Genomic DNA, 450104 nt, shown 5'->3' on the forward strand with positions numbered 1-450104 from the left:
AGTGTTAAGGCAAACTAATTTTCCAACTGCAAGAAAGCGTGACAGCCACACATTGGTCTATCTAAGTAGAAGTACACTGAGCTTTCTGTTGATATTTTCTCTCTGACTGTAGATTCATGATGTGCAATCTTTGAATACAATACCTTAAGTCTGTATTGCTCACTCTGCCACCCTTCCACCATCGTGTATTCCCCTCCTCAGCATTCAGCATGCCATTCCCTAACTTCTGCTCCGAGAAGTTTTTATGTGACTGTTCTGCAAGGTAGATAAGGGAGATGATCCAGCTTAAAAAATAGTCTTGCTATTATTTTTAAATATACTTTTTTTTTTATGTGAGTCTTTTTATGCTTTTTTAAACCAGACATGTTCTCGATCTGGGTAACAACACAGCCAGACGAGTGGTTGGGCCAGCACAACTCAGCCACACAAGGCCAGGTATGAGCAGTCAGGGAAGGGCGATGAGTGTGGCAATACCTCAGTCTACTGTTGCTCCTAAAGAGTACAATTCCTGAAGCGGCAGGCTGAGATTACCTCTTCGGTGGCGTCATACTAGCCCTCCAAGCCTGGGTTAGGAAATCCACCTCTTTTTCAGTGTATTTGGTCACTGCCTTGTCTACTCTAAGGAGGAGACAGTAGTGTAATGCACATGTTAATCTACTTTATATGCTTACATAAATCATGGCCTTCACTGTGCATAGATTTGTATGAAACAGTTCTCAGTCTATTGGAAAAAAAACCACCTTGAGGACAAATTCCAATTTAAGGCATTCCTGCCGCTCTCCCACAATGCACATTCCTTCTCCCATGCTGCAATATGCTACTACCCTAGATTGTGCTGACACAACTGTTGGTAGGATTACATTGTGAACAAAACTGATAAACATAAATAAAATCCTGCAAACAAAAAAATCTTTAGGACAGGACTTATTAATCCATGATCTAGAAGTTCAGCCTTTGCCTTGAGACATCAGTATGTTATTTAGAACAGGTTAATTATTTAATCCATCTGAACAGGTTATGATTATACCTACTATGGTGAAGGACAGTCGTCTTTCTAAAATGTAAGCAACAGCAGAAGATAAAGGTCAACATCTTGATGAACTTGAAAATTCCCAAGAAGACAGACAGGAAACAGAAGGGAGAGTTTATAAGCTTAGACATTTCTGCGGTGTTTTTCCTTTAAGAAAAAGCTTTTTAGGATTAAGGGTTTGTATAAATTGGTATCCACAGCACCATGGTTAGATAAGTGACATGACATATTTATAGGTAAATGATGAAGAGAGGTGTTTTTCAGAGTTAGTGTACCAACAGATGTAAGTCTTCCTCTAAATCTCTCCCTAGACGTAACAAACAAGTTGCACACACCTGGTTTTGGAATTAAATTACTCTAGTTATATTTTAACCTTTGTCTGATGCCTAGGGTAATTTCAGTATTAAAACCTGTATAAATCTTTTCCTCACTTTCTCATTTCCATACTTCAGAGGTTTTTTTCTGAGTAGGGTATAAGTTGCCCTTATCTTAAAATTTTGGTTTTGCTACCTAGATAGAGCTCAAGGGAAGAGCCAAAGTATTACTGTTGCCCTGATGTCAGAAGCATCTTATCAAAATCCCGTCTCTTTTCATAATGAAACTGTACTGTCTGGCAAAATTTTTCAGCACCTATTAGTAAGAGTACCTGGAGGGACACCATGTCATTGCAAACTACAGAGCAGGACAATATAGGAAGAGACAACACTGAACTTCCCAAGGCAAACAATGTCAATTTTGTCATTATTTACTTTGATGCTTTTATGGAGGGACAGAGGAACTTTCTTTAGAAGGTCTGTAAAATGGAATTTCTTCTTATCAGAAATTGATTTAGATTTAGACTTCTTGAAACAGAGTTTACTTCACAACTAAAATTGTCTTTTAAGTATTACACACCACAGCAATGAGTACAAAGAGCTACCTGCCACACAATTTCTGTCTCTCAGAGTTCATCCCAAACCTCTTCCAACTATATAAGAGCTCACACATCGTTTCCTGGAAAGACCAGCTAGTGAGGTCTGTGAATAAGCACACATACATTAACAAGTAGATTGCCTCAGAAAGTGAATTAGGGGGAGAAAAGAGAGAAAGAGGATCAATAGCTTTCTCAGATTTGAGTACAAACTCTTTCTTCTACACGCTACTGGTAAAATTATAGCAAGTTGGTTAGCTTATAGCCCTGGAAATTAAGCTTGTGCTTCCTGCCATATCTAACATGTTGTGCCACTGGACATTCAATGAGTATTTAGCAGATTGTACCACATTTATACAGTTTAGACCCTGGCAAGCCTACACGATCTTTTAAGGATGGGCGAGTACTCACACACTTTTTCATGAGACCTTTGGTCAGTCAATCACACTGAAACCAGCAGTAGGATTTGCAAACAAGAGTTTTATGCAACAGCTATCATTATTCCACATAGCAGGAAGCTTTTCCTGTAAGGTACTGATACCCCACGTATTGAAGCCAATGTAGATCAACATCAGTGGAGTGGGAGCACATCCAACAGCCAACATTATGAATTCCACTGCTTGCAGCAATATACACCAATTGAAAAACAGGCAGATATCCATCTTCCATCTTTGAACACCTGCAGATGAAGCTGTAACAAATTGATTAGTGGTTTTTACATTTTTCCCTTGTCTAATCAGCTACAGTAAATCAGTTGTGCCTGTGCCTTCTAGAATCCAACAGAGGATAAGAGAAGCTTCTGACTTGATTCAATTTCATTATTTAAATATGAAAGTCAGCAAAAGATATTTTAAAGGAAAGGTTTATCAAAACAGTTTGCTTTGTTTCATAACCCCATATGTAAATATAAATAGTGTTTCTTGTAAAATACAAGATTTTTCCCTCCTCTAATAGATATTCTAGGATTGTGTTGATAATATTTTAGTAGAAACTGCAATAAAATTGTTGATGTAAGTGAAGAAAATGAAATGCTGCAGCTTACCAGCATTTCTCACTTACTGTTAAATATCAAATTACAGAAATCGCTTGGCTAGTTTATATTAAATATCTGGAACAGTGTTTGTGCTTACCTAAAAAATAATCTATTTCAACTGTAGGAAATACTGTTTTGATCTGATTTATTATGATTCTTTTAGATAGTCAGGCTAGCACATTTAAAGACATATTCTGTTTGTTTCATCTGAGTCTCTTTTTATATAATTCATAAATGCAACATGCCTAACCTTGAAAAAAGTGAATGTAGCAAGACTGGTCTTGCTGCATTATGGTGAGTTTACCTTTACAGAAGACTAAATGGATCTTCAAATAAAGTATATAGTCAAAAAATTCCATTTGCACCTTTTCTATAGATTACCCAGATAAATACTTGTAAGTATCAATGTCTCACATTATTCTGTCTCAGTTCAAGGAAGACATGGCAGCATTGTTGTCTTGAACCCCCTCTATAAAAATAAGGAGAACTGTGAACCCCAGAAGTATTTGTCACCGTGTGACAAGGTTAGATGCCTTGTTCCCAGCTGCCTGTATTTAAGCATTTGAGTTGTAAGTGAGAGCAGAGAACTCCCACCTCAAAAGGTAATCAAGACTAGCGAGGTGCCAGAGCACAGTGAGGGCCAGCTGCTTCCTAAGGACCAGTATCTCTCCAGACTCTCCAGGGAGTCAAGGGAAGCCCCAGGGCTGGCAGGGCAGGGACCTCACCAGCAGTCTCACCATCCCAGGAAGGGAGTAGGGCAGGTGCTGGGGTGGGGGTGAAGGAAGGGCAGCCCCAAGTCCAGGGCCTTTCACAAATCTATGAGGATGGGGCAGGTCCAAAATCAAGCCAGGAAATCAGCCCACAGGTCATCATTGGTAGGGTCTGTGGGCAGATGTGGCTGGAGACCAGCACTCCTAGGTGGGGGCCAAAGGCCCATGGCTGAGCTTAAATGGAGCCCCTGTGCCCATGGGGGAGGGTGGCAGTCCATCACATGGGTAAGTATCCCATATGAGGCTGATTAGGGCCACTAAGGTTGATTGGTGCCCTACCAGGAGATTAACAAGAAGGGATATTTGAAGAAGATGGAGACTGTCTTGGTGGCCTTCTGTTTGACTTGCTCCAGTTTGTCAACATTTCTTGTACTGTGCGTCCAAAACTGGTGCTCTAGCAGTGCTGCATAAGGCAGGATAATGACTTCCCTTAATCTGTGCTTGTGTTAGTACAGACCAGGATGCTGTTGGCCGCCTTCGCTGCCAGGGCACACAGCTAACTCATGCTTAGCTTGCTGTACACCAGGACCTCCAGCTCTTTTCCAGCAGAGCTGCTCCCCAGTTTGTTAGTTGTTGCATTTGTAACATCCTAACCTGGATACAAGAATATTGCAGGAAAGGGTGTTCAAAACCATGCCAGACTTGCAATATATTCAGTGAATGAAGCTGAAAACTGCAAAGGAAAAAAGTAGTTCAAAAATTCAAAGGTTAAGACAAATGAATGTTGTTCATGGGAGTTGAATTCTGTCCCTGCCTTTGTTGTGCAGACCTTACATTGTGTTTGCATGTTAGTAGCAGTTCTGAGAATCATGAACTTGATATTTCATAAAATCATGGAATGATTTGCGTTGGAAGGCACCTTTAAAGGTCATCTAGTCAACCCTCCCTGCAATGAGCAGGGATGTCTTCAACTAGATTAGGTTGCTCAGAGCGCTGTCCAGCCTGACCTTGAGAGTTTCCAGGGATGGGGCATCTACCACCTCTCTTGTCAGCCTGTTCCAGTGTTTCACCACCCTCATCATAAAAAATTTCTTCCTTATATCTAGTCTGAATCTACCCTTTTTCAGTTTAAAACCATTACCCCTTGTCCTATCACTACAGGCCCCAATAAAATGTCTGTCCCCATCTTTCTTATAAGCCTCCTTTAAGTATTGAAAATCTCCCTAGAGCCTTCTCGTCTCCAGGCTAAACAACCCCAACTCTGATAATTTTTGTGGCCCTCCTCTGGACCCGCTCCAACAGGTCCATGTCTTTCTTGTACTGAGGACTCCAGAGCTGGACACAGTACTCAGGTGGGGTCTCACCAAAGCAGAGTAGAGGGGCAGAATAACCTTCCTCAACCTGCTGGCCAAGCTTTTTTGATGCAGCCCAGGATACAACTGGCTTTCTGGGCTGTGAGCGCACATTGCCAGCTCATGTCCAGCTTTTCATCCACCGGTACCCCCAAGTCCTTCTCCGCGGGGCTGCTCTCAATCCATTCATCCCTCAGCCTATATTGACACCAGTGGTTGCCCCAACCCGGGTGCAGGACCTTGCACTTGGCCTTGTTGAAACTCACAAGGTTCACATGGCCCCACTTCTTGAGTTTGTCCAGGTCGCTCTGGATGGCTTCCTATTCCTCAGGCATGTCAACTGCACCACTCATCTTGGTGTTGTCTGGAAACTTGCTGAGGTTGTGCTCGATGTCTGTGTTGCTGATGAAGATCTTAAACAGTACTGGCCCCAGTACTGGTTCCTTGTCTTAGAGTACTTGATGTGGCAACTTTAATGAGTTTATTTTAAGATAGGTCTTTATATGCAATTAAACAAAATTTCACTAAGTTCACTAAGTTCTTCTCTTCCCTGCAATTGTTTTTCATGCAATACAGAAATAATTTTGTAATTTTAAATATAAGCAGTAATAGCTGTGTCTTTTTGTGTTTTTTTTCACACTCTTCAGCTTTTTAAAACAATAGCAGTATCTAAAAATGTTTCTCACATTCATCTTGAAATGCCATATGAATATTTAATAGTCCAGTTTCAAATCTGCATATGGCCAGCTGTCACAGGATGGCACTACAGAGAATCCAGTATGACTTTGGCGTAAGCTACAGAGGCATATCCATCCCTAAATCTGAATTCACTTGATAGCTTAGAGATGTAGCTATCGTCAAGTCCAGGAATAAATCCTTTGTTGCTTTCATCTTGAATCTCATTGCTTACTTGGCACACATTGGCTTCTGTAGATAATGGATGTTGAGTCTCACTAGTGAGCAAGCTGAAAAGTTCGTTCTCTGTTGTAAAAGTTGTAACATTTCTCCAGCAGACCTGCAAAGGTTTGTGGTAAATTCATTTGGGTTTTGTTTTATCTTTCTTATTCTATCCCTGGAAGAAACTGGTAGACAGCTACAACTGAAAATTATTATCTTGTGAGCTGGATTAAAAATAATCAGACTCATAAGTGTTTTTCCTAACTGTAACTTAACAAATTGAGAGTAAGTACAGATGTAATGGGCAATAAGATCATGAAACTGTAAAATAGTCACCAACTTAGGTGACTATCACAGTCCAGCTGTTCACCTACTAAATTGCTTCTTTTCATTTAGTTGGTAACAGTTCTTTTAATTTTCACATAAAATCACCTGCACTTTTACTGAGAAAAGAGACGATGAAATTTAGCTTAGAATTCACCTCTTATTTTAGTAGGATAAATGCCCCACATTCCAGCTGTGGTTTAAATTTTTAAACTTTCTTCTCAAGCCCCTAGGGGATAGCTATGAATTCAGGCATAAATCTCTGATTAAGACTACATAAATCATGTAATGCTTTCTAGAATACTTTTAGGATTGGAATGCCTACTAATAACATCTCCAAAATTTATGTAGCACTGATTATCCAGCAGAAACAGAAAATGCTATACAAACTGTGCACTCAGTCTTCTATTCCTAACTCACAGTAATAGCAATGCAGTCCAGATCTGTGGGTGAAGTCATCTGTGATAATCCATGAAGGTTGCTTTCACAGCTGTTAAATCCTAAGGTGACTAAACTCTTTGGATATGCCTGTCCTAGTATATTGCCAGGCATATTTTTGTCCTGTACCTAACATTGCCCAAAATTATCCTTGGGTGTGATTTGGGAGTCAGTATTTATTGGGGGCCTTACCCCCTCTGACAGGTAGTTTGCTTGCAGCCCCTCTTTTGGAGATCCACCTAGAGACTTTACTAGAATAGCTGCAGTCATTTTGTGCCAGTCGGCCTTGATTTTCAGGAAGACTTCCCTGGCACATTTAATTTACTGGTGTTGATGAAGCCTGTGAGTATACTTGGCATCAGCTGCAGTAGCCCCCAATGGTGTTTCAGGGTGCATTCACATCTGTAGGGCAGGAGAAGGGGAAGAGGGATTCTCATTCACATGTTTCTTCTAAAAAGGACACTGATTTGTGCATGATAAAGTGACCTAAAACTTACCCCTTGTCAGAATGATCTCTGCAGAGTAGTATTAAAGCACTTTCCACCTACTAATTCCCTAAATATATCCCAGGCTGTGAGTCCCTTAAGATTTACCTACATTGCCCTCTGTCATTATTTGCTGACACTGCAGCCGCTGAAGAACTTCAGCATGTCAGCATCACTCAGACAGCAGAAATCATCTTGTCCAATGTCGACTGCATACTGATATATTAAATATTACATAAAACATTACCCATGCACAAACTCTATGATGCTTAGGATCTCTGATATGTTACAGTCTTTCTGATGTGGGCAGCTAATACTAACAGTGACGACAGAGTTGATCATAAGCTGTTTTGCCTGGACAAAGCTGAGTCAGCAGGGCTTAACCTCTATCCTTCATTTGTCAGTGAGGCTTCTGGGTCACAGTCCCAATGGACTGCTTCAGCAGCCAGTGGCTAAACTACATAAATACTCTTTTCCCATGGCCACATACTGGCACTGTTAAGAAAGGTGTCATAGCACTGGAAATGTCTGGTTAGGGGAAATTTAAGATTTCTTCATGCTACCAGATTAGCGGAGAACACCTTAACTGAGTAGGATCTGCTTCCAGAAGGTTTTCTTGTGTTACACCTGAAGGAATGAGGTCTGTAGTAATGAATTATTTAGACAATTCTTGCATGTGTCTGCTTTTAAACAAAATAAACAGCTGAGTTACACATAGCAGTAATGCTTCAAGAAAAGAAGTGAAGAATTTGCATAGGTTTATTCAAAATTGTAAAGAGTATCTGATTGTAACAAGTATTCCAAATTGGAAGCTGGTTAGTGTGTTTTTTAATACTGGATCTCTTGAAAAAGTGTCAGGGATCCTTTAATGACAATAAGCTGTCAGGCCAAATTGTTGTGCCCCATTTTAAAAATTGTACCCTTGAAACAGATTCTCCCTTTGAAATTTGCGCTACAGCACATGACCGGAAATATATTAGACAAAATGTCACTGCCAAAATCTCTGATGCCATTTTATTTCATACTCATTTTATTCCTCTTATCCCTGAAGATAAGAAGAACCCTTCTGGTTTCTCACGCAGCCAATTCCAGCAAGGAATATCATGTTACAATACAAATTCTGATACAAAATAAGAATATTTTAAGATAAATTGGAAAAGTAAGGAAGAGCAATGAATTACCAAGTGTTAATGATATAAAAGTATTTTTCTCCTGTAATTTATCTGCTGTTTGGCCATGCAGATTGATGGCATAATACACCCAGAGCTATGCTGTTGTTTTTTGCTGATATAACTTTTCCAGCCACTGACATATCATGAAAGTATCATTCTATGGAAATCTTACTTCTGCTTAATTTTCTACTTTATTGGATTTTTTTACCTTTTGCTTCACTTCTTCCAAGCTTGATATTTGTACTAAATTCCCACTGATTTTTTTTTTTTTTTTGCTTGCACTCTAATGATATTATTAGTTCACTGTCTTACTGTAACTAGCAGTATTTTATAGTAGCTAGGGAATTTTTAGATTTCCTGTCACTCCTGAACTTTTTTTTTTTTTTAAAGTAGAGTACTTTTCATCCACTGTTATCAGAATTTGTACTGTTTTTCTAGATGTGTGTTTGCAAAACTTATATTTCTCTGATTGATAGATTCAGGACAGTATACATCATGTTACACTTCAGAAATAAAATTACAAATTTTTTCCTTGGATAGCACTTGTTATGTGACAGATTTAGATAGCTGCTATTGTTGATCTCTGTGAAGAGATGCATCCTACTGGTATAAATATATAATCCATGTGCTGGTTCCACAGATCCATCATACAAATAAGATGCTGCATCTTATGACAGCTTTTATAAGCATTAGAAATATCAGGAAGAAATTTTGCTACGAAACATTATGTATGATCTGCTTTACTGTACAATGCTTAGTCTTGTAACCTGCTGTACAAGAACCTCGCATACAGGAATTCTGACCAAGAAACTTTCTATCTATCTTAAAATAGTGAATTTGAAAACAAAAAGTGAGTAAATAGCTTTAAATTTCACACAATCAAACTACAACTTACAAGGTGTTTGAATGAACTTGCAAAACATAAGCCCTTTTGAAAACTTGTATGCTACTGGATTTTTTGAAGCTATATAATGTATGTGAGATCAGTGTCCAGGGGATGCTAGAAAATCTAGCTTTTATTTGTTTCTGTGACTTTTAGTAAGTTTATTGCTTTATGAAGAGAGAATGCAGTCCTTGAATCCATATTCATTAAGCACTTCAGTAATGCCATGGAGATCCCCTGTCAGGCATGCCCAAGGTACCCAAAAGTGTCCATGATCACAGAATCTTTACAAAGCAAGGACAATTAGATGAAGAAAAATATCAATGAAAAAAATTTGTTCTCTCTGGTTTCCTTTAGATCACTGACTCACTGAAGGAATATCATGCAAAATTGCAGAACACCAACATGCAAATAATCTGCAGAAGTATTGGAGGGAAGGAGGATGCAGTTGGCCACATTGTCTTTATCATAATGACTTCCTGTAAGAATTGCCTGGTCTATGACTTGTTCATAAATATTAAATTCTGCATTAGCAGACTTACAACTGAATTTCTTTGTTTATCATCTGTACATAAATCTTACAACACTTTAATTATGAGTCAATTTTTTAAAGCTTGTGTTGTTCCATTTTTATGGAATAATAGAACAAGATTTGATACAGATAAACTACAAGTGTCCCTTTAACTTACTTACTTAAAATGAATCTAATACATTGATTTCTTTGTCCTATCTCAGTCCAAATTTTTCTGATTTCAAAGGGCAAGTGCTATGAGGCTGGAGATTATATGCTCTAGGTAACAGGCACTATAAAAGACCAGATCTTCATTTTACGTACAAAATGTAGACTCAGCCTTAATAACAGTTGTGTGCCACACCTTAATAGTGAGCTTTTTTATACAAGGTTCGTGAAAAACTTTATATAACTTTATTTAAAATATAGTAAGATTTATTTTACTGCAATGTAGAGTAGGGATTGCAGGGCATTAGTGACAGGATCCTAAAAAGATACAGCTTTTCTATTCATCTTCAGATAACATTTAGAGATGGAGCTGAGAGGAAGGAGTGAAAGAACATGAACTTATGTTTGCATGCTATTTAGTTTTAAACATTTATCAAATGATTGCTCAAACTTACTAGTAGACAAGAGGACTGAGTTACATGAAGTAGTTTTTATTTATCTTCAGACCTGGGAAAACAAGGGCAATCTGAACTTTCCCTGCTCTGTTTCATTTGACCTGCTGTTCACATTTTCTGGGGTAAGAGTAAATGTCCAGTATTGTGCCTGTTTGGTGCTTGTTTCCTCTGTTAAGGCCAGCCAGGCTGCTTTGTCAGTTTGGCTAAGTATAAGCTTAGACACAACTGAGACTACTTTCATTCATGGTAGTTATTTACTGGTTGCTAAACAGGGCTAGGATACTGAAGAGCTCACCAAGGCTTATAAATTCAGGGTACATCTGAATTTTTTAAATGTAAAGTCTACTTGTAAGAGTGGCTGTCAATTAAAAGTGTAGCAAAACAGGAGTTAAAAACTGGATCCATACATGGTGAGTTGCCTGTTTCTGAGACTCAGATGTGTGAATTCTCCAATTTTGAAGGAACACATGGTTTCAGCAAAACATGATCTCTTGATATTTATACACACATTAAGGAGGATGTTGAAGAAAGTCAGGAATGATGCATCACTGTGATTTAGATGATCAGTTTATTTTCTAATATTCCATTCTTTTATCTTGAAACCTATCCTACACCTCATCACGAAGGCATTTTTGTTCGACGAATGGGCTTAGTCATCTTTTTTGAAAAAGCAGGTAATTTCTACCAGCAGGAATGTGAGATCTACCTGAAAAAGAGATATTGACAGAATATTTTTAGACATCCTATTCATTGTTTTCCAAATATCAGAATATACAGAACAATTACAGTAAGTACAGCAGGTATTACTGGTGAAGCTTGTGGCTTAAAACCCACAAGAATTTGCATTATGCTAGAGATTAGGGCTTCTGCTGAGGTCTCTTGAGCCTCCTCATCCCCTTTGCCCAAGGTGAAAAATCAGATTGGAATAGTTGCTACAGAATTATATTAAAAAGGATTAAGCCTTTTGTTACTCTTAACTGACCAACAAAGATTTCTGCAGTACTCAGGCATGCTGAAGCTCATCCACAGTGTGTGGCAGCTTCTTGAAGCTTCTTAGCAAACATCTGCCAGTGGCTGAAATTGCTATCTACCTCTCTAAAGCATTTAAATTTATCTAGAGCAGAGGATTTCTAAAATTCTTTGGAAATCTAAAACCCATTGTCAGGGCAATGAAGATAAATTATGAGAACTTCCAACTCTACTGCAGTGATTGGTGCCTTGAACACTAAATGATGTGCTGTATACTGTCACACGGTGTCTTCTTAGACCCATCTGTTTGTACTTGGCATGGATGATGAGTTCAGACAATTCATCATTTGGTTCCACACAGTCTCTTTATTCTCTCAAGCTTTACAATTACAGCTCATCTTATGTCTGTCTCATTCTAGCCTTGCTTCTGGAAAGATGCCCAGTGATTCAGGTAAAGTTAATATAAATTAGGAATACTGCTTGGTATCTTTTAAAAATGGAACATTTCTCCAGTGAAGTGAGACAGACTTACTTAACTTGACCACTATCTGTGTTTCCATAACTTAGAAAATCTGTTACAGTTTTGACACCTATAATTTTTTTCTTCCTAGGTTACAGTAATATTTGGTGTTCACATGAGTCCTGTCAATGTGTGAAAAACATAAAAATGGAAGAGCACTAAGCTCAGCAGCTACCCGTTGCCAATTATAGAATTGTTCATTATATTTACTAACTAACTATTCATATTCATGAACTCCAAGTAGTTTTTAAAGTGGATCAATTAAATTCACTTTCCCTGTAATCATATTTAAAGTATTTCTAACTTTTAACCTTTAAACCCATATCTAAATAGAAATGAAGCTTCAAAGACTCAAATATATAAATTAAAATATACCTTACCACTATTAAGCTTGATCTAGCTCATACCTTATCAATTCCCCTTCATTGTGAAATGAAGTTACGTACAAAACTGTGAAACTACTCTAGAGGTACTTTTATCTAATAAACTAGTAATTTAGCCTTCATTGCCTTTGCTTTTTGTTTCATAGGTATGAGAAATTACAAAATATTAAGATTGTTAAGTACTGTCTGGGAAAAGTGACATCCCAGGTTTATATTTTTGTAAAAAAAACAATATTCTGCAAAACTGAGGATAATTTTAGAAATGTAGGAAAAATTCATTGAAAATACTTCCCTATATCTGTTTGTTCTGCAGAGACCTTGAGAATTTCTCTTCCCCCTTCTAAAGACTTTTTTTTTTGATAATAAGAAAAAGGAAATTTATTGTTAAAGAAACGCCATGCCATATATCCAAGTATCATCAGTCCATGTTTTATTAAAAGATTTCTGTGAAGCAAGAGGTTATAGGCTACTGAGACACTGTGAAACTTGTAGAATTTGCTGAGCAACTTGTTAAGGGACGATGCAGCAATCAGAGCAATGAAAAAAATCAGATAGGCAGAGCAATGTCAACAGAATTAGAAAGGTGACTTTCTGAAGGTAAAAACAAACTGTCAATGTGAATTTTTAATCTAGTTTTTATACTTAATAAATACTGTAAGCAGTCTTTTATTTGTTTAACTAAGAGTGTTCAAATTGAAAAAGACAATACTGTAGTTAGGCATAACTTAATCTCACGTGGGATTAATATTCTTCAAATAATTCAGCCAGCAAATTCTAGATTTCAGTCATATAACACAGATTGGTACAATTAACTTTTTCTTGAGATTCTTTTAACAGCATTATTTTATATATCACTGTTACAAAAAAATCAGTTGTCTCTGGTGCGATCCTACACATTTCAAAGACGGTATCAAACTGACTTGAAAGAGGCAGGAAAAAGACTGCAGCAAATCTATTGAATTAAGAGATCAGCTGCAACATTAGACAAAACTACTGTTATGTCTCAGTGGAAGGAATTGAGGTAGGTAGAGCGCTTTTAAACTTTTTCCATATTAAACAAAAAAGTGTATTTTAAAAAATGCCATAAATTTATAGTCAAGTACTCGACTGTTGGAATTACCAGAATTTGGGTTGTCCACCTACTTTTATTTTCCCATCTTCTGGCATGCGTTTTGAGCCTGGTTTTAATTAACTGATCACATACGGTCTGCCCCCACACCTGCAGGACTCTTGTCTCCTGCTGTGCACAATATATAGCTAATGCTCACTCAACGAGTAACTATTCATCATTTTGTTTCTTTGTTATTGTTCAGCATATGGTCCCGTGCCACATTTTTAAGTTCTGCTCTGAAGACAGAATTTTTTATTTCCTCCTGGGCTTTTCTGTGGTGCTCATCACTACAGTGTCTGAGTGCTTTACGAATCTTAATGAATATATCTTCACAACACTTCTGTGCACTGAAAAGATTATTATTATTCTAATTTGACAGAGAGAGAACTGAGACAGAATAAATTAGAAAATATCCACTATTTTTGACAGTCAATTTGAGGAGCTTACGAGCTGATTTTTCAGATGGTTTAGTAGTACACAATACAGAATACATTCAGTGCCTGTTGCCTATGTTGCAGGTGTAGGTACTTAATGTTTTCAAACCACAGCAAGGGCCTGGAGTTACAAGAAAGAGGAAAACAGCAGTAGTGACCACTTGCAAAAAGTTCTGTTTAAGTGATTTGGCTGCGAGAGATCCGTGAGAGAGAGAGAGATACAGTTATTCAGGGCACCACTCCATTCCCCTGAATTTTCAGACCATCCTTTCTTTTCATCTAGTTTCTACTGCATCCACTGCTGCACATCTTCCAGCTTCTGCACAAGTAATGTAGGGATTATACAGCATCCTACTCTGTATAATTCTGATTGTCCCTAGAGCAAGACTATCTATAGAGCAGCGGATGAGGAACAAATCTTGTGTAAAATAAATTTCCAAATTGTAATGCAAAGACACAAGAGGGATTTATTGTTTGTGTCAGAAACATCAGTAATGCTTCAAGCTATGTTTTTGCATGTGACCTCCTTGTTTAAAAAAAAAAAAATGCAAAGGAAAGCTGTGAACTGTGTGTCACTATACAGATACTCACCCAGCTCATGCTGAGTTTTTAGACAGCTCAGAGCTGAGCTGGGGCAATAGCCTCTTTAAATTGACTGACAGTAAAGAGGATTTGTGAAGTGTTTGCTGATAGCCCAGGAACTGTAAGATTTGAGAATTATAAGTTTTAATCTAATTTGTAAAGGAGATTGTGGCACTGTGAGCTCATGCCCCTTTTGCAAATTTAACGCTTTCTGGTGCTTTCCTTCCAGTCTATGACAAATCCAGTTTTGTGGCCTTATTCCCATTTTGAGTCCTTGCTTCCTCTAGAAGCCTCTTTCTTCCTGTTCATCGAAGTTCTTATCATCTTATTCAATCTGCTCTGTCCTCTAGGGTCCCTAATCAAGCCTCAGGCTTCACAGAAAGACCTCAGAAAGAACGGCTTTCAAAATACCCTTTAGTGCAATATTATCATAGTGTTGCTTTTTAAATGGTACCTGCATGCTCACAAATCCATTTGTTATACTCCTTTTTAACACATTACAATTAAAAATACTATTGTTTCTATGCTATTTTAGCTTAAACCCTATTCCTTCTATTGATAAATAAGCTTCAAAAAAGAAAGATCCATAAGATTACTAACTGGAAAAAATTTTATCTGGCTGTGCCACGCATTTCTTGTATGACCTGGATAAATCACGTAAATTTGCTGTCACTTTCTACCCCATGGACACAATAGGGGTAGCAATATTTCCATTCTTTAAAACACAGTTTTCTTTGTCTGTGTCTAACATGGACATGCTTAACATTATTACTATGCTTAATTCCACTATTTTCACAGGGTCAGAGACTGAAGGTTTTTTGCCCCTTGGCAGTGCTTTTGTAATAGGATCCTGATCTCAGTTAGGGCCTTTGAACTCTATTATAGTTCCAGCAAATAACAGCAGAGTGGCAGCAGTTATCATACAGCACATAAAACACCCCTTATTCCATACCATTTGCGTCCTGCTCAGGTCCCACATAATTTAATACAGATATCTTCTAACCATACTATTGTATTTAATTCTCATTACTGAAATCCTTTCTTACCAACACTTACAACTGAAACTACATACTTAAACAACTTTTATACCCAACGTACAGATTTATACATTCTTATTAATTACTATCCCCTGTCCTTTAAGAGATAGATATTCCATGGGCTTCTTCCACTCCTTCAGATGTTCACACACAGGTTATGACTTGGGCCCCATCCATCAAGATGAGTGGTCAGGACAGGAAAAGCAGTACGTTCAATCGTTGGGCACCAACGCCGGCTTGGTTTGGGTCACCGATGCACTTGTCTGGTTCCTTGCGAAGTTCACTCCTCTGCAGTTCAGGTCATTCCTGCTACATTACTTCCTGCAACATACAACTCACATCACAGATTATTTTTCCCCCAAGGTTAAATGTCCTTGAGGCACACACTGGGTCTCCCCATCCTTCCGCATTACCCACCAAGTACACCCAGGTCCCTGAGCAAAGACAATCCCATGAATGGGTTTGCCTTTTCCCATGGGAGGTGCAATCCACACTGCCTTCCCCAGCCACTTCCCCATGTGCAACACGGGGACCTTATCTCCTCCCATAGTATGTAGGGGTTTTGTTTGGGCAGGACCAGGACGGTTAGCAGAGTTAACTAGAGTTAACTCCTCTAGAGTTAACTAGCCAAGTGGCTTCTGCTAAATTTGCATCCCAATGCTTCCATGTCCCATTGCCTAGTGCTCTCAACATAGTTTTCAACAGTCCATTATATCTCTCAATTTTTCCAGATGCCTGCAGGTGATAGGGTATGTGGTACACACACTCAATGCCATGTTTCTTTGCCCAGGAGCTTATGAGGTTATTTCGGAAATGAGTCCCATTGTCTGATTCAATTCTTTCTGGGGTACCATGTCGCCATAAAATTTGCTTCTCGAGGCCTAAGATGGTGTTTCGGGCAGTGGCATGGTTTACAGGATATGTTTCTAGCCAACCAGTAGTTGCTTCCACCATGGTGAGTACGTAGCGCTTGCCTTGGCGTGTTCGTGGCAGTGGTCCAATGTAGTCAATTTGCCAGGCCTCGCCATATTGAAAGCCCAACCACCGCCTTCTGTTCCAGGAAGACTTTACTCTGGTGGCTCTTTTGATTGCAGCACATGTTTCACATTCATGAGTGACCTGTGTGATGGCCTCCATGGTCAGGTCCACCCCTCGATCACGAGCCCACCTATATGTTGCATCTCTCCCTAGATGTCCCGATGTCTTATGGGCCCATCGAGCTACAAATAGCTCACCCTTACGCTCCCAGTCCAGGTCCACCTGAGCTATATCTATTTTGGCAGCCTTGTCTACCTGTTTGTTATTTCAATGTTCTTCAGTGGCACGGCTTTTGGGCACGTGACCATCTACATGACGTACCTTTAGAGTCATGTGTTCTACACGGGCAGCAATGTCCTGCCACAATGCTGCTGCCCAGATGGGTTTACCCCTGCGTTGCCAATTGGTCTTCTTCCACTGCTGTAGCCACCCCCATAGGGCATTAGCCACCATCCAGGAGTCGGTATAGAGGTAGAGTACCGGCCACTTTTCTCGTTCAGCAATGTCTAGAGCCAGTTGGATGGCTTTCACTTCTGCAAACTGACTTGACTCGCCTTCTCCTTCAGTGGCCTCAATGACTTGTCGTGTGGGACTCCACACAGCAGCTTTCCACTTCCGATGGTTCCCTACCACACGACAGGATCCATCAGTAAACAAAGCATAACACCTTTCATCTTCTGATAACTCATTATATGGTGGTGCCTCTTGGGCATGAGTCACCTCCTCAGGTGATGCTCCAAAATCTCTGCCTTCTGGCCATTCCATGATCTCTTCCAGAATTCCTGGGCGGTTAGATTTCCCCAGTCGATCCCGTTGCGTGATCAATGCTATTCACTTACTCCATGTAGCGCTGGTTGCATGATGTGTAGAGGGGATGTTTCCTTTGAACATCCAGTGTAGCACGGGCAATCGTGATGCCAAGAGGAGATATGTTTCTGTACCAACAACTTCTGAAGCGGCTCGAACCCCCTCATATGCTGCTAATATCTCTTTTTCAGTCGGGGTATAGTGAGCTTCTGATCCTCAGTACCCCCGACTCCAAAACCCTAATGGTCAACCTCGGGTTTCTCCTGGTGTTTTCTGCCACAGGCTCCAGGTGAGACCATGTTCCCCAGCTGCAGTGTAGAGTTCATTTTGTACATCTGGTCCTGTTCAGACGGGCCCAAGAGCTACTGCACGAGCTATTTCCTGTCTGATATGCTCAAAGGCTTGTTATTGTTCAGGGCCCCATTCAAAATAGTTCTTTTTCCACGTTACTCGATAGAGAGGGCTCACAAGCTGACTATAACCTGGAATATGCATTCTCCAGAACCCCACAAGGCCTAGGAAAGCTTGCGTTTCCTTCTTGTTAGCTGGTGGAGACATAGTTGCTATCTTGTTAACCACATCCATAGGGACATGATGGCGACCATCCTGCCATTTTATTCCCAAGAACTGAATCTCCTGTGCAGGTCCCTTGACCTTACTTTTCTTTATGGCGAAACCAGCTTTCAGAAGAATCTGAATTATTCTTTTTCCCTTCTCAAACACTTCTTCTGCCTTGTTGCCCCATACGATGATGTCATCTATGTATTGTAAATGTTCAGGGGCATCGCCTTGTTCCAGTGCCATTTGGATTAATCCGTGACAAATGGTAGGGCTGTGCTTCCACCCCTGGGGCAGCCGATTCCAGGTGTATTGGACACCTCTCCATGTGAAAGCAAACTGTGGCCTGCACTCTGCTGCCAAAGGAATGGAGAAAAATGCATTGGCAATATCAATTGTAGCATACCATGTGGCTGCCTTTGATGCCAGTTCATACTGAAGCTCTAACATGTCTGGTACAGCAGCACTCAATGGCGGTGTCACTTCATTCAGGCCGCGATAATCTACTGTTAACCTCCATCCTCCATCAGACTTCTGCACTGGCCATATAGGACTATTAAAAGGTGAATGAGTCTTGCTGATGACTCCTTGGCTCTCTAGGTGATGAATCAGCTCATGGATGGGAGCCAGGGAGTCTCGGTTTGTCCGGTATTGCCGACGGTGCACTGTCCTGGTAGAGATAGGCACCTGCTGTTCTTCAACTTGCAGCAATCCCACAGTAAAGGGATCTTCCGAGAGGCCAGGCAGGGTAGATAGCTGTTTGATCTTCTCTGCATTTACAGTGGCTACACCAAAAGCCCACCGGTACCCCTTTGGGTCCTTGAAGTACCCTCTCTTGAGGTAGTCTATGCCAAGGATACAAGGGGCCTCTGGACCGGTCACAATGGGGTGCTTTTCCCACTTGTCCCCTGTCAAGCTCACTTCAGCCTCCAGTATAGTCAATTCTTGGCATCCCCCTGTCACTCCAGAGATCCAGATGGATTCTGTGCCCCTGTATCCTCATGGCATCAGTGTACACTGTGCACCAGTGTCTACCAAAGCCTTATACTTCTGTGGGTCTGATGTGCCAGGCCATCGAATCCACACAGTCCAGTATATCCGATCATCCCTTTCCTTCTTCTGGCCAAAGGCAGGGACCCTCTATTGCTGTTCCTCATCAGAATATTCACTGTCCGATCCTTGCGGTACCAAACCAGAAGTCCCCTCACCAGAATCAAGGGAGGTGGTTTCAGTTCTTCTATGCCTGGAGGATCGCTGAGTGCCTTCTTGGGCCTCTACAGCAACTATGCTGACAGCCTTCTTTTTGGGTGACCCCTTCTTAACAGCTGTCTTCCCTCTCAGTTCACGTACGCGGGCTTCCAGCTTAAAGGTGGGTTCACCATCCCACTTCCTCATGTCCTCCCCTTGGTCGCGCAGGAAGAACCAGAGTGTACCACATGGCATACGCCTTGGGCTCCCTTTCCCTCTGACCGGGACAGGGAAGGACTGATTTCTTGGAGCATCCCTAACAGCCAAGGCACTGTCCTGTAGGGATGAGGAGACACAGAGATTTTCCTCAAAGTTTTGGAGCCAAGACGACACTTTCTCCACAGTTGGTGCTTCCATATCTGGACAATACATTGCTGCCAAGCTGTTAGAATATGACGCTGGGGCACCTTGAATCACCTTTCGCCACATGGCCCGTGTGCACAGGACATCCTCTGGGTCTTTGGAAACTTCCTCATCATCTAGATCACTGTAGATGACTTCCACCACTGCTAACTCTCTCAGGTATTGAATGCCTTCATCTGCAGTAGTCCACTTTTCTGATGAATTTACAAGATCTTCCTTGAATGGATATCTTGCCCTCACACTTGAGAGGAGCCGGCTCCAGAGACTGCAAATTGCTGCCTCTTTCCCAATTCCTCTTTCAATTCCCCGGTTTCTAGCGAGGGATCCCAGCTGTTGCGCTTCCTTGCCTTCCAGTTGCTGACTATCAGCCCCGTTATCCCAGCATCGGAGCAGCCAGGCAGCAATCCGCTCACCTGGCTGGCGGCTGTAATCTTTCCGCAAGTCCCGAAGTTCTGAGGACGTCAGGGGCCGGGTAGTTTCTGCTTCTTGTTTAAGTTCCCTCACTCCTTCCTCCAATTTCTTTATCGAAGGACCAGCTTCTAAATCAAGCCTTTCCTCTTCTTCTTCTTCCCTCACTAATCGATGGTATGGACCCGTTGATCTCCTTGTCCACTGTTTCCGTTTCACTATTGGGGCAATTACTGTAGTTGTTGTTGTTTGGGTCCCTATCTCGAGCATCGTGTCCTTAGATGCAGTCTGTGTCCCTGCCTCAACCATGGTCCTCTGAGAGTGTTGAACTATGGCTCAATAGGCATAGGCCAGGCCCCAGTACAGTGTGAGAAGCTGCTGGTTTTCATTGGGATAGGCAAGGCACCCTTCTATCAGGTGACGTGTCAGTTTGCCAGGGTTACTTGCCTGTTCGGATGTAAAATCCCAGATTATGGGAGGTGATAAATGTCCTAGGAATCTGCCCACATCCTTCCATATACCCTGCCACCCAGGGACTGGTCGCTTGAGGGCACATTTCAATATTGCCTCACCTAAAACTTGTCTCCTCTTATACCAGGACGAGACCAGGTTCCACAATACCCATAATATGCCACCAGTATTAATTATTAGTATTAAACAGCTCACATAAGGGTGAACAAGGACCTCGGGAGCCTGCATAATAAAACCATTCACATCAATGCCTGGTAGGGAGAGGGAGATGTGTTCCCTCATCTCCTCCACAAGATAGCTCCCACAACACAGCAAAGCCATCACTGCCAGGACAAAGCACATAGACACTATTTGTATTAGCACGTTCCCGTGTTCCTTCATTCTCCCCACAAGATAGCTCCCACAGCACAACAAAGCCATCAGTGCCAGGACAAAGCACACAGCCATTATTTGCATTAACATGTTCCCAAACTCAGCAAGCTAGAGATAAGCAAGCAGCTAACAAGCTCTGTGACCTGCACAGGAGCTTGCCACTTAATAACTAGCTATAGAATGCTTAATGCAAAACTGCCGTTGTCAGGCCCCACGTTGGGCGCCAAAAAGGACTGTGGTGGGTTGACCCTGGCTGGATGCCAGGTGCCCACCAAAGCCGCTCTATCACTCCCCCTCCTCAGCTGGACGGGGGAGAGAAAATATAACAAAAGGCTCGTGGGTCAAGATAAGGGCAGTTTAATAAAATGATAGCAAAGGTCACGCGCGAAAGCAAAGAAAAAACAAATGATGTTACTCTCTACTTCCCATCAGCAGGCAATGTCTGGCCACTTCCCGGGAAGCAGGGCTCCAGTACGCGTAGTGGTTGCTCCGGAAGACAAAAATGCCCCCCCCCTTCCATCTCCCTTCACTTAGCTTTTATATCTGAGCTGATGTCATATGGTATGGAATATCTGTTTGGTTAGTTTAGTTCAGCTGTCCTGGTTATGTCCCGTCCCAAGATCTTGCCCTGCCCCAGCCTGCCATTTTGGGGGGGGGGGGGGGGGGGGGGGGGCAAAAATGTTGGAGAGACAGCCTTGATGCTGTGCCAGCACTGCTCAGCAGTAGCCAAAACACTGGTGTGCTATCAACACCTTTCTAGCTACTGATGCAGAGCACAGTGCTATAAGGGCTGCTATAGGGAGTACTAACTCCATCTCAGCCAGACCCAATACAATGGTGCTGTGTGAAAGATTAGCTATAGCTAAAATTACCTTTCTGTCCTGCACAGGACAATATGCAATGATTCAGCTCAAAGCCTGTTTGCTAAGTCAGTCATGATCTAAGTGGATTTTAAGAATTTATTACATTTATTTTAGAAGGGGAATATTGCCTTTATTTTAGAAGGAGAACATGTCTGATATTGACTTTGACTATGTCACGATAGTATCTACAACAGCTAGCAATATAAAAATAGGACTGTTGAAGAACATGACAGTTAAAAGTTTGTTCAAAGGAAGGAAATGGTTTAGGGGAAAGAAAAAAACCACAGAAGGTACAGAGGAAAGTTAGCCTTCTGGAATCATGTAAATAAGACTTTCAGTGATATGTGGAATAAAAGAAGTGCATAGCAATTAGGATAGGTATGTACATGTATGTATGTTGTCAACGCTTCTTGCAGATATTCATTACTGATACTTAACTGAGTTCTTAAATAAAATTTACTGAGAAATCCCACAGTCACCATTGTAGTACCAGTTCATTCCCATTTCAAAAAGTTCATGGTTTTGCTTGGCAGCAGGCATAACAACAGCACAATGGTAAAACACTATAAATCATTTAGAAGAGGAGCATGACAAGAAGACACATCAGGAACTTAATGCGTGCAGTGAAAAGAGGTACCCAGGAATGTTTCTTTTTCACTACTTTTTCAGTGATATGTTTTTTATTTTATTTTGCTGGAGAATGGGATCTGATTATACCAACCCACACACAGTAAGAAACAATCCATGGATGATGCTTCTTAGTAACACCTCAGGCTGTGGCAATTCTATCTTATCATCATTGGCTGTGTGGATGTATTTTATCTTCCAACATAAGCAGTTAAACTCAATAAACCTGTTACTGTAGTGAAGAAGGATGAAGAATCCTCCAAAGCAGAAAAAAGCCAAAACTAAATTAAATACGTTTTGAGCCATCAAAATATCCTTTAAAAATCTGCTTTATGCAGTGTTGGGGTTTCTGCATAGATTTTTGTTATTAAATAAGCAAGTGAATAATCATTAAATTATTTGCAGTTATTCTACCCTGAAGGATACTTGATGGGATTCTGTGTCATGGTTCTGCTCAATATAAGTATCAGGAATTGCAATTAGGGGAGTCTGTGAGGAAATGCAGGTAGAAACATTTTCAGGATGATAGCTTGCACTCATCTTGTATCTGCAGCTCATCTTGCACAGGCAGTGTGATCAAGCATCTCATTAAGAGCTTGGTAGAGACTGTGGCATGGTTGAAAGCAAATTGATTAAAGTTCAGCCTGGATATTAATACTAAGATGATGAGACTGTGGAAAGAAACCAGGGGATATGGAAAAGATGTCAGCTCTTTTACTGAAGATGTGCATCCATCAGTTGTCACTTTAGCTGACTTACGAGTTGGAGGGCATCTTACTACCACCTCTTGTTCTTCCATATGGATACCAGTGATACTGCCAGGGCAACCAAGTGAATGAGGCCCACTACAGACAGGAGCAGCCTCACATTGGCAGTACTTTGTCCTCATGGGCAATTTCAACCACCCTGTTATGTGCTGGAGGGACAACACAGCAGGCCGTAAACAATCCAGGAGGTTCCTGGAGTGCATCAATGACAACATCCTGACCCAAGTGGTAGAGGAACCAGTGAGGAGAGGTGCTCTGCTGGAGCTCATACTTGCCAGTGATGAGGGACTCATTGGGGCTATGAAGGCCAAAGGCAGCATTGGCTGCAGTGACCATGAGATAGCGGAGTTCAGGAATCTGAGAGGAGAGATGAGGGCAAAACCAAGATTACATCACTGGACTTCAGGAGAACAGACTCTGGCCTCTTTACTTCACAGAGTCCCCCAGGATAAGACCCTGGAGGGAAAAGGGGCCCCAAAAGGCTGGTTAATATTCAAGGATCACTTTATCCAAGCTCGAGCAGTGCATCCCAGCAAGTAGGAAGTCAGACAAAAATGCCAGGAGGCCTGTGTGGGTGAACAAGGAGCTCCTGACAAAACTCAAACACAGACAGGAAGCATACAGAGGGTGGAAGCAGAGACAGGTGATGTGGGAGGAATACAGAAATATTGTCCAAGCATCCAGGTATGAGGTTAGGAAAGCCAAAGTCGAAATGGAATTGAATCTGGCAAGAGATGTCAAAGGCAACAGAAAGGGCTTCTGTAAGTAGACAGGTGACAAAAGGAAGGCTAGGGCACACTGCTGAAGGAGATGGGGGACCTGGTGACATAGGACATGGAAAAGGCTGAGGTACTGAATGCCTTCTTTGCCTCAGTCTTAACTAGCAAGATTGGCCTTCAGGAATCCCAGGCCTCAGAGACCAGGAGAAAGTCTGGAGCAAGGAAGATGTGGAAGATCCTTTTCCACGGTGGAAGAGGATCAGGTCAGGGAATACTTAAGCAAAATGGACTTATATAAATCCATGGGCCTTAATGGGATGTACCCATGAGTGCTGAGGGAGTTGGCTGGGAGACTCCTGTTGGCTGTGACTGGGAGATGTACCTGAGGACTCGAGGAAAGCAAACATCACACCCATCTTCAATAATGACAAGAAGGATGACCCAGGGAACTGCTAGCTGGTCAGCCTCACCTCAATCCCTGGAAAGGTGATGGATCAGCTAATCTTGGAAACCATTTCCAGGCACATGAAGACCAAGAAAGTCATCAGGAGTAGTCAGCATGGATTCACTAAGGCCAAGTCATCCTTGACCAACCTGATCACCTTCTATAAGGAAATGACTGGCTTGGTAGATGATAAGAGAGCAGTGGATATTTACCTTCTCTTCAGCAAGGCTTTTGACAATGCCTCCTGTAAGATCCTCACAGAGAACCTGTTGAAGTATGGTCTGGATGAGCAGACAGTGAGGTGGATTGAAAACTGTCTGAAAGGGTGGTGGTAAGTGGCACAAAGTCTAGTTGGAGGCCTGACTAGCAATGTACCCCAGGTGTCAATACTGGGTCCAGTCCTATTGAACGTCTTCATTAATGAGCTGGATGGTGGGTCAGAGTGCACCCTCAGCAAGTTTGCTGATAACACCAAACTCGGAGGAGGGGCTGATATGCCAGAGGGTCATGCTGCCATCCAGAGGGACCTGGACAGGCTGGAGAAATGGGCTGACAGGAACTGCATGAAATTCAACAAGGAGAAGTGCAAAGTCCTGCACCTGAGGAGGAACAGTGTCAGCCACCAATACATGCCTTGGGCTGCCCAACTGGAAAGCAGCTTTTCAGAAAAGGACCTGGGGATCCTGGTGGATGCAAAGTGTTGAACATGCACCAGCAATGTACCCTTGCATCAAAGAAGGCCAATGGTATCCTGCATTATGGGCTGCATTAGGAGGAGTCTTACCAGCAGGTCAAGTGAGATGATCCTTCCTCTCTACTCAGCACTGGTGAGGCCACACCTGGAGCACTGTGTCCAGTGCTGGGCTCCCCATTACAGGAGAGACATGGACACATTGGAAAGAGTCCTGCAAAAGGTCATGAAAATGATAGACTGGAGCATCTCTGCTAGGAGGAAAGGCTGAGAGAGCTGGAACTGTTCAGCCTAGAGAAGAGAATGCTCAGCGGGATATCAATATATATAGATACCTGAAGGGATGGTACAAAGAGGATGGAGCCAGGCTCCTTTCAGTGGTGCCCAGTAACAGGACAAGAGTCAATGGGCACAGAATGTGAGAGTGACCAAGCACTGGCACAGGTTTCCCAGAGAGGTTGTGGAGTCTCCCTCCTTGGAGATATGCAAAAGCCGCCTGGACACGGTCCTGGGCAACTGCCTCTAAGTGGCCCTGCTTGAGCAGGGGGGAGTTGGATCAGGTGACCTCCAGAGGTCCCTGCCAGCCTCAGCCTTTCTGTGGTATGATAAGGAGTAAATTACATTGTATTTTCTGGTTACTTTTTATGGCTTAGATTTATTTTATAATCCATTACAGTATATCATGTACATGTATATACTGCTATAGTCTTTCCTTATGCTGACGGGACACATTTTTCTTGTCTATTTCTTGGAGCAGAGACTAGTGCACAGTACTAGATGTTTTAAAGTACTTTGCAGTTCTAAAAATGAACATAACAGGAAGGCAATTTAGAAAAAAGTAATTCAGCAGCCCCATCTTTCATCCCTTGAATGTTTTCCTATGACTGGTAACTGGGCTTATGCAAGGTGGATGGGACTGGTTAAATGAGATAATAAGAAAGTGTTCAGTGAGATGTGAGGGAAGATTGCTGTGATAGGATTATATAGCTCAAAAATGAGCACTCATGTAGGAAGTCAGAGGGGGAATGCTAGGGCAGTTCAGTACAGGAAAAAAACGGTAACAGGTCAACATATTCCTCTTTAAGTTCACAGAGGATGAGTCTGGAGTGACTGATGGGTTAATATTGAATGGTTGAAACTGGCTACATTTCACATTTACTGCAAATGGTGACATTTCTAATGCAAGATGGTCAGTCTGGCAGCTTTCCATCCTTTGGAAAAAAAGACCTTCTAAATGAAGAAGGAATACTTTGTTGTATTATATAATCTTCTCACATTGTTGGTTTGGGGTTTTTTTCCCTTTAAGATGCTGTGTTCTGGCCATCTGGCTGCCTCTCACTTCCTTTGGCTCTGTTATTGAAGAAAACAAGATAGCTGTTGAAAAGACCAATATTATTTAGCACGTTATTGAATCTCAAAGACATTCATACTCAAGTTTCTCACTCTTCTGATAAGCTTTGTTGGAAAGAGAAGAGGCTGGAGGTTATTGCATGTGAATTTATCAGTGTTTATTTACTATGAGTGGAATTTTCAAAATTTCACAATGACAGCCTGAGTCTCTTTTCAAAAAAATGATCTCACACTAAGACCAGATTGCCAAAGCTATGCATATCCCAGATTGAAAACAATATTTAAGCTCCTAATGCCTCTTTAAGTTCTCAACTTTCTATCAATATCCTTAACTAGGTAGTAGGATCCTAAATATTCTGTTGGTTCTGTCACTAGTTATCTAGTGATAGAAATAGGCACCAACTCCTACTTTGAGAAGAATCTATGTAGAGTATGTACCTAAATCTATAATTGCCCATCTATTAATAAAACATGTTGGAATGATTGATATAAGAGATGAAAACCAGTTGTCATAATCTATTTAGAAAATGTTTACTGTGCAGAAATAAATAGGATGTGGTACTCTATGCCAAAATTGACATTACCTCATTCAAGTCATTTACAACCTGGAAGCAAGTTATCTTGAATGCATATGGATTATTTTCTAATAGGTAAAGTACATCCCAGTGTCTTTTGTACATCATATGTCACTAAAGTGCTAGGTGAGCAGCTCATTGCACAGCAATATATATGTGTAGGGTGAAAAAAACCAATCCTGAGTTACCAGTCTGAATGACATATGCTATGCAACTTTTCTACTACTTTCTACTAGTACTACAATATGTTTGAAAACTTTAAAAATCCTAAAGAATAAAGTTTTGAACAACTTAATCCAAGATAAGGGAGAGCATTATATATCAGATATTATTTTGTAATGTGATATGTTTATTTGTGATATATGAGTTTGAACTGAATGATTGCTTATTATAACTGATTACCCTTGCATGAAAACAGAACTCAGTCCCACAACACATACTTGAGGCTCCACAAATGGATTTTTAAGTCTTAGCAGCTGCCATGCTAAGGCATTTAAGTCCAAAACTGTAGCCTTCCAAATTCCAGGTGAGCTGCAGTCCATCACAAGGGAAATTTAAGGTCAATAAAGGTCTCAGTTGCTGACACCAGCATGCACTTGGTACCTAATGTTGACTTCTGGGTTATTCTCCTCATGCAGCTCAGCTTTTTCGGTGCTGACCAGCTCACTGCTTACCAACTGCCAGAGCTCCCTCAGGATCCAAAACCCAAACCTTGCAGGGGTGGTGCTTGATCCAGTTATTTATGCACCGAACACAGTCACAGTCTAAAGAAATGCAAGTTTTAAGCACAGCAAAAAGGGGGAAGTGAAAGCTGCTAAAATTACCTTAAGTTTGTGTTATAGTTTGAAGCTGAAGATATATATGCTTATGAGGAAGGTGTGTGTCTGTATCACCCTCACGCAGAAGAGAAACCCAATGCTCTCAAAGATAGTGAGTTTCCAGTAGGCTTTCAGAGAGAACACTCCTAATGAGGGAAGAGTAGGATCTATCTCCAGGTTTTATGTTCACCTCTTATTCATTTGGATCCGTGATACTAAGTTTATCAAAAGAATTAATTAAAAGTGTATTATTGAATTGAAATTATTTGCATTTCAACTTTAAGAGTAACTTGAATTAGTCTTTCTTATATGGCATGCTAACCTGAAAGTTAGTAAAGCTAAGAAGCACTGTTCAGTGGGAACTGGCTATTGTATGTATTTAAAATTAAGGATCTTAAACATAAATGGCATTTGGAGTCCATAGTTTATGCTGTCCTTCTTTCTGAAAAGTTACCAACACAGGCATCTTGCTTGCCCAGAGCCTGTAAATTAGTCTCCAGGCTGCTTTTATACTGGTTTAACAATTAATAAGAACTATGATACTTGAAAATTTAAAACATCTTTTTATTCAATTAAATTCTAAGGATAAAAGCCTTTCTTATTAATTATTAAAGTGGTATGAAAGCAGGCTGGAGAAACTGGGATTTCATGCTGGTTCTGTCAAAAATTTTACCTTACTGTCAAACAGATACCTGATAGAATTAGGAAAAGAAATGGTGAATGTAGTTTTTAAAAAAAATTGTTCAATTTAAGCAATTGTAACCTCTAGGTCAAGTCTTGGCCATCATTAACCAGCTGAAATTATTAAGTTTGTCTTGTCTTAGACCTACAGTTCCATATTAGCTTCTACCAAATGCTTCTTTTGTTAGCTACACAGGTCTGTCATCAACATGTAACAATTGCAAAAGAAAATGGTTGGATTTTTAAAAAGCCATTTAAAATAGGTATTCTTTGCAAACACATGTTTTTTCACATCTGTTAAATTATTTGGAGTCCACCTTTGCCAAGATTTGCTTAGGGAGAGGAGCTGGCTCCAAAAGGATTGCTATGTCCTTTGTACCTGTTTGGAAGGCTGTGTCATCACCTACTCTATCATGTCAGTTAATAAAAAACAGGAATGGCTTAAATTTAGGCCAACTAACATACCATATTCAAATGATGGAACAGGGAAGCTATTCACAAGTTTTAGGACAGAACATCAGCAAGTCTGTCCAGAATCTTACATTTTTACAAAAGTGTTTTCAAGCAGATGCATGTTCCCTCTCTTTCTAAAAGCATTTGAATCCAGGTGTAGCAGTATTTCTAGTTATGAACAGCAACAAAAGACAGGAGCAGTTTAAATTTAAGAACTGGCAAGATCTCAGTATCACTTTTTGGTCAGTAGTATCAAAAACTGTTGACCTGATCAAGCTGGTCATAAATGAGAAGTGTTCCTTCTAATTTTATGAAAGTTTCCATGGATTACTCTGAAGAGATCTAAAAGAAAATTGCCAGTGGGCTAGGAAACTTGAAGTCCCTAGCTTCTTCAAGAAATACTGCAGCATAGGCCTAATGAGAGGAAAACATTCTTCCTGAACTGCGAAGTTCTTAACTGTTAAAGAACTTCATTCATAGATGGTTTACTTTCTGCAAGATCTTTGACAAGTGAGCTCTGGCAAACCTTATTGCATTGCTTTAATGTGTTATTTCCCCAGCCATCTAACTGATCTCATGCTGAACATTAAGTCCAGTAGCAGAGTCCGAAAACAGAAGTAAATTTTTGCGTTTCAGTTGCTCTATAAGCCAAACCTTTAATGGAAAGTTCGGCTAACAAAGGTGGGCTAACCTGTGAACAGCTCGCTGTGGAGTATGTTGACTTTGCCACATATAAATGACTTCTGCTAGAAATTTGGTGACAAGCAACTGCAAGTTGGCAAAATCATAGATGGCCACAGCTGTTTGATCATGTGTTTCAGAGTTCTTAATCTGTTTCCTATATGAGGGATGCTTCATTTATCATGTGAAATAAACATCATTATAGTGCATTTCCCACAATCAACAAAATTCTCTATTGATGAAATTAAACACAACTGATACACTGGTTGACCATTTCAACTGAGGGATGAATAAGTTTAGTGACTGAGCTGCTCTTTTGTCTAAAGTAGAGATGAAATACAGCCAGCCTGACTAAATACTTGTTTAGATATAACACAAAGAATTACTTTTCAATAATTTTAATTCTAGGAAAATATGCTTATCAGAAAAATATCAGGTTTGTAGTTTTTTACATATATGCCAATCTATCAGGAAAGTCTTTAATTGCCTATTCTAAGTGAAGGAATTCACTCCCTTCAACACATTAAAGTTAGAGCAGGTACCCAAAGAGCTGTACCTATAGAGGCTCCTTTTGAACTGACAAACAGCTGATGAAGATGCTGAACTGTTTTTGTATGAGGCTTATGAATAGAACCTATCTGAGACCAGGCCACAAAACTAAGAAGACCAACACAATGAGCAGCATGGATTTGCCTCTTTATGCTAAATTTATTCAGTTATTGGACCCAAGATAGAGGGATCAGGTAATTCCTAAAAAGGGCTGAGAAAGCTGAGCTGGAAGGGATATATATATATACATATATATATAATTCTTTACCATGGTCTTCCCATGCACAATACAGCCCCATCCCCAGAAAGGTTACACTGGCAATGCACTAGAACTTTAAGGAAAAAGTTAGAAATCCATCATACCAGTGAGTTTTGGTGATTATCTGTCACTTCGTGTAGCCAGTGAGTCCTCACAGACCATGGAAACTGTCTAAAAAGAAAATTAGTCATGAATGCAATGGTCCTTCTATTCATTACTATAGTCACTGCTCTGCATAGTGGCTTCCACTTCTAGCCAGTCCTTTCTATCTGCTTAGTAGTCTTATCCTCTATAGACTTGTGAAGGCTTTGAGATCTGCAATATTTGTAAATAATAGTTAGTTTGGGCCATGTTAATTTCCAAATGCCATTATTCTACCAGTGAGATGGTCCATTTGTCTCCAGTATGGCTGGTGTGGGAACACATATGCCGTCTTTTGTATTTACATGGCTTCTGCTGACAACCATTTCCAGTGCTGACACTAAAGTAATATAAAGAATGGACACTTTTGTTATTTTACTAGGAACAGGGAGAGCAGGGCATTTTAATTATAGAATGACTTCTTAGTCACTTCTGCCCTACAGGGCAGTTACAGTACATTAGAATTACTCCTTTTTCTTCCACCTTTCATTATTGCATAAGTGTTTTTCTAAACTCTAGTATTTATACATTTCTAAGACAGCTTATAAAACACACAAAAGAAAAACCAGTTTGAGGTTACAATGTATAGCAAATTTATCTTACATAAGTCATGCCATCCTCCTTGCCAAACTGCCACATCGGCCTATCTGTGTCCTGCCTAGCAACTCCCCAGGTTCATTCTTTACTAGGTAAGGATTAACCACTCTCTATGCATTGCTTATTCTCCTTTCTGGACAAGTGATAAGCACACTTTTCACTGCCACCTGCACTGCATGTCTTAGTTTTGGTTGTGCTCTTTGGTCAAATTGGCAGCCGTACCCTCTTGTCTTTGGCCTTTGCCAGCTCCAGCTCTTCAGTCTCAGTCAGTGTAGGCAAACAAGCCTCCCTCCAAGCCATGCAAAGTTTCTACCAGGTACCAACTCACTCTTCACACTTCTTTTTTATCCCAGACAAGAGTGAATCAGACTGCAGTTGGAAGGAAGGTTCTTACTACCTCCACAGGGCAACATATTACAGTACAGGTCTAGAACAATTGGTTTGTTGGCAAATATCTCTTTTCTTTTTCTTTGATATTGAGGATGAAACACTTTGGAATACCCAACGGAGTTTGATGAGTTTGGCAAAATAAAGCTAAAACTGTTCTTCAGTGAGTGTTAACTTTTAAATATGTTACTATATATTTGTACTTCTCACTAGCTATCTGGTTTTGGCTACTATTGCAGGTAAGATATTAAGCTAGTGGACCTTCAGTTTGACTGAGCAGACCTCTGGTGTGACTTTTATATTGGCACATAAAATGCAAAAATAAAGTATTCAGGAAACAAAAATAAGAGAGCAAAAGCCCCCAAAACTTGAGATGAGTCTTCCTTTTATTACTTTTTATTTGAAAATTTGGTGCAGGTAAAGCTGGGATAAGAATAAATTCAGGTGCAAATGAACTCAAGGCAATTTTTTCTTCCCCCCCTCCCCCCCCCCAGATATTCCAGGATGTTGTCAGGACTACAGAAAACTAAGGGCAAGTAAAGTCTTGGTTTATTAATCAGTGGTAGATTAAAAATGTGTGTCTTGCTGTAAGCCGTGTGGTTTTGTGCTGCTTTGTCTTTTTTCGTATTCCTTTGTCTTCACCCTGTGTGAAAGCCATCTGTTGTGTAAACACAACTACCTGGGAAAGAGGGACAGCATGTACAGACACTAATCTGCATTTTGAAACTTCTGTTTTGCCAAGGTTTTGGTCAGATTAGTTCCCTGGTTTTATCCACAGGATGTCCCCACAAGCAGTTGTGCTGGCAATATTAAGGATGGGGCTGGAGAGGTATTCTGTGATGCAGAAGTAGGGCTGAGCCATTGTAGTGGTTTTGGCTGGGATAGAATTAAGAAACGAGGAACAGCTAAATCAAAAGTAGAATCGTATCGCTGCTGAGTGTAGAATTTATTTTCAAGAAGGGGACAGTGCCATGAAATATGTGCAGCCTATGGAGATTCAATGATACTAGGGGCTGTGATGGTGAAATTGAGTTTATAGGAACTATTGGCTTTTTTCTTCCTCATCTCAAACATCCTTCAGGATAATAAAATGATTAATTTTTCAAGACACCAGCAGTCTTCTCTCACAATACCTTCAATTTAAAAGCTTTGCTTATATATCAGCTGTGCGATGATATAACATCACTGCTGGCAAAAATATAAAAATAATGCCATCTGTTGTTGGATTGGATACAGATGTCAATTCTTTTAACTGGGCAACCAATCTGAGTTGTTCACAGCAGGAGTAAACAGGGTATCCTGAATGTTCACATACTGGATTGGCAGTCATGGTGATCCAATAGTTACTCAATTATCGTTCAGTAACTTAAGACACCTGATAATCACAAATTAGACATTTAATTTTCACCCTTTTTAAGTTTCCAACCCTCCAAATTAAATGGGAGTATGCTTCTGGCAACTGAAAAGCTGTCTGAAGGCTTTATAATCAGAGAGAATAATTTCTTTCAATAATACATGTGAACAAACTATTTTACATTTATTTTATTCCTATATATCAAGTTATAATTTAGTTTTTTATCTCCCTTTCCTGCTAGTGCTTTAAAGAACTCCATTCCTGTATCAATAAATGTGAAAGCATAAACATCATGATGTAAGAATTGATTGTTAAAGGTTTAATGAAAATTCTGTAAACCCAACAGAAGGCCACTTCTAAACTCAGTGACAATGTCCCATGTCTTTTTTATACCATGCCAGTTCAAAATTAGTATGAGACATAATGATGCATTAAATGTAAAAATATTATTACAGTAAGTGTAATATCCACTGTGATGTTTATTTTACATTACATTCAAATAATTTCCACAGTTTTGACCCAAGCAGCTAGACAAAAACCTGGAGCATTGCCAGTTGTTCTAATTAGGAAAAAGAGTGCTGATACCCTTTTAACAAACTTCATGTATTTTACTCAAGAGTAGCCTGGTATTTTTCTTGTTTGTATTAACCCCTATTTTCCTGAATGCTGGAAGAATTGAACAAGAACATTAATCCCATGTTAATTATCTTATGCTATGTGAGCTGTGCCTACATCAGAAGCTCATTCTCTTGACTATTTTTAGGGTTAAATCCTGGTCTTCATGTAAGTCTTCAGCTCTACCTCAGGCTGTCAAGTTTCACACCATGAATGTAAGGTGTATTTGGCTTCTTATTCCCAGTCCCTAATGACAGCATTGGCATCTCTTGCTTTTGCAGTGTGGTGCTGTGGCATCTCTCCCCACACCTGGTGTATGCAAACCCCAAAGCAGGAAAACCTGTGGCACTGTGCTGCAGTCAGTGATGAGCGCCCCAGTGGAGCCCAAGCTCAAGATGGCCTGCCATGGTCCCAAAATCAGCTGCTCACTTCTATGGATTTAGCCTGTTGAAGTGTAGGTTACAGAACATTGTTCACTAAGAAGAGATGAAAAGTGTACTACATACTGTGGTTGCTGAACTGTGAACTATATGACATCCTTGATTAGCGTAAAGAATATCCTGAAAAAGGGCACAGTTGTGTGATCCCACATCATGAGGATCATACTTGATTGATCTTTTCACTTCTAGCAGCAAAGAAAAAAAAAAGGAATAGTACAGAAAGAGTGATAGTAGGGGAACAGAGAAAATATTCTTCCAAAAAACCTGAAACTAACCTGTGCAAATAACTATGAACTGACTCTGGAATGCCTTTGCTTCCATTCATGTCTCACTTAAATGAGATTGAGTACAAGCAGCTGTTCTATACAATGGAAATAACTTGTAACAGCTACTGGCAAATTTTGGGCAAAACCATTTCTAAATTAGTCTTTGCATTTAAAATTTTAAAGGAGAAACAAATGTTTCTCTGTTGGGCATGCTGTCCTGTAAAGGGGAAGACATCCATCCAAGTGCCTGTTCAGAATCAGGCAATTAATGATCTCTTTGTGGTCTCCGGCCAAGATCAGCATCTGCCAGTTTTGTGGAATATGCTGGGGCAGGTTTCCCACTGTCTCATCTGCTATACAGATATACAGCTATACACAGAACACCTGCACTTGGGAGCTCTTGCAACTGGAAAATTTCTATTTCAGTTAGGATTTATTTTTATAATATTAAAAAAAAATAAATAAATAGGTGAAACAGCTTTAGCAGAAAGGACTGTAAAAGGACTGTAAAATGGTTAATCGCAACAGAGCAACTAATTGACACAGTCCAACCAGTGATTGGTGAACCAGATCTGGTCCACAGGCTGCTCGTATCCACCCTCATATCAAGGGTACCTGAGTGCCTGCCTGCCTGCCCCACCACAGAAACTTCAGAAAACACTGCATTTGGGGCTGCTGTGACAGAAAGCTGCTGCTCAGGTGTTCTTCTACCCCGCCAGAAGCAGCAGCAGCAGCTGCCCGAGGAGAACGAGCAGGGCTCCAGCCTTCAAGTGCATCCACTTGGGGGTTGCTTTGAGGGCAGATGAAATGATCTGCAGTGGCTGCATCTTCACATTCTAAGTGTCTCCTCCAGAACATAGGAAGGTGGGTTTCAGTAATTTCCCCTAGATAATCTGATTGTAAGTATATTAAAGAATCCCTGACAATCTCAATCCTAGCTTTTTATTTAAACTCTTAAATAAATATTCAAGTAGGTATTTGTCATTTGCTTTTAAATTCTGTCTGATGTTTTCCTTGAAGTAATGTGCAGAAAAGGAAGGATTGCCTCCATATTTGGAGCTGAAAAGACAGTCTTGCCTGTTATAGGATGTAATGCTGAAATACAAGGAGAATGGTCTGATTTCAATCAAATGACATTTTAATTATTTAGTCTGTTTAATATATTATTGAAAAACTCTCATAATGCAGCTCTAGAAAACCTTCCCATACTAAACCAAGGGTTTTTTTCTGGCATTGTATTAGAGGTTTCCAATACCCTTAATTAATCATAGCTAGGTTATATGCCCTATAAAATTAACAGTATATGAAGTTTCAGTGTTTCATTTGATCTTAATAAGAATGGTCCACTAGAGCCAGGGAGTTTTTCAAAATAGATTGAGCTACAAAACCCATATAATTAAACCCTGATTTATTTTTAAAACCAGACTGTCATTCTCAGGTTTCTTCAGCACTTTCTACAATTAGAATTTTAGTATGCGTATGTAAGATTTTATTTAAAATTTAATCCCCCCAAACACACTTCTCATGGAAAAAAATTATATCAGTATTTACTGATTGTGCATGTATGAATTCTCTAAGGATTTGGAGGCCTGTAACTCTGACAAGGTTATTGGGAAGGAAGGTGATCCTTTGAATTCCAGCAAGCACAGATTTTCATACAGTCAAGGTCACTTATCAATCAAATCAATGTCATTTCATAAACACCCCTGAACAACTGTGTTCTATTATCTAAATGGGAAGGAGAGGTCTTAATGGGTGTCTAAGGGATGAAATCAATTTAGCTTGGAGGCTCTCAGCTGTTAGAACAGTTGTGAACATGTCTGGCTGCTAATATATGCTGATTTGTATTAATATCATACAATGTCCGAAATGTGGCTGGCATGACATTTCTAAACCAATGAATGGTGATTACAATTCTGTTTTCTTTATTGTCTTATTTGAGTAATTGTTTCTGGCTATGTAGACTATCAGTTTTGCAACACGCACAGTACTGAGTTTGAAAATTTTTACCCACAGGCATTTTCTCATCACTGTGATCCTGTTGGAGAAGGAAAATAAATAGCATTTGACCTATTATTTACATGCAGCAAAGGGTCCTGTGTAGCCCACTGAAAGAGTAACAAGGACCTACACTAAAGAACTAGAAATATAAGCATACCATAGTATGCTTGATATTTATGATGACAAAATATGCTCGATGTGTTAATGCTGACAAATTGGAGTTTTCAAGTGATGAATTACAGAATAAACTCGCCTTTGTAGTCCAGTCCAGTCAGGGTTTCTCTTGTGATTCTCCCCCTCCTCCCCAACATGATGCGGATATGATGGAAAAGTTTAGTGCCAGAGCAGAGACAACATTAATTAAAAATATCAACAAAACAAAGACAAAACAAATGGTTTTGTTGTCTTTGCAGATGAGTAACTTGTCTACTGTGCCATTTCAGTAAAAGAATGCAGAGGGATCAGGAAAAATCAGCAATTCTGAGACTCTCTGCACCATCCTGGTACCTCTCAAATACTCCAGTGAACGCAGCTCTGCGACAGAGTTGGCAACTTGGGCCACCTGTCCTACAAAAAGAATCTCTTCCAAAAAGCCTACTCAGAAGAGATGACAAAATCAGTTCCCAGAAGACTCTCAGCTTTGGTTCAAGAATATTCAGTGATTTCTGAGAGAACAGGCAACAAAAAATCAGAACTTGAGGGGGAAAAAGGAAAATATTAAGTAGTTATCAAAACAGGGAAAGCTCTTTATTAAAACCCATTAACTGTTATGGATAAAATTGGAAGTAGAAGAAGATAAGATTTCAAGATCTTCTGAGGAAGATAGGATCCTGAGAGAAGATAGGTTTTCAAATGTCTTTATCCAAGTTTCATAATGCAAGTTTTTTAAGTCTGGGTCATAAAGGAGCAATTAGCTAAACTGATGAAAATTACAAGTAATTCCATTTTTATATACAGGATACTTATCTGTGAAAATAACAAAGTGTACATACTTTGTGTACAAGAGGAAACAATTTCCAAAAGCTGCTAAATCTTCGTAAGAGTTTTTTTTAAACATTACCTTGAATCTAAACTGTGCCATATAGCTCGATTTAAAATAAACTAATTGGACTTTATTCTTTAAAAAAAAAAAAAAAAAAAAAGGAAAAATTGAAACAATTCAAAATTGCAGTATCTGTCATATTCTAAATACAACTCCAAGGTTTATCATGGGTATTGAGTCAGCCAAGGTCAAACCGGAAAATGTGTTCAGATGCCTCAAAAAATAAATTGCTAAGCATCAGTTCCAAGTACATTTGTCCCCCCACCATACATGAATGACAGAAAATTATCTTTTTATGATTCTGGAATGCCATTAAGAAACATTTAGGGCAATATGATCCATCACATGACCTTGGATGAGTTATACTTTTTGTCCTGTCCCCTTGTCATACAAGGAAGAACAGTCAATTTGCAGAGAATAATGATATGGGGCATAAGTAAAAAAGAAAAAAACACTTTCACAGTAACTGTGCAAGAAAACAAGATCTCTGTTAATTGGTGGGAATCAGTCCTTAAACTGTATAGAAGAACACCGGGAATAACTGCAGTTGGGTTCTCATGGAGATAATCTTCCCTTCTATATTTTTTAACATGAAATATCTATAGATCATATTTCTTTTCAGCTTAAGGTAGCTTGCACATACATTTGTCCCCTGGCAACCCACTCCATAGAAAAACAAAGTCTTTGTATCTTATGTTTCTTTAAATTAATCCATCAATTGCATATATGTACTCAGAAGGATACACTGATGGGCTTGTTACTGATACAAAACCATGGGGTGATCAAGACTAAAGCATGTGGATTTCATTTGTAAATAATTATAGCCACTGTTTATTTTTGCTTAATGTAAACCAGATGAAATAAATATGACCAATGAATTTAAACACAAAACAGTTAACAGATACAGATTTAAGCCAATGGTGTAGGTAATTCAGTTGTGGTTCTTATTCCAACTCATAAACACAATTATTCCTTTATTGTCTTTACGTGAAACTGTTGAAAATTTAGGGCTTGGGAAAGAAAGAGAAAACAGAACACAAAAGGAGATTCTAAAAAATTAAACAAAATAAAAGTAAAGGAGGAAGAGATATTAATTAAAAAAAAGAACTCAATGCAGAAAAAGCATTTTAAAAACCAAAATTTTTCAAAGATAATTAAGTAAATAGTGAAAAGGATGGAAAAGAAACTGAGTTCTTTCAGAATTAATCTACTTTCAAAATAGAATTTTGTAACATACAGAAGATCAAGATTATAATCTTAATGATGTTCAAAGTAATTTTAAAAATATGTTTCATGCTCTAGTATTTCTATTGAGACAATATGAAGACTTTAAAATTCTCTCTTACATTTGGGGCAATTTGATTCAGGAGTAGGAGTGGATACCCATTTTTTTTAAATACTTTAGCTATGACCTAACTCATTTACATGTTGAAAAACAGTTTAATATTGCTTGTAACAGTATTTCTGAGTTTAAAAAAAAAAAAAAAAAGTTATTTCCAGTTGCTGAGCTTATAAAAATTGGAAAAAGGAAATTATTTAATGAAGTTACAGGCCTAGGGTTCTTTACTCTGGTTATTTTGAAAGCATTATTGTGTGAAAAATTTTTTTAAATGTATTTCTATTTTCAAAGTTATAATTGCAAAACAATAAAGCAATTTAACAATCTAATATAGTCAGAAATGCTATAATTTTCCCATGTATTTAAAATTATGCACCTCTTTAAAAACCTTTTAAAAAAAAAGTTTTTGAAAGAAAAGACTAATTCTATGTTTTCAAACCAAACAGAAATAATAAGACCTTCAGCCAGAATAAACATTCATTATTTAGAAAGGACTTCAGGTAATATATTCTTGAAGAGTGTCTGTTGAGGATTTTTGGTTTAGTAAAGGCATGTAAGCAATCCAACCGTTCAGTGGGAACGAAGCATAAGTTTACAAAAGTGCCGCAGCAGACAAGGACATTGTGTCCTTGTACGCTGGGAAAAAGGAAGATAAGAAGAGCCCAACAAACAACTCCTGGATGCCAAAGAATGAGATAAGTAACTGCTGGACACCTCGTGAAGAAGCCCGCACAGCCAATAGAGAATAAGATAGTGTCGTGTGAACCGGGGTATTGTACCAATTAGAGTATTGTATAAGGCACGTGCACAAGCACATAAGGTATATAACTGCGCTAAAAGTTGTAGTAAATGGACTTCACTTAATCACATTGGTCTGTGCGTGATTTCCCCTGTGGATCCTCCGCAACAAGTGTCGTTGTTTTGCTTTATTGTTATATTTTAAACAATACGTATTTTTAAGAATATGAAATAATGGAGATGTGTTAGAGAACAGAGGAGGATGAGTGAGAATCAATTGGACAAGTGGGTACCTTTTAGCACACCGGTTGCCTGAGTGAAGGCAAACTTTGATTACATGTGTCAAAAACCTTGTGTATCTTCTCCAAGGAGACCAACACAGACATAGAACAGTTTCTAGTTTCATCGCCTGTTGAGGAAACCTGAGGGATGCAGCAAATATACCTGTGAGTGCTAGTTGAATAAAAAACAGCCCTGGGATGAAATGTCTTCCTCCTGGGGCACCTGTATTTCATGTTGTACCAAAGCCTTGCCTTTAAAACTTTTGATAGCTCTTCTGTGAGAGAGCTTCAAGACAGTGAGAGCTTAACTTGCCTTGTAGTCTTCATGGCCTTGCTATCTTAGTCTGTAACATGTGTCATCTCAACCATAGCAAATTTCCATGTTCATGAAAGAGCAATGCCCAAATCCAGGCTTCTGTGCTGTCAGTAACATACATCATTTTACCTGTTCAGTGCTCTCTCATGGGAACCACAAAGCTTCGTTCTTGTAATAAAGTATGTGCAAGGAAGGGTACACTTTTTCTTTAAGCATTTGCAGCAGTGTTGGGAGTGGCTGCCCTCCTTACTTGATGGTCTATGATGCTTCCCATCTGTAGTTCTACTGAACCAAATTTTACGTCACTAGTATATCCCATGGCCCATATCTTATCCTATCTTATAGCCCATAAGAAGTCTTTCTTTGAATTCACGTTTCTTAGCCTGTTGGTTTTTTTTTTTTTTCAATAAAATTGCTGCCATACAAATGGTTCCACGAGAAATTGAGGTGTACATGATATTAATGCCATAAGTTGAGTGAAAAAAAAAAACCAGAACCAGAAATATTTAGGAACCATTTTATCTCACGGTAAACTTGGTTCTGTATAATTAAACAAGATTGGACTCTGCAAGTACTTGTGTTGGAGACTTTAAAAGAAATGTTTGTTCAAAAGAAAAGCTATCTAACTGGGCTTATGAAAAAATCCAAATTTTTGTACTACTCTTTAGCACCATCTCTGCCTCTTGATGTTGTCTGGAGTCTTACCATCCTTATTTCGATAATATTTATTGGGATGCTGTCATGATAAAACAGGAGTAAATGGAATTCCACATAGGTCTTATATGTGGTACTGTGATTCAAAGAGCTGAAGTGTTCACAAACATTACCACAATGAAGAAACAAAACCACAGAAATAAAAGTAGTGGTTTTCTACCTATCTGGGCATGCTAACTGGATTTGCTTACATACAGCATAACTTATAACATGCTAACTGGATATCTAGGATGTATCAAGACAAACATACTTTTGTATCCCTATCACCTGAAAAAATAATTGTTATAGGGTCAAGAGACAATTTAGGATTGTACTGTATAAGAGGCAATATATACATGTATTTTTTACATCCGTCTCATTACTTCCTATTAATATCATGCAAGGTTATAATTTTATAGACAAGTTATTGACTTCCTTGTTAATGTAATTTTTTCAACCTTTTGTGATAAAATGTTAATCTTCAGTGCTTTGCAAGAAATTACCAGAGCAAGATAGTTTCACAAATTAATTCTCATTCTTCATTTTGTATGTGTCCAAGTATAAATGCAGTAGCAGGTTGGCAATGACCAAGACAAACCATACCACTGTGCAACTTTCTAAGCCCTGGTGGATATAGACATATGGATGTTATAGTTTTCACCATGCCACCGTGCAGCATATCACTGACAAAAGTTTGTCCAATTAGTTTACGCCGTGGAACAGAATTTCACTATATTTTCTAAATGTGCAGGAAAAAAGACAATTTAAACCTGCTGTAGGTCTCAAGCTGGTATCTCCTAAGACTTCTAGGTTCGCAAGTAGCTAAAAACTGGCCTGTTGTGCTATGCCCTAAAGCAACACAGCGGTGTGTGTCTAATTAACGTCCTGCTAAACCTGAAATGTCAGGAATGAGTATCACTAAACCTCAAAGGCTTTTTAACTTGGTAGATATGATAGTACTAGTTTTTCTAGAATTCCAGTCAATTGCACTAAAAATTGACTAGACAGTAATGGATTGCATTTAAAAGCCAGGATTTTGACAAAAGGGAATTTTAATTTTGTCTATATTTCCAAGCTAATGGGTGAGGCAGAATCTAATATTTGAAATTACTTTCCTGTTTTACAGTTTTTAAAGTGAGGTTTGTTTGTAAGCAGTTGCTTTTTCCTACTGTGGAGCTTTCTCCTCCTGTATGTGCATAGAACAATTTTACTTCATATAAATTTGGTAAAGAGAAGTGATCATGTGTAGTAATTCTAATCTGAACATTTTATTTATGTGATTTAATTCTTGATCCTCAAAAGTTATATCTGCATGCTATGCAAAAATATTAATTAACATTTTTCTAGGTAGCTTAGTAAAACCAGATGGGAGGAAAAAGGAAAGCTTAGAAATTAAATGCCCTCTATGAATCTCTGCCTGGCTGGGTAAATATTAGTTGTCACATATTGATGTTGCACACGTGCATCAGAAAATAGAGAATATGAATTTCAATATTTTAATTACATAAGGTCAAGTTTGCATTGCCATACGGAAGAAAATTGATAGTTTCATTAAAATAAGATTTTTTTGACTGTAGTCCAGAAACTTCACGAACAGAGAGGCATGTATATTGTTCCCAGGTTTGTCTTTTAGTATTTATGAATTATCTTGCTCATGTTCAAACAAATTTGTCATAGGAGGCACAAGTTTAACACAAACTCAGACTCTTAGGATAGGTTTCACTGTAAGGACTAAGATTTAAGAAGGTTGGTTACCCTGCCCCTCCCCCAGCCTTCCCTCCCGTATCATACCCCCCTCCCCCAAGTGTATTTTACCAGCAGGAAACTTCATTTTACTCCTTCTTAAAGGATATTAGCATACACAGCATCTTCTGTAACTTCCCAAAGCTGACTACTGTGGAAATGAATGACACAGTGGTCAAGGTTGTGGATGAGGAGAAAGTGTCTGCATCTAAGGAACCTATAGAAATATGCACAACTCTTTGGAGTCCTGCAGGACATGCAGAGAACCCTTTATCCACCTGTCACTACTTTCAAGCCTAAAATGTAATAGATGAGGATGCAGATTTAGTTTGAGAGAAATAAGAGTATCTTTCCACCTCCACTGCCTACAAAATCTTACCATTCTGGACTTTGCTTCCACTCCCAGCTATTTTACTTTATGTAGTGCCACTGATGAAGAACAGCAGTTAGCTCTGAATGGTGCCAGTTTGGTCTGGCAGAGCTTATTTCCTTAGGCTTAGCAATACAAGAAAGTGAAAATAGGTATCTGCCCAGTTCTGGTTCTGGGAGGCTTCAGGAGTTTTGGACTGGACTGACTGCCTTTAGAGTCCTGTATGCATGTTGATCACATCCCACAGAGTTAGTGTAGTGACATTGGACATAAGTCTGATTGTAACCCCACTTTGATTTGGCTGCAATATTCAAGTATCATACTTAAGAGAAAAAGCAGTAGGAATGAGCTATCCCAAATCCACTATCACCTCAATGTAGAGTACTACGGTTTAACAGGTATTTAAAAGCTTGCTAAAAATAGCAATTCCTTGCCAAATTTTAGAAAGTTTGGTTCATTTACCTGGTTTGTTTCCAGTTAATCTCCCCTTGCCTCCTTGTCCCTCAAAGAAAAGAAAGAGCTTCTCATTTTGAAATCTGAATTACTCTTCAGTCCTTAACCCTGAAATTTACTGAGTTTTCCCCTTAGAAAGTCCTGCATTGGAATTGCACTGGACATGAGTGATACAAAATAGGGAGTAAACCACTCGGCAAAATATATGTTTATTCTGCAATGTAATAGCAAGAACTGTTGATGCCTGAGGACTTCTCAAGTCAAAAGGAGAATATCCTATGATTTCAGATGGCAAATAATATTTGCCCATTATGGCAATTTGCCATAATAGTCTATGTATGTTTAAAAGCATGCCATTATATTAAACAATAAAGACAATTGCACAAGTTGCGGTAAATGATCCTAGATAACTCTTATGGGGTTCCAAAATACTAGGAAATTAAACTTTGTTGGGATGAGCAGAGAAGTAGGAGGCACATGGTGCCAGTGAGATCATCAGTCTAACAAAGTTCACTTAGCGGTGCTAGATGATTACCTGGGATGGAGGAAATTATTTAAAGGACAGTTTGTAAATATACTAGTATGCAATGTTAGTCATAGTCTGCTTATTGGAAATGTTATGCTGTGATAATTCGTCAACAATATACTTGATCAATAGGGGAAGAAGGCAATGTTTCTCCATCCATTCAGGGTATGCCTCTCAAACACGTTTGAACTCTTGCATACTGTTTGCTCAGAGGCTTTCTGATTCTCTTCAGTCACTTGCTGGAAACTTTTGTGGTGCTCTCTGCAAGACAAATGGAAGAGAGTTGTACGTTAGCTGAGGGCACAAATTAATGCGAACATACATCTGATAATGTTTGGTTCAGGATTTTGAAACAACTTTGCATTATCTTTCATGGCAAAGAGAGCCTGAATCTGTATTCTTTAATTCCAGCAGACAATATACTGTCTGCAAGGCTTTCTACTGAATGGGATAGATATCAAGCTTAACCATGGCACTGTATCAATTTATAATTTATGTAATCTATGTTTGTTTTTCTTAGGTTACTCTCTGCCATCCAAAATACTCTCTTCACTTCATGGATGTAGTTAATGGAACGAGCCCCTGATCTTTCTTTGTAGGCTGAAGTATACCTTTAAAAGTTTGGTGGTTGCTCATGTAAAAATTATCTTGTTGACCACATTCAGTTGAACAGCATTTTGCTTTTAATTTCATCTTTTCATTTTTATTTCTAGTATTTAGTCTTGTCCTGTATAGACTATCAAATTTTAAAGAGATGTAACTACACGCTGTTCTGAGAATACTACTGCTAAATCTTTTGTGATTTTTTTTTCAAAGAAGTTGTAATAATCCCAAGATATATAAGCGAATAGCAATTATCACTCACAAATAACTTCTTATACTCCAAAATGATGGACACCTGACTTTTTTTTTTCCTATCTCAAAGACAATTACTTCCTGAGACAATGACTTAAATTGAAAGAACATTTATAAAGTAACAGTGAGATTTTAAGAGTGCAGTTCTTCTGTATTTTACATTTTACTGACAGGTAGGTATCTGTTCTGCCTCCCAGAAGACCATGCAAATGAATAGGCAAAAAAAAATCCCAAACAACTCTAATGGGACACATTGCTTTGGCTGACTGAGTTAGAATTAAAGTTCCCAGTGAGATAAGTGGGTCCCATATTTAAAATGTCTTAATTACCACCTCCTTGACAATATATTTCTTAAATTTGATAAATTTGTGGAGCTTCCTTTCATTTTGCCAGGTGTTTATATTCTGTCTTTGAAATTTGGGCTCAAGTCTTACATTTACAGAGGCATTTGACTGTGTCCTCCAAACTGTTTCACATTAAAAGTAATTCTGAAACATTGCCCCCTAGATCATAATCAAAGAAGTGAGAAAGAGAGAACTAGTGGTTAGGTCTGACCTAAGGGCAAGGACATGACCTTCCATCCATTGCAGAGGCAAGATATAAGCAGTGTGCAGTTATGCTGCCTTGGTGACTTTCACTGCTTCCCATTGAGAGTGTATTCAGAAGTAACCTATGTGGAAAGGTACAATTTCTCTGAAGAGTAGACTGACTAAAGAGGCTGTGAAAAGTAGGAAGAAAAAGTAAAAGCCAAGCAAACTAAACATGAACTTCTGCTTTAACCTCTGGGAACTTTTGTTAAACACATAAACCAGAATGTCTGAATAAGTAAGAACTTTTCCAGTATAATGAAGGTGTGCTTGGAATGATAGGAACCCACCAAGACTAGCTGAAACACAGCCAGTAGGCCACTGATGAAATAAGAGTACAAATAGATCTGCTTCAAAGTTTCAGTGGAGCTTGTGTGTGCAAAGGATCACCTGCACCTCCAGCCATACCCCCCCATACATCTACTTTTCCTCTTACTTTGCTATTGAGAGGAGAGAGATGGTGAAAATGGATGTTCCCCTTGCATGACAAAAGTCCTCCTTCAGAAATTACAATCTGGCTTAAGTTAATTTTTATTATTTGCACACTAGAGAGTGCTTCAGCAGATAAGGGAACCCTGCCAACACATTCAGTAACTATTGTGACAGTCTGTTAAGCATGGGGACTGCCAGATTTTTAATATTTTTTATGTTTCATTTTCTTTATACCTTAAAGAAAATCAAGTAAAAAAACAGTGGATCTGCCTGTCTTTAAAAAAAAAAAAAAAAACAACCAATACCTGCCGTCCCCAGAAATAACCATAATTTTATTCAACACAGGTTTTTTTATTTCATATGTAATATAATGGAAGGAAACTAACACAGCTGTGGGTGGAATCATGTTGCAAGACCTTGTGTGTGTAGCAGAGTATCCCTTGGGCTGTATATAAAGGCTGTAACATGTTAGATTTCAACTGGTTTTGTGGGAGGTCTTGGTTTTCTATGGGTTTTTTTCTTGTGTATTCTGCTTATGTTGACCCTCTTGGAGCACATTTGCATTTTAAATACTGTATGGCATATCAATTTTTTGAAATAATAGTCCACAATATTTTCTTCTGAAGTGACATTCATAGCTCAAAGTTTCTGAAAATCATTCCACCGTCACTTCTCCTTACTTAATGCTGAGTTAGTTGTTTCTTTCTCAGTATCACTGCAAGTACTTGAGCAGTAAGGCTCACATATATTTTGTAAACAGTCAAGCCCCCAAATCAGTTTAAAAAGGATGCTTCTGGCCAGAGTGTTGGGAATGCAGAACAAATTACAGCTAAGTTTAAAGACATATTTGCAGTCACAGCTGAACAGTGCTGAAGTAGTAGTATGTTGATCTTTTACTTCTGCACATGATGAAAAAAGGTCAAATTGTATTCCAGCTGCTCATTTTGCTATTCAAGATGATACATCATCAACGCATTCACTGAAAACTCAAAACAGGTATTAGCATCCTTACTAAGTTGGAAAGAGATCTCTTATGAGGAATTAGTTTTTAAACTTTACATGGAAGGCTGAAAACTCAGGACAGATTTATTATAAAGAGTGAATTCAATAATAATAAATTACATGTTTATATTGAACATTACTGATTTTTTTTAGGAATTGACTTAGAATTAGCTTACCCAATCAGACTGCAGAGAGACTGTGCAGTTGCTGACCCATTATGATGGGATCCCTCTCAGCCATCCATTGTCTGTGTTCTGAGTGTTTCTATGTTGTTGATTTGCATAATGGCAATGTTATTATTTCCCTAGCTAAAATGAAAATGTGCATCTCTAAACTGATCGCTACAATCACCACTCTGACTGGCTCCAAGCCCAAATTTTAAAGCCTTTTGTTTGTTTGTATAGTCATACATTCTCTGTTCCAGCTTTTCAGAAAGTTAAGGGTAACAAATGCTTGCATGAAAATAAAGTGATGGTTGAAAAGTTGAAAAAATTAAAGTTTTGATGCAAAAACTGAGAGAGGACTAAGATTGAAAGCCATTGCTTGTTACACCCTTTCTCCTTCTTTTTTATCCAATTTCCTTCCTTCCAAATTCTGTTTTTATGAGTGAGTACAGGTTTCCTCTGCAGAGTATTCTTGCTTACCACATTTCTTTGTGTAAGAAGAATCCCAGACTCAGTTGAAAATAAGAATTGTTTCTAATAAACTATCGTTTATTTTTCTTTTCATTTTTGATTCTGACATTTCGCTCTTACTTGCATTAAGATGCTAATATATTATGCATCTTTTATTTTCAAAATAGTACACTTAGGTCAATGTTAGAATCAAGCCTGAAATGCATAGAATTAAGATTAATTTAATATATTCATAACAGTCTAGACAGTGGATTTAAGACAGAAACTGTAAAAGTTGTAGGGGAAGCCTACTAGATTGATCAAGGGAATGAAGAGCATCAGATTTTTGGCCTAGCAACATGAAAAAGAAAAAAGGATGCAATTGCTTTTTGTAAAAACACGAATGACGTATTAGGAAAAAATCCTATAGATATTGCTAACAGAAGACCAAATGGTTACAAAATGCTTGTAAGTATATTTAAGTTGTAAACTAGAGGAATGTTTCTGACTATTAAAAGTGTTCTGCAACAGTTTTTTGGTAGGAATAGCAAGGGTTTGGGCTTCCTTATGAAACCGTTGGTACAGCATACTTGTCTAAAATAGATGAGGACTGGATATGATGAAATTACCTGAACAACAGGTATCTACTGATACCTGGCTGAACTCGTAACAGTAAAGAGAACACTGAAAAACTTGTCTGTTGCTGGTATTTTTAAAGAATCTTATCTCCTACTGACAGGAGTAAGTATCTAAGGAAAAAAAGCTAGCAGAGGTTTGTCAAGCAGAGAATACCACACTAAGTTTATGTCTGTTCTGACACACAGTCTCGGTGGATAAAGACAATGCAGCATATCTGAACAAAACTAATCTAACTATACAGCACTGACAATTCATGGAAACAGCAAGAAAATACTGCCTCATTAACAGTATAGAATAAGGGAGTACATTTTTTTCATATCAGGCAAACTCACAGGAATGAATGTACTGATACAAGGACTCAATACAAAAACAAGCATAATTTAGTAATGACCTAGAGGATGATGCTAATTAAACAATAATTAACTTTGGTAATAAGAAAAAGAAAACAGTATAGCAAATACAAAATGTTCAATATACACATGGTCTTATTTTTCTCATCTTGTTCTGATCTATGTGCTAGATAAAGTTTAAATATAAACCACCTTGCTATGATTATTATTTTTCCTTGTAATCTATTTTTTTTGTCTGCAGAAAAATTCATGTAAGCTATACCAAATATCTGATGCCAGACAAAATGCTGCATAGGAGAAGTTTCAGGAGTGTGATTTTTGATTCAGTACTCTGGGATTAAAATACTTTAAAGTTATTTTCTGCTCTTGTGACTTCATGTAATTTAAGTAATTCAAATGCTAGTACATTCCACTGCCTCAAAACCATGAATGCTTCTCTACTTACCTTTTTATCCTAGTTAAATTAAAAAAAGTATGAGCACTTATTAAAGCTTCTTTAGACAAAGACTCCTATTGGTAAGGAATGGGAGGTTTTGCTTAGGTCTTTTTGCTGAATATTTTCTCCTATTTTGAGTTTAAAAACATGAGGAAGATAAGCTACATGGAGTTTCTATCCTTTCTGCTTGGGACAATTGCATGCAGGAATAAATTCAGAGCAAAGCTTGGAAAAGAGACTTAACTAAAAATCAAAGCAAAGCACTGTGAGAGAAAATATCCTTGTTTAGCTACATAAAAACCCCCACATATATTTGATAGCTTTTGCTGCCTGCTGCTTTAAAGTTTAGCTTTAAAAGGTAAAACTGAACCAATCAATATGTTTGAACAGTGTTTATAAAATCTATATAGAAAATATTCATATGACCTTACATTTGGAACAACAAGAATGAAAATAAATTTTGTGAAAATAATTGAGTCAATTCTGAAATTGACTGAAAAATAAATCTACAGAAATGTAGGCTAGAGCCTCCTTGTTTGGTGAAGATACTTACAACTCTCTTGTCATGTCCAAGAGCAGAAAAGAGTCCCTGCTAGAAAAGGAATGCTGCAGTTATCTGTTTTTCTTCTCCATGCAGCTCTACATACATGTCTAGCCTCACCCAACTCAGCTTCAAAAAGTCATTCCTATAATAAAAGTGTAGTGTATTCAAGGTAATTTTTGCTAGAGCATATCACAGGTTAATGAGAAATTCTGGGCCTCCTTTACCTAGCTGAACTCAAATAAGTTTCTCAAATTGTCCTTTAATTGAATTTTGTACTGTCTTGCTTTAAGACCTGTTGCTGGAATATGTTGAGAAAACAGAATAACCTTCAGATCTGAACATTATCTGAAAAAGCTAAACCTCATCCATTATCAATGATTCTTGTTCCAATGGCAACTTAGGTACAGAACAGTACTTAAGCAACAAGTATAAGATGAAAACTACTGGACAGAGAAAAATCAATTTTTTTACCTCTTCAAGGGAACAGCCTTCAGGGGATAGAAAAAGACCAGACTGTAAACAGTTTATTACTTGATGCTTCAGTCTAATGCAAGGGAGCACGGATGCTGGCAAGTCGGCATGCAGCCAGCAGTGCCAAATAGCTTACTGTAGCCCAGCTGTTTCTCCATTTGGAGACATTAACCATTAGAAATATTGATGTGGGGAACAGTGGTCAGTATATAACCTGCTGTTTGCAAAAAGCAGGGTAGACTGCATAGGAAAAGATACTGTTTTCAGGATTTTTCATTTCTGGAAAAGAAACAAACCAGCATTAAGTACTGAATTTGTAGTAAATGAAAGAAGTAGGAGACACTTATGAAAAAAGCCTAAATGTGTAGATTGATAGGTTTAAATTCTCTTTCCTCTTCAAATTAAAATTATTTATTTAGATTCTCCCCGCCCCCCCCCCCCCCCCCCCCCCTTTGTATCTATTGTCCAAAATGAGCTAAAATGCACTGATACTTCTGCAGCCAGACACAAAGCCTGTGCTCGGCAGATAGCTACTCAGTTGGTGCCTAATCTGATCGTACTGAGTTTTCACCAGCTCAGTCCCCCAAAGCATAACTTCTGACTTTTAGGCATGAACAGACCCTAAATCTTAAAAACGCTAAGCTTCTTGGTACTCCATCACACATATTCCAGTAGGATATGAATACCAGATGCTTCTCTGCTGTCTCTCGTTTGAGGCCCAATGTCATAAGTATATTCAGAGCTGATTTCTGTGAATCCTGTTCTAGAATCATAGAATTGTTTGGGTTGGAAAAGACCTTCAAGATCATCGAGTCCAACCATCAACACAACACCACCATGCCCACTAAACCATGTCTTGAAGTGCCACATCTATGCATTTTTTGAACACCCACTTCCCTGGGCAGCCTGTTCCTATGCCTGACATCCCTTTCAGTAAAGAAATTTTTCTAATATCTAATCTAAACCTCCCCTGGTGCAACTTGAGGCCATTTCCTCTTGTCCTATCACTAGTTACTTGATAGGAGAGACCAGCACCCACCTCACTACACCCCCTCCAGGTAGTTGTAGAGAGCGATAAGGTCTCCCCCTGAGCTTCCTTTTCTCCAGGCTAAACAGCCCCAGCTCCCTCAGCCGCTCCTCATAAGACTTGTGCTCCAGGCCCTTCACCAGCTTGGTTGCCCTTCTCTGGACACGCTCCAGCACCTCAATGTCTTTTCTTTAGTGAGGGACCCAAAACTGAACACAGTACTTGAGGTGCGGCCTCACCAGTGCTGAGTACAGGGGGGCGATCACTGCCCTGCTCCTGCTGGCCACGCTATTTCTGATACAGGCCAGGATGCTCTTGGCCTTCTGGGCCACCTGGACACACTGCTGGCTCATATTCAGCCAGCTGTTGACCAGCACACCCAGGTCTTTCTCTGCCGGGCAGCTTTCCAGCCACCCTTCCCCAAGCCTGTAGCGCTGCATGGGGTTGTTGTGACCCAAGTGCAGGACCCGGCACTTGGCCTTGTTGAACCTCATCCTCAGCCCATCGATCCAGCCTGTCCAGATCCCTCTGTAGAGCCTTCCTACCCTCAGGCAGATAACCCTCCCTCCCTCCCAACTTGGCGTCATCTGCAAAGTTACTGAGGGTGCACTCAATTCCCTCATCCAGAATATTGATAAGGATATTAAACAGAACTGGCCCCAGTACTGAGCCCTGGGGAACACCACTTGTGACAGGCCACCAACTGGATTTAACTCCATTCACCACAACCCTCTGGGCTCATCCATCCAGCCAGTTTTTTACCCAGCAGAAGAGTACACTTGTCCAAGCCATGAGCTGCCAGTTTCTCAAGGAGTATGCCATGAGAGACAGTGTCAAAGGCCTTGCGGAAGTCAAGGTAGACAACATCCACAGCCTGTCCCTCATCCACTAGGCGGGTCACCTGGTCATAGAAGGAGATCAGGTTGGTCAAGCAGGACCTGCCTTTCATGAACCCATGCTGGCTGGGCCTGATCCCCTGTTTGTCCTGCACATCCCATGTGAGCACACTCAAGATGAATCACTCCATAATCTTCCCTGGTACTGACAACAGGCTGACAGGTTCTACAGGTTCCTAATCTTCTACATGCAATGAACAGGATAACTAAACCACTTAATTCTAGATTATTTATTCCATTGGAAAAAACACTTAAGTCTTTAGAACATTTTGTAAATCTATCCTTTTGCTTTAGGACTTTTAGGCTATCAGTCCAAGAAAGAGCTTTTGCCAGTTTTGCAAACAACATTCTATTAATATTATTTTGAAATTTAATATATCAAAAGCTTTATTCTAATTTCTGATCTTGTAACTTCAAACTAGCTGTAACTTTTAAATACCTATTTTCTGCTGAGTTTTCTTTTTTCAGGTACTTATTCTGGGATTAGGAATGCTTCCATTTTTATCTCTGTTTTTAACATCTGTTGTTTCTTAAAAAGACAACCCACAGAAGAGGTAATAAATCAATTTACTAGCGTATGTTATAGATGGTCACTAAGTTATCAACTCTCATCCAGTAAGATGAGAGTCCTGGGCAACTGTCCTGGGCAACTCCATATAGCAAGCAATCCACAGAATCAGTTTGTTAGCCTTCAGCAAAAGGATCCTACCTCCTTGATATTTTGCTGTGGCTTCTTCTGCTTTACAGGATGCTACAGGCTGATGAATGCAGAGGCTTGCTGGTCCTGCCTGCTGATTTTTCTCTTTACCTATGTTATTTATAAAACTGTCGCATCTTTCAAACTTAATATTCCTCTTAATCTTTTCATGCGCTTTTCTTATTTTCCCACAGCTACTATCTCATGTACTTCTATGTGATGCTATGTTTGTTCTTGGAGAGTGTAATTCATCATATGAGAAAGGTTCATTTTTAGGTTACTATTTAGTCTCTGTCTCTACCTGAAACCAAAGATCTGGGATCTAAGAAACAAGCAAGCAGTATCTACTGCCAACTGACTGATGGAGAGAGTGACTCCTTATCAAAGTGGGGGGCCTGTGTAATTTATTTTTTTAATTTGTGGCATAACATGGATAGTTTTAAAATCATTCTTAGGGTACTAACTAGTTAGGGCAGAGGGACTTTTCATAGCTGTTATATCGAGTCAAGTATAGTTACTATGTTAATTGCTTTGCTCAAGTTAGTAAAGGCAGCTGGAATGTATCTGTTATATTAACTGTATAATATGATAGCTGTTAATAAGAAAATTATAACAAGCATTTTGCAATCTTAGTAAAATGTACATACTACCAACATACACAACGCACGTGGAGGGTATTGTGATTCCTTGGCTGTTGTGTATTTTGGGATAGGGTTTCACTGGTGATGTAGCAGCAACACCTGTTGCTGCTGACACCTCTTACTGAGCTCCACGGCCTTCTGCTATTGTGGAGCTGCACTTCCACTTCACAATGTCAGTATGTGGGTGACCTCTGAGAGAATTGCAAAGGCACAATTTTTATGTCATACCTGCTTTGTTAAATCTTAGTAAGTCACTGTTATATTACTTCAACCATTTGATACCGGTTGAAGTTCTGCACTCTTCAGGGATGGTTATTTTGCAACTATACAATGCCAGTTATGACAGCAGTACTTACTGCACATTTTCCTATTAAAATTTCCCATATTAAGTGAAGTGGAAAATAATATAATAGTTGCTTGAATACAAGTATTGGGCTTGTGTTCTTTCAGAAGGGTAACAATTGTATGAACAGAAAAGGTCCCTTTTGCATTCATCTAAGATGCTATCCTCCTCTTTCTGGAAGGAGGAAAAAGGAGGAAATTCCTTGTCTCCATATATCAATACTTCTATGGCTTGGTTTTTGAACACTTGCAGTTGCTGGGTTACATATTGCTATAGGTAGTACTCTTCTAAGGTAAAAGTCATTACAATAAATTACCATACAAGGAGTTGACTCAAATAAGAAATCTATCTTGACCCTGCAATGGGGGGAGGGGTGGGGGGGGAATAGTTGTTTTTTCTTGTTTGGGTTTTTAGTTTGGTTTGGGTTTTTTTTGTTTTGTTTGGGTTTTTTATTATTATTATTTTATTTATTTTGAGATTCCTGGTTAATTATTTTTCAGGAATTTAGCGTTGGTGCTGTTGTAATTAGTTCCTCTGCAAACTTCTGAAAAAATCTTTCTGCTGATTTGACTACTTTAAGAAAACACAGGTAGAAAACCAATCCAGGGTTTCCCAGAGTCTCCCAAAGCATTTTTTTACTCTAAAATAATTCAAATTGCCTAAACTTTTCTGCTGATACTTTTTTAATCCATCATCAATTAAAGATGGCAAAACCCCTCAAATTTGTAGGGTATCATAACCTTTAGTATGGTTACCACCTGGGAATAAGGGTCAATATTGTTATAACCTGGGACTTGTACATTTTATTTTCTCTTACATTTTTTAAATTGCCTCATCTAAATGTCTCATACTATATAATATGGCTTTAACCTGAGCTCAATGTATCTGAAGCAGCTGCTGTCATTGAATTCTAAGTGAGTATAGAGTCCATATTAATGGATAAGCTTATGGTGCAAATTGTTGTCTCTCTAAAATGCTAAACAGCATTTGTTCAAGATGAATCGCCTTTCATGCAATGAACTCATAGAAAAGAAATATATTTTTAAGTTAATTATTAACAAATCTCTGATTCATTTCAATGAGATCAGGATTCAGTCCCAGACACACATATATGACCTTTCATATAGTTCAAAGTTGACCTTTTCAACTTTGGGGATTCTTCCTAAGTATCCTTACGCAGCCAGTAACAAAGCTGTTTGAGAATTTCTAAATATAAAGCCTTTTTCCTTTTAAACACCAAAAGTGTCTTCTTTTGCATGTGGTAACACCCTATCACATGTATGCAGAAATGCAGAGTTAAAGCTAAAAATTAATGGTTGCCTGTAGTGACAATGATCATAATTTAATTTTATATATTCTATGCATACAGAATGGAGTGCCAGCATGCAAAAACCAAGTTTGAATCTTCTAAAAAGACAACTAGGCTTAAGGCAACTATTATAATGATTTGAAACTCGCTTAAAATAAAATCATGAAAAGTACTAATGAAAACTAGAAATTCTCTTGAAAGATGCCTTACTGAATACCAAAAGCCATTATTCCATAAACAGAAGTTACACTGTGCAAGAAGTCATTTAAGGCAGATGTGGTGATAAAGCATTTTTCATGGTGAATGTGCTTTTAAACAAAGTGTAAAACATGGAAATTAAATGTCAATGAATATACACTTAAAATGTAAACAAAGGTTCTTCATGAGGAAAATTAAATGCATATCAGTGGACACTGCAATCAAGGAAACAATTAATTAGGCATCCTCAAGTCCCATATTCAGATCATGATAGAGACCCCTGTCAATTCATTGTGTGAAGGTCTGGCTTTTATAGCTTAACTGGTGGAAGCATCAATGTAATTTGCTGAATACTGGCTGCCGCAGATGGGACAATGCGTCCATATTCAGTACGTAGCACCTTTGATACTATGGACCACAAATGTGACCTTGCCCTTAGGCACTGGCTGCACCAGAGTACAGTATGCCATGCAGGTGGCATGGGATATTAAATCCACAGCTTTCAGACCTAATGCCAAAAAGCTGAAATTTTTTCTGTAAGTGTAATCCTGTAATGTTTCAATGATTTACCTCTGAATTGCTGAGCACAATGAAAGGACCCAGCAAAAACAGTTCTGGGCAAACTATTGCACTATATATGCATCATACGCCCACCCACAGCATAACTAAGTCAATGACAGCATTGCTTTGCTAACAGATATTTGAGAATAAGGTGTAGGTGGTAAAACTGTAGATGGCAACGTGGGAAAAGGAGAAGTTTCTGTTTTGTATTTGGAACAATGTTGGAGATTGTACCTATAAAGAATGGTATTGTGGACAGACAGATCAATACCATATCCTTTTTTTTAAGAAAAACATTATCAGCTTTAATTCAAGATAATCATAACAGTAATACTCCCTAAGAATGGAAAAGCCAGTTAAGTATAGAATTGCACCTAGTCCCAGGACTGGCAGCCCTGAGAGGTAGGACAGTATGATTGAAGAATGCAAAAAAGACAAGAAAGAATCAAATCTGAACAAAATAATTTCACTGTAAGATGAAGCCTGTAGTTCTGTCAGAAATATGTTTGTCCAACAGGTTGACAGTGTGTTGATTATTGTAGACCTGGATTTTTGTAGGCATTTAATTTAGTACTATCTTAACATTTCAGATGCTTAGCACAATATGGTATCTGTCAATGGTATTTCATAATTCCATTACTTATGTCCCACTAATACTTACTGCAAGCTACAAAAACACTCAATTGGGTTAAAAAATCTTTCTGGCAGACCTTAAAATGGTGTCAAAGATGTAAGGTCATCGGACAGTGCACACAGATTTCTCAGGAAACAGGCATTGGCCCAGGATTTGATATATTTCTCAGTAACTCAGTGGAAGTCAAATCTCTACTGATAAGCTTTGATGATAACACAGTATGAGATGCTAAACTTGATGACAAGTTGCTGTTCAGTTGACATCACTTCCCTAGATAAATGTTTGCATCCAATGTGAGGCACTTGGATTTCTGGTTGATGTATCAAACTCATATACTGAGAGGAAACCAATTCCCAGATCTGCAGTTTAGATTTAGTAAGTATTTCCAATGTGATAAAAACCAAAGCAGTATTTTGCACCTTCCTTTCATAGCCAGAGGCAGACCTTGCTTGGAAGGCCCATGCAACCACATCTTGCCTAGGAACCACCTGCAACTGCAAAGTTTGGGGCACGCTTAGCACTCATTTTTGACCATTCAGCCTGTCTCATGTGTGATATTCTTCTGGGATACATGGCCCACCATCACAAAATTGTTTGCACTGCAGGAGGAAAAGAATGTAGCTGACCCAACCATAAAAGCTGGTTCACATCAGCAAGGAAGAAGGTACTGTAAACAGCACAGCTAACTGTAGTGGCAGCTCAGAAAAAAATAAAATGCTGTGCTGTATGCACAGGTCTGCAACAAAGTCACAAAGCACCTATAGTCAATGGGGTCTGGATTTGGACTGGGACTCAAGTTTGGAGTTCTTACTCTCCTTCCACCTTTCTCTTGTTATCTAGGGAGAGAGTAAGATTTTTAGAAGCTGTAATACAAGGAGAAGACTTAGTGTGATAGGTGGAAGGTGGGTTGTCTTTCTGGTGTGCAGGTCTCTACTGTATTTCACTGTGAGTTACTGAATGTAGTAGAAAATAACTTGACATTAGTCCCTAGCCTATGGTGTTAACGCCTATCATCTAAGAAGCTATAAATACAATAAGATCATTCTATTCAGTTATTTTCAGCTGGTATGTTCACTAATGATATCCCTATCTCCAGTAATGAGTCCCTTCAAAATTCTGTACAAAATACTCAGGAAATGGACTACAAATAATAAATGCATGCTAAGCAAAGAACATTATTGCCTTTTTTGAAAGCACTGTGACTCAGCAAGATAACAGAAGCAGCTAGTATATAACTTATAAAAGTACAATGCAAATTATAATGGGACCCAGTTTTAATGAGAATTTTGGAGTGGTCCCACCTGTACAACAATGTGGCTTTGAATGTCTAAGGTTGTCTTTCATTTGAACACAAACTAGGATAGAACATAGTTTTTAGAAAACATGGAGAAAATGGAGATGGACAGCAACTAAGGATTCATACACAAATACTTCCTTACCTTGTCCACTGTCCTGGCAAGGCAGTCCTCTCGTTTAGGCTCATCTTGAGGCAAAAACTTTTACTGGCCTCCTGAGTTGCCATGGACTTCCAGGACTCTGGGGTACTCCAAATCCCTATGGAAAGTTGGTGTTTCTGTCTGCCCTTTGTCACCAGTCTCCTTCTGGCCTTGCCCTCTAGGCTGTCCTTGTCTTCTCCTGTCCCAGCCCACACTGCAGAGACCCTCAGGGATAGTATGATGTCTTCACTCCAGGCACAGCACAGCCCCAAGCACAGCAAAAAAGCTACCTTCTTTGCTGCCCAGCCACCCCATTGAACAGAACCAGCTGTCAAGCATTTAAACAGCAGACTTTGAATGAATAAGGAGCTCCACAGCTACACAAATACTTAAAAGAAAAGCTTGCCACCAGAGCAAGTAGCTGTGAGGACTGCAAAGCAGTAATGTACTCAGCTGTAACTTGCTTGATTTGCAGATTGTCTTCTCTGACTTGAAGTGTATGAGTACTGAAGACACTGCAGAAATGTTCATAAAAGGGGATATACTGTAAGACGATACCTTTGTTATGCAAAGGCTTTTGATACTGTCCCTCACAACATCCTTCCATACAAGTTGTCTGTCTGTGACATGAGCAGGTACACAGTGCACTGGGTGAAGAACTGGCTGAAGGGCAGGGCTCAAAGGGTTGTAGTGAATGGGGCTACATCTGGCTGGAGACTGGTCACCAGCAGTGCTCCTCAGGACTCAGTTCTAGGGCTGGTTCTGTTCAATATATTTGTCAATGACCTAGATGCAGGAGTTGAATGCACCATTACCAAGTTTGCTGATACCAAACTGGGATGTGATGTTGACTCTCTTGAGGGACAAGAGGCCTCGCAGAGAGATTTAGATAGACTGGAGCATTGGGCAATCATCACTGACACGGAATTTAACAAGAACAAGTGCTGGATTCTGCACCTGGGATGGAGTAATGCCGGGCACAAGTATAACTTGGGAGAGGAGTGGCTGTGGAGCAGCCCTGCAGAAAGGGATCTGGGGTGCTGGTTGACAGCAGGCTCAGCACCAGCCAGCAGTGTGCCCTGGCAGCCAAGAGGGCAAACCACGTCCCGGGGTACGTCAAACACAGGATAACCAGATGTTCAAAAGAGGGGATTATCTTGCTTTATTTAGCATTGGTGCGGCCTCACCTTGACTACCGCATGCAGTTCTGGGCCCCGCAATTTAAGAAGGGTGTGAAGGTCCTTAAATGCATCCAGAGGAGCACAACCAAGGTGGTGGAAGGGCTGGAAGGCATGTCCTGTGAGGAGTGGACGAGGACTTTGGGCTTGTCTAGTTTGGAGAAAAGGAGGCTGAGGGCTGACCCCATTGCTCTGTGCAGCTTCCTGAGGAGGGGAAGTGGAGAGGGAGGTGCTGAGCTCTTCTCCCTGAGATCCTGTGACAGAACACCTGGGAATGGCTCAAAGCTGCATCAAGGAAAGTTCAAACTGGACATTAGGAAACACTTCTTTACCAACAGGGTAGTCAAACACTGGAAAAGGCTTCCTAGAGAGGTGGCTGATACCCTAAGCCTGTCAGTGCCTTAAAAAGAGGCATTTGGACAATACCCTTCAAAATATGTTTTAACTTTTGGTCAGCCCTGAAGGGGTCAGGCAGTTGGACTAGATGATCATTGTAGGTCCCTTGCAACAGAACAATTCAATTCTATTCTATTCTATTCTATTCTGCTCTGTTCTAAATGGGTATTTATGATGGTCTCACATATTATTTCCACAAAACATATAGAGCAGCCTCTAATTTCTAACAGAGACCGAAAGGTTCCCCACCAAGTACTGCATTACTGCATTGGGTTTCCAGGCCCAGGTACCGGCAGAGGTGGCTGCAGGGCACCCTCTGTGAGGAGAGGCTGGTGCTGCGCTGTGCTGGACACAGCAAATTCCACCAGCTTCAATGGCCCACCACAGAGCACAGCTGAGCCCATCAGCCAAGATGGTGATGATTCTGTAATAACATATTTAAGAAAGGGAAAAAATGCTGCGCAGCAGCTGTGAGAGAGGAGTGAGAAACATGTGGGAGAAAGAGCCCTGCACACACCAAGTTCAGTGAATAAGGAGGGTCAGAATGTGCCCCATGTGCTGGAGTAGATATCCCCCTCCAGCCCCTGGAGAAAACCATGCTGATGCAGGTTGTCCACCTGTAGCCCATAGAGGTCCACAGTGGAGCACATATCCACACTGCAGCCCATGGAGCATCCTGTGCCACAGCAGATGAAGATGCCCTGAAGGAAGCTGCAGCCTGTGGGAAACTTATGTTGGAGCAAACTCCTGTCAGGAGCTGCAGCCTGTGGAGAGGTGCCCATGCAGGAACAGGTTTCCTGGCATGATCTGTCACTTGTGGGGGACCCATGCTGGAGTAGTCCATTGCTGAAAGATGGCACCCTGTGGAGAAGACCCATGCTGGAACAGTTCTTGAAGAAATGCAGCCCAGAGAAGGACTCACTTTGAAGAAGTTCATGAAGAACTGTATCCTGTGGGAGGAACTTCATGCTGGAGCAGAGGAAATGTTGGAGGAGGAACTGTTATGGACTGACCACAAGGCCTATTCCCTGTCTTCCAACTCTGCTTGGTGCAGAGGAGGTGGAAGAATTGGGAATGAAAGAGTGAAGTTCAGCCTGGGAAGAAGGGTTGGAGGGAGGTGGTTTTGGTTTTGTCTTTGTTTCTCATCATTTTACTCTGTTTTTTTTAAATTGGCAATAACTAAATTAATTTTTCCCAAGTTCAGTCAGTTTTGCCCGTGATGGGGACTGGTAAGTGATGTCCTTGTCTTTAATCTTAACCTACAAACTTTGCCACCTTATTTTCACCCCTGTTAAGTTGAGAAGGGGGAGTGAGAGAGCAGCTGGGTGGGCATCTGGCAGCCAGCCAAGGTCAGCCCATCACAATTACTCTCCCCAAGTCCAGACTAGAGCTATTTTTTTCAAACAGTTTTACTCCAATTAATAAATTGCCTTCAACATTTTCTTGACCCTTGGGAAGCTATGAAGCAAGTAACATGATAAATGCAACATCCTAATTGCACTTCCTATCAATGTGGGCTGCAAGGACAGATGATTCGTGTGGCCACAACTGCTATTTTCAGATCTTGTGAGCAATATACAGCTTATGAACCAAAAGCTGGGAAATACTGACATAATACTGTTAAAGTAAAAAAAAAAAAAAAAAAAGGCAAATACTAGTAATGACTTTAAAATGCTGTCAAATCAAATACACTGCAGATGAGGAAGGAGGATGAGTTTATAATTTTCCATCTCCATACTAATTAAGACTCGATTTTCTTATATTCTGGAGCCTTTCATGCTGCTAGATCACAAGTTGTATGTCAAGAAATAACATAAAATTATCTGAAGACTCAAAATAAATCTCTTCAAACTGGAAACTGTTCCCTTTTAATCTCCAAATTATTTCACACACTTTGCATCATGAAGTCTTCAGAACATTTAATCCTAATGAAGTTGAATCATTTCAGAAATTTTAAGATACTCCAGTGTTTTAGGTTTTATCTCAGAGATAGTGTTATTCAAGGAAGCACAACAGTCCTGAACACTTGTCCCCCCTTTCCTTGTGTGAAGTTCTAGTATTAAAATGTGGAACTAAATTAATTCCCAGCCCCCATTATGGGGGAAATGAGGTAAGTAAGGAGATCATAGGAAATGACTGGCAAGTTTTGTATCCTATTTCTTATTCTGCCACAGCTTTCCTATGCGACTATAGGCTATCTTATCCTGCCTGTGTCTCATATTGCCCTTCTGTGCATGTAGGTAACAGGTTTTTTCTCTTCGTGGTAATGTGAATCTGAATTCATTAATCTTTAGAAGTCCCATAAGAGACACATTTGCTGTGTGCAGCTCCCTCAGTAAACAGGGAAAAGGCTCATGTTATTCTTTTTTTCTTCTTTTCTGCACTTTTGAAACCATTGGTATTTCAATGTTGACTAAGACTTCCTTTCCAAGACAGCAGAAAAGCCGTCTATCCTTCTCTCACTTGTGGCTGTAACTGCCAGTGCCAACATCAAGGCTCTTACTTAAGAAAAGCTGTTTGAGAACTGTGGACTACAAGAAAGACAAAGGGAGGCTTATCTTTTCAATTAACTTCCAAAAAGATAAGTATTAGGTAACTGTAACTGAGGAATCCATATTCCAGTTCATCTATGCTGTTCCTAAAAGTTCCCCATTGATGTGTATGGAAATTCTTAACAATTAAATATGACAAGTGTGTTATCTTGGGAACAGGCAAATCAAAAGACCAGCAAACAACTGATTGGAATGGTTGATTTGGGTAGAAACATTAAAATGTTTTTGTTGATAAGAAATCCAAGTTTCATGGCTTAACGGTTTCCTGGAGTGGTGTGCCTGTAAGTGGTATGCCAGCTGAAATGGGCACGAGCAAATGAAAACAGTTGTATTTCACTGTTATCTCACATTCAGATCACAGCTTTAATCTGCAGCGTCTGATTTCAATTATATTAATTTTAGAGAAAACACTTTTTTTTTTTAAACTTTAAATACTATTCCTCTTAGAAAAAATGCTTTGAATGTGAATTCCACATGCCTGATGGAGAAAACATGAGATTACTTTGTGTATGCCCTACTACTGCATCTGAGGACTTGAAGAGCTGTATGTGGAACTAATTGACTTTTCCATTCACCAGCACAGATTCCCACAGGAGGAGGACCTACCTAGCAATCATCCCCCAACTTGTACTGTACTATGTACCCCATCTTAGTACTGACAATCCTATAATAACAAGTATCTAAACACTTTTAAGACAACACAGAAGACAATGAAATGAGGCAAGCCAAGTGCATCTCTCCTTTGATCTTAACTCTATGTTCCAGCTGTTTTCCAATCAAAACTACAGCTTCACTAGGCTGTTCCTACTAGTCCCTCCATCATTCCTACCTCATTCAACATCGCTATACTTCATGCAATTAATACAGTTTGATTTCATACATATAATTTCCAGCATCTACTGCCAGCTCCTGCATAGAAAGTGTCATTACACATCTGAGGCACCTGTTAAAATAATATTTTTTGCTTTTCAAAGACTTGTCACTGCACAAAACATTCTGGAAGAGCCTAAGGCACCACAGGGCAACTTTAACTCTATGTTAATAACACTGAAAAGTCACTTTAGCTTATTTTAAACAGCCAGATTGTAAACAAAGCATTTATTTGAGTAAAGAATTTCATTCTGAATATTTAACAGGAAATAAAATCATAAACAATTCAAATTTACACCAGTATACAAAGTGAAGAATAAGACACTGGATAATCCACTGGGAATATAGATCTTTAATTAACAAATATTAGGCACTACTGCCCAAATTAACTGCAGCTGAGAGACCACTTCTCAAGCAGTAAAGGAATATTGTATGTGACAAGCAATTTGTGCAATTACTTCTAAATAATCCCACTTTGTAACAAGACAGTTTGCAGGTTTCTGAAAAGAAGCTGAATAAATATTAAATTTCAGAAGTATAGGTATGTCATTCTGCAAAATTAGGTGTCATATGCTTTAGTTCTTGCAACCACTGACATGCAGTTGTTTTGCTACTGATTTCCTATAATGGTATGATGCTTTCTGCAACTACAATAGCCATGCCACGCTGTCCTTTGCTTGTACTGCAAAATGGAAACACCTCTCCCAGAACCCTCTGAATTATATTTGCCTTCAGGCTAGATGGTGTTATGCACTGCACATGCAGGTAGAAGAGGAATATACTGTACTTTATGGATTGCAACAATAGTATTAGGAGATGTAGACTTTGCCAAACAGAAAAGCAAACACCACCCATCAGGCTTCAGGTGGGCAAAAGAATCTGCTTTCATTTATAGGTGTAAAAATACTGGATACATTCATACAATGAAAGAACAGGTTTACATTTTTCCTTAGGGACTTCAGTGGTCTTGGCTTGTATGCCCAAGACCCATTTTCAAATCCTGAATTAGACATTCAAGGCTAATGTAGATCCAAGTGATCAAGATCTACAATGAGCACCAGCTTTCAAGACTCCTCAAAAGCACCTGAAGAACTTTTCAAGGTGGCTGCAACACCCTGAGTAGTTGGAGCAAGAATCACATATTTATGTAACATTTCAGGCAGTTGTTTTGTGGATGGTTTTTCCTTTCTGAAGAAACCTGTATCAAGCAAGCTAAACTTTTCCTGTTTTAATACTTGGAGAAACACTGTTCAAATGCTCCCTTATTTCTATCTCATAGTTCCTTTAGTCTAAAGGAAGTATCACAGGTTTTTTTTCTCCCTAGCTTTTTAGCCCCTGTATATTTAAACATGAGTATGCAAACTGTACATTAAGTCTCTGACAGAGAAGTTGAGCCTAAATAGCAAAAAGAGCTCTTCTTTTCCAGCACATTTATGCACAGGTGGGAAAGGGGCCCCTGGCCCTGTTCAATTCCTTGAAAGCAGCATTATGGGCTTTCTCCCAGCCTGGGATTCCATTTACCAGACAGCCTGTCTACAGCTCAGGCCAGCCATTTGCATCACAGGATCTTTTCACTCCATGCCCACATGCCGGATACTGTTAGACAAATACAGAGGGAGTATGAAGCAGCAGTCCACAGCTGTCTCTGGCAGTTCCTACACACCTGTTGCACTTTTGTGGAAGGACCCTTCATTTAATCTTCTAGTGCAGTAGAATTGTTGCACTACATAATTCAGGACTTGACCTTACAACCTTAAGTCCCACATAGCTATGCTGTACTTTGCACATGGATAAAAACTAGAGAGTTAGGTCCGTCTATCCAACATTCAATAATGTAATTGCAATATTACATATAGCAGCTGGGACAGTTTCATGCTAAGGCAGAACATTCATGGTTTGAAACAATCTCTATATCTCTTTGGAAACACACCAGTAGGAAAAGTTAAAATGTGCATGTGAAATGTCCAAAGCCTATCCTATGCACTTTTTAATTCAGTCAGTTTTGTTCCCTTCTGTCCCTCAGCTATGGGACAGCATGGAAACCAAACAGTTTCATGCACCCAGAAATGTGTTTCTTTTTCTAGCTAGGCTAGTTGATCTCATAATACATATCACATGCATTTCCCTGCTGTGCTGACAGATGGAAGGTATGTGCATTTCATTCAATATGGGTCAAGCCTTTAGAAATATGTCCTATCTTACTAAAATGTGCAAAATGCAGAAACATGAACTATCCTAACAGCAACATTCATATAACCTGTCAAGGTGTCTCTCGTCTTCCTAGACTTTTTGTATTTGCCTGTTAGATATTCCTTTAGTTTTAGGGATATGCATTTTGCAAGAATACAAATGTGTAACATAGGTGCTCTTACGGGAGCAAGGTGATGAAATTTTGAGAGGTTACTGAGAGATGCAGTTTCTCTGAAATGTGGTGCTGCAGCTGCTGCTTCCAGATAAAGTGCCAGTTTGCCTGTAGGTTTTTGCCAGCAGTAGTTAACATGAATTCTGGCAAAGGCCCCAATTTCTTTTCAAAGACAGAGACTGCAGGGAGTTGGCACTGCCTAAAAATGTTGTTACGAACCCAAAGACTACCTTTTCAAAAAAATCTTTTAGCCATGCTTGATTGTTTGTTTTTTGTTTTTTTTTTTTTTAATATATACATCTGCCAAGGTTATAAGTTTTACCATCAGCCTAATAGACAGGCACTAACTAGGCAGAATAATACAGCAGTGGGAGTCATCTATTTTCAGCCATTCTGCTGTTTGGCTGCTTGAAACAGAAACATTTGTGGGCAGGACAGAGGAGTGAAGAAGAGTCCGGACAGGGAAGGAAGAGAATATAACATGAATGATGTTACTAATTTATAAATTTATCATAAAGTTTTCTTACAAGTTTTACTGAAAGTGATCTTCAAACATCTCTCTTTGTGGAATGCTATCATGGGCTACCTTACTTGCTATCTTGGGGATTGTCAAGACAAAATCCTCTTTAACTTGCCCCACTTATTTCTATCAAAAAAAAAATCAGAGAATCTTACCTTGGTAAGGGTTGTTCTCAGAAGGCTTTAGCACCTACTTCTATACTTAGACATCCTATACCTAGACAGATTGTATTCTCTGCTTGTGCATGCCTGCAATCTAATTTTCCTATGACCTAATTTTCCTGCTCCTCTTCCTTAGAGGTATATGGGAGAATGAGCAGTGACATGGATGGGAAGTGGTTTGTTTGTTTGTTTGTACTTGAAGGTACATGTATGAATCCTGTTTGGGAGCCATCCCCCAAAATACCTCCTGTTTTTTTAAAATTCTTCCCATCTCTTGTAACACTTTTAAATTGCTGTGATTGGTTTTAATATAAATCCTTTCCAAGACCACTCTCCAACACAGATTAAATGAAGTGAAATCTGATGACAACACTTGATTAGAAATAAAGACCCCAGTTAAAATCAGGAACTACTTAAAATGTCAGGTTTCCAGGCATTAAAGAACTTCCCATACAGCTTCTTCTTTTTTTTATTTTTTTTTTTTTTGTATCCTTGAAATTACTAAAGTGACGCTTTAGCTGAAAAACAAACACAAACCAAAAATCCTGAAAAGAAAGATCACCTAGTTTCTGGAGTACTGGGTAACAGTTCTGGTGTCTTGCCACATATTCACATGCAAAATCTGAGCATTGCTCTAGACTTGCCAAAGGCTTCCTCTGCTCAGTCCAGGTGTAAATATGTAACAGTCACTTGGACTGGAACGTCAAAAGCTGCAGGTATGATGCTTCCTGCATCATTCCTTTGCATGGCACTGCTTACAGGAACTCCTAGCTTTAACTATTAGTTGTGGGGGCTATATACACTCAGGTAACGTAAGTAAGCCTCTGAGCTCTGGAAAATAATTGCTGAAGTAAACGGCATGTCTACATGGCTGACAGTGCAGAATACCACCCTGCCCTACCTGGTGCATGTGGGAGAAAGGGAAGGGGCACAGCTCTAGTCCTGCAGCAAGTAGTCAGTCCCCTGATAGCAGGCAGGGTGGACATACAGCTCTCCACTCTTACCTGCCATGTCTTAGTAGCAGGCAACTGCTGGCTGTAAATGCTCATAAACCTGTTTCAAGGTGAATTCTAATGTGACCTAAACTTGACTGATAGAGAATTGGTCGCATTTCATATTCACCTTCAGCTGCGAGAGCCCTAAAAAGCTATTGCCCCTTTCCTGACACACAGTATTTGAGTGTGACAACAGGGACATGTTCAGCACATGCTAGTACATCAAATGGATGCAAGCAGTCTGTGATCTTAAAAGTACCGTAAGCAAGCTCAGGACGGAAAGCAAACTTCTTCCATAGATAATAAGCAAGGAGCAGAAGACGCCACATCTTTTAGAGGAAGTAAAAGGTCACATGCTTAGCCTTTCCCACTTTAAGGGATTAGAAGTACATCTGTTAGGTTGCCAAAATCTGCCATAAAAGATGCACTACTAATCTCATGGTCTAGAGAACCACATTTATGAGCACAAGAGTTTAGCTTTGGTTAAACGAAAGGATTTATGAATCCAGTATTGGTTGGGTGCCCGACTTTTACCTTTCCTCTGATCTTGCAAGCCTCATAACCCAGTTTGGGAATCACAACTCTACTTTGGAAGAAACTATCATAAATAATAAAAGGTGCCCTTGTTACCAGAAACTAATTTCTCAACTCTGTAATCAGCCAGGAGCATTGTAGTTATAACGTCCACTTATGACTTGCACTGAACCTCTGAAGTATTGTGGAGTCTTTAATCAAAGCAATAAAAAGATGTTCATATACTCATATAACCCAGTGAAAGAAATGCTTTGGGATGGTGAAAAAAAAAGCATTTATGCACAATACAGGCAGGATTTCCACAGATACATTGAAAATAAGAATAGCCTGAGTATTCTGTTTAAGACAGCTTTTATTTTGATTTGGGCTGGTTTGTTTGGTTATTTACACAAGGTTTTCTCGTGACACTTTTTTAAAGAAGAAATTTGCTACAAAGGAACTGTAATGATTCTGTGAATTACTGAAAGAAATCTAGAATGAGTACTTAGTAAGTTATTAACTTTATTTTCTCCTAAGGCAGTAGCCTCTTCAAAGTTGTATATAATTTTAAATTGAACATGGTACTTCATAGCTAATCTTTAAATATCAACAAAAAATTATTTTTAGTACTTAAAATGTAAATTCAATGTATTCTCAAACACTTAAAAATTTTTTAAATGGAAGCCATACAGTGCTGACATTGTACAGCATGTCATTATAGGAGAAAACTTAATTGGCAAATTATTAAAAAAAACCCAAACAAAACAACAAAAAAACCCTCACCCTGAAATGAAGGATTTCCTAGGAAAGGGTTGCTGGAGACTGGAATGCAGGTGTTGTAATGCTTGTAAATAGATTATTACTTACATGCTCACTAGAGAATCTTCATGCTGAGAGAGAAGGAAAAAATATGGCAGGTGAGAAGACTGTGAAACATGTGCCCTCTTTTCTCCTACCTTCCCTTTAATTATTGACAGCCTGTCACTTAGGCGCTGTGGTACGATGAATAATAAAACAGGATCCAAGCTGCAGTTCTCCCCAGGATTTATTCTTTCAAATCAAATACTGCCATCTTCAGGCAAACCATGTTTCATGTTTACCAGTTCGAAGGTTTTTTAATCGCCAAGTAGACCGTCATCTCAAACAAACAAAAAACTTGTTACTTCTGTGCTCTGCCAGATAAGCGGTTGATAGATACCTTGTGTAAGATGGAAGGGGATCTTGAGAGGTTGCCTTTGTCCTTAAGGTATAGGGTTACAATACGCAAACACAACTAGCTGTTGTGTTGGGCTAAGCATTAATGAAAACATCCAACTATTTCCCTTGCTGTAATGAGAGATAAGTGGTTAAGATTAGACATACTTGAGACCCTGACAGCTAAACACTTCAGAGTATGCATACTTCATGTAGTCAAACACATAGGCAGGTCATTGTAGGAGCAGAGTGTAAACTATTACAATTAAGTGGGTTGAAATTATGTGTCATATTTATACTTTTTTTTTCCTTTCTGCCAACAAAGTAGAACTTTAAGATGGCATTTGAACATCAGATGATTATATCTGCAGAACAAATTAGAAAAGGCAACTTACCCCAGCAAACAGATAAATTGTGCAGTATAGACTACTGAAGTATTCAGCAGAGCAGTAACATTAAATTTCCTTTTTGTCTTACATTGCACTGAAATTGAGATGACCTGCTGTATTCAGCCTTAAGAATGACATAATGAATTAGACAGTACAATAGTTGAAATGAAGACTAGGTCTGTAAATGTATAGATAAGTGGCCAAGTCTTTAATTTAAGCTGAGATGCAATTTTTAAAAAAATTCCTTATTAGAGCATAAAATCAGATACTTATATTTTCCCAAAAATATTTTTTTCATAATGTGAACTGCTATCTTGCTATACTGGCAGGATATGATGTGATAATACGTACATGTTGTATTCAGTGCAAACACATCAGAACGCCAGCCAACAAAAAAAATAAGTCAAGAGCAGCTGGATCCTGACTGCCATTTTCAAACAAGCATGCAACTCAGTCAAAATTAGATAAGCTTTTTATACTCCTTAATATTCTGTGAAGGAAAAGTCAAGTTCTAGATTATGTCCTCACAGATTTTGTGATGTTTCACTTGTTTGTGCTGTTTCTAAAACTGAAAACTCTTACTAGGTGTGAGCTCTCTGATCTCAGAGAAAGTCTTCTCTGTGTTGGAATATGCTTTTATACTTTCATATGCAGCCTGTGTTGGGGAATTTATCCTTTAAAGTGATTCCTCCCACCCTTGAAAGAACCACTTTTTTTGCAAAACAGTATCTTTAGAAGCTTTATGGTATAATTCATCATAAGTATAATGACTTCAAAAATCTTCTCCCCAACTTCTCCACAGCCTGAGATTTGAATCTCTACTAAGTTTTCAGGATAGGGTGATAAGACTTTAGTCCCCTCAAATTCTGTTTCTTTTCTGGGCCTAATGTAAAAGCTGGCCCTGTCTTACCATTTTCCAAATTTTATTTCCTGTTTCTGCTTAAGCTTTTTGTGTCCAAAAAACATCTATGACTTCTTTTAGTCTCTCTTATACTCCCTTTTTTAATTTGCTTTGACAAAGTTGTAAACTAAGTAGAGCTCTCGAGTGTTCAGTAGTTTCTAACTAGCCCTCTTGGGCACTTCCTTGCACCTCTACAAGGTATGTAACATAGAACATGAATGTTGTTGAATAATCTTATCGTGTGGAGTTTCCTCATCCTGAAAAAATTGCCTCCTGGTCCATCAGGAGCCAGAACTCACAACTGTTGCTGAATCTGCCCCTCCCACAGAAAGGAGGAGCACAGGAGCATACTTCTGATCCTCAGAAATTAACATTTTGCCATATGAATTATGAAAATTTGACATTGTAAATCGTTGTGAAGCAAAGCCAGTAAGAAATTTCATATGAATTTGTAGTATTACAAAATATCACGTAGTCTTCTAGCTGAGGAGATCTGTTCTCCACCAGCAATACCTTACAGCTTCATAGCAGTGTAACCTTTGCAGCTTGATAAAAATTGTAGGTCTACAGGGATGGAGGACTGGGGAACCTCCATTCATACTCATGTTGACCTAAGGTGCTGTTGTGGTTTAACCCTGGCCAGCACCTCAGCCCCACACAGCCCCTTGCTCACTGCCCCCAGTAAGACGGGGGAGAGAATCAGAAGGGTAAAAGTGAGGAAACTTGTGCTTTGAGATAAAGACAGTTTAATAGGTAAACATGCAGGTAAAGCAAAATAAGGAATTCATTCACTCCTTCCTATTGGCAGGCAGGTGTTCAGCCATCTCCAGGAAAACAAGAGCTTCATCATGCTTAATCATTATTGGGAAGACAAATGCCACATCTCTGAATGTCCTCCCTGTCCTCCTTCTTCCCCCAGTTTTATTGCTGAGCATGTCACCATATGGTGTGGAATATCCCTTTGGTCAGTTGGGGTCAGCTGTCCCAGCTGTGTCTCCTGCCAGCTTCTTGCGCACCCCCAGCTTACTCGCTGGTGGGGTGGGGTGAGACATAGAGAAGGCCCTGATGCTGTGTAAGCCCTGCTCAGCAAGAACTAAACCACCCCTGCATTATCAACCCTGTTTTCAGCCCAAAATCCAAAACATAGCCCCATACAAGCTCCTATGAAGAAATTTAAATCTATCCCAGCCAAAGCTGGTACAGGTACCCAACGTAGGTCTGTGCTAGCTCTTACTTTTGTGTAATTTATTACAGGCTTTATGGCTTATCTACAGCCTTTACTCTATATGCATTTTTTTCTTTAATAGCACATACTCTTAAAAATTTGTATTTCAGTTATGATTGCAGTTCCATTGGGTTTCTATAGTGCTCTACATAAACAGAAAGAGAACAAGGAAGAAAGAAGTGAGGCTACAAAGTAGACATCCAGATAACATGGGTGAAGGCATGATCTTCAACATCACCTCACTGCAAAGGATCTTCTGCCTCTTACGCTGGCTTCTGCTAATGCTTGTGGGACCTTGACTCAGGTATTCCAGGGCTGGCCTTTTATACTGCAGACCATATTAATATGTACTGCTCCAGAGTTTCTTCCTCTCACCCAAGAGAGTTTTCATATGACATTCAGCCAAAGAATCTGTCCAAAACTCTGTTTTTTTTCAGGTAGTATGACAAGTAACAACAACCATACTCAGTGCTGGTGACCAAACAGCATGCAATGGCATCTAGCAGTCCAAACCAAATTTGCAGCTTCTGCTTATATACAGCTTGTCAGTACCTTGCGTCTCTCTGTTAGATACGGTTTTCCATCTGTTTAATATTCTCTTTATAGGTAAAGCAGGCACTTAGACTTCAGTCCTTTACAGTCCCATGTGACCAACTCATGCTCTATATCTTAAATTCTTTATTTTCATAGCTGGTCTGCACATCCTTGTTATATCAATATCATATGCATATTGTACACACTTTGCTTTGACTGTACACAGCTTGTTTGCTTACTGTTACCCAACTGCTTAGCAGTCATGTGCAAGCACCCCAACACATCAATTGCATAGGCACAATAATTAGAATTCCTGTTATTCAGTTTTTTTCAGCATTGTTTTAGCTTTCATTGAGATAAAAGCAACTGCAAAGCAGTTAACACACTGAAGGCTAAAGAACAAGGCTATACTGATGCCAGAACTTTGCAAACTGAGTTGCAGATCTGGTACAAACTAACTATAAAGGGATGAAATTGGGAGCTTAATTGATCATGAATAAATTTAATCTGCAAACAAGTAGGTGAATCATGAAAGCTGTAAGATTGTAGTATAGCTTTTCCATGGGTGTGGTCAGACCAACAAAGATACTTAGCTTTAAAATGGAGCTTGATAAATGTTGTGTACAGAGGGGTTAAAAGATGGAATTTTGGTCCGTGGATGGACACTGGGTGAGAAGTAGATAGCCAAGAAAAGCGCAGTCAGCACAGGAAACAGATGGTTTATTGTTTATTGTTTGAAATCCTGACCATGGAAATAAGGATGTCCAACAATGGAAGAATACAAGGCATAGCATATAATTTTTCTTGCCTTGCACTATCTTGCTATTGGCTAGATCGGTTGGTGTGACTGCTGGATTATGATAATATGCCACATGTACAAAGCCCATGAACCAATAGACGGGATGGCTATGGCACATGCAGCGCGCCTGGCCAGTGGGTGCATGTGCCATAAGCTCCCTCTGTTGCAACCGAGGCGTGTTTTGACACCCGCTGGCCACGTGTGTTGAAACCCGTTCCTCTGCAAATGTATAAATACCAGGATTTTCCAAAGAGTGGCGGTCTGCTGTATGGCAAGGTCACCGTTGCCTCCCTGGGGATGCCCACGTAAAGCTGGCACCTACCAACTGCTGGGCTGAGCTCACAGCGCAAGACAGCACAAGAATATATGGATGGTCCATCTTCCTCATGGTCCTCGGGTCGGTATGTTAATAGCTTTGCAAGATAGCCTTAGCATAACGCGTGTCAGTAGTTAATAAAATGCTTGTTTTCTCCCTTGAAGTCAGTGTATGTGTGTTTACCTTCTCGTGAATCCTCGAAACCACTCTAAAACAAATGTAGTTAACAGGATTGCGCAAAGTAACTGACCATGGTGGCAGAAGATGAACTGACTCTGGAGTTGCCTCTCAGCCTTATATTTTTATATAGATTCTGAAACGATGAAAGTTCATTAAATATATGCATAAGATCAGAAAACAGACATCGTCTTTAATCTGTCAAGTTAACAGTGGATGCCTCAGAACATAGATACTAAGTCATTAGGCCTTTTACACAGAGATCACCTGTTTATCAGGCATTATGTCTTGCTGTTCTCAGATGTGCAACTGTTCATTTGTAGGATGAGTTACTACTTTCAAATTACAAACTTTCCACTGTATCACAGAGCTTGAAGTGCACTTAAGGTGCCTGGGAAAAAATGAGGCTTAGATCTCTCTTGAGCTTTCTGTGAACACACTTGCAACCAGACACCATAACTTACTGCCTTGATAAAAATGTGGCAAGTTATCCACACTATAATTGTCATATACACATACTTATTTTGATGAGAAAGTTACAACAGATTGTTGTAAAAATATCAATTAAAACAAAACAGTACCAATAAGGAAAAACTTTGGGTCTCTACTTTGTACTTACTTTCATACTGTTTCTAAACCGAAGGTGGAAATTCTGATATGTCCTTCCATCTATTTCTCAATGGCATTCCTAACACACCATTTAAATGCTAATCCATCCCCTGAGAACCTGTTCTCATGAATTGGTAATTTTATGACCTGTTGGTGGGTCAACCAGCAACAAGCTATGGCAATATGGCCAAAAATTTCTTATAGACCCAGATTCCTAAGTCCTGAAATCCAGATGAACATGCACTTACGGGTATTAGGACTTGATACAATATCATAACTATTTTTTAAATTATTATTTCTTGTGTTCTTTTGTAGCTCAAAAGTTAAATACCATCCTAGTCTTGGGTCATCACTCTGTGTGGCTTATTTAAATATGTACAGAGATAACATTGAAACATTTCACAATCTATTGCTATATATGTAATAAACCTTTAATATCATCAGCTGAGGGGATTTTACTGCTTAATTCCTGGATGGTGTTAGCTGTAGTAGCTTTCAGTCTTCCAAGATTACTGGTTTTATGATTTCTAATTTCATGAAATAAAAGCAGTGATAATGAAGAAACGAACTGTTAGTTATATCTTCCTTCTGACCTTAACGCAGTGAAGATTTCACAGCTGATATAGATATTTATTTGGTCATGTACTATTTCATTCTGCATCTACAGCACGTGGTTGCCATGCTTCCCTTGCACGAAGCAATAGTGACATCCAGTGTCAAAACCCTTGCATTAGAAGCACGCTGCACTTCCCTATGTTTCTCACTTATCATTGAATGTTGTAATTTAAAATTTGTTCGGTGCTTGCAAGCTGTCAGAAGAAGAACAGTCTAGCATCTTGAAAAATGGTCTAAAGCCTTCCTGTATATATGTATGTTCATATTTCAAAAGTCTTGCCTAGATTACTAAAAACAAACTAAAGCTTATTTATAGTACTTCACCATTCTTCTTTTGACATGAGATCTTGATCAGACTGAATTTGTTTCACAGTTCAGAAATGGTAGTGGATGGTGTTTTGAGAGAAATGGGTTTCAACTTCAGATGGAAGAGTGAAAGCAATGGAAGGAATTTGGCATTCTCCAGCTGTCTACAAATACAGACTCATAGAATCATAGAATCAGTTAGGTTGGAAAAGACCTTCAAAATCATCCAGTCCAAACATCAACCATGCCCACTAAGCCATGTTCTGAAGTGCCTTGACTATGAGCTTTTTTAATACCTCCAGGGATGGTGACTCAACCACTTCCCTGGGCAGCCTGTTCCAATGCCTGACAACCCTTTCAGTAAAGAAATTTTTCCTAATATACAACCTAAACCTCCCTTGCCACAACTTGAGCCCATTTCTTCTCATCCTATCTCCAGCCACCTGAGAGAAGAGACCAGCACTCACCTCACTACAACCTCCTTTCAGGTAGTTGTAGAGCGATAAGGTCTCCCCTCAGCCTCCTTTTCTCCAGGCTAAACAACCCCAGCTCCCTCAGCCGCTCCTTATAAGACTTGTGCTCCAGGCCCCCCACCAACTTGGTTGCCCTTCTCTGGACATGCTCCAGCAGCTCAATGTCTTTCTTGTAGTGAGGGGCCCAAAACTGAACACAGCACTCAAGGTGTGGCCTCACCAGTGCCAAGTACAGGGGAACAATCACCTCCCTGCTCCCGCTGGCCACACTATTTCTGATACAGGCCAGGATGCCATTGGCCTTCTTGGCCACCTGGGCACACTGCTGGCTCATATTCAGGCGGCTGTCAACCAGCACACCCAGGTCTTCCTCTGTTGGGCAGCTTTCCAGCCACTCTTCCCCAAGCCTGTAGCACTGCATGGAATTGCTGTGACCCAAGTGCAGGACCCGGCACTTGGCCTTGTTGAACCTCATACAATTGGCCTTGGCCCATCGATCCAGCCTGTCCAGATCTCTTTGTAGACCCTCCTTCAAGCAGATTGACCCTGCCTCCCAACTTCGTGTCATCTGCAAACTTGCTGAGGGTGCACTCAATCCCCTCATCCAAATCATTGATAAAGATATTAAACAGAACTGGCCCCAGTACCAAGCCCTGAGGAACACCACTTGTGACCCGCTGCCACCTGGATTTCACCCCATTCACCACAACTCTCTGGGCTCAGCCAGCCAGCCAGTTTTTCACCCAGTGAAGAGTGCACTTATCCAAGCCATAAGATGCCAGCTTCTCAAGGAGTATGTTGTGAGAGACAGTGTCAAAGCCCTTGCTGAAGTCAAGGTAGACATTATCCACAGCATTCCCCTCATCCACTAGGCAGGTCACCTAGTTGTAGAAGGAGCTCAGGTTGGTCAAGCAGGACCTGCCTTTCGTAAACCCATACTGGCTGGGCCTGATCCCCTGTTTGTCCTGCACATGCCATGTGAGTGCCCTCAAGATGAACTGTTCCATAATCTTCGCCGGTACGGAGGTCAAGCTGACAGGCCAGTAGTTCCCCAGATCCTCCCTCCGACTCTTCTTGTAAATGGGCATCACATTGGCAAGCCTGATATTGCAAATCCTTGGGGAACTTTGAAGACTTACTTGATTGAAACAGCAAGATGGCTAGACACAAAGAAGTATGTTTAAGTAATAAAGATATTTGAAAAGAATGTTGTTAATTAGTACGTGGATAAAGGTTACATCTGCCCACAGCTAGTGAGTCCCTGTCCTGCCCTGCCTGCCCCATGGGGACTCCCTGTCATCCCTGGTGCCCTGGCCTCCATGGCACCCTGAGAGCATCATTGGCTTGTAACTTGCCTACTTACAGTGTTTAAAAAATTTATTACATGGGGCAACTTCAGAAATACTATAATTTCTGATATGCATCATGTCTGCTAAATCTTCTGTGACAGTGGACCACCTGTACAAAATATTCCATTCTGAGATAATGGTGGCATAAAACCCCTGAGAGAAGCAATCTACTTAGAGGCATAATCAACCTACTGAACATATTTATGGTAAACATAGTTGTTGTGGTTTCACCCCAGCCGGCAACTAAGCACCACACAGCCGCTCACTCACAACCCTGCCAAGGTCCCGGTGGGATAGGGAAAGAACTGGAAGGGTAAAAGTGAGAAACAAACTCATGGGTTGAGATAACAACAATTTAATAATTAAAAAGAAATAACAGTAGTAACAATAACAATCACAATAACAGTAGTAGTAAGGAAAAGAGAAGGAGGGGAAAAAAGAGAGAAGAAAATAAAACCCAAGAAAGACAAGTGATGCAAACGAAGACAATTGCTCACCACCAACTGACCGATGCCCAGCCAGTCCCCAAGCAGCAGCCCCTTCACCAGACTCCCCCCTAGTTTTATTGCTAAGCATGATGCCATATGGTCTGGAATATGTCTTTGGTCAGTCAGGGTCGGCTGTGTCCCCTCTCAGCTTTTTCTGCACCCTCAGCCTACTCGCTGGTGGGGCAATCTGAGAAGCAGAAAAGGCCTTGACACTGTGTGAGCACTGCTCAGCAGTAATGAAAACATCCTTGTGTTATCAGCCCTGTTTTCAGCAAAAAATCCAAAACATAGGCCCATACCAGCTAGTGTGAAGAAATTTAACTGTATCCCAGCCAAAATCAGTACAACAGTGAATCAAATAGGATTTTGCAAAAGAAAGCATATGGCTACATAACAGAATACTGATCTGCTGACACTCCATACATTACAGGGGGTCATTCAGCTGTGTAAACACAGGATACCATAAGGCAGCTGGTGCTCCCTCAGGCCGTAGCTGTGCCCTCCTCCATCACATACCCCAGCCCTTTGCAGACAGCTGTCACCTGGCACATCTAAGAAAGTGCTACAACTATTTGTAGGCAGTTGAATCTCACCCTCTGAGACTGCACACAGGTGACCTTTTCAAAGCATTTATCAGATGACCAAAATTCATGATTCTACATATTATTGATAGAATTGGCTAAATCCTGATCTTGATGGCATGGTGAGATGAATTCAGTAAATTAAAATGTCAATCTAACAGATGGGCAGAGATGGCAGAAAAAAATGAGCAGCAGCAAGTAGAAATTAGAAGCTACTTATTATTTTAAAAATTTGGTAAGGGAGGTTGAAGTCATTAGGAGAAATCCCTGGTTTGCAAGGCTTAAAAAAATGATGATAATGTGTTACTGTCATAATCAAAAGCCACTCTACCAGTTGAATTGCTGCTGGTTTTCAATCTGACATCTTCTAGAGCAAAAAATTACTAGCATATACAATTTACAGGAGTTAACATTTCCAAAGAGATGCCTCTAAAGAAGAATTCAGAAGGATCTAGAAAATTGGAAGACATTAAAACCAAGAATTGGTCTTTTCACAGATAAAGAGAATAAATTTGTCTTACTGTAACACTATAGAAAAGAGACATTAACTACAAAATTGTGTTTAATTCTGTATTTAATTTAATTTAATTTAATTCTGTATTTAATTTAAAAGAAGTAATTGAAAATTCTTATGATATTTTTTGTGACTGTTCTGCAATCATTTGTCATCATGTCACAAATCTTTGTGCTATCTGTAATTTTATTGACAGTGAATTTATGTTTTACCCCTGTTGTGGATTGAGCCTGGCTAGCAAATATTCTTAACCAGTGTAATAAATACTTTAGGCAGCACTTTTAAAAGCAGAGTTTCTTTTACTAGCTGAAGTAACTTGGAAAAGTTCAAGTATAATGCATCTACTATGGACAGAATTTTTATCAGATTAATTGAATAACTAGTTATCTCAGATGAGATAAGCTGTCCTTTTTTTTGATGATTGCCATATCCTCAATGTTCTTTCAGTCTCCTACAAGTTCTGCTTGTTCTGTCTGGCTTTTAGGCAGAGGGCTTGGGGGATGGAAAAGCTTTTAAGAAAACCAAAAAAGTCCCTCCCCCAACCTCTCCAATTCAACATCCTCGCAAGGCTGAGTAACAAAACCATCCTTGGTGATTAATACTCTCAGAAGTAGTTTGTCACCTTCAGCTGAGATGAACATACCATATTTGCTTAGAATTTTCAAAGAGAATACACTGCATAATTAGCATATATATTCAAGCATGCACCTGGGGACTCTTACATTGCCTATTCAGATACAGTGTCTAGTTAATGACATGCTTTACATGCATTTTACCTGACATATTTATACTGTGCTGCATTTTTTAAGAGAACCCAAGCAAGTCATCATGCAAACATTCTTTTGTGCACCCATAATGAAATTCTCTAATTGTCTATGCTTGATCTACACTCTACACTTAAGTTTGGCAGCATGGCCACATCAGCTGCAAGATAGGAAGTGGGGTGGGAGGGTGGGGAATGTTCTTTTCTTGCTCGTAACCAAAGAATATTTAACTAGAACAGCAAAAAGCATTTGCTGCCATAGCTCTTCTACAAATGGAGCATAACCAGCCAACAACTTTCACAGGTTAACTTCAGATTTGCAACACCTATGAATAAGCTATGAACAGAGTCTCAGTTCCTAAACAGCATTCACAACTCAGATAACACAAAATCATAGAATCATAGAAACATTTTTGTTGGAAAAGACCCTTAAGATCATAAAATCCAACTGTTAACCTAGCACTGCCAGGTCCACTGCTACATGATGACCCTATGCACCACGTCTACACGTCTTTTAAATACCTTCAGGAATGGTGACTCAACCACTTCCCTGGGCAGCTTGACATCCCTTTCAGTGAAGAAATTTTTCTTAATATCCAATCTAAACTTCCTCTGGTGCAACTTCAGGCCATTTCCTCCTGTCCTATCACTTGTTACTTGGGAGAAGAGACTGACACCCACCTCACTACAACCTCCTCTCAGGTACTTGTAGAGAGCGATAAGGTCTCCCCTCAACCTCCTTTCCTCCAGGCTAAACAACCTCAGTTCCCCCAGCCCCTCCTGTTAAGACTTGTGCTCTAGACCTCAAAACTGAACACAGCACTCGAGGTGTGGCCTCGCCAGTGCCGAGTACAGGGGAACAATCACCTCCCTGCTCCCGCTGGCCACACTATTTCTGATACAGGCCAGGATGCCATTGGCCTTCTTGGCCACCTGGGCACACTGCTGGCTCATATTCAGGCGGCTGTCAACCAGCACACCCAGGTCTTCCTCTGTTGGGCAGCTTTCCAGCCACTCTTCCCCAAGCCTGTAGCGCTGCATGGGGTTGTTGTGACCCAAGTGCAGGACCCGGCACTTGGCCTTGTTGAACCTCATACAATTGGCCTTGGCCCATCGATCCAGCCTGTCCAGATCCCTCTGTAGAGCTTTCCTACCCTCAAGCAGATCAACACTCCTGCCCAACTTGGTGTCATCTGCAAACTTACTCCAACCATCACATAACCCACAAGTCCTTCTCTGTTCGCAAAAATATACATCTGCACTCAATCCCCTCGTCCAGATCCTTGATAAGGATATTAAACAGAACTGGCCCCAGTACTGAGCCCTGGGGAACACCACTTGTGATCAGCTGCTGACTGGATTTAACTCCATTCACCACCACTCTTTGGACTTGGCCATCCAGCCCGTTTTTTACCCAGCAAAGTGTATGCCTGTCTAAGCCATGAGCAGCCAGTTTCTCCAGGAGAATGCTGTGGGAAACAGCGTCAAAGACTTTCCTAAAGTCCAGGTAAGCAACATCCACAGCCTTCCCCTCATCCACTAAGCAGGTCACATTGTCATAGAATGAGATCAAGTTAGTCAAGCACAACCTGCCTTTCATTAAACGCATGCTGACTGGGGCTGATCACCTGGTTGTCCTGTACATGCCATGTGATGGCACTCAGGATGACCTGCTCCATAACCTTCTTCAGCACTGAGGTCAGGCTGACAGGCCTGTAGTTCTCTGGACCCTCCTTATGGCCCTTCTTGTAGGTGGGTGTCACATTTGCTAACCTCCAGTCAACTGAGACCTTCCTGGTTAGCCAGGACTGCTGGTAACCAATTGATAGTGGCTTGGTGAGCACTTCTGCCAGCTCCCTCAGTGCTCTTGGGTGGATCCCATCCAGCCCCATAGACTTCTATGTGTCTAAGTGGTGTAGCAGGTCACTAACCATTCCCCCTTGGATTATGGGGGGCTTCATTTTGCTCCCTGTCCCTGTCTTCCATCGCAGTGGGCTGGGTACCCTGAGAACAACTGGTCTTACCATAGAAGACCGAGGCAAAGAAGTCATTAAGTATCTCAGCCTTTTCCTCAGCCTTTGTCACTATGTCTCCCCCTGCATCCAGTAGAGCATGGAGATTCTCCTTAGCCTTCCTTTTGTTGTTAATGTATTTACAGAAATATTTTTTATTATCATTTACTGCAGCAGCCACATTAAGTTCTAGTTGGGCTTTGGCCCTTCTAATTTTCTCTCTGCATAACTTCATTGCATCTCTGTAGTCCGCCTGAGTTGCCTGCCCCTTCTTCCAAAGGTCATAAACTCTCTTTTTTTTTTCCTGAGTTCTAGCCAAAGCTTTCTGTTCAGCCAGGCCGGTCTTCTTTGCTGCCAGCTCATCTTTCAGCACATGGGGATGGCCTGCTCCTGTGCCTTTAACATTTCATTTTTGAAGAATGTCCAGCCTTCCTGGACTCCTTTGCTCTTCAGGACTGCATCACAAGGGACTCTGTCAACCAGGCCCCTAAATGGGCCAAAGTCTGCCCTCTGGACGTCCAACGCATGTCTGCTACCCCCCCCTACTTCTCTGAGAATCAAAGATTCTATCATTTCATGACCACTGTGCCCAAAATGGCCTCCAACCATCACATCCCCCACAAGTCCTTCTCTTGTTGCGGAGGATCCACAGGGGAAATCACGCACAGACCAATGTGATCAAGTGAAGTCCATTTACTACAACTTTTAGCACAGTTATATACCTTATGTGCTTGTGCATGCGCCTTATACAATACTCTAATTGGTACAATACCCTGGTTCATGCAACGCTATCTTATCCTCTATTGGCTGTGCAGGCTTCTTCACGAGGTGTCCAGCAGTTACTCATCTCATTCTTCGGCATCCAGGAGTTGCTTGTCAGGCTCTTCTTATCTTCCTTTTTCCCAGCATACAAGGACACAGCATCCTTGTCTGCTCCGGCACTTTGTAAACTTATGCTTCGTTCCCACCGAACGGCTGGATTGCTCACATGCCCTCGCCCAGCCAAGAAATCCTCAACATTCTCTGTTTGCAAAAATATACATCTTGAGTTAAGATTATTTATTTCTAAACATTTTTATCTCAGTTTCTCACTCTTGCTCAGTGGACAGTCAAAACTCATTTCTTGTATCTCGTGCTGGAGCAGACAAATCACATGTGCTACACTGAATTAGCAGAAGTTGTTTTGCAGATATTCTTGGTTCTAATATCTGCCAATAAAACTGCCAGTGGAAGAGCTCTACTGTCATCTTTAGGGCCAAAATCTTGTTACCAACTAAGCGACAGAGCACTAAAGGAATAAGTAGCGTACAAAACCTGACTGTTTATCATCTTAGTGTTCTTTCTTTCATTCTGCAATCTTTATACCAACAAAAACCCTATTAGGAATAGTGTCCCAAAGACCAAATTCAAGGGTTGAGCTTTAGTTATCAGGAGAAAAAATGACAAGAATTAGGTAGGAAAACTATCAGAAGGTGAAATTGCTTTGGAAAGACAAGATGAGCTGAGATGTGTCCTTGTCTATGTTCTGTACAAGTCAACTTATTCCAAAAGGATGTAGCAGAGATGATCATGTCAAGGTAAATATTAGAGGAATGGGAATAATTCTATATATGATGTGTATGCATGGTGTGTATATATCTCAAAATAACAGGGCAATATGTATCAGAGTATCAGACATGAAAGTGACATGTAAGTCAGGCACCCTCACCAGCATTTCTGCAGTATGTGATGATATAAGTAAAGACCATGTCAAAATGACTATTCAGAAGCTGCACAGCCAGATTTAATGATAAGATTTATTTTGAATGTTTGACATTGCAAGCATTTATTCTGAATGCCGTTTGGTTTGAAGGCTTGACTTGGACTTTCGTCTTCTTTTAATGTTGCCTTTGTTTGTTCTTATTGAACTTTATTTTTGAAATCTGAGGGAAGAAAAGACCTTGCCATATTTTTGCCAAAATTTGCTGCAGTTTATATTGATGGATCTCAGTGAGTTATAAATTCAGATAAAATATCCTAATACTCTACTTTTATCCAATGGTATATTTAGTATTTTTCTCATAGCAAGCATATTTTTACTGAGCTGTTGAAGACTAATAATACAGGTAACAAACAAAAATAATAGCATCATGGGTATTTTAATCCTAACGTAACTTGCTCCTGGGCAAAAGGCCAAAAGAAGTGCTTCAGAGTGTGCAATACTGTGCATTTATTCTGCTGCCCTTTGTTACCTAATAGTTGTACTGCACCATATATACTCTAGCTATAACTTGCCTTCTCCCTCCCTGAACACCTTTTACTAAAACCAGAATTCCACATGCATCTAAACCTATGCATCGAAGTCAATTTACATCAATAATTTAGAACGGAATGGTGAAGCATGCAAACGAATTTTGCTAGGCATGGGGGAAGAGCCTTAATTAAAGCATTACGGCCTGTATTTGCAAAGATTTATGCACCCTGGGCACCCGCAGTGAGGTCCAACACGCTGCAGTTTGAGGTGAGCACCCTCAGGGGCAGGGCGGACAGTGACAGCGGCCCATGATGGGCCACGGCCCAGGCCAGACAGTGATTTAAACCAGCAAAAACGAGGTATTCGCTCGAGCGCGTTGTTGGGAAGGTGGCGTCGATGGAGAAAACTTGGAGGAATGCTTTTGGTGGTCTCAAAGCTTGTGTTACCCTGACACTACAAAAACCTAGCCGCAGTCCTGCACAACTGCGAACAATCCGGCACCTGCGGGCAGGAGCCCCCTCACCCTTCCCTACAAACTGTGACCAGAAAACCTTTTATTTCAGGCACTCAAAAACCCGAACATATTATACACATCACAATACAGACACATATACATTACGCGCTCTAATGTGTACACACAGCGCATTTAAATAATGCACGTACACTGCAGATTGGGACACGCACAGGCACAGTGTAGCTGCACGGCCACAGGCGCGGGGGGGCGGTGGCCTGCGCCGGCCGGGGAGCCGTTACGGGCTCCCCCGCAGCTCCCGGCCGGGCCGTTCCGAGGGGAGGCCGCCGGGGCGCCGCGGGGCCCACGACCGCCGCCCTCGCCTGCCAGCAACCCGGCCAGCGGCACGGCCGGGCGGGCGGACCCCGGGCGGCGCAGCACCGCCCCCTCGCCTCCCCCGCGGGAGGTCAGGGCGGCGGTAGCGGAAGCTTCTCCCTGCTGGCGCCGCGTCGCGTCCTGTCCTGTGCCTGGCCCCGCCACCTTCCGCTCCCGTCGGCAGCATGACAGCTCCCGCCTCCGCCTCCCGCAGGTGACACCCCGCGGGCTCTTCCGCCTCGTATATGGGCCACCTGCTCTCGAAGGAGGCTAGCAGTCTGAGCCGGGACCGTCGCTGCCGCCGGGGGAGGAAGGTGCCGCCGCCGCCGCGCAGCCGGAGCTGCTTCCTGCGCGGGCCCTGCATGCTGTGCTTCATCGTGCACAGCGCCAGCCCGCCCGCTCCGGAGCAGCCCCTGCCCGCCCGCGACCCCCTGCCGCCGCCGCCCTACGCGGCCCTCGCCACCGCGGAGCAGCGCGCCGCCCGCCGCCTCCTCTGCCTGCCGCCCGCCGCCTGGGAGCCGCGGAGCCGTTGCCAGCGCCTCCTCCTCTCGGGCCTGCTCCCCTCGCCGGTGCGGGGCCTCCTGGGGCCGGCCAGGCCGCCCGGCGAGGTCGCCTCCGAGATGGTGTGTAAGCGCAAGGGAGCCGGCCTGCCCGCCTGCCCGCCCAGCAAGCAGCCGCGCTGCGCGGCCGCCGCGGAGCCCGAGGCCGGCTCGGCGGCGAGCGGCGGGGACGCGTCGGCCCGGGGCGCCGCCGGGGACAGCGGCGGCGGGGGGCAGCCCGCCTCGCCGCCGCCGCCGCCCCCCGCGCTGGAGGAGAAGGAGGAGGAGGAGAAGAAGGAGAAGGAGCGGGGCGGCGAGGCGGGCTGCGAGGAGCCGCAGGAACACCCCGGCGACGGCTGCCGGGAGCCGCTGCTGGCGCTCACCCCAAACATTAACCATCTGCCGCCCTCCATCCTCCTCAAGGTGGGTCGGGACGGGAGGCCGCGGGCTGGGCCTGCCCCCGGGGGGACCGCGGGGCTGCCGATGGAATGTGGTAGCCGGAGGCGGTGGGGCTGTGGCGGCCGGCCCTGCCCCGAGGGGTCTTTTGCCACCTCCGGCCCGGCCTGGGGCCGCGCGTCGTCCCCCGCGCCGCCACCTGCGGCGGCTGGCGGGGCCGGGGGGTGGGGGGGAAGCGGGGCGGCCCGCCGGCGCAGGTGCGCGAACAGCCGACCTCGGTCTCCTGGCGTCTGGGAGATGAACGGGGTTGTAGATGTGGTGTTTGGTTTTGTTTCGGTAGGGGTCTTCTACCTTTGTTCTGGTTTGTCGTTGTAAAAGGCCCTGTCAGTCGTTAGCTGTAGATGAAGACCGACAAAACTAAAACTATTCTGGAAGCTGCGCTGTAAATATTTTGGCTCGTACCGGTTAGCTTCGGAATGTGGCCCTCCCAGATACCTTCTTATATCACTGATGGAGTACACAGCAAGGGGGACAATCGCTCTATTTAGTGCTTCTGTGTAGGTCAGAACTACATAGATAAGTTTTCAGTGTTGATTGGGAAGAAGGTTTACCCTTCAGTCCTTAACTAGACTTATGGATTGTGTTGGTGGTTTTGTGTTTGGTTGTGGGTTTTTTTTGGGGGGGGTGGGGGGGGGGGAGCGCTGGTGGTTTTTGGCTCTGTAGCATCCTAGTCCATTATGGGACTTTTAACTTCAGATTTCTGACCAGGTGTCTTGTTAACTGGATTATACAGGTGCCTAAAGGCCTTCATATGCTGGGTTTTGATACAGATAGAATATCCCAACTATAATCCTTTCTCCAGTTGTGCCATTTTATTATAAGGAGGTGAGAGAGAAATACAGAATCATAGAATGATTTGGGTTGGAAGGGACCTTAAAGACCATCTAGTTCCAGCCCCCCTGCCATAGGCAGGGACACCTTCCACTAGACCAGGTTGCTCACAGCCCCATCCAACCTGGCCTTGAACACTTCCAGGGATGGGGCATCCACAGCCTCTCTGAGCAGCCTGTTCCAGTGCCTCACCACCCTCATAGTCAAGAACTTCCTTACATCCAATCTAAATCTACCCTCTTTCAGTTAAAAACCATTACCCCTTCTCCTATCACTACCTGCCCTTGTAAAAAGTCCCTCTCGGGCTTTCTTGTAGGCCCCCTTTAGGTACTGGAAGGCTGCTGTAAGGTGTCCCCAGAGACTTCTCTTCTCCAGGCTGAACACCCCCAATTCTCTCAGCCTGTCTTCGTAGGGTAGATGCTCCAGCCCTCTGATCACCTTTGTGTCCCTCCTCTGGACTTGGTCCAACAGGTCCCTGTTCTTCTTATGTTGGGGGTGTCAAAGCTGAACACACCACTCCAGGTGGGGGTCTCAGGAAAGCAGAGCAGAGTAGAGGGGGAGAATCACCTCCCTTGACCTGCTGATCACATTGCTTTTGATGCAGCCCAGGATAATGGTTGGCTTTCTGGGCTGGAGGCATACATTGCTGGGTCCCAGAGTCTTTACTAAACTTTTCACAGTAGATAGTGGAGACACAAGCCTTAATACAAGGACCAGAGAATCCATCCTTGGAAGTTGCAGGAGCCCGATCTTTGGTTTCTTGATGTTTCTTTCTCTTGATTCCTATCTCCGTGATCTCCTGACGCCGTGGTGCTAGTGCAGGAGTGGCTGTCACCTGTGTCTGTATGTGGGCTGACAAAGACAAGCCCAAAGAATCATTGTAGGAACTCCTAAGTAGGCTACTTAGAGGTTGCTGCCATGGGCTGCTCAGGTGCTGTTCCGTTGTTAAGTAGTTAACTCTCCCCTAAGTGAAGGATACAGGGCTGATGGAAGGGTTTGTCAGACTGAACTTGGCCTGCAGATCATCAGATGGGCCCTGCTGAGTTTGGAAGTTCATAGTGCAACATGCCAGTTGATCCTATTCCCTTAGCTGGGGAAGAGGGTGTCTTCATCAGTATCAGGGGATAAAAGAACTGCGGTTCCACAGATAAACAAACTTGTAGGTTGATTTGCTTTTCATTTGGTCACTGAAACACGTATCTGAAAAACATGACATGTAGTGGGCAAAATTTCATATTTAATCGTTGTGGATGAGGGTAATTACTTTGACTAAAGGGTAGTTTAATCCATTCTCTTTAAAATCTGAGGGGAACTAAGGAATTCTAGATAGGTCAACTTGACAGTAACCTAGACAGATATGTGAATGAAAAGAAATAAGGGAGCTGTTTGTAACCATGCAGTGCAGAAGATTACAAAACCTTGTGCTATTTACCACTAAATTTTCAAAACTTTGTGCTATATATCAAAAATCTGTCCCTATTGCATTTTCACTGGTATTTACTTCTGGAAAGCAGAAATAAATCTTCCTGTTATATCTGTTACCTCTTTGCAGTGCTGCTGTTTAATCAAAAAAGTTAACTGGTGTAAAATGGTCCGCAGACTGAGTGAACTTAGTAATGCCGATTCAAACACTTCAGATTTCCTTTTGAACTGTATTAACAGGAACTGAATGTGTAGAACATGGAAAGGAAGTTCTCTGCTGTGCTTGGTGCTTCTAAAACCTCTTAAGAGTACTGCATTAGCTTGTGAGCACTGGGGTCTCCTTAAAAAACCCACAGACAAATTGCAGAGGCATCAGACAAGAGCTAGAGGTCACGGAAACATGGCCTGTAATGGTAGTTGGAAGGTTCTATTCAAACTGAATGACACTTCTGTTCAGAAAGAAGACTGAGGTGCACTCTTCTGTTAGGAGAAAATTGATAAAAAGTTCGACTGTTTTCCTGTACTTGTCAAATAAAAAGAAATAAGCTTAATTTGGTGTGAGGGAAATTTGGGTGAGACACTTGGAAAATGACACAGTGTGAGAACATTTAAGTCTTGGCAAAGGTGGTTTCCTGTCTCTGGAGTTATGTGAGGAGTTAGGATTTTTATTTATTAATTCCCTTTTTAATAATAAGGGGAATGTCCTTATCAGGGATGTTCTAGGTGTGCCTGAACTTGCTTCAAAACAGAGAAGGAGCTAGAATAGGTGACCTTTTTGATGTCTTCTTTCTTAGTTTGCTGCTGTTATTTTTATAAAGAAGGAACACATGATGGTCTGCCGGCAGCAGAGACCCTGTCAGTTTTTAGCTTAGAGCTAATGCAGTATGAAGGGAAGATAACTGTGTGTGTGTATGTGCATGTGTGTAATGTATTTAACTTAAGGTTTTCCTAAATACGTTGCTATTATTTGAGGCACTACTGGCTTCTTTTCTTGCATCTTTACTCAACTTTTTTTACTTATTTTTCTCATTCTTCCCTTGCTGTAATAACTTACATGTTTGCTTACATGTTGTTATTATTGCTGTAATAACTTACATGTTTGCTTTTGATAATGTTGATAGGTGTCCTGGTTTCGGCTGGGATAGAGTTAACTGTCTTCCTAGTAGCTGGTACAGTGCTGTGTTTTGAGTTCAGTATGTGAAGAATGTTGATAACACTGATGTTTTCAGTTGTTGCTCAGTAGTGTTTAGACTATAGTCAAGGATTTTTTCAGCTTCTCATGCCCAGCCAGGGCACAAGAAGTTGGCACAGGACACAGCCAGGGCACCTGACCCAAACTGGCCAACGGTGTATTCCATACCATGGGACGTCCCATCCAGTATAGGAACTGGGGAGTGGGGGCAGGGAATCGCCACTGGGGTCCCCCAGGGACCAGGGGTGTCAGTCAGCGGGTGGTGAGGAATTGCCCTGTGTATCATTTGTACATTCCAATCCTTTTATTCCTACTGTTGTCATTTTATTAGTGTTATCATTGTTAGTTTCTTCTTTTCTGTTCTATCACTCTTATCTCAACCCATGAGTTTTACTTCTTTTTCCCGATTTTTCTCCCCCATCCCACTGGATGGGGGGGGAGTGAGTGAGCGGCTGCGTGGTGCTTAGTTGCTGGCTGGGGTTAAACCATGACAATCGGAAATGCAGTGCTGCTATCACTGTGCTAGCAGCACTGCATTTAAGATTATCTGAGTGATATAAAGTGGGTTTGATAGACCAGAGCTAGACTTTTGGTGTTGTCTTCTGACTTTTGAACGTTGGCATTTATTTTTAATAAACCTGAAAAGACTGGATATACATGTGTATTGGGTTTGTGTGGCAAGCTTTTGGTAGTGGGGAGGGGTTACAGGGGTGGCTTCTGTGAGAAGCTGCTAGAAGCTTCCCCTATCTCTGACAGAGCCAATACCAGCTGGCTCTAAGACAGACCCGCCACTGGCCAAGGCTGAGCCCATCAGCGATGGTGGTAGCGCCTCTGGGATAACAGATTTAAGAAGGGAAAAAAAGTTGCAGTGGGCACAGAAATGGCAGCTGGAGAGAGGAGTGAGAACATGTAAGAGAAACAGCCCTACAGACACCAAGGTCAGTGAAGAAGGGGGAGGACATGCTTCAGGCGCTGGAGCAGACCATGGTGAGGCAGGCTGTCCCTCTGCAGCCCAGGGAGCTCCACAGTGGAGCAGATCTCCACCTGCAGCCCGTGAAGGACCCCACGCCGGAGCAGGAGGCTGAGACCCCGTGGGAAGCCCACGCTGGAGCAGGCTCCTGGCAGGACCTGTGGCCCCATGGAGAGAGAAGCCCATGCTGGAGCAGGTTTTCTGGCAAGACTTGTGACCCTGCAGGGGACCCACGCTGGAGCAGTGTGCTCCTGAATGGACTGCACGCCATGGAAGGGAGCCACACTGGAGCAGTTTGTGAAGAACTGCAGCCCATGGGAAGGACCCATGTTGGAGAAGTTTGTGGAGGACTGTCTCCCATGGGAGGGACCCCATGCTGGAGCAGGGGAAGAGTGTCATGAGTCCTGCCCCTGAAGAGGATGAAGCGACAGAAACAACATGTGGTGATCTGACTGTAACCCCCATTCCGTGTCCCGCTGTGCTGCTGTGGGGAGGAGGTAGAGAATCTGGGAGTGAAGCTGTGCCTGGGAAGAAGGGAGGGGTGGAGGGAAGGTGTTCTGAGATTTGGTTTTATTTCTCATTACCTTACTCTGGTTGATTTGTAATAAATTGAGTTAAGTTTCCCCAAGCTGAGTCTGTTTTGCCTGTGACAGTAATTGGTAAATGATCTCTCCTGTCCTTATCTTGACCCACAAGCTCCTTGTTATATTTTCTCTCCCCGTCCAGCTGAGGAGGGGGAGTGATAGAACGGCTTTGCTGGGCACCTGGTGTCCAGCCAGAGTTAACCCACCACAATGTGTTTATAGTTACGCTGTATTTTTTTTTCTTTCTGGTCTAGTCAGGAGGCAGAGGCATCAAAATGCATCATTTGGATTGGACTTCATCCACAAGTTTATGGAGTCATTGTTGTAATACCAGCTTTCTTTCCTTCTTATGCTGCTGTTCCCATCAGTTTATCCTGTCTAGAGTTTGTGCCGAGCCTTACTTTTAGCTATAGCATTGAGAAAAATGGAAAGGGTTTTGAAACTGTGGCTCATGCAGGGAGATAAATGATCTTTCATTTCGGTCTTAATTATTCTGTAGAACTCCTCTTTCTCTAGCAATGGACAACACAGCAACATCTTCACACACACCCCCCCCCCCCCCCCCCCGCCCTGGAAGCTCAGTGTCACCCTGTGATTGCAGTAGGGAAATGAACCAGCTTTAAAACTTCACTGTGCTGTTCCTGAGCTTCTGGAAGTGCAGCTGGGGGGCACAGTTGTGAAGGAAAGGTGTGCCAATAGAGTAGTAACAAAAGCAAAGATAGTATGTGGACATTAAAAGTTCTGAAAGATGTCCTGATATATTTTGTCACTTGTTGCAGAATCATAAAAATAAGTGTTTTGCTTTCCACAGGTGCGTGTGTGTGAAAAGGTGGCTTTTGTGTAAGGATGTAGGTTTTCACATTATAAAATGAGTTATGTAATGAAGGAGACAAATTTGGAATGAAACTTCTGCTTTTCTTGAAGGCAGATAGGGGCCTTGACACTCACCACCTATGGCTGATAATACTTCTAATGTTTTTAGCTGTTGCTTGGCTTGCTGTACATCTCTGAAACTATGTATTATTGCATAGACAAAACTAATAGATTACAAGTTGTGCAGTGTTTGAATACAAAGTAAATGCAACTCTTGCTTTCACTTCCTATTCAGTCATTTGTTTCTTTTGCTCAGGGTGCCTGACCTGTGTTTGGCCTTTCACAGATTTTGGTATGTTTTAGTGTCTCTGTTTTTAAACTTGTGGTGATTCAGAAGCAGCACAGGTGTCTTTTAGTGAGACACAATTGGATGTCAGGGAGTAAAACTTTGAGCCCTTTCAAGTAAAGGTATCCTGTTTATTCATCAGAACCCTTTCTTTCCATTAGAAGGAAGGGTATGGTATCAGCATCTCCTGTCATTTCTTACAGAGAAAACTAAAGTTGTGTTTTGCATTACAGCTAAGGCGATCCATTGGCAAGTGACTGGCTGTTAAGGGCAGTGTCTTTCTCCCTTTTGTAACTTGTGGCTGCATGTTCCTGCTGCTAGCTTTGTGCTCTGTAGAGTGACCATGCAATTGCAGAGTGAGTTGATTCAGCTGGCTGACACCAGTCTAACATTGCAAAACTTTTCCTCAGCTTCCTGAAAAGACTTTATCTGGGTTCATTCACTAAATCCAGTGCAAAAATTCCGGTAACTAGGAGCAGGGGACCAGTGAACTGTTCCTACTAATGACAGTTTGCCATAAGAATCCTTGCTGTGATGTGAAATCACACCATCACTTTTCCTGGCAGACACATTTCTGTTGATCACAAGAGCATTTTTAGCTTGATTCCCTTTATGGGTGTATTGAGGGTCCTTTCAGAGGTGTGTGCCTTGAGTGCTTATATCTTTCCTATACTCAGGTGCTCATGAATCATTCATGTTTCCCTTATTCAGCTGGGTTTATGTGTGGATAAAGTGATGAAACCTCTTAAAAGCCAGCCAAATATTTCTGTCCTTCATTTGTCTTCTGTTGATAGATGATTCTTTCATTTTCTGAAATAGAACAAAACAACCTGTAGTAAACATAAACCCACTGGAAGCTTAATTTCTCTATGCCTGCAATTAACAAATACCGTGTTTAACAGTTCGTAGTAAAATGTCATGTACTAAGCATGTTCCTTAGAACATGGTACTTTAGAATTATTTTTGACAATGAAATTTGAATTAGTTGCTGAAAAAGTTTGCACGCAGTTGATGAACAAATGAGCAGTTTTCCAAGAATGAATGTATCAAATTCATTAGGCACCATGGAATGTTTGAGTTTACATTTTAATGTTCTTTCATTGTTAATGCCATGAACTTTTTGGTTTTGAAACAAATCTAGCTGAGGCAATGGAGTGAAACAATTTCATAGATACCTATTCTTGGATACAAGAGGTTGTTATTGAGAAGAGAAAGTTCCATTCACAGAAATATTTTCTAGTTAGATTGAAAGATCTTTCACATGAAAACAATGGACAGAAATAGGGGATGCATGGATTCACCTTTTAGAATATCTCATCTGCCTTGGGGCCTCTGGTCTATATTTTGTTCATGTTCATAAAGCTGTAACTTGTTCTTAAAGTTGCTAGTATCTTTAAAGAATGGCATTAGCGACCAGCTGAATTTTCTTGCCTCTGTTCCTGATGCAAAGCTTCTTAAGACTGTGCAATCAATAATTCTAACTCCTTGATTGTGTTTTTTAAAAATATTTAATTTTTTTAATTAGGATTGTCTTTTGAAAAGTTAAAATTCTTTCTTGAATTATGTTTATATTTACTTTATTTGATTTGTGTGATGTGAATTCTTGATTTTGCAAAACTTGGTGCTGAAAAATTGTGTCAGCAAATGCATGCACAATTTTCTAGTATTGTACTTTTTTCGTAGTGACATTCATGGGTGTGATTGACTTTTCATGATTTCCTTTGATTAGAAGTGCAGTTAGGTATCTCCACTTGACTGAACTTAGAGGAACTTGGTTTAAGGCCAAAGTTATCAAACGTTTGCAGATAACCTAATTAAGTTTAATACATGGATTTGTGATATTTAAATCTTATCTTTACTCTTTTAAGAAAAGGTATGTATAGGGTGTGAGTGTCCCGTTCCCCCCCCCCCCCCCCCCCCCCCCCTTCCTGCTGAAATGTCAACATTTAGCACAAAAGTTGAAAGTAGCCATTTTTGGATATGCAGCTTGAAATATCTAGCATATGTTTAATAGAGGAACAGTGGGAAAGCCCCGCTGTAAGGAGTTTGTATGATTGTATCTACCAAGGACATAAAATTGGGCTGTTTGAATTGAGTTCAGCAGATTGAACGTGGTCTGACTGAAAGCCAGCTATATCTATTAGTTGACATATGCTGTTCTGGGCATTGGACTTGGATTTGGATTTTGTTTTCACTATAGTCTTCAATGAGTCTGTATGAACACTTACTTTGAAGCAAGAGCATGACATTAAAGAACTGACTGTATCTGGAAGTTATGATAAGGCCATCACTGTTGAACATTGAGTGTTGATCGTTAAATAGGATGTAGCCTGGAGGCCCAGAAAGTCTTCTGCATCCATTGAATGGGAAGAACCCACTAATCTTAACTATCACTTGAAAAGTTGTAGCAGGAGGCACTGACATCTGCTTTAGGAACGTGAGCTGAAAAAGAGTGAGTTGAGAGAGAGGGAGGAAAGAGAGTAGGGCTTTTTTGTTTGCTTGTTTTGTAGAACTCTACTTCTTCTACCACTGCCTCTTGCCAACAGGAAAAAAAGTGTGAAATGCATCTAGAAAATACTATTAAATTTGTATTTTTTTTTCTTTTGAGAGTGCTGAAGGATATTTCAGTCTCTCTGGTGCTTGGAAGGAGGATTAGATGGGGAGTTGAGGGGGAGAAAGGGGAGTACTGGACATGTGTGTACATGCTTGACTACAGTTTTCAGGAATTAGGTGTGTTAACTAGTGGACCCACTCCCCTCAAAGTTATCTGTCATAAGGAGGAGCTAAAAGAACAGGCTCAGTGGTGGGAATGGTTTTAACTTTCAACTCTATTTATACAGCCTTGGGAATTAGAAAACAATTTTAAATTCAGGACAATTAAGCTGCTGTTGTCTGAAAAGCAGATTTGTCACCTGGTGTGCAACGAGCCAATAGTCACATACTTGGGAGATACATTATTTATTTCGTATTTGCGCAAAGATGGGTGCTAGGTGGTAATTCCACAAAGCTAGCACACCCTGCAGTTAAACAAGCAAGCAGCTTACACAGTTTTAGATTCACCCACTTAGTTTCCAAAATCCTTCCCCCAAGTCATTATTGGTAGTTGCTTATCTGCCACCATTTCTATTGGGCTAAGGTTTTCTCCCCTTTGAATTAAAAGCTGTTCTTTTATTCTACAGTGCATACTCAAGGAGTGTGTGTGGGTAAGTCTTCTAGGTCTTGAACTGAGTTGGTGGTGGCCATCTCCCCCTGCTGCCTTTACTTTTCCTCTAGTTCATGCTTCTTTGTCAATCATCCAGCCTTCTGTGCCTTCTGGATGTTTCCTTTTGATCAGTTTTTAGTTCCTTCTTCAAGTGTGTAGTTGCTGGCAAAGGCTGCATCTTTATACAAAGTAACCAGGCCTACATAGTGAAACTATTGAGTAATGGTCCTCTTTACAGGACAATGCATTGTGTTTAACCCTGAATTGAGCAGTGTCACCGCAGTTAGGCTGTAACTCAAACATAGGACTACCCTGCCACAGTATCAGTATATATCTAGAGCATGAAACTGAATTAAAGGATGGTGAAGGTCATCAAAGTGAGTTGCAGTATTTTATGCATTAGTGTAGTATTTTAACCAGCAGCTAAGATAATCCCTTAACGTAAGGGTGATGTGCCACAAACTGGAATATGTATAAGCTTTGCTACTAAATTCCATTTAGTGTAATTCAATAGATCTCCTTTTAACAACTGCAGGCTCTGAAGAGAAATTGATGTTTTACATGTCATTATTCAGAATCCTTTTATAGTTGGAAACTTTATAGCTGCTGTAAGCAACAAAACCAGCAAGGCCATCTTCTTGAACATGTACTGCTTGTCTAACTTCCATGGCTGCTCCTGTCTCTTCTGGAACATCTGCAAGGACTTTGTCAGCAGCTGTTTTTCCTCCAGTGGCTTTGTTCTGATGGTTGTTTCTCCAAGAAGTCAGCTTGCAACACTTAACTCTACCTGCAGCGACAAGTAAAGAGTGTATAAGTACAGCGTGGACTAAAACATGACCACAAATGCTTTCAGACGTTTCTTCCAGGATAATACTGTCTGTGCAGAAATACTGTTTGTGTTAAGTACTGAATCAAACGTGCTTCTCTTTGGTTTCAGCATTGCTACTACTGTGTCTCATGCAGTAGCAAAGCAGTCTGTGATTTGCGAGGTCTTTCAGGTTTTGGTAGGATGGAACAAAAATTATTTAAGAGCTTTCATATAATGGTGGCAGCTGGATTAGCGACAGTCTTTTCTACTCTGTGTTTGCTATGTTCTTGTTTTACAAACTGCAAGCTCTTGTTTCTCAAAGTGAAGGTAGTATTTCCACAAATAAGCATATCTGTTTCCCACTGTAGCAAAGATTAGTTAAAATATTTTTATAATGCCAACCTCGGCATCCCTTCTTAGTATTAACTGGAGTCAGTCTGATGTCTGTCTGAACGTTGCCTTGCTCTCTTCTGAGGTTTTTGTAACTGTTAAAAGATGCAGTCTTCTGTTTCATCCTGGTAGTAGGAACTCAAGTTTCCTACTGCTTTTAGTATGTTAGAATTGCTGAGAATCATCAGACTGTCATCTCTTTCTAATGCTTAGAATTACTCTTTGGCAGTAGGAATGTCAGATGCCAAATTACCATTTACTAATTAGTACTTTTTCCCTTCTTGACTAGGGGTGATGGTATTTTTTGGGTGCTGATCACAGCCACCTCCTTGCTCTGTGCATGGATTCACCAGTACAAAGAACTGCAGGGAGGAAGCAGGCACTGATTGTTTCATCTGCACTTCTGTCTGCCTGTGGTCAAGTGATTCCCTAATAAGAAACATCCATTGGCTCTGGTAATGGTCAAGCAAAGGCCTGCAGGAAAACAGTGTTCGCGCACAATCTTTCAGCACTGCGAGGAGTCTTACATAAGAGATTGTGAGTTTTTCATAGCTGGAAGATGATGATGGGAGCGATAAATGATAAATCTTGCAAGCATTTACAGAAGGTGGTGAACTTGGGTTGTTTTTCATTTTTTTCTTTTCCTTATATTTTGCAGATCTTTTAGGAAGTCAACCAACTCCCCTTCACCAAGGGGTCTTACAGGGATATACATATTTAAAACTCCTAAGCTAAGCCATCTCCTATAACAAGGGGACAGTAATGGTTGTTATTGTTGACAGTTGATTGTCTAGTCTGTTATAGAGACCACCCAGTGATGCAAATTCTGTAAGTTACCAGGTATTATTTTCCAATGCTTTATTATCCTTAGTTTAGAAGCCTAACAATTTTTGAGACTAATTGTCCTACCCACCACAAAGAAGATGAAAGTGTTGTTCTAGTTTGTTTACTCTCTTTGCTGTTGCTTTTCCTTGGTTAAACAGTCCTAGTGTTTTCTTGGAATTTTTTCATGTTTTCTAGACCTTAATGCTTTCCTATGGACACTGTCCAATATCTTCAGATTTTCTTGAGAACGTTGCAGGGAATGGCTATTGTGCTTCTGCTTAGTACTTGATGTCCTCATCAGTTGAGTGGGAGGACTGTTTCATGTTTTGCAGTTTGTATTCCTGTGTAGATATCTTAATGCCATGATTGCCTTTTTTCATTATAGGATGTCATGCAGACTGAAGTTCACTTGTTACAGGGTACCTTCATATGTAACTCTTGACAGACCTTTTTATATTTATTAAGAAACAACAGTACTTCTGAGGAAGGGCTGAATATAATAAATGTAACAAAAATGTATGAGCCTGCCATAAAGGAACAGTTTATTCTTTTTTGCAGGCTGCTGTAGTGCTCAAAACCTTGGGGTATAAAATGCTAATTCTATGCTTAAGTTTCCTTGTATGACACTGATTTGCTCTGCTGATCTGCTCCACCATCCTATGCCCCCTTCCTACAAGACTGATGTTTTTGTACCTTTATGACTCTTCTTTTCAGTTCAGTTAGGAAAGAGAAGGAAAGGTTTTTGTACCTGAATCAGAATGGGAATGAAAACACCTTTTAAATGGCTTGCAAATAACATTGTGCTAGTATTTGTATTTGTAATTCCTTAGGTATCCCATCTCAGAAGCACATTCGAAATTTGGTCTAAGAAATGAGTGCTTAAGTAGGATACATTCTACTGTTGGTTGTGCCAATGTGACTTATTAATGTTGTCAGCTGTTATGGGTTGTAGGTTTTTTGTTATTGTCCTTGACTAATCAAGTCAGGGGCAAGTTCTAGAACTGTGTGTTGCAATGCACACTAATACTTTTCTGTCTTTTACAAGAAAGGTTAGTAGTAAAATATTTCTGTCTTAAAATATGATTACTTCTGACAAATAATATTTCCTTCCGTTTCTTTACAGATATTTTCCAATTTATCCCTGAATGAGCGTTGCCTTTCAGTGTCATTAGTCTGTAAATATTGGCGTGAACTCTGTTTAGACTTTCAGTTTTGGAAGCAACTGGATCTCAGTAGTCGTCAACAGGTACGAAGGTGTCACTGTGGAAAAATTATGTTTTGTTGACTCAGAACTTGTTCTCAGAACTTGTACTCTTGAGCAAAGGTAAACAAAAGAAACCCATAAAACAGTGATGTCTGTGCTTTCAGGGATTTTTTTCTGCTAGAGACTAAAAATATCTGGACCCTTAGATTAACTTCTTTAAATGTAGCTGCTTTTGTCTAAGATCATTTGTTAAACAGTGTAAGGACAAGTGCTGTTTGAAAGGGATTGTGGGTTACTTGTCTAGGGTCCGTACCAGGTAGTGGTATTTCCATTCATAAGAACTATCAGATCTCATATTAATTGAAAGACATACATGAGCTTTTCTGAGGATGCTCTAGTTTTGAAGAATGATCACCTAACTGATGCTTGCTTTGTTTGTTTTAACAGATTTTCTTTAATTTTTCTTCAACTCATGTGTCTCCTACTGGTCAGAAGACAGATTGTGTCTTTCTAGGCCTTTAGCCAATCCTAGAATTAAGTATGTCTGGGATTCATGGATTTCATTTGGTGAGATCCTTACAGAGTCTAGCCTTAGATTGTTCTGGGTAACTTTCCTCCTTGGAATACTTTTCTAAGGATGCCCATGTTGTTTGGCCACCCCCTTGAGGTTTCTTGTTACTTAGCTACTTTCAGAGGTTTATAAAACAATTTCTTGAGAGTTTCATGAAAATATAGGGTGCAAGGGAACAACTATTGGAGGGTCCCATTTGAAGAAGCAGCAACACGAACTCATTTATGTTGGATGTAAAGAATGTACATGCAATATTATTTTCAGATCACCAATTCATTAGAAAGCATGCAAGTTGTCTTGCTTCTAGAGTTACTAGTTAACCTATTTCTGAACCACTGTTACATAGCAGATTGTCTGATTTTTCTCAAGTGACTCCACACTCGGACCAGAGGTCCATCTTTTTGCTCTGTAGGTACTATGTGTCAAATAAGTCTTTCTTCTTCACTGTCTTGAGGTGTAGCCTTATTTCTACTACAAAGGTGTTTAATGGTTTTGTCTGTTGGGTATGTTGGGATCTCACTAAAGTTTATCAGTTGTGGCATTGCCCTAAGAAAAATATCTTGCCAATTTTTAATTGAGTTCCTAAACCAGTATTAAGCACAAATGTTATCCTTCTCTGTGTGTGGGGAGTGTTCGGTGGTTTGGTTTTTTTGGAGGTTATTCTTGGGGTTGTGTTCCTTTTTTGGAGGGGTTTGTTTAGGTATTTGTGGGTTTTGGTGGTTTGGTTTTTTCGTCGTGTGTGTGTCCCCTGCCCTAATTTGTCATGTTTTCTAGCTGATGAAATAGCAAGAAAAAAAGATTAGAGTTGCTACTAATGGAAAAGAGATTGAATGCAATTTGTTTCTCAACTGTGTAAGAGAAAAACAAAAGAGATTTGTGTTGCTCTCTTGCCCTCTTCAGGCTTAAAGCTAAATCACATGTATGCTAAGTGGTGGATAAGTATTCCTGAACAGTTTTGTTAGAAACCTCAGGTCACCTCAGGTTTTTCGAAACTGAACTTTTAAAGTGAGGGAGTCCTGTGCATTGTGTCTTACCTGCTTTGGGTTTTTTTTGTTTTGTTTTGTTTTAAGTTATCTTGAGCATGAAGAATATCTTATGTTTCTTACCTGCTGTGTAGGACTGACTTTTAAAATAACTGACATGTTAGGTAACTATGATGTGTACAGGTACAAAGTGGATAGAATCTTTTTTTTCTTCAAAGGAGCTCTGGGAAAATTGTGCAAGTATCTGATTTAATGGTCTTTCATAGACTAACACTTAAAACCAGAATACTTGCATATTTTAAAACTGAGCAAATAACGGGGAAACTTTTGGTTTTTAATTAGCTTTATGGTGTTCTTTCCTTCTCCTCCCTTTCGTTCACTGCTACCTTAGGTGACTGTTTTCTGTTGTTAAGAAGCTAATTGTTACCTGTATCACTGTACTATTTGTCTGCTGGCACCTGGTTTTGGATGATTACCAAAGCCTAAGTAAAGACCTGTTGCATTTCAGAGACATATACATATACATTTACTCCTCTGTAAATGCTACCTTAGGTACATAAGTAGAGTGCTGCTGTAGAAGGGCCAGCAAATCCTTTTCTTCTAAAGGCTGAAGAATTCTTTGTCTAAAAGAGGACCATTAGCTGTTATTCTCTCCAAGTGCTGGAGCAGAATTCTTTAAAGGTAACTGTAAAACTGATTATACCAGTATGCTGTTATCTTGGAAAACAAATCTTTTCATTCTCCCAATACCTTATGGAAATGTATCTTGCAAATAGTAGTTCTTTGTGTTAATGAAATTAAAGATGTTTATGAAAAAATTTAAATTTGAATATTTGGGTTTTCTTTGCAGGTCACTGATGAGCTGTTGGAAAAGATAGCATCAAGAAGCCAGAATGTTACTGAAATCAATATTTCTGATTGTCGCAATGTATCTGATAAAGGAGTATGCATATTAGCAATGAAATGTCCTGGGCTCCTAAGGTATACTGCCTACAGGTGTAAACAGCTTTCTGACATCTCTATTATTGCAGTTGCCTCTCAGTGTCCTCTTCTTCAGAAAGTGCATGTAGGCAATCAAGACAGACTCACTGATGAAGGCCTAAAGCAGGTAACCATCCATTCCACAAATTTCTTTTGTAAATTTAATATCTTTCAACTTCTTACCAAGTGCAAAAAGGGACATGGAAGAAGGTACCCTCTTCTAGGTTTAATTAAAATCAGATGACCTCTACTATTTTAAAAGTTGGTTTATGGGCATATTTTTTTGGTGCAGTAATGCTGTTCTCTAGAGACTGCACACACTTTTTTTTTTAATATCCAGGGATTATATGATCCCTTTTATAATGAAATCTCCAGTTCAACATCCTGTACTTCACCTCTGGCTGATTAAGTTTTCCTGAGCTTGTTGCTATTTGGAACCAGTGTTTAAATAACTCTTTTTTGCATCATGAAGGCTGAAGGTGACCGAGAACTTTATTTGCTAGGCATGCAGGAAGGTTTCATCAACTCTCTCTCTTGTGTTAAAAGGAGCATTTAGGGTAAGCTGTGAAGTAGTTATGTTAAATCAAATATGCTATCAATGGTCTAGCATACAGGCATTGTTAGCTATTTATATGCTCAATAAATAACTTGGTTCTTACATGCTGCTCCTAGCTCCATTTTGTTGACTGTAGTTAGCAACTTCATTTTGTCATGCATGTAATTATAATCTTTCTTGTTTGTGTTACAAAACCTGTAAAGAAAGATAATTTTTAAGGTGGGGGGGTGTAGAAGCAGAAAGAAATCTAAACTCCCAACCCTCCAGTCCAGTCAAATCCTGTTGTTTTTTTCCTTTATTCTTAAATACTTGCTTTGATTCCATTAATTGCAGCTGGGTTCAAAATGCAGAGAATTGAAAGACATTCATTTTGGGCAGTGTTACAAGATCTCAGATGAAGGAATGATCTTTATAGCTAAAGGCTGTGAGAAGTTGCAAAGAATATACATGCAAGAAAACAAATTAGTAAGTACATGTCATGATTTTCTTTTTCCACAGTGTTTTCATTGTCAGAGCTTTCTCTTGCTTTTTATCTGTTTAAAACTTTCTTCTGAATAGCTGCTTTTTGTCAGTGAATTGCTTAAAAATGTTCTCTATCTGTGAAAACTTAGGTTCTACAGAGATAGCTCAGATGACTCAAAGTACAAGTTAAGTTAATGCTATTCCAAATACATATTAACTTTTGGTTTCAACATGAAGTTCCAGGACTAATAGTTTAGGAGATGCCTAATTCGTGTAGGAAAATGCTTAGTCTATATGGAATGTTTCTTTTGTTTATACCAGTACATTTTTCTACAGTAAAAAGTACAAACTTACTAAACTAAAAGATTTTTGGAGGTAGGGTTCTTGATTACAAATAATACACTCTGATAATCTTTTCTTGAAATATGTCACTTTCTCATCAGGATGCAGTTGAGAAAAGAATGTGGCTGTGCTACTAGAAGGAAGTTGCTGAGGAGTAATGAAACTATCTTGTGTCCTAATTATAAACAGTCTTTGAAATCATGGTTTCTAACGTTGAAAGCCAGTATCTACTAGATAGTATAGTAAAGCACTGGGTTTAATTTTTTTGGTTTTTGTTTTTTCTTGCAAGTAAGTAGAAAAATCTGCTTGCAGTTGAATTCTTAACTATCAGGTAATGTCAGGGTTATAAGCTTTAGTTTGAAAACTGCTGAACTGGAACAAATAAATACGTTTGTAAGAAAACAGCATACCTTGTACTCAGAGTCATTTGACATTTGGCTTCAAACAGACAAACAGATACTAATACATAAGGTGGTTCATTCGAGAATATTTTCTACTTCAAAAAAAAAAAAGAGCCATTTACTTGTTTTGATCAGAATTGTGGGAAGTTGAGAAATAGATCATGACCAAAACTGAGATCTCAAGACAGTTCAAATGCAGAAAAATGGTGTGTCCCCTTCTCCCATATCAAAACAAAATCTGGAATACAGTAAAATTAGTCCTTGTAATATTTATCTTAGGACAAGAAAATCTGTTAATTAAAAAAACAGAATTGAAAGTCCCAAGAAGCCTTGAAGGAAAGCATACTCATGCAAAAGTTAACTGGAGAAAAGTAGGGAAATTCAAAGCATTATTTATCTTTGAATGAAAGAGGAAAAAACTTGTTGTGAATATTCAAGGTTTACATAATTGTACGTGCAAGATTACTTAACTGTACATAAAAATTATTGTATGAATAAATACCTACATAAGTTCATGATCATTGGAAAATATGTGGTTAAGGTGTTAATTTGACCTTCCTTACAAATATGTCTTACACTTCTTGCCATCAATGTTTTTATTCTCTTTATAGTCTGAAACATAACCCAAGAAGCTGACATTATAACTATTAGCACTTAAAAGTTTTGTGTTGTTTTTTTTTATCTGAAATGTCATTGAAGTTCTCAGTTGAAATGGGCCATAGGAAGTCTCTTGGTTTTAAGACAATCAGGAAGGATGTTCTTCACTTGTACTTTATTTGGTTGCCTCCTTTACTGGAAATGTAACATTGATTCTTCATTGGAAACAAGACAAAAATCTGTACTCAAATAGGAAACTTCTTTTAATGATTTTGTCACTTCTGAAAATTTCTCAAGTGACTTATCAAAACTAACCTTATGCACAATTTTTCATGAATGTAGGTTTTTTTAATGTCTAGTGTTATTTAAAGCTGCTGCCCAATCTTAATTTTTCAGGAAGAAATAAACTTGTGGCACACTTGGGTTAGCTTTGTAAAGTCCAAATTCTTTTATCTTGGTCTAGAAATGTAAACATGAAATTATAAAGTTGTTATGAATTCCAGGGTGCTGAATCTTTAGAATAAAATAATACTTGAATGATTCCACTAGATCATGCTGCAGAAACTGATGTGCTTTTCCCTTGCTAAGGGCAAGAGACTTTCAAATTTTGCTGGAAGTGTAACTGTGTGCAATGAACCAAGACAGCTTGTAAGAAGTTCTCATGCAGTTGCAAAATAAAAAATTTTTACCTTCCAAAATAACAATAATAAGAGATAGGAATTGTTTAATGCCCCAGAGTTACCTTAAAAGGGAGTAATGGTTGGTGGCAAATGATAATCCACTGTTTGATTTGCCAAATTCTGTGGGTTACATTTGTTTTTAAGACTGCCTCCTAAAATAAAACTACTGCTAATATTTACTGTGGCACATCTTACTTCCTACTCTTTTGGTGAAGAAGGTAGTTTGGGGAAATGTGTGTGTGTGTGTTTTCGAAATAACTAAGTATTCTTTCTCTGAAATCAAAATATTGTGTGGCAAGAAAAGTGTACTTGACATATGAGGGCTTGATTTCTGTATTTGAAGTTCATAGATTAGATTGTCAGTTTGCTGTAGGAAAAAGACTCCTTTCTTCCCGTGCTTCTCCCCCCCTCCCCCCAACATCTTCTATAGCTTTCATGTAAATACTGTACATTGAGTCTGTGTGTTTTGTATTTTCTTGTTTCTTCCTTTTTCAGAGATGCTCAAAATCACGTGAATCTTACAGGCAATTTCTGTTACTTTCAAAATGTGTTGTCCATTATAGATGGTACATGGAGGCTGGGTTTTCATGTAGGCTTGTCTCAGACTGATGGATTTTATACTTCAAAAATACATCTGTACAGAGGCAACCAGCAGCTAAATAATGCCTTTGTGAGTGTTACTTTACAGTGAAACGTGGATCAGGCAACACAGTTCAGTTGCTTCATCTGTTGCTAAGTAACTTCATTATCAGACTGCTGAGCAGAAACAGAGAAGGAATTTATGTTCTGATTGTTTAATATACTAGGTATTTCACAGAAAAGTAGACCCTCTTCTTTCTTTGAAATGCTGATTGCATCATGGTAATAAGTGAAAGCTGCAAATAATAAATGTGTGCAAAGGATGTGTGAAGAAAAAGTTAATGTTGCAAGGCTAACTTGGCAATACAAGGTTGTTGTTTGCAGAACTGTTTATGATTTGTACCTCTTCAAAATACGTTTATTTTTCCTCTGTTGTTTGAATGGAAGAGTAATTATATGTGAAGCCTCTTTTCTGAAGCATACTGGTCAAATTGGGAACCAAGTGGAAAAAAAAATAATTTGTAGGACTTGCAAAGTGTGCCAGTATGTTGATTTGTCTTTCCTTATCTGTCCCCAAGCAGTCTGATACAATCAAACAATCTCACAGAAATTCAGTGTGAATGGAAGAACAGATTACAACTCTGTCCAGACAAACTAAGAAATTTCCTAGCTTCTTGGTTGAGTTTAGTTGGAGTTTTATTTTATGGTCATGGCTGGAATTGAATGCTATGAGTATAACTTTCATGTTTGCCTCCTATGAATGATTAACGTGAATGTGTCTGATGGAAGATGAATTGGTTGATTTCATTGTTAACTTTCTACCAACCCCTTTTTTGTCCTTCCACCCCATATAGACAGTACATAGCTTAAGCTGCAAAATCAGAGAACTCTTCCACACTAATATGCAGTACTCACTGAGACATGGAGTAGGGCTATACTTAACCTGAGCTGTCAGAGAAAATTAACACTTTGCATTGCAGCCTTCACTAACTAGAAGAATGGAGCCCTAAGAGGTTTTAAAGGTTTTATGATTTCTTTGTAGAGAGATGCAGAACAAGTTTGTGACTATAGTACACCCAAAGGGAAGGATTGTTGCTAGAAGCAATTTTGTACAGGCAGTGTGTAAACTCTCCATTTGCTCATTATGAATAGGGTGGACCTAGATTTGGGAGTTCATTTTAGAGCTGGGAAAAACCTTCTCCAGTTAGCTATGTTGATTTTGCACACTGATTTCTTTTTTCATTGTCTTTCCTTAACTGAGTGACTTAATGGTGAATGTTATAATACAATGGTTGCTGAAACTTAACAGGCAGGAGTTACAGATTTCTACCTCCCTATTCCACCCAGTGTCTGTGTTTTTTCATGGTGAGTTAGATGTGGATGAGGAGAAGGAGCTTCCAAAGATAAGGGAGGTGAAGTTTTAGATACTACAACAGGATGACAGCATTCCTACCTCTATACTTTCTTCCCTTTTTCTCTTCTCTCTTTTCCAAGCTTGTTTAGGGGTAGATGAGAAATACTGCTGCAACTAAGCTACTACCGTTGGCTGGAGCGTTGGCAGCATTTCTCCCTTTCCAATAAAATGATCTTGTGAAGTAGATGACTTAAAGACAAATAATTTGTCTGATGTTTTCTAGATATGTTCATGAAGATGGTTATGGTCTAACTTGATCACCTTTCTAGTTCCTTGTTTGTCTTTTGACTTTATCCAGGAACAGTATTTACCATGAGTGGAGGACATTTCAAGATAACCAAATTTTGGCCCAATTGGAAGTGTGTTTGATAATCTTTTTTTCATGCTTGATGTGTAAGAACATTTTTATAGTAAATATTTTACAGATAATTATTTAATGATGGTTTTAAAGATGAGTGTTCTGTCAGTGTAGTGCCCACCTTTGCAGTTTGTTGGAGATAATGCAGAGTAGAAATTCCTGTTAACTGTGATGCTATGTTTGATAGAAACTATAATACTTAAGATATGTGAATAATATACTTTTTTAGTTTCAGTAAAAAAGAATTAAGATAAAACTAAAATGTTTGTTCTAGTCTATGTCACATAATTAAATACTTATCATACACTTTTAAAGTATTGACTGGAATCAATGTACAAAAATTTATAGGACAAAATAAACTTAATTTTCATGTTTTCTGAATAATCACAGCATAGTGTAATCTGATTTATTTATGCTTATCTGTTTTACTGAGATTCCCCCCTACCTCCCTCCTATTTTTGACTTTGGGTAACAGTTACCTTTTTCTTCTTCATACATGTCAGCTACAAACCACTTCAGCAGTGTGCCCGCTGCATGACACAGGGTAAATGTGGAGACGAGGGAGTACTTTGCCTTGAGTTTAGTCCAGGCAAATAGTTTGAGGAGAAAAGTCAGTGTTACGAGGTATTTATAAGCTGCACATCAACTGATGATATGAACTACTGAAGTTTAGAATACATAGAAATACCTTACTTTTTCACTGGTAACAAGTAAATGAAAGAGACTTTTGGGGAAAAAGATTCCTAAATAATGTGATTTCTCTGCCCTTCACCCCCTCCCCTCAACATATGCCATATACTTTTTAAATTTTTACACATAATTACTTAAAACTGTTCTTCTGCTTGGGGAGATTTCAGAAGAAGGATCATTTTCCCATGCTTCTTTGTGAATACTTTCCTAAAATACTTTTAACTAGCTTTTTTCATTTTTTGGAGGTTGTGAAAACAACTGTAGTTGTTCCAGACTTTTCCCCTTCAATTATTCTTTTTTACTTTTATAAAAAACTCATGTTCTCCAGGAAAGTGCTGCTGGTTTTCTTTGTAGACAGAATACACATACAGGACTAGCTACTTGCTAAACATGTGCATACATATTAAGGAGGATGCCAATACTGAGATTGGTTTCTCTACTGTATATCGTAGCTTTGGACAATGATGCTTCATCTTCTTTCAAGTATTAGATTAGAGCTTTCTAAAGCAAAAACTTACAGATGACATTGTTGGTAGTGTTTGCTAGTAACAATAAAGTCCCTTTTGTATTTTAGTTTGTCAAACATGTTACATATGCACCAAAACCTACTAATGTACTGTAAAAATAATATTCAGTGCTTTAAAAATGAATTGAACAACCATACTGAAACTAGCTGGGATATGGGAAAACATGCTTTCATAAGAACTGTTTGAGACATCTGTTCAGTATTAATAATCCTCATCAAAAAGTTAGTCTTTCAATAAGCCCTTCTGAAACATTCACTTTGTTTTTACAACAAAATAAAATGGTTCTATCATTTCTTTGGAAATCTTACTGGTACAACATTGTTTCTCAGAGTTTGATAATTTTTTTGCTCTTTTGTTTGTAACTTGCATTTTGACTTGGGCAGTTTCTGTAATACTGTTCTTAAGGTAAAACATTCATGGTGAGTTTGATGTTAATAGAAGAAAAAAAAGTGAAGATTGTGTGCTCGTGCATAAATATGTATTTGCTCTAAAAGCATTTCAACCTGTGCAGGTGTCAGACTTTATTTTCTATGTAAATGTTTCTGAAAATAATCTGGCAATAAATATAATACTTTGTTGTCACCCTTAGGTGGCGGTATTGACTTTGTAGTGGTAACAGGTCTTCGAGTTCTTGCTATAGGGAATTACCAGTACACAGCAGATAACTTCTGAATATTGTGCTGGTTCCACAGATCCTGTTTTCTCTTCGGTTCAGCTGCCAGGATCGCTATCTAAGTAGTTCTTAAATGTCTTCAGACTGTTAGCATAACAAAGCCTATTCAGCTAAATAGTGTTTGACTCTTGCAGTGTAGTTATGTGTATTCTTACTGAAGCATTAGAAGAGGTTTGCTTTGTGTAGTTCATTAAAGATTAGCAAAGAGGAAGGAGAAAACTGGTAGAATTTGGGATATTGTGGGATATTTTGTATTCTTTTAAGATAGAATGAGTCTGAAGAACATATGATGGAAATGCATATATCTTGGAACGGGTTGCCCAGAGAGGTGGTAGATGCCTCATTTCCTGGAAACATTGAAGGTCAGGTTGGATGGAGCCCTGAGCAACCTGATCTGGTTGAAGATGTCTCTGCTTATTACAGGGGGGTTGGACTAGTCGACCTTTTAAGGGCCCTTCCAACCCAAACCATTCTATGATCTATACTAGATATACTGAGTATAAAGTGAATTATGTGAAACTAACTACTACTGGAGATCCTGAGTGAAACCTTGGAGAAAACTAACTATTGTTCCCTGGTTTGCTTTTTACCCATTCCTAGATAAGACCACCTTCTGCAACATTTAACGCAGTTTTGAACTTGTGGCTTCTTAAATGCCAAGAATGCCTTTTCTGGGCATGTGTACTTAGGAATACAACACAAGAAACTTTTTGCTTTTTAAAGCAAATTATTTTGTGTGCACCCATGTCTAATAGTGTGGATCTTCTTAATTACTACATTAATTTTATTTTTTAATAATGTAAACCAAAAGTACTTCAAGTGTCTCACTCTTCAGTTATATTTCAATGGTATGTGTCAGAGAGGCAAACTAATTTTGGTTAAGCCCTTGGTGTCAGATAGACTAGGAACCCCTTAAAGCAACAATTTTCAGCTTAATACTTAACACCACATTTTGGGTTTTAAATGCAGTACCTTAAGTTATACTGAAAGTATTTTTCTATGCTGTATTGTTCAAAAGACATCTTATCTCCGCAGGAAGCGATTTTAGTAAAGAGTTGCAAGGTGTGGGGTTTTAATTTTTTTTTTTCTTGGGTATTTTTTTTTTTGTTTAACCTTTGCTTATGCTTTCATCTTTTTGTATGATTTCTGTCCCCTGTCCTCCCCCCTCCAAATGTTTGTCTTCAGTGGTGAAGCTTTGTATTTAAGCAGGTCAAAGAAAATTTCATTTTATCATGAATTCAGTGTTTGTGAAACTCTTCAGACTGACAGCATTGGAAACTGAAGTTGTCTTTTTGTCCACTAAATGGGTACAGCGTGAGCAGCAGCAGCAGTGCAAGCTTTACCCCACTGCCCCACCAAATTGCTGCAAACCCTGACCTAGAGAGACCTCTAGCAAGGGATAAGAGGCTTGTTCAGTCTCCGTGCTCACTCAGTCTTTACTGTGGCTGATAGTTGGTAGATATCCGCATCACAAAAACACCAGGAACTGGACTGAAAGCACCAGCTCATTTCATAAAAACTACCAACCATTTGTCAAATGATTAACTTAGTTACCACACAGACCTGGGCCACTTGTAGAAGTGAATGGCTCCATATCCCATTGCAGTTCCCCAAGTTCAGTCTCTTTATAAATGCTAGGGCAGCTTCTTTATACTATATACTATGCAGGAAGAAAATGTGTGTAGAGGCTGTAATTTTCTTGTAAAGCTAGTTGTATAGCCCTTTCAAATGCTGGACTGTACATATAAATACTCTGGCTTAATAATAAAGTCAGCTATATGATTTCACTACTCTGTGCTTTTTTTTTTTTTAAACAAGTACTGCATTTATTGAGCTTATTAACCAACTATTCAATGCTATGAGTTGACTTGTCATGTATAGTGTGTCTGTGTGTGTATACATACATTTTAAAAGCAACTAAGAACCGGAGTTGTAATCTGTATTGTTGCATTAATTATGTTTCTTGACTCTTGGTCGGTTACATGTGGTAGATTAATGGCTCTATCTACTCTACAGTTTAAAATACCTAAATTTTTTATATTAATATAAAATTAGGTATTATACCACTTACAGTAATTCTTTACAGTGTAATTTGTTACCACTTTTTATGCATGTTTTATGTATAAGAATGTGTAGTACGTACACTGTAAACTACAATAATGATGAATTGAGGGATGGAGTAAAATAGGAGTGGAAAAGTGGCTGATACAGAACTTGTTCTACTTTTTGGTCAACATTATAAGATGAGTATTCATTTGATTGATACTTGCAAGTGATATATTTTGCATACAATTTTAGAAAAGGTTAAATACATCTATTTATACATTCAAGTAATTTCTGCTCATGCCTGCGCATTAGTGATGGACACAATAGTGAACTTGTACATCAAATTTACAAACTACTGTAACAAATAATATTCTCAATATTGAAGATTCAGGTACTAAAAATCCAAATGGATGGAGGTAATGTGAAAAACCGAAAAGCAACCTACAAGCAAATTGCAGCAAGGTGGGAGTTTTAAATATGAGTCAATTTTTATGCTTTCTGTATAGTTATTGAAAGAGCCATTGTATATTGTAATTGAAATAAATACCAAAGGCAATGGCAATACAGAAATGAATAGTATTTATAGGGTATTTCTAGAGCATGCAATGTTTTGTTTTTATTAAGTGCTATGTTAAACTGCAAGTAGAAAGTTAAAATGTAATTAGTAGTCAGCTCAGCAGATGCCCATACAATTTCTTTACTGTTGTGGTATTTTGTCTAATTTGACCTGTTAGCATTTTATATATAAAGAATGAATGTAAGTAAAAGCAAATTAATAGAAAGTTGCAGTAGCACATTGCCTTTGAAAGGGCTTTTACTGAAGCTGCAAAACCTCTGTAATAATATGTAACTGCTATACTGAAAAAGATGTATTCAGTGAATTATTTTTTTTTCCTCTGGATTCCAGTAATTAATAAATTTTCTGAGAAAACTTATGCTTCAGTCTGCTTACTGAAATGATAAAATGTTAATGAACTAAGCAAAATGCTTAAGTTTGATTATGTAGGGTAGATTTATACAAAATTTTAATGGATATAATAGATCTTGAATGAAACCAGAGTGTAGGCACTTACTTGTGTTTTTTGTTTGTTTGTTTTCTGGTTTTTTTTTGGCTTTTGTTGCTGCCGTTGAACAAGTTATTTGAGCTTTTAATCTAATTCAAAAACTTGGTGACCGGCGTTTGGTAGTTAGATATGGAGCCTTTTTGTTTGTTTGAAATATCCATAGTTAATTGCCATTTGAGTCAGTGGACCAAGTATTATTGCACTACTTTAGTCACAAATAGAATTCCATGATACTAGAGTGAAAAATCTTTCCACTAAAACATGTGTTTTGATAGTATGTGTGCTGCTAGATATTAAAGTCACCTAAACTGAGTTGTAACAAAAATCTTCAACTTCAGTGGGTTTTCTTTGGGTGGGGAGGGAATGGGTTGTTTTTGTTTTTTTTAATCTAGTGATATCTGGTGGCAGAGAGGCCACTGGCAAAGTCCAGATAAATAACTTGTAGTTCTCAATTTGTTAGGTCAGTATCTTGACCTGTGTTGTACTTTGTAAAAATCTTCAGCCATTCACTTAAAGATAGCAATAAATCAAACCTGATAATATTGTTCCCAGTGAGCTGTGATGCTTCTTACTAAAAGAGCTCACAAGTATGATGCTGTGAGGCAAATCCTTAGAACTGTCAGTATCATTATTTTAAAATGGTGGTAATTTGCAGCCATCAAAGATAATACAAATAAGTTTTTATTTGTATAGGACGAAGGCAAGATTATGTAAAAATAATGAATGAAAGACAGGCATCTTTGTTTATATCATCTGTTCCAGCAAATTCCATTTGAACTTTTTATCTTTCTGAAACTAGAAGAATGAAATTGTCAAATTTCTGAAGCTGTATGAAAACACCTTGTTTCCCAAAGAACTTGACTGTAACTTTACATAGCTTGAAGTTTTAAGTATGAGAGATCAAACACAGTTTGTACTCAGTTAGGTGTAATGGAGGTAAGCTGTACAAATGTCTACATTCCTTCTCCTCGTGCTGCTATAGCGGCCAGTATCTGGGAACAAATACATTTATTATCTTTCATGGATATCTTGAGGTGCTCTTCCAGGTAGTTGTGTTCAATAAAATATCACATTATTGGCATGTATGTTACCAGGCAAATTGAGTGGGCATAGAGAAGGAACTGCTCCTAAATACTGTCTTTTTTGAGTCAAGGTTAAATTGTTTTAACTTTTGAACTGCAACATCAGTGCCCCAGATGTATGAATTTTTGGATTTACACTTAGCTGGAGGCTTTGCATTGTAAATTTAATCATCAATATCTAAACCTGGTTTTGGTGTTCCACGTTTTATGTGCTTTCATCATCCTAGAAATTTCAGCCTTATTTGCTGTTGGTTTTGCTGTGGTCTTTCCACTGTCGTTATTCTTTTTATGCAGAATGCTAATGCTTAAGAAACCGTGTTTGTCTGGGCTTTAGACATAGGTACTATTGTACTTACTGTAGCTAATCGTGATCATCCTGTTCTGCCTTTCAGACCTGTGTGCGGCTTTGCCCCAGCATTTTTCCTAGAGTCCTTAGCTCCTCCTTTCTTTTGTTTTGCATGGTAACATTTTAAAATTTTCCTCATATTAACCATTTGAAAGTTCTGTTGTGTCTGAGGCTTTCCTAAAGATTGTCTTACTGGTTTGGTCTTCAAACATCAACTTGTGACTGTCTTCTGGTCTCCTTGCTCCATTGCATCCAAATGTTTTTTTTGTCTGTGTGGGCTTTGTACCTATGCAGAAATTACTGTTTTCTAAAAATATGAAATTATTTTTACACCTTTTAAGTTTTTTGAGGGTTTCTGGGACATGTCTGGGACACGAATGCATGACTGTAACTAAACTGTTGGAATGATTTTGTCAGTGTACTGGTTTTGGCTGGGATAGAGTTAAATTTCTTTATAGTAGCTCATATGGTGCTGTGTTTTGGATTTGTGACCAAACCAATGCTGGTAACTGAGCAGTGCTCACACAGAGTCTAGGCCTTTTCTGCTGCTCACCCCACCAGCCAGCAGGCTGGGGGGGCACAAGAAGTTGGGAGGGTACGCGGCCGGGACAGCTGACCCCAGCTGACCACAGGGATATTCCACACCATACGGTGTCATGCTCAGCAGTAGAACTGCGGGAAGAAGGAGGGATGTTCAGAGTTACAAAGTTTGTTTTCCCGAGTAACTGTTAATGTGATGAAGCCCTGCTCACCAGGAAACAGTTGAACACCTGCTTGCTGATGGGGAAGAATGAATGAATTCTTTATTTTGTTTTGCTTGCATGTGCAGCTTTTGCTTTATCTAATAAACTGTCTTTATCTCAGCCTGTAAATTTTCTCACTGTTAACCTTCTGATTTTCGCCTCCATCCCCCAGGGGGCGGTGAGCGAGTGGCTGTGTGGGGTTGAGCTGCTAGCCAGGGTGAAACCACAACGGTGGAAAAGATGGTGCTGGTGTTCCATCTCTGACCAGTTTGGTAGAATTATAAGAATGGTTTGAGAATATTTTCTGTCTGAACTGTGAAAACGTAACTTAGAAAAAAATCTAAGTTACCAAATTATGGTAAAAAAGATGTGAGTGGGAAGTAATTATTTTTTAATATTTTTTCTGCTTAAACACAGAGAAAACATCTAAGCTGTCTATAAGCTGAAATGTAAAATGGTAATAATATTTTGAAAGGTGAACAAAAAAATGGTTGCTACTCTAAAGATTGTCTAACTAGTACTTATATGTCATAGGACAGCATTGGTATTCAGAGGGCTAATCTATACAAGAAATAAGTTTGTTTCTCTTAGGCTTCAGAGTGGTTAACTGAGAATGAAAGAGACGCATGCAGATAAATGCTCTCAAATGAACTTGCCTTACTGGTAAGTGCTAAACAATAAAAAAGACAAGCTATATCAAGCTATAACTTGATATTCCAGCTCTTAAGAGATGAATACTGTGTAGGGTAAAAGAGTATCTGGGAATATTTGTGTATTAAATCTGCCATGCTGGAATTGTTGGTGTGCTCTGGCTGTGTTTACCAGGACGGCTGACTCCTGCAATAGTTAGTGTTCATCACAGGAGAGTGTAATACTCTTCCATCTATCTAATTCTCCAGGAATATTTGTTTCTGACAAATGTGGCTATCATGCAATTTTTCTAATTTCTAAAAGTTGAAATTAGATTTTTTAATTTTTTTTTTAGGTAAGCATTGCAACTTAATTTCTTTGCTGAACTACATGGAAAGGGGACATAGTTATTACTGTTATTACTGGTTAACTTGTTTGTAGTTGTATTCAGAAGACATATGATTATGGTTTTCTTGTTATAAGCTTGTCATGCAGAAAAGTTAGGCTCATGAGTATAAGGAGTAATTACTAGTTTCTTTTACACCAGAAAATCAGCATTTTTGTAACAGCAGCTGTTGATTTTGAACACAAATGTTACTAAAGAACTACCATTTCATTTAATATTACTGTCTGTGCAGTTTGTATTGCCTACATAAATATAGCACAACAATTTCCATTTTAAGACATTAAGTTTTCAGTTGCATATAACATTCCCTCCTTGACTACTTTGGACAGAAATTTCCCTTCTAGCTAGTGAGTATGTGTGTGAGCAAATATTTTGCTTAGAAAAGTTCTCATTTTTCACAAAAAAGGTGAGAAATCTATATGAATGTCTGCTTCTGAATCCTTAAAATTCAGGTTTTCTGTACCAATTGGCAGGGAAACCACTACAGTACAAAGGATGTACTTTTGCTCTTTTATTGTCCTCTGAAAAATACAGCTTCCCTATGTTCAAGCCAAGGTTTGAAAAGAAACAAGACTATTTTCTGCCTATACATATGGTCTATGTTAAAGAGAATTCATTTTGAAATGGATTACTTGGCTAGATTACATATAGAGTAATGTGGCATGACATGGTACAGTATGAACATTTTCTCTTCAGGGTCTGAAAAGGCTACGTGAAGCTACCTGAAACTTCTTTCCCTAGATGCTAGGGTCTGCTGTAAGTGTAGGATCGAGTAAAAGCAGGCAGTTGTGGTTTTGTGTTGGGTTTTTTGTTGGTTTATTTTTCCTCATCTCTGTTTTGTACCTTGGTGGTTTTATGTCAGGAACATGGAAAAATGAGGAAACTGGGAGGCTCTTGACTCTCTCATGTAGAAAATGGATGCAACAGTTTAAGAAGAGGTCCTACTCTTCTCTGAAAGGCTTTCCTTCCCTGTAGCAAAAACTAGTAGAGGCAATGTGCTGAACAACAGACCAGGGCAGTACCATATAATGCCCCCTCGGCACCGCCCCCCCCCCCCCCCCCCCCCTTTTTCCTTTTTTTTTTATTTGGCAGCCTTAAGATGCCAAGCTTTTGTGTTGGAAAAAATAAGAATAAAGTTGCTTGGTGGTGGGTTTTGGGTGGGTTTCTTGTTTGGTTGGTTTGGGGGTTTAAAAACCCCTGGGCCTGGGGACTAAAAAGAATGAGAAAAGTTCTGGAAAAGCCTTGCTTGCTTTTTTTTTTTTTTTTTTTTTTTTTATCGTGGATCCCCTTAAAGTTGAGGCTAGGCCTAAATCAGAGGACAGGTCAGTCATCATATCAGTTGCACTGCTGTCCAGATGTATCCAGTCTTACAGCCCATTCTGACTTTTCTCTGTTGGAGAAGAAATGGGGAGTGGTGGTCAAATTCCCCCCAAACCAACTTTTTTTTTTTTTTTTTTTTAATTTTTGGGACATGTTTAAGTCACCAGTGTTACCAGTGTAACTTCTGAGAGTAAATGTAAGCTACCTTTATCACAGAGAATTACTAATTCCTATTCCTCAAGATCTTGTCTTAAAGAAAAAAAAAAAAAAAATCCAAGTAATAGATGGGTGTGGAACCAAAGGTGTAGATTATGAGCATCAGACTATCTTGGGAATATTCATTCTTGAAAATGTTCCATGGTGTATAGTTTCCTCAAATGAAAAGGTGTGTGTAGGGAGTCACATCTTAAAACACTGAGTTTGCTGATAGGAATTATGAAAAATGGTGTTGAATTAATCTTGAAAAGTGAAATCTCAGACACCTGTACAGCACAATGTGAAAAATTAAATCACTTCTAAACTGAAGTGTTTTTGCCATAGGTGAACTTCTACTGTATAGACTGCAGATATAAATCGACTCAGATATTTTTGTGTTTTATCTTATGGTAGCAAGTGTATTTTATGAGCATTTACCAATGAATTTCAGTTATACAAAACCGTCTTTAAAAAAGACAAATTTGTTACATAGAGTGAAGGCTAAGACCTGGCTAGTAGACAGATACCCACTCCATGATGGTGCCTCATTTATAACTTGGGGAACTTTTAACTTAATTTACATGTACTCTGATGTCTTCATGAAGTCCGATCTATTATATTAACAGTGTGATTTTTATCAACTAAACCAAAATTTTTTATCAGTCAGTTGTTAAACTATTTCTGTATGAATTTATGAACCAGCAAGTGCCAAAATCAGTTCTTAGACTTTTTATATGTGAATCACACAGGTAGTGAAGCTTTAAATTACTCACTACCCAGTAGCTGCTATTTGTACAGTACTTGAATTGCTGTTGGAATTGGAAGCATTTTGTCATGCAGTATTCATGTTGTTGCTTGTTTTCCTCCTTTTAAACGCAAACTTAATATTAAGTAAATGATTTCAGTATCAATTTACAAAATGCTTAGAATTACTATTTTAAAATTTATTTAGTTGAAGTAAATTGTATGCATCCGTAGGGTGAAGAACTCTACTATGTCAAAATTGTGGTGTTTGTTTGCATTATTTTTTTTTTAAAAGGGCTCAACACACAACATTATTTGGTGAATCTTGTGAGTCATTGCCAGGCAGCCTCAATATTCTATTCCTGTTACTACGAATGTGTTTTTTTCTGACCACTGCGAACTGCTTGGAGTGGGGGCAGAAAGGAGGAATTTTCTACCTAATCAATGTATATTTCAGGGGAACTATTTATTTGTTATTGTAATCAAAATTGGACTGTGGAGTGGTTTTAGAGTCTCTTAGCTTCTTCAAAACTCAGTCTGCTCCCCAGCTAAGCAGACAAAAACAGAATTCCAAAGCTTCAGATAAAAAGGGAAAGTGGACTCTTCTGTTGAATAAGAACTTTTGATTTAACCATAGCAGCATTAAATGCTGACCTTAATTAAAAAAAAAAAGTAAACTTTTATACAAAGTACAGGATTTTTTTTTCTTTCTGTAGCTATGTTTTTTATATAACCACATTTTTTTCTTTTCCATTTCTCCTCTGAAAGCTAAATGATTTTGCAGAGGTTTTATCTTCGTTATTGAACCTAATCTAGTTGTTATACAAATAGCCTGTCTTTTCTTTTAGTAGCTAATTCATTTTTTTCTGTGTAGTGCAAGTGGTCTGAATCAAAAATGTTTATTGAAAGTTATTATTTGTCTCACAAATAATTTTTTTTATTCTTCTGTCTTGCAAACTGTTTGAAGGAGGCAAAGGGCTTCTGTCTTTGCAGACCTTAATTCCCTTTCAAATTCAGGTAGTAGATTACAATTATGATACAACCCCATAGTTTTCACCTTGTTATTCAGTGTTACTAAGATAATTTTCAGTTGACTGAAGTTATACCCCCCCCCCCCCCCCCCCCTTCTGTTGAGCACTTTTCTCTTTGCCTGGTATACTTTAACAATGTATTTTCAGTTTTCACTTACACCAAGTTTGTTCAAGGTCAGTTTGGTTAGCTTTAAAGCTGTCAGATGCCATTAAGAATGGCATCCTCCTACTGCCCAGTAAAAAAATAATAATCAGAAAGATTGCTGTTTCTCATCAGAACAAGAGTGTTGAAACTTCTGTGAAAAGGAAAGAGAAATTACCAGCAAGAATCCCTGCGTTAAGGGCACCCAGCTGACAGTAGGATCTGTTCTGCTTTGCACAAAACAGTTGTTCTCTGGGATTTGATCTGTAGAGGACAAGCTGGTGGGGGGTGTGGGGGAGTTGGGGTGGTTTTTTTACTTTCACACTCCTACCACGCCACCCTCATGGAGCGGTAATAGGAGGTGTGAACATGTATGTACTGTTACTGAGTGAATGTATTAGAACAGCACTGAGTGTGTAGGCCTGGCTTACACGTAAGACAGACTCAGATTTGGCATTATACTGACCTCATTCAGATGGCTTCCATTTAGTCTAAAGTAAACATTGGCTTGAAATAAATCCTGTATTGATACAACTTTATGCGCAGTCACTGTAATGTACCTCAATGTCCAGGCTGCAGAATCTGTACGCTGTTCTTGTTTGACAGGGAAAACATGTCCCTCCTTATTGTAGTTGATCATCTGTTCCCATGAAAGCTGTAATTTCAATTAACTTTTTAACTGTTTGTGGAAAAGTATCTAGCAGTCTCTAAATGCCTGCTGTCTTTCTAACTACTTTGAATTACGTTTCAAGATTGCTAAACTTAGGTTTTGTTCTCTTTTCATTGTCTGAGTTTTTTTTTAATTCTAGAAGTATTTGCCTCCTAGGCTATGTTTAAAGTTTTACATAAGTTGCCATATGCAAAGATGTCTCATCAGTTTTATTCATGTGCATTTTGTTATATTCTGTTCAGATAAGCCAAGAAGTATTGCATATACTTTTTGTTTTCTTTTCCCTGGGTCTTGAAAATGTTTTTGTCCTCCTCATGATTTTCTTTAAAGCCTGTGGTTTCATATTTTAGTTCAAATCAGAGAAGGATGTGTTCCAGATTAATTCTCACACTTTGTATACTTGCTCTCTCTGTATTCTTTTGTTCCGAAGATCAATTTTGTATCTGTTATGTTCATCCAGTAACCCACTTTTTAGGTTTTAAACCACCCATTTGCAACAAAGATGATGTAGGGGTAGACAGTGACATACAGACTTAAATTGTCAGGCAAAATGTGATAGTTTTATTTGAAAATGCTGAATTTTGTCAAGAAACCATGGTGGTATTAAAACCTCGGAGAATCATTATCTGTCTTACTTTTAAGGTAACCAGCTTCCTTAAATACAGTCATAGGATTGTAGTGCTTTAGCATTCCCAATTAGTGCCTTGCACAAAGCCTGTCAAATCCATCTGTTTTGGTGTCTTTACCTGTTATGTTTTTTTGTCTGATCTTGCAAGGATGGACTTCCTATTCAGTAAATCATAGTGGCCTAGAGCTTCTTGTTGGAAAAGAACTGAGCAGAGACCTCATTTTTTAGAAATTCTTTGACTTCATTTCAGGATTATTCTAGGATGCGTGTGGAGATGTCAGGAGGTTATGATGCACTATTGCTGTGCATGATTATCATGCCACATGAAGTTCAGCAGGCCTCGACAGAGATGTTGCAGCTTTTCAAACATCAACAGTTTGATTCTAGAGTTGGACTATTATTTTTAAGAGGAAATAATTGGAAAAATGAGTTGAATTTTCAACAGAACTTAGTTAAAATTTAGATAGTGACTGGAGGTACTGGTTCTGAATCATGTAAGTGTTAATTAGACCAACAGCTCTTTAGAAAATCTGATTTCAGTTTTAGAAATAGAGCAGTTTACATGATTGGGTTCCTAAACTCATGCTTAAGTCCTTAAAGAGTTATTTCCAAAGACTTTTAGTGTGCTCAGTTCCTATTAGTTTTGCAATACGAGTATGCAACACTCTGTGGAAGTCAGGACCCTTTTATTTAGGATATCAAATGTGTAATCTTTAAGAATAGGCTCTGACCCATATCATGCAAATCTATGTTTACACAGTAGTGGAAAAGTGAGATTGTATCCTTTGTGCTGTGAGTTTCAGTTCTTTAACTGGACTTCCAGACCAAAAAGGTTTTATATCTTTCAAATATATGTTACTACACTGAAATTCATAAAGTACCATTAAAATACTTGTAATTAAAAGCTAAAACAAAATCCATTTTGTCTTATTTTGTGTAGTATAACCTGTGTGGTTTCATCCTTTTTTCGATATGTTCTCCAAGTAACATGATCTGATTTAAAATCCTCCTCTACTTTTTTTACCTGCTGTTAAAGCACGCAATAGTTCTAAAGAAAAAAATGGATATAAAGAACTCATTTAACTCTGAAACACTTTTTGTCAATAAAACAAAAATCATATCCTTCCTCTCTCACTTTGTCTGCCCCTTCAGTGCTACTAGCCAGCTGGCCTTTAGTGACCTCCTACAACATTAATTGGAAAACTTTAATAATAATAGTTGGAAAAAGAAAAGTGCTCCTCAGTTTAACTAGAGGACATTCACTGGCTTTTCTTTTCCAGGGAAAGAGGATTTAAACAAACTTTCCATAACATTTGTTGGATGTGTATTTCATAGTAACCACCATGAAGTTCACCGCATTTAAGGAGACGATGAAGCTGAGATGAAAAGATATAAATTCATGAAGGCTCAGCTTCACAGCTGGTGTATAATCCTTTCTGTTGTTACTGGTGCCCTGGCTCCAGTACCCAGCAGAACAAAGGGAGCTGAATTGGAAATGGTGGGAGCTGGGGAGCCTTTCGCTGGCAGCACATCTCATGGCCATAGGCCTTGTCAGGGCGCAGTGTGATACCCTTTATTCTGGGTGACAGATGCGAGGTGGGTTCTGCGAGGGGGAAGTCATTACTAGCGTGAGGGCAGTGTCAGATCAAAAGTAACCAGCGATCAAACAAGGTAAAGGGCTGTGGAAAACAGGCTTTCTGTCTGGCCTCAGCACCTGCCGGATCACTGAGGGGAATAGTCCTTGTGTGTCAGGTTGCGTTGATTCCCTTTGATGTATGGTGAATGAGTGAAGATGGAAACTGAAGTGGAGAGGGAAGAGTTTTATTTCCCATTTCTTCAGGGCAATTAAAGGTGCTTTGCTATGTAATGCTGATATGGACTTTACCCCTCCCCACCCCCCAGTAATGTCTGAAAGACCCCTGTTTGAAGTGAAACGTTCAGGGCTTGGGTTTTCTGTTTTCAGCCCTGTGTCTCACTGATGAATAAAAAGGATGCAGAAATAAGGAAGTTAGCTTCCCTAGCATTGAAAAATGGCATTGCATTTTGATGACTGAGGAAAAAAATGACATTAATAATTTATTTTTGTTTCCTGTAGAAAATGAAATTGTTGTAATTATATTATTTTTTTTTCTAAGCCATTTAATGAATTGCTGCATACAAGAGACTAATACCTTGTGGTTTTGCTCAGAACTTCAGGATTTAGGTTTTTTTGTTGAACGTACTCATTAAGGCATGTCTCAGGCTTTCTGCATTCTGTTCAAAATTTCATAACTTTGTCAAAATTTGTTTTTAACAGGAATCAGGATGTAAAGCATATACTACAAGTACACACATCGTATTTTTTTGTGTGAAAACTTTTACTATAATTCAGAATATAAGGTCTAGCTAGCTATAAAGTAACTACAAGTGAGTACCTATTAACGTTTCATGGTAATGATAATATGCCATACCTGGTGTTCCACAAATACTGTTCCACTTGTGAAATATTTATCTATATATTTATATATACACCTCCAAAACATAAGTTATTTTATAGCCTTGATGGTTTTTCATGGTGTTTTCTTGACATGATTCTGTAAATTATTGTATTTTATTAAGCAAACTTACTGGAACTTAAGCTAACTTCCTTATATCTGCATCCTTTTTATTCTAGTAAAAATATTTTACAGTATCTTATGTTATGTGTGGCTGTCTTTATATAGCAAAAGTAATAATAAAAGTTATTTTCTTAGGAGGCATAATTGTCACATTTCAATTATAAATTTGTTTTCCCACTCATAAGTATCCATATACATCTTGTAGGGTGTGTCTTACTGAAAATATATTTTAATTAAATCAAATATTAGAAATTATTGTTTAGTTTACTTAACAACTACATAATCCTTTTTGCTGCTAACTATAACTTAGACTTTCAAAGTTTTCTAAAAGTGATTCCCAGCTCTTTTGTCCTAATGAGTATGTTTTGTTTTTTTGTGAAATCTAGAAGTGTGACTGTATATTGCCAGATATTTCAGAGTAAAAGGATCCATTATTATCTCCCTTGATAACTTAGAATAAACCCAAAATGAAACTTGCTTAAAAGAACTCCAGGAGTTTTATTATCAATTGGAAAAGCTTTACATAGCTCAGTATTGACTAAGCAAAATTGAAATGTCTGTGTAGCTCTGTAAGCATTGGAAAGATAGTGCAGAATTAACAGAAATAGTAGTAATTGCACTATTGCAATGCCCCAAAAATACTGGTGTTCTGAGATCTTTCTGTACATTTGTGTACATTTTGTTCTTGATTGTATAATAGTTCAGCTTTCATGCAACTGTTTCAAGTTTTACATTAATTGACCTCAGAATCTTCCATTTTGAATGACTGTGTGGTTTAAAATAAAAATAATTTTCACACATACAATAATTGCAATCAGTGACTAGTATTCGTATCTCTTTTGGAGAAAAGCATATTTAGTTTTGCTTATTCTTTTAATCTCTGCACTACAGAGAAATAATATAAATCCACCAAAAAAAGAAAGTTCAAAATGCATTTTTGTATTCAAAGAGGAGGTTGTATATGGTTTTCATCCTGTTGTAATCTAGATAAATGGGAATGAATTCGCTATGCATGTGTGACTTCTTTATTATTTCTGTTATTGTTATTATTAAATAAAGTGGCACTCACGATTTTAAAGTTCCTGTGAGCAGTAAAGTATAATACAAGTTCAGCTATGGTGCCATCTGAGCCCTCATAGTAATCACTTTGGCCTAAAAATTTAGACAAACCCTATTACATTTTGCTTATAGTTTTTGTTCCCTTAACAGATTTATCATTTAAACATCTAGCTTCAGCTGGCATGTTTATCTTCTGAAAGTTAATGTTCCAATTGGCAAAAAGTAAAACCCTAGCCAAAACAAAAATGTCTTCCTAAATTTGTTCTGCATTCTATTTGGATTTGCAAGCCATGGGAAAAAAAAAACTTGTGTGAGACCCTTCTGAAGGAAATGGGCTGTTTGTCTGTTTTTTTTTTTCTTTACTTCTGTATAGACTTTACTAGAGGTACTTATGTGATATACACATTTTGTAAGTTGTGTAGCTCTAGCTTTAGGCTCAAATTAAAAACCAAAAAACCAGACACCAGAAAGTGCCAAAAATTTATAAATAATGCAGCCTTCTGTATTAGGCTAATTTTGTTTATCTTGAGTTACTTCTTGTAAAGCATTGCATAATTTTAGAGGTATCTCTCATGAGTCTAGGAGTTGAGGTCTTTTTCATATTATTAGATTATTCTGAATTGTTGTTCTGCCTCCCTCCATTGGTGTGTTTTGGTTTTCTTCTTTTTTTTTTTTTAAAAAAAAAAAAGGTTTTCTTTGTAAAAAGTCTGCTTTTTAAAAGTAACGTGAGCCTGTGCATCTGCTTTTTGATCTATACTATTAAACATTTTGTTCTTACATGCTTATCCAACTTAAGTCTAAAACCGTAATGACTTTTGATGATAAATGCATGATTAGTTGCAGGGAATATGGAACTCTTCAGGCTTTATGTTAGTCTTTTGTATGCTGACTCTCTCTACATTTGTTTGTTTCAAATTTAGATGCCTTTATCCTTTTTTCATAGCATTTCTACCTTGTTTAGAAAGGTGAGATTGAAGCCTCCTTCCATGTTTACTTTGGAAACCTCTTTCTTTTTTTTTTTTTAATTCTGAATGTGTTAAGAATTTGCTTTATTTAGATTTGCTTTACTGTCAGATCACATTTTTCCACTAGAAAGGTAAATAAGTTTGTGCAGTGTTAAAATGGAAGTTCTGAATCTAGCAGGAATACTGAAATAATCTGAGTTTCTGTGGCAAGTTACCATAAGAGAAATTTGGGTAGATGTAAAACTGAGAAAAATATGACTAAATAAAAGGTAGATGGGTATCTTCATTACATAGATAACAAGACAACACAGAACATTAGACCTCAGAAAAAATAAAGTCCATCAACCAGCTTTTTCATCTAATAGTTGCTAGAAAGGTCTAAATTAAACCTTTCTGCTTGTTGAAAATAAGCAAATGAACAAAAAGTCCTCCATGACCATCCAAGTCCCAAAACAATGGTTCCTTACAGTGTGCTGTAATTAGAGAGGAAAATACCACATTAAAAGTGTTTTAGCTAATGCAGGTAAAGATCTTTGAACTTGGGAGAAGAAACTGAAGGGGAAGATAGATTTAGAACACTGAATAAAAATACTTGTAGATATCAAATGTGTTAGAAAAATCACTTAAAGACAAATAACTATTGAAATATGTACTAACTTAAAGGTAGATATTAACTGTATTCTTAAGTTTACAATTCTGAATCACACAGCCATGTAATGATAATAATCCCACCTATACATTCAAGTTTTTTTTAAGGCAGTGGTTGGCTCTTAATCTGGTATAAGCCTTGTTTATACCACTTACTGTGCAAGAGCATTGCTGTGATATAGGAACAATAGCAACTAATAGGAGTCAAAATGGTCATTCCGTTCTACGCCATTTGGTTGCATAGCACAAAACTTGCCATAATGGCATTTGAATGTTATGTGTGGTCTTAATCTGGCATTAGTATGTATGGAGTCATCCATCAGTAATATAAGCATAAATTATTTTACTTATTAAATGAATTCAGAAGTAGTTTGTGTACTGACGGATGTTTAATTCTGTAGTCTTTTGAAAAAGGTATGAAGTGCTTTCTCTGTAGGTTCATGGTACATGGTGTTTTTAACTCTTGAGCTATCTGATAAATGTTTAAGAAAGTAAATTAAGGTATTAATTTGGGCTGATTCATTACTTTGTATGTCTCGAGAAATGGTTTGCTGTGCCCACTGGATTTTGCCTTTAAGAATTGCTTTTCATAAGACTTCTCAGTATGTGTAAAATTAGACTCTTACTTCCAATTTCAGTGTTTTCCTTTTAGCGAGAGCTAGAACATATCTTGTGCCATCTATTGCTAAGTTAATGATGACAGTACAATTCTATGTGTGTTGGATGCTTTAGGTACTTCAATAATCATTCTATAACACTGATAGAATTAATTTCATGAAACAAAATAAATTTGTGTCACAGGACACTCTGACGCCCTGTTTGTTAAAGCTCAAGTCCAGAATTGATGATAATGGTTCATCTTATGTTTTGGAGTATTTGAAGAAATTATTCAGCACAGGCTCTAACTCAAAACCTGTGTAGTATCCCACTATTTCAGCGTTTTGTGGGTTGGAGCTTTTTGGTGGTGGCGTGTGGTTTCTTTGTTTGGTTTGGTTTTGGTTTCCTTCCCTTTGTTTTAGTTGTTTGGGGTTTTTTTTGCTGTTGAAAACCACTACACTGGCACAGTGTGCTTTCTTCATTGTTGCTGTAATACATTTACACAGGGTATAGTTTTATAATGGAGGACAGAGCTCATTGTTAAATATTCCAAATTATTAAAAAAACAGCCATGAAACTTTAAATGTGGCAAACATAACATTGCAGTTTGGCACATCAGAAATACTGCAGATAGTCAAATGAAGATCTGGTTGATCTGCACATTTCTTTTCGATGTGTCAGCTAACTGACTACTGTTAGGATACCTCTTTTTCAAATACGTCACATAGGATGTGTGTAACTGATGAAATAGTGTGTGTTACAGTGAGATGAACACCAGTAAATTTCCCTTGATGATAGCATTAGTATTATGTGTAGCCTGTACACATTTTTAAGGGTTCAGTTAAAATGATTGTTGTAATGTAATTTCAGTAGATTAAAAAGGGCTGTTAAACTAACTGTTATGTTAACAGTGAGTGCACCAGTGATAGTACTTCCAGCATAAGGAACATATTTTCAATTACAAAAAGAGTCTGCAAACTGATCTTACAAACTACACTGAAACTGCAGTATATCTTAAAAATCCTGCTCGAGCATTCTGTACTTCAGTGAATAAACCAACTTTGAAATCCTGGAAAAGATTATTAGTATGTTTTGCACTTTTTTGAATACTCTTTCACAGTTTGTTGGGTATCTGTTTGCAAGAAGATGTCACTTAAGTAGTAGGATAAGATCCTTGAGGTATACCAAAGTATTGACTACCACTTCAGTTTCTTATCTGTTGGCTAGAGTGCAGAGAACAAACAGGAGGGGAGGGGTGGGAAAAAGGAAAGCCTGGACAGTTTCCAAAGCCCCAGTGTATGTGTGTGAGAAGTTATAATTACAGGCTGCGAGTCTGACTTTTATTGGGCAGGCTTTTCTGGTGGGCTTAAAGCCCCCCTCCATCCCTTCCGAGGTGGTAGCTGGCTTTCATAGCCAGAATTGCTTGACATTCTCAGGCATGGCTAAATGGGACCTCCGCCCCAGGGTTCACATGCTGCCAGCTGAAAGAAAGTAAAAAGTGAGAACAGATGACAAAACAGAAGTGCATAGTAAGAGAGGGGAAGAAGAAAAGCAAAAAACAAAAGGTAGGAATAAGAAAGAAAAGGGAAATTTTAGGGGAGGAAGGGATAGCGAAGAAATGAAATGGCGGTAAATAATGAGCTGTAGGAAGTTGTATTTTTATGGTAGGCACTCTTGCAACAAGAAATACAGTAGAGTTTGCATTTAATATTTTGGTGATCTTTGTTGTATGGTGATAGTGTGCTTTGTAACAATGAAACAGTTATCAGGATGGTGAAATTTGAGGGTATTTATTGGTGCTTTTTGTCAAGGCCATGTGGTTGTTGTTGACCCCCTCGTAATAATTTTGTAGGGTAGCTTGTTATGTGTGTTTTTGAGATAAGTTCTTTCAAATATTTGTTTTAGTCTTCTTTCTTACTTGTGTAAGCTGTATCTTTGAGGTGGCAAAATCCTCTATAATTTAAACATCTTAACTTGCAAAACAGAAAATCATGAATGTCACAAAAAAATCATCTATTTAAAAAAGTGGAAGAAAATTGAAATTAAAAAGGAGGACAATAGGTCTGAAAATGAATTGAAAGAACACGGGTTCTAAATTACTTGTTTTTACATTATGTTTTAAGTCTTTGTTTGCTGTTCTGAAGAGAAAAGTAGTCTCTGTTTTTTAGATTAGATTGTTTTCACACAACAAAACTTTATTGTGGTTGAAGATGCAGCTGATTCTTTCTGGTCTGCCTGAACTGTGTAATATATAAAGTTCTACTCCTAATAAATTAAGTCAGAAATCTGCCACATATTTCAAGTAATGATTTCACCTAATTATCTTTGATTCTTAAAATTAATAACCCACTATGATTTAGCTTAAATATTAAATATCATAAACATCTCACAGTATTTTTTTTCTAATGCAAAAGCATTCTAAGTCTCAGATGGTGTCTCAGCGTGGTAGATACCAGGTCATATGTGTGCAGTCTGCATTGGCTATTTTGAACATGGTGTTTGTTGTCCCTTATATTTAAGACTATATTGTAATATTGGTTGTAATATGAAGTGGGTTTATTGGATGAAACTATAATAAATGTGGAAGAATTTAAAATAATGTACAAGTATGTATGTAAACTTATAAAATGTAAAAGTCAATAGGTATTAATAAATGCCATGCATAACTTGACTCATTTAGGTACACTTTTAACTTTAATACATGATGAATACAGTCTACACGCACTTCAGCAGCAGTGAGACCTTCCATTAGCATCTGAATTTGTAAGCTCAAAGTTAAATCTTTGATGGTTTAAAAAAATAGAAAACAGGTAATGCAGATAAGTGGTGTGGATTGTTCTCATGCACTGCCCCTTTTTCTAAATCAGGCTTGATGACCAGTCATCTGCTGGTTAGTCTTGCACTGCTAAAATACAAATAACTAAATTCTTCGGGATGCATTGAGAAGGGCAAAACACCAAGCTGTAATGTGAAGACAGCTGGGAGTATGGATAACAATAATTTTAAATTTACTTTGTGCACGAGTTAAGTAACGTGAGGGATGGAACAATCCTGTTGCAACTAGTACTGCTCCAAAAAGAAAAAGTATTTGTGGGTAGGAGATGTGTGTGATCTGGCTGATGAATTTTTAAAAGGAGACTTGCTCATGAAATTCTTTGAAATCTAATACTTCTTTTTCCTCATCCATCTATTCTGTTTTTACTCTTTCTTGAAAAAATTTAGTAAACTTTCCAGTGAAGTATAATGATAGAACACTAGTCATACAGCACTCAGGTTATTTCCAGGGTGCTGATTTCTGCTGCTTCATACGACTAGCTCATCACCTTATGAATATATCAAATTACTATTACAAATTAGTACCAGTCATTTTTGTACCGTCAGAAAAGCTTTTGTAGAAGTTAACAGTAAAAGTATGACCAAAGCATGTTGTTTGTTTCTCATCTGTGATTTTAACAGGAGAGAGTTGGAGCAGGGTCTTAGATTACAATCTTCTTTCATTCATTGTACATTCATTTTAATATTACTGGATTACCATTGTGTTTCATATTTTCAAGACATATGAATGAAGTGTTTATCTAAAATGGAAGAAAATCTAAGAAAACATTTGATGTGGTAGTCATGCCTCCCCTCCTGCTGCCTTTTTTTTGTGACAGACAATGCTTTTTCTTGGACATGTTAGTAAGGTTTCACTTGGTATATTGTTCACTCATGATGGTTTTTGATCCTTATCCCCAGTTTTACTTTCATTATTGTTCTATAATTTTAATGTTAAACATTAATTTAACAGAAATAGATAATCAGCTATATTAGTAGTTAGGTTTTCTTCTTGTCTGGGACTTATATTAGCCCTGTGTTTGCATTTCATACCTTTTTGTTCTTCTGTAACTATATTCTCCACTTAAACAATTGTGGATGTATCTAACAAGGACCCAGCTTTTCTTTTGTAATTCTGGTAAGTCTAATGAACATAACTAGCTAACATCAAGGAAGAAATGTTTGCTTTATTTATTATTAATCACACCATAAATATCTACAAAGTAACAAACAAGTAAATTAAATCCTTCCAAAGGGACATATGTCACTATATTTAATCTATTTATTAGTTCAGAAATGTTACTTTGAAGCTGAATGCAAAAAATGTTAACTGAATAGCAAAGCAATAATGGATATAAATGCCCTATGTCCGCTTTTCCAATGTGCTTACTGTATTTTGAACTTCTTTTTGAGACTGTGTTTATTTGACAAATTAATATTTTTATTAAACCTCTTTAAGTGCAGTTTTTTAGTTTCAGGCTTTTATAAGGAAATAGCATTTATAGCTCTTAATTTTCGGCTTTAACCAGAAGATGCTTTTTATTTATCATTCAACAAAATACTATTCTAAACACTTGTTATTTTGTTGGGGCTTTTTTGGGGCAGAGACTCTAAAGGCAATGCTAAATTTATTGAGGTGCTTATTTTTAAAATTTAGGTAAGTTATTTTACAATTAATGTGTTTTATTTGTACTTTTACTTACCAATACAAAACATGTTCTAGTTAGTGTTTAATTTTTCCTCTTTAAAATTTTTTAAATTTTAAAATTTATTTTTTTAAATGAAGACATTAATGCTATTGTGTTTACTGAGCTTCCCCGTGAGCAAAAAGAATTTGCAGGTTATGCCAGTCCTATCTGGCAATATGGTTATGTGGTAACAACTTGATTTTTTTATTTTTTTTTAATTTTAATTGTAAAGTTGGAGATTGAAGTTAATGAAAGGCTACATTTTGCTCAATGTGCTTATTGCTGTGTTTTGTGAAGTAAGATGAACATTACAATGTCATAATCTATGTGCTTTTAATACTATTGAACATTGACTGATAATCTAGATACTGGTATGTGTAACAGCATCTGTTCAGCAAGGTGTTGTTCTGCTTTTCAGTTCATACGAAAAATGACGAAAATCATACTGGTGTGCTATTATAGTAACTGTCTTAAAACAAATTTAATATTTGATAAAATAATACTACAATTAACAATCTGTGTATAATACTTGCAGTAAAATCTAATAAAAAAATTGTAAAAATACTCTTTTACTTCAAAATATTTTTTAAATGTGTGCATTTAAGTCCTGAATTTAAGCATCTTCTGGTTTATAAGAGGTCACAGAAAATCAGAAAAATCATTCTGTCTTTATACAGTTAAATGTATAAGTTAATGTAAATCTGTTTATAAAGAAACTATTTAGCATTTGCAGACATATTAAGTTAATTTTTAAGTGCTATGCAATGTTTTTTAAAGATAGGAAAAAAAGCTTTTCATGCAGGATCGTGAATGTGTTATTGAATTCCCATCAACTGTATGTTCAATATCTAGGCATTCATGTGGAGGTGTGTGTGTGTATACCTTAATTTTAAGCTTTGTACGTATGGCAAATGCTGAGAAATAAAGAATTTGTAAATTAATGTGAGGAAGGACTCAACATTTGCTTTCTAATAAATTATTGTAAAGAAATTGTTTGGGAAATAAGTGCAAGTCATATGTTCATGTGTGCATACAATTGAGTAACTGAAAACAAGGCTGTTAAAAGCCTTTGTATCTCCTTGTAAATTGAAGACATGGTATATAGTACCCTTTCTCACTGAGCTGTCTCTTAATCACTGTAGATTGCATGTGTAACAGAGAAAGAATTTTTACATTAATGGAAACAGTGCCTTTTAACTAAAATAAATCTTTGCATTAAAAAATGCAGCTAATTAATCAGTATGTAGTACTGTTCAATTAACATTAAACAGTATTTTTCATTTAAAATTAACTATTCGGAACAGTAATAGTAGACAAAAATAATACTACAAGCCTAATAAATTTGATTTTGTTCCTGACATTTGTATGTGATTAGCCATTATGTGGTTGTTCTTCAGATTTGCAATTTAATATATAATAAATGTAATCCATTAAAAAAAATAATAGTAGTTTTAATTATCAACAATGCTGTGGTTCTGTAGAATAGTCATTGCTGTACTTTGAAATTGCAGAGGTTGTTTCATACTGACCATTTGTATACACTGTTGTCACACAGTTTGCTTGTTAAATAGTGCCTATTCTGTAACATTATATTAATTTAAATAGTAATAGTTATGAAGTATTAAAAATTAATGTATGCTATGCCAGGTATCAATAGAAAGAATATCAGAATATTTTATATTTCCTAAGTCACAGAAATAATCTTGAGGGACAATCTGCAGGCAGTTTTAGGTTTGATGCTTGATAGCTTTGTATTAAAAGTCAGCTGTTTGTGCTAAAGTATCTAATGTAAAACTGTTACAGCTGTAAAACATTTAGCGTGCTCATTAGCAATGTAATTGTGAAGAATGGTTAAGGTGTGTTAATGAGGGAAACAGTAGCATGATACTTAGGGTGGTTTCTTGTATCTTGAGATCATTAGCAATGAAAGACTTACTTACATCTTACACTTATTTGTTTTTCCTGTATGTGTAATAGGTAATTGTTTTGTTCCTGTGGTAAGACAGACTATCTTCTTACTACTGTGAACATTAAAGTAGCTTTTTTTTTTTGTAGCTTTTTTTAGGTCTCCCTTTTCCTTTTGTGCTCTAGTGTAGCATCTCACTTTAGGATCACTATTTTGTGAAGGTTATTTAAAATACATGTTTACTTTTGTTTAGGTAAAAGTGACTCAGTATAGCTGAAAAGAACTAATTAATACTAAAGGCCAGGCTGTACAATACAAAATATACCTCTCTATGATTATTTCATAGTAAGTTTTTTTGCACAGTAGGTAAGTGTTTTGTTTGAGCAAGTCCCTTTTTTTTTTTTCTGTTTGTGACTAGTGTTACACTGAATCATCCATGTCGTGCTGAAAGGGAGTAGCTCTCTTTGCTCTATTTATAGCTCAAACAAAACAAAACAGATTGCCACTTTACTATTCACCATTTTTATCTCAGTATATGGGTAATAATAAATCTGGAGAAACAGGAGAAAAAAAAAGCTACATAAAAGAAGGCACCTCATCACAAGGAAAGGGCTTCTTTTTGAAGAGGGACTAATCAAATGACTCTGAAAAGAGGTCTTTGAATCTTTATTATCTGATGTAGATGGCAGAGCTCTCAAATTTTGTACTTACGAGTCACATTTTTCAATGCAGTTTGTCAAACTAGAATGTGATTAATCTATCTGCCATTCTGAATTGATATTGGGGAACCTTGTCAGAGTGTACATAATGATGTATGACTTTGTCGGCTTTTGATAGTAATATTATATTTACAACTAACAAAATTTAAACATGCATCATTTTGACCTTGAAATGAGCTTATTCTCTTCCCTTGATTTGCAAAAACATGTAGCTCTTGATAAAAAACAAACATGCTTTGCTGGAAAGACGTAGCTCATTTTAGCTTTTTGCACTCATTAATTAAGAATGCTTGTTGTTGCATACCAACTCATGTGCTAACAGTTTCTTTGAAATTTGTTTATAATTAATTTTTTTCTGCCTTTCCCTTGCTGCCTTTGTCTATGTATCACTTGAAAGACATAAAAATATTTTAAAGTAGCATTCATAATTTCAGGTTCTACTTAACATATCAAAATATTATTTTACAATTTTATCAGGCAGTACTATGCCTAAGAGAAGTTTAGGACTGACAAGAAGTGGGAAATATATAGGCAGTATATACATTTGACTTGGAAGTCAAAGTGATTTTTTTCACTGACAGCAGGAGCTGCTAAAAGCCTGCAGAAAGTCAAGGCAGAGGAAATGTTTTTTCTTTCTCTGTGATAAGCTTTTCTAGATACTGTAACACTGGAGTTTTCCAAAGAGGACAAGATTTCCTTGTCATTTTGGGTAAATCACATAACTTCTTTGTGCATTGATTTCCCTGTTGACACAACATTGCTAATAAGAGCTACCTCTTGAACTGTTTGAAGAAAATATAATAATTTAGCTGGGAGTCAGAGTAGTTGTTAAACTATATGGTAAAATGTTTGGTGATAATTAATACTAAGGAAGAAGAACCTACTTGTGCAAGTCCTAGAACTGTCTGTCATAAAATCATGTAGATTGGAATGGACCTCCAGAAGTGATCTAGTCCAGCTTCCTGGTCAAAGCTAGAGCAGGTTGTTCAGGTCTTGTCCAGGTGAGTTTTGAATATCTGCAAGGTTCGAGATTCCACAGGCCCTCTAGGCAAGCTGTTCCAGTGTCGGACTACCCTCCTGCTGTAGTACTCTTGCTAGCACAGCCTGTTACTCATTCCAGTGAAGCAAATACTTGGAATATCCATTCATCTGCTGTGTAGCAATATTTCATTTTACTGGTGGAGATGGAGAAATTGCAGTCAGACTGTAGTGCTTGATAAATTGAGTCATTTCTCCAAAAAAAGGAAATAATTTTGAAAATCAAAAGCATGGGTTTTATTTCTTCCAGACTTAGTGTGTAAGTAGACAAGAGCTTTATGTATCAGTGATTAATTATTATTGAGAATAAGAAACTGGACTAAAATTTTCATATGTTTTCAAATGTTAACCTTTATATATAAAATAAGTATATTGAGAAATTTTTTAAGAAAGGAGTATGAAAGTTGATGTAGTGGTAAATAGAATGGAAAAAAGTAGTTGGGAGTTGTAAGAATATGATTGTCAGTTCATGTACTATAGCATATTGTAGTCATGGAATTGTGTCTGAATAGTTCATCTGGCAGTTTTGGCGAGGAATGGTTACAATACAGACAAATAGATGAGAAATTTCTTGTGACTTTTTAAGGCCAATGAGCAAAGGTTATCGACCTTTTCAGTGGCTGACTAAGATACATAAATGTTAACATTTTAAGGAAAGTTCAGTGATACTGCCCTATTTGGAAGACTTCATTTGCTGAAAAGCATGAAACAATGGAAGAGATGAGGAACTCTGAAAGTTCTCCCATCAGGTCTGGTGATTTTTTTTTTTTTTTTTAATAGTAAATGAAGCTTTTTGTAAGGGCAGTGGCTGGTTTTCTGTCCATAAATTTATTTGATTATATTGCTAGTTTGCTGTATTTACAGTGGGAGGAATGCTGTTTCTGACAAAGAAAAAGGTTGATGCTGTGTCTGTGCTGTCTCTGTAATATGCGCAGGTGCCAGAAAAGAAAGGATAGCCTTCTGGGTGGAAGTGGCAATTTTGGAAAACAAACAGCAAAAAATCCACAAAACCCTTAAAGTACTTATGTAGCAAACAGAATTTGCAGATGAAGTGAGAGGTATTATCCTGTAAAATAAGGAAGCCTTTTAGGAAAGTCTTCAGAAATCTGGGCAGCGGGAGTTAATCTATGTACAGATTATACTTTTAGTGAAGGTAACGATACTACTGGACAGATTCCCTCTCCCCCTCCTCCAGTTATTTTACTGAATGAACCACTCCGATGGTTTAAATATGAAATCTAAGAAACAGCGGAGGTAACTTAACAAACCAGATGAACATTAGAAAGGATGTGTGCCGGAGAATTTGTCGTTGTATGTGTGGTTAACAAGCTGCTTTGTAAGGACACTGACCTGCAAAGAAATGGCAGGGGACTTGGATGGTCTTAAATTTATAATCATTTTTAATATAAAAATAGGACCCTCAATTATAGCTTGCTGGAATTGAGAGTTAGAATGTGTTTAATTATTTTATTGTATTTCTATGTATCTGATAAAGGAAAAATCAAGGGAAAATTATGTGAGTAGGTGCTTCTGCTACCGTTGGAGTAAGTTGTTAAGCAAAGTTCTCTGAATGGAGAATGTTTATGATTATAAAATTGTAATGGGAGACATTTATTTTTTTTTCTTATGCTGGATAGAAATTCTTCATCTCCCCTTCTCTAGTGGTTGATATTCTGATCTTAAAGGGAAACTTACACTGTTCATTACTCTTTTATTTTTGTATGTAGATAAAACTGTCATTTTGTGAGTAACCCTCAGTAGCTTTTGTCAAGTGAGATTTATTTGATGTTGTTCATGCTGTGTGCTTTGACAGGTGGTTCTAAAAAAATTTTTTTAATAAAGTTTACCTTATTCTGATTAAGCCAAAGCATATAAAGTGTGTCTCTTTAGATGTAGTGCCATTCTGTAGAAGTGTTTTATGTAATAAAAACATAATAAAAAAAAATCTCTCCAGGAATTAAAAAAATTAAAATCTTCTTTCCAGAAACTGCAGTCCAGTGATTTTGAAAATCCTCTTTTTAAGGCATTTGATTTTTTTGAAATGGACAGTATCTTGTTCATAACTTATTGGCCAGAATGTTTTGAATGATAATACTTAGCTCTTATATAATTCTCTGCATTTCTAAAGTACTCTATAAATATGGAGTAGTTAATCCTTTTGAAGTGTATCAATATTAAACAATGAAAACCTTCATGAAACCCAGACTTCTTCTGATACCTCAGATCCTCAGGACCACAAGAATTAAAGCTTCTTTTGCCTCCTCTTAGGATGTTTTTGTAATCGTATTTTGATGGCAAATACCTGTAATTAGTGTGATCTTTTCCGGAACATTATAAACACATTGGTATCCTAAGAATTCATTTACCTCCGCTTCTGTCTCTTACAACTAGAGGATTGGATATGTGCTTCCTATTCTTCTAACTGTAGGACTAACTGTAACTATAACAGAATAATGGGAGGGACTTGAATAGTGCCTACTAAAACATTCATTCAGATTAAAATCATGTAACAGATTTTGTTTTTTTAAGTGGTCTGTGAGAAGATCACTGATACATGGAGATCTGTTAGTGCTCTAGTGCTGATATTCTGGGGGCCTTTAAGTCATTGTTACTAAGCAGGAGTGAAGGGTGCTGGTTTATGATTCATATGGTTAGTTGTCACTCATTGCTATGGGGCTCTTACAGAAACTACCAAGTAATGTAGCTAGAATCAGACACAAGCCTGCTCTCTCCAGTTTTGGAGAGCTGGCGTAGCATGGTATAGAGTTGATTCAGGATCAAGGGGGTGGAACACCGTGATTACCTCCTTGTCCTGTCTGTGGAAATTCTTTTTAGTCTACAGTATATTTGAGGAGGAAAACCCAGGTTTTTAGTTGGACACATAGCTGAAGAACCACTATCAATAATATTAATATTAAACATAAAAAGAAATGTACAGTCAGTGTATCTTCTGCACCGGTTAGGAATATTAGACTGGAAATATTATTCAAATTGTTTCTTCCTGTAATGAAAGATGCAGTTTTTTATTTTGATCATGTCACTTCTGAATCAGTCTGCTATTGTATAATTTTGTTTCCAAATTACCTTAGCTCATCTGAAAATTTGACATCCTATCTAGCCCCACAAGTATCATGTTCCTGCCTTTGTTCATCTTGTGTGACTACTGAATTCCTTTCTTTTTTAGTTCAAAAGTGTTACTCTATCATTACACTACAGGAAGGAAGGCAGAAATAGTAGGGATTTTCCGTTATCCTGAATCCAGTTCCGGTGGCTTCTTCTAGTTTTTTCCAGTATGTAAGTGTTTGCATTATGGGCTTTCTCCTGAAGTATTTTAGAGTATTTTGTGCAGTATAACTTCCCAGGGTGCTTGCTGTTGCCCCTTCTCCCCCACCTCACCCTCTTACCTTTCCAACCTCAAATGCAGTGTGGTGTAGAAACCAGGAAATAAATTAATCTGTCACAGGAGGGAAGAAGTGTAGATGTACTATTATACCTAAGTAAAACATGTTTCCTTTCCCTCTTTTCCCCAACCTTCCCAAGGCCTTTTAAAAACACATACAAGAACACCAAAATTAGGAAACACATTTAGAGGATGTACGCGTTTAGAAAGCAACAGAAAAAAACAAGTCAAAGTTTGAGGTAATGAGTAAACAGTACAATTTATATCAATTTGAAATTTTATCTGCTTAGAATTGCTTCTGGGAAGCTACTGAAAATCTTCGTGTTTAGTTTTAGAAAACTGTAACTTGGAGTTTCTTCTTTCTTTGAGAGCAGCTTTCTTAATTCAAGGGTTTCAGCGGTGCTCTATCCACATACATGTCTTTAATAGCAATTGTATTGCCATTCTCAGTAATATTTGGAGAGTGAAGGAGAAACAAAAATACTGTATTAAATATAATATTCACAGTGGAAAGTGTTACAATGAAGGAATGTTTCAGAAAGAACATTTTTACTGAAGTTTCTAAAGATTTTCTATATCAATATATCTTTTTGTTGTTTTGATTAAAATAAAATTTAAGTCTGTTCTTTCTATATTCAAATAATTGTCTCATGTTTTGCTTCTGCTCTGCAGCAAAAGTTGTTATGGGAAAATTTGCATTAAGCTGTGCACATGTTTTTAATTAAACATATCACATATAACAAGGTAGTTAATTAAAGCAGACATTAAAGAATGTGTAGTAACTTGCCAGTCTGTCATAGTATAAACATGAGACAGATATGAAAAATATTGGAAGTGGAAAAATTACTAGTCTAAACTCTTAGAAGATAATTTCTTCAACAAACTGTTTTTCAAATAACCATGTGCATTTAACTTTTAACCTGTGCTTCAAAAATGACAATGTATTAATTTTTAACATTGAGGGTGAAAACTTCAACTACCTATTAGTGATTATTTGGCAATGTGAATGAGCACCTCTGAAGAATCCTTTTACATTTCACTTCACCATACTCTTAGGAAGATCAGACAGGAATAGCTAGGAAGACATTTAAAATAGTGTAGGGAAAATTATGCACCTGTTAAGCCAAGCTATTATTCTTGTATAAAGTAAGAGTGATAGGTGGCACTAGTTATTTTATTGCTCTACAATATACGTGCTTTATCTAAAGTTGACAAATAACAATGTAGGATTCTTTACAGAGTTACAGCAGTGCTTAAAATGACTGCATACTTTGGATGTGTTATGGTATTTATCATTGAATCCTATCTTTAGTGGCAAAGTTGACTGGTCAAAAATTAGGAAAACGATTTCAGGTTGTGCATGTAACCTTTCTTAGCCCTCTTTACATGCATACTATGATACAGGTTTTAATTTGAAAGATCATATTTTCCATTTCTTGCTTCAGAACTTTGTTTTATTCAAACACTAAATTTAGCCAATTTTTTTTTTCCTGTTATTTTTCAAATTGTGGCCACTGGTCATATTTTACTGTTTGCTCCCTAGTTCATATGCTGTTCTGAAGGCAGAACTTTATATATTCTGTTCACTCACAGATGTAAGTGCCTCACAAATATAAACCGACTAATTTAAAAAAATGTACTGTTGAACTAAGGAGGAGATAGGGAGACAGTTAAGTCTAAAGGATCCAGCTATTAGGGTGACCAGGTAGGGAGCAATCGTAACAAGAATGTTTCAGCTTCACTTCTGTAGCAGTTTGGAGAGGAGTATGAAAAGTCTGCTGCTGAAGGATGGAAACGAAGTTTTTCAAATAGAGAATTTTCCAACCTGTTTTATCCTATCAAGTGGCATTCTTTTTGTGATGATTGAATATTCTAAAGGGAGGATTATGAAAAGCAGACAAAGCTAAATGCGTGCCAACTTATGAATATTTCAGGATGATCTATCTTTCAGATGATCTTCAATAGAATTGGGAAACTTGTAAATCTTCAACAACCGGCAGAGGCTTATTCTTAATACACTGTAAGCTGGGATTCTGTGATTCATAGATAGGTCCAGGAAGGAATCAAGAGTTTCATTCAGTTTTTTTCTTCATATTCATGCCAGGAGCATTTTGTGAGATTGAATGCTTCACAAAGAGGTGATAGTTGCTGTTATAAGGGGAAAGAACTGTTTTATTTCTGTCAGTTTAGGGGAAATAGTTTAAATGTTTGTTCACCATTATAGCATATTTTGACTGAATGTTACAAGACATTTTTAAACAGAAATACAATCTAACTTATTGTCAGAATGACAAATTGTGTTATTCTATGATACAAGTATATGAATTTGGGTTTTTAGGAAAATAATATGTAGTCTAGGACGGTGGATTGATTGTCCTTACCTTCTTGTGTTCACTTAAGATTTTTTTTTATTGCAAACAAACAATAGAATGCCTGTAATTCAGGTAAATCCTATTTGATGTGTAACAAAAGATTGGAAGTACTTGTTTTTCTCAGAATCCTTAGAAAGAATGATTTGTTGCATGTCACTCTTTTTTTTCTTCCTGTTTTCATTCTTGATGAAAAACCCCTTAATTTTCTAGAATCAGGAAAGTATGTCCCAGAAATGAGGTACCACTATTTAGGATACATTATTTATTTATCAAATAAAATTGCTTTAAACATTAAGTTTTATAAGCACAGCTATGATAAGAAAGAACTGTTTTCTCTTTAGAAATATTGCAAATTGAGCGGACTTCAGAGAGTGCATACATGGATACCTTGATTACAGTTCCTGAGTTGTTCTCCCAATTATTTTTGGCAGTGAGGTTCCACATCAGCTTAAATGGATTTCATGTTTATAGTTCAAAACAATGCATTAGTTTGAAAATGGCTCTTAACTTCATGTGCATAAGAAAGAGAGGAGGACATAGTCCAGAACAAATACTCAAATTTTGATAGAGGCTTCCAGAAGTGCAGGATATTTTTTTTGACAAGCTATAGTTGAAGATATGATGATGATAAGTTGATGGTTATGGTTGATGATAAGGTAAAAGTGTGTGACAGCTCTTACTGAACTACATGCTTTGAGTTATCTATGGCAACAAGTGTAATGTTCAGTATTAGCATCCTCACAAATCTTTCTCTAATGATTCAAAAGTATGTATTTTCCCTATTAGAGCTTCATTTTGCCATAGACATAATTCTTCAAACCCTCTTCTCTTCTGTCAGGGTTTGAGCAAACAGATTTTGACACAAATCAGAAAAATCTGACAGTTGAGTGACAAGCTGTCAAAGGTTCCAGATCAATTGTAGTTTATTGCCTTACACTCAGCTAAGCAGGTAAATATCAGGAAAAACCTTGAAATGAATCATTACAAATAGTGCAGAAATTTAAGTGATTTAAGAAAAATAGATATTGATGATCTTAAGTTATTTCAGGGCTAGAAAGAATGTTGCAGTAAAGCTTTTTATAGAAATTATCAATGCTAAATAACACTTCATATCTTAGGAACATTAATTTGAATATTTTCAAAGATTCTAATGGAAACCTAAGTTAAATTCTAGGGTTTAGAGGAAAGCATGGAAACTAAAAGGCCATTTTAATCTCTTATAGATACTATGCGTGGTAACAAGGACTAATGTTTGGATACGCTTAATGGAAAGGGTGGGGTTGATGGCTGACCCCCAGTGGGTTGTTGCTGCACCCTTCCTCTTGGAGTCTAGCTGGGATGGAGTTAACTTTCTTCATTGCAGCCAATATAGTGCTGAGCTTTGCATTTGTGGCTGAGCAGTGTTGATAACACACCAGTGTTATGGCTGTTGCTGAACAGGGGCTTGCACAGCATCAAGGCTTTATGTCCAACCCTGTCCCTCCCAAAGGTCAGTAAGCTGGGGGTAGGTAAGAGAATGGGAGTGGACATAGCTGGGACAGGTGACAAAAGTGACCAAAAGGATTTTTCCATATCATATGGTGTCATGTTCAGCAAAAAAAGCTGAGGGTAAGGGAGAGAATGCAGGGACATTTGTAGTTATGGAGTTTGTCTTCCCAAGCAACTGCTACACATGCTGTGGCTCTGCTTTCCAGGAAGTTGCTGGACATTGCCTGCCAATGAGAAGTAGTGAAAGAATTCCTCTTCTTGCTTTGCTTCCACATGCAACTTTTGATTTGTCTTATTAAACTTATCTTGATCCACAAGCTTTTCCATCTTATTTTCTCCCCCTGTCCTGTTGAGGAAAAGGAGTGAGAGAGTGGCTGGGTGGGTGTCTGACAGCAGCCAAGGTCCCCACACCTGTGAAGGATTTCATAATAGATAGATGTTAACAAATAGGAGACTTATGGGATGGACTTTGCTGAGGATATGGACTTAAAGCAGAAAATATTAAGTAGATTTTTTAGGAGCAGAAGGGTGCCTTTGCTTTGAGGGATGGCCAAACAGGTTGGATCCTTGTAGACCAGCTCTCCTCTTTTCTTATGTTGGTACTCATTCAACTGAGATTTGGCATTGTTTTTTTGGTCAGTGGTTTTGTTGGGGTTTTTGTTGTGGTTTGGTGGTTTTGTTTGTTTGGTTGTTTGTTTTTCTTGTTGGTATAGTGAAACATAAGGAAGGAGCCTCTGTATTCTTGTGCTGGACTGTGTATTTACCAACACCACTCCACCACCCCCAAACATCCCCTGCCACCAACCTACCTATCTACCTACCTGCAAATGTAGTTGTAACCATCCATTTTCACTATGACTTCAGTGTCTGTGATTGTTTGCTTACTTTTAGAAAACAATGTGTGGAATGCACTGAAGACTGTTCTTCCTTTTAGCTTTGTCCTATCATTTCTTCCTGATTCTGTGATAGTTATATAAGGTAATTAAGTATTGTGTGAAAAATAAGTAACAAGGCTAATTCTGTCGCTGAAACAGTTTTCTCTCAAACTCAGCAAGCCAGTTCATTATTGGTGGACTAACAAAAATCACTTTTCTGTTAAATTTATGATACATAAAGATATTTTGTTTTAGAAAAAAAAAATATATATATTTTTGACCTATTTGGTAATTCAAATTATCCTCCTTCTGAAGAACAGGGTAACTATATTTTGAGTTATCCTAGGAAAAAACATTAAATGTCTTCAGTTAAATCTAGAAGCTCAGTCAGACTAATTAATTAAATCTTTTCTCAGTGCTTATTTTTTCTAGTTTTCCTTGAAGCTGATACTGTCATTATGAAATTGATCTTAAATATCTGAATTTCTGTAAAATTTTGAAAAATACATTCATGGGAAGGTCTTGAGTCTTCAGATATGACTGTACTGCATGTCTCTTCTTCCAGTTTTCTTTGTTCTGATATATTTCCTAAGGAGGGGTGACTGCTAAACATTCATTAGTTCAGTCAGTAGAATTGCAAATGTAAGATTTTTCTTCTGTAAAATAGAAGTGAGAATGTTGAAATGGTGTGGTGAAAATCTAAGCCTTGGAAGTGGTTTTAAATTATTAAAATCTGGATGTCAATAAAAAAATTTTCCTTGTTCTTAGGTCACTATGAAATGGTTTTAAAGACTCATTGGCAGCAAGTTCATATCCAGTTGCACGACTGTTGTCTTGGTCAGATACACGTTTGCACTTGGTGAAAAATGTTCCTCTCTAGAGTAAATGTCTTTTTTCATAGTATTCAAGCAGTTTTAATTTAGAAAACTAGGAATTTAGAAAACAAAAATTTTTGTTTGTATGTTTGTTTTTTGGACTGTTTGGGATGAGATGCCATAACAATCACAGGTTATCTTTATTTAATGTTAGCAGAAAAATAAGTGATGAGGAAATATGCAACTCTATCAATGTCTTGCAGATATGTTTGTCTTTATGGTGCTCTCCCACAAACCATGTATATAATTTCTGCATTGTACATTGAAACCTAAGGTGAAGAAAAATTTAATTTGCCTATTCCAAATTGCAAGACTGTTGGAAGAATAAGGACATTACTTGAGTTCTTGACAGTATACTTGACTTGCTATGCTTATTTCCAAGTAGCCATTCATAAAAGATGCTCAAAATCTTTGAGGTCTTCAAAATCTTTATAAATTTTAATACTTTTAATACTGTCCTTCCACCAGCCAATTTTACCTTATTTATCTCTTGCTAATCTTTCTGGCTTGCTCTGGGTCATGTGCTTGAATTTTCTGGACTAAAAACAGTAGGCACAGGGTCCCTTTGCCTGCTGCTAGTGGTTCTGTTAAGCAAACTGACTTCATGATTGTATGTATTTGTATTTAGGATTACTGTTAGTAAGAGGTGCAACAGACTATTTTTTTTTTCTATTGGCTAATACAAAAAGTCAAAAATAAGCAACGAATACCCCCCCCTCTGAAATTGTCTGTTTGTGTTCAGTCTACATTATTTTGCTTCTTTAATGTTTCTTATCATGGATGTTACCAGGTGTAAGTATTATTTATGAAATTTCATTTGTCTTTTACTGAACTCAAGGGTATAAGGAAATGTAAGATCCAGAACATGACTTTAAAAGCACTTCCCTTCTCTGGGTAGCTATGACATCTGTGGTAGAGATGTATGTATTTCCTCAAAGAAAAACAAGGAAGTTAATGACTAGTGCAGTGTATTTGGGTGCTTCCAAGAATTTCTCAACATACCTATAGTGCAGCATGGAATAAGGCAAAGCTGAGATCTGGGTGTGTCAAAAAAGGCATTAAAAATCTGTGTTCTTTAAGGTGACAAAGTAATCTGTAGATTTTTGTCCCCTACTACTGACTTTTTAGAACTGCATCAAAGTGTTAAGCTTTATCGATGGATAATAAATGAGTAGTGTAGGTTTTTTTCATGTATGGTTATCTCAGACTATTAACACAAATAAAATAGATCTTGTAAGTAAGGGTTTTTTTTATTTGGAAACTTTGTGTTTGGTAGTATTAATAAGAGTGGATACAGTATTTTACTCGGAAACTATAGTTTGTAAGGAAGATGTGAGTTTTATAATTCTTACTGCATGCTTTCTGCTCTTATACGCTACTGTAAATGACTTTGACTTCTAAATCTACAGTTAAAATATTTCATTTGCTAAAAATATAGAAATATTACGGTCATGATATTGTAGTAATGTTTTGAAAACATTTTATGTCTGTTTAAAAATAGTATATTAATTATAACTTATTTGGAGTTCTGAAGTGTGAATGTAACATTAGTAAGGAATGATTAGTTTTTATAGTATGACTATTTCCAACTAAGCTTTTACGAGGTAGATTAACATTTTTTTCTGGTTTAGACTTTATATATTTGCAGAAGAAACGTTTTACTTCCCGTTAGTATAAAGCTGTTTCATGAGTTTGAATTTGCATTACTTTTTATAATATGACTATTTCCAACTAAGCTTTTACAAGGTAGATTAACATTTTTTTCTGGTTTAGACTTTATATATTTGCACAAGAAACGTTTTACTTCCCGTTAGTATAAAACTGTTTCATGAGTTTGAATTTGCATTTATATGCAGTTGAAGGGAACTTATCTTTAACCTTGATGCCCAGCAATTTTTGTGTGAGCTCAGAAAGTTGTAGTTTGCTAGCAAGAATTGCACTTGGTACTATTTGTGTGTAAAGTTTGGGGGGGGGGGGGGGGGGCAATCTATTTTTAAATTTAAAGTGGTGTTTTATGAATTTAAGCTTCATGTCATAAATACATTTTATTCATAGTGCATTTAGAATAGCAAAAATTTTTTGAATGCTTGGGTTATTTTAAGAAAAGTTTTCATAAAAAGTGAAGGTGAGGGAACAGTCAAGATGGGTGCAGAAAACATGCAAGGCTAGTAAAGGCTTTTCTTTGGAGAGGCATTTTAAAATGTTTCAGAACCATGTACTTATTTATATTTATTATATGTTCATTTTATATTTTAGAAACACTTTGCATTTATTATGTATTTATTTTATATTTACCTGTATTTATCCTGATGATGAATTCCAAGACAATCTGTTTTGGATTGCTGTTTCTAAGCCTAGCAGTACGAGGTAAATATTTCCATTAGTCTGTTAATTGAACTTTTGTTACAGCATTTAGCAAACAAAGGCTTTTTTATATTACAGGTATGCTGAGTTCCATTGAATCTCTGTCCATTGCAGTAGAAATACAAGATTTTTTCCTTAAAGTTTCATCTATTTAGGAAAATCTCTAACTAAAATTTCAGCATTTGTTATTGCCTTCAATATTTTTTTTTTAAACTGAATAGTTGTTATCTGATGCTAAGTTATTTAATGATTTCAGCTTAAAGATGAGCTTGATTCTTTACACTTATGGAATAATATTTTAAAATGAGAGCCAGAAGAAAAATAGTTTTCACATTATAGAAAAATTCTGTTGTTCTGTTGGTTATTCTAATGCAAAAATGTATAACTTATGCGCATTTTTTAAAAATTTTCACTCTGAAAGACTGACAGAAAAATTCTGAGTTTTCCATTATGTTAGCAACTGGCTAAATTGAAATTTTTTTTTCAGAAAGACTGAGGTGTAGTGGTCTGGTATGTTGAAGTTCTTGATACCTTCCCCAGTATTCTTTGAACTCTAGCTTTCTTTTAAAAAATGTTCTGTCTTTACTTGGTACTATACAGCTATGAGAGGATGCACAAGAAAAAAAACATTCTATGTGTATTTTGCTTCTAATATAACTGACATCTTCTAACCTAGATGGGAAGGAGAGCAATCAGGTAATGAAGGTAGTGATATATGTGAATAGAGTTCAGAATTGGATCAATTTAACAAAATGATCACCTCACCATGCTGAATTTTTATAGGTGAAAGTACTAGGCCTAAACAGGAATAATGTAGTATAGTTTCTGGTTACTGACAACTTGACCAGGACGGTGGCACTGGCTGTATGTAATACACTGAAAGACATAAAAGAGAAAGAAATATAATGGTCTTGAAGTACAGCAGTCATGGGAGACAACAGTTAGAGGAGAATTTCACGCTGAGATGCAACTAAAGTGGGATTTATAGATTGTCAGTGATATGCAAGAACTGGTTATGGAGTGTGTAAGGCAATATTTAACTAATGGGGTAGTGCTGAGTAGTCGGCTGGATCTGGTGCAAAATCTTGCAACTGCAGCTGTCAGTAAAAGTGATCATTACATACTGTGAATCAATACAGAAAATGAAGGACAAACAAAACCCCCAAATCAACAGTGCAGCTCCATCTGTTAGTGTGCACAGCTTCAAGGAAATAAGTAAAACAAAACAGCTTATTAAAAAGAAAGTAAAATTTACAGTAAAGAAAATTAAATCCATGTAGTCAGTGGAAGATACTTAAGGAAGAAGAGGAAACATATAGTAAAGATTTAAAAAATGGCAAAAAGTTAACAAGCAAGGTTAAACATGCTGGTGAGAGAAATCATTGGAGGCAAGAAGCATCCATTAAAAGTTGAAGTTACAGTCAGATGAAGGAAACAGCATCATAAAATCTGCCCGATTAAATTTAAGTATGCAGTAAAGCAATAAAAAACAATATGAAGAACAGCTAGCAAAAGAAGGAAACTATTGAGGAACCTTTTTGCAGGTGACTCCGGCATGGGAACATAGTTGGAGAGGTTGTAGGGCCAGCTTGTGTGGATGCTAAATGAATTTCTTACAGTGCTATTCACTGTGGAGGACTCCCAGGCCAGAACCTCCCTTCATAGAGAGCTCATCAGAGGTTGTGTTTGAAATGCCTACAGAAGTATGAAGCATATGCACGTACATTCATGTCTGTAGTGAAATGAACATTAACATGTTGCTAGACTAGCTAGCATTCACTGCAGTGTTCTTAAGGAACTCAAGCATAAAATATGTGAATTACTAATGGACATGTATAACCTCTTGCTTAGGGCTGCCTTATCCCCTGAGGACTGCAGGGTGACAAATGCAGCATTAGGTATTTTCCTTGTTTGGTTTTGTTGTTTTAATATTTCTGTCCATGATCCAGGGAACTATGGGACAGAGAACCATGCCAATGTACTAGACAAAGTAGCTGAAACAATAATAGAAAGTGGAATTTGTGGACACTTGAGTAAGATCCATTTAGGAAGAGTGTTTAAGGAGAGAATTATTTTGAAAGGATTAAAAAGAATAGAAAAAATGCTTTGGTTGATGTAGTCCATTTGGTTTTCCAAGAGTGTTTTTTTTTTTTTTTGTTTTTTTTTTTTTTTACAGCCACCCATTAAAAGCTTCTCAGGAGACTAGGATAAGAGGGAATATCTTTAAATGACTAAAAACCAGTTTAAAACATAGGAAATACAAGGGTAGGGATAATGGATTGTCAGTTAGGTTTAAAAAGGAAAGTTACAGGCATTACTGAGCTTTATGACTTTGAAAACGTGTTGTTTTATTAAGTAATAATTATTTCACTTTTTTGCTGTCATCCATGTTCAGTGTAATATGGAGGCCTTAATAGTTGGAATTTATTTTATTAAAGTGACCATAAAATGATGTTTGTTTTGTATGCACTACGATTTGTTGATTCATTGTCATATTTATCTAAAGAGGAATAAGATTGCATTATTGTTGTGTAAACAAGAAAGTAATTTTTGTGCCTCAGTTTTATAATGCACATAGCTAATTATGTGTAGAAGAATAATTTGGTTATTGGTGATATTGCTCTTTAATATGCTGTTGTATATTTAAGGTTAGTTTTATTAAATGTTTTTTTATGTTTATTTCCTTTTACATGCAGAGATCATGTTAACGCAGACTGGAAAAGAATTTAGTCAATTTTATTCAACTTTAGTCAATAAAATTGCTTAGCATATTTTTATATAGTTGTTACATAATGAAGAAAGTTTAACTGGAGGCATTACTTAGAATTTGTGACTTAAAAATATTTCTTAAAGTCTTTAATACCTTCAACTTCTGTGAGTCAGATTTTTAAACTTAATTTTTCTGGTGTGTCTCTTCCATTTTTTATTTTATTTATTTTTTTTTTAAAGAAGATGTAGCAAAGTGAACTTATGGTAATATACATGAAAATTTTATTTAAATTGTAGGAAGGAGCTGAATAATAGATTATTTATTATGAAATCATTAAAAAGAGAGATGTTTTATTTGCCCATATATGTGCTGACTTCAAATATACACTGAAATTAAGGGCATTTGGGCGTTGTGTGTTTTCGTAATTGGTTAATAAGCTTCCCACTTTACTACTATCTTTACTAATAAACTTAATACTTTTCCACTTTAGGAAAATACTTGAAACATTGTTGCATCAGCTATTCAGGCATTTTGTTGTGAGCAGATCATAGAATCATAGAATGATTTGGGTCGAAAGGGACCTTTAAAGGTCACCTGGTCCAGCCTCCCTGCCATGAGTAGGGAAATCTTCAACTAGATCAGGTTGCTCAGAGCCCTGTCCAGCCTGACCTTGAGTATTTACAGAGATGGGGCATCTACAACCTCTCTGGGCAACCTGTTCCAGTGTTCAGCCCCACTCATTGTAATGTATTTCTTCTATATATATATCTAGTCTGAATCTACCCTCTTTCAGCTTAAAACCATTACCCCTTGTCCTGTTGCTACAGGCCCTACTAAATGTCTGTCCCCACCTTTCTTATAAGCCCAATTTAAGTATTGAAAGTCTGTAGATGGGGAGGCAGGAAGCAATGCCACCAAAAAAATGTTGCTTCTAGATGGGGAGGCAGGAAGCGATGCTACCCCCAAAAAATGTTGCTTCTTAATGGTGTTTGTATTTTTCACATGTGAGAAGTTTGTGTTGAAAATATGACTAGGTACCAAAGTTAGTACAAAACACGGATACATTTTTTGGGTACAAAACATTTTGTTTCCCAGAAACAATTTAACACTTGAAAAGAGGCCTTAAATTAAGTTTACCTGGATTCAGAAGCTCTTAAAAAACCTGTGATGCCTGACAACTCTTCTGTTGCCTAAGAAAATTATATACTAGCGAACATTTTGGAGGAAAATCCCTGTAAGCTTATCATGTAAACTCTTACAGCTGATTTTAAGAACAAGGGGAAGAAATGGTGCTTTTTTTTTTTTTTTTTCAGAGAAAATCTTGGATGTTATTTTTAGTTCCTTGCTGTTGGTTAATGATGAGGGGAAAGTAGTTCAGTTGTTCCCTGAGGCTGTATCATGTCTTTTGGTGTAAGTTTTGCAAGTAAGAAGAGAGGTCTGTGTTCTTCCACCTTGTATCTGCAGCAGTGAGAGCAGATATGATTGATTTGTTTACAACACTATGTCTTTCTGAAGTGGAAGATTTCTTGTGGTTTTGTCAAAGGCATCTATTTGGGTATCCATTCAAATCCGATTACAAGAGGAGAATAGTGTATTTATTTTTTTAAGTCACTTCAAAATTATCAGTAATGTTGGTGAATCCCAGTAATCAGAAAATCACTGTCAGTTTTCTGAGCAATTTGGTTACAATTTTAGCAGGCACAGCACAGCATTGTCTTATTTAGTTACTCTCAGTGCAGTACTAATTATTTAACTATTTGTGCCTTTGAGCTTCAAATCTTTAGCCATGCCAGTTATCTGCAAGCACTTGAAAGATGTAAACACAGAGGGAAACAATGACTTCAGCAGGTATAAAGCAACACAACTAGGACAAAATGCACAAAAGGTACGTGGCTTGATCTTCAAAAATGTTGAGCAAACCAGCAATGATGTATTTATAGTAAATGTGTTTTCACTCAGTTATTTTTGTATAACCAAAGTAGATCCAGATTTTAGGTGAACTGTTTGGTTTTGTTCTACCTTGTGCTTTACAGTCCACGTGCCTGCTGGGATTTCTTTGTAGCACCCTTCTACATAGCACGCATGGAGCCATCAGGTTCCTCGAAATTGTGATCCCATTAGAAAGAGTGGTATCTTTGTGGAATTTGGCTTTGGAAAATTAACACAAAGCGAAACATCCCTTGTACTGTGTGCTGACCTGTCTGAAACTGTGTGTATTCCTTGGCTAATGCGTATATATATGATGTATTTTATAATGCAGTGTATATAGTATATTTTTATAGGTCAGGATGTTATGTAGTAGCACAAAAGTGTTTCTTAAGCTGAGGTTTCGTGAATAGTTTTATATATAGTTTTGCAATGCTTTATGTAGTTTCATATACTCAGGTATTCAAAAGCGCTAAAGAGGGAGAGGTAAGTTTTATTCAAAAGTGAGTGAAAGATTATTACCACCTTAAAAGACCAGGTGTTTTTAATACTGAGGATGTTCATAGTTTTGCATGTAACTCCACTTTCTTCTGTAGTTTAGCTTCTTGTCGTGGTTTAAGGCTAGCCAGCAACAAAGCACCACGCAGCTGCTTGCTCACTCCTCCCCCTAGTGGAATGGGAAGGAGAAAATATAATGAAAAGATCGTGGGTTGAGACAAGGACAGGAAGTGATCACTCACCAGTTATGGTCACGGGGGAAAAAAACAAACTTGAGTTGAGGAGAAGAAAAAAAAAAATCAATATTTTTTTTTTTTGTTACCAATCAAATCAAAACAGGATAATGAGAAGTAAGACCAAACCTCAGAACACCTTCCCCCCACCCCTTCCTCCTTCCCAGTTCAACTCCACTCTGGATTTTCTCCATCTCCTCCTCACAGCAGCGCAGGGGGATGGGGAATGGGGGTTGGGGTCACACCTTGTCTCTGCTGCTCCTTCCTCCTCAGGGGGAGGACTCCTCACTCTTCCCCTCCTCCAGCATGGGGTCCCTTCTATGGGAGACAGTCCTTCTTGAACTTCAGCATGGGTCCTTCCCATGGGCAGTTCTTCAGGCACTGGCTGTTCCAGAGGGGGCTTTCCCATGGTGTCACAGCCATCTTTGGAGGCATCCACCTGCTCTGGCATGGGCTCCTCCATGGTCTGCAGCTGGGCATCTGCTCTCCTGCTTACATCCATGCGCTGGGGGGGGACAGCCTGCCGTCTCACCACAGGCTGCAGGGGCATCCCCTCCTCCAGAGTACCTCCTCCCTCTCCTTCTTCACTGACCTTGGTGTCTGCAGAGGGGTTTCTCTCACATCCCACTCTCCTCTCCTGCTGCAGCTTTCCCCTCCTTAAATCTGTTCTCCCAGAGGTGCTACCACTGTCACTGATGGGCTCGGCCTTGGCCAGAGGCGGGTCTGAATTGGAGCCGGGGAAGCTTCTAGCAGCTTCTCACAGGAGCCATCCCTTGCCCTGCTACCAAAACCCTGCCACATAAACCCAATGCACTGCTGAAGATACTGTTTTAACCTTTCGAGTAGCCTAATTGAAGTATGTGAAATTACAGTTCATGGTTGAAAATATTAATGAATAGGCTGCTGTGATTTGAAGTGAGAGGTGTTTAAAGCTAAAGCAGTGCTTCAATGGTAAAAGCAAAGGAGTGGGATTGAAGGGATTTGCAATCTTTCATGACATTGCTTCAGAGCAGGTCTGTGACCTGAAACAGTTGAATCTGGATTATGGAATAATACTGCACTTTTAGTAAAACCCGTGGAGAATGTCTAATGAAAATCAGAGCTAGGTAGTATGTTTTTAGCAGTATGACCCTACAAATATAACATTTCTATAAAATATTTTTGTGTATAGAATTCAGAAGTATGTGTCAGAGCATGGGTTGGAGCCTTGACTTCCTGGAGTCCAATGCGAAGCAGTAATTTAGAGGTAGCCACTATTAAGGAGTCTAGTTGCCACCTTCAGATACATTATATAATACCTTTATCTTGCTCCTACCTAGTCAAGTCCCAATGAGTTTACTAGGTTGTTTGTTGTTGTTGTTGTTGTTGTTGTTCATTTGTCAGTGTAGTGGGTGGCTGTGGTGAGGTGCTGGCAATGGGGTGGCTGCAGGCGGGTGCCTGTGAGGAGAGGCCGGGTCTGCCCTGTACGAGACACAGCTGGTTCCACCCGGCTCCAACGGACCCAAAGCAGGGCACAGCTAAGCACACCAGCCAAGATGGTGCTGCCTCTGGGAAAGTGTATTTAAGAAAGGGGGAGAATGCTGTACAGCAGAGTGTGAGAGGGGAGTGAGAAAAAGTGTGAGAAGCAGCCCTGCAGACGCCGGGGTCAGTGAAGGAGGGGAGGGGGTGGTCCAGGTAACAGAGCAGAGATTCCCCTTGCAGCCCCTGGAGAAGGCCATGGCAGAGCATGTTTCCACACTGCAGCCTGTGGACATGCCCCGACGGAAGCTGCAGCCATGGAGAGCATGTGCCAGAAGAGGCTTCTGGAGCTGCCCACACAGGAGCAGGTATTCTGGCAGAAACTGCAGCCTGTGTGGAACCTGTGGTGGAGCGGTCTGTTCCTGACGAACTGCACCTGGTGGGACAGACCCATGCTGGAGAAGTTCATCATGGACTGTATCCCATAGGAGGGATCCCATGCTGGAGCTTGAGAAGAGTGCAGGGAGGAAGGAGTAGCAGAGAGGAGGTGTTAGACTGACCTCAACTCCTATTCCCCATACCCCTGCCTCCCTCAGGGAGGGGATGAGGTGCAAGAGTCGAGTGTTTATCTTGTGACAGTAATTGGTGAGTGATCTCTGAAACTCTACCCACAAACTCTTCCATCTTATTTCCACCCCCCATCCTATTGAGGAGAGGGTATGAGAGAGTGGCTCGCTGGATGTCTGGCAGCTACCCAAGGTCAGCCGACCACAGTTGGTTTTGCTTGTAACAATTTAGTGTGCCATCTTTTGCAATGTCTGTAGCTGGTACTAAGTAATTCTTATTTGGTGCCTGAACCTGTCCAAACCTAAGTTCCTATTGGAGGCTGCCACCCTTTTGGCTCAATTTTTAGTGAATAAAGTTGATCTGCAGAGAAATTTCCTCTCTCCTGGCAATTCTCTCAACTTCGCCTTTATGAATTATTGAGGAGAGCTCCTTTTAGAGCATTTGGACCTGTGACATTCATGAACCTGGCTGTGAATGAGAAAGCTTCCTGATCTTATGCAGAAGATTTACTGTTCTTTGTACAGAGATACAGTTGCTTCCTCGAGTACCCTAACCCGAAGTACACTGCCAGCATGACCTGATTAACTGGATTCCCATATGAATTAAGATGTGCTGTTTTCAGAGACTGAGAGTAACACAGACTTTTTTATCATGCCTAGAGCCTGAATGAGTAGATGCTCTGAATCTTTTCTGGTTTCTCTCAAAGCCTCTGTGGTTATCATTGCATCATGCAATGCACCTGAACTTAGTGTCAGGGTGAAACATGTTAGGCATTCTTGAGTAGCTCAGCAGGACAGACTGTGATCAGGTACGTCTGGCACAGATGTGTTGATTAAAATTTCTTTATTAATTTTTTTCACTTTCAGTTTTGTCCATTGGGACAACCATGAATCACCAGCACCTGGTACTGTTCAGAATTGGTAGGATTCTCTAGCTGTTCGTGGTGCTGGTATGTGCAAACTAGGTTTGGATATTATTTTCCTGTTACTTAGAAATTACATTCTCTGCTAATGCCCTGTCACAGCACCTCAAAAGCAGAAAGATTAAAAATACTTTTTAGGATGCACTATTTTATTCTTGCACATTATTGATCCATAACCACTTTCAATCTATTGTGATATTAGCTGTTGAAAGACTGAGGAAAAAATTAAGAAACTGCACTTAACAGAAATTGTCATTATAATGACAGGCAATTTAGTTTGAGGTAACTGGAGCAGTGCAGAATGCAATCAATCATATCAGCAAGTATCTTTACAAATTTTATTAGTTCCTGACAAATTTTACACAGATCATCAAGGTCATTTCATAGGGAAGCTGGGATATTGTTTTCATATTCTTACAGCAACAAGAGCGCTTTGAACAAACTGCGCTTCCAGTTCCCTGGGATTCTTGCAGTGTGTTGAAGCAATGAGACAGGAAAGAAAAACAGCTGCAAAATGAGGCCGTCACTTTTTCCAATTTGTGTAGGGCACATTTTCAGGCTAACAGCTCTAACTTTGGGGTGAAAACAGCCATTTTAGTGACAGTCACTGTCAAGTATTAAGTCTTCCTGTTGTTCCAGTCCCTGTTCAGTGACTTTACCCCAGTAAAGCACATTCCATGGGCCTTGGGTTAAGTATATTTGCGCAGTGCACTTATTGGCTCTGTTTCTCACAAGAAAATTGCCACTGGACTTCGTAGCACGTGGAAGCAAACATGCATCCTTTAGGTAAGATCTCATGAAATTAAAACCCCCAATTGAAAATGCAAAAGGTTTGTTAATATAGATTCAATTCTACTTTTTGCAATGTAACTTTTCCAGAAAAGAAAGTCTTATTGCACTTCTTTGAAAACATTTACCCAATAGGCTTTTGATGTTGTCACATATGCATCTTGGGGTGGTACAAAATTTGGTACTGCCCCAAATATACATTCTTATTTTTGAAACAATTATTTCCTGCTGGTTACTTACGAATATATATGTCTTTAGTCATTTTGACTGCTGGGTGAGAGTCCCAGTGTGGCAGGTGTGGTTGGGTTTAATTTGGTTTTGGTTTTGGTTTTTTTTACTTCTATTTTTATCTTTGAAACTGATGTTCTTTCTGAAGTGCTTGTCATGAACTGGAGGACTATTTGGCATTTTAACTCATAGAGGAGAGTAAAGAAGAGTGAAAACCACTAAGCAAATCTGCTGGCAGCCATGATTGCAGTTTAGTTATGTTTTTATGCTCTGGCTATTACAATGCTGTTTCAGCAGGATGGCTATTGGATTACAACACTGTTCCAAATTTTTCTTGTGTAGAAGTATTGAATTCTGCCAAGTAGTCCCGACTCCTTGGGATTTCTTGTTAAATCTTGAGGTTCCTGAAGTCTGTGAGACTTGGCTAATTATTTTAACTAGTGTAGGGAATATATGGAAACATATAGAAGAGAGACCTATCGCGTCAGGGAGTCCCATTGCTTGCTACCATAGCTAGTCACATGATTTAGCACTGTTTGGAAGTATATCTGTTTTGATCCAAAAAATAGTTATATTGCGTACACTATTAATACTGGGAAGTTGAAATGCTGTGAAATTTGAAACTTTATTTGAATTCTAGGGTTTTTTGTTTTTTGTTTTGTTTGTTTTTTTTTTTTTTTTTGTTACCAGTCTTTCCACATAAGATATGTGGTTATAATTGTCCTTAGCTAAGGTAATTTCTCCTTATTTTCTCACATCCTGGTGTGTATCAGGTGAGAGATCAGATCCTGGCTTTATTGTTGATGAAGGCTGTGATCTTTTGAAGCATTGTATTTGCTTCCATTCCATTTCATGATTTGGTACCTCTTTTCTACATTTATATGTGGAAAATATGAATATGAGTGAACAGAATTGCAAAGAACTTCATTTACATACTTCTACTGAATGCACTGCAGAATTGTGTTCCTTCTCTCTTGTAGGAAAACCTTACCTGATAAAATGTAGGGCAGTTTGTCTTTTGCATGGCTGCATCTAACTGGTGCTTGTAGTACAAATCTGTCACCAGGTAGTATACCCAGTGTTTTCTCTTCTGATGTGCATCTGGCTGGTAAGATCTGAGTTTGTGACAGAAGTTCTGCTGACTTTGTATGTAATGCTTTTCAGTTTCATCCTGTTTGCTTTACTCCAGTCTTCAAACTCATCGGTTTTTTTTATGAACAGGCGTGTTATTCTCATCTCTGTTGATTATACTGCCAACTTCAGCAGTAAAGTTCATTTCATTCTGATTGCATATTCTTCTTTAAAAAACTATTTAATAGCTCTTTCAAGAGTGTTATTTTACGAACTCGGCTTGTAACTGTTCACCCTTCCCAGCTCAACTATTCTACTTTCAATCCAGTTCATTGCTCTATCTATCTTAGCCGGTTCCCTTCCTGTCTTTTAATTCTTATATTGATTTCCACCTTCCTCAGTTTAATAACTTGGTTTGTGATATTTGAAGTTGCTCATATAAATTGTTCTTGCTGCATTTTCTTCATCCAAGAAAACTCCCCCAAACAGCTGTAAAAAATACAGTTGCTAAGTTGACAGCCTACTTTAGCTGAATGTCTGGTTTAGGTTTTTCAGTTACCTCTGCATCCTTTTTCTTTCCTTAAAATTTATTCTGGTAATTGTTTGAATAATTTATACTAAGAAAGTCAGAAGAAAAGGAATTGAGTTAATGAGTTTGCAGAGCCAGACACTGGCTCTGCAAGTCTCATTTTAAGGTAATGAGAACAAGACAGCTGAGAGTGCAACTAGCCAAGCATAAAGCAACAAGGTAGGAGATGATTTTTATGATTGTCCAGCTGGTCATTCTTTTTTTCCTGAAGAAAGGGGTTGCCAAGAGAGCCTGAAGAGGCCTGAGCCCTCATTTATATTCCGCTGGTTCTGCAGATGTATGAGGATGAGAGAGTGAGTTGGGGACAGAGAAAGACAAGAAACAAAAATAAATTTCTAACACCTTTCCAGATATTACATTGGGGGTAGGGAGAACTTCATTCTGGCTGTGTCTGTCTCTCCTGCTCCACCCCCCCCCCCCACCCCCCCCCCCCACCCCCCACTCCCCCCACCCCCCCCGCTCAAAAAAAGTTGGTGCAGTACAACTGGAGGTCATTAAACAGTGTACTTGGGCAGTACTGACGATTATTTGAGAGCTGACCTAATTGATTGCTTTGGCAGAACCTGGAGATGTTGAAGATGTATTGATTATGCAAAGCATTGGATATTGTTTGGTTTGCTGTTTTCACAAAATTGCAGCTGATTTGTGGAGGAATTCATCAAAAGATTCAGGAGGCTGGCAATAGTTTGTGTGTTTTTCAGTAAGGTAATGGCTCATCTTCCCTTATTGATTTGTATAGCTTGTTTTACAGCTCTGGCATAAAAAATTACTTTTCTTCTTGTAATGGTCGTATTTACCAATAGGGAAGGGTGGGGTAAAGGTGAAGGGTGTTATGTTGGCAAAGATTAGAAAGATCAGGGGAAAAAAAAGGTGTTATTTCTTTCTTTCAAAAAAATCTTGTTGACTAGGTTGGCTAGAAAAAAATACTTGATACGTTTGTTGTTTTATATGTTTATTCAGAACTGGGTTTCTTTGTTTAAAGGTGGGTTTGGGTTTTGTTTTTTGGGTTTTGTTTTTTTTTTTTTTTTTTTTTAAAGCCTTTGACTTTCTTAAACCAAAATGAGAATTTGTGATAATACTGTGTACTGCTTTTGGCTGGGATAGATTTTAATTGCTTCATAGGAGCTTATATAGGGCTATGTTTTGGATTTTGGGCTGAAAACTGGGTTGATAACACAGGGATGTTTTAGTTCTTGCTGAGCAGGGCTTACACAGCATCAGGGCCTTCTCTGCTTCTCATGCTGCCCTGCTAGCAAGCAGGCTGGGGGTGCACAAGAAGTTGGGGGGGGGACACAGCTGGGACAGCTGACCCGAACTGACCACAGGGATATTCCAGACCATATGGTGACAAGATCAGTAATAAAACTGGGGGGGAAAGGAGGTTGGCCAGGCTGCCATTGCTTAGGGACTGGCTGGACACTGGTTGGTTGGTTGTGAGCAATTGTTTTGTTTTTTTTTTTTTTTTTTCATCATTTGTTTATCTTGATTTGTCCCCCCTCTCCCCCTCTTCCTCCCCACCACTATTAAACTGTCTTGACTCAGCACTGGAGTTTTCTCCCTTTTACTGTTCTTATTATCTCCCCCATCCCACTGGGTGAGTGAGTGGCTGTGTGGTGCTTAGCTGCCCACTATGGTTAAACCAAGACATTGTGACTTAGTGATTTAAGTAAAGTTGAAGAACTTTCAAAATTTTTTTCTTCTTTTTTTCCTGCTTGCTTTTTTCTTACTTTTGTTTTGGATTTTTCCTCTTTCCTTCTCTGTGATGGCCTAGAGACTAGCCACCGTTGTGATCTCTGTTTTCTGAATATGATGAACTCTGGGAAGAGCAAGCAGGTTTTTCTTTCTCTTTTCTCCTTTTAAAACGGAATTGCTGAACTTCAGCACCCTCTTGTGCTGGTCCTGCTATTATCACGCAGTATGCAGGGCTTCACACAAGCCTGTCGGCCATCAGGTTGTGGATCCATGTGATGACAGGTCCTCCCATTTCAGCCTTTGCATGGAGGTCTCGTTCTGCACTAGGCTTAATCAGGATTGTAGTCTGCTTCCAATCATACCTAATATAGCACTCTCACTTACATTTCTCATCAGCAAGATGCTGTTCTTGAATGCATGTATGTAGTGATAGTTTGAAATAACCTGAACAGGTCTTTTGTATGCATTTAGACAACTTGCAAGGATAAAAAAATCAAATCTAACTCATGATTACATTCACATCATATCACCTATTTGCTTCTAATACCTTTTGTAATGTCTCAGTCATAATTTTCTGGGCCTTTTTCAAGTTTTGCCTTGATATGATGACAGAGAAAAACATTCTTAATTTCTAGTTTCTGTATTATGTGTGCTTCTCGTGGAACTGTAGATTCTCACTCCTTCACTTTCTGCGGTGTCAGTGAGGGCCCTTATGAGATGATTCGTCTTCGTATTGTAGTGTTTGGCCTTGGAAATGTAAAATTGTTTAATCCAGATGACAAAAAGGCAAATGGCTATCAATATGTTTAAGTGCCTCCCCAACTGTATTTTGTTTGTGCTTATTGTTACATATTCTTAGTTTCTTTTGCCATCTGCATCTGGATGGCCTCTTCAGTCTTAACTCTGATAGATCAAAATTAGTGATGTAAATGATACCAGCCAGGTAGACTACTGTACATATGATTTTCTTACTAAGTAACGCGGATGACTTCCTTGTTTGCCCAGCTTTCAGAGAGGAAAAAAATCAAGACTGCTTTAAATAATATGAGAAGAAATAAGGTAAAACAAAAAATCCCCCTATTTTTGTGTTTTGACAAACTACTTGGTGCAAAGGTCTTCTTAAAAAATCTACTCAAAGAAACAAGTCTGTTATGAAGAATTCAGGTAGATTATCTGTTACTAGCTATAAACACCTTTTCATTAATGATTTTTGGAGGTAATTGGTTTTCCTTGCTATTGTGATAAGGACAAAGCAAAAGTTTTAGATTTTTTTGGTTCAGTTTGGGTTTTTTGGTTTTTTGGGTTTTTTTTTAGTGCAAACATTAAAAAAAGTACAGCTCGGTTTCTATTTTAATATTTTCATTTTTTTGTCACAAGATGTAATAGTGTGTAGCTGAACAAAGAAAGATGTATAAGGAATAAAGTATAGAATGTACAGAACTTTCATGTAAGAGGGTTTTTTCCTTGGGCTAGAGGTGATTGTTTGCTAAAAATCCATAAATTAGGTTTTCACTGAAGTGTATGCAAAAATGTGCATATGTATCTGATGTGATATCAATTTTTATTTTCACTTTTTTGGAGCAAACTGTTATTTGGGTCTGAGTACTTGTGTAAATGCATATTAAAGCTCTGTTTTTGCTGTTTTAATTTTTTTTATTTTTGATAATAAAATAAAAACTCCTACAAGTTGATGCTGATATCAAACTGTGATTGTAATGAAGTAGTCAATCACAGTAGTGAATGCTGAAGACTACCATTTTAATGACTAATTTTCCTGCAGCTTTTTATTGTAAGCCAGTACTATTCATGTAATAACTCTCACAGGGTGTAGCATGTTTACTTCTTACAATAAAATTTCTTGGGAGAACTGTGTACCAATTCATGAATGTAAAGACAAGGCTTTAAAGCTGCTGTTAGGAGAATTATGATGTCCAGTCTGTTACAGTAGGGTCCTTGCTGAGCAGACCATATGTCTGCTGATTGTAGATCAGAAAGCATGAGAACAAACATATTTCATACAAGTACAAAACTTAGAAAACTATATTAAATCACATCCTCTTTCTGTTAGTCTTTGCATTGTGTCTGACATATTTCAAGATTTTAACTACTTCATCATTTAAAGCTATTCTGCTTCAGATTGGTGGAATGTCTGTTGGTGTACTACTTGAGTAGACTGCTGTAATAGTGGTTTATTTTAAATTAAATTCGTTGTAATGCATTCAGTTCACTAAGGAAAAAATTAAAAAGGAAAAAATCTCTTCCTATTGATTCTAATAATCAACTGTTTCCTTTTAATGGTAGTTCTGTTTTGTGAAGATCATTTATAAATCAAACCAAAACCATTTCAACTTCTATGCAATGTGTCTCACTTTCACTGATGGTAAGGTCATGCTACATTTCCTGAGTTCATCTGAAATTGTGATTCTAAATACAGGTGCTTTGAACAAATGTCTGCTCCAGTTAGGATTTGGATTCTGGCTTTACTTGTTTTTTGTAAGCTAGAATAGTACGGAATGTTCTAGATTTTTCATTAATGAAACTTGAAGACTCCCCGTATGCAGATTGAGCAGGATGCATAAGCATTACAAATAAATACCTAATACTAACACCCTGTCTGATAGCCAGTAATGAAGATGTAATACCATGTCCATTAACTTATATTACAAGAACTTTTTTCCTGCACATATACTTAATTTTTTTTCTTTAGAAGGACTTCTGATATCTTATGTTGAAGAGCATAATTTGCAACATAAGACTTTTCCTTCCCCTCCTTCACACATGTATTTATCCTATTATTTGTAACATATGGTGACCATATGCTTTTAATAGAATCCACATAATCAGAATTGAATAGTTCCCTGGATGAAATTTATTTTGGTGGATTAGACAGACAAAACTCTTGCAGGTGTGACCTGTACTGGAAAATTTGGGGAACTCTTGTCTTTCTATGCTTGTGAGAGACGAGGTGATGAATCTATAAATAGTGTATATGGAATGCCATAGGATAGAAATGTCTTGAAGGTGGGTTGCAAGAAAAGTTTTGGTATTTGTGCCCACTTTCAGCTTCTGCAGTAGCAATCTTTAGGTATTTGCTGGTGTCAGCCTTATGTATATATTACAGCTGATGATATCAGCTTCATGGTGTTGTACTGTATTTCAGTTGTGTGGTTTTGTGTATGGCTAGTATGAGTAGATTTAACTTCAAAGCAGCAAGGTTATTTGCATGAAAAGCAGATGCAAATGCTATTATTTCTTTAGTGGTTTTTATGGTATAGAATTTTTAACTGCTGCAAGAGTTTCCCTGCTCATTAAAATTACTTGGTATCTGAAACTTGAAGGAAAGATTGGAAAATAACTGTGTAATTTTCTAGTTGTAATAAATTTTTTAAGTGTCTATTTTTTTTAAGAGAATATGTTTACGTTATTTTAAAACGTTACTTTTTCAGTCATGTTTACTAACTCTTAAAATAAACATGTGTTACCAAGAGATATTTCCTATTTTTCCTTGTAAGATTTCTGGATAATATTGTAGATATGAGTAAATACCAGATATTTGCTGTCTTTGTGTGCATATTAGTCGTAGAGGTTACAATGCCTGCGTTACCATTGTTATATATGTTAATGCTGTGTGGGTGTTACAAGCCAGTATTATTGATTGCATTCCATACTAGGAATATGCTTATGTGCTGGCAAGATGGAGTGATTTGGGGTTTTGATTACATATATCACTCTTTTTATCAGTGTTTTGGCTTGCTTCAGTTTGTTTATTTCTTTGTTTCACTGAGGAAACTTCTTCAGACATAGTGAAGAATCTGGCAAACACTTATCCCTGTAGCATACCACAATGACGCATATGCTAAGTTTTGGTAGGAGAGTTACAGTACATTCATACTGCTCTGTTAATTTATTAATGTACAACAGCTTTAATATGTGAAAATCTGTCAGAAATAACTATTTCTGAGTTGGTATTGTGTGATAGCTGTGAGAATGTTGCCTAAGTTGGTATTTAAGTTTTCTACCTGAAATAAAAATATGGAGGGAACAATGGATTAGTTTTGCCCATGACAATGATCTGACAACAGAGCAAGCTTATGCTACAATCATGATGATGATTTTAATGAAAGGAACATGGATTTGTCAGGTTCTTGACGAAGAAAACTGAAAGGGTTTATTTGCGCAGTTAAGAGGCCTTCAGAAGGTAACCAGAGTAATGAACAAAATGAAACAGTTGATGGTTTTGATGGGTGAAAATGACCATGTTCTTCAAATAAGACAAAAGGAAGTAGACAAACAGTGTTCAATAGTTTGCAGGCACACTGACACAAGTAGTTGAAAGGTTGTGTGTGAACAAGGCCTCCTGTATTTCTGACCATTATCAATGCTCTTCTGTGCCCATTTTTAGAGGGGAAAGAGTATGAGCACAAAGCAGTTGTTACATGAATGTGTACTGTAAAATAATCTTCCAGCCCTTTTGAAGCCTTGAAGTTGTGGTAAACAGATAAATGTGCCAGAGTACGTATTTTTAATAGGAATGTGTAAGGTCAAATTGCATAGGTGAAGTGAAAATAGAAGTTAATTTCTTTACAAAAAGATTTTAAATGGGAATGAGATCTGTTCAGTTAGGGTGAATGATAAAGCTGTTGAATAAACTGAGTTTTTGTGCTGTTTTTCTACTCGTAATACAGAGTAGGAAATATGCTTGTATAGCTGTGGGGGCATTAAAAGGGGACATAAAGCAAAGTCTTCTGTCACAGAAAAGATGAGTATTTGATTCATACAGTCTTTACACAAGGAGGAAAATTTAAGTGGCTAGGCAAATAAACCATGGACCTATTTTGTAGTTACATGGAAATACTTTTCTTCCTTTGTATTCAGAATGATACTAAATGAAAATGCTTGATATGTATTTCTTAGCATATGGACACATCAGTCTTTTTGATGCAGTATTATGTATAAAAAAGGATAGTCAGGATATTGATTTTCAATTTTTTGAAATTATTATGCATTTTTCTCTTTAAAAAATATGCTGAGCAATGTTTAGTTTTCCCATAACTTTTTGTGAATATACAGTATTCCTGATGTGTCATTCTCATTACATAATTTGTAATACAATGGCACTATCTGCAAATAAGTTTATAATTTTTTAAATTTTTCTGAAATCTTAATAGTTATCAGGTTATGTATACATGCTGTTTAACGAAAGATGCAGAGTTTTGTTTTGGAAGCAGTGTTTTGCCAATCCAGAGTAAACACATTTTGATAATAAAATTGGTGTTTTGGTAGGAAGACAGTATCTTATAAGCTGAAGAATTGGGTTTGCAATTTTATAACAAATAAATTAGGGTATGCTGATGGCCTTGTTCAATATAAGTACATTCAAACTGTATTTATTAAATTGTGAGTTAATGGGAATCACAGATAATTTATATTGAGAATTGAGATTTGTTTTCTAACCCTGACATTTAAACCAGTTTGAAGATAGTGGTTGGCTATAGTTCTTTATTATTTCAAACTTAGTGTGTTCCAGGTGTGTTGTTTTGTTTAGAATGTATTAATTCAGGGGATAAAATAGGTCAAAACAGGAAGGGGAACTAATCTGTTTTGATGCCTGTATCATCAGTAACAAGAACAGAGTGAGACTAAGCAGTGATACCGTGTGCCACAGAAATGGAGGGAGTACTTTGTACTGCCCTTAACTGAGCTACTGAGTTCTGTGCCTAAAAATGTTAGATGAATTAGGAAGAGTTTGTGTAGACTTGCACTATTATCAACATAAAACAGGAACACTGTTCTTTATAGCCAGTTGTTCAGTCCTCTTAAAAACAAGGTAAAAGTGCTAAATCCAAATGCATTCTAAAAGGATACCTGATAAAATTAGGATTCCCTCAAGTTGTGTATTTGACTGAGTATACTGCAAAATGGTTTGTGGTTTTTTTTTTATATATTTATGGTAATTTAAAGTAGTTGATCTTACCAGAATGTAGTTGATGAGGTCAGCTCATGGGTCAAGACAAGGACAGGGAGGGAACATGGTCATGGGCAAAAGACAGGCTCAACTTGGGGGGTAAAAACCAAAATCAATTTAATTTACTACCAATCAAATAAAAGCAAGGATAATGAGAAGTAAAACCAAATCTTAAAACACCCCCACCCCTCCCTCCTTCCCGGTTCAACTCCACTCTGGATTTTCTCCACCTCCTCCCCCTGCCAAGTGGCACATGGGTATGGGGGATGAGGAATGGGGGTTGGGGTCAGCTCACCATGTGTTGTCTCTGTCGCTCCTTCCTCCTCAGGGGGAGGACTCCTCACTCTTCCCCTTCTCCAGCGTGGGGTTCCTCCTGTGGGAGACAGTTCTCCGTGAACTTCTCCGATGTAACTGCTTCCCATGGGCTGCAGTTCTTCAGGCAAAGGCTGCTCCAGCAGGGGCCTTCCCATGGAATCACGGCCATCTTCGGAGGCATCCATCCCCCTGCTCCGGCGTGGGGTCCTCCCCGAGCTGCAGGTGGGCATCTGTGCCCCCGCTCCCCTCCATGGGCTGGGGGGGGACAGCCTGCCGTCTCACCACAGGCTGCAGGGGCATCCCCTGCTCCAGCACACCTCCTCCCCTCCTTCTTCACTGACCTCAGTATCTGCAGAGGGTGTCCTCTCACATCCCACTCCCCTCTCCACTGCAATCAGCTACCACTGTCACTGATTGGGTTGGTCTTTGCTAGTGGTGGGTGTTGCTTGGAGCCAGGGAAGCTTCTAGCAGCTTCTCACAGGAGCCACCGCTGTAGCCCCTGCCCGGCTACCAAGACCCTGCCACGCAAACCCAAAACAGGTGCTCAGAGAAATTAGCAGTACTTCTTAAATCTTCCCTTACTACTGCAAGTTAAAGCTTGACAGTTGTTGAATTTTTTTTGTGATTAAGCAAATAGTTACATTTATCCATATATGTTACTAAATGTGAAGAAATACATAGTTTGTTCTATGGCACTTAGTTAAGATGAGCCTTGGCTTGCTGCTGTTCACTAATGAAATTTGGGTGTCCTGAAAACGTGAGCATGATGACAGATTATCCATGCTTTATTTTCAGTCTTCTGTAACTGCAATATGGGGTCATGAATTAAATGCAACTTTTCCAAGAATAATTACTTTGTCACAGCTTTTATGACAAATACCATTTAGGTTGATATTTGTGGAAAGCAGACAATGTATCATTACTATTGAATAGGGAAAGTCTTTTCCAGTTTGAGTTTGAAATAAATCTTTTAAATATAAACTTCATTTTTCACCTTTTCTGCCTTTTGATTTCTGGGAAAGGGAGAGCAAAAGAGCCCTTTATGATGATTTGTGTGTGTTTGCAAGATATGTTTGTGCCATATTCCCATTTAATTTAAAATGAGTTGGTTTTGTATTCATGGTCAATCAAATAGTGTAATCTATTTCTAATAAATTGTATTGGTAAAGTAAGGATACGAATTGATGCTAATGATTGCCCTGGCATATTTGGTGGAACCTTAGGATTAAACCTGTAAGTAAATACTTTTGAGTATTGCAGCCTCCTGTAGAAATTAATTTAAAAATTAAATTGAATTTATATTTGAATTCAGAAGTGGTTAAAATAAAACAATTTGCTTGTAATTTCTTACTCATTGGACTAGGAAGGTATAAGCAATCTTAAATGTTTGTAAGTGTATGTTTTAGTTTAATAGTGTAAAATTTACTAGTATTTAATGTCTAGTGTTACATTGTGATCTCTATTTGACCCTCTGTTAAAAAGTAATTTTAAAAGTGTTAGTCAAAAGGAAACGATGTCATCTCTCTCTGTGTGGCAAAGAGAGATCATCTGAGCATATTCTTTGCAAGGACTAGCCTTTATTTCCATTTTCATCCTTTGGCAAAGTGCAATAAATTCAACTTTTACCTTGCATCATGGCAAGAATTTTAGTATAGAGGTAGCAATGCAAATTTTAAGCTAAGCAGGAAGAACCTATGTAAAAACACACCTGTAGTCAGGCAGTTTCTCTCAAAACTATTTCATTGCTGTGATTTTCGATTTTTTTTTTTAAAATTTATTTTTATTTAATGATATTTAGTGTCTCTTCTGCTGATAGAATAGTGGTAGCCTGGCTGCCTTTGTTTGCAGTAGATACAGATATTTCTGTATACGAGCAATCTTGTTGCTTTAGTTTTGTTGGGGTTTTTTTTTGGTGTATGTATTGCATCCTTGTGGATGTAACTGAGCTCACCTATAAACTGTTGAGCTGAGTTAGTCCGGGATAAATGGTCTCTCTGTGTGATTTGCCTGGATCTTGTAAAATGAATGCATTTCAGGAGTTTTGGTAGAAAGGAGTAAACCACAGATTTGCCTGAGGTTAGCCTAACTGCACCTTATGGTTAGTTATGGCATGCAAGGATTGCAGGGAAAACAGACCAGGGAGGATGTATGTTGTTTGAGTATGTGATATAAAACACAGTATTGGAGGGTCTGGCCACATGCTTCATGCAGGGCAGATTTCTGAGTGGGTTTTATGTGGGCCTCAGTCTGTAGTATATAATAATATGGGTAAGGCAAGAAAGTTTTGGACTGAATTAGCAGATGAGCTTTTTTTAAACCTATCTGTTTTCAAACATAAACCTGAATTTTAGGAAGTTCTCCCTCACCCTTCTCCTGTTCCTGTGCTGCCCCAAAATACGTATGGTTAAGATGGTGTCTGACCAACACAGGTAGAGTAAGCAATTGATAAGAAAGGGGGTTTCTTCTACCATTAGGGCTGATTTTTGCAGTGGATACTTACACGTTACATTCGTGGCAGACTGACTCTCTACTTACATGGAAACATATTTTACTCTGGCAGAGTTTATCCTGCTATGTGTCTTTCTTCTGAGAAATATTTTACATATTTTGCAAACATTTATGTATTTTACAGGGAAAAAATTGCACATTAAAATCTACTTACATTGCAGTGCACCTTTTTAAGTAAGAGAACATGGTGTTCGTCCTGTGTCAGTTACTATTTATGTTCCTGTCTCTTTTTCCTTTATTTCTTTTCAAGCTTCTGTAAGTTTTTATTAATTGTGAGGCTTTTTAGTTGGAATTTATGGCTTGTATTGTTGCACCTCAAACTTTCTTTTTGAATTATCATCTTTGCTTCAGAGCTGTTCCTTTTTGCTCATTCAATTACTGGATTGAATGTAAAATAAACTAATACTTACAGAATCTAATTCAGAATAGTCAAAATATTTAATTTCTGTAAAACAATGCAGAACTGGAATTCATATATAAGAGGCTGCAATACATAAAAAGAAAATGATTAAACCATATCTCACTTATCATAGATCTTTTTAATAGGAGCAAAATCTGTGCCATTAGTTCCAGACCAGCGTATTTCCCATTCACAGTGCTTTAGTGCATAACTTATAAATCTGTCGTCATCATCTTGTATTACTTTTTCAAAGCAGGACTAGCGTCAAGCAATTCAGGATGAATGAAAGTCAGTGAAGGTTGACTAGACAATACAATTATTAAAGATTCTTGGAAGAACAGTACTGTGATCTATAAAATAGTTGGGTGTGAATTTATGTATCTTTGTTGACAAGGGTCATTTCTGTAGAACTGTGATATTTTTTTCTATGGTAATCTGTTTTTAGATTATGCTAGTCTAGTCTGTATAGCATGTCTGAATGTCAGTTGTTTATACTCTAAAATATTTGTTAGTTTGCAGAAGCCATATTTATAATACAGATTTCATGCACCTGTTTCATCTCCTGAGTGGTGAAGAGGCCTTTGAGGAAAATGTGACATAAAGTTATATATTGCATTACGAAGAGACAGTGTTAAGATTGCATAATCATTGCATACATGCCATTGCTAATTTTCCATGCATTTCTTTCATCAGTCACTTATCTTTCATTCGTTCTGCAGAACCGGACATCTCTTGGGAGCATAAAATACATTCCTACAATAAAAGAGGTTATGTTTCTGACATCTACTTGTAGTAGAAATAGTAAGCTGGCCTGCATGTTTGAGTTTAAATACAAAAGTTCAAGTATGTATACAAGCCATCTGTGCTAGACACTGCAGATGGTAAAATAGAAGAAAGTCTAATTAAGCAGGAGAATAGTTGTTTACAGTCTCAGAAACTTACTTGAGCTTTAAATTTAGCTTTCAGATCTGTCTGAAACTTCCCTACTTTTTTTCTACCTTATACAAATAGGTCTAATGAAAAATAATACTTCTGCATACAAACCTTGTTTTATTATGTTTTTTTGAGCTATATGTAAATAAGGACACATAGGATTCAATTATCAATTATTCTAATTGAAAACTGGGTGATTGTATTTGAGTATAATGCTACTTATATGTTTATAAATAAATTCCAAACTACTCCTCCTCCTCCTCTTCCTCCTTCCCACCCATGCAAAAAGGAGACAAAAATACCTTATATAAGTTTTATTTTTTACCCATTCATCAGATACTTAGTTTACAGGTGGTTTGATCTGATATTTCTATACATAGTTATCTTGCATTCATTTTATGAGAAGCCATTCTTGTGAAATTGCAAGTGTGTGTGTGTATATGTATATATAGAAATATATATGTATATTTTCCTTCCTAACTAATACAATCACAGGAGAGTGTGGTCATATGTTGAGAATAGCTAACCAAACAGAATATCAAGTGGCCCTCATTACAGGCTGTCTGGTTGGGAGTCACGTTATTAAAATATCAATTGCTATAAATGACATAGGGTCTGAAAAAGTAATATATTCCTGGACACTGGTATAGCAAAGAATGCTGACTATGAGATTACAGTGCTGATTGAGAAAATTTTTACAGTGTTTCCCAATAAAACTTGAAGTCAGCTTCTGCAGGTGGTGGATTTTTGTTGGCTGACAGCAAAGGACTGGATCTGTTGGTGAACTGAACTTAAAGACCGCAACAGGTTCAATGCACTGCTATTTTATTCGTAAGTCAAGATTTAAGAACAGAAATTGCTGTTTGCAGTAGCAAAACCCTTGTCTAATGTGGTTATTTCTGTCACAGAAATTGTAAAGCATATTCAGGTATGGTCACGCTACTTTTGACACATTACCTAGAAAATCATGAGATTTGCATGGCATACAGAGGTAATGAATCTTCTCCTGACTAGATAGATGCTGTATATCTAATGAGCACTGAAAAGGTTCACTGCTAATCTAGAAATGATTTAATATATGTTGTCATAATCTACTGTTACTAACTTTTACCAAAACTATTTTTTCACAAATTTTGTTCAGAATACAGAAAATTCTGTAGTATGAACAGAATATATTTTAAGATAGTTTTATTATTTGCATTCAAAGCATCTTACTTTTTAAAGTCTTCGTGCACCCAAATGACAGCTATATGTAAGAAATTATTTGTATTTTAAAGTTTTAAGCTCTGTAATGAATTTGTGATTTTTGGATTTATGCTATTGATTTTTCATTACCACATTTTCTTGCTAGCTAGGGCAAACCTGTCGGCCACTGGGAATCATACTCTAATCCTCTGTAGAGAGAGAATGGTGAGATTGTATCAGGGTCCTTTTCTTAGATTGTTAGATGAAACAGAGGGTTTAGTTGGTCTTCTACAGAAGAGATAAACTTCTTTTTTTCCCCTACTGTGGTTCTGGTAGAATGCTAAATAGTTCAAATCCTTAAGGCTTTGATGTCTGATAGTATTTGTCAAAGGTTTTTGGTAGTTAATATCTTAAAATTTGCAAATACTTGGTGTGGCTGTCCTCAGCTGACAGGAATGAGCAATAATAAAAATGTAAGATCATGTCAGATGAGAATCAAAGATGAAATTTCTTACTACTCTGGATTTTTTTTGTTCAAGTAGGCAGACCCGAGACATGTATCTATGTAGATACAACATGGTCCCTACCAAATTTGTGATTGAGTGTGTTAGCTGACCCTCTTTCCCTTCCTTTTGGCCTGTTTTCAGATTTATTGGCTTCTACACACATAATCCCAAAAGGCTTGCCTTTTATTTCGCAGATGTGCAACAATAAAAAATTTTTGCTCACTGAGAAATTCTTGCTTTGAGAAAGCTGCATTAGACCTATAACCATATTCAGTAACCCCAAACCAATATAGCTTGTTAGTGTTGGTGTACCTATAATCTTGTTGGGCTCCCTTATCTCTGGGTTATAGTATCAAAAATAATTTTGCCAGAGTCTTCACCAAGATCACCATATGCTGCCAGCGTGCAGTTAAGTGACATGTTAGTCAGGCAAGTTGGAACTGTGGATAAAGGTGATCCATAGCACATCAGGAATAATGTTCCTATGTATGTATTCACCTGAGACTCAGTTGTGGACTAGATATTTCAAAACTTGTATTGCTTCTGAGTTCTGTGGTAACAACAAGACATTCTTACAAACGTAGAATGTCGTTGGCATTCAGAATTTATGATTCCAGACTTAGAGACACATTCCTGAGCAGTTTGGCTGGAAAATACAGATTTTATCCCAAAATCACTGCAGAGTTTTGCATTATTGTCACTTGCATTGAGAATATATACTTCTCAGGAAAAAACCCAAAAACTTCTGTAAAGGAAGATATGCAGGTTTCTTAATTGTACCCACGTCAATATTATATTCTTCACAAAGTTCACAAAATGTTGTCCTTTTTAAACAGTCTACCTACAAAGCATTACATTATGCAATGGATTGTGTTTTGTAATTATGTAATCATGAAATTTTATTAGAAAAACTTAATTATAAAGAAAAAATAGTTGTAGAAATAAATAAATTGCAATAATAAACTAAGTAACATCTCAATTCAACTGATAACTGACAGAATGGTATATTACCATGAGATACAAGTCTGATGTGGGAAACAGATGTAATATTATCTTTAAGTTAAAATCATCCATTGCTTTGTTTTAGTAAAAATGCTTAGAAAAGGAATATAAACTTAAGATATCACACAATTCAAATTCTCTGCAGTTAATGATGGGTATAGCATGTGTCTGCAGGATGGCAATAACATAAATTTGTTAGTATTTTCATGTCTGTATACAGTTTATGGGAATAGTGGATAGAATGGTTTCTTGGGTTATTTGCAGTTAAACAGGATGACAGTACTATTTGAATTTGTTGCCATTGTTCTCTCTTTTCTTCCGTTTCTTCTCCTCCTCCAAGAGGATGATCCCCCTTTGCCAAAGATGATCTTTTTCCTTCCTTTTCATGCATATGTGTAGAGGTGTGTAGGTACCTGATGTTTTCTCTCAAACTCTTGAAATAAATGATGTTAGCGATAATAATAATAATAAAAGTATTAATAAGCAGCTTGCCAATGTTGCAGAGAAACTTTTTAGACAGTATTACGTATGTGCTCATAGCACCTATTCAACTATTACCTGTATATTTTTTTCTGCAGGTTACAGATCGGTCAGTGAGGGCTTTTGCTGAACATTGTCCTGAGCTGCAATATGTTGGTTTTATGGGCTGCTCTGTTACATCAAAAGGAGTCATCCACCTCACCAAAGTAAGTATTGTAACTACTTTTAGCTAGTCATTAGTGTGACTATTGCCAAGCCATAGGTATCAGCCAGTATAAGTTTATACATATGATGAATAATACTGTCATGGATAGAAACATTTCGGGATCAATGAACTTTGCGTTATTTGAGGAGACGCATTCAGATTTCCCTGTGTTAAAACACTGTAGCAAAACTATATTTAAGGGATGATACTTTTTCTCAGAAATATCTTTAAAATGCCTAGTTATACCAGATTCCATTGCAAACAAAACTTCATAATTGGAATTGCAAAGTTCTTAGTGCAAGAGATTTAGACAGACCCCTTACTGCAACAGTATATCCCCTATGCACATACATTTTGTTTATATCTGTCTGTGTATTTTAACACAGATAGGAAGTAAAAGCTATCTGTCACTCTATTGTTTGTCTTTTATGTAAGAGCAGTGATGTATGGGTAAACTAAATTGAGTGAACCTGTAGAAAATAATGGAAGAATTCAATAAAATGAATTGACTTGGTTGAGGTGGACAAACAGCATATTAATTAAAATTCGTAACTGCAAGTATATTCAAGGATCGTGCAAACATAAGGAAGAACACAGGAAACTTGCATTTGGAATAGATAAATAAGTATTTATAGCTAAGAACTTAAAAAAAAGTTCAAATGGGAAAATGGAACATATTATAACTGGTAAAGATGACTGTAGAAATGGGTATTGAATATGAAAATTTCTGTTGAACATAAAAATGGCTAAAGACATCTTGAAGTAGCAAGTGGAGAGCATATTTAATGAAAACAGAACGCGCCTTAAGAAAATACAGTTTTTTTGATGGAACTCTGCAGTCCTCTTGTACAGAACCATTCAGGTTTTCTGTAAAATATTTTCATCAGTTTAGGGCAGCTCAGATACAGAAGAATTGAATACATTTTGGAAAACTTGCAAAAAGAAATAAGCCAGAGAAATTAATTTGCATGATAAAGTTATAGCACCTCAAAGGATGCAATTTGGAAAGGACTCTGTGTGTATTGAAGTGATGTATAAAAGGGGCATACACCTGCAGGAGAGAGAAATAATACAATAATTTTCATGTGCTATGAAAACTATATATGTATAACTATAGGTTGTATTTATATACACAATATAAATGTCGGAGGTGTATAATTTAGAAGCCTGATATAGGGCAGGTTATGTAGTCCAAGGCTTTGTGGGAAACTCTCACACAGATTGCTTTTCAGGTGCATGCTTTGGTTACTGCATTATTCTGGCCTAGATTAACTGAGTATTTAATAGAAATCTTATCCTTCAACCAAGTGACTTTATAATCCCCTTTATTCGATTAAAGAAAAGTCAAGATCTTGAATTTTCTTATTAACATTTAGTTCTGATTTTCATATGGTTTAATAATAATAAATTATTAGAAATCCTGATTTACATAGGAGTGACACTGTTGTACATAGTCCTTCAGAAAATATCTAGGAGGTTGCTTTGTCACAAACTTGAAAAAAGTCATATGGGATAAGTAATTGGTTTATGTGCTTTTCATTGGGACTTGAGACTTGGGCATTCCAGTTTCCTCCCCTCCATCTATAAAAACTTTCTGTAGGCTATTAATACTGCAAAGATAGTGATGTGATAACAGTGAACATTACGGGTTGTTTAGCCTGGAGAAGAGAAGGCTCTGCGGAGACCTTATTGTATCCTTTCAATACTGAAAGGGGGCTTATAAGAAAGATGGGGACAGACTTTTCAGTAGGGCCTGTAGCAATAGGACAAGGGGTAGTGGTTTTAAACTGAAAGAGGATAGTTTCAGACTAGATATGAGGAAGAAGATTTTTATGAGGAGGGTGGTGAAGCACTGGAACAGGTTGCCTAGAGAGGCTGTGTATGCCCTGTCCCTGGAAGCATTGAAGGTCAGGTTGAATGGAGCTCTGAGCAACCTGATCTAGTTGAAGATGCCCCTGCTCGTGGCAGGGGGACTGGAACTAGATGGTCTTTAAGGTCCCTTCCAACCCAAACTATTCTATGATTCTCTGATATGATGTCTTCTGTAATGTTTGCTAAGTATTCTTTCACATATGAGTGACTTCCTGCGTGAAATAACAAGGTATTTTTTTACATCTATTGCTACTTTAAGCTGAGGTATACATGCATGTAATATAGGCAAGTAGGATGATGCCATATATATTGAGGGGAAAAAGAGCGATTAAAAGATTTTCCCACTCATACAGTGACTGGGAAACTGTATTGGACTTCAGGCTTTTTTACTCTGAAGCTATTGACAAGTGATACCTGATTAATCTTGCTGCAGTGACTTCAGTAGCGTTTCTACCTGGCTCCTCTGGCAGGTGTTACTTCCTCATAGTACAGCAGGCAATTTTCACTAAAACTCTGAATTGCACTGAAGCAGCTAGCACAGACACATGTTCCATTTCTACAGTTCTTTCGAGGAAATAAGCTGCAGCAGGGAGTTAAAACAAATAACTGGGGAGCAGTAACATGATATTTAACTGCTGCATCTGTCTTTTTCCAGAACTCATCTGTTGATGACTTTTTTTTGTTCTAACCATCCTGTATTTCTTATGGTCAGTGTATTTCTTGTGTTCAGTTCTTAACTAGTACTTCATAAGTGCTTAGTAATAATTCCAGTCCCATGTTCTTAGAGAATGTGGAATCTGTTCTTTGCTCTATGTGGCCTGTGAGTGTGTCCCACAAGACTGTGCAGACCTAGTTCCCTTCTGTCCTGCTTCCTGTGTGCAAACTGGAGATAACAGCATTGGCCTCTGTTGTAAAATTGCTTTGAGGCTGATGGATGTATAAAAATAGAGTGCTTTCTTATTACTGTATTTTTCCCCTAGTAATGTTAGCTCTCCTTAAAAATACTGGTACTTGAAAATTCTGAATTATGTTGCAGCTGAGCCACAGAGCCTTTTTAATAGTGAATTGTGGGATATGGAGTGAAAATATTGTATATTTTAGAAAAAGAAAAAACATTCAGGGTTTATTTTCATTATTTTTCTACTGAACATAGTGATGTTCAAAATCAGTTTGCTTCTTGAGCAAAACCATGTTGTCACACTAGTGCCTTTTATCCTTGAAGTTGTTATAAACTACAAAAAAATGCACCTAAAGTAAATAATGATTATTGGGCAAGATCAGAGGTACTGTATGTACATACAAAGGGTCCTTTTAAATGTTAGTCTTCCAATGATAGGAAAAAGTCATTAAGTAAGGATTTTTGAACAGTGATTCTGGCACATTCTTTGTGATGATTGGCTTGAAATTTTAAATGATGGAGTGCCATAGACTGTGTAAGAGAACCTTTTTACATCTTACCAAACTGAAGCTGACCATTTTGTTGAATTAAGTTAACTGAGTACCTCCTAAGAAATTCTTTCCATCGTTTTAAAGAATTTGGTAGTTGTACCCAACTGCAGTTTCTTTCAGGTTGCAGTGAAGTAAAAAATGCATTGCAAAGAAGACTGATGCATGGTTGAAAGGGTTTCAGTGCTCTGTGGGTGTGTGAAACTTTAAAAAAAACCCAAACCCAACAGTTGATTGGAGGTACTTGAGAGTAAATAACAGAGAGAGTAAACTATGAATCAGTGATAATGTAATTTAACATCAACTTTTAAAGTTTATAAACTTGAAATCAGTCTTGTAGCATGGATACTATATGTGCAGGTTTTATGTATGTGCAAGTGGGTCTCTACAGTGGGTCTTAATTTTTGAAAGGAGGGCAATATATTTATTTTTGTAGCATAACTTGTAAAAGTATGCATGCAAAAAATCAAACACCAAATAATTATTAGCTGTCATCTTGGAAGGAGTAGCAGCTTGAATACAGATGTCATTCACTTTCCTATTGTGTTTCGTGTCGTACATTACAAAACAAAGGAATCTATTGAATAAATTTGTTTCCTTAATTAACATATATTTTTCAACTCCCTTTTTTCCTCAGGCATGTTTTTTTTACAAATACCTACACTCTTCTAAACAAAACTTTCTCTTGTTTTTTGTAAGTAATGCAAATTAAGTCTCTGTGCTTAAAACACAGGTTTTGAACGTGTACTTCTTATTTGAGCAATGGAAGCTCAATGTTCTGCAATATTTAACTTCAAGAAATGAAATTAAAAGTTGTGAATGTGCAGAACATTAAATCAGTCTATGGGAAAATAGTTTCCTCCATTAACTATTCAATCATTTTCCAATTCTTGAAACCATGTATGAATACTGTTTCAGGAACACAGTTTATCTCAATAATGTAGTTCAGTTACTTCAGCTCTTAAGTAAAAATTAACGTATGTGAGTTTTAAAAAAATAGTTTATAGATTCTATTGACATAATAATAAAAGGAATGTGATTTACAATTTTTGTAGGTTGCTATTTTTAATTTCCTGTGATCATACATTTGCTTTTGGGGGCTTAAATCAGAGAGCAGTTTATTCCCTGAAGGCATGTATACGCAGAGAGGTTCAAGAAAATTAAGCTTAATTAGTGAAAGATGTGAATTTAAAGCTCATTAAGACCTGATGAACACTTTCCTTCAGAAATAATTTGGCTTTATTTCTGAAGAGGATTGATCTTATGTGAATTGTTTAGTGGTGGACTTGGCACTGTTAGGTTTACAGTTGGACTTAATCTTAAAGGTCTTTTCCAACTTAAATGTTTCTATGATCCCATTCTATTCTATGATTTTCAAGGAAGCATATCTCTACAGGAATTGTGGAAGTGTAGGGGGGAAAAAAAAAACCAACCAACCAAAAAATAATGTTATATTATCATAATATTATAATATATTAGTAGTCCCCTACAGTAACAGCTAAATATTCACAGGAGTTGATACACCCACACTGAAAAATTACCTGTGATCCCAAAGGTAATAGTAATTTTTTATCATCTAAAGTATATGAAATTTATCCTAAACTTGAACAGTCTCAAAACAGGCATATTCATTCTCTCTCTCTCTCTCTCTCGGTTATGATAGTTTTCAAATGCTCTATCTTCTTGATTAGGGTTGCACATACTTTAATATTACAAGTTCCATTAATCAAGACAGAAGTCTTACAAACTGCATAACATTCAGGCACACAAATAGTATGATAATCTCTGAATCTTTAAATACATCAACCTCCATAAGATTTCATTTAAACCAGTCAACAAATTATTAAACAAAAATTATTTTATCATAATTCAAAATATTTGAGATCCAAAAGTAGTAGGTAATTTCTTAAAAATAATAGTGTTTAATTTTTTAATTTTAATATCCTTTAAAAAGAACTCAAGCTTGGTTTTTCAGAATTACTTTGCCCAAAACCATTTTGTAATCTAAGTGGTTCTTTTGCATCTGTCATTCACAGTAGAACAATTCCCTTTCAGTACGTTTTAACAGGCAATCTCTTCACAAAACCTTTACATAACAGTCTGTCAATTCTCTGTTAGTGGGACTGAGAGAAAGGGACCAACATATTCTGTTCCCTTCTAATGTCATTCATCTAACTAGACTTTCTCTGAAACTTAAATGCTATTATTACACTGTCTCATACAATTTTAATACTGAGTCAGTATTCAGTAATTTCAGCAAGGTTGTGTATATATGTAGCACTGAAAATTACTTCAACTGTTCTTGCTTTCTCTTATTTCTTTTATTTTCTATTTCATATTTTTAAGGCATCTGCCTGCTATTGGCATTGTCTGTTTTATTGTCACATTAAATATTCCTTCTCCAGTTAAAACATTTTTGTCTGCTGGAGCTGAGTTCAAAGTTTAAATTCTGCTCATGCTAAACATTCTTTGTAGAGCTATAAAACTAAGAGTTGAACAAAAGTGTGAATATCTGTAGAAGAATGGCCCTGAAATTGCTCAATAAAATGGTATTGCTGCATGAAGAAAATTGGTTTTGATTGAAAAAGAAAAAAGGAAGAACTTTATTCATACTGGTGTCCTAAGATTGTGTATTTAAGTCACAGAATATCCTTTTCCTGTGGAAAAATGCTAATTTGTTAATGTTTTTTATATCATACTGCTTTTAGATGTGAGTGTTAGAGGTAGAATATAAACTTAGGTAACTTTTCTTGCCATTTTTTTATAATATTAGTGATTAATAAAGAATTCAGCATTGTATCATTAACCCCTTACAGTTGCTTTTCCATATAAGATATAAAATGGGACATTTGTCATTAAAGTATCCATCCCATTTTTTTAATGAAAAATGGTTACATATACATTTGTAACAATTCTCTTACCTGTAATAAGATGTTGATACCTCAAATTTAAATAGGCAAAGGGGTATTCTTTTCACCTGTTATGTTCAGATTAATACAAAATCACGACAGAAGGTCCATTACTTAAGGGAAAGTGTATCCAGTTCTTCAGCTCTTGAAAGTCGTTCACTCATCTGAAATGGCAATAGTGAGGTTGTATAGATCGAATTATTCCTGAGGAGTTTGCATCAATCTGAAGCAGTTTCTTCAAAATTCTAAGACAGTGAAGTTTTATGGATCGAGTACGTTGTGCCTGATAAAAAGAATTAACCTACCAAGTAGGTCAGGTGTCAGGTAGGCTGTTCAAAATGAATGAATGTGACAGTAAAAAAGGCAAGTGATGGTTGAGTTACTGTATATTGAATATAATGGTAGACCATTATGAGTATGAATGAAAGAAACAATGAGGGAATGATCATTCTCTTGTGATGGTAAAGGTTAAAATCTAACTTGGAAACCCTATTGATTTGGACAATAGGAATACTAGGAATTCAGTTTAGTTTTTGAGTCTACACATGCAAAGCGAAAGTCTTTTTTTTCCTGGGAAATCACAATTTTTTTCTGCTGCATTCATCATTCCCTCAGTGAGGTACTGTACTGTTACCTCTTAACTAATTTGAAGCCATGTTAGTGCTTCTTTAAAAAGTGTCTAACTTACCTCTGTGCATTGTTTTATCCTTAGTGTAAATTTATGTTTTTTACTCTGTGAGTAATAATAATGACAAAAGTATCACCAGTATTGTCACCTGCTCATAAGAAGACTGTTTTTGTGAAAGAAACAGTTAAGAATTCTGGTTTTGGGTTGTTTTTTTGTTGGTTTTTTTTTTAATGGGAAGATTTTCTACATGTCTTTGATGTCTCCTGGTAAATATTTGTTTACTGTCATAGAACATACACATTGTTGAATTGTCCAGTAGGTTTATTTCCTATGTCATAGGCATTGGCCATGTTATTGCCAACATAGTATAAAGGCTGAAGTATCTAATATGAATAGCTGTATGAAGCTATTCCCCTTCTTTTAATTTATGCAGAAGAAATAATTGTGAGCTTTTTTTGAGTGCATAGAAGGTATGTCTTTTGAACTTACTGCTAGAGCAGTATGTATGAAATGCAGAGAGGCAGAGCTTGTAAAATCTGTCCATTTTACCAACACAGTGTCAATCATTATGTGCTTTTCTCCCTAATAGGCAAGTAGGATTATCAGAAGTTCAGCGGGATTACAACAAGCACCTCCACAGTGCACCTGTGGTAGTATCCTAATAACAGGAATATTATTGTCCTACTTCTTCTAGACAATACCCTGCAGTTGTTTCTCAGAGGTCAGGTTCCTTAACTTTATGCTTGTTTTGCAGAATTTTTGGAAGCAGTATGTGGTTTATCTTCAGCTTTAGTTTGGAGAATGTTAAAAGCTCCTGGAACAAAACACAAGAACGCCAGTTTCTGTAGAAGACTACCTACATTTGAAGTCCTCTTTTTTTCCTTTTGTTTTTATCTTTTCTGTCCACCCCTCTTTTTTGTTTTTTCCTTAAATACATTGGCTTAATAATTAACTACTGAAGTGGACCAATTATAAGATCTCAGTTGTATGCCTTTACTTAATCAAATCCTTAGTGACTTAAATCACTGAATAGGATTATTTTTTCTTTCTTACAGGGAAGGTAAATTTAATTAAAGTGTCAGTATTACCTAATGCAATTATTTTTCCAGAGCATAACAGAGATTATTTCAGACAGCTTAAAAAGCAAACAGCACTTGGGGGTTATTATGACTAAACTGATCCGTTGTTTAAGGATACTGCAGAAATCTATAAAAATTTTCTTCTCTGAATCCATAGCTCATAAAAGTAGTTAAGAGGGTTTTGTTTGCTTTTGAAGGACATTACAATGATTAACAATAGTAATAAATCAGTTTAATCAATGCATAAATCTTAATCGTATTGTTCCATGACTCCAGCTTTTGTTTGTTAGAATATTCAAATTACTATTGAAGGCTGTGCAGGTGAGACTACAGTATAAATACTGTATTTTCCAGGGAGTTTGTAATATTTACATAATTTGAAAGCCTTAGACTTTGGAGTCTTCAATCACATGCATATGAATCTAAGCACAAATGTGCTGTGTCCCCTTCCTCCCCTGTTTTTCATATAATTAAATGAGTTGGTGTGCTACCTTGGTATCTTATACCCCTATAGTTAAAGGGAGGAAGGCCTTGGCCCCTATTGTAGATGTATTGGGCCATGAGTGAGAGTGTCTTGATTTCATGGAGTAACTGCGTGCCTGAATTCCAAATTTGCTAATGTTGGATTCTATTAATATCTCTGTAATGTTTCCTTTTTGTGAAAAATATAGTAATCTCATCTTTCTTAAGTAGCTTGCATATATTACATGTGATTCCAAAAAGTTCAACAGTTCTTACAACAGTTATGTATATGAACAAATTTCAGATTATTTCTTTCTGTCATCTTTGTCTCAATAGCTAAGAAACCTTTCCAGCTTGGATCTACGTCATATCACAGAACTGGACAATGAAACGGTGATGGAAATAGTCAAGAGATGCAAAAACCTTAATTCCCTCAATCTGTGTCTCAACTGGATCATTAATGACAGGTAACTTCTTTGTAGCATCTAAAAGCAGTATAAAGCAAATTTAACTAGTTGTATTAGTTGAGAATAATTCCTCATGGCTCAGGGGTTGGAGGAGATCTATAAAAGCAAGCAGTGTTTTCTGAGTGTTCTTGTTTGTTTGGGGTAAATCATCTAGACAGGTGTTTTACAGAGTGTTTGCATATTTCTGCAGTGGAGAAAAGTTTAATTATAACTAGATGGCAGCACTAATCTGTTTCTTCTAGATTTAATGAGAATGTGCTCTTTACCATGTGTGATTGAAATGTCCAATTGCAATTATGACTCCTTCAGTAGGTAGCCAGGATTTAAACATTTATATGCATACAAACAGTGAAGTGTATTTTGACTACATAAGGAAAAATAAAATGCTTCTCGGTTAAGTAGTGGAATTCATTTTTTTTTTTTTTTAGAAAGTGATAAGTCCTTCATTTTTTTGGCAAGGAGGGTCTCCAGAATGATACTGAAAGAATAAGTGGGGTGTTACCTTAGGCTTTTTCTTTTGACCAGAATACCTCCTATCCTGCTATATTCTGTCTTTTTGATCAAGTAATTTATTTTAACATTAAGTAAATGCATACAGGTGATGTATAGTTATATTGCAGATCAGATGAAAAATGAAAAATACTGAGAATTTAAAAAGTGGAAGTTTCCTTTTAAAATGAGAAAATTGAGCAAAGCCACTACCTCAAGGTGCACAGGAAAGAACATTTTGAATTACTTTTAACAGACTGGTTTATTACAACTGGTGCTTTAAGAAAGAGGAAAGAGACACTTTTAACAGAGAGAGGTTCTAAAACAGTTTCTCATAAACCAGAATGATATGTTTTAGCAATGGTACTTCTTCCCTATGGTTGCAGATTTTTATCTAACATACTTTCTTTCAAGGTTTTCTTAAGTCTTTAAGAATGTGCTAACCTGTAAATGAGCTTAGACTTTGGTGAAAGTATAATGTTCTAAAAATACTAAAATTGAAATGTGTTGAATAGGAAGTACTATTGAATTTTTACTACAACTCCTTTTAGCCTTTAAGACTGTTTTTTGGTTTTGTAGGTTTGGGTGAGACTCTTAATGTAACTTCACTGGTTTTGAAAGCTTTTAGTTGCCTTAGATCTTTCCATTCATACGGAGAATAAGGCTACTGTAATGGAAAACTTTAGAATAAATCAGAAAAAATACTAAGAAGAAAAATGTAAATTTTAAAGACAAACACTTTTCAAGTTTTAATTAAAAGTATTTAGAAATGGTATACCTTTCTGCCTGAAAATTTTGAGGACAATCTGCTAAGTATGATCTAAACTGATATCAATCTGTTCTTGAAGTTACTTTACTAGAATTACCAGAATAAGAAATACATCTTTTAATTATATGCATGTGACTCTAAAACTTCATACTGAATATAGTTTGAATTATGCAGCTTAACAAGAAAAGGAAACCCTTTTCACCAATGACGGATAACCTGCTGTTGTATGTGAACTTTTAGCTCATTGACTTTTGTCTTTGTAGTTCTTTCCATTTTGTGTTTATTTCTGATCATACCTGTCAGTTCTTTTTCAACATGTGACTGATAACTAAAACTTGGCTATATATTTAAGCTTAGCTATTTAAATTAGCTTCTAGCTAAAAGCAAACAAAAAGATAATTTCAAAAACAATTAAAGCCTTTTTAAAAATCTTATTCATAGGCAGTCATTTGGCAATTTAACTTTTTTTCCTATTTTACAAGTGAGATGAAGCTTCAATTACTAGTCTTAACTGAATAAAGTCATTTCCCCTACTCCAAAACGCTGAATTAAGAATTGCTGAAAATTGCATGAAAGGAACATGATGCAACCACTGGGCTGCAATCAGTGTAGCCACCAGTTCAGCAGAGTATTAGGAGCATATTCACTTTGAGGATATGAGTGATCCTTCAGAATTTCACAGGACTGTTCAGGTGCTTACCTTGGGTAAAAAGCCAAGTTAATTTAAGCCAACTAAATTAGTTCATTAATGATTTAAGGCAAGATGAGCTTTATTTTTTTGGTTTTTATTTGATGCCATTTGATGGCTCCTAGTCAGAGGGGATGTCAGAGGAGATTCTGCATCTTGATACCTTTGAGTAAACCTTTTGTTTATCATTGTTTCCAGCATAAATGAGATAGTAGCAGTCTAATGTTTTACCTGACTTAGTTTTAAAATAGGGAGATCAGTTCTACCACTTTACCTCTCATCCCCATTAACAAGCCTGCTTACTTGTGAGATCCAACTACGTAGGGCTTCTATTCCAGATTTTTTCAGACTTAAACCACTTTTTTGTTCTTTCTGGAATTACTGAGAGGTTTTTTTTTTTTTCTTTTCTTTAAAGCCTTGGAAAACTGTTTTCCTCCATTCCTTTCTGCAGAACCAAAGGTGAAAGAAAACTAGAAAGTTCTCAAAAATAGTGGTATAGCTTAAAGATGTATCTGAGAATTATCTCTTAAAAGTAGTTGATTATCAGTAGGTTTTACAGCAGAAGTAAATCACTGGTTTTAAAACTCTATTTTAGATTTCTTTATTGTTTCCAAAAATCCATATAAATTCCATAAGCAAGGTTGTGGCCCCAGAACATTTATAGTGCTTTCTTGCTTCTGACAGTGTTAGAACTAATGCTGTGACCATTACATTTCTTGCTAAGTAACTGAAAGGAACTGAAACTTAGGAAGTGCAAGATCTCTGCATTGCAGGCGCTTGCTAACATTTTTGGTACTGCAATTCTTTTGCACATGCAAGAATTAACAAGAACTATTATTTCTCTGTTTTGATTAAAGCTTTTTTTGGTTTTGAAAGTACCTATCTAAAAGGCTTATGTATGACAGTAAAAAAAAATAAAATAAATAATTATTTATACCTAAAGCAAAAAATATATTCAGTACGTTCAGCTAAGATTCTCTTGACATCAGTTTTAAAATGAAAGAAAAAATAGTTCTCTTATAGTGACTTGTAAAAAGGTCTCTAGAAGTTGAAAGTTAAGATCAAAAAAAGACCTGTTAATCTAACAGAATGATTTCTTCTGTATTACAGCTCCCTCAAAAGCTTTATATACTATTTCTCATGTTAACTAAATATGTTATAGAAACAGTCCTAATACTACTTTCAAATATGAACAAAACTAAAGCTGCAAATTTTTTTAGTATGCATCATGAGTAGATTATCTCAGGTCTTTGCAATTGGAAGGGAGTAAAAGTGAGTTCTCTATAAATGGTGATGTGAATAATATACCCTGAGGCTTGATTTAAATAACCTTATCACCTTAAAGTTGTCTTAATGGTCACTGCATTTGTTCTTTTGAATTCCAGTTGATATACTAAAAATAGTGACATCTAGAAATAAACGTCATGGGGGATTCAGGAAAATGTAGTATGACAAATTGGCAAAGCTTTCAGGAATCCGTGATTTTTCTAATAGTTTGAGGAATCTGCTATGTATTGTATTCATAAATGATCAAGGAGCAAGCAGCAGTTAATCTAACATTTCTATGTGAACTTTATCACTGTGGGCTTTGAGTTGCAATTAATTTCAACTTCTGTGTTACATAAGGTGCCTAGAGATAGACATTTAAAAGCCATGCAGTGACTGTGAAGTCTTTAGAGTATTTCTGCTTGCTTAATTTGTCCTTCTTACTGAAAACACTCTTTTAGTAATAATTGTATAGAGGATGTTTGCCAATCCCTGTTGTATATATGGTTCTTTTAATAAACATCATGGTGCAGGGAATAGTGCAGATAAGGCAAGGAACTTTTATCTAGAGCAACAGTGAGATTTTTTTGGTGCCATAGCACTGCCAGTCAGTTGGGATAAAGTTCCAGCTGCATAATAAAATTAATGATTGGTTTTGCAGTCACCAGACAATAATTTCCCAACCATTCAAGAACTTTGGTCCTTCCTCTGTAGGTGGTGCCAAGTGTTCTAATAATAATGTCTCAGGAGAGCTATATTTTTTCACATAATTTATCTCATACTGATTGTAGGTGACTTTGTTAGCAGGTGCTGAGATTTGCAGAGCATCTGGAGGTTGTTGAGAGTAAGCTATCGCTGTGACTTGGAGGTAGATATGCAGGGTTTACATGGCACAGTAAAACAGCAAGTAGTGTTGGTTGATGACCTTGTAGTGGTATCACTTACCTCCATCAGGCTTCTGATTAGTGATGTGGGGGAAGATAAGCATTATGTGCATCTCCCTGAGCTTTCAGCACAGATGGGAAACCTGGATTTGGTTTAATTATATCAGTTCTGAGAAAACTGCTGTCCTTCTGTAGTGCTTTCATGAAATATCACTGTAAATAAACCAGAGTAAATGGTGTAATGGCACAGTTTCCCCATACTGTAATGATTAAGACTTGTTGGTGAGGATTCTGGTTGGAGTCCAAGATGGGGGAACTTGGAAATATGGACTTTTGACAAGGGTAGTAATCAGGAAGTCAAGATATGGAAGAAATTCAGAGGAAACACAGTAAATGGTTAGAAGCCAGGCCATAAGCCTGAAAACCAAAATATTTGTGCAGCAGCACAGACGGGAGAAAGGAACATTTTCTCCTTTGAAAACACTCCATCTGCTTTATTCTGCTCTGTCACTAATGCAACATCATTTTCTCAGGATTGGGTATCATACTTGTTGGCATAGACCATATGGGGGTTTCTACATTTACTTAGCAGAGTAAATTGTTAACGTGATCTTCCATATGCTAGAGAAGTGTTTAAAGTGTTTAAAAAAAAAAAAGTGCACTGACTGTCTACCATGAGTTCATGTGAACCCATGTAATCAGCATTGGGAGCATCTGCTGTGATCTGGATGTGTTGTGGGTAGAGGACACAATGCTGAACATGGTCTCAGCAGGTGGTTAGCTCACTATGTTTAGTCCTAGAGCTGCTGGTGTATGTGAGTGCCCCAACATTTCGTTAGCAGACATGAGCATCAAAATAGTACCTCAGTTCTTAACAGTATATTTTTAATAAAGTGCAGGATTTATGAATGCTAGAATTATGTTCACGATATATACTGAAATGAATCTTCTCTAACTAAAAGTATAAGTCTCTGCATATTTGATGTGGAAGTTATTTTAATAAAATTACTTTTAAAATAAAAATGTATAAAGCTTTCAGCTTGCCTGTATTTTTGCACAGGCAAAAATGTTCATTTTGTCTGTGGTGACTACAAATGCTAATACAGCATTTTAGTATTCATCACCTTTGATCTGACTGAAGTAGAAATGTGCTTCAGGAGCACTGATACTTATTCCTGTCATTTTGTGTAACCTGGACTTGGGGATATAGTAGAGCCTTCTAGAAAAGTAACCGTATTTTTATATATTTGTCATGAATCATTCTAGGTGAATGAAACATTTCTTAATTTTAATTTAATTTCATCTTTTCAGTGTTATCTGAAAGATGATCTCCTTTGAGTTCTCTGCATATTTATCAGGTGTTTAGTCAGCAACATTAAAAACTTGAACTCCATAAAAAGTTATATAATGTAACACAAATTAATTTTACTTTTAAAATTACTTATGCCTTTGAATGTCATGCTTTTTAATTAAGTTTGTAAGAAAATTTGCTTCACCCTGCAGATATGTTTTGTAAAATGATTTGAGGCTGACTGTCAGATTTTTTAAAATTTCAAAACAAAGAATAGAAGTTGGACAAAGAAGGGTAATTGGCATGCTTTGGTGAATTATCTACCTTAAATTCTGTGTCTTCCTTTTTTTTAAAAGCAATTATGAAAAAATATATGAAAAAATAATCCTTTGTGATTAGTCCAAAGTGGTGGGTTAATATTGGGTGGCTGCTGGATGCCCACCCAGCTGCTCTGTCACTCCTTCTCCTTTCCCCTCCCCTCCCCTACCCCCCCAAAAGGACAGGAGGAGGAAAAAAAGGTGGAAAAGCTCATGGGTAAAGATAAGTCAGGGAGAACACTCACCAGTTACTGTCATGGGCAGAACAGACTTGACTTGGGACAGATTAATTTATTGCCAATTAATAATAGACTTGGATAGTGAGGTGAAAAAAAGATGCAAAAATAAACCACCTTACCTCACCCTCCCCTTCTTCCCAGGCTCAACTTTAATCCTTCATTCCTAACTTGTCTACCTCTTTCCCCCTGAAGCAGCACAGAGCGGTGGAGAACAGGGGTTGCAGTCAGTTCTTAAGACTTCAACTCTTGCACTCTATCCTCACACTTTTCCTCTGGTCTAACATGGGCTCTTGTACTGGGTTTATGTGGAAAGGTTTTGGAACTGGGGGGAGCTGCAGCAGTGGCTTCTCTGAGAAGATGCCAGAAGCTGCTCCTATGTCGGATAGACACACACCTGCTGCTGGCCAAGGCTGAGGCAATTGTCAATATGACAACATATTTAAGAAGGGTAAAAAACACTGCATAACAGCAGCCAGGGGAGATGAGTGAGAATATGTGGGAGAAAGACACCAAGGTTAGTGAAAAAGGAAGAGGTGCTCCAGGCACTGGAGCAGAGATTCCTCTGCGGCCCGTGGTTAAGACCATGGTGACACAGGCTGTCCCCCTGAAGCCCATGGAGGTCTACCATGGAGCAGATATCCACCCTGTAGCCTGTGGAGGACCCCATGCTGGAGCAGGTAGATGGGCCCTGAAGGAAGCTGTGGCCCCATGGAAAGCCCGTGCAGGAGCATGTTTTCTGGCAGGACTGTGACCCTGTGGGGGACCCACACTGGAGCAGTGAATTCCTGAAGGACTGTACCCTGTGGAAAGGACCCATGCTGGAGAAGTTCTTGAAGAACGGCAGCCTGTGGGAGTGACCCACATTGGAGAAGATCATGAAAACCATCTCCCATGGGAGGGACTCCATACCGTAAGAGGGGAAGAGTATGAGGAGGAAGGAGTGACAAAGTGTTATGAACTGATGGCAACCCCCATTCCTCATTGCCTTGTGCTGTTTGGGGGCAGGAGGTAAAGGAGTTGGGAGTGAAGCTGAGCCCAGAAAAAAGGCAGGGGAGGGGGGTGGGGTGAGGTGTTTTTAAATTTGTTCTTTTTTCTCATTATCCTGCTCTGTTTAATTTGCAATAAATTAAATCGGTATCTCCAAGTCGAGTCTGTTTTGCTCGTGATGGTAATTGGTGAGTGATCTCTCTCATGAGACTTTTTCATCCAAGACCCATGAGCCTTTTTCATCTTACTTTCTCCCCTTGTCCTGATGAGGAGGGGAAGTAATAGAGTGGCTTGGTGGGCACCTGGCAGCCAGCCAAGGGTAACTCACCACAGTTCTCCATGGGGCTCCTGTCCTTCAACTGTTCCAGTATGGGTCTCCCATGGGCTGCAGGTCTTCAGGAGCTGCTCCAGTGTGGGTCCCTTCAGTGGGGTATGATCCATAAGGAACAGACTGCTCCAAGCATGGGTCCACCACAGGCCATAGTTTCTGCCAGAAACCATGCTCCTGCATGAGCTTCTCTCCATAGGCTTCAGTTTCCCCCAGGGCAACTCCATCTGCTGTGGCATGATGTGGTCCTCCATAGGCTGCAGGGGGGCAACCTGCTTCACTGTGGTCTCCTGGATGGGTTGCAGGGGAATCTCCGCTCTGGCCCCTGGAGCACCTCCTCCCCTTTCTTCTCTGACCTTGGTGTCTGCAGGGCTGCTTCTCTCACATTGTCTTCACTCCTCTCTCTCACACACTGCTGTGCAGCATTTTTTCATTTTCTTAAATATGCTTTCCTAGAGGTGCCATCATCTTGGCCTAATACAAGTCTATTAAAATATTTTATGGTAGATTCTTTGACCTAAACATACAGACAAACAAACACTATTGTGTCTGTTAGCTATCTCTACTATTTATATTCTTCCATAAATAACTCCAGTTTTATTCTTGTCTAACAGCCAAACACCCACCTAGCCACTCATTCCCTTCTCAGCAGGACTGGGTGGGGGGGGGGGTAGATGGGATGGGAATCAAAAAGCTCATGGTTGAGATAAAGACAGGGAGATCACTTTACAGGTTACTGCCAAGGGCAAAACAGATTTGACTTGTGGAAAATTGTTTCTCATTTATTACTAGTTGAAATAGATTTGGATAGTGAGAAACAAAATGGCAAACATTAAAACACCTTTCCTGCCTCTTTCCCATGCTTAACTTCGCATTTTCACTCCTCAGTCCTCTACTGCCCTAAGCAATAGAGGGGGATGGGGAGAGGGGTGTTACAGTCAGTACACAGTGATTTGTCTCTGCTGCTCCTTCCTCCTTGCATGTTTCCTCTTCTCTGTTGTGGGCTCTCCATAGGCCACAGCTCCTTTAGTAGTATCCATTTACTCTGGCGTGGGCTCCTCGATGTGCTGTAGTGTAGGTATCTGCTCCAGTGCAGTGGAGCACCTCCACCTCCTCCTTCGCTGACCTTGGTGTTTGTACTGCTGTTTCTCATACTCTTTCTTTTCCTTCCTCCTCTCTGTTTGGTGCGTTTGTGGCGTGTTTTTGCCCTTTCTTAAATATGCTTTCACAGAGGTGCCACCATCTTGGCTAAGGGGCTCAGCTGTTCTCTGGGTCTGTTGGAGCCCACTGGAACCAGCTGTGTCCAGCATGGCGCAGCCCTGACCTTTCCTCACTGAGACCACCCTGCAGCCCCTGCTGGTGTATCTGCACCCGGGACAGTGGTTTTTATTTCACAGCTAAGAACAGGTTACCAGGGATCAGGTTTTTTTCTGTAACCAAATAAATTGTGAAGTTGCATGAATTTTCTTACTATGATTAACAAAACAGATATTCTGTAACATTTCATCACAACATTGGAGTAGTATTTATGCTGCAATGTTTGAATTGGTAGGCTTGGGATTTGTCACTCATACCTTATTTCGGTGAAGTGATATCTTACATAATTTAGTTTTTGCTCTTGTTATGCAATACTGTGTGAGAATGACATCTTAGATGCCCAGGAATGCAAGGTGAACTTCCTACAGAATCTAGCAGTGGCCACACATTTGTGTCATTCTGTATAATTTTGGTTTAAATGTGATGTTACTTTTCAGTCCAGTCTGCAAGTGGTCTGGAAAAAATTTGGGATATGGTTCAATACATATCTCAGCAGTTAACCCCCAAATCATCATCCTTATCAGAGTTAGTGGTCCTTTCAGCTTCTAGCTACAAGCCCTGAACCCATTTTATAAAGCCTTCTGAGAACAGTTTCTTTGGCATTGTTATCAAAGAATGTTATTTTTTACAAACATTTGATTGGAACAGATTACTTTCGTACTGTCTGCAAAGTTTAACCAATGATAAAAATTAGAATGCTTTTTCTATAACTAAGTGTAACTGTCCCTTTATTGATGTTTTACCTTGCTAATTCTACTTCTCTCTCTGACTGATATTAAAATAAATATTTTTTAGGAATCATTTTCTGCTGGAAATGGATGTTATCAGAAAGAGTAAAACTTTCAAGCTATTATCATGTTTGCCACCCTTTTATCTTTGTTTACGTACTTGAGAAGTGGGGAAAATAGTCCACTGTTGTCACACTGCTGAAATGTATGATAAGTGAAACTTTGTAAATAGTGAAAAGATGGGGAGGGTGATTAAGTCTGACAATTCTCATGTAAAAAACTTGAGATGATAAATATCTCCTGTGATTAGTTATTAATTTAGTGCAAGGGACTAGCATCAGCCTAAACAATTTTATGAGTTATGGCATAAAAACAAATTTTGGAAGATAGGTATGCACTTGTTAAACCAAAGGAGAAGTTGCTTAGACTTGATTGCAAATAATTAAAAATGGCAGACTTGACACAAATGTGGCTTGACTATTTTCTGTATGACATTCCTGACAGAAATTAAGAAAATGCAGTGTTTCCTGTAGGCATGAAAATAAGTGTATTATAAATCTGAGTCCTTAGTGGACCATGAAAACTGAAAGGTTTTGTATATATATCATTTCTGTACAGATAAATTATTTGCAGTGTTCTAATTTGAAGTAGCGCAGAAAAATAAAAAAATCCAACCTACTAATGTTCAGAAAAGAGGTAGCCCTTATTGCAATTACCGTTGCATTCTGAGGTTACAACCTGTTACACCATGCAGTCAGAATAGACACAGTACTTGAAAAAAAGAGAGGAGAGGGCTGTCGTAATGATTTACTGCACTGACTGTATTGTTTAGAGTCTGTTAGTATGTCCATTATAAATACCATTTGAAAGGAGCATAACCATGGCCTAAATTTGCTTTAGGCTGTTCCTTGCTGCATGGGTTATAAGCTGAAACTTAAAATAATTTTGCAGGTTTTTTGTGGGTTTTTTTGTGTGTAGGTGAGCATAAGACCCATGTTTATTGCTGGGAACATGCCATCGTATAAACAGGAAATGTGTCAGATGCTATATGCTAATTGCCTTCTATCCTGATCAGGTCAACTCTTGTTAAAACCAAAGAAGGCTGGTATATGCTGAATTTTCTATGATATTAAATGTAATTATATTTGTATGTTTAGAATTCAAGATTAACCGGTAAGTACTGACTTGTAAAGGAGATGAAAAATTTATGTACCTTTGAGAAGTTGTAATATGCTTGAAGAGGAATATGATGATGGGATCAAAGTTGAACTGACAGAATGAATGACTTGGTAGTTCTGAAATTGGCAGTAATAATGTAATGAGGAAAATAAGCAGTAACTTAAACTGAAAGTGTTGATCACGGTGATGCCTATAGGGTATCGGCAGTAAATGACGAGTGATGCAAAGAAAGGAAAATAAAAAGGCTAAACACTGACTTATGTTTGGATTGGAGTCTCATTGACTTCTCTGCATACCCTGTGATCATGATCTACTGATTTTCAGCACTGTGGTGAAGTGGTCTGACACTTCCTTAAGTACATGCATCCAGGTACTGGAGTACCGAGTCCATTTCAGAGCTCCCCAGTACAAGAAAGACATACTGGAGAGAGTCCTGCAAAGGGCCACAAATATGTTGAAGGGACTGGAGCATCTCTCCTGTGAGGACAGGATGAGAGAGCAGGGACTGTTCAGCCTGGAGAAGAGAACACTCAGGGGGGATCTCATCAATATATAAAAGTACCTGCAGGGACTGGTACAAAGTGGATGGAGCCAGGTTCGTTTCAGTCATGCCCAGTGACAGGACCAGAGGCAATGAGCACACATTGAAACATAGGAGGTTCGCTCTGAACATCAGGAAACACTTTTTTGCTGCGAGGGTGACCAAGCTCTGGCACAGGTTGCCCGGGGAGGTGCTGGAGTCTCCCTCCTTGGAGACAAGGGCTCTAGGTGGCCTTGCCTGAGCAGGAAGTTGGACCAGAGGACATCCAGAGGTCCCTGCCATCCTCATCCATTCTGTGATTCTCATACTAACACTTGCTGTTAGAGATAGTTTGTGTTTTGATTGTTCAGTTAAGAAAACTGGTAGAGTAAGTGAGCTTCACCATAGCAGCCATCTTCCTTGCTGGGTCCCAATTTTTTTAAGGTTTGTCATGATGTGTTTGGACAGACCATTATCTCTGGATTCTGGAAAATGTATTGGCCAAGCAGGATCTAACGAAGGTCCTCATGGAATGTGAGACACATTGACATCATCATTATTGATATTACTGCTTACATTGAACAGTGAGAAAAATTTGCTTTCTGTTCTCATTCTTTCTCTATCTCCCCCAGTACCCGTTACCTCCTTCTGCTCTGTCTTATTTCTTGTCTTTCCTTTCCCTCTTCTTCAGATTTCATCTAGTAAGAGTCTAATGTATCTAGCCAATGGCACTTAAGAGATGGTTGTGAGCCTATGGTAGTGGGATTGTTAAGAGCAGTGCTCAAAGTTGTGCACTGGAACAGGTGTGTCCGTTCCACTCAATCTGGACTGTGGTTTGTAGTCTGCTACTGTTGCAGCAGGATTAAAAACGTTGTTTCCAAAACCAGGGACTGTTTTCTATATGTGATGTCATCCCTCCTCACCCCCTCCCCTGCCCTAGCAACATTTTCCTGCCTTCCCCCCCCCCCCCCCCCCCCCCAAAAAAAAAAAAAAAAAAAAACAAACCCCACCCCAGGACTAGGATCTTAGTACCATCACCAGTGCACCAGTGTATAATCTTAAGTAGTTTTGTTTTTTACCAAAAAGAAGACAGCTATGACAATCTTTATATGACCTAACTGATTGCTGGAAAAGCAGTTTCTTTATAAATTCTCTCTGTTTCTAAGGGGTAAGAGTTAAAATAAAATTAGTTTACAAGTACTTAGTAGTTCAGATCTTTGTATTTTTCTTGATGAGTTTAAAACATTTTTAAAGGTGGTTATTGCCGTTCACATGACCAGTCAGTATTTCTGATGAAAATCCCATCTATATTTAACTGTTTAGTTTTACACAGGGAAAGAGCTGCCTCTGCTTTGCTGGGTCTGTTTAGTTCCTTACAGTAGTACTTCTGTTTCCATTGTGAAAAGAGATCGTGTTACCTCTTGAGATGCTGCAGCTAGCTGGATTTACCAAGACCTGCCAGCTTGTCATTAGTAAAGGCTTTTTCTAGATCTTTGATGAATCATATGGATCTCTAATAAAGGAAAAGTTCTCCTAAGAAAGAGAGAAGTATCTTCTGAAGGAACAGCACTACCAGTACTGTTTTCGTAGCTTCTTATGTTTTCCACAGTCAGAGGGAAAGCAAGCTACAATGAAATATTAACCTACTTGGAAAGCTGTTTAAATTGTGTGGCTAGTGAAATAAATAGACTTCTGTTTTGTTTGCCTTTAGGACAAGAGTCTTCACAAATAGAAATGGCAAGTCATTAATAATTAATACTTTAATTCCATTCCTATAAAATGAACTAATGTACTTTTAAATGAATGTTCTACAGAAGTCAGCAAAACAAGCAAGCATACATGATAAGTCTGGCATCACAGAAAAAAAACTTGTGTGTTAAAATAACCTTACACATGTTACATGAAGTTAGTGAAATTAAAGTTTTGGAATTATTTCTGAAATGTTTTGATATTTTTTTCCTTTTAATCTATCTTTAGTTATTTTTCTTTCAATATGTGTATATTTTAAAGTTTATGCTTTTGTTTCTGTTATTTCATATTGTATGCAAATGTACACGTAAATATATGATACAGTGTGTATGTAACAAGAGAACTTCGACATAATATGCTGTATTTTCTGGGTGGGTGATAACAGATTTTTGCATTTGTGTAGACATGCTAAAGGTGTTGAATGAATGAATGCTTCCTATTTAGGGAAGTCTAAGTCTAGGTAAGAGTTACATCTAGGTATGTTTCTAAATCTGAGTTACTATGATTTGATTGTTTCTGGAGTAACATATTAGACAGTAGTATTTTTTTAGCTGAAGCCACACTGTGTTCCAGTTTCAGACTTTACCAAGAGTCAGGCATGCTAAATCCTACGTGCCAAAACCTGAGGCTAGATGCAGCATCTAAAAAGCTTGGTTGCAAGAAAGATGCAGTTGTGTCCTGCTTGCAGATGTTGCACAGTGCAGAGTAGAACAGAACCCAAAGGCTAATTTTGGTCTTTCAGCTATTATCAAACAGTGGGAATTCATTTACAAAACTGAGTTTTGAACTCTCATATTTGTACAGTGGACTATCTTTTAATTATTCTGTTCTTCTCTGATTCTTTTCTTCTACAAATTCCTATCAGCTAAACTATATTGCGTTATACTCTATATAGAGTGCCAATGCATGATTCTGAAGTTGTACAGTTTACTTCAATCCAGAAAATGAAGCATGAGTTGATTTAAAAAGGAAGAAAAACAGCATTCTCAATTGGAAGAATACTGAGAAAAATTTCATTTTCACAGTACTAACAGGAGACAAAAGGCCTTTTATAGTTCTCAATTAATTGTACACTTGGTATGGATCTAACAAAGTTAATTTTGTATGTTTTTGATTACTGTGACTGAGAAGATACCTGTTTATGTAATTCAGAGTAAAAAGCACTCTTGAAGTGTTTATTTCCTTATTAGAATCTTTTCAGGTAAATTTTATTTGCAAAGTCTAGATATCATTGTATTGCAGAAATTGTTTTTGCATGCTGATCTTGGCAGCTATCTATCAACAAGGCATAACAATAAGCCACTTAGACTGAACAGTGTATAAAATGTTACTAAGCAAGGCCTGTCAGATGGCATTCAAATATTCATGTAGTCTTTTCAGATATTGAAAGTACTTTCCTACTGTGAATAAAGTACTTAAAGCAGAAGGTCTTATGTTCAGAATTTTATAGCTCTATTGTTTACAATTTATGTATTTCTTCTGGCTGGTAGTTTTCAGTGGTTTCTTTTTCTACAAACTGTATGCAGTGGTTCTTATTTTTTTTTTAAAGTGATCTTATAACTTTTGACACCTGTAGGCTATATTGAGAGAATGCCTTTCGCCAGGTATTTGATATAGGCTAGATGTTTTGTTATACTTGCATTTTTAAAACTGCAGAAAAACTAAAACCATGAAATAGTTCAGTTAAAAATTCAGATGATTATAGTGTATTATGCCTATACTTGTTTGCTGATACATGACCTTATTCACTAATATAGACAGTGTGAATCTGTAATCATTTAGACTCTTCTCATATAAACACATGTAAATTAAATTTCTGGGTTCTGACAATGTTTAAAACTTTTAGCTAATACAACATAAATGTAATTAATCATTTAGACTTTAAAGAAAGTTTTTCTCTAATCTGTATTGCAAACTGTAGTCCCATTTCTACTTTCAGACATATCAATTGAATATTGGCCAGCTGATTTTGGCTTAGAAAGTTTGTGCCATCCTTTAGTATTTCAGCAGGGGAAAAATAAAAAGTGGGTGCACAAGTTTTTATCCATTAGTTGTCTTCTGGTGTGGGAGACTGCAGCAGGAATTTAAAATGATACTAGACTCCCCTTGTGCAACTAAACGAGAAGGAAAATACCTTCTGCACAACGTAGCTGTGCTCAGTGGTCTCCATTTGGACTGTTTTCCTGCCTGGTTTTGGTCTCTCTGTTGGTGGCAGTAGCAGCAGAATTGTCAGTATTTGTTGTAGCTTGGAGCTGACTGTAATGGACATTCCTGATTTTATATAATAGCAACAACAGCTCAGAAATTTCTGGTTACCTTCAACCCTGAATTCATCATTGAACCACAAAAATCTGTTTTATTTTAGTACTTTATAAAATTCCAGGGCAAAATAATGTTTTTTAAAGATTTAGCATTCTGAATTCAAAAGAAGAGAATTCAAATAAAACTAAAACCTAGATTTTCTAGTGATATCATACTTTTCCAAACATTACTTGGAAACTAAGGCTCTTGCCTTTAGATAGATACACCTCTTAAACTTCAAATCATCCTATTTGCAGTATCAATTAATCTTTTTACAAATCATATTTTATGATATTTTCTGCAGCTCAGTGAATTGCAGTCTACATAAATTACATTTCAAAGAGTGAATATAACGTAGAAATATTCTTTAGACAACTCATCAGAATAACCTCTTCTGTACGCCCTCTTCTCCTTACCTTACCTAATTGTCTTAAACATGTGCTCTAAGCAAAAAGATCAAGTTCAATCTCTATAAGGAGATTCTTGTGTCATTCTCTCCTAAAAAATGTGTTTGGTTATTCTGGTTACTGTATAACTGGTGTAACAAAACATACTTTGTCACTGTGATTGACAGATTGCATCTTCTATGTAAAACATTGTCTTGTTTTGAAAAAAGAAATTTATTGCAGTATTGAAGGCTATTAGGAATTTGCTTAAATATTTAAAATCTTGAGGTCAAATTTTAAAATAAGCATTTCAGAAGAATTGTCAATAGCACATACACATTTATTTTTGCCTGTAACACTATTTTGATTCATTGCTTTCCTATATAGTATATGTAGCTCAATAGTCAATACTTTCTAATATTTGCTGAATAAAGTTTGCAAAAAAGTGTCCTGATTAGCCCTGATCTAAATGATGATATATATCTATGAATCTGAATGCCTATCAGTTTTATGAAGTAAATACGGTGAAGCAATGTAAAAACTATGATTACTTTTAAATAGCAGTACAAAAGTTATTTTGAATTTTCACTGTTACAGCCATTTTTTGCTAACATACTTATCACAGAACATGGAAATCGTGTTTGGTGGTTTGTTTTTTTTTCTTTCCAAATCCTAGACAGGTAGGTCTCTCCAAGGACTGTTCCAAACACCTTAATACAATGAATCTGCAAAACTGTATAGTAATATAAAATATGTGCCTTTTAGAAGTTAAAGGAATATGTTGTTTTCAGATTGATTTTATTTTGGGGTTTTGGTGGGGATTTTGTTTTTGGTTTTTTTTGTAAAATATTTTTCCATAATTTTGCATTACAAATGGCTGTAAGTAAAAAACCTCCCTGAAGCATTTTTTGTATTGGCTGCCAAAATGGAAACTGCCAGGATAGAAATAACAGGTGCCGATTTTTTTTTTTTTTTTTTTTTCCTTCTCTAGATCTTGCTCTAGTCTCTGATCCTTTCATTTGCAAGCTTATTAAGACATTAATTACTGTTTATTCAGTTTTTACTGGCTTCAATTCAGATTTGATTGTTTACACATCTAACAATCACAGAATTTAGCGTTTAAGTTCTCTAAGTTTGTGCTGCGCTTCAGTGAAATTTTTCCACTTGTATAAATAACACACTGTATAGGCTTTTGGGTTTGCTTTTTTTAGCGCATAGATGTCTTTTGGAACAGAGTTTATTAGCATGGTTATAAAGCATTATTTAAAATGTAGCTGAGCAGTAGACTTTTTCCTGGTAAATTAGGAATTTTCAAACAAGACTTATTTCAGGAATTAAACTATGGTTTGTTGGAGATAGTTTCAGATAAATCACAGAGTAGCTGAGGCTTCTTGGCTGGACCAGAAGACAGTGACAGTGCTCCAGCGGCTGAGAACATTTTGAGGGCTAGAGTTGGACTTTGGCAGGAACTGTGGTCTGTGGGGAAGAACTGGGATGGGCTTAAGGCTACTCGGCTGCTGCCAACCACTCTGAATGGTATAGATTACAGTGACATTATCTGATACTATTCTATTAAGTTCGTCTCAGGGCAATTTTTGCTCTCTGGTACTTGGCCTTTTCAGGCTGTCTTCAGGCACTGTCCAGGTGCTTCCAGCAGCTTCACTTAATTGTCCCTTAAAAAGACTCACTTACCAGTGATCATCCTTTCCAATGTGTTTTGACATTACCCTTTATTTGTCTTTGTTATTTTCTTTATTGTTAGTGTTTTGAATCAAGCCTATATATCCTGTTTGTACAGCATTTAACACAATCTTCAGCCCAGTTTTCATGTTGGCAAGACAGTGCTCCAGCTGTATGCCCTAGCTTGTGAGGGATGAGAAGGCAGGCTGCTGTGCCTCTTAGGTCTTGGTAAATTTGTCCTTGCAGTCAGAAGCTGTGATTCCAGACCCTGCACGCTACCGTCAGGGCAGTGGATGAACAAAACTGGTGTTGTACTATAGTTCACTGGTGGATTAGGTGATGATTTTCAAGTAACTATCTCCCTAGACATTCCCAATGCATATTTTTGCAGTCCCTCGGTCTTAAGACAAGGACTCAAAAAATGAGCCTACTGCTAAAATATGTCACTGGATCTTCAGTTTAATTTCAGGAAATCACACTTCTCTTTCAAGCTTCATTTTACATATATACTTTGAGTATTCAAAGGGTAAAATAAAGTATTGCAGAGCAAAATAGAGGTCTTCCTGAGACTGCAAATTATGTTAGTCATTGTATCAGGAGAGAAGGCCTTATAAGCACACACCCTTCTTCGGATACTACCTACTGCCTGTCACAATTAGTCTTTTTCAGCAAATGCCTTGAAAGCAGTGGTATTAAATAGACACTTTCATCAAAGTAACTTTTGTTAAGTAAGTCATACGGTCATATAAAGATTCATATATGTATTGTTCAATTGCACCTTAAAAGTCCTACAGGAAAAGAAAATAGTTAATTTTTTTAGGTACTTTGGATGAGCATTAGCTCTCAGTTTACAATATCTTAAAATCCACTGGTGGTATAGTTTAGATAAGTAACCCAGCTATGTTCCAAGTTAAAAACCACCATGTGAATAGCGACACACTTGTAAATGTCTATAGAGACAAGAGTTGCACAAAAATCCCTCCACTTTTGGAAACAGAAATTCTTTCAACAAATACAAACAATGTTAGTTACTCTTACAAAATACTTTAGGAATGTGAGACTTGCATGGGATTTAAACCATTATTTTTACACTGTGGAAGTACAGATGGTGGTTTACAATTTTTACCATAAAGGTTTCATCATCTAATGTAATATTTTAATGTTTCCTGAAATGTTAAGATAGTTTTTTGCACTGAAATGTGAAATACTGAGTAACATCCATATACATAAATATATTTATATGCATGCATGTTGCACAGAAGTTCAGGAACGTCAAAGTGAGTCTTAGTACAGAATTTTCCATAAAGACTGTATGTTTGAATGTAGGAGTTTTACTGATAAATGTACAGTGTCAAGAAATTTAAAGTCATATATCAAGATGAAATAGTATTCTAGAAATATTAAAGCTATTAATGTGTTATTAAATCTGTTTTATGAACTTTGTCTTAGAAAATTGATATGATTTCCTCAAGCTCATTGTAACACCACTTTTAAAAACAGGATTAAAATCCCGACTACACTTAAAACATTCTATACAAAATTAATTTCACTGTTTTTCCAGATGTACATTGCTCGTAGCTGTCCCTGACTATCTTGTGAACTAATCCCTCCCTAAAACAGGATACTCTGTAATTTCCCATTAAAAATCATGTATATTTTGATTAATGGAGTAGCAGAAAGATCAGAGTATATTTTTTTTTTTGTTACCTCACCTTTGGCATCACACAGTAAGTACCTGTAGAGGAGAGAAGGGCATAGTGAAAAACGAGGAGACAGTTCTAATACTGAATTATCTGATGTAAAATCCAACTGTTAGGAATTGCTAAGCCTTCTTGACATGCACAGGTGGTTTACACTGTGTTTGTATAGAACTAGATAGTCATTTTACTACTTACAAAACAGGGTCTCTGAGCCAAAGGATAAGTGAAAGTGTGAATTGTCAGGAAAAATTGCTTTTGTTAGGGTAATAGTGAAGGACACAAATGTTTGTGTAGGACACAGTATTTGGGAGATTGGATGATGTAGAGCATTTCTAACATATTTGTCACTTTTCATTATAGTATATGGTTTAAGACAATTTTCTTCATTCCAGCTTTCACTCACAGATGCAAGTGTAAAACGCTGTTCTGATGTAACATCAGCATGAAAAGGTGATTGAGAATCCCATACTTTTGCTTTCTATTTAATATGTGTGGGAAACGGTAGAGCTGATGATTTGTCTAATTGCTCTACTGTGGTTACAATTATAGAGAAAAGGTCAATCTAGTCATTGTCAATTAAACTATGAAAGAAAACACGTTTATAGCCCTGAAGAACCATTATGTCAATTTTATGCTGTTCATCAGTGTATAGCATGTTTGCTAGCATATATAAATCTTACCTTTCTTGGAATTGCAGCAGACTTGCTCTATTACAGGCACTTGGTGCTACTGAATTGAGAGTGAGAACCTTAAGTATTGTCTGTTAGTTGCACATTCTTTCATTGTTGCATGTTTCTCAAGGTTTGTGTACAGTAAAACCTGGCTACTTTAATGAATAGAAATGGATGTGCCAGATTGTAGTTTGACCCTTCTATTTTCACATAGTTAAGACCGAATGAGTGACAGGAAAAAATCTGTAGCTTGTAACTGCTGTAGTTGTATTGGCATCAACTTCAACAAATGATTAGGGAATACTTGTTAAAATTGCAAATGCTCTGTTTTAGGTACCCTTCCTGCTCTCTTGGAAAGTTTAGTATCTCCTGTGGGTACTATTGTAGGAGTACTTCTTTTATAAGGATTTTGTGTACTATGGTTACTCTTAAGTGATAGGAGACAAGGTGGTGAGCAAGCATGAAAAAGTAACTGAACTATGTGGATACAAATATTAAGTGAAACTCCAGCCCTTATTATTGGCCAGTAGTTGTTTTGTCTTTCTGTCCTAAATTCTAGTATGGACCCTCTTTTGATGTGTTCCTTCTCTTTTTCACTTTGTTAGTTTGTTCATGGGAAGAGTTATATTGCCCAGGAGCATATTCAGGCATAATGAACAAATGCCTTTGTTATCTGCTATTCTGCCACTTCAAGCAATCCTGTTTCTGCCGTATTGGTCTGGCTGGCTGCTGCAGCCACCTGTAACTAACTTAGTCATGTTTATCTGTATATGGATGGACAATATAAAACAAGTTTGCTGTGCTCTGCAGCTTTAGGAAGCAATTACAATTTTTTTTTTTTTCATCTCTTGTTGCTCTGCCAGGTCAAGCTTAGATCAGCCCTCACGATCAGTCTCTTGATCGTAGTGGTGCAGACTAACATTTTTGGATATGGAAGAGCTTGGCACAACCACAGGAATAATGGGAAATAGTCTTGTGGGTTCAAGTTCCATTAGAGCAAAATTCATCATCTAAAAATGGGAGCTTGAGAAGAAGTTGAGTATTTTCCAGCAGTACAGTATTTTTCAGTGTTGTCTGTCTCTAATGCAGCTTTTAGGAAGACTTTTTTTCAGGTGGGGGTGATAAAAGAACATGGTTCTTTGTTAGTAGCTGCATAATAAACTTTTTTTGACTCTATTCCACAGTTGCATTGGGGATGTAGTAGAGAGTAGGCACAGTAAAGACTACGTAACTATTTATTACCTACATCCTAAAATACCAAAAATAATTTTATAACCTTTTTTTTTCTTGTTAAAGGGAATGAGAACAGTTTAAGAGCCACTCTCATTGTCTTTAAGTTATTATTTTAGCTTATTATAACTGAAGACACTGTCTTTCTCACCTGCTGTCAGATTTTGTACATTAAAATGATTAAATAGTAAACCTTACAAAGACTTAATATGTTATTACATGAAGAGATTAGATGGATGCAGTATTTTGAAATGTAAAGGAATATATAGTAAATTAACTAGTCTTATTTCTTTCTCCTCTCTGTGGTATTTGGGGGTTTTGTGTGTGTGTGTGTGTGTTAGTTTTTATGTAAACACAATCTTTTACACACTATGAAGGTAAATATTGTGCAGGTTACCCTAGGAACACAAACATCCAGTAATGCAGTACTCTCTCAATGAGACTATAAAAGAGAAAGAACCAACCAGCTCTTGATTTAGAATAAAATACTGAATATATAAGTAATAAATTTAATTAAAAATTAAACAACAAAAGCTACTGACCATTTCATCAAAACCATCTGAATGAGAGAACAGCATTCAGTAGTGCAGAGTAAATTCTATTTAAGATTCCCACTTTATTTAACAAGGTGACATTGATATGGAAACTCATGTGATACAAATACAAGCTCAAATTGCATTCTTAGGAGGCCTGTTTTTTTCCTGCTTACTAAGACTTTGCGACCTCCTTAACCTTTATATTGAACTTATATAATCTTAAATGGTTACAGAGTTACAAGAAATACCTAGATTATCATCTATTCAAAAACTCAAGGCTAGCCAAAGAGTATTTATACTGCATAGTAATGTTAAATATTTAAATACTTAAGCTAATTTTGCTATAGTACATAATAAAAAAAGAGAGCAGTATCTTAGCCATGACACTGTTTTTTCTACTTTCTTTTCCTTCCCTGTTCCTTTTTTTTTCACTTTTGATCCTCTCCAGGATATACATGCAAAACAGAGGTCAGTTATAAGCATAATTCAGTATAAGTACACTCCTGACAGCTATATTGTGTGATTATGTTTCTGTAGGTTGTCCTGAAAATGTGTTTTGCACTAAGAAATTGAGACCATTTTTTACCAAAAAAAGTTTCAAGGACTGTCGGTGTATGGTAACATCTTGTCTGCAAATTCTGTTCTTATTCATATAATCAGCAAGGAATAAATTATTTTTAAGAAAAATGTTCAGAAATGGAAGAACACTAAATGTTTCATAAAATTAGAAATAATTTCAAAGGAGTTGCACCAAAATGCATAGGTTGTTGAGAGGCAAGCTGACAGAAATGAGAACCAATTCAACGGAAACAGAAAAAATGTCTTTTAAAGACTGACAGTTAAAATCAAGGTTAAGTATTGGTATTGGTATTGAACTTGGTATTGGTTTTCCTTGTGAAGAGTTCAGTAGAGGAACATAAAATGATATAGCAATCTATGATTAAATATTTGTACAGTTGAAGTCCTCATTTCTTGTCTTCAGAGAAAATCACCCAAGACATAAAAATGTGAAAAACACATTTCTACACTGTTGAAACATAATGAAAAAATAGAGTTTTTCTCCAAATAAGCCAATTATTAATCCACATGCCTGGAAATACCCTAAGAAAAAAGCTCACTCTTTCATTGTACGTCAGAAAGAAAGATTCTCACTGTGTCACACCACAGGTTGTTTTCTTATGTTGCCAACACCTAATAGTCCTGTGTATGTCAAATTGGAACACTGAATCAAAATTAATAAAAAAAGCAATCTACAAATTGACTTAATCTCTCAATTATGCCTTTAAAGAGTTATTTTGTTAACATCATAGGAACATAGGAAATACACTGTTGAAAGATGCATTGCTTTTGGGATACATTCTCTAGCAATGTGATGGAGATATTCACAGAGGTATTCATAGAGTGTGGGTATCCAAAATACCTAGAAGGCAAAACAGCAAATACCAAGGCACGTGTTTAGAAAGAGGGCATAGAACAGTAACAAAAGTCAGAGGCATAGACAGCTGCTTACAGGTGGGCCCAGAAGAACAGGAGCTGTGAGTGAGCTGAAGTTTTTTTTATCCCAGTGTGTAAATTGGCACGATTCATAAGAACATGTGACAGAACGGCCATGCTCTTGCTGTTTCTTGTGATATGTCACCTGACTTGACTGCAAATCCTACCAGGTCCTCTGTAGGTGTCTGGACAAACTTACCTTGGTATATTTGGTTAGAGCGGGCTTTGGAGTTATTTCAGCATCCCATCATTTGTTGTGTTTTGAACCAATATTTTTGCCATGCAGTGTATTTTTGATCACTTCCTTTTCAGGGCTTATGGAGAAATCCCCTTGAAAGGCCAAATCAGCATTAGATGGACCATGATCTTCTCTCCTTCCATACTCTGTGTACCTCTGTATAGCCTCTTTTTTGGTTGTGTTTATGGCTTTGTTTTGATTGTTTTTTCAAAAACATCTGATGAAATGGTGGGATCTAATAGAGCTGGTATTACTAGGAGCTATGCCTCAGGATTGCAGATATTGTGCCTGTGAAGCAGGGGTGGTGTGAAGGTCTTGTCAGACTAGAGTCTCCTGCTTATTGTCCAAAAAAAAAGGATAAACTGATAGTATGTGGGGCTAGGTACTATGTCTAGATATTTATATTTGTATTAATTTATGTTGTAAGTGAAGTTGCAACTGTTGTTTCTCCCATTCATCTTATGTCTGTGTTATTGTCTGTTTACATAGTCAGACGTTCTGGCAGATGAATCTTAGTACTTTCAGCAGGAAGCTATTGAACAACAGGTTGCAGGGAGAAGAATTGTGCTAGGGTTTGGAGGCACTATGACCTATGGCTTTCTCTGTTGTACAGAAAACAATAGACAAGGTGTTGAATTGATTATTATTTCATAACCTTTGAAAGGTCAGGGTTTGTAGGATTTTTGTTGTTTGGGGGTTTTAATAGACCTTGTAAAATAATTTTCCATTACTTGTAAGTGTGTTTCTGAGGATCTACAAAGAAGTAGAGCCTGGACACCTGCAATGCTTTTCTTGAGCTCTTACTACACAGAGCAGAATACTGGACTGCTGGGAGGGATTGATGGATTGAGACACTGACATTAACAAACTGAAACAGTGTTGCGTGTGACATTCAGTAGTTCAATTTTGACCCATGCTTTTTGCTAAATGCTATTCGTTAATTAATGTATGCTCCAAAGTTATGAAAGAGTAGTTGAATCTTAAAGTTTTAAATTAATTTCACACCAAATAGCAAGTACCTGAGGAAGGCAGATTTTTATTTTTAACATCATCCTGTATTGCAAGCAGAATAAGCTTTATACTTCAGAGAAAGAAGAAAACATCATGTGTTTGTTTGCATAATAGATTGGTTAAAAAGGAAAATTAAATGCTGAGACATTTTGGGAAACTGTATGGTCCTGTGAATATGGTGTCAGAGTTGAGTGCTATTACAGGCTTTACTGTTACTGTCTTTTTTAGCTTAACTCATTTGAACTCTCAATGACTCCATTTCTTCCTTTATAGAATAAGAAGGGGAAATGATCTTTTTAAGGACTACTAATTAAAAGATCACAAATATTTATTGTTCCATCTACAAAGCACAGCTGAAGTGGAGAGAAATCATTCATTGTATAAATCGGGAATTGAATTTAAGAAAAGAGGAAATGGCTATATTTCAATATCTGATAATTTGAGTATCTGTCTTAAGATTTAAGTGTCTGATACCATACATCAGATTTGTAGTATTTGTAGCTCTGCAGGATTCTTTTCATATACTGAAAAAAGACTAAATGAAGTAAAGTGTAGTATCATTTATTTATAAAGACAGCATTTTATAGATTAGAGATTTACTGTATTCATTTTTATTTGTGCTGTGCTTCCCAAAAAAAAGGAATAAGAATCTATTAAATGCTTGCAGAAAGAGATCAGAATGCATCACTTGCTGCTGTAGTACTGGGAATTCTCTAATACTAAAGAGAAGTTGAGATTTGTAGCCGTAGTATTCCCTTGCAAGGGACATAACACTTGATTGCTTGGGAATTTTCTTCTTTCATCTTCCTGGGTAGTCTTGTCACATTTATTTCTTTCTCATGCAACAGAATAGGGACTATGAAATATTTATTTATTCATAAATTTGGAGACTAGTCTAGCTCATACTTAAAAAAACAATTTCTATATCCTTCAGAATGAAGTTAATATAATTCTTCTTTTACTTTAGAATCTTACTCTTACTTTTTCCATGCATTTTGCTTTCTTAATTTGAACCTAGGTTGGTGTCCTATATTGCAAGAGATTGGTAAGAGACCAACAGTCGTTCATTATTTGTACATGTATCTTCTAGGTGGATATGAAATTACAGCTCGTAAAATCTGTGGATGATGCAAGAAGCAGGGAAGTAGCAAATAACAGTGAAGATAGACTGTTGATGCCAAGCCATCACCCATTATTTTAGTGAACTAAGCCCATGCTGAGAAAATGCATTTCAATATAGCCATATACAGAATTGTAGGTTTAGGAACAAATAATGCAGCATATACCTACACAATCGGGCAAGAGTTACTCCTTTGAGAGCAGTGATTCTGAAACAGATTTAGGGATTATGAAGAGTAAAGTGAACTCAAGCTACAATCTGAATGTGACAAAACAGCATTTGTTTAAAAGATCTGGTGTGAAGGAGCTTATTTCATCTTTGCATATACCCTTAAAAAGGATAATATCACAATGTGACAGTTTCCATAGTAATATTTTTTTTTAAATAAAGGATTATGGTCTTCTAACATTTCAGAAAGATTCAAAGGCAATTGACTTGCAAAACAGGTGTAGAAGAGTTTTAAGAATTGGTGGAATTCTTAAATCTGTAACTAGGAATGAAAGAACTTGTATTTGGAAATAGACATTTAAATCTGAAATTAAATAAATTTTAAATAATAATTATAATTTTGAATGAATTATGAATGAAAGTGAATCCTGCATTTTTCTTTTGCATTTTCAGATTGTAACTTTTATGTGTCTTAAATTTTCCATAAACCGCTAGCTTACTAGTATACAGAATTAGAATAAGCTCATTAAGCCTGGACCTTAGGCAGTCTCTAGTCCAACCTGCTGCTCACAGCAGGATCAGCTGTGAGACCAGACCAGGACAGTCGAGTAGCAAAGTCTCCAAGGACAGTGTCTGCACAACCTCTCTGGGAAACCTGTGCCACTGCTTGGCTGTCCTCATGGGGGAAAAAGCCTGAAGGAGACACCCAATTTGAAACTCCTGTTTGAACTTAACACAGTTTTTTCTCGTTCTCCCTGCATGCATCCCTGATAAGAGCCTTGCTCTGTCCTGTTGATGACCTTGTATGTACAGGAAAACTGCTTTATGCTCCCCGCAAACCATCTCTCCTTCACCATGCCCCTCTCCCCCCACCTCTCCTCACAGGTCCCATGCTCCAGCTCCAGACCATTGTGGAGAGATACTGTCGGCCTTCTTTGCTGCCAGGGTGCACTGCTAGGTCATGTTCATTTTGCTGTCTTCCAAGACCCCAAGTCCTTTCCTGCAGAACTACTTCCCACCTAGTCAGTCCACAGTCTCTACCATTGCAAGGGGTTGTTCCCCTTGCAGACAAATGCAGATGAAGATAGTTCATAAATTTCAAATTGATTTACTGCAATTATTTCATTATTATAAACTGCGGATGTTTGAAGGTCCTGAGAAACATGAATTGTTTTATAGGAACTTTGTGTGACATAAATGCTTTAGGATTGTTCGCTATTTATATCAGGAGTTTGGTAGCTGCACAGATTTATCATGGCTAACCTGTCTATCCTAAGATGAGCTTGTTGAATACTGGTCCAAATAGTAGCAGCTAGTTGAGAAAGTTGTAATAGTGTCTTCTGGGAGGAGAAGGATGCCAGCAGATTAACTGTTGGTACTGTGCCGCACAGCTCAAAGAATGGGTGAATACAGAATTGTTTAGATGTATAGAATGGCAAATTTCATTTTACCACTGTTCCTGAAAATTATTCATAATTTTTCCATAGCTACTGCATGCATATTCTTAGCATTTGTGGAAGTATTTTATAAATAAAAATATTGTACAAAACTCTTCTCTGTTTTTTATCGGTAAATCCAGATTAGTTTCTACCTGTTTTCTGGCTTTTTTTTTTTAATGTAACATGGTGTCCTAGAATAGATCCCTGCAACTTCCCTAGGACTCTCCTATGCCTGCCAAAATTGAGCAAGAATACATGTAAGTTATTTTATTTATCTTCATGTAGTATCTTTTCTTTTTTTCATGTAACTGAAAGCATGGCTATAGTGGGTATTACATAGCCTACAGTAACCTTTAAAGAAAGTTTTATATAATATATGATTTAGTCAGTGATCAGCTTCATAAATTCTGGTTCACAGTATATCTGTGTAATTATTGTTAAAGCCATAGGATGCTAGCAGAACATTAAACAGGTCATATTTTTTTCTTTTGATGTTGTGTAACGGTTCTGTAACGTCTCAGAAAAAAAATGGTATTTAGATATAACTAGCCTAAAGAGCTTTTAAGAGATTAAAAATTGAACCAGGCAGAATGGCATAACTCCTTCATGTTTTATTAGAGAGCATTCTTGAATGGTTTGTACTGTATCATTGCTGCAACAACTTAAATGTGAGATTCTCCCTTTCTACTGAGTATAATCATGATTCTGTTCCATGTTTCATGCAAGCCGTGTCTTATGTAATCTTTTCATTCAGCCTTGTGTTTAACTTACTCAGATTTAAGTTTTTCTTACGGGAAAATGTCGTGGTTTAACGCCAGCCAGCAACTAAGTACCACGCAGCCGCTCACTCACTTCCCCGATCCAGTGGGATGGGGGAGGAAATCGGGGAAAAAAAAGTAAAACTCCTGGGTTGAGATAAGAACGGTTTAATAGAACAGAAGAGAAGAAACTAATAATGATAATGATAACACTAATAAAATGACAACAGTAGTAATAAAAGGATTGGAATGTACAAATGATGCACAGGGCAATAGCTCACCACCCGCCGACCGACACCCCGCCAGTCTCCGAGCGGCCATTCCCCGCCCCCACTTCCCAGTTCCTATACTAGATGGGACGTCCCATGGTGTGGAATACACCGTTGGCCAGTTTGGGTCAGGTGCCTTGGTTGTGTCCTGTGCCAACTTCTTGTGCCCTGGCTGGCCATGAGAAGCTGAAAAATCCTTGACTATAGTCTAAACAATACTGAGCAGCAACTGAAAACATCAGCGTTATCAACATTCTTCGCATGCTGAACTCAAAACATAGCACTGTACCAGCTACTGGGAAGACAATTAACTCCATCCCAGCTGAAACCAGGACAGTATCCACCCCTTATTCTATACCATTGATGTCATGCTCAATTCCCATACCTTTAGTTACATCCTGATTAATCATCACCACCTTTCCATTCCTTTGAGACATATGAACAATGATAGAGATATATATATATATACACACAGAGATATCATTCCTTTAGTTCATGAGTTATGTTCATAAAACATTTGTTGAGTTCAATTAGTTTCTGACTCTGGGCTTCATCTGTCATACCAGTCTGTCTGGGCAGGAGGAATGGTGCAAAGTCCTCTCAGTCAGTAGAGCAGAATTGGGCTTCAGTGTGGTGTGACGACCAGATGACGTTTGACCGTAGCAGGAGGATGGTGTGCACCATTGGATTGTTGCATGCTGGAGTCAGTTCTGGTTCCATCACTATTGCGTTTTGCTCAGTTTTATCGCAGTTCTTTCTTGCTTGATCCAAGTGATTCTTACTATAGTACTATGGATATAGCATATAACAATGATAGTAATGATAACATACAGTAGCAGGGTTATATAGCAACTAATATCATACAGTTTAATTTTGGCTATTTTCACCTAAAATCAAATCCCCTTGAGGCACACATCGGACTTCTCCATCTTTTCGCATCACCCACCAAGTGCACCCAGGCCCTTGAGCAAAAGCAATCCCACGAATGGGTTTACCTTTGCCTGAGGCAGGAGTAACCCAGACTGTTTTCCCTAACATATTTTTCATGTGCACTACAGGGGCTTTGTCCCCTTCTACAGTATGTAAGAATTCTGACTGGGCAGGGCCACTCCGATTGGCAGATCCTCTGGTGTTGACTAACCAGGTGGCTTTTGCTAAATGTGTATCCCAATGTTTGAAAGTTTCACCCCCCCATTGCTTTCAATGTAGTCTTTAACAGTCCATTGTATCGCTCGATTTTCCCAGAGGCTGGTGCATGATAGGAGATATGATACACCCACTCAGTGCAATGCTCTTTGGCCCAGGTGTCTATGAGGTTGTTTCGGAAATGAGTCCCGTTGTCTGACTCAGTTCTTTCTGGGGTGCCATGTCACCACAAGACCTGCTTCTCAAGGCCCAGGATAGTGTTCCGGGCAGTGGCATGGGGTACAGAATATGTTTCCAGCCATCCGGTGGTTGCTTCCACCATTGTCAGCACATAGCGCTTGCCTTGGCGAGTTTGTGGGAGTGTGATATAGTCAATCTGCCAGGCTTCCCCAGATTTATGTTTCAGCCATTGCCCTCCATACCACAGGGGCTTTAACCGCTTGGCTTGCTTAATTGCAGCACGTTTCACATTCATGGATGACCTGTGCGATAGTGTCCATGGTCAAGTCCACCCCTTGATCTCGAGCCCATCTATATGTTGCATCTCTTCCCTGATGGCCTGAGGTATCGTGGGCCCACTGAGCCATAAATAGCTCACCCCTACGTTGCCAGTCCAGGTCCACCTGAGACACTTCAATCTTGGCAGCGTGATCCACCTGTTTGTTGTTTCGATGTTCTTCAGTGGCCTGACCCTTGGGTACGTGAGCATCTACATGATGTACTTTTACAACCAGATTCTCTAGCCGGGACACAATATCTTGCCAGAGTGCGGCAGCCCAAATGGGTTTACCTCTGCGCTGCCAGTTGCTCTGCTTCCATTGCTGTAGCCACCCCCACAGGGCATTTGCCACCATCCATGAGTCAGTATAGAGATAGAGCACTGGCCACTTTTCTCTTTCAACAATGTCTAACTCTAGCTGGATGGCTTTCACCCCTGCAAACTGACTCGATTCACTTTCTCCTTCAGCAGTTTCTGCGACTTGTCGTGTAGGACTCCATACAGCAGCCTTCTACCTTCGATGCTTTCCCACAATGCGACAGGACCCATCAGTGAACAGGGCATATTGCCTCTCATTTTCTGGCAGTTTATTATACAGCGGGGTGTCTTCAGCACGTGCCACCTCCTCCTCTGGTGACATTCCAAAATCTTTGCCTTCTGGCCAGTCCATGATCACTTCTAAAATTCCTGGGTGACTGGGGTTTCCTATGCGAGCCTGCTGTGTGATGAGTGCGATCCACTTACTCCATGTGGCGTCAGTCGCGTGATGTGTAGAGGAGACCCTCCCTTTGAACATCCAGCCCAGCACTGGCAGTCGGGGTGCTAAGAGGAGCTGTGTCTCAGTACCAACCACTTCTGAGGCGGCTCGAACTCCTTCATACGCTGCCAGTATCTCTTTTTCAGTTGGAGTATAGCGAGCCTCAGATCCTTGATATCCTCGACTCCAAAACCCCAGGGGTCGGCCTCGGGTTTCCCCAGGTGCTTTCTGCCAGAGGCTCCAGGTAGGGCCATTCGCCCCAGCTGCATTGTAGAGCACATTTTTAACATCTTGTCCTGTCCGGACTGGTCCAAGAGCTACAGCATGAACAATCTCCCGTGTAATTTGTTCAAAGGCTTGTTGTTGTTCAGGGCCCCATTTAAAATCATTCTTCTTCCTGGTCACTTGATAGAGAGGGCTTACAATCAAACTGTAATTTGGAATATGCATTCTCCAAAACCCCACGACACCTAAGAAGGTCTGTGTGTCCTTTTTATTAGTTGGGTGTGACATAGCTGCTATTTTGTTAATCATGTCCATTGGGATCTGACGACGTCCATCTTGCCATTTTATTCCCAAAAACTAGATCTCCTGTGCAGGTCCCTTGACCTTACTTTCCTTTATGGCGAAACTGGCTTTCAGAAGGATTTGGATTATTTTCTTCCCTTTCTCAAAGACGACTTCTGCTGTGTTGCCCCATACAATGATGTCATCAATGTATAGCAGGTGTTCCGGAGCTTCACCTTTTTCCAGTGCAGTCTGGATTAGTCCATGGCAAATGGTGGGGCTGTGTTTCCACCCCTGGGGCAATCGATTCCAAGTGTACTGGACACCCCTCCAAGTAAAGGCAAATTGTGGACGACACTCTGCTGCCAGAGGGATTGAGAAAAACGCATTAGCAATGTCAATGGTGGCATACCACTTGGCTGCCTTTGACTCTAGCTCGTATTGAAGTTCTAGCATATCTGGAACGGCAGCACTCAGCGGTGGGATAACTTAATTCAGGCCACGATAGTCAACGGTTAATCTCCATTCCCCATTAGACTTCCGCACTGGCCATATGGGACTATTAAAGGGTGAGAGAGTTTTGCTGATCACTCCTTGGTTCTCCAGTTGGTGAATCAACTTGTGGATGGGAATCAGAGAGTCTCGGTTGGTGCGATATTGCCGCCGGTGCACCGTCGTGGTAGCAATTGGCACTTGTTGTTCTTCAAACTTCAGCAACCCCACAGTCGAAGGGTCTTGAGAGAGACCAGGCAGGGTAGACAGCTGTTCAGTGCCCTCCGTCTCCAAGGCAGCTATACCAAAAGCCCATCGATACGCCTTCGGGTCCTTAAAATACCCCCTCCTGAGATAGTCTATGCCAAGGATACACGGAGCCTCTGGACCGGTCACAATGGGGTGTTTCTGCCATTCATTCCCAGTTAGGCTTACTTCAGCTTCCAATACAGTTAACTCTTGAGATCCCCCTGTCACACCAGAAATACAGATAGATTCTGTCCCTTTATAACTTGATGGTATTAGAGTGCACTGTGCACCGGTGTCTACTAGAGCCTTTTACTCCTGTGGGTCTGACGTGCCAGGCCATCGAATCCACACAGTCCAATAGACCCAGTTCTCCCTTTCCTCCACCTGGCTGGAGGCAGGGCCCCTCTAATTCTGGTCAGAGTATTCAGTATTCACTTCTCGTAGAATTGTCTCAGAAGTCCCTTCAAGAGGATCGGAAATAAAGTCAGCCCTTCTACTCTGTTTGGAAACTGGAGTGGCATTTTTCCTGGTAGAATCCCCTTTTGTGGTGGTTTTTCCTCGCAGTTCACATACTCGTGCATTTAGGACCGATGTAGGTTTTCCGTCCCATTTCCTCATGTCCTCTCCCTGGTCACATAGGTAAAACCACAGGGCACCTCGCGGTGTGTACCTTCTATATTGTCTCTCTTGGGCAGAAGACCGCTCACTCCTAATAGCTGAGACATTGGTCCTTACAGGTAGGGAATAGGACATATCCTTTTTGAATTGCTGGAAATCCTCGGACAGCTTCTCCACAGCTGAAATGGAGGCTTGTATGGGGGAGGAGAGATTTTCTTTGTATTGACGCAGTTGGCGAGCCACTTCCTCCACTGCTGGTGCCTCTTCATCCTTCCAGGACATTACTGCCAATGCGTTGGCATAGGACGATGGTGCGCTCCGTACAAACTTCCGCCACATGGGTCGTGTGCATTGGACTTCGTCTGGGTCTTTGGGTAATTGTTGGTTGTCTGGGTCATGATGAATCGTCTCTAGCACAGCTAATTCCCTCAGATATTGGATACCTTTTTCCATGGTGGTCCACTTGCTTGATTGACAAATAACATCTTCCTTAAAGGGGTACCTTTCCTTCGCACTTGACAGGAGTCACCTCCAGAGGCTGATGGCTTGTGTCCCTCTTCCAAGTGCCTTGTCAATGCCACCTGCCCTGGCAAGTGATCCTAGCTGCTTGGCTTCCCTACCTTCTAATTCCAAGCTATTAGCCCCATTGTCCCAGCATCGGAGGAGCCAGGTGATAATATGCTCACCTATACGGCGGCCAAAATCTTTTTGCAAATCCCGCAGCTCACTCAAGGATAGGGACCGGGTTATTACCTCTGGTTCTGCCTCTTCTCCATTTCCCGTGATGACCCTGGTTCACCTTCATCCTTCGCTAAGCGAACTGATTTTTTTGTATATTTCCTTTTCTGTACGGGGGCAACCGATACTGGTCCAGGTTGGTCCTCTGGTTCAGTTGCAGTATCGCTCGCCGGGTTCTGGATAACGGCAGCGTCTGTCGCCGAGGTTTGGGTAGCAGCAATGCTCCTTGCTAGGCCTGGAGGGGCTGCAGCGCCCATTGTCGAGGTTTGGGTGGCCGCGGTGGTCATTGTTTCGTTGTTAGGTCTAGAGACTTTCTCTTCCCCTTGAGGGTACTGAGTGGTGTCGAACAGGGCTCGATAGGCATGGGCCAGGCCCCAGCACGTTGCAGTGATTTGTATCTCTCTGGAGCTGCTGGGGTGACAGCATACCTTTTCCAAATATTTTACTAGTTCTTCTGGATCCTGCACTTGTTCAGGGGTGAATTTCCAAAACACTGGAGGTGCCCACTTTTCTAGGTACTTGCCCACACACCCTGCCACTCATAATTATCTAGCCTTGGGGCACAGCTGTGGATGATCTTCTTAAATAGCTGTTTAACCTTAAACGAGAGCTGAACACCACATTCAGAAGGATGCTAATTCCTAGCAGTAGGGCTAGGACCGTGCTAGTCCCAACACCCCAGGAGTATTCAAATTTTCCAAAATTCTTCAACACCATTGTAACTGGACTGAAGGAGAAAGGAGAGGGGAAGAAAGATACCCCACCCATAGACTGGTTTTCCATGGAGGAAAGGTAAATGGTATAATTATTAATAGTTTCCCACAGGTGGCTCCTGCCGTATAATGGTGACAATGCTAAGTGCAAATACCGGATTAATCCCACAGCCAATGACTTTATCATACCATAAACCAGTGTTATACCATACATCAAAGTAAAAATCCACCTCCCACGGATGATAAGCAGTAGAAGAGGAACTATATACAGCAAGTGAGGTGATACATAACAGAGCTATAAAAGCCAGAGCAACAACTCTAAGAACTCATAAATCAACATAATGAATGCTTGGAACAAATTTGTTTTAACAAGCTTCTGGTCAGGTTTGTCGTTATCTCAACCCTCCGTGCCCCACGTTGGGCGCCAAAATGGACTGTCGTGGTTTAACCCCAGCCAGCAACTAAGGACCACACAGCCGCTCGCTCACTTCCCCCATCCAGTGGGAAGGGGGAGGAAATCGGGAAAAAAAAAGTAAAACTCCTGGGTTGAGATAAGAACGGTTTAATAGAACAGAAGAGAAGAAACTAATAATGATAATGATAACACTAATAAAATGACAACAGTAGTAATAAAAGGATTGGAATGTACAAATGATGCACAGGGCAATAGCTCACCAGCCGCCAACCGACACCCCGCCAGTCCCTGAGCAGCGATTCCGTGCCCCCCCCCCCCCTTCCCCAGTTCCTAAACTAGATGGGACGTCCCATGGTATGGAATACACCGTTGGCCAGTTTGGGTCAGGTGCCTTGGTTGTGTCCTGTGCCAACTTCTCGTGCCCTGGCTGGCCATGAGAAGCTGAACAATCCTTGACTATAGTCTAAACGCTACTGAGCACCAACTGAAAACATCAGTGTTATCAACATTCTTCGCATGCTGAACTCAAAACACAGCACTGTACCAGCTACTACGAAGACAGTTAGCTCTATCCCAGCTGAAACCAGGACAGAAAAGAAAGAAACTCAGGAAAGAAGTCATGGAACTTAAGTAATTTGTGAGACCATATTTGAAGAGGAGATCCTCAACATCAAACCAACAATGTGTAAGTGCTTATAGTAGGGTTTATGGATATATATCTTTTCCTAAATGAATAAAAAAAAGTACATTCTGCTTATTGGAATACTTGGAAGACATTGGCAAAATACTAGGGCTGATAAGAAACTAAATGAAATTAAATATATTTCTTGAAGAAACACTGAGAAACACTTACTTTCAGTTTGCAACTCAAGGTATTTTGTGTGGTTATTTAGATATGATGGATGTAGTACCAGTAAATTTTTCTTTTTACAGGAAGAGGTTGGTGATAATAACAGACCAGTAAATTTTGTTTATGTTTTGTGAAAAACTGGAAATTATGCACTTAATTTTATTAGAACTCATCTTTTTTTTTAAAATGAAGGATTATGAAGAATATTGATGAAGTTCTGCTCACAGATATAATATACACAGATTTTATTAAAAACTTTAGTGTTCTTTATTCTTCATTAACAGAGAGAATAATATAATTAATACAGGTAAAGAAATACTTTTGCACTTCTTCCTCTTACTACCACTTACGTGATAAAAAAGTTTCCTGGAAAAAGCTGTCAGGATCATTTATGTATGCTTCAACCATATTAAAAATAAGTAATACTGTCTTTGGAACTTTAAAATAGCATTTGGTATTAATATTGGAAGTGTGATGTCTTCGTCCCCCACCTTTTATTGTATTTCATTTCTGTCCTCTTTATATTTGGAAATTAATATACGTAGAAGTTGTTTAGGGCTACAGTTTCCTGAGTTTTGTTTTGATTTTCCAGTAAATTAATTGTAGTTGCATAAAAACTGAAAAAAACAACAACAACAACCAAGCCCCAAAACAAAAGACTGTCCTAGTTTCAGCTGGGATAGAGTTAATTTTCTTCCTATTAGCTGGTATAGTGCCGGTTTTGAGTTAGGTATGAGAAGGATCTTGATAACACTGATGTTTTCAGTTGTTGCTAAGTAATGTTTACTCTAAAGTCAAGGATTTTTCAGATTTTGATGACCAACCAGCAAGAAGGCTGTAGGGACACAAGAAGTTGAGAGGGGACACAGCCAGGGCAGCTGACCCAAAGAGGCCAACGGGGTATTCCATACCATGTGACGTCGCATCTAGTATATAAACTGGGGAGAGTCCGGGTGGGGTAATCCCCACTCGGGGTCTAACTGGGCATCAATCGGTGGCTGGTGAGCAATTGCATTATGCATCACTTGTATATTCCAATCCTTTTATTATTACTATTTTAATTTTATTAGTGTTATCACTATCATTATTAGTTTCTCCTTTTCTGTTCTATTAAACTCTTCTTATCCTAACCCATGAGTTTTACTTCTTTTCCTGATTTTCTCCCCCATCCCACTGGGTGGGGGGAAAGAGACTGAGTGGCTGCGTGGTGCTTAGTTGCTGGCTGGGGTTAAACCATGACAAAGACACATAAATAGAGAACTGTACAATATTTATACTGTTATCTTTCTGTGAATGTTAGATTCTCTGATGGAGATGAATATATTGCAATGCCCAAATATAGTATCATTATTAGAAAGGGATTGTTAAATTACCTGGGAAGGAACTAAGTATTTAATAAGTTGCTGCCCCATAGTAGTTGTTGTTTATCATTCCATAGCAATCACTTAGTGCTTTAATTGTTGAAATATGCAAGCTGGCCATGTACAGACTGATATTCCCTTGCAGTACAAAAGAGAAAAGGTTCATTGTTGCAGAGTATTAGGCAAACTTGTTTTGTTTTTGGGTGGCCGAGAGCTGACAACATGGTTGTATGCTCCTTGACTAGGCAGGGATGGTAGCTGAATATTAATGTGTTTACAGCAGTCATCTATTCATGGCCTGTGCATAGTCTAAATGAAAAACAGTCTTTTGAACAGAAAAGCTGAGGAGGGAGGTTCATCCTGAGCCCTGCAAGTGAAGGCGATTGACCAAGTCTGAGGAGAAAGAGAATACTCACCTGATAGTTCTTTGGAATGCAGGGCAGGAAGCTGCCTCCTGCTGTGGGGCTCCTCAAAATAGTGATGCCATGTATTGCTAAAAGGAATGTTTGGTCTACCATAGAAAAGAAGAATACCAAAGTTATATTCTGTCTAGGGCTTTTAAGCAATGCCATGAGAATAAATTTGGCTCTATTACTATTAATGTACTTTCCAAACTAGCTTGAGCAAGATACTCCTGTATTACTGGTTATTGTTACTGTCTGAAGACTCTGCATATGGAACTTTTATACTCTCAGTAGGTAACACCATGGATAATCATTATGTGGAGTGTGTAAAAGTAAGACCTGTAGGGGTCACTTGTATCATGAAAAGGTGATGAGCCAAGAGCTTTATGGGTGCTGGAAGACTTATCTCAACAGCGATCTATATTTTATTAAGGGATTCTAACAAAATAATACTGCTATGCCTGATAGAAGCTAGAGCTCCCTCATCTGAAGTAACTAATAATCTGCTGTTTTTTCTGCTTGTCTGTATATGACTCCAAGTCACAAAATTACTTGACAATAAGCATATGAATAATCCTGTGCTTCTTTTGATTGCTAAAATCTTACTAGTCTCATTGGGATATATTTAAGTGATTAACTTTAGCATACTCGGAAATACTTTGCTGAATTGACTATTAAATTGGGAAAGAAGGAGTTATAATCTCCTTGTTCTGCAGCACTTCATCTTTCAAAAACTAATTTGAATGAAAATGCTATTGTGAGGAATATGTAAAAATCAACTTTTATTTCATTTCTGAACTGATTTAATTACGAGAATTGCAGATGCTAGTTCAAGCACTTCACAGACCTTTATTCCTGGATAGGAGTGCTTGACAGTTACAACAAGCAAATGGTTGTGGAATGTCTGTACTAGCACTTATGGTAGTTAAATTTGTATTGCTTGTGAGTCCATTAAAACCCAGTTAAGCATATTGAATTATCATCTGTGGAGAAAGGAGGTCAGGTCAGTTGTGTGTTGGTTCTACAAGATCTAGACATACGTGTTTCTTCAGGGCCTAAGTCTTATGACCACAATTTTTCTTAGTTCTCACGGATCTGCATTGTGTTAGTTCTGTTGGCCCAGTTCACTCATGTCCTACCTGATCTACCCTATTAAAAAAATCACAATTTCTGACTTGTCTGCAGTGGATCTGCACTAAGTTCCCGCCCTGTAAATCTCTGTGCCAAATGGCAGTGGGAAAGAAGTATTTTTGTCACAAGTAGTTTTCTTGGTATTATTTCCCAGAAGCTTTTTTAAAAAGAAATGGTGATACAAGATTTATGAATTTTGTTTTACACAAAACCTGAAAATCTTATTTTAGAGTTACATTTTAATTATACAGATACCAGATACCTAGAGGGCAAATAGAAATTGTTTTTTCTTTGTAGTACTGGTTGAAAAATGGCTGAAGCTAGTGCAATATGCCAGTTGTCATCATACAGTGTTTGTATTCACAATAAAATCATAGTTCAGACGAATATAGACCCTTAACTTTTATGGATGCAGTTAAAACGTGCTGGTGTTTGTTGGTATGTTTGCTTGATTTCATTTCTTCACCACCGGCTTCTCTGAGCTGTGGCACAACCGGACTGTCAGGCGTTTCAGGACCTCGGAGAGCAGCTGGCACACCCACTAACTCAGGCATTGGAATGCAGCACTACCAGTAGCCTCTGGGCTTCCCAATAATGGAGTATGTATATCTGGCTAAGCATATCTCTTGATGTAAGTGGGAGATTTAATGAAATTTAGCAACTTACTTGGAAACACGTGTTGACAATTTTACTGTTTCTTCTCAATAAAGTGATCCCCAGAAGTTTCTAAGCTGCTGTATGAAAACAAGTGGCCCAGAAATAATGTGACACAAAATAATCTAAGACCCCTCCAAAGAGAAAAAGAAAATATATTCTACCTTGATCTTAATGTTTCTTTTTCTTTCAACAAAAAGTATTAATTTTGTCATCTGTGTACTTATAGAAGCCCTTTCTGTTGTCTTTGACGTCCCTAGCCAGATTCAACTCTATTTGGGCTTTAGCTTTCCTAACCTCATCACTGGATGCTTGGACAATATTTCTGTTTTCCTTCCACGTCACCTGTGCCTGCTTCCACCTTCTGCATGTTTTCTTTTTTTTTGTTTGAGTTTTGCCAGGAGCTCCTATTCCTATTTCTCATGTAGAAAAGACTTACACAGAATTGGTGGTATTCCTTCTGCTCATAAAGATCAGTAAACAATTATCAGAGGATTTAAGCAAGCATACTTTATTCTGTTTCTTTCCAAGAGGAAAGAATATTCCACTTGCTGCAGGAGGAATATTGGGAGCCAACACATTTGTCTGCTACATGAGTTGTTGAATATCCTGAGGCAGATTTATCTAACTTTTATACAAATGTCTCTGTTTATGAGGTTTCTTTGTTTAGTGTCTGTGCCTCCATTTTGTATTCTAGAGTATCTCAGCTTATTTGTATTGATCATAGGAAGTTGTATGGGCGCTCATTTGAAATGTAGAATGGTATCAGAACACTATGTATTTCTTCCTCAGAAGACTTTTCTATTTCTTTGCATAGCCAGACAAAATCTTCTGGCTGTAAGGCCAGCCAGCTTTCAGGAGTGTGAACTATTTCACAGAAAGTGAGCATGAGGGCTAACAGTATCTCCTTTTTGAGAGATTGACTCTTACGTAGTTTTGAAGTATTCGTTAAACCCCTTGACAGGGGTTCATTTTTCTCTAGCGCCACCGTGTGGGCATTTAGTTTGGATATTTTGGGTCAGTTATTTTATTCTCCATTCCATAGAAACAGTTCTGTTCATACAGATAGCACTGAAAACATCTTTGTCAGACTGTAAAAATAAAATGTTGGTGAGTGTAGTGACTTACAAATGAACGCTATCTAGCAATGTTATGCACAGGGGGTTTTGGTACCCCCCGTGATATCAATGACTATAATAGACAACTGTAGCTGGGACAGTTTCCTGAATGAGCTACATGTGTGGGAAAAGAGTATTTACAGTTTATAAAAACGATGAGCTTTCTAAAGCTGAATTGGCTAGATTTTGTGTTGTCAGCAAGTGGAATATTGCTTTCAGTTCTTTGTTAAATACTGCTCAGGGACTTACAGTATAATTGATACATGTAGAAAGATTTATAATTGTATATGCTTTAGTTTTCCCCACTTGTGTGGAATAGAAGAATGAGGCTGGGAAAGATGTTTTCCTCTGAGAATCATACAGATTATTGCCTGAATGTTTACACTTCCTAAACCTTTTTTGCAGTATATTTTCATACGGAGCTGGTTATGTAGCCAAGATGTTGTTATAGAATAATATTTTAGGACAGAAAAAACCCTTACAGTTGTTTCGTTAATAAAGTTTTAACACAAATGAGGTTTATGTATGGTATTTTGCTTATACCATACATATAACCATATAATGCTTATTATAAAATTTTAAAAGGTGTTTTGGGACAAGAGACACTATGCAATCATTTTTTGCCCACTGGGGACATTGATGTTTACCATATAAAGACCTCAGAGTTCTGCTAACAAACTGTAAACCCTTATATTGCCATGCAGTTGTTCTCAGTAGATGATCTGCTTAAGGGAATAGATATGTAGCGTGTATGTGTAAGGAGCAAATGATGCCTCCTCCTCTTAAGGCATTTAAGCTTCATAACAAAAGCCATTCCCTTACTTTATTGTCAGGAAGCATGTAAAGGTTTCTCAGGGTCTGAAAAGAGAAAAAAGAACGGTTACTAATTAACAGAATCCTTTGCCCATGCTAAGAAAAATTTCTTAGATACTTGAATGTATTACGTATATGTTTGCAAGTGTGTGCGTATATATACAAAGTATTTCATTCCCTTAATAATACAGTATCTGAATTGCATAGGATTTTCCATGCAAATAAGTTCAGTGTGTTTTCTGTAATCAGAATGATACACTGTTTTCAACATGCTCCCTTCAAGAGCAATACAAACATCGAGAATCCAAAGGCAAGTTTACCTGAGTTCTGTGCTGTGAAGTATGGAGAATGGAGTCTTTGGTATTAGGGTTGGTGTGTTCTTCCTTTAGTTACCTGTTATATGTATGTCCCATTGGAAAAAGAATCAACATGACACCCTAGCAGGATTAAAGTATCTAGAACAGAATGTAGATACACTAAAAGTGTATTTGTACAATCTAGGAGGACTGATAAGAAAATAATACAAGTTAGAAAGGACTTAGTGGGTACACGTAGAACCCACAGTATTAAATGTAAACCTAAGTACTGTCACACAAACAGAAAGACTTGCATCTGTACACTTGCCCAGTTCCTTTAAATATTTTTCTCATGTAGAGCTGAGATGATACAGGTAACACACTTTGAAATTAATGAGGAGGAAACAAAATAATAAACTTGGTATGTCATATATGAAAACAGAAACAGGCTCGTTTTCTAGAGGGGGAGAGAATAAGTAAGCATCTTTTGTCAAGTCAGACCATGCTGTAGCACATAACTCAATAATTCATCATGGCTTTTTGCCTCACTTCCTTTGAATGTTCCTGCAAAGTGGAGTAGCAGAAATGTTATACTTGAGACTAGTTGAAGTGAGTTCTAGGTTTCATATGTATATATTTTAAAATTTTAGCCAGGGCAATACACCATATACAAGCTAAGGAGGTAAGTGGTTCAAAACCAAAGTAAATGGAGCTGATGGAACTAGATGAAGGAATTGTAGGGTGGAATGGTAGAGTGCACTGTATTAAGATATTATGTATTTAATGCTTTATAGAGAGATTTTTTCAGAGATAAGGAAGCATAATGGACTAATGGGTAGGTTTTAGGTTCACAATGACAGCTTTAGTGTTCTAGTAGTGAGATGGAGTAAAAACATTGTAATCGTTCTGCAGCAGAAACCACTTGGCTTATAGATGGAGGCATCACACTGTGCTTTCCAGCACTGAATTTTCAGCCTTAGTCTTCTTAATATTGAAAATTAAGTGTCACAAAAACATATTTGTTCTCTTCTACCTTTTCTACTAACCCTTTTGATGAACACGAGTATGGATTTTTAATTTATAGAAGTTACAATTACCTCTATTTTTCTGCACTAGACATAGGTTCTTATGTCTGTTTCTTCCCACAGTACTTGAAATGACTTGTACAAGAAAACGGCCTTATTTGTGTACTTAATGACCAATTCCCCAAATTGCAGTGAAGAGGTTCTCAGGTCTCCTGTAATGCACTGCCATATCATATTCAAGAAGTTTAAACCAGTTTGGATAGTTCTCAGTTCAGGAAAATATTCCTTTTCAGCAGAACAAGCAAGCTTCAATGTAAATGCAGTAACTTAAAGTCAAGTACTTCAGTGCTTTGCTGAACAAGCATGAACTTAAACATTGTCCTTTCCTGATTTCTTTGCCAAATGAACCAGTGGTTCAATGTATGACCATGTGTCTGTAATTCCACAATGTCTGGTACTCCTAGTTCTACTTTTAAGTGTTTGGCCCATGTTTCTTCAGTTAATGTCTGTATTTCGTAATTGCATCTTTGCGATGTCAGCCCATTTCCTAGCTTATATCTTCCAATCTTTTTTTAAGCCTACTTTGTCCCCAGTCTTTACATACAGTAAATGAAGGTGTCTTTCCCAATTTCATTCCTTTATTTTTCAGTTTAATGCCCCCTCAGCTGATTGCAGACAGTCATATATAAGAAGTCTGTCAAGAACAATCTTTTTATAAGCGTCTTCCAAACGCTGAACTTGAAAACCTCCACATCTCGGGTTTTCATAAATTTCTCAATTTTTCCCATCTTCAATGAGAGTAGGAAGAATCTCTTCTCATCAAGGAGTTTGTGTAAGTCTTACAAAGCTAATTTTAGGCTTAGATTCTTTATCTTTAATGCTACAGCATAAAATGGAATGATTACGGTTGATTTTCTTATTAGAGGTTACGTTTTAGTCTTGCAATAGTTTTTAGTTATTTGTAGCGACCAAATGTGAAATCTGCTAAGAAAAAAAAAAAAAGATTGAAAGCCATTATGCCAGTATTTGTAATCAGATTAGAGTATTATCCTTGTCTAGATTATAAGAAAATTTCATAAAATGGAATTTTCTGCTTTAGTATTACCTATTTTGTATAGTCTCTTTACATTATCCCCAATCCTAAGGGAAAAACAAAAAACAAACGGGAAAAAAACCCAAATTTAGGAACAAACAGTACTTTCTCTGCCACTTATGAGCTCAGTTTCATAAATTTTCAGCAGTGGGAAATGTGGAATATTGACTTCAAACAGACATCATGAGACCTGTGTACCACTGGGAATTTAAGAAGGAAGGAGGGTGTACCTGAACAGAGTTGAAAGTATGATATTACTACTCTTTAAAGTATAGTGTTCCTGGAAACCACATAATCTAATGTGGTAAAGTAAGTAAAGAAGTATCCCATACTACTGCATACCGGATAGCAGGCATTGGGAAAAGGCATTTTTATGTTCCAAGCACAAGTAGAACCATTACAGCTTCTTGTACTCTCGTGACAGCCTATGTGTTTCCCTTGAATAGCTGTGCTGGTGTGAGCAGTGTTCAGCAGCTTATCAGTAGTACACTTTCAGACTTAGTGAATCCAGTCAAAATCACAGCAGATCCAAGCCTCCCAGTTTGTACAGACACAAAAATTCTGTAACAGTTGTATACTGGCTCCTTGTTAGTATTGTGGATTGGATCCCTTTCTAAATTTTTGTGTTAATACAAAACAAGTGTATATATAAGAATAGCTTTAATATGTTTCTGTCTGACTTAAGCATATGTTAAGAATTGTGGAGTTTTGAATATAACAGGTTTATTTGCTATTCTGGGTTACAATAGTATTTTCTTGCCTAATTTGCTTCAATCAAAAGTTTAGTGAAGTGTGTATAGTTGTCCTTCAGTAACAATGAAATTAATTTATGACAAATGATGATTTATATTTAATTTTCATTAATTTTCATACTGAATTTATTATCATTTTAAAATCAAAGACCTTAACTTATTTGGAACTCAGTGCAATGGAATGACTCACTAACAAGTGAAAAGCACCTTAAAAGTAAGCAAATTTTAAAGATTGCAATGCCACCAAGTATTTAAAGGGCACAAGAAATCAATAAGCAATTGTACAGTTTCTTAGAGGTGGGATAGGCAAAAGATTAATAAATTTGTAATTGCATCATGAAGTGCCAACTTTTCTGTTAGATTTATCGTTGAGTATTTGCTACAGTAGGAACAATCAGAAAATCAATTAACTGGCCTTCTCATTTGGCATTAGTTTATGGGAATTGTTACATTTGCTATTCAATGCAGATTCTTCAGGAAAAAGCGGAATGTAACTAAGAGAGGGACTTTGACTGAAACAACGTTAACCAATAGACATGGGTGATTCAAGTAACATATTCTATGATAACAGTACAACTCAGATATTTGTGTAACGCATTGGCTCAAATTTGGGGTTATCTGGTTTTGTATCCTTAGAATAGTCTTTTTTTAGGGTATTGCGAGTCTTCATATAATCAGAGTACATAGTTTTTTAAAATGAGCTGACTATATCTCAGCTACAGCTGTTTTTTGGGAATTATATAATGTATTTTAAAAAATACACAATGCAGGCTGAATTGAAGCTTATTATTTGTGCAGCTTTAAAATATCTGCAGGTAATTTTTTCCTTTTTAGAAAAGGTTTTTGTCTTAAAAAAATAAATTTAAAATAGGGATAGGAACAATGTTTATTTTCAGAGTAAATCTAACATGTTAACATAGCTTTAAACAAACTTTTAAATACTTTTAAGTCAATTCCATGAACAAATACAGACTTAGGTCTTTTTTGTGTTGAAAGAAGACATGTATTTTAATACTTCAGATAATTACAGCATTCCGAGAAAGACATTGAATAATATGATTTTGTTCTAACTTAGTACTATAATTTGTTGTGGAAGACATTATAATACTATTATATCAGCTCAAATTCTCATTCTGTATTTTCATTGATGTGTGCTGGTTGCTTAAGACAAGTGCTTGAAATTATTCTAAAAATTATATAAGATGAAATCAATAATGAAGGACATCACGACTTCTATTTTTCACTTCAGACAGTTGAAAACTAAGCTATTCTTTAATTAGATTTTAGTCCCTTAACCTTTTTTGGCTTTTTTTCTGTCTTTGTTCTGAAAATCACTGTCTGCAGATAGTTGTTTATATTTACAATTTGACTGGTTCATTCTAGTGCAAAACAGGTCATTCTGGAACAGTGAGAAATGTTACTGAATTTCAAGCAGGTTTTGCTGCTCAAATGTCTCTGTTAAAATGAAAAGAGCTTATATTAGCACTCATTTGAGTTTGCTTCCTTGTCAAGCTAGAAACGTAATGCTAGTATGAATTATCACCTGACTGTATGCACACTATGCAAAAATACACTGTTGTAACCAACATTTGACTAGAATAATTTTAAAAGGATTAATATGTTATCCAAAGTTTTGAGTTTTTCATTTTGTTTTTCAAAGAAAAATACATGCCAAGCTTTCACACTTCCAGTTTCTGTATTTTCTCCGAATTTTGGCCCTCGAGTTTGCAGCACCTTTTGAAGAACTGAGCCCATGTCATCTGCATAATTAAACCTCTTACTTGAGTCCTGATTCTGCTTTTCTTAATGTTGGCAGTCATTGTGCCTCATTTTGAAATGCATGACAAATAGGTTTGTGCTTCTTATTTTATCAGTATGAGCTTCTGCGTGCCTCTTCTGCCTGTGTTATTTGTGCATATGAATTTGGGAGTGGGAGGGGAGGATAGTAGACTACATGAGTGGGTCTCTTCATTTCAGTCAAACTGTGCTCAGTATGAGCACCTCAGCTCACCATTTCTCATAAAGCTAGAGACCTAGAAGACTATGTGATATGCTATTTGTCAGCCAATAAGCAGTCCTGTTAAGCAAAAGCCTGTAGCGTCTGACTACCTAACAGAGAATACTGAAAGCAGATCACAGACTGTGACATGAGAAAGAATTGGAGAAATTTAACACATTTTGAACTTTATTTTCAGATTCAGAAGCTAATCTTAGGGGAGAAGGTGATTGGCTATAAATCAAACAATAAGGTACAAAACATGCCAGTTGTATAAACATTTATGTTGCCAGCAAATTAATTAAGTGCTGCTTATTCCTCATAAGACATGAAGATGCATCCAGGAAACATATTAGTAGCCACATTATACACATTCAAATACTAAGTAAAGTGTACAGTGTTCTGTTCTCGTTTCTATTTTCAGCAAGATGTAGAGAGATTCAGTTATACCAGTTTGATGGTTCATTTGGGCTATGCCTAGTCACATAGACATTCTGAGTAATGAAAAGCAGTATTTTGCTTACTTGTAAATAATAGATTTGGAGATTTTTTTTAGCATCCTCAAATATGATACAGAAGAATAATCTGACTGCCTTTTTCCCAAGGAGTATCCTGAAAGCCTACCAAAATTCAGTAAAATCATAATGAAGCTAAAGGGAATAGAGGCTCTCAGTGTCTTTTTTCACTGTAATTACTGATTTCTTTTTCTGTAACTGGATCAAATATTTTTAAATGTAAAAATTGTATTATAAATATATAATTTATAATATAAACATATAAAGCATTATTAAGAATGTGGAAACCAAATACTTAGAAGTCAAGAGGCCCTTAATATCATAAATGAATTTCTGCCTTAATCAATTTGCTCATGGTTATCCTCTAATGAATGAATTTTGTTTGTGAAATGAGTATTGTCAAAGTTCTTTGCTTCTTAGTTATACGGCTGCTTCTTTTAAACAGTGCATGACTAAAGCATATATATTGTCTTTCATAGTATAACATCTAAAGCTGCATATAATGCAAATTTAAATATATAAATTAAAATGTAAGTGACACAAACTTAATGAAACTTTTCCATTCTGAAATTTGAAATGGACAATCTTTGTTATTTCAGTCATAATATTGGATTAAATATAGAATTCTTTCATCTTTTTTTACTGTCATAGCTTTTTTTGAAGGGAATAAAGTGAGATGAAGAATTGACTTGAGATGCTGTCATCAGCAGATCTTCTACATAAAATACTCTGATCTGGAAATTTAAGCATGAAGTCCTGTTTCCGAACTATTTCTGACTTACAGAACTTCCAGAACCCGATCTGCAAGATAGATTACCTGTAGTTAGATTTCAGAGCTGTAAAAATCTAAGGATTTTTCCAGAAATGGGATGCTGAAGAGCTGTGGCTTAGAATTAAGCAAAAGTATGAGGGTTTCAAGATGACAGATTTAGCTATCCCAAACTTCTGAAAACTACGCAGCTTCCTCAGATTGCCTTGATTTTGTTCTCATTTTTCAATCTTACTGACATGCATCATCACAATCAACACTGAATGTTCTAATCATCTGCTGAACTGAATTTGCCAAGGACAACTTCAAGCTTCACTTGAATTATATTTGTTTGATGTTGTAGAAATAAATTTTAGGTTTAGAATTTCCATGGAAAACTGAATGTTTGGACATTCCAAATAATTGGTTAGGATAGTCTGTAATTTGGAGCTGAGCTGTAAGCAGACACAACGCATTTCTAGTTTACCGGTGCCACTTTTTAGCTCCATTTCTAGTTTTTATCCAGTAAATGTAGCTTCAGAACTTAAAGGTTAGTCAGATTGCTGTGCAGGGTACTGTGTGGGATTTTTATTATCCCCTTTCTCCAGCCAGTAATACAGAAATGATCTGGTGCAAACTTTGGGGCTGGGCTGAGAAGTTATTAGTGTGGGTGTTTGTGGTGGGTTGACCCTGGCTGGATGCCAGGTGCCCACCAAAGCCGCTCTATCACTCCCCCTCCTCAGCTGGACGGGGGAGAGAAAAATATAACGAAAGGCTCGTGGGTCAAGATAAGGGCAGTTTAATAAAATGATAGCAAAGGTTGCGCGCGAAAGCAAAGAAAAAACAAATGATGTTACTCTCTACTTCCCATCAGCAGGCGATGTCTGGCCACTTCCTGGGAAGCAGGGCTCCAGTACGCGTAGTGCTTGCTCCGGAAGACAAAAATGCCCCCCGCTCCGTCTCCCTTCACTTAGCTTTTATATCTGAGCTGACGTCATATGGTATGGAATATCTGTTTGGTTAGTTTAGGTCAGCTGTCCTGGTTATGTCCCGTCCCAAGATCTTGCCCTGCCCCAGCCTGCCATTGAGGGGAGGGCAAAAATGTTGGAGAGACAGCCTTGATGCTGTGCCAGCACTGCTCAGCAGTAGCCAAAACACTGGTGTGTTATCGACACCTTTCTAGCTACAGAGCTGCAGAGCACAGTGCTATGAGGGCTGCTATAGGGAGTACTAACTCCATCTCAGCCAGACCCAATACAGTGTTACATATATCCCTTTCAAATACCAGGAGTATGGTTTTGAAAGAAAAAGGAAAGAAACTCTCTGTCTTCTTTAGATCACGCAAAACTATTTACTGTACTCTCTGTATACTGTAGCATATAGTATATGTAGCTTCTATTTCTTTTAAATTTATCCTGATGGTATATGGGTTTTCATTTTCCATGGCCTGTTCTGCACTGCAGAACAAGTTAAACGTTAATTTATTTTAGGATAAAACTTTTATTTTCTAATTCAGTAATTAAGTATTTCCCCACTTATGCTGGGTGATACTAATGTTCAAGAGGAAAGTAACTTGTAGTTCAAAAGCCACTCCATAAATCAGAACTAGGAACAGTACTATGTTAGCACATTATGCCAGCAGCTGAGCTCTGCATTCAAGACACTGGCTCATGTTCTCCTTGAGCTCCTTTGATTGTACCTAGTGTTCAGCTTGCACTGAATGAGCTGTGGCTGAAACTTGGCAGGAACTGGACAATGTTGGTGTGTGTTGTAATGGATAGTGGGACATGGAAAGGCTCAAGTGTGTTGACACAAGCAGTGTCCTGGTATGATGAGCTAAACGTAGGTATTGTTCACTGAAAAGTGTCTGTGTCTTTTGGAAATTAAGTCTTGGCCTGTGAACGTTATGTCTGTGTACACATACGGAGTTTATTTGTCTTTAGACTGTGGTATTTCATTCATAATTAAGTGTTTAAAGCAAAGTTCTAAAGAGCTTCTTGAATGCGTCATCTTCCAGCTGTGTCCTGAAACAAGTTGTTGGTGTAAGGATGACATATTCTTCTCCCCTTATTTGGTAGTATTCTTCAATTCAATTCACATCAAAAGCTTTAAGAACAAACTTACTATGCTATCTACATTTGCTACTTACGCACTAGCGCAGAAATTTATGGCTGTTGGTATTATAGTGCTTACAAATTCTATAGTAAAAATGAAAATTGCAATTAAAAATACAATGTACAGCACACTTATATCCTGAATAGCCCTGAATTTGCATCACACTTCCAAAGCCACCTCAGAATAAATTTGAAGAACTTGTCTTCTAACAAGTCTGCTGTATGAGTGCAGAAGAATGTGAAAGCAAAGTTATTGTCTAAGGTGATGAAAACTGATGTGGCTATTGTTTCTAAAATTCTCCTTCTTGAACATTTTCAGCACTGTTCCTCTTGTCCCCTGAATTTAGTAACTTAGCAGTATAAAGAGATAGTTGAGAAAAACTCAGCTTAATGAATACAGGCCTTTTACCATGCATTTCAAGTATGACTCACTATTGTGTTTAGTGATTCTGCAGTCATGTAATTGTTTGTAGAAAGTGTCAGTCTTCACTAGATCATGCAAAACTCCCTAGATCATAGAAAAGATATTAAAATTATTTAAAGAAACATAAGTCATTGCTGTGCATAACTTTTGAACTCTAAGCTAACTTCATGGTGGGGAAGAATTTGAAAGTTTAGCAACTCTTCTTACAAGAATCAGTAATACTTCTTCATGAAATCAGTACACTTTTATAAATGTGCCAAATCTGTATTCTCCAGAGCCTCACTGAGTGAGTGGCTGAGGCATGGAAGTCATACAGATATATTTATATTATTACATGCCTGAAGAGTATTTTTTGGTTGTGTAGGAAATGTGTTGCTGGACTTTGTTGCTTTGAGCAAAACTATATTTGCCTTGCAATGCATGCTGTGTAAATTCTTGCAGTTGAACAATAATCCAGGCAAATAAATAATCTGTGTTTATACCTTTTTTCATATACTGGAAAAATTTAGTCAAATTTAGTGATCTTCCATGAATTTAACATCTCACAACTGCTTTCTAAAGTTCACCTTGCAGATTTCAAATTTTCTGAACTCTTGCCATGAATTTCTTTTAGCTTCACTGAATCAGCTTGTAATATCTAAAGAAACACATGAAGAACTTATATACACTGTGGAGTGTCAACATCACATTAAATGCCTAATACCTAGTATTGCAGTTGAAATTCTATTGACACTGAACTCCTGCTTTCCTGTTCCCTTGGCCATTCTAAAACATCATGTTATGGCAGACTTCTCTCCAATATGTCTTCGTATCATTTAAAATGTTGCTCTCCAAAGTAATGTGAGTTGATTATGGCCAAACTTTCTATTAAGAGTAGTTCCGGACATTGTAGGACTGAGAACCTGTGTGGTTTAGCCCTCTCTTGTTTTTTTCTGGAGCTAAACTGCCTCTGTGTTAGGTCATTTTCGCAAGCTACATAACACAAAGAAGAAATGAATGGTCTGTGTGTCTAACTGTGATCTTCCTTTACACTATAGTGCCTGCGTGAGAAGATTGCGACTCAGTTATGAGGCCTGTGTTTTATAATAGATGAAGTACTTACTAGGAGAGTACTGTGATTATTTGAAACTGTACACCTACCAAGAGTTGTTCTGACACATTTGTTTAATTGTAGTCGAGCAAAACTAGCAATGTTGGATCACTGCAATGCATATCATGGGGGAATTCTATTTGAGAGCATTTTTTGCAGTCATACAAAGTGATATTCTTTATAGACTTGGAATATTATGTTATTTACTTTACTTATTTGTGGACAAAAAAGTTACTAGAGTGAAGTTCTGTAGTTAATTTCTTTCCATTTTGAAAGCAAAGTTTGTTTTTCTAAAAGTGAATGGAAAACTATGATTTTTTTGTAATAATAAATCTATAAATGGCATTTGCAGAGACTAAACTGATAGTTTAAAATATTCTGGAGTTCAAAAAAGATAGTTGGTTGCACTATAATAAAAAAAAAAAAAGTAGACTGAACATTGGCAATCCTTCCACATGTATGGTGGAAAAATGTGTGCTTGACATGTTCACGTAGGAATGAAGAACAATCATTTTTGTGAACAATTTTCTTCTGATATAAAATGGTTTTATAAGTAGTACAGATATTAATGGGGTTTAATTATATTTTCCCTAACTATTTACCAAGTACATAATTTCTCAGCCTTTGTAGAAGATTAAAACAATCACCAATGAATATATTCATTTCGTGTTCAAAAAAATCTGGAGGTACTGTTAACTAGTTTATGCAGGCGTGTGTTTCCCATGTGGTTTTAGTCTCTTCTTTAACTCAGTAGTCTTATGGCACTCAGTTTGTATAGAACAATGAGTGGGAGGAAAAGCATGTTTGAGTATTAGAAGTTAATCAGACCTGTGCTTTAATGATGTGAGTCAAAAGAATTTTTATAAATCTGTTCTTGACTAGTTCCAGATTGGCAGTACAATACTGTAAATTCCTTACAAAACCATCATATGTTTCTTCTAATTTAATCACAATTTCTGGTAAAATGGGCTGCCTATATGTTTGTAACATGGAACTTGGGGGTTAATAGGTAATACTAGTATACTGAGTCATTTGTGCATTCTACTTTATCTAATAATCTGCGTTGTTACTAAGCACAAATGGAAGTTTAAAAGCTCATTTTAGGAGTACTGTATGTTGTGTAGTGATTCTGATTTCATGGTTATTTAGATTACAGCAAACAGTTCCACTGGGTTATCTCACAGAGCATTTCAATTACATCTAAAATAAAACAAACTTTAAGAGGGTGCATTTACTTTTACTATGCTACCTGCTCTTCTACAGTGTGACTTCTGTGTGCCCTGAGATGTTTAAAATAGAGACATCCTCAGAGTTTAGGGTTTGAGACCTTGTTGAACATTATTACAGTTAAATTTATTTGTTCTTTGGGGTTACATGTCTCTCTGTATAGTCTCTTATTAACTAAAATGCAGAACGAGTGCAATTTTGGGTGTTTAATTTGTCAGTACAGCACTTACAAAAAGTTGTGAAAATAATCCTGTGAGAAGTTAGAAGTTGTTAGACTTACCCTTAATCATTTGGGGGGGCAGTATGTGAAAAGAGAGTAACTCTTAGTATAGTGAGAATATTTGTAGTTTAAGAGTATGTAGCAGTGCAAATTGTGTTTGTGGCTTTTAGATAAGTTGCAAGATGAGTGTCATATTCAAAATCAAAGGAAATATTTTTTACCATCTTATATCAATGAGTTCTATTTCCATAATTCATATTTTTTCTTACTGTGTCTGATACTTTAAAAAAAAAAAAAGAACAACTGGCATGCTTTTTTACTTTGTGATAGAACAGGACCTCAGTTCTGAGAAACAGCAAAATCTTTTGCATGCGCGTTACTTGGATCCTATTTGTTTAAAGTGTAACAGTAATGAATTATCGTATAGTAGCAGGATGAATGGAAAAATAGGTTGAAAATTTTTAGTCGTTTCAGCTGTTTGTGGGTTTAGATGAAGTCAAAGGTGGTTGTTAGCTGCATTTATTTATTTTTTCTTCTAAAATACATTTTAAAATATATTCCAGTCCATCAGTAATAGAATCACAGAATTGTTTAGGTTGGAAAAGACCTTTAAGATCATCATGTCCAACCATTAACCTAGCTCTGCCAAGTCCACCACTAAACCATGTCCCTAAGTGCCACGTCTACACATCTTTTAAATACCTCTGGGGATGATGACTCAACCACTTCTCCAGGCAGCCTGTTCCAATGCTTGATAACCCTTTCAGTAAATAAATTTTTCTTATTATCCAATCTAAACGTCCCCTGGGGCAACTTGAGGCCATTTCCTCTTGACCTATAACTTGTTAGTTGGGAGAAGAGACCGATACCCACCTCAGGATAACCTCCTTTCAGGTAGTTGTACAGGGTGATAAGGTGTCCCTTCAGCCTCCTTTTCTCCAGGCTAGACAACTGCAGTTCCCTCAGGCGCTCCTCATAAAACTTGTGCTCCAGGCCCCTCACCAGCTCCGTTGCCCTTCTCTGGACATGTTCCAGCACCTCAATGTCTTTCCTGTAGTGAGGGGCCCCAAACTGAACACAGGACTCGAGGTGCGGCCTCACCAGTGCTGAGTACAGGGGAACAATCACCTCCCTGCTCCTGCTGGCCACACTATTTCTGATACAAGCCAGGATGCCGTTGGCCTTCTTGGCCACCTGGGCACACTGCTGGCTCATATTCAGCTGGCTGTCGACCAGCACACCCAGGTCCTTTTCCACCAGGAAGCTTTCCAGCCACTCTTCCCCAAGCCTGTAGCGTTCCATGGGGTGGTTGTGACCATGTGTTACCATTCTTATTCTAGTGAAATGCCTCAAGATAACAATTACTCTGCTGAAATTTGAAAAAAAATTAATCAGATTTTAAAAGACTCAGTTTGTCAGTATAGTTCAAAACTGGAAAATAGCTTTTAACATAATTCTAACTTTTCAGTCTTTCTTTTTAGAAAACATTTTTTTCTTCAATTGTCAGTGCAATTTATGTTAGATCATTAAATGTATTCTTACCTTCTGGTTTACTGTACGTCCTGCAAAAAAGATTAAATCATCCATGTATATGGGTAAACACAGTTAAGGACTCCTAAAAGCATACTTAGAGTTCAACATGGAGCAAGTTAATTCCCCTCTTGTTTCCATGAAAAAGACAACACACCTTAACTGAGACTCAATATGTGATACACAAGAGATGTCTCTCTCTCCCATGCCAGAATAATTTGACAAAATTTTTTTGTCAATTTTTTTGAAAAAAAAGCAAGTAGAAAGGGCAATATTCCATCACTGGATTCCAGTGGAGAAATTACGGAATATAGAGACAATACATGTGCTGTGCAGATACATTTTACTCTAATCTTTTTTACTCAGTCTGTCTATTTTGTGTGTTTCAAGTATACATCACTGCAGATGAATGACCAAGTTCTACAATATGGGCAGAAGAAATGCAGAGTTGTAAGGAGTAGTGGTAGTGAGTGACCACAAGTCAAGAAGGTTTTAATAACAGCACTTATTGAATTGATTGAAAATATATAAGGGGACATGGAAGAATATAATCCCTTGTAACCTGTTATAATGATACTTAAAAATATAATTTTACTTCTCTGTTAAAAAATGTCATAGCAGGTGGATGGGATTGCAAGCTTAGTCACACTTATTAATTATACTAAATTTTTAGTTTTAATTAGAGTAGCTCTTTTGAGACTAAACCTTTTACCATTAGGCCATTTGAAACCTATGAGTTAAAAAGGAAGGGTTCTTTCAGAATATTATTTACATTATTTTAATTAATGATTATAATCTCCATGGTCATTTTTTAAAAAGAGCATTTAAACCCGTAACCAGTTTTCATGATTTGCATTTTGCAAAAACATGTAAGCCCTGCAGGCTTATTTTCTTCGAATTTTTTTCAGACCAAACTTATTTTTAGAGAATTTTATTTTGTTCCTGCTCCAAGTTGCATTTCCTATCATAACACCTGTTTCTCATGCAGAGTGAACTGATTGGTAGAAAAGTAAAGTTTGCTTCATTTTGCCAAGACAGAACATAGCCCTTGGCAAGGTTACCTTTGAAAACAGTTTTTCATGCAGAGACCGTATACAAGCACTATTGCTGTTGCCAAGATCCTCTGACTAATGAAGGGTCGGAGCAATAGTGTATTCTTTCTCATTGCTGGTGGCACGTATACATAGCATTTCTTCTGAGAAAAGGCACACTAGCTTTTCAAACAAGCTAGAAGTTTAACCTTCTAGGAGGAAGGTCAGTGTTAGTTTTTATTGATAACATAGAAGAAAGCAACTATATAGGAATATGAAAGATAAATTCTATGGCAAACTGAAACTCTTAAAGGCAATGAGTTTTCAAACGGTTTTTAACAAAAATCAGTTTGAAAACTTTAATGTTTACAAAGTTACTTCTTTGAAACTCAGAGCAGGATTATGCTTACTGTTCCATATTGATGATTTGGGGAACCAATTCCTGGCTAGGAAGGATTTGCATATAGGCTGAATTTAAAGGTCAGAACTTCAGGAGCTCGCTTACAGATTAATTTTTTTCCTTTTTCCATTTAACAGAAAAATGTGTAGCAAAAAAGATGGAAAATTCCTCTTAGTACCAATTGTGTTTAGAAACCCTGGCTATTATTAATATTCCATTTTTTCCAATGTGTGCAGTAAATAATCTGTGATATAGAATGTTCAGGTATCTTCAACTCAGATTTTTAAGTGAAAGCTTCCAGTAAAACTTATTTAAAATAAATATGCTGTAATCTATTAAGAAGCCAGGAATTTCTGAAATGAAATTTTAATTAAAATATTGCCTCACAGCTATAGAAATATACAGTAAGCATATACTCTAGCTACAAGTGAGCAAATGAAAACAAGATGATGGAAGTTACTTCAGGTAGCCAAATTAGTAGCTACTCTGTGGATGACCTCAGATAGCTAATGAAAGATCTTAACTCTGAGAAAGTTCCTAGTGAACTTCTTGTATGTTACAATTCTTAAGAAACCGTAGTAGCCCATTCACATGGAGTACTCATCAACATGAGGGCCATAGTTAACAGCAGCACTCAGAGTGGTTAGAATTGGCAGCACATTAACAGCAACTGAACTCTCCTTTTATAACTGTCTTTACCCAGACTATTAACTGATTTCTAGGAAAAACTTCTGTGTCTTATGTCTCCGATTACACTTAACTGTTCACAGGAGACATTATTTTATTTTCTTTTTTCTCTGTGTGTGTCATATCATAATATGGCAGAAAAAAGATATTTTTTTTTGGTGGTGGTGGTGTTGTCCCAAGTGTACATTTCTATACTTCACCTTGATAGAATAACTTATTTTCATTGCAAATACATTTTTTTAAGTAGTCAAAGCATCCCTGTCATGTATCTTAGCCTTAAATAATAATTGTGCTTTGAAATTTACACTTAAAATAGTTTTTTGTAAGGAATCTTTGCTTTTTTTTTTTTTAAATTGATTTTTCACTTTTTAATTAAACATCAGCACTGAATATGTAAACAGATGAGTTCCTGTTACATATAATTTTAGTACTGCACCTCTTCAAGTCATTACAGATATTGTTATTTTTGCTTTCAGATACAGATTCACTTGCACTCTTTGGCTTGTTGCACAGACACAGCACAGTGGACAGACAAGCTAAATTTTTTGCCATCTTTTAAATTGCAACCTAGTGAAGATGTCAAAATTGCATCATACCTAGCTTGTGTGTATATACACACAGTGAAATTAACTAAAAACAAGAAGTTACCGCCTTTGAACAATGGTAACCACCACTCAATATTCCTGTGAGAATATGCTTTAAGAGATGTTGTTAGGGGGCAAAAAGGCATGCTAGTAGAGACAGCAGTAGCCCTCCTTACCAGCCGAGGTCTGTGGCTGCAATCCTGTTGAAAACAATAGTGTGTCATAACAAATCTGAAAAAGGTCAACTCTGTAAATTCTCTGATATTCTAATGTTTTTCAACTTGAGTGCTGCCTTTTCTATTACATTCTAACAGGCCCTTCTATATGGGAAATTTGAAGTGCCCTGTGTTGTTCTGTTAGCATTACTGGAGACCAGAAATATCTCATTGATGGTATTCATAAATCTATCCTATTCGTCTATCTGTCCTACAGAGGGGAATATCTCAGTACCTCAGATGTAGTTAGCCTCTACCAAGGAGGTCCTCCAGAGAGAAACTCAAACCTCAAAGCTATCTTGGGTAGTCAATCTCTCTCCTTTACCTCTTACTGATTTTAAAGAGAGCCCAGGAAGCTTGGCCTTGCTGAAATTAAGCTTTGTGAATATCCCTCATGATGCTTATATTCTTGCAGGACGAATATTCAAAATGCATTTTTTTAACTAAGCACCTTAAGGTGCGTATTTCAAGATTCATAAAATTCCTTACACACTCATTTTATGTAACATGTAATTTTGTGGAAGATGTGGTAAAATTTGCCCATGTAATAGAAATTGAATTGAAAATGAAGTTTTTACATCCAAAGTGAAAGCAACCCATATTAAGAAGCTGCAGGATGCTGTTTTTCTTTCTTCAGGCTTGTCATTTTTCTTTCAAAACAAGGTACAGCTCTTGTTCTGATTAAATGAAACTGTTCAGTAACAAGGTCACAGATTGGCTGTTGTATTTAATACTTCATTGAACCATGTGCCACTTTTGGAACTGTCTCTTCTATGTTAACTTGATATGTACCTACCACAGAGTTAAGTGTGTCTGAAATAATTTTGAATCTTTCTTTGTGTGCTAGTAATGATCTTTCTAATTAAATTGACTTGGGTCTTGACTAGCAGGGTAATTAGTTAATCCTTTCAGGTTTTTCAGTTAGAATTTGGTATATATTTTCAAAATCATAACATTTCCTTGCTTCATCATCAGTGTTGCAGCAGACATGAAGTGCTTGCTTAGAATAAGGCATCTATATTCTCTTACAGGTACTAAAAAATCTACTGTAGAATATTGAGCTTAATATCAGTATCCTGACAGATTTTAATTGGATGTTTACTCTTGGGGCATGAGGCAGAAGTGAACACCACCGTGTGAACAACACTGTTTCTTAAGCAAAGTTAATTAATCTTTCTCCAGATTTCTTAAGTCACTTCTGAGTAATTGTTATGTAAATTGGACCCATTGCTATACCTGTGTGAAAAACAAGGTACGACCCATTATTGTATAACACATGATGTACCATGCACTTGATAATTCCCAAACTTTAATGTGACAACCAATAAAATCTCTGCATTTATGCAAACAAGTAGCAGGATAAGTTGATTATGTAGTTCCAGTCATTGAATTAGATATTTAATTTTGTCACTAAATTTTTATGGTAGTGGTTTCATATTTTCAGTAGGTTTTCTCATACTGAGTACACTACACAAGTTTTTATTAGTCTGGAATGCCAATAACTACGTAAAGATAGTTCCCCATCAACCCTAGAGAACAAAAACAAATGTGCAATCCAAAGAGATAAAAAACAGACTGAGAAAATCTGTTGGAAAGTGGATAGTTTGTTAGTTTGGTACTATGCAGAAATCACTTCATGACTGTCATTTCCCCACTAGAAAGCTGAGGTATGACCATCTCAGGTTCAAACAGCAACTCATCTGTCAATTATTTAACAGAATGTGGGGGAGATTTGGTCCACAACCATTGAAATTACCCAAGTAATTACTTAGCTGATGAGGAATTCCTTATGTGAGATTGGTGGTCTCTCCTTGGATAATCAGTGGTTCATTTTTTTACAACTCCTTTCTTGATGCTCCTCTGACAAATTCAAAACTCTTAGCTTTTACAGTTTCATTACATTATAGTATAGATGTGTGCATGAGCTGCTACTCTCTCAGGTATTTACTTGCTTATCCCTGACCTTATTTACCCTAACATAGCAAATAGGTGACTCGGATTAAGTTGTAGCAGTCTAACTGAAAGACCCAAGCAACAGAAAAAACACCCCTAATTGTTTGGTTCCTTATTTCACACTTTAAAATAGAGAAGCAACACCTGTAGCACTTTCTTCTTTTAAGTATTTTAACATTTTTTGCAAGCTTCTTCAACATAACGCGCTTGATAACCAAGGCAGCTGGGTAAACTAAGGTTTGCAATGTGAGGTCACTGTTCTGGGTTTAATATGGAATCATAGAAAAGTCTATGCAGTGGGAGTCTGTGGGGATCACTTGGTCCTACCTACTTCTGAAAGCAGGACCTTAGTTAGGTTTTCAAGGGCCCTGTCAAGCCAAGTCTTGAGTATTCAGGCATTGGAATAGGCTGCCCAGGGAAGTGGTTGAGTCACCGTCCCTGGAGGTATTTGAGAAGCACATAGACAAGGCACTTCAGGACATGGTTTAGTGGGTGTAAATGACGGTTGGACTCAATGATGTTGAAGGTCTTTTCCAACCTAAATGATTCTATGATTCTATTTCCACTGGGGGAGATTCCACCACTTTGGGGAAATTTACTCCAATATTTAAGTGCGCTCAGGGCTGTTGTAGTCTCTTCCCCACCCTTCCCCTACCCACTCCTCTGCCAAAAGAAAAGTGCTAAATTATAAAACTCTAATAATTAGCTAAAATGCATTCCAGATGAAGCAGGTTGTTTTAATATTTCATTTGACTTTGATTAAAATTGCAGCCAAGAACTGGAGCTCATGTGTTAGTTTAGTCCTTTATGTCAGCAATGACAAGTTCAATCATACTTTCTGTCATCTTTTAATTGTTAGTAATTCATCAAAGAAAAATCCCTACTCTGAACATTGAACAGCAATTCTTCAGGGAATTTGCTGAGATGTTCCCAATTTCAAACAGTATTGGATACCTCGTGATGCAAAAGTAATTATTAGATCTTTTTCCATTGTGTTTACAGGGCAGCCAATAATACTAATAAATTTTGAAAAACGTAGGTCACAAAAACTATTATTTTTACTATTATTTTATTTAACTTTACATTATTCAAACACAATTTCTTGTTGCTAAATGTATAATACAAATACAGCTTTTCTTTGAAAAATTAGGTTTTCTATATCTAAAAGCAGTGACAAAGACCATGTCTAACATAATTTTTTACTGATGAAAGTCTTATTCTCTGTTTTTTTCCAGAAAGAACTAGTGTCTTAAGATTTGGTCTTTTAAACTTTTATCAGGTAGAGTGAGTGGGACACCAATAAACTAACATTAAAGCTGTTAAGACCAGAACTTTGCACTCTTGCTTATATTGTATATTACATTTCCAATTTTTAAATTATATTTTTAGAGTCAAAATCCATTTATTTCTTCTATATGTTAATTTTCATGGATATTTCTTTACCAAATGAAGCAATACCAATATGTTTACTGTTGTTTTTACACTTCATTTTATAAAAGAAACATAAATTTCTAGAGTTGGAAGAAAAATGCTACTAATGCAGCTAGTACTCAGTAACTTATTTGGAAGAGTTTCATTCTTGAGTACTTTGGTGTTACAGACCATATGCTCTTATATGGTATTCTCAAGTGGAATATCAGCCATAGCTCAAGTATTTGTAAAATAGGCTTTATGCTTAGAACAATTTAACATTACTTTTGAAAGATGTTTTGGGTTTTAATAGAAAACTGTTTATTAAGAAGTAGTGATTTTATAACTTACCAGTCTTCCTATTCAATAATTTGTTTACTGTAACAAAACTGTAACAATAGATTATTAATGATGGCACTGGTTCATTTTTATAACCTTCTCTGTAAATAATCATCATATGTAGAAGCCCTTGATCTGAATGTTTTTTTATACTGTTCTAGGTTACTGCTTCATAAGTCCTTTCTCTTTAATGTTTTCTGAGGATTCTTATTGAGAAGCTGCTTATATTACAGTTCGGATCCCTGCTATGCTCCTGCATTTTGATATAAATTTTTTTTAAGAAATTTTTCACAAGATAACTGGACAAGGCCTGACTAATCAAGTCCAATTTCTGATGCTGTTTCTAAACAGAGGTATATACAGCTTGGTAAGCTTGTTCTGACCTTCTAATCTCCAGATAAATTCTCTAGCATTCATGTTAAAGTTTTCTGGAAACTCTGCATGTCTTTTTTAAAGTTTGTTGATCCCCTGTCTTCATAGGGTGGTCTTACAATATTTTGTATAATGAAACAGCTCACTACCGCAACTCTTCGGCTAATTTTTCATACTTTATCATCACAGCAGTGTGCTGGTCTTCCTCAGCCCGCTACTGTTGTACTCCTACATTCAAACAAGTGCAACATAGTCTAACGCACTCTCCACAGCACCACTGATGTACCTTATTTTCTCGCTTTCTGAAATAAAACCTATTGAGAACAGCCCAGTCATCAGTGTTTTCTCCCTGCAGCTATTTTTTAGCTTGGATTTATGTATAACTCTGAGGGCCCAGCTCAGGAACAAACTCCAATAGCTTCAGCAGTCAATCAGAAGACAGCAGTTGAGGCCAGTGGGCAGCTGGAGCTTGGGATCTGCAGCTGCAGTATATGAGCAGGCAAAAATAAGTATGAAGTTAATACAAGTACTGGATATTTTGCACTGGATAGGTTATTTATCAGGGGATGAAAGGCAGGATAAAAGAAATTTGCAAGCAGTAACCATTGGGTGAGACTGGCTGTTGGGCTCTGACCTGATTTAGGGACTTACTCTCAAGGCAAATTCAGGCCAAGGGGTTGGAAGGATTGGGGAGCTAATGTTAATGCTTAGACAGTTTTCCTGTGGTGAACTCTGTGTTAAAGAGGCCAGGTGGAATGAACATGGGAGTCACTTAGTTGAGCTGTGCACAATTGTGTCTCTGCCTTAACTGCAGCTAGGCATTCTGTTGGCTTGTTAACACTGCATGACAACCATGCCTACCTGTCATTTTTAACTTGTGATGTGGGATACTGCTAAAATAATTCTTAATCTAGATGCTTATTCAGTATGTGGTCAAGGTACATAAAAGATTAGTGCCATTTGAATTTGTGTTATAAGAAAAGAAAGGCCTGCTTATGATGTCTTCTCTGTGATTTTATACCTTGCTATGTTAGTCACCTCTTGTCTGCCTCACATTTTTCTGTTGAATTCTCTCATCCTTTCTCCTCTCCTTCCTAAACCCTGTGCTACAGCAACATGAGTGGTTTAAAAAAACCCCAACAAACACAGGAGTGCTTCTACATGTTTTATAATTTTCCCAGCACAATACAGTGATTGTGGAAGTCTTTTACAAATATGAAGTGACAGAGGCCAAAGCACTGATACCTATTCAGAAGCAGCATAATGTTCTCTACCCTGTGATGTCTTCCAGATTATGACAGTGATCACTGTTCAGAGGTTTTCAGAGCCATATATGTGTAGACTGCCACAGAACCATAGAAAATCAGGCTTGAAATTACTCGGGTTGGAAGTATCCTGATGTATCTGGATCTGCCCTGTTCTTAAAAATTCCCTTCCTGGAGATTTCACATTATTCCTAGACGATCTATTGCAGTGTCTTGTTTTCTCACCAGTGGAAAGCTTATGTTAACGTATAAACTGAATATTTCTTACTACAACTCAAGACCACCTCATCATTGATAAAAAGCAGGGTATAGTATATCCTGTTCCTGTTTGCAGGGCTTGGAGTGGATGTATGTGTTTAAGTCACCTCTTCCCAAAACCTCCACTTTTAGTCCTTGCAGATCATGAATTCTAGACTTTTGATCACTCTTCCTGCTTTTCTCTCATCTTTGAAGCAATTGGTCCACAACTTTCTTGAAGTGCAGGGCTCTAAATTTGCTACCAACAGCACCGAATAAAGAGAAATAATTACTTCACAAGTCTTAAAAGCTGTAGTTGTTCAGATTATACAATCTTACATGATGATTGCTTGTTTTAGAACATAGTAGTATTCATTCATATTCAGTTTATTACAAATTGTAGGTTAAAGATTTCTTTTCTTAAGTTATTCCCTACTCTGTAGTTGCTCTGTTGATTACTGTATAGTGGATGTAGGAGTAATTATGGGAGCTATGTAGATTTGACTACTGCTAAACGAAGGACTTTTCTCTTGTCTTTTTTTGAATTTCATTGTATCTTTTAATAATTGCTCTAACTGCTTGCTATCATTCTGAATTGTAATTCAGCTATCCCAACTGCTTTTCTATTTAAATAGCACACATTTTAGTCCATCATCCAGGTCAGTCTGAGGCTTTATTATTGTTGTTGTAATTGAGTTAGCCATCTGGTTATTGGTGATTCCTTTAGTGAAATCTGAAGTAAAAAGGGCATTTAATTCTGTTCTTTCAGCATCACATGTTGACAGGTTTCCTTAGCTATTGAATGATTTAGCAATCCTTTCCCAGGTCTTTCTGTAACTACTGAGCATACTTATTGTATAATTTGTGTTATTCTTTGACCCTTCCTAGTTTTGTTTCAGTTTGTGCCTGGTCCTTTCTGATTTTGTCCCTAAATTGTCAGTCTTACTCATTTGCTTACTCATTTGACACAGTACCCATAGTACCCATTTCTATTTAATTATTTCTGAGTGCAAGATCATTGAAGAGTTATGATTTATCCACAATGGCTTTTTTTTTTACTATTCTCCCTCATTCTGATAAATTATGTTTGCTTGACCAGTGTTTTTGTTTCCTTAATGACTGGAAAGAAAGAAGGAAAAAGAGAAAGGAGACTAGTTAGTTCAAGGCTTGGAATACTTGGAATATAACCACTTTATAGTGACTTTGGTTTGACCTTTTATTTAATAGTAACTTTTATTATGTTCAACTTTACATTCCTAGCCCTATAGTTAAATTGTGTCCTAAGGAGTCTCAGTTCTAGTTGTCTCCTTTGTCAACAGCCACAAGCACATTACAAAACATTTGGGAATTGTCTGTTGTCTTCTGCAGTTGACTGAAGTCTCAGGTCTCCTAATTCAGATCATCCTTTTCATAAAAAGCCTTATTTGTGATATTGCTTTTTAGCAAGTTCTTCCAATGAAAATGCAAAGTCCTTGCCCAGTCTGATTCTGTACTTCAAAAAGTTTCAAATGAATAGACCTCATTATAGCTAGTGTTACTTTTTTTTCCCCCCGTAACATTAAATATTTTTAGAATTTGGAAATTACTTATTATCTTATAAGCTCAAAACGTTTTATTCAGCGGAAAAAAGCATGTATGTCCACAGTTACTGTCATAACTTTTTATATGATTTTATATGAATATGTACCTATTTGACGTACAGGATAAGATAATACCATAGCTTACTACATAGATACTTGTAATTGTTGCTCTCATGTTCTTTCTAACCAGTGAAAAATCAGTAATTAATAGCATATCATAGTATCATGACTAACCTTAAGTAACTAGGAATGTGGCATCTTTCTCAAGATAGGAGATTTGTTCATGAGGCTGGTCTCACTAATGGAATCTGTATTAAATACTAACTTAAATACCTGGGTGAGATGGCCCTAATATTGTGAAAATACAGCTAGAAGCTCCTTTTGATTCCAGCATTAGTGAAGTGTGTTAATATTACAATTCCATAAGAAGGGCATTGTGCATCTTTAACATAGTTTGTGTGTTAATCCATTTCTTTTTCATGTAGCAGTAAATATAATAATTATCTCTTAAATAATAAAAGAAGTCTTTTTTTCAGTTAAGAGATTGTAGATTATTTTTTTTCCCCACAGGTGGTTTAATAGTAAAATTTCTACTGGCATTTATTGGCCTAACATAGTACACTTAGTGATTATTTTGCTGGGGTTCTATCATAGTGGCAAAATTTAAATTCTTATGATACATAATCTGTATTTAATTGCTTTGACAAGAAACTTCATTAGGTCTTTATGAAACAATGTCCTGGAGTAATATGCTATTTGTGTTTTAAATTTAAAGTACCTATGTAGAAGAACATTCCACCTAAATCTTAAAATAAAACTCTTTTTTTTTTTAAAGCCCAGGAATATTTTTTTCATATATATTGAGATACAAAACATTGTTCTTAAATGGAAATTGTTAATTATTGAAGGGTTTCTGCCATTACATAATACAGGATTGAAACAAGTGGGTATCATTCTACTTGAATTTAGAGGCCCTTTATGTTATGAAAAGGGTATCCTCAGGATGTTTTATGTATTACAAAGCGTAGAATTAAATTACAAATTAAATAAAACCATTATGTCTGCCTTAGTCACACAGTAAAACTGATCTGTCCAACAAACCAGTCAATATGGCTGAACACTGGTACAGTAAGTGTTTTTTAACTAAGTTATACATATGTTTCAAACAGTAACTCGGTTACAGCATAATTTTTTTCTGTGCTGTTATTTAAGATAATGCAAGTTCCATCTTGTTAAACTTTGTGAAATTAGGAATTAGAGATTACAGGGACTAGATTTTAAAAATTCATTTGATGTAAAATTTGGACTGTTTAGCTTGGACCGTTTAAAAACACCCCAAAGGACTAAAAATGCGTCTGTGTATATAAACACTGTATATTCTTGTATGTATGTGTACAAGCAGAAATATAAAACAGTGGCCAGTGGAGTCCCAGTGGTTCAACATACTTCTGCTACCTGCTTTCTGAAGGAGCTTTTTTGTCTGTTGCTGACAGCATCCCTCTCAGAGAAATTGCTTCCCAGGTGGGTGGCTTGGGAGGATCACTAGTAAGGCAGGAGGGGATGTTACAGAGCAGTACAGCAGTATTACAGCCTATGTGAACAAGGCTCCTTCTGCTGGGGGGTGCAGAACAGGGCTCCATCCTGCATCACCACCTGCAGCAGTCATGGTCCAACAACATGGGACCTCCACAAGGGATGGGTGCTTTTGTTATAGTGAAGGGACTCCATGCCACAGGCTGGTTGTCCCCAGCTCTGTGGAGCTGCAGTGGCAGCTGAGGCGCTGGAGTCACAGTGACACTGTGCTGCTGTGCTCATGGTAAGGATGCAAGACACTAATGGGAATGAACTGGTACACTTGGGCCAGTCCAGATTTCCACGCTACAGTCAACAAGGATGGTGAGTTTTATCTGGAGGTGTAAATATATCATCGCTGTCTTTTCCTTTCCAGAAACATTTTTGCTTTGTTTCAAAGCAAGTACAGTATTTTCATGCTGTTATTTTATACCGCTGCTAAGTTTTTTATTAGCCTTAAAGATCATGCAGAGGTCAGATATTTGATCTGGGGAGCATAAAATTTGAATGGTGAATCTGATAGATCGGTTAGAATAAAAAGTACAGAAGGACAGCAGGGCACAGGAGGAATTGTTTGTTTATTCATATGTCATGGTGATTCAAATAGCTTCAATGTACTAAATAAATGTAATGTATTCCAGTGTAACTTTATGTATGTGTTTGTGAGGAGGTGGAACAACCCTGGGAACTAAGCAAAATGTATCTCAATTAGACTTTAAGAATTTGTATTGAGCTTATAATGAAGAACATCAAGTTCAATGGTGCTGTTAGTGAAGGAACAGAGGTATCCCAAGGTCCTGTCAGCATAGGCAGGTAGGCAGGCACAACATGGTCCTGCTAGTCACAGGTGTACCACCCTCCTGCTCAGCAGGGCTTCAGAGCCATGCTTCCAGTCACCCTGTCCTCTTTTTCTCTACTTTGTAATGAGTTTTCCCCTAATAGCTCCTGGCCATGTGAGATAACGGCCCCAGGTCAGTGTCATGCCTATCTTGTGCCTTCTATAGAACAGTGCTATAGGGAGCAGTCGTCCTTTTATCCCTCTTTAAAGCTTCAAGGGCCAAAGCCTTGCCTTGAATGGAACCCACACTGAGGATCTTACTGGGTTGTGGAGTTTGTGCAACAGAACTAGCAAGAAACAGGAAAAGAAAATGTTTTAAGAAATTGATTAAATTATAGTAGATGGGATGATAGAGGGCAGAATCACTGTGTTCATTATTATTATTCTGTGCCATAGGTGCACAGTAATAAACAGAATATAATTATGGATATTATGGTGATATTAACTATGTGGTTTCATTTATTTTGTACTGTAGCATAATTTTGTATTCAGCAACCCCTCCAAAGACATTGCCTTCAAACCTTTAATTTTTATACACATTGAGGTTAAAAATAAAAATAATTTATTTCTATAGTTTTTAAATTTATAATCCTTCAGGTATCCCTAGAACTTCCCATACCAACGCCTCGTAGGTATATAGCACTGATATATAGCAATACAAAAGGAAAAATAGAGTAATACAATTTTCTCCAATTGAAAGCAGTGTTACCATTAAGAGAATCTGCCCCAAAGGTTGTACAGGTTTCTCAGATATGCCACATGAGTTACAGATGCATTTTGTATTGGACATGTTTCTGTAGAACAGTAAAATATTGATTTTGCCTCTGGCTTCCTTGGGATTGACTTTTCATTCTCAGAGTTAATGTTAAAAATAATATTGGTTAAAGGCCATCTCATGGTCTCTTCTTTTAATTGTACATCTGGGTACTCCAACTTACGCTTTTAGTGTCTAAGTTGCAGTATGGTTACCTCTGTCTAAAATATTAACCAGATAAGTCACTTCTAACCCTATACTAGCAACACAATGGTGTGTCATCTTTGATGAAATACAAAATTAAAACCATTACTCAAGACAAAGCTGTAACAATAGCATGTATCATTTGACATAAAGTGCTCAAACTTTGTAAAGTGCAGAAGTAATATCCCTCTTTGGTTTTCCTTTAACAATTGTGTGCTTTCGCAGGCTTTTCAGGAGAACATTTTAGACACTGGAAGTGCCTGGAAATCAAATCTTTATTAAATATTTATGGGAGAGGACACCTAATGACTTCTAGGGGACCCTGCAAAGAGATTCAGTATCCACAGAGTGCACTTATCATTGTTTGTTGTTGTTATTAATTATTTAAGAGCTGGCAGTTTGCTCAAAGCTATACAAGACACAAAAAAATATTATTCCATCCTTTAAAAACTTTGTCTCAATCAAACCAATGTGTAAAGTACACTAACTCACTATGTAACAGACACTTCTGAAAAGCAAGCCTGGTTAGTGAAGGGAGCACCTTTTCATGTTGCCTCTTTTCCCCTGCCATCCTTGCTTATCTGCCTTGCAAGAAAAGAGGTTGCTGCAGGATGCAGATGTGTGCTGTTGGAGAAGAGGTAAATGCAGGCCACTGTTTGCTTCCTCACATTTACAGTAACTGCAGGGACAGCTCTTTTGTATTCTTCATTTCTGTGACATCTTGCTGGAGAAGATGGGAAGCAGCAGTGTTACCATCTCCTGAAATAGGAGGCCTGTATACCCAAAGGCTTTGCGGACCTAAGACAGGTCAGGACAAAAGAAATGGGGCCGGAGTTCATTGTGGACTGGGTGAAAATAGAAGAGATTGGCTGCTTGACATACCAGTATGAAGTTGTCTTTGCATCCATATGGGAAGGTACAGGAGGGACTGATGAGAGCTGAAGGAGAGAGATCTAAAAACGCATAGTACCCAATGCTGCTGGTGAAAAAAGGAATATTATTTTTAAGAGCTATTCAACATCTAGGCTAAATAGATCCTCATAAGATTTTTAAAAGGCAAAGCAGACTAAAATTATGAGGAGGCTTGTTTTGAAGGACAATACAATTTGACAGAGAGCAGCACATTGTAACACATGTGTTTTGAAGTAGTTAGGAGAGAGTGATACCAAACAAGCAACTACACTTTTTAACAGCTTGTGTGGATAGAGGCAGGGAGGAGACAACACTGAATTGAAACCTCTGACCTTAAATAATGAGGAAATGGTGCAGAATAAAGTATTATTGTCTCCCTTGAATAATATTTCTGTAGATTCAGACTTCTGTTTTGCAAACTAGCAAGAGGAGAAGAAAAAATAGTGCAGAAGGAAGTTTGAGAATCATCTTGTGAAAGAATTTACACAAGAACAGAGAGTAAAATGACAAAGAATTAGAAATGTGAACCAGCAGTAAAATAAAATTAGAAGAAAGAGAAGTCATCAAAAGATATGATCACTGAAATCCCACTGCCAATGGGTGTTCAAAACCTTCGGAGAAAAAAATGACTGGGAACAAAGTGGCCTCAAGGATTTTCTAGGGCAGGGAAATAGGAGCCTATGAGAGCACTTCATTTGAACTATGCTGGAAAGAAAGCATGCTAAATTGGATTGTAAGCATTTCAAATGAGAAGCAGTAGCAGATGAAGAGGTGGATATGTGTGTATTATTTCTTGCACATAGCTCCTCCAAGCAGTGTTCATTACAAGTTATGATGAACTCAAAATCATTGTGTGTATTAGGTCTTCTATTTTAATTAGGAATTGATTATGGTTTACTAGCACAGTCCTGATTTGTATATAATGATCTGCATGTGTTGTTTAATGTATATCTGTCAATTGGCAAAAGAAAGACTTTACAGTAATTAAATCAATAAAACATTTGCAGTTTGGTGCACAGTTACTTCTGGAATATTATTTAAAAAATAGAAATCTTTAACTTTTTAGCACCAATGGATTCCTGTTTCAGTTTATTACACATTTCTAGATACTTTAATGTTGGAGAATGTTTACTTTAAAAACAATTACATTGATTTTTAGTATTCCTGTAGTTTGTAAAGGAGAACAACATCCACAGATTTGAACTGTCTTTCATGAATTTAAATAATGTAAGGTTTTTCAGATGTCAAATGCATTTTAAAAACCAGCTCCTGAAACTACACGTATAAAGAATGATCACTTCTAAAATTACATATTGAAAATCTTAGTTTATTGCAGTTTTCCACTGCAAATAAAACAGGAGCATCAAAAACTTAAGTATAATCTTTTGCCTCAAAGTTAGAATGATGTAATATGTCATGGTAGTTACTTGATATAAATTTGTACTATTATGTGCATGGTGTAGACTTTGAAATACAGTGAGGAAAACTATGGGGAAAAACACAGAGACAATGATGACAATTTTAGTTTGGTGATAGCCATGATAACTAATGGAAGAAGAGGAGCTTTTCATCATGCTACCCTGTAGTTTATCTGGACGTTAATATGTTGCACTTCAGTAAAGTTTACAAAACTGCTTTTGTTCCTAAGTGTCATTTTGCATTATAAGGAAAGGAAGGCAGAAAGCAGTTACCAAGTTCTGAGAGATGAAATTAGAAGTCTTTATGAAAATTATAGGATCATAAAAATGTAAATCTGGAAGACTAGTAATTTATTTTAAATTCATTCTCTGTTCTGAGGCAATTATCAAGTGTACTAGGAGTACTCATCACAAAACTATTTCTAACCTCTTATACCACAGTACTTCCTAGGAACCTATTTTAGTACTTAACTATTCTGATGGTAAGGCGGGGGAACATAAGCAAAACGGTCTTTGCTACAAGTGATTTCTTTTTCATCTAAAGATCATGGAGAACAATGTATCAGTGTCTTTTTTAATAACTATATTTGACGTATGGGAAATCTGTTGTTGTATGTCTCCATCTTGGCCTTTGTATCAGACCACCTAAACCCAATACCTTCAACCTGTCATTTAATTGCTAAAAATCTATCTAGAGATGATTTTGTCTATTTTGGAAGTGACTGTCCTGAGCTGGAAACAGAAGGCAGTGTAAAACAACTCACTAGTAGAAATTATCTCTTATGCCTCACACATCTTAGATTTATTAATACCACGCTGAATGAGATTCACTTGCATCATGCTGTTGACTCTTGAGTAGTCTCCAATAAGTTGAAGTATTCTACCAATCTTTGTTCTGTTTGCTTTTATCGTTACCAAAGCAAGAACAAGTCTCTGTTCTCTTTCTCTGCTTTAGTCTGCAGAGGGGTCTAAATTTGTGTATATTTAGAAAGAAAAAAGATGTTGAAATCATGATTTGGTTTTACATTACAGTATCATGAGTATCATAAATCATTTTTAATTATTCAAGGCTTGCATATGAACTCCTGAGTACCTCTGGGCACAATCTGAGTTACAAGAAAAGTGGGGAAATAATATTTATAGTTTTTTATCATGTGTAAAATATAAAGTTTAACTCCATAAACAAAAAGGGGAAGGATGTGATTAATAGAAGTTTTTTTGTCAGTTGCTTGTGAGGGGGTGTGTAAGAGTAATTTTTGGAAAATTAATGTAGTGAAGCATGACAATGTCCAAGTAGTTTATAATCAGAAATCTTGAGTCAAGTAGTTGTTAATAGTATATTAAATCTATTAAATATATATTGCTACTACAGCTGTCAACCTTCCCTTTCCATTTTCCTACCATACAGACTCTGTCCTTCCCTCCCTCCTCTTTCACTCTCATTTCTCTCCCCTTCTCCCCTCTTCTGTCTTTTCTCCATTTCTCTTTTCTCCCCTTTCTCTCTTACTCCACCCCTCTGTTTTTCCCCTCTTGCTCCACACTCAGCGTTACAGCAAGCAACTTTCAGACCCTTGTTAGAAAGTGCAGAAGGAAACTCAGAAATCCTGGTGGTCTTTTAATATTTGCAATATGAAATGTAAATAGCTCTCCTTACAAATAAATTACCAGGAAAAACAAAACCAAGTGAAAAACTTCTCTTGCTTTTAAATTATTGCATTTAAAATTAAAATGTTGATGTCAGAGCTGGGTTAAGATGGGAAACTGAAAAAAACAATTTGATTGCCCAACTCTGATAAGAACTGAGATTTCTACTGAGGCAGAGTCGTCATGCCTGAGATCATCTACAGAACAGCCAACAAGGTACACTTTCTCATCAGATAGCACCAGTTCAGGCTTATCAAAATCAAATTAACAAGCAGGAGCCAAGATTCAGACACTGTTGGTTGCATTTGTACTTCTAGTTCTACTTGTTTCTCTATGGGTACTTGTCATCAAAGCATGATAATTTGTAACTAAATGGTTAAGTCTATATTTATATGACACAGTGCACTGCTCCAAGTAAGCTAGGCCACATCCTACATTAATGCAGCCCCCTGCCATGGCTGATTTATCCTACTGAGGAGCAATATCTGCATCTGCACAGCACTGCATTGTGTTGTGTAGACGGTACCTAATTTTTTTTTTTTCCTTTCTGAGTTCGGAAGAGATATCTATACATACTGAAGTATTCACAGAACTCAATATATATTGAATTGGATTCTTATTGTTTACATTTTATTAGAAAATGATTAGGTTAAGGCATCAGGGTTTTTTTCATTACTAGCAGTGTGTAGGGAGTGACATTTGGATGAGCATTGGATTTGGTTGAAGTGCACAAAACATTTTATGATAATTTTTAATGTAGTTAATAGTTCATAGTAATTTTTGCTCTTGATTTACATCATGTATTCAGTTAATTTTAAGTAGCTTTATTTCTGATGCAAAGATGTATATAATTAGATTTTAAATAAATCAAGCTGATTTGAGACGTATGTTTATATGTGATTGTATTTTTATACACCTCTCTATTTTAACATTTAAACAAAATCTTCTCTTCCTCAGGCTGAAAAATACAATCCATAGAATTATACAGCCCAAATTAAGGAAAATATGTAATACCAAGTTGCATGACACATCAAGATTGGTTTCTCTGAACAGAATCACTAAGTATGAACTTATTTAGGTTTCTTAGAAAAGGTGTTTTCTGCAAATAGGGAGGGAATAAAACTGCCTTTTAAACAAAATTTGAACCAATTGGCTCTTGCATTACTTTTTACCATTAGAAGTACTGTATTCTGTGGGGTGCTCATGGTGCATGAAAGAAATGTACACAAGAAAAAGAATTGTCTTATGGAGAGATGTAAAACCTGAGATAGTTTGTGGTTAACATTTTAATGGTGGAATTTACAAAGTTAGTTATTTAATTGATCTGTGATCCTTAACAAGTTTTGAGGACACATGTGGTTCTTCTTTGGAGAAAATCAAGCTAAGAAATGCCAAGTTCTTTCAGTACATTCTTAAGGCATGTCAGATTTACTTCTTGTCTTAAAAAATTTTCTATATTATTGATTCGTCATGTGCTATCAGTTGACATTGACACCCTGGCAGGTTATTGCCTTTTGTCCTGTTTCTATTTTTCTGATTCACAACATTGGAAGGGCTGTAGTGAGACAATTCTTGCTGTGTATTGCTGCCCATAATTTTTTTTTTTATAATCATCAGTTTAGACACTGAAATAGGTATGGAAGGGGTACTGTGTTGTTACTGTTGTAGGTGATCTCTTCTAGGATTGCTAGAGGTCAGGTTAATTGCTGAAATTAGCAGGTATGTCTGGTATGTTTCTGTACTGTTGGCTGGAGATTGTTGATTTATCTGCAAATGATGTCTGTGGAAGGACAGGGAATGACTTGTATGAGTTTTTATCTCTTTAAATCTTGTTTTGGAAATTAAAGGGAAAGTGGTCATGATGCCTAGAAATGTTGCTGTGGATGATTCTGTCTTGTGATGCATGTTTTTCAATATCAAGCATTTCACAAATAAATAAACAAACATGGACTGTAGTGATTTCCATATGAATGATTTTATTGTGGGTTCAATGAAATGCAAGCACAAATGACAATTAACTACAGAGATGTAGTCCAGGCAAAAGTGAAGCTGGATATAGAAACAAGCACAAGGCAAAGCAAGACTTAATATTCTTCAGGTATGTGTCTGTCATCATTGATCAGTTCAAACTAATTTACTTAAGACATCAGTAGGTGCCAAGCTGATGATTGAAAAGACTGTAATCTTTCAACTATTCACTAGTCTATACAAATATGATATAGTATTTTATTTAAAAATAGGTTGGTTTGGTTTTTTTTTTTATTTACACAGTATTTATAAGCTGTGAGTGTTGAAAATAGAAAAGCTTCTTAATTTTCCTGTATTCATTTGTTTGTTTGTTTGGAGTACCAGGGCAGTACCTTTGTGGTGCTGAATACAGCTGTCCTTCCTATTCTTATTTTATCTTGGAGAATCTTTGCGGTTTTTGAAACAAAAACAAGGTTATATGAATACTGATGTTTTCAAAAACAATTGCAAACCTTTGTTTGCACATTTATTCTTGATATTTTCTTCATGCTTGGTGTTTTGGTAGCTGCTATTTTTTATTAAGTCTTTTTTGTAGTTCTTTCACGGTTTAATTTTTTTTTCTTTCAAATTACATGTTTAAAATTTTATTGACACAATTAAATGATGTGAATAAAAATTGTATGAATGAAAAAAGTAATGGTAATAAATCAGTTCAGTTAGCATTAAAGAATCAAACAGCTATAGTATCCAAGTCTTATCCAGTAGCTTTATTATTATATAAAAAATTAAACCATCCTGCAGTATGGCTTGCTTATAATGCCTGTTATTAAAGAACAACTTCCAGCCCCTACTCAATGAGTTGACTTGAGAATGAACATCTGTTAGAACACAGCTTTATAATTTAATGCCTAATCTCAAAAATATTATCATATTTTCATATATATCAGTGCACCACATATATAACATACATCAAAAATATAGTTACATTTGTAAAATATTTTTTGCTGTTACCTGGAGGTGCTAATCTCGTATGGTCTTCTAGGTTCATTCTAGTTTCCATTTTTTTCTGTCGTATAGTCATATTTTTGTATCATTTATATCTTGTCCTCCTTTCAAGGTACACTTACAATCATGACAATATAGGAGAGGATGCAGCAAGTAGTTGTTTGTTCATCTTTCATGCATTCTTTTATGTCTCCACTTTAAAGTTTTAATGAACCCAATATGCAAATTATTGGCCTTTCTAAATATGAGCATAAATAATGTTTTGATTCTACCATTTAGTTTTCATGGACTTTCAGTGATTAAAAAATGCATTTTTATATTAATTAATTGATAATCAACTTGATAATCAAGTCAGTATTACCAATGTACTCAAAATATTGAATGGAGTAAATTAGGATGGACATATGAAATTATGCTTTCTATTTTTCAGGCAATCCAGGAAGTTCAACAAATGACCTAAGTTAGTCTTTTGTCACAAAGTAAAAATGGTTAATAGCAGCAGCTATTTAATTCACCAAAAGGAGACATTCAAGCTTTTATATTATACAGTGTTTGTCTGGGGTTTTTTTGTTGGTTTTTTTTTTCTTTTAACACTTTTGTGTAGATGAGCAAAGTATCTCTCTTGGGTGATCACTTCGACCACAAAAGTCACGTATCCTGTTTTTATTGAATTTTATACTTGCTGTTTCTTTTATTGACATTGCATTAACCGTAAATTATTAAGAACATTTTAAGATTTTAATACATTGTGTTGTCTCCTGGTATGGGATAAACCCCCTAAAAAACTAAATACATAGTGACAGACACTTATCTCTGGAAATTGCTTTGTTTTATCTAATTTTCTTCCCCACATGATCTCTAGCTATTATTGTGGCCTTTGCCCAAGTAGCTTACACCAATATTCAAAGGAACAGTTTCTGAATGCTGTTACTAGCCGAGCAGTGTGTGAAAGATATATCTGAAGTGTAGGGTTGCAGGTTTTCTACTATTGTGCCAGAAATTTGTAATGATGTGTTGCAAGGCAGGGGTCTAAATGGTTTTTTGTTTTCTGAGAATGGAAAACTGAACTATATAAAAAATTTTCATTTTGATGTCTATAGTACAAACATAGAATCTCAGTGTAGATTACAGTATATGCTTGAACTTCCAGTGGTGCCGTTGGCTTATATAAACTCTCATCAGTTTATAAGAGTTTATATACTGGTATTATTTCTTAGATTTCTCTGGTTTGATCACACTTCAGTATTATTTTCTTTTAATGTGTTCTTTAATGACTTAAAAATCATTCATAGCTGTTTTGTAATTGACTAACAACTAAAAAAAAAAAGCTGTAATGTAAATTATTTTTCTTACAATGAATGTATAAACTAGTATTAACCTGTATAATGTGTATTAACCAGTACAAGGTTTATGGCAAGATTGGCACTTTGTAATCTGTCCTCTGTCTGGGGCAGGAAATAATTGCATTGTCCCTTGACCAGAAATGAGGTTACGTCACATTTAAACCTGGTTGCCCTTACTCTTCATGTTTTTTATGATTACGTTTTTAACGGCCAAGAAAGCTGAACAGAACTGCTATTTTATTTCAGAATTTTGTTTCCCAGTTTCCTATGCAGCTGTTTGATGATGCTGATGATAAAGCTTATTGAGGTATAAATGAGAAAGGGCAACATTTCTCAGGTCACAGAAATCAGTGAAATCACATGCATGTTTGAGGTTTATTTTAAATGTGACCATGCGTAATATGTCCTAGCGGAAATTATTTTTGCTTTGGTTTATGAAGCAAATACTCTATTACAAAATGTCTCTGTGTTTTGAGGGGTTAAATTTACATGGTATTAAATGAGCTACAGCAGGTTTCACAGATGTGCTAATTTAACAAATGCATTTGTGGTTAGCTGCTCCCTTGACAATAAGGGGATTGAATCAGCAAGCCCCAGAGCTAAAAACTTCTCCAGATTTAGCCAAATAGCCAATGCTTTTTAACTATGAGTTTCAGCACCTTATAGCCTCTGTGTATTGGTACAAAGAGGGACTTGCATTATATACTTACTTTTGGAATAGATACCCACTTATACTGGAGCCATGATCCAGATAGTCATCTCCCAGAGATGCCGGTTTGTCTAAGTGAGGGAACAGCTTTTTTAGTAACATGGTGGCCATCGTAGTGTGCCCATAGTAATACGGTCTAAAGGTGTTTTGGTGACAGTGTTTGGCAGTGATAAAACTTACTCATGGATGGAGTTGTCATGCATACCAGGTGGCAACTAAATACACTCTTCAGGATACCCTTTGGAAAGCACCCCCTTTGGGGAGCCCTTCAAATCAGCCAGGACATCATGTTCAGGCATCTTAAAGTATTGTTTGGTATGTCAGCTTCATCTGGGAAGGGCTTGCTGTGCATAGTATTCGCAGTGCTCCTTAAAATATCAGAGAAGCATTACTGATTTTGGTTAACTCAGTGAATGAAGGATTACTGGCAGGTTGGGATTTTTTTCTCTAAGCATTTCTGTGGTAAGTTCTCCATGCTATGCTGAATTACTTCTCTGTAGAGAAAATTCCTATTTTATCAGCTTTATCTGGCTTTGAGCACTTTGGGATTCATTTTAAGTAGTAATGGTGTACAAAGAAAGGTGCCCAATTTACTGTGTAAAAGTAGAAACTCTATAGCAGGGAGTGACTCATCATTTTGTAATTCCTCTGCATTTTGGTAAAATCATCTGGATTGCTGATTTTAAGCGGGGGGGGGGGGGGGGGGGGGGGGGGGGAAGCTTTTGAGGAGGGAGGATAGGCTAGCAACGTTTTTCAGTGATTTAAACCAAGTGAGGTTCTTGCTGGCTTTCACTGCTTATATTTGAACCTCCTCTTCAAAATATTTTGCATCTTAGGTCTCAATATTTTAATATTATACATGTTGTCTTTTTTCAGAAGAATAGATTTACAGTTGGCACCTATGGTCTTCAGGAAGCACAAGGAACTTGGGTACAAATGTAGAGGTAGCTTTCATATCCAAAGACTTACTTGTATAGCTGGCATTTAGAGGAGTTATTAAAGGGTAAGAACCTGTAGATTGATTGTTTCTCTGTTCCTTTGAAGGTGATGCATTGTATGCTATGTTTTGCAGAAAGAACGCTACATCTGGACTGTGAGCATTTTGTTCTGATACATTTTTATTCTTGTAGTTGTCTGTAAAGAGCATAACATGCTTTTTGATGGCTGATATTTAGGGGCAATTTTTTACTTTGGCTTGGATAATTGCAGCTATAATTTGGATTTGTTCCAACTTTATTTCTAAAGAGCCTTACTAGTTTCCTGACAAGCTTTATTCTTCAAACTGTCAAGGGAGGGTGGTTGACTGAGATGGGTTTTTTGACTGCAGTATTGAGGATTTTTTTATAGATTGTCCAAAACTCATGAAAGAAAAAACAGTTTTTCTCCTCAATGTAGGATCTGTGCATTTGATGGCTTTTGTCTGAGGTATTAATGGATGGTTTAACAGCCTAGGGAGATATTGTGGGCTCCATAATCCTCTATGGAAAGAGCCACTTAATTGTTCTTTAGGTTCCAGCTTGTTAGAGTACAGATAAATAGTTTGCTTATCCCAGTATGAAGCTGGATGAACTGTATATTTGTTTTCACTGGGACAAAGGAAACTTTATCATTCATCGTGAGTCTGAACCAGCAACAAAGTAAATCCATGAGGTCCTGAAGGTCAGATTGAAGCATTCTTTTTATATGTCTGCAGGAAGGCTTGTCAGCAGTTACCTTCCCAATCTTTCTACACCAACCTACTTTATACTATAGAATCATAGAATAGAATAGCTTCTTCCAGAGCTTGTTTAGGGAAGGGCAAACTGCCACTTAGTAAAGGGAGAAGAAAAGAATACAGCAGGCTCAGTAGTGTGTTGATCAAAAGCTGGAAAGGGACACTGGCTCTTCAGATGTTTTTAACTTGTTGGCATGGCCAAATAGTAAAAGCGTAGCATTCAACTTGGTTGTAGGTTTGGGAACCTTTAACCGTGGTTGAAGGAGAAGTTCATCCAGGATCCTCCTTTTTCTAGCACGGTTCTTAAACAGACTGAGATCTCTAGGTGAAGGTCAAGCATCCTTTATTTGCAATGTAGATGCTGATTGTGCTTGAATGTATATTTTATTGGTTAATTACAGTGAAGACCTTCATAGTGTCCCATATTTCTGTGTAGGTGTTATCATTTTGTCTGGTACCAAGGTTAATCAGTGTTGATACATACTGTACCTTGATACATATTATACTTCGTTTTGTACCCTATGGATTTCTATACCCCAGATTTATAGGTTATAGATGGCAGTTATGAACTCCTATCCTTACATTTTCTAAGCTGACTGTGTTTGTCTGGAGGCATTGTTGTCCTTTGTGGTAATGGAAATTAAGAAAAGTTGGGAATCAAACTAAAAGAGCCCCTTAAACAAAGGAAGAAAATAGAGAGTGAAGGTACGCATATGACATGCTTCCTGCCCTGGATCATATGCCAAAGGGTCTTCACATCAGAATATGCAACACAGCACAAGAATTGAGTCTAGGAGAGAAAGTGAGAGTCATGTCCATTTTTTCTGTGACGTTGAAAAAAGTTTAGATGGTTAGATCCAAGACACTTGCATAATAGAAAGATAAAGGGGAAAATCTATTTCTTGCTGAAAATCAGACAAACTATTACTGCAAATATTTTTTACAAGATGTTGGGAGTAATTTTTAGTTTTCTGGGAGTGTTCTGACTAAAGGGGAAGGTCTGGTTACCTTACTTGAAACACAAAGCTTGGTATAATTGTAGATCTTCAATAGTACTTATATAAAACTATATAAAAGTATAATTTGTAGCTAGATACCCCACTTTTTTCAGATAATACTTCCCCACGTAGCCTGAACTGTTTGAAATATTTGATGTTTGTATAGTTTACCATGAAACACTGAAAACAAGATGTTTTCAATACCTAGGTTCAGGCAAGATGCATCTCCTCAGGAACATAGATCTCTCCAATAGTCCCCAATTTCTTATATGGCTTCCTCTAATGAAAACCAGTTGTCAATCCTATTCTCAAATACAGTTTGAGACAGTTTGTACTTATATGAGGTTTTATTAATGCTTCTTTTCAGTGCAAAAGATCCCTCCTGGCTTATTACAATGGCCATTGTACTGTTAAATATAAGGATATTTTTAAGATTTCAGAAATTCATTAAAAGGGGCTCAAGAGCGTTTTCCTGTTTGGGATTGTATGTTGAATTACCTTCTTAATTTTGCTGCTGTAAACTGCTGTTGTCAAGAGGCTTTCTATTTAGTTCAGCTGGCAAATAACCATAATGTTAGAAATATTCCTATTTTTATACATAAGGCGACATATTTTATCTTGGTTATAAAAATCAGACAGCTGAAGCATCTGCTTTCAATACACTTAAAAGGAATTGCATTGATGTTTTTGTTGCAGAAAGAGCAAAGAAGATGTATTTTTCATATCTGAGATAAATGAACTGATATTAAGAGGCTGTGATTTTAAGAAAGGCATATGTAGCAGTGAAATCATATTACCTGTATTTATTTCTGCAGTAAACTAGTATTGGCTCTGACACATGTCTAAATGTATGATACACAATGCGCAGAGGTTCATTTGCAATCTTGATTCTTACTGACTTTTTCTGAGGATTATAAAGGGTGCTCATGCTCCCACATGAGGGTTATCTGTATGGAGCAGGCAACCTCTAATTCATGGCTTGAAGCCCTTTGATCTGCTACAGGTAGCAGCATCTATCACTTATATCGAACTCCCCACTTATTTTGGAAAGCTGGACTGATTTTCTCCTGTCTCCTGCATTTCTGCTAGATGTTTTAAGATTCAAAATTTCAGCTGCTTTCACAACTACTGATTGCTGCCACAGTTTTCTGAAGCATTAGTGTCAGCATGAAGCACTTCAGGAAGTGTTGACACGTCTTTCTGGAGGACTGGGAGGAAATCTTATGTTTGAACTGAACAACAATAAAAACCTACTCAGGATGCTGTTATGTGTTAGTTTTCTGCAATTTTCTAAGTTTCGAACTCAAATATAAAGTGTCCATTCCTGTCTCCCTGCCTCTTACTGGTAGATAAATGCTAAAGGAAGGCAAGTTCATGTAAAATTCTTCAGATAAATTTGATTTTGCATCTCACTTGTGCACATGTTCTTTTTTTTTTTTTGGCTCTTTGTCACATTTGACAAATTCTTCCATGTTACTATGTAGCAACTTACATTTTCAGAAACAAAATTCAGTGTTCAATTTACATGTATTATCATATGTATTTATCTGGCTTTTACTCATAGGGTTGCTTGGGAAGCTGTGTATCTCTTTGCAGCTGTAGTCACATGTGTACAAACATGTTAAAGGTAATACTCAGCTCGGACTGCTGTCCAAAATCATGGACTGTTAGTGTATTAAGGCCTCTGCAATATTTATTACATAATGTATCTTATTATAACTGCTTTTATTTACTGTTCAGTGATGGTTATGTTAATTACTTGTATTAGTTTTTTCCTTAATTTTCTGTAATTGCACAGAAGATGAAAACAGCTATTTTGAACTTCATTGAACATAAAAAAAGTCTCTGTTGTTTTTAATTTTCAAGGTATCTAACTTGTAATAAATTTTTTTGTCAGATCTGTAAATCCATTTTACATTATTTCCTAAAGATATAAGAATTTTATTTTTTTTCTTGGAATTATGTATAGTATTTTGGGGGTGCTTTGTATTGTTTTTTTTTTTTTTTAATTTGCATTTATGCTTAATATAAGGAGCTTGAACAGAACTGTGAGCAGCTATTTTTTGCCCTGTATAAGCTCTTAAAAAGAACCCTGAACCCTTTAATTAGGCCTCACAATATATTTGGGAAATACATGGATATACTAAGTAATTACAATACTGTTACGCCCTTGCATTTTTTTGGCAGTATAAGCATCTGGGCTGTTAACTGGTAGATTCAACACATATGTTAAAACAGTCTACTTCTATCTGTGATTTTTAATATTATGTTTCCAAAGGTATTCTTTTAAACATGATTTTCTTTAAATGCTTTTTGAACTTAGAGAATTTCTTTTCCTACATAAAACTTGATCTAGCTCATTTATTTTTATACTAGGAAATACAGTTTTTCTTGATGTCTTATTTTAGTCTTTTTTGTTTATTTTTCTTGTCACTTGATTAACGTATTACAGCATGTTATTTACCTCAGTCTGCAGTTTTGGAAGCTTTTCATGGATTGTATCTCTCCTCCTACTCTCTTTCCCTTTTCTATGAAATAGGAAAACAAACTACTCTTTTTTCAGCTTTTTTTTTTTCCTTTCATATGCTAGTATTTGAGTGTGAGTTTGTAGGGGATTACAAAGTATGATAATAAGTTGTTAATTACATCACTGTGATTGTCTTCAAAGACCACTGCTGAAATATTTGAGAATCCTTAGGAACAGCTTATCAAGAACCTTTATATGCCTTTGGCCCTAAATTGAGTGCTTTTAAAGATTAGTGGCCACTTCCATCTTCCTTGATCTTGTTGTGTTGAGAGGCCTACAAAGAATTATTTGAATGACTGAGATTTTGCTGGCTTACACAAATCACTGAGAACATAGCTGAATCATTTTATGTGAGGCATAAATGAATGTAGAACCATGTTATATATAAAGCCAGGGAGTATATTCTTTTTATTTGTCCTTTTTGTCCTGTATTTTGTGACAGTAAGAGGAAAAACAGGTTTTAAAAGTTCTTGGATGTTTGCAAAGCATCTTTTTTTTTCCCCCATGACTTCAATACTCTGAGAATTTGGGGGGAAAAGTTTTAATTCTTTGAGTTGATTGCAGTAACAACAGATACAGTGAACTTTACCTGTCTTCCTAGCATTTCCTTTAAGCAAATGTAGGCATAAATTCTTATTTCATTACTCTTTTTCTAATGGACCTACCAGGTTAAGGATGTTTTCCAAACTGTATGGGAAACATAACCTGAAAATTCTTTTCCACTGTGTTTGACAAACATCACTGTTTTCATCCTTAGTAACCCTCAAACTTGACTTGAGCTGTTAACTTGTCATCTCATACATTAAGCAAAATTAGTCTGGGTAAGTACAAATGAAAATAATGTTGAGTGTAAGTCGACATATGCTTAAATGGACACTGGAGGGAGACTGTGTGGTGAAGAAGGCAAAAGAATAACTAGTTTCCTATCCTAGCTCCTCAGAGTAGTTGCCAACCTATCTTAATCATTTCAGACAATAGCCACCCATATACAGTAATTTAGTTGCTTTTCTCATTGTCAGGGAGTATGCTACAGCATGCAATGATTATCTATGAGAACAGAAAGAAGTGGACACAGACACTGAGTTCAATACCAAGAGCTATTCCTCTGTTGCAGCCATCTGTGTGGGCTCCTTTACCATTGCCTCTTTGCTTTTATGTGAAAAAAAAGCAGACCAGTTAAGCTTCTGGGATGTTTGACAGACAGCATTATAGGCACATATTTGGTGGCACCTATGTTGGTGGAACTGTGTAACTATGTAAAATAGAAATAGACCCTGAGGACTTTGCTCATCAGTGAGTTTTTGATACTTTTAACTGAAACAGGAATGTAAGTGGTAACCTCTTAGCAACAGGACATGTCCTCATCCACAGTCACAAAATGTGAAAATTTAGATTATGAGATAGTGTAGGGTCATCTAAATTTCTGGGATTAAAGTAATTCTAACTGTTCTTGGTTTCAAGTTTGTGCTGCAATCCAGCCAATAGATCTGCAAAGCCATTTGACAGAGATCTTTTTAGAGGAGAAAGGTGCTGTGTAAGTAGATGCTACTGTTGTTAATGAGTAAGACGGTATGTGTCAAGGCATCCTGAAATCCCTGTGCCAAAGCTCATAGTCTTATTTTTGAAGTAAGGAGCCCAGAGGGTGGCAGTGAAGGCAAAGTTATCTAGTTTTGTCTAAGCGTTTCTCATGAACATGAGCCACACTGGAAAGTAGGGACATTTTAGAAATCACCAGGTTGCCACTGGTAAAAAGAAACTGGCTGTGACAGGAAAAGGGAAATTTCTTTCTGCCTACAAGAGAGACACTGTTGTGGTTTAACCCCAGCCAGCAACTAAGCACCACGCAGCCGCTCACTCACTCCCCCCCATCCAGTGGGATGGGGGAGAAAATCGGGAAAAAGAAGTAAAACTCCTGGGTTGAGATAAGAACGGTTTAATAGAACAGAAAAGAAGAAACTAATAATGATAATGATAACACTAATAAAATGACAACAGTAGTAATAAAAGGATTGGAATGTACAAATGATGCACAGGGCAATTGCTCACCACCCGCCGACTGACAACCCGCCAGTCCCCCAGTGGTGATTCCCTGCCCCCACTTCCCAGTTCCTAAACTAGATGGGACGTCCCATGGTATGGAATACACCGTTGGCCAGTTTGGGTCAGGTACCCTGGTTGTGTCCTGTGCCAACTTCTTGTGCCCTGGCTGGGCATGAGAAGCTGAAAAATCCTTGACTATAGTCTTAACAGCTGCAAACATCAGTGTGTTATCAACATTCTTCGCATGCTGAACTCAAAACACAGCACTGTACCAGCTACTAGGAAGACAGGAAACTCTATCCCAGCTGAAACCAGGACAGACACAGAAGAAACCAAGATCTGCGATACTGTAATCACTGTGGTATTTTGTGCAGGGTCAGACCTTTGTTTCATAATTTCTCATACTGAAGGAGAGTAAAAATGGTTCAGGATAATGTATCAGGAGTTGGTGGTAGTTGTCATAGCTGATAGGCAAGAATTATGGCTGTTTCTTTATTCCTACACTAATGAAGTTATTAAAGGACAGAGAAGTCTTCAAATCTGGATTCAGTTGAAGAGGTACCTGAATTTTAGTTAGGTATCTCTCTCACTTGCATATGTTTAGCACGATTTCAGTTTCTTATATCATGATGCTAAACATTGTGGATTATTATTCTAACAGCATACTACATTAATAAAGGTTTATGGATTATTTTAGGATGCCTTTTATGTTGCATCCATTTCATTGAAACGCTATTGTTCTAAATTACCCATTAATAACTGTTGTTTATATCCAAACTAAGATTAATTAAAATTCATTTCAGAAGACGGACTACCTTTTTTTAAGCACTGACTATTAACTAATTGATATTAGCTAATTATCTGGATTTGAAATCAAGGAATTCTATGGACAGAAGATTCACGCTGGCTCTAATAATTACAAAATCCTGTAGAATGCCTCAGAGTCACTGAAAGGCTTATACTTTTGAAACTTATTATTTCTCATGTATGATAGGAGGAGTGCTCCAAAAAGCACATCTTGTCAACTTGGATATTAGTTGCAGCTCTTTGTGCTGTAGTCAGAGTGTGACTGCAACCATATCCATCCCTGACATGAAGAAGTTTGTATTCACACTTGTGGGGTTTCTCCTTAGGAGAAAACAAGCATTGTTTTATGAACTGGTTTATATTCACATTATATATGTCTAATTTATATACACAGGGTGGTAGTGGTTTGTTTGTGTGTGATAGCAAGGGGTGGAACTAGATCGTGTAAAACCTTTCCCTCTCTGCAGTGTATCTGCACACAATATCTGTAATATCATTGTTTTCATATTCTTATACCAAAAACCCCTGGAAAATCCTACATTAATAGAAGTATAGAAAAATATGCAGATGACTGTATATATTATGTTTTCATCGATGTTATTATTTACAAATATTAATGCATTAAAATATTTTTAAATATATCTTTGAAGGCCTAACATTTCAACCTTGAAATATTTATAGTACCTACAAAAATCTTTATCTGAAAAACTTCACATTAAAGAAGATCACAATGACAGCAAATTGTCATAATTATTATTATTTCTATCTAACTATTTCTATCTACTTATTTACTTAAATGTGTAGTAGTCTAAATACACAGTTCAGAGGTTTTGATGCTGCAGTGATAGTAGCTGACTCTTTAATGTTATCAGAAATATCTAACAAGTTAACCCTCATCTGGAGGTAATTCAAGTGAAATATAAATACCTGATTCAAAGATCTTTTCCTTCTTGTACCTTACTGAGCCAGTGTTCTTAATGTGAGCATGTCCCTCTGCTTATAACTGTATCATAGAAAGGGAGAGATTCTTTGTAAGCCAAGATTCATCAATAGTAAATTTTTAAGTGAAAATACAAACTGTAACCAGGAATCAAGAAAAGTCTATTAGGAAAACTCTGTTAGGAGTCAGTCACATTCTGCACTATTTGCAGTTTTGAAAGGTTAGAAAATCTTACTTTGTAAGATTCAAATATGTAAGCAACATATTTGTAAGACACAAATATTTCAGAAACTTCTTTACAAGGTGCACGTATAGACTGAATTTAGTGGTGAATGAATTACAGATTAAAGGTGTGGATACAAATGCATTATCTGGTTTTGTACCTATGATGGTCACCATCTTGTTTGACCACATATTAGATTGGGAACCTGCTGGACTGAAAAACATGACTGGTGACAGCCCAAGTTATAGATTCTGTTAGTATGTCTTGGTCTATAAGAGATTTATGTAATCTTAGGGAAGGATATGATGTTGGTTTTCCTGTGACATGTAACCTGTACTCTTCATGATCTGTTACTTCAACTGGTTGCTCCACTCTAGCATAGAAACATTATTTCACACTGATCTAGGTTAAGTCACATTGCTGTCCCAAACCCCATCACAGAGTAGGAAAATTTTATTTAGTAGATTAGAATGGATGGAGTTAGCTTGAAGGTGCTCAGACCTTATTTCATCATGATGAACAACAAAATCATATCTTGAGGTGCCTAGGATACAGTGATTAATTCTGCCAGAGCCACACAAACAAGTCAAACAGGAGAGGGTGATCACATTAAAATCAATGAAGGAGAAAGATCTCAAGGCATATGAGCTCTACTTACTGATACTCCCCTTGGTTCTGCTGCGAGAGAAATAAGCAGAGCTACTGTCATTTTCTCAACAAAACCAGTAGACATACTGAACAGAAGTTTAGCCACATATGTGAAGAATTCATCCTGATGCCAGAAGGAAGCAATAAGTGAACTCTTTTCTAAATCTAGGATTAAACCCAAAGTCACTGAAATCAAAAAAGGCATTAGTATTCCACTTATTAATGGAGCTGCCTTACTGAAACCTTCATAAAAGCAATTGTGTGACAACTGGCTAGAATGTGAATATGAAGAGTCTGGCTCTGCTTTTTGTGGCACAGTTTGGTAGTTGTTTATTTGTTTTAGAAGAAACTCATATCTTGTCTTCAAGTGGTTAAATAATACTAATTCATTCCATTCATGGCTCCAAGCAACAGATTTAGCCTGCCATATCACTACCTGCATGTTTCCTGGTATGTCTGAGACCAACATTATCTGAAGCACACCTCCATAAGCACATATGATGCTAGTTAGTAAAGGAAATATTTTAAGATCTTGTCAACACTTTGAAGGAACCAGTAGTGGAGGTAATTAACCTGTCATCAAGCCAATTTGAAGGCCTAGTACTGTTTCTGGCCACATCGTAGGGAATTTATAACTGGAGTTACAGATTCAAAGCCACTTGCCACAGCAAAGAATTTTGCATTTATGATTTATGGAGGAATGTGATTTTTCTTCCATGGGGAGAATCACTCTCTAAACCAGACTCGTCCTATGTACTTGATGCTGAAAATAACAAGTACCAGACAGAAAATGAAATTGGAGCAACAGGTAAAAACTCATCTTTCAATCCAGTGTGAACACATTGCCTATGCTTTGTGAATTGCCTTCGCTGCCCATTCACATCCTAATGGAATTCCAGTCCTGCACTTAGAAAATAAGTTTTCAGGCCTCCGGTAAATGAGGGCCTCTAAAGACAAATAGAAATTCAAATTTACCTGTGTCTATCTTAAGTACAGGCAGGTTAGTAAGAATATAGAGAAAGCTGTTATCCAGATGACTTTCTGAATTTATAATATGTTACTAGACTATGTCTAGCAATGAGTAACAAACTCCTTTGTGTTCTGCCAGTAATGTGGGAATTACTTGAGGCTTCATGTGAACCTTGAAAACTAGTAATTTAATCAGAACTAAGAGAGTGAGAGCATAATCTTTTCCAATTTTCTTTGTCGGTATAACCTGTGAATATCTTAGTACACAGTGGATGCTACTGAAAACAAGGTGTCCTCTGACACAGTATTTATTCTAGAAGTACTGAATGTGCTTATGTTGTTTTAGAGATTTCTTCTTCCCATTTTTCTAATGAGGTACAACAAATGCAGTGGCAGCCACAGAAATTCTGAACACAATAGATGTCAGAACAACTTTGGCAAACAGTATCTGCTTTGAATTAATTTCTTAATAACTTGAAAATTGTGTTGAATGGTGGGCGTTTGCTCCAGCTGACCATCAGCATGCTTCTGCTGTCTGGGTTGCTTCACTGTCTGGAAATTAATGTGCAAAGTGAGCTTTTGTCTTCTTAGTACTATTACTTCTGTGATTTCTCAAAGTTGCACATATGGAAAATATGTAATATTTTCCTGCCCCCCACTGTTTCTATCAAGCCACACACTAGTTACCTTGCTTTTGCCCCATCTTACCTGGTGAGTGAAGAAATGTGCCTGTGTTACTTTTATGCAGAAATGACTTCGTACACAGAGAGACTGGCAATTCCAAGTCTGTTTGACCTGGTTGAAGTGACTGCCAAGTTTTAGAGCTCAGACTAATGTGGTAACACTGTCCTGTCCTTGGAAAGCTTCAACCATCAGCAATGCTTATTATTTCAATGCAATATATTTAGAATGAAAAGGTATATCCTTGAAGTTGTGAATGAAATAAATGTGACGTGCTCTAATGCTAATTTAAGTGTATTACTACAGGAAAGTAGGGAAAGACAGATCTGCAGTTAAGTGACTACATAGATTTTTTTATATTTTATTAATAATGGTTTATTAAAAATTCTATGGAATGATAGTTACATACAATGATTTATGATACATCCCACAATTCTTGCCTGAATTCTCCAGCGAGGCAAAAATATAACCCATGGAAATTTCCTTGGCTTTTTCAATATGTAGATTTCAATTGACTACATAATTTCTAATGGCTTAGACAGTTGCACCCTTGTGGGTCCAGTTGGATCAATTTAAGAAATCATTTGAAGCTTTTTCTGATTGTCTTGCCATAGAACATCATAATCACTGTCATAGCTGAGGTGCCATTAAGGAATTAGATGATTATTTCTGTTCTGTTTCAGTGCAAAGTTAGCTGAGGCTTGCCAGAAAGACATCTAAACTATAGACTGTCAAGATTTAGTATATTTACATCAATGAACAGAGAAACTCAGCTAGAAGATTATGCTAAATGTTGGGTGTGATGGTTTGTTAAAAGGTTCTGATAGAGTAGAAAGAAAAAATTACTGAACTCATAAAATTTCAGTCAAAATCCTTCCACTTGTTCTTAAGGTTTTTTTCTCTTGTTTTGGACATTTTAACTACATAGCTTTTGGGGGAGCCAATGAGACATTTCCACAGATGCAAGAGCAGGCAGAAGACATTAAATGGTGTTTCTTTTACAAAAATGTAAAAAAAGCTATGATACACCAAATATAAATAATTATTAGCATGCTTAATGCCCTAACATAATCAGAACCATCTCAGCAAGACTCAGGGGACCCTAAGACAGGAGAGACTGAAAAACGTTTCTTCACTTATATCTTACTGTCTAAAACATCTGTCATCACATTATATAAAGCTAATTTATAGTCTTCTTGTGCTTTTGGACTTCTGAATTCTGCGAAGATGTTCAAGGTGCCAAAAATTGTTTCTGTTGCTGCATAACTGGGGAACTGCATTTTCTGTGAGATTCGAAGTGGTTACAGGGATCAGCCTTCAGGCTCAGTTAATAAAGCTATTTTTTTACAAATTACATATGTGCCGTGTAAAAATGCAAGTCCATGATTTAGGTATAGTATCTCTTAAAGTTTAGTTTTAGTTTACAGATTTTTAACTATGAATTAATCTACCCATTGAAACTTTTCTGGTTTTACCTACAACACCAATTTAGACTAATTTTCTGTTTGATTTTTTGGTGATACATTAAATCAGGAATACAAACAAATGTCTCCTTCATTTCATTGTGTTTTTACTTGCTCAGTGTCGTGGTTTAACCCCAGCCAGCAACTAAGTACCACGCAGCCGCTCGCTCACTTCCCCCATCCAGTGGGATGGGGGACGAAATCAGGGGAAAAAAAAGTAAAACTCCTGGGTTGAGATAAGAACGGTTTAATAGAACAGAAAAGAAGAAATTATAATGATAATGATAACACTAATAAAATGACAACAGTAGTAATAAAAGGATTGGAATGTACAAATGATGCGCAGGGCAATTGCTCACCACCCGCCGACCGACACCCCGCCAGTCCCCGAGCGGCGATTCCCTGCCCCCACTTCCCAGTTCCTATACTAGATAGGACGTCCCATGGTATGGAATACCCCGTTGGCCAGTTTGGGTCAGGTGCCCTGGCTGTGTCCTGTGCCAACTTCTTGTGCCCTGGCTGGGCATGAGAAGCTGAAAAATCCTTGACTATAGTCTAAACAATACTGAGCAGCAACTGAAAACATCAGTGTTATCAACATTCTTCGCATGCTGAACTCAAAACATAGCACTGTACCAGCTACTAGGAAGACAGTTAACTCTATCCCAGCTGAAACTAGGACACTCTGTTATGAATTTTCCAGCTACTGAAAACAGCCATGTTTTCTCACTACAGTTTAGAAGGGCACAGTATATCCTAGTATTCTGTCTAGCCAGATCATTTTCCAGTAAGATTACATTAAAAGTTATTCTATTAAGTACTTTTAAGAATCGAATAATACTAGGTGAAGTTCATACATTATTAGGTGGTATTAAAATCTGTATTTACAGAATATAATTGGCAATATACTAATATTATGACACACAAAGAAATACTGCTCTTTCTAAGAGATAGTTTTGCTAGTATCTTGTCTGAATTAAAAGGTGGCAATTTTACTTCGTACAAAGCACAGACAGTACCATCAAGCTTTTTTTTTATTGCTTTCTCCAAGCAGTGTACCAGTAATAGAAATGCTAGCCAGACAGCCTTATGGAAAGGAATTCATAATCATTTCATGAAGAGGTTCTGAAATTTGCCTTTAAGCATTTTTTTTAAAGTCATTGCTATGTCAGTGCATTCTCTCTAGATTAAAGTTAAGTTTCTAAGAACCTTAGCATTCTTATCAAGATTTATGTAGTACATCATGGCAAATCAAGACTTTTAGTTTTTAGTAAGCATGGAGGTTTTTTTCTCATCTAAAATTTGTGTACTAAAATTTCTGGTAACATATGATGTATGAAATATACCAAATTTCATATACAAGCTTTGCTGTGATGCTTCCCATTGGGTGAGACCTTAGTGTATTGGCCTTGCCTGAGAACTGTAGAATTCAGTTATTGCTCACATTCTTTAATCTCTCTTCTTCATACCATTTGTCCAAAAATGCATTGAGCTTGATTTTTTCTTTCATCAGTTTTACTAACATCAGCAGCATTAAATTAATGTAACGGATCTACCAACTTGCTCTAATTTGTAAAGAGAATTGGACCCCAAATCAATTCCAATGATATGAGAATTATGATGAGTACTGGATTTTATTTTTTTCCTCTTTGATTATCTTGGCTCTTCTTCTGCTCTATCATCATTTTTTATAAGCAGAAATTCTCTACCAACTTGAATGTCCTTCAGCAGTAGAGGAGAAAGATCAGATCTGATGATAGGACTGTTTTGCAGAAAGCTTCCTTATGTCCTGTCAAAGAATTTACTGGGTTTTACTATTAAATGAAAGAGATTACTGTAAAACTTGTTCATCTCACATAAATTTAGATCATGATAACTCTTAGCAATACTACTGCTCCCAAGAACAGGATTGAGAATATTTTTCAAACTTTTATAAGGATTTTATATTTTCACAGAACTGAGCCTTTACCAATACTTAATCACCTCTGTTTACAACACAATAACAAATAGATTTATAGAATGTGTTTCCATTTTGGAAAGGAGAAACTGAGGCAGAGGTTTTGTAGTTTTCTTCAAGTTAGTAGGAGAAACCCTTGATGAAGTCCATTCTCAGTCCACATCACCCATTGACCATGATCTGCACTGTCATTTCAAGAAACGATAGTCTTTAAAGGTATACGTAAAAGAATAGCTGGTAGAGGTTAGGGTTTTTTCTGGATTAGAAAAAAAGTAAGTGATGCAAAGGAGATTGAAAGGGTAAATCTCAATAAAGTACTTTAGCTGCCTATGTGCAAAGCTCAGTGAAGTGTATGTCAGCCTACATGATATGAAAATCAAGCAGCAAATGTGGTGAAATCTTCTTTCATATATGTGCTGTCCTTGTTGAGATCAAGAAGTACAGAAATGTATAAACACTGAATATTTTATTTTCAAAATAAGTGTTTTCATTTTTATGGAATTATTTTAAAGTTCATCCTAGCATTCTAAAAGGACAGTCTAAAGAACATTTCTGTGAAGTTAGAGTTCCCATTTCTTACTTTTACTATTAAACTTGGAAGCTTTTTTTGAGGAAAGGCAGCTATTTTGCATACAATAAAAACAAATGAATTATGAATACTCTTACTCTATATACTATACCTTAATGGAATGGCACAAGACTACTTAAAAAAAAACCCTCAAAGTCTATAAAAACTGAGGCCACTGTAACTCCAGGAAAAATCTTGAGGCCTGAAGCATGTAAATATAATCTCTAAAAGGCCGAGAAGAAGTAAAGCTACCCCTGCTCAAAGCCCAGTCTTTCCATGCAAGTAATGGTGCAACTGTGCCATTGTATGCCCTTGTGACTTGTACCAGGAGAGAGAGTTATAGCAATACTTCGGGCTTTCCCTCTCCTGAATGTCTCATCTCCTTTGCACTCCTCTGAAATTGCAGCATGTATGGTGGTCTCTCTCTGAACTTCTTTCCATGTGCAACATCAGTTTCTAATCATTTCAACCAAAGATTCGGCCAGAACACACATTCAGCATCTGAGTGTCACTATATCCTCTCTGTACACTGCAGTACACTTTCTGAAAATTAAAATGAGGCAGTGGGACAGCAAGTATCTTGTTTGAATTCAGAAGGATTAGCTTATGTGCATAGATATAGAATCTACAATTTGCTAACTCCCGATCCTGTCCATAGCTACTGTGCAGTCATTATTTTTTAAATCTGTACATTTTGCATTTGCTAGTAGATAACATTATGATAGTTACCTTGACACTTACCTTAGGAAAAACCATCATCACATTAACTGAGTGAAGAAGCAACATGTATGTAAACAACTCCTTTTCTACACCAGCACCCTAATATAGCAGAGTAATCCAGCTGTTTCATAACTCTAAAGCAAGTACTCTACCAGTTTTCCAGTGCAAAGGCACAACTGAAACAGTTCAGGAAGCAAGTCTTTATTTGTTTGTACAATCCAAAACAGAGTGCTTGCTAAGAAATGCTCATTGGCTTGCTGGTAGTTAACAGCTCCTTGTTTTTGCTTATGACAGTAGACAAATTGCCACAATAGATTTAAGGAACTGTATTTGAAGTGCTGTATCAAATGGTTTTTTCATCTCAAATCTGAATTCCAAAATATTTAGAAGTTCTTAAAAAAGAAGAGATACTGTTTAATTGTCTGACAGACTTCAGTATGATTAGCTGGGGAAAATCAGATCCAAGAAGGTTTTAGAATAAAATTATTTTTCATAGTTGTTTATTTCCATTAAATCCATTATGGTATCTAGTTCCTCCAAGTCTGAAAAGAACCCAAGGCCACCTGGAATACTATTACATGTAAATGTGAGATAGTAGAATTAAATAATTTGCTAAATTTCTCCTTTCTTGGCTTAATTGCTTGCTGCATTTACATGCAGTCAAGGTAACAGGAATTATAAAGGCATTATATTTCAGATAAGACTACTAATAAATATTTGAAAATAGATATTATTGCTGAAGGACCGGGCATAATAGCATAAGCACAGTGCTGATCAATTTATTTGCTCTGACTAGCTCAGAGCACAAGCAGACACCATGGGACTTGTGGGCTCTTACCTCTGTAGTTTGTGAGTTCCAGTGTGAAAAAAAGCTTATCTATTTTCCTGTGTTCTAAGTGGCAAAACTGTTTGGTAAACCTAATTTTAAATTACATTGATTTTCTGAAGAATACGTTACTGCTAATCAGAACTTAATGACTGCCTTAAGATAATTGCTGTTAACTTGTATAACTAGTGACACCTTGCATATTGGCTCCAGACAAAATGTGCTTTTCAAATTCAGTTTGTGCTTTTGATTGAAAGTCCTAGCCTGTTTTGCGGGCTCTGTGATTTATATTGTTTCTTACAGATGCAGTTCTTAGTGTTCAAATTAAAAACCATTTTAAAATACATATTTTGAATGTGATTGGAATGTTAAAATAGCAGTAAAAACTGTGTGCCAAATTAACTGAAAGGCAAGTAAAAATCATACCTTTTATTAGTATAAGGTATTAGAAAACAAATACATTGAAACAGATATGTTGTTCATAATTGTTTTAGGGTGGTTTCAAGGGTTTCCGAGAAGATAAACACACACACACTAAGGGAAAAAGTAAGCATTTTATTAACTCCACACGTGTTATGCTAAGGGTATCTTACAAAGCAAAAAACCCTATTAATATACCGACCTAAGGACCGTGAAGAAGAAGACGAACTATCCATACATTCTTTATATTCTTGGTCATCTTGCGCTGCGAGCCCAGTCCAGCAGTCGGTAGGTGCCACCTTTACATGGGCGTCCTCACAGAGGCAACAGTGATCTTGCCGTACACCAGCCCACTGCTCTTCAGAAAACCCCAGTATTTTATACATTTTTGGAGGAACAGGTGTCGATGCTTGCAGCCGATGAGTGCCGAAACATGCCTCAATTGTAACATAGGGAGCCTATGGCACCTGCGCCCACTGACCAGGCGCGCTGCACGTGCCATAGCCATCCTGTCTATTGGTTCATGGGTTCTGTGTGCACAGCAAATTACCATAATACATCAGTCATGTCCACTATGCTCTAACCAATAGCAGGACTTTTGCAAGGTAAGCAAAATTATGTGTGGTGCCTTGTATTCCTCCATTATTGCACATATTACCGCTCCTAACATTGCTCTGCTTTCTTTTCCCCATAGTCAGGATTTCAAACAATAGACAATAAACTATCTGTTCCCTGTGCTGACTGCGTTTTTTTAGTTATCTACTTCTTACTCAGTGTTCATCCATGTACCAGAATTCCATCTTTTAACCCTTCCATACACAACAATGTAAATAAAATGATCAATAAAAGAGAATCCTGAACCGAGCATATGTATCCATCAGCGTGTGAAGTTCCATCATTTATTGTTATGAGGTTTTATGAGGATTTCTAGATCTCTCAGTAGAATGTTAGTCCTTTCATATTTAGGCTTCAAATTATTCCTTCTGAGTGCAGAAAGCCTCAGATTACATCAACTTCTTAAGATTCTGTATGTGCTGCTGTGGTAAGAGGTTTGGTTTTGTTATGGGAGAGACTTGGTTATTATATTACATTATTGCCTTCCATAGGAATGTTTAACTCATCAAAACCAATGACTGTATCACTTTATACGCAGCTACTATTTTCTTCCCAAATTTAACCTTTGAAACACTAATTTTTTAGGAGCTCCATGTATTTCTATGTGAAAGGTTTCTGGTTTTCCCTTGTATATTTAATCTTGTTCCTTCCAAGCTCTCTTTTGGTTCCCAGTAGTGGTCTTGGTTATGTTTTAAAGGATGGTCCGGTGTTCACTGCTTAGAGACAATGTATGCCAGTCAAATGCAAAGAAGCCATGTAAACAGTCTGATGTTTATTTTGAATCTTACCAAGACAGTGTGTTAATGTTTGGGGTTTTTTACACCTCCACAGTGAGTGAAACTCATTCCTTCAGATTGTGATCTTTTAACCAGTATATGGCAACTCCAATTAGCTTCAGTCAGGGCTAAAGAGCATCTCAGACTGTAACAAGGTCTCCCAGGACCACTTACACCACAAATACTGTAGTCATATTTTCTCATTAGTTCCTTTTGGTTGTCACAAATATGATTTTCCAACGTTTTTAGAATTAGACCAAAAACATAAAAGCTGTGTGTGTGTATATAGAATAGACAATTATTTGCCATAACTCAAGGATCTTTTGTATCTTTTCTTACAGGTAGAAGCTTGCACAGTTTAATTCATTAACCTTAACCTTTCATTTAAGTCAAAGAATCAGTTGGCTAAGAGAAGAAAATTACTGGGTTTTGAATGACTTCTTTTCTAAGTTTTCATTTTTAAAAATTATTTTTAGGCTCTTAGATTTTACATTACATCATGCAAAGTCAGAAACCTTGACTTCGTGAATTTATTGCACAGCTTTATATGCAGGAGCCATCAAGACGATGACCCTAAATTTGAAGTTATCAGTTGACATATCTATGTCTCAGTCATGCTGTTTTGTTACTTTTGAAGAAGAGACTTGTTTGCAGAGAACCTTTATACCAGTAAATACTTGTACACTTAAGTAATTTTTCTGTTCGTGTATACAGACCAGGTGGGAAGAACAGTATATGCAAGTACATGTTAGTAGACAAATTTCCATTGTTTGGTAATCCAGAGTGAGAGCTTTTTCCTGATATTAATTGGAATTTTAGCAATGTTACAGTTATATCCTTTTCTTCTTGAGATTTTTTTACCTTTTCAGGTAGAAAGACATTTTTAGAAATTATAACAGTAAGAGGCAATCTCAGGTTTGTTAATCCCTGAACATAATGAACTTTGGGATGTTGATGTGTTCAGCATCACAGTGCTGAGTGGGCCTTGGTTGTCTTATAAATATCTGTGGTCTTGTAACTGGTTTAACAGTAGGTAGGTATGTGTTTACTTATATGCTTGGTTTCTGATTGGCATGTTTATGTGAAATCAATTTCTGCTCTTTGCCTTATTCTTGCTCCTGATTGCACTGTAAATTTCATAGTGTGTGATAATAATTTCTTACTTTTAGAATCAAATGCCATAAAACTGAATTGGATATTAATCTATCAGAGAACTGATCTAGGGAAAGCTTGGCATAAGAATTTGTTAGATAATATTTTCAGGTTTAATGAATAAGCAGTTTCTTCCTAAAATAAGTATTTCATGTTCTCTCTTTTGATATTTTCATGTTTTACATGGTTCTAAATAATACTGATTTACAAAGTAAGAAGTGAAGAGATTTTAGCTTTGGCCAGCTCTGATCCAGACTTCGATATTATCAAAGCTCTAATTGTAGTCTTATTTCTTTATTCCTTGGCTAGTGAACTCCTGTCTCATTTTTGGTAGTAAGTTACTTTGAGTGTGAAAATTACTTTTCTTCTAGGAAGAATGTTTATATTTTGATATATTTGGAGGAAAAATATAAAAGAAATATCTCTGTCCCTGTAACTTTCACTACTTCATCTAGATATTGCATGTCTTTTTGTTATTCAAATTAGTAGGATGAGCTGCTAGAAGTCTGTTCAGTAACCTTAGGTTAAGAAATTTAAAAAGATCTCTCTGCCTTTACACACAGCTGTTGTTAACCATGTCCAAGAGGCATCATGTTAACTCCCTGATAGATAGGGGTTAGTCCCCAAGTTTTGGGGGGCTCAGTTATGTTTTGATCACTTTTGTCATTTGCTACTGCTTTAAATAATAACTTTGCTTCTCTTACTTACCAGTATTATGCTGATGTGTTTAAGGTTAGGGTTTTTTATTGTCTAATTCAACATTGTAAATATAAAGACGTCCAAAGATAAATATGGCAATAATCTTCTATAATTTTGATGGATTACTGCAACAGAATTAACATGACTTGATCCTTGCTTTCTAGAAAAGGTTAATTTAATTTTGTTCATTTAACCTTTTTCTTTGCTGTCGTGTGTAAGAAAGATTAAAAGGTAAAAGTAATAAATACACAACTACTCTTATTTTTCCTTATGTTGTAAAAAAATCAGTTGTTACTAGCAATTATGTATTGTGTGACCCTCTACAGAGCAGAGGCTAATGAGGCCATATAAAATGTTTTTTTCTCTCTCTACAAGTTGATTTACATGGCGATGATATATAGAAAGGATAATAGAAATTAAAGCTGAAATTAGATTGACTTATGCAAGTTATAGAAGGCAGACAAAAATTTATAAATTCATTATTTCAGCTATATTTAAATTTTTTCTTGTCCAAACTAGAGGTGCCATTACCTCATTCTTTTAGATGTTAAGTGACGTTAATATTTTCAAAAAACAAGAAGAAATGAGGCAGTAAAAGCTACATTTTTTGCCTTTTTCTTTTTAATGGAAATAGCAAAAAAACTGTGAAGATTTTCTTTTCCCATTAGAAGAAAGTGAACAGTATTTCATTTAGAGTCCAAGATGTCACTAAGAACAGGATTGGAGTCACTCAAGCCACTTGAAAAACTTTAACCTGTAAAGCTGGCACTATCTGGAAGGATTAAAGGATGTAATTATAAAGGCCACATAGGCAAATACTTTTGTCTTCTGCTCCTGGAATCAAGTGACTGACTGCACCTAAAATTCCTTCTCAAACACTGTGTTTCTAGCACTCTTTGTTAAAACAAGCTTGTACATATATATATATATGTATATACACACACACTGACACCCTTACTGGAGCAGGAGAGAATCTACAACTTCCTTTCTTCACAGCTGAACAGATTTTGTTTGGAACCAGAGAATGGCCAACATACTGAGTATACAAGGATGCTGAAAGATGTACATCCAGATATGTCTATGTGCAGAGAATACAAAATTGACTCTGAAAATTTGTGTAACTGAAGTTGTAGGGAAAATTAGGTAGTCTTTTATGTAATCTTGACTGTCTTGTGTTATTGTTAGAGACTGATTGCTATATTGTATTTTTTGATCCATTAATTGTCTGTCAGTGAGTAAAAATGATAAATAGAAATAATTTGAAAACTTGTAGAGTCATTAGATAAAATTTTCAGAATATTTTTATCTAGGGTCAGAATTTTTATCCAAGGCAAGAAGTGTTTCATGATCTCAGTACTGTGCTAAATGATATATGCGTTAAGGATTAATAAAAGCTGCTTTTAGCTGTAATGTCCATTCACTTTTCAATTATGTCTTATTTGCTGAAATGTCTAGTGAGCATATTGTCTAATAAAATACAGGATAGTGATTTTCTTATTTATGCATATTACCAGTAAAATAATTATTAGGAAAGATTTTTCTGGAATAAATAATAAAAAGTCTTTCTCATGGCCTAGTTGATCTTCATAAGCCAGTTAACAAAGATGAGTATCTTCTTCAAAATAATGTCTTACAGGAACAGAAGTAGTTTTTCACATACGTAGAAAATGTTTACTGCTCTAAATCTTCCCTGTTTTTTAGGAAAATAACCTAATGAAATTGTGTAATTCTGAGGTTAGTTTATATTAAAAAGCATAGTCGTGGTGTAACTTCTACAAGAAAACTGTCATGCTCGCTAATTTGCCTAGCAGAGAAGTTGTGAGTTTAAACAAGTATAGAATCTGGAGGTTTACCCTGTTTTTCTTCCATGTCAGGGGTTACCATGTTAAATATTTCTCTCCTTTTCCTTGTGTATTCATAAAAGAACATAAGACAACCTTTCCCAATGGCAAGTATTCCAAAGATTAGGGTTTGATGGTTTTCAAGTGGTGCAGATTAGTAATAGTGGTAAAAGAACTATGATTAAGGTACTCTGTCAGAGGCATGCTGTTTTATTATTAGTAGTGAAATTTTGTTCTAGGTTTTAGAAGAGGGAAGCATAGATAAGGAAAATAGATGTGAAAGGCTGTCATTTGGTTACTGTGTTATTGTAAGCTATAAGAATTAGGTGGTTGCTTTTAAAATCTAAAATTGGCAGCATAAACAGGTAAATCAGATTGGGAGGTAATCTATTGGTGGTAGTAAGTGGAGGAAAAAGGTCCCTGAGGATTTATGTGTATTTTCCAAAAGTTATGACAAATTCAGCAATACCTTTTTTTTTTCAAAATTGGCAAGTAATTTAATTTTGTGTACTGTAGGGCGGTTGATTTAAGAGGCAGAGTAGGTGGTTGGGTAATTGATCTGAAAATTAAAGAGGAATATATTGGATCAGAAGAAATTCTTACGATTTATCCTATAAAATACACTTTAAAAAATTTCTCTGTGTAGAGAATAGCACAATAGTCATGGTAGCTGATCGAATGAACAGTGGTGCATTTTACATCAGTGAGATTGAAAATGTATTTTATGAACTGTATTTTTGAGTGATACTGTAAACAATGCAGTTGTAAACATAACATTAATATAGACTTGGTCATAAGTATATAATAAACTCCTATTTTACAAGCCAATGTTAGTTTTCATATTAACTTTCTTGCTTACAAGAAATCAAACAAGGAGATTAACAGAAAAAACCTGATGCGTTTCATTGCAAATTCATCATAGTTGTGACAAGGCAAACAAATGACCTGTCTTCTCAACTATACAAGCTTCTCTAACAACGTATTGGAACACCAATGGCATGTAGCATTTCATGACTTGATGAATGCTGACTCCTGCGATAATCACTGAAGAAATACAAACATGAATTTAAAATTATGTTTTCTTATCTTTTGTGCTCATTACAGTGCATTTATAGTTCCTTCCTTGAAGAACTCTCAAAGCTTAAATCTTGCAATAGAAACTTTTCAAAATCACACAATAATAAAGAAATGGAAATTCACATTTGTATTATTTTCCAAAGGATTTGCCTGCATATATTTCAAGCAACTCACATAGTCAAAGACTTCTGGAAATATTGATACAAAAGCAGTCAATGTAAAATAATATTTTTCTCTAATGTATACATGTAGCCATATGCATTTTCAGTGAATTGTATGGAACAATTCACAAAATGAAGAAATTGAGATACAGTACATTACACGTGTGGATTGTGCTCTTGCTATTTAAAAATGATCTGTTGTCTTTTAACTGTAATTTTACTATATGTGTCTTCCAGATGTGTGGAAGTGATTGCCAAAGAAGGCCGGAACCTGAAAGAGCTGTATTTAGTATCCTGTAAGATCACTGACTCTGGTATGTAATATACCTATATCTTTGGTTTTCTGAAGATTGAGCTCTGCTAGCTTTGCACAGGGACTCGTATGAAAGTGTTGGAAATGTACAGATAAAATTTTTCAAAACCTTTATCCATGAAAATAAGAAATGTACAAAAAGTGTTTGACATGCTTGAAAACATCTGGTTAGAAGTATGAAAGTCAGTGTGCGTATGTGCTACAAAGTGTTCCTTATAGAATTGACAGTTACTGAGCAGACTGGATAGAGTGCCCTTTGAATTGTCCTGGAGACCAGGAGACCATCTGGGAGAAAATCGAAAAATACATGTGCATTTCTAGATGCTGTAATAGCATAACTAAGCAACTATGAGTGTGGATTGATTGCCTGTTGTAGGCCATAAAATTTGAATGAACTTGATGATCCCTTAAAAATGCTGTTATGAGAAAATGGAGAGGAGCACCTTACGAATTAGGCCTTCTGTGTGATAGGCCACAGAGAGAGACAGAATTTGTATTTGGAATAGCTAAACTTCATAGCACTTGAGTGTGTTTGCAGAGGCTGCTTTGTTTTATCTTGTTTTGGTTTTTTCAAATAAGATACATCAAATAAGACACTTATTTCTGCAATAGGGCCAAATTCTCAAATGTCTATCTCCCACTTACATGCCTAAATTTCAGTAGGATTTACAAACTGTATCTTTGAGATGTGTATCTCAAGTTTTCTGATTATTTTGTTTCTCATTCACCTTTTTTTTTTTTTTTCATTTTTTACTCCAAAGCTTTTATAAAGAATTATTATGTCAAAGTGATAAATTACCTTTCCAGTGGTCACAAACTCAATTCTTTTATTTTCCCCTTCAGATTTTGCATGTCACTGGGGTTTGCATGGGTGCATTCAAGGGTATGTTGGTCTGCAGAGTTCAGCTTGTCTCATGTCCACAGTATTTGCTCACAATACAGCTGTAGCACCTGTGGGAGCTTTGGGGCATGGCAGAGGAGAGGGAGCATGGGCCTATACCACCGTTTTCTCTGGTCTGCAGTTGTTTGTACATCCATGTGCAGAACAGGTCTTGCCAAAGTTGAAAACAGATTTTCTTGGCTTGATACCTCTTGGCCATGAGTCTGTGAATTTGTGAAATGGGAACTGTCTGCTGGAAATTCAGTGAGGGGAATTATCTGTAGAACACAAAGTGACTACTATAGGGTCAGAGGTGCAGGACCTCAGTTGGAAGTGAAACTGTGTCTGTTATAGATCTACTAGCTGTACTTTTGTCCCTTCTGACTTTGACAACCCGTGTAGAAAGAATCATCATGGGAATAATGGAATCCACATCTTGAGGATCAGTGATTTCTTAAACTGATGTCACACTTCTTTGGCTTCAGTTATTGAGAGGAAAACATGATTTCTCAAAAAGTAGGGAAACAGACACTGAGAAACTGAAGCAAAGAAACTGAGGATAGGGAAAGTCTTGATTATGAAAGAGTGAAGAGAGAGGAAAGGAAGTATGCATGGCTAGATGAAAAGTGGGAAGTGTATTTCACAGAATGAATGAGTGGAGAATATATGTAGAGTTTGGATTATTAGCTTGGCAACCATAGTCATCCAACCTGAGCTTCTGTTGACTGCTGTGGACTAAGGCTTACATGTCACTAATGTGTTGGATTCTGCAGTCATTCAACATTATTGCAGTTACTGGGATACACTATAAGTGTACAGATTTCTTGCAGCTTTATGGAGTACAGATGCAGGATTTTAAAAGCTCTCTTTGAAACTGTTCAACAACAATTTTTGATGCTACAACAGTTAGCGGAGTTTTGACCTCTGGGCCAAGATCATAAGTACTTAGCAATTCAAGTGAAAAAAAAAAAAGTAATATTGCTAATTTCCAACAAAATTTGTAATAATTTGAGACATTAATTAAGCAAAACTAATAACAATTGCAGTAAATAAATAATTTCAGAAAAAAAATGTTATTATTGTCTTGCAATTAATGCTATAGGTGTGTATGTGTGAGGTAATCTCAGGTACTCTAGCAAAGACTGTGAAGTGTGTACTTCGTCATTTTTCATTTCATTCGTTTTCCCATTTCTACAGTAAGACAGTATGCAAAACTACCAGACAGACATGCTTATATGCAATTAGTATTTTTAAAACATACTAAAATACTAAGTTTTATTTTGAAGCCTAAAAGATTAATTAAAAACCCCTACACCTTGATATTGTAGCCATAGGCAGCATTACTTTCCCTGACATTTTACTGCCCAGAAAAATGTTTTGTTCTATTATACAGAAAGACAGACAGAAGAGGGTTCAAAAAGGAATTGATGTATGTGCACATACTAAGAGTTGTTAACTTGTGAGAAAAAGAGTATATTGCTCTATTTCATGTTACATTACAAAATGGTTAATTCTGTATTTTTTTATACAAAAAAGTATATTTTGTTTAATTCTGAAGATTTATAGAATATTTATGTTTCTCTAGCATAAATTTCTAAAAACCCATTTTTAATTAATGATGTTTGTTACAGTGTAACATGCTAGGATCCTGAAAGTGAGTTTAAAAGTTTTTTTACGTCCAGCACATTGTAAAGTGCTAAATAATCACTAGAATCTACCTAGACTGACAGGAGAAGCTGAGTTACTATAATCTTTGAGATAAACACCTGTTTGCCCAAGAACACAGAGTGAAGTTAAAGCTGACATTACTTCCTCATATCATGTGACCCTTTTATTAAACAACCATGATTTAAGCATGGATTGTCAGTGTTATCTTCAAATTGCTTGCCTTTTGTTGATTGTGTCACAACCTTAACTTTACTTAAACATAGAGGGGTTTGTATTTTAGCTTTTACTAAAAACTATTAAGAAAGCTAGGCTTTCTCAGCTATGGGAAGACTGTGTGTCAAATGAATTAGGTTGATGTGAAAATGTATAGCGGTGAGCTAGGGCAGCAAGCACCCACAGAATTGTGTAACTGTCTTTTCAATTTTATGCTCTAGTTCTGGGTTTTATTGATATCCTTAGTGCTGGGAATTTGTTTTAAGTAAATCATTACTTACAAAGTTTGTAATGGTGGAGAGTGCTATGCACTCTGAAACACAAAAGTGAGATTTTCTGTTTGAAGATGAAAAGATTTGATGAAACTAGCCTGTGAAACAGGACTAGATGTTTTAAGGTCTGATCTTGCAGTATTGTTAAGTGTAAATTTACCAAGAATTACTTAAAAACTGCATTCTTACCAGTAGTGAAAAATAAAAGTCTCTAATGCTTTACTTCCACTTTAGAAAAGTAGTTAGACCAGTGGGTTTTGTCTGTATGTGCAGAAAGTCATTTCAAGGCAAGCTTTAAATTGTAGGCTTCCACTAAGAGAAAAAAAAAGAAAAAGAAAAGCAAAGCAAAAAAAAACCCCAAACAAACAGAACACAACACCACCACCCCAAAAAAAAACCCAAAACCAGCTTTTGAAAAAAGTTTGGAAGAAAGTGTTCAAAATCAGCACTTTATACAGCTACACTGGGAAAAATTACTTAAGAAATTTCTGAATAACAAAAGTACCCAAACTGTTATTAATAGGAGTGCGGTTAGCACAATTTGAGGAATATGTTTATCTCATAACAATTCTGTCAAGTAACCTGCAGAATATGACAGTTATTTCGATAGTTGTCTTGTAGAATTTCCATTACCTGTTCTGGATTTTGCCCAACGTGAAAAGTCTCTATTTCTAGCTGTAAAGTAACTGCACGAAGCTTTTCAGATTAAATGCTTCCCACAAGGACCTGAGATGAACTGTGCTATTTTGCTGATACCTTTAAGATTTTGTATATATTGAAAAAGAGCTCTCTAGATATATAGCTTTTTTGTTTTCTAAAATCGTGAGTGTTCCTTTTTCATATTGCCTCTTTTCATCATTTACTGATATATTTAGTGTCTCTGAGGACATATGATTTTTTTTAAAAGGTTTTTCTTCTATGAGGATGTTTGCTGAAGCAAAAAAACGAGTTACAGCAAACTATAATTGAATTACATAGTTTCTATTCTAAAATGTTATAGATAGGGCATAGCTGTTACAAGTAGATGTCTGGAGGAATAAGACAGTGTTTATACTGAGTCAAGTCCAACTGTCACAAGACAAAACATAACTGTAAGCTGCATTTTTTTCTTCAAAACTGGATAATGGATTCTTTTCTCAGAAGTGAGATACATCTAACAATGTTAAAATAGTTTTCTGAGATGCTGTTAAATTCTATTGTCTTAATATTTAGGGTACGTATGCTTTCTATTTTAAAATAGAATATTTTAATTATCAGGGGATCAGGTCTTCTTACTGAATAATACAGATAAATCCTGAAAGTCACTTGAGTTTCCTTTCCAGTATTCAGCATTTGTCATGTAAATCATAAAGGATAAGCATACTTTGGGTATTTCCTCACAAAAGGTTTTGTTTCTGCTTCACACTTGGATTAGCAAATTTCTCTAATGCTTGATCTCACTAAAACTATTTCTTTCCTAATTTTAGCCTTGTAAAATCTATTTTTAAAACACCATGTCTTTTGTACAGTATTACTCAGAAGGGAAATATATTTTTTGTGGGATAAATGCAGCACTTGTGGATAGACAGAATGAAACGGGTAGTAAATACATTTTTGAGTTAAAAAGCTTTCATCCTCACACATTACCAGCTTACAATCTCTTACTTAATTTATATCATTTAAATAAATACAGCTTTCATTTTCTCTTTCAAAATTATTTTGAATTGCTGCTATATTGATTTCCAAGTTTCCCTTTGTCTCAGAATCAATATTTCTCCTATTACGTTTTCCTATCCTGTGCGTATTTCTCTTTCATACTTTTTTAATGACCAAGTGCATGCAAACAGTAATCACACTGAGAACTATGTTTATGCTTGTAGATAAGTGTACGGATAATCTTTCTAGGACCAGGGCCTCCGTTATCTTCTTCAGTGTTTATGTATGTTACCTATATATGTATGTTTGTGTGTGTATAAAATGGTAGTATTATATTATCTAATTCATTTATATATTTATTGCTATATAGATATGAGAGAAAAAGAATATATATGTATTGCTTTCTTATAAACTTATATTTTCTTCCTTTCCACAAAAGCATTTTCTCTCTACTTTCTGTTCTGTTACTTAAGTATTCAGAAACCTGTACTTACTGAAGTAAATCAGCAGGATTGTTGATGTTTACTGCCAAATTTTGAAGTTCTTTGCTTAGTTTTAAGGTTCCTTTTCTGTGGATAGGCTGCAACTTTAGCAGACAGTAAGAATTAATTACTTAAAGAATAAGTAGGTGGTAAGCTATCTGTACCCTGTTGTATACCCTAATGATACTTAACTTCCTTTGACAAAATCTCTAGCAGCTAGTAAAGAGTTTTTGTTTGCTTTTATATTAAAATGTTCATTCTTTCAGAATTCTGAAACAAATATTACAATAGAAACTCTGGTAATTATAAGGATCAGTGAAAGCTTACTCTAGCAATAGAGATGAGTTAGAGTTTTATGTAGTTTAACAAAGCAGCAATACACAGTATAACTTATTAACCCTTCCTCCATTTAAATGGCATTACTGTTTATGTTGGAGTGTGCGGAGTGAAGATTTGTAGTCTTTTCATGTATTTCAGAACATCTGTACATTTCCTTCTAGCTAGGAGAAAAAAATACAGAGTATACAGCTTTTATAAGGATGTTTTTTAATTTGTTTGTTCTAATTTTTTATATTCCTTTTGTATTGTTTTAGTTTGGAGTAGTTGTTCATATACAGCCTTGCATATATTGACACCTGTTTTATTTTCATAAGGGATCCTGTTGACATTGAAACCAGTAGGATTGTTAATGTGAGGAAAGATAGCTGTATAATCATGTATTTTGGGATTGGAACCCTATCAGAGGACATCTTCTTTAGTCCTGTTAAGAGTGTTCAAGGAGTGAATAGATAACTTCAGTCACCTGTCTGGAGTTTTCAGTAGAAATTGTTAATAAAAAGTCAAATTAAAACTTTATCAAAAGTAATCCCTCAAGCAGAAAAGAGCCCTTGAACAATCTCTCAGCACCATATATAATTTGTAACTATCAAAACACAAATTCTAATCATATAAGTTTTATCAGTATACCCAATGTCACAAAAATTCCATGCAGTTTTCTTTAAAAGTTGATTTGAGATACCACCATGCATCTTCAAGACCCATACAGTGCGATAAATTACTGCAATAGCACATTTCTCAAATAACAATTCCTTTGTCCTACAGTACATAATAAAGGATTTTCTCTGAATGATGAGATGAGACAAACTTCCAAACTATTTTTGTCATACTAGAAGGTGGGGTGTCCCCCTTAACCTGTACCCTTAAAAATAATGCAGTATAATAGCCAGTTGGAGGGAGCTGCATGTAGATGCACTTTTGAATCATCAAGATGAACACAGCAGAAGCCTATGATTTGTACACAGTTTGTTCCCAGTTGGTTGTTCTAAATGTAGAAAACAGAGATGTGTTCTACTTCGTTTGGTTTGTCTTGTAGAGAGATCCACAGGTACTGTTGCTTTAATTTAATTTCTTCTGTGGGAAACTTAGTGGTTTCGGTTGTTATTTCAATTGTTTGGTGACAAACTTGGCAGTAGTTTATCAATCATAATAGAAAGTTTAATTTTGTGCTTTTTTTATCTTGAGAGAGGTGTTTCAGTTAATTTTTTGAAACAATGCACCTCATTCTGAGTACCAAAAGACAAAAGGTATTTCTGATATAACAAAAATTAAAATGGCCGCAGCCTCTGCCAATGTTGCCAGAAATACAGTTTCAAGTTCTTGTTTATTCATTTGCTGTATTTACTGTGTTAGGAAACTATATTATAATACTGAACTTTATCTGACCCAAGACCCAGCTTCTATTCTCTTGTGATATTTTTATTTCCTGTTTTATATGACCTTTAAAAAATAACATAAAGCTTTATTCCTTCAGTGCACGTTAACCCCTGCATGAAAAACAGTGTGCTAGGTGCTTCTTCAGTGAGTTACCACACAGCAAAAATATTTTTTAAATTATTATATCTAAAACCTTGTTGTTTGCAGCTTAAGACTGATTTAAAGTGCAAATAAATTATTACATGTAAACTATGTAATTATTATCATATTAGGGTCATTGCAGTTTGGTTTTGTATTTTGATAAACTCCCCCAAACTACCAAAGAAATTTATTGTCGTTTTACATTTTTGTCTTATCTTTCATTTCAAACAGTATCTGTTAATTTCACACTGTAACAGAGAATACCATTCCTAATAGAATATTTGATTTGCAGTCAAAGGTAGATTTACTTGATAAAAACAGCTGTGGAACTTGTATTTAACATGTATCTATTTCTGGCTTGGTTAGAATATAATTTAATGTAAACATTTAAAACATTTAATGTTTCTGACAAACACCAATAATGACTCATATTAACACACTGTTGCAGTTTTATATTTAGTTCATTGAACTTTTGAATTCATTTAAATTTTGCCCCTAAACCACTTTATTTGTTGAGTAGCAATTACCAGTATACTTCCAAAAAACCCCATACATTAGCTATATTTGAAATTGTTCTTATAAAACCTAGTATTAGTATTAGTGGGGATTTTTAAGGGTCCCTCTCATAATTCTAAATTTAAAAACAACATTTGTATTTTTCGTAAGTGAGAGAAAACAGACCTCAAAAAGGAAAAAAAGGCATTTACCAAGTCTTTTTCCATTTAATCAGTTACAATACAAAACTCTGGTTGATATATGTAATCATAGATGTAAAGAGTTGCACCGTATTTTAAAGTGGCAGTGCTAGTTTGCAGTTGCAATATATTTCCTCTAAATTCTAGGAGACAGTGTTATGATTCCCTTTTTAATGCACTATAAAATATATTTTTAACAAATGAAATTTTAAAATGAGTATGTTCCTTTAGTGTTGCCTAAATAAAAGTGATTGTTCAGGCAGCATCTGTAAGGGAGATTTCCATTCAGAGTGCTTAAATATGATAACTGTTGTTTAAACTTCTTAGCAAGTAATATAGTTGTTTCAACATGATTACTAAAACTGAGTTAAGTCTTTAAAAATACTGGATTTGCCTATCTATATTCTACTTTGTAACTTCTCTTGGCTAGTTGTTGAATTCCAGTAGTACTCAGATTAGTGAAGGGAAGGTTAATTTTGACCATTATCTGACTGTCTGCCTGCCTTAAAAAATAGATTAAGTACTTCACAGAGGTACTAACAATGCAGTTATTTTGAATGCCTAAATTATAAAAAAATAAAATAAAATTCTTTTAATCATTTCTGTAGTCTCAAGGATTGCACTAAGACTGAATACTGAGAAATTATTTTTTTTGTTTAAATGCCTGAAAAAATTACTGATTAAGATATTGATATAGTCCAATAGAATAGAAGTAAAACCAAACGGCTAATGTCACAGCAATATGATAAATACTGGTTTAGAGCCTTATTTTTTTAATAAAAAAATGAAAATGCTTAACAATAACAGTTCAATGGTTAAGTGTTTTTAAGAATGGAAAGGAGAATATGAAAACAAATTCTACATCTATTGCATCTCTGCCTTGTGGCATATTACCAAGGCCTCATTATGTATTTACATGAATAGATCATTATGTTTAAGTACAACATCTGTGGCCCAATATTTAATATCAAGAAGTAGGGACTGTATCATTTTTTTATTCATATTAGTTTGGCACATGAATTATGAGTCAACAGCAAAAACAGTAATAAAACCTCTAATAACATGGGATTTTATGAACATGTCTAAGAAAAGAGGATTCATCCAAAATATATTTTATGTTAGTTAATGAAGTGGAATAAGTTGTTCTTCTGCTCTGCGTTCCTTTTAATTGTGGTAATTCTGGTTTAGCTTTGCTGTGACAAAAGCATTTGATTTTCACCTCTGTAATGAAGCATACAAAGAATTTCATCCAGTCTTTGTAAACTGTAAACTCTTTCCACACCACAATACAACAGACTGTAGAAACTGCTCTATTTCTGATATAGGGGACATGATTCACTTAATAAATAATCTGAAAGGCAAGTAATCATTGTGCTTTCAAATATTAATAAATTGACATCAAAATTTTAGTTTGGTCAACTTCAAGGATTTGAAGAGTTTTCTATGAAAAATCAGTCTCAAAGTAGCTTTCAAGTTATGTATTTTTCTTCCTCATAAGTCAAGTGGGATCATTTTAGCTGTTGAAATGTCAAGTATCTTTCCAAAACTCTCAGACAACAAGATTGCTTTATTTGCAGTTCTATTTGGCTTGGTGCTATTGCCGCTAATTTTTAGCTATACATACTGAACCATATTACTTCTAATTACAAGATGCCTAATACAGAAGAGTAGTAAAATATGTCCAAAAATATATAGGTACAAGGTTGATAGTACAAAGAGAAAGGAATAAAAGTGGATAAAGGGAATTCTTGAGTAAGGTAAGAAAACAAATTTAATATATATGAATTTTTTAAAAATACACATTTTAGATTCTTCTGTTTATTTTTATACACATTTGGTAACTGATAAATGAAATAACTTCTGTGATGTCAACCTGTTTAGATACTTCAAAAAAGAATACAAATATTGGGAAAGTTTGAATGTTATTAGCTAGATATAATGATCCAGTTTTACACACTTCTAAAACTTTTCAGTAATCTGAAGATACTAAAACTTCTAATTTTTTTTTCTAGGTCAAAGTTTTGTTGGGTTTTTTAGACTTTCAAAATAGAATTTATGTTGTACATGATGCAACTAAATTATCTTTTAGGAACTCAAGAACTTCAGGAACTTGGTTGTTCTGCCATGTGTGGATACTAGAATAAAGATGAAACGTAAAGGAAATTTTCCATACTACCAAAATTTGAAAACACTGAAATTGTACCTTACATTTTGCATAAATCTTTTTAATTTGAAGATGTAGTAGAAACATTTCTCTCTGCTTCAAGTGTGGAAGCAAATATGTTCCTCGATTAAACCTGTAGGCCTACATCAGTAATAATAGTCTAGTGTCAAATTTATGTTTCAAAACACTGAGGTTCATTTTTATTTGTACCAAATTAAATGGTAATGAATACCAACTTGTCAGCAGTGTTAGCAGTTCACAGTACCTTACCTGTGTTTTCTTAAATAACTCATTAGTTTGTGCATCTTGCTTTTTGAGTATCTGAGTTAATGCAACTTAAACAAAAGGATTTTCTCAGTTTAAGCATCTGTCGGGTATTATAAGTTGGCTACTCACTCACATACATCCTAGAATAACTACTTTTTACTACTAGGAAACAAACTACTTTTACAACCAGGAAGCAAAAATACCAAGGAGGAAATGAGAGGTGTTCATCAGCTTTCTTATGGTCTGTAAGAATTTCTCAAAGATTTAGGTCTTGCTGCATTGGAGGGTGAACATGAACATTAGCCAAACTATTATGGGGTATGATCAAAAAATCATAGAAATTTTGCATGAAACAGACCTCTGTGAGTCATCCAGTCCAGCCTTGCACTCAGGGTGGGGCTGTCACCAGCCCTAGATCGGGTCCGCTGTGGCTCGGCCTGGCTATTTCTTGGAAGATCTCCAGGGAGAGATTCCACTGCATCTCTGGACAATGTTTCAGTGCTGCACTTACGCTTCTAAAGATTTTTTTTTTTCCCCCTAATGCTCAACCTAAACCTAAGCCATGCTGTGTGGTCCTTGACCTTGTAACATCTTTTGGTGAGCTTGTGCGTCAACTTTAAGTCCATTGTTTTCATAACCATCAATACAACAAATGTGTGTTATTTTTGCGTTTGAAATTAACCTGGAACTTAATAAAGTTGGAAATGAGCAAATGTTAAAAAATACTCATAAAAAGAACTTTCTATGTTTTGGTTAGCCAACCAATGGATTCTCCTATCAGAGGCTTTTTATGCTGCATATTTATCACATTGAATTCTTCCCTAGGCCACAAAGCAGTTTTTTCACTATTTCCTTTTAACTTATTAACTCATTATTTAGGAAAAAAACTAATGCCTTGTGAATTAGTTATATTTGCTTTCTTTTTGCAGTTACATTGAAATATCATTAAAAGTCAGTGTCAATGTTGCCTATAGCTTTGTTTTAAACCAGTGGGCATATTGGGAAAAAATAAAAGCTTCTTTTGGCTGCTTGGATATTGCTATATTTTCATGTTGGTAAACCACAAGTTGTTTAAGTTTCATTTTGTTTTGAAAGCAGGCACAATGAGGCAAACTCCTTGTATTTGAGCAGCAATACAGGTTAAGGTTCTCTAATGTCCTAATCTACTAGCTCTGCTGGTAGCATCTCTGTAATGAAAAGTGAAAGAGAGGGGATCATAGTACTTAATGGGTGCTGCCTAGTAAAAGGATACATAGCGTAATTAACTTAAACCTTTACTGGTCTGGTGCAACAAATCCCAGGTTATGTGTATTGTACATCTCCTATACTCCTCTCACTTTTCATCTGAATCCCTGCTATTTCCCTAGAAGCAGAGGTGGAAAACAGCAGTGGAATGTAACCTTTACTATTAGTCTACAGTTGGCTCTTTTTCTTTTCTTCTACCAACATAAAACATGGTTGCCTGGTTAGTAGATCAGTTTTTCTTGATTAATGTTAAGGAGGAATGAAACCAGTGTAACAGAGTTTGAAAGCTATTTCCAGACCCAAACTTGGGTGGTCAGGGTCATAACTAATGAAGTACCAAAGTTTTAGAATCTTGGTCACATAGAGGAAGCCAGAACAGCTGTCTGGGAGCATGGTATCCTTCAGGTTTTGGGGTACGTCAGGTGGCCAGGCAGAAAGATGACACTGAATGGAAAGTTATTGGAACTGTTTTTAAGGAAAAATGAGCACAGTAACATATTTAAAATTTCACTCCCTTTTCTTTGATCTCTGCATTTTAGTTAGATCACATTCATCAATCAGAGTGACAGTGGCAGTTTTGTGTTGAATCTGGTGGCACTGGCACATGGGAGTTCTTGGAGCCCATGTACTGGAATTGCTCTATGGAGGACTTTGTTCTTTCTTTCTGGGTCCACATGGGACTGTTTAGATCAGGGCAGTTCTTGTATATTCTGAGGAAGTGCAAAAACATGTTGATAGGGAATTTTCAGTGAAAAAGAGGTACTTTATTAAGGGTGATAATTGCGGCAGCTACTAATCAGTATACTTAATCTAAATCTTGGATTGAAGTATCCATTTTTTGCCTGTAAATCCTTGAAGTGATGCTTGTGTCTGTCACTGAAAGAAATTATAATACCCACAGATTTCATTTTGGCTACTTAAATGATGTCTTTTCTTTCTCTTTGGTAGTTTAAGAACAAATAATTTCTTTATTTTTCCTAGATGTGGTCCAACAATTTTATGTAAACAGAACTTGCTTTGTCTACCATGTGTTCTTGTCAGATAATTAAATGAGGAGGATTAAGAAACCATTCTGATCAAATGTTATTACTAAGAAAAAAGAAATCTATTTTGTCCTTTAATCAATAAATATACAAGTACACCTTGAAACTAATAGAGACTGCAGACTGAAAGAAACCTAATTCATTGAGATCTCTATTCCCCCTGCAGTCCATGTTGTCTTATGAGCCATGATTTATGACCAGTCAGGTTTTGTACAGGTTTTGTAAATGAGGCTATATGATACACTGGCTGTGTATCTGCACAAAATATTTTTGTGATCTTATGTAGAGGGATTTGCCAGCAGCTGCGTGTTTGCACTTCTATGTGTTTAGCCATAACTGCACATGCATATACAAACATGCACACAGAAGAAGTACCTTGGATGAATGTTCTTTGTTTGTTTCTTATACAATCATCATTGAAAAATTGCCTTTAGAGTACAGAAATAGCACACATTTTCCAAGGATGTCTTTAAGGGTAAAGAAAAAAGATTAAATAGCAGTTGTTTTGGGTTTCTTTGGGATTTTTTTTTACATATTTGACTTATTTATAATGCAGTTGAACATTTTGTAAGTCAAGTACATTACTGGTGAATTTCTTTACATGCATTCCTATTATTTTTTTAATCAAAATAAAAAGGTCAACAGTGTAGTCTTTCTGGTAAAATAAAGTACAATTTGATGAATTTCTGCTAATGCATAATACCATTTAATTTGATTTTAGGAAGAGGAAGGTCTCTAATGGAAGGAAAATGGACTGTATAAACTAGGTGCACCCCTGTATATTTACCTCTGTTCATGCAATTGAAAATATTGCTGCTAGTGCCAAACAAATAACAATACTTGAATTGTAAACAGTTTGAGAAATATATATGAAATGTGCATGCACAAAACCTGTTTCAAATTTACAAAGTGCCTGCATGTCATTGAGGTATGTAACTGTACTGTGGTATTTAAAAAAATGAAGAAAAAAAAAAAAAGGTGATTCTGAAAGCTGTGGGGACTAATGATCCAACCCATCACATAACAACCAAGTTCCCCAGTTCACGGAGATTTAATTACATGGGTCATGTGGAAAGATTGATTATTTCATGTAACATACAGCAACACTGTAATACTTTTTTAGTATAGGTACACATAGCTCTTTCTTTAGATGGGTGAAATTACCCATCCACACATCTGTACTCTGTTCCTTATGTAAGGTGCTCATGTTTCTCTAATCATCATAGTTGCAACTTTGTGTATTGTCACTCATTACTAAAGATTCCAGTACTAGAGATTTTGAAGCACCTCACAGTTTGCAGATAAAAAGTCAATAATCTTGAATCAAGATTTAACAAAGAAGCATTTGTGTAGTTCCTATGGGAAGTGGCTTAGAACTGCACACAGAAAGTTAAGCTTATTACTGTATTTGATAATGGAGCTACTGACAGGTCTTTTGTTGAATGAGAGTTGGTATACATCAGATTGTGAAAGATGGAAAGCCTTGTTGGGTTTTTTGCTGACATAGACGTTAAATCTTGAACATCTGATGGTATCACATAGGGAATAAAAGCAGCTTTAGATGTATGGGAATAAAAGTAAAGGAATTCAAAATAAAACCAATCAGTCACAGCAATAACGTGTGCAGCCACAGTTTAGGGAAAAAATCCTTGGATTTTTTGCTGTCAGCTGGAACCTTGATCTGTTTTGGAACTCAAAAGATTCTCTTTGCTTTTCAAAGTTTTTATTGATTATGTAAAATATTTTCAAATTCTGCCACACTGAATACAGAGTTTATGGTAGCCTTGAACTCTGTTCATGGTCTTGAGGCAACCTGGATCTGTTTTGGAGACATCGTCCTTCACTGTTATGTTCCAGAATGGTTTTGGGGGGGGGGGGGAGGGGGTGGATCAAGTGTTAACTTTGGCCATTGCAAATTTTGGATATGTATTGCTGAATTTCAGTCACTTTATATGAGGAGTGCTGCTGTAGGTGCCCTCTGACCTAGACCTGGCCTCTTTTCACTTTCCTAATGTTTTTATAAGTGCAGCATAGGCATTTTCAATGTCTTCCAAAGTTAAGAGCCAAAACACCTTTTCTCTGAAGGGCCAAGCAACATAGCAGGCTCACCTAGAAGCCACTAATAGGTGCTGGTGGCCCTTGGGAATAACAGAGAAGAGGGGTCCAGGGATTTGATCACTCCAGAAGTTTGTCTGGCCCACACAGAGTTAAGACACAGTTTCAGGCAGCAGAATGTGGGCTGTGACATGGGGAGCTCTGAGGTGAGACCCTCAAGAAAATTGGGGCATAGGGAATTCCTGGGCTGGAAAGTACTCATGTATTAAAGCATAGATAATTTTCTCTCAGGAATAGGAGGAATAACAGGTGTGGATGTTAGAGTGGAAGGGGTAGGGAGGAGGTCTTCAGTGAGGGTTAGGGGATGCCCAAGCCACCTGTTTGCTTGAGGAAAAGAATACACACATAGGCACATGCCCTTATCCTTCTTGTTCCCTGTACAGGAATCAGTTTGCAACAGTGACACATATGCATTGTATATTCAAAAGCTTTCGTTAGAATCAGATGCTTTATATGATAGGTGTTTCTAGAGTTTTAGAAGAAAAGTTGCAGAGAGTCAGATCTGAAGCTATGGAACCTCCTGCTGTCTGATACTTTGTAGAGCCAGTATTCATTTGGTTTTAAAGCTCTGAGTAATAGCAAAGTTGTTTTTTTTCTTAAGAAAAAAAAAGGGGGGGTTGGTATTTTGAAAAAACAGAATATTCTAGACCATCTGGTACAAATACTGACAGGAAGAAAATTGTCATGCAGTGGTAGGATATTGGAGTCAGAAATTTACAGTCAGACGCTTTTCCTAGTATTTTTTCATTCTTCATGACTATGGTGAATTCAGCCATTTACATTCATAAAGTCTTAGCTACTTTTCCACTTTAGGCCTGCTCAATATGGGGGCCAGTTCTGTTTAATATCTTTATCAATGACCTGGATGAAAGGATTGAGTGCACCCTGAGCAAGTTTGCAGATGACACCAAGTTGGGTGGGAGAGTTGATCTGCTTGAGGGTAGGAAAGCTCTACAGAGGGATCTGGACAGGCTGGATCGATGGGCCAAGGCCAGTTGTATGAAGTTCAACAAGGCCAAGTGCCGGGTCCTGCACTTGGGTCACAACAACGCCGTGCAATGCTACAGGCTTGGGGAAGAGTGGCTGGAAAGCTGCCTGGCAGAAAACCTGGGGGTACTGGTCAACAGCCGGCTATATATGAGCCAGCAGTGTGCCCAGGTGGCCAAGAAGGCCAATGGCATCCTGGCCTGTATCAGAAATAGTGTGGCTAGCAGGAGCAGGGAGGTGATTGTTCCCCTGCACTGGTGAGGGCCACACCTCGAGTGCTGTGTTCAGTTTTGGGCCCCTCACTACAAGGAAGGCACTGAGGTGCTGGGGCATGTTCAAAGAAGAGCAACAAAGCTGGTGAAGGGTCTAGAGAACAAGTCTTATGGGGAGTGGCTGAGGGAACTGGGGTTGTTTAACCTGGAGAAAAGGAGGCTGAAGGGAGGCCTTGTCACTCTCTACAACTACCTGAGAGGAGCTTGTAGTGAGGTGGGTGTCAAGTCTCTTGCCAGGTAACAAGCAAAAGGACAAGAGGAAACTACCTCAGGTTGTGCCAAGAGAGGGTTGTCAAGCATTGGAACAGGCTGCCCAGGCAAGTGGTTGAGTCACCATCCATGGAGTTATTTAAAAGACCTGTAGACATGGCACTTAAGGACGTTGTTTAGTGGTGGACTTGGCAGTGTTAGGTTTACGATTGGACTTGATGACCTTAAAGGTCTTTTCTAACCTAAATGATTCTATGATTGTCATAAGTAACTTTGTGTGGCTAGATATGATGAATCTCTACTGTCTTTACATTCTTAGACTGGAAGTTACAAAAGGTGTCCATCTCTATTTTCAGTTTACAGTGGCATTACAAACACTAGCTTTACCACACATTATTGTTTAGCAAGTATGCAGTTTGTAGAGTAAGCATTTCTGCTGCCTCTCTTTTGGTTTTATTGTTGTTATTGTTGTTGTTCTCAAATTACAGTGTCTCTAATTTGCCATTGTTACTTGCATATTTGCAGGAAATCATCTTAGTTTTTGTACATATGAACCACTTGTTCTTCAGATATGCCCTGTGCCCTCAGTTTTAATACGTTCTTGAAGCAGAAGAATCCCCTATTCAAAAATGGCTTCACTGTAATGGGAAACTTAGTTTTTTAAGTTGGTCTTTCAAGCTCCATGCTCATGTCTAATTCAGCTTGCAATATTTGGTACATATATTTATCTTTTCCAAGTGCCTGTTTTCCATCTTACCTCTTAGTGTAGGAGCAAGCAAAACAAATACTTTCACATTTTAGCTGTGATAGTGAGGACAGTTATATCTGAAGTTGGGTTTTGTTTCTGTTTGCAAACAGCAATAGAATAAAAGGTACATAGTTCTGTCTTAAATATTTACATGTGGATTTCGTGACTAGAAAATCAGTAATCTGATTAAAACTAGGTACAGTATTTATGGGTTCTGCACAAACTTGGGCATACAACTTTTAAGCAGATTTCAGAAATATTGTTTGTGTCATCTGGCATTTGAAAGCTCTTTTTGTGAACTTCTTGTGAGTATCAGGGTTGTCACTTTAAAAGTGAAGTTAGCTAACAGACATTTTAAAACACTTCTGTCTATCCAAATAGCATCTGAGCACCAAGAGAGCAATATTGATTGATAAAATATTTGTTGCTCTGTCTAGAATCTTTGGCACCAATTCATTGTTCTTAGTGAAGAAAGGATAGGCTAAAATTACATAAAACTAAGTTAGGTGGGAAAAATAACTGCATTTGTGGGAGGGATACATAATATACTTGGAGATGGTTTGTGTAATTATGAAAGTATGGATTGCTCTTATAAAGTTTAAGTAGTCAGAATGACATTTTAAAGGGAAAATGAAGTTTGAAAATAAAAAATGGATATAAAAGTGATGTGATCCAGAAAGCTCACGAATTGATCTGAACTGTAATAGTTTAAATAGAGAGCTAAAAGCTTCTTTTTAGTTTGATTTATGAACAAAGGAGAACTTAGTATAGGAAGATGTGAAATATTAGGAAAAACTCTCTCAATTTAAAGGAACCTGGGAAATAATTCTCTAGCTATCAAAGACCAGGAGACATCTTTTCTGTCCTGTAGGCACAAGTAAGCCTCAAACTGTCTGGCAGCAAATAAACAGGGAAAATTATGCACAAAATACATGTCTGCTTTCGACTCCAAATTAGGCGAGCTGACCTACAGAGTCACCACTTCAGAAAGAAAAATGGACACAGCCTAATGTACAAAGCTTTGCAAATGCATTAGTCAGAGAGGAGTCACCAGGACAGGACTGAAAAATACGAGCAGCAGAGAGAGGCATTTACTTTCTCGGCTTTGTAGAAACTGGCTTCCTGAAGTTTTGCTTTTGGATATCATAGATGACTAGAATTATTTGGAGCTTATCAAATCCCTCTCAGCCAGCAAAGTAAGTAAGCATTAGAACATATGATACAAAGAAGCGGACAGTTTTCATGAGAAAGACTATGATATTTTTTTACCTGGAAAATATTATTTTCATAGTCCAAGACATCCACTACACCATGCAGGCACAAAACCAGTCATTCATCCTGCCCAACTGTTTCTCTATTGTCTTGAAAACTGACATCTGTTATTTCCTGCAAGGACATGCATTAATTTTCAGGTCAAGACTCCTCCTTTTTGTAACTCTTTGGCTTCCTGCCAAATTGTAACAAAATTAATGATGAAATAAATTCTTGTGGTTTTTACACTTGCAAGATAAAGTTGCTTTAAGTGATGGGATCGGAAGAACCCTGAGAATTTTTCTTGTTTGAGTCTTTATATCTTCTTGTCTGTTGCAGTGGTAGCACAGTTCTGAAGTTTATGCCTTGACATAAAAATCCAAGCCTGCCTGCCATGATTTCGTGGTTGTCTGTGTAAAGTGGAACATTTTGTTCAGTTTCTAATCTTTTCTTCATACAGTGAGTATTCTTTAGTCAGGTTGTTCATTCCAGCCTGCTGTTACTGCAGATTTGACTTCCGCTTCATGTGGGTGATGCCATTTCCTAGATTTCTCTTTTACTGCCTCTGGTAGGAAGGACAAATTATGCATGTTTTGAGATGCAGAATAACTGTCTACTCAAGGAGTTAGTGAAAAATAAGATTCAGTTTGCTCTCTCTGTTGAGTAGGTTTTGGCTTTAGATACCAGAGTAGTTCGGAAGAAGGGCAAAATCAATCCTTATGGAGAAATAAAGGCAGAGATTGAAAGAAAAGAAGCAAGAGGTATTTAAAAGAAGGTGGAGGAGGGGAGGGAGGACAAGGTGTAGAATATATGACATGACTGAAAAAAATTACATTGTGCTTTATTGTGTAATCTACCCTACTTCTCTGCTTTTGAATTGTCTTCCCAGTCTTGTTACCTACTGGAAGGACAGGTTCCAAAATTAACTGCTGTCACTTTTCCCTTTATTCTACTTCTTCCTAGGAGAAAAAAAGAATAAAATTTGATTTGGGGGGTTATTCATGTCTCTCATAACTTACATAATAGAAAGTGTATGTCCTCTATTGTTACTAGTACTTTCTGTGTGCTGTTGAAGAGGCTTTAAATACTTTATGTTCTCCATGTGTTGGATAAGACTGATTATGCGTACTTTGAGATGCCGCGTAATTGTCAACTCAAGGAGTTAATGAACCATGAAGTACAACTACCAAATTCATACCCTGAATTATTTTGCTATAGCTTTCCTAGGTAGGCAAACCAGAGGAATTGTAGAGCTATCCTGCACCTTCTGGACTGATACTATATCATGGACCATCTGCAAGGCAACAGTCTGACCTACTTCATGTGTAACAAAATGGTTTAATATCATCTCTTAGTGCTAGCACATAATGAGCAAAATCTTCTATAGATTGGAATCACAGTGCTTTTTAAAGGAATGTTTCTATGTTATGAATAATAAAAAAACCTTCCTAACTTTCAAAAGGCAATCTTAGGCAGCTACATGAAAACTGGAAGAGAAGATACAAAAGGAAACAGTTAATCGAGTATGAAAACTTTTTTTAATGTTTTTCATTTCAAGTGCCTAAAAGACTTTTTATTTTGTTGTTGATGGTTGGTTTTTTTTTTACAAATAGCTGTCACAGTGTGTGCAAAGGTAAAGCCTAAACCCCTTAAACAAAGCTTTAAATGGAATTGTAACTTAACTGATCAGCAGTGTTTGGATTTCATTACTTTAATATCACATAGTCTCTAGGGAATACAGATGTATTAAATTGAAAAATGGGGTGATGATTTTATCAAATAAGCAGTCTGGTAATTGTGATGAGATACTTCCATGAATGGAACAGTTTTCCAGTCATACAGTGATTCTTCAGCAGATTTCTGTCTTATGATTTAGACAAGCAGAAAAGTGTTTGTTGAACTAGCAAGGAAAAAGACCAATTACTAGTATTGTAGGAAACATTTTTCTTACAAATAAATGATCTATACTGAGGTAGCAATTTATCTGGCATTGAAGAAAACAAGCTGTTTTCAGGATTTTTTAGCATTTGAAAAAAATGATTAAAGCTAAGTGTCTTCATGCACTGTGTTCACAAAGCAATGTTAACAGTCCCACTTCTGTTTACTGCAAACACAGTTCAGGAGAGCATCCCTGTTCAGGAAAATATTGAAGTACCAGCTGCTATGCAGAGATGACTTTAAATGCAAGTTTAACTATTACCTGAAAGTAATACTTATATTTGCTACATAGAAGAATATTAGTAGTTATGTGTTGTGGTTCTTATTTATTTTATTGTTGCTTGTTAATAGCCTTATAGTAAGCGTGACTGAACTAGTTATGTACAAAGCTGCAGATGGTTTGTCTCCTTGTGACTTTTTTTTTACTTTATAAATGTTGTCATTACACTCTGTTTATAATTTACATATAGATATTTTATTGTGGCAATAGTAACTGGAATACAGCTTTGCAAAATTGTCAAGATAACATCGTGCTTTACAAAAAATGTCTAACAGCATTTTTAGAATAAAAATATGTATGGACTAGGTAATCCTTTCCCCTCCTACCCGTGCAAGCCTGCACACTGCATGCAGCGTCACCCCAGGGCTAGCTTTCTGTAGCATCATAAAACTTGTTTGCACAGCTATGTCCTTGGATCTTTTGTTTCATGTGCATATGATCTCAAATACGTACATACCTGCACCCACACTTTTTTATGAAAGCTAAAATTTTTGCCTGTATGTATCATGCTTAGCCAAGACAATGAACCCATGCCACTGATCATTTATCCCTTATTCTGATTGTGTCACATGCAGACTGCCTATTTAAGTTGCTGCTTGTATTCCTCCATATGAGAAATATTTTCTATTTTCCCCTGTAGCATATACTGGGAAATATCTAAATCGTTGTGAATATTGCTCACGTTTTTAGTTTCTTGCTGTGGGGAAAGATTAAGAGAATCTACTAAAAGAACTAGGTAGCAAGACAAAGACTTAAATAAGCAGCATATCAGCAAACAAGGACAATACACAAGTTAGCTGTACAGAAGTTAGCTGCTTGGCATCAGCAGTTATTTTAAAAACATAAATAGAGGTTCTGCAGGGAGCATCCTGTCTATTCCTCATATGTGGGAGATTTTGTTTCTAGTAGTTTTGCATTTTGATGTATATATTTGACCAGTTTCTTTCATTAATTTTGTATGTACTGCTAATACTCTTGCTGTCAGTGGTATAGGCTGTAATGATATAGGCTGTCCATACTTACTTATCCTCAGTGCAGTAGCAGTTCATTTTGTTCAGGTGGTCCTTTATGAAAATGAGTGATGTGCACATGCAGAAATAACTTTTCACTTTAACCTTGCTATCAGTCTACTTTTTGGAAGCGAAGAAATAATGTATAATACCAATTGACAGTCTATAAACCTGGAAAAGTTGATGTTATATCGATAAAAAATAACATGTTAAGTAGTGCTGTTTGCCACACTACTACGTAGTTTGTAATGTAAGAGGAGAAAAAGCTCAAGAGGCCAAACTGAGATGCTTCCTAGGACAGTCTCTAACATATCAAGGAATGACACAGCTTCAGAGGAGTCAGACTGTTCTCCAAGGTAACCCAAGAATAGCTACACCGTCTGTACCTCATGTACTGGATTTTTAGTTTTGTCTTGAGACATCTGGCAATGTGCCATAACAACCTGATGCCAAAAGTAAATGGCTCATTATCCCTAAACACCCTTTACATATCAGCTACAGAGGTATGTAGATATCTTTCCAAAACAGAAATCTGATGACAAAACTGAGACATCTTTGTTCAGTTAGTTTGGTCACTAAAGTTTATCACTCATCTTTATCCTGTCACAAGAATTTGTGATAAACCTGTTTCACATGGATAGATCTAGTTTCATGTGAAACTGGGGTGCAGTGGTTTATTTTTCAGTCATTTTCTTTCTGACACTTTGGGTTTAAAATTGTCTCTGTGGTTAAAAAGAAACGTGCAATTGCAAAACTGCTTGAGAATGAATTGGTTTGCACCTCTGGCATAATGACATATGGTGCGTTATAGTATTCTTCATGTTAATTTGTTCTGGTTCCATAATAAAGTTAATTTGTTCTAGTTCCATGGTTGATTATGTTTCTAGGATGAAGGAGGAAGGGCAGTGTGGGGAGAGAGAAGTTATAAGCCTCTTTAGGTTTAAAACCTATATGTGTTAAACACTGTCATTTATTGTCTCTCAAAAAACTAATGGTTGCATGATCTTCAATATGTTGCACTGAATATTTAAAATTAATTTACCAGTGCTTACCACATATCTGTTTGATTGGGACTATTTCTGTGACAGAACAGTCTGGAATTGATATGGACCAAAACTTAAGTAGACATTTTACTTTAATTTTTAGTATGTTAGCATCCTAGTACTTTTTTCTGTAAGAATTAACTCTGCTTTTAATGAAGATGCAGAATGTTCATATGATTGTAACTGCTGCATATAAAACCTATTTTGCAATAGATGTATGCTAACTGGGCCAACTGAGCCAGAAATGTTAACATGACCTTTTTATTGTGTATTAATTAACCAAGAGTTGAGTTTCAAATACAGAAACCTCAGTGGCCTTAATCCCATGGTACGTAAACTACAGAATCCAAGACAATTCTTAAGTGTCCTAAGGCTAAGTCTATAGTAAGCTATAGCAGTAGGCCTTTTGTTTGGATTATTTCAGTCTGTCTCCCTTTTGAATATTTCTCACTAAAATTTAATGTTACAAGTTATTGGAATGTTTTGTAAACCTTTTCTTCCCCATGAGTGTGCTTACAAATGAGGAAAATATGTATGGCTGCAGTTATTTCAAGACATGTCCGTATCCCAGAATGTTATAAAAGGCATATGCTTTAGCAATAATGGGACTTCTGTCTCATAATGTTACTTAGGCATTACTCGATTTCTGCAGATTTCCCCTTTCGGTGTGGAACCTCAGTACAGCTTAGCTTCAGTCCTGTATTTGCGTACACTAATCTCCTTACATCAAAAACAGGGGGAAAATTGTTATGCAAGGAAGATGGAAAGATGTTTGGTGAATCTGAAGAATGTCAGCATCATAGATGGAGGTAGTTCTTGAAAAATACATGCTTCTATGAGGAAGTGTGCCTGACAATTATTAGGTCAGGAGCGAGTAGTTGTTTTGGGGAGTTTTAAAATTCAACCTTCTCATATTGATACTCCTTGTTACTAAATCTCATGATGTGCTAGGTGCTGTATAAGTGCATGCTTATTATTTAAAAGCTAACATTCACAAATTACACATCTAATAATTTATGCCTGATGTAGGTAGAAAGTGAAGGTATTTTATAATGGAAATGTGGCAGAACTTTAACTGGAAAGGCTGTGCAGGGCATTGGTGTAATTCATCACCTGTTCTGTACATTCAGGCTGTTTTCTAGAAATCCATTAAATATGATAGGGAGATGGATTGTGGTCTCTTTCTGAATGACATTATAGTCGGTACATATGGTAATTAAGATCAGCTTATAGAAATGTTTTTTGCAGGGTCCATCAGTTGGCTAGAAATTTGGAATAAACTGAGGTGAGTGGAACCTAGTAATTTCAGAAGAACTTTTAGTTGTAGAAATACATTCAGCATACAACAAATATTTTTCTGATCTTCTGATTTCTGTTATGTCCTGGTTTCAGATGGGATAGTGTTAACTGTCTTCCTAGCAGGTGGTACAGTGCTATGTTTTGAGTTCAGTATGCGAAGAATGTTGATAACACTGAAGTTTGCAGTTGTTGCTTAGTAGTGTTTAGACTCAAGTCAAGGATTTTTCAGCTTCTCATGCCCAGCCAGCAAGAAAGCTGGAGGGGCACAAGAAGTTGGCACAGGACACAGCCAGGGCACCTGACCCAAACTGGCCAACGGTGTGTATTCCATACCATGTGACATACCATTTAGTATAGAACTGGGGAGTGGGGGCAGGTAATCGCCACTCGGGGACTGGCTGGGTGTGAGCAATTGCAGGTGGTGAGCAATTGCACTGCGCATCATTTGTGCATTCCAATCCTTTCATTATTGCTGTTGTCATTTTATTAGTGTTATCATTATCATTATTAGTTTCTTCTTTTCTGTTCTATTAAACCATTCTTATCTCAACACACAAGGGGTTTTTTTCCCCAATTTTCTTCCCCATCCCACTAGATAGGGGGGAGTGAGTGAGCGGCTGCGTGGTGCTTAGTTGCTGGCTGGGGTTAAACCAAGACAGTTAGTATATGTGTAATTTCTTCAGAACATGTTAAAGTTCATAGCAATGTTTCTGATGCTTAAATGTGAACCAAGGGCTTTAGAGATGTAAAATCAAACAACTATTTACAACAACATAAACGACAAGATTGCTGTTGAACTAATGATACCTCCTCTGTGAGATCTTTGTATTACTGTCTCTCAAATGGATACCAAATGGCACAAGTTTTATTGTCAGCATATTCTGCTTTCTTTGAGGAGACTCGAATCCGAACAAAACACAAAAATACACAATATTTAAGAGGAGATATGACTGTAAGTATATATTCTATGTCATAAAAACAACTTAAAACTGGAAGTGCAGATATCTGAAAAATGTATCGCTTTTGCTTGCAAGCATAGCTTGGCAAACAGGCAGTAGAGCATGCGTCAAACTACAGCATGGCTGAGCAATGACTCTGCAGTTGTTATGCATTAATGGAAGTCCACACAAGTTTGTGCACTAACCATGTCATTGCTTTCATGTTTGTGTAAATATTAGTGTCTTGCATATATTTAAGTCTCAAAGAGGTTCAGAATTATTTACTAAATGGACACTGTGAGTGTGAATATAAATTTGTGTGTATTCTGTATGTGGTCTATAGCCATCCATCAAAAGATGCAAGAGTGCTGCTTTGTATTACATTTTATTTACATTCTTCAGAAAATTTTAAGGGACTGCTCAGTTAAGCTTCTTGCATTTGAAAAGGAAAACCCAGCCACTGAAAAGATATCCAAGATCTGAAATGTGTAGTCTCCTGTAATATTCTTTCTGGCACGTGCCACGGGAAAATAAATGAGCCTGATATCAGGCCCTGAAGTCTTATTAACACTGAGTATTTTGAACCTGAAAGAGAAGCTTCAAATAATACATTCTTTGTAATCCATACCCGAAGAGAAGTTTGAATACAGCAGGCATTTGTCATTATTTTGGTTCCGTTTCTGTTACTTCCAGCAGGTCCCTGTTGTGAGGTACTGCAAGGCCAATGTTTAATCTACACAAAATAATACAATTAAAAATAAAATAAAAACAAAACAAAAGATGGATTGTCATTATCATGTTCATTAAATTTTACACTCAAAAATCAAATTAAAGTTTCACTATAGGTGGGAGTGGTAGTATCCTCTGTTACTATAATATCTTAACATTCATAAAACAATTGCTTCATATAACATTTTACAAAGCAGTAGCTTTAGGGTTGAAATTTTGCCATGTTTACTATTCATCACAGGCTAACCCTTTTGTGTTGGTCAAAATGGTTAATTATTCTGCCAAACAGTACAAGAAGAAAATTTTCCCCATGTTAAATGTTTTATAGATCTTTTTGCTTGAAATGTTGTGGCACCTGCAGGCTTTGGAAGAGGGACTTGACATTTAGAAGAACATGGTATTACTATCAGAGACTGCCCTCCTCTGGAAAATCCACTCAGTTAATCTAAGTTATAAAACTTTGGAGCATTGCGGCTCATACAAGCTTGTAGAATTTGCAAGACTGAAAAATCTGAAGCCTTATTAGTATTAGGCTTAAGTCCCCACTGCTCCCTGAGCTGACCAGGCCTACCATGGCCACAGAACAAAGAACAAATCAGGGAGAGCGCATCAGGGCAGAACTCATCCTGCCTTGCCTGCTCTCCCCATTTGTGGGCTAAGCTAGGGCTGGGCATTGTAAGTGAAAGTAGAGCATTTGTCTGCTCTTGGCTGGCAATAATCCTTTAGCTGACAACTTCGTATCATGACAAAGAAAGTTCTGCTTCCAAAGCTGAGCAGCCAAAACTATATTGAAGGGAAAGGGAATAGGAAACAGTTCAAACAATATGAACTGGAAGCTGGAAAAAAAGGAAAACCTTAAAGTGACAGAAAGGAAGGTTGAAACTAAGAAGACAGGGATGAACTAAGGATCAAAAACAGTAGAATGAGGACCATAAGACTAGATAGTCTTCTTGGGAATAGAGAAAGGGGAGGCTGAGTGTTGTAATGAAGAGTTTCCAGCTTGCGCTTAGGCAATCCAGTCTTGCAGTCATGCTGGCTAAAGTAGAAGGAAGCTCCAAGAGATAAACAGTAAGGTTTGCCCAGCCATGCTGAAGGGTAAGTTGGGCAGAAGCTGTTTAAAGAGGAAATGGGCTTGATGGGCAGTCAGTCTCAAATGCTTCTGAATTTACTAGACACTATTTTGTGCCAGCTCACAGGGACCGTGATACCTATGATGGACATGGGATGGGAATGCATGATCATGCAGTTCTCCTTCCAGGCATGATAATACAGTCTCCTTGGACAACTGCAGTTACCTAGAGTGAACTGGTTAGAGCTTGTAGCTCTTGATGATCATTCTCTGGGTGTACATATATGTATAGATATATGTGTGTGTGTATAATCTTGTAAAATATCTCTTACATATATATATGTGTGTGTGTGTGTATATACAGGTGTATACTCACAAAATCTCTGATGCAGCCCCACCTTGAGTACTGTGTGCAATTTTGGGGCACCTCAATATAAGGATATTGAACTATTTGAGTGTGTCCAAAGGAGGGCGACCAAAATGATGAAAGGTCTTGAGGACACGACTTAGGAGGAGTGGCTGAGGTCACCTGGCTTGTTAGCCTGGAGAAGAGAAGGCTGAAGGGGGGGCTCCTAGCAGTCTACAACTTCCTCAGGAAGTTGCAGTGGACGGGAGGAGCTGATCTCCTCTCTCTGGTGACCAGCAATAGGACAGAAGGAGATGGAATGAAGCTGCATCAGGGGAAGTTCAGATTGGTCATTAGGAAAAGGTTCTTCACTGAGAGGGTGTTTGGTCACTGGAACAGGCTGCTCAGGGAAGTCAACACGGCACCAAGCCTGTCAGAGTTCAAGGAGCATCTGGACAACGCTCTTAGTCATAGGGTTTAGTTTTAGGTAGTCCTGCAAGGAGCAGGAAGTTGTACTTGACAATCCTTATGGGTCCCTTCCAACTTGAGATGTTCTACGAGTCTATGATTCTGTAAATGAGGTTAGGGTGGATAGTACGTAAAGTGCGGCAGACTCCAACAGTGCTGGGTCTCATGAAAGGGAGGGCCTTGCTGAGACCTGTGCTGTGTTGTGGGCACCACTTCTCACCAAGGGTGTTAGGCAAAAAATAGCTGCTTTTAAGTTAGGGGAGCTCTTTGACAAAGGAGTACTGACTCCTGCTTTGAAAGCTTCAGGATGTGGGACGAGATAGAACAGCATAAAGTTGTTGCCATCCTTTTACAGTGACTCGGAAAGTGTTGAGGATCAGGTACCACTTTGTGGTTCTGCAGTTAGGAAGTGTGGCCAAGAAACATCAGTGTTGGCAGCCAAAGGTGTTCAAAAATTCTGGCCAGCCCTTGATGAGGACAAGGTTTTTCTTGCTCCTGGGAAGAGATTCAGGTGGTCACAGCTTAGTAGCTGGATATGTATGTAAAACCAGTATGAGTGACTTAAAGATGTGGGACAAGCCTGTTTGTATAACTAGTCATTCCTTTTGTTAATCAAGATTGTATCCTGTATCACCAGAAATTCATTTAAATAAATATATGGCTCAGCAAAAACATAGCTTATTTTTCACGCTTTTAATTTAGAACCCAGCAAATGTTGTATTCTGTAATTTTTCATTTGCATACCTGTGATTTGTGTCAGGCAGCACTTGCCTAAAAATTAGGAATACAGTTTAAACATGCAGAAACATTTCATTTTTGGTGTTATGGGTTAAATAAAACTACTGTGAATGCATGGAATGCATAAGAAAATAAAAAGGTTTATCAAAACAAGTTTCATACTAACAGTCCACACACACTGAAATTCTTTAATCTCTAGCTAGGGCAGCATTCACAGTTCACTGCCTATCTATTGCCACAGGTACTAAAAGATGAATGAATGCCAAATGGTAGGACTTAAAACATGGCAAAACAGACCTTAAACTCTTATATACCTTCTAAAAGACTTTGTGTTGCTTTTGAGTAAATACAGTCCCCACATGGGGAAAGTGGAGAGTTTCTTTATTTCCTCATATTTCCATCATGTTTTCCTATTGTGAATGTTAATAAGGTGGTGCAGGACATTCCTTAGCCATTCAAGAGTTGTCCATAGTACAATGCATTTATTTTTATATATTAAGGAGTTTTTCATGAAGAAGTTGTTAGGTAAAAACTAGAAGTGTGTTTGTATGCTCTTGAAGCATGTCTGGGCTTTAACTGTGATGTGGTGCTGTACACGCCAGCACATTACGACTTAGTCATAGATGCTTATGATACAGTAGCTTCCCTTTTCTTTCTGACAGAAATACATAATCTGATGTTTGTTTGGGAACTTTTTTTTCTTTCCCTGCAGGGATATTTAAATATAGCAAATCACTTTTTGGCCTAATTTTTCTTCTGCATTTTTAAGTAAATAGATGGTAAATGGGCTCTTATATTTTACATTGAAATATTTGTGAAAAAACACTGTTCAGTGTTTACGGAGTGCTCACCCTGAGGATGTTGCATCTTAGAGTGGGCTTGCTATAAACCCACTGTCCGTATAGGTAGGACAGGTGACTGACTTACAGCCAGACTTCTAATTAAGGAATGGACGATTACTTTCACGGATAAAAGTCTCATCTTTAAACTACTTTCTGGATATCTTATGAGACTATGCCTTGGATGGTGGTCAGTTTTGGGATCTGGGAAAAGCAGCAAACTGCACTGTGGGTCATACTCAGCATCGAGAAAGATCAAGCTTTTCAGATTTAAATTGCATTCTTACAACACTTGAAAGTCCTGGTACAGTACAGGAAGAGGCTATTGAAGGGCTTTATAACCCACCTGACTGGTGTTTTGTTCTTGAGTATCATGATAATCATTTATTGAATATTATTATGATAATATAGTCATATTATTATTTCTGGGCAGTTTGTGGCTTTTTCTACCATCTTCCAGGATACCAATGTTATGACAGAATTAATTTTCTATGATGTGCAGCTGTTACAGCATGAAGTATTTCGCAACATTTGGTCAATTATTTCTAATCATTAGTTAGTACCTATCAGTTCTGTGACCAAATTCGCTTTTAGCAGATGTAACCCCTCCTTCAGGGGACCCTCAGTAGGTCCCAGTAGGGAGCTCATCTTCCTGTGCCCTGTGGCACATTGTTATAGTTTTTGCTGAATACCACAGGTCTTTTGACTCTTCCTTTGAGGATCTGTTGACTACCAAGATCTGTCTGAGTCCTGATTGGTCTCCTTAGATCTGCTTGCAGTACTACAGAGATAAAAAAAAATCCCTTTTCTTATATCTTTTGATGTGTCAGATTTTGGTAAAGACTCCAGAGTAAATGCCAATTATCAATTCAATTTAATGCATTAGATTGCATAATGCAGCCATTCATACCAGGGTTATGCACCATCTATCAAATTAAAGAGAATTTTTCAGGTTCTTGAGAAAAAACCACATTTGATAGGCTAAATCATCATGGTTTTTCTTTTATGTCAATAATACTGGATAATTTTTTGTATTCTCTTCTTATTTCATTATTACTATTTCTTAATTTCTTTTCTTAAATGGAATTACCCATTTTGAATCCTTTTTGACTGTAGTCAGCAAGGGACCAAATAACCCTGAGATATTGAAAAGTACTGAAGGCTAATCCCTGGTGTGGTTAGGATGCAAAAGTATTGTTTGTGCCTGGTAACAAACCTTACAAGTCAGGCTGTCAGTAGAGGTACCTAACCTTGAGATAAGTATTTCAGAGAGGCATTTTGCAAAGTGCTTGATGGTCATCAAGCATTCTTCATTGTGGAGACCTGGACTGGGTAGTAATACTGAGAAAAGGGAGAACATCCTTCTCTTCACTTATCCAAGGAATTTCTAATGCTAGAATTTGGCCTTAGTCTCAGTATCTACCATCTAGAAGTCTGTTACAAGGTGCTAAAAAGACAAGAAGATGCGGGGGTGGAAGGGTGGAGGAGTGGAAGCCAGCTAATGGAATGGAGTGCGCTGCTACTATAGCAGGAGAAAATCTGGCAGCCTCATCAGTATTCTATCAAAGCATTTAATTTTGTAGAACATACTGATATAATGTATCAGTGTCATTAGCAGTGACGCACCTTTTGCTTCCAAACTGCATGTGTGCCATTTAGGTTTTTTCTAATGCTTGTTACTAGAGTTAATAGGTAAATGTTGTTTAAAAAGATGCTCCTAAAATTTAATTATTATTTCAAAGCTGTTTCAATCATATTTATAAATGCTAATATGTTATGAATTGAACAATTGAATGAATCATTCCATCATTGTATAATTAAGACTGACTAAAAGTAAAATTATATTTTAATGGCCCTCTTCTTTTCCCATCAAGACCAATGGCAAAAGTCCCACTGACGTCAGGAAGTGCAGGATTAGGCCTTAATATGATCTGCCTTTTTTGTGAATAACCTCAATATAAAATGCTCTGTCTTTTTTTTAAAGGTAAATGTTTATTATTATCATTTTTTCAACCCTGATAAATAGATTATTAAAACATAGATCCTATTGCCTGAGGTTTGTATACCTATGTCACTACATGGTACTAAAAGACTAACTTTCTTAGTCTGTGTAGAATTTTGTAGTGGGAACAACATTAAAATTACCTGGCTTGCTTTGAGATGCGTCCACATCTGATTCTGTTCCAGTGGCCCACAGCTGACTGAAGCTTAGTGCCATTTCAAAGCAGAAAGCTGGACTCACCCATTTTGGGCTCTTTAATTGGGCTCTCAGCTCTTTAATTGTTGGTGCAAGTTTGGATTCACAAAACTGGAAATCTTACTAGAATATCAAAGAGATAACCACAACAGGGTGAAATTTGTCTCAGGGACATTAAGCATATCAGGGCAAAGGACTGTAGTAAAGTATGGAACTAAGAGTAATATGATTGCTGTTGGGGTTCACAGGCCTGCTGTCTTTTAACACATGCTCTGGCTATGAGTATGTGAATTAATATTTTATTTTTTTTAACTCCTGAAAGAGAAAAGACAAAAGTATTATTTTTTTTATTTAATGAAGTGAAAGAAAACAAATATGATGTTTGCTTGATGCTGTGTTGCTTTTTTTGCTGATGATTTCTCTTAAATATTTGTATGAAAAGCAGAGAAAGGAAAGCTTCTGCTTTATTTCATTCCAGAGCTGGATTTCTCACTCACTTCTAATGATGCACTAACATTTTTCACAACTAAATACACATACTCTTAGTGTGTAAGCATTTTATACAAAATTAATCAGATCCAACTAGGAGGAATTGAGAAAGATCAAATGTTGAATATTCTATGTAGGTAGTGGTTAAGTTACTATCTGAGAATGTAAGAAGTTTTGTTACAAATTCTTGGTCTCACTCAGGTAGACTTTGAAGTTGTGCTTTCTGTATCTTGTTGATTTCTTGAACTGTGGAATTAAGAGGGACAAGGAAAAGAAAAAGAAACAACAGAAATCACCAATTGCTTTTCTAACAGCTTTATGCAAACTAAATGCCAACGAAAAACACTGACACAAAACGGTTCCTGAATACTTTTAGGTTGGCTGAAACTGTTTTTTCTAAAAGGTGCTCTATTTGTCAGAAAGTTCATCTAATTTCTAAATAGAAAAAATGATCTCTTATGAATCTTGTAATCTAAACATTGCAGTTATAGTGTAAGCAAAGAGTCTTGTGTAATCTATAAGTATCTTAATTTATCAAAATACTATTTTTCAGTAGTTGATGTTCAAAAAAAATTTTTTATGTTTTTTGAAGTTTTATATCTATGAGAGATTCCTTCAAATGAAACAAGAAATAGTGGTGGGACACTTTTCCTGTGAAGTGGAATATTAGTGCATAACATAGTTCATGTCTTTGTGTTACTGAGATTAAATTTGAGATCAAAATGTATGTTATGAAGGGCTCCTTCTTTCCAGATACTTACTGTGAAAGGGCATTGCTATATGCATGATTTTGTAGCTGTTGTAGTGTTCTGCATTTAGTTTATTCCCTTCATGGTACACATTTTTTCTTATGGAACATTTTAAAATGGAAAATTTTTTGCAGCTGACTCTCACTGCTACTGTGGTGTTAATTCTAAACCTATATTTTTAGGTTTTAACAGTGTAACCTAAGACATAAAGAATGTATACCTGCAAGAAAGCTTATGGCAGACTTGACATATACAACCTTTTTGTAAATGGGGACAAAGGTCTGTAACCCAGCTAGTAAATTCACAGGTGTAAAAAGTGTAGCTTAGAGAGAAGAGTGGTCAAGACAACTGGAATAAGAATGATTTGTTCGGGTCATTATTCAGGGTGCATCTTATGGCAGACTGAAAAAAAAAAATAGACATAAATCAAAATTCATCTTTTCCAGTTCAGGATGCAAAAGAAAAGAAATCTGAAAGGTCAATCTAGTGTAATTCTAATCTAATATTATTTTATATTCTCTCCTCTAATTTTTTGGAATCCAAATTTTAAAAACACTGGTGAAGGTATCCAGCAAGCTCTTAAGTAATTTGTTTCATCTGACTTTAATATGTTTTACATATTGTGCATTTAATAATGAGCAAAGTAGCTAGGCCAATAATAAACCAGTACAATATAGACAAAAGAGAACATTCATTTAAGGTCATTGTGTCAAATGCAGCAAAATACTCTGTTTATAGCATGTCAGGAATGGCTTTACAATTAGCACTAATTACTGAGAAAAAAAAATCAAAACAGCAGCTTTAAGGAAGGACACTTTTCAGTGCAAGATCAAAGCCATATCTCTACAGAATGGTAAAGCTATTTAATTGCACTGAAGTGCTAATTGGATTTTGAGGTGCTTTCATGTTTTTCCTCCAATTAGCCAGTCATCCTTGACCAAATCCACATAAGAAGAGATTATGAGTTTTAAAACTTTTGTCTGCACAGTTGCGACTGGGGGTACCTGTGTAAAAACAGTAGTGCCTTCTTTTTATGTAAATTGAGGTCTTTCAGGTCATTTTACTAGGCTTGCAGGGATGAATAGATAAGGAGCAAAGCAACCCCACACTATGTAGTAAACAATTATCTAGATATTCTGTCATCTAGGTATTGGTGCAAGAAAATAGAAAAGCTACAGCTACCCCCCTTTTTGTTACTTAGTTCCTTGGTCCATAGTGTTTAAAGAGAGATTTTGATGCCTGAGGGAAGTCTTGTCTTCAGAGGCTTTATCTGTGCTCTGCATTTCTGTTAATTAGAATGATTTTTTTAAATATTTTTTAAGGAAAATTTGCAGGTTTTCCCAAACTTTTAAAAACATTTAATTTGTATTTTTCATATTCATAAAAATTACTGCAATGATTTTTTTCACTAGGCTTATTTATGACTTTTAATTAAAAGTCATACACATTTATAAAAGCACAAAAAGTCAAGATAGTGGTGACAATTGATAAAATTAACACAGTTTCAGAAAAGCTATCATTTGTCAGTAGTTGAACTACGTCAAATACTCATAAACTGAAATCCCTCTATGCAAGGTGCAGGCGCACTGTTTTCCTAACAAGATTTCTTCTGTGTCCTCAAGAGTCTTACATCTTCCTTCTACAGATACTTAGACAACTTGCTTTCATCCAGTCATAACTGTAGTGAAATTTTGAGAAAGCAGAGACTTTTCAGCCTGTTGGAAGAGAGGTATAAAGCAGATTTGTCTAAATAGGGACGTAGTGAAGGCCTAAGTCAATATACTTTTTCTGCTGTGACTCACTGACATAGAAGAGTGACATCGTGCATCCTTGAAGTACTCTGTACGAAATCCCATCAGAAGTTGCTCACAAAAGTCCTATTGAGATTTCTGTAATAGAGCAAAAGCACTTGTGTAAACCAGAGTCCACCCAGATTACTAAGATCTTGCCATGCACTGTGGTGGTAGGATTCATCACATGGCTACTATGCAAGTTACCCTACCTGAATTCTGAGTATTCACGCTGTAAAGCCCTGCTTTTGTAGTTACAGTGTCCTGGCTGGTGCTGTCTTCCTCCCTGTGTGCTACAGAGCCCCTAGGATGAGTCCACTGCGTTTTGTACTTCCCGGGATGAGTTTTTCTCTTCAGTTAATTAATTAATTGTAGCAGACTTGGACCCTTTGTGCAGTGGAGTAGTTGTGGGAAGGTAGGGTGACGGGATCAGTAGTCAGGAGCTTTAAGGTTAGATGCAGGAAGGGACTCGGGTGCAAACCAACTGGGTGCTGCAGCATCTGCGTTTTGAGACCCTGTACAGAAGGGACTGAAGATTCATAGAAGAGTGAATAGGAACCAGCATGGTGCTGTGTCACAGATGAGTGTTTTAGGTCACTTAAAGAATTTGTATAAGTGTGACTTAACAGAGTTCAGTGGCAAGGTTCACTCTATTACTACATGGGAGAAACATACAAAGGCAAATCAAGTTATAATCAATTTTCTGTTATTTGCACAGAGATAGGAGATGGAAAAGGGAAGAGAGGCCCTCCCATTGAGTCACAAGGTTCAGAAGGGACCCCCTTGCTCTCTGAACTGGTGCAGCTTAGGAGCAGCTAGATGCAATCTTAGTCTCAGACCTGGTCAGTGGTTTATATCTAAGAGATTCAAAGGGTAAGGAAAACCTCCTGTTGAGTCACAAGGTTTGTAATGGACCCCCTTGCTTTCTAAACTCCTTCTCAGAGAGGAGTTTAGGTGTGGCTGGATCCAGACTCAGTCTGACATAGTCAACAGTTTATGTCTAAAAGATTGTATGTGCACAGTCAATCCTTTACACCACTTAGTTAGGGTTTCAAAGTTTAGCATGCTGTTAATCGCTTACCTTCCATCCAGGTGTCTGGTGTTTGCTTGCTCCAAAGTTCAAGCCCTCAGTTTCCTGAAACAGGCTCAGTCATCAAGTCTTATAAAAATAAATAATTTAATAGAGTGGTGCATCAACTCAAGCTGGGTGCCTCTGATGAGGGAGAGACCCAGAGAAATCCCTGGGCAATTATACCTTTACAGACTATTCACCCACCCCTTAGCATTCTTCACACTCTCTTCAAATGCCTTCCACGTGCCCTCTAGTCCAATAGTGATTCTGGTCTGAGTTCTTCTAACCTGTTATTGGATTCCTTCGCTGTCTCCAGACAGGCCATTATCTTGTCAAGTTGCAGCTGCTGTTGATGGTTGTAGCCCTGAAACCTCCTTATTTTCTGATTTACGCTGGCTCTGGAGGCCCCTGTTTTGTCTAAGTAGGTACACATTCAGTACAAGTTCAGCAAATCTAGCTACTCTTGCTAAGTAAAGCTAAGCAAACAGCATACTGAATCACACATTATAACTCTAAGTGATTTATTCTATTTTAAAACTTACTTATTTAAGCTAAACAACTAATATCTCTTAATATTGAGAGGCATGCCTACTCAAGGGGAGAGTTGCCTGCCCTGCAGCCTAGTTGTGGTCCAGGGAAAACTCAGATTGGGCTCATCCAACAATCTGTCGCTGGTGAAAGATCTCGTTGCTTCAAGGAGCAACCTTGAGAGAGGCATTCCAGCTCAAGGGGAGATCGCTGCCATGCAGCCACTCTGCCTAGCAGGAAAAGCTCCAACAAGACTCACTTGGACTATCATATTTATGGGATAAGGTGGTTGGCTCATAGTCAAATTGCGTACAATGGGAGAGGTAAGCACAGGAGTCTTGTATCCACTACTTTCTTTGTTCTCACTGTGTTGCTCTGCTCCTTTGTGGGTTTCCTAGAGGAGTCTTGGCCTTTTACCTTCTTTGGAGCCTGTACCAAACTGCTGCTGGTTTGGTTAAGGGCAGGGTCGAGTGCATCCCTCACATTCTGTGACACATGGATTAGAGGAAAACATTTGAGGTTGGTGACAAGTGTCCTACTTCCCTCAAAATTTTATGCATTGTACATTAAACGTGCAATTTATATTAAATGTGCACTGATACAATAAAATATGGGTGTAGAGTTTTTCCTTCAAACTATGGGATTTACTATTGCTTTTGGTTACTTGGTAAACTATGGGGTTTACTATTGCTCTGGTGGTTGCTTGAAATCAAAGTACTCCTTCAAGCAAACACCCTTGACATGTCCTCATGCTACACACTTGACATTTTATTGCGATTAAGGTCTTTCACCCAAGGCCCCCATAATTTAAGAGGCAGCTTAAGCAGCAGGCCTATCATGCTGATTACAAGATTATTTTTTTTTTCTTTCATAGCATTGCAAGACAATATATTCCTGCATAGTTATTTGAATATTTGTTTGACTTTATCATATAGTTCCCTTGAAACCATTTTCTTTAAAGTTATTTAGTTGAGTTTGAATTTGACAAATACTTATTTTTTTAAGAACTGTTAACTTCACCTTGTAAGACCTAGTTTCATTCCTTCTTGACTGTGAGAAGACACCCAACAGAGAATATCACTGGAATGAATTGCATAGGAGTTGCATTCAAAGTACATACTTACATGTGAAGTGTTCCTGAGTTGTAGTTCATTTTTATTGCTCTCAAACAAAAAGCTACTATGCTAATGAAATGTGAGAATTTCAGGGCCCAAAGTACATAATTTGCTTACCAGACTAAACCAGTAGGCCAATAAATCCTGCATCTAGGAATAACTAGGTTCACATGCTTTTCTTAGACATGTCTGTAGAGGAAGATTAATTCTAAGCCCAGCCTATTAGCAATCAAACCATAGCATTTTCTAAGAAGTTGTGACATGAGGAAGTAAATGCTATGCTGAAATGTTAACATAGTCCAATTATTTATTCAAGTATTTTTATCATACTTTTCTGTTAATTACATTTATTTATAATTAAAAGTAAATAATGTCACTGCTTACTCTTTTGAAAGTAGTTAGCAAAGTATGTAGAGTATGCACTGTAGCAGTGTAAGTGGTATTGTTATTAAATTTACCATTTCATGACTTTTTTATTGTATTTTATCAGCCTATGGTTGTTACCTTACATTAACAGGAAATTGGTTTAAGATTATCGTCTTAGTTTTAGTACATTGTTCATTTCTACCTATAGCAGTACATTCTGTGCTTTTACCTAATGTCATCTGACATTCTTCTAGCTTTTAGATAAAACATACTCTAAATATATGCATAGATAAATCTGACAGTATGAACTGTACCCCTACCACATGCTGTATGGCTATACTTTTTAAAAATTAGAACTGTTACTTATCCAAGGATCAAGTATCATGAAAACAGTAATTCTAATATAAGCTTTCAAGCAAAAGACTTGTCTCATTCTGGTTTTATTTTCTGTTGAATTATTTATTTTTCATAAACAGTTTTTATCTTGGCTCAGCTCTTGGCCTTTCCTCAGGCCAAGAGACTGGCAACAGTTAAGAATCTGTAATTTGGTGAATTAAGATTATTTTTTAAATAACCTAGAAGCAGAACTGAAAAGCCTCAGCATTAATAAGAGATCATTTCACATACAACTCAACAGCAGACATACATTTTATATTCAATGGTTATTCTCCTCTTTCACATGGAAATAGTTAATGCTTTGTTATTACAGAATACGTGTTTTGCACCACAGCTTTTATGTCTACTAATGTGTTGAAGTGGAGTTTATTCACCGTTAGTGCCTTAGTTCTATCAGAGACTGTGTCCTTGTATGACCTTGGTCATTGGCATTTTCATACTTCTTTGGTGTTCAAAAACATATTTTTAAAGGAAACTTGAAAAGTACCAGCTTAACTGGAGCTATAGTGTTTGGCAAAAATTCTTTCTAAAGCCTGTGAAAAAAAGTTAGCTCAATTTGCATTAAAGACTGAAGCGTTCCACTCCTTCATGCCTTTCTCTTTCTTATCTGATCCAGTTTTTCACAGTGTCTTCTTCATTACCATATTGCTCTCAACACTTCAGATCCTGCCAGGGTCTAAGCACAGTGAAATACAGTGGAGGATAAGGGTGCTTTGCAACTCATAGAAACGGCCTTTGTTTGAAAGGCCCTGAGGATGAGCATCCACTTTTTTAAGTTCCTTGAGACCATGGTCCTTTTCAGTTTTCACCTCCCTATCCTATGTGCTGAAGGAATGGAAGTGATTGGAATTCCAGGCCATTCCAAGCATTCCTACATAGTTTTTTATTCTTATAAAATTAAAGTTGGCTGCTATCTCTTTTCTTTCTTTCTTTCTTTCTTTATTTATTTTTTTTTTTTAAATTTAACTGTTCTTCGTGTATTTTGAATCTCAGTGTGTCATAGAATCATGGAATGGTTTGGGTTGGAAAGGACCTTAAAGATCATCTAGTACCAACCCCCCTGCTATGGGCAGGGACACCTTCCACTAGACCAGGTTGCTCAAAGCCCCACCCAACCGGGCCTTGAACACTTCCAAGGAGGGGGCATCCACAGCCTCTCTAGGCAACCTGTTCCAGTGCCTGACCACCCTCACCACTACCCTTGTATTTTCAAGCAGTTCATACAGCTCCTGAAGAGCATCTTTGTAAGAGTAGGTATAGAGGGAACTTAAGAGTACAGATCTCAACATTATCTTCAGAAAAATAAGCTCGCTTTCAATGAAAGGACAGGTTTGAAATAAATAAGACACAGATGATACTCTATCACTATGAGGCAAATTTTTTGTTTACAATAATAAATTACAGTTTTCTGACAAGTTGGAGCATTTTTCATGGAAAAGGGCTGTTGGTGACACTTTCTAAAGTGCTGCAACATTTTACTAATTTTAAAAAGCCTGCCTCAGATCGATTGCGACCTTATCAATAGGATAGTCTCATTCATCTCCTAAGCAAGCTGCTGTCGCATTGCACACTAATAGCTTTTAGCTGTAGTTACTTCTTTTAGAAGATTCAACACTTAGTAATGCTTTCAAATGAGCTTTAGAGAAGGTGAAGCACTGTTGATGGCTTCCTTCAAGACAATGCTTTTTGCTATTAAATTCCTAAATTGCAAATGTAACTTACAAAACCTTAAATTACATCAAAGTAAAGTGTTTTCTTAGAGATGACTAAGAAATATATGGTAGATTTGTAGTAAAAAAAAAAGTCTTCTATGCAATAATTAATGTTATCCATAACGTATTTACTTCAAACAGTTTTCCTAGTTGTAGGTGATAAGTATAGTGCAGTCCATAAGTATGGCTGTTTGGCAGTCTTTGTTAGATAGCTGTTTTCAGTTTCTTTACAATTTGTCCAAAGATTTGGGATTAATTTCTCCATGGGAGATGTATTTTTCACTTTAACCTTCTGAAAGATTTTTGTTCAAGCAGTTCAGCAGTTTTCAAGAATTAAATTATGTTGTTTTGTCTATGTTAACCATTAGTAAAATAATTTCATTGAGTAGCTGTCATGACTTGGAAATGACATGAAGTTTGAAGGCAGGATCATACTGTTGCTCTCCTTGTACAAATTCATCCACATATGGCTAAATTATAAACTTTAAAAAAAAAATCTGCTTGCAAATATTCAGACAAGACTTATTAGAGATTGGTAGTACTTGGTCTGTAGTGGGTATTATGTATCCCTTCACACCTCTTCATATAAATTGTCTTGAAAGAGGGAACATTTTGTGGCACAAGTATTCAGGGACTCTTAGCTGCTAATGGCAACTGGAAAGTAACCAAACATTTGCCCAGTGGGGAAGTCGGAGAGGAAAATCTTTCCTGTGAACCTTCTAGTCCTGCATCCAGCATTCTGGATGCTGGCAAGCCAAAAGGAAGGAAATCATTAGAAATGGGGAGGAGAGAGCACAGAGGTTCAAATTGGAGGTCAAGGGAGAAGCCATGCAAACATATTCTGGGAGGAGAGTAGAAGGTGTTTGCTGGAAATATGGGAAGAGGCTAGAATCAACGTGAAGGGGCGGGATTACAGCTACAAAGAAGGCGGCAGCAGTTTGAAGGCTAAGGAGAAGAGGGCAGAAAATGTTGGGAGATAAGAATCGGGAGCTGGTCAAAAGAACAGGGGACAACATGAGGTAGAAACAACAAGAAAAAAGGGGGGATTGGGACAAATGAGTTTACAGTCACTGGAGCATATTCATCCAGAATCCAGAGATTTTGTGTCAGCTTAGTCTCAACAAGGAGAAACAGGATGTTCCATGTTTGTATGAGATCTATTGATGGTATTTGAAGATTTTTTTAGTTTTGTAGTTTTACAAATCTTACGAAAACTACATCTAAAGAAGGACATTTGACATTAAGATTCCAGGTATTTCTTAAGATCAAATGCGCCAGTGAGGAAAATTCTGAATTTTTAGTTCCCTGCTTATTTTGTGTACATTGCACAATAGATTTTAAAGATCTATTGCATAATGCTTTTTGTCCTCTCCCTTGAACAGGATGAATTGTGTACTGAGGACACATTGGGGTTGCAATGAGACTGTTGTCTGTAGTACATCTGCTGCTTCTATTGCGGAAGTTGGAAAATATGTAGTGGATGAATTGGAGACTGTACAAGAAAGTATAGTGTCATGCTAAGGCAGCTGAATGCTCTGCCAGAGAACTGAATTGCTGCGTGCCTCTGCCAAAGGGTTCTTGTGTGATGCGGGGCAGGGGATGTATCCAGACTTTTTACAGGCCCCTCTGTGTGCCAGTGTATTGCCTTACTATATTTAGGATGCGTAGGTGAAGTCAGGATGCTCACATGAGGTTTGCTGAAAACTTCCATTGTCAGGCATTTCAACATTATTTGATAGTTTCAACCCTCTGGCCATTTCTGGCTTTAATTTGAATCTCAGTTCCCCATGTTTAAAATTGTGATGACAATACAATTCTATTTAGTTCAAAATGGACATACCACCAGATCTTAATTTTTGTAATGAACAGATACGGTAGCAGTATCACCATATCCTTAGGTTGTAAGCATAAAAGCATACTGTATGCAAAAATAATGCTTAGTATATTTTGAGGTTAGTAAGAAATATTAAATAAATTCTCATTCAGTGGCAAGCAATCTATTCTGTACATTCAGTCTGGCAGTGGTTTGCTGGGACCTCATGCTTGATTACGATTCTGTCATCATCACATGGAGGCATGAAGGATGAAATTAAGGTAAGCAGCTAACCTCAGTACTAGTTTTGCCTAACTTTTGTGTGTTTGGATTTACAGTGTTCCTTATCACTCTGTGTTTACTCGCATATTTGCATCTGTTTTCCCCCTCCTAGAAATATATATATATATTACAGTTTTTTGGCTAATTTCAGCTAAATCTCAGATGTATTAAGTTCCAACAAATTTCACGAAAACAGTCTTTTGGGTAAAAGAGAGAAACACCAGTAGTTGCCCCACTTAGCAAAATCTCCAAAATGCAGTATGTCGATTTCTATTAGATGTCCAAAGATCCAGGTAAAAAAGAGCTGCTATGAATGCTCTAATTGTTAGAGTGAATGCTGTATTAGATGTCAGAGTACCTCACCTTCAGTCAGGGTTTCTTTTCCAGTTGAGTTCTTTAGTCTTTGATGGCTTTTCCTTCATGTATTGGTTCTCTTGATACATAAAAAATTAGAGGTTTTCTTCTACAGTCTTAGTGTAAAGCAATTAAAAACTCAATCAGCAACAACACAGATCCTTTGGAAACTAGGCTTTATTAATTCACAAGATGCTGTAGCTACTTGTTTCATTTATTATTTTAATTATTTTTTTTTATTAATGTGATTTTAAAATACTTTGGGAGAAGTGCTGAAAACCCTTTTGTAGGGTTGTGCCACTACAAGAACTCGTGGTTCTGTTGTGCACATTGTGACCTAGGGCCAGGGGATCCCATCATCATTCACATGCCATCTGCAGTGTAGGACCCCTAAAGGCTGGGTCTGAGCCCCCATCAAACTGTCCAGTCTCTCACCATGTGTAACAGTACATTTTGTGCCTTGTTGCTTCTAAAACCAGTACCAATGACAAAGTTTCTGTTCCCCATACAGTGTCCTCAGTAGATGGCCAGACTCTGGGGCTACATACTTGTGTATTTGTCACAAAATAATACCAAAATAAAGAAATTTGCCATGTTTGAAAGCATTTAGCTTTGTTTATTGAAACAGTTCATTGAATTTTTTACCATGTGTATAAGGCATGCCTTCACTACTTGGGGGTAATGCCTGCTGTCATGATACTGTTACTCCCATTCACACTGAGATGGACAAGAGCACTCATCAATCTGCAGTGTTACTGCACTATTTATCACAGCACCATGAGTGACTGTAAGATCTGTAGCAGCAAACTGGGGAATCCACTTGCACAAGACATTGTTTAAAAGCAGAACAAAGAGGTCCCTGAGATCCTTGCCTTGCAGACCTCATACTCAATGTATAAAACTGGAGAATAGAGTAAGTAAAGAGTAAGTAAAATGAAACTGGAAAATACAAAGAATCAATGAGGTAATCCCGGTCAACATGAAAGAGAGTAGGTTCAGCATGCCAGTGGTATGACACGATGGTGTATTTTGAGAATCTCTGATATGTAGCATGCTTAAACTAGCAAAAGTTACTAGAGGCTGGAGGGTAAGAGATTGTAACAGAAGTCTGACATTTTTATTACTTAGGTCACATTCAGTTTCTATATGCTGGTGTATATTTAAAGTTATTTGAGAATGCTTTTTCCCAAGTAATTGTTACTGAGCAATTGTGTGTATGATACAGAGTATGCTGTACTAGATCTTTTATAAATGATGAGGTCTTTCCACCAGAATTCTGAAAGATTCCTGTGTGTCCTTTAAATTATCTCCTGTTTCAGATTTCTGCCACTCGTATTCTTGGTCAGGATTTTTCAGCATGTTCAGTTTAGACAGCATTTTTTTTTTTTAACAGTGGAAGAAGTTGTATTGGCTTTGTGTGGCAATGTTTTCGTAGCGGGGGGTGGGGGGGGAGGAGGAGGGGGTGTTACAGGGGTGCGTCTGTAAGAAGCTGGTGGAAGCTTCCCCTGTGTCCAAGAGAGCCAATGCTAGCCAGCTATAAGATGGACCCGCCACTGGCCAAGGCTGAGCCAATCAGCGATAGTGGTAACACCTCTGTGATAACATTTTTAAGAAGGAAAAAAAAAAGTTGCTGGGACAGAAAAGGCAGCTGGAGAGAGGAGTGAGAACATGTAAGAGAAAGAACCCTGCAGACCCCCAGGTCAGTGCAGAAGGAGGGGGAGGAGGTGCTCCAGGCGCCAGAGCAGAGATTCCCCTGCAGCCGGTGGGGAAGACCATGGTGAGGCAGGCTGTACCCCTGCAGCCCAGGGAGGTCCACAGTGGAGCAGATACCCATATGCAGCCCATGGAGGACCCCACGCCAGAGCAGATGGGTGCCCAAAGGAGGCTGTGACCCCTCAGGAAGCCTGCGGTGGAGCAGGCTCCTGGAAGGACCTGTGGACCCATGGAGAGAGCGAGCCCCTGCTGGAGTGGATTTTCTGGCAGGACTTGTGACTCCGTGGGGGACCCACGCTGGAGCAGTGTGGTCCTGAAAGACTGCACACCATGGAAAGGACCCATGCTGGAGCAGTTTGTGAAGAACTGCAGCCCATGGGAAGGACCCACGTTGGAGAAGTTCGTGGAGGACTGTCTCCTGTGGGAGGGACCCCACGCTGGAGCAGGGGAAGGGTGTGGTGAGTCCTGCCCCTGAGGAGGATGAAGTGGCAGAAAATAACGTGTGATGAACTGACCGTAAACCCCATTCCCCTGTGCCACTGCGGGGGTTGGTGGAGAATCCGGGAGTGAAGTTGTGCCTGGAAAGAAGGGAGGGGTGGAGGGAAGGTGTTCTGAGATTTGGTTTTATTTCTCATTACGCAACTCTGATTGATTTGTAATAAATTGAGTTAATTTTCCCCAAGCTGAGTCTGTTTTGCCCGTGACAGTAATTGGCGAGTGATCTCTCCTGTTCTTATATCAACCCACAAGCTCTTTGTTATATTTTCTCTCTGCTGTCCAGCTGAGGAGGGGGAGTGATAGAATGGCTTTGGTGGGCACCTGGCGTCCAGCCAGGGTCAGCCCACCACAGAAGTACATGCTAGTCCTTATGGTTTAAAATATTTAAGTCATCCAGTTACAATCTGTCTTAAAATTTCATCTTTTTCTGGCAAAAAATCTGTTTGGTTTCACTAGACAACAGAAATACTTCAGAACTCTTCCCTGTAATGAAACCTTAATTACTGATGTTTCAAATACTCTTTCAAGTATGACTGTGCCTGAATGTATGGAAATGCATACTGGATATAGGAAATCCTTCTTACATGAAATCTTTCTTACATGATTGTTTAAAAAAATTTCATTAAAAAGAAGATAATGGCTTTTTTGTTCTCAAAAAACATGAAGGAAATATAATGCTTGGGAAGGTGGAAAGATAACAAAGATGATAACCTCAGTTTCATTGCTAGAGAAGATGGTGTGTGAGATTGAAAGCAAAATGAGATAAAATTGGTCAGTGAATCTTGAAACCAAACAGAAACATGAATTGACATGCATTATTTTTAGGACAGAAAAAGAAATTGAGGAAAGTATGTGACGGTCTGGATAATTTTCTGGTATATCCTGTCAGTACATATAGCAATTGTTGTGGTTTCACCCCAGCCAGCAAGTAAGCACCACACAGCCACTCTATCCCTCCTCTCCTCAGCTGGACAGGGGAGAGAAAAATATAACAAAAGGCTCATGGCTCGAGATAAGGACAGGGAGAGATCACTCAACTAATTACTGTCACAGGCGAAACAGACTCGACTTGGGGAAAATTAATTTCATTTATTACCAATCAAACCAGGGTAAGGTAATGAGAAATAAAACCAAATCTTAAAAAACCTTCCCCCTGTTCCTCCCTTCTTCCCAGGCACAGCTTCAATCCTGAATTCTCTACCTCCTCCCCCCAGCAGCACAGGGGGACAGGGAATGGGGGTTGGGGTCAGTTCATCACACGTTTGTCTCTGCCGCTCCTTCCTCCTCGGGGGTGGACTCCTTGCTCTTTCCCTGCTCCAGCGTGGGGTCCCTCCCACAGGAGACAGTCCTCCACAAATTTCTCCAACATGGGTCCTTCCCACAGGCTGCAGTTCTTCATGAACTGCTCCAGCATGGGTCCCTTCCACAGGCTGCGGACCTTTGGGAACAGACTGCTCCAGCATGGGTCCCCCACGGAGTCACAAGTCCTGCCAGAAAATCCACTCCAGCATGGGCTCGCTCTCTCCATGGGTCCACAGGTCCTTCCAGGAGCCTGCTCCACCGCAGGCTTCCCGAGGGGTCACAGCCTCCTTTGGGCACCCATCTGCTCCGGCGTGAGGTCCTCCACGGGCTGCAGTGGATATCTGCTCCACCGTGGACCTCCCTGGGCTGCAGGGGGACAGCCTGCCATCTCACCATGGGCTGCAGAGGCATCATCTCCTCCAGTACACCTTCTCCCCCTCCTTCTTCACTGACCTGGGAGTCTGCAGGGTTCTTTCTCTTACATGTTCCCACTCCTCTCTCTGACTGCAGTTTCTGTGCCCCAGAAACATTTTTTCCCTTCTTAAATATGTTCTCCCAGAGGCGCTACCACTGTTGCTGATGGGCTCGGATTTGGCCAGCGGCAGATCCGACTTGGATCCAGCTGGCATTCGCTCTGTCGAACATAGGGGAAGCTTCTAGCAGCTCCTCACAGAAGCCACCCCTGATGCCCCCCTGCTACCAAAACCTTGCCATGCTGACCCAATACAGTAATAAAAATGAACACCTGTGTAATTCAGCCAATTCCAATCATGTTTTTCCTATTAATTTTTATTTTAGAATTATTTAAACCATTATAAGTAGTGGAGGTGCCTTGCAAAACCAATCCTTACTTACTTTCTTGTGTAAAAACCATGTCTACATTGTGAGTAGTCAGAATTGTTGAAAATATAGATGAAAGCCCTAGCAAAAATGTGTTGCCAGACTTGGAGAACAGCATTGTGAGAAGTGAGTTGGAATTCTCAAATACATTGCCCTGAGCCAGCAATAAAATTTGCTTTATGCTAGTAACCTCTGACTTCATGCATGGGTAGTCTGGTATCCTAGCACTATCATCTGTGTGCTGATTGCTACAAGGCAAAGGTCTTGATGGCTTCCTCTGCTGTTAAATATGACCTCAAAAATAGTCAGTTCTTCAAATATGTATGTTTGTTATACATAGAAAATGCAACAGTTTTGAAACTCATTACTATAATTCAAACACTGTCTGTATTAATATATGGCATCTGGAATTACAGACAGCATGTTAATCAAGTAGCATGCCTTTATTTACATGCGATGATTGTCACAGATAATGACTCATGATTCACTGCTGTGCATGAAATACAGCTTACAATTAGTCATTGCTAATATTCTATTTATTTTCCAAGATGTATGTACATCTCTACATGCAAAATTATATATTTATAAATTGTAAAGCTATCTATACATTCATAAGCTCCTTGGCACCATCCTTATGTGTTAAATATCTTAAATTTAAGAAAATGAGGTAGGCTCTACTTACCGTCTATGGACAGCACCAAGAGGAAAAAGACAAAATTCTTAAAGTAACTGCAAAAAAAGCAAACAAATTTGTACATCTAGGAAATGCTAAGTGTCTTAGATTAAATATATTTGTAGCATGACCAAAATGAAGGTGAGAGGCATGTTTATATAAATGTTCGTGTGTATGTGTGTGTCTATAGATGTATACACATATATACAAAAAAGTTCTCAAATGAATAGTTCTGTATTTGGCAAAGTTTGATGGTGATAATTTCTATTGAAAAATATTTTACTATATCTCAAAATTAGGGAAAATGGCAACTTTTATGGCAATTATCTTTAAACTGGCTTAGAGCCTTATGCTGGTTTTATACTAATTGACAGCTTCAGCCGTATCACCTCAGAATATCTAATTAACTTAGGACATTTATGTGTCTTTCTTTGTACAAATATGCTATATTCTGGAAGATAATTAAGATTTATGTTCACACCAAACTCCCCAAATGATGCTTTCTTATTTTTTACCAAACTTGATCAATTACTTCATGCCAGTGAGTGTTACCTACCACCCTACGCAACAAGATGCAAAATAGGTCTTGTGATATGGTGTAGGTGCAGTCCTGTTGTGAGTAGTAGGAATTTGTGTCACAGTTGACGGGCTCATGCAGCAGCATTAGATACACTGATGTTATCATTTGAGTTTCCTTATGTATACCTGCTTTTTTCTTTTTTCTTTTTTTTTTTTTCTGGCTCAGGAAGCCATTTAGGAGGAAAGAAAAGGAAGAATGAACCCATTCTTCTGCATTTTGGTCCTGTGTGAACATCAGAGGAGTAAAAATCATGGGCTAATATTGGTAACAGTAACCTGAATATTGAAATTATTTTAGAATAGGGCAGCTATGCACTTTACCACAGAGCTATTGTTTACTCTGGGCTAAAATGGCCAAGTTATTTAAAATTGGGTATACATCCTCTGCAAGCTGAGATTTTGTAAGACATCAGTAGAATACCACTCTTCTGTGCATCACTTCAAAGATATTGAGAAGAAATCTCAAACTTTAAGTTTAGTTCTTTAGGTTTTCTGTTCCATTTAATATTTGTATGTTACTGTATAGAATCATAGAATATCTTGAGTTGGAAGGGACCCATAAGGATCATTCAGTCCAACTGGGACTGAGCTGGGAAGTTCTTCCTGGCCCCTGGGAAGACTTAGAATCTTTAAGTTTGGAAAAGACCTCTAACATCATCAAGTCCAATTGGCTTTAGAAAACAATTCATTTTCTGAGCAGCACAACCAATGAAGCATGGTTTCCTATGAATTTGCACTTGTGGGCTGAGCTCATGTTGAACTCCTGATGTCTAAAAGCAAGGATGAGCTGACACTGCAACTGTTTGCTCCATGTGAGCGTTGGTGGGTCCTCAGAAAACAGTCTGAAAATACTCATAAGAAGTTAGCAACTTTGAGACGCCTCCTCTGTCAGACTTGGTTGGAATCGAGCAATGAGTCATGTTCATTTCAGATAGAGCATTGGGGCTTTGGAGGTTTTGTTGGTTTGTGGAGGTCAGGAAACAGCAAACTTGGGCACACAGATACACACAGGCACTGAATGTGCTTAGTTTACCCCCCATTTCCTTAGGGCTCTAGGCTATAGACCCGGTACCAGTTGTTGGCAGGTCTGATCCTAGTCCTACTGCCCCAAGTGACCATGCTGACAGTGTACATAGGTGTGGAGAATAGGTGTACACTGTAGAGAATTATGAAGCCTGGAATTTACAGTGGTAAATTTCCTGCAGTGATGTGACTAAATATGGAAAGTAGTATGTCATAGCTGTCTCCATATGCTGTAATCTGTTCTTTTGTCCTAGTAAATGAATTTTGTAGTCATCTCCGTAAATCAATTTGCTTCTAGTTTTCAAAGATTCATTTTTGGAACTGAGTGGAATTTGGTATTTACATTGTGATACACAACTATTGAGAAGAAAGATCAATAATCAGTGTTAAAAGAGCTGAAATTAAAAATGCTTTAAAAAAATTTCAGGATTGAAACATTAAGGAAAAATGCAGGTTAATGTATTTGATTTGTTTTATGTGTTGGACTGTAAGAATATAAACCAAATGGCAGAAAAGGGTGTTATTGACTGTGATACTCCTTAAATTTTCTTCTAGTAAATTCCACGTTTGTTGGGTTTTCTGCACTAATTATTTTATTTCTGAGATAAGTATTTCAAGGACATATCATGAGATGTGTGGTGCAAATTGATCACAGATTATAAGTAAATTAAAAATCAGAGGCTAATACACTACCGTACATAATTTTCTTTATGGCTTTATTTTATAGATAGAAATTTTTTTTAAACTACTGAGTTATTGTAGATGAGATTGGTAGTAATATTTTATCATTTATCTTTCCTGGTTCTCAAAACAAATAAAGCAGATGTCTGAAATAGTAACATTGTGCTAATACACTTTAGGGCTTTTCAATGTAGTGATGAATTAGTGTATATAAACACACATGAATGTGGGAGGTATTACTCAAATGAAATTCATCTTCTGCTGCTGGCATAAACCAAGGACAGAAGAAGAGAAATAAAACCATGTTTGATATAGTGTTGGGTTATATATATTTCATTTCTATATTTGGAGTTTAGTTTTGCAGATCTCTTGCTTTAATTAGTCCCACTGAAGTATATAGTGTTTAGTGTGTAGAGAGATGCATTTATATGCATTGAGATAAACTGCAGGTTTGTGTAGTTACTTAGATGTAGAACCTCTGCATGTATTAATTGTGTTTGCTATCACAACCTTAGTTGGAAACTTGTATTTCTTTTTGAAGATAGTGGATAAAAGTATGGAGAGAGACATCAGTTACCAAGCAAAGTTGCCTTGTCCCTTAATGTCCTGCACTTTTATTATCATTTTCACCTTGTGTGAACACTAGAAGTCAAGAACATACACTACCTGATTGCTAGATAGCTCTCTGTGTAGGAGGATTGGTATTTTAGCTTGGTGTGCCTTACTTGGATAAACAACAGCATAAATGAACTAGCTAATATTTTTTTAATCCACATTTTGATAGAGATTTTTTTTAAATAATGCATAATATATAACTTGTAAGAACAGTTGTGTGCTTCTAAATAAGGACTGCAACTGCAAAATCTTACTGAGATTAAACGTCCTATTAAGTGCATACTAAATAAACTTCAGATAAACAGATTTTCTTTGATCTCTGTGGGAACAAATCAAGCAATAAAACAAGAAATAGTGGCATAATACTGAAACAGCATGAAAAATGGAATTGTTGATCAATAAAAGAACATCATGCTGTGAAAACGTTATTACAAATGGCAGCAGAGAAAAGAGCTTCCGACTAGACTCTTTCACGGGACAATTTTAATTTTTTTTTTTTTTTTTAATTCAAACCCAATGAATAGAAGTGTTTAGAAAGATCTTCCAAAATCATTACTAGTCTCATCAGTTCTCTTTTCCTTATGAGCATTAACATTTGTTTTTAGTTACACTTCATAATTTGAGACATGGCAAGAAAAACATGACATGAAAAAGACCATAAGCTTAATTTGCTTTTCCACAAGAGCATTCTTTTTCCTCAGTAACATGGAGGTTCCTCTGCAATTGGATTTCAAGATGAGGAGTTGAGTCTTAGGGGTTCAGAAGTAGCTCATCTCCATGACATCTGTTCCCTCAGACCTACAGGAACCTTTTAAGTTAATGCTCTGCTTTCTGTCATTAGTACCCTACCCACTGTATTTTTCTGTGCCTGTGGTGTGTCTGGGTCTCTAGGAAGAGCCACAGCTATACAGAGAGAGGACAGAGTTAAGATGGCATGTGAATTGTATTAATTCCAGTTGTCTCTTTGCCAGTCTGTGTGCGAGGCTTGCATAGATTCCCTAAATAAAATGTCAGTCTCCTGAGTGGTATAAGCGGAGAGATGTAAAGGGGAGGGAGAACAGATGGAGAGGACAATCCTCTTCCAGCCCAGTCCTGGAGAGCAGTTTTTCAGTCTCAGGCTCATAGCCTGAGCCTGGCCTGATAGGCAGGATGGATGTTCAAAGGGTCCCACAGTACTCCAGAGCAATGCTGTGGCTGCACTGAGATGCAGACTATTGAATTGCCTTTACTGGACTAAATTCAAGAGTGAATGTTCTTTTTTTTCACTCTCTATTACATTAATAAATACTCTTCATTGTTCTTAGGAATAGAAGAAAACTGTGCATAGTCAACACTGAAGTCAAGAAATATTTCTCCTTTTTTTAAAAATCTTTGCTGAAAAAAGCCAAGAGTGTGGAAGCACTTCTAATGATAGTACTACACTGAGTTCAATATAACATTATTCTCATGCTACTTAATGCCCACAGGTTTTTCAAATGCACAGTGAGAATGACTGTAAAAGTACAAGGAAGTCTTTCAATTATACAGGTTTAAAAGTGAAACATATGGCTATTTCCTAGAAGATATGTTACTAGTAATACAACATATGGGTGTCCATATGGAAAGGACTGCACTGCCAGTGCTGTAGAGATTAAACTAATATATCACTACTAAGGAGATACAAAAATGCATCTTAGTCACTTGCTGATTATCAGTGTTGGTAATGGAAGTTTTTGGTTTGTTTATTATTTTAAAGCTGCATGGTAGATAGAGCGATTATTTGTAAAAGCATAGATTATAAAATTGTAAAATATAGCTCTAGGGTATTGGGGTAGATTTGTAAGCTTAATCTAATTCAATTTACTACATTTCTGTAACAGCGTACTTACTGTACCGTGCATAAAAAAAATAAATCTGTTTATATTCATTAAAACAAAGTGATTCATGCTATAGTGATTCAGTTATATTCACAGTTATGTTTCTTAAGCCACTCATGAAGTTCTATCATTTATTCTGTCCTTTCACTGGGGGAGGGGCGGATTCAATGGGGGATTTGTGTGCTCCCCCCATTTTCATACCTGGTAAAAACCCAGTCATCTCCTGTAATGTTTTTCTCTACCTTATTTATTTCCTTCCTTGTTCAGACTATACTCATCTTTCTTGCTATTTTTCATTGGTAACATCTGGAGCAGGAGCATTTTCCTTTATATGAACTTGAGCAATTAGAAGACAATATCCAGATTGACCTGACCTTGCACTGCGTCAGGAAGATGAGTACTTCCCAGTGTCTGGTCCAGCATTTGAGTTAACAATTTTGAAGGCTAAAATTTGTATTGTTATATATTTGATCCATCACAGACAGTAGGTGCTTCAGAAGGACATGGTAGTCAGGTACAACACATTCCTACTTATGCCTGGGATGGATATTCTCCAACATAAACACTTGGCTGTGTATTTGCAGCTGGGCTGATTGAGAGATTATTCACATTTCTGCCTGCTTTTATTTTCAGTAACCGGGGATGTTTGTGATGGTGGCAAAATTAAGATTGCTGGAAGAACTTTGTACCACTTTCATCAAAGATCTCTATCAGGTTTTTGGTAGCCTTGTTAAGGTTTTCAGTAATGAAAATTACCTTAAAATAAAGACAGCTTGGTAAGAAACTTTCATAGGATTTTCCTGAAGTTGTGCCTGAAGGTATTTTTGCAGGTGAGGCTAATAAAAAGTAGTCATATTCCAGTCTGATGATGTTAAAGTCTATGCCCAGTACAGGACACTTAAGTGCCAAGCATTGTCTAGTGCGTTTGTCTTTTTTCCTTTTTTTTTTTAACCTGTGTAAATGGATTATGTATTCATCTGAGGTGTATATCTGCCGCAACCTTCTAGACAATACCTACCTGTAGCAATTAAAGAATACAAATATGCTTTTGTGGCATGCTAGCGAAATGCTGGTCATGCAAGACTTGCTTTTAGTGCTACTCTTGCAGTGGTTCATACAAAGTCTCCACTAAGGTGCATGACAATATGAAATATAGCAATATCTATAATAAAGCAAAAATGTACTTAGTAAAAAAAGAGTAAAACCATGCTAAGGAGATTTTGAGTTCAAAGTGATTAAAACTCTCTAAATTACATTAATGTAAGTTACAGGGTAAAGAACAATTCTATAAATGAATCTTAAATTAGGTGGTTCTAAGTAAGTACATTTGCTCCTTTTATGAAAACTCTATCTTACGTGAAGTTTAACCTGCAAACTTTTTGTTACACATTTGTTCATATGCATCACTAGCAAGTATCATATTTTAATATTGTAGATTTCTTAAAGCAAAACAAAATAAATTATACTTGTAAAAATGATACTTTAAGAATATGCCATGACTATGTTATGATCACTCCCTATGTTATGACTATATACAAATTACAGCAATTTTCATAGAAAATATGTAAATAATTGTTCAAGATGTTTATGTTTACCTTCTATTTTTAGTCAAATAATGTAGGATTCATCTCACCTTGTGTTAGCCAGGAGTCTAAGACATCTGTAGCTCTTCAGCTGGCAAGGAGTGAGACCTGTGTCCCCAGGATCATTCACCTGTTTCAGGCATTTCCAGAAGTACCCCACCACTGAGCTGAGTACAGACCTTAGTTAGACAAACAGCAAAATGGCTAAAATAAGATGAGATTAAGCCATCCTTAACTTTTATTTTAAATTTAATTGCTATATGTTTAAAGAGAGAATACAGCTTTATATAGGCAAACAGTTCATAAAATGTGAAGTGTGAAAAACACCTGGTGATATCATAAGTAAATATAGTCCTATCTTTCATACTTAGTAATATCAGTAGCATTTAACATTAACCTTAACCATGCAGTTAGTTGCCTGATAATTTGAAAACAGCTTAGCAAAAAATACCAGCATTAGAAAAGGAATACCAGGACTATTGGGGAAAGATGAAGTAGTTTCATGAAAAAGCACTTCAAACGCTCAGCCCCCTTTTTTTAATCACTTTTTAAAATTGCAGGTATATTTTTCTGTATCCTAGTAAATTATCAAATCAATACATCCTGTAGCATTTTTACAGATTTCTTTTTTTAAGCACTAAAAATCAGCAATTCAGAATTTTATTTCAGAAATTTTAACTACAGTTGTTTCTTCCATCCTCCTAAAAATTGAGAGGCAATACAGTATCTAGTTCAGTTGGGAACATGTTATAAAATCTCTAAATGCTTCAGTTTTAAGCTTATGCAACCACTAACTTAGTTGTGCATTTGCTATGAGATACATCTTTGTGAGATAGGTAAGTTTGGATGCTAAAAATTAGGCCAGCAGAGACTAAGCAAATTGTAATGGTGATGATCTCAGTTGTCAGGGAGGGATTCAGACATATATCCCACCCATAACATCTTAGCTGATTCATCTAGTAGGCTTGGGGTCAGAAAGGCAAAAAGACATTTAAACAGCTTTTTGGCTAGAATTATGGAGTGCCAGAAAACTTTGGGAAGAAGAGAAGGATAGCTGCAAAATCAAAAAGAAAAGGCAGAAAGTAGTAGTCTGGTGGAAAGAAAACATAAGGAGCAGAAGTGTCGTGTACAACTGTACCAGCTGTAGTGAATTTAGGTTAGTGTCTACTTTGAGATTAATGGGAATGAAAGCTTACCTACTGTAGCTGCCTTCTGTATTCTAATAGTTGTATATTCTTTTAAAATCTTGAGCTAAGAAAGTTAAGGATCATAAAGTTAAAAGTAGCAGCCTGTAGCTGTACTGATTCTGCCCATGCACCAAGGAGGTGGAATAGATGTGTTCATGAGACACAGAGGTAAGCTGTGTTACTACAAGCAGAGTAATATGCTGTGTCACTTGTGGACTGCACAGGCTTGCTTACCAGCCATAAGATGTGGAGGACTTGCCCTGCACCTGTCTGCAGATCTATGCCTCTCAAGACTACCAAGGATGAGCTGGCATGAAAGTTTGCTTCCAAGCGTGCAGTGGGTAGCATTTTGATGGGAAGGAGAAAATTAATCTTGATGCCTTTTGCCACTGGTCATCCCTCTTGTGAGGCTCACTTTAAAATATAAGTGCTGGAGACTACCACACATACACACCAGGAAATTCCCACACTAACTCAATTGATACATAAAAGAGAAACCCTTTTTGAATACTACACTAGTGTTTTTTTAATGTCTCAAACAGTTGTACAAGTTTCCGTTCGAGAAGCGATTTTTTTAAAATGCCATGCTAGAATTCTACTTGTATTTCATTTATACCCAGACCAGGTTTCTTCAGTTCATAACTATGTTTTGGGGGTTTTGTGTTTTGTGGGGGTTTTTTCCCTTTCTCATTTTTCTGCTGGTCCTGCAAATTCCTTTGGCATCTGAACATTGATCTTGGTTCTACTGTGCCTCCTCCCAAATGCTGGTTACACAGTGTATGTATCCTTTATCAGCAGAGGGGTACCCAAGTGGAAGCCAGGGCTGGTTTCAGTTTGCATGCAATACAACTACATATGCTGCTTTGCTTCTCTGCCTTGGGGATTTAAATCTTGCCCATATGACATGTTACACTGTTTTAATTAAAATGTTTTTAAGTCAATATAGTTAAATCTGTTCAAACTCCTTATACAGAAGCACTTAAACCTGCTTAACCTTTGCTAGAATTGGTTTAGCTAACATTGATAAATTGCTGAAGTAAGCTAAATCAATTTAAGTGAGGTCTTAGCTGGGGTAAGTGCATTTACATTAGATGTTTGTACCAGTTTAACTGGATTTAAAATCAATCAGTTTAGTCAAATCGATGCATTCTTGCTTGTATAGGCATGACCTTAGTTAAATAATTTTTTTGTTGTATGAAGCATGTGTCTTGCAAAAAAACCCGCACCTTTCTGAAATACTTTTTTGTCTCTAAGTAAATTGGCTAAAGGTTTGAGTACGTAGTTGAGCTTAGGACAGGTTTGTGATATCTGTAAATCATTTTTAAGATTCCTTGGTGGTTCTACTCAAGATGATTTTATTTTAGAGGGAGGAAACTGTTCACCTTTTTGGATCTCAGAGGTCTAGAATCTCTGCCAGCTGACCTTGTAACTTTTCTCAGTAGTTCAATCATGATGATGTGTACAAAATAACGAATAATTCCTCACTTCACTAATTTGTCCAGAAGCAAAAATACACTTCTAGAATGATTTCACCAAAAGAAGCTGTTAAAGTTATTAAAGAAAATAAACTTCACTGTTGTTTGTTATTGTGGATTTAACTGATAGCAGTAACATAATGCAAGCATGTAATTTGAAATCCTTGATCTTTTAAATATACATTTGGAAAAGTTGATCAAAAAACTGATTGCTGGAACTCATACTGAAAATTTTTCAACATTTCTGCTTTCTGGTCCAGTATGATTTCTTATAGAATGGGGAACTCGAGTCCAATCCCCTAATGTCCTTCCACATCCAAAAATAAATATGAAAAATCTGAGGAGAAAAAGCTGATGGCTTATGTAAATATTGTTCCTTCATGAGATATGTTATCTAAATGTTGCTGTACACTTTGTCAACAATTAGAATTTTTCAATTTTTTTGGTGTGCTTGGATTAAAGTCACACTCTTTGGATTTGACAGGAAAAGCTGAAATAGAAATATAATTTGGTTTATGTGAAGTACTTTGGGAAACTGTATTCAGCTTCAGTTTGTAATCCAAAAGTAGAACAGTGTATGTAATAGTAAACAGGGAAAAATAATTTTTATTTTTTTATTTATCTTCTATCTCCTAAGATTCAATTAACAAATATCTAGCTGTATTTTTTGCAGGAAGGTTAAGTGATTTTGATCTTTCAAGTCAGACACTTAACTAACTGCTTTTATTTTACATGCCAGAATATTAAATTTAAATTGTGGTTTTAACAGCATTTCTAATAGATGTACTTTGCATAATATGATTACATACATAGCTCATCATCCACCTGTAATACATATCAGTATTCCTGAACAAAGCTGGTCTTAGGTACCTGTGACTTCCTGGGTAAAAAGGATATAGATACTTCCTGTCAGCTTTTAAAAATATGTTGGAAGATACATGCTGTGTTACTTAAAAATTGTTTACCTCGCTGAGATTGTGAAAGACTACACAATAAAACTTTAAATTTGTCATCTCTTGTTCCACAAAAAAACCCAGATAGGCAGTGATACTTTCTTAGACAAATGTTCCCAGGGGAAAGTAATAGTAATTATGGAGTCATGCAGCTCTTTGAAAACAGCATTTCTAGAAGAATAGAGGATGTCCATAAGTCCATGCAAATGGGTCTGATCTCTTATAATACCTGTAGGATTCCTCTGTTTTTATGGATAGAACCCATAGTTTAATTCACATCAGGTAAAATGCTAGAGCCCTCACAACTGAAAGACACTGGGGACCCTATGCAAGGGGATTAGAGTTTGACATTTTGTTTTCTCATCTCATGAACTACCATCTGCAGAAGTGAAAGATCAGATAGATTTAAAATCTTTTATCAGACTAAACTCAAATCTCTTGTTCACCTTAGAAAAAGTATTTTTTTCTGAGAAAAAAGTAATTTCTTTATTTTTATAGATTCCAAAATAGATCTGCAATACTATCATATTGTAAATCTTATGCCAAATTATTATCTTCTCCCAACTATCTATTAGTGTAATTAAGTTTCCATTCTATAAGTCTTCCTAACGGGCACTGCATAACCTGCGGTATGTGCTGGGTACTGAGCTTTTGCCCAGTAAAGCTTGAAATCTGAGCTGTTACATGAAATATCCATCTCTCTTTATTTTCAGCAGATGCACTTTGTCAGGATTTCTGTTTTAGTATCAAAGTTCATGATAAGGAGTCCGCAGTATTTGTAATGCATTTGTGCTGATTTCTGTACTCTGGGTTCTATTGGTACTACCGTGCTGAAATAGCCTTGAAAATGTTCTAGTGAAATTTGCATCTGTACATATATTCATAGCACGATTGGAAAAAAAAAGAAAAAGAAAAAAAAAGAAAAAAGAAAAAAAGAAAAAAATGAAAACACCCTGGACTTACCCAGTTTGATCCCAGACATGTGGTTAGCATCTGATTCCTAACTTTTAATGTAAATTTCTGCAGTTTGTTATGAGGGTGTAGCAAACAATTTGAGATTGTGGCACACTCTGGCATGTTTGTCACAGTTATTTTCCCAGCAGTTTAAATCAGCCTCTATCAAATACTTATTGTATATGTATGAATGTTTTCATATAGTTCAGGGAGTGCTCTCACTATATGCCTGTCTTATTATATCTAATTACACTAAACTGTAGTCTCAATATTTTGTTTTTGTTTAAAACAGTCTTACAGGGAGTTTGAAGACAGACCATTTAGCTACACATTTGCTTGAAACTGTTAAAGCTGTTAGTCATTCATGTATAGTTTTGGGAAAAACTCCCAGGACGTAAAGTATTTTAGATACATAAAATTGATGCATATAAAATTTAGGAGTGATAAAATGTTTTGACATACAATCTCTGAATCCCTTTCTTCCCCAAAAATTAAATAGAAGGATTACTTGCTTGGGTACAATTACGAGAACTGGTTATTATGTCTTTTTAAGTCATCAGACTGCTCAATATTGACAGTCGGGTTTCTTTTTACTGTTGATATGGCAAGATCCTTTGAGGGACCATATATGGGCGGGGGGGGGGGGGGGGTGTTACCTTTCATTGCCAATATTTTTTGCCCTTCATTGAGTGACCTGTGGATATATAAACCATAAAAGATTGTGTTTTACAAAGCAAGGTTTCAATTATTTGGTCCTTTATATCTGAAGATATTCTATACTTTTCATATGTAACTGTAGACATTTGCCAAATATCTTTTTGAAGAAATCAGTTTAAAATGGATATTATTTTAAAATGTGATGCTTTAAAGAAGCATCTATATGCTGTTTGAATAATTGATGTAACTATAAGTAGGTATGCAACTAACCGAAATGTGAAAGTGGTCATATTAGAACTGGGAGAAGATTGATTTCTATTCTCTTTGTAAGTGGTAATTCTATATCAACAGTAAGCATGTTAATGAAAAGAGATCCTTTCTCTGAAAGCATGACTGTCAATCCAGCTGTTGTCAACTTCTTTTAATTACACTTATCAAAAAAGCTGCAATCATTTTTCAAGGCTTTTGACCTAAGTTTATTTTTAAACTTTAACTTTTACTGAAGAAATAAAATAGCTCTGCATTTAAAGACAGTGCCTATGTCTACAGTTAAAATGCAATTTTATCGTTATTGTTTAGAAAAGAAATCTCTATTGAAAATGAAATCAACTTCCTGCTTGCCAAATCAAATCATAAAACAGAACTATCTTACATAAATACAGCATGAAAAAAGTTTTAGAGCCCTGAGTGGAACGGATTGCTACTGTATACTCACTTCACTGCAAAGCTAGTCAAAGGATTCAGTTTCATTTCCCTTTTTAATCTTGGTAAAAGCTGTTCCTGGGCATTTGAACATGCACCATAGGCGTCCTATTTTCCCATTATTTGCCTCTACATGCTGCTTCTCTTCACGAGACTTTATGATACAACCAGGTTTCCTACACCAGTGGTCAAAGAGAAACAATATATTCTCACACTTATTATTATTTAGAGTTTCTTTTGTTATGGATGAGAGTATGTCCAAAGGCTGCTTTTCCCAGGACAACGGTAATGTTTTTAAATGGCCTCTGCAGGCAATCAGAACTTCAGATCTCTAAGAGTGACACATGCAGCCCTGAAATACTTTCTTTTCTGCACTTAAATGCAGAAAGGTCCAGGAAAAAAACCTAGGTGGAAAAAGTGTAATTCATGCTGTTGCATGGGAAGAGTGGTAGTGCTCACAGAACAAATACTCAGCTTTAAATTAAAAAACAGTGTTACTCTCTTCGCTTTCTGGCATTCTGCCCCAAAACTTAGAGTGCCTATATATTGGTTCTGAAGATGCAGAAATTATTAAAGAAAAACATTAAAAGCAATGAACAGTGCATACTATTGCCCTATAATTAATGTTAATTAAATTTGATTTTATGTTTGTATTGCATATGGAGGAGGAAGTACGTCAAAAGACTAAATAAACTAGGGGAAAATCATCAGGAGATTCATGCTTTGTTCCTGTCCCTGTCACAGATTTCTTTATGTCTTATGAACTACACTTAATCTGCTTTGTTCTGTTTTCCTATCTGATACAAACACCTTTTCTGAAAGGGCTTTGAGATGGTATATTCTACCTATGATACCTATGCTACAGGCAAGCATTTATTCAAGCACATTTTATTTTAATTACATGTTTACATTGGAATAGTGCTTCAAGACGTTTACCAAGACTGAAATCTCATTTTGGTGCATCACCAGTAAAAATTCCTAGTAGTCAAATGCTTTGGCAGTGCAACACAGCACATGAACTGCAGACTCCTATCAGTTGCCACAGTGTAAACATGGAATTTAGATATGGAATTTAAATATGGATTTGTTGTTACTCTTGTTTCTATTTTCTGTGAGGAAATTGATGCAGTGAAGAAAATGCTGTAAACAGGAGGCCAGACAAAATGGTGGAAAGTTGCTATGGGATTAGCTGTGTGCATGTAGACTTTCAAGTCTTCTAAGTACTCAGACTTTTTGTATTATATCATTAAAAGTGAAAAAACAGGGACCAACTTTTCCCATATAAAGAGTATCCATGATTCCCAGTTAGATGGATGATACATATTAGATGCACTGCATATGTTGTAGGAAGACACTTGTGTAAACTCCTTAGTTAACCTTGAAAAGCAATGAAGTTTTTGAAGAAGGATTAAAACAAATACACTATGCAAAATCTTGAAGAAGGTGGTCCTTTGTTAACTTCAAAATTATATCTGTTATTTCTCTTTTTTTTTTTTAATCTTTTCTGATAGTTACAGTATTTACTAGTACAGCTAGTATTTACTGGTATAGTAAAATGTTCAGGTGTTGAAAGATAGTTTTTAAATTGTGTAAAATAATGTTCAGTTTATTGTCTTAGCAGAAAAAAAGATTAATGAATACCACAAATTAATCAGTTTTGGGGGGGTTTATTCTTCCTGGAAGCAGACTTCCAAAATCTCTCTAGTCAAAATAAAAAGGACCTCATCCCATTCTTTTCAAAAAAGTCAGTGGCAACTTTATAGCTGACTGTTGGAGAGGTGTTGACCCCGAACACAGGACTATTTCTGTAAAGTGATTTTCAGAACTCCACGCAATAGTTCATCAATTGAGGAAAAAGCCTATAATCAAAACCTATGCACATACACAAGAGGGAAATCAGCTTCATCCTGATTCTTTGACATTTTCTTGCTTTTGAGTAGATATAAATAAAAGTGTGTGTATCAGCTTTTCAGTAGTTACCCTGCAATCAGCTAGCCTAAAAGAGACATTTCACAAGTTACATTTTTCATCATTTTTTCATTGAACATTACACTTGGCCTTTTTCTTTCCCTCTGTTTCTGTCTCTATCTACATCTATTCATAAATTATGAAGGATGAAAGAGCAAAAATGTAAATAACAAAGAGATGAGTTAACAAAAGAACCTGTTGAAATTGACTGTAAATTATAATTAGTTATCTATTACTGTTGCAACGTTTTGACAATAATCCTCAAGTCTGCAACTAGAGTGGTCAGATCTAAAAAGGATAAAAGGAAAAGAATTTATTATTTAATTAGATCACTATTTTTCTAATCTGTGAAAGCTATTAGATAAAGAACATCTATTCCTCCAAAATCTTGTTTAAATACCTTAGCTTGATCTAATCTATGTGTACTTTACATTTAGATTTTAATTCTTCAGTAAGGGAATTTTTATTTCAACATTTTTCTGAATGATTTAGGAGATGGCATTTGAAAAAACTGCATGTGCAGATGTCTCATTTACAGTCAGAAAAATACTACTACTCAGGAAAAAAATCAAGAAACAGTTTCTTATGTGTTTTGAAATAAATTCTATGGGCTACCTTTTTATTCTTCAGTTATGGAGATACTAAAACTATTTTTAATTTCAAAACGCAATGTCAGATCAAAGAGTTTGGTTTTTTGTATAGGAAGGTCTTGAAAAATCAAGATCTTGATGAAAAGCAGTGGGTTTCAGGAAGAAATCAGCAAATTGTGCTTAATGAGAACTGCCTTTGTAATAGTGCACATCCCAAATTGATTTTAAATGAGCTACTATTTTTCATGAATATTCTCCATTAGCTTCTCTTTTGGTCAGCTTCCTGTTCTTGATTCACCTGATTACACAGGTTTCCAAGTGGTCTAGTCAATATGTAATCTGTTCTAATGCGAGGTGTAAGGGTGAACTCTTTTTTGCCCGAGAACCTTTTTGCCTTTATTTCCACAGCCTTTTTGGAAATCAGTTCAATGAAATTGACTGTGAGCAGTGCGTACATACCTGTTACATTGGTACACTTGGGCAAGCATTAAAGTATTTCTTCCAAGTTCTGACTGTTCACGCTGTCTGACTGTTTACACTACCCTGCAAGCTGGATCACCCTTTTCAAGCAACCTAAAAAGGTATCTCAAGTTTTATTTTCTATGTCATTATTTTTAATTCAGTTTTATTAGTAGTTTGTTACAGTCCCCAGAAAATTGCCCAAGCCTTCAAATTTTTGCCGTTTTAGGATTCTGTGCTGGCACGATACACCTAAAGCAGAGTGAGGAGTCTTTTAATGACAATGGTTGCTCAGGGAAGAAATGTGTGTTTATATATATATTCTACTTGTCAGTAATGAGCAATATTCTACAATCTGTCATGGGTGTGGGTAAACCTTTCCTGCTGAGATAGCAGTTTAGAGAAATAAAGTATTTAATGTAATTTAATGCAGCCACAAAATGGTCCAGAACCTTGGTCATGAAAACCAGGATAGTACCACTGAAGTGAATGAAACTTCAGATTATGGCAGGTTAGGTCTGTCTGAATGACTGATAATGCCTATTATAATGTACTTCTGCTGCCATACTAAGACACTGTTTCAGTGCATCTGGAAAATGGACTGAAGGTGTGACTGAGAACAAAAATGTTCAACAGACATGAAAAATTTCTCATGTTCTGCTTGAAGCAAGATCCTGTGATTCAAAGTGCTCCTGCCAGCCTGTAATGCTGAAAGTATCAATTCTTGGCGATGATTTTGTAGAGCATTTCTTAGGGAACAACATCTTTTTCTTTGGGAATAACCTTCACTTGCTGCTGAAGAAGAATGCAGCTGAAGCCATTGTCTGTCTACATCCATAGATTTTGTTCTGGAAATTTTCGTGTAAAATATCAATGCCAGGAGAATTGTTATTTTTGTCTCACAAAGGTAACACGTAGAACAAAATCGCTTTACATAAATACAAAATATTTACACAGTAGGATTTTTTTAGGAGTTCTTGAATCCTGAGGGAGCATTAATACTGAACTCTGTCAGTTCTACTGCCCACTTGGCCATGTAACTAGTGTTTGCTGCTGTAGGCCTCCAACCAAACAGAAACAGCCACTATTATCTCAGTAAAGTTGCTTGAAGAGAACAACATTCTGTGAAAGTATTTTAACTGAAGGGGTCCTTACCATGCTTATTGAACAGTGCTAAGCATTGATTTCTTGGTAATGTATTATGCAAAATGAGGGTGGCTGCATGCATGTTAGCTGACAAGTTGCTGCAGTGGGAATTGTACATCTGGCACCATCCCTCCAGTGACCAGCATCTCACTTCTGTATCATGTCTGGTCAATAGTATTTCAATCTGAGCTGTTAATTTACTTCAGAACAGAAGTATTTCCCACATGGCAGAGAAATTCTATAAGTGTTGTTTCAAAAAAAAGGTGTATTTTACATTTTCTAAATCCTAAAAAAGGAGACAAACCTCGTTATTGTTTTGCATTAGGAAACATCATCTCATTGAGGTAAAAGGCTATAAAATCATATTAAATGTTTTTTCCAGTGCGTTTTTTCTCCCTCATATTTTGCCTACCCTAGTTTGGGGACAAATATAATAAAAAAAATACAGTTTACTAAGGCAAGTGTGATTGTCTGTGCTCACCAGTATATTTTGGTGTCCTAACATGGTGGTTAACCCACTCTTGCTAAGATTATGTCTGAAGTTTATCTGAGCATAGTCTCACTAGCTAAAAGATTTCAGAGGTTAAACAGAATCATGTCAAATGGATTCATTAGTCTAGATAGTTTACAATCTTTGTAGAAATAGAGTTTGTGAACGGGTGCAGAGTTGAAGTTGGCCTACATCTGAATTTTCTAAATCTATTGGCAGTGAACATATATTCTAGGGAGATGAGTATCATCTAAGTACTTACTAAAAATGCAGGCAAGTCCGAAATAATGTGAAACCTATGTTCAGGCCCTGTGGAACTGGCAAGCATCTCTTTGCGTTGTTCTGACACAAGGAATTTGTACAGTTCCTAGTGGAGCTGTGCAGCTATTTCTGTGGCTTTAAAGTTGCAGCAAAATCTTCTAGCACTGACAGAAAATGCTTCAGAGGCCTGTTAAACATTTAGCCACGGTGAACGCTAAATGTGCCTCAGCAACAGGTTTATTGCCGTATGAGGTAGTTGTTTCAGATGACTAGGTTGTATGTGTAGTATTGATCTGAACTGGTGAGCAGTTTGGTTGATTTAGAACAGGTTATTATATGCATTTAATTTCTGAAAATTGTCTCTGAAGTCTTGCAGCATAGAAAACCTATTCTTTTTAGAAATTGTTTCTTTTAACAGTACTCATTAAAAACATTTTGTCTACATGACTGTATTTTCTAAAATTGAGCAGCAAAGCCATTAACATAAGGCTTAAATAGCTGGAGGTTTTTTATTCCCGATAGTGTTTGACATCTTCAAGGTATTTAAAATAAACAACAGGTAACAGACCTAAATCTAGGTGGTTTTTCCACTGATGTCCAAGGATTCGTTAACATAATAAAGTAACTCTTCTTCTATGGTTAATGCATTCCCTTCTTTAAGATCTTCCAGTTTTTTCCTTTAGTCAGTGGGAAAGATGCTTACATTTTGGTTTATAATGGAATCGGAACAATTAAAGTCAAGTTTTCATTTTTCATTGAGATGAAAGAAAAAATTTCGTTCTAATTCAGGTGTTGAATAAGGACAGAGATATGGAAGAGGCCTGCCTACATAGCTATCAAGTTATACTATGTCAAAGTGATCATTTTCAGTGAAAGCAATTAGTTTAGAAGAACCACCCAGACAACTGATTTTATACCAGATGATACTTACATTTGCTGGTAAAATGTTTGGGATCTGAAAATTTCTCAGTTGTTTTCAGCTTTGAATGATTAAATAGAAGTAAACAAGCAGGAATTATGTTTGATGAGGAGGCTTCAAATTTTTTTCCTGGCTGTGGTCTCCACTCCATTAACTTCTGTCTTCATCTATTGACTTGAGAGCATATTAAGGCAATGTACTCTTCTTGGAAGCTATATCTGAAACCTGTTGTAAAATTCTGGCTAGAACAGAATATTGCTGCCTGCTGCTTCAATGGATTCTCTGCAGAACTTTTAGATATATAATCTAGAGCATGCTCTAGTTTTCAGATAGTTTTTAACTGCGTTCAAGATGTTGATTTTACTGTAAGACCTTGTATGATTTTGTTCCAGTTAATTTCTCTAGGCATGTTCTGGCCTATAAGCTAAATTTAGTTCAACAGCTAACTTCCAACAACTAGAATAGACAAAGATATTATAGTATCTCATTGTAAAAGACTGATGATTTCATTCAATGTCTTAGGATCCTGGACTTTAATCTCCCAATGAACCATAGTGTCTGTCTTTGTAAGTGTAATGTTCACATTTTTATCTTTCTATTGAGTCTTTTTAGAGGAGTGGGTGTCTGTGGAAGGCTTGGGGGCAGGGAGTGTTTCTTATAAATTTTTAGAAATTTTGAGCCAAGTGATGAAGCAATTGATTCTTTGGGTGCTTTGTTAATCTTTTTAAGATGTCCGTGCAGATTTGATTAGCACATTTTTGTTTGTGCATATAATAAATGCTTTTGTTTAGAATTAAGCATGCATCTTTGATATTTGCTACTTTAAATGTGACAATAAAATTTTCAACAAACTCTTCCAGGCCTCTAATACATTTATAAAAAATATAAACGCACTTTTCTTTTTAATATACCTACATCAATGTACCTATTAATTCATACTAGTGGTGTTCAACCTTTTTTAATTTGTGGATCTCTAAAAATTGTCTTACGGAGCTGTGGATGTTCTGGAAATACTTATAGATTACTGTATGTTGCATTTGAGTCTTCCTTGGAGCCTTCAGAAGTATTTCAGATTCCTACAGTCCATGGAACACTGTTTGAAAACCACTACATTATACCAACAAAAAGCTAATCTATGTTCATTGTCTCTTAACCAAATTGTGCAGTCATAAATTGAGTAGTATTACAGATATATGGATTAGTTCATTGTTGCATTTGAAACACATGAAGAAAACTTTACCTTATAAGCAAAATTATTTTTTGTGTATGACAGATTTACAGTGTAATTCTGTTAAAACTCTTAATTGTCTTGGCTGTTAGTGTTATGCTGTTACTTCTGGCTATTTTGAAACATAAAGGGAATTTGTACCTGGTACAATTCAGACTTCTGCTTCTCCTTTACTGAGTTTACAATTGCAACTAAGATATAACTTGATATGCAACAAGGTATACTTGAAGATGACTGGTTTAATTACTGTACTATTTATCAAAACTTACAGGGGCCGTCTGTGCATGACATGGTTTTGACTTGTCTCCTTTTAATTTATCTACCATTCTTATAACTTTCAGTGTAGTTTTTGTCAAGGAAACAGAATATATTTTGTTTTGTTTAGCTTTTTGAGCTGGGAATAGGAGGAAAGGTTACTGTCTATTTACATAGACATCCCAGAAAAGGAATACTTATTTAAAATAACTTGATTTGAATAGATAACTAAATTAATTATTAGGAAAAAAAGGGCCCATGACTTAGTGATGTACCTGTAATTACAATTTAAGATGAAATTCCTAACTTACCATCTTAATGAAAGGTTTTCAGTAATTTAAATTATATTAATGGTATGTGATAATGCCATTCCCCAATATAATCAGTCAGAAACACACTCCATTTCCAATAAAACAAGAAGGCTTGCTTTAGTGAAGCAACTCAGTTCCCTGTATTTTTAATGTGGCTATGTTGTAGAATGCAGTGAAAGAGGATTATGGCTTCTTTTCAGTTCACCATTCTTAAAAAATAAGTACTCCATATACCTCTGAAATATATATGGTGCTAGCCTCACAACAGCATCTCACTCATTTCCTGTGTAATTCTGCAGCTTAACAAATTTGTGGACATAATTTCTTTGCCAAATTAAATTTAAAAGTAGGTTTATGGATAATTTCTAATTATCCTAATTTCAGTGTTACTTGCATTGGAAATAAATCAGTAGTTAATACTATATGCTTGTTGTGCTTTTGGGTTTGGGTTTTCTTTTGGGTTTGATTCCATGTTGAATTTTACTGTTCAATTTACAGATGAAGCACTTAGGTTTCATAATTACTTAATACAGTAGGAGCTATGATGTTCTTGAGTATGACTGAGCAACAATAAGGGCTGACAGAAAAACCAAAGTAATAGACAGAATTGACAGAAAATATTTGAAATGGCTGGCTTCAGAGGGCTGAAAGAGCTATCACATGTAGACTTATCAGAAGATACTGTTATCTAGCAGTGTGCTGACTGATCTCCTAGCTAATAATGCATTTTACAAAATAGGTTCTATGCAGCATCATATTTTTTTGAACAACCAAAAGTTTGTTAGTACAAGGAATAGTTTTACAGCAGTAAACACAGAGTTCTGGCACAAGTACTGTTTTGGATGAGAAGAAGTTTGAACTTTTTTTGAAACAATTACTGTCAATGTGATTGAAGACAGAGATAGTGAGGCAAAAAGCAATAACAACAAAATGGGGTGGAAGTCCATTTCAGGTTTGGGAACGTATTGTCTGCAATATAGTAGAACAAAAGACATCCAGAATAAAAGCAATGCTCACAGCTGAGAAAAACAGAGATATTGATCTATTGCAAGGATCAAAATTATTTTTTTACACTACATGCACAAAGGTGTGTTCGGTGTTGAAAATTATCTGTAGCAGCACTGTTGATATTTCTGAGTAATGTTCACAGAAACTTAAGGTTAGCAGAGAGAGAAGGAAAAAAAGCTTCTTTAACTCCTTGACAAAAGTTTGTCTTGCTTTTTTTCCTCTTACTGTTGAAGAAAAGAACTGTGGATTAGAGTTTAAATGTCATTATATTGACCTTTTCTTTTTGTCTCCTTCATGCCTGGTCAATAGTTTTTGTGAACATACAATTCAACTAAATAGTAATAGTTTCAGAATTTCAGTAGCATGGGAATTAGATACAAGTTTTAAAATAACTTACCAAAATATCTCCCACAAGAAAATTGCCTTTATACATGCATACACTGGAATTTCTTGTACCAGAATGTTTAGCGAGGACTGGGGCCCTGTCACCTATACACCAAGTGGTCTGTAATGGAAGGAAGAGCAGTACGGTCCCTGTAAAAGGTATCAGGGGACAAGCCAAAGAAGAGTGAATTTATCTGCTGAGATCATGTATCTGGAAATTTCAGTTAGTAGCAGTTTGGCTTTCACTTTCATGGTCACTGTTATGCTAATAGTACAACTGCTTACCCTTCTGGATTACAAACCAGAGAATGATTCACCACATTCTTCCTCATAAAATTCTAAAATTCATGATCAAAAGTATAAATAATATTGAAAGGAATTATTCTTCTGGCAGAAAGGAGCAAATGTTTTTCTTGAGCCTGTTTGACTGCTTACACATCAAGAAAAGACTTCAAAACTGCTGCAGATGTGCTAGAGATAAATGCTTGCCGCTCTCTTAACAAGGTTCCATGTATACCACTCTTCATTTGAATAACGTTTGAATGTTAGGACCCTTCTCATGTGCTAAAAGTTGCTTAATTTTTTAAGAAATTTACCTGATAATAGAACAGACTGCTTTGACATTCCCAGAAAGACTGTTTTTACAGAAGACAAGGCAAGATTTTGGACTCATTTATCTGAATCATGCCGCTGCTGAAGGGTAGGACTGTTCCTGGGACAAAGTAGAACAAAGGGTTTTCTGAAAGGCTCAAATGGAGATCCAATAGATTCTTCATAGGACCATTTTAGCCTTCAAGTTTTAAACTTTATTAATGAGTAAATGTACCAGAAACTGAAAATTCCAGTGATTGTCTGACTTAAGATGTGTTTCTATGTGACTGTCCCTATCATCACTAAGATGACTTTCACTTAAGCTTGCATTCAGTAGTTTATTAAGCGTATATATGTAGATAAATGAACACATGCAGCATCATTAAAAGCTTCCAAACATTATTGAGTAATGTCACATCCAGTTTATCAAGGACCTTTTCCTTCCTCTCAAGCTTTATGACAGATAATACTAATAGACACTGCCTATCATTTATGGCAAAAATATATTTAATATTTCAGACCCACATAAAGAAAATTTAATACTTCCTGTATCAAAAATTGTTATTGCCATGGCACTACAAACTGTAAAGAAAAGAAATAACTGACACACAAATAGACTTTATTACTGAACAGCATAGCTCCCAGTATACAGGTTTGGTTGACCTTATACTTGGGCCACTGGTTAGATTCCAATTTGCAAACAAAGAGTATCTTTTTCAGTATTAAGGCATTCTGCTTTTTGGAAAAATTAGTACGTGTTACAAAATTGGAGAAATTTTTATCTTCTGAACAAATGATGTCTGTGTGCATGCCAATTGTTTATCTAGCCAATTTAAAAAAAAAAAAAAAAAAAGTTTTTACTTCATTAAATACTTGATTTTTATTTCAGTTTTTAGTTTCTTTTGAACAAGGTGTCCTGAATGAACTTATTAGGTAAGCTATTGCATTCTGGCATAACAACATAAAAGGGAGAAACTTCCATGTTTATATTAAGCAGCCAAAAGGAAAATTAATGCCCACTAAGCAACTTAAATAAGCAGTCACTTTAGCAAGCAGCATGCTATGCATTTTTATTTTGTTAAAACAATATTTATATTATGAATATAGAATTTTATTAATGCATAGTACTAATATTTAGAAATTATCTAATTGGCATAACTCTTCCATATTTTCTGATCCAGTTAGATAAAAATCCCAGATTTTGCCAGAGAGAAAGGTTCTACTGTGCTAAACTGCTTTCCTGTATAGTTCCCAAGAAAATGGCCTTTATTATTAAGGGAATAGATTAGATGCCTGAATGTGAAGTACACTGGAAAAATACTTCATAAAACAAGTATTTTTCAAGCCCTTAGGAACTAACATTTTTTGTTTGCATCTCATCATGCTATTTAAAGAGTTCCTTAGGTGATTACACTCAGCTAATTTTATGAAGTTTCATTCTATTCATTATACAGGGCAGCTAATTAATGCTGGAAATGTTATTATTCTAACAAAGATTGTATAACCATTCAGCTACAAACATCTTGCAGATGTACTATAGGTGTCATTATTTGAAGGCAGTTTGATAACTGCACTGAAATATTCTTTAAGAATTATGGATAAATTCATTTTTTTCATGGAAACTCTGCTCTAGCTGTCATACTAGAAAATACACAACACATTTAGGATAGTTAACAGGGAAGATCTTCAAAATGAGGTTCCTGAAAGTAGTTCCTTCATTATTTTTCAAGCTTGCTTGGGATGATTCACAGAATGGAACCTTTTTAAGTTATCTTCATTTCTCCCTGTCAGTTATACTCACTCTCAGCATCCAGTTGTATTGATTTATATGAGCAACTTCAGTTTCATTAGTCGTAATGAAATTAATGGCAAGTTACATCACTTTTGTATGACTGTGTTTTCCAAAGCAGAACAATATAACTTCATTGGAATGTATTAAATGTTACATTAACAGACACAAATCCTGTGTTAAAGTTAATTTATGTTGAGCTGTGGAGTGATACATGCTGACAAAACCAGAAAAATGCAAAACTGAGGCTGACAGTCTGTCCTTCCCTGATTGTATGGATTTGTTGCAAGCACATGCAGTATGTAACTTCATGGTGCGATTGGAGACCTAAGCAACACTCAGCACAATAGGAAACAGTCAGAGCAGTCTGTCAGCCACTGCATCAAATTTTATTGTCCTTTCTGGATATCTTTAAAGATCTGAAAGGTACTTCCAGTAATTTTAAGAAAACTATTACATAAATTCAAGGGTTGATGAACCAGGGTTCATCAAAGTAAAATAAATACACATAGATTACATATAAAAGCAAGTATTTCAGTCTTACTTTATTTTTAATTAAAAAAAATGAAGTAGGGTTACATCTTGACAATGGCTTAAAATATATTTTGGCAAACATGCGTGTGATTCTATTATGTATTACTGCACATCTGGAAGGTTAATCTGGGCCTTGAATTAGTTGTATGAACCCTCTTTGCACTTTCTTCCATGGGTGTCCATTCTCCTCTGTTTGTGAAGATTCAGCTCTCCTTGACAAAATGCAGTGCTTGTACTTCTGCTGATCACTACAAAGCCTTTAACTGCAAATGGTATTCCCAGAGCTGTCTTGAACACTCATGTACAAATGTACTTAGGCATAATTAGATCAGAAATCTGCACAAGCTTAAGGTTGTAAAATAGATAATAACTGCCTATATTTGTACCATCCTGCCATACCCTAGCTTCACACTCTCTCCTGTCCTACTTGGGTTTCCCCCAGCAGCTGTGGAAATACAAACATTGTTCCTACTATACACACTATACGTATTAATCTTGTGTAATAACATTGGCTGGTGACCATCTTCAAAAAAATGGTGCTGGTGTTAAGATTCAGTTTAGGAAGAACTATGTTGTCTCGTAGTTATAACTGTCCAAATGCTTCTGAATCATAGAATCATAGAATCATTTAGGTCAGAAAAGACCCTTAAGATCATTGAGTCCAACGGTAAACCTAACACTGCCAAGTCCACCACTAATCCATGTCCCTAAGCACCAGATCTACAGGTCTTTTAAATATCTCCAGGGATGGCAACTCAAACACTTCCCTGGGCACCCTGTTCCAATGCTTGATAACCCTTTTGGTGAAGAAATATTTCCTAATACCCAATCTAACCCTCCCCTAGTGCAACCTGGGGCCATTTACTCTTGTCCTATCACTTGCTACTTGGGAGAAGAGACTGACACCCACTTCACTACAACCTCCTTTCAAGTAATTGTAAAAAGCTATAAGGTCTCCCCTCAACCTCCATTTCTCCAGACTAAACAACCCCAGCTCCCTCAGCCACTCCTCATTAAGACTTGTGCTCTGGACCCTTCACCAGCTTCCTTGCTCTTCTTTGGACGTGCTCCAGCACCTCAGTGTGTCTCTTGTAGTGAGGGGCCTAAAACTGAACACAGTATTCAAAGTGCAGTCTCGCCAGCTCTAGGTCTTTAGGAAAACTTTCTAAATATAATGGCCATATTAATGTTAGTTCCATAGATAAAAATTCCTTGTGGATGAAAGAAGGCAAAACCAGTGTACAAAGTTGCTTTTCTCCAGCTAAATAAGATAGACATAGAAAATAAAGTATCTGCAAAGTAAGAAACAGTTGAAAGATCAGTGATGGTGCACATGAATTATTTTGTCTGGATGCTGTATTTCAGACTTCTTTTTTTAATGCTGTGGGAATGTCATAATAGTAGCTCAGTCACATCACTAGGTAATGTCTGTTACTGCTGCTATTTTTCAGATTCCTTTTCTAATATAAGCCTAAGCATTTCTTCAACATGTTTTAGATTATTTCTGATTAATTCTACCACCATCTAAAGCTGAATAATTTCTTCTTTCACTTTATGGACTTCTTGAATCTCCTCTTTTTGAAATAGAGGTTTTCAAACTGTTGTCCTCAATACTGTGGGAAGTAGCCATTGGACCACTATTGTCTTTTGCAGACAAATTTGATATTCGGGATGTGTGATGGTTTATGGGATATGTTGAGGATAGGCATTGAAGTGGTTTGTTTGTTCACATTTTTAGCAGCTTACTGCATGGCCAAATTATTACAGATATGCATTGGGCAAGCAAAATACAATGTTTGAGGCCAACTTTTTTTTTTTTTTTTTTTTTTTAAGGAAAAAGATGAGGGAAAAAAAAGCCTAAAAGTAGTTATGAGGGAAACATAACGTGTCAGAGAATGATATTCCAGGGCTGTAAAGAGTTTTAATAAAGATGTAAATATTCTATGTTATCATAAACTCATGGATTTATGTGGCCTATACGGATATGTCTATGGATATATGTGTAGGAATTTTTGTTTCACTTTTTAAATTTCATTTCTCTTTTCTCTTCTTTCAAAATGTGTTATACTTCACATGATCACTCACCTTCTGTCCTGCCTGGCCCTTTCACACAGCTAGCTGCCTTTTTATAATATAATCCATAGTGTCTTGAAGTCCACAGAGTATTTTTCATTCTGTTCAGTGCTGTTCTGTCAAGCCTGTATTCTGAGTTCTTAGGCATACAACCTTACAAGATTATGCAATTCTATCCCTATTGCATGAATCTCAGTTTTCCAGTCTTTGCCTACCAGTTTGCAAGAAGACTGAGTAAGGAGAGTGAATATGAACTGGCTGAGGTAGAAAAATAAATATGCAATTCTTCATGAAAAATAACCTGTATTCCTAAAGTAGAAAACTGTAAATACTGTATCAATATCTTGAAAAGGTATTGGGTGTGTTTCTGGAAGTTAAAAAGTACTGCCCACATGTTTGTAGAAGTGCACAAACAGTCTGTCTGGTGTAACACCTCATGCTCTGTGGTATATTTGTTTTTATTGCCTGTTACTTTTTATGTGGTTTGGTGAACAGTCAAATATCTACCCTCTTGCTGAGTACTGTACAGTTATACATTAGGAGTTTTACAATTAAATCCAAAACTTTCCATAGCCATTTTCTTCCATTTTTAGATTATATACCTAAAACTTAATTTTTGTAGGCAGTTTTTACCTTCTAGTAAGTATTTATTTGGCTCCTTTGTCTCCATTTGATTTGATTTTATGTACTAAAAACATATCTATTGTGTTCTATTTGCTGCTAAGTTCATGAAACTTAGGAGTTGTTATACTGAACCATGGTTTAAGTAGTCATTGTTCTCTTCTCACCAGCAATGTGAAATTCTTTAGTGCATTACAAAAGTAATATGTTGTCATGCATTTATTGGATGTTCTTCCTCCAGCATTCTAGTCTTTTTGCTGTGTAGCCTTTCAAATTGATAAGTTTATGAGTCCTCCTTTTTGAAAGGGCAAAATGCACAGTTCTATTATTCTTCAGCTTAGGACCTCTCTTTTCAACATTTTCTCTCAGTGGCAGATTGAGTCTAGACTTCTGTCACAGATGTCATCCTTTGTCTCAGCGAGTATTTGCAGACCATCAAGCAGCCTTTTCAAAGTCAGTATTTATTAATCAGAAGAATACAGTAGCTAAAGTCCTTAGGCGAGAAAGGTAAAGATGAATTTGCAAAAGGTTATGTTCCCACATCATTTAGGATTACTTTCTGTCGTTCTCCAAGGAGGTGCTCCCTTATCTTGGCTGATCCCACAATTGAACAGGCTAAACAGTTAAATTCCCTTCCATGAAAACATCTTCTTCTGTCTCTACCCCCTCTTTTACAATTCCATGTGATTCAGAACTAAAGTTTTGCTTTTTTGACAACCAGCATCTTAAAATCCTGATTTTTATTTCTTCTGTGAAATTTGGACTTTCCAAACCCAACTTGTTCACCAGAAGTTTGGAATAATAAGACCTGGTTAATAAGTGATTGTAATATTATTAATTTTATATAAACATATTATAGATGTACAATTATATACATATTGTCTAATAGTTTATAATTGTATATGAATAAATATATATTTAATATGTGATATAAAGTGGGGTTTTTCGCTTCTGCCAATTTATCATCTTGAGCTGTTCCAGCAAAACATTTAAGTGAACTTTACATCTGGCCTATATGTGATATTCTGCATTCTGTGACTGTCTCTAAGTTCATAAGCAGTGTGTACACCAGTTATCCAAACGATGCCAGGTTTCAGAAAAGATTTGTCTTTCCTATCTCCCTAGGTTAATGTGTTGCATGTACCTCACATCATTCTGGTGTACAGCCTTTATTTTTAATGCTGTCTAAATCTGGGGTTTCACTATCATCACTAGTGACTGTCCTCTCTGAATGCTACTAAGCTCCTGCATGCAGTAACATCTTGGAGTAACAGCTTTTGTAGGTTAGATACATGTTTAAATAAGCTTAAACCCTATCACCTGTTTTGAAAAGATAGTATTTTAATTTCCTTGTATATCTCTAGTTCCTGTTTTAAGGGGTTCGGGTAGTTTTTGCGGTCTTTGTTACCCTGACACAAATATGTTTCTGTCTTTGGACTGGAAAAGGAAGCAATCATCTTTAAGAGTCTGTAGCACTTCTTCTCAATACTCTTCTGATGCAAAAAAAAATTATTTACATATCCCTTGTCCACAGAGTCAGTCATCTGATCACAAAAAGGCAATCAGATTGACCAGGCTTGGTTTGCGCATTGTAGACCTGTGCTGGCTGTTCTCAGTCATCTTTATGTCCTTCAGATGTGGCTTCCAGGAAAATTGGCTCCATAATTTTCTTGGGGATTGAAGTCAGGCTTACTGTCTTCCATTTGCAATCAGACTATGTCTGCAACAATGATGGAAATTACTGCTATGCAAAATAATGCAAAGAAAACAAGTTACGTTTTACTGTCCTCAGGCAAGTGAAAATAGAGCTGTTTTTAACAGCTTGGTCCACAGGGGCTATTTTGTCTTAAGACCATGGGGTTAAAACCAGCAGCTACTACTGCTTTCTCACTCCATCTCTGAAATGGGTATTTTTTTATATTTTGCTGAGAGGTCTACAGTCAGGACAGAACCAAACATGCTGCATGCCTTTCAGTTTCCAGTACTACTATTTTTTTGCATCCTCGTATTGAAGATTTTGAGGAGTTCTTTGTTTTGATTTGGTTTTTGCTGTTGTTACGCATTGAGTAAAAGATGTTGTTGAAATGGCTGAAATGTCACAGAACCTTTCTTCTGCACTGATAAAGTTTATTCAAAGTATGGATGTATTTATCATTAATTCATTGCTGTCAATGTTGGAATTTCTTCTTATGTGTCCTGTATAAAATACAACAAACCCTTTTGTATGATTTTGTCCATAGCTTAGCCTTGTTTTTAGTGTGGACTTCTGGGGAAACAGCTGTTTAATGCTTGTTATGTTAAAGATCATTTTGAAAGATCACTTTTTTCTGCTTTTTCAGTTTCATTTCTAGTTTATGGCAGAGTTTTGCTTACACTGTAGGACAACAGGTAGTTTTTTAATAACCTTTGTACAAATATACTTTTTTGGTTATGGTTTTAGTGTGGCCAAATATGCAAGATAAAAAAATAAAGCAAGCACTAAGATTAATTCTACCTGGGAAATCATAGCCCTCTAATTGCCCTGTGTTTCATGGGGTTCGAAATGTAGGATAAAGGTTGATTTAATAGTTGCCCTTTGTCTGTGTACCAGCTAATAAAGTTGGCATTGAGTACAGCAGCGTATACTGTACCAACTGAGTGGTAACCATATATCATAACCAGACCATAGCTGGGTAACTATATACCAATTACTTTGATGTCTCTTGCAGAAGACAAAAAAAAAAAAAAAAAAAAAAAAAACCAAAAAAAAAGCTGTATTAAATAGATTTTATATTTAAAAAAATATAATATAAAATACTTTTCCTACCTAAAATCAGTCTCTGCTGTCTTTTCTCTCTCGGGCATCAGGTCTTTTCAGTTCCTTGGGATTTTTCTTGCCTCCAGGGAATTTCTTTAGGCTTCTTTAGGTAACCAGTACTTTAAATAATGAGATTTTATTTTTAAAAGGGAAACCAGAAATACATTGTTTCAAAATGTATGTGTTATCTCTTTCAAAGAGTTTTGTAGTCAAAATTACAGTACTATCACTAGTTGAGTGGTTCGCAACCATACTTCCAAATAAAGGTCAAAATATTCAGCCAGAAAGAAGGGATTTAACCAGATTTCCTGAACTCTTGGAGAAAACAGGTTTGCTCAAGGGATACAGTCTGCCTCCTTTTCATTTCTGTGAGGCATCTTATTAGATTGGTTTCCCAGTGTGGTCATGCCCCTATATCTTTCTGCATTTTATTGCAGTCCCATACTTCATTCTCAAGAAATGTTGCCCATAGCCACATATGCACAAAGGTATAACAATAAAATTATCACAGGAGACCTCGAGCAGCCTAAGGCAGGTGAAGACAATAGAAACAAAATACACCAAGTATGTTAAAATGCAGGCTTGCCATCCAGAGATGATACAGCATTCCATTGGGAAAATTTTTCAGGCTGGGCAACTTTTTTTCTAACCTTCTTTAGGATTTACAAAAGCTTAAGTCTTTACCTATTTACATACTTTCTGGTTACTGTGTTCCGTGAGCACTTGCTATAAATATTAAAATACCACCATTGTAAAATACTAAAAAAAATAACACTGACCAATATCCCTTTTTCATCACTGCCATACCATGGGGAAAAACACTTAACTGCTTACCTGTTTGCTTATTACATGGAGGTATCTACTGTAAGGGAAGCTAGTTAGGGAATTAAGATTGACATTTGATTATGAGAACAGTGAAGTTCATGGTTACCTCCTCTATTCATGTATTTACTTTTATTTCAAGGGAACTGCTCAGACAGTTAAAACCAGGAATGTATTTAAGTGCTTGATTATAAATGGTATTGGCTGAGTTCCCTGGTAGAAAGCCAGTCTGTGTACAGACTCTGTCTCTCTTGCTTTGCTGTTTCATGGTGGCACTGAAAAGTAGCTGTTATGTGAGATCATTATTAAAAAAGGAAAAAATACATGTCATAATACCTGTCAGCTGGACATGCAAAAGCCTGAGCAGAATTAGACTTTTGACTGGGGAACCAATTTCCCAGCACAAACTGAAATTTTGTAGTGATATAACTATGGCAGCCTTTATTTGGTAGCAGATGAACTACAGTGCTTGATGCATAATTTATATCAAATTCTATAAAAAGTTGTATCATGCAGTGAATTTTATACAAATGTTTTTTCATTTAAGGCAGAAGCAACATGAATTGTGAGCTATGATTCCTCTGCTGGGTGAGCAAAGTAGCAGAGAACTCAAGCAGTGATTTCTTCAACCACTGTCTGTAGTTACAGCAGCAAAACATCTTTTGACACATGGAAATGGGATTAGGCATGTATTCTGCACATAACAGATTAGCAAAATTCCAAGACCTCATGTAATTTGCATGGCAGATAACCATCAACCTCATTGATTCAGGGGGTAAACACAAATCCTATTTGTTAGTATCATGTGGGCAAAATTATCAAGCTTTTGCTTATGGCATCAAGATTTGCTCTGAAGAATCAAACTCTTTTACCCTAATTCAGGGGGGGGAAAAATGAAGTCACTGAAAAATTTTCTGAAAAGAAGTTTTTATAGATATGCGCTTTTAAAGAAGAGCCTTTTCTATGTATAAGAAATATATATATTAACTAAATATTCAATATTTAATCTGTTGTACACTGTAGAGGGTATTATTAACATATACAAGTTAATGGTTTAATTTGTAAATAAAATGTGTTAAAATTAGTTGGCTGTATATTGTCTCTATACACAACTGTATTTTACAATTGGCAAGTGTTTGTGTCTAATTGCGGGCTAATTTATAAATGCTTTTCCACAAATCACTGGAAATGGAATATCAAACTAATTTTGGTGACTGGTAAAGCTTCAATGCATTCAAATGTTTATAATTTATCTGCATCATTTACTTCTTTCTCTTTTGTTTCTAATTCAAAAGAATAATGTAAATGCAAGATAGAAAAGACCATTTAAATTGGCTTGTTTGGTCTGTCTTGTACAACATTTTCTTTGTAGCCTCTCCAGAGCTTTGTCCACTCATATTTTAAATAACTCAAGCAGATGAGAGTAACTCCATAACTCTACCAAAAGAAGGAGAATGTTTCACAGTCCACTAAGCTGAACTGTTACACCATTTGCTTAACATCTAAATGTATAGTTTTCTTTGCTAATTTTAATGTTATTACAGCTGTTTATTGCAATTTTAACTCTCATAAACTTCCTCCCAATTTTTTTTGTACATTAGGCTCTTCAGGAGCTAGTAGATGGCTATGAAAGCCAACTTAATAGCTTTTGGCTATATAATAAATAAAAGATAATGGAAAGTTCTATAAGAAGACTATTACTTGGTAATATTTGGTTGACTGATTGATTTCAACTCTGTGTAAAACCCTTAGAGAGGCTGGAAATTTTAAATTCTAATTCTTGCACATTAAAATGCTTTTGGCATTAATGAAAAAAGAACTTAATAAACAAATGCGAGAATGTTTTTTGCATGAATGCATATATATGTGTAATACCCTGGTGTCAGGGTAATGTCAATCATAATCAATTTTAAAAAATATTTCTATCCTGTCCTCACTGAAGGCTGACCAAATGCAGTGCCTTTTACATAGGCAGTATGTTAGCTGATGACAGGAGAAAAACAGCAACACAGTTAAACCTCCCAGAGGTTTATTTTCAGTTAAACTGAACTAAGATTTATTGATTAAGGAAGTACTCTATTGTGTAGCAGGTGCATGTCAGTAAAAATGTGTTTAATTGGATGTAATTCTGCTTGATACACCAGATTTCCAAACAATTTTATTTGGTAAAATTATGCAAAACCTGCAGCATTTGTTTCCAGATTTAGAAATACATTAAAATTTAATTAAAAGTGGGCCAAGTATTGGATGTTCATACCAAAGATATGTATGCTATTTTTTCTGTTGTAGTGACCTTAAAGTTGGGAATGGTCGTGACTAAATTATAGATGTTAGATTACTGATTTTTTTTTTTTAATGTATTTGGTGTAATATCTGTTTCTGATTTTTTTATATATATATATATACAAAATCAAGGAGGAAAGCATCTAGATGATATACTGCTAACTGTAGTTTCCCAAAACAATCCTGCAAAATAAATACATCAGCCTCCCCCTAGTTTTGTTAGATATGAGAGCTCAGTGCCTGCCCAGGTCAGGTCCAGAAGTAGTTTAGCCATGACAACATTCACATTTCAACCATTGGCTTCACAGTTTACATACAGTTAAATGGAGACTTTTCCTCTCTAAGGCAGTCATTTCTGCCTGTAGCAGCAGACGCATTTAGCTATGTCAGTTTAATTTAATCAGTTGGTTAAATTACTATTTGCTTTTAATGGTGGTGCACTAAGGGCAAAATTTGTCTTATTTTTCCGACTATTCCAGCTGATTGTCTAAAAAGATGCTACCTCTGCCTACAAACCTGGTCCTGCATATGTCCTTTCACCTTCTCAGCTACAATGAAGTACCATTACAACTGGAAAACATTTTTGCTTAATACAGGGCAAGGCTGTGGGGGTGATTTTCCAATTCCAGTTAGAGACATTACACTTTATCTTCTGCTATGTAGGAGCTGTACATCAGCTGATTTCCATTCCACCAACCTAGCGCTGGAAAAAGAAATATGAAATCTTGCTTTTGCCAAAATAAATGGGAGTATAAAAAAGGAGACAAAAGAATTGGATGCACATACAGAGAGGTTCATATGTCAAAGCCAGCATCTTTAAACTACATGGTGGATTTTTGTGTACCCACATCTACTTGCCTTCAATGTATTGCATTCTTCTGTTGGGTCACTCACTGTTTTTAAGACTGGTTGTCATTAGTATTGAAACACACATTTGACTGTTCTTTACTGCTGGTTGTGCTACAAGTGCTCAAGTCACAGAATCCAGACTTGGTGTGTAAGGCCTTTACTGTATGTTTCCTTGTTAAATTACTGCCAGGCTTTCTGAGAGTAGCAATGTATTCTGATTTTTGTGAACAAATGCAGAGAGGAAGAAAAGCTGTTGAGCAATGCAAACATTTTCTTAGCTGAAAGCTGTGGCTTAAAGTATTTTGCTCATACAAGCAGAAGAACTGTGTATGCTCAAGACTTCTAAAAGAACTCAAGGATGAAATAGCCCAGCTCCTAGCTGCACTGTAAATCCTTCACTTAAATCTGCTTGACTACTGCAGGATTGCTTGGCAGAGGTATTTCAAAAAGAAGTTTCAAAAATCAGAAGAATATTAACTGATAAACCTGACATCTGTGTAAGTCAAATTAGTAATAATATGTAATACAACAGTGAACATATGAATAAATATGACATATCTGGGAAGAGTTGACACAGCTGTTGTTAGGAGAGGTTGTGCTTCACAATCGTATCAGAGTACTTTGAAGAAGTCAGGAAGGAATAAGGAAGACCTTGTTGATACAATCTGATGGGATTTCCAGAAGGCATTTGCAAAGGAACTATGCAGTCATAAAAAGGGAAGTCCTGGATCAAGTTTTAGGGCAGGTTCAAAACAAACAAGGGAAGGTGGTTTTTGAAAGAGAAGGTAGCTGAACCGAGGGACTCCTTGCCACAGGATGTTGTGGAGCCTAAAAGATTTTGTGGATTACGAGACTGATTAGATGACTTTACAGAAGTACAGAGGCATAAACCCCAGTTCAGAAAGTCCCTGACCACAGTTTTTTCATGTGAGGAAAGTGTTCTGGGAAAGTATTGTTGCGTTGTCACCTGTTCTTGTGGACTTTCTTTACCTCCCACTGTTGAGTGCCGATAGAAACTGAATAGTGTATCTTTTCTCTGACCAGGAGTGTTCTTGTGAGAGTGTAGCTGCACACATTGAAATTTTCTGAAAATTTGGTCATTGGTGTTTTAAAATGGCATACCCTCTATGCATTTGATAGATGAACTGTTGCAATATATGACTACAGTATAATGTTGGACACACTTGTCAAAATATTTGGATTTCCAGAAAGATGTCTGCTAATCTGGGGACAAAGTACAAAATAAATATGTTATTTTCTACTGGCATATGACAGAATATTGTAAGTCTTCAGCCATGCATAATACAATAATTGATTTCTAATGTAATTTGTAATTAAATCAGAAAAATGTTGTCAATTGTTCTTATTGTTAGAGAATACCTAGCTATTTAATACTGCCAACAGAAAATCAAATATGTGCATATGACATCTGGGGGCTCTGTAGGAATGGTTAGGGTTGAGTGGTGAAGAACACTGCAAGGGAAGGGCCAGCCAGACAAAAACAATATCCATTCAACTGTCCCTAATCTAAAGTATACCCCAGCCATGGTTAGCCTAAGACATACTTGATGCACAGATTAGACACACAGATTGATTAAAGCATGACACTTCATTCAATTATTTGCATATAAATGAATGTGGAACACAGGTGAAGACAACAGATTAACAGTTGTCTAAAAATCAGTCTGGAACTTCTGAACTGCAAAATATGTTCACTTAGAAAGACCTGCTCCCCAAATGTCACAGTTGGAAAAGTTTTTTGTTTCCATTCCATATTTTATGTATCATGTACATGTATTATGTAATATCCTGAGGGTTTTTTATTCCCTTTTGTATTGTTCTTGTCAGTATTGTTACTTGTACCAAAAAACATGGTGGTTGTCTCATGGTATCATTAAAGTTGTGTTCTGGCTTTCTGATAATCAACAGAATATAGTAATGACAATGTAGTCCAAAAATTATACATATACACTTTGATTTATGGAAACTTACTTATCCTTTCCAAATTCCAGGGATGATCTTTTTCATTCTTTTAATACTTCAAAAAAGTAACACTGATAACAATTGGCTGGTTAAAGTAGAAATGTTCAGAAGACAAGCAGTGAAGGCTGGTTTTGCAAAGAGGCAAAATTCTGTTATTTGATAATTATTTTGTAATTATTTCAGTAATTATTAAGTCCTTTTTTTCCATTATGTAAAAGGTAAAAATATTTTGATCTTATATAAAAAAATCCATAAAACTTAACTGAGATTCAATAATGGTCCTAATGCTTTACCCCCCCAAAAAGCCAAAATACAGAGAGTAATGTATCAAACAATGAATTAACACATTTTAAATTATGTTATACAATGGTTTTGTTAATAAGCTGTTACAAAATGATGAGTATGAATAAGACAGAATCTTTTATTCTTCCAGCTTGTTTTGTATGTGCACGTGAAGATGCCTGCATGAAATTTCATACTTTAAGCCATCTTTTTGCCACATTCAGGCCATCTTCTTGGACTAATGATGCTCAGGTTATATTTTGGTCTTCGGCATTCTGCACACAGTATAACACCCTTTTTTGGTCTTTCAACAGCATCATCTGCTACTTTCTCTCTAATCTAAATCTTGTGAGGAAACTCCCAGAAATTGTATCTCTAATTTCCTTTAAAGCCTTTAGTAGGAGAATTCTTCACCAGTGTGATCTGATGATCTTTTATGTCACTCCCATAAAAGTATTCTCTGTTGATGCGCTTCTCGTTATCAGTTTTACATGAAGCATTGAAAATGACAGAATACGATTGTAACTTTACAAAAAATAGCAAAAATATTCACATACAAACAGTATTTGAAATTCCATTTAACTGACAGTATTCTAATGTAATGGCAGGCTTTAAGTATTCCTGCACTACTACAAGTCTGTAACATTTTGTGTGGAGTTAGAATAATCTATAGTTGCTATAACTTTTGTTATTGCAAAATATATGGAGAAATTTCTAACTCTTTCTATAATGTTTATTAAAGTGGTATTTTAAAGGGACTCTGCTAAAATAGTACAAAGTTTATGTACTGCTATACACGTATTTACATATTTGCAAAATTAGGACTTGTTTTCTAGGGATGTACTGAGAAGAGAACAGGGAGTTGGTATTGTCCTACAAAAATCAATGAAACCATAATGGAACTACATAGATGATTGTATCTTAAGTTCATTATGTCTGTTACAAAATTCAGTTATCAATGCCCTTTTTGGTGAACTCCTGCAATAAAAAAATTATGTACTGCACTTTCCACAGCTTCTGAGAATGTATTTGGCCTCTTTTGGCTGATTTTGTTAGCAAATCAAGTTTACCCAAGTATTTATAAATTATCAAATTATTATTGCTGTTGTCTACCATCAGTGCAGGTATTTGAAGAACCACTGCAAGGTCAGGTGGGTTCTTTCTTGCTGCTTCTAGATCTCAGTTACACCCTGATTAGCTAGGATTAACATCTGGCATATCAAGAGCTACCAGCTCTTCATAACTCCTTTTTTTTTTTTTTTTTTCCAGACTGTAGGTTCTGTAGCATGAACAGAGCTGGCCCACAGCTGCTGAAGAATCATCCTTTTAAAGATACTTGCATTATTTGGACTAAGTTACTCATTCATCTTCCTTTTCAGCAACTGCATTATAACAAGAGTTAAAAACTGTAAACAGCTGACCCTTGGCTACATGCAGATGGCTGACTTTACACCAGAAACCGTAGACTTTTTTTTTCTTAAGCTGAGATTTAGTTGCTGAAGGGTGTTGCTCATTTCTGTTAATAAATCCAAACTTGACTTAACAGTTTCCAAGCCTGCATTTCCTGAAAAATATTCTAGCCCATGGTGACCAGGGTGCTAGTGATTTGTATCCTTTCTGCCATTCCAGACTAACCATGTCATGACAAAGTCTTCCAGGCTGTTCAGATGTCTCGAGGTTTCTCCTACCTACCATTTTTGAGTCCTTTCAGAACTTCCAGATCCTCTTTGCTTTCCTTATATAAAGATTCAGGTTTTTGTTTTAATTCCTACTGGTCTTTTTAATTATTCTTTTTTTAATTGGAAAAGTGTTCATGAGGAAAACATGAAAGTGAGACATATTGTTACTACATTATCAATATGAACAATGGGAACACATGCAATTTTAGATTAAAGTTTTAAAATATATGATATAAGATACCTGCAGGATTTTCTAAACCCATTTATTTTATTGACATAGAAAACGTCCTATTATTCTCTGTGCTGTCTTTGCAATATTATTTTGCTAGAAAAAGAAGTATTAATAGTGTAAAATCAGTTATTTTCTCTGAGGAGTGAGGTAGAATTGCTTTTATTCTATAGTTATTTCAATTTGAATTAATTGATCCTTGATCCTTCCAAAAAATGTAATTAAAAGAATTTGTATAGAATACCTCTGCTAACTAATCTTATTTATTTTGATTGATAGATAGAAGAATATAGAGGAAGATCTTTTTATTTATGTGTTTGTATGTGTTTGCACATGTGTGTATTCCTAATTTGAAGAAACAGCTATTTCATAGTTGAAAATGCTGAAATACAAGATCTTTTACAAGGTACATGACAACTGCTTCTCAAAATTTAATTTCAACATCATTTGATGTGTACATAGAACTAAGCTTACCATCTCCATGAGCTATATATTTCATACCCTAAATATCTTTACAGCTCTGATAGCCATTGGACGATACAGCATGACGGTAGAGACAGTGGATGTTGGATGGTGCAAAGAAATCACAGACCATGGAGCCACCCAAATTGCACAAAGCAGCAAGTCTCTCAGATATTTAGGGCTGATGAGATGCGATAAGGTAAGGAGCATTTGCTTGAACTGGTGTTTGCTTCTGAGTGCGTGTGAGAGTGAGTGTGTATGTATGTGTGAGGAAGGTAGTGTTGGGAAGATTTATGTTTTTCTGTACAAACAGGTTTGGTATTCAGTACTGTGGTAACTCTTTTAGTGTACTGTCTTCACATATTTAGCTAAAAAAGTATCTAGAGAACTAAAAATAGCATTATAAATTTTTGCAGACACAGATTTTCAAAATACACCCACAGGCTACACCCACAGCCTGAGGTGCTTACAAAAGTTTTATATAAAATCTGCCCTCTGAGGGTTTTGAATATTTTTGGCTAAAAGTGATTGGTATGTCATGTCATTACTATGATAGACTACTTTGTTTTTTAAAAAGAAAGAAAATAAAGAAACAAAAGAATAATAAAAATACTTCCGTGTTACTTTGAGTGTGATTTTCTATACATCTGTATTCTTGCTTATATATAATGGTTTTGAAAAAACAAGGACAAGGACTTGGATAAAACCATAATGCTAAAAAAAAAGAAAAAAAGTACTGGATTTCTTATTATTTAGCTTTCCTACCTGGAATATGTTAAGAATGTAAGTTTTAGCACTTTATCATTAGAAGAAAAGAGGACAAGGCAGTCCAGCTCCACTTCACCCTGTATATAGACTTCAGGAATCATGTCTATGTTGAGAGAAGAGGGAACAAGAGTCCTGGGAACACAGCAGAAATAACTCAAATTCATTGGAGGTTCAGAGTCTCTGATCTCAAATCTTCAAATATACCTGCAAGATTGTTTCTTTTCCAGCCATCATGAACAAAATGTCCAGCTGGTGATGCCCATCATAAGCATATCTGTCAGGCTTGTGAATTTTTGATTGGACACAGCCTGTGGAAACACAGGTTTTTAGTGTAAGAAACTTCATGCTCAAAACCATTACCTTGCAGTGCTTTATAGAAGACAGTTACAAACCCCAGTATTTCAACTGGCAAGGAATTATAATTTCCAGGTCAGTTGTAAAGTTAGGAATAGTATTTTGCAAACCCAGCCTTAGACAGTTTCCAGTTTGAGGGGAGGTTGAGCACTTTGGAAGAATTGCTCTGTCTATTAAAGCTGACTCCACTTTATCTCCTAAACATTAGTATTTTGTAAGAGCCAGTAGACAAAAAGAGCGCATGAGTCTCTGTGATGGGCTGTGCTAAGATTAGGTACTTAAAGAATGTTCAAAGGGTTACTTGACCTTGGGAATTAGATCTGACCCTGAATCATCTGATCAATTTTAAACATATATTTATTTCGTGGATTTAGCTAATGTTGAACAAGCACCAAGGATCTAATAAGTGCAATAATTCTGTCCTGTCTAGAGCTGCTATAGAAAGTCCATGATCTTGATGCTGAAAACAGGTTTTACGACCTTATCCGTTAAACCATAGGTGCTACAGTCTGTATTCCTCTAATTGCTGGTTAATGGTTTCCTAGCTCTTTACAAAGGATTATACACCATCTTTTGTGTTATGAATGTCAACTGCTAAAAGGAAAAAAGAAGTATTTTTTGAGAAAGCTTCAGGGAAAGATAGAATAGCAATGTTGACTGTGTGCCTGCAAGTGTGCGTGTGTGTGTGTGCGCGCGTGCACGTACGTGTGCGTGTGTGCATGTATACAAGTATTCAAAGTATGGCAGCTAAAAGTTGTTAAGAAATTAGTAAATGCTGTTACAGCAAACACTGTAGTAGCAGGACTACCACTGAGAATTATTTTCTTGTTAGCAAAGCCTTGATGGGAAAAATAGCTCCACAGACAGAATGAAGTAAGTACCCTTGACTTAAGAGGTTTTGGCAGCTAGAAGATGCCAGCTCCCTTTTTCCACTGCAAATGAACAGAGAAATTACTGAACAAAATCATGTCTTCAACTGTCTCTCCCCAATATCATGCAGAACTAATTTTTTCCAGTGGCTGCTCTATTAAATTAAAAATGTCATTGTCCGGCACATCATTAAAGAGAATTCTTGGGTGGTGCAGAGGGGTTTGTTTACATGCCCCATTGACTGAAATTCTTGTCTTTGGACTCTTGTCAGCTTGCAGTGAAGAGAGGGTTAGAAGATTTGCGTCTTCTAACCTGCCTTCCTTTTCTAAGGTACTGACTGTTATGCTAGTACCAGGTAGCATTTATGCATGTCTAGGAATTCCCAGGCATTGGAGAGGAAGTACTTAAACAGTTACATAAGGAACATATGTAAGTAGACTTCAAATGGTTACCACTAAAATACTCTTTATGACCCAGGCTCGTTGGAATTTCTTTGATATGCAGTTGACATAAATTAGAGGCGTCAAGGGTCCTCCCAAGAAAGATCAGAGAGGCTGCAAGCCTGGGTAAAGGCAGGCTCTGTTTTATGCCATTGATTATCTGAGTGCCTCCAGGCAATGTGCTTCAGTAGATGCAGAGCATTATTGATCCACACCATGAAAATAATCAAATTATTCATTTTTCATCAAACTGCTGTTGCCATGACCTTTCTTTTTATCATGTTTCCTACCATCTAACATGCACACCACAGGAGCAATATGGTCTTTGCCTTAAAACAAATGTCATTATGTTGAGAAGTCTCATAAAAAATGCTGACTTTACCATGAGATCATCATAATAAGGGCATATATTTAAGCTGGAAGTTTTCTAGTAAGGATTTTAACACTAATTTTTCAAAATTTAAGTGTTGCCAAATAGCAATGTAATCACTATTCATGAATCACATACAGAAAAAAGTCAAAGATTACTAAATGCTGAAAGTCCGTCAGAACTATCCATAGTAGAATTTTGGTTTAGAAAACATGTTTATGCTTAAATACACAAAATCTAAATATTCTTTTCAATGTAAAAATATTAGGGACAAGGTTACTGAGCAAATGTCTCTTCTTTTTTTTCTAATTTTCCTCAGCATCTCCATGACTTTAGGCAAATTCAGCTTTCCCTGCACTACACAGCAGTGGTGTCTGAGGCCTGGAGGGAGCTCTGAACGAACTGGTACTACTGGAAAGGTGCAGGGCAGTGTGGACACATGGGCATAAATCCCAATAGCAGCTTAACTGCCAAAGTACAGCACCTCATCCAGGACAGTTAGCACTCAGCAAGGCTCATGGGATACCATCATATAGATGTGGTATTATAACTTACTGCTTCCATTTCCATGAGTAGCTCAGGAAATGCTAGCTTGATCTCTACAGGGTCCTGCATTGTACAGCATAGGTACAATGAGACACATACCATTAGTTTTCTGTGTCAGGTGGGCTTCTGAGAGACTATGACCCAGTCCTCCGGAAGTATTTAGGTGTTCAGAAAGTAGACCCCAAATGTTTTTAAGTGCCTATATTTTGAACAATTAAATTCTCCAGTTGCCTGCATACAAACATCAACATTTACTTGGAAGTAGCTAGGACCCTTCTCCCTTCTGATCTCTTTCATGGTACAGGGTATCAACTGTGTGCAAATACGTATTTGTGTGCATATGTATGCATGGGTCTGTACAGGCACCTGAGAGCGCTTGGGACTGCACAAGCCACGTATTTCATAGAAAGGAAATGTTGCTGTTCTGAGTCTCCATTTCTTTAAGAAAGCAGTAAGAGATAAAATCAGTAGTTATTTAAGGCCCAAGCAGGACATTTTAGAGGCTTGTAATTGGAAAAGGTATAAAAGACATAGTATTTCTGTTTTGCATTCTGGTGTTACCACCTACATTCGTGCTATGCCCCACTCCCAGGGGCAGTGAGCCAGGTTTCATTCCCTCGTATCACCTCTTCCTGATGCTCCAACAGCCCAGGAAAACCACAAACTCCCAGTTTCTCTGCGTAGAGGAGTGCTGTGCTGTTGTGGGCTGCAGCTCAAGGTTGTGTTTTGGGACTTGATGTGGGTGTGTGGGAACCTGTAGCTGGTTTGTGTACTGCCAGGATACACTGAAGCTCTGATTTGTCACCTCAGTAAATACTAAGGCAGAGAGTTGTCTCCAGAACCAGGGGTTATTTCACCTCAGTTCAGTCCCTCTACACCAGAAAGGGGACATGAAGACCCATTCTCCAAACCAAATTCTAATTGTAGCTCTGTATTTTTTTATCACAGCTTAGGAAAGTATATTTTTTAAAGTATGATTCATCCTTCCCTTTAAATACTTTGAAAGAGGTGTGGGCAGTTATGGGGTACTTTCTTTTCTCCCACAAACACTGACATCAGGATTCCTAAGAGCTGTACTTGCATCCTAAGGGCATAAAAAGATGCCTACATAAGATTTACAGATTCAAATCCACATTTCAAGCTTCTTTTTCTGAACACAATTCTGTACATTCCTACCCTAAACTGATCTAGGTCATACTTACTGATTGTCGTTACTTAATTATTTCTAAATATTTTGTATTTCATATTTCCAAAATAAATCAGAGAAAGAGGGTGATGCTTTTTAAGCTCAATGCTATTTATTGCTAGAACTCATTTTAAAGATGTCTTTGTAGCCCTTCTTTATTGTGCTTTCACAACAACCCAAACAACTTTAAATAATCGGTTTGAAATCCTCACCCTTGTGGAAAATGGCTGCGTATCACCTAGGAAATAGTGGCTAAAAATTTGATCTGTTTTTCTGGCTGATAGCTTGGCTGGTTGAACAATGTGTCAGAATAATCTTCTAGTGGAGTTTGCAACTTTTGTCACACAGATTTTCATATTTCAAAATCCTTTTCCTATAGCTGTGGTGCTATTTGCAATTGTTATCAGCAGTGCTACCACGTAAATGCAGGAGACGTTTCTTGGGAAAATGTGCAGAAAAATTACACTGAAAAGCAGAGGCTGCAAAATTCCACATTCACAGCTATGTGTGAATGAAATTAAGTGAGTCTGACAAAGTTGGCTGTGAGTGGATACACAACTTCAGTTAATAAATCATCATGGCCTTTATTCCTTGCCTTTTTTTTTTTTTTTTTTTTTTTTTTTTTGAGAAATTCAGGTTGCTTTTCATGAAAATACTTCTGAAAGCTTGTAACTTATTCCAGATTACTTTCTCGGATGACTTGTAGCATGTAGTTCCTGTTACAGTTTTAGTGAGGTGTTAGAGCACAAAAATTGATGGTCAGTACAACTGACAAAAAGACAAACTCTTTTATATTACCCAAGAGAGGAAGGAAGATAGATGACCCCTAAAAATAAAAATGGTCCACGAAGAAATCATTTACATCTTAAGTATGAATAAGATTTTTAGAAAATGGGTAGATTTTTAAAATAATTTATCACTTTATCCTTCTATAAAATCTGTTTTAGAAATTGTTGTAAATATATATCCTGTGCAAAATGCAAATCATTAGTCTAACTGGGATGCAGCTCCTATTGTATATGAGGAAATGCCATCTTGTGAAAAAATTTACCAACTCAGGGCAAAAAGAGTTTTCCACATTTTATATATATGCATATGCATAAGCATGACTGGGAACATTTTTACCTTTCATCCACAAACTTTTAATTTACATGGATAGCCTGTAACTCAAGTAAATGAAAAAGGATAATCTCTTAGGTTCTAGAGATACATCTTCAAATTTCAAATACATTTTTGAGCTGAACTGTTCTTAATTAACAGAACAGCAAGAGTACAGAGCCATGGCTTGTTTTAATGTAATTGTCTCAGCAATTTGCCTTCCACCTTCAGAAAATGCTAACTGTCATTAGCCTGATCAAAAAAACTGACAAATTGCTACCATTTCTTCTTTTATATTTTAAGGGGTTCATTTTGAAATTTGAAATTATGGTTTTGTGATATTGAAGAGGATTGAAAATATCCAATCCTTCCATTTAAGAAAAATTCTATGGCACTTATTTTCTCTTAAATCACTATAATTTGTTCAAGTTAAGTTGCTGCATATTAAAAAGGATATGCTGTATTTTTTAAAGTTTTATATATATAACATAGGAGCTGTGATTGATACGTCTCTCTATGAATAATGAAGAATTTAGATTCATAAAATCTGTGAATCCCACTAGAAAGAAACTACAGTTATCGTTGCTAAGCCACAACAAAAGAAAAATAGCATTTATTTCACTGTGGTTTTCAATACAATTTTAAAAGACTGAACAATACTTTTTTTTTTCCTAGCTAACTAGGATAACAGATCCATTACGTGTGTGAACGAAAGCATCTGCTAAAGTATAAAAAAAGGATTCTTTATACAAATCAAACTTCTTGTACTACTAGTTTAACTGTTTCTTTACCAAAAGATTTTTATCTTCCAGGTTGATAGTTCAGCAACAAATCCTTGGCAGTAGGCTGAAGATGGAATCTTACTGAGTTAACGAATCTGTCCTTGTTTTTAAAAAGCAACCACCTGACCATGTTATACTGTAATAGAAAGATGGACCCTCAGGTACTGATCAATGGTTCAAAATCAGGATAAGGCAAACTATTATGGAAAAATGCAATGTGAAGTAGTCAGCATTTTTATGATCAAAAAAAAGATAAATTTTTTAGAAGCATTGTACCCTGGAACTTCCAGTCATTTTTTTCAGCTGGCAACTTTTGTTTTCTCTGTTAATTCTACATGCCATCATTTTGACAAGTATTACAATAATGTGCTCAAATTATTGTTAATGTAGAAGAATAGGAGGGAAAATATTAAAATACTCAAAATATAAATTCAACAGAAATTAATCTGAAAGATTATTTATCACTATATAAGTAAACACTGTCATTTCACTGCATATGGGTCTTTATGAACTCCAATTTTTATAAGTCAGAACAAAGCAACACACAGTTTTATCATAAATTTGAAATACTTATTATATTGGTAATATTTTTACCTTCAAATCTTGTATAGGTGGAGTCTAGAAACTAATCTGATTGAAATGAACAGAATTAGCAAACCAAACAAACAAACAAACTAAAAGGCTCCTTCAGAATGTTTTTTTCTGATTTAATAGGAAAGTAAACCCTCACAATAAGCAAAGAGAATTGAGAAAGAAAACTTTTATGACTTATACAACTTTAATATTCAATATTGTGTTGGCAGTAATGATTAGGACAGCAAGCCCTGAAATGATGGCTCTGCTAGAAAACTATGTAAACTCACAGAAACCTGAAATGGATTATTTTGTTAGTTTGCAGCAATGCAGTGACTGCAGCAATTGTGCAAGGACTGGCAGTTTGAGGCAATAGAATTCACCTGTGTAAACAGCCACAACAATGAATGTCATCCCTCTAGGACTCTACTTTTCGGTTGAGATTTAAGCAAAGAACTGTGAAGGGGCTATACTCCACAAGCAACCTTGCTACATTTTCTGAAATCCTTCCAGAAGTGCTACCATTGAATATTAGAAGGTTTGTGTATTCTGTTTATTTCACTTCACATGGCAGAAAAGATTACAGATATTTCAGTTTACGTGCTCCTTCCCCTTTCCAAATGTTAGTGGGAAATTAATTGTGAGGATTTAACACAATTAAGTTGTCAAATGTCATGATAATAATAATAGTACGTCAGAATGTATTCACCAATTTCATTATTTATGAGTCCACAATACAGTGTTTGTATGTGTGTGCATGTATGCTTTTTTTTTTCTTTTTTCCCTAAATAACAGCATCTGTTAAGTCAAAATGCATTCTTACATTCTTTGCTGAAATTGTAAGGGACTTTATTTGGACTATAGGATATTGTGCTAATACTGGTAGTGCTGCTATTTTATTAAAGTCCTAAGCAAAGGTTCTGCCCCTGGGCATGAGGGCAGTCACTGAAACTCTGTGGAATATGTCTGCCTTAGCTGATCAAGTGCACTTCACACAAAACGTTTCCAGAAATCTTTAATTTTGTTATGGCTACAGGCAACAGTTATAATTGGGCCACCTGAGAATATAATTCATTCAAGTATTAGCAGAAAAAAACCCAAACAAAGTGCACTTTTTATAAGACACTGACTGGATGAAGCAAACTACAGCTTAAAGAAGAGAAAGTATGTATGAAAATGTGTTTCTTGATAACTCCAAGTGTGTATATTTTGGATTTTATTATTAAAACATTAGAGAAAGGGGAACATAAAATGTGTCCAAAATCCATCATTATGGATACACACAATGACTATAGAGTCATTTCTTTGTCCACTACATACAAATTTGGCTTTCACGTAATACTGCTGTCTGTATACCGAGACAGAAATGCACACAAATTTCAGTACCCATAATGCCACAATACCACTCCATAAGCAAAAATGTCAATAACAAGATATGAAAGTCCTTTCAGAACAAATCAATTTGCATTTCTGTTGCGTAAAGTTGGTTTTGTTGTAGAGGTGTAATGATAGTACTTGTGCCCTGTTAACTTTTCTTATCAGACATCATCTGTATGGTAGCCCTTAAAATCTTTGGTGTGAATGTTACTTTTCACCTGCTAACATTTCCCTAAAATTCTTTACAAGTACTAGGTTTCTAAAATTCAGCTAGCAGTGCCATATATTATTAATGCTTTTCTATGCAGATATTGCAGACTAATTGTGTTATAACTTAGTCTGTTATTTTTTATTAATGACTGGCCTATAAAGTTGTATAACTGAAGATACCTACCTGTATTGTCCTCAGAAGGAAAGTGCCCATGATGTCAGCACTCTCCAAAATCAACTAGCCACATGCCTGTTCCAAGGGCTAGGTTAGATGCCATGCAAAAGTTATTTCAGCAGTCCACCCCTGTGTGATGTTATGAACCACTGAGGAGCATCTGCAAGTTTTGCTAAGAAGTTCTAATACTGTACCTTCGTACTAATTCAGTTTTGCAAGTGTGGGGTTTTTGCATGTGAGCCTAGGTTTGGGGGGCTTGGGTTTTTTTGATTATATGGCTGCTTATTGATTTCAGTTACAAACTTGGAGTGGAGATAACTTTTTCTTTTCAATTATCAAGTGAATTGGATGCTACCTTGAAGCTTTTCCTTACATATGAAAACTTTCAGATTAACAGTGAAAGCTTCTTCACTGTGTAGAGCAGCATAAAACTTGCAGTTCAGGTGATGACTCTACTCTCCCTTTTCAGTATTGCTCTAAATGACACAACACAGACATTCTTGGGACATTTTAGTAGCTTTAGAATCAGAACTGCATTCTAAGACTGCCCTTGATACACCTATAGTAGGAGTTTTTGAGATCAGTAGGCAGTCTTACAGTTCTTAGAAAGAGCGAAGGAGTTCTCTCAGTTTAAAACCAAAGCTTTTTAAAGCCCCTGTGCCACTTGGTATTCAAATCTAAGAGAAGATCTCCTGGACATGATATCAACTAAAGGCAAGTTAACTAAAAGTAGGAAGGTCCTGTTTAGGAAAAGTCCTTAAACCTCTGTTTCTGTTCCTTATTTGTGAATAAAACTATCAGTCTTATTAAAAAGAAATGTCTAGTTTGCCTGATGGTTTCAATTGTTATCCCTAATTTATCTCAACAGGATTAGGAAAACTTGACTCCCTTGAATTTAGTAAGGTCTGTCCTAGGAACATAATGGAAGCAAAAGGTAAAGAAAAACAGATCCTAGCCCATTGGAATCTTTTGATACCTTTAGAAATTCCTGATTTTAGAATCTAGAATTTACTCATGGTGGTCTGTGGCAGATACAACTGGTGTACCAAATCAGTAAATACTGGCAACCAGACCAGATGACTAAGCCTAGCATACCAGATCAAAAATCTGAGTGAATATTTTTCTGTGAGTAGCTTAAAAATTGAAAATTGTAGTTTCAGTTTATCCTGAACTTGAAGAATCAGCTCATAAATGCCAGTTTATTCTGGGAAAAACAGTTACAGACCGGACAGGTTTTTCAAGCTTTCTGTTGTAGGTAGATCATTTTACCTAAAGGAGAGAAAGAGTTTCAAACACTGATTTGCCATTTTTCTCAACATTTCACCCATATTATGTGTATGCCTACCAAACTGAGATTAAAGTCCTCCAAAGAAGCACTCCTAAAACTGTTTTGTGAATGTTCTTCCACTTCACATGAACTAGATGGGTATTCGTGTTCTTCTTTCCCAGGTGAATTCCTAACTGTCACATAAGGAAGTATGCTTTTTCTCTAGTGCAGATAATATTTAAATACTCTCTGCACAACCACACTATCATCAGAAAAAGAAATTAAGGAGGTTCCACCTTAGATAACATTTGTCACAATGTCAAGTATATTCAACTGGGAAGTAGGCTACTCAAAATTGTGACCTTTAAGTAACTGCTCTAATTAAGTTAAAAGATGATATCACTTGGTCCTGCCAGTTTCTGTAACCCATCTTCTCCTTTGTTTTTTGAATCTATTCTTTGGCCTGGAATAAGAAAAAATAAGTTTCAAACCAATCTTTGTTGTTGTTTTCTTTTTTCTGTTTGATGACCAGGATTCACACAAACCTATTACTTTGACTCTTAATGATAAGAACTGCATTTTTTCGTTATGTGTTAAAACATAATTGAAGGGCTATTCAAATTCAAATAAATGATTATGTATTAGATAATATAACTAGCTTATCTTCAGACAGTAGTCTTCATTTTGACAACATAAAAAATGAAGATTAATGAAAGTTCTGTGGAAGAAAAAATACAACTTTTAAAGCATATTAAGATGTGATGATTTTTAGTTTTCATTCATTGAACAAGACTGTTAAAGCTCAGAAGGGAAAATTGCTCTGTTTATGTAATGAAAGTATTTTGGGAATAGCATTCAGTACTTTTGTTTTATCACCAGCCAGACTGCATCTTAACAAACAGACAGAAGCTTGTGTTCTAATGGTTAGGCATAAGACTCCTTTTTATCTTAATCCTACCATTGATGACAAGGATACGAATGGAGCTGACTTAGATTTTACTTATCTCATTCATTAACAAAGAACAAAATTTTGATTTCACAATTTTCCTGTGATTTAGGTAGTACAGTTTTAGTCCAATACTACAGAAAGTTTAAAATACTAAAAATTTTACACTGTTTTAGTGATTGACCTGACTTTTCTCATGGTAAAAGAAAAGCTTTCAAAGTCTTCTGAAAGGGGATCATTTGTGGCTTAACTATCCACATTTGTTTCTCATGCTGGGATCCATGTAGGTTGTCCCACTGCCAAGTAAGATCCTTTTTCTCCCTGTTCTGTTGTGTAATCTTACATTAAATTTATTTTGTCCAGCATGATTGTTAACTATTTGCTGTTACTTTCTTAGGATTAAAAATATTTACGCTTAGCTAAAAGTTACATGTATTTGACCATTTATCATGAAGCTTGGTAGGATAATTTTTTCCTCTATCATGAGAGTAAACTCAATTTTTAAAACTCAGAGTAATTTCTTTCTGTAACTGTTAAGATTCCAAATGTGTACTTAGGATTTGTTGTTGTTGTTACTTTTCTGTTTAATACCACTCAAGTTATTGTCTAGGATCAAATTAATAACTTAAAATGTTCATTTAACACTCCAGCAAAAGTGCAGAAAACCTTCTACTATTTAGGTTTTGTTCATAAAATAGCTGATATTGTCAGTGTCACTTCTGCAATGGTTTTACCTGCCTTCTGCATGTTCATGTTTATTTTGTAACTGTATGTGGCACTCAATACCAAAAGTTTCCTTATCCTGTTTAGTAAAGTAGTAATAGCAGTTGGTAACAATTTTATTAAATATTGTTTTATCCAGTAATAATTGTATCAAAAAAAATCTTAGGACAAATGGCTAGTGCTAGAAGGTTTACCATAGATTTCTTGATAAGTTTTAAGACTAAAAGATACCATTGTAACATCATCTCTCTTCCCGAGTATCATGGGCCATGCTATTTCACTTAAGTTAGACTTGTAGTAAATACATTAGCTTTTATCTAGCTAGACTGTAGCTTCTGTAAATGTGTTCAGTCCTGAGTCAGGCACCAGGGCATGGAGGTCATGTCCACAAGAACATGGAGATCATCACCTATCTTCCTGTGTTTGAACATGATCTTTGTAACAAATTTCCCCTATTATTTGTTTTCTGTAACAGAAAATCTGCTTATGCTATTGTCTCTAAAGCTATAATATCAATGCTATTCTAACAAATAAAGCCCAACAGGTATGTGTCAAATCATAATAATCTCTATCTACCAGTAAAATTTGCAGATATCTAGTAGATAAACAATATCTCTTTTTTAAGTTTCCCATTATGAAAGAGCAGAATGAGCAGCTGTCTGTGGTAAGCATCTTCGTTGTGTCTGAGTTAACCATTAAGAGAAGTTTGTGGTAGTATGATAGATTTTGCCATGGCTGTGTGCACTACAAGTGTAAAGAAAAGAGGCTTTTGACTATTTTTGAATAGCAAGAAGTAGCAAATACTGCTACTTTAGGGGATTCTTCCCTTCCAAGCAGTATTTCTATGAAGTGTTGCGGACAGTTTGAAAGTATGTATTCAGCTATAAATATCAAATATTTTGGAGGACTTGTGCTATCTCTGATTTCATTTTGATATATTAAAAGTCACTTCTTGTTTTTCAGCATTGGAAGATGTTACTGTAATGTAGTAATTTGCCAAAAGAGTACAGTTTGTGCTATGAAGGGAAGTTAAACCAGTTTTCTGTCCAAGTCAGTCTCAGCTAGATGAAACTTCCAATAAAGATTGAGTGTTTCTATTATCAAAGTAGAAGAACTGGATATTAAACCTTTCATTTATCCTTGTCATTGGGTGCAGTCACTGTTCAGAAGGATGCGCTCCTTGTTATCTTTTAAGGACAAAAATATTATTAGATACTGTGGTCACTATGCTTTAAAATACTATTCCCAAGATGTATCTTTGTAATGGTGTTAAACATTTTAGTCTGTTTTTTTTACTTTTGGCCTTGAATGTGGAACACTGTGGGGAAAAAGGCAAGTGATGATATCAGTTGTACATCCTACTAATCTAGGTGGTTCAGTATTTAAATGTAGTGTCAGTGCATTTTAAAATACCCAAGTGTTCAGCAAAGATTTCAAAGAGACCTACGTAGAAGTTATGGTTCTTAGGTTAATCTTTTATTTATCTAAAGGCTGAAGAAAGCTGTCTACTTCTGTGATATGAACTGCAATCATCTTAAAAGTAATTGACAAATTAATCCCCTCACAGCGCTGCAATTGTAAAGGTGTTAGGTTTAGCTAGGCTTGTCTGATTGCTTTGTCTAATCAAGAATAAAGGTGCTACCTTTGATGTCTAAGATTTAGGAGGGACATCCCAGACCCGACAAGCTTGTATGTTTTAGTTATTGATCCTACCATTTCTGCCCACAACACCCTTTGTGCAGTGTTAGCCTCACACCAAAAGGCTCAAATAAAAACTTCTACCAGTAATGTATGTGAAGACATGCAGGACTTTTAACCTTTTGAAAAGTTGACCTATATTAATAATTAGTAGATTGGTAAATTGATCTACCTGCAATACAGAATAGTTTTCATTCTTTTCCCTGTCTTTAGTCATGTTATTTCTTATTTTTCATTGCAACCACATTGATAGCTACCATACAGTGGAAGTTCATTTCAGTAAGGTTAATTGTGGATTTACTGCTTAGTATGTATAAAAGTATCATAACTGTGCTGTAAATTAATTAATAGATGTAATCAAGTTTCATTTTCCAAAGCCAAGAAAATCCTGCATTTCAAACCTATGTCTGCTTGAGCAAGTTTGAATACATCTGCTTCTATTTCAAGATAGAAATCTGTTACTCTGGGCAGCACGTTGTTAAACAGGATGGTGTTTCTTTGAATAATTAGGTTTGGGGCACTATGAGTGGCCAACATAGTCAAGCATGGAATGAAAGTAGTTTAATAGATTGTTAAACGTTGTTGCAGTTCTCTAAACAAAGCTGTTTTCAAATGGAGACTATTTGTCTTTCCTGTTTGCTTTCAATCTAAAATAATCAAACAGTATTTACCAGAATGTTATTAAAACTTCTCCCTTTACAATAAAATCAAGGTGTGGTTTGGAGTTTTTTATTCTCTAACAGAACATTACATTCTGTATATTTGTTTTGTGTTAAATGCACCCAGACCTATAGTATCAGTGAAGAGCTCAATCCTGCAAGTTCTCCCAGGAGTCCAAAGTTCGATCATTCATTTAGCTTGCATAATGTTGCCCTTTTTATTCACTTTTTGCACATCACAGATTCTTTTCTTTGATTGCAGGTGAATGAAGCCACAGTAGAGCAGCTAGTGCAGCAGTATCCACATATAACCTTCAGTACTGTGCTGCAGGATTGCAAGAGGACATTGGAACGGGCTTATCAAATGGGCTGGACACCCAGTATGTCTACTGCCTCTTAACCTCCTATACAACATGAGAGTTCCACTCTGTGGCATTCAGTAGTTTTTATGGGGATTACACAGGTGGTTCGCAACTCTCATATGATGCAATATAATTGTGAGTTTCCAGAGGTTACAGTAAAATGGCAAATGCTGTACGCTGACTTTAATGTAATGTACAACTAAGTACTAATATTGAAGCAAAACTTTAGAAATGCATTGTGGTTTTGTTAGCATAAAAGATATAAAAGCCTTTGGCAGATTTCTTGAAGTGGATTCCTGCTAGTTCTCTGGATAGTTTGAGTTATAGAAGATGTTAAACTTGTTTTCCACTGTTTAGTTTACTTTGCTTTGGTCATGGGTGTTTCCATTGATTTGTAAATGGTAACTCAGTGCTAGCACCAGTGCAGTTGATCAACAGAGGCCTGTGTTGAAACTGGGAATTAAATTTGATGCTTATTATTTACTAAAGTTATCCCAGGAGTTTTAATATGCACAGTAATAAGAAAATCTACAGAGAACTGTGATTTTCTTACACACATTTTGATAATTATACAAATCATCAAACAGAAATCTTAGTAAACAATGATGATGAGAGAACGGATATTTCATGGACAATCTTATTTTCTATCACTCAACAGAATTGTTATCTTCTTTCATTTTGTTTTGTTTAAAATAAAGAAGTGCTGCAGAGACTTTCAAATCTTTCCACCTTGCCATTTTTATAAGTGAGTTAACAGTGCTTAACCTAACACTGATAACCAGTTCCTACTTCATAAAGTCAAACAATAATTGAATACACCATCAGAAATAAGTTAACAGACAATGTTTAAATATCTGCTTGAAAAAATTACTTTCTTTTTCAAATGAACTTGTCTCCTTTGACTATGTGTCATGGTTTCAGCCCAGCTGGTGACAAAGCACCACGCAGCCGCTTGCTCACTCCTCCCCTGCCAGCCACGGTGGGATGAGGAGAAATATAAAGGCAGGCTCATGGGTCGAGATAAGGACAGGGAGGGATCACTTACCACATATGGTCATGGGCATGAGACAGGCTCAACTTGGGGAAGAAACAAAATCCATTTAATTTACTACCAATCAAATCAAAACGAGGATATTAGGAAGTAAAACCAAACCTTAGAACACCTTCCCCCCTCCCCTCCTTCCCGGCTCAGCTCCACTCCTGGTTCTCTCTCCCTGCTACCCCTGGGGCGCAGGGGAACAGGGGATGGGGATTGGGGTCACCTCACCACACCTTGTCTCTGTCACTCCTTCCTCCTCAGGGGAAGGAGGACTCCTCACTCATCCCCTGCTCCAGCATGGGGTCCCTCCCACAAGAGTCAGTGTTCCATGAGCTTCTCCAATGTGAGTCCTTCCCACAGGCTGCCATTCTTCATGAACTGCTCCAAGGTGAGTCCTTTCCATGGGCTGCAGTCCTTCAGGCACCGACTGCTCCAGCGCAGGCTTCCCACTGAGTCGTGGCCTTCTTCAGGCACAGCCACCTGCTCCGGCGTGGGGTCCTCCCCGAGCTGCAGGCGGGCATCTGCTCCCCCACTCCCCTCCATGGGCTGGGGGGGGACAGCCTGCCGGCTCACCGCGGGCTGCAGGGGCATCCCCTCCTCTGGCGCACCTCCTCCCCTCCTTCTGCACTGACCTTGCTGTCTGCAGAGGGGTTTCTCTCACATCCTACTTCCCTCCCCCACTGCAGCTTTGCCCTCTAAAATCTGTTCTCCCAGAGGCGCTACCACTGTCACTGGTGGGCTCAGCCTTGGCCTGCGGCAGGTCCGACTTGGAGCTGGGGAAGCTTCTAGCAGCTTCTCAGAGGAGCCACCCCTATGGCCCCCTCCCCCACTACCAAAAAAACATGCCACACAAACCCATAACACTATGCTGTTATGTTGCTGAATAGGGAAATTCAGATGAATGGGTAAGCCAATAACAGGATTCCTCTCATTTCCTGTGTGGTTGTTACTTTACAACAGATCTTACAATGCAAAGTGCTTACCTCAAGAAGGCCATCTAAACACGAGTCCCATTGTGGGTATCATTTTGTAAGATCAGATGCTTCATAATACAGTGTCTGCAAGAAAATACCCAGAGTAAATACATAAAAAGATTAATTTTCTGTGTGTCACATTGCATTCTTAGCAGTTTAGTTTTACCAGGGGATAGTGAAGACACAGGCATTTCAGCTTCAATTTGAAGTTGTGTTAACCTTTAGAGTATTACCATTTGGTTAAGAATGTTTTCAGGTGTGTAACACTGGATATTTGTTCTTCAAAGGTTACAACATTTTAATCCAAAGTATGAAATGCTTAAGCTTCAGCTGAAGAGTTGCCATTATTGTCAAAATTTTTTGCAAATCCAGAAGGTCTAATGCAGCATAACCTAGAAGCTTGTTTAGTATGGCTGTATAACTCTGTAAGACTGTTTGTTGATGTCCATAGCATAATTTTTTACAGAAGAAACATCAGCTCACAGTAATTCCAGTGAGAGTGTTGAATGTTTTCTTATTAGACTTTTAAAAATGGGGATGAACTAATTTCTCTGGAAAAAATATATGCGAAGTTTTTGCTTTAAGTAAGTGGTAAATACATGTGAATGTGCGTAATGCTAGGCTTTTTATTTACTCAAAAATGACAACAATATTTTCAGAATAAAGCCGATGCATTATATTGCAGATATAGTACAGAATCTTAGTCATTTTCCATTTAATGTCTTTTTATGAGTACATTAAAACTATTCACACAATTTGTAAGTTTCTATTTTTTCGTGACACCTTTGATCTTGTAATGGGTTTTAATAAAAGAGAGAGTAAAGATGTAGTGTCTTCTGTTTATCTGTGCTGCTAACTGTACTTAGACTATGCTAACATAAAGACTGAGATCTCCACCCTTGAATATGCAGAACTCATCTGGACATGGTCTGAGCAAACTAATCCAAGCTGGCCCCATTGTGAGTGACAGACAGAGTTTGACTAGATCGCCTCCAGAGATCTTTTTCAACCTAAAATACTCTATAAATCTGAAGTTTTTTTATATATTACAAAGCTAGTTGGTCATCTCTTTTAACTTTTGCTATTAAGCCACTTCCAGTAGTTTTGCCTCTTACTGGCTATTCATCGCTCTCTTATTTTTCTGAACATATTAATCTTTGTAGATCTCAGTGTGGCTAATTAATTTCCATGGATCTTGTCATTTACCTAATTTGGAAGTTTATGTAGTATAAGAATTCTAGACGAAAAAATGTTCTTCTAACTGCAGTGTTGTCACAGAAAGCTCTCTAATTTCTTTATAATAAATCAATATTTCCTAAGTAGTTTTATAGGAATAAATAACAATGTTGCACACTCTTTAATTTTTGAAATGTCATTTAGGGGAAATACCATTTAGGGGAAAAGGAAAAACTATTGCCTTTTGTAAAAAGAAAAATTACTCATCTTTTCAATTACTCCAAACTTGCAGTGGATTAAGAAACTCACAGGCAGCTTACATGCTGGATTTCCAGGGTTCCAACAGGCCTACTTTACTGACAAAATGTCTTTGTTCCTTCAAGGTCTTTCTGTAAACTTGCCATTAAGGTAGGTAGCCTGTGAGTCAGCATTCATGTTGTCAGAGATGTTTCTAGGCTAGAGGAGCTGGGCTTGTTAAACCTTCAGAAGAGGAAGCTAAGGCAAACTCTTAAGTGCTTTCTTAACTAAACAATAGGTGGTTGTAGAAAAAAGACAGATAACCTTTATTTTCAGTCATTCGTTCTTCTAAATCCAGATATAATTCTGTTTTAATACCACTCAAATAGTTCACTTGGTGGTTGCTCTACCCATCTCTCACCACTTAAAGTAGATGTGGAGAGGAGTGTTCTCACACAATTTGTCCCACCAGGGGAAATGGCTACAATGGTGTTTCACATGCAGATTCAAATTCACTCTGCCCAGGCTCCCAGATTAGTGGGAAGTTTAGTGAATTACCAAATCCAAGCTTGCATACCCCCATTCTCCACAAGTGCTCTTGTGTGGTACTAGGCAGCTTCTAGTCATCTTTGAGTGGGTACAAAGTGAATTTCTCTGAAAAATATCATAGTTAAGGATAAACTGATCCCAGTATGGCCACAGGTGGCTACTGGGAGTGACCTTCAGTATTCTCAAAACCATTATCCAAAGGCCTTCTGTGCTACTCCTACAGCAACTGACTCTGCTTAACCTTCAAAACTCAGCCTTGCCCCCAGAACCCCATTGGGTTGACTCACAGAAAATATTTCTTCCCCCTGTATGTCCTGCAAAAGAGTTTGAGCCATCCTTGAAAGTTTCCTAGAACTATTAACTTACCAATCTATCTAGCTGGGTTTTCAAAAACAGTATTTGGTAAAACAAGTTGTAACCCTTTTTGAATGAGAATATAGCCCTAGTAAGAATAACTAACCAACAGTTAATTTTTTCAGGCTCTCAGCCGGCTTCCACATGGGCTCACTGATGTCCACCCAGATTCTCAAGAAATAAATATAGCCTTGCTGATGCTTAATAGACTGTGGTGTTGACAGGAAAAAAAATCAAGAAAGCAGCAGGCCAACATACACAATGGTTATAGGAAAACATAACAGAGGCACAAAACAAGCTTTTTAGGAGGCTGATAGGGCCTTCTTCAGGTGATGTGATCTTGAACAAGAAAAGGAGAAGGACTTTTACATTTTATAAATAATTAGGATAGGGTAGGATAGGATAGGATAGGATAGGATGGACTATTTCAGTTGAAAGGGACCTACAACAGGCACCTAGTCCAACTGCCTGACTATTTCAGGGCTGACCAAAGCTAAACCGTGTAAAGGCCATTGTCGGAATGCCTCGTGAACACTGATAGGGGCATTGACCATCTCTCTAGAAAGCCTGTTCCAGTGTTTGACCACCCTCTCATTAAAGAAATGCTTCCTAATAAAAGAATGCATTGTAAAATAACAATTGTAAAAGCGTATGTAAAAAGACTATGATGATTTCTGACCTTGTAAATATTAAGATTTATATGTTAAATTAGGTGAGATTTTATGCTGCTCATTTATGAAACTCCATATTAACAGAGAGTGACTTTAAAGCAGATCCATTTAAAGGGTCCATTAAAATAAAATTGTTTAAAGCGATATTACTTTTTTCATCCTGCAGTTGTTTTTCTCCCAGCCTTCTCCATGAGTGACTTGCTATATTGGCAGTATAGGTGACTGAGATTGTATTTGAAGTTCTAGTAAATTTGGAAGCAGAGTTACTGTGGCGGGTTGACCCTGGCTGGATGCCAGGGGAACATCAAAACCACTCTATCCCTCCCCTCTTCAGCTGGACAGAGGAGAGAAAATATAACAAAAGAGTCATGGGTGGACATAAAGACAGGGAGAGATCACTCACCAGTTACCATCACAGGCAAAACAGACTCGACTTGGGGAAATTAGTTTCATTTATTACCAATCAAATCAGAGTAGGATAATGAGAAATAAAACCAAATCTTCAACCTCCCCCACACCCCCTCCTTCCCAGCTCAGCTCCACTCCAGTTCTATCTCCCTCCTCCCCCTGGTGGCGCAAGGGAACAGGGAATGGGGGTTGGGGTCAGCTCGCCAAACATTGTCTCTGTCACTCCTCCCTCCTCAGCGGGACGACTCCTCACTCGTCCCCTGCTCTGGCATGGGGTCCCTCCCACAGGAGACAGTCCTGCTCGAACTTCTCCAACGCGAGTCCTTCCCATGGGCTGCGGTCCTTCACAAACTGCTCCAAGGTGAGTCCTTTCCATGGGCTGCAGTCCTTCAGGCACCGACTGCTCCAGCGCAGGCTTCCCACTGAGTCGTGGCCTTCTTCAGGCACAGCCACCTGCTCCGGCGTGGGGTCCTCCCCGAGCTGCAGGCGGGCATCTGCTCCCCCGCTCCCCTCCATGGGCTGGGGGGGGACAGCCTGCCGGCTCACCGCGGGCTGCAGGGGCATCAACCTCCTCCGGCGCACCTCCTCCCCTCCTTCCTCACTGACCTTGGTGCCTGCACAGGGGTTTCTCTCACATTCCAATCTCCTCCCCTGCTGCAGGTTTTTCCCCCCTCTAAAATCTGTTCTCCCAGAGGCACTACCACCATCGCTGATGGGCTCGGCCTTGGCCAGAGGCGGGTCCAACTTGGAGCTGGGGAAGCTTCTAGCAGCTTCTCACAGGAGCCACCCCTGCAGCCTCTCCCCCACTACCAAAACCCCGCCACACAAACCCAAAACAGTTGTTTGGGTTCAGGTTTTCTTCTGAAACCTGTAGAAAAGACACTCATTGACTGAAGACTTTTCTTCTCCCTTCCCTCTTTTCACCCTGCCTTTTTTTACTTACAATTTCTTTCTTTTCTCCTGTGGTTTTCATGGACAGAAATGCAGAATAAGCATATTATGGCTGTCTCTAAATAAAAATGTTGAGTTGATGAATTGATGTGGCAGTTCCCATATATGATAATGTTATATAAGATTCTAATAAATGTAGACATTTACAAACATGTACTTCTTTTTTTCTTCAGTGTCACTGGTTACCGAAGTCTGCTGACCCTTAAAACTACAATTGAGTCATCTGATGAGGAAAAATAGCATTAGCTGTTGGATTACCATATACCTGTTGGTAACACAATTTCTTTGTACAAAAATATATCTGAAATTATCTTGAATCAATACTGTACTTGATCTTGAGACTACAGAATATGATACAATTTGTTTAAAATAGGGGCTTTCTGGTTTTGAATTATTTTTTTTAAAAGGGGTGGAAGGTTCAAGTACTATTTTCCTCCTTTCTTCAGTTTGTGTAGACATTGTTCACATTTATTTTTCATTGAGAAACATGTGGTAACACTCCAGTTAATTGGTTTTCAGATTGGAGGAGAGGAATTGGAAAGAGCTGGTGTTGCCCAAATCTTGTATCAGGTTTGCAAGCTAAAAAACCTGAGGCCTACTTTCAGGTTAGGAACAGAACTTTTATTAGTTGAATTGTGTGGTGTTTTCCTAGTTTTGCCTGATACATTATAAACAGCTCCACTCGTTAAGTTGACTGGAGTTCTACTGAGGAAAAGAAATAGACATTTAACTGCAAAAGTCTATCAAAGCTAAGCTAAGGACTTACTGGTAAATACTTGTTTAAGCTCCCAAATCCCTGTAATCTCTTATGCTTCAACTGTTCTTGAGCTACTATATCATCTTTTCTCTGCTTCTAGTCAGTCTCACCCTGGGAAGTAGCATTGAGCTGACAAGTGGGTGTATGCAGAGCAAAACATTGAGCTTTACAGACAGCCGCTTATTGATCAGAAAACTGCACACAATTTTTTCCCTTTTTTTTTCTTTTGAGAAAGAGACAGAAATGCAGAAATATTTAATGCTGGACATCTAGTCCAAAGCAAAGTAAAATACTCTAATTCCATGTCATAAAATAAAGATTAAAAAATAAGGTTGGCTTGGGGAGCGGGGGTGGTTCAGATATCTATAAAGTATTTTATATATCTCATGCTTGCAGGGCTAAATTCAAGCAAGCATAAAATAAAATACTGTTTCATAACTACAGATCAGGATGATTAGGTAATGAGAAGAATTTCTGAAATTTCACTTCCGAATTGTTTATTCCACAGCCACGAAATTTTGGACAAACTGACTGCCTCCACTAATATCTTCAACTAAACTACAGATATCAATAACCTCATGATAAGAAACTTGCACATATGTCAAATATCCACACTTCAAAAAAATGAAACAATTCATTTACTGTTGTGTTTCTGTGGTGTTCTTTGCTTATACTGTTTCAGGAATTTAAAAACATAACACTTCTGCTTTGCTTGATCTGCTGCTGCAATGCTGCAGGTCAAAAAGGAGACCGAAGGACAAAGTGATTAAGGAAACAGAGCTGTCGTGGATGAGATGTTACACAACAGTTAAATGAGAGAACCCCAACATTTCATATTACAGCATGAAATATCTCATCCTAGCATCTCACAGAAATCAAATGGGCCATTTCTCCTTTTTGTAGAGAAAGAATAGAAAACGGGGACAGTATTGAAGTTAATTACAGGAATTCACTGGCTGTTCATTATACAGTGTTTACACCAAGAGTGTCTGTCCTGCCTTGAGCAGACAGCTCATTATTTTATGGGGTTTTTATATTACCAAGTCTTGTTTTACACAAAACTGAGGGCACTGAATGATTTCAGATTCCTTACCTCCCTGTGCTTGGCTCCTTGCATGTATTGTCCACAGATGCAATCACTGTAGATGACCTGAGTTGCTGAAAAATAGTCAAATAGCTCAGCTGTTCCTCTGGATCTTTTTCTGCATGAGGCTCATATTAGCACAAATAAATACGCTAAGTCCCACCACTGCAGCTGGGGTTGCTTGACTGTAGACACGTTCATAAGGTAGCACTGAAATAAAGGTCTGCCTAACAGCTGCATTGCCACAGTTGTTAAAAAGAAACTCAGGCCAAAATTTTTTTGTTTGGGTTTTGGGTTGCTTTTTTTCTAAAGGCTGTCAGGATTACGTAAGGTAAATCCAAGTGTTCCAGCTTTATAAAGTTTTAGTAATGGGATTATGGTTCAAATTTATCTCTGGGAAAAAATCAACAATAACAGCAATCTGAACTGTTTCCACTTCCGTGTTCAGGCAGGTCTCTCTATATGTAGCTTATGAAAAATGTTTGTGTATAAATAAGCTTTAGAAGTCTTAAAATGAAAAATTTTGCAACCAGGATTATTGGGCATTTCCAACTGCTATGAAGTTATAAAGGCTTCTGAACCGCAAATTTCATGATCTCATGCTTTCATCATGTATGCTATGGCAAAGTGCTACAGCCTTTGGTGTTTTCAAAATACCAAATGTTGGAGAAAGTTGCAAGAAATTTCTTAAGAATACTAACTCCCAGTGAGCACAGCTAACTTGTCCCAGGTGCTTTGCTCTGGCTTCTCCTTGAATCAAGATCAACATCTCAGTCCTTACCTTTGATGGACTAAAAGATTGTCTTCATGCTGTTGTTTCAGTCTATGGTCACCTCTCTGGACCACAGTGTAGCATGCCAATGGGGCATCATCTCTGAACCAATATAAACTAAATAATTCTCTGCTCTAAGGGATGGGGTTGGGTTTTTTTTCCTCTAAAATAGGCAGTAAATTAATATTTATATACAAACCAAAATGCTTCATATCTTTCTTTCCTTGGAGACAGATGAGAAACAAATGTAGTGAAAGTTAATCACTTTGCTTGATGCTTTGAAATATGCTCAAATACTGAGGTGAATGAGCAAGCTAGAAAATAGAAAAAAATATTTTTCTTGAAGAGAAACTTGCTACAAAGGAAGGATTTGCTCCCTGATTAAGGAGCAAATGCACCTGGAAATCTTTAATGGCAACCAAAAAGTTTGCAGCTAAAGAAAAATTACTTTTTAATGACCCTGCAGATGTGTGAAGAGAATTGCAAAGTCCAAATGCCTTCATGATCTTCCCAACAGAAGAACCAGGGAAGTTTTTGTTCATTATTAGTTTTGAAATTTTACTCTTTTTTTATTAAAGAAAAACAGGGGCCCAGCAATGGATAAAGATTAATACAATATCTTTGAAGCAATAGAAGTCATGACAAGCTAGGGAAACTGCGGAGTGTTTAGACCAATGTAGTTTAAAATGCTGGTAAGGTTGAACAGGAATATAAAATAGGTTTGAAAGCCAGAAGATATAGCTTCAGACTGGTGGTGGCCCTTGACTAGGCACTGTGTATTTTTCAGCATGTGACAATAGTTTCTGTGGCTACACTTCTCCTGGTAACATGAGCGGTGCCAGGAGCAGTGCTGGGCTGTCAGATCACTCCAGCAGTCACCGGCATGCTCTTGGCCATGACTACTGACTGTCTCCTGAACAAGCCCAGTGTTAGCAATGCCCAGTAGCCACCTTCTTAGGCTCCCTGGATGCAGCCACAGCTTCCTGAGGTTTAATGACACAGGCATACATTGTCCTATACCCATCAACCTCAGCACCAGAGAGCTGTCCTGGGCAAATTTGATTTACTCATACAACCATAGCCTCCATGGCTCATCTGTTATTTGCAGGTCATGGTTATCTATCAGAAGCCACTCCTCTGTGTTACTGGTCCCAAAGCACACCCCTGGTCCTGTCCAGCACTGTGCCCCATCGCATCAGCTTGCTGCCGCAGTGGGTCTCACTCATTCCAGTGCAGGGCAGCAACCCTCTCCCAGCCACCAGTGGAGAAGAAGCCAGGGAGAGCCCCTCACCAGCCCCACTGCACCCTTGGCACATGGGTAACTGCAGACCTGCCATCCATCCTGCCTCTCTCACTGGCTGCCGCTCAGTCGAGCAAGGGTAACTGCAGGATGGGACAAGGCAGTGAAGGTATGAAGGCAGGCTGACACAAAGAGTGCGGTGTTGAGGAGGTGACATCACCACAAGGGCTCCTGGATTCTTACAGAGGAGGAAACTGCTGGTAAACTGAAGCCTATAACTTTATTCCCACAGCTTGTTCATGAGTTGAGCTTTCCTGCTCTAGAGCAGAAGTTGTCACCAATTCCCCGAATGAATGAATCACTACTTTTTAGCACACCTTTCTGACAGCAGAACTTAAATTAAGGAATATTTCTTCCTACAAGAGTACAGGTATTTGTGCTGATTTTGGCTGGGATAGAGTTAATTTTCTTCATGGTAGCTGGTATAGAGCTGTGTTTTGGATTTGTGCTGAAAACACTGTTTCTACTAAGTCAAGGATTTTTCAGCTTCTCATGCCCAGCCTGCAAGAAGGCTGGAGGGGCACAAGAAGTTGGGAGGGGTCACAGCAAGGACAGCTGACCCGAAGTGGCCAAAGGGGTATTCCATACCATGTGATGTCATGCCCAGTATATAAACCGAGGGGAGTAGGCCGGGGGCAGGGGGGCAGATTGCTGCTCAGGAACTGACTGGGCATCAGTTGGCAAGTGGTGAACAACTGCCTCGTGCATCACTTGTTTTGCATATTCTAATTCTTTTATTATTATTATTGCTGTTATAATTTTTATTCTTGTTATTATTATTATTTCTTCCTTTTCTGTCCTATTAAACTGCCTTTATCTCAAACCGTGAGTTTTACTTTTTTTTTTTCCAGTTCTCTCCCACATCCCACTGGGTGGGGGGCAAGTGGACAAGTGGCTACATGGTGCTTAGTTGCCGGCTGGGGTTAAACCGTGACAGTGTTGAAGTCTTTTGCTAGTGTAAAGACCAAATGACCTGATGGCCTTTCTGTTTGAATATATGCCATTTCCTTTATGTTCTTTTGTGTATAGCTTTAGAAATAGTTAACAGTAGGAAGACTATTTGTATTGCATTAGGCAGAGATAGGAGAAAAATGCATTTATGGATCAGTGTAATCCAGTCATTGGTTTATGGATGCAAAGTCCTTCAGGGACTGTCACAAATTCCCAGCTGTCTGTGAGTGCTAGATTTTGCAATTGCTGTCTCTGAGCTATACACAAGGCATGTAAAATGATATATAGCAAGGCAGCTCCCTGTGATTTTGCATCTGCAAAGGCTTGAGAACTATTCCAGCAATGATGTGTAGTAAATTAAGCTCAAGAAATTTGCCTGTGAAAAACTTGCTTCTGAAAAATAAAGATCTTGGGTAAATCTTCCATAGGTGGAAGCCTCTTTAGCAGAGGTAGAACTGAGCAAATGCAGGCAGCTGTTAAATACTAAAATTATTACCAGCTCTTCATTTTTTTAAATTAAGTTCTGTTGATATTCTTAAAAACTGGAGAGAAGTATTACATTTGAATCCATTAAAAAAAAAAAAAAAATAAAGCCATCTAACTTTCTTAAGGATAAGATTTTGTACTTGGCAGAAACAAAGGTGCCTTGTGTAGGATCTTTGCCACATGACAGAATATGTTTGGGAAGTGGCACGGGCAACATTAAAGGAAGATAAATTCTCCGTAAGAAAAATCAGCCCATCTGTTTGTTTCTATTCTGGGCAGTTGCCCAGTATACCTGAGGAAAGAGAAAGAAAGGTGTGTTTCCATAGCATGAACATGTGAGGATAAGAGAAATACATTAATTGGAAAACAGCATCCCCCTCCTCCCCGCCTTGGGACAGCTAATGACCATAAAAGGTACTCTTTGCATCATCGGTGTGTGATAGACAAGAATCACAAATTACTGCTAGTATTAGACAAAGGGCAAGAATTTCAAAAATCTCTGCATGACTTAGGTGACTAAGTCCTTGAGGCATTTGGGAAATTTAACAGCAGATGCCCAGATACTATTATGATAAGGGCCATAGAAATTTCTCTCTTGCTCTTTCTCTTTTGTAAGTCAAGCCTGCATCAATAAAAACAAAAATATAGACTTCTTCACTGTATGTACATCTGCCCTTCCCTTCCCTTGTCTGATGATGACTAATAAAGGGCCGATTCTTTTCCCCTCCCAGAAAGCACAAGTTAAATAAACAAGAAACAAGTGATATGTAGATTGTGCTTCCTTTTAGGATGTTTTCAAAACAGTCAGCCTAACTTTCTGGCAGCTACATTGCAAAGGCTGCTTTTTAATTTATTGACTAGAGTCACCCCTAAAATATTTTTTTAACCACAGTCTTTATTATTATTTAAGGCTCAGTTAAACCCACTTCTAAAGCTATTGTTACTATGTTAACATTTTTATATCAGTTAGTTAAAACATAATATGAAGGGCACTTCATTGTCATTACCTTAATTTTTGTACTTATATATGTGTTGGTGAGGTTTATCATCTTGGTTACACCTTGTTCTTGACCCTTTGCTTAGAAAATACTTAGTGTTAAGTGCTAAGTATGCAGCATTAGCATTTGTATTAGCATTAGTATTAGTGCTAATACTCAGTAATACTGAATCTTCTTTGTAGGTGAAGTCATAAAGCATTAAGATCCACCAGAAACTTCCATAAAATACCCTTCTAATTTTGAGCAAACTTTAACCTTAGTCTTTTAAATAAAAATGCCATTAGGCACAGGATACATCTAAAAATTGTAGCATCTATTGTAGTTTCCAAGTAAGTAATACATAGGAGCTAGCAGCTGGAATCAGTAGCCAGTAATGTGCTACCTCTGCACTTGGATTAATGGATCAGGTTTGAAGGAGTAGTTGAGGGCTAACCATTTGACAATCCTTCAAAATGGAGGTAATATGAATTTGGGCCCCTTTAACCTCAGTTACAGTCTTAATACTCACTCCACCTTGTAACTTGCCTTCTTACTCCACTAGGTCAGAATTTGTTCCTCTAAGTGTACATAGTCTGAGCTGAGGACCTACAGAGTGCCAAAGAGCATTAAAAATCCACAAACATAAGAGTGCCTACTATTCAGTCCAACCTGAGTACTGCCAATTTCTGCAGACTCTGAGGAGGCTGAAGTTTTTGAAGCCTATGGAAAAGCTACTGGAGAGAATAATAACATTTTCTCATAGAGAATCATAGCTTTTATAAAGTGCTTGGTGCTGAAAAGAGCAACATGGTCTTCCTCAGATCAGTCAGGAAGTAAGAAAAGAGTTAATACTACTTTTTAACAAGTTTCCAATGAGATTTAACCATGGCTTATACAAGAGAAAACATTTAGAAATTATTTTCACTCCTAAAATAAAGCTATCCCTGGTAGCAGCACAAGACATAGTAATACAGTAGGTATTTAATATAAATTAAAATTAACGTTTACCTTAAATCTTCAGACCAAGAACATACTGTTAATCGGAACAGAACTTTTTAAAGTCTATTTAATAAATAAATAAATAATAAAGGCTATTTAAGCAGTTGATTGTATTTTGTTCTATCAAGAGCTGTTGTCAGTACAACGATATTAATACTTCTAACGGAACTAACAAGAGATTTTCTAAATTTAATGCTTTTTTGTATTTTAAGTGTGTACAGAAGTAAGTCTTTTTCCTTCAAGCTGTTCTAACAAGCACAATAGAAAATCACTTAATCCCTTCTGAATGAAAAAAAAAAACAAAAACAAAAACCTCTTTGCTTCTGCTGTCTTCCTGGATGCAATCTCTTCTCAATGTTCATGGTTCATGGACTTTTTTTTTTTTTAAGTCACTATCATTCATCTCGGTATTCCATTCTTCATTTCTTACTATGTTAAATGAATTTTTGTTTCTCAGTTTTGATCTGTTAGATAGAAAAAAACAAACTATAAAACAAACAGGAAAAAAAAGCTGCTATAAAGTCCAATTCCACCAAAATCAGCAAGAGCAGGAATTCATCAGCAAGATCCATCACATGATCCACACCTGCTCCAAATCAATAGCAGACTGCTGTGGCTACTGGGACATTCTCTGCGTTTGCTGGTTCACAGAAAGCTATGTTACTGCTTATACCTATGCATTTACTGAGAATGAACCTATTAAATAATACTGCTGGGCACTTGCACTGTAACACCTATCAATCTAAATAAGTCTTGGCACTTGAGTTTAATTGATAGGCCACATTCCTGCTGCTCTTTCTGCTCAGTTTCACAGTCCTTCATTTCAGACTTCAAATATAACAGATTTGAGGGAAAATGAATCTTTTGTTTCAAAGCTGCATTTAATAAAATTTCAAACAAGGAAAAGCCCAAGTTCTCTTCTCCAGCCATCTGGAGTAAAACTCTCCCTCTTAAATCCTGCTCTACCTATCTTCAAAGTTAAATTTGTTTCTTCCCTTGGATTCTTTAACATCCTATCCTGTTCCTGCTCTACTTCTTAAGGACAAACCCCAGACATTTATGGTCAGCTCAGTACAGCAGTATTTGTTCCGTTACAAATCCTTTTCTATTTCACTTTGTGGCCTGTGGCTGTGAAAAAGGGCACAGTTTCATGTTCCTAACAAAATAAAAATGATGGTGTGCTGCTTTTTACTACCATTTCTTCATCCCCCCAAACAGAAAAACAACAGACCTTTACCTCAGAGAAATTATAGTGGAAATGAATTTGGCCACATGTAATGAGATGAGCATTTTTCTCTTTTTAACTGCATAAACCTTCTCTCTTTCCAATCAAAATTTTAAAGTGATCTCTTTATATCATTTATATTGATAAGCAAGTGGGCTTTTTCATAATTTACCCATGTTGCTGCAAGAGGAGGGAAAGAACTGTAAGTTTAAAACACAAAGGCAAAAAGTTAATTTAAAGTGATGTTTGGCAAAAAGTCCCCTTTGAGATCCAGTTGTGTAATTGAACAGATTAAGAGAACTGACAGTAACTTCACGGTATGCCTAAGTGGAGGTCTCTACGGGTCAACTCTCGGATCTTGTGCCGACACGTTAAACAAGTTTGTCAATTTTCCATCAGATTGATTTTTCTCACAGGTCTGGAAGCCTCGTCTCATTTCATCTTATTTCCACAGGGGTTCTTAACATTGCAAACTGCCATTTACTTTTGTCTCAAAGTGAGAGGAATGATTTTTATCTCCAAGTGGCAATCACGGCAGGCAGCTCCAGCTCTGCTTATAATGTTGCACATTGTCCTCCCTCACCAACTGGGGTTTCTTTTGTGTTTTTCCCCTCTTTGGGAATGATGTGGATTTTTAGAATACATTCAAAATAATTATTAACAGAATGTACTTAGGGCAGATGTCTGTAGTCTCTGAAGTGAACCAAACTGTAGGGTTTTTTCTTTACTGTTTTCAGCACAATGAGAGGTCAGCTTGAGAAAATATGATGTCTCGGGGAAGGTCACGGGGAAGAGTATTAACCTCTCTTTACATTTTCATGTCTATTATCCCCTCCTGTTAATGTCAAGGGAAGTTATGTGCACAAAATACAGAGGGAACATGCTTCTGAATAGGTGAATGTAGCTGAAGATTATAATGGTATATATTTGGATTAATTGCACTAATGACAAGAATCTACTCTTACTTTACACCAACAAAAGGAAAATTTGTCTTCAAGCCTGTGGGACCTGATGATGTTCTCATATGGCCGTACAACCACGCAGTCCCCTTGACTCAAATTAAGTTACTCAGAACTTAATGACTTGCTTGACCTCATGACCTCTTGTTGGAAGAGGAATGGACTGCCATTTATATCAGTGGTATGAGGGTAAAATCATAGGAGACCCCAAACCCCATGTTTTCTCTTGCCTGCAGCTCTGGTAGTCATTTCCACTTGTAAAAACAAGCTGTAGTCAATCATTAAAGCCATAATCACTGTCAAAGTGTTTGTAAGAATTTCTCACAAGCATCAGTATCTCTGTCAGATACAAAAAAATGAGCCTGATTCCTACTTTCCTTGGTGCTGATTACACTGTTCCACCCATAATACAGAGACACTCATGATCCCTTCTTTTGGAGCCTTGTACAATATCAAAGTTTTAATATAAATGCAAATAAGATCCATTATTTTGTTCTCTGAAATGTGATATACTTGACCTAATTAAGTGATCAAAGACAATGTGAAAATTTACATCATTTGATTATAAGCAATTCATCACTGTTTAAAAATATTTGCCCTGGTTTTAAAAATCTATGTAAAAAATATGAAAAAACCCAAACCAAAACAAAACTTGTAGTGATGATTTTTGCCGTCAGCATGATAAGAAAGCAAAGCAAACCTCAAGATTGGTGCTGTTGAACTGGTGGCCCATGGGACACTTCCAGCCCAGGAGGAACCACTGCATGCCAGCCCAGCACCGAGCACCTGGCATGAGAGATGCTGTCCCCTGTCAAAAGGCTTTCCATGGAGCAGGTACGCCTGTGGCCATGCTAGTTGCTCAAGGTGTAAGGAAAGAGGTGGGTCACCCAGGAAAGCCTCAGGGAGCCCTCCAGTTGGAGCCACACTAGATTGCCTCCTGCCCTCACGGTGGTGGAGACATGGACACCACCTGGGGGGGAGGGGTGTTGCATGGAGGAAGACTGGGGTGGGATGGGGAGTTGCCCTTGAGTTCAGTCCATGGTGCATGGTGGTGAGAAGGCCAGGGCAGAGGGTCAGGAGCCAGGGTCACACTGAGGATGTAAGGGGCTGGGGAAGAGTAGGGGGCTGCAAGGTTCTGCCCTTCCTCCCTCCTTCCCTCCTTCCTTTCTTGTTTAACCTTTAGTGGACAGCAAGGAGCCAAGGTTGCTTTTCCTAGGAGAGCTGTTACTCTCTCCACAACCTGCGCAGTCCCAGATGCTCTCATGGAATTGACTTGCCAGAGACAAGAAAGTATTTAATGAGTTAGTTAACCTTAAAAAAATGTACTGAATATTGCAAATAGCAGAAAGAAAGGGATATCTAATCCATATTTTTTTCCCAAAAAAATATTGATCTTTCTCTAGTTCTATTTTACATTCTTTGTTTAAAGCTAGTAGATGCCCAAAAAGAAAGACCTGAGCAAAACTCCTTCATTTCCGCATTGTATGTGAGTGAGTTACTCAACCATAATGACAGATGACTTTTTCTTGTGCCAATGGTCATGTCTGTGACAGGTCAGTTTGGTTTGCACAGGTCAGCTCAGCACATATTTTTTGGCAAACCCTTTGGAGAGTCTCCTGGATGAGCACTTCCTTTGTGCCTGGATTTGCAAAACAAACAGGTAAATTGCCGTATTGCCTTGTTACAGCTTAATGTGAAAATACACAACAGCAAACTGTGTTAGCAGAAAGGCGTATAAACAAGTACTTACAGGCTTTTGATCATGGTGTAGATACCCCTAACAACACTGCCTGAAATGGTAATCTGTCCCAGAGTTAGTTTAGTGAGATAAAGTGAGATAGTTTAATGAGCTTTAAGATATAAAAATAGTTTTCTTCAGCTGTTATCAGTCTCTGTGTAAACACTTCCCCAAAGATGAGCCTTCACCATGTGAATGAGGAACTGTTTCCACCACAGCCAGGCTGGCAAGGAGGATAGTGCGCTGCAGGGTGACCCCAGCCCTCCTGTGGGATCAGGCATCCCAGCCCACCTCCCTTCTCCCACCTACCTGGTTACCTTTCCCTGCGCCCATGCAATGGCAATAAGAAGACACCATGCCCAGGCCCTGGGCTGGGTTGTAAGAACCAGAGAAAGATTTTTTTGTGGACTCTGTGTGTATCACAGAAAAAGAAAATCACAGTCTTCTGGTTATTTAGGCATTTCAAACCTGGCACAAGTGTTTAAAAATCTTGTGAAAGTTCACTGCAAAGTTAGCTTAATAGACACTTCTCACAATTAAATATTTCAGACATCTCACATTTTTCCCATAATTCCAACAATAATTAGATCATAATATGGATTAATTTCTTGTCACATCCAATTTTTAATGGCAAGATGTTTTGAGGGAGTGGAACACAAAACCAAGTTGCTGACATTTGTAAACTCTCCATTTTGGTGTACACATAAATGTAAAATAGCTGACATTTGGCTCTTTCCTCCCTCCTTTCCTGCTTGTTCAGTGCAAATATTACCCAGACAGATATGTTAAACAAATATCATATTATCTACAAACAAAGATATATAAATCTCATTGCCCTGGTCAGCAGCTTAGGACCAAACTATCCTCCTGAGAAAGTCTGATCTGTAAGTGACCTTGAGCTAATTGCTTTCCCACTCTGTTACATGGAGGTCACTGTACTTTCTAATCTCACCAAGTTTGTTTATCTATAGGTAGCAATACTGTATAAATACCAAAAAGGTAAACTAAATTGTGTTCATATATTTTTATGGGGTGGAATTGCAGGATGATTTATAAGCAAATTCTTGACACTATAATTGTACAAAGGTAATCAAGCTGTCATGAGGTTTTTCGTCTATTTTGGGGACAGAAAGGGGTGCTGAAATTGACAATTTTCTGTTCAGTGGCAGAACTACAACCTCTCTGAAAACTAGCAAGAGCGATACCTGCTAAAACTCCATACTTCCCAGTCCAAATGTACTCAGTAGTGCATTTCATCAGAATTTGTGTCTTAGTGTTGTCATCTTTTAAAAAAACACTGCAAGAGAGTTGGCTAGTACCAAGAGTGTCTGTCCTGTACAATCATTGCTGAATACTAAACGTTCCAGTCTCTCAAGACCCCTTTAAATAAGGATGCTGCTATTTTATGCTTTCAGATTTTTGTTGGTATGTGAAAACATGAATAACCAGAAAAGCTTATGCTTTGCTTTAATGACAAGCTGCATTAAGTAATATGATGGCCTCTGTGGTGACTTCTCTAAGTGCTGTCAATACTCAGCATATCCCAGGATCAAACGTCTCATGAGAAAGGGCTGAATTGATTCACTGTTTCCTGCTTTCTTATTGAATGCTTTTATTTTCCTCCTTTCTTATTGAATGCTGTTATTTTCTTTCATAAGCGAGTAAAACTCCAATCATATAAAATGAAGAGGTTCTGGAGAAATGGCAGAAGCAGCTAATTAGAAGAGCCATTCTCCTCTGGGAACTGGTTCTGGAAGAACTGCACACTTTAAGGCCCTAATTCAGGGACATATGTCAATACTGTGGATAGTGCTTAATCATGAAATCAATACTTAAAGCTCCACTTGGCTAGGAGCTGGTTTGCAATAGCATTTCCATACTGTTTAAGAACATAGTGCTGATTTCCTTTGAAACATTTTCTTATTGTCTTATTATTCAACTCTCTACAGAGCTGCTTTCCCCTCATGACCCTCAATAAAATCTGAACAGACTGTTACTAACTGTGACTTTGAACCACTTGGAGAGGGGAAACCTTTGGCGAAAATTTTAGCTGTGAGTGGGTTTACAAGCCTTGACTTCCAGACTCATCCTCAGCAACTAGGTACTGGTGACAGTAGAGGATTCTTGAGCATGTTTTCTTGTGAGCAGCAAAACCGGTCACGACCTACTTATGTTTGGGATTTTTTTTTTTTTTTTTTTTCTGTTCTGATAGTATCAGCATTTGGCTTACTTGGGTTTTGTCAGTCTGGGCTGTGCAGCCAGTGTGGCAGGTTAGCCACAGCACAGGCAGAGACATCAAAGCAGACTGAAAGGCTTTGACGCTTTGCTAAAATTTAGCCTGCAACTGCAGAAATTGAGAGGCAAAAAGCCTCCTAAACAAACAAACAAAACAAAACAAAAAACCCAACCCCAAGCCTACGAGAGCAAAACAGAGTTTTGGATGCTGAGATTGATCTCTTGAGATCCTAAGCTGGTCGGTGTTGCACTGAAGCTTTCTTATTACCTTGCTGGACTTTGTCAGCCTCCAATACCACACCTGTTTACCCTGCAAGCTGCTGACCAAGCTGTTTTTGCCAAACCCATTGCATTTACTCCATCTTGGAGACATTGTTCTGACCCTATGCTGGTCAGGAATCCAAGGCACAAAATTTTACTGTACAAAGGGTAGGCAGACTGGAAAAAAAATAAATGTGCACGCTTTTTCTAATTCTGGGCTTTGGTATAGATGTGACAGAAATTCGACATGTGATAAAATTTGACTTAGATAAATATGTGTGTGTATAAAGATATAGGGGGATAAGGGTATGCACCAAAGACAGGATGGAGGTCTGACATCTGAAATAATGAGCCACAACAAGTGAGGATAGCAGTGATAAGAGAAATGTCTAGACTACAGGTAATGCTAGGAGAAAAACATTGTTCTTATTTCTTAATAAATTTCTCTTAATAAATTATTCTTTTCTCAGATACAGTTGTGCATAAAAACTCTAAGAGTTTGCAGTTTAAGTGATATATTTTATGGATGTCTGTAGGGCAGTTACTCTTTCCCAAGCAGGACAGGTCATGTTGAAGTGGCCATTGCAAGAAGAACACATGCAACTGACTTTTACTATTTGTATCATGCTTGCAGTATGCATGCAAGCATGCTTGCTCTCAGCAGCCTGACACTGGATCTCCACCTTCTGAAACCCAAGCTGATTCTTCACATTTGCTTCAAAATTAGCAAGTGATTCATTCCAGCATGCTAGCAATGGCAGAATACCAGCCTGAGGACATCTGGAGCCGTATCTTCTAGAGCTAAATGCACAATATGTATTAAACCCAAGTCATGACCTCACATCTCAGGTAGTATTAATGGGGGAAAAAAAAAATAGGTTTAGCTGATATGTAAAGCTCACCTAGAAATACCAGCCTGTGAATAAACATCCCTTGCCTGTTTCCAGGGGCATGGAGCTGTGTTGAAGCCTTTTGCATAGCCTGTGAACATGTCACCTTACTGGCAGCCTACCCCAGCCACTTGTGGTCTCACCATTTGGAAACAAGCTATGAAGATCCCATGCAGAGATGCTATCTGCTTGGTTATTATTAGTTACCTCATACTGCTACCGTTGTAGTCCTAGTCTCTTTCTTCATGTTGCTGTACATGCTTACATGCTGGAAGTCAAGGAGTAGTGCATAGATGTAGTGAACTGTATTTGTGTAGTGGAATGGAGCTGCAGCTCTGAAACCACATGTTGAGGGCTGCAGGGCTGACTGTGGGGTCAGGTGGATGTGGGGCAGTGGTGGGCTGACCTTGGCTGGCTGCCAAGTGCCCAGCTAGATGCTCTCTCATTCCACCTCCTCAACAGGACAGGGGAGAAACAGTAAGATGGAAAAGCTTGTATGGGTTGAGATAAAGACAGGGAGATCACTCAGCAGGTACTGTCAGGGACCAAACAGACTCAACTTGGGGAAAATGAATTTAATTTATTGCCAATTAAAATAAGTTTGGAAAGTGAGAAAGAAAGACAAAAGCTAAAACAGCTTCCTCCCCCCTGCCCCTACGCCCAGTCTCAACATCTCTCCTTCATTCCTGGCTCCTTCACCCCCTCCCTGCAAGCAACGCAGGGAGATGGAGAATGGTGGTTGTGGTCAGTCCATGACAGCTCCTCTCTGCCGCCCCTTCCTCCTCAGGTAGCTTTCTTACCTTCTTTCTGATGTGAGACAGGCCCAGGCTGAGTTTTCAGCCAGCCCACCTGAGCACATAAGGAGGCTGCATAATGGCTCTGCCGGGGAAAGCAGCCTGTGCCTTGCAGACAAAGACTTAGTAAGTGCCAGCATTCCCAAGACCCAACAGGTGCTTAAAAATGGATGTGTGCACATTTCCTTCCCTTCTGGGTTCAGCGGGGCTATTTGCAAGTGGTTCAGAGAAGTGGGTTTTCCCAGCAGGGAGCAGACCTCTGGTTAGCAATCAATAAAGCAATCCTTTAATATTCCTCTGACTGAGCAAAAAAAAGAGGTATGTACTATAAATTTGTATCAAAAGGACACTGCCCCCTCCTCTGAGGAAGTGCCTGTGATAGAAAAAGATGGATAAACAAATAATCCTCTGGTTTTAATGAACACATCCATTATATCAGCAATAGTTATGGCAACCGGAATTATGTACTTTGAGGCAGCATCTCTTGTGCCTTGTAAACACCTTAGCCTTCTGTCAGGGCCCCCACTGGGGCTATTTACAGCTTCAATATTACAAGGTAGCTACTGTCTAATTATACACAACTGGATTGCTTTCTACCACTCAGGTCCTTGGTTAACCCTTAATAATAATTATTTTTTTACTGTTACGCTGTATATCAACTTAAAACTTTCAAGATGCTAAGGTGTCCCAGTAGAGTAGAAAACCTATTAAGATATCAAGACATGCATGCTTCGCAACTTCTGTTTTCATTAGTGTTAAAAGGTCCCATAGAAAAAAAAAAGAAGAAAAAAAGAAAGAGAGAGAGAAAAAGGAGAGAGCAGCACAAAGTCATTGGAACTGGGACTCAGAGCTTCTACAACAGCACTTGCATTGCAAGAGACCTGTTGTCCTCATTTACTTTTAGGTTTTTTTTAACAAAGAATTAGCCTGCAATCAGGACTTGGTTCCAATGTACAAGTGTGTTAATCAGATCTACATTAGGCAGCCAGTATGTGACATGCAGCCCTGGCTCAGTTGATAGTTTTCCTCATGCTAAGCTTGGAGGGATTTTTTTTGTCCTGTCAGTGGGGGCTGCAATCTTTACATGGGCATTTATTTAAGTCTTCTTGTAAACAGAAATGGCTTGCTTAGAGGAGATGAGGTGAAGGAAAGGCAGTATCCACTGCCAGCATAGCACAGTTCTTCATAATGATATCCTTTGAACAAAATGATCAGAATTACTCCCAGGTCCAGGCCAAGAGGGCAATTAGGACCTTTGCTAAATCTGCACCCACAGACTACACTTTTACACTGGAAAAAGGTGAAGCAGTAGGAAAAAGCCTGTTAATCTATTTCTCTCAGCATTCCTTCCTTTCCTCCCATAGCATTTGACCGAAACAATAGGCTGGGCTCTGCTTTCTTTGTCACAGGTTGTAATCAAGCAAATCAGGGAATATGCATTTCTCTCAGTCCAGGAAACATTCAGGGATACAGAAGAACAGCTGTTGAGAAGTGAATGTGGAGCCATTTGACAGGAAGGAAGATCTACCCCTGAGAGCAATTCCAGCAGAAATAAACATCAAAATGAATGACTTACAAGGCACTGTAACCTCATTTGTTGGCAAATTGAATACTCTTACCACACATAAATATTCTTGAGCAGAGATCAGATCTTGTGGGCTCACAGCTATTAAAACAGCACAGTTTTAACAGCATGCAAGGAGAGGTTGAACAAACATCTTAGCTGTAAAACCCATTAATGAGCCATCATAAAACAGTAAATTTGAGAGTACAAATGCTAGAAAAATCAAGTCAGGTCTCACAGTATTCACACATGGATGAACAGAGGAAACAGCAGCGAGAAGAGCACCTCAGATGGGGTGAAACAGCTCTGCTGGGTGAGCTGTTGAAGGACAGGATGCTCCTGCTGTACAGAACAGATCATAGGAGCTCTTCAGCAGGCGGCAGGCACAAGGGCGATGCATCACTCAGACCTGAAGGGTTTGTATACAACACGCAAGCTTTTTGAGCTGATCCCTGCTGCAGTTTGATAAGCTCAGAGTACAACAGGGGGATAATGACCTCTATTATGACCTCTCAATGACCAAAGCTGAGAGTAGGTAAAAAACAGATGGACTGGTAGATTCATAGTACTATACCCAGAGTGGGACTGTGGTAGATACTGGAATGGGAGACTGCTAAAACAGGAGGGCTCTCAGTTTCTCTTGTATGTATGTGCCTTCAGGCTTTTCAGGCTAAGGTTGACAAAATGTGTTTTCCTTTATCACCTAAAGGGAAAGGAACTAAAAGGAAAACAGCTTATTTTGGGTCTCTCCAGGAAGAGAAATACAGATTAAGAACATGGCTTTATTAGCTCTGGGAGCCATTTCTAGAACTCTGTGTTTTAAACCAGGAAAATTATTACATTATTAAATAAACCTTTGGGTATTCATTCAAATTTGCTTTTCCTCCTTTATGTTTAAAGCTTCAACAGCTGTAGGAAACACATGTAGAGGTGTGTGTCAGCCCTGACAATGCAATTTACATGATGCTTGTGTTGCATCCTCTCTCTTTAAACCCAGGAGAGAAGGCTGTGATTAAATTAACGGTAAAGCTTCATGCATTTATCAAAATGACTAAAGCTAGGGGGTTTTCTGTGAACGCGTGAACACAGAATGTTTATTGTTACATTTTCAAAAGGCATACTTTTTAGAGAGATTAGACTTTTCAATACACCAATGCTGTATTTCCAAGCCTAGATCAGATAACATTAATTGTATAGTTATTCATTTGCCCATGCAAATATGGCCACTGAATGTCTACATTCGTGGATGATTGTGATCATATCCAAAACTAAAACCATTACAAATTCAGCCTGATGTACCTGAAAATATACAGGAAAGAACAGGTTTTCTTACAGCTCTGTCCTACCAATATATTCAGTTTCTATTTCTTTCAACCATTACAGGGACATACTGCAAAGTTTATGAGCCTCTCTAAATTTGCTAATGGACTTACCTACTAAAGCAGGACCTTAAAATATGCATGTTCTTTTCTGAAAACTAATATTCTTTGCCATTTTCTTCTTTGGAAAACTGCAGATAGCTGAAATTTGCTTAGCTAATTTCCAAACAAATTTTGTTTTGGTTTTATTTTTTCATTTGTATAATGTGGGTCAGAGGCAACAAGAAATAGTTTGGCTGTCCCTAAATATTACCTCACAAAATTTTGCATGAATATACCAGGGTAGAGGGAGGACTGGCACAGAAACAGCAAAAAAGCAGCTCCAGAGTGCCTGGCAGTGATACAGTGTGCAGCATTATAATGCCATCATACCCTCTCAGCATGCTGCTTTATATAAGTTGAAGCTGGTTTTTTCACCTTCTCAATTGCAACTTACAAAGACAAAAGAGTGTATCAGAGATTTCTCCCATCTAATGTTTAAATTCAAACTTTTCCTATGAAACTCCTTTTTTATTTTTTGGCAGAAAAGCTTCAGATATTGCCATTTATTATTTTTATTTTTTTTTTCTCCTTCTCCTGCTTCTTCCTTTTCTGCCTATGCCTAGGCAGGCTAGTTTTTAATATTTCCACTTGTACTTTTACTTTTCTCCACCTTTCCATATTCCTTGCATTTTTGTGCTTAGAAATGTTACAGAGTGACAGAAGAATAGAGAAGCTGCAGAATTTTTACTCTGGAACTTGAAAACACTGCAGAATATTTGAAAACTGGCTGAGCATAAAGGAATGAGAAGACTAAAATAAAAAAAAAAGAGAAAAAAACATATTTCATTTTATACAGAGGCAACAGAGGAAAAAAGACTATAAATACAAAATTTGGTTTTGTTTTGAAATAGTACAAAAATAATGTTTCTGTTCCCAAATTTTTCCAAAGTCCCAAGGTAAAAATCAACTATGACATTTATAAACCAAAATAAATCTATCTCTTAAAAAAAGTTATAGCGTGAAGGGAACATTTAGTTGAAAACCCTTGATGCTTCCTACTAAAACCCTCTTATTCCAGCACTAATACCTAGATTTTCAATCACACTCCTATTTCTGTGGTCCCACTGTAGCTGCTGATCAGAGGTTCAGTTGTCAGTTAAAACCATAACCCTTTTGCTATATAGTGATATGGTGATGCTCCATAACCCGTATTATAAGTGGATAAACTGTGGACCTGCATTACCTGTAAATAAAAATCAAATAAAAACTTACTGTATAGTCTAATAAAGTGCCAAGTCATAAGTGCTTGAAATGTTTTATTGCTTTAAAAATTTATTCAAACAAAAACTTCTATAGGCAGTCACATAATTGTCAAATCAGAGTTATCATATTACAGAGCTTGCACTGTAATTTAAGGGACCAGCTCAAGATTCAGATAGTCTAATGTATAATGTATGTGTACCCTCTGATTTTGTACAGTGTTCGTCACTGCATTTTGTAAACTCCATGGTGTAATCTCCGTGTGGGGCAAGGCAAGTCAAAAAAAACCACAAGTCAATAGTCCACTACACATTGCAGGCCTTCAGCTTTGATGGGCCCTTGAAAGGAAAGGCTTTTCTTCAGGAATGTTTGGGAAAACAAAGAAGTGTTAAATAACCGGGTGTTCACTAGGAGACTCTTTCGAGCACAGTATGCCCATCCATGCATCATCAGCTTTGGGGCTGGCAGGTGGCACAGGTACGGCATTGATGTGCTGTCAACCCAAGTTTATAGTCAATTTGGCAGCCTTGCTTCTCACTAACCATGGATGAAATCCTAGCCCCACAAAAGTCAGTGGTAAAACTCCCACCTGCATGAGTAGGGAAGGGTATAGATTATGCCTTCTGCATTGAAAGGCCAAAGTTTATACTCTTATTGTACTGACTGGAGCTGGGAATGAGATGCTGGCAAGTCTACATTATGTCCTCAGCTTGGGTTTTGTCTATCTTGCTGCCATAGTCTGTTCATTTGTAAAAGATGCAAAATTGACTACTTCACAAGGATCTTCACTGCCTTAAATTTATACTTGGGGATCAAAATGGCTCTGTAAATGCAAAGTAATAATAATAATGTGAAAATTTTGAATTCTACCCTCAGTGTTCATATTTATGTAGCAGCAGGCTGAAAACATCACAAGATAAAAAACAAATATAGACTTCCAGAAGTCAGTTTAATCCCCCAGCCAGTGCACTCCCTAGCAATATTCCCCTATTGCTCTGCTGGGTGCTATCAAATGATGTGACAATAAACAGAGGCACTGGAAATGGAGCAACAGGGGAAGAAAAATAAAAATCAGGAGCTCTTCATTGCCATATGAAGAAATATCCCCCAGTGTTTCAAATAAATTCTCATCTCATTGAAGTCATCTTTCTATGAGATGTATTAATATATTTTAAAAAACAAGCTCTCTGCCACACTGCATGCTCCTTGTTGACTCATTTGGTGGCTCCTGACAGCATCAGGAGAGCTTTATTTGGAAGGACACTGGGGGAAGACAGATTAAACAGGCTTCTGGCTGCATTCAATTTTCTCTAGTTTGGGGAGATTTTGCACCTTTCTTGGAGATTGTATCAGCTGGGATTAGCACATTCCATTTCCTGCACTCCTCATAAGGCTGAGAACTAAAGAAAATTAAAATAAAGGTCAGTGAACTTGGCTATGCTTTTCTCTTGCTAAAAATTTGTCCATATGTTTGCTTCTTTTGCTTTGATCACATCTTGTTTTGGCAGGCTATACGTATGTGTGCATACATAGGGCTTTCATGTTTTTCCATTCCACTATGTAACTACTTTGTGGATTCATCAGGGTTCAGCCCATTTCCATTCAATTTTGTTTATGGAAATAATTTGTGTTTAACTTTGCTTTCAGTCTTTCATCAAATTTGCTCTTACTTCATGATTGAGGATAGCTCAAGGTGTCCATTTCTTTTTGGCTTTGGGTTGGTGGTACTCCCTTGCACCTCACACCAGCCGGGAGAGATGTCCCCTCCTGCCTGGGCTGCAGGGCCACACTACCCTGCCCATCCTGCCGTGGCCCCACAGCCTGCTGTGGCACATGAGCTGCAGTGCCCTGAAGACACACACACGTGCACACCTCATGGTCTTGCTTAGCAGGCCCAGTGCCAAAAATGCAGTGCAGGAAATCATCTAGAGCCTGTGTGGGATCTCCTTTCTGCCAGCCCCCTGTGTCCGCAGTAGGATTTTGGGGGCAGGACGCTCAGGTCTTTTGGTCTGGACCAAGGGCACCAAACCCATCACACCCACGCAGCTTATCAGTCAGTCACTTGGTAGTTAATTTTGGTCATTTGAACAGACTGGATTTAAATCGGTAAACTAATTCTCAATACCAACCTCCTGAGCCAACTGCTAATCTTTGCATATTTATACACCTGTTTTTTCTTATTATGGTTCTGAAAAAGTACACAGAGGACTTTTTTTCGCATACCAACACCCACCTCTTGGAATAGGTCTGAGATTAGGCCTGACAGCTTTAAACTGTGCTTGCTGGCTTATGTACATGCTTTGGAAACTGCGTGGCAAATGCATGAACAACTTCTATTGACAAGGTTTCACTGTTAAAAAACCCCTAAGTGCAGGGCAGAGGAGGCAGCTCCTCAGCAGTGCCAGCGCAAGTCAAGGGGAGTGAGCGAGCATGAGGTTCACCTTAACAACCACCCATAAAGCCGACGTAAAATACTCATCTCGGGGCCCAGGATCATAGCACGGTTCCCTTTGCTTGCCTGCAGTACACCACCCTTGCTATTTAGTTGTGTGTTCAGAGGCTTTTTGCCAGTTCCCCATTAGTGTATCATAATGAGGTTCAGCTTCTGTTTGATTTCCACAATGAGGCTGAGCAGCAGAGCCTAGAAGTCAAATAAGGGCAGATAGTTTATGCAACAGGATCTGAAGTATGGCTGAGCTCAACTAAACCTAGAGGAGACAGCAAAGGGTAAAACAGCTTAAACTGGTCAGGCTTTAGTGCTTTTCTTCGTCCTGCCTCTAATTCCATGTTCTAAGCATCTTGGGCCTACAAAGAGCTTTACAGTATATGTCATTACAGCTTCTTTTAATTTCCTTTTTTCTTTCTCACTAATATATTTCAAGTTAATTTCAATTTAAATCTCACTAATTCTGAAGGTCCCAAAGCACCTCGGCTGTACTGCTTTGTGTAGGGAGACTTGCTCAAAAAGCTCTAACTTGTCACCTTCCCATTTCACAGTGAGTTCAAGTGAGTAAAAAGTCATGTGAATGCTGTTCTCTGGGATATACCACACTACCCCTACTTATAACATGGTAAATCTTGGGAAGTACAAAACATCCAGCTTCCATGGCTACAATTCTTGCTTCTTGCTTTATAGTGCAGTTCAAGTGAGCAAACTAATGCATGAATTTACAATCTGTAATTCCTGTTTAGCTAAGAGATTAAAAAGGAAGATTAGGATCAGAGTGAGGGAGATTTGCAGGTATTATGGGCAGAGAAAATGTTAAATATTTGAGTAAGTAAAATACGTAAATGAATGTATTTAGAGTTTAGGACTTAATGTATGTCAGGAATACTTCCCAGTCAGAATTCCTGTCAGCATTTTAGGGGTCCAATAACGTACTTCAGTACTGCAGGAGATTAGGAACAGTTTGCAGACATTTTGTACTCAAGGTCTACTTACCCGCTTCCATTAACAGAAAACCTGGCACCAGCCCGAGCACCATCTGTGAAGCTCTGCACGACAGAGATCTGGTGAGGCACTTGGGAAGATGTCTATTTCTCATCACATGTGTAATTTTTCCTAGAAAACAGGCTGTGGGGAAACCTGCAAATCATCAAAACATATGCTACCAGTGGAAAGCAGGAAAAAACACTGCCCGTGTTCTATTGCTCGGCTAGCCACTCTCCAACTGTAATATGGAAGAAGAGGTGAATCTTAAGGAGGTTCCTACAAAAAGAGATACCTAGACCACTAAATGCTGCAAACATGAAAAGTAAAGCATGCATACAATAGAAATGGACCATTACCAACACACCATTCAAAGTGCTGAGGCAGGGCTGGTGGTGTAAATATATTAGTGATCAAGAATAAAAGAATAAGCAAGAATACCAAGGCATTTTCGTTGGTACAGATGGCACTGTGAGACACTTCAGAGGGCATGACAGAGCTAAGACAATGAACAAATACAATTAGCTGGAAAAAATATACTGGGAGGCATTTTTGAAGCACTTGTGCTAATTGTTATGTTTTACAATAATAACACAACACATCAGTCTGATCAGCTCATCAAAAACCTCTCTTTAGTTATTTAGCTGTGGAGTAAAAGCTAGACTTAGAATGCGTAAGAAATGGAATAGAAACTAATATCTAAAATTTTATCATGTCACTATGTACAGCAGCACTGAAGCACCTTCACTTGGTATTCTGTTCTGCTCATTTTCCTGTGTCAGTTATACAGCAGAAATTAATAAAGATTCAGAGGCTAGATATGAACTAATACATAACTGTCCTGACACTTCTGAGTTCAAGTGACAGGCTCTCCTTTCGACTTCTTAGTGAACTGATTAATGTAACTATTAATGAAAAGAAAATGAAGCTGAGTGACAAAAGGGTAATGCCACCTCTCTCTTCCTCATATATTGAAGAAATTATGTCTTCAATTACGTCAATTAAACTATGGCCACTTCTTTTCCCAGGTCAATGAACACCCATGCTACCTCCTTCTCCCCAGCCTTCACAGTTAAGAAAGAGCACAGCACTGATAAAAAACTCATATGCCCCTACAGTGTTAAAAAGTCACGCTATAAAAAACTGTTAGAAAGCCACTGTTTTCACTCATGTGATGGCCTGCAGCATTGTCTTGGAAAGGGTGGTAGACAGAGCCTGAGTAATTGGAAACTGTGATGTAGATGATGGTCGTCATGCTGCACCACAGTGTGCTAAACTCGTGCCCTTTAGTTACCACAGCTGTTGAAGAATTCAGCTATGGCCATCACATATATCAGGAGGCTTAGTGCAGCCAAGTGATAAATAGGGCAAATTGGGTGCAGATCAAAGGGTCTTTCATAGCATCCATTCACAGGCATAGGCAGTCAATGGGTTTCTAAGTAAGGACATGGCAAGGCATGTGTGAAAAATGATCTCTCCAGCAATAAATCTACCAGTGACAGATAATCAGAAATTTAAATGTTATTCTCATCTTCAGAGAGTTCCTAAAATAATGGAGGATGCATAAAACCATTTGTATTTGAAGAGAGAAGCTAAATAATTTAATATTACAGAGCAGGATGCACAGCACTGGGCAGATAAATAATGAAATCCCAGTGCAGTCTATCTTGTGCAGTTGCCACACTAATTACAGATCAATTACTTCCCAGTTGTTTGCAACCTTATCAAAGAATAGTAAATTTACTGAAAGCAAAATGTGATAAGATGTCTTTTCATTATTACAGTAGATTTGTTGAAATAGCTCTGACGTTGAGATTAATGAAAGCTTTCCCAAAGGTAATATGATCTGTATGTATACAGTCAGAATTTTAAAAGCTGAAAACTTGATACTAGGCACTATCATAAAATTTTTTGCTTCTATTAATTGTTATCATGCAAACATCCTTAATACAGGAGAGGTGGAGGAAAGAAGAAAATTAGTCTGATGATAAACTGAAAGATTGTTATAAAAATATAAATCTACATTTTGCCTTCCACGGATCAGATAATGAATGAGAGTAAAGTACAAAAACTGAGATAATCTGCAATTCATATCTCAAGGAGAGTTACAACACTGAAAAGGGAGTGCAGGGGAACAAGGGATGACTTTTATAGAATATTAGCATGGAGAGAAGAAAGCAGTGAACCTACAAAATGTCAAAATGACTGAAATAGAGTTCTGTAGTTTGAGAAGTCATTACACTTCAAAATATCTTGACTTTTCTCCCCAGAATTTCCAAGGTCTTGACTTTTTTCCCCAGAATTTCCACTGACTTGCTGTGTAAGTCTTGAGAGCTCTCTCTGCATGAGTTTGCCTATCAGCAATATTAATTTACACTCCCAAAACTTGTTCTGAAGGTAAATTTATATATTTTTACTGATCCCCAACTTTGAGATTCTGGACAATTATTATGATTGCAGTGTTATTATATTTCAGTTATTTTGCAGGTTTGGGGAGGTGTTTTGGTTTTGATTTGGTGGGGTTTTTTGTTTGTTTGGGTTTTTTATTTCCTGCCAAAATCAGCCAGACTTGGGAGAAAATAGTGTTTAGCTTGTAGACATCTGACTGCAATAATTTAGTGTTTTTGTTGTTATGACAACTGTTTAAAGTACCGTAGCCATTACTTGTTACTGTTCTGCTCCTCTGACACAACCCAGGCACTCTTATTGGGAATGGATCCTGCTACACCATCTATTACTTCAGGACAGTTTAATGAACCTGTGAGTTCGAAGGACTCTGAAGCCTAATTTGCACACTCTCCAATAGGACCATGGATATTGGCCTGCTAGTCTAGAAAAGCTGTAACTCTTATGGTATTCAGGAGCAGAAGAGATAAAACTGGCCCTAACTGCTTTCCTGCATGAAAAGGACAATTCTTAGGCTGTTCTTCAGCATATAAACTCAGGAACCTTCTGTGCTGTGTGTCCTTCCTAAGTCTTGGCTTCTGGATTAAAGACTTGGCACATGGGCTGAAATGGAGCTGGACAATTAGGAGATCAGGATCCCATGGCTCACTGCAGTGTTCTTCTATTGCTCAGACGAGGTATCTTTGAGTGTCAATTCTCCTAAGTGGAAATAGCAGCACTCCAAGATGAAACTATTTCAGGATGCCAAATTGCTGGTGGTTCAACAAGTCTGGTTCAGGTAACAGCAGATTTCCCCCAGACCTCTTTATTGTTTGTTTTTACCAGTTCAATAACTTTTTAAATTCTTCTAGTCATAATGTATTCAGTGGAGAAATACAGGTTTACTGATTTCTATTGGAGTTGGATCAGGTCCTCTCTTAAGAAAACTCTTTCCGTTAACTGACCATAGAGGTGACTTGTGTATTGAAACTAGCAATCCTGGATACCATGGCTCTGAATGTTCAGAAAATAACAGTGGAAAAATTAAGATGGTTTTTGTTCCATGGCACTCTGCCATTTATGAAATGGCAATAAAAATTAATTTGTTAATGGTGGTAAAATATTTTAAAGCAAAAAAAAGGGGGGGGGGGGAGGGTTATGATGTATTGAGCAATGCATTTTTCTAAAGAAAATTAATTAGGAAATAAAATCACCTATTATTTTAGTTAACATATACTCCAGAAAATAAAAAAGAATAAGGTTCAATTTAGTGGGTAACTTTTTTAATTAAAAAATGCAAATATGTTTTAATATGGCATAAATTTGTGAAGGAGCAATTTCACCTCTTCAATAAATAGTTTACTGTTAAATAAGTCAAAAGAATTTGATACGAAGATTCAAAGGACCCTTGAAATTCAGACTATTTCACATGTCTCTGACCATATTTTATCAGGGTGTGTGGATCATGCTAGGACAGTCTGAAAGAGACTTCAGGGTGAATCTTAAATGGATCCTGGTCCCTGCAATCTTCTCATCATTTCCTATTTCACTTGAGCAAATCTTTCTCAGTGTTCTAGATACCATTCTCAGGTGCCTAATTCTCCTGCAGTTATTTCAAGCTTGCAAGACAGGATTTAACCCAAGAAAATATCTGTGTTAAGGTTCTGAAAGATTGATTGTTGATAAGTTCCCCAGACTGTCCTGTGGATCTATCCCCTAAGGATCTGGTAAGGTAACCTTATCAAGGCGACCTTAACCTGTGATTTCTGCTGATGAGCCTTGAATTTGAAAGGCACTATGCAGTCATGGTTGAGATGTCATTACTAGGACTGTAATAACTACTGGCAATCAAGACACTTGTGTCTCTGAAAGAACTGGAAACTAGTATTATAAATACAACATCAATGTGCAGAAAACATTACTTTTCACCTTTGCCTAGTTGTGGAGGATGTATTTTACTTTACGTATTCTCAGAGGGATTAATCACCTTTTGGGACCTAGAGTTTGTGTAAGGAACAGGGACTGTTAGCTTGTGCCAACTCTGCTCAGGGACCCTCAAGAGTCACACTAATTTCAGGGACTTAAGCAACCCCATGTGCTGTCCTAATTAATTTTTGAAGAGCAAGTGTAGCTATTGACAATTTTTGTGGCTTGGGATCACTCCTTGGTTAAATTTTGTCCTTGCTCTAACTCCTACTTATACTTTGGAAGCTGAGAGTTTGGGGAGGAAATGTACAGTTCTAACTCCAGAACTGACACCAGTGCTTACTGAACTGGTTAAAGCTGTGTTGCATCTGGCCCACAGATGCTAGTAAGGCTTATAACAGAAGAAAGGAATAGCAGGAGTTGCATAAAACCTGAGACAGACAACAAAAACTGTTGAAGAGATGGTAGGAAAAGAGAGGAAATTGCATAGAATAAGATTGTTTAACTAGGCACAAAGAAACAGTAGTGAAAATATGAAGGACTTTTCAAATCAGTGCAAGGCAGTTATGCAAATTGTGGTAAAACTGGAAACTCTTTTCTTTACCTTTGCCCCACAGCATGATAGATTACAAGGAGGTGCAAATACACTCAGAACACAAACAAGGAAATCTTGATTCTCCTGGGGGAGCAGTCAGTCTACAGAGTTCGCTGATGTGGCAGGTCCCGGAGTTAACTAGGCTGGATATTTGAAAGATCTTTATAAACTTGTAACAGCTCACAATATTTATAGGTTTGTAAATTAGAACAGCAATAAGCATAGTATAGAAGCTCTGTGAGCTGTCTCTTATGTTCAGTGGGTATCTGCCCTGCTCTCACACAGGTGCATGGAGCTCCTTCTGAAGGTTCTGGTGTGGGTTGTTGAAGGAGGAGGGAAACCACTCTTGGTGAAACTGGTGCCATGATCCAGCATAGCAAATCCTGTGCTGTTAAATCAAGGCTTTACAGTGATTTCTAAGTATTCAGAGAGGCCTTTCCTTTTTAGGCAACAATGGAAAATAATCTGGATAGACCCTGACCCTTAACCCACACCAGTGAATGTCTCAAGCATGGTACAACGGATCAGAGTTGTTCTTAGTGCCCTTTGCCCTTTAGCATGTCTGAAAGGCAAACTTCTCACAGAATCGGAGATAATCGCTCCTGAATGCTTAGCACCCCTGGGGTTTCAGCCTCAGGGCACGGGGATGGAAAGATGACCTCCTGAGGACCCTCCAGCACTTTTCCGTATAATTCTATGATTCATCTGTCAACTAGAGATATTCCAATGAATTTTGAGCTGAACACAGGATGAATGTGACTTACATACTGAAAATATTGCCCAGACATTATTCATTAGCATGTAACTTCTATTAATAAGCCAAGTTTCATTCACTGATCTGTTTTCTCACTCAATATACTAGAAGCATCTCACACTGAGCCGGTGCTGATTGACACCCAGGACACTGAAAAACTAAAGCTGTTCAGAATTCTCCAAATTCTAAAGAGTCTTTCATGAATAATGGTCCAAAAGTCATAGTTCTTATTAAACAGTTTCGTACATATCACCTATTACTACACTGCATGCAATCACCCTGCCCCAGGGTTTGTCCAGGATTTCTGGAGTTTCTCAGATATGGGGAAGCCAGATGGAGAACTATTTACTACAGGTGGAGGCCAATTGGCTGCCAAAAGCAGTAAGAGCGGTAAGCCTGCATTTCTCTTCTGAAGTTTTTTTGGGTTTTTTCTGTCACAGTGCTTTAGAGGTCCTCAGTTTGGGGTATATGAGGAACAACATTAATAACTGAGATGGCCTTTTGTGATAAAGGAAATCTTCACAGGGCCAGCATGGACAAACACATACCTAGAGCCTTCTAGTCTCCAGATGGGTGCTGTGCTAGTCACCCTCACTTCCCTTGCAGGCTTGCAGCATGTACTGCAAATGATCTTCTGTAAGCAAAAATCTCGTCAGGAAGAAGTTTTATAAGTATAAGCGTTTTTTCTTCACTCTAAGAAGAATTAAAGGGCCTGACTTTTACAGTATTTAGTAGTGCAATTTGCCATGGCACTAATACAGGAGGGAAGTTCCCCCCTTCTATTCTTCCCTGCCCTGCTGTAGGTGGCTGTCATATATACGTCATGGCTGTGATTGCTCACTCTGGAGTGGATTGTGGCTGCTTCTGACAAGTTCTGGGTGTATACAAGGAAACTCCTCTGTAGCTCTCCAGGCTTTCTTTTCCAGATGGACTTAGAGAGTGCACCTTCAAAAACAGAAAAATAGCCCATATCCTCACATTTTCACAAGCAGCTTAGAAGCCTATGTACTTTTTTTATCTGCCTGCACAAATATCCTTCCAGATAATGGCTGTACTGTTTTGTGTCCCCTATCTTAAAAAGGGGAACTCTTGGAAAGTTGATGTCTTCAGAATTTAAGTCTTCAGATTTTGCCTAGTTCCTTGTGAGAGGCAATGGGAAGTGCTAGGACCTTCTGACAGTTGCCAAGGGGTAATTCAGAGGTCCTGCATGAAGCCCTGAGGGGAGGTTCCCCCTGAGATCCTAGAGAGAGAGAGACAGGTGGCATTTGAACTGTCCCAATAGGAGCCCAGGTTTGTAGGGTTCACTATCGTGGGGTCTGTTGCTGTGAACTTTCATTCGTAAATTTTTTTACCAGAACGAAAATGACTATAGAATTAATGTAAAGTAGTTAGAAAGTCGAATATCCCTCAGCTCGCTACATTAGATTTATGTATTAAGTTACCTAAATGGACCAGTGTCCAGTCAGGACAGCATTTTCCGGACTCCTGACTCACTGTCAGTCTGGGGCTGAAGTGAGCTAAGTAATATTGTAATAATTCTTTCAAATTATTTAACAAATATTAAATTATTTTCTTGAAAGGCTCCTTCCGCCACTGCTGATTTGTATCATGGTGCCTGAAGTGCTCTGCTTCCATTTAAAGCTTTTTGTGCCTAAGCCTCTGCTTTCTGCTGCCCTACCTGTCTTGATATTTTTGCAGCTGCCACTTCAGAATTTGAAGATAAGGGGCCATCTAACATAGCAGCATTTTTTTTCTTTCCATGGCCATTAACGTTTTTTCTTTTTTAGTGCCTTTTTTTTTCTTAAAAAGGTACCTTTGTCTATAGCTTCCTGCTACAACCTCAAGGAAGAGACATTTATCTATTACCTTGCTGCTGCACTGTGAAAGTCATGAATTATGTTCGTCTACCCAGATAGATTTTCACCCTGCTTTCAGTAGGTCTCCATTAACCCACATCTGCCAAATTAAACTGACAGGTTTAGAAAAACTTGACACAACAGATTCTAAAATTAGGTCTGCTACAAAAATCAGAGGGATTGAGACCGTGGTTTCCTCCCTCTGTGCAGCTTTAGTTGAATCAAAGTGACATGATAATACAAAGAAGTAAAAGGGAGAAACAATGTTTCAGTCCTCCTTTATAGTAGGGTTTTGTTATTCTTGCTTTAAATTTCAGTGACAAAAGTGGTTCAGAAATCACTAACAAGAGTTTTTTGACATAGATGTACCTTGTGTTCCTTTACTGGGGGCTTTATTCCTTTTTTTCTTCCCCCCCCCCCCCCCCCTTTTTTTTCCTTTCTTTTTTTTTTTTTTTTTTTTTTTTTTTGACTATTCTGAGGACTTCGAAGGACAGTATGTAGACCTATAGTTGGGAAAGAAGGGAACATTGCTTTAAAGAGAAATTGCCAAGCTTAATTGGCCAAAAAATGGACACAAGCTAAAGTTCCAAAAAATTAAATCCCTACAGCCAGTGTGTATTCACTGTAAGTGTCGTCAAGGAAATCAGGAATGATATTTTAAAAGGCCTTTGGCCACAGTTCCCAAATAATCAGCTGTTTTAGCCCAAGTCTTGGCAGTGAATCCACCAACAATCTTGAAAGCCTTCTCCATACTGAGAGCACTGGGGCAAGCCCCATGCTTGCCTAGTGCATGAGGACCCAGGGCAGGAACAGTTCCTGGGGTCTGGTACAACTCTGCTGGAGGTCTCCTACTGCCAACCAGTCAGAAGTGTTTGTCTGATGCCTAAAGATTTTAGGAAAGTCTCAGACGTCTCAGCTGCTCCTCCTTTCAGCTCCCCTTTGTAGGAGTTATCTGTTTCTCAAAAAAAAAAAAAAAAAAAGATAGGAAAGAGAAGAAAATTATTTTGGTGTGCTTGAGCATACTGGTGTGTGTTGAGCATAGTGGTGCGTGTTGAACATGAACTTACACTTCATTGCTGTGAAACATCCGGTCACTTCAGAGATACCCTTTGCAACCATGCAAGAGGGAAACAGTATTATTAACTAAGATTTACTGTCTTCAGAAATTAAAGGAAACAGAGGAGTTGGCATAGCAAATCCAGGCTACCCCAAGATCACACGCACCATTTTCTCTGTATTGAACTTCCTTTAATAAAACTCCAAAAGGACTTGCTTGATAGGAATACTGAATTAACAAATGTATAATGCCAAATCTTGCCCTTACTCAACATCTCCTAACTTTTACTACAGAGTTCTTTATGGACATCCACTCCTGAGGAAGCCTCCAAAATCCTCAAGGAAATGTAAAAGATTAATAATTTTTCTTTTCTTAAAACTTGGCAAACACTGAAACAGACAGTACTGCCTACCTAGACATTAATATTTAATACACAACAGATGACTCTTAATTTTCCTTTCTGAAAGTGAAAATCAAAAGCAAAGGAGAAAAATGGGAAAATTGCTATGTCACAAGACAGAGTTTGAAATAGAATTTCTAAACAAATTTTTTTCATCAGGTCTCCAAGAAGGACTCCCGCCATACAGCACCTGTTCCAGTTTGCAGAAAGCTGGGCCTGCTTGTTGTTTTCTTGCTTCAAGGACTACTGAGATTACTAAATCCAGGGCACCCAATTAAGCCTCCCCCTTCTGATTGTTTTCTGGTGTTGCTGTTTTAGTTTTTAGAGAGGTTGGGGCTTGGGAATCTCAGTACATCTACATAGCAAATTGTGTGGCAGGTTGTGTTTCTGTGAAGGTGAAATCCGTCACTTCACAGAGGGCAAACTGAAGCTACACTTTGGAATAGGGAAAATACCTCTTCATTCCGTAATACTACTGCTTTCACTGAACAGCAGTCTTGCACTGTTCTTCACCGGGGGTAATCTTTAATGCACTGAATGTCAATATTTTAGCATGTTTATATTATGTATTAACTTATTGTCAATATTTAGTTAGTTTTACAGGATTTAACATTTTATAGCAATGACAAGACTTCATGTTACCAGGTGGTTTCCCTGCAGTTGGCTACATTGATACAAATATCTGCAGCACAGTGATTTTAATATTTTTAAATCAAGGTAACATGTGTAATTATAACAGGCTATTGGACTGATTTTAGTTACTTTTATCCTAAACAAAATAAAGAGCCGAACTATCTGGTGGCTTCTTTATCAGACTCCAAATGAATAACAGGAGCATTGACCAAATGAGTTTTATTTTGATGTATGCTTCAACACAGTCTCACTGGACTTGTTTCTCTGGGATCACCTGTAAATCTAACATTCCCCCCTGGGTATTTCTAATTACTAATAAAATCATTTGGAGTTCTGCCTCCCCTTGAAGAACTGTAAGAAATTTTGATCTAAATCAATAAATCTTCACTCAGCAGACTGTTTTTTCTTTGTTTGTTTGTTTTTTTCCAAAATGAGTAAGGACTGTTGGAGATTTTACTTTGGTCAAAGATCAGTGCCAAAACCCTAGCAACTCATTATAATAATTTACCCTAGCAACTCATTATAATAATTTAATCAAACATCTTTAAGAGCAGATTGTTCTGTGTTATCTTTCTGAGTGGCCTGTCACACACCATACTACATTATAGCATGTGCAGATGTCAGTATGTGCACAGATGTTTTTATGCACATGCATACACCTAACTTGGTCTGCATAGATGTGCATGATTTATCTGTATTTCAAACAGGGTTGCACAGGACCAAAAGTAGATCTTTCACCAAGAATATGTTACTAACCTCTAGAAGAGTTGAGATTCAGAGCTGCTGAATCCAGAATTCACAGAGAGGGAATTTTTTGTTGTATAATATGTACCTCTGTATTATTGTGTGGTAAGGACACTTTCCTATAGACCACAGCATTTTTTTTAATATTTTTTTTTTTTATACAACCATATTTCCTGGGCAAATGTTATAAAAGCTATATGCGATAGGTTTATTTTACTCTTCAGTTAATTTAAAACTCCTGTGTGCTGGTCCAATTTAAACAACTGTAGGAGATCACATTGAAACAAACAGAAAAAAATTACTTCCTCCAATGTTGACTTTCAAATTGGTTGAAGGACCCCAGAGATTAAACGATGGTTGTTTGGCATCTCTCTGTTAGGATCATTTTTTATTTTTAATAGAAAATTTCTGACTGAGACAAAAAGGCCAAGCAAGTTAGTGCCTAGCAAAGTATATCTCATGTGGATAAGACAATGGGAAAATAAAAAATCCCAAGCATCATACAGCACCCTTTACATGAACAAAGCATCTTTGAAGCTAGTAGTAATTCATCCATCTATGGATCTACATCTGTTAGCTTAATAGGTGACACAAGGCTGGATTTTAAATGAGTCTATAACCCAATAACCAGACTTATGTAATAGGCTTTTCAGGAAGACAGAGAAGGAAGCCTTAATGTTAAGAAACCCTAGCTCAAAGTATCAGTTCCAGTAGCTCCAATAGCTAACATCAAACCTTTCTGTCTCTCTCTCAGTATAACTTTCCTTTGTATTTGCTTTACTCTGGCTATCACATTTGCACTAAGGCTTCTTTTGCCCTGCCGTTAACCTATATGAATGCACAGGTGTGTGCATAATACATGAACAAGGAAACACTATTGTTGCAAAGAATTTCTTTCTCATGGTTGTTGCTGAAAAAAAATGCTCAGTACATGCAACTATTTTTCTTAATTATTCCAGAAATGTTACTGATATTATGTGTCCCACTCTCTGTCACTCAAACTACATTAAAAAGCATGGTAAGAAGTAAGTTTCTGTAACTTGGTTGTTTGTAATAAAGGTTGTATCTTGTTTTCTTCTACAGGGCTGATCAGGCAGAACATTATTTTCTCTTCCTGTACGCTGGTCTAACTCCATTGACTTCAGAAGAATTACTCTTGATTTATTCTGGTGAGAGAAGAAGAGGCTGCTGATTTTCTACCTTAGATGAGCTGCTGGAACAATAGCAGAAATATATGTTTTGGAGAAAAAAATATGGTGTGCACAAGCAGAATGTCCCTCACAACTCAGTTAGTTTAACTTAAGAAATGTTTTCTCTTGGAAAATGCCAATAAACTAGAGCAACATTTTATTTAATGGTGTGGAAAAATTCCACAATATAGCCATATGAGAAATGTATTTAATTTTCTTTTTTTAAGCAAGTCAGCAAGTAAGGCAAGAGTGCATATTACTAAGTTTGCTAGCACAGCCTAGAAGAGCATATTGAAAGATCCCCTGTAATGCACAATTGGACGCAATGTTAAGATGGAGTGCTTTGTGCAGCTGCAGAGCACTTTGCTAACTGATTGGTTTCAGATGCTGTGAATCTCCAACCTTGTTATTGGCAGACATTAAAACCACAGTGTAAACCTTTTGTGTCTTATTCTCTCCTGATTATACAGGACATGGTGGGACAGAATAAACATAGCAAGGCATCTTTGCATTGGAGACAGCTTCAGTGATAAATACAACCCTGGCATAGGGAGGCTCAACTCTTGTTGACTTCAGTCAGTGCTACGCTGGATTACTCTTGGTATGAGTTTGATCCTTGCTGTCTTTCTAGTAATGAGTGCTCTGGCAAGAGCATTAAGCACTGCAAGCTGAGAATTAGCAGCTCCAGTATTATCCACGTTGTCAACAGACATGGAGAACAAGCAGGAGGCAGAAGGAGAATACTGTGTGTGCTTTACTGGTTTGCAAATATACACTGATTAAATCAGCAGCAATGCACTGACAAAGTCAGAACTTTTTTCTGCTCCCTTGTAACTGTATATAAATAATACACATTTAATACAGTTTAAGGTGTTTATTGAGATGCATTATCTGCAAGGAAATGTAGGTGGTTAGAATGCAAGCACTGTAAGAGGACTAGATATGATGCTGTCTTTGAGGTATTCACAGTGCTGAAAAACATTTCATACATAAGGGTTGCAAAGCAGTATGTATCCCATTTTGAAAACAGATTGTCAATACCTTAGCATGAATAAGGAAGCTCATGTTGGCAGTACAAGAAGTCTGGGAATGTTTATGTATGTTCTTGTTAAAACCGGTGTGTTTAATTCCTGTCTGTGCTCCAGGTAAAGACTTTCTGTTCAATATGATTTTATTTCATGACAGGGCAAGGAGGGCTACACTCTGAAAAAAAAAGGACTAAGTTTTAATAACCTCCAAATAAAATAAAAAAACATATTGAGACAGAAAAAAAAAAAAAAAAAAAAAAAAAGAGCCAGCAGCAGGCATCAAATGAGGCAGAAAGAAGTAAAAAAGAAATTGGCAGCCAGAGACAGGTGAGAAAAGAATAGTAACAGGCATACCAGGTTCTGAAAGACATATTCTCTCTCTCTCTCTCTTTTTTTCCCTCCTCTCCACACTTAGCAACGAGACCAACTGCAGCCAGCACTCCCCCTACTCCTGGTGCATCCCTCTGGCCTGGGTCCAGTGGGACTTGGACCAAGCTGGGAGCCAGAGTGAGGCACAGGGGAGGTAGCTGAAATGGTGCTGGCAGCTTCACCTCCTCTCTCGAGTGCCCCTTCCCCTCTGCCCCAGGTCATGGCAAGAGGCTGTGCTTTGCCTGTGGGTCCAAGAGAGCCTATGCCCTGGAAAGAAAAGTCTACATTTCCCACTTGATCAGTGCTGTCAGCTGTGGCGGCTGGACCTGTACTGCCAGGCCTTACCCCTGCCACCGTGCCAAGAAAAGCTTAGCCCCAGAGAGATCTGTCTGATTTTTTGTGCCTTTCTCTGTCTTCCTCCTTCTGTTCTGTTTGTTCTTCCTTCTTCTTTTCTTTTCCTATATGATTCTTAGAGCATGGGCCTGACCTTTTCCCCACATTTCTGGAGCACCAGACACTTCCTATGATGCCAGCTAAACAACAGTCTTCTGAAAAGTCCTTTTATGGAGTGTGGAGGATGGCTTGAATTTTTTTTTATTTATTTATTTTTTTTTGGTGTTAATCGCACATTCCTTTCTGAGTTTTGAGCTTAGATGATTATGAAAGAACACTGAAAGAATGCTGAAGACTGCTGTTCTAGCTACCCATGTGTTTCTGATTGAATCTCAAGGAAATCTTATACTGAAGACAAAGGCTGTTACACATTTTCAGACAGAGAGAATATAGCCCTAAGGTTTGTTACATTATAATACCTGAAAAGAAAGGAGCTTCCAGCTAGGTAAGGTTTGTTTCTGAAGCTATGCAAGCTATAAATGACCAATAAAGTCTTTTCAGTATAAGTGCACTGGGAAGTTATTCCAGGTGGGTCTGTGGACTCAGTTTTGTCAGTTTATCTCTATAAATGGTTTATAGAAATAAATGTCACATTCCCTGGTAAAATGACAGATACATGGACCTTCTATTGTGAATAATGCAAGCTTATCAGAGATAAAAGAACTGATGAATTATAGCTATAGTTCCCATATTTACTACTGCAAGCTCTAATTTTTTATCCCATGAACAAGTAAACTGTGAAGGGATAGATTGTTTTCTGATAAAACAAGAGCTGATAAAAGCCCTGGTGCAGAATGAAGTATATTTGGGTTGTTTATAGCACGCAATTAGTTTTTCTCCCTAATCTCCTGACCTTCGCTGCTGCTACCAACTCAACACTATCCTCTCAAATGAAGTGGCGCTGCAAAGCAAAATATGCATTTCTTCCTGGCAAAGGTGATATAGGACAAACCAATGTGAAAATAGGTTTTATCCTAAGCTATAGGTCTTCTGCCAATTTACAGAAGCATAATTCCATTGCTAGTCTTTCCTTTAAGGCAAAGGATATTTAAAAGAACACTCTGAGAGTAGCATCTGAGCTTCATCTAAACTAGCCCTTTTTGATGCAGTGGACATCAAACAACATACAGTGTATGAAGAAAATGTTATACTTAACTGTGAGGTAGTCATTGATTCAGAGAATATTTGTTGGAAGGTTCCTCTGGAAGTCATCTATTTCAGCCTCTTCCCTGAAGCAAAATTATCACCAGCTGTAGATGAGGTAAGGCATGACTTTGCCTAGTCAAGTCATGAAAACCTCCAAGCGTGGAGATCCTACAGTTCTCTCACTATTCCTGTGCAGCTCGTATGATCTTTTTCAGGAATTTTTCCCAAACATTTAATCTGAACCTCCCAGCTGCAGTAAGTGTTCATTGCTCCTGCTATTTTCTTCTAGTGGAAAGACTTTGCCTACATCAAATCATAAATTCCTTTCCAGCAGTTGTAGGCTGCTATCATACTGAACAGCCTATCTCTCTCAACTTCTCCTTGAAGCTAGTGTGCTCTAGGCTCCTAAATATCTTGGTAGCTTCTGTGTGACACTCTTTCTTCTTACGGCTCTTCATCTGGAACCAAAAACCAGACACAGTATTTTAGGTGCAGCCTCACAGGGACTGAGAAACAACATACAGTAACTTGCCTTGATCTGCTGGCCAGGATCCTCCTAATAGACATTGTGCACTTTCCCTTATTTGTGATGTGGTTGCAATGCTGGCTTCTATTTTGCTTGGTATTCACTGTCACTTTCAGGCATTTACATCAGGGCTGCTACTCAACTAATCAGTTCCAGCTTATATTTGTGCATGAATTAGGCTTTTATGCCTGTGTGCAGAATTTACACTTCTTGAACTGCATAAGATCACTGTTGATCAATCTTTTGCTTCCCATCTTAATAATCTCTTCCCCTCATTTACTATCATTCACAAATTGCTTTCTTAACATGCACATTACGAATTAAATTGTTGAAGCATGTAGGCCTCAACTCCATTTGCTCCTAGCTGCAACCAGATACCAAGCTATTGATTACTACTAATTAGGTTGTCTTCCTTGTTCAACAACTGGCCCATGTTTTCTCCAAACTTCCTTTCGCTACTAGCATATTTACTAAAGTTACACTATCCTCTAAGTCTAGACCTGGGTTTAGTTCCACCTAAGATTTGGCCTTCTCCCTAAGTACTTTAGCAAACAACTGTTATATTTTACCCAATCACCACAGGTGGCTGAGGCATGTGACATATTTTTTATAAACTGCTTTCCCCTTTATATCCCCGTAATATCCCCAGGGTGCACTGATCTTGATTCAAAGACCACCAAAAGAGAAGCCTCTGATTTCATACTGGAGCTGTACTGACAAGAAGCTCCTTTATACAGGATGCAATCCTTCCTCATTTTCTTCTCTCCCCAGAGAAGCCTGTGCACATGCTGTCCCACTCAGTCTCTGTGACTGTGCTCACACTGTAGCCCTGCAACCAGTCATGACCTTGCAATTCTTTCTGACTGTTGCTCAAGCTTCATACACTAACGTAGAGACACTAGAGGTAGGTCTCAGAATGCATTTGCCTCTGAGCACAGACTTGATTCCCTGGCCAGCAGACTGTCAGAGAAATACACTTGCTGTGGCAAAGCTAATCCGGAAGCTGATCAAAGATCGGAGGCTTGATAGAGAAACACACTAAGAGAGAAACAACAATCTTTGTAGTGGGCAATTCTAAGCGTTCAGAAATACTCATTGGCCCTGGGTAATGGCCGGTCTTAATCCTGCGGAGAAGGCATATTTTGTAATGTACTCACTAATAATATTACAGGCAGCTGAGGCATGACACACTTTTTTCTAAACTCCTTCCCTTCCCCCTTAAGTTCCTATGTGCCAAAACTTGAGAGCAGACTGCCTATCACTTGGATAACCATAGAGCTACCATTAAGTCACAGCATGAAACAGCCCTACCTTGTGTCTGGGTTTCATTCAGTCACCTCAGACTGCAAAACAGTTGCTTCTTCTTTCGCTCTGTGTTTAGGGGCCATTATATTCAGCTTCCTCATTGGTGTTTCTACTATTTCACACTTTTATTTCCTTTGGTACTCTTGGATGAGTTTTATCTGAGCCATGTGATTTGCTGTACTTGAATTACATGAGGTGCTCCCTAGGATTCACTGTAGCAATATGTCCATCACTCTGGTATTTGCACACTTGTCTGCCAAGGCCGTTATTCTCCAAAGTCTATCTGAGTCCCTCTTTTCTCTCCTTAACCCTTTTGTCCATCTGTCCCATTGACAGTGCTCCATTCCAACATGTCATTGTAGCCACAGTATTCTCCCTGATAGCTTCTCTATGTTGCACTCCAGTTTCTTCACAAAATCTGTCAGAATGAGTGAGGTTCACTCCAGTCTATGCTGTCTTCGGACAGACTCTCTAACAAGTGTTTCCAAACTATTAACCCATTCACTTCTGCCCAATCCACCAAGCACATTACAAAGACAAACAACGTCTACAAACATTCCTCCTTCTTCTCAGACAAGTTGTTTGCCATACCTGCTTTTTAGCCACATAGTCTGTAAAGGTAACCATATCCAAGGTCTGGTGGTTTGTGGTTTTCATCCCACCAAAGAAACAAATGAAAGTTTGTCTCACTCTAAACTGTTATTGGCACCTATTTAAAGGTGATCCCCCGGCCTAAGATTGGTGAAGACTTACTAGAAGCATGTCCATTTATACAAACAAACAAATCTTTGAAGTAGTTTCTTCAAGAGCTGATGTCATCACTGCTGTGGTTTGCAGACTGATTTAGCTGCTATTCATGGACTATTGATGTTCCTCTTTAAATTGCATGAAGTTGTAAACACAGGAGCATTATCACCTTTATTCATCAGGCAATACTGAGTGGTACTCAGATGAATTATTTCTTTTTAATAGGAATTCTGATAAAAGTACACAAACCTCATCTTTCACTGGCATCAATTCCTCTACATTAAGTTGAGAATAAAGCTTCAGCTTCTGTCACATTCCATGGTGCATTATAATCTACCAACATGGAGAAAGCATCTCACAAGCTTGCGCTATGTTTTTAAGTAACTTCCCTTACCATCTGTATTTGGTTATCGACAGAGACAAGACACTGTGCTATATTGTTTGGTCTGATCCAGAAGGACTAATTTCATCTTCTTATGTTCTTGCCTTCATGACTCAAAGTAGAGCCTAAAAGGGTAATGCAAGGGCCCTGTCTGCTACATGTGCTCTGTCTTACTGTGCGTAGCTGCTTGCAACCTACTGGGTTGTGCTCTACTTCCTAGGTAATCAGGTTGCTCTCTGTAGAATTATGAATTTATGAACGAAAAAAAATATCTGTGAATGAGAAGCCAAATTTACTCCTGTCTGTGTTAAAGGTGACTAAGACCACAGTAGGAGAAAAGCCACAGAACAGAGGAGTGTAGCTGCATTGACAGAAAATGGCATACATTGTTATTCTATCCATAGATATGGCGGCAGCTGGGGAAGAGGCTGAAAAGCAGTGCCTTTTGGTAAAAGGGTGCTGTCAGCATGATCAATAGCTGTAGTGACAACCCAGACTCCTGTGGACTATTAGCAACAAATGCAAACTTTTTCCATTCAGATAAAGTCCCCTGGGGATAGAGGGTCTGTTCAGTTTAAAATATGCATTCTTTGTATTTCTCTGCACCTGTTGTGTTGAAATAGGCAGTAACCCCTCTTATTTTGTGGTAGTAAGGCTTTGGGACTAACTGATCAGAATTTTATACTTCAGGTATAGTATTCTATTGTATTCAGATAAATTATTTTCCTTAATACTCAGATATATTGTCTTGGGAAAATAGGACTACTTGTAAAACATAAAAATGCAAGCCAAACAATTTCTTCCCCCATTAACTTAAGAGGTGGCTGTTGATCCTCAGGTTTTCTTATTTAATCTAACACTGATTTATTGCTTTATGAAATGTTTATGTTCAGTCCTCCTCTACAGATCTCTCTAATGCATATCACAAAGTCTGCTTGGTTTTTGCACTGTGTTCAGGATTGTCCTTTTATAGCAGAAATAGTGAGCATTATTTGTGCAATGAAGTAGCTCACATTTTATTATGGTTTAAGGTAATGTGGAGTGAAGGTGGCCAAACTATAAAGTATTTAGTTTATCTGCTACAAGGTAGTCTTTCACATGGTATGTTGCATTGTCAGCAATATTATTGTTTCATGCACTAAGCTGACTATGCCTATCCATACTAGCAAAATGTTTAAATACCTATACAAAACCTGGTATGCTTTTGTATCTTAACACCGTCCCTACAACTACAAAACCTTAATATTCCTTGCTATGTTTTCTCTTAAAATACCTGTGAAACGCTTACTGGATTTTAGAAACATTAGATCAACACCCCAATGACCTATGTTTATCTACTGAACTGAACAGGAACAGCTACCAAACAGATACAGGCACTACGAAAAGTTGGACATGCTCATGACAGGTGACCTGGAAAACCTGAACAAGATTCCAACAGTCTCTACGCACTGCCTTTTGTCTTGTCTACTGTTGTGGTTTAACCCCAGAATGACCTCATGCACAGCCACAGATGCTTCGAGGTGTATCTTCTCCAGCGTGGACTTATCCTTGGGCCACAATCCCTTCAGAGGTATACCTGCTGCACCACAGACATAACCACAGCCACAGACTCTTTGAGACATACCTGCTCTGGAGTGGGTTCATCCACAGCCACAGCCACTTCGGGGTGTCCTGCTGTCACATGGACTCATCCACAGGTGAGGTGGTGTATATTCACAGGTGTGTATCCCCAATCTCCTTGGGCTGCATTAGGAACTAGCCAATGGCTTCTGGCTGATATATTACCTGCGTTTGAAAGAACTAATGAGAAAGACCACCAGCTAATTATTAATGCATTGGGCACTACCCAAAATAATGTTTCTCCAGCTCTTAACTGCATCCAAGCCCAGTTGTGGATACAATCTACTGTGGTGGCAATTATAAGGGAAGGCGATGACGGCATCTTACCCACTGAAACGTGAAAGGTAATTTGGCATAATGCAACTAAAATTGAAAGAGAATTCCACTCTTGGTGGCATCTAATCAATTTCACTTATGACCATACCAACAGTAAAGCCACCACTTTTGTTTTGACAATACACAATGCTTCGGTATACACCATATACCCAATCATTGCACTGGGATTAAATCACCATGGAACTATACTCTATCCATTGGAACATAGAGTATGGGCCCAACAAAATGGAAAAAAATGGCTAACTATTGATGTTGATGCATGAGTTGTGTGGGAACAACAGGGATACATTTGTGAAAGTAATACCATTAAGGCCAAAGACATTTGTCTTGACACTGAACAAAATGTTTGTGATTTTGAAGTACATCCTGATGAAACCCCTGAAACTGTGCTTATATGTGTTGGAAATGGATGAGTTTGTATGAGAACCCTTTGAGGTTCTTTGCTTACAGGCAATATCACTGTGGAGATATATAATCACTCAAATACCTGTATTTGTAATTTTACCAAAATCGTGGGATGCAATTTTAACTATCAAGCTCCTGTCACAACTTAGCAATTGCTACGATCAAACTACACATAATATCATGACTTACTACCTACCCCCATTGGAATGAATCTTACATTGGTGAGAAAACTGCTGCAATGTGATGACCTGAATCAATTGCCTAAACGAATTCCGGACAACAGACAAAACCCCCTAATTACTGTCCATCATGATGCAGAAAAGATACACCATACCCTGGAAAGAGTGAAGAAAGATGGAGAACATAATTGGTGGGATACCTTATCTGGATGGTCACCAACAGCCACAGGAACTTTAAATCAAATGTTACATCCTACAATAATTTTGCTCATTTCTGTTATATTATGCTTGTTGTTAAACATTGTTCTACATATTAGTATGTGGAAGACAGTCAGACAAATATCACTGCTACAAAAACCTCCTTGCATGTATAATATTGCTTAATTGTATCTATCAAATATTTAGAATTAAGCAGACCTATGGAAAATTTCCCTCAAATTACAATTGGAACATGGCATTGATCTGTTTATAGGCACAGAGGCAAGGGGCGACCTTACTGCCACTCTGTGAGAGACAGATTAATTTTAGTCTTGGGGTGTATTGTGGTGGTGCATTTCTTCCCCCACTCTGGACTGATCTATGAACTCAGGAAGTCTTGCTAGGACTTAGCATAAGTGTAATGAGTTGGGCGGTTAAGCGTCCCTTCCCTGTACCAGGAACTCTTGGATGGCTAAGACAGGGAGCTGCACTGACCGTACCAAGGACTCCTGTTACCTGGTGGAGGCTGGGGATGGAAGTAGGGGTAATTAGTCATTTCCTGACAACCTTGGGACATATATCAGTCCTCTCCTGACAGCCTTGGAACATCCTGTCTCTGAATCTCAAGTCATTCACTGACAGCCTTGGAGCCTTCCTTAATGAATCGTAACTCATGTGGAACAGTACCAGTGCTACCGGCATCCCAGTAATTTGCTGATGACTAAAGCCAATCATCTCCCGAACCTATAAACAGTGGTACCAAGTGAGACCCTTTGAGCTCTTCTGGACCGCAGCAGGCTGTGAACAGCATGTCCCTCTGAGTAGGATGCCTCTCAGAGCTTGTAAACTCTTCAGTTTGCAAAGATCAGAGGCCTGTTGCTGAAAGCCAATGAGACTTGGGCTGATATTCTTTGCTCCTTGAGGCTCAACCCTTCATCCATTGAGAAAGACGTCAAAGCATTTAATGTGAATATTTTCACTGAACCTGAGGAGAATTTTTAACAGATATACCTCTTTCACTCACTTATGGCTATCTCTTAGTGTCTTTATGCATGTGTGTGTACTAACCTGAATATTCTACAGCAAGTATATTACAAATATTGCTTTTCAAATCTATACTTAAATTACTGTGAAGGTTATTCAACTGCGAATGAATCTCAGCCTGCTGTTATACTCATGCTATCTTTAGATATAAACCATTGAACAAGTCCGAGACTGGGAGCTGATCTAGCTGCACCTAGACTCTGACAGGAGTTTAGAAAGGTAGGGACTCTTCTCTGAACCTCGTGACTCAATGGGAGGGTCTCTCCTACCTTTTTACATTCCCGATCTGTGTACAAATAATGAGAAATCAATTCTAACTCAATCTTTCTTGGTCTGTTTCTCTTTTACTCTATTGCATCTTTGGTCTCTGTGTACATAATTTTAGTTTGATTCTGACTTAATTTTCCTTTGTGCATTTCATCCATATATTAAGTAATAGGGTGAACCTTGCCATCGAATTTTGTGAAGTCACGTTTTTATATAAATTCCTATTAAATCATTTTTTTTTACTAATATCATTGAAGGTGATCCTTTAAGCAGTTCAAACCACTCCTTTTCACGACAACAGATCACAGTCCCTTCAACTTGAGTTCACACTGGAGTTCCAGCCTGTCCAGTGCAGCAGCACAGAAACACCTGCCAGCCCAGGTGCATCGCCATGGCTATTATCAAAGTGTTCCCAGGCACAGCAGAGTAAGATGATAAGCAATACAGTACTACAGCAAGCAGCAAAATCAAAAAATAGCCACTAATGAGCACTAGAGTCTAATATACAGTAAGGCAAGCAAGCCCCATGGCTAGCGTAGAAGCCTGTCAATTAATAGCTAAACAGCAATAACAGCTATAAATTCGATTTGGCATATTCCAGTCAAACCTGTCATTATCTCAAACTCTTTGAGCCCTATGTTGGGTGCCAAAAAGGACTGTTGTGGTTTAAGCCCAACTGGCAACTAAGCACCATGCAGCTGCTTGCTCACTCCTCCCACATCGGGGGGGGGGGGGGGGTGGAATTAGAAGAGTAAAAGTGAGAAAAATTGTGGGTTGAGATAAAGACAGATTAATAGGTAAAGCAAAAGCTATGCACACAAGCAAAGCAAACCAAGGAATTCAGTCACCACTTCCCATTGGCAGGCAGGCGTTCAGCCATCTCCAGGAAAGCAGGGCTTCATCACACCTAATGGTGACTTGGGAAGACAAACGCCATCACTCCAAATGTCCTCGCTCTCTTCTTCTTCCCCCAGCTTTATATGCTGAGCATGACATCATATGGTACGGGATATCCCTGTGGTCAGTTGGGGTCAGCTGTCCCGGCCGTGTCCCCTCCCAGCTTCTTGTGCACAACCAGCCAACTTCCTGGTGGGGTGGGGTGAGAAGCAGAAAAGGCCTGGACTCTGTGTGAGCACTGCTCAGCAGTAACGACAACATGTCTGTGTCATCAACACTGTTTTCGGCACAAACCCAGAACATAGCCCCATACCAGCTACTGTGAAGAAAATGAACTCTATCCCAGCCAAAACCAGCACATACCTGGAGCAAGACCTCTGTGTATGCTGCTGAACAGCTGATGCAGCTGAAGATTTCTTGGATTTTATTTGAGCTGGTGACTATTGCCTGTGAGCATTCACCTTCTCTATTCTAATGCAAGCTACAAGTCAAAACTCACCTGAGGTCAGTTTCTGAAAAGAAATAACATACACTTTCCCAGACTTGGATGTTCCTGAGGATTCCCAGCATTGCTTTCTTCTTTCACTGCCTGACTGAAGGATATTAGTAGTACGCTGTGGAGGAAATGTTTCCTACCTCTATGTTCCTCTATAGATACATAAAGGGGTCCCAGCTCCAGTTGCCATCTTCCTTAAGCACAAAATCCTCAGGAAAGAAAGTACTTTTCCTCTCTTTTTTAACAAAGAAGCAGTCAGCTGATAGCTGATAAACACACAAGGGGCAAACAGCTGGCTCAGTGTACCGAGACTCTTGCCATGGTAGTAGCATAGGTTTAGAATGTGAGAGGGTGTTCTTATTCACTGTGGGTAGGAAGAAATGAGTAAAAGTAACAGAGGGACTCATTTTGTGCCTGGTAGGCTGGTATCTTTTTGCTGCTATTATTGACTAGATCACATTGACTGTGATGCTTCAAACACTGTAATTCATCAGACAGATGCTGACTAGCTACTTGTTCATTGTTTATTTATGAGCAGGGAAAGATTTCCAAAGGCATTCAGATAATTTAGAACCCAGCAATCAATACATATATATTTTTTTAGGTTACAAAATAATAAACCTAAGTTAAATTATATTTTGTTATATGAGAGAGAAAAAAAATGAACCCTCAAGGGGCAGCCAAACTGTTGTTACTGAAGGAATTACCCATTCAGGATGGACTCAGCTGCCTAACTCCTCATTAACTATTTATCAGTTCCTTGGAAGGAAAAATCTCCTATACAGAGAATTCCCATCAATATTTAATATAGCAGTGCCTGGAGCACTGGACTGAGTTTCTCACTTGTGCAGACGGCATAAGCAAAGTGTATACTGCCACATCTCTTAATGGGGGAAATCTCAGATAAATCCCAAGGCTTCTTTCTTTTGTTATGGTTTACTTTATATACTTAGAATTGTTCATGACCTGTTGCTGAGCATTTCTGCAGGGTTCATGCCAGTCTTTTCCTTTCACACACATAGCAGGAACACTTATTGATCATCAAGCAGTTTCATCTGAAAGCCAAAAATACACCATATTGACTTAATGCTACCATCTTCTGGTTTTGAAAGTACCTTTGCTAGCCTTGCTGGTTGTCCATTTGTTTAAGTTTTTTCATGTGATAAAACTATAATATCTGAGGGGTTTTTGTCTTACTGCCCTAGCTTTGATCCCTGATATACAAAACACACATTATGAAAGTAATTGGGTTGTCTTCATTAATATAGTTTTCTTTTAGTTTCAGAATCATCTATGGTAGTCAGAAAACTTCACCAAAAGCTTGCTAGCTCTTTTGCTATTTCTATACTATCTGCCTGCCTGTTCAGTTCCTAATTATAGATATTCTGCCATCACAGTTAAATTTACAGCTGCCAGATTACAGCTAAATTCGTTTTTATCACACTTTTAGCCAAGCCTCAGTTCTCAAGCTCTTCCATTTTTCACTGTCTAGGGCCAGTTCCTGACCTAGTATGACACTGCAGCAGGGACAAAAGAACATATTAGTGTTTTACTCTGACAGTGTCATATCTATCTAGCTTGTCCTGAAACAGAAGTGTAGGAACTTGTTTTGCACTGCTCTGTGGCAGAAGGTTGCCAAGACATTTGTGAAGTGGGAACTTCACAAAGTAAGATGCTGCCTACTGAAGAACTCTAAATGATTTTGGTCTCCGTACCCACAGCTATCCCCAAGAAAGGTGGTGGTGGGGTTTTAACCTCAAGGCAGCAGAGACTGCCATGGATTGGCCACCGGTGGAGGAGAAACAGTCAGAGGTAAAATTTCTAAAACACTAATAAATTAACTCAGATTAATTCTAGTTTAAAAGTTATCCAACTGCCTATTCTTTTCTTATTTACTCTACCACCCTGTTCACTGCAACCTAATGACTCTGCTTTGAACTGCCTGCAAAAATACCCTGCTCTGAGCTGAAGATAACCAAAATATGCTTCTTCCCAACAGACTTGTACCCAATATCCTATTCATTCCCACTTGTGCATGAGGTAATCTCCATTACCTAGCTGCCACAGCAGGCAACTAGGCAACAGACCTAAAGAAAAACAAGTGATATGCCTGTCCTCAAAGCTATTGTGTGTTGTCATACACAATAATCTGCTAAAGCCTAAGCAGCCAGTGGTGATGTGATATGAATTTGGCCCTTTTGATCTGATTTACCTTACACCCTCAAAATGTTTTGCCTTCAATTCTTTTCTTCTGGCTGTTCATATTGCTCCATGATGATCACACATTCTCACCGTGTTTCCTTTTGCAGCCATTTGGGAACACGGTGGCAACATGCCATGAAGATTGGGTTTATTCCACTTCATTCCACTTACTCGACTGTTCCACTTAATTCTTTAGTCTCCTCAAGATTTATTGGAAAGTTTTATCTCATGTAGTGCCCAGTCCTTCTGCCAGACATACACAGAAGCTCTTAAAACTCAAAGTAATCTGTCTGTCAGAGGAGTTTTCAATGACCTTTTTACAACGTTGTTGACCTGTTAATCTAGAGCTGTCACTCAGAATGCAGAACTCATTGTATTTCTGGTAGGATATTCCCTAAAAGCACATGGTTTGACAAAAAACAGCTAGAATTAGCAAAACATAAACAACTTTTAGAGTACCATTAGAAATAATGGTGTCTTACAAAATTTAAAAAAATTAATTATTTACCAATTGCTGTAAGTTTTTTTCAGATGAGGCACTCGACTCAGAAAGCTAGTAATGCCTACGTTGCTTTCTACATAGGTCTTCTTTGGGAATAATACAGTGCATATCCAGCAGATAAATCAAGCCCTTAGATGATCATGCTATATTTTACAAATTTGAGTTGTTGGCTGGAGAATTCTTGATCCATAAAGTGATGAAAAGACTTACAGTCAACTGTAGACAGCAGGAAATCATTTGAGGGTATTATCACCAATGACTACTTTTACAGGAAGTCTCCTGCCCACTTGCATTTCTATCTGCTAACTATGGTTTATAAACCAGACCTTACATAAACCAGACCTTACATTTATGTATACCAGTTTGCCTACTTCAGAAATGCACTTAAGTATTTATGAAACATACGTAATTGTGTATGAAATGTTAGTTATGAAGCAGATTGAACATTTGCTCATCTTCCTATCTTTCCCTCAGATAGCAAATTAGAATGTGCTGAACAATTAGTTTTCATGCACAGCTGATTAATTTGGAAGAAACTTGAAATTATTGTCCTGGCTCTATCATTTCAGATAAAATATTTTTCATTGGGTTTTGGGCTTGATTAACACCATGAGTTTCCAGTGAGTACTTCACCTCTTAAGAAACTAGTAAGACATTTCAGAATGGAAATTTCATCTTGGAAGGAATCCTCAGAAATGGGCAGCCTGTAGGTATAAATGTTAGAAGGAGCAGGGGTTCTCTGAAACTGTACTACACCAGAGGGATGAGGGAAGAAGGAAAGACCTGTGACATGGTTTAAATTATGAAGAGTGTCTACACTTTCCACCCATCAAATATTGCCTGACTCCCACATCTAGCGTGTACAGTTGGGAACTGGAGAGAAACTATACAATGTGCTACAGGAGGAGCATGGTAAGCAGCAGTGGAAGAGGAAGGTCCTTTTTTATTTGTGAGGATTCTTGCTTTTTTGTGTTCATCTGTGACTTATTCTGTGTCCAAGAATACAGCTTTTTAGTGTATAGTCACTTAAATGTAGATACATAAATACATATATAGATATATTCACTTTATAATAACAAGGTTATAACCTTGCTGCGGTAGCAACTGTTCCTAGCTGTGTTTGTGTACGACTAATTCACTCAGGCATTATGTGTGTGTGCTCTGCTCAGGTCTTCAAGTCAAATGTAATAACAGTATTATGTCAGAGTTTGGTGGAATAATCCATTTAGCTTATTCATGCATTTATAAAGCTATTAGAATAATTCAGAGTCAAGTGCACTTCCCAGTGGAATACTGTGGTCTTAGATGGGTATTTACTTTGAGATCTTTGCCTGAAAAGAGTTAAAATAAACCTTAGCTGGGTTTTAAGCATATCAGTCTTGGTTTGTTCATCTCTGCTGTTTAAGGTAACTTAAGAGAAAGGGCCATAATCCATTTAAGGAATGTATTTATTTCAAAATTGTTTTGGATAAAAACACTTCTCAAGTTTGGCTGACACTAGTTAGTGGCCCTATTACATTAAGAACATAAGAACAGCTGCACCAGGTCAGACAAAAGGTTTGTCATGTCCAGTGTCCTGTCATGAGAGTGTCGTCAGGGACACTTAGAAAAAAAGCATCAGGAAAGGATAAGCATAAAAAAATCCCGGATGGCAAATGCACTCTAACTTCACTGCTAGAAGTACTTAGTCTAATGTACAGATCTCAACTGTATTTTTATTATGCTATCTGCTTCTTCAGAATGGTGTGATATGTGTATAAAAGCCTGTGCCATCCCTGCTGTTTTCATTCCTCATGACCTCACTAGTGCATTAGCTAAAGTGCATGTATCTTAACATAATTGTTTTCCTCTCTCTGTGGAAATAACTGCAAAATCACTAAGGGTCAGGTCACGTCAACTGTAACCAATCAACGAACCCCCACAATAGAAGAAGGCTTAGAGGAGATGGGTAAAGACATACACTCATGAAGTTCAGAAGAGAACACAAGGAGTGACCACGTCTGTTGTAAAGAAAGCTGAACTTACCCTAACAAAAAGGGGACATAAGGGTGGCCTTTGGTTTAGATCAATGGCTCCATCACTTAAGTGGATCAACTAGTTGTGTAAATGGCCTTCCCTGAGTTAATCAAAAAGGTGTGAGTGTCTTCCTAAGCCAGCCAGACCAGCATGGGGGAAGTGTACAAGTGGCTTAGCCCAACATAGGGGATAAAAACTGAGCAACCAACAAAATGAACTTTGAAGAGAGCAGCAGGATTGAGCTGGCTACAAGCCAAGTATTCCTTCCCAGTGACTGGGAATGCCCAGCATCGTGATGGTAAGCATATAGACATTGGTAACAGGAATCACATTTTCATTGTTATTCGACCATACATTGCAATTGCTTTATTATCCTGTGTTGTGATTTCAGTATATTGCTTTATCTCTCCACTGAATCAAAATCCCATGTAACATCAAATGTGTTAAAATAAATAAATTTGGTATTCAAACATGAAAACTGTCCTCACGTGGAATATCTAAAAGAACCTAGTCTGAGAGTATTGGACTCTAACATCAACCTAGTCCAAGAAGACAGAGGCAAAATTGATTATGATAATTTTGATTTCAAACGTCTTCTAATTAAATTCAAACACATGCTTTGCAAGATTGTAAATCCCATGAAGGAAGAGCAGTTGTTTATGGATACAGCTAGCAAGGATGGCATAAGATTAAAGTGTGAGGAAATATAGTTTGAATGTCAGAATAAAAATCTTCATGGCTAGATCTGCAACATTATGGAATAGCTTCTGAAGAGAAGGTGAAGTTTCAACACTTGGCATTTGAACCTCCGCTGGCAAAATCACTAGGGACTACACCAGAGGCAGTTTGTCTATCTCTGTTTTCTATAGCATGTAATTTATTTTAAATCTACTGTATATGCTTACAGTACTGCTTCTTCCTAACTCTAATAAGTCTTTGGTTTTCTTGTCACTGATGTCTTTACCATTACATTAAAAACAGGACAAAGAACACCAAGAATTTAATTTATGTTATTAAATGGAAAATCACATATTTTCAGGTGGAAAAATCAGGCTACAGTGATCTAACTAATGCAGAATAAGAAGGGCTGAATAAAATACACTTTACTGATTGTTCGGATGAGTATAACGAGACAAGTCCCAGAGGAACAGAGCAAGGAGACAGTGTTCTTAAGAATTGTTATAGTCAGTTTGAAAGAAAGCAAAATGCAAGAATAGAGCAGAGGAAAGAAATGTGAGGAAGCGGGAAAAAAAAAAAAAACGCTCTGTGAAAGAAATTCTTGCGAGATGCAGTTATTGCCTAGGGATCACAGAAGTGCTGAAACATGTAAAACTACAAAAATATGGTGCATAGAAAGGCTACTGACTTATACTTTTAGTCTCCAAAAATTTTTGAATGTGACCCTATGATAGGGGAACACATAGATTTTTACATGCTACTCCTGTAAATTAAGAGTCTGACACTCCTACATATGATGCCTGAGTGGATTAAAATGTAGCAAAGCACTCCTTTATGTAGCTCAGCAAGTTTGACCCAGTTGTGTAACTAGTTTCATAGTATCACCACATTACACCTGTCCAGGGATATCAGATTGTCCACCCCTCAAACATTTTAAATCCAAGACTAGACATGATTTGAGGAGAGATACTTTTCAGCAATTACATAGCCAAATGCAGTGAATTTATAGGGACTCTAATACTTAAGATCAGATGAATTATTACAATAGTCCTTTCTGTCATTTAAAATTCTAAGCCTAAAAGTAATTTATTTTTTTTTAATTTAGTGCCTTTCATCCAAGGGATTTTAAGTGTTTAACAAACACTTATTAATTAATCCCCCCAACACTTGTGAAAAGTAGATAATTATTACTAAGTCTGTTTTGCAGATATGTAAGCTGTGGATCAGAGAGGTTAAATGATTTGTCAAAGGCTGTGCAACAAGCAAATATCAGATCTGGACTGCTGGAAAATCTAGGTTGAGAGTACTCTTATAACTGTGATAACTGTATTATATTCTGGGTAGAACAACGTTGAACTTTTAATTCTTAGCAGTCAGGTGGCATTGACTAAGTATTTGCAATGGTGAAGAAACAGATCTGAACAGAGGCAGTGAGGGAGTTGAGTGCTGATCTGTGAAGCTGAGAGGTTAGTGAAAAGATACCAATGAGAGAATGCAGTGTATTCAACACAACCAAAACCAGCTGATGATATTAATAAAGTTTGGGGTGCAGTACTTCAACTTTGTCTAGAAAAGATGGTGGAATACTTTTGTAAAGATGTTAAAAGGCACTATTTATTGAAGCTACTCACCACTGACAGCATGTTCTGACTTTCCACTCCCTATCTGATTAAATACAGCTTGGTGCTGCCTGGTATCAGCATGCAGGGTGCTCATAAATCCTGGCCTGGATTATGCTACATTAAACTGGGCAAAATTCTGATTTCACTGAAGTCAGTAGTAAAACTCTTCCAGACTTCAGTCTTTTTTATTTGTGTCACTCCGAAGTCTCAGTCCAAATTAGAGTTTTCACTGCTATTACATTTTACTTCTCCCCTTATGCTTGCCTGGGGAGTAATTTCTCCCTTTTGTTCGCAGCATCCTATTAAATTGGCCTATGGAGAACGTGTGAAAATGGAATGAAAACTCTAAGGCATGCCTTTCACAGTGTTTTGCCTGCAGCATATTTCCTGAGTTGAGGAGCTTTGTCCTACTGCAGTTCCTAATAGAAGAGTATTTTGGATACCACTTCAGAATGAAGATGTTGCAGACAGCAGCAGTCCACAGTTCTGGTTTCTTAATGGGATGGCTTCTACAAAAACCATGGTACCATTAGGCAAGTCTTCCTATTGACTATTCAAGAACAGCTGAGGAAAGCACACAAAAAGGAACTGTAGGTTTCAGAAGTACAAGGTCATAATGTTGTATTTGTGGGTAACAACCTGCTGAGCTAGCAGTGATCTGTAATCCACAGCCATGCCTAACTTCAGGGACCTACAGAAAAGTCACAGCTACAGACTTGAAGCAGATGGTCCTAGAAGAATACCAAACTCAAATGCATCCCAGAAAAAAAAAAAAAAAAGAAAAAAAAAGAAAAAAAAGGAGGATACAAAACTCTTCTCTACCTTCCTTTGTAAAATATATTTAAATTGTTGAGGACCTAAGCATGGCACTTCATAATTTTTGTTCCTGTGGGCTACTCTTGCTTCAGGGTGGATTGTCAGTGTCCAGTGGTGATTCTTAGACACACAAGAATACAACAGAGGAAAGGATGTCCTAGGACTGAGACCATGAATTCAATGCCTTACTACTGTAGGCAACCTTGCTTCACATTACTGCTTGAATAACTGTGGGCTAGTTCATCACTGCTAGATTGTTATGACTTCTATGCCTGTTTGAATCATCTCCTGTTTGCATATAATGTCAAGTAAAAATGCTAATGTAAGACTGAATATAATGCATTATTTCATTCCAACTCACATTCAGTGTCATATATTTTCCCTTGTTTACAATGAACTATATTTTCTACATATTCTCCTGCATGCTCCTTGACTAAGCAAGATCTATCTTCATACCTGCAGAATGCAACAAATCAGAGATTTTTCTTTTCTACTTTGGAGTGAAATTTGCAAGCTTCTGAAATCCATTAAAACATATATCTTTTTAGCTGCAAATAAAACACAATTATGTTAGGAGATCTGGCACAATATTCTGAGATTTAACACCACTGAGTTGCATATTGCAGATATTCTGTTTGGTGCTGTTAGGTTACTTACTCACTGTGACTGAAATCCAGAACTCACTGAAGTCCAGAAGGAGTTTTGCCTCTATCTTTCTAAGCAGATCAAATAAAAAACTCCAGCTGTAAAATGTCTAGGCCCACAGACATGACTGAGAAGTTATTGGCAAGCAAGGCTTAATACTTTCAAACAATTGTTATGTATATGCAGTATGAACAATAGTATACTGTGTATGTGGAAACTTTGTGCAAGTCTAAGACCTTTACTACTTCTGTATCTTTTGACGTTAAACTGCCACTTCTTTTAAAGCACATGCTACCGAATTACAGCCAGCTCTTATGAATCAGTAACAAAAGCAAAGAGAAGCTAGAGAGTATCAGGGCAATACAAGTGCAACTATAGCTGTCAAATGTAACCTGACTTGCTTTTTAAGTGCAGTTGCTTAAATGAGTATAAGAAAAACAGATAAATACAGTAGATGAGGAAAAGGGGAAAGGACATTAGAATTACCTTGGGAAAACAATACAACAAACCATCTGCTTTTTTCAGTTCTCTAAAGGGATGACATGCAGGGTACTGTTCTTTTCCAACCCTTTTTCTTTTTAAATGCTTCCAAATAGCTTTAATATATTCCTTCTATGCTTAGAGAAAATAATGAACTGACAAGTAGACGATACTTTGAAGGGATTAACTGACTGCTGCAGAACAAACTAGATCAACTGCAAACTAACCCAAAAACTTAAGTGAACTTTTTATAGGTCTTTTCCAACAGAAAAGCAATATAGTCAAAATTAAGTAGTCTTGCTTTGAAAATTGTAGTTATTTTGATAAACAGTGCTGTCAAAGCAATAAACATGAATGCCACAAACTCTGGATCATTCACTTTCATGTAAGGTTTATAAGGTTTCTTGTCAGAATACTTCATAGTTAAAGTATGTCTTCCCTTGGGGATCACACAAGCATTTAATTTTTGTTTTGGCATTGGGCCCATTGTGTTTATGAGGTTCTTTGGAGAAGTGGAATTGATGACCACAAAGGAAAAATTGAGAGTTACTTAGTTTAAACCATGATTATAACCTTTCACGATTTTCAGGAAAAAGTACGCCTCCTTCCAGATATATATATATAAAAAAAGGGATTTTGCTGCAAAAAAGCTTTAGAATTCCATATTTAGCCTACCAATATAGTCATATCACGATTTATACTATAGGGTTATTTATCGTGCTATAATACCATTTGCTGTTTTGCCCTGTTACACTAAATACCATGTACTACACTTTTTTGATCTACAATGCACAATATTTCTGTTGGCAAGCATAAGTTTGCAGGTAAAACTTCAACTGAATTGAATATTCTTCGATTTTTCACATAAGCTTTTCAATTTTTAATGAAAATGTATCATACATTTTATTAATCTCAATTTCTCATCTATCACATATTTAAATTTACATTACAAATACAAGAATCCCTCAAGTTCTAAAGCCTATGCAGTAAAGCATGATCTTACAGGTACAAGCCATGCAAAAGAAACCCTGCTGTGTCAGGTCTGAATGATGTTGGCAAGACTGTGCTAAGTGTGTTGCTTTAGCTTTCCTCGTAAGTGACTTGCAAGCCACTCTTTCTGACAAGTTGCATGGATTCTGGGCACAAGCAGTTATGTTTTCTAATACTATACTAATTTGCTTTTACTGTAACTCATGGAACATTTAGGTGCTGTAGGCCTAATCCTGTTGAATTCAGCCCCATAAAACTCTAGGCATCCTTTACTGCACCAAAGATAATGAGAGAAGGATATGCACAGTGTGTGACAGTCTCACTCGGTGCCTTCTAGAAGCAGAAAGTTTAACTGAGCACTACTATACAGCAGTTGCAATGTTGGTGGTGCACTGTGTTTGAATAAAGAACTTCCATTCTCTTGCTTATTAGGTCAGGTAGACAAATGCAGAATTTAACCTCAGGGATCTGTTAAATGGGAAGATATGGCAATAAATTATGTGGCAAATACCTGCTAGTAAAGTTCTGATATTCCAATACAAGTTAAAGGAATGTCAAACTGGTCAAATCCTAGATAACTTAGTAACAAAAAACCCCACTGTGATTCTTGACCTCAGATGTTGAGTGTCATATTCTGGTTTGATTTGTCCCTGGCTTTTTTCCTTTTCCCTTTTTTCTTTTTATTTTTCTCTCCTCTGAATTAAGGCTTAATAGTTATTCAAAATTAATTGTTACTCCCATTTCTTTGCTCAGAGAAAATGTAGTGACATTTGCACAGCAGAAAACATCAATTGTCACTCAAAATGAAAACCTTTTTACTGTCATAAGTGATAGCAGATCTGTTGATTTCATCAGCAGCCTTTAGGGTAACATGACTTTCTACTCTGTTTCTGCCATATGTCTGTTGACAAAGGATTTCAGAAGTATAAAACAATTACCATTTGTTTTCTTTTGTTTATGCAGAAATGCTAAATGCTCTAACGCAAAGAACACTCAGTGGATTTTACAAGATATTAATAATCCCTTCTAATTAAGAAATCTGCTAATGAATTCTTTTCATGATGATATTTCTACTCTGTTATGATTTACTACTAATTGCTCAATTCTTGACTTTGGCATTTCCCCTCCCCAATTTTAAGATTGTCTTACATTTCAGAATGGTTCTTTAGTCATCTGTTAGCTGGATTCCACTATGTCCTCTGGTTTCCTCACTTTGAAATGGAAGTTCGATACAATTAGTTCTGAGAACACCTTTCCAATGTCAAATATAAGATACATGTCTTTGGAGTACATATGGCAAATGTCCAAAATTAAGGACAGTAAAAGCAAGTGATTGCCAAAAAGATGTGAAATTAATTTCTTAACTGTACATGTCTTCTGTAACTTCAATTTCAAAAAGTAATATTTTCATGAACAATTTTCATTAAGCAGTGCAAAGTCTGTACAAAAGCTAAGCTGAGATGGAACACATAAAAAATAAATCGTAATGAAACAAGAGGGATCATGAGTGCCAAAAGAGTACTTTCTCTTGTCTAAGTTTTTCACATTATGGTCTAAGAAAATAAAATTCTCATATTTTTTTCTCTAATGGTACAATACTTTGCAAGGCTATGGCACGGCTGATGATAAGGAGAGTAATATTCACTTAGAACTGGCACAAAGCAGATGTTGTCATTCAGACTTTTCAGTGTTTTCATAAATTTGTCCTCCACATCCACAACAGTTTCACTGACAATAAGACTATCATCAAAATCTTGGTAAGCAGGCTTAAAGAATTTTAACCTTATTGCTTTTCTGCTTCTGGCTTTCCATGATGATTTTCAGCCTGTCATTTGTCATACTGACTTCTGTTTTGTTGGCATAGATCACACATGGCAGCTAATTCTGCTGTGTTCTTGTTTGGCTGAGTCTAATGTATTGGAATTCAAGAGTCAGCCAAACTCGGTGTACTGTATGCAATGGAAAAGGCTGCATACGAAACCTACAAGTGCTGTGTGTTGGTGGACCTCTCTGACTTAGGAATAAAGAGGGTTAATAAAATGTTCTCCTCGTTCCTTCTCTCATGCCCCTGTCTTCAAAGTTTAGTTGCTTTCCAAATTGTCTTTGATAACTCTTCTCTTTCTATTGTGTATTGGAATTGACACAAACACAGGACTGAAAATGCCAAATACCCAGTCATGAATGTGAACTGCTATTTAAAAAACACTTAGGGTTTACTCTTCAAACTCCACTGGCAATCTGCAGAAAGGTATTTTTTAAATGAAAGCGTGGATTTTCTCTTAGTCACAGGATTCTAAGGACTGGCTTTCTCATGAAAAACACTGTTGTAGTAAAAACAGTATAGCTAAAGACACTGCAAGTGTCTTCCACGTTACCTAAAGTAAATGTGTCTTCAGCATTTCATCACTGAAACCTCTGAGATTTCTTTCATCCAGCTAAGACCTTCCCAGGTGCACAGCTGCACACAGGCTTCTCCAGAATTTGCTTGCTAATTAATTGTAATAATTATATATATCAGTCTTGTTTCTATTTGTTTTTTTTAAGCAGATAAGATTTTCTCCACAACACAGAGGACCTTGTTCCATTGCTGCAGTACCAGTGGAACTGTTGTTCTACAAAGTAAACAGCACTGGTGAGAAGCTACACCCAGTACCCACTGAGGTAATCTTTATGCTGTGCCAACAGCCATCTTGGAAGACCACCATCTGCACAGACCACATGCCATCTGTAGCACGTAACAACTCAGGTCTGTCAGGTCTGTTGCTTCTGTTAAGAAAGCACCTCGTCTGCAAATAGCTCTGCAGCATGTAATGCACAAAAAGCTTGCATCAGCAAAGGAGCTCTGAAGTTTCCTAAGTGGAAGGACTATCTTGTGCCATCTAGCTAGTTTTGTATACAAACTTCTTAGAGCTGTCTTTAGACTACAAAACTCTACCTGTTACTTGTGCTACATATCAGGGCAAGTGGCTCCAGTGCTAACAGAGCAGAGTTGTAGCGTGATCTGTAATAACCTACTTTGCAGCCCTTTGTTGTTTGTTTGTTGTTGGTTTTTTTTTTTCCTGCTGATTCATTTTCACTACTGTGAGTAATGTTAGCTGATGGGTGGTGCTGTGCGAGGAGGGAACGGTGTCAAAGCCTAAGACTTTGCTACCCACTGGAATATTCGCACAAGCAAGCACAGCGTTTTGCAACAGATAGGAACTGTTTACGATTTCACGGCTTATGATTCATATGTGAAATGGGCAGCAAGAATAATGCTTGCAGTTTTGCAAACTTAAATTGAAAATGATCCTGAATGTTGATTAAATTCTGGAAAGTGTTAAAGGATCTCTTGGTTTTTTTTTTTTAACTCTTGTAAAGCATGTTATTAATAATAAAAATTAATAATCAAGTTTACTACACAGGCCTTGAAGGCAATCAAGTACAGGATTTCCATCATATTTCCAGATGATAACAGCAGCTCACCCCTGCCTTGATCTTCTAACTTGTTTCTCTTCATTTATCTGGACATAGAAAAAAAACCCTGCTAGCTGTCCATCCATGCAACAAGACTTAAACAAGCAAGAAACAAAAGACAGCATGCCCTAGACCAATGATGAATGGGTCTTGGTAAACAAGATCAATGATTTGTCCACTAATCAATGTATTACTACAAAACCAAGAACCACATATACCTGCAAACACCTATTTCTTGTCATATATTTTTTTGAATTCAGTATTCAGTTTTACCTGCAGGTGCACCTCTTCTGGTTTTGGCTTTTTTTTTTTTTTTTTTTTTTTTGTTTGTTTGTCTGTCTGTTGGTTTTTTAATGTCCTTCTGTCTATTTTGAAAAGACTGCTTAAAAGCAGTGTTTCTAAGCAAACACTGATGTTCTAGACCACCACTTGCAGTTACTCAGTGCAGAGAAAGCATCCTGAAAAGCTAACTTCCATCAAGAGGACTCTGGAAAAATGCAGTCTCAGCATGGGCATTTGAATAGCAAGCAACACAAAATATCATTGAAAAATATCACAAGGTCAAACAGGATTATTATTTACCTCAACTGGTTTCAATACTGCCATGTCATCATAGGAGATGCACAGATGCTGAAATGAGAGGCTGCTCATGTAACACAATCTGTATAATGTGTATAGCATATCTGCTCAATACAGAGCTTTTTGCAGGAGTGAACAGCAATCTTTGGGATAGCTATATTCATACTGTCCACTGTATCTGATATTTTTTGGTCTTATACTTTAGTTTTACAGTATACTACTTAATCTCTCTTGCACCTATGAGCTTTAAGTACTTGTTTCTACAGTGTTAATATAAAAATTGGAGGTTTTGTAATATACTGGCTCTGTAATAAATTAAGATTGAGCAATAGCTTTCAAAAGTCTTTTTAAAAGATCTTTAAATTAATCTCTTTAATTTGGAGAGTGTGGAAGAACTGAAGTGGATGGCAAAAAGGAAAGCTATACATTTATTCTAGGGCCATGGATTCTCTTGCTTTAGCTTTATTCCTGGGCTATTTCAGTTATTCTTATTGATTCAATATTAATGACAAATCAGTGCAATGGGCTCTACTTTTTGTAAAGCCAGAAACTGTACACAGGATCTTGGCTGGGTAGAAACAAATGCTTTTATTTGGCCTTTCAAAATGACAGTGTTAAAAATACTTTAACTTCACATTGACATAAATTTAGAGCTCTTTAAAGTGTGACAGCAAATGAATTCCTCATAACGACATATTTAGCAAACACAAACAAAAGTATTTGTAAAGGAAAACAAACAGGAACTTGAATAGCAACACACTGTATCTAAGTTATTACCTACATACATATGGAGGCAACATTACACTGAACTTCAAAGTGGATTTTTCTATTGTCTCAAAGGGGTAGCTAAGTACCCTGCTTCCATTTACGTTTTTGAAAATCTCCTACCTTGTAATTCTTTTTATTGCAAACATTGGGGAAAAAAAATGTCATAAAACATCAATATGAAGCCAGGAAACCTTTTGTTTTCTTCTCAAATTTTTTTCTCAATGTACTAAACTTCTGAAGTTTACAGACTAAGATCCAAATATTTAAGTGCTGAAGAGGTCTTGCTTAATGTGTGAGCTGAAGCTCTTTTCACTGCTGACCGAGACACGCAGATTTTGAACCGACAAATTGAAATGGAAGCAAAGCTGGTAACTGTAGATAATTTTCATTAAAAAACCCAGCAAATTCTTAAGAACTATATGCAAAAAGAAATACGTATGATTTCTGGACACAATAACAAGCCTGAAAATGTCTCCGGATGATATCCCTCCAGAAGTTGCCTAGAATTCATCACTGTATTTTTGTTATGGCATTTTCTTTTTTTTTATACAAGGATCTCAAGTTACTTCTTTGAACATCTGAAAACATGAAGCTATTGAGCCTCAGTACATCACATTAAAGTAAGCATATGTATTATCTCTGGTTGGTAGAGTGGAAAATGAGGGTTAGAGCAGCAAAGGAGTTGCCAGTTTAATAAAAAGAGTATCAAGAATCTTCATTTTATTCCTCTGTTCTAGCCAGCTGAAAATACTCACACTCACAAGTAAACACTGGGTCAGTTTTGTCTGCAGCCATTTTACTCTGTTCTCTTCCATAAGATTACTTCTTCCTCATAGGAAAAAAAAAAAAAAAAGGAAAAAATAAAATCCATGTATACAGCGCATGCACACACACACACATACACACACACAGTGTCTCACAGGTAAATCTGTCTGAGAGAGAAAAAAATACATTTAAGTTGGAGAAATCACCTGGAAAGAAAGCTCTTATCTTACTCGAGAATATTTGCAATCAAATGATGAATACAATTCTCTAAAAAGAATTCAGTGATTTTCTCTAACAGTATTATTTATGCCTTCGGTACCTACTCCTCTCATATGGAAATTAGTCTAAGATTTTGTTCTGTATTACTCTTTGACAGCTTACAGTATCAGGGATTACAGTAAAAGATGAGAGAATTTGTAATGATTAACTGTTCTGTTCAGTTATTAATTCGAAGCTAAGATTGCATCCATGTCATTTTTCAGCAACATATTTATGGGATCAGAGAGTGATTAAAAAATATAAGAAAGCGTGACGCCTTCAGGTCCTGAAAAACACATTTCTAGGGATACCACTGATAAACAAAAAAGCTGTATTTTTGTACAGTCCTTTTAACAAAACATCAAAGATGATTTAAACACAGACCAACCAGAGGATTATATATTTTTCTGCCCAGCTACTTTTAATCAGATTCTACTGAAATGTTAACATGATTTAAAAATAGACATTTTCACAAAATTTAGACAAAAAAAAGTTTTGAAATGCAGCTCTATTCTTCACTGATTTGCAGTGTGCATCCGTTTTTCCAGAAAGGTCTTTCCTTAATTCTCTGCATTTTAACCAAAAATCCCCAACAAACCCAAACCCAAACCCAAACCCAAAACCAACAAAAAAAAAAAAAAAAAAAAAAAAAAAAAACAAAAAACCCACAATAAACCCCTCCCAAAACCCCGCAAACAAACAAACAAAAAAACCAAACAAACCCATGGGATTTGCTTGTTTAACTCAAAGTCACTGGAATTAATGTCAGAAAAAAACTGGATTGGGCCCTACTAGTTAGTTTTACTTCTGAAACACTACTCAAATTTATAAAAGGCAGATATCATACACACAAGCTATAGGAAAAAATGTAGAGACATCTTTGTTATTTTCTGTGTTGCATGGGTGCTAAAGTATCTTTGAATGGCAAAGCAAATTACTTTCATTATTTTAACAATGTTACCTATGTTGTAACGCCAGAAGTAATTTCCATCTGTTTAAGATACTAAGTATTGCTGAACAATGGTAGAAATACTGTGTGTCTATTTAAGGGAAATCGGCAAAGAAAGAAAATCTACAGATTTATCACTTTTCCCTGAGACAAAGTCTTAAGCTGTGCTTAGTGTAATTATTTTGAGGAACGTGATCAATTAGCGTAGTAACTGCAGCACAGCACATCGATACACTGAAATTCTGTGCCACTACCAAGAAAGTGCATGCTGTACAGGGTGTGTTAAAGACTCATTTACGCTGTGAAGCTGGAGGTCCAGGGGCAGCTACAGAGGCTTGTCAGTTTCAGACACTCGCTGAGCATAGGCACTATTTTTTCTAAACACTGTATTCAAAACGGTTTGACTGATGTTGAATCACTTGTTAACAGTTTTTACCTTTCTGCCAAACGAAGGCTGATGCCAGAGGCTGTTGGTATATGGAAGCAGTTTACAACTATAATATCAAAAATTGTTTAATCATGTAATTGTGAAAATGGAGAGTGCACTAGAAGTTGGCATGCTTCTGGGTATTGGGTACTTGATGGGCTCATATCAATTGGTTACAATGTAAAAAAAAGCTCACTTTCTATTCATTAAAGTAAGATTATTTTTTTTACTCGCAGAATTAATTTACTTCTTATTTTGAGTCCAAAGGTTTTATGTCTTTGTATTGTTTATAAACTAATAAGATATGGCCACCTACAGCTTGCTTGCTAAGTAAACCAGGGGGGAAAAATGGTATCTTCCTGCTATAGTTAGTCTTTTTGGGAGGTTTTTTTTTTTTTTTTTCAGTTAATAAAAGTTTGGCGCCTTTTCACAGCTTCGTATGTATTAAAGAAAAAACCAAGTACTACAGTCCTGCAGGGATATTTTATATACTAGATTAAGCTCTGACTCTGCTACTAAAAGGTGGTTTACGTTGTACAAACCAACCCCTCACTCTTTCCCTGTGATGCTTCTCACAAGGCATGAACAAAGAGAAAAAGAAAAGAAAAAAATCATTAAGCTTTCCTTAGAAATGTGGCTGAGGAGATTCTTTGGGAAAAAGGTGTTATTTATTCTGTTTCCTGTAATGGCAGTGATTTCCACATGTCTGTCCGTGCTGGAGAAAAAAGATTAAGGAAACATTGGATGTACCCATTCCTATTCAAAGAACTCAGTTCGAAGATAGCGAAAAAATTGGAAATACTGGGGTTTTTTTGAAGGAAAGGGATGAAAAAATTCGGGTTTACGGTGCCTGTTATACCTGGCTGAGGTACTTCATTTTGTACTACGACTAATCTACAGACGTAGGCATACTAAAAACAAGGCTGATGGAGACCATAGGGATAAAAAATTTAGACAAGTTTTTAGGCCTTTGATGATAAAGATTTGAAAATCGTGCAGATCATTTGCTAAAAAAAAATAGATAAATTAAAAAAAAAAAAAAAAAACCAACCAAAAAACAACAAACCACCAAACCCAAGGGATTCGAGTGTTTCTTTTTAACTTCAGTCTCCGCTCCCTCGCTGCAATCACTTCCGAGGGGAAGGCAAAGAGCAGACATCCCAGTGTCCTCCGGCAAAAGGCCGGACAGACGAGGTGCTGCAACCGGCGAAGACTAACCTGGAACCTCTTCCCACTCTGAGAAAACCGCCGCCCCCCCAAAAAAGGAAGAAAAAAAAGGAAAATAAAAGAGGAGCCGAGACACCCCGGCCCCGCACTCACGACGCCGCCGAAGCGAGGGACGCGGGTCCCCGGCACGCTCGGCCCGCGGGCGGGGGCCCCCCGTCTCCCCGCGCCCCCCCCCCCCGCCCCCGCCCTGCGGCGCCGGCCTCCGCCGCTGGGGGGCGTCGGGGCGCTTCCGAACGGCGGCGAGGCGGGCGGCGCGCCCCAGCCCAGCCCCGCGGGGCCCGGCGGCGGGACGCCGCGCAGGCCGCCGTCACCCCGGCAACGTCGGCGGGGGGGGTGGGGGGGGCGGGGAGGGCGGCGGCGCGGCGGCGGGAGGGCCCTCCCCCCCGGAGGAGGCCCGGGCCGCCAGCCCGCCCCGCCCCGCCCCTCCCGCGGGAGCCGCTCACCTGCCCGCGCCGCGCGGCCCCGCGGCTGCTGGCGGCGCTCGGGTGAGGGCGAGCGGTGCCTCCCCGCCGCCTCCTCCTCGGAGCTGGTGTTTGTGGGCGGCGAAGCGCCTGTCCCGGTGCCCACCTGCCGCCTTCCCCTGCCGTCGGTGGCGGCCGCCGCCCCAGCGACTCCTGCAGAGGGGGGCGAAGGTCGAAGCAGAGCGGAGCGGAGTCTCCTCGCCGGCCGCGGAACAGCCGCCCGGGTGTCGCTGGCTCATGCGACGCCGGAGCGTACAGCCGCGGCTCGCAAGGCGATGCAGCCGAGTTGCGTTTGGCCAAGCGGTGCGGCCGGTGCCGCGCGTGGCCGCGAGGAGCGGGGGGCGGGGGGGGGTGAGGAACGAGTTTTCTGTCTTTTACGATGGAATTACTCGGCATACTGTTTTCCGTGGCAGACGGAAACTCGTCCGTACGCAGGCCGCGTAAACCCTACCATAGCATCCGGCGTTGAAATGGTTACATTTAGCAGTAAGGCTGCACAGGAACCACTCCGATGTCTGAGTAATTCAATTAGTCAGGTTTCCAGAAGGTGGGGTTGGGTATTTTTTTGGCATGGAGGAGGAGAAGCCTGGGACGACGCCGCCTTTCTCGTGTTGCAAGCCAATCAGGTCGAGGTGTAAAAAAAAAAAAAAAAAAAAAAAAAAAAAAAGGCAATCTGTAAGCAAACAGCAGGCTGTGCCGTGACTGGCTGCGCAGGCAACCCCCCCCCCCTCCTTCCCCAAGTAAACTGCATGCAAAAATCCCACATGATCAAGCAGCAGCGACCGTGCTCCGAGCTGGCTGCCTGCACCTCCTCCTCGCCTTCATCCCTCACGCACACCGGCGCCAGATCCCGCCTCGGACACACGCGTGTGCATGTATGTATGCGTGTGTACCTCTGTATACCGCGTATATATCTCTGCGGCTGCCCACGCATGCACAGAGACAACCCAGCACGCCAGGCTCCTAGCTTTTCCAGGTTGCTGATGTCGGATTTACACGCAGTGAAGGGACCGGTCATTGCAAAAGGGGGCGTGACTGTTTAAAGATTTTTTTTTTTTTTCCTTCCATAAAGCAATTTTTTTTTTCCAAACTGACTTTTGCCCCTCCAATCCTCGTCGCTCTTTACGATCCCTCCCTGCCTGCCGCTGCATTCAAGTTTATTTATTTGCCTGCTGGCGTGGTATATTTTTCCTTGCTGCTCTTGCTGCTGCTTCAGAGGAAAAAGAGGAGCAGCTGTTGGGCAAGACCGAGAAGAACTGGGTGGTTTGCTGTTGGTTTTGGTTTTTTTTCCCGATCTCCTTATGTAGTCATCTGAGGGGTGGATTCTTTTTCTCTCCCCCCCCCCCCCCCCCTTCCTGCTCTTTCAAACTGTTTTGTCCTTCCGCAGAAGTTGATGTTCCCGGGACTGGACCCTGCTTTATCACAGAAAGGCTCCGGCAGGCTGAAGCAGATTTCCGCACCTCGCCGTATCGCTCCGTTCGTCCCCCGAGCAGGAGAGGCCAGCCAAGACCAGCATCATCAGGGGAGTTTGCAGGCTTGATTTTCCACTTCTACGAGGTTTTGCTCTTCTCCACGCCCTCTCATAAAACAATTTTTTTAATTTGCATCTCCTTGGTTTCCACGCCGCAATATTTCTTGGATTGGCCGGGTTTTTTTTTCCTGCCCCCCCCCCCCCCTTTTTTTCCCTTGCCTTTTTTTTTTTTTTTTTTTTTTTCCGCCTTTGCTGTTGCTCAGTCCTTGGTGCATCCACCGCCCAGGAACAGGAAGGACAAGAAAACCACTCCACAAAGTCTCCTTCAAGACACTCTCTGTGCTGCAGAACAAGCTCCCCAACTCCATCAGCGCAGCAAACAAACTCCTCAGGGCTTTTGCTCCCCCCTCCCTTTTTTTCGTCTTCCTTTTTTTTTTTTTGTTTGTTTTTCTTTTGCGAGCGGCGGAGGGTCAGAAAGGAAGACACAAACTTTGTACTTTTAAGGTCTTGCCCGTAGTGCTCGCCCCTCTCCCAGCCGGCGGCCTTTCATATACTT

The 450104-nt window shown here is 37.6% G+C and overlaps 1 protein-coding gene across 5 annotated transcripts; it reads left to right on the forward strand.

The window, feature by feature from the left end:
- Positions 1–83091: 83091 nt before the first annotated feature.
- On the forward strand, positions 83092–418400 carry FBXL17 (F-box and leucine rich repeat protein 17). Of its 5 annotated transcripts, none has more exons than XR_007505105.1 (10): positions 83092–83934; positions 96474–96596; positions 98959–99216; positions 99979–100110; positions 168896–169003; positions 177735–177865; positions 277612–277688; positions 362609–362751; positions 417792–417877; positions 418369–418400. XR_007505105.1 is itself a non-coding variant. In XM_049795632.1 (10 exons), the coding sequence occupies exons 1-10, from the start codon at positions 83218–83220 to the stop codon at positions 376858–376860; spliced, it is 1809 nt and encodes a 602-aa protein (XP_049651589.1). In that variant the 5' UTR covers positions 83092–83217; the 3' UTR covers positions 376861–376964. The 5 variants fall into 5 exon arrangements, 4 of the variants coding, with proteins under 4 accessions (XP_049651589.1, XP_049651588.1, XP_049651590.1 ...); XM_049795632.1 differs by lacking the exons at positions 417792–417877; positions 418369–418400 and adding exons at positions 369962–370077; positions 376857–376964; XM_049795631.1 differs by lacking the exons at positions 417792–417877; positions 418369–418400 and adding an exon at positions 376857–379792.
- The last annotated feature ends 31704 nt before the right edge of the window (positions 418401–450104 follow it).

The sequence above is a fragment of the Accipiter gentilis genome, chromosome Z (assembly GCF_929443795.1).
Source record: "Accipiter gentilis chromosome Z, bAccGen1.1, whole genome shotgun sequence".
In the NCBI taxonomy this organism is placed as follows: domain Eukaryota; kingdom Metazoa; phylum Chordata; class Aves; order Accipitriformes; family Accipitridae; genus Astur; species Astur gentilis.

Coding starts and splice junctions, on each gene's coding strand:
- FBXL17 (XM_049795631.1), top strand. CDS start 83,218: ATGGGCCACCTGCTCTCGAAGGAGGCTAGCAGTCTGAGCCGGGACCGT. Junction 96,597..98,958: donor ATCTCAGTAGTCGTCAACAG/GTACGAAGGTGT, acceptor TTTTCTTTGCAG/GTCACTGATGAGCTGTTGGA. Junction 169,004..177,734: donor GAGTCATCCACCTCACCAAA/GTAAGTATTGTA, acceptor TTGTCTCAATAG/CTAAGAAACCTTTCCAGCTT.